At 43.4% G+C, this 542,996-nt stretch overlaps 3 protein-coding genes across 5 annotated transcripts; 2 read left to right on the plus strand and 1 right to left on the minus strand.

The window, feature by feature from the left end:
• The first annotated feature begins 7,922 nt into the window (after nt 1-7,922).
• LOC132815085 (rho GTPase-activating protein 28-like) lies at nt 7,923-174,909 on the plus strand. Of its 3 annotated transcripts, none has more exons than XM_060823825.1 (15): nt 7,923-8,195; nt 108,753-108,949; nt 120,729-120,946; nt 135,093-135,183; nt 141,284-141,447; nt 143,458-143,623; nt 145,080-145,171; nt 147,825-147,902; nt 152,911-153,070; nt 154,285-154,367; nt 156,542-156,739; nt 158,630-158,863; nt 161,161-161,285; nt 167,420-167,484; nt 168,529-174,909. In XM_060823825.1, exons 1-15 carry the CDS (start codon nt 8,071-8,073, stop codon nt 168,618-168,620), a joined length of 2,088 nt encoding a protein of 695 aa, XP_060679808.1. In that variant the 5' UTR covers nt 7,923-8,070; the 3' UTR covers nt 168,621-174,909. The 3 variants fall into 3 exon arrangements, with proteins under 3 accessions (XP_060679808.1, XP_060679809.1, XP_060679810.1); XM_060823826.1 differs by lacking the exon at nt 7,923-8,195 and adding an exon at nt 79,984-80,068; XM_060823827.1 differs by lacking the exon at nt 7,923-8,195 and adding an exon at nt 95,962-95,985.
• Nucleotides 174,910-178,584: 3,675 nt separating this feature from the next.
• lama1 (laminin, alpha 1) lies at nt 178,585-487,073 on the minus strand. Its single transcript, XM_060823828.1, has 63 exons — nt 486,979-487,073; nt 421,738-421,908; nt 420,585-420,697; nt 369,033-369,275; nt 352,998-353,177; nt 352,414-352,503; nt 348,889-349,006; nt 346,572-346,750; nt 345,023-345,128; nt 343,650-343,810; nt 340,886-341,026; nt 337,684-337,857; nt 335,710-335,811; nt 332,309-332,520; nt 328,357-328,468; nt 323,974-324,084; nt 323,250-323,377; nt 321,708-321,794; nt 319,701-319,912; nt 315,387-315,493; nt 311,287-311,467; nt 309,540-309,676; nt 305,495-305,731; nt 304,029-304,172; nt 302,349-302,528; nt 299,739-299,924; nt 293,607-293,734; nt 290,434-290,554; nt 287,237-287,362; nt 284,335-284,456; nt 282,720-282,806; nt 282,106-282,299; nt 277,170-277,312; nt 267,593-267,691; nt 262,904-263,015; nt 258,283-258,445; nt 255,131-255,341; nt 253,119-253,235; nt 248,722-248,885; nt 244,977-245,115; nt 239,371-239,473; nt 237,054-237,170; nt 235,018-235,200; nt 234,601-234,755; nt 232,345-232,488; nt 229,010-229,143; nt 227,310-227,466; nt 227,076-227,200; nt 223,938-224,088; nt 222,015-222,159; nt 220,209-220,350; nt 218,694-218,808; nt 215,292-215,462; nt 211,846-211,997; nt 210,319-210,504; nt 208,075-208,264; nt 205,533-205,639; nt 202,797-202,986; nt 198,049-198,201; nt 195,199-195,352; nt 191,228-191,361; nt 182,390-182,612; nt 178,585-178,938 (listed from the first exon to the last, which is right to left on the minus strand). The coding sequence occupies exons 1-63, from the start codon at nt 487,070-487,072 to the stop codon at nt 178,778-178,780; spliced, it is 9,324 nt and encodes a 3,107-aa protein (XP_060679811.1). The 5' UTR covers nt 487,073; the 3' UTR covers nt 178,585-178,777.
• A 43,429-nt stretch (nt 487,074-530,502) lies between these two features.
• Nucleotides 530,503-537,179, plus strand: LOC132815503 (leucine-rich repeat-containing protein 30-like). Its single transcript, XM_060824478.1, has 2 exons — nt 530,503-530,617; nt 536,026-537,179. Exon 2 carries the CDS (start codon nt 536,084-536,086, stop codon nt 536,981-536,983), a length of 900 nt encoding a protein of 299 aa, XP_060680461.1. The 5' UTR covers nt 530,503-530,617; nt 536,026-536,083; the 3' UTR covers nt 536,984-537,179.
• Nucleotides 537,180-542,996: the final 5,817 nt, after the last annotated feature.

Genomic DNA, 542,996 nt, shown 5'->3' on the forward strand with positions numbered 1-542,996 from the left:
AATTTTAATTGGAGAAGTGTAACAATAACCTAGTCTATCACATCCAAATGCAAATTTTCAGCATTGCCCTGGAGTAACTGAACTGCTGGTTGTTGCTGAAGGGATACAGCATTTGTATTGCATTGAGATATGTTCAGGTGGCCTATGTTCCTGGAGGTGTCCATTACATAGGACATAGGAGCAGAAGTTGACCATTCAGTCCATCAGAGCTGAAAATGTGTTGCTGGAAAAGTGCAGCAGGTCAGGCAGCATCCAAGGAACAGGAGATTCGACGTTTCGGGCATAAGCCCTTCTTCAGGATTCCTGAAGAAGGGCTTATGCCCGAAACATCGAATCTCCTGTTCCTTGGATGCTGCCTGACCTGCTGCGCTTTTCCAGCAACACATTTTCAGTTCTGATCTCCAGCATCTGCAGACCTCACTTTCTCCTCCATTCAGTCCATCAGGTCTGCTCTGCCACTGAATGAGGTCACAGCTGATCTGATAATCCTTAACTCTAGTTTCCTGCATTATCACTTTAATCTTCGATCCATTAACTGATTAAAAATCTGTCTATCTCAAACTTGAATATACTTAATGACCCAGTCTCTACAGCCCTCTGCCATAACGAAATCCAAAGATTCACCACCTGGAGAAAACAAGTTCATCCTCAGATCTGCCATAAATGTGTGAGCCCTTCCTCTGAGGTCATGACCTCTGCTGCTAGACTGTGTCACAAGGGGAAGCAACCTTTCCATATCTCCCTTGTTAAGTCCTCATAACATCTTATATATTTCAACAAGGTCGCCTATCATTCTTCTGAACCTCAATGAGTACAAGGCAACCTAGTCAACCTCTCCTGATAAGAAAATCCCTCCATACTTGGAATCAATCTCAGAACCTTCGCTGGATTGCCTCTAATTACATCTTTTGTGAAATAAAAGGAGTCACGACTGAGGAATATTGAAGGTTCATAGGGGAGATGAAAAAGCAAGTCAGAGAAGCAAGTGGGAATTATGAGAAAAGTCTGGCAACAAACATAAAACCTTCTATAGGCATCAAAGCAATAAAACGGAGGGAACAGGAGGAAGCCATTTAGGGACTAAAAAGAGGATTTATATCAGGAGTCGGAGGCATAGCTGAGATCTCTTTACCAAAGGGAGATGCAACCCAGGTTGTAGTGGCAACCTTCGACTCTCTAGAGAAAACAGCCTCAGTCTATTCAGCCTCTCCCTGTAGCTCAAATCCTCCAACCCTGGCAACAGCCTTGTAAATCTTTTCTGAACCCTTTCAAGTTTCACAAAATCCATCCGATAGGAAGGAAACCAGAATTCCACGCAATATTCAAAAAGTGGCCTAACCAACGTCCTGGTAAAAAATTAGGTCTGCAGATGCTGGAGATCACAGCTGAAAATGTGTTGCTGGTTAAAGCACAGCAGGTTAGGCAGCATCCAAGGAATAGGAAATTCAACATTTCGGGCATAAGCCCTTCATCAACCAACGTCCTGTACAGCCACAACATGACCTCCCATTTCCTAAACTCAATGCTCTGACCAATAAAGGAAAGCATACCAAATGCCTTCTTCACTATCCTATCGACCTGCGACTACTTTCAAGGAGCTATGAACTTGCACTCCAAGGTCATTTTGTTCAGCAACACTCGCTAGGACCTTACTATTTGGTGTTTAAGTCCTGCTCTGATTTGCTTTCCAAAATGCAGCACCTCACATTTATCTAAATTAAACTCCATCTGCCACTCTTCAGCCCATTGGCCCATCTGATCAAGATTCCATTGTAATCTGAGGTAACCTTTTTCGCTGTCCACCACACCTCCAATTTTGGTGTCATCTGCAAACTTACTAACTATACCTCCTATGTTCATATCGAAATCATTTATATAAATGACGAAAAATGGTGGATTCAGCACCGATCCTTGTGACACTCCACTGGTCACAGGCCTTCAGTCTGAAAAGCAACCCTCCACCAGCACCCTCTGTCTTCTACCTTCGAGCCAGTTCTGTATCCAAATGGCTATCTCTCCTTGTATTCCATATGATCTAACCTTATTAACCAGTCTCCCATGGAGAACCTTGTCGAATGCCTTACTAAAGTACACACAGATCATGTCCACCACTCTGCCCTCATCAATCCTCTTTGTTACTTCCTCAAAAAACTCAATCAAGTTTGTGAGACATGATTTCCCATGGACAAGGCCATGTTGACTATCCCTAATCAGTCCTTGCCTTTCCTAATACATGTACATCCTGTCCCTCAGGATTCCCTCCAAAAACTTGCCCACCACTGACGTCAGGCTCACTGGTCTATAGTTGTCCTTACCACCTTTCTTAAATAATGGTACCACGTTGGCGAACCTCCAGTCTTCTGGCACCTCACCTGTGACTATCGATGATACACATATCTCAGCAAAAGGCCCAGCAATCACTTCCCTAGCTTCCCACAGAGTTCTAGGGTACACCTGATCAGGTTCTGGGGATTTATCCACTTTTATGCATTTCAAGACATCCAGCTCTTCCTCCTCTGTAATATGAACATTTTTCAAGACGTCACCATCTATTTAACCGCATTCTATATCTTTTATGTCCTTCTCCACAGTAAGCACTTCCCCATCTCCTGCGGTTCCACACAAAGACTGCCTTGCTGATCTTTGACGGGCCCTATTCTCTCCCTAGTTACCCTTTTGTCCTTAATATATTTGTAACAACCCTTTGGATTCGCCTTAATTCTATTTGCCAAAGCTATCTCATGTCCCCTTTTAGCCCTCCTGATTTCCCTCTTAAGTATACTCCTACTGCCTTTATACTCTTCTAAGGATTCACTCGATCTATCCTGTCTGTACCTGACATGTTTCCTTCTTTTTCTTAACCAAACCTTCAATTTCTCTAGTCATCCAGTATTCCCTGTACCTACCAGCCTTTTCTTTCACCCTAATAGGAGTATACTTTCTCTGGACTCTCATTATCTCATTTCTGAAGGCTTCCCATTTTCCAGCCAGCCCTTTACCTGTAAACATCTGCCCCAGTCAGCTTTTGAAAGTTCTTGCCTAATACCATCAAAATGAGCTTTCCTCCAGTTTAGAACTTCAACTGTTAGATCTGGTCTATCCTTTTCCATCACTCTTTTAAAACTAATAGAATTCTGGTCACTGCTGCCAAAGTGCTCCCTCACTGACACCCCAGAAGACTGGAGAATCACAAACATTATGGCCTTGCTCAAGGATAAACCCAACAATCACAGATTGGTCATCTTAACTCAATAGTAAGGAAGCTTTGAGACAGAATAAATCGGGATAGGATTTGTGGTTACATGGAATTTTCATCAACTCTGTACACCATTATCCCAGGATAGGTTATATTTGCAATAGGTGACTCTGTACAGTAAAACCATAAAGTCACCATTGTTTACCAGGCCATAGAGCTGCTCTCTCATTAGAAAGATGGAGAATTGGTGTTGGTTTCTCCTTCTTCCACTTTAAGCTATGTTACCAAGAGACTGAACAGGACTGACCGTATAAACACTATGACTACAAGAGCAGGTTAGAGGCTAGGAATCCTGCAGCAAATAACTTACCTCCTGACTGCCCAAAGCCTGCCCACCATCTACACACTGAAGTCAGGAGTGTAATGAATGCTTTCCACTGGTCTGGATGAGTGCAGCTCCAACAACACACAAGAAGCTTGACACCATCCAGGACAAAGCAGCCGCCTTATCAGCATGACATCTACAAACATTGTTTTCCTCAACCATTGATACTTAGTAGCACCTATAAGATGCACTGCAAAAATTTACGAAGGCTCTTTTAACACTACTTTCAAGAACCATGACCACTTCCATCATGAAGGGCAAGGGGAGTAGATACATGGGAAGACATTTCCCTCCAAGGCACTGACCATCCTAACTTACCGTCTCTTCAGAGTCACTGGGGCAAAATCCTGGAACTCCCTTCTTAGTGGAATTGTAGGTCTACTTACACATGGACTACAGCAGTTTAAGAAGACAGCTCACCACCACCTTCTCATCAGCAACTTGAGATGGCTGATAAATGCTGGCCAGCCAGCAGTGGCCGGACCCCATGAATGAAATGTTATAAACATGCTGATTACAAAGCTTAGCATACTTCCCCATTGCCACATTTCCTCTTACTCATTCAGTCTTGTTGCAAACTGCTGCTGCATTTGCCGAATTGCTAAAGGTGACGAGCAGTTTAACCTTCGAGTAAAAAATGAGGTCTGCAGATGCTGGAGATCACAGCTGCAAATGTGTTGCTGGTCAAAGCACAGCAGGTTAGGCAGCATCTCAGGAATAGAGAATTCGACGTTTCGAGCATAAGCCCTTCATCAGGAATAAGAGAGAGAGCCAAGCAGGCTGAGATAAAAGGTAGGCAGGAGGGACTAGGGGGAGGGGCGATGGAGGTGGGATAGGTGGAAGGAGGTCAAGGTGAGGGTGATAGGCCGGAGTGGGGTGGGGGCGGAGAGGTCAGGAAGAGGATTGCAGGTTAGGAGGGCGGTGCTGAGTTGAGGGAACCGACTGAGACAAGGTGGGGGGAGGGGAAATGAGGAAGCTGGAGAAATCTGAATTCATACCTTGTGGTTGGAGGGTTCCCAGGCGGAAGATGAGGCGCTCCTCCTCCAGCCGTCGTGTAGTTGTGTTCTGCCGGTGGAGGAGTCCAAGGACCTGCATGTCCTCGGTGGAGTGGGAGGGGGAGTTAAAGTGTTGAGCCACGGGGTGATTGGGTTGGTTGGTTCGGGCGGCCCAGAGGTGTTCTCTGAAGTGTTCCGCAAGTAAGCGGCCTGTCTCACCAATATAGAGGAGGCCACATCGGGTGCAGCGGATGCAATAGATGATGTGTGTGGAGGTACAGGTGAACTTGTGGCGGATATGGAAGGATCCCTTGGGGCCTTGGAGGGAAGTGAGTGTGGAGGTGTGGGCGCAAGTTTTACATTTCCTGCGGTTGCAGGGGAAGGTGCCGGGGGTGGAGGTTGGGTTGGTGGGGGGTGTGGATCTGACAAGGGAGTCACGAAGGGAGTGGTCCTTGCGGAACGCTGATAGGGGAGGGGAGGGAAATATATCCTTGGTGGTGGGGTCCGTTTGAGCAGTTTAACCTTCCTATGACAGCTTCTTAGTGGAGGCCCAACTGATATGACAGCCTGTGGTTTCCTGTAATGAACTAAAAATTGTGATTGCCATGGTTACCTTTAGACTCAGAGAAAAGAGAAAGAGAGAGAAAGAAAAAGAATAACAGCACTGAGAGCTGTGTGGGTTTTCGGAAAATTCCAGTTTCTTTATTCATGGGCATCTATTGCCTGTTGCTGGCTAACCAGGGAATCTATTGATGGGGCTTCTTTGTGACCTACTATGTATGAATCCTCCTACTACCTACCTACCTTTGATTCAACTACGTGGGTGGCATGGTGGCACAGTGGTTAGCTGCCTCTGCTAACCTCACACTGCTGCCTCACAGCACCAGAGACCTGGGTTCAATTCCTGCCTCAGGCGACTGACTGTGTGGAGTTTGCACGTTCTCCCCGTGGCTGCGTGGGTTTCCTCCGGGTGCTCCGGTTTCCTCCCACAGTCCAAAGATGTGCGGGTCAGGTGAATTGGCCATGCTAAATTGCCCGTAGTGTTAGGTAAGGGGTAAATGTAGGGGTATGGGTGGGTTGCGCTTCGGCGGGTCGGTGCGGACTTGTTGGGCCGAAGGGCCTGTTTCCACACTGTAAGTAATCTAATCTAATCTAAATGACTTTTCAGTCTCCTTGTGGGGAGGGGGCAATTAAAAATTAATCGCATCGGTATGGAACCAACGTCATGTCGAGGTTAGAGTCAATGACAACTGCCCTAAAGGATGTTAGTTAACCTAATGAATATGACTCTGTATACAGCTGCACCACACTGTAAACCTGACTAACAATCTTAAATTAGATTGTCAAAATAATTCTTAGCATACTCAATTATTAAACAAGTGATCTCCAACCATGAAACCAGATATAATGTTGGATAATGTATTCAGAGTTGTTTGGGTTCACTCAGTACCTTGCTTGTTGCAAACAGTTGAAGGGATATGTGGTTTAATACAATCCATCAGACTATGGGATGTATCACTTTGACAATGAACTTCACATATAACTTTACAGACTTGTGAAAGAAACAGAATGTCTTTCTGACTTGACGGCAGCACCCTGCTAGTTGGGAATGCTTAATAACAGCTCAAGCCGCGGGGAAAACATGCTGGGCACAGTGGTGAGCTTAGTCCTTTCCATGAGCATGCTTACTGTACATCATGCACTGAACTGGTTGGTGTAACCATTACCCCGCAATGTGGCTTCAATGTGCCTTACATATTCTCTGAGCAACCTGTTCAGCAATGTTATGACAGCTGGAGTAGCGAAGTGGCCCTCCAGATCCAGAGGTAGGAACACTACCACAGTGAGCAAATGACTCAGACTCTGACTCTATTTACAAGATTTCTGATAAGGCCAATTCATAGTGAACAGAACAAAGACAGAAATTGCTGGAGAAACTTAGCAGGTCTTGCGGCATCTGTGGAAAGCAAGTAGAATTAACATCTCTGTGAACGAAGGGTCTGGTGAGTCTTCATTGGAGTTCTGATGAAAATTCGCTGCTCTTGAAACCTTAACCCCGCTTTCTTCCCACAGATGCAGTAAGACCTGCTGAGTTTCTCCAGCAATTTGTTTTTGTTTCCGATCTGCAGTTCTTTCTATATTATACCCATGAAATCTCGTGAGTACATTAACCGGTGAAGGCAGTTCCGGACTCGGGCTTTGCATGGGCCAAGAAAAATGTATTAGGTGGTTTGGGGTGGGAAAGCACTGGGGCAGGGAAATGGTTGAGGGATCAGCTCTTGGCTCATTTCCCCAGCAAAGGATTTCACTAGCCAGGAAACCAAATGAGAGCTGTAACACATTAAGGGAATTAAATGTGCAGCGGTTTAGAAGCATCTGACATCTTACATATGACAGCGAGGCATCGTGAGACATTTCCCCCACAAGTACTTTTGACTAGATAAGCAATTGGGCCAACTTTTCCGTCCAGTCTAGCCGCATTTTGCCTATAAAGTGCTAAAGTGAAAATTACAAAGATCTACGCATGTGACTGGCTATGCCTGGCACTGAAGTGGGCCTTTATTTTAATCATTGGCTGAGATTCTACTTAAACCACTATTTTCCAAATAACTTCGAGTCAAGTGATGATTGAAGCAGCATGCGAGCAATTATAATGTGTTGGCAGGCACCTTAAACCAAAGCAGCGTTCACTCAGTGTTCTAACACAGAACTTTTTAACTAACCATTGCTATTCTTTGAAGTTTACATAGAGAGTTACCACTTTGTCTGCGGTAACCATTATTGCTAGCCCTCCCAAGCGTGCAGGGCGCTGACTGAGATTAATTTGCATTAAAGGGTTACATTTTCCTCAGCTCAGTTGAGAAACATCAAATATTTCGCCTGCCAGTAACCTTGACAGTGCGGGCGCCCTGAAGCTCGGCAGGGTTTACCTCGACTGTTCAAACAGCCCTGCAATTCCACTTCCTGAATTTTTCATGGAGACACTTTGATAGCGCGCTGGTTTTCCTGGCTCCGGCTTGCAAAGGTTTCATTTTACAACAGCAACATCTCTCGGCTGCATGTAACCGAACGGCAGCGTTTTCCCCTCCCCCCGGTTTTTTGACAAAAAACAGGTTAACTTTAGTTTCAGACATTGTACTGAGGAGACACATCCACAAGCTAACGTGAAAATTAAATAATTTGCGGTCCATCTCTTTGCCCCCAATTAGTTCAGAGTGGTTAATGTAAGCTTAGCTCTGGTATACTTGTGGTGTCCAGAAACACTGGTGTATAGGATACCTCCCCAGATGCTGGTGACTGGCCACTGGTGTCTCGGGAGGCGTTCTTATGCTAATCTTGTTTCGTCGCCTGGCTTTCACAGTAGAGAGAGATAGAGAGGCAGAGCTGTCGCCTTTAAGAACGTTTTGCAGTCTGCATCTCTCACAGTACATGACGACTGAATATTTCCAGCGCTAGCTGTCATTCAGAGTGTAGAGAAGCATGCGCCTCGGAGAATGGAGTTAAATGATTCAGGCAGTGTGGTTTTAACAGCTTACCACTCCTATTCTCCATCAAGAATACCAATCATGGATCAAAGCTGTGTAACTGAACTTCCTTCAAGTCTTGGTCCCACACACAGGTAAACGTTCAAATCTGCCGTGAGACTGATGTATTATGTATAAGTCAATATTCTCTGTCATGAGAACCTTTTGTTTTTTTTATCAGATGCTGGACGTGTACTACCTGCGTTAGATGACCTACCTGATGGTTAATTTCTTTTTATTGTGGGGGAAGAATTGCATTGGAGGGGGTGAAGCTTTATGTGTGCTAAACACTGAACAATGGAGATGCTTCATGAAGTTTATAAGCAAAACAAGTTAAAAATCTGAGATTTTCTGCGTTGATCTTTCAGTAATCCAGTTGGGGTTGCTCCAAAGTCATTGTTTTACACGACTTGTGTTATTCAATATTTGTTTCACCATTTTCCTTTCTTTTTTCCCATTCCCATTCCCATTTCCTTTCCTTTCTCAGTTCTCTGGGCTCTTCCTCCTTTGTCGTCCAACTCTCTCAACCTCTTTCTCCCCCCCCCTTCTTTTCTCTTTCCCACTTTTCCCCCTTTCTTTCTCTCTCTGTTGTTTTATTTAAAATTTTGCTTTCTTACTTTCTGCCATTTTCAGATTTCTGCATCAAGCCTCACATGGTTATGAGTATATCTGTCAGTGCTGGAATCAATGGTGCCTGCTGTACTTACTCACCTTGAGTTATCTCACAACTCCTTTTGAATGTTAATAATCTGAGGGTTAATCCTTCAGGGACTAACACCTCTATCAAAATCTCAAAAATCCAGTACAATGAGATCCTTGTGCATCTAGAGATCAACGTTTCAGTAGGTGCTAATCATTCTACCTCATGACCCCCTTCAGGATATGGAAAACTAAATCTCTTCAGTGTGAAAGGAAGTGATGAAAACCATTTTTAAATAGTAGACTATCTGAGAAAAGAAACTTGCGGACATTTCAATATGGTGGCTGTTCGTTGGGTTTACTAAGTACCTAGTTTGGCAGTCATGAAGCCATTCAATATTTTGGCCCAAGACAAATTGCTTGGGATATTTGGAAGGAAAGAAAGAAAGGAGGAATCCAGGGTCCGTATTTAGAGTGCCCTTGACCCATGTTGAAACACTATGTGTAGTTAACCCCCACTTTCATGTTCACTTCTCATGCTGGATCTCTTACCTATCTCTTTGCAGCCTCCAATTGATTGACTTTGAACCTGCCATTCCTAACCTCCAGTTTTGCTTTCCTCCTCCGGTCCACAAATGTCATCTATCCAAAGACAGCTGTGGTGTGCGCCTGGTTTCCTTTCCAGGCAACTTTACACTAAGCTGGGTCCATTGAAAGACCCAACATTGATCTAGGCCAAGTCTCACTGTTCAGGCACTGGATTGGGGGTATGGGATAGTGTCTCCATCTACCCCAAAAAAGCTCAATCTGCTTCCTACTCCCAACGAACATAAGGGTAAAGTACTCAATTTATTCAGTGTTTGTGACATGGATGCTTCCATTTTCATTACCACCTTAATAATACACAATGATATTTTTAGGAATCTAGGGTTCAACAAATATTTGCCTTTCCTCAGGTAATATTTAGGGGATATTCTCTGCAACTGCGTAGAAAAGTGTGATGTTGGAAAAGCTCAGCAAGTCAGGCAGCATCCGAGGAGCAGGAGATTTGACGTTTCGGGCATAAGCCCTTCATCACGTTTGGATGTGTGGACTGATTTAGTGTGGGATGAGTTGATTACAGTCAGTGTGTCAGTAACTGTGTTATCGTTGACCTCAGTGACTCTGAATAGCGTGCAAAGGATGTAGCTATGGTCTCTAACCCTATATTGTTACTCAGTGGTCTTGTAATGGTCAGAACAACTTGATAAATAAAAACTGAAAGAACTGCAAATGCTGTGAATCAGAAACATAAACAAATTGTTGGAAAATCTCAGCAGGTCTGGCAGTGTCTGTGCAGAGAAATCAAAGGGTCTAGTGATCCTTCCTCTGGACAATTGGGATTCTCCTGCTCCTCGGGTGTTGTCTGACCTGCTGTGCTTTTCCAGCACCATACGCTTGACTCTGATCTCCAGAATCTGCAGTCCTCACTTTCTCCCACAATTGAGTAGATGTTGGGAGAGAGAAGGATCAAGCTTGAATGTAATGAATCACATTGAAAGCTGAGTTGGGAGTTTAAGTATAGCCAGTGGTCACTTTGATGAGGAACAACAGCATCTCTTCACTCATGGGACCATACCGTAGCATCAACTAATTCTCCTACGAGAAGAAGGAGGAAAATAAAAATCAACTTCTTTTGAAGGCAACACAAATGTGATTTACACTTCTTTTTCCCTTTGAGTTCCGCAAACCTTATTATGGCCAGTGACAAATCTATTCTGACAGCACCTCATGTTCGTTGACTGAATAATAGATGTATCGGACCTCAGTGACCCTTTTAACCCTGGCTAGCTTTTGACCTTTGCCAGCTGTCATGTTACCACATTGTTCCATTAGTGACTGGTGATGTTGAATGGGGATAATGTAAGTAATCTCATTCAAGTTCCAGGGTTGACCCTGCAGGGTATTATTTTAAATTAACCTGTTAAGATGTGTTCTGTTGCCCCTCCATGGCCATCATATGTGGAGGTGGGACTTCAACCTGGACCTTATTGGCCAGAGGTAGGGACACAGCCACTATGCCACCAGACCCTATAAACTGGACTGATACAACTTTCCATGAACATTTAGAGAGTAATCTTTGATAATGTTCCTGAATGGTTAATTAGCAGGAACTCTTTTTGCCACTATTTTCTTTCCTTGTCAAATGAAGTTCCTCACTTCATTCTGGAGTGTCATTCTACAACAATGTGAATTTATATAGCATCTTTTAGTCCAAGAAAATGCTTCTAAGTTACTGCCTATTAGTACTTCAGACAAATATTCATTGTTTTAAATGGAAGTCCATGCAGTGAATTCCAACACAAATGGCACCACAGCTAACCCCAATTCTATCTTACCTCATTAGCTACCTCGGCATATTTTCCACAGGTTTACTCAAAAGCAGTCCAGAAGCACCCTGACACTCTTCCAACCTTGGCCCCGGGTTGCTGAGGTTCATCATTCTTTTTACAGCTGTGATCAACTAGCTTAGCACAGACCAGGAATTTAATGTGGGATCTTTGTGGTTTTCATTGCTCAATATCATAGAAGGCAATTATGTTTACGTAAGATGCCACTGGAGGAATCTGTGTTACCATACTCTTGTAGGAAGTGGAATTTCAGCAGTAAACCTCAATAACTTTTTTCAAAAACTTCCTTAGTAACGACAGAAAGCAATTGCGTCAAGTGAGATCCAGCACTTGGCAATGATATCTTGTGCTACTGCGGTCTTACTATTCGCTAACAAGAAAATAGTTACCAAGAATGCTAAGAAGATTGTCCATTTTGATCTTTGCATTAAGCTTGAGTATGGTTTATGCAATTCAAACATATTGTATGCTTTCAAATTATGATCAGCCTTTTTTTCCCATTGTAAGTTCAATTGCAGATCTGATTATATCACACTGGAAAGTAGATTTAAGAACAATAAATTCAGCAACAAGTGAAGATAGATTTATCCTGAGCTCCCCTGTACTGTGGGCCAGGATCTTTTGTTTGTAGCCCCAGTTGTTGAGACTCGGGTGGCTGCTGGTGTAAGTTTTATGGGCAGTGGGGAGAGACTTCTACAGGTCTAAAGTCAGGGAAACACAGACACAAAATGACTTATGGAGACACAATAGGATGTGAAACCAGTGCCTGAAAAAAATAAAGTCAGACTCACAAGAATTTCAATATTGACAAAAAATGTATATAAAGCATATGTGGCTGGAGGGAAACTTAGGAACAATGATTGGAAACTAACAGAATTGCAACTTTTAACCTCTACCCCTTTCAAATCTAAGTCTAAACCTTTCTTTCAAATTAGAGGTTGCTCCCTTTAAAAGTTTAGCATTAAAATAACAAGAACGAAAATTTTCAGAAAATTGTTTTTTTTAATTGTATCTTCACTGTTGCCATTTATGTTCATAGAAGGTAGGCTTTGCAAGCGTGATTGTATGTATTGCCTATCCTTTTTAGTCTCAGGTCAAAAGTATACAACCTTCCTGAATAGGAAGAGGACCAACTCCATCAATGTGTGGCAATTCAGTGACCAGGAGAATACCATTAAATTTGCAATGTCAGAGTGAACGTCCCTTTTGAAATAAACCAGTTGAGTTGGTTTAACATCTTAACCTAAGCACCTTGTACGGTATACCTCGTATAATGGGACTTGACTCCATAATCCTTACAGGCAGGAGTACTCCCAATTGAGAGAAAACTGACATGTCAATACAGGGAAGAGTTTTGTGCCTTATTTATGACTCATGGTACATGCCTGTTACTCAAAGAGTGAACAAAGAACAATACAACACAGGTTCGGGCCCTTTGTCCCTCCAAGCCTGCACTGACACATTTTGCCAACGAGTGTAACTCACTACCACAGGGAACATTTGAAGTAAATGGTGTAGATACTTTTAAGGGCATGCTGGGCAAACATTACGGAGAAGGGAACAGAATGTTACACTGATTTATTTTAGCTGAGGAATGATGGGAAGCAGCTAAAGTGACGAATGAATTTGTTGGAACAAATGACCTATGTAATTGATAAACCATGAGTTATGATATGGGTTTAGCTCTCTTCCACTTGAATGATTAGAGGTGATGACCAGTTCACTGCTTGTGACTTCACCCTCCCACACATACTCTGTGTTCTTCATATCAGTGACCATTGCCTATGAGACCTCCTTAAATAATGTCAACAGTGAGAAGTTTCAAAGTTCTACTTCAGTGCGGACCAGCTCTCTGCCCTCACAAACTATCATGTCTTGTGAGTGCTCAAGTACTTTTGATAGTATGGAAATGTGGAGGACATGTATAGCAGCATCTAAACAAACATGCATAATTTTATTTCTTCTCCTTTAGAATAAGTTTTTCAGTGAGGATAGAAGCTTCTCTTGGAGACTGCATTATGAATGTGTCTATTGCTTTCAGCTGTTCATTCATGTTGAGCATTCAGAGAATTGATGGGTTGCCCTGACTACATTGTGTGAGATAGTAATAAATGCATAACAGATAGAGATAAAAATGCTTTATGGCATTATGGCAAGTACACTTGGATGAAAGTCTAGAAATAAGGGATAATTCTTTTGTTATTTTATCTCCCTTTGTACTGAAGACAACATAATACTCATGGGCGTTATTTCCTAGGTGTCAGTCTGTATTGGTCTCCTTTCTTGTGGGGAGGTTGGTTGATGGTATTTCTTCATTCACCTATATCGTGTGGCACTGTTATCAGTCCTACAGCTGCAGTGGCTCAGTGCCACTGAGTAAAAAGATTGTGGATTCATAATCTCATTTCAGCGGTCTGAGCACCTACTTGAGGATGAGAACCTAAAGCCAGATTTATTCCCTTGGCTGGATGTAAAAGATTCCATGAGACTACCCAAGATGGTGAATGGAAATTGGTCCCTGTGTTTGGGCCAGTACTTATCTCCCAGTTAACACACAGAGAATATTTGGTCATTATCTCATTGTTTGTGGGATCTTGCATTGATAAAACTGCGTCATTTCTGACATTACAATTACAGTTCAAAAACACTGTGTGGCATAAAGTGCTCTGGGGCATCCTAAACTCATAAAAAACTGCTGTGTAAATATAAATGATTTTACTTTTTAAACCTGGAAGCTATAGGCTGTTTACTTGCAAGTTCCTTTGAACACAGCCTGTCCTGCAGTCCATTTTGAAAACAATAAAATTCCAAAGTTCTGATTCTCTACAGGTGATGAACACCTGCAGACAGTCAACTGGGAAGAGATTGATGTGTTAAATAAATCCAGGTTTGTCTATTCAGCAGACAACAGCCACATGTAATAATTCAGCTGGATTACCTACTGTGCACTGTTTCTATTTACAATCGGTCTATAACGGAATTTCTAACTCGCATATGAAAGCCAAGTGAGTCCAAGATGATTAGTGCAAGTATTTTGAGGCTTGTAAAACCCAGATATACAACAACATGATTGATCAGTTAATGAATGTCCTCAGGTGTTTTGGAAGTACTACTATTGATGGTAAAGAAATCAGGGAAACACCCTTGCTCTCATTACCATTGTAATGTACTGAGGACACCACAGCTGTCTGAAAGCATGCAGAGCTTCCGTCAGAGTCAACATGAATTTTCAGAACTGAAACCAGCTGCCTGTCGAATTTTCCATTTGAAGGGATTTTCTTTCTGAGATGGGACTAATCCAGTAACCTTTATTGCTCCAGGGATGTTTGAATCTGTTAATTGATATGGGGCTGTTGGTTGTCAGAGGCATATGGACCAAGAATGAGTGAGTAAATCCATTTGATTGATTATTCAACATATGATGTAGTAATAGCGCGAGGCATGTCAAATAAGCAGGGTCTGAACTGCATAGGAATTAGCACCAAGAAAGTATCATGTTTGTGCATCAGTATCTTATTCCAAATTATGTCCTGCAATTTTCTTCTGTCTTTTCCTTATTGATGCTATTAATTAATGGTTGAATATGGCTCCATGTTTGTGATTTGTTCTCTGGTACCTTATCACAGTGCAAATTTTGTATATATGAACATAGACAATGAATGTTGGCATTCTGTTTAACTTCATGGTAGAATCACAGCTTCATCTCAATGTTGCATGTGGTCAAGTGCTTCAACTAGTTTTGAGGTTGGGTTATTCTTGTGTACAAAATGGCTGCTGTTTAACAGCAAGATATCCATAACCTCCTATCATCCTGCTCCAAATCAGTTGAATTATTAGTGTTGACTGAGGGAACACTCTCTAAAATGTTTGGAACATTTTAACTGCATTCTAATCCTAATGTCATTTGGTTAGCACCATCTGAAATGCTAGACAAGGGGATCAGATCCTTTGTTTTTACACTGCACCTTTGATATAGAGAACTTGTATTTATTTCTTGCCTTTTAAGGATCCAACCTATCACAGCGAGCTTTGCTGCCAAAGAAGAGATGTTAAGCTTGAGTTTTACCAGAAGAAGCATTATCTGAAGGGACTGTTTCTGTGCTTTATGATTGTATGACTCTATCTCTAATGCCTCATGGTTAAGTGGTATAATCTGTTTCAGTAATGCTGGTTGAAAGATAGATATTGGACAGAGCACAAGGGGTCATCGTCTAGGTTTCTTTGAATGGTGGGTTAGATTATATTACCCTAATCCAAGAAAACAGTTTAATTTAACATCTCAACCTGACAACATCTGATCTGACAGGTTACCATGCCCTCAGTGCTGTGAGAAAGTGTCAGTCTGCATCAGGGCTGAGCCAATAACATTGTGATTTGGAAGAGGAAATGCTACCACTGAATTGCGGTTCACTACACTCCACATGATCTCATGAAATGGCTGAAGACAGTGCAAACACTGAACACATTATTCACTAAGTCACTAGATACTACTCTCGATCATCAGTAAAGTGATAGAAGGTGTAATTGGCAGGTCCACATCAATAACCTACTCACTGCCCAGTTTGGCTTCTGTCAGGGCCACGTAGCTCCTGACCTCACTTCAGCCTTGGTTCAAACATGGACAAAACTGCTGAATTCCAGAGGTGAGGTGACCGCTTGACTTCAAGGCTGCATTTAACAAAATGTAGCATTGAAGAGTCCCAGCAAAAATGGAGTCAGTGGGGATTGTGGGAAAACTCACCACTGGATGGAGTCATACCTGACGCACAGGAAGATGGTTGTGGTTGTTGGAGATCAGTCATCTCCGGTCCAGAGCATTTCTGAAAAATGGTGTTGTAGGCCCAACCATCTCCAGCTGCTCCGTTTAGTAACTTTTCCTCCATAAGGTCAGAAGTGGGAATATGCAAACATTGACAAGCAATATTCAGCAGCATTTGCAACTCCTCAAATATTGAAAGCAGTCTGAATTAAAATGCAGTAAGACCTGGACAATATCCAGATTTGGGCTGGCAATTAATTTGTGATAAGTATACTATACAAATGTCAGGCAATAAGCATCTCCAACAATAGAGACGTTAACCATGGCTCTTTGACATTGAATGACATTACCAATGCTGAACCCTCCAGGATCAACAACCTGGTGTTACCATTAATCAGAATCTGACCTGGCCAAGCCATATTCATAGTCTTTCTATAACAGCAGATCAGAAGCATTTTGCAGTGAGTAACACATCACCTGAATTCACAAAGCATGTCCACCATTGGTAAGGCACAAGTTCAGGATGCGATGGAATTCTCTCTATTTGCCTGAATGGATACAGCTTGTAGAACTCTAAAGAAGCACAATTCCACCCAGAGAAGGCCACCCACTTGACTGGAATCCCTTCAACATTCAGTCCCTCCATTGCCAACGCTCAGTAGCAACAATGTGCACCATCTGGAAGATGCAGTGCAGAAACTCACCAAAGCTCATTTGATAGCATCTTCCAAATCAGTATCTACTGCCATTCTAGAAGGACAGCAGATACATGGAAACACTACCACCCGTAAATTGCCCTCTAAGCCACTCAACATCCCGACTGGGAAATATATCACAGCTTGTTCAGTGTCACTCGGTCAAAATCCTGGAACTCCCTTCCTTCCTGTGAGCATGGTGGGTGTACCTACATTCCAAGGACAGCAGAAATTCAAGAAGGCAGGTCACCACCACCTTCTCATGGATAAGTTAACGGCTGGCTAAAATTGCCTGCCTAGCCAGTGATGCGACATTCCATCAATGCATTTTTAACATATGTAAAATTCAGTTCAACTTCTGCATTGACATCATAACCTTAACTGTGTTTATCATCTTGTGCAGGGAGTAGGAGGCTATGTTTGAAGGTTATTGTGTTCAACATTAATGACTTTTATTGCTATTCCCCTCTGATAAGTTGATGATGTGAAGGCAAAGCGTCAAACCTGCAAGCTGCTTTGTCTGACAAGCATATGATTTCACACCTGGAAATATGTCTGAACCAAGCAGTCACTCTTTTAAAAAACACTAGAAATGGTCACAAATAGCATTGGGCTTGAATTGGGTTGCAGCACTTGCTTGAACAGACCAGTGGCAGTCTGTGGTGCTAGCGTCAACCACTTATTTTTGGCTTACTTGCTACTGTGCCCCGGAGGTAGCTCACTGTTGTGGAGATAAGGGAGATTGCAGTGTTTAGAGTGATCTAATAGTCATTTTTATGGAGCCAATTGCTCTTAATTTTTTGCATTGAGTTGCAATCTTCAATAATCTCTCGAAGGAAGGAGAATTTAGCTGCTGTGTACCTGGGGAAACTGACCAGAATGCACACTGTGAATGCTGTAGTCAGTTGCCAACTAAAGGAGACTTAAGCATGTGTTGAGGACCCAAGATGCATAGGTGTAAGTGAGCCTAGTACTGACCCAATACAGGGTGTCCTAGCCAATTACATAATGTACATGGCACAAGTACGATATTTGGCCCAACCAGTCCATTGCACTCCAGCCTCTTCCCATCTTTAGTTATTTAAATTATCACTGTAACCCTTTATTGCTTTCTCCCTGTTTCACTTGTCTAGTTTCCCCTTAAGTGTATCCTTACTATTCACTTCCTGTGCCAGCAAGTTCTACTTTTTTGTCACTTTTTTTTGGGTGAAGAATTTTCTTTTGAATTCCCTATTGAATTTCTTTATCACTTCTCCAGTTTTGCTCTTCCCCACAATACAAACATTTTCTCTGTGTGTGTCTCTCTCTCTCTCTATCTCTCTCTGCACCCACTCTGCCAAAACATTGTGGAAGTTTAATATGACGTGAGACGATCTTGATTATTTGAAGCCACCAGCTCTCAACTATTTAGATGAGGTACATGGTTGGCTTTGACTGCAACTGCTCCATGACAGAATGGAAGATTATTGTCAAAGTAAGTTTGGTTCTGGTGTAACATGCTTCTATTTATCTTGCTGGCAGTAGATTTCTCTGTTCATTAAGAATAGAAAAGTCAGTTTCCATATTCTGACTTGGAGAACAAAGAATTAAAGTTTGGAGAGGATTTTGTTTTAACGTTTTGGGTGGCTGTTATACAGTCGGTATAAAATAAAAATGAGCAACTAGTGTTGGATAAATCAACCAGATGCTAAATCATCTAGTTAGTTGATCTTGTAGTGCAACCCTTCAGTTGGTATCTGTATTTGTGAACAAGGGAAACATTTATCACTATCCATTAAGTCCTGCTGGAGATTGTGGACATGGATAGGATTAGAGTTGGTTGTAAACTCTTTCCATTCCCCAAAAGCCTCACAATATTCAATATGTAAGATTCCCAATAAAGAATGTTCACCTGAGTGAGGTGCCAGAGGTATGTACAAACCCCTTAGAGAATACTTGTATGATGACCCCTGTCATGAAAGGTGAATAAGGTGAGGGTAAAGTTACTGCGCTCTGCTCTTGTAAGTTTTTTTGAATTGAAAGGAGACTTTTATAGGAGTTCTTCTCTCAGGTTGCTTGCAGACAAAGGGGAAGTCAAATTCTGATGAGATCAGTTCTGACTGAAGGCGCAATGGAAGATAACACATAGTGCCACTGAAAACTCCATCTGATTAACTTACACAGACTCACATGTACACGCGCGCACACACACGTACGCAATCACTCTCACTCATTCTCACATACACTCACACACACATACATGCACTCATACACATGCTCATGCTGTCTGTCATATACTTACCCCCACTCTTCTCTCACTTAGACACACAACTCTCTCTGTTAATGTAAGAATAAACATACAATGTGGCCTTTACATTTTGAATTTCGTTTCTCTAGAATGGAGCTTCTGCTGTGATGTAAGATGTGTGCTTTATTTATATTTTGATTATCGTTTATTTTAGAGTTTGGATTTTTAATGCATGATATGTGGGATTAGTCTGAAGGGGTTTAATAATGAACATGTAAGTATTTCTGTACCCATGGTGATTTTAAAAAAATCTGAGTGTGCATTCATTCATCTGAGCATGAGTTTTGTTTACATTGGGAAAGTCTTTACCAGCAAAGAAAGTAAGCAACTATTCATTGTGCCTTCAGTTTAGAAATGTCTTTTTGTTTGATTTGGGGAAAACACCCACACCTTGGAAAAAAGCTTTTTAGGTTTCAGTTTGGGAACCTTTGCACTTGTCTTGACTGAAGCTGGATATGTAAAACAGGTACTCCTAAAAAAAAAGTTATAATTTAGAGCTGTTAGGAAATAGGTTACCTTCGTATAAGAAGTGCAATATTCAAGTGCCAGACCAGATGTGTTTTGTTAAAAGCCTGAAGAGGTTATTTGAAGCTGAGAAAGTCTAAGCTCAGTTGTATGAAGGCTCAGGGAAGAGGTGAATGGATTTTCCAAACCGGGAATTAAAGCCACAGGTAAATCACACCTTCTGTGTGACAGAGAAGCAAATTCTATCTTGTATTTGAGTATTGTACTTGGGTGCTGTTGGGATTATATTTCATTGAATGTTTTGAAATTTTCAATCAGGCACTATTTATAAATAGTTTGGTTTATTTTATTTTATATTCATTTTTTTCCACAATAAACTTCTATTCTATTGTTGAAACCAAATCTGCCACATTACATGCTTTACGTTTCAGTGATAAAACCAAAAAAAAGAGCAAGGCAGATTTCAGTCTGGGATTTGACTTGTCCAGACATAACATCAGCTGGGATCAGAACAGTGTTTTTTTTCCCTAATGTTGTTTTTCTTTGTTAGCCAGCATCAATACAGGCTTATAATTTGACCCCCTAATTACTGAACTGCAGTAATTCTATGTTCTAAGCATAATTGAAAGACAGAGGTAAAAAGTTACTGTAGAAATGTGTTCAGTGATCTTGATAAGTAAAGAAATGAGGGTGGGCAAAACTCATTGGAGACTAGTTTGCGCAGGCATTTTTAGTGATGTCCCACTGAAATGCCTGCACATAGATAGACATGTTGATTGCTGCAGTGTGTGGCATGCAATCTAAGTGGGTCAGTGCTATAGTTACAGCTGACCATGTTAGTATAGTTAAGTGATGTGCTGTATGCCTCTCTGTAGTTAAGGCAAGCCTAGAGCATCTGGTATGTGACTTGTGTTTATTGTTATGGTTGAAATCAGAGTTGGCTTCTCAAGTTTCCCCTGTTCATTCTTGCTTCCCCGGTGGGTTCGGCATGCGTAGCTGATTGGAACCATCTGGCCCTTTGATCACACTGGCCTGATTGTTTGGCCAGTCCCCCGATCAATTATAAAGCTGGCCAGATCACTTTGATTTAAAGGAATTGTCCAGTCAAAAAAAAATGGTATTTGGGCAGGAATCTACAGAGCTTTTTAAGCATCTCTAGGGCTTATTGGCTATCTCCAGGTGGATAGGCAGGCCATGGGATCAGATCTCTTTTTATATGTCGCTAATGTTACCACTTGTGATTGTAATCAGTAACTGAGAAATATGAATGAGAGCATCTCGGTGTATACTTATATACTTGATGATTTACTCTTTCTGATTCTGTTCAACTTGTCATTGACTTTGATTTTTAGGCACCATCAGGCGTGCTATGACCAGTAGCATTGGAGACATTGATTTGCAGTCTAAAGTTGAACAGCACAGAACTACAAATCAGCTGCAGTAATCTCCAGGCCCAATTCTCCTGTGACCTGTGTTGCATAGTGCAGTTCTGTACCAGGCCAGAGCCCTGCAATTTCAAAGATTATATCTAATTGTCAACATGAGCTTGATGCAAACATAATTCCTTGAAATAAATAAACAAGTACATATCTCATAATGTTAACTCCTTGCCACTGAGACCAAAAATGTATGTAAGTATGAATCTGAAAGCATTTTCAAAATATTTTGTTCAATAAAGTCAGAGCTTTTGTCACACTCAAGTTGTCATTCATTGTTGAACAATTGTCTTTATAAAAAGATCTAAAGAGAAGGTGACTTGTTCCTGTAATTTTGTTGATTTAAAATAACGCTTGAGGTAATGAGAGGTCCTGAGTATTTAGCAATCTTGTGAAATTCTCCCTGGATAATAATTAACCTCCAAGACCTATTTAGAAATTTTTTCAATGCAAAGTACCTGAGCAGTCACCCTTAAGGGACAGACCAGGAGGACATAAACACCTGCAGAGGCATTCGTGTGCACATTAATCACTGCTTCTCAGAAACTGTGCAGTAATCTGGAATGTTTCAGAGTGTAAAAAAAGAGCTGAGAGCAACAAATATAAATCAAAGAGAGTATTGATGTACCTATATCTGCAGCTTAGCGCACACTTCGTTTTTCATCTTTACTTTCCTAACCATGACTTTGGTATCATATTTAACTGTTGGCATTTGGAGAATTGATTATGTATAACATTAATTACAAATAGCTAGATGACACTCTACTTCTGTAAGATCTCTTTGCTCTTCGAAAATGTCTAAATCTATCATAAAACCAAAATAATGGAAGTAGGCCATTTAGCCCATTGAGTCCCTCCTCTGCTATTCAAAGAGATCGTGGCTGATCTGATAATCCTCAGCACCACTTTCTTTGCCAAATCTCTCTGAAAATCCCAATTCCCGTAACAATTAGCAATCTCTCTCAATCTTGAATACATGTATCAATCTAGCCTTGATAGCACCTTTCAGTAAACAATTCCACAGATTTACCATCCTCTGAGAGACAACAATCCTCCTCATTGCTGTCTGAAATGGGTGAGTCCTTTTTCTAAAATTATTTCCTGTGGTCCTAGACTCTGTCTCTCAAGGGGAAACAGCGTCTCCACATCCATCCTGTTGAAATCCTAAAATTGTGCTTCAACAAGGTCTCCTTTCGTTGTTCTAAACTCTAATGAGTAAATGTCCAACCTAGTGAACTTGTCCTCATAAGAAAATCCTTCATACCCGGGATCAACCTTGTGAACCTTTTTTCTGGTCTGCCTTCAATGCCAGTGTATGTTTCTCTGGATATGGGACAAAAATTGTATACTGAGTTACAGCTGTATTCTAACTAGTGTCTTGTCATTTTAGCAAGATCTCTCTATTTTTATACTCCATTCTCTTTGGAATATAGACTAATATTCAATTTGCCTTCTGTATTACCCACTGAACTCAGATGTTAGCTTTTTGTGATTCATGCGCTAGGGCCATCAAAGTCCTCTGTGCTGCAGCTTTCCCATTTAAATAATATGCTGCTGTATTCTTCCTGCTAAGGTGCATAACTCCATTTTCCCACATTACATTCCATCTGCTAAATTTTTGCAAGCTCACTTAATCTGTATATAGCCCACTTTAGACTCCTTGTGGAGTCAGCCTCACTACTTGCCAATAATTTTTGTGTCATCCACAAACTTGGTTATAATGTATTCACTTCCATCATCCGAGTTATTAATATATAATGTAAATAATTGTGGCCCAGAACTTATCTCTGTGGCACTGCACTAGGTACAGGGTGCCACCTTTAAAATGTCCTCTTTATCCCAACCTTCTAAGTTCTTTTATTTTGGCATGCTAATTTATAAAAATCCTAATACGCATGGGCACTTATTTCGTTGAATAGCCTTCTGTGTGACACGTTACTGAATACCTTTGGAAATCTAGACACATTACATCTACTAATTCCCCTTTATTAAACTTGCTCATTACTTCCGCGAAGAACTATTATTTATTTGTCAGGCATGACTTCCCCTTCATGACTCTGCTTGATGATGTTATGTGTTACTACATCCTTTATAATTAGACCCTAACATTTTCCCAGTGACAGATGTTAAGCTAACTGGCCCATAATTACCCATATTTTCTCTCTTAAGGATGTGATACATTGGCAAGTTTCCAAACCTCTGGGACATTTTCAGAATCTGAGGGTTCTTGGTGGATTACTCTCAGTGCCTATCCATCATCACTGCAGAACTTGCTTTTAAAATACTAGGATGCATCCCATCAAGCCCATTGCTCTTCAGCCCCATTAGTTTCCCTAATACTTATTTTCTAGTGATAATTATATATATTTTTTTCCCTCTAAAGTGCTTCATTACAGATTACCAGAACCAAAATAATCTGACCCCTGGATGGATCCGCAACATGTTGTTCTTGGAAACTATTCCACATATACTCAAGAATTCTTTTTCATGGCTACCTCTGCCACTTTGATTTTTCCAATTTACGTGAAGTTTAAGGTCATCCATGTAATAATGTAGTAACCTTTTTACTTGCTCTTATTTCCTGATTTATTCTCTGCTTTACAAAACAGTTACTGTTAAGGATGTTATGGCACAGAGTAAGCAAGCCACTTTAGCCTTACTATCACTGGATTCACAATACTGTGAAATTAAAATATTCAATGACCCACTAAAATTTCCCCGTTGTTCCTAACCAGACTTTATGAATAACAGATCTTGGGCACCAAGTTTATAACTTAAACGCAAATTGTCAATTTATTATTAATACTGAAATTTTAGCAGGGCAACAAGATAATCTAATTAATATCTATGATTTCAACCCAATTTTTTTTGATCATTATCACCACTCTCTCAGACAAAGACACGCAAATAAATTAAAAAGAGAATAAAAGAAAGATAATTTACTATTGAATTATACACTTCCAGACAACAGTTACAAAGCATTCATGCAATTCTTGTGTAGTGAGTTGGTTGCAGGTATGTATATCTAATTAAAAAGGCACCACTGAATGCAAACAATTTCAGTCTATCTTCAGCAGCATTTACTTATTTCCTCCAGAATAAGATTATTTTCTCAGAACATTCAACAATACAATAACTGGAAGGAAAACTAGAGAGAGTGAAAAATAACAGCCAGTCCCAATGCTTCCAAAATCAGATTGCATCTGCCAAAACCAGTAAAAACTGGAATTCTCTTTTCTCTTTTTAAATCAATTTTCTCTATGGGCTAGCTGCTTAGCCATGGTCTTCCATTGATTGACCAACTGAACATTCAACCAGCTGTCAGTCCTAACACAGCAATGACCGGTGCTGAATCGCCTACAGTATTCTTTAGGTCAGTAATTAAGTTGCGTTAGCGTTCAGGCCAGTCACTAACAGCAAACATCTGCACTTGTTTTTCTCCTTTTAAAACACGCAGCTGGTCAAATGTCAACTAATCCTAACCTCAACTCTCAGTTCCACCAAAAAAAAGGAAAGTAGTGAGGGCTTCTACAGTGTTGTCTTATTTTTCTATTTCATGCCTCCACCCATAAGGGTTCTATCATATCCCATCCAAGATTACTTTTTACTATAGCGCTTATCCTATACCATACCAAAAATACAGCCCCACCACCTATTCCTTCCTGTCAATCCTTTCAAAAGGAGAAAGTGAGGACTGCAGATGCTGGAAATCGAGAGTGTGGTGCTGGAAAAGCACAGCAGGTCAGGCAGCATCTGAAGAGCAGAAGAATCGCCGTTTTGGGCATAAGCCCTTCATCAGGAATGACTGATCAGGAATGCTTCCTGATGAAGGGCTTATGCCTGAAATGTCGACTCTTCTGCCGTTCGGATGCTGCCTGACTTGTCGTGCTTTTCCAGCAACACACTCTCGAGTCCTTTTGAAAGGTCACATCCTGGCTTTGATCTCCTTGTAACCATGTCACTGTAATGACTACAAGTTCATCTCCATTAACCTGTATTTGCATGGTTATTTAAATCTACATTGTTCCAAATGCTACATGCATTCAACTAAAGAGCCATTATTTTGCGTTTTTACCTTTATGTTCCTCTTTTGTCCCTAATTGCTGCTTTTTGCATGCTTCTAGACTCTGTCCCTTCATGCCCCACTCTTGTATCGTAATCAAAGTTGTTGCCTTGCAGTCCCACCATACTTTTTTAGGTTTTATAAGCCTACATTTTGCCAATCCCAAACCCTCCATCCTCAAACTAATTTAAAGTCCTCTCGACAGCCTGCGTTATTCAGTTCACCAGGACAAGTGAAGCCTGACCGACCGGAACACTCCCTTATATCCCTTGGGCCTCCTGAAGTGAAACCCATTCCTCCCACACCAAACTTTGAGTCAATCATTTGACTACTTGACTTTATTTACTCTCTGCCAATCTGCACATGGCTCAGATAATAATCCTTAGATTAGTACCTTGAGGTTTTGCTTTTTAATTTAGCCCCGAACTGTTCAAAATCTTTCTTTCAGTGGAATATCCTTTCCAAACCTATCAATATCTTTGGTATGAACTTGGATGACAATAACGCGATCCCTCCCCTCCCTCTCTGAGTTCCTCTCCAGCCCCAAGGAGATGTCCTTAATCTTGTCACCTGGCCAACAGCCGTTGGCACTCACGCTCACTGCTGCAGTGAACTGTATTTATTTCCCTAATTATATGACGCCCTACCAGTAGCATCTTACTATTTCCTAACACCATCACTTGAGTGGCTTGTTGTGCCATAGAACCATGATCAGTTCACTCCTCCTCCCTATGGACCCCACACTCATGCACGCAGCTTGCAAGTACCTTGTTACTTTTGGACAATTCCAGGGACTGAGGCTTCTTGAGATCTTCCCCTTGGGTTCCCACCATACCTGCTTCACCTCCAATCTTACCCTCTTGTTCTTGATTAGATTAGTTTACTTTAAATTAGATTAGATTACTTACAGTGTGGAAACAGGCCCTTCGGCCCAACAAGTCCACACCGGCCCGCCAAAGTGCAACCCACCCAGACCCATTCCCCTACATTTACCCCTGCACCTAACACTACGGGCAATTTCGCATGGCCAATTCACCTGACCTGCACATTTTTGGACTGTGGGAGGAAACCGGAGCAACCGGAGGAAACTCACACAGACACAGGGAGAATGTGCAAACTCCACACAGTCAGTCGCCTGAGGCGTGAACTGAACCCGGGTCTCTGGTACTAACCACTGTGCCACCATGCCGCCCAAATCACTGACTAAGTTTCAATGACCTCATTTAAGGACTGTGTCTCCTGGAGCAGAGTGCCCAGGTGGCTTTCCCCCATTCCCTGGCATGATTACTGTCTGCAACTCTGACTCCAGCTTCAACTCTTCAAATCTTCAACCGAGGACCCAAAGTTGCTCAACTTGCAAATTCCTACAGCTAGATATGTTCAGTCTCTTATGCTGCACTGCATAAATTCCAAATCTTCAGTGCAGTGCACAGCTCCTGGAATAGTGGGTGTAGCTGTAGGTGAATTGAGGACACTTTGATATTCCACTGCACTCCCTCTATGCGACACGGTGGCTCAGTAATTAGCATTGCTGCCCCACAGTGCTGAGGACCCAGGTCTGATTCCACCCTCTGGCAACTGTCTGTGTTGAGTTTGCACATTCTCCCCGTGTCTCTTTGGGTTTACACTGGGTGCTGCAGTTTCCTCCCGCAGATGTGCGGGTTAGGTGGATTGACCATGCTAAATTAGCCATAGTATCCAGATATGTACAGGCAAGGTGTATTAGCCATGGGAAATGCAGGGTTATAGGGATGGGTGGGATGCTCTTCGGAGGGTCAGTGTGGACCCAATGGGCTGAATGCCTGCTTCCACACTGTAGCAATCCAATGATTCTTTGCTGTTTTGAGAGCAGTGTAATTTGGAATTTCTCAAGTCACTAATAAAGTGCTTTAAAAAAAATCAATTTATTCCTGTCCTGTGAAGCAATAACTTGACAGATTTATGGCAGTTTTCAAATTGTATATTGTTTTGAAAGACGCCAGCTTTTTCTTTGGGCCAACAGTTGTCTGCCTGCGTTTTGAGTGCTGTCTTTACAATGAAACCCGAAGACAATTGACGACAATGCTTCATTTGTGTTGTAAGATATATTTTCTAGAAAAAAACCCCCATTTTCTACCATTGCTGTACGCTAAGTTATTTATTCATTGTTTTATAGAATTGATTTTGTGACTCAGAACCTCATTAGCTGTTTTGATTGGAAAAATACAAAGGGGAAGATCTGCTTGACAAGATCTGTTTGTTTCTGGAGGATACCTAAATTGTGTTTCTGCTGCACGCACTGTTTTATTTGGGTTATGTTTGAAATGGAATTCAGATTATTACACAAACGATAGAAATAGAAGAATATACTAATTGGTTAGGGTCATTAACCCATTTTACTTCAGTATTTGAGCCTTCATTTCAGAAGCTGCACTTGAACCTCCCGCATCCTTGTCACCACTTTCTGTCGAGCACACATCTCTCCGCCTGCTGATTCGAAGTTGATCCTTACCTGTGTTTAATGTTTGATCTTTCAGCCAAGTGGTTATGTAAGAAGCTCTTAATACACGTAAGGCATGATTGAGCTTTCCAGCAAGTCAGGCTGCTGCAGTTTAACTATGCAAATCGGCTTCTATTAATCGTCTGTAGTGAAGGCTTCAAATACCCAGACTTTTACAGGTTTTAGGCATAACCTTGAAATATGCATGCCGTACTGGGTCAGTAAAGAAGCAAGGAGCTTTCATCTAATTTTTAAAAAAATACTAAATATGTTCATATAGAATTGAAGACTTCAATCAGTCAACTGAGACTGTAATGATTGGTCCTTATTTCCCAGAGGACCTCGAGCAACCTGTGCTAAGAGCTCATTTCCAGTCTAACAGCTGTAATCCTCTGGCATTTCCCTAAGGTTCTGCTTTCTTTAATTTCAAAGGGACACAGTTTGTAATGGTGTGCGCACATCTGTCTGCACATTCCTGATGAAGGGATTTTCCTTGAAATGTTGATTGTTCTGCTCCTCAGGTGCTGCCTGACCTGCTATGCTCTTGCAGCACTTTTCTCCCGATACACTTCTGGCTGCGGCCACTGTCCTTCTAAGCATATCAACAGATTCTCCTTGCATGAAAAGCTGGCTTAGCCATTAGTGTACCTGCAAGTAAATGGTGAGTGTTTCAAGTAACAAAATGCCAAATGCATCATTGAAGTTTTCTTTTCATTCTTGTTTGTGACAAGGATTGAACTTGCTGCTCTGACAATGGGCTCATTCAGACAGTGTACAGGGTACTGAACATGTAAAACTGAGCCAAGCAGAGACCCAGGTTTGATTGCTACCCGTGGTTTGTCAGCTGGATGGTGACAGGAGCCGCAATCGATCTCAGTGCCCTCTACAAAAGGGGGAAATATAAAAAACCAAGTTTCTCATTGCTGATCTCCATCGAGTGACTTTCATTAAAAAAAGCACATCTGATAAATCAATAAGTAAGGACAATATTAATTAATCACAGTGAGACTCGCAGTCATCCCAATAGAACTGTTTTGATATCATCTGGAAATGATACTAATACGTGTCCATTTGGGTGAGGCGCTGAAAGATGACAGGCATTCATGCAAGTTGACAAGAAACCTGTGATGAAGGTGAAAACATTTCAAGGCTGTGAAGGAGTTATGGGTTGTGAATTTTCTTTATTCATTCGTGCGACATGGCATCACTGGTTGGGCCAACATTTATTGCTCATCCTTCGTTAGCCTTATCAAGATGGTGGTGAACTGCCTTTTTGAACCATTGCAATCCATTTGGTGTAGGAACCCTCATATATTGGTATGGAGGGAGTTCCAAGGTTTTGACCCAGGGACACTGAAGAATGGTGATGTATTTCCAATTCAAGGTGGTGAGGCCTTGAAGGGGAACTTGCAAGTGGTAGTGCTCTCATGTTTCTGCTGCCCTTGTCCCTCTAGATAATATTAGTTTTGGGTTTGAAAGGTGCCCGCTAAGGTTCCTTAGTGAATTTCTGCAGTGCATCTTGTAGAGAGTACACATTGAGTGCTGGTTTGGGGCAATCAATGGATGTGGATGTGATGTGTACCAATAGGGCTGCTGTGATCGAGATGTTGTCAGGATTCTTGTGTTGTTGGAGCTGCACTCATCCAGGCAAGTGAGGAATATTCCATCACAGTCCTCACTTGTGCCTTGTAAATAAGACCATAGCAGCAGGAGAAGACCATTTAGCTCCACCATTCAACAAAGTCATGGCTGATTCTTTCATCGACTCAGCTCCACCTACCCACCCACTCACCATAACCCTTAATTCCTTTACTGTTCAAAAATCTGTCTATCTTTGCCTTAACAACATTTAGTGGGTAGCCTCATCTGCTTCACTGGGCAAGGAATTCTACAGATGTGCAACCCTTTGGGTGAAGAAGTTCCTCCTCAAATCAGTCCTAAATCAGCTCCTTTAGATTGAGGCTATGCCCCCTAGTTCTAGTTTCACCCGCCAAAGGAAGGAATCTCCCTGCTTTTATCTTATCCATTCCCTTCATAATTTTATGTTTCTTTAATATTTCCCCACCCCCACCCCATTCTACTAAACTCCATTGACTATAGTCCCAGTTTACTCAATATCTCCTCATAAACCAACCCTCTCAACTCCAGAGTCAGCTTAGTGAACCTCCTCTGCACCCTCTCCAGTGCCAATATATCTTTTCTCAAGTAAGGAGATGAAAACCCTACAAAGTACCCTGGTGTGGCCTCACCAGCACCTGAGACAGTACAACTGCAGCATGACCTCCCCAATTTTAAATTCTACCTATCTAAGGGAAATGGTGGGTAGGCTGTGCTGAGTCAGGAAGTTAGTTCCTTGCTGCAGGATTCCCAGCATTAGAGCTATGCTAGTAGCCACTGTGATTATGTGGTTAGTTCGATTTTTGAAGAATCTCATTTTAAAGTTCAGCATTCTCAACCACAATGGTACGTAACATGTAAAAGTAAATATTTTCATTTATGTAATTCCTTTCAAAATGTCCCAAACATTTCTCAGCCAATGAAGTACATTTGTGCACAGGAAACTCCTAGGAACAGCAATGTGATAACGATCTGTTAATGTGGCTGAGTGATCCTGATTTGGCAGTAAGGATATCTGGGAGAGTTTAAGAGGATTGATCTTCATGCAGTGATTTAAACGTTCAGTGTTCCTTAATCCAAATCATTGGATAATTGAATGTTTTAAGTGCAAATGCAATTACTTTAAATGATCAGAAGTATAGATAATTATAGGATTGAATCCTAATAAATCTGTAGCTAATCTGGCAGAAATATTTTACTTTGGATGAGAATTTCAGAAGATTACATACTAGTGCTTAATCAGTTATTCATCATCTGTAAATAAAACCGATAACAAACACTTAACATCAGGGCGATTAGACTAATCAATCATTCCTGTGTCCCTGACCAAAATTTGGCAGTGCACTTAGTTTTGCAATATATGGAATCTCTGAGGTAATTATAAATAATACAGTGCTGGGATCATCAGATATTTTGAACAATGGGAGTGAAAGGAAATGGTTGAGTGCCCTGGAATTTGGGATCTGCATTGTGGAATGTGTTTTTTTCCAATGGACTTTTATATGATCACAATTTTTAATACCAAAAAAAATTTGAAAGATTGTGCTTGAGATCAGTATCTGAATTACTTAATCGACACACTTTCGGGTCTACTGTTATGTTAAAGCCTAGAATATTATGTTAAAAATCACACCACACCAGGTTATCGTCCAACAGGTTTATTTGGAAGCACTAGCTTTCAGAGCACCACTCCTTCATCAGGTGGTTTTGGAGTGGTGCTCTGAAAGCTAGTGCTTCCAAATAAACCTGTTGGACGATAACCTGGTGTTGTGTGATTTTTAACTTTGTCTGCCTCAGCCCAACACCGGCACTTCCATGTCATAGAATATTATGAATGGCTTTGGTCCGCTTATCTAAGGAAAGATGCTCTGGCATTGGGGGCAGCCCAGACAAGTTTCACCAGGTTGATCCCAGGTATGGTGGAGAGGTTGAGTAGGTTGAACTTACACTCAATGGAGTTGAGAAGATTGAGAGAAGACCTTATTGAAACGTACAAGATTTTAGGAGGTTTGATAGGGTAGACGTGGAAAGGTTATTTCTCCTTGTGGAAGAGTCAAGGACCTGACTGAGTGTAAAAGGTCATTGGTTAAAGCAGAGATGAGGAATTTATTTTCTCACAGGGTAGTAAACCTCTGGAATCCTTAACAGCAGAGGGTGTCAAGACTGGTTTGTTAAGTATTTTCAAGCCTACAATGGATAGATTTTTAATTAGTAAAGGAATCAAGGGCGACAGGGGATAGGCAGAAAAAGGAGTTGAGGATTATCAGGTCAGCCATAATCGAATTGAATAATGGAGGAGACTTGATGGGCTGAATGGCCTATTTCTGCTCCTTCCTTGTACAAACATTTATTGATATTGTTTTATCCTTTCTTCCAAATGTTTTAATTCTGTTGTAAGGTAGTGCTGCTATGATTCAAGATCCATACTTAGAATTTAGATATCACTGTGGGAGCACCTTGTCTTAATCAGTACAGAATCTCATGGTACGTTAATTAAGACAGTAACCTGACAGGACAGAAAATTAAGCAGCTTTTCGATCTTCTTGAGATCATTTCTGTGTAAATGCTACTCCTTTTCATTAATAGAGATGCAAACACCAGGTGCCATCTTGGTTGGCACTGTCATCGTTAATAGTCATTTAGATTGTCACATTGTGCCATTCAGGATTTTTTCACCACCCCATGTGCCCCTGAACAACTTTGAATCTTAACACTTGCTCTTAATACTTTACTGCAAACATCGTAATTGCACTGTGATCTGTAATGTTACATTCACAACTCTGAAAAAGCTGAAGTGCGTAAACAGGGTCAAATCCTGAAGAAACACGAGGAACCATCCACATGGGGAACTGTTTTTTACTTGATACTTTGGGCTGTCATCATCCTTTATTTCTTCACTCCAATGCTAAGTAACAAAAGTATTTAAAAATAAAAGCAGAGGATTATTCCTGAATAAGGGTGAATTGAAAGTCCTGTTTTCTATTTTCCATCAGGATTATGCTGAGCCATTTGCTTGAATATGATGAGGCATTCTAATCTATTGTGTGCTGTGCAATATGAAATTGTAGACAGTGAATTATTGAAGTATGATTAAGCAGTGATTATAATATCACGTTGTAGCACAGAAATTATTGCATTTTGCAGTTTCTTCGATCTGTACTTCAATCTTGTGAAACATTCAGCCTGTTGACTCTATGCTACCTCATTCCATGATAGCTGACATTCTGACCCCCACCTACTCCACTCTGTGCCCAACCCAAAGTCTATGCCCCAGTCGAAGAAAATGGAGCCACAATGATATGTACATATAGGGTTGCGACAGCTTGCATGCAGGACAAATATCACTGTAGACTGGTAATTGGGAATTAACTAACTTCCATGTCATAGCATCGCCTGTTGCCATTTTATTCAATTCCATCCCTCATGAGCTAAATAGATTTGTTAACATTTGCAAAACCATCACTTCTGTTTCTCAAAAGATATTGATTGATTTCTCATTTAGTGATATTAATCCTTCTAAACTTAGACATGTTTTTTTCATTGTTTATCATTGACAGAGAGGTTTGAGTGAGACTTGTTTGTCATTTGTACCTCTGTCACTGATGTGAGGGGAACAAATCTCTGGTCCCATAATTTTTAGAAGTAACTTTACATGAATCAAAGGATTCATGTAGTAATCCAGTAAATGAATGCTGTTAGAATAGTCTTCTTCATGAAATGTGAACAACTTTCTTTTGGCCGGCCTCTACTGATTCACTCTGTATAATCTTCAGCTGATCCAAAATTCCGCTGTGTATTTTCCATCTTGGACTGAGTTAGTCTTGTCCATCAAATCTTGCTGCTGTAGATTAGTCCATCATGCCCCAGCACTTCAAGTTCAGTGTTCTGTATGTGTTTAAATTTTCCGATGATGTGATCTTCCTCTTATCTCTGAAATCTTTAGCTCTATATTGCACTTGTTCCCATTACATATTCTGACCCTGTCCTCTGTGTATCTCTTTCTCTTCACCACACCATTAATGGTATTCCTTCATCTGTCCACCTTCATCCCTTCCAATTCCCAACCTTTATTCCTTTATATCTGCATCTCCCTGCTTATACCATTTCCACCGTTCCCTTGGCCACTTACTGTAAATGATCATTAACCTAATGACTTTTTTCCTCATGTTTCTGTGAAGTATTTTGAGCTATGTTCCCCACGTTAATTGTTTTATAAATTTAAGGTTTCTTTTTAGAAGTGAAGCACAATTAATTTCAGCAAACAGAATTGGGTATTTGGGTTAAGGTATTGTACTAATGAAGCTGAGGTGGTGAATTCAAATTTCATCCATTGCAAGTTGTAAGATTAAATTCAAAGGCATTTATTGATTTGTTAGTTGGCACCAGCAAACAAACTTGTAAACTACTGTTCAGTAACACTAGTTGGGTATTCATAACAAAAAAAAACCTTCAGGGGAGGAAACTTGCCACACTCATCCAGTCAGAATTTACAGTTGTCTCCAGTGAAACTAGTGATGGACAACATATACACATCCCAAAATTATCATTGAAGTGATAAAGGATCAGATTAATGTAATTTTTTTTGCTGTGTTTGAGAAGACAGGGTTTAATTAGATGGCAAGAGCATGGAATGAGTCCCTTTCTTTTCCTTGTAGTGTCATTTAATCTTTAATACCATCCTGAACAAAGAGAGAAAATAACAAAAACAAGTTAGAATTCTTGTGCCTTTATAAATGTAGCAAAACAACCCTCAGAGCTTTGGTTAAGTTTCACATTTGGAATTGTTAGACAGGCTGATTTAAAAAAAATAAATTTCAAGGAGTATTTGATGGCAAAGACTAGGAAGATTAGGATGAGTTTAAATTCTGGAGACTCCCATTAATGCCTTTGATAGGATGGGGCTATCCAATAGTTTGAGGTTACAAGAAAGTGAGCTAGAGAAGTTGCTGAGGTAGGAAGGCAAAAAGGGAACTTTATTTGAAGAGATCTTTTATTCTATACAGCGCAGCAGAGATCCACTGCAGCTTAGTATTGGTTTAGATTTGAATTGATCTATTAATGTCACATGTACCAAGGTATACTGAAAAATTGTGTTTAGCATGCAATACAGGCAGATCATATTGTAAAAAGCACATTAGGATAATAGAACTGAACAAGGAATACAATCAGCCAGATACGAGGGGAAGAGGGATTTTATATGGGATAGGATGAGACATGAGAGTTCTGGATGGGTTGGAATTTATGAAGAGCAGTTTTGAGCAGGGCAAGGGTTGAAGGCAGAGGCAACAAAAAAGTTGGATTCCACGCAAGGGAGAGCTTGGAATTGGGTAACCATTTGGGATCGACTGAGTCCAGTTAATAAAGAAGGGGCCTGTTTAGGAGTTACATTCTGGAGTCTTCAGTGGAGGTCAGATGTGTTGGAGAGAAAGGTACTACTATGTAAACACAATTGATGTCTATGGCCCATTTTCTGTACTATTTCTCTCTTCACTCATGGCCTGTTGGAGCGATTACTACTACTCCCATTAAAAATCATTGGATAACCTTCTGGAGTACAATGCCAGGCCAGAATTCCTTTCTCTGGTCAAGAGTGCTGGGCTCAAGTTAATTCCAGTACAGTCAACCCGATAGAATGCAGTGAAACCAACGGAGATCTGAAATGGAAACTCCTAGTTTGTATTATTCGCTTAGACTCAGCATTAGCTGTCAGTGATGGAGCTAAACATTATTCTTTCAACCCAATGATTTGCTATAAATCTGGTTACAGTTGTTAATCTCTCAAAATACTTCACTCTTAGAGTTTCTTTGAAGTTTATTCATTTGTTTTTAGAATGGGAATATACATCTTGGAGCATTTGTCAAACATCCTCGACTGGAAGTTCAAGGTTTACAATAAAAGGCTTTAATATGTATCATATGTCCAGATTTAATCAATCAAAAGGGAATTTAAATGGGATTTCACTATGTTATTGTCTGATAGATTTGGAGAGAACTAAATTGCACAGCTACCGTGAGGTGCACAGTGTGATTAACCCTTGTCTATTGATTGAAACACTGGCACCAAGCCAAGTTTATGCTGCCTGCTTATTTAGAAAGCTTCCTGTTCAACTAGCTTGTGTATCATTAGGACCCAACATTCATTAAAGTTCCAGCACCACACAGTCCGCACCTCTTCTGTGAGAAGCGCATTGTGGCTGAAGCCAGTGCAGGGAGATGGGTGAGAAGTGAATTTGACTCACCTGGCAAACAATGAAGTGGCACAAGATGGGAGAGGTTGGCCTCCTGGGCTTTTCAGCACTGTGCTGGAGGTCTGAGTGCTGGATGTGGAAAAGAGAGGAGTTGTCCTATATACCTGGGGCAGGGAGATATGGGCTGTGACTTTAGACTTACAGTAAAACGATGATGGGAAAAGTAGTCTTGAAAGTCAATGGCTGAAGGGAAGCCTCAAAGCTGGATATGGTCCTGCAAGAAGATCAAGGAGCTCTTATGAGTGGTTAGGGTCAGTGAGCGCATTTTCAAATGCTGCACATCGGCAACTGCATTCCCAGCCTTAGATGCTATTCAAATTACCACATCCCATCTCTCGTTTCCTGAGTGATCTTAATCAGGAGGCAATGGCACAGTGGTATTGTTCTTGGACTAGTAATCCAGAGAACTGGGTAGTAATCTAGGGGCAGAAGTTAGAATTTGTTTTAAATAGATTGGACACAGTTATGTATCTAATTCCATTGTTGATTGATGCAATTTGGGATGGCAATCTGCCATCCATATCTAGTCTGATCTATGTGACTCCAGACCTATTGCAATGTGGTTGACTCTTTTGAAATCATAGAGCAAACTGCTCAGTTGTATCAAGCTATCACAAACTCGCAAAAAAGGATTGGCCCCAGACGTACAACATGGCCTAGGCATTAGAAATGACAATAGCAAACAGTTCTGTTGACCCTACATAATCCTACTCATCTACATCTGGGGGCTAGTGCCTAGATTAGGAAAACGGTCTCGCAGACTTGTTATGCAACAGCCTGACGGTGTCATACTCACAGAATCATACCTAGCAGGCAATGTCCCAGACACCACCATCCCCAGCCCTGGATATGTCCTGCTCCACTGACAGAACAAGGCCAGCAGAGGTGGTGGCACCATGGTACACAGCTGGGTATATAGTCGGAGTTGCGTGCCAATCAGCCAATAATAGACAGAGCTAAGAAATTTCACAGCTACTGGATCAGATCTAAGTTCTACAGCCCTTTCAGGAATGGTGATGGACAATTAAACAACTCACTGGAGGAGGGGGCCCCACAAATATCCCCATCCTCAATGACAGGGGAGCATTACACATCAATGTACAAGATAAGGCTGAAGCATTAGCAATAATCTTCAGCCAGAAGTGTCGAGTACATGATCCATCTAGGTCTCCTCCAGAGGTCTCCAGCATCATAGACACCGGTCTTCAGCCAGTTTACTTCACTGCATGTGATATGGCTAAAGGCATGTGATAAGGCAAAGATTATAGGCCCTGACGACCTTCCAGCAATAGTACAGAACCTGCTGTAACCCCAACCAAGCAGTTTCAGTACAGCTATAACACTGGCATTTACCCTACGATGCAAAGACTTGCCTAGGTATGTTCTATATACACAGAGCAGCACAAATCCCACCCAGCCAATGACAACCCCACCATCTACTCTCGATCATTGCTAAAATGATGGAAGATGTCATCAGCGGTGAGATCAAGCAGCACCTGCTCAGTGATGGGCCACTCTGCTCCTGACCTCATTACAGCCCTGCTTCAAATATGGACAAACAGTTGAGTTCAAGAGAGCAGGGTAGGGGTGAGACATTGCACTAGTTTGAGATATACTCAGCACAGAGGAAGATGGTTATGGTTATTGAAGGATGTTTCAGGATGTCTCAGCAGTCAGTTTCTTCGGTTCGACCATCCATATTAAGGATAAACCTCTTTCCATATTAAGGTTGAAAGTGGAGATATTCATTGACAATTGCATAACATTCATTTCTAACTCCTCAGATACTGAAACAATCCATGTCCAAATGCAACAAAATCTGGGCAATTATCCAGGCTTGAACTGACAAGTGACATGTTAAATTTGTTTTGCCCAAATGCCAGACAATGACTATTCTCCAACAAGAGAGAATCTAACCATTGCCCTTTGACATTAAATGCTATTGCCATCACTGAATCCCCCACCATCAACATTCTGGGGTTACCGTTGACTAGAAACACACTGGACTGGTCACACAAAGACTGTGGCTACAAAAGAAGGTCAGAGGCTAGGAATACTGCAGTGATTAACTCACCTCCTAACACCGTAAAGCCTGTCCACCATCTGCAAGCTGCAAGTCAGGAGTGTGATGGAAAATCCCTCTTGTCTGGATGAATGCAGCTCCAATAACACTCAGACTTGTTACTATCCAGGACAAAGCAGCTGCGTTGATTGATGCACAGTAACAGCAGTGTGAACAATCAACGAGATGCGCTGCAGAAATTTATCAAGAGTTCTCGGCATCACCCACAAAACCCATGAGTACTAACCCTTGAGATTTGACCCAAAGTTGAACAATCGTGTATTGTGTGACAGCTTACTGCACACTTCATTACTTGATTTAAGGAAAGTGATGATTTCAAGCATCAGATCAATAAATCTTTACAGAACCTTACCTTGTCTTAACAACCTCATGTCAGTGTGACAAATTAGCTCCCACAGGCAGCAGTATTGAGTTTGGATAAGGATGAATAAAATTTGTGCAGAAGGGCTCTTGTTTGAATTGAGTTTACAATTTTAATTCCAACTTACATTTTGTGAAAAATATCCATAATTTTACTCGTTAATGCTTGCTGGTGGATTGTACAATGATAATTGATACAAAGGAGAAATCAAGATCATTCTGAAAAATGCAGCAAAGTCTGTATTTGTGCCAGGCGTGGTAGGTGCAGTAGTGGTTATGATAAAAATCAGTTTCTTGATTGAAACATTTTTGTCAAGCATGTACCTTTTTGACCTCATTGTAGGTAAACCTTCTGAAGAAGTCATACCAGACTCAAAACATTCATGGTATTTCTCTCCACAGACACCACCAGAGCGAGTGAGTTTCTCCAGCATTTTCTGTGTTTGTTTCAGATTTCCAGCATCTGCAGTATTTTGCCTTTATTCAGTATGTGGATGTGGACTGACTTGGATAACTACTGTCACAATTTGAGCTGTTCCTTATGTACCTCACAGAAGCACGCCAAAGAATTGGTCTCAGCCAAGAAGACTTGTGTCCTTTAGCAACCTATCACAGAGCATTCGTCCATGAAGGAGCCACCTCTCACCCTAAGGCTGAAATTGATCCCACTTTGTAATCAATCTGTGAGCACCCCTTCATATACCCAAAGATGAATGTCTTTGTGATATCTGTGCTAATACAGACATCCTTGTGTATGAGACAGAGTCATACAGATGTACCGCACAGAAACAAACCCTTCAGTCCAACTCATCCATGCTGATCAGATATCTTAAACTAATCTAGTCCTACTTTCTAGCACTAGGCCCATATTCCTCTAAACATTTCCTATTCATATACCCATCCAGATGCCTTTTAAATGTTGTAATTGTACCAGCCTCCACCACCACCATTGGCAGCTCATTCCATCCACACACCACCCTCTGTGGGAACAAGTTGTCCCTGAGGTCCCTTTCAAAATGTTTCCCCTCTCACCCTAAACCTATGCCCTTTAGTTCTGGACTCCCTGACCCCAGGGAAAAGACCTTGTCTGTTTACCTGATCACCCCTCAGTCTCCGATGCTCCACACCTTGGACTACATATGGATCTGATGTCAAGTCCAGTATGAGAGGCAATGACCTAATAGTACTATCCATAGACTGCTAATCCAGAGACCCAGATAATGTTCTGGGGAGTTGGGTCGAATCTTACCATGGCAAATAGTGAAATTTGAATTCAATAAAAATCTGGAACTGAGACACTAATGGTGACCATGAATCTATTGTTGAAAAATCCACGTTGTTCGCAAATGTCCTTTTGGGAAAGAAACTGCCAAACTTACCTGGTCTGGCCTACATGTGACTCCAGACCCACTGCAATGTGGTTGATTTTGACTGTTGTTTGAGGAATTAAGGATGAGCAGTAAATGTTAGTAGCCAGTTATGCCCACATCCCATGAATGATTTTTTTAAAATGCTGTTTGAGACAGAATCTCCACATCAGCTGGGAGGACAGGCACACGTTTTATTAGCTTTAAAGTTTAACAATGTAACCACTGGTGATTGGTGTGAAAACCCATCTGGTTCACCGTCCTTTTTAGGGAAGGAAATTTGCTGACCGTACCCAGTCTGATCCCAAGGCTCACAGTGTGACTCCAGACCCACAGTGATGTGGTTGACTCTGAACTGCCCTTTTGGCAATTTGAGACGGTCAATAAATCCTGGCCCAGCCCGCAAGGCCTGCGTCCTATGAATGAAGAGAAAGCATTAGGAAATTTCCTGAGTATGTGACAAGTATTATATAAATGCAAGATCTGTTATCTTTCTTGATATCATTTTGATTGGATTCCTCCATGCAGTGTTGTTGGTTCCCCATCATGGATATCTCCGAGTACTGTTCATGAGAATAGAAATGGGTGCTAAGTCTGTCAAACTTGCTGAGGATTTGACAGTGGACAATTCAGTTTGCAGTTTGACCAAAGACTCTGATCTCTTGCCTATTGTACAGATTTGTCTAGTTTGCTTTGTAAGGCAATGTGACTCCTTCCACTTCAATGAGATGATGTAACTCTCACATGGCCTTCATCATATGAGATTCATTTTTAATTTCCATTTGCGATTTTTGGAAGGAAGCAGAACTTTCATTTTAACTTCAGATGTTTTGAATACTATGTGAAATAAAAACTAAAATGTGCTTCTTTTGAAATGGATTTTAGTTTCTCAATGAGGGTGCCATTACATCACACACTGGGAAATTCTGATTGTACGGAGAAGCCTGGAAAATTGGAGATTTGAATGTATTCCCCAAACTGTTCCCCTAGTAGTATCATGTATTTTAGTGTGATTTTTGACCTACAAATAAGTTATATGTAAATCTGTTTTGTTGTATCTCCTGTAATGCTGTAGTTTAGTTCACTAATAGCTCCTTTTTATGTTGTACAAAATACTAAAGGTTTGTATCTAGATGCAGCAGAGTCCATTATGACTCCTTCACCTGGGGTTAACGTAAGTGACGTGGCCAATTGCATTTTAAGAAGACTTTATCAGACATGACACATGTGCAACAGCAAGATCCCTTTTATGAAATACAAAATTGGATGTTGTATTGTAAGTAGGTTCTATTTTCATCAGAACCGTTAGGAGTTTGTGCAGATCCACATGGTGGAACCGAGCAGGGCCACTAACTGTAAAGGTTGAATAATTCTTGTTTTGCACCAGAATTCTTGACCTTTGCCCTCCATGATCATGGCTGCCTCCTGACTCCTGCCTTGATAGTGAATGTCCACCCTGCGATTGGAGCAAAAGAGCACCTATGATGGAGATTGTGAGGAGAGGGGACCAAGGGTAGAAGTTGGAGGAGGATTTGGGTCTAGATTGGGTGGTGATTGAAGAGGGGAAGGGAATGTGTAGTCCATGTGGAGATAGGCGGAGAGTGTGCCCAGGAAGGGAGGAACTAAACTGCTCCTCGAGGCCAATATTTTCAACCTCCCTTTCACTGCTGAGTTTTCCAAACCCTGCAAAGCTTATATACGAACGGCAAATGTTAAAACATTGGGGGAGCTAGCCCTGGTTGCATTGTAGGTGCCCACTCAAAATCTCCTACTTTCTGTCTCTCCACAGCAGTGCACTTAAACTTTGCGGGTTGGGGTCAGAAGCCTCTCTCAGACTCTGTCCCCCCGACTTGGAGGCGATAAAATGAAGCAAAAGCAGAAATTGCTGTAAACGCTCAGCAGGTCTGGCAGCGTCTGTGGAGAGAAATCAGAGTTAACGTTTTAGCTCCAATGACCCTTCTTCAGAACTGATGGTTTTTATCCAGAAGATGGATGGGGGAAGTGGGGAGTAGGCGATAGGAGGAAACAGAGCCCAAAATGAGAGAGAAACAGTTGGACAGACAAAGGAGTGGTGAAAGGCCAGTCTGGGGGAATGAATAGCTGATAATGGGGGCTATTAGTGGCTCACAATGCGTAGTGTGTGGTAGCAAGTCATGTAATAACAAGGCCTGGTGTGTGGGAATGGGGGAAGGTTGGGCGGGGTGGGGGGTGGTATACTCTGACCCTAGAATTGTTGAACTCAATATCCAGTCTAGAAGGCTGCAGGATCCCCAAGCGTAAAATGAGGTTCTGATCTTCCAGCTTCCAATGAGCTTCACTGGAGCACTGCAGCAAGCCTGAGACAGAGATGTTGGCCAGGGAACAGGGTGGTGTGTTGAAGTGGCAGGCAACGGGAAACTCCGGGTCTGTTTTGTGAAGCGGTCACCTAGTCTGCACTTCGTTTTCCCAATGTAGAGGAGAACACCTTGTGAGCAAAGAATGCAGTAGACTGAATTGTGTGAGGTGCAGGTAAAGACTGTTTCTCCTGGAAGGTAAGTTTGAGCAGTGAGGAGGGAGGAAGTAATTGGACAGATGTTACACCTTCAGCAGCTGCAGGGAAAGGTGCCATGGAGCTATGGGAGTGAAGGAGGGTTAGATTAGATTCCCTACAGTGTGGAACCAGGACATTTGGCCCAACATGTCCACACCAACCATCCGAAAAGCAACCCACCCCCCTCTGACTAATGCACCTAACACTGTGGGCAAGTTAGCATAGCCAATCCACCTAACTGCACATCTTTGGATTGTGGGAGGAAAGCGGAGCACCCGGAGACACTGGAAGAATGTCCAAACTCTACACTGGCAGTCGCCCGAGGCAGGAATTGAACCTGGATCCCTGGTGCTATAAGGCTGCATGCTAGCCACTGAGCCACCATGCTGCCCTGTGGATCAGGGTGTCCCGAAGGGAACAGTCCCTGATGAACGCTGACAAGGAGGTGGAGGGAACTGTTGTTCTGTCTTTTGGGCTCTATCTCCACCTACCATTTACTATCACACACCCCAACCCAACCATCTTCTGTATAAAAACCATCCTTGACCTGGCTACCTTCAGTTCTAAAGGAAGGCCACTACACCTGAAAGATTAACTCTGATTTCTCTCCATGGATGCTGCCAGACCTGTTGAGAGTTTCCTAGCAATTTCTGTTTTTGTTTTTGTTTTTCTTTTGTTTCAGATTCCAAACATCTACAGTTCTTTCGGTGTTTTGGGGGGATAAAATGGGAGATAGTTGATGTCATTTGCATTCAGTACTGTAAAACATTCTGTGATTACAGCACTTGGGCAACTGAGACTTCCTGTCATCAGTGGAGTCCCCACCAGTTGAATAATTGAGGGGTTTTCCTTATGCAGAAAAGCTTGCAAAGTATTGCAGTAATCTGCTTTCACAATATTCATTTCCTAAACTAACTTTGACTGGGTTAAGCAGGTGTAGTAGTGCTGAAACTGTCTGTACTTGCTGTTGCTACTTCAGTGAAACTGACGGCAACTTTTGTAATTTGTGAATGTCCACTTAACTGTGAAAATCAAAGAGTTATAGGGAATCAGAATGACTCCCTGATTCTCCCCAAGTTAGTCCGCGGTTAAAAACCCTGAAAAGTTCCACTTTCTTAGAATGATGTGTAACTGAATTTTAATTTTAATAGAACTGTAGAAAATAGGGGCAGGCCTAGTCCATTCAGCCCTTCAAACTGCTATGCCATTCAGTTAGATCATGGTTGATCATCCAATTTGGTACACTGATCCTGCTTTTTCACCATACCTTTAGCTGTAAGAGCTTTACCTAACTCCTTCTTGAAGATATTCAATGTCTTAGCCTCAACCACTTGATGTGGGAGAGAATTCAGCAGACTCGCCATAGTTAATGGGAAACTATTTACTACAGACACCCTCTCTAGCCCTGAGTTTGTGGACTGTCAAGTGTCTCCATTATCTTGTTTCCATTAGTTTTTACAATCTTTTCTTTAGAATTTGAGATCTGGGTCAGGGAGTTGGACAACTGAGTTGCCCAAATAGATGGTTTGCAGCCTGAGTGACTGTGCAGGTTCAATTCCTACATTGCATGCGGTCACCATGAAAACCTTGCCATCTCAAATGTTTCCCCCCACCGGAGGTGTTGAGTCTCTCTTTCTCTATCTTTCTTTTTCACTTCTTCTTTCTTTCTCTCTCTTTCTTTTTCTCTTTCTTTTTCTCTTTTTCTCTTTCTCTTTCTCTTTCTCTTTTTCTTTCTCTTTCTCTTTCTCTTTCTTTTTCTTTTTCTCTCACACACACACACACACACACACACACACACACACACACACACACACACACACACACACACACTCATAGTGCCTGGGATTATGGCAATTTTTGCTGTTCATTTCACAATATCTCAACATCAATAAATGACCCAAACATGGTTTTGCAATTTCTAAATTGATTTTATAAGTCTGAAGGACATCAAGTGCTCTGTAGCATCTGCATCCCTTTCTGAGAATTTCTTAGTGTGATGAGATGCATTAATGTGAAACCAAGGCGTGCGGATCCTTGCTCTAATGGATTTCTGGCTGCTCATTGTCTCTAGAAGTCATCAGTTTGGGAAGTTGCAATTCACGAATGTTGTATGATTTAAAGTTTAAATATTTGTGTGAAAAGGAACTAGGCCCTGCTTCCCTTTTTTAACGAAAACAATCTGACCGTATATCCTCAAAACTATTATTAGTAGGAAGAAAGGGGCTTCTTTTGTTGGACAGCTTCCTGGTTATTCTTAAAATTACACATGTCAACATTCCATATCTTTTCTCCACTTGAGTTCCAGGAGCACTGGCAATGTTCTGAAATAAAGCTATTCACTTGACGATGAATTCTTCAATGAGAAAAGTAACCCAGATTTCCTGAAAACTGAGGTAACCATGTCAGTTGTTTGATTTTGGTATTCTTTCAAATTAATGGAGTGTTTGCTCGAAATTCTGGTTGTCGGAGACTGAACTTTGTTTCCTCATTGTGGTTCAGTATTGTTAACATCCTGTTAGTGACAACATACAGTGCTCCCACTGTTAAGCAGTGTCTGACAACCTATAGCGTTGAACAAGATTAAGGATTTCATTCCTCCTGAGAATTGGCCTCCATCGTAATGCAACAAGGCCTGAGCCAGTAGTGTTATGAAAATTAAACCTGGAGAGAGTGTGTAGGTTCTATGTTACTGCCTCAATTTTCTCAATAACAAAGTGACCTGTGAATGTTATCTTGCACTTTTTGTGGTACCAAAATGAGGAGACATCATCAAACTGATCTCTCGTACCTGTATCTGTTGCATTTATATTGGGTGAGGGGAGGGGGGCTGAAGGCTTTGTGGTCGTGAGCCAGGATTTCTGAAATTGGGCTGTAACGCCCATGTGGTAAATAGTGAGGTTACGAACACAGTGTGCTGGAGAAACTCAGCAGGTCTGCTAGCATCTGTCAAGAGAGAAAACACGTTGATGTATCTGGTTTGATGATTGTTTGTCATTAAATTCGGAGGTTGAATTCAGGGTAATGGTACCTTGTATTGCTTAGCATCAAGAGGGTGGGAGCCACTTACTCATCCAGTTTGTTCTTTCATGTTGATGACAATCCGCTGATCTTCGCAGTAAAAGATGACGGCTAATTCACTCTCAGCTTTGTGTGAACGTGGTGAGAAAAGCTAAAATAACTGAAATGGCCTGGGTCAATAGCAATAATTTACAAAGAAACGAAAGCTGCTGCATTGCTATAAAAGTATGAATGGGCCACTGATGTCCTTCATTGGTGAAGACCTGCCTTCCCTGCCTGTCCACCTTCCAAGTAACTCCAGTCTTCCACTATATGTTTGTTTAGTCATGCGTTCTCAAGCAAGAAAGCTCAGTACCATTACCTCCTTTGCAACCTGTGACAGAAAATAAAGGCAGCGTTGTCCATATCTTGAGATCAAATAACAAAAAAAATCAAGTCCAGTAAGAATCTTGAGCAATTCTAAGTGTACGTACAGAAAATTATTTCTTTCCTGACTTTCCTGAACTTTGTTTTTAAATGAGTTTTATTTTGGATTCAGGATGTTCTCAATTAAATGTCTGCTTGGGTTCTTGTTTATGGAGAAATGTATGATCCTATCAGAAGACATAGCTGCAAAAACTGTTTCAAAATATAGCAATTTTAAACAAAGAACTGCAGATGCTGAGGATCTGAAACAAAGACAAATTGCTGGAGAAACTCAACCGACAGTAGCTCGGAAAAGGGTGGGTGGGTGTGTGTGTGTGTGTGTGTGTGTGCGCGCCGAAAACAGTTGGTTGGAGGAAGGAATGAGCAGATAAGTTCAGAAAGAGCCCAGAGAGAGAAAAAGTGACAGGCAGACAAAGGGATGGATGATAATATGCCAGAGAAAATGGAAAGCTGATAATGGGGACTATTAGTAGGTGAAAAAGGCTTAGCTGTGCTAAACATAGCCCACAGGGCCTGGAGTATGGGGATGGGTAAAGGACATAGAAGATGGTGTTCTGGTTCTAAAATTATTGAACTCGATATTGAGTGCTAAAAGCTGAGAGCCCTCAAGTGGAAAATGAGGTGCTTGCACCGAACCTAGCTGGAGCACTGTAGCACATCCGAGACAGAGATATTGGCCAGAGAGCACAGTGGTGTGTTGAAATGGCAGATAACTGGAAGCTAAGGGACATTTTGTTTGTTCTGACTTATGGTCTGCGTTATTAGCTTGTCTTTCTCCCAGTTCTGAAGACTGGTCACTGGACCTGAAACGTTAACTCTGTCCCTCTTTCCACAGATGCTGCCAGACCTGGTGAGTTTCTCCAGCAACCTCTATTTCTGTAACCAGATTTTTCTTAGTTTGTGTTTATTTTTCCCTCTGCTAAGTCGGCCCTGTGCCAAGCATTTGGAACTTTTTCTCCCAAACATCTGCAGTTGGTTTCCTCATGGATATCCCTTGCCAGATGTGGTTTTAGTTGCAGAATGGACGAGCAACTAAAGGAAACCAGTCAAAGGAATGCAAAATACAGACTGTCTAACCACCTCACAGATTCCCAGGACCCAGGCTTATGAGCAGAGCTACTCTCAACCTGGATATAGAAAATCTGAGCTTGTGAACAGGAAAACCAGAGCAAGACTTGCATTTAGATTGCACCTTTTAGTATAGTAAAAGTATAGTGTTTGTCTCTAGGCTCTTCACAGGAATGTTATCAATAAAAGTAAGATAAACAGACAGTTAATCAGTAAGGGAATCAGGGATTATAAGGAAAAGGCTGGAAAATGGAGTTGAGAATTCAGATTAGCTGTAATCTCCCTGAAGTTGCTGTAGACGTGATGGACCAAATGGCCTACTTCTGCTCCTATGTCTGAAGGTCTTTAAACTTCTCATCTCGAGGGTAAATAGCCAGAGCTTCTTAAAACAATCCAAATAAAGGAAATCCCTCTTCACTGGAACCATTCTTGTAAATATATTCTACACCCTGATCCTTTTTTTAAAGTTTAATGCTCAGAATTGGGCACAATTCCCTAGTGGAGGCTAAAGATGTTTTTTTCCCAAAGGTTTATTGTAGGTTCCCTGATTTTATTTTCTATCACTCTATTTACAAAGCCCAGCCTTCTGTATGACTTAGTAACTACTTTCTCAATCTCCTCTGACACCTGCAATTAGTACGTATCCAAGTGCTGGTCCCTCTGCTTGTGTACCTGATTTAGAATCACTGTTTCATATCGCTTCACTTCCTCTAAAAATGTATTTTTCTGTTTTACAACTGTGTCTACCAGTTCTACTATGTAGTCATCTTTTGCGGTTAAATGGCTTTTCACAACCTATACTAAGCGATAAAATATTAGAAACTTAGAAAGATGAGCTATGTTGTTGTCTTCATCTGTGCTATCCATCCTTTACTGAGACAAGGACACATTTCTTCACTCAGAATGTGGTGAGCCTGTGGAATTTGCTATTACAGAAAGCAGTAGAGACCCAAACATTGTATGATTTCAAGAAGGAGTTGGCTATAGCATTTGGGGCTAAAGGGACCAAAGGATATGTAGGGGTGGGGGAACGGGCTCTTTAATTGGATGATCACCCATGACTACCTGAGGAAGGAGCAATGCTCCGAAAGCTAGTGCTTCCAATTAAACCTGTTGGACTATAACCTGGTGTTGTGTGATTTTTTAAAATCTGGATCAAGGCAGCATTAGCAGTCTGCTTAGACCCAAAATGCTCAATTGCAAAATAGGCCCTAGCCCGTAAAACTTCAGAGCAGTTTTATAAATTACAGCTATGTCTAGACAGTTAAGAGTACAAATTGCATCAGTAATGGAACGAATTGGATCGATCTTGTAGAGCTGATACAGAACATAGGCTGCATAGCCCCAACTGTGATATAAATTACTGATTGCATATTTTTACATTTGGGATCCATTCTAAATGAATCCAAAGAATCTAGTCTGTTCCTTATACAGCAAGGTGTGGCCATGAGGGTGTTCCTCTGGGATTGAATTCAGCTGTTCAACATGGACAGGTGGCTTCCAATCAGAAGTTTAAATTTAATATAGATATATATTTTTAGGATTGACGTTATATTGAAACTATATAGACAGATGGCTGTTGGGACAATGTTCACTTAATGGTACGCTGCTGAAACTATTTTGATGATGTTCGGATATAAATTGTGAGCTCAGTGTGTTTTGATTTGTCATTAATAGACATGTTAAAGCCATGTGGAATTTCGGCTTTTAAAAGCACCTTTGAGACTAGTTTCAGATAGTAACACGACTTTCTAGACTCCATTTTAATTCCTGTCTCATATCAGTTGGGGTGAATTAGAAAGTCATAAACTACTCCTGGGGTGGCTCAATGGTTAGCACTACCGCCTCTCAGTGCTAGGGACCCAGGTTCGATTCCAGCTTTGGGTAACTGTCTGTGTGGTGTTTGTACGTCCTCCCCGTGTCTGCGTGAGTTTCCTCCGGGTGCTCTGATTTCATCCCATAGTCCAAAGATGGGCAGGTTAGATGGATTGGCCACGCAAAATTGCCCACAGTGTCCAGGCTGGATGGGTTAACAGTGGGAAATGCAGAGTTACATGGGGGGGGGGGAGAGGGGGGGCGGGGGAGCGGGGGCGAGTGGTGTGTCTGAGTAGGATGCTCTTCAGAGGACTGTTGTGGATTCAATGGGCTGAATGGCCTGCTTCCACACTGAGGGATTGGGGTTCTATGATTCTATGAAACAAAGCCTCATTATAGTCTTTGTTTCAATGCTGATTGTTGAAATAAAATACAGAGACAGACTATTTTTGAAACGGTGAGAAAATTCATAAAGCCAAAGTACAAAGGCAAGTGGGAGTGCTAGTCCAGGATTCTCTAAAGGTTGACTTGCAGGTTGAGTCTGTGATTAAGAAAGCAAATGTAATGTTGTCATTTATCTCTAGAGATATGGAATAGAAAAGCAGCGATGTGCTACTGAGACTTTATAAAGCTCTGGTTAGGCCCCATTTAGAATATTGTGTCCAATCTTGGGCCCCACACCTCAGGAAGGATGTACTGGCACTGGAGCGTGTCCAGTGGAGATTCACACAGATGATCCCTGGAATGGTAGGCCTAACATATGATGAACAGCTGTGGATCCTGGGATTGTATTCATTAGAGTTTAGAAGGTTGAGGGAAGATCTAATAGAAAGTTACAAGATAATGCATGGCTTAGAAAAGGTGGATGCTGGGAATTTGTTTCCGTCAGGTGGGGATGCCAGGACCCGTGGGCACAGCCTTAGAATTAGAGGGGGTCAATTTATAACAGAAATGAGGAGATGTTTCTTCAGCCAGAGAGTGGTGGGCTTGTGGAATTCACTGTCATGGAGCGCAGTGGAGGCCGGGACGTTAAAGAGACAGAGATTGATAAATCCTTAATCTTGCAAGGAATTAAAGGCTACGGGGAGAGTGCGGGTAAGTGGCGTTGAAATGCCCATCAGCCATGATTGAATGGCGGAGTGGACTCAATGGGCCAAACGGCCTTACTTCCACTCCTATGTCTTTTGGTCTGGATTTCTGGCACATTTCAGCTCTGAGGGAATCACCAGGCATTGAGGGAAACTGCACGACCCAAAGGCTACTTTGGGTAGCTTGTAATTGACTGCATCAGTTGTGGTGGTTGTCCTGCAGGGGGTGTACAGCTCAATGAATGAAGTGGTTTAATGAGTTAAGTCTCTCTTCAGTAGAGATCGCTTTGATCACATGTGGCCGAGCATCAGATTGGAAGGGATTTGCCCTGAGTGTTTTACAGCATTTAGTTTGTACAAAGCTTAAGGAACTGGTGGAAATTTAAAGAAATAAATGTTCTTTTAAGAAAGGAAACAAATGCACAGAATTAAGTAGTTTACACCCTTTGCAAAACGATGCATGACCTCCTCTTTAAGCAAAGGCTTTCCCAGAACACACTTTTTTTTGCGGAGTTCTTGTCATTGCTTCAGTTTCCACAGCACGTTTATCGATTTACAAACGCTGAATATCCCAGAAGACTCTAAGTACAAAGTGGCCTCATTATTTGTACAATCTGAAGAAAATGGAATGTCTCAAATGCTGTGTGAGGTACAAACCGTAGAGCAGCTCTAGAATTAACGTGAACTGGGCGTAAACATGACTTTTCAACTGAAAAGGAACAGTGTAATAATTTTTAATCTTGTTTGCTACAGAGCACAATCCTCCTGCTTTTAAAGTGAAGAAGCTGTGCTCAGCTAAACAACTATTTCGACGAATTGATTTGTTGCAAAAATGGAAAAGATAAATGGCTGCATGCTGTCGGCAAAAGTGATCTAAAGAATTTGTCCTCCAACTATCTGTTCTTTAAATAGTAGCTGTGTCATATGTGATTTAATTCCCAAGGCAGGAAACTTAATATCTCTTTGTTTTGCTGGCTCAGAGAAATGTCATGAAGCAAGATTGTCTTGTTCTATTGTGACACTACAGAGCTATCAGTGTAGGATTAGTATCCCCAAGCATTTTGTGAAGTAGATGCATAAAGCATGCTGTTAAAGTTCTGTGGACCAAGTAAGTCTTTTTTTAGGAAATTTTAGAAGCTTCAATTAACCCAGATTGAGCTTTTCTTTTCTTATTTGCTTTTCGCAAATGATTTTTTTCCTTGAGGTAAGGATGTAACATGTATTCTCGTCTAAAAATTTACTGTAAAAATACAAAGGCTCATTGTTAACTGGCATTTAGAGGTGGTTGGAATTACCTCTTTATTTTTTATGAAACTTTTGTGTCGAGATGGCAACTTCAAAGCTACAGAGTTATCGCTATGGTCCTTATTCAATTTCACTTGGGATCTCAATTCTCAAAAATGTTTCTGGGCATTATTTGGACAGCTTCTGGTAAAGGTTAGTATAATTCTAGCCCACCAGAATTACTTCAGTAAGGCTTGACCCCAATAGTGTACAAGCTATTTTTTCATTCATGGGATAACAGCCACGCATTTATTTAAAAATTCACTCACGGGATGTGGCATCGCTGGCTAGACCAGCATTTATTGACAGTCCTGAATTGCTCTTGAGCAAGTAGTGAGCTACCATCTTGAACTATTACAGAGCATGTGGTATAGGTACCCCCCACTGCAGTTCGGGAGGGAGCTCCAAGATTTCGACCCAGCAACATTGGAGGAACGGCGATATATTTCCAAATTAGGATTGTGAGGTGGCTTGGAGGCTGATGGTGTCCCTATGTGTCTGCTACTTTTCATCTTCCAGGTGATAACCGTCATTGAGTTTGGAACATGCTGTCTCATGAACTTTGGTGGGTTGCTTCAATGTGTCTTGAGGAGTGTCTACTGCTATTTATGGTCAGTGGCGGAGGGAATGAATGTTTTTGGATATGTTGCTGCTCAAGTAGACTGCTTTGCCCCAAATGGCAGTGAGCTCCATGAGTGTTGTTGGAGCTGCACTCATCCAGGCAAGCGGGGAGTATTCCATCACACTCCTAATTTGTGTCTTGGAGATGGTGGAGAGGCTTTGGGGACTCAGGAGGTGAATTACCTGAATTTTCCGTCATTTATGTATTTGAGTGTTACTGAGAAATTTTGCATTCTGTTTTGTCTTTGCAGTAGTGTATTTTTCTCGGTCTTTGTTTTGCTCCTTTGTTCTTTCACTTATTTTATATTTATTATCAGAGATTAGTCTGAATGAACCCTTGATTATTTCAGCATCTATCAAGGTTATTTCTCCTCACTTTCATTTCAAATGGGTCTTCATCCATTTAGAGTTGTTTAGCCTGGACCTGCTGTAAATATGAATGTATTAGTTCTACATGGGCAGCATTTATTTCTTGAAGGTTTTTGTCTGTAATGTTCAACATATAAATATTTTCCACCAGTTAAGATTTGAATCCAAGCAGGGCTGTGGAGTTGGGCTGAAGACATGTTCCAATTTCAGGCCTTGGTCATTTCTAAATGCCTCTGGACATTCCTGATGAAGGGATTTTGCCCGAAATATCGATTTTCCTGCTCCCCGGTTGCTGCCTGACCTGCTGTGCTTTTCCAGCACCACTCTAACCTAGACTCTAATCTCCAGCATCCCCAGTACCCACTTTTGTCTAAATGCCTCGGCCCTGTTTTCTGTTCAGAGGATCTAGAGTGGTTGCTAGTTTCATGAGAAAAGGGTGCTTTTCACAATCATTTTTCATTGCAAATTGCTTTGCACCCAAATAAATATTTTCAAAGTATTATCACTGTAATGTAGAAATGTCCAGTAAATAGACACATCATACAAACACCAACGTGATAGTATCTAGATGATTTGTTTTTGCAATGTTATAAATATTGGCCAGCACACTTGGGGAATGACTCCTCTGCATCTTTGGGATAATGTAATGAGATCTTTCTTATTTAGCCAAGCCTCGGTTTCATGTCTCACCTGGAAGATGGCACCCCTGACAATGTGGCACACCCTCTGTATGGAATTAGAGATTTTAGTCTAGCTTTTGGTGCTCAATGAGCCCTGAATGGGACTTGAACCTTGTGATTTGAAAGCATGAATACCACCAGCTGAATGAGGCTGGCATGCAAGAGTTAGGGAAGCTTTCATTAAAAGGAGGAGGGGCTTTGGGGTGGAGACAGGGAGTCCTGGCAGAGGAGCTGGTCCTGCAAAGGTTATTCGTGAACATGTACATAGAAGATCCCTTTGCCTTTTTCCACCAACTTGGAACCATGCCAGCTGGCAGGGAAATCAGAGCTTGGTCAAAATGTCATTGGGGTTCTCCTGATGTCACGCAGTTGGCAGTTGCATAAACTCATGAGACTGTTGCCTATTTTAAGGATCTTACCCACTTGTTGAACCTTGTCAGGTTGTGATAAAGACTTTAGAGAAGAGTCAACATCTATGTCCCTCAATAATCTTCCCTTCCTTTGTGGAAATTTCAATATTGAGCTCAATGTGGGTGATTTTGTTTTTCTTTAGTCTGAATGACCGTGTACATGTGTATGTGCATGTCTGTTTTAGAGAAGCTTTGACTTGTCAAATCACATGGGCTAGCTTTTCAATGTGAGTGTGGAGATGGAGATCTGTCATGTGAATGTTGACTGCATCTCCTCCACTTCCCGCTCCTCCGCCCTTGAGCCCCGCTCCTCCAACCGCCACCAAGACAGAACCCCACTGGTTCTCACCTACCACCCCACCAACCTCCGCGTACAACATATCATCCGCCGTCATTTCCGCCACCTCCAAACGGACCCCACCACCAGGGATATATTTCCCTCCCCTCCCCTATCAGCGTTCCGCAAAGACCACTCCCTTCGTGACTCCCTCGACAGGTCCACACCCCCCACCAACCCAACCTCCACTCCCGGCACCTTCCCCTGCAACCGCAGGAAATGTAAAACTTACGCCCACACCTCTTCCCTCACTTACCTCCAAGGCCCCAAGGGATCCTTCCATATCCGCCACAAGTTCACCTGTACCTCCACACACATCATCTATTGCATCCGCTGCACCCGATGTGGCCTCCTCTACATTGGGGAGACGGGCTGCTTACTTGCGGAACGCTTCAGAGAACACCTCAGGGATGCCCGGACCAACCAACCCAACCACCCCGTGGCTCAACACTTTAACTCTCCCTCCCACTCCACCGAGGACATGCAGGTCCTTGGACTCCTCCACCGGCAGAACATAACAACACAACGGCTGGAGGAGGAACGCCTCATCTTCCGCCTGGGAACCCTCCAACCACTAGGGATGAACTCAGATTTCTCCAGTTTCCTCATTTCCCCTCCCCCCACCTTGTCTCAGTCGGTTCCCTCAACTCAGCACCGCCCTCCTAACCTGCAATCTTCTTCCTAACCTCTCCGCCCCCACCCCACTCCGGCCTATCACCCTCACCTTGACCTCCTTCCACCTATCACATCTCTATCGCGCCTCCCCCAAGTCCCTCCTCCCTACCTTTTATCTTAGCCTGCTTGGCATACTCTCCTCATTCCTGATGAAGGGCTTATGCCTGAAACGTCGAATTTCCTATTCCTTGGATGCTGCCTAACCTGCTGTGCTTTAACCAGCAACACATTTTCAACTGTGATCTCCAGCATCTGCAGACCTCATTTTTTGCCCTAAGATTAAAATGTGTTTATTCCACGCAGGGATTCCATTTCAGGCACGTTCGGTGAGCAAGTGATACTCATGATCATGTTTTGCCACAAGGCAGAAGTGCTATTCTTTTGGTATATGTCAATTTCACTTGTGATAAGTGATGTCATTTTATCTCGAGAGCCCAAGCTGAGGTCACTGCTTTGATGTCTTTGGAGAGCTGGTGGGTGGAATTAATGATCTTGCTTGCTTAAAGCATGTGTGGTGATGAAAGGTTGTTTTCCCTCTTTTTTTTTAAAACCAGTATTTCCTTGAGTGAGTTTTCCAGTACTTTTCCATTGTAGTTGTGAATTTATGTGGAATGAAGATTGTTCACATGGCCTGTACCGAGCTGTATATATTCAAGGACTTTTTGCTGTTCTTTGATTTTTGTGGTGTGCATCTCTGCTACTTTTCAAAAGTTAACTTTGTACGTTTTTGAATTTGCATATCCGTTATAGATTTTTATTTATAGATTAGACTGGATTCCCTACAGTGTGGAAACAGGCCCTTCAGCCCAACTAGTCCACACCGACCCTCCGAAGAGTAACCCACCCAGACCTATTTCCCTCTGACTAATGCACCTAACACTATGGGCAATACAGCATGGCCAATGCTTCTGGACTGTGGGAGGAAACCGGAGCACTCTGAGAAAACCCATGCAGACCATGGGGAGCATGTGCAAACTCCACACAGACAGTTGCTCGTGGCTGGAATCGAACCTGGGTCCCTGACACTGTGAGGCTACAGTGCTAACCACTAAGCCATCATGCCAGTCCATTTAGACATTCTAAACTTTATTTGTTCTTGATGGTTGGGGATTCAGTTGGGTTGATTCAGCCTATGATGTGATGCTTTTCAGATCATTCGGGTTCCCTATATATGGTCTCAACAGCAGCATCAGGTGAAAAGGCTGGGATGAGGGCGGCTAAAGAGGAAACATGATGGGACTGATGGACAGGGCCCAAAAAGATGACTGTCCCTCCCCGCATCTTCCTCCCCACATGTAATTTGCCTGGCTACTGCCCAGGTTTTATGGGGTGTGCGTTGGATACTCAGTGCTGGTCTACCCTTTCCATGGCTAAAAAGCCCATGGCAGCAGACTGGGGCTCTGAAATGATCATTAATTGGCCACCTAAGGGCTTCAATTGTCCCATGGGTGAGCAAACCTCCTGAAGCCTCCCCTTTTACAGGTAAAGTTGTATTAGAGTGGTGTTGTGTAGTGGAGCCCAATTTTACAGCAATTCCCACCCCACTGTCTCCAGACTCCCTGCTATCCTGCCTTCAAGTGGGTCATAAATGAACAGTCCTCATTTCCTATGCACAGCTCCCAATGTTTATTGTAAGCCCGGGTAATAAAGGCAGACATTTATTTTTGTTTGGCGTTTATCAAAGGGTCGATTACCAGTTCAGAATATACTTCACAGCTTCCATTTTGGAAAAATTGGTATGCCATTTTGTGATCAAAATATTTCACGCCTAAATTTCTCATCTAATGCCTTTAGCACAAAGGAGTGTAACAAAAGGAGGGAAATAGCATGATTATATGGAATGTCAGTAGATTATAAAGAATTCTGTGTTTTTTTTTAAAAAAACCTTTAGTTTCTGCAGGCTCCACATCTTGTCGTTTTGCATGACTAAGAATCATTGCTGTGTAGCATTTTCTGTTTATATTTACAATGGAAGATTAACCAGTTGAATTGTCAGCAGCTGCATGGAGTGAAACACCACAATGAGTCATCTCAATGAACTGGAAACCTTTGAGTACTTTGGCTATCATTTCAACTTGTACTGATTTACTAATGTTCCTGTGTAAATTTCAGTGGAGGCATTTTGCAAAAGAATATAGTATATTCATACAATGAACTAAACAAAGGATAATGGTTTTGAAGAGAATATTGCTCTGATGGAGGAATGGAGTAGGATTCCAAATATATTCCAAACCACAGGAATGGTGTTCAAGTGGCTTGTTTTCATGTGGATTTTGATGATTTTTACAGTCATCACTTTAATACACTCATTGTTTTCTGGAATAGATGGAGCTTTGCATTCAATCATGAGTTTCTCTCTGCAGACGATTTCAACTTATTGATGCAGGATGAATAGTACATGGCAGCGACAAAATATAATGGCTTCAAAGGTTATACTGCTCTCATGAGCTACTCCTGTTTAGATGTTGAAAAGCTAAATACAAAAACAATTTCTTACATTGAATATTAATCTTAAGTCCTTTGGACGTTCTGACACTGTTGCCCATTACAAGCTTCCTCCCTTTGGCCTTTGTTACTTCAACTATGTTCCTGTTTTCCTCAGAGTGTTCTTTAGGACCAGTGGATCTTTGAGTGTCAAGTCTATTTCCATGGTTCCCCAAATTGTTCAGGAAGTTTATGGCTCAACTGTTGACTTACTACAGAGTAGGAAGGACTTGGTGCTGATTTCGGTCTTGTTTAAAGGAAGGGCTGTATAATTGGTTCTGTGGAAGGGTCACTTGACCCAAAATATTAACTCTGATTTTCTCTCCCCAGATGCTGCCTGAACTGCTGAGCTTTTCCAGCATTTCTGTTTGTTGTTGTGTATAACTGCTCTCAGTTTGGGCTGAGATAAGGTATTGTAGTTCTTGGGTTTATTGTTGATCACAATCCAATGTCTTTTGGGTGGCTATTGGTTGTTTTCCAGCCTCTATGGATATAGCACTCTACCCAATAGCAACTGGGAAAGGAAGAGCAGTAAGAAACCAAGCCTGAAAATTCTGCAGGGCTGTTAACAGGGAATTAGATTGAGACCCTTCCTGATCTGTATGACAAAAGACTGTAATAAGTTGTACTTTTTGACACTGAGTCACCAGGGAGCTTTATTCTGATACCTGTTCTTGTTTTGGATTTGACATGTGGATTAATGTGTCAACTGACATATTCAATAAAAAATAGACACTTGTAATCCATTCATGTTTCCATTCTGACAATTTCTGTTTGCTTTTGAACATTTAGCCAGAAAGTACATCAAAGTTATAATGCAGGAACTGGGACATTGGTCATCCGATCCTAATCAAAATGTACCTTCCATGCAAGCAACCAGTCCTATACATGTCTTTTCTATTTGTGGAGTAATTGAAAGATAAAGAGGGGGATCTAATTTGGAAATTTAACAGTTTTTAACTCCCACTAATCTTGAATAAAACCTCGTAGCCTCTCAACTTTTGCTAAAGAATTTCACGTGCTTGTTTGAAAAAGACTTGTTCTCGTATCTGTAACCGTTGGTGTTAAACGGTGTTAAAACAAGTTCTAAACCTTAATTACATCCATCTTGTGATTCTGAACAGCTTTAGTTATTTCATTTCTAACACCTCCAAACTTGCAAGCATGAAAAAAAACTAAATGTTTCTGGGTTTCTAAGAAAGATACCGATCCCATCGGGATGACTGGAAAATTTGTTTGTATAGTTGATACTTAAGAGGAAGTTAATTAACTTTGCTTCGAAATTAATATCCCAACAAAAGACTCATACTGGACTTGATACATTGGCTTTGTTTCTCCGTCTACAGATATTGCCATACCTGCTGAGTTTCTCCAGCATGCCTTGTCTTATCGTCCTCAATTAATTAACAACTTCTAACTTAGTCAGAATGAAAAGACAGAGCCTAGTAAGAGAGCAATGCTGACATTGATCTGGATTTGAGTTAGTTGTTATTTAGTAAAGTCTGCACTCTCATCATGTGTGGGCGTATTATCCCTCTGTCCCTGAACTTCAGTTGCAAAATTCATTTCCTGTCCATCAAGTTTGTTGTTTTTTCACTCCTGCAATATAGTTGACCTCTGACACAATGGGCTGAATCTTGTGGAGATGGTTGTGAATGCTGAGAGAAGGCAGAGTGAAGGGGAGAGATTGGTATACAGCAGTGGCGTTCTGCCCATGTAGTGGTAGGTAGCTAAATTATTAAGGACCCAGTTAGGGGAACATTTGGATGCCAACGTTATCTGATCAATCTCCAAAAATAAATCATGGGATATGGGAGGCCTGGCTCGGCTGGCATTTATTGCTCATCCCTAATTGCCCCGAGAGAATTTAAGAATCAACCACATTGCTGTGGGTCTGAAATCACCTGTAGGCTAGACCAGATAATGTTCCTTAAAGAACATTAGTGAATCAGATGGGCTTTTCTGACAGTTGACATTGATTTCACAATCACCGTTGGACATTTAAAAATTTTTATTAATTTCTATTTCATTGAGTTCAAACTTCACCACGGCAAGATTTAAACCCGGGTCCCAGCACATTTCCTGGGTTTCTGGATTACCAGACCAGTGACAATGCCACTAAGCCATTACTTCCCTCAGGCCGGGCTGCTGGTAGCACATTAGAGTCAGCCTATCAGCAGTAGGTGAAGTGGACATGGGTGACTCCTCCCATTGGTCTAATGGAAAGATTGCAACCTCGATCATCATCCTTTCTGCAGAAGATGTTCCCACCACAATGATGGCCCCAAGAGCTGTGGGCATTTCTTATTTTTAGTATTTTATGAGCGCCTCAGTTTTTGAAAGGTCTGAGCATCTGGAGACTGCCACCTCCCCCAGTGTCTATCGATTGCTTTGAGCCATTCTACTGGGCCTCCTGACTTGGAAATGTGCCTGCTGTCCTTAAGTGGACAACAAATTCTTCTTACTTGGTCATGTCCTGTGATTGTTCCTGTTAGAACGCTCTAACCGCTGTGGAATGTGGACAAGTGAATGGTCATGACCAGCGATTGTAAACTCTATCTATAAGATTCCATTTAACCTGTCTCGATAGCTCATGAACAATTCATTCATAAATCCCTCAGCTGTAGACTTGTCTTTTCTGCTGTTCTCCTTTGCTGGTCTCCTGATTGGATGTTCATGGAGAATGGCAATCATCCAGGACCTCTCTGTTCGTATCCTATCCCTACCCAGCCTTCACCTATTAGCCCCTGGTCTTGCTGATCTCCTTTGTCTGCCATCATTTCAAGGTCTTAGTCATCAGCTTTCCTTCTCCCTACCTCTGTACCATTCTCCAGTCCTTCATGCCAGCACATAACCCAAAACAAAGCAACAAGAGATCAAATTGCCAGGAATCCTGAGGAAATGGTTTAAAAGTGCAGCTTGCTGAATCAATGCTATGGTAAAAACCTTGGTTGGGATTGGAAGAGGTGGGGTAGATGAGGAGGATAGGCCTCATATGGTCAAGGGTAGCCTGTCAAGATAATTGTCCCTGAACCTCTTATAGGAGTGTCTGTCCACGAGATTTCAACATGATTCATTCTAATACTCAATATAAAATCATTTATTATTTTAAATGTTTACATTTTTTTAAGGGAATTTATACTTGGTACCCTGCTGCCAACAGTAAGTGCTTGACCATTCTTGTCTCTGCCTTCCTCTGACTTAAGTATTATTGTGCCAAAGGTGGAGTGAGGTCTCAATGGCCCATTGGAGCTGCCTGATGTCTCCTCCATCCTGACCAAATAGATGACAGGTTGGGAGTGTAAGTGGGTGGAGGCTGTGGGAAAGCCACTTGTTTTATTTTTGAGCCCCCTGCTCTTAGATATACTGGTGTGGGGCCAAAAAACTCAGTTCCTCATCTGGCACTTCTGTCAATTACCATTCGCCATCTGGTCACCAACGCTTCTGCCAATGGAAACATATTTTCTCCTTATTTACTTGCTTAAAGACATGTAAGGCTTTGATAATCACTCTTAAATCTCCCCTGAGAACAATTCCAGCTTCAATAGTCTCTCCAAAAACGGAAGTCCATCACCCCAGGACATTTTAACAAATCCCCTCTGCACCCTCTCCAAGGCTTTGACATCCTTCCTGAATTGTGAAGCCTAGAATTGGAGACAATACTCCAGCTGAGGCCTAACCAGAGACTTATGAAAAATTAGCGTAACTTCCTTGCTTTCGTACTCTGATACTATTAATAAAATCCAAGGACACAGGCTTTTTTTTTTAAACAACAGGCTTGTCACCCTGTTGTCAGTATAAAAACACGTGAACATTAACTATAATACACAAAGGCACACATTGATCACAGGAGGTAAAATCTCCCTAAGGAACTTCTCCTGATACCACAACTAGTAAGTATTGCTCAGTGTTGAGGGGTTAGGTTACCAAAGATATCAGATTGTCAAATGAGTTGGCAAGGTGCCATAACATACTTGCATCGGTTTGAGTACATTGCTACTGCCATCCACCTCTTAACAGTGCACTGTTTGTCTGCAGCTCCACAATGTCTCAGTTAGCGATCCTTAGTCATCTGAAAGGCTGGTCAGGTAGGAATATAGCAATCTTGACATTTTGTTCATTGGATGATTCAGTGATGATGCCTTCCATTAAACCATAATCAAAAATATACCACTTTGGAAAATGAGCAATAATAATTAGAGAATTGGTTATTCATTTACAGAAATGGTGTGTGATTGATTTTGTATTTTGCCTCATTGGGAGTAAGATGCTCTTTTCACCGTATGTACACCCTTACTTGACTTTCTCAAAAGGAAGATTGCTAACATTGAGAATGGAAACAAACTGAGGGACACCTGCTGTACATTGGCCTTGTGCCTGACACATTGTGAAAAGGTCTGCCAAATGCGTTTTACCTTTTCCTGAGTTATCATTTCCCTGATGTTTAGAATTTTGACAGGTTTAAGGAAAGATTTTTCTGAGTTAGCCATTTTATGAAGCACTTGGGTCAGGCATTAGTAATGATAAACAATAATATTATAGAACAAAAGCATTCTGATACCATGAGAAGATTTGTTATGACAAGATTAAATGTCAATTAAATAATCCCGTGTGAATTTTGGATATTTATTACTACTTCTGTTTCCCTTGCACCACCCCCTCCTGCTGTACAGGCCCATTCTATCTTGATTAAATATTCATGTGTAGGATGTGGGTGTCATTTATGGCTGGAATGTATGGCCCATCCTTGATATCTCTTCAGGAGCCCTTCTCAAAAATAATCGAGTGGCTTGGTGGACCATTTTAGAGGGCAGCTCTTAAGTGAATCGTAATACTGTGGGATTGGAGCCACAAGTAGGCCAATTAACTAAAGACGTCAGGTCATAAGACCATAAAGAGGAGCAGGAGTAGGCCATCTGACCTGTCGAGCCTGCTCTGCCATTCAGTAAGACCATGGCTGATCTTTTTGTGGACTCAACTCCACTTACCCGCCCACTTATCATAACCCTCAATTCCTTTACTGTTCAAAAATCTGTCTATCTTTGCCTTAAAAAAACATTCAATGAGGTAGCCTCAACTCCTTCATTAGGTCTTCTCCAAAACGATGTTTGTGAACTGGATGGGCTTTTGAGAAAGTAATTACATGGTCACCAATACCATTATTCATCTTTTTTTTTAAACTCCAGATTTATTTAATTAACCGAATGTAACTCCCCCAGCTGCTCTGGTGGGATTTGACTTTGTGTTGCTAGGTTAAGACTCCTGCCACAGCATCGACAACAATGTTAATGTAACCTGGTGGCGTATAGAACATCGGCCCTCGATGTTGTGCTGACTTTTTATTCTACTCTAAGATCAAACTAGCCTACATACACTATATTTTGCAATCATCCATGTGCCTATCCAAGAGTCGTTTAAATGTCCCTAATGTATCAGAGGCGATGGTGAGTACTGCAGATGCTGGAGAGTCAAGAGTGTGGTACTGGAAAAGCACAGCAGGTCAGGCAGCATCCGAAGAGCAGGAAAATCGACATTTTGGGCAAAAGCCCTTCATCAGGAATTTTGCCCAAAACGTTGATTTTCCTGCTCTTTGGATGCTGCCTGACCTGCTGTGCTTTTCCAGCACCACACTCTGGACCTTAATGTGTCTGACTCTACTACCACTGCTGGCAGTGCATTCCACACACCCACCACTCTCTGTGTAAAGAACCAACCTCTGACATCTACACTCAACTTTCCTCCAGACATCTTAAAGTTATGCCCCCTTGTGATAGCCGTTTTTGCCATGGGGAAAAGATTCTGGCTATCCACTCTATCTGTGCCTCTCATCATCTTGTACATCTCTATCAAGTCACCACTCATCCTTCTTCACTCCAATGAGAAAAGCCCTCGCTCCTTCAACCTTTCTTCATCAGACATTCCCTTCAATCCAGGCAGCATCTGGTAAATCTCCTCTGCAACCTCTCTAAAGCTTCTATATCCTTCCTATAATGAGGCAACTAGCACTGAACACAATATTCCAAGTGTGGTCTAACCAAGGCTCTATAGAGCTGCAGCATAACCTCCCGGCTCTTAAACTTAATCTCCCGCTAATGAAAACCAACTGACTACCTGCCCTCTTAACGACCCTATCAACTTGGGTGGCAATTTTGAGGGATCTACAGACGTGGTCCCCAAGATCCCTTTGTTCCTCCACACTACCAAGAATCCTGCCTTTACCAACTTACCAACCCACCCTCCCACTTCCTCATCCAAGTCATTTATAAAAATCACCAAGAGTAGAGGTTCCCAAACCGATCCCTGCAGAACACCACTAATCACAGAGCTCCAGGCCGAATACTTTCCATCTACTACCCCCCTCTGTCTTCTATGAGCCGGCCAATTCTATATCCAGTCAGCCAAATTTCCCTGTATCCCTTGCCTCCTTGCTTTCTGAATGATTGGCTGTTAATGATGATTCGGGTAAAAAATGAGGTCTGCAGATGCTGGAGATCACAGTTGAAAATGTGTTGCTGGTTAAAGCACAGCAGGTTAGGCAGCATCCAAGGAATAGGAAATTTGGGTTCCTGATGAAGGGCTTATGCCCGAAACGTCGAATTTCCTATTCCTTGGATGCTGCCTAACCTGCTGTGCTTTAACCAGCAACACATTTTCAACTGTTAATGATGATTGTTGGGGCTAATAACACACTATATCATGTAGTGGCATAAGTAATAGTAACTGCAGGTGAGCACAGAGAATGTGGAAGTCTAAAAGTTGCAGTCCATGATCTGTTGATCTGAGAAAATGGCATCTATGTTTCTGGCAAATCGTTGAATGGGTGGCATGAAGTTTCGGTATTATCACAAGATACTCCTTTTCTCTCTCTGACCAATCTTTCTTTCTACAGCTGATTAGACATTGAAGTCACCCCCTCTAATTTATCATTCCTCTCAGCCCTGGTTAATACAGGAGATGTTCATTAATTGTCCTTCACTTGGCTGTCGGGTTGTTTGGTTTCTCTCACTATGACTGCTACATTCAACAACTTGTACCCTACAAGATCTTCACTCAAACAGGCTGTCTAATTAATAGCAGACAGCATTAGATTGATGCTTTCAGCAAATTAAATGCTTCTCCACCCACTTAGCTGTCACATCTTTTCTGTCTTTTAAAACCTATAACTGTGGAGAAAAAGTAAGTATTTCAGATTGGACAATAGCTGAAATATGCATCTCGAGTGAAACAAATCCCCGTCTGAGGTGAGGTTTTCAGCTGGTTGAATGTTCAGTAGAAAAATACAGTTACGTCGCAAACAACCAGAATGCATTTCACAGCATTGCGTTCCAAAAAGGCTGCATTGTATTCCAGCATCCTGCATGCTTTGCTAGCTGCATGACTGTGATTCCCAGGCATGACCAGAGTTTATGCTGGCTTGTAGAAAAGGGCTTATTATGTGGCAGTAGATGACAAAAATCATTTCTGCACAGCATGTTTTCACTGCCATATGTAACACTGCTTTGAAGTAAACTTCACGTGATACCTGTCCCCGAATTCTAATAGTTTCCTGCCAGCATATTAGAAAACATAGTACTAAAGTCAGGGTGTAGTTGGACAAGTCAAGAAACTTCTGCCCGGGCTGAGATGACAAGATGGTCAACGTACCAAACACCTGAAGGATGTGTTGCAAGAAATGTCGCAGGCATCAGCCACATAGGGTTACCCAATACAAGAAGGGAAAGGATTCCTTCTACGCACAGGGTAGGAAAAGTTATGACAGGAAGCAGAGTGGTTATAGTGGACAGACAAAGCCCATATTTTTAAAAAAAGCTGAGACCACAAAGAAGATTGAAATGAGTGGAGTCTGTCACGACACTGTCTGCAGACCAAAGAGAATGCTGGCCATCAAGAGGTGCTGTGAGGATACAAGAAAAGGAATGGCTAAGTCTATATATGACTTCGGTAAGGTGTTCGACAAGGTTCCTCATGGTCAACTGGTTAGCAAGGTTAGATCATACAGAATACAGGGAGAACTAGCCATTTGGATACAGAACTGGCTTGAAGGGAGAAGACAGAGGGTGGTGGTGGAGTGTTGTTTTTCAGACTGGAGGCCTGTGACCAGCAGTATGCCACAAAGATCAGTGCTGTATCAACTGCTTTTTGTCATTTATATAAATGATTTGGATGTGAACATAGGGGATATGGTTAGTAAGTTTGCAAATGTCACCAAAGTTGAAAGGGCAGTGGACAGCACAGAAGGTGACTTCAGATGGGACCATGGGCCGAGGATAGCAAATGGAGTTTAATTTAGATAAATGCAAGATGCTGCATTTTGGAAAGGCCAATCATGGCAGGATGTATACACTTAATGGTAAGGTCCTAAGAAGTGTTGCTGAACAAAAAGACCTTGGAGTGCAGGTTCATAGTTCCTTGAAAGTGAAGTCACAGGTAGATAGGATAGTGAAGAAGGCGTTTAGTATGCTTCCCTTTATTGGATTGTGTATTGAGTATAGGAGTTGTGAAGTCATGTTGTGGCTGTACAGGACATTGGTTAGACCACTTTTGGAAAACTGTGTGCAATTCCGGTCTCCCTGCTATAGGAAGGATGTTGTGAAACTTGAAAGGGTTCAGAAAAGATTTACAAATATGTTGCCAGCATTGGAGGATTTGAGCTATAGGGAGGGGCTGAGTAGGCTGGGGCTGTTTTCCATGGAGCGTCAGAGGCTGAGGGGTGACCTTATAGAAGTTTATAAAATCATAGGGACAGGGATAGGATAAATAGACAAAATCTTTTCCCCGCAGTGGGGGAGTCCAAAAATAGAGGGCATAGGTTTAAGGTAAGAGGAAAGATATAAAAGGGACCTAAGGGGCAACCTTTTCACACAGAGGGTGGTGTATGGAATGAGCTGCCAGAGAAAGTGGTGGAGGCTGGTACAATTGCAAGATTTAAAAGGCATCTGGATGGGTATATGAATAGGAAGGGTCTAAAAGGGTATGGGCCAAATACTGGCAAATGGGACTATATTAATTTAAGATATGGAGGAGTTGGACTGAAGGGCCTGTTTCCATGCTGTATATATCAATGACTCTTAAGTCATTCTGTTCAAAGCTACGGCCATGGTATTCTTTGGAGCAGAAATTCACAAAAAATATTGAGTTGTACTCTGACGAAAATCATTTGGATCTGCTTGAAGAATTTGAAAGGGCATATTTAACGTGAGGGGAAAACAGAAAATGCTAGAAATACACAGTTGTTCAAGTTTAGCCTGTCCCAGGATGGATGTGCTGTCCCAGTCAAAGTTGCGTCCTCCTCCATCTGTGTGTAAGGATATTAGTGATGGTCATGTCTTTTGGTGGCTAGATGGTGTTTGTGTATCCTGGTGGCTAGTTTCCTGCCCTGTCTGTCTGGTGTAGTGTTTGTTGCAGTCATTGGAGGGTATTTTGTAAATGACATTCATTTTGCTGATTGTTGGTACAGGATCGTTTAGGTTCATCAGTAGCTGTTGCAGTGTGTTGGTAGGTTTGTGGGCTACCATGATGCCAAGGGGTTGGAGTAGTCTGGTAGTCACCTCCGAGATGTCTTTGATGAATGGCTCGAGTCTCTGGGTGTGTTGTGTCTTCTTGTTTGGGTTTGTTGTTTACGAATCGGCGGACTGTGTTAATTGGGTCAAGATTAGAGTGGTGCTGGAAATGCACAGCAGGTTAGGCAGCATCGGAAGAACAGGAAAATCGACATTTTGGGCAAAAGCCCTTTATTAGGAATGAGGCTGGGAGCCTCGAGGCTGGAGAGATAAGTGGGAGGGGCCCTACCAAGGCTCCCAGCCTCATTCCTGATGAAGGGCTTTTGCTCGAAACGCCTATTTTCCTGATCCTCGGATGCTGCCTGACCTGCTGTGCTTTTCCAGCACCACTCTAATCATGTCTCTGATCTCCAGCATCTGCAGTACCCACTTTCGCCTGTGTTTATCGGGTACCCTTTGTTCTTGAATACGTTTGATCGGTATTTTACGTCTGCTGCTCGTGGTTCCTGGGTGCTGCAGTGTGTTCTGGCCCATTTAAATAATGTCCTGATGCGGCTCCATTTGTGGGTGTCGGGATGACTGCTCCTGTAGTTGAGTATCTGGTCAGTGTGTGTTGCTTTCCTATAGACACTGGTCTGCAGTTCGCTATTAACTGTTCGTTCCACTGTGTCATCCAGGAAGGGGAGTCTGTTGTTCTCTTCCTCTTTGGCGAACTTTATGCCAGTAAGGATGTTGTCAATGAGATTGTAGGTTTCTGCTAATTTGTTCAGTTTTGTGATGACAAAGGTGTAATCCACATAGTGGATCCAAAGCTTGGGTTGGACTGTGGGACTCTGGAAATACTCAGTGGCTTCAGTAGCCTCTGTGGAGAAAGAAACAATTAGTGTATTTGACTGATGACATCTTATCAGGATAACTGGGAGCAATATCTATTTCTGAGGTACTAAAGCTACAGGCTCTGATAGAAATTCCTATTAAAAGTGTACACAAGTGAACTGGTCGTGCCTGGTCTGGTTATGGTACCAAACTGAAGGGTCATTCTGTGCAACAATACCCTAGTTAACAGCAGCCAGAAAATTTGGCAGGGAGCTATCTCAAACAATCTTTACCTGATGCCAGTAGGGATGGTAAGGACCACACAGAACCAGGAGTGTTCATCTGGGAAAACAGCACAACTGTAAAACTTCTGGAGCAGGCAGAAGTGACGTTGAGGTGTCAGAAGAAATGCACAAATCACCAAAACCCATCTCTCATTTTTTCAATCCCCATTGCCCTGCAGATGGCAGAGTCTTCGACCAAGCACTAGAAATATCATCCACTGAACTGAAGTGAAAGTAAGGTACCCTTGATCCTTGGGAGTCATGATTTGGAGATGCTGGTGTTGAAATGGGGTTACAAAGTTAAAAATCACACACCGGGTTATAGTCCAACAGGTTTATTTGGAAGCACTAGCTTTTAGAGCCAATGCTTCCAATTAAACCTATTGGACTATAACTCGGTGTTGTGTGATTTTTAACTTTGATCCTTGGGGACTGTCTAGGAGAAGGCATGCCAATTCAACAAGGACTCCATAATGATCCAAAAAGTTCAAATTCTTGCAGGTTGCAGCAATGTTCTGACCTTGCAACACTTGAAAGTACAAACAGAATTGAGGGATTCTCAAAATCCCCATTTAAGAAATTAAACTTCATGCATTTTTGTCAATTTTCCACCTCTTCATTGAGTCTTAGAACCTCTAGTAGAGTCGTAAAGTTATACAGCATGGAAACACATGCTTTGGACCAACTTGTCCATGCTGACCAGATATCCCAAAATATTCTTGACCTATGGGGCAATCTTTGGCCCATATCCCTTGAGGCCCTTCCTATCCATAATACCCATCCAGATGTTTTTTAACTGTGGTAATTGTACCAGCCTCCACCACTTCCTCAGGCAACCTGTTCCATACATGCACCACCCTCCTGCATGTAAAGTTTCCCTTTAGGTCCCTTTTAAATCTTTCCCCACTCACCTTAAACCTATGTCTGTTAGTTTTGGATTCCCCTACCCTGGGAAAAAGGCTTTGGCTATTCACCCTATTCATGCCCTCATGATTTTATAAACATCTATAAAGTCACACCTCAGCCTTCAACACTCTGAGGATAAAAGACCCAGCCTATTTACCTTTACTGTATAGCTCAAACTCTCCAATCCGAGCAACATCCTTTTCAATATTTTCTGAACAAGTTGGGCGGCACGGTGGCACAGTGGTTAGCACTGCTGCCTCACAGCGCCAGAGACCTGAGTTCGGTTCCCACCTCAGCCGACAGACTGTGTGGAGTTGCACATTCTCCACATGTCTGCGTGGGTTTCCTCTGGGTCCTCCAGTTTCCTCCCACAGCCCAAAAATGTGCAGGTTAGGTGAATTGGCCATGCTAAATCACCCGTAGTGTTAGGTGAAAGGGTAAATGTAGGGGAGGGGGTCTGGATGGGTAGCGCTTCGGTGGTTCGGTGTGGCTGAAGGGCATATTTCCACACTGTAAGTAATCTAAAAACATCTTTCCTATAGCAAGGAGACTGGGATTGAATGCAGTATTCTAAAAGTGGTCTCCCCAATGTCCTGTACAGCTGCAACATGATCTCCCAACTCATATATTCAATGCGTTGACCAATAAAGGCAAGCATGCCAAAAAGCTGCTTTCACTACCATGTCTACCTGCCATTCCACTTTCAAGGAACTATACACTAGCATCCCTAGGTCTCTGTGTTCGGCACCACTCCCCAGTGCCATACCATTAAGTGTGTAAGCCTGGTTTGCCTTACCAAAATGCAATACCTCATACTTATCTAAATTAAACTCTATCTGCCACTCCCCTGCCCCTTGGCCCATCTGGTCAAGTTCCTGTTGTGTTCTGAGGTAATCTTCTTTCTTATCCACTACATCTCCAATTTTTGTGTTATCAGCAAACTTACTAACCATACCTCCTGTATTCGCATCCAAATTATTTATATAAATGACAAAAAGCAATAGCCCCAGCACTGATCCTTGCAGAACACAGTTGGACACAGGCCTCCAGCCCAGAAAAGAACTCTCCACCATCACCCTCTGACTCCTGCCTTCAAGCCAATTTTGAATCTAATTGGCCAGCTTCGCCTTGAATTCTTGTGCTCTAACCTTACTAATCAGTCTACCGTGTGGAACCTTGTCGAGCGCCTTGCTGAATTCTGCCTACCGCTCTGCCTTCGATCATCTTTATCATATCATCATAAAAACTCAATCAAGTTAGTAAGATATGACTTTCCACGCACAAAACCATGTTGACTATCCCTAACCAGTCCTTATCTTTCCAAATGCATGTCAATCCTGTCCCTCAGCATCCCTTCCAACAACTCACCAGTTCCCTGATTTTCCTTGTAAACTTTCTTAAATTATGGTACCATATTAGCCACCTTCCAGTCTTCTGACACTTGACACGTGGCAGTCGATAGGACAAAGATCTCAGCAAGGGGCCCTGCAATCTCTTCTCTACTTTCCCACACGGTTCTGGGATGCACCTGATCAGGTACTGGGGATTTATCTACATTTTTGCAATTTAAGACCCCTAGCACCTGCTCTTCTGTAATATGGACACTTTTCACGACATCATTATTTATTTACCCAAGTTCCCTAGCTTCCATGTTCTTCTCCACATTAAATACTATTGCATAATATTCAGTTTAGTGTCTCATCCATCTTATGTGGTTCTAAACATAGACACCTTGCTGATCATCAAGGCGTTGATGATCATTATTCTCTCCTTAGTTACTCTTTTGTCCTTAATGTATTTAGCACTGTATCTACCTGCTTGTGGGCCAACTCAAATAGTCCTAGCCTCTCCCTTTTACATCATGGATATTGGAAACTACCAGTGGGCTTAATACCTAGTGCTGTTAAGTTATTGTTTAAGGGAAATATATTGAATGAATTTCCTTCAAAACATCCCCTTTGAGCATTCCCACCCATATTTGGGTGGGTTATTCAGTGTTTGCTGTCACTTGCAGCAGTAAAAAGGGAGGAAAACTTTACTCTGTAATGTCAACAGACTATTTGGCAGCTAATCCCAAAATCATGATTCAACAAATGCCTTATTGAGTGTTACCTATGAGAAGGGACCTATGATGACGTAGAAGTGGGAACCCAGGCTTGTTTCTTTTCTCAATGCAGTTAACAGCCCATGGGCTAATGAATCCTCGTTGGGCAAGGAAATCAAAGGTTGTTGGGAATAGATGGGAACCTGGAATCTCAAATGCAAACATGATTGTGTTAAATAATGGAACAGGGTCAAGGGGCTAAATGGCTTACTACTGTTCCTAATTTGTACACTCATAAATGCTGGCATTGTTAACGATGACAAATCCCAGGAAAGAATACATGTTACAAAATTCTGTTCAATGGCTTTCTATCTATTTCTGTTACATCTTTTCAGATTAGACTATTGCTTCTCACTTTTATAATTTGTCTGACTTTATGGTTTATTTACATTACAACTTTAGTTTAAGCACAGATGAGTTACAATTCACCTACTGTGCAAATGCTGTTTAAATCCTGTGTCAAGACCCAATATGACAATCAAAAAAAATGCAAAAAAGAGAGGGGCTGCCTTCTCTTTGCTTCAAGTTAACTCATATGCTTAGTGCTTCTCATGTTTAATGTTGATACAGCCAGCCTACTGGGGTTTATCATTGATCAGAAACTGAACTGGCCTGGTCATTTAAAAACTCTGGCTTGAGGAGCTCATCAGAAGCTAGGAATTCTATGACAAATAATTTGCCTTCTATCTAACAGTGCCTGTCCACCATTTACCAGGCAAGTGAAGAGTATTCAACCACACTCCTAGCTTGTGCCTTGATGGGTTAAGCTCCAACAACACTGCAGAGGCTCGAAGTATTCCAGGATAAAGCAACCAAATTCAGTGGCACCCCATCTACCATGTTGGACATTCATTCCCTTATCATCATTACACAGTAGCAGTGGTGTGTACTATTGGGTAAAAAATGAGGTCTGCAGATGCTGGAGATCACAGCTGAAAATGTGTTGCTGGTTAAAGCACAGCAGGTTAGGCAGCATCCAAGGAATAGGAAATTCGACGTTTCGGGCATAAGCCCTTCATCAGGAATGAATCATTCCTGATGAAGGGCTTATGCCCGAAACGTCGAATTTCCTATTCCTTGGATGCTGCCTAACCTGCTGTGCTTTAACCAGCAACACATTTTCAGTGATGTGTACTATTGACAAGATGCAGTGCAGAAACCCACCAAGGCTCTTGAGACAGCATCTCCCAAACTGCAGCCTCTCTCAGGTCAAGAATGCCACTGACCACCAGTGTCTCGACGAGATGGGCAATAACAGCAAAGCTCACAACTCCCATTTGGATAATAAAACTTCCAATTAATTTACTTGGACAAGCCACAAAATATTTTGGGAAAATAAATAATTCTCCTGGATATGTTGCTAAATGGCTTTATGTCTGTCAACCAAGACTAACTTATATTTGTATAGCACCTTCAACTAATAAACTTCTCAATGCACTTCGTAGAGGGATTCAGATAAAAATTGTTATGTAATGTTAGGAGAAGTCATCAAACATTCTGTGAAACACGCAAGGGATTCCTAAAGTAGAGAGGCTGAAAGGTGTAGGCAGGGAATTCCAGAACCAAGAACTTTGGCAGTGATGGCAACAATTAACTTCAAGGATGTACAGTGAGAAATGCAGAAATCTAAGGATTGTTGGACTTTTAGAAGAGATGGCTTTGAAAACTCAACTAATGAATTCATCACCATGTTTTTGCATGAGAGAGCGCCTGCAAATGGTCTTCAGCAGTGGGTCAATCTGTCTGGTATATTCTAATTGATTTCACCTTTAATTTTAGCCAATTCAGTTGTGGTCAAATGAAAGAATGTATGGTTACAAGCAATTGCTTCCTGGAGTGAATTACAATTGCATTCTCTCTAAATAGGATTAATTTGCTCTTAAACTGCCACAACAAAAAAGATTACTAGCTTTCTGCAACTTATCTATTGATGTGTTGAAAATGATCATTGGGAAATAATTCTGCTCAAATTAGATGTTTCTTGTGAGGTACAGGTACCCGTTCCTCAATTACTTCAGCTGTGGGTTATGTTTTATGTTAGCGACAGTTTTGTTTTCTGACACTGACACTGCATGCTATGTGTTGCTCTAAATCGTGCATGCGCAACAATTGGGATGGGACAGGATCTGGGGAAGGGACAGGGTGGGATGGGGAGAGTGCAGGGAGATTGGGACAGATGGGGAGAGAGAGGCAGAGACATGCAGTTCCCTGTGAGTGTGCATGCGTAGTTATGAACAGTTACAGGTGTCAGTAAACACTGCCTCCTCCAACACTCAGATGTAATTTCCATCATTATAGAAAGCTGATATTCTATTGCTATTTATTTTAGCCAGCATAAGAGCACTACAAGTTGGTGCTCCAGGATTGTTCACCCAGTGCTCTCCACACTTCAGAACCTAGCAGTTTTATTTGACTTTTGGTAACTGATTTGAACGTGCTCTGCCTATCAAGAATAACTGAAGATATATGCCATGTGATTCAATCAACTAAACACGATCAAGTATGGCTTACATATCTGGTATGCAGTGGCTCTGAAATTCATATGTAACGTAGCTAAGTTGCATGGTAGGCAGAATATATTTTTGGACTGCTGATTGAATTACCTTTACTGCAGTATAGCTATACCAACAACCAATTTATGATAAGCCATCAAGATCGTAACATGGCTCATTGCTTGCCAGATAGGATATACTTGTTCACAGGAGCCCCTTCTCTGAAAGCTAAAGGAATATATTTGCAACTTTAATCTTTTTTGAATTATCTAGGAACTTGAGGAGCTGTGAGTTCTCCATTGCTTTCTCCATGGCGATGTCTTGGCCATTCAGAGTTGGCTTACTGGGTTATTAGCACACTTTTTATCTCCTGTAACTTATGTTATGATCATTTGATATTTGACATGATTACATGTGTCCTGATGTGTGCTCGATGGAAAATGTCACAAATATGTCTCTCTTTTTTTCTCAAGGTGTTTGAAGGTTGTTTGGGAATTCAATATGGAAAATGGGCCTTTGGGTGATGAAGTCAGGTTAAGAATCTCAGGAGGTGAGTGGGTGATGACGCTAAAAACAGTCAGTTTTGGATGGGAAAGTTTTGTCTTTGCTCTCCAACCGGGTGCAGGACCAAAGAGGATACAAGAGTGGAGCATCATGGCATTTAACCAGAGTGAACTGCCAAAAATGGCCTTGGAACTGGAGTCAAAAATGCAGAATTGCTGGAGTGAAATTGGATGGCTTCAGTCCAGTCACTGCAAGTTCTGGAATGATGAAGCTGGATTTTTTACAGACTGGAGACAGGGTTCGGGAGCTGAGACTGACAGTAAAATTGGTAAGTGCACGAGGGCAGGTACTGAATGTACTTCAGCTCCAAGTGCTCTTACCAGAGGAAGGATGATGGAAGCAAAGGCTGTCTGCCTCCCAGCAGCAAACCCCAGTAAGGGGACAAATGGGTCAGGAGAAATGCAGCTGCTAAGGGGACCTCCCCCAGTCATGGACCTTCCCTCTGCTGAGACCTGAGTAAGGCCTGGGGACCATTGCTGCCTGCTCTTCAAATCTACCCTACCCACCCCCACCCCACCTCCATACATACCCACTGGCATATTATAGCCACTGCTATGACCATGGACCAGTCTGTGAAACGGGCTGAGCTCCGCATTGGTCTGACAACTGTGGCCATGAGAAATCTTTTACCTTTTCCACAGCTCTGCAGGGTAAGCCTGCAATTGAAGATGCCCTCATGGTCATGTGCCCGTGCCCTCCTGACAGGAGTTACTCGCTTTTGATTATGGCTTTGTAAGAAAGCATCTTGAGAAGATCAGGAGCAATGTCCTGCCACGGCTTTTTCCAGCTTCCTGATCTGGAATTCCCATCAGCTGTGCAACTGTCCCTTCCAAGTCCCACCCCGTGGGTCAGTCGTCACGGGGTCAGGTGTAATAGAGAATCATGGATGGATGTTGAGATAGTTCATGTTTGTATGTAACATTAGCAAGTTGAATCACAAAAACTTGGGAAGTGAGGTCATGCAGCATAGGTTCTGGTGGCACCTAAACGTATACTTTGTGCTAACTGTCCATCCATTTCCCAAATTCCACTGAATGCTGGAAGCTATGGCCCAAGATAAAAGCTACTGTGGTGATAGGTCACTGCATTGAGAAGTGTGAATTCGTGTAATGGACTATCAAGTGAATCCAGACAATTTGGTTAGAGTTTGTGCCATCATTGTAGCAGGCAGCCTAAGGATGCTGGAGTCTGGAACTCTCCAAATGGACTTACAGGACCTGGGAGCCTTCAAAACTCCATTCAAATGTAAAATAATTGTTGTGAAACCACCCTCAAACTAATCATGACTTCATCTACTGTTTTAAAAAGTACTTTGTAAAGTGAAACTAGTATGGCTTAAAGTGTAGGGTGTCCCCAACAGCATGGGATCAATTCCCATACTGGGAAAAAGGACTCCCCTTCTCAATCTCTGCCCTGGCCTGAGGTGTGGTGACCCTCAGGTTAAACCACCACCAGTCATCACTTTCTCTAATTTGAAAGCAGCCCTCTGGTCTGGTAAGACTGTGGTGACTTTACCTTTTATATACATGACATAAAAGCCAACTCAGGATTAATGTCACCCTGACTTCCTGATGCCGCAATGTTTCTCAGGCTTTTCCCTGTTGAGATTAGAAACTGATTATATGTTTGAAGGTTTGCAATAAGAGATGATTTGCAATTTTTGTAAATGAAGTTATAACTGGGGTGTAAATACATCCTGTCAAATTCCTGAACAATATTCATCACTATTTCAGAAAGTCCTTTCCAGTGACCATACTGAAGGCAGATTATATTGTTTTACAAATGAACACATCTTTCTATACTGGACTAGTCTGAATCGGTGTAAGAAGCCAGAGACATGTCTTATAAACCTCCTTCCTTGAACAAGCTTTTGTCACCCTGGCAAATATTCACGCCATAATGTCATACTTTGTTTCATAATACATCCTATGAATTGGAACAATTTATTCTGTTAAAGATGCTCCATTAAATATAGGTTGTTATGGTTGACCAAGATAACTTTAATTTTTCCTTGTCATTTTTTAAAAATAATATTGTATAAAAATAAGCAGGTTCAACTTTGTACTTGTGAGAAGTTCATGAAAATTGCTCAAACCAAATAATGTCAGTGTAGGCTGGGGAGCTGAGCTCAGGAAGCTGTTCTGTTGTTAGTTGCTCTGTCATGTGTAGTGCCATTCTACCATCTGCAGTACAGTGACTAACAGGAATAGATTCTGTCCACAGCTGGGTCTTCCTATATGTGTTATCCCAGTGACAAATATTTCCGTTGTTTTGAAACAATTATCTTGCTGGTTTCCCTGAGAATCTGGCCTCAAGAGTTTGACCATCCTTGTTGCCTGGTGCAGTGACAATGTTTGATTTTGTCTGTTGGCCTACCATTGACCCCTTTTCCTCTCTTTACTTGTTCCAGGTGGCATGGTGGCTCAGTGGTTAGCACTGTTGCCTCACAATGCCAGGGACCTGGATTTGATTCTAGCCTTGGGGTGGCTGTATGAAGTTTACATGGGTTTCTTTCAGTTGCTCTGGTTTCCTCCCACAGTCCAAAGATGTGCAGGCTAGGTGGATTAGCAATGGGAAATACTGGGTTATGGGAATAGGGTAAGGAGGGCTTTTCTTCAGAGGGTCAGTGTGGACTTGAGTGACTGAATGGCCTGCTTCCACACTCTAGAGTTCGATGATTCTTTAAGTGGATTTGAACATCAATCGCAAGGCCAGCTTGTCTAACTGACTGTAAATTGAGTAGCTTGCAAGACCATGTTCCAGGGCAGCTAAGAGTCAATCTCATTGCCTGAGCAGACCAAGTAAGGATGGCAGATTTCCTTCCCTGGGGGACATTAGGGAACCAGACGGGTTTTACAACAAATCACAGATGACGTATTTCGTGGCACAATTACTGAGGCTAACTTTATATTTAATTAAAATTCCACCAGGTGCCTTGTTGGGATCTGAACCCATGTTCCCAGATTATTAGCTTTGCTTCTAGTTTTCTACTCCAGTGAAATTACCTTTTTTTAAAAAATGCGTTCACAGAATGTGGGTGTTGTGGGCAAAGTCTGCATGTCTAATTGCCCAGGGTGCAATGGGACTGAGTTATATTCAATTTTAGAATATTTTTCATCTCCATGTGGCTCCTGAGGGCTGCCTGTTGTGGAAACCGGATGAGAGACAATATAAAAGTGGGATGGAGCATTGAAGAGAGATAGCGAGGTGAGTAAAGGCCTTTGAGGTCGAGCTCGTTGGTATAAATAACTGGGACAAAGCCAGGGTCAGTGGACCCGGGTTTACGCGCTGCTCAGCCCCCCCTCCTCCCCCCCTGAAGGTCTAAATTGGACGGATACTGAGATTGGGAAATCCACCGCCCATTTGGATAGTGAAGGTCTTATCTTTACCTTAGAGCATTGGTCTGACAGACGCACACTGGGAGGTTTCAGACTTGTGAACTGAGGGAGAGGGCGGGGAAGGGAAGGACCTGTTGGAGGAGGTCTGGAAGAGATGTCCTGTTCTATCAGCAGCCCCTTGGAACAGCAGGGTTCTGTCCCTGGCCTTGCCCCTCTCCCAAATCCTTCTGTTAGCAAGTTGAAGCTCTCTGTGTGACTTCCACACATTGTCGAGCTTCACTATTAAGTGAAGATTCAGAGAATTTCTAGAATAAATGTTAATTAGTATGTCAATGACAAAGTGTCCCAGTAAGTGTTCTGTTACAGTTCAACACATCTCCTTGAACCTCCAGCAGCAGTGAAAGGTGACATACGCGCTCCCTGATTTACGAACACTTAAACGGAATCTCATACAGGCGTGTATTAATATTAATTTTAAACATCGGACCCGTGAACTCGTACTTATGCACTGCTATTTATTATGCAGTGTGACTTTTGTGTGTGGCTGCGGGACTCTTTATAATCTGGGAATTGCCTGTGTACCCTTCAGTGTGCAGCAGCTTTGTAATTTACTCCCACTGTGCACTGGTGGTCATTTCGAGAGGGCTAGGTCAAGTGCTAATCTACAAAATGTTGTATTGCCTCTTTAATGCTGGCTCTGTTGCAAACAGCTGCTCACGTGCTGACTGAATGTTGATGAGAAATATTTGTTGGGCCATTGGGACCTAGCCAGCATGTACAGGCTCCTTACGTTCTGTCTGCATTTAGCATTCTATGCGATTGAAAGCAGAACTTAAATGCAAGCTGCTTTTCCCCTTACAAGCCAACTCTCTGCCTTGGGACTTCCCAAGTTATTAAACCTGTGATTGTTTTTCTTTGTTGAAAGTGTAGTCACTCTTGGACTGCAACTTCATCGGTGGCCACTAGCTGGAGTTTCTGATGCTTGTGTCCGGGATCGAAATTAAATAGGGCTTTTTACTTGTTTTTCCTGAGGGTGGGTGTCTCTGGCTGGGCCAGCATTTATTCCCCCAATAGTTACCTTTTAAACCGCTGCCGTCCCTTTGATGTAGGTATCCTCATAATGCTGGGAGGGAGGGAGGGAGTTCCAGGATTTTGACCTGATGGAATAGACTTATAGAAACCCTACAGGGTGGAAACGGGCCATTTGGCCCAACGAGTCCACACTGATCCTCCAAAGGGAAATCCACCCAGACCCATTCCCCAACTCTATTGCTCTAGATTTATCCCTGACTAATGCACCTAACCTACATATCCCAGAATACGAATGGCAATTTAATATGGCCAATTCACTGAACCTGCACATCTTTGGATATAGTTTCACGTCTGGATGGTGAATGCCTTGCAGGGGAGCTTGCAGATGGTCGTGTCCTAGTTTAACGGCTGCCTTTGTCCTTTTGGGGAGGTAGACTTTGACAGTTTGGAAGCTGATGTTAAAGGAACCTTGCTGAATTTCAGCTGGTACACACTGCTGCTACTGTTGCTGGTGTTGGTGTTTAAATGAGTGAGGTTTTGAGTATGTGGTACCAAATCAAGTTGGGCTGTTTTGTCTTGGATGGTGTCGAGCTTCTCGAGTGTTGTTGGAGCTGCACCCATCCAGGCAAGTGGGAATGTTCCATCACACCCCTGACGTGTGCCCTCAAACTATCTGTCCAGTGTCTAGATGAAGGGTAAAGGCCTACAATTCAGGAAACCCAGGGTGTAAAGGACATGAGAGAAGGGGAGTTGAATCAACAAGTCATGAGGATGTGGCACTGAGATTGGGTTTGAAAATGTTTATGGATTGGAAGACTTGGAAAGAAGGATTTCCAGAATTCTAAAGTCTTGTGTAGGAATGGGAGAATCTGTTGAAGGAAAGGCTACTAAAACTACACATGAAGTCTCAGCAAATTGTATTGGGCAAGAATGCAATTCAATTTCTTTCAGTTGTTAAACATTCACCCAACTTCTTTTTAAAAAGTACTTGCAAGCTCTTTTTTTTTGTAGCAAAATATGTCCTGGGCAGTGTTCCCTCGTCATGACATTTCCTACATCCAATACATTATTTCCAGCTCCATACATGGGTACAAAATATTAAATCAACTTATGGAAACAATGAAACAGCTTCTGTACTTTCCACACCATCAGCTGAATCATTGTGTAATTTGGCAGATATTGATCCAAGGTTGTCATGTGCCCATCTGTATCACTTTTTGTCCATTTATAATCATTGTATTTCATCTGTTCAAATTCTACTTGGCCCTTGATGTTTCCCTTGTGCATGCCTCCAACAGTGTGTTTTACCTGGTGAAACAAGCTGTGAACATTATGGTATTGAAGAAAACAGACATTTCTCACAACTATTGTGTACAATTGTTACCTTCCTCAGACTTAAGAGTGAGTCATTAGGTTACAACAGAGGATCATGCTTCAGGTAGTGTCATGCCTCAAGTGTTATGACGTAAAATGGAGTCTGAGATCTTTATACTCAGGTCACATGTGACTGTAGTGTTGCTGTCATGAAAATGTCTGCCTCTTAAAGGAGCATTGGCCATGAACTCTGTACATGATAGTTCTGATACAATCTGTGAAATTCAAAATAAAATTTCAGTCATTTTCTTCTCAATGTGTCATTTCTTGTGAATTTGCAGTGTTGACATTGTAATGCTCACTTCAGCATTTAGAGATGTTAAAGTGGGCAACTGACAGATGGCAAAATGGGCGCCATGATAATAGTGGTGTGCCCATTGCCTACCTGCCTCTTTCAAAAGACATTCTGCTTGGCCATGGGCTAGTTGAAGCCTTTGAGTAACCAAATGCTGGGCTGCACAAAGGGATTTATCGCACACAAGCTGGAATTTCACCTGCAGTCGGGGTGGGGGGGAGCAATAAAGCATCCAACTGCTGGGTGAAATGTGATGTCCTCCAATTGGGGTAAGTGCCTCCTGTTTGTCTGCTGTGCCCATTGGAGGTGTTGCAACCAAGGTATTGTATCCCCATCCTAACCCTAACCCTAATCCGGCATTTACTGGCTCTGATGCTGCAGCCACCCAAATGGTGTTTGCTAGCCTGCCCTGTAAGACCTTGGACCTGTCTCCATTCGAATACCTAGCTCTTGCCCTAACCCCTGTGATGCTGCTGAAATAAGAGACCTCCAAGCATTTCTTCATCAGCAGCTTTCGGAAACTGAAATTCTCCAAGGCAGCCGTTGGAGAGGAGGCCAAACTCCAGTAAGGGGAATAGATTTCTGTGCCGAAAGAGCGAGGTAAACCAAATGAGTTTTCATGACAGTCTAACAGTTTCAAGGTCAGCATTACAGACCTTGTTTTTTTAAATTTCAGTTTTCATTCACTTCAATTTAAATTTCCCAGCTGCTTTGGGATTTAAACTTAGCTCTCCAGATCATTAATCCAGGTCTCCTGGCTTTATTAATACAATAATATAATTACTGTGTTACTGTACTTTGTGAGTAATGCAATACATTTTGAGTAATGGGAATGCTGTAACATCTGGCAATGTTACCTACATGCTTCTTTTCAAATATGGAAGGTTACTTTAGTGCATACATTGGAGTTAGTGTTTATTTCAGCAAAATTGCATGGATTCTTTTTGTTGGAGCATGATCTGTTCTGAGCACACTTAACTGTTTCAATGCATATTCTTTTGTGGGTTTTCCAAATGCCTTTCTACATAGTTATATCCATAAGCTGAATGGAATTAGCCAACAAAAGCCACCACTAAAAGCAAATTGAGTGACTCAGAGTTGGCTACGATCTCCAGCAGATTTTTTTTTCTGCCAGCACCCTTAGCTGATGAGAGCGAATTTTCCCCTCCTGGTGATTGTTACTGTGTTGATGAACACCAGACTGTTGGGAGACTGCAGCTTATTTGAATCAGTTAAGGTTTCACATTGAATGCTGACACATACACTGCCTTTTCTCTTGCTGGCAAAGAGTAGAGGGAGAGAGAGTCTTTCTCGCTGTGCTGAACATATACTTTATTTTGTTCAGTAGCTTCTAGTATTGTACTTCTGGGCTGCCTCTGGTGTTCCTTGAGGACTACATAGGCTCCTCTGTGCAAATGGTACAGAATCAAATTGTTAACTCGAGACTTGAGAGAGTCTATTAACTTCCCTTGGAATTGATCTTAACACTGAGCGATGATTGAAGAGCTACGAGCAGAGGCAGCTTTTCGACTGTGAACGGAGGAGACTGTAAGAAGACTTTTTATCAGAGGTACAGTATGTAAGAGAAAAAAAAGTGGAGTGTGCCATTGAGTTCAAGTAATGGCTAAGAGGGACATTGATACATCGATTTAAAATAATGAAGTGTTAAGTCAGGACCGTCCGGAAGACACTGAACCCCTGATGTTTTGAGAAGTCTCTTGCATTAGACGGTACAGGCAAGGGGAAGTCTCCAGTTCATTCAGGGAGCAGTAGACGGGCATAATGTCGAAGCTGAGTTTTTGGTAAATGTGTTTGAGTTAATGTGGCTAAGGTGATTTATGTACAGTTGTGTGATGTTACAAACTATATGGGGGTTATTTTGGTCCAAGGCCAAAAGTGGGTGCTAAATTACTCCAGTGCTTGGAAGACAAACCTGTTTGAGAGTCTGATTTCTATAATGTGAACTTGCCGGGAGGTGTGAACCAGAAATTTGCGGTTATCATAATTGCATGCTGACCAATGCAGTTTTTGTGGTGCCGTAAAAGGCGTGTTCCATATGCACTTCCCCTGGCTCTGTGTAGGGTGAAGACAGTAAATACAGCCTCTTGTTACCATGCTGGAGGTTGGTGGCAGCAGAGAAGTTTATCACCCCATCCACCTACCCCTCTTGTTTTCCTAGCAGCAGCTCTGCCTGGTCTAATATTTGTCCTTCTATTCCTGGCCCAAAACGAGGGAGGAATCACTAGCAAGATGCCCGTCGCTAAATTCCCTTGACTCCTAGTGGCTCCATTTGTAAAGTCTTTGATTAGAATTCATTACCTTTATGTGGCTATCGCAGAATTTCTGGGCTCAAACCTGCTGATGTTGATATCTCAATGGATTCCCAGAAAGCCTCCTGACATGTTTCAGAGGTTACCTGCAGGGTTGCAGCAGCAATGAATGTGAAATGATCAGTACCTCTTCATCATTGTCTTTGAAATCAGCATAAGCATTGAAGTGCTATCTACCAGGATGCTGTGCGCACTCTCTCCTTAATTAGTGCTAGCAGGCATTGTGAGTAACTTTAGGCTCTTCAACAAGCTTTCATGCAGTATTCCTGACATTGGCTTTACCCCCTTTACTGAGGTTATGTCCTACACTAAGCATAAACCGACATTTCAAGTATTAAGTGAAAATTGTGCCCCCCACCAACCGCATAGTTTTTAAAAATTCACTCCTGGGCATTGCTGGCTGACCAGAGTTTATACCCGTCTCTAGTTGCCCTTGGGGAAAGTGGTGATGAGCTGCCTTCTTGAACCAATGCACTCCTGTGCTGCAGGTAGACCCATGATGCCTTTAGAGGGAAATTTCAGGATTTTGACCTAGCAACACCTGAAGGAACAGCATTATATTTCAGAGTCAGGATAATGAGTGGCTTGGAGGGGAACTAGCAAGTGGTGGTGTTCCATGCATAAGCCGGCCCTGTCCTTCTAGATGGAAGTGGTTGTGGATCCGGAAGATGCTGTCTAAGGAACCTTGGTGAATTTCTAAGTGCATCTTGAAGGTGATGTACACTGCTGCTACTGAGCATTGGTGGTGGAGTGACTGAATTGATGTGCTACCAATCAAGTAAGCTGCATGTCCTGGATAATGTCAAGAATCCTTGAACTGCACACACCCAGACAAGTGGGAATTATTCCACCACACACATGATTTGTGCCTTGCGGGTGGTGGACAGGCTTTGGGGAGTTTGGAGGTGGATTATTCACTGCAGTTTTCCTAACTTCTGACCTGCTCTTGTAGCCACTGTATGTATCAAAATTAGAGTGGTGTTGGAAAAGCACAGAAAGTCAGGCAGCATCTGAGGAGCAAGAAAATCGATATTTTGGGCAAAAGCCCTTCATCAGGCATGAAGGTCTTTTGCCTGAAACATCAATTCTCCTCCTCCTCGGATGCTGCCTGACCTGCTGTGCTTTTCCAGCATCATTCTAATCTTGAATCTAATCTCCAGCATCTGCAGTCCTCACTTTCACTCCTGTATGTATGTTAATTGTGAGTTCAGTTCAATTTTTAGTCGATGGTAACTCCCAGGATGATGACAGTGGGGGATTCAGTGATGGTGACACCACTGAATACCAAGGGACGCTGACTAGATTCCAACTTATTGGAGATGATCATTGCTTGGCTTTATATATTGCAAATGTTACTCACTTAGACAAGCACTCACTCCTAAAGCCAGTGTTTAGGAATAATGGGACAATGTCTAAGCTGTAAGTGCAAAAATACTAATTGCTCTATTCGATCCATTGTTTTATCTCTGATCAACAGTGGTTCCACCCTGTAGTGGGGTCTTGGAGTTATGATGTGTTCTGGGATATCTGATTCTGATTCACCCTCTCTTCTAAAAATATACACCAGTTTCTGATTGTGCAGATTAATTAAAGAGAATCTGGCAATGTGAACAATTTTGGTGTAAAGGAGCATGCCATATCATGCAGTGGTGCAGAGCGTGGTGGCACAGTGGTGAGCACTGCTGCCTCACATGCCAGAGACCAAGGTTCAATTCCCACCCCAAGCAACTGACTGTGTGGAGTTTGCACGTTCTCCCCGTGTCTGTGTGGTTTTCCTCCGGGTGCTCCGTTTTCCTCCCACAGTCCAAAAATGTGCAGGTTAGGTGAATTGGCCATGATAAATTGCCCATAGTTTTAGGTGAAGGGGTAAATGTAGGGGAATGGGTCTGGGTGGGTTGCTCTTCGGAGGGCCAGTGTGGACTTGTTGGGCCAGGGCCTGTTTCCACACTGTAAGTAATCTAATCTAATCAAGTATTGGAATGCTGGCAGAACATCGATTTTATGAATTAAGTAAGTTCCCAAAATTTGCAAAGTATATAAGTATCTGCACAGTGTGAGATAAGTGTTCACGTGAAAACTAAATTATTTTGATGAACTAAACAAAAATATTGGTGTAGATTTCATTGTGTCACTTGTACCTTGTTCAGTAGCTTTGAGTTTAACTCCCAGTTCAGTGAATCCAGTGTAGGATGTGAGCTGTCTTTTCAGACGTGCAGCATGGATGAGATGTTTTGGCCTGTATGATAAAAGATTGGATGTGCATTACTTTGGACGAAAAGAGAGAAATTCTCTCTGGCCAATATTTATGCCTTACATTCCTTTTTGGTAATGTCATCTGTTCTTTTAGCATGATGTTTGTGGTCCCATGTTAAGTAGAAGTTGACTTGCATTTCCGATAGTGACTGCACCTTAAAACCGTGAGATACCTTGATGCGTCCTCAGGCTCAAAAAACGTTGTATAAATGCAAGTCTGTCCTTATAACAGGACTATTAGACAGCAATACCTTTTACTACACCCATCGGGGTTTGATTGGTCTGCTTAATTAGCTCGATCTAAATATTCTCCTCTTCCATCCTAGATTGAGTGAGGATGTAAAGTGCACTAGAACTGACTGATGGGTACCTTGGGGCATGATGTGACATTTTTGTTAATGAAACAGTTGCAGGTCAGTACAGCATTTTCCTACAGTTTTATAGCTTGTAGAGGATTATTGGAACATCATTATTATATTGGCTGAGGCAGCAGGTATTAAAAGCTTGCATTTGTAAAGTGGCTGCCAGAACCAATAAAATGGCACATCATGAGTAATTTATAATACAATATTAGCCACCACTTTAACACTGAAAGTATACAGCTTTGTAGGCACTTGAGTGGATACCTTTCAAAGTATTCGTCAATCAGTTTGTTATTTCTTCTCTTGTAAAAAAAATTTATGCTCGGAATTGCACAACATTTCCAAACAATGGTCCTGAAATGCAGCTCTGTAACTGTAATTTGTCTGAATGAAGTTCCCCAGATTTTGCAGTGGGTGGTGGACTGATGGCGCTCTCCACTGATCTCAGGAAGTTGGCCACAGATCTTTTGTTGTGTGGGTTTCCTGTGAATTGACTGTGATAGTATGAATGTGGTTCCAAATTGAGAGATTTCCCATCATCCAACAGCAGTGACAATTGCAAGTGGCCAAATAATTAGAAAAGTTCTCACTGACAGCAAAGCAGGAAGTAAAGTGTTATTTTTCCATAAATTTTACAAAATATAATGGTGTGGACGTGTATATATTTGAAGCTGGAATATCAACCTACTTAAACTTATGTTAAACTTGGCTGTTTTATCACAACTAACAACAACAAAAAATGTTCTTCCATAAAAGTGAAATTGGGTTCCCAGGCTAGAGGGATTCTCCAACATTGATTGCACTTGACAAGGCTTTACTCTATTGGAGCATTTTTAAAAGCAACATTACAACATAAAGCGCAAGCTGTCCTCAGTCCTGTGATTTCTAAAGGATAATCTTTTGTAGAGAATTCACTGCATTGGCGAAGAGCAAAGAATCACTGACTACAGCTTCTGGCTTTCAATGTTTAGCACATTTATGTTCAGTCAGTGGACGTTGCTGTAACAAATAAAATGTAGGGTTTTGATTTCATTGCAAACAATAAAATCTTGGCAATTGTGTCCTTTTGTCTCTCTCCTCCCCGCTGAGTGACGTTGGAATCATAGGATCATTGAGTCATCAAGATGTACAGCACGGAAACAGACCCTTTGGTCCAATTTATCTATTGCCAACCATATACTCGAAATTAATCTAGTCCCATTTGACAGCACTTGGCCCATAAGACTCAAAATTCTTCCCATTCATGTACCCTTCCTTTTAAATAGTGTAATTGTGCCAGCCCCTACTACCACCTCTGGCAGCTCATTCCTTACAGTCACCACTGTTTGCATGAAAACGTTGCCCCGTGTTTCCTTTGAAACATTAACACACCCCCCCCCACCAAAACATCACCACCACCTTAAACCTATGCTCTCTAGTTTTGGACTCTGCTACCCTGGGGAAAAGACCTTGACTAATCACCCTATCCAAGCTCCCAGTGATTTGATAAAACTCTACAAGGTCATCTCTCAGACTCTGATGCTTCAGAGAAAACAGCTCCAGCCTATTCAGCCTCTCCCTATAGCTCAAACGCTCCAACCCCAGCAACATCCATGTAAATCTTTTCTGAACACTTTCAAGTTTCACAGCATCTTTGCTATAGCAGGGAGACCTGAGTTGAGTACTATATTTCAAAAGTGGCCTAACCAATGTTCTGTACAGCTGCAACATGACCTCCCAACACCTATACTCAATGCACGTAAATGTTCCAGTCTTATTGTTAGCCATTGTAGCTTTATTTGCAGGATATTAATCACTTTGTTTTCAAAGTCTATTTTACTATTGCTTTTCAACTAATACTTTAGAAGATAATCTCAGCTCTTGGTTCTAAATTCAATGGATAGATTAAATGTCATGGTGGAATAGTAAATCACATGGATCAATGCATGCTTGAGAATTTATCTTTGGTTTATACTGAGGATGGTAACTGATCCCTGAGGAATGATCTGATCAATAACCTATGATCACCTAAGTAACTCTACTCATTGAAAACCAGAAAAATATGTTCTGACAGCACTTGGAGTGCAGTGGTTTAAGAAAGCAGTTCACCACCACCTTCCCGAGGGCAACTAGAGATGGGTGATAAATACTCGCCTATCCAGTGCCACCCAGGACCAAATAAAACAATGCATCTGCTTGTGTTAGGTATAGGTGCTCAAATTGCTAGAGTTTGTGGCACAGGCTATAGGGAGCAAGGGAACAAGAGTGGGCAAGGTCTGAGTAAGCTCAAGCATCTCAGTGTCTGTGGTATTCCTGGTCAAAGCAGCACGTTCGAAGCAGGCTGTGGGTTAATGACAACAGCAGAGTGAAGAAATATCACAGTCTACCAAGGAATAGATAACAGAGGGAAAATCCAGTCGGAATATTGGGGCAGGGGTGAATGGAAGTGTAATACAAGGTAAAACCTGGATTAAAAAGTAAATATAAAGGCAGGAGGATAGCTGAGATCTGACCCACTGATTATTTCAACATGCAGTCGGATATTCTGAAAGAGCAATGCTGATTGAATTTTTTGTTTAAATTTATTGCTGCTAACATTTTTTCAGACCAGCCACTGAACGAAGAGAAGAAACAAATCCATTAGTGAATTGTAAAACAATGATGTCATTGGCAGGCTCTTAATTTATGTTTCTGGGCGAAAGGATTGGAATGGAGAGAAATACTTTTGCTCTAGGGGAGACCAGAACAAAGGACAATAACTTCTAAAATTAAGAGCCAGGTCATTCAGGGTGAAGATGGAAAGTAAAAGGATAGTAGAAATTGGGAACATAATTTGAAAAAAGCTGGGTTAATTGGAAATGTCAAAATTGGGGCTTTATCATGGGGTGAATGATAGTGATGTAGGGTGTGATATTTTGCACCCCCCCCCCGATCTCTGTGGCGATGGAGCCTCATGTAGAGGTGCAGGGAACTCTGTCACCTTCCAGCCTCCTCTCCAGTCGGTCTCGGATGGGACAGCCTGTGGATAGCCTTCCTGCTGCACACTCTATTGAGATTTGAGGCTCTAATGAGGCGGAAAAATGCCAACCCAAATGCCTCACCCTGTCACCTCTGGTATGAACCCAGTGAGAAATGGATCACTTGCCATCCAGGGAGCACCGTTACCAAGCCCTGACATGTTTGCTTGTGGGCTTCCAGGGTGGAAGGGGGGAATATTGTTGAGGGTTCCCTTGGGCAGAGACTGGAGGAGTGCAGGCTAAAATCAAGCCCCTGCCCTTAATGCAGAGCCCACTTCCTTGGTGAGCACCTACCAGCCATTGCTCACCAGTACCTGGGCCCAGTCTCAATCTGACGCTGGCCGACGTCATATTGGCATTAGCAGCTGCCTTCCTGTAGCCAATACTGTTCCCCATGGGCAGGGCATTCAACTCTAGGGTCCTTAATCGCAGGGCTAAGGCCCACCAGCGGACTATTGAGTGGTTCAAACTATGGTTGACCTTTTTTGAAATGGTGTCAAGGATACTTTGCTGGTCCTCCCAGCTGCTGACTGATGAACCCTCACTGTCACAAGTGCTCCTCCATGGAAACCAAAGCAGAGAAATGGAGTGCAGTTGCTCATCGAGTTAATCTTAATAATTAGTAGAATAGCCTTGCGGGATTCGGTGGCTGAACCCCACCCCCCCCCCAACTCTGTGTCAATAAAACTTATTTATTAACTCTTGAAGTCTTAATTAATTTATTTACTCTTAATTATTGTAGCCTATTTTGTGAAAGGTCAAAAAATTGTTTCATGGTGCAATTTCTTCTTGGTACTCCTGGGACGTGGGGATTTATTGCCTGTCTCTAGTTGCCCTTGAGAAAGTGGCGATCATCTGCCTTTTGAACTGCTGCAATTCATGTGCTGTAGATAGACCCACAATGCCCTTGGGGAGGGAATTCTAGGATCTTGACCCAGCAACAGTGAAGGAACAGCGATATATTTCCAAGTCAGGATGCTGGGTGGCTTTGAGGGGAACTTGGAAGTGGTGGTGTTCCCATGTATCTGCTGCCCTTGTCCTTCTAGGTGCAAGTGGTCATCGGTTTGGATGGTGCTGTCTGAGGATCTTTGTGAATTTCTACTGTGTCTCTTGTAGATAATATACATTGCTGCTACTGAGTATCAGTGATGAGTGGATGTGATGCCACTCAAGTGGGCTGCTTTGTTCTGGATGGTGTGAAGTTACTGGAGTGCTATTGAAGCTGCACCCACCCATCATGCTCCTGACTTGTGCCTTGTAGATGATGGAGAAAGTGAGGACTGCAGATTATGGAGGTCAGAGTTGAGAGTGTGGTGCTGGAAAAGCACAGCAGGTCAGGCAACCCCCAAGGAGCAGGAGAATCAACGTTTTGGGCATAAGCCTTTCATCAGGATCCTGATGGTGGACAGGCTTTGGAGGGCGAGGGGGTGAGTTACTCACAGAAATCTTCTTAACCGTTGACCTGCTCTTGTAGCCTCCATGGTGAGTGCATCATGTAGTAATCATTTTGTTAATGAAGACAAGTGCCTTTTTTTTTGCTTGGATGCACTAGTACTATCTTCAACCACTGATGATTTGTTGGGCCCTAGACACTCTTTAGTAAAGGTGGATTGGAAATAAACAACATTAGCTATCCCTATCTCAGTACCTCATACTGGCATTGATACCAAACGCCACATTGCCTCTTACCAACCCACATCCCCCATTTGTCCTGTAGCACCCTGTCCTACTTTAGTAACACGCGGCTTCGGAATTGAACAATTACTGTACAGTATCGGTAGTAGAGCCCAATTCTGACATCTTGGGGATTCATAATGAGTGAACAGCAGCATGCAATTCTCACTGCAGTCAGAGGCGATAGCTACTGCTGTAGTGACCAGTGAACACCAGCAAGAAGTTGAAAGAAGACAGGTCGACAGCGTAGGGAACAATAGTGAGTGTGTAATTGGTGGAGAGGGCAACATCACTGATCTGTAATTCAAGAGGAAATGGTAGCAATCACAGTTTCTATCTAAAAGGAGTTGTTTGAAGGTCATTACCTAATACAGTGTCATCATTTTACATTGCTGGACCAAGTACTCCACTTGCACTTTAAGCAGCACGCTCATAGCACCAGGGTCCCAGGTTTGATTTCGGCCTCAGGCGACTGTCTGTATGGAGTTTGCACATTCTCCCCGTGTCTGCGTGGGTTTCCTCCAGGTGCCCCGGTTTCCTCCCACAGTCCAAAGATGTGCAGGCCAGGTGAATTGGCCATGCTAAATTGCCCATAGTGTTAGGTGCATTAGTCAGGGGGAAATGGGTCTGGGTGGGTTAATCTTTGGAGGGTCGGTGTGGACTTGTTGGGCCGAAGGGCCTGTTTCCACACTGTAGGGAATCTAATCTAATCTAATCACTCTCATTCATATATCTGTGCAATATTATTGACATTTTTAGTAAGAATTGTCATAACTTCCAAATGTGGGTTGGTTTTCATTAATCTTCAACCAGGTCAACTTTACACTTTTAGAGTAGACAAAATGATTGAGGAATTAGGAATTGAGGTATGGTTAGTCAGAGATTGTTGAGGCAGATGCTACTTTTATCAGTAGATTATTTTATCCCCTTTACTAGTTTACCCGAAACATGTAAAGTGACTAATTACCAACAGATAATGCCATTGGCAATTGATACGGTTGATGTAATCTGGTAAATTCAAATGAATGTCAAGTTTCATTTTTTTAGGTTTGGCCACCAAGTGTATTTTGCGCTCTGATCTCTGACAAAAAGAAATTTCAAATTAGCTGTTATTTCTCTTTGTATGGATCAAACTCACAGATTATTGTGGGATAACTAAAAAAAATCTGAAGGCACATAAGTGTGCCATGAAAAGCTGACTGCTCATAATATTTACCAGTTGTCAGATTAGGTAAGAAATTAATGTTTCTTGAAGTAAACATCAACTGGTAAAGTGGCTGAAGTTTCATGGGGGTCTTTCGGCAAGTGTAATTATTTGAACAGGAGAACTGTTTATCGCGTTGAATTTTACTTTTCCTGCATCATAGAAGTTAGATAATAAGTTGATGAATCTTTTGTTTTGTTGAAGAAGCAGTTACTTTGTAATTCACTCAGTGTCACAATCAGGGGCAACATTTATTGAACATCAATAACTATCATTGACAGTGTGGTTATGATGGCCTTGAATGGCTTGTTGTCTATATGCATTGGAGGTACTTAGTCTACCCACAGTGTTGTTATCTAGGGGGCTTCAGGACTTTACCCAGTGACTATGAAGGCAGGGCAGTATTTCCTATTCCTTGGATGCTGCCTGACCTGCTGTGCTTTAACCAGCAACGCATTTTCAACTGTGATCTCCAGCATCTGCAGACCTCATTTTTTACCCGATTCCCTCAACTCAGCACCGCCCTCCTAACCTGCAATCTTCTTCCTAACCTCTCCGCCCCCACCCCACTCCGGCCTATCACCCTCACCTTGACCTCCTTCCACCTATCACATCTCCATCACCCCTCCCCCAAGTCCCTCCTCCCTACCTTTTATCTTAACCTGCCTGCCACCCTCTCCTCATTCCTGATGAAGGGCTTATGCCCGAAACGTCGAATTTCCTATTCCTTGGATGCTGCCTGACCTGCTGTGCTTTAACCAGCAACGCATTTTCAACTCAGTATATTTTCAAGACAAGATTGTTCGGAACTTGGAAGTGTTTAGATTGTGTCTGCTACCCTGGTTAATGGCATTTGGAAGGTGTGTTGAAAGAGCCTTCATCAGTTATACTCATAGTCATACAGCATGGTAACAGACCCTTTGGTCCAAACTAATTGCTCCCATCTGCCTGCTCCTGGCCCATATCCCTCCAAACCTTTCCCATTCATATACTTATCCAAATGTCTTTTAAATGTTGTAATTATACCCACATCCATCACCTTCCTCAGGCAGTTCATACCACATGCAAACCATCCTCTGTGCAAAAAAAAGTTACGCTTCATGACTTTTTAAAATCTCTTTCTCCTTTCACCTTAAAAAATATGCCCTCGAGCCTTAAAATCCCCCCCATACTAGAGAGAAATGATTTCTATCTATACCTCTCATTATTTTATAAGTTTCTATAAAGTCCCCTTTCAACCTCCTACACTCCAGTGAAAAGAAGTCCCAGCCTTTCTTTATAACTCAAACTTTCCATACCCAGCAGCATCCTGGTAAATCCCTTTTAAACCCTTTCCAGCTTAATAATATCCTTCCATAACTGGTCCAGAACTGGACACACATTCCAGAAGAGACCTCACTAATGTCCTGTACAACCTCAACATGGAATTCCTACAGTGTGGAAGCAGGCCATTCAGCCCAACTGAAGAGTTTCCCACCCAGACTCATTACCTTCCTTATTTCTTGACATTTTCCCTGACTAATGCACCTAACCTACACATTTTTGAACACTATAGACAATTTTGCTTGGCCAATTCACCTAACCTGTAGGTCTTTGGACTGTGGGAGGAAACTGGAGCACTGGAGGAAACCCATGCAGACACAAGGTTGTAATCTCCACACAAACAGCCGCCCTAAGCTGGAATCGAACTCAGGTGCCTGACGCTGTGAGGCCACAGTGCTAACCACTGAGCCACCGTGCCACCCCATGATTTCCCAATTCCTATACTCAAAGGACTGTGCAATGAAGGCCAGTGTGCCAAATGCCTTTTTAACCTCCTTCTGTATGTGAACTATGTACCTGTACCACCAAGTCCCTCTGTTCTACAGCACTATTCAAGGCCCTACCATTAATTATATAAGCCTTGTTTGTTGTACCAAAATGCAATACCACACATTTATCCAGATTCAACTGCATCTGCCATTATTAAGCCCATTGACCCTTTGCAATCTTAGAAACTTCTTCACTGTCTACTATGCCACCAATTTTGGTGTTGTTGCAAACTCACTAACCATGCATTGTGTATTCTCATCCAAATAGTCTTTCAAAGTTATGGCAGTGCATCTTGTAGATTGTAAACATTGCAGCCATGGCGTACTGGTGATGGATGGAATGAATGTGGAAAGTAATGGCTACTGCTCAAGCAGGGATAGTGCCCAGCTCCTTGTGTTAGACCAGGACCCGTTCAGGGGACTGGCGAGTTAGAGCTGACTTGGTGCTTTGCAGATCTTGGAAGAGTCTTGAGCAATTGGGAGGCACATGGAAGATAATGAATGCGACTCCTTTATTCAAAAGGTGAAATGTGAGAAAACAAATGTTGAAACTACAGGCTAGTTGGTTCAACATCTGACATACGAAAAATGGAAGTGGCTGTTATTAAAAATGTTTGTAGAAGAACACCTAGAAAAATTCAATGTAATCAGACAGTGTAAATGTGACTTTGTGAAAGGAAAATTATATTTTAATCAAATTATTGAAGTACTTTGAAGAAGTAGCATCTGCTGGGGAACTGGTGGACACACTTGCATTTAGATTTTTAGAAGACATTTGATAAGGTGTCACATCAAATACAATTGTCAAAAGAAAAAGCTCATGGTGAAGGAAGTAATATATTGGTATGGATGCAAGATTACCAGCTGAAAGGAAAGGAAACAGTGAGTATATATCTTTTTCTGATTGGCAGATTTGAACAAGACAGTGCCACAGCAATCCATGCAGTGTCCTTAACCTGTTAGAATTTATATAAATGAGTCGGATGAAAAGATTGAGGTATGGGAAACCAGGAAGGAATATAGATAAGTGAGTTAGACATATGGAGAGTTTCAACATTTGTTTTCTCGCCTTTTAATAGTCACAGGTGAGGTGCCAGAAGACTGGAGGTTGCAAACGTGGTGCCACTGTTTAAGAAGGGCGGTAAAGACAAGCCAGGGAACTATAGACTGGTGAGCCTGACCTTGGTGGTGGGCAAGTTGTTGGAGGGAGCCCTGAGGGACAGGACGTACATGTATTTGGAAAGGCAAGGACTGATTCATGATGGTCAACATGGCTTTGTGGGTGGGAAATCATGTCTCACAAACTTAATTGAGTTTTTTGAAGAAGTGACAAAGAAGATTGATGAGGGCAGAGCAATAGATGTGATCTATATGGACTTCAGTAAGGCGTTCGACAAGGTTCCCCATGGGAGACTGATTAGCAAGGTTAGATCTCATGGAATACAGGGAGAATTAGCCATTTGGATACAGAACAGGCTCAAAGGTAGAAGACAGAGGGTGGTGGTGGAGGGTTGTTTTTCAGACTGGAGGCCTGTGACCAGTGGAGTGCCACAAGGATCGGTGCTGGGCCCTCTACTTTTTAGCATTTACTTCAATGATTTGGATGTGAGCACAAGAGGTACAGTTAGTAAGTTTGCAGATGACACCAAAATTGGAGGTATAATGGACAGCAAGGAAGGATACCTCAGATTACAACAGGATTTGGACCAGATGGGCCAATGGGCTGAGAAGTGGCAGATGGAGTTTAATTCAGATAAATGCGAGGTGTTGCATGTTAGGAAAGCAAATCTTAGCAGGACTTATACACTTCATGGTAAGGTCCTAGGGAGTGTTGCTGAACAAAGAGACATTGGAGTGCAGGTTCATAGCTCCTTGAAAGTGGAGTCACAGGTAGGTAGTGAAGAAGGCATTTGGTATGCTTTCCTTTATCGGTCAGAGTATTGAGTGCAGGAGTTGAGTACAGGGAGGTCATGTTGCGGCTGTACAGGACATTGGTTAGGCCACTGTTGGAATATTGCATGCAATTCTGGTCTCCTTCCTATCGGAAAGATGTTGTGAAACTTGAAAGGGTTCAGAAAAGATTTACAAGGATGTTGCTATAGGGAGAGGCTGAACAGGCTGGGGCTGTTTTCTCTGAAACATCATAGGCTGAGGGGTGACCTTGTAGAGGTTTACAAAATTATGAGGGGCATGGATAGGATAAATAGACAAAGTCTTTTCCCTGGGGTCAGGGAGTCCAGAACTAGAGGGCATAGGTTTAGGGTGAGAGGGGAAAGATATAAAAGAGACTTAAGGGGCAACTTTTTCACGCAGAGGGTGGTATGTGTATGGAATGAGCTGCCAGGGGATGTGATGGAGGCTGGTACAATTGGAACATTTAAGAGGCATTTGGATGGGTTTATGAATAGGAAGGGTTTGGAGGGATACTGGCCGGGTGCTGGCAGGTGGGGTTAGATTGGATTGGGATATCTGGTCTGCATGGACAGGTTGGACTGAAGGGTCTGTTTCCATGCTGAATGTCTCTATGACTCTACGTGAAATTGTCCACCTTCACAGGAAAGGTGGAAAAAAATGCACGTTATCCACATGGTGACTGATTGCAGAGCTGTGAGATACAGCGGGATCTGAGTCCAAGTGCATTTCTTTCCTATTCTTGTGTGAGTGTGGCCATCACTGACAAGGCTGGCTCTTGCAATGATTGGTTCTCTAAGCCATCTCAGAGGGAGGTTAAGAGTCTGAAGTCACATGTAGGCCAGATTTCTTTCCTTGAAGGGCATTGTGTTTTTTTTCTGGCAATCGTATTTTTTTTCCCCCGGATTCTATTGAAATCAAATCCCATTCAGTCTGTTACAGTTGGATTCAAATCCATGTCTCCAGAACTTCAGCCTCTGCATTACAAGTCCCAGTATATTTATCAAAACATGGGATATTTTGTTCCCTGATCAGTTGGACATTTGAAAGTCTGAGCACCTGTAGATTTGGTAATCACTGAATGATCAGATGTTTACGTGGAATATTTTACTGTTAAAGCATGGTTTTATATTGGGGATAGCAGTAATTGTGTAGCAGGACACAGGAAGGGAAAACAAAGTTATTACTGTTAGCTCTGCATTGCTCTATGCTAATTGAAAATAAAAGCTCTCTGCATTGGTAAAGGAACCAGGTGTCCTTTTTTAACTCATTCAGGGAATGTGGCCTTTTCTGTATGGACCAACATTTATTGCCCCATCTTATTTGCCCTGAGAAGGCGGTGGCAAGTTGCTGCCTGGAACCACTACAATCCATTTTGTGTCGGTATATACAATCTTGTTGGTGAATGAGTTCCAGGATTTTGTCTCAGCAACAGCGAAGTACCAGTGATGTACTTCCAACTCAGGATGGTGAGGAACTGGGGAATTGTTTTAAACTTTCACAGCCAGACTCTGAAGAGTGCAAAACCAGGGTGATCTCCAACCGCTAAACTTTGATTGAAGTGATAGTGTAGAGAAATTATAATGAACCATTGGCGTCAGTGCAAAGCTGACCCTATTCTCCACTGACTGAGATGCTTCATAAATGAGCCTCTTATTTTATTTGGTTTAAACACCCTGAAGCTATGAACTTCCTAGAAAATTAGACAATGACCAACTATTAATAGGAATCTGCAACATGACTACTTTGGGAAAATTTCATCTGACTAAATTCCAGATGAAGATATCATTCAGTTGGGGTCTGAAACAGATAGCAAGGCTAAAATATGATTAAATGAGCTGTGAAAAGGTCAGTTCCATATTTTTGTTCCCATGACTTGCGCGACAATTGAAAGAATGGGCCCAGCTAAAGTTAGTAGAAGCCCAAAGAAGCTCAAAATATCACTGTAGATTTCCCCAGTATAGTGTTTGAAGAACAGTCAAAGTGCATTAAGAGTGTAGGTTTGTGACGAGGTGATGTTTAATTAGGGGAAGGGTATAAATAAAATAGAAACTTAAGAGGGACATAAGTAGACCATTCAGCCCTGTAGTCTGCTACGCGCACAAAAAAATGAGGATATAAAAGATTCACTGCAATAAAACCTTACACAGAAAGAGAAAATAAACTCAGTCATTGGTCTGAAAGACAATTGTGATGTTTTGGAGTGGGCCTTCCATGAAAGATTTACACTCAAAACATGAACCTGTTTTCTTACTTTGCACAATGCCCTTCAGTCCCTGCATTCTGTCTGTATTTCACTACGACACTGAACGCAGATCGTCTAAAGGAAATAAAACTGACAAAAAAAAACAGTTCAACTGAAACCTTCACCGAGTGAAGCTGAGAAGCGTGAAATTCCTCCTGAACCCAGCCCCAAATCGGTTTGTTGCGCCTGATTTTATTTCACGATCCTCTCGGATATCGTGAGAGAGTTGAGGGAGAGAGTCTTAGAGCTGCCAGCCATTAAGACCTGAATGAAAACCACTTAGAAAATCAGAAGGTGCAGCAGTGGTTTAAAAAAAACTAAACCAAGTAAGTATGCAGCAGGATCGATGCCTGGTCTTGACTTTAGCAGCATTTTAATGTAATGAACTGAGGACTGGCCCCTGCATTCTAATACTTTTGTTTTCCTGAGGTATGGCAGGTCTCATTTAATTTGCTTATGCTCTGTATGAAGGACAAAGGCGGTACAGACGGAGCCTAAAGGGCCAGTGATTCTGATGAAGTACTCTCTTATGTTGAGGAAACAGTTTAGTGGAGCCCATGGGAGCAGTGGCAGGATCTGCTTGATTTAAAGCCTCAGGTCTATCGGTGCATGAAGTGTGCTTTGCAAAAGCAGCCCAAATGCTCCCTCGAAGCGAGAAGGCACTCTGATCACAGCAACTCCGCTGCTGGTTTGCAAGGAAGGTTTGTGCTTCTGTCTGTTTTTGTTTGCAGTTTCTTTTTTCACAAGGAAACTAAGAACAATTTTTGTATTTGAATCGTATGAATTTTAAGAATTAATTTAGTATTAACTAGTGGTTGTGTTGCTTATTGTATTCTAGCTGTCTCCTTAAAGCGGTCCATGTAAGTGACCTTCTTAGTAGGTTTCTCTCTTATCTACAGTCAGAATGGTGCAAAAAGCTCTGAAACCAATATTAGCACTGAGATATTTAAGTTAAGGGGGAGGGGTGAGTGGAAAATCTAAAATTTGTTATTGGAATTTTACTGTTTTGTTAATAAGATGGGATGGACTTCCAGGCAAGTATTAAAGGTATTGAAAGATTTGCAACAGGGCAGTAGGAAATGTTTTGGAGGGCATGTTCACTGTCAGCTCCTACTTCACTGCAACCAGAGATTTCCATTGAATTATGCAAAGCTTACCAAAGGGTGCAAAAGTTGACTTTCTTTCTTTTGAAAAGCGATCTTGGCTGTGGATGCTGCATTATTGCCAGGTCCAGAAATGTTAGCTCATGTATGCACGCCTTTGTCTGCTTCACAAAGTGGAAATTGTGTTCAGTTCATCTTATTAGTGAAGCACTATCAAATCTGTGCACTGCAAGACCCCAGATATAATAAAGGTGGATGTGTACCAGCTTGGAGCAGACTTTGCTCTGTGAGAATTGACGTTGTATATTGGCTTGTACAGAATGTGATCATTCAGCGATGCAGTCAGATGTGGTAGGTAGGAATGGGACGTAGGTGGCTATGTTGACAAAATTGGGACTGTGCCAAGAGCTTTTAAGCTGCATGCATTTACCTACTCAGCAGGAAACAAAGTAACAAAGCAGATAAAAGATACCATTCATTTCCACTTCTCTGAAATATTCACTCATCAGTTATCCAGTTAGTTTGTTGGCTAAAGTTGAAAATGTGTTGCTGGAAAAGTGCAGCAGGTCAGGCAGCATCCAAGGAACAGGAGATTCGATGTTTTGGGCATAAGCCCTTCTTCAGGAACACATTTTCAGCTCTGATCTCCAGCATCTGCAGACCTCGCTTTTTCCTGTTGGCTAAAGTTTCCAGGCAGGCTTGCTCCTACTCCAAGCGCTTCTGAAATCATGTCAGTTGGGGAGATCATGCTGTCAGATTTAGATTATATTGTCTTTACTGCAGCATCAATGTTTCTCTCAGACTATTGTTAGAGATTTTGGTGTGCCCTTGCTTGACTGTTCACATTTTCCAATCGAATGGCTGTTGTGTGCAGCCCGTGATATTTAATTGCCTTGTTTTAGATGGAAGTTTGGGTACTGCATGGAACAGACAAGCAATCTGACCCCATTTTGTGCATCTGGGATGAATTTATCTCCCCAGAATGCCACTTAATTATACTAAGGTTGGAGTCACTGTGTGCACAGTTGCTGAGGACAAATCTATATCTTCTAGGAGAAAGTGAGGACTGCAGATGCTGGAGATCAGAACTGAAAATGTGTTACTGGAAAAGCGCAGCAGGTCAGGCAGCATCCAAGGAGCAGGAGAATCGCGTTTCAGGCATGAGCCCTTCCTCAGGAATCCTGAAGAAGGGCTCATGCCCGAAACGTCGTTTCTCCTGCTCCTTGGATGCTGCCTGACCTGCTGCGCTTTTCCAGCAACACATTTTCAAATCTATATCTTGCCAACTTGGACTAATCCAGCACTTTGGCTGTGGCTGTCTTTTGGATCAGTTGCTTTTCTATTGTGCAAGATGTTAAACCAAAGGCACCTACACCCTCATGGTTGATTGTGAAATTTCATGTGGCCACTATTTCACAAAAGAGTAGGAGAACTATCTATGTTTTCCTGACTAATGATTATCCTGCAATGTTACTATCTGGTCACATTACTTGCAGGAGGTTGCTGTGTGCAAATTGGTCACTGAATTTCCCACATTCCAACAGTGACTATACTTCAGAAGAACCTCAGTGGCTGGAAAGTGCTTTGAGATGTCCTGAAATCATTAAAAGTACCATAATTTTGAACCTTTGCCTTTTATTTAAATATTCTTCCTTCCAGTGAAGACTTGAGTCCAGCAGGAATTACCTTATTGCTATCATCTTTCACATCTTGACAAGGGCTTCAGGAATTAATCTATACCGTGAGTGTAGATTAAACTATTCCATCAGGGATGCTCTGTTTTTGAACTTTTGTGTGCTGTTGAGCTCATGCAATCACTTTTTTTCAGCAAGGAAGGATCACGTGATTGATCCCAGGACATGTTTGATTGACTTCTGGCTTTTGCTTAACTCTAGAGCTTTTACATTTCAAGCATTTGTAATCGCCTGTCATTAAACAATTTGGTCTCTGCTCTCCTACTGTAGCTCACTTTCGAAGACGGTTTGTTGAGGCAGGAATTGCTCTAACTGAAGGCAGATAGGACACTGGATATCACAAGGCTGGCAGCGTGAAAAATCAATTCCTGTTTTCAAACACTAATGTCGCTGTATGACAGTGCACCCTTGTCGCAATTAGATTCGTTCAAGCTTTCAGGCAGAAGTCAAATTACCCATTTTCTAGCTCGGCTTTGATCCCATGGCTGTGAGGGGGTAATGAAAGTCGAGAATAACTGTGGCTAAAAGGAGCAATGTGGTCCCATTTGCTTGTTTGATCTTGATTTAAATTAGTGCTCCAGGCAAAATAAAACCCCATCTCTGGAAAGGCCAACAATGCTGAATTGAGAACTTGTCCTTCAAAGATACATTATAATGTTCTAACTCACTGCAAGATAAAGGGACACAAAAAAAGATCAGTGACACTATCTCAATGTCACCAAACATCATTTTTGTTTCATCATTTCAATAGGAATGCATCACTAACAAAGTTTAAAAGTTAAACCAGTGTTTGATTTTTTTTAACGAAAGAGTTAACATGCTGGGGAGTTGGCACAGTAATGATGAGGTGGCAGGACTAATAATGCAGAGGGTCAACTAAAAGCTGTGGGGATCACAGTTATAATTGCATCACAACAGCTGATGGCATCCAAATGGGATTGTTGAGTTTGGAATTGAAATCTCAGCAATGAACACGAAGCTGTTACTGAATGTTGTAAAAGAAATGATTTGTTTTAGTAACATCCTTCAGGGAAGGAAACTGCCATCCTCACCCGGCCTGGCCAACCTGTGACTCCAGTCCCACAGTGTTGAGGCTGACTGTTAACTTCTCCCTGAAATGGTCTAATTAATCAGCCCAGTGGGAACTGGGTGGTGGGGGAGAAACAAATGCTGACCTTGTTAATGATGATTGCATTCATGAAAGGTAATGAGGTGGAATTAAGATTCAATTAACTACAAAACTGGACTTGCAAGCGAATGTCCATACTGTAGCCATGAAAGCATTAATCTGATTCATTAATGTCTTTTAAGGAAAAAAAGACCCTGCTGTTCTTATCTGGTCTGACTTTCACAGCAATGTGTTTGATTCATACATCCCAGGATTAAATAGTAACATAAAAAAGAATAATCTCTTTTCCTGATCCACATTTTCCAGGTTGGTAGCACACAGAGTTGGAATAGTTCTGGGCTTTGCAAACCCGACCTAGGAGAAAGAGCCTGGAAGTGTTTGGACTTTTCGCTCCAGAAGTGGGGGAAAGCTGTTTGGGAGGAGGATGGGGGTAGTTGGGTTGATTGACCCCAGACAGAGATTATTGGCAGCTAAAGGGGCTGGCCTCAATGCAATGGCACACTGCCACTGCTGTGGGTGGATAAACAGCAGTACAGTTTTCACTTCCCCTCCCCCCTCACACACACCTTGTCCTATTCACGGCAAGCAATGCCATCTTTGCCCCCGCACCTTCCGCCTCCAATCTATGGTAAATCATTCCAATGGCTCAGTACCCTCAAAGAGAAATTTCTCTGAGTTTATGCCTATTGTCCTGGACAGTTTCACTAGGGGAAATGATCTTTCTGCATCTACCCTGTCAAAGCAAAGTAAGAGTCTGTTTCTTGTCATTGTACTGAACACCAATGAGCACCAGCCCAACTACTCAACCTCTCCTCATAAAAATAATTCCCCTATATCCAAAATTAATCCAATGAACACTTTCTGAATTGCTTCTAATGCCAGTATAGTTCCCCTTGGTAAGGGGAAGAAAACTATTCACAGTTCAATAAATAAGCATAACAAGTGTTGATTTATGTTAATATTTCAGACATTTCAGTAGATTTTCAACTATTTAAGGGGCAGGAGATTTAAATGCCTTGACAGTTCCCCGTTAGTTCAAAATAGTTTATCCATTTTTGACAGACATTCACATTTGCTTCTAACAATCCAACAGGCTCCTAAGAAGTTTTGGGGTCATATCTGAAAGAGTAACTTACCTGTGCATAAGGATATTCTTCCATGCTAAAGAAATCTGGTAAGTTTAGATATTCCTCTACCGGGTCTAATGTGCGCAGTTTGCATTTTCCTGTCTGTCCCTCTGAATATTGAAAGTGACTGAAGGCTGTGGCAGCAATATCTGTGAAACCCAATGTCTTGTCCAAACTTTGAGCTGTGCCTGTCCTCCTCAACCCAGTTCCCTACTCCTTCACAAAAGTGGGCGTTTATGGTTTGCGCCACCATTCTGGCTAAGCTGGGGTCCATGTCAGTGCAATTATTCAGTCTTTGAGGGAGAGAGAGGGATTCCCTTTTCTTTGCAATTTTCTCAAGAACTAAAGAGGATTGTCGTCTTGGCTCTTTTGTATCACAATACTCAAAGTCCAAGCAGTCGAGGGTGTGGTGCTGGAAAAGCACAGCAGCTCAAGTGGTATCCGAGGAGCAGGAGAATCGATGTTTTGGGCATAAGCCCTTCATCAAGATTCCTGCTCCTCAGATGCTGCCTGACCTGTTGTGCTTTTCCAGCACCACAGTCTCGACGCTGATCTCCAGCATCCGCTGTCCTCGCTTTCTCAAAGTCCAAGCAGTCCTGGAGTTTTCTGAATTGACACAGGAGCAACTGTGGTATTGGTGATTCTGCCCCTGTCTTGTCAGTTCCTACTGGTGAAGAGATATTGCGGGTGTGCTGCATGAAAACAATGTTGTTGGCTAACCGGAGTGAGTGACCACTCCGTTCTCACAGTCACCATTAACAGTGACGTGAACCATTTGCAGAATGTTTGCTTCACCCCCGCTTCATCATCCATCAGTTAGATGATTTCCATTTCAAGTCGTCCTCTCTCTATGCCTGCTCAGATCCATCTTTCTTATCTTTTCTTTCTGGAAGTGGAGGTGGAGGGACAAAGGAAATCGAGCAGAATGAATGACATACTATTACTATGAGCGCTACTGTCATTGAATTAATCAACACTTGTGGAAACTAGAAAGGAAAATGGTGGGTTAATCTGATGAGGTGAGTTGACCTGGGCTGATTGGAGACTGCTGCGGACTATAGGCCTCAGGCTGTTGGGTTGAATTGCTTGCTGTCTGCTGTCAACTCCATGCAACTTTGTATTTTGACAGTGTCATAAAATTAAATTTAAAAGCTCTTAAGTTACACTGTGCTTACAAATATTGAGTTTCAATTCTGGTTGCAATTTGGCAGAAGCATTAACCAAGGTCCCCCATTGAATGTGGAATTTTTAAAAAAAATTATTCATCCCGTAAGCATCTGGAAGCCAAGGTTCGAATGATTTAATGCTCGAGGTGTTTTGAAACATTTACCTCTCCATTCTCCGGTCCCCACAGAACACATCGTGGTGTCATAGACCTGGATTTATTTTCTGTCTTCCATTCAATACTTCCCTTTCTTGAAGTTGCATTGGAATAGCATCCTGTGGAGGAGAGAAGTGTGCTTCTAGCATCTCCCTCTGGCCCTTAGCGACCCAGTGGGAACCTGGACAATTGGGGTTATCCGAGCAGTGATCTGCAGTAATCCTGTCTTGACTTCTATGAGGTCTTGGGATCACGATCAGGAGAGAGAACCGGAGGTGATGTTTATGAAAACTTCCACGCCTGGAGATACTGAAACCAATTTAGTGCTCTTGCCAATGGTCTGGCTGAAGTCATTATTCTATTTTTAAATCACTAGGGATCAAACTAGATGCCAGACCACTAACTTTTCGATCTGTTGAGGATAGTGGGTGTGTCTGTGTTTGTTGAACAGTTGGCAGGCTGGCTTATCAATGTGATGGCGAACAGCATACTTTGAAGGTGCGACGGAGGGAGGGGAGAAAGGAGTAATACATTTTGCAGCTGCCCATGTGCCTAAAATAGATGCTCCATTTCCTTACCAGCCATTCTACTATATCCTACTGTCTGCATTATAATGGACATGAGACTGGAGGAGTTGCCCTTCTGAGGCAACGCCATACGTCACTGCTTCTCTTGCTGATCTTTTGCTTTTCATGAAGTCCAGTACCTAAAATAGGGACATGGGTCTCATGTACACCCTAGGATAATCCCAACACACAACTATGTTGTAAAGGTGGGGTGAAATAAAAGATAGGACAGCCATTTTTATATATAAATAAACCGCTGAATTTTGTTGGAGTTAAATATACATGCTGTGTGTGTTGGCCTGGCTGAGCATACTATGAAAGCATTCGAGTTCTCAGTTGGGAATTGAAAGGAGGGACTTTTGCCATGTATGTGTGCGTGATTGTGACTGTCAAAACAAACAAGAGTCTTGGAGGATAAGAATTATACCTTTTCCATGCCAAAAGACTAACTTCTCTTGGATATACTTTAATGACAAAATTTAAATATTTTTCTGACTCTTAGCATTACACTTCTCACCGTCTGCCAAAAAAATGGCAGCAGAGTTCATACACAATCAAAGGGAACAGGAATTTTCCCACAGTTTGAAGGATATATTTGTACATATTTTAGACATCGATAGTAGCATTGCACCTCTCCCAGTTGCCTCTTCTAATCTGCCACTGGCTTGAACATATATATTTGAATCAAGAGCAGAATTTGGCCCTTGAACCTGCTCCTTAATAAAAATCTCTGATTAAAGAATCTTTAATCTTTCATAAGATCATGACTGATCTGACTGTAACGTTCCTGCCTCCCCCTTGACCACCCTCCAATCGCTTGCTTAACAAAACTCTTGTCCATCTTTGTATTAAAGATATTCGGCAACTCTTCCAGAAAAGGTGACAGGAGTAGAGTTCCGAAGATTGGGAGCAAAGAAATTGTACATCATCTCTACCCTTACTTCTAGATTGTCCTATAGGGAGAAGCATCCTTTCCATATTCACCCTCTCAAGACCCTTTTAGGATTTTGTATGCTTCAATAAATCATCTCTCATTCTCCGAAACTCCGGCAAATAACACAAAGCTGGACTTTGGTTGAATACAATTTGTGCTGTTACTTGCTCTGCTCTGTCTGAACTGGGAACAGAGAGACACAGGAACAGGAGTAGACCATTCAGCCCGTCAAGCCTATTCTCTAATTCACTGATCTGTGGCCTAAGTCTGTAGCCTGTTTCCTTTCACACCTTTGCATATGAAAAGAAATCTACCTATGATTTAAAATTAACAAGTAATCCAGCATCCACTGCTATTGTGGAAGAGAGTTTTTAATACTCAAGACCTTTTGGGGAAAGAAGTGAAATCACACCACCGTCTCTTGCTGGGATATAGTTCCATAGACACTGCTCTTCAGTAGTCAAGTGACCATTCCCTGACTGTGAGCACAAAGCAGAACAGTGTGCTTGCTGAGCGTTAGACCCTGGTGTGCAAAAGGTGGGGCACCAATGATGAAGGCAATCTTACCTTCAGCTCATGTCACCATTTTTGAACCTCACAGCAAGAGGTGGTGAGGAGTGACCCTGAGACTAACTGCTTTGTGCCTGAAAGAAACTTCACATTCAAAGCATTGTGGACTCACAGCTAATTTCATTTTTTGATGCATAGTTTCAAGCAAACAAGATGGAGGAAGATTTTGAGACCCTGCCATTAGCTTTTGGTTGAAAGTGTATTGATAATCAGAACCCAGATAAGTCTTTTTCACCATCTTCTATCAAATTATCGCTTGTGTTGAGCTCCATCTACCACTTTCTTACCTTTCTACAGCATCTGGAATATTGCCTTCCAGCTTTCATTTAATATTTTTCATAATTGATAAGTTTGAGTAATGGTTGATCTCATTTGAATGCCTCCTCATTTCTGCACAGAATACCTGAATATACCGTTTTTGGATTGTTTTGCATGATAATTGGGGGTGATGTTGGTGGGAACAGTCTCTGACTTGAAAACTCTGTGATAGTGAGGTGGAAGAAGAGGGTGGATTTTACTTGCGTATAAGTTGACCAACCCCAACATTTTTGGCTTGTGGTTTAATATTCAATGCAAATTTTGGATGCCACTCCCTCTGGCCTGAATATCAGATCATTGTCAGAGCCAAGCCCCGAGTACACTTAACCATTTCCAATTGTTCTGAGAAAAATACAGTGAAAAGTTTTAGAAGTTGCCTCACTCTAGTGTCTACATCACTGACAGAAGTCACATATCATTTAAAAAAAAGTTAAGACAAAGTCCATCACAAATCAGTGGGCTCCTAGGCTTTGGGAAAGCCAATGTAAGGAATGATGGAATGCACTGAAGCTGCAGCTGGGCTGAGACTTCCTTCCGGACTGTTGGATAGTAAGCCAGACCCCTCCACTGAAGGCGATTCCAAGCCATGCTGAGACTGCCACTCCTGGGCAAGACTGTCTGCTGGTCCGCTGAAACAGCTGGGCTTCAAAGACAAGGAAGACCGCCACGCAACCTCCACACAGGAAGGCCACCAAGCCCAGCCAAAACTGCCTTTCAGGTGCCCAGATCCTAGCTGTGGACCTGGAGCCTCAGTTTGACCTGCGTGTCTGGGGCAACTGGGGAAAGGACTGAAGATTTTGGTTTTGCTCAGTGGTTGGTGTAAGTGAAACAGATTATTTTTGCCAGTGGCCACTCAGGTTATGGACTTGCTAGTGTTTGGCCATTGTAAGATTTGAGGTAAGTTGTGGCTCACTGGTCTGTCTGGGCAAAGACATGAGGGAGTGCAGTGGAGCACCAATGTTGGACACCATGGAATGATGGGATGTTGTGGTGTTGCCAGTCATTGTGAAACCCTAAGTGCAGCTGCATTGCAGTGGGGACCACACTCCCGATCATTAAGTGGTTACTGTAAAGTGTGTGTGCGTATGCATGCTAGGGGCATAATGTGGCCTAGGTTTTTGCTGTAATAATGACAGCAAAACTCAGTGGTCACTATTCCTCCTCAGAACCTGACAGCAACATCCACTGTCTGATCATATTGAGGTGATGGCATAGTGGGCTAGTAATCCAGAATCCTGGGTTAATGTTCTGTGGACAAGAGTTCAAATCTCACCATGGTAGATGGCGAAATATGAATTCAATAAACAAAAATAAAATCAATAAACAGCTAGTCTAACTATGACCATGTAACCATCATTGATTGTTGTTAACGGCCTATCCGCTTCACTACTTTAGGGAATTTAAGAAATCTCCTGCCCTTAGCAGGTCTGGCCTACATGTGACTCCAGGACCCAAAGCAATGTGGTTGCATTTAACTGCCTTCTAGGAAGTTTGAGATAAGCAATAAACTGACTGTGATGCTCACATCTCATGAACAAATGAAATAAAAAACAAAACTTTTTGACTCTCTGCTTCCTTGTTGGGTGAACTGTTAATACTCTAACTGAGAATACGATAAAAATCATGGAATTACAAAATTTTCCAACTTTCATGATGCTGGTTTCACTGTAAATAAAACCTTTAATGTTGCACCTTGTTTAATGAGATATAACTGTCTTTAATGGTATACAAAGTTCATACTTACTAAAAAAAAACTTCCTGCTGCTGAAAAATGTAATTACATATCTAAGGATTGTCACATTGCTGATTTCAATAAAAAACAACTTTGTTATCACAATTTAAGTTTGTGTGCATTTCAGTCCCTACCTTAATCCTATACCTGTAATTAGTGGTACCATGCATGTTTCAATTTCAGTGGAAAGGCAGGAAGGTAATTGGTGTATTTTACTGCCTGAGATTATTTCAGTATAATTCACGGTTGGTCCTTCTTAACCAGGTAGGGTGCCTGGTTATAGCTTTTACATGACTGTGGATTCAAACAGGAGAGAAGAAATCTGTGCCGGAGATCATTAGTTGCTTTCGTGAAGGTCAGAAGTGAGTCCTATTGCTTTGTTTCTCACTGCAGACTCTCATGGGTTGGGGGTGTTTCTGACAGGGCTCGTATTTATTGCCTACCCCTAATTGCAGTTAAGAGACAACCACATTGCTCTGGGTCTGAACCACATGTAAACCAGGTAAGGATGACAGATTTCCTTCCCAAAAGAATATTAGTGAACCAGATGGGTTTTTCTGACAATTGACAATGGTTTCATGGTCATCATTAGAATCCAGATTCTCTATTGGATTCAAATTCAATGGGCGACATGGTGGCTCAGTGGTTAGCACTGCTGCCTCACAGCGCCAGGGACCTGGTTTCGATTCCAGCCTCAGGCGACTGTCTGTGTGGAGTTTGCGCAGTCTTCTTGTGTCTGTGTGGGTTTCTTCTGGGTGCTCTGGTTTCTTCCCACAGTCCAAAGATGTGCAGGTCAAGTGAATTGGTCATGCTAATTTACCCATAGTGTTCAGGGATGTGTAGGTTAGGTGCATTAGCCATGGAAAGTGCAGGATTACAGGGATAAGGTAGGGGGATGGGTCTAGGTGGAATGCTCTTTGGAGGGTTGGTGTGGACGTTTTGGGCCGAATGGTCTGTTTCCACACAGTGGGGATTCTATTAAAAATGAATTCCACCATCTGCCCAGGTCCCCTGAACATTAGCTGAGTTTCTGAATGATCCAAATAGTTAAACTGTCAATACATCGTGAATCAATATTTCAACAAAGGCAGCTGTTCTCTGTTGAACTGTACCACAATAGGAATGATTGCATTCAAGAAAGTAGGGGTGCGACACCAAACATCGGGGTGTTCCCTAATGCCTATACTACACATGTCCATTACATGTGCCAAATGGGGGACCATTGTATAAGTCAGAGTTTCGTTGTTTTGAGTTATTTGGCATTAATGAAGGAAGGTGCAGGATGTGGTTATTGGATTGCAAGGCCTTTATATGTAACACATGTCTCTGTAAATAAAAGCTTGTTAAGTGTATGAAGACCACATTCCAGCTCTATCCTTCACCATTTTGAGTTGTAAGCTAAAGTGCTGATGTGAGGTCCAGTGGGTTTTGCTGTAGCTGCCTAACTACAGAAAAACCTCGGTTATCCGAACATCAATTATCCGAATTTCAGATTATCCAAACAATATCTCCAGGTCCCGTAAAAACATTATCTGTTATCTGAACAATCAGTTATTCAAACAAAATACTCCCAGCCTGTCTCGTTTCGATAATCCAGGTTGTTCTCTAACAGTCTATCTCCATTTATTCGATATTTTATTACAACTGAGAATCAACCAGTGCCTTTTAATCCTGAATTATTCTGAAAATTGTGAATAACATTATTGTGAATTGTAAGTTGGTGTTCCCCTACTCCACCATGTACTGTTGTGGAGTTCAGTTCTCAGTGAGACCATGCATCACACAAATGTTTTACAATTCTGCTGTTCCAGAAACTCATTCTCACAGTGTGCAGCACAATAAAGGAGAAGCAAAATGGCTAACTTTAACCGGGTTTTAACTGCAACTATAATGTAACCATCTCCCTCATCAACACAAAACCAAATGAACACTTTTCTAATGATGAGCACACATCGTTACATTACACTACGATACTGAATTTTTTTAAATGCCACAGTCACTTTGATGGATTTATAAATGGCATCCTCAGCTGTTGTCATCCAAAACTATAAATACTGCAGTGAGACATTTCAGTCAGTACATGAAATAATACTCTTGGGAGGAGGAGAACTAAAGAGATACTACATTTTGATGGATTTCCGAGGCAAGTATTACTCTCTCTCTCTCTTTTCCAAAACAAAGTTGGGTTTTTCATTGTTCTGATAGACAATTTCTCTCCTCTGCCTTTTATCCTAGTTTCTTGTCTCCTGACCTGTTCGTAGGTTTGAAGACTGGGTTAACACAGCGGAATCTTCTTTGTGAAGCTGCCTCTGCTCTTTGTTAAAGGAAACTGACTGGGGGGTGACTCCCAAGCACTGAGATAAGCTAACAGGATTTGATAAGCTGATGAACCAACCAGGACCGCTGCCAAGATCTGAACTCCTCATTGTCTGAAGAAACTCCTGTAATGTGTGTGTGTGTGCTGTATGTTCTTGTCAGTGGGCAGTTGCCCAGACTTGGTGAAAACCAAGTCAACAAATCTTTCAACATATGCATGTTTTTCCCCCCAATATTTCTTTGGCGTATGTGATTAGTTATTACTTTCCTTTTTCGTTTTATGTACTATCCAAGAAGTTTATCCCCTGCTGATTGAAGGACAGTCAGACTGTAGCTTCAAGGGGTTAAGCAGGTTACAGGCAGAGAGTGATCTATTTTGACTTGATTGTTATCTGCTCAAGGGAGCACTTTCACAATCACCCAGAACTCAGCAGTGTGGGGAATTGAGGAGCTAAAGGGAAGTTAAAAAAAGGTAAGAAGTTTCTTCACGCGAAATTAAACAGGCTGCCTCATACCCTGCTAAGCCAGGAATCTGATATTGACAGCAATGTGTGCGTTTTGACCCTGTGGCAGGCAGCAGCTGTGTGATATTCTCTGCAGTGTTGTGTATGAAGCCAAAGCGCTCAGTTAAAAGCCCCCCTCCATTTATTCTCTGCAGGAAGCTACATTTCAGAAGGATGAGCTCATCTGTTTCACGAGAGCTGCAGTGCCCGCAGGTATTTGGCCGGTCCATATCTCAGGATTCTGTGGAGAGCTCCTCGATGGAGGACTATTGGAGAGAAGTGAGGAGCATTAAGGAGAGCAGTCAGAATGGACAAGAGGAACAGAACCTAGTGGAGGTCAAGACACCTGATGGTGAGTGATAGCAAGTCTCAGTGAGGTGTGACATTTAACCCCTGAGCAATAAAGCCTGATAATTTACAAAGCCAAACCCCTCGCTCACTATATGCGTGGCCCTTATGTAACTACCACTAGCTTTGCACACACATGGACTTGCTTGCCATGTAGATAAGGGTGATAAAATATCAAGGTCTTTAAAATTGCATCTCTGACAGCAGGATTTGAACGTTTGATTTGATGTGAGCTATGCAACACATTACTGCTGTATTTAGAAACATAGAAAAACATAGAGAGTAGGTGCAGGGATAGGCTATTCTGTTTTATTACTGAATATATTGTACTGTTACTATGTTGATGAGTATCAGGCAGGCAGTACTATCTCATTTTTACAATGCTATTACGTCATACCATGCAACTATTATCATTGTGAAACTATATTTATTGCTGTCATGTTCTGCACTTTTTTTTCATTTGCAGATGCTTCTCCCACAATTTTACAGCTATTATACAAAGTTATAGAATCCCAATTTGCCACTCGGCCCATCAAATCCACACCGACCCTCTGAAGAGCATCCGACCCAGACCTACCACTCCAACCTATCGACATAACCCTGCATTTACCATGATTAATCACCTAGCCAATGCATCCCTTGGGTGTTTTAACACGGCCAACCCACTTAACCTGCACAACTTTGAACTGTGGGAGGAAACCAGAGCATCTGATGGAAACCAGATATGGGGAGAATGTGCAAACACCACATAGACAGTCACCCAAGGTTGGAGTCGAACCCAGGTCCCTGCTGCCCTGGTGTGAGGCAGCAGTGCTAACCACTGAGCCACTGTACTGCCCCATAATGGGGAAAATGACCAGGGATGGAAGAAATCCCCAAAATTATAATATGTAATTGTGAATGAAAGCGTTGGATGTAGGTTTGCTTGCTGAGCTGGAAGGTTTGTTTCAGACGTTTCGTTACCATACTGGGCAACATCTTCAGTGAGCCTCTGGATGAAGCACTGGTGGTGTAGCCCACTTTTTATTTATATGTTTGGATTTCCTTGGGTTGGTGATGCAATTTCCTGTGGTGACATCATTTCCTATGGTGATGTCATTTCCTTTTCTTTTTCTCAGGGGGTGTTAAATGAGATCTAGGACAATGTGTTTGAATGCCACGCTTCTAGGAATTCTTGTGCATGTCTCTGTTTGGCTTGTCCTAAGATGGATGTGTTGTCCCAGTCGAAGTGGAGTCCTTCTTCATCTGTATGTAAGGTTACTACTGAGAGAGGGTCATGTCGTTTTGTGTCTTGTTGATGTTCATGTATCCTGGTGGCTAGTTTTCTGCCTGTTTGTCCAATGTAGTGTTTGTTAAATCCTTGCACGATATTTTGTAAATGACATTAGTTTTGTTGTTGTGCATATAGGATCTTTCAAGTTCATTAGCTTTTGTTTTAGTGTGTTGGTAGGATTGCGGGCTACCATGATGCCAAGGGGTCTGAGTAGTCAGGCAGTCATTTCTGAGATGTCTTTGATGTGGATGAGAGTGGCTAGGGTTTCTGGAGGTGCTTTGTCTGCTTGTTTGCGTTTGTTGCTGAGAAATCGGCGGACTGTGTTCATTGGGTACCCATTCTTTCTGAATACACTGTATAGGTGATTTTCCTCTGCCCTTGATCCACTCTCACTAGTATCCTTACAAATGGCTGAGGAAGGACATCACTTCGACTGGGACAATGCATCCATCCGAGGACAAGCCAAGCAGAGACACGCATGAGAATTCTGAGAAGCGTGGCATTCCAACCAGAACTCTTATCAACAAACACATCAACTTAGATCCCATTTACCACCCTTGAAAATGAACAGGAAATGACATCATCACAGGCAATGATGTCACACTGGAAATGACCCCACCAACCCAAGGAACCCCAAACACATAAATAGAATGTGGGCTACACTACCAGTGCTTCATCCAGAGGCTCACTGATGATGTTATCTCGTATGGTGATGAAATGTCTGAAAACAAACCTTCCAGCTCATTGAGCAAACCTACATCCAGAACCTCAACCTGAGTTACAAATCTTTTCAAAACTCACTGTGAATGAAAGTGGTGTATCAATGAACTCGTGCACCACTGTAAATATTTTAGAGTTTTGCCCTCTCAGGAACTGATTGATGCTGCATGCACACATTGACACAGTGAGGGAGAAGGGAAATGGTATTGGGGTTTGCGAGAGGGAGAGCAGATTGGGCTGAATGGCTTGTTTCTATACAATACACTCTGTGTAGCGGCAGGCCCTGCGAAATTGGCCCAAGGAGCAAGAGTATTTTGATCAGTCACACAGTTTGGTTGCTATCTACCCTAAGTTCTGATGGAAACAGAGTGTGGAATGCCAGGTAAGTCTTCAATGACCTTTGTAAACACTGCTGATCATTGGTAAAAGGCTGCTTGAACTCACTGATTGTACAGCTATTTGCATCTGTAGTGGTACACTTCAGGAGAAGAGGTGAATTCTGCACTTTATCTACATAAAAGCAGGCCAAAGTTTAAACATTAGCCAGTGCTATTTCTAGAAAGAATCAACCATCCTTATTGGCTGTGGGTTGAAGTTAATATTTTGCAAGAAGTTGTTGCCTAATACAGCAATCCGTGAAATACCTGTTTAAACTCAGTGGGCTGTTTGGTTGTACCAGTTTAGTTGCAATATCTCAGATTGTAGAGATTACAGTTTGTTGGCATTAATTATACAAGGTTAGTGGGTGCATTCATATAAACTGTAGAAATATTTGGGGACAGCAAAGGCCTATGAGCTAATTGTGAGGAAGTGTTTTCCCAGATACCAGTTAACATTTCAGTTCCCTCTTTTTAAATAAGAGTTTATTTACTTACCATGTACTGTGACCCGAAAATAAAGTATGAATTCAAGGAAGAGCAAGGCACAATCATTCACCACCACCCCCCATCTCCCCCAACCTGATGTATAAACAGACATTCACTCATATCAGCACGTATGCCATGGGTGCGGTGAATCCAGGGCCAGTGTGTTGGTTATAAGATGAATTATCATCACTGCTCATTGTGTTGTGTGAGCTATTTGGTAGATTGGCTGACCACCATGACCTTCCGAGATTAGAGTCTACAGATCCCGTGTAGTAAAGGAAATCCCACCCTGAAAGGAACTCCCATCTTCAACAAGATTATTGAGTGATGGCTGATAGGTAAAGATAAGTAAAGTCACCACAGTCCTACTGCACTACAGAGCTGCTCTCTTGTAGAGAGAGAAGATGTGGTGATTAACCGGAGGGTCACCATGCCTCAGGTGACATAAGAGGTTGATAAGGACAGTCTTTCATGGTAACCTCAGCTGGTGTGGAGTTAACTGCCCCACGACTAATAAGTTGCATATTATGTGAATAGCATAGATTCTGTTCGGCTGGGCATCTCTGTGGGCATCATTATGGTGGCGTTTAACATACAATTAGCACTTAGACACCCTTATCCAATAGAATCCAGGAGGCCACAGCTACCATTGTGGTGTGCTTGCACTGGTACCATGGCACAGTATCAAAGTCTGAGTAAAGAGACTTGGGGCTCTATGATAAGCAACTCAGCAGCTGCAATAAAGGGTGAGCAATGTCAGTAGATGCCTGGGTACACAGCACTATGATGTTTGACTTCTCCCTACCTTCCTTCACTTTCTGTCCTGTCTCCCTCTGTGCTGCCCACCCTCTCTTCACTTAGAGTTCTCTGCCAGGGGACAGCAGTGAGCACTTTCAACCTTTCTCTGGCCCACCTTGCTCCTGCATATTTGAAACTAAAGTTTCCCTCTGGTATGGACCAGACCGATCCCCTTAAAACATCTCAAAGAGATAGCCTCGATCCGAACTGATATTCTTATTTCAAAGGCAAGTGCCAGGTGTTGCATTCCAGATGCAATTTGATTGGTTAAACTACCAGGCTTGAAGCAAACCACACTTTTTCTTACACTATACTTAAAATGCAAACAAAAGAAAGAATGATTAGAATAACTTGACTCTATTAGAAAACTTAACAGAATGTTAGATTATTTAACTACTAAACAGCAACCTTTCCGCTATAGTAACATCCCATAAAAACGCCCTTAGCAAAGGCAAATTCAGCAAAATAATGTCTCATGTGCAATTTTAGCAGCAGGAAGAGAATCCCAGTTTTTAGCTTTCACGAAGAGAGACAGAAAAATGTAGCAGCTTTCACAACTCCAAAGGTTACTGAAAGACAAACTAAAATCCTTTTATTTTTGGGAGCCTGGCCCCACCCATTCAGGCTGCTTCTATTGTTCCAACATTTAAAACAAAAACCTAAGGCCCCACAATCTGTTTGCTTTATTGGACTGCTTAACATCTCTTTCTCAACCTTTCTTCATAAGGAAAAAAATCTCTTAAACCCATAATATTGTCATCGCTTCACATGGAAAGTGCATGTGCTCAGTGCTGATCCAATTCCTGTTTTTCGCACTCTCTCACATGTGCACGCACACACACATATATATGAACTGATATACACTGACACACGCGTTTGTGTATATATACACACACACGCTCCCTCACATGGGCATGCATGAGCTCTCACACAGCCACATGTGCTGACACATAGCCAGACATGCTCTCTGACAGACAGGCATGCTCTCACATATGCGCACACGTTCTCGCGTACTCTGACATGCACACGTGCTCTGACACACTCACAAGAACACACACACAGACCTACTGCATCACACATGTTTGAACACGTTCACGTGAACTCACAAACCACTGATCTGTGAAAATCCTGAGCCTGTACCTTCAGTTCAGTTACAGCTTGTACTTTGTCACTCTTCTTGTTTTGATGTGACTTTGACTCAGCTGCTCATGGCTGCCCTTCAGCCCATTTGTATCAGCTGCTGCCCAGTCTGAGCATGTGTGGGGCTCCCCCTCCCTGGTGAGCAGTTCCCTGCCCCCTTTGCTGGCACATGAACTCATGTTTTTTAAAAAATCTGTTTGAATCAAATTGACTAGGCACAAGCAGGCGTCATTTAGACTCAGTTGCCCTCCCCTTTGCCTAAGTGATGGCAATGGGAGGACCTCTTGTTCCTGTGCACAGCCTGAAGTCAATAGGCATGACCAATAGGAGATCTCCGAATTAATGAAAGATGGACGATAAAAGGGAAATAGAAGGTTTACTTGACAGGCAAGGCAGACTGTGCACACGCAGTATATGATGTGAGAGCAATACACACTTTTACTTCCAGGGTGTGAGCTTTCTTCTTATCTATAGTTTTAAAGAGGAAAGAAAAATGTGAAGGTTATGTTCACAATCACGAAAAGGGCTGCAGTAACTATTGCACAGATAAACATATTCCCAAAGGGCAGACATTGAGAGGAAGCTGGAGCTCACTACAGTAGTCAGACCAAACCCAGGGAAAGTTAAGGTCACACTGATACAGCTCCTAGTAGACACAAATAGAAAAGAATAGTCTGCAGCAAAATATTGTAAACTGAAAGCTGAAAAGGCAAAAGAGTGGAGCAGCAGGCGTGTTCCTTTCTGACATATTATCTGGGGTGGCAGACAAAGGAAGTCAGGAAAGGTATCAAAGAAAAAGAGCACTGGGAAATCAGAACATTGGGAAGGTTACAAAAGCAAACAGAGGATAACAAAGAGAGAAATATGGAAGGAGAGGTTCATATATGACGGTAAACTAGCCAATAATATTGGAAATGATGGTAAAAGTTTCTTTCAATGCATAAGAAACAAATGAGAGGCAAAAGTAGACATTGGGCCGCTCCAATTTGATGCAGGAAGCGAGTGCTGGGAGATAAGGAAATAGCTGAAGAACTAAAGTACTTTGTGTCAATCTTCACAGTGGAAGACATGAGCAATATCCCAACAATTAAGGAGAGTCAGGGGGACAGAGTTGAATATGGTAGCCATTACAAAAGAGAAAGTGCTAGAAAAGCTAAAAGGTCTAAAAATTGTTAAATCTCCTGGCCCCGATGGGCAACATCCTAGAGTTCTGAGGGAGGTGGCTGAGGATAAGGCGGAGGCATTGTTTGTGATCTTTCAAAAGTCACTAGAGTCAGGGAAAGTCCCAGATGATTGGAAAATTTCAAGACAAAAGATGGAAACTTATAGGCCGATTAGGCTAACCTTGCTTGTTGGTAAAATTCTAGAATCTGTTGTTAAGGATAAGATTTCTAAATTCTTGGAAGTGCAGGTTCAGATTAGAACCAGTCCACACGGATTTAGTAAGGGGAGGTTGTGCTTCACACACCAGTTAGAATTTTTTGAAGAGTAACAAGTAGGTTAGACCAGGGAAATCCAGTTATCTATCTAGACTTCCAAAAGGCCTTTGATAAGGTGCCACACGGGAGGCTGCTGAGTGAGGTGAGGGCCCATGGTATTCGAGGTAAGGATTGAGGATTGGCTGTCTGGCAGAAGGCAGAGAGTTGGGATAAAAGGTTCTTTTTTGGAATGGCAGCTAGTGACAAGTGGTGTCCCGCAGGGTTCAGTGTTGGGGCCACAGCTGTTCACTTCATATATAAATGATCTGGATGAAGGGACTGGGGACGTTCTGACGAGGTTTGCCGATGATACAAAGTTAGATGGATAGGTAGGTAGTACTGAGGTGGTGGGGAGGCTGCAGAAAGATTTAGGAGAGTTGTCCAGGAAGTGGCTGATGAAATTCAACGTGAGCAAATGTGAGGTCTTGCACTTTGAAAAAAAGAATACAAGCATGGACTATTTTCTAAATGGTGAGAACATTCATAAGCCAAAGTACAAAGGGATCTGGGAGTGTTAATGCAGGATTCTCTGAAGGTTAACTTGCAGGTTGAGTCCGTGATTAAGAAAGCAAATGTAATGATGTCATTTATCTCAAGAGGGTTGGAATATAAAAGCAGTGATGTGCTACTGAGACTTTATAAAGCTCTGGTTAGGCCCCATTTAGAGTACTGTGTTCAGTTTTGAGACCCATACCTCAGGAAGGACATACAGGCGCTGGAGCGCTAGAGATTCACATGGATGATCCCTGGAATAGTCGGCCTAACATACGAGGAACGGCTGAGGATCCTGGGATTGTATTCATTAGAATTGAGAAGATTATGGGGGGATCTAGTAGAAACTTATAAGATAATGCATGGCTTAGAAAGGGTGGACGCTGGGAAGTTGTTTCCATTAGACGGGAAGACTAGGGCACATGGGCACAACGTTAGAATTAGAGAGGGTCAATTTAGAACGTAAATGAGGAATGATTTCTTCAGCCAGAGAGCGGTGGGTCTGTGGAATTCATCACCATGGAGTGCAATGGAGCCCAGAACGTTAAATGTCTTCAAGGCAGAGATTGATAAATTCTTGATCTCGCATGGAATAAAGGGATGTGGGGAGACTGCGGGTAAGTGGAATTGAAATGCCCATCGACCATGATTAAATGGCAGAATGGACTCAATGGGCCGAATGGCCTTACATCCACTCCTATGTCTTATGGCGTTATGGACCACAGTCTCAGGAAAGGGAAGAAAATAATTCACTAGAGAGCAACGTTGGGGTGACAGCCTTGTCTCTGATCTCGTTAAAGTTGAAGTTGATTTTGAAGAGGAATGGAGAAGCTGAACCAAATGAAGAAGTCCCCAGGATGAAGAGTCAAAAGGATTGGGACCTGCCGCATGTGTGGTCAGTTTGACCTATGGTGACCCTGCAACTTGGCCAACACATGATAATCATGTGTGACAGGAACATGGGCCAGAACGGGTTCAGTAATTCAGTTTCCTGCGAGATTGTAATCGAAGAAAATTTTCAACAAATCATTATGAGATGCTTGCCAGTTGGAGAAGAAATGCATTGTCAATGCTGCAAGGAGCTTGGCATTTTGCTTCTGCTGCAAGCTGTTTACTGGTGGTGGGGCGTTATTTCTTTCTTTTATGGTAAAGATTCAAAACTTTAAAATAAAAACATGTCCGCAATTCCAGCAGCCTGGGAGCGGAGCAGTGGACATTTTGGAAAGTTTTCAATAGTGGAAAGAACTTGGATTGCGATTGAGAAACCAAACAAAAAGTATTGGCAGCTGATCCGATGATGACTGGTTTAATGAGTTTTTGGTTTGCAAATGCTGCTTTTCGGGAAACCCACAAATGACCCTGCCGTACTTCTGATAATGGGAACGTCTTGAAATTTGTGGGATATCTAGCTTTGTTTGACCAGGTTGTGATTGAGCACCTTCTTAAAGTACAATGTGACATGATTGCTCCAACCGGGAAAAGATGTGTGGAAAGAACAGCTTCCACTTTTGTGTGAGGGAAATCAAACTATTGTACAAGATAGTTGGTCTGGAAGTGTTAACTCTGAGGCCTTGGTATAGCTCCACTCACTGAGAGACTGGCTCTCAGGGAGGACCTAGTTAGTTCTAGCTGTCTCTTAATCTTATCTGCACTTTGGTAAGAGACATCTGTATCTCTTAAGAGATACCAGGCTAACTCAAGTGTGAGATATTTAATAGGTTACATTAGCTTAGGACTGGTTATCTCTATTAGTGTGTGCCAAATCAAAGGAAATCAGGAGTAAAAGTAGGAAGGTTTTTGCTGAAACTATAAATGGCTCTAGTCAGGCCACGGCTGGAATACTGTGAACAGTTTTGGGTTCCTTATCTGAGGAAACATATGTCGGTATTGGAGACGATCCGGAGAAGGTCCATCAGGTTGTTACCTGGTATGGAGGACCTGTTTGAGAAGGTTGAGCAGGTTGGGCCTGTCGTCAATGGAATTTAGAAGAATGACAGGCAGCTTTATTGAAACATATAAAGTTCTTTGGGCACTTGACAAGGCAGATGCAGAAAGGCTGTTTCCGAGTGTTGGACAGACCAGGACCAGAGGGCACCAAGGAATTACCTTTTTAAGACACAGATATGGAGGAATTTCTTCTCAAAGAGGTGAATGAATTTGTGGAATTTTTTACTGCTCAGAGCTGAGAGACTAAGTATATTCCAGGCTGAGAGGGACAGATTTTTAATCCGCACAAGAATCAAAGGCTTTTTTGGGAAAAGGTGGGAAGTTAGGTTGAGGATTATCAGATCAGCAGTGATCTTATCGAATGACAGAACAGACTTTGATAGGCTGAATGGCCTACTTCTGCTCCTACATTTTCAACAATACCATTCAATCAAGCGCATGCATATTCTGCTGAAGACTAGAAGCCATACAATGCAGATAGAGGCCATTCAGCCCATTAAGTCTGCATCAGCCCTCCAAAGAGAGTTCCATCCTTCCATCATAACCCCACATTTACCCTAGCTAACCCACCTAGACTGCACATTACAGGGCAGCTTATCATGGCCAACCCACCTAACCCACACATCTTTGGACCATGGGAGGAAGCTGGAGTACCCAAAGGAAACCCACAGGAGAACATGCAAACTCTACACAGACAGATAGTCACCTGAGGCTGGAATTGAACCCAGGTCCCTAGTACTGTGAGGCAGCAGTGCTAACCATTGAACCATTGTATTGTCACAAGTTAGCTGTTGCTTCTGCTGGAGGCTAGCCTGGTGGATATGTATTACAAGGAAACATTGATGGCAGGAATACTATCTAAACATGTTCCTAGCAGGGCCACATGCCAGTTGTGGTACCAAGTAAAGCAGTGACATCAGCTCCCTTCCACAACCCCAACCCCTGCTCTGGCTGTTGCTGTTGAAAGAGTGGATGAGTAATCCAGAAGCCTGAAGCAATGAGTCCACTTCCCATCAATCTGGCGAGGGAAATAAAATTCACTTAATAAATCCAGGAGGATAAGCTAACTCAGTAATCATGCCCACAAAACCACAAGACTGATTCACTGATGTCCTTTCAGACAAGGGAAACCTCACCCAGTTTTGGCCGATATGTGACTCCAGGTCCACGCAAATGTAGTGGACTCTTAACTGCTCTCTGAATTGGCATAGCGATCCATACAGTTATGTACAGGAGGGCAACTTGCTACCACCCTCTGCAGGGCAATTGAGAATGAGCAAGAAACACTGAGCTTCATCGGTGACACCTACATCCCATGAATGTTTTCATTTTAGGCTTTCATTGAAGTCCAAAGAGCCACAGATGCTGAAAACCCGAGACGAAAACAGAAAGTGCTGGAGAAACTCTGCTGGTCTGGCAGCATCTGTGGAGAGAAAACCAAAGTTAATGTAAATGCCCCTTTGTGAGAATGACACAGACATAAAACATTAGCTCCATTTTCTCCATACAGACCTGCTGAGTTTCTCCAGTACTCGCTGTTCTTCAAGAAGAATCTGTTTGGCACTTCCTTGCCGGATTTCAGAGAGGCTGTGGCCTGAATCACTGACCCTCTCCACTCCCAGAACCATCAATACACACAGCTGACCAATCGCTCACAAGTCAAAGTATGCATCATCTTTGCTTCATTGTGTGATGAGGTTTAACATCACACAACGTACAGTTTTCGTCCCCTTACTTGAGGAAGGATGTAATTGCATTGGAAACAATTCATAGACTGTTCACTCGATTAATTCCAGAGAGAAAAGGCTTATGTTTTCCTGTTGCCTGGGGATTTAAGAACCAGGAGTCACAGTCTAAAGATACAGGGTCAGCCATTTTGGACTGAGATGTGGAGGAATTCCTTCCTTCAGATAATGGTGCACCTGTGGAATTTGCTACCACAGAAAATGGTCAAGGCCAAAGCATTGTATGGTTTCAAGAAGGCATTGGATGTAGAATTTGGGGCTAAAGGGACCATAAGATCGGTGGGAAAAGTGGGAACAGGTTATTGAATTGGATAATCAGCCATGATCATGATGAGCAGACTCAAAGGGCCAAATGGCCTACTCCTGCTCCTATTTGGCTTGTTTCTATGTCTTATGAAGAGAGGTTGAGCAATTTAGGCCTATGTTCACTAGAGTTTAGAAGTTTAAGAGGAGATATAATTGAAGTATTTAAGATGGGATTGACAAAGTAGAGTGGATGTTTCTGCTTTTGGGACAGTCTAGAACAAGAGGTCATAGTTTTAGGCTAAAGGAGTGGCAAATTTGAAAGAGATGAGGGGAAATTGCTTCTTTCAAAAGAATTAACTCCCCTGGAGTGTGGTGGAGGCCGGAACACTGAATACATTTAAGGTGATAGACAGATTATTAATTAGCAATGGGTTAAAGGGTTATTGGGAGTGGGTAGGAAAGTAGAGTTGAGGCTGAGATGGGATCAGCCATGATCATATGATATTGCGGATCACACTTTAGGGTGAATTACCTAATGCTGCTTCTATTTCTTACGTTCTTAATTGAATAATATAAAAAATATTGAGAAGGGACTGGGAAATACTCTCAAGCACTATCATTCCATAGAGAGAGAAGCTTAGCCAATTAGTGAAAGGTCCCATCCTCCCTGAAAGATAGCCATTGTTTCCTCTCCCATGTACTTTGACAATCTCACAGTCTGGCAGTGTCTGCGGGAAGAAAGCAGAGTTAACGTTTCAAGTCTGGTGACTCTTCTTCAGAAGCTTTCCCTCCACTGGTGTTGTCTGACCTGCTGAGTTTCTCCAGCAATTTCTCTTTTTTGTTTCAGGTCTCCATCATCCACAGTTCATTGTTTAATCTGATCGCTTAAAGTGAAGAGGAGTGGGAAAAGGCCAGTGAAGAACATAACTGATTCAGGCTGAAAGGCCTGTACCTATGCTGTCAATCTGTACACCACAGACACTGTCTACTTTGTTTTCTTTTTTTCTTTTTAAAGCTTCCTGCTTTAGATTGTTGGATTTTTGAACTTTAATAAGCGTGACCTTGTGTTGCTTTGCAGAGGGGGAGATGGAAGCTGAGTGGTTGCAGGAGGTAGGCCTCTCCACCTTGGTCTCAGGCTCGGCAGGAGAGGATGGCATGGCTTTGTTGTCCACATTGACCCGAGCGCAGGCTGAAGCTGTCCAGCGCCGACTGGACACCTACACCCAAACCACCCGGAGGAAGAACAAGCAGCCAGTCCGGGATGTTCGCGATGTGTTCGGTCTCACTGACACTCCAGTAAGTACAGCGAGTGGCCTTTATAAGGTCAGTTTTGTTTCACAATCTCTTTGAAGCAACTTGCAGCCAATAGCATACATTTAATTAAAGTGTTGTCATAGTGTAGCAATCTGGGAGATGTGTGACATAGCAAGTTAGGCATAACAAGCTGACCAGACATTGAAAATATTCTCATGCTCATGCAGTGACTAAGTGTCTGAATGAGATCCTCATTGAAGATTGTAATCTGCTTGTGACTGTGGAACTATGTCCTGAAAACACAGGGCCCTTCGAGGAAGATGCAATGAAACAGCATCAAACTGGGCTGTGCTCTAAGGTTGTGGCCAGGGCTTCAGTGCATGGGATGTAACTTCTTAGGATCTGAATGACATAATACATAGGAATGTAGTAAACCCAGAGAGAAGTAATAAACTTTAGATGAAGCAGTCTGAAGCATACAGGAGGTACATAATACATGAAATTTTATTGCCGAGATGTACACTGTGAGGTATAAATAATTCTAAGGCAGTGTAAATAGAATGGGTTTAAAAGTGGCGCAAGAACAGAGAGGGAGAGCTAGAGGACTGCAGGTGCTGGAGATCAGAGTCAAGAAGAGAGAGGTCTCAGACGGTACAGGATAAATTGACAGATCCCTACGACGATAGAGAGTGGTTTCAATTGGACTCCAAAGGATGTGTGCAAAGGTCGTGTCATAGGCTTTGTTTATGTCATTCATTCGGGAACAGCATTTATTGCCCATATCTAAAGGCTAAGAAGAAAAGCCTTTCTGATGGAGAGTCACTGGACTTGAAGCATTGATTGTCTCTTTCTCCTCGCTGATGCTGCCAGACCCGCTGAGTTTCTCCAGCATTTTCTATTTTTTGTTTCATCTGTTTTCCTGGAGTGGTTTGATTGTTCTCCCCTACCCCTCATCTTCATTAAAACCAGAACGTCACAGGATCCAGGCGCTTTGGATTCCTGTTTCAGCTTTTACTTTGTAGCCTGAGGGATAGGCAGTAAATGCTGGTCTGGGTTTCAGAGCTTCTGCACTGGCAACTCTTTATTTTTATTCCAGGGAGGCAGATGGTCATTTTCTCATGAGAATGTCTGCTTTCACTTGGATGTAATACAATTCCCTGGTCTTTGCAAGCAGGTGCAAGTTGCTGAATCCTTAAAGTAAAGGTCTTTAGCGGAATGGCCAGGAATGTGTGCGATGGGCCTAAAGGCCTCCTTCAATACTTGTTCCTACTCTTGAAAGATCCTCACAACTAGTCCCTGAGGTTTGACGAATATATAGTGAGGATGTGATTGTGTTCTATAAATCTCTCCTCTGTGGAGTGAGGTCATATGGCCTAGGTTCCTCAATCAAAAACCCAAAAAGTGGAGGTTGGATATTTTGTGGCTGTGATGACAATGTCAGACCCTGCTTTTATGTCCTTATTTTCAAGCTGGTAACTGGGTCGTCCTGCTTGTGACAATGAACCAATTAAGCAACAGTAGAATCCTAGAAACCCTCCATTGTGGAAGCAGGCCATTCACCCCATCGAGCCCACACTGACCCTCCAAAGAGCATCCCACCCAAACCCATCCTATTCTGTAACCCTGCATTTCCCATAGCTAATCCATTCAACCTGCATATCTTTGGACTGTGGCAGGAAACTGAAGCACCCGGAGGAAACCCACGGGGGGAATATGCAAGCTCCACACAGTGGCCTAAGACTGGAATTGAACCCAGGTCCCTGGCTCTGAGAGGTAGCAGTGCTAACCATTGAGCCACCGTACCATCCACTTGACATATAAATGCGTCTTGGGCAAAACAGGATTCAAGATGAGAGATACCTGATGGGAGTGTGAGAATGACTCCTGACCTCCAACCTGTGCAAGTTTCTCTTTCTCTTGTTTTGTGTTTTTATAAGTTTGTGGAGGAGGAGGAGTGGGGGACATCTAGTGAAAATCGAATTGTTTCAGGGGTGGGAGGTGGGAGAGGAAAAGAAAAAACTTGCATTTATGTAGCACCTTTCATGACCTTGGCATGCGTCAAAGTGTTTTATAGCCAATGGAATACTTCCGAAAATGGTGCAGGAAATGTTGACAATGTAACTGATCCTGTTGGGAATTGATTCCTGATTCTGCCACAATGCTGACACATCGGGTTCAAGAAAGTCACTAGAGTGTCTGTTCATCATTGTAAATAATTTGTCAAATTCCCCAACATTGAAGTACAGTAACGGGATCTCTTTTGAGCAGGATCATGGGAAGTAGAATAATTCCGGATGGCAGCCTTCATTAGGTTTCCGGAATTGACCTGTCTAGGTCATTCTGACAACGTTTTCCCATTGAGTTGGTGACCAGAAACCTCAGGAGCTCAATACAGAAGGAACAGAAGCAGCAATGCATTAAGATGAATAGACTAATATTGCAAATGTTATTCTGCAGTGTTCATAATCTCAGTGCAAACCAGCATGATATTCTTATGTCCATATTTACAGTTTGCTGATATGCAGGAAATGAACCTGGAGATTAGTATAGTAAACTTTGCAGCCAGTCAAATGTTTTTGACTTGGAAATTGGCTGGAAGTTCTTTCTATCCCAGTTCTCTTTGCGGTTTTGCCCTATTTAGTGCCTGGCTTCTCCAGGAATCAGCTGTCTCTTTTTCTTTTGAGAAAAAAACACCTTGTACTTTGCTGTTTTGAATGTAAGAGGCGTTGTTTGCTCCACTCTGTAAGTTTGTTTGTCGTCTTATATTCTGGTGCAAACCTCCACACCCACAAACTGTATCCTGTCAATTGACACCATCTGCAAACTTTGACCCTAACCTCCGATGCCTGAATTTATATTGTTTATGAATATGGAAAGTCTTCAACTTCAGCTAGATGTCTTTCTATTTCTGGGGAAACTCCATTCATTTCCTTCACTATTTTTGATGACAAATGTTTCCCAAACTCAAGACTCCTCATCACTTCTACCCTTGAGCAGCGATGCTTTCTGTGTGGTGGTGACGAAAGGAGAGAAAGACTTACATTTCATTGGTGTTTTTCACAATTCCACACATCTCAAAGCACTTTATAGCCAACGGGATACTTTTTGAAACACAATCCCTGTTACCTTTAATGAAGTTTAACCTGCAATCTGTCAGATGAGGCTTTTGACACAACCTAGTATGAATCCGACTCTACTCCCCGAATAAGTAATTTATCTGTTGCTGACACACAGGGCTGTTTAGGTTTAAAGTGCATGAGACTTTTCTAAGACTAAGCACCACTGAGTGGTGTTGAAGCTTGGACATTATCAAGGATCCTTTTTTTAGATTCCTTACAGAATGGAAACAGGCCATTTGGCCCAACAAGTCCACACCGACCTTTCAAAGAGTAATCCACCTAGACTCATTCCCCTACCCTATATTTACTCCTGACTAATGTACCTAACACTATGGTCAATTTAGCATGGCCAATTCACCTGACCTGCACACTTTTGGATTGTGGGAGGAAACTGGAGCACCCAGAGGAAACCCACATTGACAGGGGGAGAATGTGCAACTCCACACAGACAGTCGCCTGAGGTGGGAATCGAACCTGGGTCCCTAGCGCTGTGAGGCAGCAGTGCTAAACGCTGAGCCACCGTGTTGTCCATTTGTTCTGGAAAAACAATCGAAGAGAATGAATAAAAGATTGAAGGAGATGAGGGACAGTACGTGAAATAGAAGAGAAGATGGCAACAGAGGGAGGCAACAAGAGAGCTAGTTTGGCAAGGAAACATAACAAACTGAATCAGTGAGCTGTAGTGATGATGTGTAAGGTTGGTTTAGTGTTGGAGGAAATATGCATGTCTTACATCTCTAAGATACCATCCTCACTGGGGGAATGAATGGAAACTGTCTTCCTGTGAATTCCTTCTGTTGCTGATCATACTCTTACGAATGCTCTGTTTGATGTCTGGAAACTTGCATGCCTTTCATTTCTAAGCCTTTGATTGTACTGTCCTGGACATCAAACAACTGTGATCTTGAAGTAATTGATTGTGAAGTGTGTGGGTGGGAGAGTGAGATAACATTTCCTATTTTAACTATCCTCGTCATGGATTGCACCTTCCTTCCACTTGCCATGATGGCGGTCATCGTTCCAACATGGAGGATCAGTGAGTGTCTTGCTCAGCCACTTCACGAGTTTGCCAGCAAACGTGACATCCTGGGGTACTAGTGAGTTGGTACTCACCAGATGTTGCTGGAACAGAAATTTGAAGGATGGGTAACCGGTTTTTAAATTTCATCAGTTTGGTTTTTATGACCATTAATGTTGGGGGAGCCTGTTCGGGTAAAGAACATAGTAGTTATTTAACTGCTAGTTGGCCCCAAGTAGACTGGAGGTGGCATTTTTACCCTTCAGTAGCAGGAAGTTCTCTGAGGAGCTGACCATTTAGGGACTGAGTAGTGCCGATTCAGAGTGGTGGCTGCTGGTAGTCCTGAACTCGGGCTGTGCAGGATTGCATTGTAAACAGTGGGCAGGCTGCCCCTTCACTTTACATTTACACTGGTTTCAAAACCTGCTTAAAAATCACACAAAACCAGGTTATAGTCCAACAGGTTTATTTGGAAGCACTAGCTTTCGGAGCGCTGCTCCATCATCAGGTAGACAACCGTCTGTTGTCTTCTGTTGTGATTTCTAATTTTGTCCACTCCAGTCCAACACCAGCATTTCCAAATCATTCAAATCTGTTAGCAAGGCCGTTATATCTCACCCTGTCGCCATTGCTTGTATTGTAATGAAAATTGCATCCATTTTTGTGACGTGAACCTATTCCTCTTCTAGATGTCCATTTGATTGGCTAAATAATCCTAACAGAAGAGTTGAACATCTTACCCTTCATAGGTTGTGTTCAGAAGTGAAACAACAGGAGCTGTATTCCTGGTTATCGTTGGCCGCTATTGCACAGTTTCTCCCGGTGTTTAAACGTCACATTGTAAGCAATTTCCAGGCTGGACAGTAATAAAAGGCTGCCTCCCTGAAGTAAAACATTCAAATTCAAAATTAAGCTGCTAAAACCTAATTGGAACCATTGTCCAGTGATCTTTCGTTCGAATCAAGCCATAAACTGTTCATGATGGGAACTCTGCTTATTGTTTCCTTGTAATATGAAAGTGACTGACAACTTGGCCTTTGAATGGAACTTGAACTTCGTAACAATTGTTATTAATTTATTTCCAGTCTGAAAACATGGTACAATTTTGTTTTCTGAAGGTTTCATCTGCAGAATGGGATGGTTCAAATCATCCCAATTCCATTGCATGCTTTTACCAGGTCTGTGAACTCACAGGCTGAACATTTCCTTCAAACAGAAGACTAGAGGTGCCCCATATATTGTTTTTAATTCAAGCACAATAACACACCGCAGAGATGCATATTATCGAGTCAAGCACAGAGGATCTGAGTAGACTCTTCCATTTCTTTGAGTTAACAAAGAATGAAAGATGGCTTTTTAATTGGATCTTTTTCTAACTCAGAAAAATCATCCCAAGTACTTCAGGGATATGATCTGAAATGAATGAATGCAGAGTTATTTAGAATGAGTGACCAAAAGTCCTGGTTGAAGAAGAGAATTGTTATAGACTGAAAGCTTTAGCCTTCCCATTGTATAAGCCAGTTGTGTAAATGGATAAATGCAGTGCTTGATGTGGTAATGGATCATGCACACCACAATGCTTCAAGCTTCATTTACCCACCCACAACATTAGCTAATTCCACTGCAGGGTAATAGCGTAAGTCACAGTCACACTCAATATTTGAACAAAGGAGACAGTGTTCTCTCTCCCACTTTTTTATTCACCAGTGATTTCATTTGGGGGTGGCTCGGTGGTTAGCATTGCTACCTCACAGTGCCAGGGATCTGGACTCCATTCTACCTCAGGTGACTGTGTGGAGTTTGAGCATTCTTCCCGTGTCTGCGTGGGCTTCCTCCACGTGCTCCGGTTCCTCCCACAGTCCAAAGATGTGCAGGAAACGGTGGATTGACCATGCTAAATTTCCCATAGTGTCCAGGAATGTGTAGGTTAGTTGGGATGACCATGGGAAAAGTAGGCTTACAAGGATGGGGTAAGGGGAGTGGGTCTGGGCGAGATGCCCTTTGAAGGGTCCCTGTGAACTTGATGGGCTGAATGGCCTGCATCCATACTGTGGGGATTCTACGATTCCTCCAAAACGTGTATGAGTTTTGGGAAAGGACAGACTTTTCCCATAAAGCTGAGTATTTGGGATTGTGTTTGGGCAAGATATTGGAGGGCTACTGATGCTCGTAACATATTATAATTCACTGCTGTAGAGCCTGAATGAAACACAAAAGTGAACTGTCCGCTGCACTCTGACAAAGTTGCTGAAGATTGACAAAACAGCATTTTGTATTGAGCAGCAACGCATCCAGACTGGAACAGGCCTCACCGCAGAGAACCTAGAGCATGAAAATAACATCCACTGTGGCTTTCTTTCACATTTCCAGTTACCTCGTCCCTGACTCCATTTTAGTCTGCTGGGGATAACTGTTGTGAGCTCACAGCGTAGGTGATTTTAGCTTCCTGCGACAGGACATTACATCCACGGCTGAGGAAAAAGCTGCTATTGTAAATTCAATTCACCACAAACTCTCCCACCCCGTGATTCTTGCAAGATTAAATACAAATCTGCTGTACAGATGATCTCACAGCCCAAGGTCGGTCTGGTAGACAGCAAAGTTTAATAAAAATACAAATTCAAACCTAAGTTGTATTTGTCCAAATCAATATTATCAGCTGATAACATGGAGTCAGAGAGATGTACAGAACAGAAACAGACCCTTCGGTCTAATTCGTCCATGCTGACCAGATATCCTAAATTAATCTAGTCCCATTTGCCAGTTTATGGCCCGTATCCTTCTAAACCCTTCCTCTTTATATGCCATCCAGATGCCGTTTAAATGCTGTAATTGTACCAGCCTCCATCTCTTCCATTGGCCGCTCATTCCATACACGCACCACCCACTGCATGAAAACGTTGCCCCTTGGGTCCCTTTTAAATATTTCCCCTCTCACCTTAAACTTATGCCCTCTAGTTTTGGACTCCCCTACCCTGGGGAAAAGACCCTGGCTATTCACCCTATACATGCCCCTCATGATGTAACAGACCGATACACTTTAGCCTGTGATACTTCAGGGAAAATAGCTCCAGCCTATTCAGCCTCTCATCGTAGTGCAGAGACGAGCAATCAAGAGCAAAGGCCTCCGAGAGTAGAAATCACATTTGGCTTGGCAGAATGAAAAGGGGCAATAGAAAAGAAAGGATGCCACTCTATAGGGGATGTAGGAACGAAGTCACGGGGAGGCATATGTGCATGGATTATTGAAGGTAGCAGCACAGTATTTGTTTTAATTTGTTCATGGGATGTGCTCATTGCTGGTTGGGCCAGTATTTATTTCCCACCCACCCATTGTCCTGGAGAAAGGGGTTAATGTGTCACTATCTTGAATTGCTGCACGTAGAGGGCTGGAGGGAGTTCCGGGATTTTGACCTAGCAAAGGAATACTGATATGGTTCCAAGTCGGGATGGTGTGTGATTCGGAGGGGCACTTACAACTGATGGTGTCCACATGGATCTGCAGGCCTCCTCCTTCTTAGTTGTGGGAGGTTGCAGCTTTGAAAGGTGTTGCCGGAGGAGCCTTGGTGAGGTGTTGCAGTGCATCCTGTAGATAATGCACACTGCTGCTACTGAGCATCGGTGGTGGATGTTGTCCCAGTCAAGCTGCTTTGTCCTAGATGCTCTCAAGCTTCTTGAGTGTTGTTGGAGCTGCACCCATCCATGCAAGTGGTAGGTATTCCATCACACTGCTGAGCTGTGCCTTATAGATGGTGGACAGACTTTGTGGAGGCAGGAGATGAGTTACTTAATGCAGAATGTCAAGCCCCTGACCTGCATTTGTAGACACAGTGTTCGTATGGCAAGTCCAGTCAGATTCAGGTTGATGAAGCATTTAATGCTACCTATGTAAGGGGGGAGGTGGAGGATGGGGGATGGTTTATAAATGTAGACAGGAAATACAAGTTATGATGGACTTTTCTAACAACACTAACTAGAATATTGTATGTGAGTCTCTGCAGCCAACTATTCAAGGGATGTAAAACTTTATTGAGTTTGCAGAAAACATTTATGGGAATGATTCCAGGAATTAGGAACACCAGATATATGGATGCAATGGCAAAATTGTGATTGTTCTCCTCAGGGAAGAGAATGGTGAGAGGAACGTTGTCAGATCAGTTCATAGCCAGGAGGGGTCTCGGTGGCTGAAGAGAAACTATTCCCATTGGTGGAAAATCTGAGAACGAGAGTTGGCAGTTTTTAAGGTGGTTGGTTAAAGAATCGACGCTGGGAAATGTACACAATGAGTGGTTAGGAACTGTAGTACGCTGCCTGACAAGATGGTGGAGCAAATTTCAAGAGAGGACGTTTAATTAAGGTATCTAAGATGCTAAAGGGTATTGACAAGGTAGACATCAAGGGAATGTTCTCTCGTGGGACAATGTAGAATGAGAGGTCATAGTTTTAGGATAAGGGGTAGCAGAATAAAAACAGAGCTGAGGAGAAATTACTGCTCTCAAAGGCTCGTGAATTCACTCCCCTAGAATACGGTGGACACTGGGATGTTGAGTAAATTTTAAGGAAGAGATGAGCAGATTTTTAATGGATGTCGTTTGAAGAGTTATGAGGAACAGGCAGGAGAGTGGAGCTGAAGCTGAGATGAGATCAGCCATGATCGTATTGAATGGCGGAGCAGGCTTGAGGGGCTGAATGGCCTACTCCTGCTCCTAGATCTTATCTATAATCATGGTTTTCAAAAGGGAAATTGGATGAGCACCTGAGCAGAGAAACCATTTAGAGAGGTATGGAAAGGAAGAGAGTCACCTGGGATTAAATGTGTGCCATATCTCTGCTAGGCCAGCATTTATTGTTCATCTCTAGGTGCTCTGGTGGTGAGTTGCCTCTTGAATTGATGCAGCTTTTGAGGTTAAGGTGCACCTGCAGTGCTATTTGGGAATGGCAGAGAGCATCTGATCTCGAATGGAACTGGTAAAACATAATGACTGTATAGCTTTCTATAGACCTGTAACCATTCTATGATTTTTAATAAAGATGCATCTGATTTTTGTTATTCTAACGCTGAATCAGAAAATAGGTCTTTTCCCTCTCTGATAGTAATGATTGTAACATATGTAGGTAATGGTTAATTTGATTACTTATTCGAGAAGCCAATGCTTCCCAAGATACCACAACTTAATCCTTTGTTTCTGGTGCTATAGAGATCAGCATGAGCAACATAGGAAACACCCACAGAAAGAGATTAACAATGTTTAATACAATTAGTGCAGCTTTGTGAAGCAAGGATCTGAAAGGATGATGAGTCAGTTGTCTTGCCTACTTTAATCTTTAAAACCATTTTGACTTAACAGTTTTAGAAAGGAAATATGGGATTTGAACGAAAAGCTCCAAAAGTAGGCAAGGGAGTTTTTTTTTAAACAAAGCCAATAAGTGGTAGAAATTGGAAACAAAAACAGGAAATGCTGGGAATACATGAAAGCTGCTGGATTGATGTTTCAGGTGAGAGCATGCATTGAAGTCACAAAAGCGACAACACCCTTTCTTTTTCAGAGGCTGATTGATGTCTGTAATTCCAAATATTTTCTTTTTATATCTTTTTGGTAAATATCAGAATCCCTACAGTGTGGAAACAGGCCATTTGGCCCAACAAGTCCACACAGACCCTCTGAATAGTATCCAAACCAGACCCATTCCCCTACTATATTACTCTACATTTACCCCTGACTAATGCACTTAACCTACACGTCCCTGAAACCGATAGGCAATTTAGCACATCCAATTCCTCTAACCTGCATATTCTTGGATTGTGGGAGGAAACTGATGCAGGCACAGGGAGAACATGCAAACTCCACACAGTCACCCAAGTCTGGAATCAAACCCAGGTCCCTGGCGCTGTGAGGCAGCAGTGCTAACCTCTGAGCCACTGTGCTGTCCCTACCACTGAGCCACTGTGCTGACCCTCTGTTTCATTGAAATAGGCCTTTTTTAAAATTTGCCAGTCATCCAAATCAGTTGAACAGTGTGAAACTGTGTGATGAGATCCCCTTGCAGTGTCTGTGTTCCAGTATGGAGTGCAGGTTCATAGTACTTTGAACGTAGAGTCGCAGGTAGATAGGATAGTAAAGAAAGCATTTGTTTATGTTTCTCTTTATTGATCAGAGTATTGAGTACAGGAGTTGGGAGGTCATGTTGTGGCTGTACAGGACATTGGTTAGGCCGCTGTTGGAATATTGCGTGCAGTTCTGGTCTCCTTCCTATCGGAAAGATGTTGTGAAGCTTGAAAAGGTTCAGAAAAGATTTACAAGCATGTTGCCAGGGTTGGAGGACTTGAGCTACAGGCAGAGGCTGAATAAGCTGGGGCTTGTTTTTCCTGGACCATCAGAGGCTAAGGGGTAACCTTATAGAGGTTTATAAAATCACGAGGCACGTGGATACTATAATTGACAAAGTCTTTTCCCTTGGGTGGGAGAGTCCATAACTGGAGGGCATGGGTTTAGGGTGAGAAGAGAAAAATATAAAAGGGACCTAAGGGACAACTTTTCACAGAGAGTGGTACATGTATGGAATGAGCTGCCAGAGGAAGTGGTGGAGGCTGGTACAATTGCAACATTTAAAAGGCATCTGGATAGGTATATGAGTAGGACAGATTCTCTTCCTCGTCCTCTCCCTCTCCCTGATAGGTGCAAATAGGTGCCAAGGCAACCTCTTCAGTTGAAAGGCTGAGATCATATCAGTTGTGTTTCCCGTACACCTAAAGAGCTGTACTGAGTCAGATGTGCCTATATTGTAACGATACCTCACACTTTCCCTGATTCTGGGAAGTAAAATATTATGGTGCTACGTAATGCATCAACTTGGAGCCCTGGGAAAGCAGAGGTAAAGTAATCAGCAGGAAGCTTGGTGAACAAGTGTGTTTGTCAGATGATTAGCCTCAGTATTATAAGCTGATCTGCAATCTCTTGGATTGTCAAGTAAGTCATTGAAGGAGCAAATATTTCGTGTATCAATCGAGACATGTGTAGCACAATAATGTCCAGGGAAAATAAAACTGTTGGAAACTGTGGTACCACAGTATGTGGCTCTCCGTTAGGTGCTAAAATATTACACGTCTTGGACTTTGTTGCTACAACATAGATACCTCAGTAGCTAACTACACTGGGCTAACCGCTAGTCATCGGTGTTGTTGTTTATGGTAGCTAGGATCTTTGCATCTATTTTCCTAGCTTGTGAGTAGGCTGGCTGATTACAATCTGCACACAACCACATGCACTTTTAGATGTTCCACCTAATTTCTAGATTCCAGTTACGAAGAGCTTCACTTTTAAGTTCATATCCTGTCTCACACAAGAAAGGTAAGCGTTGTCTTAGAAAACATTTCTCTGAAGGGGCCATTGCACGCTACAACCTTTCTCCCGAGTTCCCAGCACAAAATTGATTGAGTTCGAAGAATGGTTCCATATTTCCATTAATATGCAAATCCATGTTCATGGAATTTGATTTGACTAAAATAGAAAGAAACAGTAGAGCTTCATAAGCTGGCCAGATAGATTGCGAGGATTAGTTTGCTGGTGGATTGTGTGACATAGCATTGGAACTGCACTTCCAAGATGCCTGGCAGATACTCTGGGCATGATGGGTCCTTCTTGGTGTGCGACTGTGAAGTTGAACCTGTAGTGAGCATCCACCTATATCCTGACCAGGAGCCAAGCACTGTAAGTAATACCTTAACAGAATACATATTGCTTCTTGCCCATAAAATGGGTTGCCTTTTCAATCTGCATTTAAATGTTTTTTTCTTCTTGGTAATTGGCGAGATTAGCTTTAATTGGAGCCTTTTTGCTACATTTTGAAGGCAATATATTATTTGCGTTTTTCCTTTTCAGTTTTTGTTTTAATTGTTAATAACTTTCTTTTCTGATTTGGTTTCTGTTTTTGTTTGTTCCGTAAGTCTACCTTTTCTTTTAACTGGTAGTATGAGTAGGTTATCAGCACCCTTGCCTTGCTGTGTTACTGAGTAAGGTCATAGCTGCACTGAGCTTTGACTGCTCCACCCAAACTACACTCTCTCGGCCTTGATTCTAATTGCAATTTCATAAACTGAGGCTCAACACGAAAGAATTTTTTTTTTGATTTGACATAAAGGCCAAAAGAACTGCAGATGCTATAAATTTCAGACAAAAATAAAAATTGCTGGAAAAACTCAGCCGGTCTGGCAGCACCTGTGGAGAGAAATCAGAGTTAATGTTTTGGGTCAAGAGGAAGGGTGACTTGATCCAAAATATTACCTGATTTCTGTCCACAGATGTGGCCAGACCTGCTGAGCTTTTCCAGCAATTTCTATTTTTGACTTGACTTGGTGGTAAATGAGCGAACACAATTCATGAATCACTTCAGTTTCTGATCCAACATTGACAGCTTCCAGTGCCACTCTCACCTCATTTCATACTACAGTCTCCTTGCTTGGCTACTTGTAATGGATATGCTATCAGTTTTAAACTTGATAAGGGCCTAGGACCAGATGAAATACATCCAATGATATTGAAGGAAGCGAGAGTGGAAAGTGTGGCATCTGTGATCCTGGGGGCCTCTGGAGGAGGCCAAGTTGGATTATCCACTCAGGACTTCTGGCTGAAGATTGTTGTAAAACTTCTAACCTTGCATTTTACACGACTGTGCTGGGCTCCCCCATCATTGAGAATGGGGCCATTTGTGGCACCTCTTTTCCAGTGAATTCTTTAGGTTTCCACAACCGTTTAGGACTGGATGTAGCAGGAGTGCAGAGCATTAGATCTGATCTGTTGGTTGTGGGATTGCATAGCTTCATCTGCCACATGCTGCTTCCACTATTGAGCATATGAGTGGCCCTGTTTGATAGCTTCATGGTTTTTCTTGATATGGTTGGTGCTGCTCTTGGCAGGTCCTCCTGCACTTTTCAACGAACCAGGGTTAATTCCTTGGCTTGATGGTGATGGTGGAGTAGGGACCTTTCTGGTCCGTAAGGGGGCAGAATGAGTTGTTCACAATTCTTTTGATGCTGCACCTCATGGTATCTCAGTTCTGAGCTGTTCTGAACCTCTCACGTTGTGTATAATGACAGTGACACAATGGAGGGGATCTTCAATGGGACTTTGTTTCCAAGAACTGTGCAAAGGTTACTCCTACCAATAAAGTGGATATCACTGTGGTATCCGTGACAGACTTGTGAGGATGAGATCAAGTATGTTTTTTTCCCCACTTGTTGGTTGTCTCACACATCCCTGCCACAAACCCAGTCAAGCAGCACAATCCTTGAGGATTGGGTCACCCCAGTGAGTAGTGGTACTGCTGAGGCACTTTTGATGCTGGACATTGAAACTCTCCAACCAGAATATATTCTGTGTTCTTGTCACCTTTAGTGCTTGATCCAAGTGCTGTTAAATGTGAAAGAGTGCTCATTCAAATCGCAACCCAGGTACTGCGACTGGTGTGAATCTAGCCTCCAGAAGCAACTACTGCATTACAGATGCTGTTATGTTATTGTGCAATCCGTAAAAAAAAAGGAATAAATATTTGCATGAAATAGAATAATTGGCCCAAAACACAGTATGCTGTGTAAATGAGGAAGGAGCTACGTGCCTGGGTGGAGTGAGTCAGTGGTACTTGGTATTGGACCTTGGGTTTCAGTATTATCGCCCTGCGGTTTACAGCGGTCTGTGTGATTTGAATGCAGAGTTTGGAGTAGCTTGTTCTCTCTGACTGGCTGCACACTGTTACTGGCTGGTTTTTTGCTTATTGCAGAGAAGGCTCCTCAAACACCTCCTCAGTTTGAAAAAGCCAAGGGCCTAATAGTTGTTACAGTTGTGTGTCCTGCATATTTGATGTTTTACCCAGCACTGTGAGGACAACAGTCCTCCTCCAGCTTGTAATGGACCTGGGCTGCCTTGCTAACATATTGAAGACTTATCGGGTCAATTATTTGCCTGATAGATGGGCATGGCTCAGGCGGATATTCCAGCTAATTGACTCAAAGTTTGCTTTATTTTTGGTTTTTGATGAATCGTCTTTCTGTTCACAGGCCAGAATTGAGTTTATGACCCCAGAGCCATCACCTATACCTAATGGGGTACAGCAGTCTGAGGAAACAACTCTGTGGGATCAGTCAAAAGGTAAATGCTGCTCAGTTTGGAAGCTACAATAGGGTAAGACGATGGGTGTTGGCAGGGGAGTGGACTTGGGAGGGGAGGTTAAAAGCTACTAAAGACTGCCTCAGCAGCCCTGGTCTGAGGATTGTAAAACTAAGCTCCCATTTATATGGGTGAGCAGAGGTTTGGGTTGAACTCTTCAGTCCTTATAACTGAGTAGATATGAATCTGTAGTTGAAGATTTGGTCACGTGAATGAGAACGTGCAAAACAACCATTGCCCTTGATGCTGACTGCAGCCTCTGTAGTAAAGGAAAGACCATTGTTAGAGAAAGAAAAAGACTCCAAAACAACTAGGCCAAAGCATCAGATGAAAAGCATCATTTATCCAACACACACGTAAGTAAAGACTTTGATAAGCAAAGCTGAATTGTAAGTTATTTCGCATCAGTGCACTGTGAATGAAAGTCAAATTAACACCTTCGCAGTTTGAATAACAAATGAGGAAACAAATTTGCTATTGTCACTCTTTAGTCTGATAATCTTATCCCCGGATGTAACTTCCTACTCTGTATTTCCCAGAATGTATGCACCTTGCATGCATGCACCATTTGTTAAACATTATTCAAAGTTTATTATTTAACATGTGATTTTTCACAAATGAAATTATGGAATAGGTTTCCTGATATTATTTGAAAAGTGTTCCCAGCAACATCAGAAAAGCACAGAGTATTGCTGTAGTTAGTGTTCAATCTTCTTTGGAAAATATAATCCCTTCAGTCCTTTAAAGAACACTATTATATCAAGAATGTATTGTGGCCATGATCTCTAATACATTTATTCTGTGATCGGACTCCCCACTGTGAACCTGCACAATCTTTCCTTCCAATTAACTCTCCTACACATCACCCAGCCTCACACTACCACTACTTTATAGTGCTAATGCAGGTTTTGTAAACCCTACAAAATAAAACATCCTGTGGACTTTGAGTAGTCTTTGGAGGAATTGGGAACATTCTGACAAGTCAAAATGTCTCTGTGGCTGAAATGTTATCATTAAATGAAGTATTATAGTGTGGACACATTTTAACTGCAATGATTCATCATAAGGGTCTGTCCTAAAGGAGTAAGTTGACCTTTTAGTTGAGCAGTACTGTTTGTGCATTGAGACGCATTCAGGTTTATTTCACATTGGAGAAGGAGTAGGATTCAAGATTACAGGAAAGTATGCTGGGAAAATACATGTCATCAATAAATCACAGAAAAAGCATCGGGAGACCATTAACTTTAAAAAATATTGCTGTGACATTCAAAGTTTTGAAAAAAACTTAGGACCTGAATGATTCCATTGACAATCTTCTTTAAAATGGAAATAGACACCATCAGCAGCTTTAAAGATCATTTTATTTCCAATTTCCTTTTGTTTCGTTACCCCAGACTGTAATAGCTGAAGCTATAATGAATGCTTAGTTATGGTTTAAAGGGAGAACATTTTAGATGGTAGGATTTATATGCCTCCCACCGAAAGAGATGACAAGTAATGCTTCATCTCTGATCATGGCAACTGCTAGTCATCTGATTCTTTAAGGCTTGATGAAGAAGGGATTTATGCACCTTGCCTGGTGCTGAGGGTCTGCTTAAGAGCTGATGGTCAGTCACATTGGCTGACAGCTGTATAGCCCCAGCAGCACTAGTGGCCAGGATTAGGATTTCCTGTAGTTTCTAGATTCTAAGTGCAAGAGTCAAGGTCCAGGTAATTACAGGAGGAAGAAGTGGGAAATCAGTGGGAAAAGGGAGTGTTCTTGATAGAGATGTCCTGGAGAGATCTTTGGAAAAGACAAACCTTTCTAGAAGAAGATGTTTCCCTTCTTATTTGAGGCCTGGGGTGATCACCTGCCAGGAATTCCCAATTCCCACTCTTCCCCACCCCCAAACCCCAGCTGTCAACTTCAAAACTCAGGTTGGAAGGAAGTAGCCTTTTAATGATTGATTGATCATGGCCACTTGATGGCCTCAATTAGGATGAGGGCAGGTGGCTTGCCCCAGGCCTTGGATCGCCCTTTAAAATTACTGGGGTGTCCAATTTACAAATGTCCAACTTACTGAGGAACGTGACCCCACACAGAGTTATGATTATGAAGATCGGACATATGAACGTTCCCATTGCATACAAACGGCTGCTTTGTATTGTTTGGCATTGTGTTCCAACTTGCGTACAAATCGACTTGCCAAACGATTGAAGAATAGAAGCTGTTCATAACCAGGGTACTGCCTATTGCTGGGTGTTGGAGGGGACATAGAATTGGGGGAGGTGGTAGGACGGATAACCAGGGGGTTTAGGGTCACTCATCTGTAAAGCTGCTGGCAAGGTGTTGTAAACGTTTGCTCAAAACCTCTATCTCCAGGCATGGGTCATTATCAACTTTAGGAGGTTATAAAACCTGTCTTTAATGTGATGCATAGGTAAATGTTTGTTTTATTTCAATAGATTGATGGTTTAGGCAGTTTACATTTTTGAATGGCTTTTACGAATGTTTTTCTGTGTGAAATGAGTTAGAATATTAGATTTTAGAAGTTTCTTATTTTTAGTGCTCATTGCAAAGACATCTTGCTATAGTAATTTTGGGTAAGTGGCTATATTGGATACCTGAAAGTATTAGGGAACTATTAGGTGACATTTGAAGGGCATAAGGGGTATAAATTGATGTGGTAGAGATGGCATGGGTTGGTATTGAGAATGTGTATATGATGGGCAGTGGATGGGAAATGGTATGGAATGGGCATACGATAAATGTGGTGAGTATGTGGTGGAATAAAATAACACATAGGTAGTGATGGGCTGTGGGGAGTGAGATGGAGCATTGAGACTGACTGAGAAGGGGTATGAGGAGTGTGCTTGTAAGCCCAGGTTTCAGAAAAGCTCCTGAAAGTCCACAGAATGCAGGTGTCACCTGCACTGAGACACAAATCCAGGTCCGTCACATTTAAAATCTAACAAAATAATGACTGCATTATTATGTTATCTATGTTATCTAGTGATATGTATTCATTAGCTGTGCTCAATGATTATGTGCCTTATTTTAAGAATTCCAACTAATACAGTCTTGACTTATAAATAGTAAATGAGTAGTGAGAATCTATTGGGCTATTGGGCTAGGGGTCACAGCTTTAAATTAAGGGGTGGTAGGTGTAGGACAGATGTTAGGGGTAGATTCTTTACTCAGCGGGTTGAGAGTTCATGGAATACCCTGCCAGTAGCAGTGGTGGACTCTCCCTCTTTATGGTCATTTAAGCAGGCATTGGATAAGCATATGGAGGTTATTGGGCTAGTGTAGGTTAGGTAGGCTTCAGTCGGCGCAACATCGAGGGCCGAAGGGCCTGTACTGCGCTGTATTTTTCTATGTTCTATGTTCTAATCATCAAACTGATTCCCAGCATATGTTGTCACTTGCAAGGGAACAAAATGGTAGGTCAGGATGAATTACGGAAAGAAACTAACATCGGCATCTCATTTGGAGAAATAAATGTAATACTGCATGCTTCAAACATTGCCTACTTATCGATGAAACAAACTAACGCACATTGAGCTAATGGGTTTTTGTTTTCAATTAGATAGTTATCTCAGTTGGCATCCGTTATTAATCTTTGCCATTTTTGCACATTTCAAAGTGTCGCAAAAATTGATTTTGGAATTGTGTCTTGACTTAAAGTTATGAAGTCATGTCTGGTCCACTCCTGATCCTGATTTGCATATCCCATTCACTCAAACTGTGCCGACAAAATGTAAGTGGTACAAGAGAAATGATAATGATCAAGATTAAACAAACACTGTAGCAGCCAGCTAAGAGTTATCATTCATTGGCAGCCTGTTTAGAATGTTATTCTTTATGTAATATGCCCTATTGTTGGAACCCTCCTGCAGTAGGATTATTTATGGCAATCATTATTAACCCAACATAAAGCCAAAGTTTCACAATTGTGTCCACCACTGACCTATCAGAATCAAACTTCAGTATTATAACGCCTTTGGAAATTTTAAAAACATCAACTTGTTTAATCGGATTGATCTGTGAAATATTTAGATCTGTTCCTGGTTGTATTCTAGTGATGAGCAGTTCAGAAGAACTAGCACAGGTTGAAAGGACCAAATGGCCTTTTCCTGCACTGTATGATTCTATAAACTAATCCAGCCGTTGATTCAAGGAACTGGGAATGGTTTTCCAACATGATTTGAAGGTAATGGCCCATCCTTCATTTTCCTATTGGTTTGTTTTTGACCCTTCCACCAGTTCACCACCTGGGAGGAAAGGATCATCTGTCAGTTACTCACGCTGCCTGCTGTATTGGGTTGGGTGATGAGCTTTACTGATTTCCTGTTCAGACAGCAAAGGATAAAAGTATCCTGATGTGGGCAGCTTGATTTCAGTACGCTTGGTCACTATCTCATCCACAAACGGAGAATGAAAACACTCAGCCATAGCATTGAGTCTGGACTTCAGGCCAGTTTCCAATCTCATCAGGTGACTGTCAGGGCTAAAATAATAATAGTTTAGAAATGAATCATCAAACATTTCTTTTCCTACTATCCTACTTATAAAATCCAGCCTATTCCCGTATATCTGAATGCATTATTAAGCCTTGATGCACAAGTGGAGAACCTTCTCAAGTACCGGACGGAAAGCAGTCTCTCACATTTAAAATGGAACATTTTGTTCTGAGATGAACCTGTACAGAATCAGATAAAAAGAATCATCTGGCCACTTGTGATAGAACAAATGTTGCTTTCTGAAGGTCAGTTAATTAGCTCTGAGAGTGATATTATTTCTGGCTTGTTTTCAGAGTGTCTCAAAATCTTGTTCTCCCTGTTGATAAGATCCATCCTGTTTGATCAGATAAAAAATCTAACCTAGACTAGAATGGCAAATTTGACCATTGTACTATCTGAATAATGGAGCCATTATGCTTCTTCATGAATTATGAAAAATACCAGGCCAGTACATCACTTGTCTTTTTAAGGATATTAATAATTGACCAAATCAGAACTTCCTGACACCTGCTGAACTAAAGATATTAAAATCTGACCTTGGGAAACTGTTTTAAATTTAACCTGCATACTGCTAATATAAAATTGGGGGGATTTCCAAATCATTAAACATTTAAATCACTTCAACAGTTTTTCCTCAAGGTACAATTACAACATTTGAAAGGCATCTGGATGGTTATATGGATTTGAAGGGCTGAGAGGGGTATGGGCTAAATGGGGCTAGAGAAAGTTAGGATATCTGGTCAGTGTGGACAAGTTGGACCAAAGAGTCTGTTTTCAAGCTGTACATCTCTATGATGCTGTGACTCTGTGTAATTAACGTTTTATACTAGGCTGTGGTAGTATTCTGGCTATGAAACTCAGCTAATGATCTAGAGATAGATGCTCATATCCAGTTACAATAATTTAGTTCACTTATTAAAAATGTTCTATGAATATAAGCCAATATCTTTAAAGATGATAGTAAGACAACTGGACCACATCAGGTTCATGAGGACTCCCTTGAGGAAGGAAGACTTGTCCTCCTTTGGTCTGGCCCTTATGTGACTCCAGACCCACAACAATATGGATGACTCTTAATTGTCCTCTACCATGCAGAGGTAACCCATTCAGTCCATCTAGTCTGCACTGAGATCATGGCTGATCTGATAATCCTCAACTCCTCTTTCCTGTCTTTTCTTCAAATCTGCCTGTCTCAGGTTTAAATATACTTAATGCTCCAGCCTCAGTAGCCCTCTGTGATAAAGAATTCCACAGATTCACAATGTCCCGAGAGAAGTAATTCCTCTTCATCTCTGTTGTATCTGGCATCGTGCCTATGCAGAACCCACAAAGCCTAGCAGAGGAGAGGTACCATGTCACCTGTACTTCAGTAAGGGTGACCGGAACATACCAAGGACTGCTGCAGAGGTTCTCCACCCAAATTAAAGTGGAACTGTAGTTGTACATAATGTCTGTGAATCAATTCTGTTCCATGCTTTGTAATTCGGAACAGACTACCAATCTAAACAGGTAAATATTTCACACAGTTTGTGGCTAAGTTTTATGCATTGTTAATATCAGCACATTATTGTTCCCTCAGAGAATAATAAGAGTGGTGAGAAAATAGAAACGCAGCAAAACAGCCCAGAAATAACGGAGGATCTGAACTGGGACATCCCGTACTCTGAGTCTCTAACAGCAGCTCAGAAAGAACAGCAATGTAGAAACAACTTTCCAAAGCGGCCCAGCAGTGCAATATTACCAGTAAGTGAGAAGGGTGACTGTGTGCTTGAAGTGTTTAATGCAGCAAATTTATCACCAACTATGTGGTTTCTCAGGATTTAAACATGGTGTGGGTGTGCTGGGGTTAGTTGAGTGCAAAACAAGCCTCAACCTAAAATATTGCATTCAAATACTCAAATCAGATTTTGAACAAAAATGGACAACTCTGGAGGTACTTTCTTTCTGCACTTTGTTAAGGCAATAAAAGTTGTTGAAACATTTCTCAAGCTGTATATATTTTAACGGAACACCATATTATTTGCAGGAAGTGATTTTGATATTTTCTGCCTTTTCTATTGAAGAAAGTAAGTCTTTCATTTGTGTAATTATTTTTCAAGACCACTTGGACATCTCAACTCACTTCGCAGCTACTAAAGTGGAGTTGCTATTGCCGCTGTATTAAATTGCTCAGTGTTTGAGTGAGCAAGTCTGATAACTGATCAATGCTCACTGTGCTTGATTGGTCAAGCCTGGTTGCAGACAGCGAAAAATGAAAAGAAGACCATAAGACATAGGAGTAGAAGTAAGGCCATTCGGCCCATTGAGTCCACTTCACCTTTCAATCATGGGCATTTCAATGCCACTTACCCGCACTGTCCTTGTATCCCTTAATTCCTTGCGAGATTAAGAATTTATCAATCAAAATTGTCAGATAAGAAGCTATTTGAAGCTGAGAAATGAAACTTCACATAAAATCTTGTTAATAAAGCCTCTGCTTGCTTACAGCTAATTTCACTGCCCAGATACGATAGATCCAAGATATAAAATATGTATCTGTTTATTAGCAATGCCATCACTGGAAGTGTCAGAGTCTGTATGAGTGAAAAATGAGAGTGTTGTACCTTACTATGCAAAGATCAGCCGTACCTGTTCCAATTAGGACACACAAAACCAGGATAAAAACAATTTCTTATACATAAAGAATGGCTGAGACCTGAATATGTTAATGATTTTTCCTCTTTTTGAAGTGATTTTGATCCTGTCTTGTTTTAAATTGATAACAAGAAGCTGCATTTCTATGGGCTGCCCACATCTGATGGGTTGGCCCATTCGTTTTTAAAAGTTCTTTCAGCCAGCATTAATTGCCCATCCCTAATTACTGCTTGAACTGAGTGGCTTATGAGGCCATTTCAGAGGGAGGTTTAGAGTCAACCACGTTGCTGTGGTTCTGGAGTCCATGTAGGCCAGACCAGGTAAAGATGCCAAATTTTGTTCTGTACAAGACATCAGTGAAATGTTTTTACAACATTTGGCTAACTTTAATTCCAGATTTTGATTGATTCAAATTTCACCATCTACCTTGGTGGGAGTTGAACCCATGTTCTTGGAGCATTACCCCAACGGTCTGGGTTACTAGTTCATTACTAATACGCTGCCTCCCCATTTTAGTGCACTGTGTCATTGGTGTGCCTGTTGATGGTTCATTGCCCTTGCCCCCTGCTGTGATTTCACCAGGAAGGTTTCATTAGAATCCTGAAGACTTGAATGAGCATCAATTCTATTGATGCTGTGATATATGGACAGCAGGACAGACTTGAGCTCAGTGAAAGACCTGGTGTATTGAAACCTGAATGTCTGTTTCTGCTAGTCACTAGTAACTGGAGTACTGGCAGTGGCCGCCATGTTGTCTGGCAGGACACCTCGGAGCTGGATGGAAATCTTTTCTCGTGCTAATTAACAGGGCTATCGCTCGACAGATTCAAATCTGGCAAGCTGGCTGAGAGGCAGGCTCACTTCCAGAATTTACACTGGAGTGTGGCGGAGCCCATTGCTAGCCTGAGGTACAGCCCATGGTGTCTGGGAATGGCAGTCGAGAACATTTGGCACACCATTCCATGCACACATGTGCCCATAGCAATGCTCTACATTTCATGCCATGTGCTAGCTCATCATTTAAATCCCAGTGTAAAACAGGTGAATTTATCAACAAAGAAGTTGTGTTTTCCCACATGGGAAGTTGGCTAATGATTTTGATTCTGATTCCAATTTCAGAAATTCACCATTCGGGAGGATAGGCTGGGGCTAACACGCATTGGAGATCTATCCTCTCAGGATATGAAAAAAATCCATAACCTCTCTCTGATAGAGATCACCACTTTCTATGATGCACTTGGAATAGAATTGAAGAGGAACAGGACTCTGAAGGTGAAAGCAAAGGGTGAGTTTTCCTCGATACTATCCATAACTTTTCATTATGCTGCAAGAAGGCACAAAGTACATCCAGGATTATAAGTGTCGAGGCTTGTGCTGCTTTTAACTATTTGTGATTATTTAGCATTCCTTTTAATCTGGTTGGTTGAGTGCCATTTGCTAATGGAGCAGATAAATAGTATGAGTCCTCTAAAGGCCTTGGGAAAGGGATACACTAAAATAACTGGGGACTATAAGAAACGACAAAAGACCAACAGCTTCTATATCACTACTGTCTTGTTTTACATCCAGTTATGTTTTCTTTTCTAATATCTTTTGCCTTTGCAACTCCATTTGAGTGGTTGAAATGACAAGAGCAGGAATATTACCTATTGAGCCTGCTCTGCCACTCAATGTGATTATGACTGATCATTGAGCTCAATCCCAATTCCGAGCTCAATCCCATTTCCGTGCCCAATCTCCACACTCCTTGAATGGTCAAAAATTTACAGGAGTCTCAAGTACAGTTTTAAAGGTATACAACCCAGAAACAGACCTTTCGGCCCAACTCCATATGACCAGGTTTCCTAAACTAAACTAGTCTCATTTGCCTGTGTTTGGCCCATATCCCTCTAAACCATTTCTATCCATGCACCTACCCAAATGTTTTTAAATATTGTAATTGTACTCCTCTCTACCACTTCCTCTGGCAGCTTGTTCCATACATGCACCACCCTCTGTGTGAACGAGTTGCCCCTCAGATCCCTCTCACTTGCACTCAACAACTCACTGTGCATAACTTCTTGAGGAAATGATATCTTCTGAGAGCTGCTTTAAATTTATTTTCATTGGTTTTACTTACTTTGTGACCAGTGGCACAAAGAATAAATTAACATCTCTATCCAGTGCCAATTCTCAAATGAATGAGACAGCCACGAGTGAGAGGTGGTAGAGCAGTGACGATTGAGAAGGGGAACCCCTGATGGAGATGGATCAGGTTATGAGGGACAGAGCTAGGGTGGATAGGAAGGCACTGTTTTCCATGAGGAAAGAGGTCGATCACCACTGGGGAATAGCTTTCTGATAAGAGATGAAACCATAAGAGGAGAATTGAGGAGAATTCATTTTCACTCGAAGCATGGTGAGAGTGAGGAACACAGAATACTTAAGCAGTATTTAGATAGCCACTTGCATTGCTATATCCTCCAGGGCTAGAAAAACTGGAAAATAGGATTAGTGTAACCAGCTCTTTGTTGGCCGGCAATGACATGTTGGGCTGAATGGAAACCTCCTGAACTAGAGACTGTCTGTCTGGGATTGTTTACACAGAGCGGTGGAAGGCTGTCCCAAGACCTTTCACTCGAGACCGTTGCATTTTCATGGGACTGCATGACATTACCCTCGAAACCTATGTTACTGCTGCTGCTGCTGATTTTGGAAAAGTGAGGCGATATGTGTTTTAATAAGTTCTTTGTTCGTTACAGAAACGGGTCCCTTTGGTGTTCCCCTCACAACATTGCTTGAAAATGATCAAAAGAAGGTACCAGGGACAAAAATTCCTCTCATCTTTCAAAAAGTAAGTACTATCCTTTGAGCAGGAATACTCGATTTTAAATGGTGGATTAACGTGGGCTGGAATAATTCCCAGTGTTGTGGAGAGTGATAGTGAGAGGATCCAGCTATACATAGAGCACACACGCAAGACTCAAGTGCAGAGAGTTTCAATAAATCACACAAACCATTGAAAATCACAAATGTTGACATCTGCATTGAAGAATAATATGTATTCTGTAAAACTGTAAGAGAGGATTAAATGTGATGACTTACCTTTTAGGGTGCACTTTACAGTTAAAGGTATTCTCTGTGCTGGAAATGAAACAGACTCTGTAGAATGCAGTAGTTTAATCCCCTCCCGAGTGATCATCTTGGCTGTGGTCCAGCTGCCATTTCCCCTCCCCAGCTGGGCCAGTGTTATGTGCAGGACTATCTTTAACTTTAAGACTTATGAGGCAGTCATTCAGTACCCAATCTGTGTTTTCTTACTGATTCAGATTGAACGATCAGAAAATTGTTTGCTATTGTATCCTCCCGACTTTACCTCCTGCCAAACTGATCTCTTTTTATGTTATTGATAGATGTTGTCCTTTTCAAAGAGCTACTTTTGGATGAATTGAAATCGGAGTATTAGTTCTTCACATTGAATCACTGTATAATGTGGTGTGGAATTCAGGCATGTTCAAGGAGGGGGTGCTCTGTCACAAGATATTAACGGATATGTGCAGACTTTCATGTTGTCGATTCTTATTTTATTGAAGTGAAAGACCCACATTTTGGTTTAAGCATGTGATCTTGGACACATTTTGTGCTTCTTCCTGGCTGTAAACGGAGTTGATTTGTTTTTGGGTCATTTCTGTTTGATTTCATAGCTCCATTTGTTCCATAACATTTGAAAGTGAACTCTCAACAAAACTGTGCATTAAAAAAACTTTATTATCCTTTAATTTGCTCTTTGAAATATGCCCCAGTTAATATTCTGGTTAAAACTATTTTAGTTTGGAGTTTTTTTTTAAACCTATTTTTCAAATCAACTTGTTCAGCGATGTTACTAAACACTTCTGGAGCAAGCGGGACTTGAACCCAAGCCTCCCATTCCAGAGGTAGGGATACTACCACGGTGACACTTAGTGACCATCGGATAACTCTAAACTATGTCCATTTCTTGTCTTTAGTGACATCACCATTAAATTGATCCAGGCATTGCATTGCAAGTAAGGAATGCATGTACCCAATGGATTACCTAATGAGCACAAAAGGGACAATAATGATTAGATTCCCAACAGTGTGGAAACAGGCCCTTCGGCCCAACCAGTCTACACCGACATTTCACCCAGACCCATTTCCCTCTGATTAATGCACCTAACACTGTGGGCATTTTAGCAAGGCCAATTCACCTGACCTGCACATCTTTGGACTGTGGGAGGAAACCCATGCAGACACTGGGAGAATGTGCACACTCCACATAGACAGTCACCCGAGGTTGGAATTGAACCTGGGATCCTGGTGCTGTGAGGCAGCAGTGCTAACCACTGAGCCACCATGCCACCCCAAATATCACCTAAGATTTGCAGCATCCTCGAAAATGGAATGCTGACCTCGTCTCCCATGAGGGTCTGAATCTGCGAGTCAGGATGAGTACAGGCGCCTCAGTTGTCTAGGCCTCAGTCCAATCGTTGGAGCACAGCAGTCAGTTTAGGCACCAGTCTTTAGGTAGTGTGTTGTGAAGGGAACTGTGCAAACCATAAACTGCAAAATTGCTGATAGCTTTTGGAAAGAGAGTGCCTTGTAAATGTGTAGGCAGCTGGCAGTTCAGCTGTTAGAGTGAGTGTTGGGGTGCAAGCAGCAAATGCAAGCTTTTAAGCAATTAAGTCACAAAGCATTATCCCTGGCTTGGACCCAGCGGAAAAGCACTTAGTGGGCTGCAAGCACGTCTTCTTCCTTAGTGTTTTGTGTGTGTCCCTTTGTTAAATGTAAAGCTGTCAGGTGGGGGCGTAGGGGATTGACAAAAGCGGAGTTAACTGGTCTGGATATTCTATGAGGACTTGACTTGTTCAGGATCATTAACACAAGAAAGCACAAGGCCTATTGCATGAGTCACTTGGGTCGAGTTTTATTTTACAGAAGCAGTGACCTTTCGTAGTCTTATGTGTTAAACAGATGAAGATTTTTATTTCCTCCATCCCGGTGAGAATTCTTATCTGGAGGATGTAAGAGAGATGTTTACTAAAGCAAGGTATTTATAAAGTTCCAAGTAGGCCTAGAGAGAGAGAGAGAGAGAAGAGTAAAACAATGATGAGATTTAAAAACTTGTGTATTTTTTAAAACCTGTAATAAGTTGCCAATGTCTATAAATGAGTAGTAGTGAACCTGACATAGTGCAAGTTAGCATAAAGGCAACAGAGATCTGGGTGAGCTTAAATTTTGAAGGTAGGAGGTCAGCTAGGAGAACATTAAAATAGTAGGTAACAAAAGCGTTAGAGGTTTAGCAGTAGATGAGCCGAGGCAGGACTATATTATGGTAGAGGGAGGAAGTGGACCTGGTGATGGAGATAATCACACAGACTTGGGATTGGGTCTGGGGGCTGATGGGGTGATTTAATGGCTTGGGACTTCGGCTTGACTAGGTTGCCATCATTAAAGTTGATTAAATATGTAATCATTCCTTGTCCTAGCTTTTGTCAAGAATGGAACAAACTGGTTTGGATGCTGAAGGAATTCTCCGGGTTCCAGGGTCTGCCTCACGAGTGAAGGTAGGATTCACTTCTCATTCATCACCTTGTGGGTAACCTCCCCTTCTGAAGGGAAAGCTTGTTGTTTGGGTAAGAGTTGATTCCAGTGGATTCCAATTGCTGAAAGATTATGGGGAAAAGGCAAGAAAGTGGAGATAAACATTTTCAAGTCAGCTACACGCTTGCCAATTCCATACATGCCATCATATCTACCACTTTCTATACCTATTTGCCCTCCTAATGTCCCCCCTCTTGTAGACCCTCATGGTCCTAGAGCCATTCACTCACTATATACCATATAGATGCGGTGAACTTGATAGCAACAGTTCTGTACTTAAAAGAAGTCATTCAGTGATAGGTTTTCACTAGTATTTTAAAAAAAGTTCTTACTGCAGACCAATAAAAGTGTCAATAGTACAGATAATTAAACATTTCTAAAGCTCTAACTGCAACACACTTGGAGCCATTGTACCTGGTGTAAACAACCCTTGATGGAATTGCAGCCACAGCTGTCAATCAAGGAGGGGCTTGTGTTTCAAGAGACTAATGGTGGCCTGAGAATTCAGCCAAGCCCCATTATCTATTCCTGCTCTGATCCCACCCCCTCCCCCCACCTCTGCTCCCCACCCTGCCCCTCCCTCTCTGATCCGCCCCCTTGCTCCCCCTCTGCTCCCTACCCTCCCGCTCGCTCTCTGCTCCCCACCCTCCCATTCTCTCTCTGTTCCCCACCCTGTCCCTCCTTCTCTGATAATAGACAATAGACAATAGGTGCAGGAGCAGGCCATTCTGCTCTTCGAGCCTGCACCATCATTCATTATGATCATGGCTGATCATCCTTAATCAGTATCCTGTTCCTGCTTTACCTCTATAACCCTTGATTCCACAATCCGTGAGAGCTCTATCCAACTCTTTCTTAAATGAATCCAGAGACTGGGCCTCCACTGCCCTCTGGGGCAGAGCATTCCACACAGCCACCACTCTCTGATTCCCATCCTCCCGCTCCCGCTCCCTCTCTGCTCCCCATCCTCCCGTTCCCTCTCTGATCCCTACCCTCCCGCTCCCCCTCTGCTCCCCACCCTCCTGCTCCCCATCTTCCCCCCCCCTCTGCTCCCCATCCCCACCCTACCTCTCTGCTCCCCACCCTGTCTCTCCCCCACCCCAGCCTCCCCCTCTCCCTCTCTGATCCCCACCCCACCCTCCCCTCTGCCTCCCTGGCTGATCCCCACCACAGCCTCCCCTCTCCCTCCCTCTCTGATCCCCACCACAGCCTCCCCATTCCCCTCCCCCTCTGATCCCTCCCCCTTCCGCTCTGATCTCCACCATGCCCCTCCCTCTCTGCTCCCCACCCTGTCCCTCCTGCCCTGATTCCCATCCTCTCCCACCCTCTCTGCTCCCCACCCCTGCCCCTCCCCTCCCCCTCCCTCTCCCACTCTGTTCCCCACCCTCCCCTTCCCTCTCTGCTCCCCATCCTCCCCTTCCCTCTCTGATCTCCACCCTCCCCCTCTCCTTCCCTCTCTGATCCCCATCCTGCCCCCCTCTCAGATTCCCACCCCCCTCCCCCTCCCTCTCTGATCTCTATCCTACCCCTCCCTCTCTGCTCCCCACCCTCCCGCTCGTTCTTTGCTCCCCTCCCTGTCCCTCCCCCTCCCACTCTGCTCCCTACCCTGCCACTCCTGCCCTGATCCCCATCCACCCCTGCCCCTTCCCCTCCCTCTCTGCCCCCCACCCTGCCCCTCCCGACCTGATTTCCATCCTCTCCCTCCCTCTCTGCTCCCCACACCTGCCCCTTCCCTCCCACTCTGCTTGCCACTCTGACCCTTGCTCTGATCGCCTCAGACCCCTGCTTTCAGCTTTGAGAATAACTAACAAAGATTCTTCAATATGGGACAGGGATTTGAATCCAACAAAACTCTGGAATAAGAAGATAGTCTGATGGTGACAGTGCAACTCCTTCGATTGCTGAAGAAATCTGTCTGGTTCTCTAATGTCCTATAGGCAAATAAGTCTGCCATCCTTATCTAGTCTATACGTGACTCCAGACCCACAACCATGTGGTTGATTCTTAACTGCCCTCTGGGCAATTAGGGATGGACAATGAATGCTGGACCAGCCAGCGGCACCAACATCCAATGAATGAATTAAGAAAGTCAAAAAAAAAGCCCAATATTGATGCAAATGTCGTGACATTAATTGAAGTATACTTGAATGTGTACTGTTTACTTGATCCCTACAATAACATGATTAACTATTTAGTTACTGACTCTGTTTTGTTGTATGCCAATGCTATAGCACCCCAAAACCCTACATATCCATAGAGAATTTGTTACTCGCTTTAAACCCCATTGTTTGGTCAATGACGTGGGGTAATATTAAGATTAGTCTTCTAGAGATGTCTCCTTCTTCAACTGAAGTGTGCCTTTTTCTTTTCTGTTGCTTTGTAAGAAAAATGAAGCTGTTTAGAGAAGTGGAAGACACTGATGAGTGACTAATCATCCAAGTATTTCATTTAGCTGTCTGTTTATGACTCCCCTGCTGCCTTATAAGTGCATTGGAAGATTACAAATTGTGTGTGCACTGTTTAGGAGACCAGTTCGATTGAAAAATAGATGAATTAATAGGATCTGGAAAACTCCTACTCCACACTAGCCCACCAACATTCCACACTCATACATTCCCTGTGGTTTGACATCTCTCTTGTGATAGAGGGGATCCTAACCTTGCCTCAAGTAACAGAGGGAAACAAATCCCTTTTATCAAGGACTGGACATTGTCGTGTGGTGAGTCACATTTAAAATCTCACGCAGAGACTGCCACTGGTTGGCAGGATGAAGGCTGTGTAACCTTGTGACTTGGGAGTGAGTATGGCACAGTCTGACTAAGGGCTGAAAAGGAATATTCCAATCTGTTAAGTCGGGTCTTAACCTTTAGAAAAATGTTTTTGGCTGCACACCAGAAATGAGGAATCTTGTTCTTGGAAAATTAGGCAATTTTCTACCATTTTCCAAGGATTAGTGAGGTTCCTTAGCACTAGAGTACAGTTGGAAAAGTTCAAGGTTTACATAACCCATTTGTCAAAAGTACATTTTTGGAGCACTATTGAGGAGTGCAATATTAACCCTGTTGCCCTAGTTACATACAGCCCTAGTTTTTTTAAGACAGCAGTCAGGCAGCATGTGTACACTGTTTAAAATGGTTTAATTGTCCTTGAACTGAGTGGCTTGCTTGACTATTTCAGAGAGTAGTTAAGGATCAAGCGCATTGCTGTGAGTCTGCAGTCACACGGAGGTAACGATGACAGAGTTAATTTCCTAAAAGAGGTTAGCGAACCAAATAAGTGTTTACGGCAATCATTGTCACCTCACTGAGACTACCATTTCATTCCGCATTTATTAATCAAATACAACCTTTACCAGCTGCTATGGTGGGACTTGAACCCATGTTACTGGAGCATTAGCCTGGGTCTCTGGATGACTAGCCCAGTGACGTTACCACAATGTGCCAAAAAAAAACCTGTCTTAATGGAAAGCAAAATAATTTTCCTCGCTGTTTGCTTTGCCCACTTTGTTTTTGTTTTTAATTCATTCACGGGGTGAGGGTGGTTAGTTCAGCATACATTGCCAATCTCAGAGGGTGGTCAAGAGTCAACCATATTACTGTGGGTCCAGAGTTACATGTAGTCCAGACCAGGTAAGGATGGCGGTTTCCTTCGCTAAATGACTTAGTGAACCGTCTGCCATGGAGGGATTCAACCTGGGTCCCCAGAACATTGCCGAGGTCTCCGGATTAGCAGTCTAGCGATAATACTACTAGGCCATCACCTCTCTGACGTAAAGCTGTTTCCAATCAAACAATTCCTCATTATCACCACATGGACTTCCTCTCTCAAACTGGATTTTAAAAATTCTGGTTCCACAAATAGTGAAAAAGTTTATGATTAAACTCCCACATACACACAGACCGAAGCCCACATGCCACTAGTTCAAAATGCAAACTGTAAAATAAATCATACACCTTGCACGAAATGCAAAGGTGAAATGCAAGTGAGTGAATGCTCAACGCACGCTCAGTCATAAAGCAGATCAGCCCTGCTATAGGAAGAAATTATTAAATTGTAGAGGGTTCTGAACAGATTGACCAGCATATTGCTGGACTGGAGGATTTGAGTTATAAGGACAGGCTGGGATGTTTTAAACTGGAGCATAGGAGCTTGAAGGGTGACGTTGTAGAGGTTTATAAATTAAAGGGAGGCATAGATAAGATCAATAATGAAAATATTTTCCCTGAAGTGGGGGGAGTTCAAAATCTGTATATTTTTAGAGAAGACAAATTTAAAACAGACCTGAGGGTTCATATGTGAAATGAACTGCCAGAGGAAGTGGTAGATGCAGGTACAGTTACACCATTTTAAAAAAAATTGGACAGGTACAGAAGGATATGGGCCAAATGCAGCCAATTGGGAATAGTTTAGTTTGGGAAACTTGGTTGACATAAATGAATTGGACCAAAGTGTCTGTTTCTGTGCTGAATGACTCTATGGATGTTCAAAGTGGAATTTATTAAGTGGGTTATTCTGTCTGCCTTCAGTGATGAGGAATACAAATGATTTGCTGTTAAATATTTAGTGTAAAATTATATTTCATGAACTGAAGGATAAGTATTACTGAAGAAAAGAGAATTGAAATTAAAATAATAATGTTCCTTAACGCCAATGTTTCTCCATTGCTATACGGTAATTTTAAAAAGATGTTTAAAATAATTATGTATGATAACAGATATTACATTAGCAACATGGATAGGCCATTCTGCTCCTCAGATCAATTCAGTTATAGTTCATTCATTTAAGGACCCAAACTCATTCTGGTTCAGTTTAATTATGGATGGCCATTCTCTGTAGCATTCAATATTAAGTTCTGGCAACCTTGGCTACGAGTTTATTAATTTAAAACTAGCATATCACCTGTCCTACCAAAACATGCTGTTAAACCCACAAGGTGAGTTGGATTCAAACGGTTGTAACTTTCATTCACAGAATTATCGACAAGAGTTGGAGGCAAAATTTTACAATGACACCTTTGACTGGGACCAAATCCATCACAATGATGTCGCATGCCTGCTGAAGACCTTCATCCGAGAACTGCCTTACCCTTTACTGACTGCGGAATACCTTCCAGCATTTGTCGCTGTGCAAAGTAGGACTTTGTTAACTTCAGTATATTTCTATCATCTTTTCATCTTTGTGATGTGTATTTACCTTTGCAGACGTGCTCACGCATAAGTATTCTTCCTCCCCCACCCCACGTTCAACGATACAGGTCGTTCTTCTTTAACGCGATGGTTGTATTCTTGTGCAAACTATCATTACAGAAAAATCACGCTTTAGAAAAAGCTCTTAAAATGCTAGCAATGTAATCAGGTTACAGCCAAGACACTTTTAAAAAGTTGGCGCTTTTGAAACAGTGTCCCCAGTTTATCAATCGCGTTACAGTAAATTTGCTTTAACGAAACACACGTTATAGCAGAACAACCTGTATATTGATGTTTGAAACTTGGACAAATTTGCATTTCACCCTACTTTGTGCTTTTTTTTTCCTGTCTGCCAGTTACAGACATCATGGCCAAGACTTTGGTGGAACATTAACTGTCATTACTATTGCAAAGTGTTACTCCTCCATTGCCGATTACTTTAGGAACCTGTCTATCTGTGATTAGATGTACAAAGTTGCTTGTGATTCTGTGTGATCACATTGTGTGCCCCGTTGAAACCCCCACAGTGTGCTATCAATTGGAAATGACTGAACTACCAAAACTGTGCCTTTTAAGACTGTTGATCCTAGTCATTGAAAACGTTGTGATTTGTTGAATGATGTGTACAGTAATTTAATTTTAATTGGATGCTAATCTCATAATTAGTGTTGAGTGACAATTTAGCCAGTCCACATACACTGCACATCTTTGGACTGTGGGAGGAAACTGGAGCACCCTGAAGAAAATCCACGTAGACATGGGGAGAATGAGGAAACTCCACACAGACAATCACCTGAGGGGATAAGAATTGCTAGGACACTGGAAAGTGTTTCTTTGAAACAGTAACATAGTTGGTTAGCTCAGTTGGCTGGATGGCTGTCTTGCAATGCAGACTGATGCCAACAGCATGGGTTCAATTCCCACAATGTCTGAGGTTATCAAGGAGGACTCTCCTTCTCAACCCCTCCCTTGCCTAAAGGTGTAGCCCTATGGTCTGGTAAGACTATGGCGACTTTACCTTGGCTTAGCGTGGGATCCTTTACAGCCTGTGGGAGGTAGGTGGGACATTAACTTCATTCCTAAATAACAAGTTTTCCATTCTGTTTATGCATAAAATGATATGTTGCATCTGAACAATCATCTTTTGTTTTGGTTTCAGATATCTCACCAATCAAGTTGCAGATACAAGCTTTGCATCTTATTATCATGTTACTTCCTGATCCCAATAGAGACACTATCAAGGTATGCATGAATTAAAGGGGAAGAGTTTGACCTTAGTTGATGCTCAGCTGAAGAGGATGAACAACAGAATATATCAGTAGTTGACTTAACTATCCAGCAGGATACTCCACTTAAGGGCAATGAGGGATGGGCATTCCATTAACAGATTTTAGAAAAAAAAAGTCACAGTATTCAGTAGTGGTTGTGTTACTAGGCCAGTAATCCAGAGTCTGGGGAGTAATGATCAAATCAGGAATTCATGTCCCACCACAGCACATTGGATAACTTAAATTCAGTTCATTGGATAAAATGTTGGTCTCAATCCCTTGCAGCTTTGTGCTGTGCAGCTGGTCTGAGGGCCCACACACACCAATTACAGCACTAACTCCCTGTTCTGGAGAAACAGTGGGAACATTGTCAGAAATGTCCCTGTGAAGCTTTTGGACTGTCATTCAAAACTCTGCCTTATGCGTGACTCTAGGCCCACAGCAACATGGTTGACTGAAAAGCTCAGAAAGTCACTCAGTTTGCACCAAGGATTAAGAAGGTGGCTTACCGTCATCTCCTCAAGAATATGGATCAGTGGTGTAGAGTGGTATTGTCACTGGATCAGTAATCCATCGGACCCAGACTAATACCAAGGATGTAGATTCATGGTAGTTGGTGAAATTTGAATTCAGTGTAAATCTAGAATCAGAAGTTAGCCTAATCACTGTTGGATGTTGTAACAAGCCAGGCTCAACTAGGTAAGGACCAGCTGCAGTAATATGGTTAACTCCCTTCTGAATGGATTAAACAAACCACTCTGTTCAAGCAACAATTAGGGATCGGCCATAAATGTTCACTCAGCCAGTGGTTACTGAGTTGAAGCAAGTTATTCCAATCTCAGTTGTCTCAAAACATCATATGCATCTAATTTCTCACTTTGATTCAGTTGCTAGCTACAACTTGATCCATGTCCTTTTCAGTGACAACATATAAATGTTCTGTGGTTAGTAAAAATACCACTCACCACATAGTGAGCAGCAATTGCACTGTGCAGATCTCACACTTCAAGTAATCCAGCACCCACTGAGAATTGATGACCCTCCTGTATTTTGAATATAATTCTTGGCAGCAACATAACAATATAGAATCATAGAATCCCTGCAGTGTGGAAACAGACCCGTTGGCCCAACAAGTCCACACTGACACTCTGAAGAGTAACCCACTCAAACCCATTTCCCTACCCAATTACTCTATATACACCCCTAACTAACACATCCCTGAACACTATGGGGAATTTAGCATAGCCAGTTCACCTGAACTCGCACATCTTTGGATTGCAGGAGGAAACTGGAACACTCAGAGGAAACCTGCATAGACACAGGGAGAACGTGCAAACTCCACACAGACAATCTCCTGAGGCTGGAATTGAACCCAGGTCCCTGACGCTATGAGGCAGCAGTGCTAACCACTGAGCCACCGTGTCGCCCCACATTCCCATACCTGTTAGTAGGGTGGGGAACGGGAGAGTGGGACTAATTGGGTCACTCACAGAGCTGCACAGGTTTGGGTTCTGTCCTCTGCGATGTGAGCAGCCCAATGTGATAGCAGCAAAGTGAAGGTCTCGTTAGTTGGCAGGATTAAAAAGTAGATTGGTATTAGAAAGTGAGCATGGTGGCTTGGTGGTTAGCACTGTTGCCTCATCGTGGCAGGGACCCGGGTTCAATTCCAGCCTCGGGTGACTGTCTGTGTGGAGTTTGCACCTTCCCTGCGTGTCTGCGTGGGTTTCCTCCGGGCACTCTGGTTTCCTCCCACAGTCTGGGTGGGTTATTCTTCAGAGGGTCAGTGTGGACTTGTGGGCCGAAGGGCCTGTTTCCACATTGTAGGGAATCTAATCTGAAAGAAAATTTCAGTTAATATTCCTTTGCTGTTCCACAGTTCATTCACAGTTGGTCCAAGATTCCTTAATCAGAGTGTTATAATTTCATTTTATAAGCCAAGAGTATGTCGTACAAAATATATTCCCAGTACACTGTTTATAAATGTTGAAAGCAGTATGGCACCCAGATCCTCTGAAAATAGTATAAAACTAGGAATGCAAATTTATATTTCTTTTACATAAACCAAGAAGTGGCAAGTTCCATGAGGAATGTTCATTACCACTGAATTGAACCCCTTCTCTATCCCAACCCCCACTCCCCCTCCTCCAGGCTTTCTTGGAATATCTCAGCAAGGTCGTAGCGAACGAAGCCAAAAACCGAATGAGCCTCTGGAATGTCTCCATGATTGTCGCCCCGAACCTCTTCATGTGCAAAGGGAGGAGTGGAAACCACCAAGAGGCAGAGGCTGCTACCAAAGCTGCCAACATCGTGCAGCTTCTCATCAAATACCAGGACATCCTGTGGACTGTGAGTGAACCGACAGCAGTCTTCACTACTTCTTTTCAGTCTCTTTCAAGTCAGCCAGGAATTCACATACAAGTCAAAATCCTGGTTGGGTTTTGCCAATGCTGGGGCAATGCCCTAGAACATCCAGGAATTAAACACTAATTTGCAGGATACTGGTGTGATCAAACCAGGAGAAACATAATAGGAGCAAAAAATAATTGCGTTTTCAAGACTTCTTTTAAACCTTATTTTTACGGCCAGCAAGCAAAACAAGAAGTGGGACCCAGCAATAAAGATTATTGACTGGCAGTGAAGCATTGGGTAAAGGAAAGTTTCTATTGTCCCATAGGGCAGCTCTCTTGTAAGAGAGAGAGAGAGAGAATTGGTGGTGAGTTTAACCTAAGGGTCACCATTCCCCAGATGAGAGGTGAGGTTGAAAGGAAAGTATCTTTGTGGCGACCTCAGTCAGCGTGGGATTTGAACCTGCTCTGTTGGCATCATTCTGTATCACAAACCAGCTCTCTAGCCAACCAACCCAATCAATCCCCATCCAACAGGGATAATGAAATGGCAGTTCACTTTCTGACTGATGTAGACAGGTGTGGATAAATGTCCAAATAATGTGGGGAGAAACACAGCTAATTATTCTCCTCCTGGTTTGCTGGGTGTATTATTCTGGATGTTCATATTTCATTCCTGAAAACCTAAGGGCAGTGTCGGAGAATTATCAATTTAGTAACAATTGAATAATTTAATCTGATTGCTGTACAAAATTATATAGTTTCTTTGACTTGAAAGTGCATTTTTACTGCTGGATTGGGTGAATCCAAGAGTGAACGAAATAGGACTTTTGGTCCATTAATCTGGTTATGTCACTCAACAAAATGGTTTTGTTATTTATTTGTTTGTGGATATTACTGGCTGGGCCAACATATATTTCTTATCTCTAATTGTCCTTGTAGATGAGGTGTCACTTTAAACATTGCAGTCTTTGGAGTGTAGACGCATCCATGGTGCTGTTAGAGAGGGCGTTCTAGGATTTTGACCTAGCAACCCTGAAAGAGCGGCCATTTATTTCCAAGTCAACATGGTTAGTTGGTTGTTGGGGAGCTTACCAGCCATTATTCCTCTTGGTGGTAGGGATTGTGGATTTGGAAAGTGCTATCCTAGGAGCCTTGCTACTGCTGTGCATCCTGCAGATGGTACACACAACTGTCACTCTGAGTCAGTGGTGGGTATTGAATGTGATGGATGGGATGCTGATCAAACAGGCTGCTTTGTCCTGGATCGTGTCAAGTAGTTGGAATGTCATGTTGATGTTTTACTGGATGTTGGTGAGGCCTATTCTAAAGTAGTGTGTGCAGTTCTGACAGCCCTGTTGTCGGAAGGATATTGTTAAAGTGGAGAGGGTTCAGAAAAGATTTACCAGGATGATTTTGGGAATGGAGGGTTTGAGTTATACAAATAGGCATTGGATGCTTATTTAAAAGGAAATTGTTTGCAAGAGTATGGGGGCATAAGCAGGTGATGGGCACTAGATAATAACTCGTCCACTAGATAATAACTCGTCAACTCGATAATGACAAAGCTTTTCACTGTGCCTCGGTACACGTGAAAACAAATTCAATTCAACTCAATTCATTTTTGAAGGCCTGTTATAGGCACAATTGGCCAATAGCTGCCTCCTGTGTTGTAAAACAGTTCTGTGGTTCTGAGTGTGATGCCTCTGAAAATGAAGTTTGGAAATTTAAGTTTAGCTGCACCTCAGTCCTTCATCTGAAATCATTGTTCCATTTGCTAGTTTCAAAATGACTGAGCATCACTGGCCTCATTGCTACTTTGAGAGAAATCTCTCTGGGCCATTATGTCTTCCAGCAATAATGACTGCAGTTTTATACTTGTCTTTTGCAGATCCCGCCCTTTATGATCGCCCAGGTGCGGAAGATGAACGAAAGTGAGAATCGAAGACGGACCAGAGTGACGTGGTTGAACACATCTTCATTTTTCTTCCCTCCAACCTTCAGGGGAAATGGCTCACCCTCACCTGGTTCCTCACCCCGAGGACGCAACCGAAACCAGGAGCCGGCCTTGTGGGAGGTCCCAGGTGTGAACTCCTGTCCATCTACTTTGGGACTCTGTTTGAAGGTACATTCCTGTGCCTTGCCATTGGCTTGGCAATATTCCTTTCTCTTCTTTCATAAAATGATCAAACCTTACAGTACGGACGGAAGCCATTATGCCATTGTGCCTCTGTCGGCTCTTTGAAAGGGCAGGCGTCAACCCTCGAGATGTTTTGTCAATGGTTTGAAATCTGTGGTTATTGACTCATTCATCAGTGGGCATAGTTCTTCTTTGTCAAAACTGTCACTTGAATATATTTATTAGGCTACCTCTTAACCTTTGTCCTTTGCCTGGTAACATCCTGGTGTATCTTCTTTTAAAAGATGTTATTTTTCCTTGTATATGATGGCCAGAGATGTCCACAATGCTCAAGCTATGATCTTACGAACGTGATATTTTTCTTTTTCTTTCTATGTATCTATTAGTACCAGGTCAATTTGGCACATAGTTAATTAGGTAATTTTGTTTTCTTAATTCTTTCATATGGGTTCACAGGAAAGGTCAGCTTTTCTTAGAATCATAGATCATATAGTATGGACAAGGCCCTTCAGTCCTTCAGTCTATACCGTCAAAGATATACCAATTCTACAGTAGTCCCACTAGGCCCATTAGTTATGACACTTCAAGTACTTTTGTAAAGGTTGTGAGGTTACCCACCCAGACAGTGCAGTTCACACCCCTATATCTCATTGGGTGAAAAAGTGTTCCTCAAGACCACTCTAAGCCTTCTGTCTTAAAAGTGTGTTCTCTTGATATTGCCTTTCTAACTAAGGGGGAAAGGCTGCCTTTTATTTACCCTTTTCATCTCTCTCATAATCTTATACACTTCTATCTGGTCCCCACTCAGCTTTCTCTGCTGCAAAGAAAACAACTCGAGCCTGTCCAGCCTCTCTCCATTTTGAAGTTCTCCATCCCAAGCAATGTCCTGATGAATCTCCTCTGCAGCCTATCCAGTTCAATCACATCCTTCCTGTAGTGTGGTGACCAGAATTACGAACAATACTCCAGCTGGGGCCTAACCAAAGTTTTGTACAGTCCTAACATAACTTTTCTGCTCCTTTATTCTATGTCTCAACGGATAAAGACAAGCCTATGACTACCCTATTAACTTATTGTACCACCTTCAGCAAGTTGTGGACAAACCCCACCTCAAAATCCTCTGAGCATCCTTGTCTCCTTCCATTCATTAAGCACTCCCTTGTCTTGTTATTTCTTCCAAAGTACATCACCTCACCTGTATCAGAGTTACATTCCATCTGCCTGTAACCTAAGACCATCTTCCTCACTGTCAACCACCTGGCCAATCTCTGTCATCTGGAAAATTATTTACCATCCTCCCCATACGTTCTCACCTGCATCATTTATATATGTTGCAAACAATATATCACTGGTCCCTGTGGTACACCTCGGCACACCAGTCACACAAACACACTTCTACCACCATCCTCTGCCTCCTGCCACAAAGTCAATTTTAGATCTAATTTGCCAACTTATGCTGGATCCCATGTGTTTTTACCTTTGATATCAGTCTCCCATGTGGGTGCTTGTCAAAGGCTGTGCTGAAATCCACATGAACTACGTTAACTGAACTCCCTTATCTACATACAGCTGCCCTTGAACTGATTCCTGAGGATAGGTAAGAATCGTATTGTATTTGGAGTCACATGTGAGTCACGCCAGGTAGGGTTGGCAACAAGGGTTTCCAGGACAATCAATGGTAGTTGCCATAGTTACTATTACAAAGACCAGCTTCATTTCAATTTATAAATTGGGGCGGCACGGTGGCTTAGTGGTTAGCAGTGCTGCTTCACAGCACTAGGGCCCCAGGTTCAATACCAGCCTCGGGTGACAGTCTGTGTGGAGTTTGCACATTCTCCCTGTGTCTCTGTGGGTTTCCTTCTGTTGCTCCGGTTTCCTCCCACGGTCCAAAGATGTGCAGGGCAGCTGAAACGTCCATGCTAAAATTGCCCTTAGTGTTACGTGCATTAGTCAGAGGGAAATGGGTCTGAGTGGCTAACTCTTCGGAGGGTCGGTATGGACTGGTTGGGCCGAAGGGCCTGTTTCCACCACTGTAGAGAATCTAATCTAAATTGAATTTAAAATTCCACCAGCTGCCATGGTGGGATTTGAACCCATTTCTACAGGACACTATGTGGGTCTCTGGATTACTTTTCCACATTGCCACAATGCCACCATCTCCTCCATTTTATAACCAGCTTACAACACCTGAATGAATGTTGTCTGTTTACATAAAGGATATTGCAAGAGCATGGGAAAATAATTACATGGCTTTGAAAATGATTTTCTCTTTTACGTTGCAGTCGGACATACCTGAGGGAGTCATCCGTGTTTATGCCACCCAGCTATCAAAGGTTTCCATGGCCATTCAGCTGGACAGTGAGACCAAAGCAAGTGACATTCTTGCTCGGTTTCATTGTGAAAACAGGTGAGCTCAGCAAAAGCTATGTCAACGTGAACTTTGTTTGGAAGATTTTAAATAATTCAATTACAGGAGTATTATGGCGTAGAAGGAGGCCATTTGGCCCATTAAGCTTGCACTGGTTGGTTAAAAGGGCATCGTTGCCTATTGCCTATCTACTGCCTTTACCTCATGTCCCTGCACAGTATCTCTATCCAAATAATCATCCAATGCCCTGCGGGATGTCTCAATTAAACCTGCCTCTGCCACACTTGCTGGCACTGCCCTGTCTACTCACTGAGTGACAACAGGGTTTCCTCAATTCCTCCTTGTTTCTTTCACAGCTTGCTTTAAATCTGTGCCTATTTGTTATTGCTCATTTTGAAAATGGGAACAGTTTCTCTTGATCTACTCTATCTAGCCTGCTCATGATCCCCTTTTAGCTGACTGTTCTTCAAGGAATGTCTTCAATCTGCCCTCGGAACTGAAATTCCTCATCCATGGAACCATTCTTGTCAACCACGTCTGCAATCTCCCCAGTGTGTTCACGTCCTTCCCATAGTATGGTGCTCTGACAAAATATGCCTTTAAGAGGGATTTGTTCAGTCCTGGTTCTCTTGGAGAGGTATTGCAAACCTGGTGCCAAGGTGTCTGCTCCATGGAAAAACAGAATAAATAGCTTCGGGATTTTTAAAAAATTGGACAAAAGAAGCATGAGTGGGTGGAGTCAGGTTCACACAGACCAAGGGTTGTAGTTTTGATTTCAGTTGTTAAAGTTGGCTTTTTGAAGTTGGAGCTGCTAGATACAGATCTCTCTCTGCTGCTGCAAGAAGTTTGCGTTCTCTCTCTGCTGCTAGATTCATTGTCAAGGTTCCTTCTCATGGACTGGAGGAGGTAGCAAATGAGCAAATATGTTTTGCTGAATTTGCCTTTGCTAAGGATGTATTGATGGAATACTGCTATACTGGAACAGTTGATGAGTAGTAGTTAAAATATATATTATTTTGTTAAGTATTTTGATAGAGCTAAAGCTGTGTAAATTATTTTTATTTTTGTTTGTCTTTTATCTGTCGTGTAAGAATTAAGTATGCTTTGCTTAAAACCTCGTAATTTGACCAATACAGTCATATCTGGAACGCAGTGCCTTCCACTTGCCTTTAAATAAGATAAAAGCTAGGGTCTAGGCTATCTCCTTGATAATGTTTTGAGGATGTTTGGTCTGCACCGTAACAGATGCCCACACTATACACAATACTCTGGCTAAGCTCTAATTGATAGAAAGTATTTTCCAGTTTGTGTGCTATGATTGGTCTAAACCAGATAAAGATTAGCCCACAATATTTGTATAGTCAGAAATAGTAAGGTTGTGAATAAAGCACACATTGTTATGACTTCAGTTCATCGATTGCAAATAGAGTATTTTACTCAAACAGTCATCTGTTGCACAAGGACGAAATTGTACAATTTGCTGTTTTTTCCGCTGGAGAGGAGTGAAATGAAAGGCCATTATTGTATGACAGTCATCAAGAAATATAAACCAGAATTTGAGAAAAAAACCTCTTTACTCACAAGAGGTGCAATTACATAACTTGCTGGCACAGGGAGTAGTTGAGATGAATGGTCTACATGCTAAGTAAGGATTTGAGGTGGAAGGAAGGAGAGATATGCTGATAGAGTTAGACAGGAGGACGTTTGAGTTGAACGTTATACAGATGTGCAGAGGAGAGCCTGACTGGTCTGTTTCTGTGCTGCATACCCTATCGAGTTTAAAACAACTTCTGTACTAATTATTCAGTGAATGTCACTCTTATTGATTATCCTGATTACACAGTTATAATCTCTAACTAACTGACCTCAGTGACAGTGCGAACTAGACACTCTGATTAATCGCAGTTAGCAGGATTAGCCACTGCAGAGGTTCCTCATATGTTTTACTGATTGTTGTCCATTGATTCGATAGTTACCAAGCCAGCATTGTTTCAGTGTGATATGAAGCACGGCCACATGGATAAGATAGAAGAGAATTATAGGAACATAGAAACAGGAGTAGGCCATTCAGCCCCTTGAGCTTGTTCCACCAATTAATGAGAGCATGATTGATCTCTGGCCTGATTCCAAATTTCTGCCTTTGGCCCATATCCCTTAATACCATTGCTTAACCACGATTTATCTCTCTCAGACCTGGAATTAACAACTGATCCTGCATTTACTGCCTCTTGTGGAAGAACATTCCAAACATCTACCACCCTTTATGTGTGGAAGAACTTTCTATCATCTCTCCTGAATGAGTCTGTTGAGCTCCTCATTCGTCAGGAAGAGTGAGGGTCCTTGAGATAGGAAAGAATATCAATTCCACAGGGTAAAAGAAAATGATGTTTCAGGAATGTAAAAACCCTTGGGGCAGAAAGCAATGAGTACCATTTTTTTGTACAAATGTATTTGATGGGCTGAATGGCCTACACATGTGGTGTAAAAGCTCCATGCATGAATGGTGAGTTTTCATGGGATGTGGATGTCAGCAAGGCCAACATTAATCGCCCGTCCCTCATTGCCCTCTAACTCAGTAGCTTGCTCAGCCATTCAAGGGGCCAGTTATGAGCCAACTTTTGTTTGATTCATTATGGAATGTGGGTATTGCCAGCTGGGCCAGTATTTATTGCCCTTCCCTACTTGCCCTCAAGATGGTGGTATTGACCGAGGGTCACGTGTAGGCCGGAGCAGATAGTGCTGGCAGCCTTCCTTCCTTAAGGTCGCTAGTGAACCAGATCAGTTTTTTTTAAAAACATAACGGTAACTTCATGACAACATGACAGAGTCCAGATTCTTTAATTTAATTTAAAGTTCACCTGCTGTTGTGGTGGACTGGCAAAGTGGGAATTGAACCTTTGTCCCTGGATCTTTTGGCTTAGGCCTCTGGATTGAATACTCAAAAAAAGGAGATCCCATAGAGATTTGGAAGTTACAGGTACTAGTGACATTATCAGCATGCCACCATCTCAGTCTAAAAATGAGTCTTAATTTGTAGTTCATTGGTAAAACATAAGCATGCACATTAGGAGCAGGAAGAGACCATTTGTCCCCTTGAGCCTTTTGTTTCCTCACTCAATGAGCTCTTGGCTGATCTAATCCCTCCTAACCTTTCACCTACTTTTTTCCTTCCTCAGGAGAGAAATACTGAATGTCCCAAAAGTGTATAAGTGGCACGTTCAGCATGAAGTCTGGACCAAATGACAAATGTTTAGGAAACACCTGAGTAGGAGGATAAAGGCAGTTTTTCACTGCAATTGAATTCATATTGACTTACAGTCTGAAACTGAGAATAAATTAATCTCTTTAGGTGATGCCAAATGAGAAATGCTTTTTGACCCAAAGCAGTAAGAGAGCTCCCTACTCAATATCAAAAAATACGGCTTAGGACACCATTCAGCGTACCGTGCTCTGTTTCAAATTTTTTTATTCCACATCCTGACCTGCACCCAAGTCTCATTCATACAAGGCTCCCTGTCACAAATGGATTCTCAGTTAAGCGACACCTCAATTTTTAAAATTCCCATTCTTTTTCGCATATCCCCCATGGCCTCATCCCTCTCTGTTTCTGTATTTTCACCCGGAATCACAACCCATTAGGATATCTGAGCTCTTCCAATTTCTGTCTGTTTAAGTGTCATCACCATTTTGCCTTGAGCCGCCAAGGCCCTAAACTTTGGAATTCCCTGCCTAACCCTGTCCTCTTTCTACATTTCTCTCCTCCGTTATGTGACCCTTGAAACCTGTCTCTTCAACTAAACTTGTGATCCATCATCTGCCCGACTATCTCTTCCTACGGCTTGGTTTCAAGTTTTGTTTTACACCACTCCTGTGAGTCACCTCAGGATGTTTTATTCCATTAACGGTGCTCTATAAACACAATATTGATGGGACCTTCTACGTCTACCAGAACAGGCAGGCAGGAGCTGTTGCAATGTATCGTCTGAAAGACATGAACTCTGAGAATGCAGCACTTTATAAATAATTCAGACTTACAGCTATATTAAACTGACACATATAAATGCACATATGATAGGACAAAGTGGATTTCTAATTTGGGTAGATTGAGGTGAGGTTATTGGTAAAGAGTAGGAATTCTTATGAAGAATGCATGGAATAGCAATAGACCATTCAGTCCAATCTGGTTCATACTACAATTCATACTCCACTTGAGTCTTTCCCCACCCTTCATCTATCCCCATCATCACTTGCTCTCTTCCCTTCCGTCTGCTGTGTTTGTCTAGCTTCACCTTAAATGCATCTTTGGTGAGTTGCCTGAACTACTCCCAATGTTAGCAGGTTCCATGGTCTGGCAACTCACGGACTAAATTGTTTTATTTCTGAATTTCATATTGGACTTATGACTCCTATTTCTGGTCATATTTGAAAGTCGAAACATCTTTTTCTGTGTTTATGCAATTCAACTCTTCCATCACCTTGACGATGGGTCATCCCTCAGTCTTCTCTTTTCTAGAATAAAGAATCAGTCTGTTTGAAATCTTTCCTGGTGGGTGTAACACCTCAGTTCTGGCATTCTTAAAGAAAATCTATTTTTGTACCTTTTTCAATGCGTCTGCGTCTTGTTATCAAAAAAATGACTTTATTGCTGAGTTGGTTGAACTATTGGATTAGTTTTAAAGCAATGGACGGAGCAGTATCCTCAAGTGACCTGAACAGCAGCTTCTAAAATGGCCGCATGTTGCATAACTCCACCTTGCAATTTATGAAGTTGTCAGAAAGAAAGTAGCACACCAGGACATTCAGCTGAAATAAGTGTGAATAGCCTGTCACTTTGTTCGCACAGACAGCCAGACATAATCTGCCCATTCAGGTGGGGCAGATGAGCTGTTGAACTTAATCCCTTTGGATAATGGATTCTGTTTGAGCACAGGGCTCTAAAGACCATTCAATCTAATCACTGACCCAGAAAGAAGGTTCCCAGTTTGCTGTGACCTTACTTAGTAACTGGTTAGTTTGTGAATGGAGGTTCTGTGATAGCAAGCTAACCCTTTTATCTTTAAAGTAGACCATGTTTCTTTTCCCTAGAGAGTCAGACAGACCACACATGGGTAACAGTGAGAAAAGAAACTTATGGTTCCTTTCTCTCACACACTGTCCAGCTGTTGTGCAAGTGTGCGACTTACCTGTTTCTCACCAGCCAAACACTACAGGCAGCATCTTCAACGTAATCCACACAGCTACTGACTTCAGAGGAAAACCAGAGTGAAACAAGTTAAACTCCCTTCCCTCTTGTAGCCTATTTCTGAATGCATGTGTGAGAAGGAACATTTCTTAATTACATTATTTAATCTATCAACTGCAAAGAACAATAGGGATCATTTCCTTTTCAAACTTAGACAAGACTTATCTATCTGTATTGTGAACAGCCACTGTACTTGAAACTGTAAAAATGCATATGAGCTTGATAAATGAATGTTTAAAATGCCTATTTGGTCAACTGAGAGGGAGACCGCTCCACCTCTTTTGACCTGATTGTGACAATCCTTTTGAATATGTGGAAGCTAGCACAGTCCGGAATTACTCCAGAGTGCAATCTAACCACAGCCCAAAGTTGCTTATTGTATCCTCTCCAGCCAATAATTTGCTGCGTAAAATGCAACTGTTAATGTTGAGGGGGGACAGTCTTGTGTTCTTTCCTCTGCTCTGTAATGATAAAGAAAGTGAAGTTTAAATGAAAGGAGAAATAAATTCAAATGTTTTTGAAATTGTGTTAAAAAGGTAATATGTTTCATATTCTTGTAAACCAAACTGAAATGATCTGCAGTCAAGAGTGTGGCGCTGGAAAAGCACAGCAGGTCAGGCAGCATACGAGGAGCAGGAGAATCAACTTTTCAGGCATAAGCTCTTCATCAGGAATCTTGATTGATGAAGGTCTTATGCCCGAAACGTTGATTCTCCTGCTCCTCGGATACTGCCTGACCTGCTGTGCTTTTCCAGCACCACACTCTCGACTCTGATCTCCAGCATCTGCAGTCCCTAATTTCTCCTCCCTGAAATGATCTTCAGCAAACATTATATTGGGTTGTTATATGTAATGAGTATGATTAATTATTCGGTAGTTCACACCTCAACAAATTCTAAATTAAGCTTGGCTTTTTTTCAAATCTTCACAGTACGAATTCCGCAGTACCTGTTAATGGACAGAGCCATCACTTGTTTGAAATTGGTGGAAATATAGGTAGGTTGTTTTAAAGTTGCTGTCACGTGAATGGTGTGGGAGGAATGTAATGTCTAATTTCTTGCTTGTGTCAATCAATGTCAATGCCATTTCTCTCTTCAAACCCTGCGCCACTCATTTTTAAAAAAAACAGCCTGTTGCCCCACCCTTGGAATATTAGCTTCAGAATCTGGTTTCAAACAACAGTAACTTAAGTAATGTCAAAATAAGAATTTCAGATGCTAAAGATTGAAACAAAGTAGTAAATTGCTGAAGAAACTCAGCAGTGTCTGTGGAGAGAAAGCAACGTTTTGAGTCCAGTGACCCTTCTTCAGATTATCGTATACTCCCCTTCCTGCTCAGTAGAATGAAAAAGGCCATTTGACCCATTGTGTCAATGCTGTTGTCTTATTCTGCCAGAAATGCTGCACTGCTGTGCCTCACAATTAGAAGGCTCTAAGTTTGATCTGAGCCACAGTGGTTCGTGCAGTTGTTCCAGGTTGGGCATCAGGAAGAACCCAGATATGCCATTGTTCAGAGTAGGTGCGCCAATGGAGATCAGCTGTACCCCAATGAGTAAAATCTTCAGCAGAAGCATACTGAGCAAGAAAGAAATTACATTTACATTGTACTGTTCTCAGCCACAGGCCAAAAGGGTTTTTGTAGCCAGAGATGTGTTATAATGCAGGGGACCCAACTTATATGCAGCAAAAAATCCACACACAGCAATTTGATAATCTGTTCCTCATGCATTTAATTTGACAGATAAATAATTCCCTGGATACTGGGGATAACTTTCCCAGCTCAGTCAGGGCCTAAGGTCTCAGGTTCCTGAAGAGTCATGGAGAAGTGTCTGTCAAAAAGGAAGTCAGCACTCACTAGTCTTCAAGTTTTATTTTTCTCCGCTAGAATGAAACAAAAGTTAAAATCCTGAACTGGCTCATCAGAGAGAAAGTTACTCTGATGGATATGACCAACAAATTGGAAATGTTGGCACTATCGAGCAACATTCTCTGTTGGCTGTTTATATTTCATGATTTACATTTTATGTTTTCATCTTTGCAGGAGAACGCTGCCTGGACCTCAACACATACATTCTGGACTTGTACCATTTAAATCCGAACGCAACATGGGTCATTAAACCCAGAACATTGTGAGATTACTTGTTGCAGAGTGATGGGCCGTTTAATAATCCAGGCACAGTCTTGGTGAATGTGACTACAGGGACCCCCTGAGAATACTGGCTATTTTTACAGTGGTGCCTCTATGTCTAAGGCTTCGAGCTGTTGATAATCGTTACCTGCAGAACACTGCCTTCACAGGTGACCCTTTCAGAGGTCCCAATCCTACTGGACTGGCTAAGCATGTTGCCACTCAATGGGACACGCTCAGCACCAATGGGAGTTTTCACCATTGTGAAGGCTTCCTTTTCTCTGTGTCAGCCACCTCTGAAGACTGGAGTCAGTACGAAGCTGTTGCAAATAAAACAGCTTGCAATAAACTCATCTGGTGGTGATTAAGAACTAAGTTGATCCGCCAGTCACAACCATTAAAAATGCAGCCTTAAAGGAATGTGCATTTTTAAACAATTATGTCTTTTTGACCAGACCACACAACTGTGGAAGCAAAAGATATACCAACTACGTCTTATTTTCTGTGTTTTTTTTAGTTGATGGGGGTGCATGTAAGGGTTTGCTTGGAGCGATGGTGTCTGCTGAGGACAGCCAAAGAATAAACAGGACAGATGTTGTGTTTTTTTCCCTCTGATAATAAAAAAGAAACAGCCATTTCTAGCGCCTGGAACTGGTGCCAAATTCCATCCGTCCTATCAAGCAGGAAGTTTTTACATAAGGAGAGTTTGATAGCTGCACCTGCACTAGCAAGGAATTCCTGCCGGAACGTGACTCCAGGACTCAGTTACGTATCTGACTGGAATTTTGTTTTGCAGCAAAGTAAAGGTTTGACTTTTGTATTGTGTCCTTTACAGACTCTGTGTATGTACAGAATGATGGATTGCAGCCACTGCTTTTCAATTCAGAGATTCAGATCTGTTGGAAACAAAACCCTACGCTTTAAAACAGACAGGAAGCTGATTGAGAGCGGAAGAAGGAATGAGCCATTTTTGTTTTGAAACTTGCCCTCCATGGGACACTGCGATGAATTAATCTTTGTTACAATTCAGAATCTCCTGGGCACAGGAGATTCTCTTGTGGTATTTGCCTTATGAGTGGAAATGGCATTAACATGAAAATTGCAATATTACCCTAATCTTCTACACTTATTGTACTTAGGTCACAGAATTGGGCATGATTTAATTGACCACCGTGGAATAGGCTCAAAGTGCAAAATGGTTTAGTCTTGTTCCTGCGCTTAGTCTGTGTGTGAGTACCATGGATTGTTTTGTCTCTCTCGATATGTGCTTTAGTACACTAACTAGGGAGTTAACCGGCACTGCAACCGGCATTCACAACTCAAGTCTTTTTGCAAGAGAGGAGGTTGGAAGAATTTGAAATCCTGCTCTGTGTTGTGCAGATTGATAACTTTTAAGGGGTGTGGGTGGGAAGAAGAAGCTACAATTACTTTAATGGTTTTGTTTTGCCTTTTACCCTTGGTTGGCCCAGGGAAAATGTGGGCTTGTTTGCTGTTTATTCAGTTCCAAGGCAGCAGTAAGAGTTTGATGGCCCCATTTGATTTGTTGGTCAACATAGATCAATCAGGTAAGAATGTATGCATTATATGACCCTGCCCTTTCTACAGGAGAGGTTGCAACAGAAGTATTTTCCACTGTCCATTGTCAGAAAGTGAATTAGACCATAGCCCTGTAACAAACTCACTTACTGATGGAACTTAGAAATAGGGGCTATTTTACCGTGTTTGCTCAGGGCAATGCTGTGCTCATGGTTAAATAGAGTAGGTGCACAGGACATATGTAGAGCTTATCACCACATTCTTTTGTTTGATCTGTGCTATCCATGTTATGACTCTCTGGTCCTAAACAGTCTAGTCACACTAACAGAGTATCGCATACATAGTGGAGAATTTTTTGAAATTGTTCCCGGAACCTCAAAGGACAGAGCTGGTTGAATTTTCAAGGATTTTATATATTACAACTACCACTTTCCAAATGATTATTTATGAAGAGGGGAGTGTAGACACAAGTGTTGCTGTTATTTTCTATATTGATGCTTGATGATGAAAATTAGAATTCTATATGCTAATTAAATTTAGTTAGTAACACAAGACTTGTTGGATGGTTAGTCCTTGTTGAGAGTGGAAAGACTCTTACTGAATGGTCTGTTAAGAATTTCAAATTGTAGAGGAGATGTGAAGGTGGTCTGACAGCATTTGTCTAAATTTGATTCAAGTCCTTTCATATCCAAGTTCCATTCTTAAATGCATATTCCTTCATGTGGCACAATTTATCAACTGAAAGGGTTGGGTCTTCCTCCATTAAACTATCTGAAATTGGGTGATAGGAAGATTGAGCAAAGAGCTCTATTGATGCCTTACTGTTGACAGCATGGGAAACCCCCTCTCTTCTCAATCCCTCTCCCAAACTCAGTGACCCCATGACCCCTTTGCCACATGTAAATGATGCTGGGAAGGCTGATCTTGATAATCCTGCCTATCAAAGTTCCCTGCATTCCGTTGCTGCAACCTCTGACCCCAGGGATAGTCAGGAGCAGGGTAATGAATTTAAAAAACAGGATGCCACTGACAGATTGACTGAAGGGAGGAAGCGATCCAGGGTTTAGCTCTCTCTGTTTTGCACCAGGGTCAAAAATGGTACCTTATTTTAAGCCTTCGCTTAAACTAAAGCAGATTATTCATTGCCAGTGGATTTTTTTAAGCTTGTCTAACTCGATTAATTTGGGCTTTTCCTTGTTTGATGCCGTATCTGGATCTCTTCGGTCCTGGACTATCCCTCTTGATGGTGATTATCTATTGACAGCATGGTTCCAATCATGCAATCCTTGAGCAACTAGTTCAGGGTACCAGTAGGACTACCATCTTATGGGCCAGATACATGTTATGGACAAGTCCAGAGACACTCCTGTCCCCATGACACTAACCACACAAGAAGCAAAAGCAGAGTTCCACCTTCCAAACTTTGAATCTCCAAACTGGAGAATTGCAGCCAGCAGGAGCCCTGGGAAGAGGGTAGGCCATACATGGAGGGTGCAGGGTGTTTGCAGAGGGACTGACAACATGCGAGATGATGAAATATTCAAAAATGCCTTTTTATTAAGTGACCTCTTTTAAGGATTGCTTATCTACTTTTTTCATTTGCAGTAGTTTGCCAGTGAAAGACTAAAATTATTGCCTTACCATCCAAATTGTCTCAGCGCCCCAGTTTAAGTCCAAATGTGTGACTCCTGTTTTGAGCCAGGAAGCCTCTGACCAGCTGCTTAAAGCAAACTTGAGTCAAGTATAAAGGTGGCAACTAGTGGTAACTTCTTCTTGTGTTTATTACCACCTTATTCCCACTGATGAACAGTGATATTGAAATGAAAATAGATCCTAGATACAGCATTCTGAGATATCTCGTGTGCCTCTTTGTTGTTGGCCCCACCATCACAGGATGTGGAGAAGTGTTTCATATCAATTGCCTTTTATATATTATTGCTATTATTAGGGCTTCAGTGGATTGTGGGTTCTCCAACATTGAAAAACTGGCAACAGTAACAGAGGCTCAAAATTGATTGGTTTTCAGTTGAGGATGCTTTAGGGATGATTTCATTGCTGGTTTTGGAAAATAATTTGCAGGAGCCGCAAACCAACGTTTAAGGTTGTGGAACTTCTATTATATCACAGAACATGATGAACAGTGTCTTTAATTCTCAGTGTAGACTGTAATGTGAGCTACTGAACTGTGAGGGAAGGAGGGTGGGACAAACAGTTAGAATATTAATAGTTCACATCATACTAGACATGCATTCCAGTGGGTGAGGGAAGAATGGCAGTGAATTAAGTGTGTTACTGTTTTGCCCTTATTCCTTAGTTTTGAACTAACTTCTAAACTTTAGTTGAAATGTATTTGGATCCCTGGAACTAGTAGGCACAGGTGTGCAGCCCGTAATCCAGTAATACTTGACAATGCCACCAGAGGTTATGTGGACGGTTGTTGTGAACTATCAGGACAGTTACCATAGCAATGACTACCCACTGGAGCTATGGGCTAAGGCATGTTGGAGGAGAGGATGACCATTCTCTACCTCAGGCCAAATGCTGTGTGAGGCTCTTCTATTCATTTCCATAAACAGCATTGCTTGACCTAAGGAAGAAATGATTTCACGAAAGTAAATTATTAGAGGAAAGGCCACTTGACAGGACAAAATAAAAACCTGATAAATTAGTGGAAATTGCCTTTTTAATGATACTCCAGTTTATCTCCAGAAATTCATAATATAGCTTTAATTTTTAACACTAAAATTTTTTTTAATAATCCCTCATATGTAAGTGGTTTCTACTGCCAAGTGTGCAGTAGAAACTGTAATGTATATAAAGCAGTGTGTTTTTGTGTATGTCAGAACATTAACCACTTTATATATGTTTATTGATGATTAATTTTTTACATTGTGTTTTCTGACATGCCTGTGCAACGCTACCTCTGTTCAGTTACTTATTGCTGATGTTAACAGTTGAGATTGATTGATTGAGAGGATAAGAGCCTTCTTTCCAATGTGATTGTACTGATTTTCTAATAATGGTCTGTGTAATCATTAAATATGGAGCTCACGTGATATAGAGTTCTCATCATGCAACAGCATTCAATGTGCATGAACAAAGTTGGCAGCAATAGTAGAATTTTAGGAAATTTTAGTTCCAGAAGGCATGCTCATTGTACGAATGGATATCTGGGTTACTTAATGAGATGTAACCTTTCATTAGTCTAATTAGATGACAATTTTTTTTCTATTACCTGTGAGGAACTCTCATCTCATTTTTTAACTAAAATCTCAATTTAACTCTTCGAGATAACTGATGAGATTGTAGTTTAACAGTAATTGACAATTTTAGTCAATTAATGGTAATTGGACTTTATGCCTTCTGCATTCAATTGCCCTAATTTACTGGCATTGTTTAACTATGTAAATGCATTTTTTATTCAGCTGAAGGAAGTGAATTACATTCCAACAACATGAAGTTAACATTCACCTTCAGTGCTTGGGTGGTAATCTAGTTGATGTGGATAACCAGCCTGATTTTAGTAACAGTGACTAGAACGGATTCCACTCAGACTGGTGATAAACTGTGCAGGCTTAATACTTCGGTGACCGAAGCTCTTGGGCTCAATTCTCAGCTGCACACTACACTTACATGTGTCACCAATGGGGGAAGGAAAAATGGTTTGGTTTTTGATCTTCAGGGGCTGGGAATGTCAGTTGGAACAATTCCCAAGTTTCAGATATCTACTTTGGAGGTTGGACAAAAATTGTCAGTGTATTCGATGACACCTTCAGTGGAACTATTGCTTCTGGAGATTGAGACCCCTGTGAAAACTCTCTCACCCCCTCTCTAATTTCAGCACAATGAAGTACACTTAACCTGAGTGCAACACAATTATTGTGGAGGAAAGTTGAATTAAAAACATGAACATTGTCTCTGAGATTGACCATTAATACTAATTGAAGGACAACTCTGAGTTGTAGGCCTATCTCATTCAAAGTCACTTCACATAGGACTTGTACACAGCATCAATCATGACCAGCTTTGAACCTAGGTGCTGTAGATGAAAGGTCACTGCGTTACTTTCAAGCAACCTTTTCTAAATCAAGTCCCTAGTCCTGTCGATCATCTTAAAAACTCTTCTGATTTTAAAACACAGTGGATATTTTTAAAAGTCCAATTAAGATCGCTATTATAAAAAACTGTTCTGCCTTACATGTGAAGTAATCTTACTGACACTGCCACTTTGGCAATTGTATATACATGAAACCATTACTCTACAATGTGATACATGACATCTGATCTAGTACTTTTTCATTCCTGTTATTTATTCACATACCTCCCCTTCCATACAATGTTATATGATTCCATGCAAGGGATGATTCAGTCTTACCTTTTACTTCCAACAGATCCGTGGTTAAAATAGTGGATCAGGGTGGGAACTCTTTCGGAATGGTACCTGTGGCAGAGTCCTATGTAGAACCACTTGTCCCTCTTAAAGTACCATTCCTTTAGTCGCTGTTTCAGTGGTAACAAACTGAGGAGGACACCCCGCAGGGATGTTAATGCTCAGTGCGTGTAATGAACAGCCAAAATGTTTAGAGGTGCATTTGACCCATGTGCATAGTATGTCAAATGGTTCAATAGAAGGAATGACAAGATTCCTAGAAAGTTCCAATACTACTGACTATGCACTAAAACGTTATGAATGTGTACAAATGTATATTGTAATTTACTACTTTCATACCACATACCAATAAAATAATTTTAAAAATACACTTTACATTTTAAGTGTTGATTTTTGCATTATGGTTATATAATATTTTAGGAGAAAAGACATTTTGGAACCTTGAAGTTGTGTCTCTAATAGTCTTGAAATCAGAATTTAATATTTTTGTGGGGTAACTTTATGAGAACAGTTAGAATATGATACTTACTACAACATGGAGTGACTATGGTGAATATTATGAGATATATTGAAGGGGACGTTAGATAAGTCAATGAGGGAGAAATGAATACACCATGGAGCACTCTACTCAAATGCTAGCCATAGAATCACTACATTGTGGCCATTCAGCCCATTGCATCCACTGTCCCTTCAAAGAGCATTCTATCCAGAACCCCCCCCCCCCCCCACCCTGTAACCTTACATTTCCCGTGGCTAACCACTGAGCCTGCTTCTCCCTGGACACTAGGCAATTTAAATTGGCCAATCGAACTAACCTGCATTTTGGACTGTGGGAGAAAACTGGAGCACCCAGAGGAAACCCGCATAGACACAGGGAGAATGTGCAAATTCCACACAGATGGTTGCCTGAGGATAGAATCAAGCCTGAGTCCATGGTGCTGTGAGGCAGCAGTGCTAAACACTGTGCTGCCCCTTGTCAGCGGGATTCCTTGTAATACACTGTCAGGAATAAATAGGCAAACTTGAGGCATCAGAAGGAGCACACAAACCTGCAAATAACCTATGTAACCAACTCTATAACCACGACTCGTCACATGTGGCTGAGTCTGGCCACTGGACCTATCAGCCATCCCTGAACCCATTGACCCCAGTATGGAAACCAGTGGTTCTCAATCTGAAGGTCTGTCTAAAGAGGAGGAATCCATCTGCTTCATCTATATTGTGTGTCTGAATTGCTCTGTTCTCAGATCTTGTAGCTTTGCATTTTCATTGTTCCTATCTTCACAAAGCTTGCTAACAGAAGACATGGTAAGTTGTGCAAGATTCTTTACCTGGCCACAGGTGAATAATTGTTCTCTGACTTTCCTTGGAGACCATGTCCTCCGTACGAACTCACACAGCACCGTTAGAGCCTTTTTATCTTACACATGTCTGGTCAATTCTCAAGCATACCAATAAAGGAGAAAACAAACAAACATTTAAACAGTGTGAGCAGGGACTGCTCATTGGTTGGCAAGTAGATTCTAATTGGTAGAAGCTTTGCAATTGCGAATACCACAGTAACAGAGTCATACAACATGGTGAGCCAAAGGGCCTATTTCTGTGTCTATGCTGACCAACAAACACCAAACTACACTAATTGCATTTACCTGCACTTGATCCATAGTCTCCTATGCCCAAGCATTTTGACTGCACATCCAGATGGTTCTTAAATGTTATGAGAGTAGCTGCCTCCACCACCACCTCAACCAACATGTTCCATACTTCTACCAGCCTCCAGGTGGAAATATTATCCTCCTGATCACATCTAAGCCCATCTACTCACCTTAAACTTATCTCTTCTAGTCTTTAGATCCATCTGCCATGGGGAAAAACTTCTCACTATCTACCCTCCCTATGCCATTCATAATTTTGTATGCCTCAATCAGATTCCCCCTCTGCTCCAGGGAAAACAAACTCAAGCCTATCCAGCCTCTCCTCATAACTGAGACTTTTCAGCCCAGGCAATTGCCTAGTGAATCTCCTCTGCACTCTCTCCAGTACAAACATGTCCTTCCAATAGTTTGGCAACCAGAATTATGCCCAGTATTCTAATTTTTTACCCTGGTTGAGGCATAGGGACACTACCATTGTACCATAAGAGGGCCCCTTAACTGTTTGGTGCAGGTGGGATTTGAACCTGGGTCTTCCAGCTCAGGTGAAAGGATGCTACCACTGTATCCCAAGCACCCCCACTCCAGAGTTCCATCTATGACCTAATCAATGGTCTGTAAAGTTGCACTAATGATGACTGACTGTTAACTGCCAATCTTTATTTCGATTTCAAACCAAGCAGGTTTGCTAAGATTGATCAAGACATTACCTGGGAAATCAACTAGCAAATGGTCATCACTTATATTGCTGGAATAGTCACATATGTTCTTTGGAAAAATCCAGGTCCTCATACTGAGATATATAATTTGAGCACAATCTAAATCGGTTGTCAGTGTAATTCCTTGCACATTCAGGGTCATCCAGCACAAGTCCGTGACTATATCCAACTGGCTAAACTCTCAAGAATTTTAGATCTGATTCTGTTAGATTCTGGGGTTTTATGACCAGTTAACTGTATAGAAAGTTATAAAAAGTTTATTAAGTTTGATAAGAGGTGGTAGGTTGGATATGATACAGTGGTTTATCAGACAAAAGATGTATATAACCTGTGACAATTAGGATAAATCGCAGATGCCAGAGGATAAAGTTGGTTGGGCATAGACTGTGGTGCTCACATTAAGGTTATGAATCCTGCTCCCCAGCCAAAATGTTGGGGAAGTCTTCCCTGGGTCTTCCCTCAGCCCCTTCAGTCTGAAACAGACAATTCCCTGATAAGAACTGCCAGCTACACAGATTTCTTGATCAAACCGGTTACTGCAGTAGTAGCCATTATATGAGATTTCCTGTTACACATGAAATACCAGAAAAATTCAGTTTTAATGGGACTCCAATTTCCAACAATTGCTCATGGACAACATGGGTGACTGCCAGAGTCCACTTGCCAACCCATCAGCACCTTCCTGCCCTACACTAACATGGAAAAGCAGCACTTGCAATGGTATTCTTGCAAATTGTCCTGAACAGTGAAAGCACCAAAAAAGTTGCCAAAATGTGTGTTTTTGTTCAGTGAAACTGTCAAATGATTATTTGAATAATTGGTAATTAACTTGTACAAATCAGGCAAATATATGAATATTCCATGTGTTAAATGACATTGCATCAATTTATTATCAATATATAGCTGCACTGTGCTGGTTCATTTACACTGATATAGACATGACACAAATATCTGTGCTATTTAGTCCGTGTGTTCTGTGCTAGTCACTAGGTATCTGTGGCCTTCTGAACTTGTGACCAAATTCCAGTTTAAGAAAGTCTGAGCTTCTACTTGTAGCTTTTACCTTTCGGAAAATGGAAGACAAAGATAACTACTTAAACATAATATTAACCCCGATCTGCAGTCAGTTCTGCTATAATGCAGTAGTCCCGTTCTTGTACAATTCTGTGTTATAAGAAAATTGCGTAATAGCAGCACAACTTAAACTAATGGGGCCAGAATCGCGTTATAACTAATACACACTTGAAAAGTTCATGCTTTATAAACAGTGTCCCCAAACCATCAATTGCGTTATAGCAAATTCACATTAATGAAACACGTTATAGCAGAACGATCTGTACTTTCTTTTGACTCGATGGATTAATTCAGTCATTCACATCTTGAACAATCTCATAACACGCATTAAGGGTTTATTGTCATGTCAGGATTGTTTCATGGAAAAGCGTTAGAATTAAGCAGGCAGTTTTGAAGAAAATGTGGTGAGCAACCAGGAGACCAATGTCCTTAAAGTTTTTGTAATTTGCAATTACAAAAGCTGCACGGTGTTTCAAATCATGTTTACATTTTATTTGCAAAATGATAACATATTCAAAACGAACACAGATTAACATTTCAGCAAATACTGTCAGGGAAAAAAACAATTGTAAACATTAAAAAAAATTAAAATATTCCATCCTGATGTTGTTAATGGTTTTGTTTATGGAGGTACTTGTTGCATAGTACAAAATGCTTTTAGTTAAGCATCTGCCAGAAACAAGTGATTTATCGTCTTAAAATGCATTTTTATCCTGAGTAAAGAAGGGCAATTAATACAATTGGGAAAGGAGTACGGAGCAGTCTCTCGGCTGGGAGGACATTACTGAAGTCTAGTGTTCGATGCCGGGGCACGAATGAGGAAAGACGCCTCGGAGGTCAAAGGCTTTGCTGAAATCAAAGGCCTGGATCTGTTGGTTTTTTGTCAGCTTGAGGTTCCTTATGCAGCCCTGGAATGGCTCTTGAAGGGTCAGGCAATTCTGTTTCACATTAGCTGTGTGAAAGGACAAATATGCATCTATCAACATGAGTTAACTGAAATACTCACAACAATACATTCAATGGGTGGCAAATTCTAACTTGAGAATCAGGTAAAATTCAACTGTAAATAATTAAAGTTTAAAAATAAACTCAATTCTTGAATAATGATTGACCTTGCATTTTGTATATTGAATAATCTAGATCCGGAAAAGAGGCTGGTTAGCTCAGTTGGCTAGATGGTTAGTTTGTGAACGCGATTCGTGCACCAAAGAAACTTTGAGACCCATTCCCCGTGAGTATAGTTTACTGAACAGGCATAGAAGGCCATACCAGAGCACAGGTAGGCCACTGAGCCCATCAAATCTGCTCTGCAATTCAATGAGGTTATGGCTCACATGCTAAATCCTCAACTTCACTTCCCTGCTGCTTTCCTTTAACACATGATTCCCTTAAGGATTAAAAAATCTATCTAGCCTTGAATATAAATAATGACTCTAGATCAGAAGGTTGCGAGTTCATGTCATGTGATGACAGTAGCTCAATTCCCTGGACTTTACATCAGGACAGAGTTTTAAGGGCAGTATGGTGGTTAGCACTGCTGCCTCACAGTACCAGGGACCCAGTTTAATTCACGCTGCGGGCGACTGTCTGTGTAGAGTTGACACATTCTTCCAGTGTCCTCTGGGTGTTCCAGTTTCTTCCCACAGTCCAAAGATGTGCAGGTGAGGTGGATTGGCTATGCTAAAATCCCCATGCAGGGGCATGGGAATTGGTTGTGGGGGAGGTGGGGGGGGGAGTGTTGGGAGGGTATAAGTGGGATGGTCTTCAGAGGGAAGGTACTGATTCAATAGGCTGAATGGCCTCTGTGTAGGTATGCCATGATTCTATGACCCAGTCTCTGCAGCAAAGGAAATTATAAATTCACCACCCTCTGAGAGAAGGAATTCTGTGTAATCTCTACCTAAAATTGGTAACCCTTTATTCTGCCCTCAGGTCCTAGACTCTCCCACAAGGGAAACAGCCATTCTGCATTTACCCTGTCGGGTCCCCTAAGAGTTATTTCTGTTTCGATAAGATTGTCTCTCATTCATTTAAACTCCAATTAGTACAGGGCCAACCTACTTTGCTTCTCTTCATAGCAAATCCCTCCATACCTGGCATCAGCCAAGAGAACCTTCTCTAGAGTGCCTCCAATGTCAGTACATCTTTCCTTAGATATGGGGACCAAACCTGTCCATAGTATTCCAGCTGTGGTCTGACTAATGGCATGTATAGGTTGCTCTGCTATAATGCACATTTTGTTAACACGAATTGGCTAAACGCCACTGACAAATTGTGGGTGCTATTTGGATAATGCAAACTTTCTACTGAAGGGGTATAGTGATTTTCAGTCGTGCTCTTGTACAGTGCAATTCTCTATAGCGCAGGGTTGCAGAGGAACATAACTGTCACATCATAGCAGAATGACCTGTATAGGTGTATCAAGATTTCTTTACTTGTATATTCCATTTTCCTGGAAATAAAGACCAACACTCCATTTGCATTCCCTATTACCTGCTAAACAGTGTATGTTAATGAGATAATGATGTCTACGGTAATGTAGCATTGACATCAGCAGTCACATGCTATTAGGCAGTACAGACTTGATGGGCTGAAGGGCCTCTCTGTACTCTATAATACTATAAGATTCACAGTGCAGGCTAACCATTCTGGAAAGCTGCAAGAAAAAGATCAATATTCGATTTATTCGTAAGAGTTTTGGGGGAATTTCAGAGAGTCAGACAACAGGCACTCTGTGGTAAGGCAAAAAAAAAAGATACAGTGCACAGCATGGTCTGAGGAACAACCTCTCAGTTGGACAGGCCTCATTCCCAACCCTCAACTCTCAAGGTTGGCTGAATCCATGATGACAAATCAATCAGTTGTTTCAGTGGAGTCCATCAATCAATACTGTCACCTGAAACTACTGAGGTAGGTAGGGCCTGTTTGTCTGCTATTGTTCTGTTATTAATTCCCAAGAGCCTGATTTAGGTAGAGAACATAAGAGCATCAGAAATAGGTGTTGACTCTGCTCACACAGTAGGACAAGTGTCTCAATTGACTTTGAGCTCGGAATGTGTGCATTGACCAGAGGGGCTGCTGCTGATTATTACTGAGTGATGGATAAAATGCATTCCCAGACACTGGATGAAGATTGAAGTCTTACTGGCCTATACTTCCAATCAACATTTGAAGAGCCTCTCATAATTTCCTGCTTATATTCCACACAGGAATGATGTATTATTTTGTTGCTACAGCACTGTCTCCTAAATATGAGGGGTGGAAAAGAGAAACCTAAATAAGAAATTAACCAGGTTTTTACACCTTAGACAAAATCCAAGAAGATATCAGTTTTGATTTGCTAACTGAATGTATTTTTTGCAGATGAATTAAATTTAGTTGGAAGCACAATCAAATCAAGATTTACACTTTAAGGCTGCAGTTGGATTAATGATGACTAACTGCTAAGTGACCATATAATACCTCTGAGTTGATACAATGGAGTGGCAGGGGTTAAAAAGGAAAGAGTAATAAAATAGCTATTCATAATTTGCTTCTTTTGCCAATTTCTATCCTGACCTCTAGAGACTTCTATCAAATCTCCTTGAAACCTTTTCTCCACGAGTTGTCTTCAATGCACCTTCATAGCTGAAGTTCTTCATTCTTGGAAACATTTTCATGGATCTTTTCTGAATTCTCTCTAATACCTTTAATATTTAATTTGGAGTGCAACCCTGGAAAACCCAGACAAGGTGAAGTGGTGGTGCTATGGATCATCCAAAGATGTGGAAAGCATCTGCTTACTTTTGCATCATTCTGTTATGAAGCCTACTCCCATTGAGGCTCCAGGCAACTGGAGCTGCCTCCAATCTCACCAGAAATGCATATGACAATGCAATGGGCTTTACTTATCTCCTACCCTTTTGCTCTAGTGCCCCATAAACAGAGCGCAGTCAACACAAAACTTTGGTACACCACATTGGGAATCAGACTCAATTAATTTTAGTTTAGTCTGTCGTGGTGTATACCGCTCCAAAAGCTAAATGCGCATCTAATTTATTGCATTGGATTGTGATCTGTCTCTAGCTCTTCAATTTGCAGTTTCATTCCTAATATTTTCCTGATGTTGACGTTGATGATGCAAAGTAAAGTCCAAAGATGTGCAGGTTAGGTGAACTGATCAGGCTCAATTGTCCATAGAGTTAGGTGCATTAGTCAAGGGTAATATGGGGAATGGGTCTGGGTGGGTTACTCTTCAGAGGGTCAGTGTGGACTATTTGGGCCGAAGGGCCTGTTTCAGCACTGTAGGAAATTTAATCTAAAACAGCAGAAAACAGAATTAGACAGTGTGAAGGGATAACGTGCCAATTTTAAGTTCTATTCTGCTATCGACGTAGAAGTTAAACTCTAATAACAATACATACCAGGATAGCCTCCTACATAAATTGGATCATTAGTGTCTGCTGAGGTTGACTGAATATGGGGATTGTCAGCTTGCACAGTAACTCCATCCATAGTCAGTGTAATACGATGCTTGCTCTTATTGGCTCGAAGTTTATGCCACTTCCCATTGCACAGCTGGTTTGAATCCTTGGGTTCATATCTGGCAGTAATTCTTCCAGCTCCATTATTTACATGGAACAGAACCTGAAAGAAAAGTTGCTTTATCATTAAAAGAATGCTCTATACCAAATACTAACAAGCAAGGATGGATGAAACTGCCTTCTTCCAAATGTACCTGATATAGCCAAGGCAGCATAACATTAGTAACACACTTCATCCAGTAAAATGCCAACCATGTTTCTCAACAGGGTAAACCCTTAGTTTCTAATGGGAAACAAAAACATGGAATTACAGAATTGTGACGGTGCAGGAAACCATTTGCCCCGTCATGTTTGTGCCAGCTCTGAATGATCGATTCACTCACTGCCAGGCTCCACTTTCTGTCCATGTGACCCAAACACTCTTCTTTTACAGAGAGCATTCTAAGTCCCATCTGAATGATTCAAATGAAGTTGCCTCTGCCATCCTGTCAGGTAGGACAGCTTTTGTTCATAAAAACCAAAAGAACTGCAGACACTGTAAATCAGACACTAGAAATCATTCGACCCGAAACATTAACTCTGATTTCTCTGCACAGATGACCTGCTGAGCTTCTCCAGCTATTTTAGATTCTGTTTCAGCTTTCTCTCATGTTGCTTTTGTCTATTTTGCCCACTTATTTTGACTTCCTCCTCCCGATTCTTTCATGAGTGGAAACAATTTCTCCATAATACTCTGTCCCGACCACTGATGGTTTTAGAGACTTCAATTAAGTCTCCTTACAACCTTATTTTCTCCAAGATTGTCTCCAATTTATCTTCATAGTTGAAGATTTTTTTATTCTTGAATCTTTCATGAATCTTTTCTGAATTCTCTCTAAAGCTTTTAAAATTCTTTCCAAACTACGGTACCCAAAACTGGACACATTACTCCAGTTTAGGTAAAACTGTCCTATACAATTTCAACATAGTTTCTTTGTGTGATAAATGTGTATAACATTTTATTCAAATTTGGATGTTTAAAATACAGGCAGATGGACTTTGGTCGCAGATCTATGAAGGTAACTGTTTTCTTTCAAGAGGTAAAAGTAATTTGGGACAAGGGGCTGATTACCGTTTAGCAGAGGTGTGACCAAATGCTAAACATGCTGACCCTGAGGGAGTTCTTAAACCCATGGATGTGTTGCAATGATGTCAGCTGTTAACCCCCAAGTTTTTTTTAATTGATTCACTGGGTGCACTATTTATTGTCCGTCCCTAGTTGCCCTTGAGAAGGTGTTGGGGAGCTGCTTTCTTGAACCACTGAAGCCCATTTGGTGTAGGGAGACCCACAATGCCCTTAAGGAGGGAATTCCAGGAGTTTGACCCAGTGTCAGTGAAGGAACGGTGATACTGTTCCAAGTCAGGATGGGGAGTGGCTTGGAGAGAAACTTGCAATTGGTGGTTTTTCCAGTGTATCTGCTGCCCTTGTCCTTCCAGCTGATAGTGACCATGGGTTCGGAAGCTGCTGCCTAAGGAACCTTGGTGAATTTCTGCAGTACATCTTGCAGATGGTACACACTGCTGCTATTGAGTGTTGGCGGTGGAGGGAGTGAATGTTTGTGGATGTGGAGCCAAACAAGCGTGCTGCTTTGTCCTGGATGGTGTCAAGCTTCTCTAGTGTTGTTGGAAGTGCACCCATCCAGGCAAGTGGAGAGTATCCCATCACACCCCTGACTTGTGCCTTGTAGATGTTGGACAGGCTTTGGGGAATCAGGAGGTGAGTTACTCCCTGTCGAATTCCCTAGCCTCTGACTACTCTTGGAGCCCAAAGAATTTGTAAATCTAATCCAGTTCAGTTTCTGGTCAATGTTAATCCTCGGGATATTGATCGTGGGGCAGTCAGTCAGTGATGGTAATGCCATTGGATGTCAAAGACCAATAGCCAGATTCTCCTGGAAAGTCTTTTGGATTTTCCACACGGCACAGGATGTGTAATTTAGAAGTTGAAGCAACTCTTCCATTAATTAATTTATTATTTAACTATGCCACTATAACCTTAACCGAAACGATATAATAAACTCTACCAATACTAACAATCTTTACTGCTATTAGTAAACCCTACCAATACTGATAAATCCTGCTAGTATCTAACACGTCTTGCTGGCAATTATATCCCCAGTACCAGCTTAACCTAGTGCCCCATTTATTGAGAGAAACAGAAACTTAGTGATTAATTACTCACCTCAATGTTTCTAGGCTTCGGCTCTCACGTCCTGTTCTCTAGCTTCCTCTCTTTGACCACTACTTTTTATGGAACGTCTACTCTATCACTGCAGCAAACTCCCCCACTCATCAAATTCCCAAGCTCATATTCAGTATCAAAATGTGACATGGTGAGTTGCTCACTTCATCCAAAATGGAGGGATTAGCAATCAATGAATGAACCAAAGTTGCTTACATTTATCTCCAGAAACTGGCTAGAAAGCAAACCTTGCTAAAGTTTGGAGCATATCACCCCTCTGTAATCACACACTCCAACAGGAATGCCTTTGGGTAGACGGTGTTGGTGAGGGGGAAGCAATGTGGGAGTCACTCCAATCACAACACATCATATTTACTTCTGAAATTTTGATTTCTCTTTTAACAGAATAAAGGAGGAAAGAAAGGGTTAAGTAAAGGAAATAAGATGAATGTAATTCTTTGGGAAAAAGCCTGTGTAACTGAACTGAATTTTTAAATACTTCCACATGGTTAAACATTAGACTAGGCACATAATATGGAAAGAAATCAAAATGTCTGTGTAGACATTAAATACATGTTCTTGATAAACAAAACACAATCTTAAATAGGGATTAAAAGGACAACGTTTACATTATATCTAGGCTGAGTATGATATTATTTAAAACAGATTAAGACTTGGCACTAAAGAAGCAGCAAAATGGGAAAATATTCCACAAAGGTCAAGTGCTAGTTGGAAAGCAACTTTTCAATCCTCAAAAGGGCATCTTCCATGATTTCCAATTCCACCATTTCTTTTGAGCTCCCAATGTATTTCCATGAGGGACATGACAGAGGTATTCTCTGTACTGAACATCTGGCCAGAAGCATATACAGCCATTGGGTCATATCACAAGGAAACACACCCCTTTGGTCCTACTTGTCCATGCCAACCAAGTTTCCCAAACTAATCCAGTCCCACTTGTCTGAGTTTGGCCCATAAACCTCTTAAACTTTCTTATTCATGTACCTATCAAATGTCTTTTGATCTCTTGTTTCTGCTCCAAAGTCACTTCCATGATTAGAGATCACATTTCAAGACCTTTAAAAGTCACCCTTTATTACGAAAGGAGGGGACAAAAACATAGGGCCTAACCAACACAGTAAATACCAAAGTATAAACGCAAAATCATACAACAGTAATACATTAAATGAATAATATGTCCAGATTCTATTTTATTTTGATAAGCCTATATTGTGAGGGCAGATTTTAGATTAGACTAGACTAGACTTACAGTGTGGAAACAGGCCCTTCGGCCCAACAAGTCCACACCGACCCGCCGAAGCGCAACCCACCCATACCCCTACACTTACCCCCTACCTAACACTACGGGCAATTTAGCTTGGCCAATTCACCTGACCCGCACATCTTTGTGACTGTGGGAGGAAACCGGAGCACCCGGAGGAAACCCACGCAGACACGGGGAGAACGTGCAAACTCCACACAGTCAGTCGCCTGAGTCGGGAATTGAACCCGGGTCTACAGGCGCTGTGAGGCAGCAGTGCTAACCACTGTGCCACCGTGCCGCCCATTTTCACAAATACTAGCTTGGAAGGCTAAACAAAATGTCCTGTCTTCCGAACATACATTACAGGTCATAGTCACTGACTCTCTAATCTACAACTGATCCTGGTCTCAAGCAGTCAGGAATCTTCAGTCTACACATGAGCTCAATACACCATGATAATTCAGGGGGAAAGAATTAGATTCCAGGCTGCTGGAACCAGTGTAAAACTGGTGACCACTGTCCCCTCTTTCCCAAATTCTCTTGCCTCCTCTGAGATGGAGAGGTTGGGATGAAAGAGGCTTATCATTTGCATTGAGAATTGAGCCAATCTCTCCCACCTGAAACAATGGGAAACCACAACGGTCTAAACAAGCTTCACCTGGAGCTGGGAATTACCAAGATGTGTGGTCAGCTCTTTCATTGAAGGAATCTACAGAATGAGAAGAGCCACCAATATTCTAGTATCCCAACTCAGAAACTCACCTTCTCACTCCCTCGATGTATCACCTTTATGTAACAAAAGAGACATTTAAATTGGAATGGTGACAGGAGTTTGGGCAGATGTCCCAATAACAATTGATCTCTGGTTAGTTAAACTATAGGTTCTTTGAAGGACAATTTTCTGAGAGTTACCTGCTTCCCATGACTAAAAACAATCAACAATGGTTTCATAATTTTCATTAGATCTTAATTCTAGATTCAGTTATGATAGGGTTTGAACCCAGCACCCCAGGGCATTACCTTGATCTCTGGACAGGGAAATGTATAGCTTGCTTCTTAAATAGCAAAACATTTACAAATGTGCACCTATGTTTGCAGTGAAGTATCTATCAGCTGTGTTATTGCATAAGTGTTTGTTTTTATTCACCTCCTACCAGGTGTCTGATGAATGGCAACTCTGGGCTGCTAGCACTAAAATGGCTGACACTGGGAATCCTGGAAGGTCCTGGCAGTGCCAAGTGCTTCTGCTAATACTGAGCGGAGGATAGTGTGTGTGAGGCATGGTAGATAGCTAATGAGGTGAACTGTGGAAAACACTATGAGGAAATATTCTCAGGTCCATTGAGAGAAACGCCTCCACGAAACTCACCAAAATCCATACTTAGCCGTTTTCAGCCCAGTGAGTCTGACAGTCCATGGATTTCGAGTTTTATTAAATCCAGAGGTAATTGAAGGTGTGAACAGGGAATAGATTTTGGATGTATAAAACTAAGCTATCAATGTATGCAAAAATGGCTTTAGAACATGGAGAGATTATTGCATTGCAATTCTGCATGTCTTTTTGCGGAAAGAAAATTTAAATTTAGCACATGAGACGTATGTTCACAAATATAATTTGGAGGAGTTTTGGTCGAATTTAAAACCTCTATAATATTCTACACAATGTCCCTCTGGAAAATGCTGTCCAAAGCTCTCTCACTGGGGATCCAGTGACGGTAATGCTACTGAGGGTCACAGGGAGGAGATCATCACCTGGCAATTGTGTGACATGAATGTTACTAGTCATTTATCAGCCCAAGAATGAAAATCAGGGCATGAATTGCTCAGTAGTCTGAGGAATTATGAATGGGACTGAACATTGTGCCATTTGCTGCTAACAGCCCCACTCTGATGGAGGTGTTACTGAGGGATGAATAGTTGGCCCGAACACCAAGCCCTGTCTCATGTGCTGAAGCTGTGAACGTTGACCCTCAACAGAAAGAACTCCGCTTTAGAGACATACAGTCATACAACAAGGAAATGGATGCTTTGGTCCAACTCATCCATGCCGACTAGACAACCCAATCTGATCTCACCCCATTTGCCAGCAGTTGGCCATATTCCTCTAAACCCTTCCTATTCATGTTCCTATCCAGATGCTTTTTAAATGTTGTAATTATACCCGCCCCCACTACTTCATCTGGTAGCTCGATCCATACACGCACTACCTGCTGCATAAAAATGTTGCCCCTCATGTCCTTTCTAAATCTTACCCCTCTCACCTTAAATCTATGCCCTCCAGTTTTGGACTCCCTCACCCTGGGATAAAAACCCTAGCTCTTCACTCTATACATACAGCACATGATTTTATAAACCTCTATAAAGATCACCCCTCAGCCTCCAACAATCCAGGAGAAAAAGCCCCAGCCTATTCAGCCTCTCGCTATAACTCATACCCTGCAGTCCTGGCAAGATCCTCGTCTCTTCTGTACCCTCTCAAGCCTAACAACATCCTTCCTATAGAAGGGCGACCGGGATTGTACACAGTATTCGAAAAGTGGCCTCACCCACATCCTGTACAGTTGCAAAATGACATTGCAACTCCTATACTCAATGTTCTGATCAATGAAGGCAAGCATGCCAAATGGCTTCTTCACCACCCTGTCTACCTGTGACTGCACTTTCAAATAACTATGCTGGACCCCTAGGTCTCTTTGTGTGGCGACAATCCCCAGGGTCCCATCATTAACTGCATAAGTCCTGTCCTGGTTTGCCTGGACAAAATGTAACACCTCACATTTATCTAAATTAAACTATACCTGCCACTCCTCAGCCCATTGGTCTAACTGACCAAGGTCCCATTGTACTCGGAGATAATCGTCTTTACTGTCCTCTATACCACCTACTTTGGTGCCATCTACAAACTGTGTCTGTCAAAGACCCAATAACAATTCCAGGGATGTTGTAGAAGAAGCACAACACGGTTCGAGGTGGTAAATCAGAAACAGAAACAAAGACCGCTGGGAAAAAAAACCAAACAGGTCTGGCAGCATCGGGAGAGAGAAATCAGAGTTGACGTTTCGAGTCCAGTGACCCTTCTTCAGAACCTGCTGCTGCCAGACCTGCTGAGTTTCTCCAGCAATTTCTGTCCTTGTCTCCGTTTCCTATTTCCAGCATCCCCAGTTCTTTCAGTTTTATGTTGGTAAAGTTGTGTGTGTGTAGGAATTGCAGAAAACACATGAATACTGATGAGTCTCTCTCAGGAAAATCAAAGGAACAATCTTCCAACAGATGGTACAAGATAATTGCACACAAATATCATAAGACAGTTTCCAATTGCATTTCTTTCTTTACATATTGTCTAGCCTTAATGAGTGCTTCCAGACTCAATTCAGTTTACTGCATATACACTGAAGGAATTAAGTTTATTCCAGAAACTATAAGCAATTCAATAAATTTCACTCTCCAAACAGTAATATTAATCAATCTGACATAATACTGTAATTGAAATTGATGCAGCTTTGACACGTTTTCTTTAAAACTTTCTCTCAACTCCAAATAATCTGCTTTATTATAATTACGATTTAAGATTCCAAGATGTTTATCTGAACGTCTGCATTGCATCCAATGCTGTTGATTGTGCCCGAAAGTTATGTTAGATGAAAGAAGCTTTTCCCAAATGAAACTGATCAAACTACTAAAAGAATCAGAACCATACAGCATGGAAACAGACCCTTCGGTCCAAATATTGCACACTGATCATGTTCTCAAACTAAACTAGTCCCATCTGCCTGTGTTTCGCACATATTCAAAAGTCTCTCAAACATTGTAACTTTACCTGCATCCACCACTTCCTGTAGCAGTTCATCGCACACACTAATTATACTGTGTAAAAAAAGTTGCCTGTTGTGTCCTTTCAAAATCTTTCCTCTCTCACCTTAAAATTAAAGGACCCCAGTTTTGAATCTTAGGGTAAAGACCTTTGCTATTCAGAGTGAAAAATCACACAACACCAGATTACAGTCCAATAGGTTTATTTGGAATCACGAGCTTTCAGAGCACTGCTCCTTCGTCGGGTCGCTGTGGAGCAGGATTATAACACACAGGATTTATAGCAAAAGATTGCAGTGTCATGCAAGTAAATGATATATTTAACAGCAATCTAGGTTTGTTAAATATATCGTTTTACTTGCATGAGACTGTAATCTTTTACTATAAATTCTGTGTTTTATGGTCAGGCTTCACAACTGCCTGATGAAGGAGCAGCGTTCCAAAAGCTAGTGCTTCCAACTAAACCTGTTGGACTGTAATCTGGTGTTGTGTGATTTTTAACTTTGTCCACCCCAGTCCAACACCGGCATCTCCAAATCTTTGCTATTCAGCTTATCCATGCCTCTCATGATTCTATAAGCCTCTGTATGGTAACCCATCAACCTCCTACACTCCAACAGAAGTCCCAGCCTATTTTTATAACTCAAACCCTCCATTCCCAGCAACATCCTGAGAAATCTTTTCTGAATCTTTCTTTGCATTAGCTATGACTTGAACCAGTGGAGAGTTTTCTCTCTGCTCTATGTATAACTTCAGTTGTAATAGATTTCTTCTCTGTTGGCAAACGCTGTCCAAAAGTTTTTTATTTTCCATCTGACACCATTCACTTTGAGCAGTGTCCTCTGGCTCTCGAAGCCTTGCTTGATAAAAGGATTTAATTTTGTAATCTTGAAAATTTTCTGAAGACCTTGACCAAATGCACCCTAGTCATCCCTTTAGCATGGAAGTCCTAGGCTAGGTAATCACTTCTTTTAACCCCTACATACACCACTTCGAATTTCAGGAGGCAGACTCATAGCCAACCTCTGGACTCTCTCTCTCTGATGAATGCTCCGTAATGTCATTGATTGACTGCCATTTTGGGAGCTTCCCAATTTATCAATGAATTTAAGACATGACCATTGGTTAATAAAGCCACTAACAGACACTGGAAACATAGTTTGATTTGATGGTAGATGCTTCTTCATTTTGGTGGACATTATTGTAATAAATACTGGCTATATTTGTACAGCTGTCTGCTAGTTTATTATGTATGGAAGTCTGACATGAGCACAAGAAACATTTAGCCACGGATCCAGCAGGTTTTAGCGCCAAACATTTCCAATTTACCATTTGACTATCTGAATGTAATAGCCACAGATCTACCTGGTTTACACAGCCTATTGGATGAAACAAGATCAGGAAAGCATGCATTCTCTCTCACCTTGCCATTTACAATCTCCAGTCCAATTGCATCCACCTTAGCACTGCTGATGCCAAGCAGTACCGCGTTTCGGGTTGTACTGCGGAACTCAAATGTAACAATTACATCTGACCTCACTTTGTAACCTTCTTTCACTGCAAGTAAAACAGAAAAAACAGGTTTCATTCACATTCTGGCTCTTCAACGGAGAGATTTTATTCTGCAATAAGAAGAAAGTTTTTAGTAAGAAATGTTCTCATTTTCACACAAACAGTCCAATTTCTTGTCTAACAACAGGCAGTCGCCCAGATAGAAGGATAATCTACAGATCCTACTCAGACTGAATTGCTCTGAAGAGAGCCAGCATGAGTCCAGTGGGCCAAATGGCCTCCCTGTGTGCAGTGATGACTCTATAAACCCCTTGGAGCAGGCAGTTACTGGAGCATCAGGTATGGTGAGGCAGTTGATTCTGGATGAGTACTTGAGGGGAATGAATTTGTTGGGCTACCCAGGAAAACAGCGAGGGACTGACTGAATTGCTGTACGAAGTGCTCTTGGGAACATAGGGCATGGGGTAGGCTATTTGGCCCTTCAACTGTGCTCCACAATTCAATAAGATCATGGCTGATCTGGGTGTGGGCTCAGCTTCATTGTCCTGTCTGCTCCTTATAACCCTGGACTCCCCCGTCTGTCATAAATTAAACAAATTCAAAGATTCAGCCTCCAATATTTACTGGGGAAGAGAATTTCATGGACAAAAGAACTTGCAACAGATTAAATTCATTCTCTTCTGCATCTTAATTATCCTTATTAATCTTACTCTTAAACTGCATCCCCTATTTCTATTTCTCACAAGAAGAAGCATTCTCCACCCTCACCAGTCTCCTCAAAACCTTTACACATTTCAATAAGATCACCTCAGCAGTTTCTTAACTCCAATGGGTAAAGGATGAACATGTTCACCCTTTCTTCATAAGATGAGCCTTTTCTCCCAGGAATGAATTCAGTGAAGTTTTCCTAATTATTTCCTCGGTCAAGCTATACACAGAAGCCCCAAATGTGGTCTCACCAACATCCTATACAGTGCAATAAAACATTCCATCCCCATTGCCATAAACAGCAACATTGCATTTGCCTTCCTAATCATTTGCTCTTACTCCATACGAATCTTTTGTGATTCATGTGCCAGAATCCCATAGCTCCACTGCACCCCCTTCAGAGTTATGGAAACTCCCCCCAGTTGAATGTATACTTCTCTTCTACTCTTGCTGCCAAAGTGGACAAATCCACGTTTTCCCACATCACAGTCTATCTGCCAAATATTTTGCCATTTATTTAACATTTGCATACACTGTACTTTCTCTCAAAAACTTTGTTTCTTACCCAACATGGTGCCCAGAAAACCCAGCTATTGAGATGCTCACGTAGCATTTAACGTGTTGATCCAGTTGAGTTTCTGGTCAATGATATTGGATCCAGTGATGGTGCTGAATATCATAGGGAGGAGATCAGCCTCTCTCTTGTTGGAGGTGATCATCACTTGGCACTTGTGTGACATCAATATTACTTGTCATTTATCAGCCCAAGAATGGAAATCAGGAACATCTTGTTGCATGAATTGCTCCATAGTCTGAGGAATAATGAACGGAGCTGAACATTATGCCATTTGCTGCTACCAGCCCCACTCTGACGGAGAGGTTACTGATGAATGGAATAGTTGGCCTTAACACTGAGCCCAATGTCATGTGCTGAAGCTGTGAATGTTGACTTTCAACAGAAACACTAATCTTCCTTTTCATCAGCTATGACTTCAGCTAATGGAGAATTTACTCTCTGATCCACATTGAGTTCAATTGTAGTAGAGTTGGAATTTTTTGAGGATGTAACTCTGAAGATGGATGAGGGACATCCAGTGGATGTAGTGTACCTGGACTTTCAGAAAGCTTTTGATAAAAGTCCCACATAGGAGGTTAGTGAGCAAAATTAGGGCACATGGTATTGGGGGAAAAGTACTAACTTGGATTGAAAGTTGGTTGGCTGGCAGGAAACAAAGAGTGGTGATAAGCGGCTTCATTTCGGAATGGCAGGCAGTGACCAGTGGGGTACCGCAGGGATCAGTACTGGGACCGCAGCTTTTTACAATATATGTTAATAATATAGAAGATGGTATTAGCAATAACATTATCAAATATGCTGATGATACTCAGCTGGGTGGCAGGGTGAAATGTGAGGAGGATGTCAGGAGATTACAGGGTGATCTGGACAGGTTAGGTGAGTGGTCAGATGCATGGCAGATGCAGTTTAATGTGGATAAATGTATGGTTATCCACTTTGGTGGCAAGAACAGGAAGGCAGATTACTACCTAAATGGAATCAATTTAGGTAAAGGGGCAGTACAGAGAGATCTGGGTGTTCTTGTACACCAGTCAATGAAGGTAAGCATGCAGGTACAGCAGGTAGTGAAGAAGGCATGCTGGCCTTCATAACAAGAGGGATTGAGTATAGAAGCAAAGAGGTTCTTCTGCAGCTGTACAGGGCCCTGGTGAGACCACACCTGGAATACTGTGTGCAGTTCTGGTCTCCAGATTTGAGGAAAGTCATTCTGGCTATTGAGGGAGTGCAGTGTACGTTCACGAGGTCAATTCCTGGAATGGTGGGATTACCTTACACTGAAAGACTGGAGTGACTGGGCTTGTATACCCTTGAGTTTAGAAGACTGAGAGGGGATCTGATTGAGACATATAAGATTATTAAAGGATCAGACACTCTGGAGGCAGGAAACATGTTTCCGTTGATGGGCGAGTGCCAAACCAGAGGACACAGCTTAAAAATACAGGGTTGACCATTTAGGAAACTTCTTCACCCAGAGAGTGGTGGCTGTGTGGAATGCTCTGCCCCAGAGGGCAGTGGAGGCCCTGTCTCTGGATTCATTTAAGAAAGAGTTGGATAGAGCTCTCAAGGAGAGTGGGATCAAGGGTTATGGAGATAAGGCAGGAACAGGATACTGATTAAGGATGATCAGCCATGATCATATTGAATGGTGGTGCAGGCTCGATGGGCAGAATGGCCTACTCCTGCACCTATTGTCTATTGTCTTTCGATGAAGGGTTTATGCCAGAAATGCCCATTCTCCTGTTCCTCAGATGCTGCCTGACCTGCTGTGCTTTCCCAGCAACACATTTTGACTTTGATCTCCAGACCTCACTTTTCCTCCTAGTTGCTGTAACCTTAACGCAAAACCTCTTCTAAGGATGTCCACCTTGAAGAAGTTCTCTTCCTTCCACAAGGATTTCAGTGAGTCTCTCTCTCAGAGTCGTCGCCTCTTCCCTGAAGCCCTTCAGCCACGTCCTGAAGACCTATCATCTTCCCAGCCTCACACCCCCTCCTACTTATCTCTCAGCCCCTATTGCCCCCACACTTCTGATGAAGGGTTTATGCCTGAAACATTGACTCTCCTGCTCCTTGGATGCTGCCTGACCTTCTGTGCTCTTCCAGCGCTACACTTTTCGACTCTGACTCCCCAGCGTCTGCAGTCCTCACGTCCTCCTGGTTCTTCTCTCTTGTCTGCAATTAAATGAGATCTGAATCTGACTGGGCTGAACTAAAAATACTGAAGGTGGACTCTGTCTTCGATGCTATTCGACAATTTTGTAAGAGTGGAGAGCAGAGATGGGGAAACTAATCTCTCTCTTGACTGAACCTCCAACAGAACCTGGAGGCTCATCATAAAGAGGAATGTAGAGGTGAGAGAACTACTGTTGTTCTCTCAGACACTGAAGTCACTCATACAGTTTGACTGCAGAAAATATGAGGGAAACATGATACTCATTTAATTGCAATATACAGAATCTTTCCAAATTTTGCAACAACACTAATACTATATTGAGGAGATGAAGGTGGAATGACTTGCCGTTTGGTTTTCAGGACATTCACAATTACCTTCAAGTGTAAAGTGGGTACTGCGTTAAACACTGACATTTAACCTGGCTTACCCAGCGCAGCAAATCCAGTGCCATCGAAGAAAGTCCCCTCCTGGACAGCCAAGTAACACCTGCTCACAGTAAGGATGGAAACTGGCCTCTCCAGGTCCAGGGGCTTGTTATTCAATGCCACATTGCCAATACAAGCAGGGATACTGTGCGTTGCCTGAGGAAAATAACTCTTAATGAGTTGCAAGTACAATAATTCACAACAGATTACAATTGTTTTTGCTGTTCCTTGTTTAATTTGATCTAATGCTTTCCATGATGTTTTCTCCCCCTTGCATACTATGTGGTATAACTTGGATCAGACAGACAACTGCAATGAGGTTGATGTGCGTATTTTCCAATTGCTGAGTTTCAGGCAGTAATAAGGAACAGGCTCATACTGCATTCCTCAGTCTGTTATATTTAGGAGGATTGCAGGCCATTTAAAGTAAGTGGGTAAATGCTGCTCAAAAATGGTTTAATATGACTGCTCAGCATTGTTACCATATCGCTATCAAGTGGAAAATATTACCATTTAAGCGTCTTCGAATTTTAACCCAGAATTACTGTCTGAAGGCAACCTGAAAGAATGAATCAGTCACAGATCCAATTCCTAATACTCTCTCAGCAAGCCCGGTTTAGCAGCTTTTCAACTTCTGGTGAGATGAAGCATTCCTGGGTGCATGAATGCAACAAGGAGATGAACTAATCTATGGATGTGTGACTCTCGCATTTAGTGTGGGACTTTTATAGAATCATACAGTAATACAGCAAGGAAACAGTCCATTTGGTCCAACCAGTCAATGCTGACCATAATCCCAAACTAAACTAATCCCACAAGCCTGCACTTGGCCCTTCTTCCTCCAAACATTTCTTATTTTCCCAGCTATAGACTGCTTATATAGATATGTGAAAGGATGGCAGTAATTCAACAGGGGCTGCTTGAATATTTAGGCTCGTATATCAAAAGCACCTTTGGGACATCCATTGGAAAGAATCAGTACTTTGAGAAAAGGATGGGTAAAATCTAAAAAGGAGGAGCTTTCAAAATAAATTTAACACTGATCGAATCCAAACAACCATGCTAATCAAAGTAGAATATTTAAATGGTAGACAAGGAAGAACGATTATCTGGTGCCCCTGCATGTGGGGATCCCTCTTCAAACGGTTCCCGCTTTTGGCGGCACAGTGGCACAATGGTTAGAGACCGGGGTTCAATTCCCGCCTCGGGCAACTGTCTGTGTGGAGTTTGCACATTCTCCCCGTGTCTGCGTGGGTTTCCTCTGTGTGCTCTGGTTTCTTCCCACAGTCCAAAGATGTGTAGGTCAGGTGAATTGGCCATCCTAAATTGCCCGTAGTCTCAGGTGAAGGAGTAAATGTGGGGGAATGGGTCTGGGTGGGTTGCTCGTCAGAGGGTCAGTGTGGACTTGTTGGGCCAAAGGGCCTGATTCCACACTGTAAGTAATCTAATCTAATCTAATCTCTTTTCACAGGTCACCTCCTGTGTTCAACGAAATAGTAGGTATGCATTTGTTTGTTCTGCTGCAACTCTTGCATTCTTGGAACTGACACTGAAATCTGCCTTCAGTATTGAATAGTGCTCCATCTGCCAGAGATTAATAATCTGTTGCTGCATCCATCATAACATCTAAGACTAGGTCACTAGGCTTTATACTGTTTGAATGCCTTGTGTGGGAAATCAAAACTGGGGTTTTCTCTGCAGTTACCAAGAGGTGGCAAGATGGAACCTTTCGAGGGGCTGAATGGCCTACCTCCCCTTTTGTTCCCAATGAGATGTCTGGTGGGAGATGGTTAAGGCTGCAAATTCCTATAGGGGGAAGCAGCGAGCACCAGACCCTGCACCCGCTTGCCTCCACAGTGTAATGTGATGGATGTGAGGTGAGCGGGGAACAGGACAATGGATTAGTCTTGGCAGGACATCATTCACACCTCCTTGATATGGGGAGACCCAAGCCAGGATTCCGGCCCACAGAACACGGTGAAAAAAATTGTTTTTTTAAAAATCTTTTGGAGTTTAGGAACAGTGTTTCCAGCTTCCAGGATTAAATATTAGATATTTACACAGTACCACCACCATGGTCACGAACAATTCCCACTGGCTTGGGGCTGACTTTTCCAATGTCAGTTTGCAAGTTGTTTTCCATGTGAAAGTGAGCACAACATTTCAGTCTGGGAAGAATCATCGTTGTCCTGCTACTTACAGCTACTATTTAGTTCAATGTAATATCTTGATCTTAAACACCATAACTGTTATTTAAAATAACCAGACTGGGATTTAAGGACTGCCATTTATCTTATGATTGAAGAAATGACTCAACAGTCATCTCCACTCCTTATTCGTTGATGTATCGCTCATAGAAAATATGAGGATTTTTTTTCTGAAGATCATTTATTTTTATGTAATCATGTATCCATTTCCTTTGTAACTCTACAACATCCCTTTTCAGTAAGGAGAGGACGGGACAGGATGGAGACAGTGTTTGCTGATAATGCCGTTTCCTATCTGTTAATGTTTTACTCTCTTTCCTTCCTCTGCTCCCTTTCCCTTCCCTGAGTGACGCAGATATCTCAAGCCACCAATCCCTTCATGGGAGCTGGGACCTGGATAATGTAGTTAATTAGCCCATCTGAAAATTGTCTCTTGTTCTAATGTTGCGGCCACACCTTCAGTGACTAACACAGGTAAGTTCACTCCCATGTGCTCAATGATAAATGTTACTGATATATGTCTGTTCAAATATACATGCTTCATCACCAGTGACATTGACACACAAAAATAGTATGTTACTGAGAGAGAGAGAGAGAGAGAGAGAGAGAGAGACTTCGCTGGTCTGACACTGGAGTTATGCTTACATTTCCTATTTTCCTGGCAGTGTAGTCTAAAGGCAAACCTCCAAGATACAGCTTTCCTTCAACATCCAGTGAATTACCATCTCCCAAAGCCGGGTTGGATTCCTTCCCATCGACGGTAATCAGACCTCTTCGCTTTACATATTCTGTTTTCACCTTTGAGAGAGAGTGATGAAGGGGAAAAAGCATGAGAGATAGAATTAAGAAGATCTAATTCCCCATTAAGTATACTAGAGCTAATACAATGTTTATCTGTTAATAGTTCACATTCCCAGAAATGTGCCAAATCTCAACCGTTGAAACACTTGGTGATTTTTCTCATCGATCTACATCCAGGTTTCTTCCAGAAAATTACTTTTTTTAAGAATGGTTCACTACTGCTTCGAATATAATTACAGCTGTCTCATTCCAGAATCAATACCCACGCTGTCTGCTAAACATTGTGATGACTGACAAACAATAAGAACAACTTGTATTTATGTAGCCCTCCCACGACACTGTAAAACATCCCAGTCACTTTAAAGATGCATCATCAAACAATATTTGAGACTATGAAATTTGAGCCCAATGTTAGAAGATTCACTAAGGGTTCAGTCAAAGAAGTAGGTCCCAAAGAAGTAGGAGGACAGATGGGGGCTTTGGAAGAGAATTAGGACATAGGCAGTTTACATATTTTTTGCTGATTAAAAGAGCATTGAGAGGGTGAAATCCTACAGGGGGTCATCACTTGTCTGTTGGAAACGAATTGGTTGAGCTATTAAAAATCAGGAAATGTAATGCAACTGCTATTATCTCAGGTTTCCATAAGGTATTAGGGCAGAAGTAAGCCATTCGGCCCATCAAGTCTGCCTCTGCCATTTTATGATGGCTGATATGTTTCTCAACCCCATGTTCCTGCTTTCTCCCCATAACCTTTGATCCTCTGAAATAACAGTAGGCAAGTAGGGAAACCTCTGGTGGGAATGCACCACTTAGGACTGTTGTAATTCATCAACAATAACAGTTGGAAAAATTAGATTGCATTAAAATATTTTAAAAGCAAAATTGCAATCTGTGCCCCCCTGCCCTCCCCACCTCACCATCCTCTCCTTTATACCAGGCTTCTTCCAGCCATGCACTGTTCTTGTTGGTAGTCTAAGACCACTGCTGACCTGAATACTTGCCAACAAGTAGTAAACAGAGGTGGGTTTTCTTGGGCAAAGCTCCTGGTTTTGCTGCCACCCTGTTGGTCCAGGGTTACCCTGTGGAAATCATGCTCTAGAATTTGGGCCTATGGGCACTCACTTCCCAGGTAGGAAACTGACACAACGAAACCCAAATTCAGGGCGCAACCTTCTGTGTCCTACAGATACCTAAAAAAACAAGTCACACCCATTATTTCTCATGGGCCCACCTTGGTAGCACACCTGACAATGGCCCAATCTTCCAGTTGACTGGCTGACTGCCATCCTAACACGCCATCTTGCTAACACTTCCACCCTGGCCCTACTGCAGTGTTCAATGAAGCTCAACACCCCTTTTCCTGCTCAGGCACTTTCCAGGCTCCAGGACTCAATGGTGAACTCCACAGTTTCAGAGCATGACCCTTGAACTCTACGTTCTACAACAGGTCTTGCTGCTCAAAAGGTGGGGCCCGGGCAAATACTGACCGCCAATGCATGTCAGACCAACTCACTGACCCATGGGGCTCACGGAACAGGTTGCGGGTTGACAGGGCATGTGAAAATTGTATTCATATGCTAACCCTAGTGTTTGGTGGCCCCAATATGGAAACCAAAATGAACTTGCCAACGTGTCCGTGCCAGAATTTCCATAGCCCCTAGTGGCTCACTGTCAGCATTAGACAACTATGAAAGGCATCAAGGGGTATGGGAAAAAGGGAGAATATGGCTTTGTGATGGAAGATTTGCCATTGTCATGCTATACAGCGGAACTGGTTCGAAGGGCTGAATAGCCTTCTTCTGCTCCCTGTTCCTTTGTTACTCAAGCTGCGGTGAAGGGTGTGGAGAGTTAGTGGGACTTAGATATACTGAGAATCGATTCAATCCCCGATTCTCCAGTTCAGGTTGTTTGGTGTAAAGGTGGCCCACAGTAAGGGAAGGAGTTGCACTTTCACAAACCTTTTGTGAGGCTTCTTTAGGATATTCTTTATAGAGTCACAGAGATGTACAGCATGGAAACAGACCCATCGGTCCAACACGTCCATGCTGACCAGGTAATCCTAAATTAATCGAGTCCCATTTACCAGCACTTGGTCCATATCCCTCGAAACCATTCCTATTCATATACCCATCCAGATGCCTTTGAAATGTTACAATTTTACCAGCCTCCACCACTTGCTCTGGCAGCTCAGAATTATTAGTTTGAATAAAGGCACTAGTCAAATGAAAGTTTCTTTTGCAGTCCAAAAAAAAAATTCATGGGGAGTAGGTACGGGAACATAGCGATTGCTAATTGTCCTGGACACAGTAGAAGTGAACTTCTCATTTCATACAGCAGAGAGGCTGAGTCGGTTGCTTCATGTCAGCCGTTTAAGACTGGGCTGCATTGCCGTGGGCTTGGATTTACAGATAGGCCAGATTGAGCAGCAATGATAGAATTCCCTAAGGGACATCATTCTTGTCGTTTTGTAATCACCATCACTGAAATTTCAGATTACAGTAGCACTCCCTTGTAGCCTGTTCGTACATTTTATATATATCTCTATCTATACCAGTTTGATCCAGGTTGACTTTCCATGTGTCTCAAGTCTGTCAAGTAAAGATACCACATTTTGACAACAAGATAGAATTGTTACCTGGACAAATCTGGATTGGTTGAGCTTCCAGCAAATCAGTAGACAAATTGCATGTTTTTATTTTGCTGAGAAATATTTAAAAGTCCGATTTCCAATGACCTGAACAATAACTGGTGTCACCCCTTCAAGATTTTCTATAGCTGGCTTACTGTTTATGGATTTCCAGAGAAAACTGTCTGGAAATGGAGCTCTCTTCGGATCGGGAGAGATTTCAAATTTCACGAGAGCGAACAGGGTAAAACAAATGGGGATCTGACAAAGAACTGTCTCTGACTCAAAACATTAATTTTCTCTCTTTCTGCTGAGGTCCCCTACACTCTCTATTTTTACAGCACTTTTTCAACTTTCACAGGATTCCTTAGGCAAATTACAGTCAGGCAAATTACAGTCCCAATTTAAACAGAGTCACCGAACGCACAGAACAAGTTGTTAAGCGTTCGCTTGTTAAACAAATACTGGATATAATTGAGAAGAAAAGATCACTGCGATTGAATCACAAATGGGCAATCTTTTTTGTTTAATTATTCTAATAACAGAGAAACAAAGAAGATGGGAGCAGGAGTAGGCCATTCGACCCTTCAAGCCTGCTGCACTATTCAATATGATCATGGCTGAACCTCAAACCCGATGCATTAACCTCGCCCTCTCCCCTTAGCCGCCAGAGCTATGAATATCCTCCTTCTTGGAAACACAATGTTTTGGCCTCTACCACTTTCTGTGGTAGTGAATTCCACACCTCATCCCATCACCAGTAAAAGACCAGCTGTACACAGGCTAGAATGAGGTTTTCATCACTGAGACCACACTTAGCACACAGTCTGTGGAAGAAAAACACTCCAGACATGTTGGCGGTTGAGTGAGTGAAAGAATTCTGAAGTTGGACCAGAAGATTAAGGTGAAAGAACATAGGTTGAAGTGGCTATTTGTAAAAATATGTGGCCATTGCATGGTGTTTCATCAAGGTGTTTAGCAGTGGAAGGGCTGGGCTTGTCCATCTAGGTGATCATGCTTTACCTTCAGAGATTCAAGGAGGAGGGAATTGGGGAAGGTCAAATAAATCTGATGAATTAGATTATTTGGATAGTTGATCTAACATGAGCTATGCTTAAAACCAGTTCAGATTCAGTTCTGAGTCAGAGAGACATGTCTAATGAAACTGAAAATGCAATTGAAAGTCAAGGACCGAATCAGCTAACACAGGTTCAAGTGCTGGAAGTTTGCGTCAAGGAAGGAGGTATCCTCTTTACAGTGGAAAACTGGAGGTTAAGTTCCATTTCTAAATAAATGGAAAATGAGAGGTTTATAGATGTCAAATGGCATTTTGAACATTGTGTAAAATATTCATTCAGGAGGGAAATGTGTGATAGCACCGTCTTGTAGCCACTTTATATATATCTGTATACCAGAATAAGCTTGTTAAGTTAGGCATTGGCTTTCTACATACAGCACACTGTTTTTAGCGTGTCCTGCAAACGTCATAGAGGTCGGCAGCACAGATCAAGGTCCTTTAGTCCATTGGTTATGTGCCAGTATAAAATGTATCTCTTAACTCAACCACATTTAATTCTCTAGCCATTGTAGTCAAACTTGGAACATATCTGTACAAAACGAAGACATGAACTTGGAACAGAATTCAGCCCCTCAAGCCTGCTGCACCACTCAATCAGTGCATTGCTAATCTAATCGCTCCGCATTCCTATGTGCTCCTGGGTAATCTTCCATCCCTTGCTCATCAAACGTCTATATACCTCTGTTTTAGAAATATTCAGACTCTGTTTTTTAGGAAGAGAGTTCCAAAGATTCATGATTGTCTGTGTGAATGATCTCCTTAAATGATGAAACCCCCCTATATCCAGACTACTGTCTGAAATGCGAGTTCAGAAACAGTCATCAAGCTATCGTCTCCTATGTGGGAAATCACGAGTTAAGCGCAAGATCTAAGATCTGGACTTACTGTATGCCATTTGCCATCATTAATAGGAGTGGGCATGATGGACGTTGCTGTGCCTTTCCCGAGGTTAAACAGGAAATGTAACTGCCCCTTCCATAGTTGAAGGGTGGCGTAGTCAATCTGGTTTTGATGGGCCATATAATATATTAGGCCATTGGACGCATAAGTTCTAATATTCAGCTGAACGACAAATCTGAGGGAAACAAGAAGCACAGTCATCAATTCTTCAAGTGACCATCATCTTTCAATTAGACACTGATCCAGTTAATCAATATCTTTTGATTTACATATTGATCTTTACAAAAGGAAGATTCATATCTGCGCTGTCTCTGTAAAATATGTTTAAGCTGCTTTTCATTTGGAGTATTTTATTGCAAAGCACAATTCTGGAAAACTCTTCAAGAAAAGTCATCAAACATGTGATTTTTCAATGTGTAGACTAAATTAAACATGTTTTTGCTGGAGGGGAAAAGCAAGTCTCTCCTCTTCCATTCATTTTCACTTCCCCCCTCCATCCAAAGTTACAAATACTGGTGCCAGCCTTGGATTGGGGCAGCACATAGGCCACTGACCCAGACCCGCTTCAGAGGGGATTCAGTAGGAAACACGGTCCGTGGTCATTCAGTGTCTGTGTTTGTCCTTCACTTGAACCCAAGCCCACCTTTCCCCATTAGAACCTCAAACTTTGGCTCTCGATCCCCATGGAGGTCACCAGGCCTAAGGCAGCAATGGTGGTCATGGACCAGAAGTTCTAGAGGGATGGTCAGGGAATCAGGCTCCAGGTTATCTATGCGTATGATACTTAGCTTTGAACGATGCCAGTCCTCAAAACAGTTGCAGACAAAATCACTGGCCCCAGCTCTCCTTACTCCTTCAGTCTATAATTCCCTATCTTTAGCCGTCACTCTGGGATCACATGAACTTTCAAACATTAACACAGGGTTATAGCAGGGAAATACTGCTCTACTTCCTTCTCTGCCCCATGCCTGACCAGCTTTCCCTGAAATGTTTCAACACTACTGCCTGCAGTCTTTCCAGGGAATTTCACATTCTCAACATTCTCTTGGTGAAGAAATTCCTTCCCAACTCCCTGTTGGATTTCTTGGTTACTAACTCTTTATATTCATGGCCTCAAAGTTATGGAGGTCTACGTCTGCCCCATATCCACTCTATCCAAACATAGAGTCCTATTTGTCAATCCCTTTCCCAATATCTCTGCCTGTGTACTAATGGGCATAACCTTTCTAAGTCCTTGAGCACATTATCTACGTTAATGTCTCAGCGACGTACCGAGTATGTGCCACAGTGTCAGAGGTGCTGACTTTCACGAGTTGTTAACGCTGAAGTATCAGTGATTTCAGACGATGTTTGGGATAATTCAAAGGGCAGCAAGTTTCTCACATTAAAACTACTTCTTTAAAAAAAACACTGACGTCCGTGGTACTTATCTCATTGTGGTGTTTGTGGCTTCTTGCTATAGCTGACTGCTATATTTTCTTTCAGTGACGAGTTTACAAAATTAGTTCACTGGCGGCTTAGCATTGCGGACATCCTGATAATGAGAGAGATGCAACAGAGGTTTCTTCCCTCATTATCTCTCTCTCTCTCTGTTACTGTCATAATCAGGGTACCACAACCACCCTGACTTGTCAGAATGCCATCGACCACCAAACAACAGACCTTCCTGTGAGAGACTGGCTGCATTTAGTGCCTACAAACTGCACCTCAGCAATAATTTTTCCTCACCTGGAGTCAATTGATTGCAGCGTAACTTATGTGGCCTTTCAACGTTCCAGGTTCAGAGGGCATTACCTCAGAATAAGGGGATCACATATTTAAAACTGAGATGGGAGGAATGTGTTCTCTCAGTAGGTAGTGAATTGGTGCAATTCTTTATTGCAAACGGCTTTCGTTAAACATATTCAAGGCTGAGACAAACAGTCAGGTGATCCAGGGTCAAAGGGAAGAGGCAGGAAAGTGCATTTGAGGATGATCAGATCAGCCATGTCACGCTGAATGACAAAGCAGATTCAATGGGCTGAATGGCCTACTTCTGCTGCCCTGACTGAGGCAAACAAATATCCATCTTCTTTTGGAAACATTAATCCAAACTTAAGTTTCAAAGATGAACAAATTCTCTCATCTCCATTGTATAATTTTGTCATGTTTGTTGGGAGTTGCAGAAACAAGATATTCATGTTTGGGACAAGGGCACCCTCTACTGGTGAAAGGTAGAAAAACAGTTTTAATTTGCTTTTTGGGAGGTGGAATTCTGCGGCTCATTCAGGCTTGTAAAACAGCATAGCAGCTCAAATGACCTTGTTTGCAGAGTTTTACATGTAAAGCCGATTTCTGACAAATGTCATAAATAACTAAGAACGCCAGGAGGGCCTCAGACGTGCTCGGGATGTCTGGCAGCCTCAGTGAGAACAGAAATCAGAGTTCACGTTCATTTAACCCGAAACAGTAACTCTGATTTCCCTCCGCAGATGCTGCCAGATCTGCTGTGCTTTTGCAGCAATTTCTGTTTCTGATTTACAGCATCTGCAGTTCTCTTGGTTTTTAACGTTACAGGCTGATGGTCTCTCACTGGACTCAGTGCTCTCTCCGCAGATGCTGACAACTTTTGCTCACGTTCTGCTTTTATTTCAAGAGTTCCCAGAACCTGCAGTACCTCATTTTTCCAATAGAGGGTGACTGGCACCCCTTCACAACTACTGACCGATTGAACGCACTTACTTCCTCTTAACTGTGGTTTCATCAAGGGACAGAATCATGTGACTGCCTTTGGAGAGTCCAAACTGATGAGCATTGGCAACGTGGCCTGGCAATTTGTCCACTGCACACTGATCAAAGACAAAAAGCACAACAAAACATTCAATACAGAAGTTTCTTTGAGATCATCACCAGTTATCTCCTGCCCCGTTTTGTCTGACTCCCTCACAACCCCATTCAGGTTAACGGGCAGGAGATTTGGCCAAGCCTTGATCCTTACTGACACCTTTCCTATTCCTGATCCTTTAGATCAGTCCTGCGCTGGATAGATTCCCGGACAGGGGCCTGCTGTTAGAAAGTAGCAGACATGTGTCCGGGAAATGTTGGAATTAGGAGAGGAAGAACAATGAGGGAAAGCAGCAAACCCACTTTTAGCAGCATTTTCAATGAGCCACGTTTTCATGTTTAAACTACCTCAGCACAGCCAGCCACTTTACCAGCTCCTGGGAAAGGCTGAGTATGTCAGTGTGGAGATAGGGTGAGTATTTGTGTGGGGAGAGAGAGTGGGATTGTGCAAGGGGGTAGGGTGCCAGGGCAAGGGCAGTAGGTGGGCGAGAAGCTTGGCAGGTAACTCGAATTGTTGAGTTGTGAAGGGAGGGAAGAGACCACTGGGTTTGTCTGGGGACAAGGGCAATGGTGGAGAGAGGTGTGTCTCTGTGTGTCTGTGGGTGTGTGTTTGTGGTTGTGTATGTGTGTGGGTGTATTTGTGTCTGTGGGTCTGTGCGTGCTGATGTGTGTGTCTGTGGGTGTGTATGTGTGTGCCTGTAGGTCTGTGTGTGCTGGTGTGTGTGTCTGTAGGCCTGTGTTTGCGTTTGTGTCTGTGTGTTTATATGTGTGCGTATCTGTGGGTGTGCAAGTGTGCGTGTCTGTAGGTCTGTGTGTTTATGCATTTGTGTGTGTGTGTGTGTCTGTGCGTGTGCACGCGGGTGCTCAAGTGGGCTGTAGTTTGGGGGTGGGAGTGGCCAATACTGAGTTGGTGATTCAAGTTTAATGGTTACCCAGCGGTTAGGAGAGGTGTTGAACCATGTAACCTCTCCCCAGTAACTATTAAGTGACTCGGAATCTTCTTAAGTTTCTAATTTTAAGGGGTTTTTTCAGAGGATTGCAGATACAATTTTCAATGTTCCCGGGTGTTTCCATTTGGAATCAGCTGCATTGGGGTATCCTGAGGTGTAGTTCCAGCCCATTCCTGGCATACCCATGATCTGGCCTTCAGATTTTCTGGGTGGTAAAAACAATGACTGTAGATGCTGGAAACCAGATTCTGGATTAGTGGTGCTGGGTGAGCACAGCAGTTCAGGCAGCATCCAAGGAGCAGCGAAATCGACCTATTACTTTAAACCAGCTTCCTGGAGGCTGCCGTGGGAACATTCTCCTCCTGCTGACATCATCCCTGCAGCAGTCTGGAAATTTCCCCATCCCGGGAATCTCTGGGATGAGGGAAATGCCCTTTCATAGACGGGGGCTTCTGCTTTGATCGGCAGATGTGGTTTTAGAGTGAGTCAGAGGTGATATGAGGAAACCTGTTTTTACACAGCAAGTGGCCTTATACTGGTTGGTGGAAGTAACAGGAACAGAACTGACTAATGACTTGAAGGGAATTACAGAGCATTGGAAAAACAAATTATCAGCAAGGGAGTGAGACTAACTGGATAGCTACAACAAGGACCTGACACATATACCTTGGACCGAATGGCCTCTACTTCTATTATTCTAAGGTTTTAGGGGATGAGGCAATTTGAGGCCTCTCAGAATTGTAAGGCCACTTGGCCCATCATGTTTGTACTGGCTCTCCATATGAGCAACGTGAGTTGCTGCCATTCTCCTGCCAATGGCTGTATCGCACCACTCTCTGCTGAACTACTGAAAACATTTCGAAAGCTGCAACTGATCTATACCTGACACTGGAATAATAACAGGGCTCATGTACGATTAGAATTTCTCAACAATGAGAAAAACCCACAGGTTGCCATTTTACGAGCTGAGCTTTGAGACCAGTATCTGCCAGTGTTTTAGATATGATCAGACCCTGACTACACACTGCATTTCCTCAGTCAGGGAAGAGTTCTTCAAAGAGCTTCTGTTCTGGGTGGTTAATGTTTAACGTCACGACCACACAGACTGGCTTTTCGGTTTTCATTTTGGGCTATAAAGAATCGACATTGGGTTTGAAAAAATCCCAGCTCTTTCCCCAGTCACTTCTTCCCCTGTTTTCCCCTGGGGGCAAAGGTCAAATGACTTTCAATTTCACAGAGGTATTTGTAAAATCTTTCCTGCAGTTCAGTCAGGAGGCAGCACATTGAACCGATGGGTATGTTAACCCGACACGTCAAAGTACAGGCAGAACTATACCAGATTGACAAGGGACAAGAAGCAAAATGGCTGCCCTAGAGTGAAGCAGTCTTATTGATGTTTCATCCAAATGGAAAATCTTCCGCACAGAAACAAAAGTGGAATGTTTCTATTCTGACTGAATGTGGTGGGGGCGATGTGACAGTGTCCTTACAGTTTTCTTGTTGGAGGAGGAGCTATATGGCGAGTGGGTGGGGCTGGTGTTTCTCACGGTCGGTTGGATGGGTTTCACAGTCGGCTGAAGCACCAGCTCCAAGTCTCTCTTGTCCGGCTCAGGGGCTGAAAGCCGGCAGCTGTCCAGGTCGATATTCTGGTACCTCAAAACGCCGCTGAAGTCCAACAACCTGGGATTAAAATAAGATTTCCTCTTTTTAAAATCACGCGGAGGCAAAACACACCAGAAACAAGTGAACCATTACCAATGATAGTGCAATGAATCTCAGAATATGGCTAAGGGGCCATCGGTGACACCGGTCCCACTTTGTGTGCGGCCTCTTTCTGCTCTCTCCAAACCTGCAGGATCAGGCAGCCATTTTAAGGTCCGAATACAATGTAGAAGAGGTCAGTGGGATGTGCCTGGTGTTCTCTCTGAAGCCAGCAACAGCTTGAAGGCAGCCTCGCTGGATTAGGCTACTCTCACTAGGCCCCATTTCTGAGTGTAAAGGCTGCAGTTAGCGTTGAGGGGGGAGGTCCATCTCTCACTGATTGCCTGATGAGGCAATGGGCCTTCCTTGTAGCTAACTCTCTAGCCTGGGCCTCCATCAGGAGACACTCCTTAGCCAGCTCTGGCAGCACCCAGGGGAGCTGTCACCCACTGGGTGCTGCGGGCCTTCCTGCCGAGCTCCCACTTCCTTTCGTCCTGAGTTCTGAGGAAGGGTCACCGGACCCGAACCGTTAACTCTGATTTCTCTTCACAGATGCTGCCAGACCTGCTGAGCTTTTCCAGCAGCTTCTGTTTTTGTTTCTGATTTACAGCATCCGCAGTTCTTTCAGTTTCCTGACCTGGAGAGTGAACCCGGAGGTAGCCGCTTGGTAGATTCCCTGGGCCAGTACAACGTTGGGTCGTGTGGAGGGGTCACACATGATCCAGAAATGATCCCGTTACCTGCCATTTGTCAAATGGCAGAAAGCACGGCCTTACCTCTTGCAGGTTTGGTTTGATATTGCTGGAATGTGGGATTTGGGCAGAGCTCGAATCCCGGATGGATTTCTCGCTGAGGGTCTGACAGTTCAATGGAATTCTATCACGGCCACCCTGTCAATGCTCTAATGTCTGAGAAATCTGACAGATATCTATTTGATTAAACTTTGCTGACCCGTCAGTCATTTCATCGAGATAGTGACCTAGGATCATAAACCCATTTCCCATCTGGCTTGATGCAGTCATGATATTAAGGTAAAACCAAAGGTCACTCACTCACTCTGGTGTAGAGTCAGTCAGAATGTGGAGGGGACTGTCAATGCAAGAGTGCAGCCTCTGCTCCCTCCAGCCCAGGATGGTGGGTGCTCTTTAAATGTACAGATGGGGCACCTGAGGGATCACCGGGCATCTGAGGGATCATCAGGAATCTGGGGGATCACTGAGAATCCAAGAGATCACCGGGTATCTGAGGGATTGTCAGGAAGCTGGGGGAACACTGGGTATCTGAGATCACTGAGAATCAGGGATCACTGAGAATCAGAGAGATCACTGAGAATCAGGAATCACTGAGAATCAGAGAGATCACTGAGAATCAGGAATCACTGAGAATCAGAGGGATCCCAGATATCTGAGGGATCAGTGAGTCTTTGAGAGATCACCAGGTATCTGAGGGATCATCGCTAATCTGAGGGATCACCGAGAATCTGAGGGATCACCGGGTAACTGAGGGATCACCGGGTAACTGAGGGATCACCGGGTAACTGAGACGTTACCAGATATTTAAACCTGCCAGAGGAGTGACGCTGGCTCTCTCTTTGGGGTCAAACCCGCCCATTTTCCTGCTCCTCGGATGCTGCCTCTCCTGCTGTGCTTTTCCAGCATCACTCTAATCTAGACTCAGGAGAGGATCAGCACAGTAAGAGTTAAAGAAAAGGACGTTATGAGATGTGACTGAGCCTGCTCCCATTGCTTTCCATTTTGATACTTTGATTTACGTGAAGTAGAAGGCTCTTTTGTTTTTAAAGTTAAAAGCTAGAACACGATTCAAATAGGTAGCTTTATGTTACAGATTATAACCCCTGAAAACCCTAAGTAATTTTACATTAATTTTACATACTGCAAGAAGACCTCAACTTTGAACTGTGTTTGAAGTGCGTTTCTCCATGTAGAAACTCCTTGCACATAAATTAAACTTGCTTTTAACTTCAAGGCAGTAGAGGAACATAGTTCTGATTGGTATATACCATGTAAACTTACTCTGTATTCAGGACCAGGTTCTTAATGCAGCCTGTGAAGGAGCTTGTAATCTTAAGGACAATAGCGCCCTCTCCAGTTGGAACCCCGCCAACATAGAATCTGGTTATATTCAATGGACTGGTATCCGCTGAGGCCCCGAGTCTCATTTCAAGGCGGTTTCCTTCATCAATCTGCAACGTCATAATCCTGGAAAAAAGCAATTGGAGTTTAACACACAGACAGGCACACACACTCTCACACAAACACAGACAGACACACACACTCTCTCACACACACAGACAGACAGACACACTCTCACACACACACAGACAGACAGACACACTCTCACACACACACACACAGACACACACACTCTCTCACACATACACACAGAGACACACCAAACACACTCTCAGACACACACAGATAAACACAGACACAGTCACACAGACACTCACACACAGACACACACTCTGACATGCACGCAGACACGCACACAGACACTCTCTCTCTCACACATACACACACCAAACACACTCACAGACAAACACAGAGACACAGACACTGTCACACAGACACTTTCTCTCTCTCACGCACACACAGACACACACTCCCATGGACACACAAAGGCAGACACAGACACACACACAGACAAAGAGACAGACAGACAGACACTCTCTCTCACACCCACACCCACAGATTCAGACAGACACATACACATAGACACACACGCACGCAAGCAGTGGTGATAGCAGAAGTTGAGAATCCAGTCAGCAACCTCCCATACAATATGATCAACTAATTGTAAGGTTCATGGGAAGAACAACGGTTGCAGAAATTGAAATGCGCAGTGTCCATCTTACAGATCAAAGGCAAAAGGGTTCACTATGGTATAAGTCTGCATCGAAAAGTGTCATGTTTTGCCAAAGTGTTTAGGGAACCCGGGTGTCATCCTTTGCAAATTAAGTGCCTGACCCCCTGCCTCAGAAGCCTTTTGGAAACTGGACAGTGACTTGTGTTCTGCGTAACTGTCAACCAGAAAGCTCCATGGTATAATCTCTGGGAGTTTAATACTGTGCAAACCACCTGCTCTCAGGAAACCGGTCATCTGAGAAGATTAATTCGCTCCCCTTAAACAGCTATTGCTGCAGTTATCTGTGTTCTGTCACTGACCTCCTGCATTTTCCATGGGGTGACAGTGGTGTAGTGGTTATTGCGCTGGATTCATAATCCTGATGACCAGGTCAAAGTCCTGGAGCTGTGGGTTTGAATGCCACCATGGTACCTGGTAACCTGGTTACCAGCCCCCTAGCGATGTGATTAACTCATAACTAGCCCATGAAATGGTGTCCTTGGCCAATGGGTTCAAAATCCATTAGAAATGGCTGCATCACATCCATGAATTTTGAAAAATTTGGTGAGTCAGTGATTAACGCACACCCAATGAAACTCAGTAATCAGCACTCATCATCTTTCCATCATTTCATTTATACCCATTTCATTGTAAGAACTCTCATCTTGATCAGCTCTGTGCACGTTAACACACACCTCTTACTTCTCGACAGTATGATCGAATGTTCCTGTCCGTCGCTGAAGGTTCCTGAAGGAGACTTGGCAATGACTCTCCTGGTATGGACTCCATCGCCGGTGTTGACATGAGCTTCCACACGGCCATCAATCATCATCACAGCAAAGAACGCCTGCAGATATCAAAGAAGGAGCTCATCAAATCCTCAATCACATGCAATGTACACAGCACAGGGCACTGGCTGAAAGGCAATCTCTTTGAGAAATACTACCTGTAACCCAATGCCTTGTTATTCAATGCTACTCAGATGCAGTCAGCATTTACCAACTCCCAAACGTTTATGTGAATGCTTTCCAAGGCGGACTTGGGGATATGCAACAATCCAGAGTGGCTGAGCAGAAGCTGATAGCCATGAGGATGGCCTCAACTGGAACCTGCATTCATGTCACACTACAGGTGACCTCACGACACTACACACTCTCTCTCACACACGTGCACAAGCACACATACATACACACTCTTACATACTCACGCAGACCCCTCTCATACACGGTATCTTTCAGACATACACATACACTCCCCACACTCACGCATGCACACACCCTCTCACAGGCTTATACTTTGTCAGACTCACGCACACACTCTACCAAGTACACACACACACTCTCACCCACACACACACACAGACTCTCTGTCTCTCTCTCTCCCTCCCTCACATGCACATACACACAGACATAAAAGTCTCTGGGGCGAATAAGCATTTGCAGAATTGTATTTGCAGATACATTTTATCTTTGCTCAAAAATCACACAACCTGTAGGCAGTCAATCCGTGTGACATATTATACATTCCAAGTTTGGAAATAGAACCCGTCTGATTCAAGACTGGGATACAGACAGACTCTAACCTCACACCTTTATTGCATTTTCTGAGTTGAGATGCCACCTTTTTTTATAAAACCATGTTTAGATTAGATTACTTACAGTGTGGAAACAGGCCCTTCGGCCCAACAAGTCCACACCGACCCGCCGAAGCGCAACCCACCCATACCCCTACATTTACCCCTTACCTAACACTACGGGCAATTTAGCATGGCCAATTCACCTGACCCGCACATCTTTGGACTGTGGGAGGAAACCGGAGCACCCGGAGGAAACCCACGCAGACACGGGGAGAACGTGCAAACTCCACACAGTCAGTCGCCTGAGTTGGGAATTGAACCCGGGTCTCAGGCGCTGTGAGGCAGCAGTGCTAACCACTGTGCCACCGTGCCGCCCACTGTTATCTCGAGAATATGACTTAAAAGAAGTTCTGGGATTTACATATTAATGAACCAAAACCTGCAAGCTATTCTAAAAGATGAAGGATTAAGTAACAATCCAGTTTTGTTCAAGATAGTGTTTTAATTGCATGACACTGTGATATTTTGCTATAAATTCTGTGCCTTATGATCCTGCTGCACTAGTTACTGATGAAGAAGCAGTGCTCCGAAAGCTAGTGCATCCAAATAAAACTATTGGACTATAACCTGGTGTTGTACAATTTTTAAACTTATTCTAGAATGACAGTCCTGCTAAAAGGAAGTAAGAACGCAATTTAATCGATCCTGATAACTGCCTTCTAATGATCATATCACAACGGGGCCTGCAGGAAGACAACACCAGAGGCGCCGAGAGTTTTCAGATGTAAGGCTGGGAACAGACAGTCAGACAGAATGCTGGAGAAACTCAGCAGGTCCTGCAATATCTTATGGAGAGAGAGACACAAGAGTGGACATGTTGAGTCCAATATGACATCCTTCAGAGAACGGGCCAGGGAATGCTACAGAAACCAGTGAGCAGATGAGGCAATGGGAAGATTTGAACACAAGGATGAGAATCTTTAAAACAATAGTGGTGCCAGACTGGAAGCAAATGTAGATTAGTCGGGGGTCAAGCAGATTTGGTTCAAGTTCAATTTTAGTCTCAAGTTTCAGCTCATATTCTGAGAGTTTAATAGCAATACTAGCCACAGTACAGCGGTAATGTTTGGTCTCCTCTCTGACTCCAGCTCCAGGGAGTGGCAGAAGTGAAACGTGCAATGGAAATGGAGCTACTCTCGGTGCGACAATGAGAAGTATTCCAACAAAACGCCCCAGCCCCTCAAGGGCAATTAGGGATGTACAGCCACAGTCACTGGCCCAGCCAATGATATCCACATGTCCCGAAAGGAAAAAGTTTTCCCTTCACTGGAGTCCTCTGGTTCCTCTACAGGTGCAGAGTTACCTCAAGCAACTGGGCCATGACGAGAAAATGAAAAACAGAAGCAGAATGAGGAATGGAAGAAAAGAAAATAAGGATGAATATCAGGAAGAGGTATCAGAGCATTGAAGAGTTTATGACTTGAAATTACCACTGGTATTAGCGAACAATTTATTATAAATGTGTTAATGCCCTCATTAAAACAGGAAAATGTAAGTTCTTGTGACTGAATTAAATATTCCATCAGAATGAGGACTTCTGACAAATAGAACTTGCTACTTCTAACCGCTTTCTCTCTCAGATTGTCAGGTAACCCCTCAGCTGTATACCCCAACACTGAATGTCGTCCACCTATAACATGTAAAAAGCAGCCTTCAATCAGGTAGAACTCTCAATACGGACATACACCACAGACAGAGCTTCCAAACATTTCTGCATTTTTAATGAAGAGATAATAGTCAAATGGAAGTGCACAAAACCGTGACGTGGTATCATGGCATATCCTTCAAACTATATCAAACACTTGTCCATCTCAAATATTAAATTTGGTCTATGCAACTTGTGGACAAGGTGCAGTGACACCAATATCTAACTGGATCTTTGGTATAAAGTTGCTGCTGGGGTGATCTACTTTTGATTTCAATAGTTTAAAAGTTGCTTAATTTAGAATTTCAAGCCTTAAAAATAAAGGAAAGTGATTTTCCTTTCTTTACAGAGGAGTTAAATGGGAAATAATCATAATTAAATATTGAAGAGAACAGTGCAACATTGTCTGCAGTTCAAAGTAATCGATTGTAAGCAAAGTGCATTCAGATGTTCCTCAGAGATGCCAGAAAGCATTCGATCAGCTTAAGCTGTTGTTTCACATTAAGACCTTTTAGTTTGTGGTAAAGTGATCGAGAATGTGACTTCAGTCTATGCTTGGCTTCTTGTTCCCTATTACCTAATTGACAAGATTCTGGAATGTTCTTATGTTTCATTTGCCTTACTCCATTTGGCCCATCGAACTTGTGATAGCTCTTTGGAAGAGACACCCTATTAATCTCTTTCCCTCTAGGTCTGCAGCAAGTTGGAGCATTTATCGAATTCTCTTTTGACAGCTCGGTTTCCATCAGGCAGGGAATTCCAGATCAAAATAACTCACTTCATTTTGGGAAGAAAACCCCTTCTTTGATCTGCATCTTTTTTTGCCGAATACTAGACTGGGTCTGTACCCCTTGACTCACCATTTTTGTCTGCCGACGATTACGGTTCCTCGTTGATTTGCCAAACCCAGCTAAAATGATCCCAGTGTCATTCTGTGTACTAAAGGTTGACATTAACCTGGCTTCCACTGGAAGGACTTGTGGCTGTAACTGAATGAAGCCATCATTCCAAACTGTCACACTACGGATAGGCTGGTAGAGAAAAGGTAATCAAAAGTTACATACAGCATTTCCATTTATAACCTACCTCTTGCCAATACAGAGTCGAGAGTGTGTTGCTGGAAAAGCGCAGGCAGCATCCGAGGAGCAAGAGAGTCAACGTTTCGGAAACATCGATTCTCCTGCTCCTCAGATGCTGCCCGACCTGCTGTGCTTTTCCAGCACCACACCCTTGACTGCTCTTGTCAATGCAGCAATGGAATCAAACAAGCGATTAATAAGACTACACGACATAGGAGCAGAAATTAGGCCATTTAAGCCCACTGAGTCTGCTCCACCATTCAATCACGACAAGTTTCTCAACCCCATTCTCCCACTTCCGCCCCCATAACCCTTGATACTCAAGAACCTCAGGTTGTAAGTTTGCTCGCTGAGATGGAAGGTTTGTTTCCAGATGTTTCGTCACCAAGCTAGGCAACATCATCAATGAGCCACCGGTGAAGCACTAGTGTTAGTGACCCACTTTCTATCTGTGTGTCTTGGCTTGTTAAGGTGGGTGATATCATTTGCGGTTCTTTTTCTCAGACTTTGGGGTCCAAATCAATGTGATTACTGATGGAGTTCCAGTTTGAATGTCTGGTGTGTAGGAATTCCTGTGCATGTCTCTGTCTCTCTCAGCCTTAAATATGCTCAATGACCCGCTCTCCACCCTGGAGGGGTGTGGTGAAGAAACTGGCTGTCTGTAAGAAAGAGTGAAGGTGAGGCTAATACCTCAAACTGACTTATTTAATTACAGGGCAAGATTACAGAAGAGAACAGGCACCAACTGGATAGCTCTGAAACAGAACCCGTCCCAGATTGTTCCAAAGAGAGCTGTCTGAATATAAAACAAAAACTAACTACAGCAAGGGAGTTTGGGGCCGGAAGCATCAGATGTCTGCTACACCTTGTTCATAACAAAGGGATGTCCATCAAAAAACATCAGACACAAAATGCTACTCCAGCGAAAGCCTCGTTTGAAGGTCATACTGCAAGCTGAGTTTGGTTTGTTTTCTAAAGACTGACAGACAGACTCAAGGCCAGTGTCTGAATAAGCAAGCATCTTGTGACTTTCCATGGGTTTTTGTAACTCAGCAGCACAGTTAAAGCATCAAGTAAGATCATAAAATTCAGAGATTGCATTTGCTCAGTCACAGTATACTGACAAAAGGAAGCTAGTGAAGACCACGGGCCTACTCCCCAAGGACTCATACAGCAGTGCCTAGAGATTCAACCATCTAGCTGTATTAGCCTCCTCACTGGGTGTGCTGTTCTGTCAGAAGACTGGGCCAGTTTATCAACTATCATGATGCCTGCTAACAAAAAAGAGTCATTGAGCCATCGAGCATGGTAACAAAGCCTTCAGTCCAACTAGCCCATGCCAACCACGTTTCCAAACTAAACAACCCCACCTGCCTGTGTTTGGCCCATATCCCTCCAAACCTTTCCTATTCATGTACTTATGCAAATATTTTTAAACACTGTAACCACGTATGCATTCACCACTTCCACTGGCAGTTCATTCCACACACTCACCATCTGCGGAAAAGAACTCGCCCCTCATGTCCTTTTAACACCTTTCGCCTCTCACCTTAAACATATGCTCCTTAGTTTTGAACTCCCCCACCTTAGGGAACAGGCCTTGGCTATTCAGCTTATCTACTCCCCTCATGATTTCATAACCCTTTGTAAGGCCACCCTCAACCTTCAATGCTCTAGGGAAGAAAGTCCCATCTTATCATTTTAACTTAAGTCCTCCATTCCTGATAACATCCTGTAGGCATAATCTCTATTACAGCATCAGTCCCTTTCCACAGACTAACAGGCTAGTCCACAGACTTCCTGCTGTAACCCCATCCCTCAGGAGAGAGAGGAGCAATCAAATTATTTTTTCAGTGGAAGTCTTCTTGTTCCAAAAAACTCCAATAATGCAGAGAGCTACATAAATTCCTCAACATTCCTTGGTGGTCTCATTCTACTTTTCAGTATTTTCTAGGCCACCAAATGTTCTCAGTGCCTTCAACATCCAGGATACAACCTTCCTGAGATATAACCAACTGCCAGTTACAAATCATGGCTAACGTTCCTGAACAGACATTTCTCAACGCCTCGAGGGGAGGCAATTTATCCTTAGAATCCCTACAGTGTGGGAACAGGGCAGTTAGCCCAATGAGTCCACGCCAACTCTCTGAATAGTATCCCACCCACACCCATTCTCCCCTACCTGCATTTTTCATGGCCAATGCACCTAACCCGCACCTCCCTGAACACTATGGGTAATTTAGCATGGCCAATGTACCAAACCTGCACATTTTTGGACTGTGGGAGGAAACTGGAGCACCTAGCAGAAGCCCACACTGACACGGGAAAACGTGTAAACTCCGCACAGACAGTTGCTTAAGGGTAGAATCGAACGCGGGTCCCTGGTGCTGTGAGGCAGCAGTGCTAACCACTGAGCCACTGCGCCGTCAATTTGAACGTTAGGATTTAAGACAAATGTTAACACAATTGCGATTGTGACAGTCAATTTCATAAGTGCAAATGCATTTAATAAAGCTGTCTGAATCCCACTACGTTTAACAGAGCCTTTCATCTGAGAGGAGGAAAATCTGACCGCCTTGCTGGTAATGGTCAACATCAGTATATGCAAATGTGTTGCTGGTCAAAGCACAGCAGGTTAGGCAGCATCTCAGGAATAGAGAATTCGACGTTTCGAGCATAAGCCCTTCATCAGGAATTCCTGATGAAGGGCTTATGCTCGAAACGTCGAATTCTCTATTCCTGAGATGCTGCCTAACCTGCTGTGCTTTGACCAGCAACACATTTGCAGCTGTGATCTCCAGCATCTGCAGACCTCATTTTTTACTCCAACATCAGTATATGTCAAACAAACTTGTAACTATCTTTGTATCCTCTGTGGGATGTGGGTCTCTGAGTGGCCAGTGTTTGTTACCGGTTCCTAGCCGCCCTTGGCAGTGAGCTGCCTTCTTTACCCACTGCAGTCCATGTGCTATAGGTAGACCCACGATGCCCTGAGGGAGGGAATTCCAAGATTGTCGACCCAGTGACCCTGAAGGAACTGTGATTTATTTCCAAGTCAGGATGGTGAGTGGCTTGGAGGGGAACTTGCCGGTGATGGCTTTTAACTTTAAGCTTTTCACTTCTGGTAAAAGAAAAGAAAAAAGTCCTCACTCTTGCTTAATTCACATCGCGGTTCCTCTTTACCTCAAGCAAACAACCTTTCCTCACACCCAAGGAATTCCTCAGCAGGTCGAATGTCGAACGATAAATCTCCAATTTCTTCAAGCAACCCACAAACGATTTGCTAAGAACTTCTTTCCTGCAAAAAGACAAGAGACCGTTTTGAGGATCAAACCCTGACCTTTGAAACCTCACGAGCAGGAAAATAGGTGCAACAGCAAGTTTAACTTTGTGGAAACAGGAAGAGATGGTGGTGCATTGGGAATGGATTAAAGTAGACTAGGTGCCAGTGTGGACTGGATTGGAAGGACACTTAGTCTGAACTTTTTATTTCATTATTTCTCTAATGATTGGATTCCCTACAGTGTGGAAACAGGCCCTTCGGCCCAACAATCCACACCAACCCTCTGAAGAGCAGCCCACCCAGACCCATTCCCCTACATTCACCCCTGACTAATGCACCGAACACTACGGGCAATTTAGCATTACCAATTCACCTGACCTGCACATCTTTGAACTGGGGGAGGAAACTGGAGCACCTGGAGGAAACCCACGCAGACACGGGGAGAATGTGCAAACTCCACACAGACAGTTGCCCGAGGCGGGAACTGAACCCGGGTGCCTGGTGCTGTGAGGCAGCAGTGCAAGCCACTGAGCCACTGTGCTGCCCATGTATTCCTATAATCTGTATAACTTGACCTTCTATTTATTTATTTTTCTAATTATTTTACCCCTAAGCATTTGTACTTAGGGATCTGTACTGAGATACCTTTGTGGTGCTGAGAGTCTAAATTTTTCAGTGCACTCATTTGAGTATGTGACAGAAAAAGCTAATGCTAATTCTAAATGGCACAGGCCTCATAAGCCAATGGTCCAGGTTAAGATTCTTGGTGGGGGGAAGGTCATGTGTTCAAATCACTGTAACTGGTGGAAATTAATTTCAATGAAAAAAAGTAAATCTAACCTGAAAGCTCATCTTAGTGATATTAATAATGAAGCTATTATCAAAAATCCATCTGGTTCATTAATGTCTTTTAGTGAAGGAAATCTGGCCTCTCGGGGACTCCAGATCGATAGCAATGAGGGTGATTCTGAAATGGGCCACTCAGTCAAATATCACAAATACTCGTGAAAGGAAACAGTGAACCAGCTTTCAGTGAAAAGAATACTTTTCAGTTAAAACTGATTTAGTGATGTGCATTAGGTTTTCTGAAGGGTCGGCTTGGGATGGACACTTGGATCAATCGCTGCCAATTAAAATAAAATTCTGATGAAACACAATCTATACCATGTGGCTTCTGCTTATTTTAATCCCCGAGTTACAAACATCAAGAAGATCCAGAATCATTTTAGTGCGGCGTGTTACAAAAATAACAATTTGAACAAACTCCAATGGGTGGAATGAGTGCATGACAGCCAAACCTTTCAAGGCCAAAAACGTGAGGCTTTAACTCTGGGAACTTTTATTCCTACTGTTGGTTAGAACCAGTGAGACTACAGCAGCACTGTACTCTTGACCACGGTAACACATTAAACTACCTGTAGCTTCTGGAGCGAGGCAATCCTCCGACATAGATTGGATCTTTGTGCCCACGGTTGAGATCCGAAGCAGTTCCTGGTGATTCTCCTTGCTTGGTTTCTCGATCCGTTGAATTAAATGGGTCCATGACAGCCAAAATACCTGTGAATGTTCAGTGTAATCTGTTAGTAAAAACAATCCTGGAGATGTGTCACTTGAGGTCTCTAGGTTTGTGTCTCTAATGTTAGTGGTCAGGGTGCTATCCTTCGTGCCTCAGGCATACAAGGGTAAACATATCCTGTTCTGACCAGACAGTGAATGCCATCAGGAAATGTGACTATTAAGTGCTAATGGTCAGGTGATAGCCTAATGGTATTACCACTAGACTATTAATCCAGTGGTCCAGGTAATGTCCCAGGGAACCAGGTTCAAATCCCACCATCAAACAGAAAAACAGAAGTTTCTGGAATAGCTCAGTATGTCTGGCAGCACCTGTGAAGAGAAATCAGAGTTAACGTTTTGGGTCTGGTGACCCTTCCTCAAATCCCGCCATGATGGAATTCAATAAAAAAAAAATCTGGAACTCAAAGGCTAATGATGATCAGAAGACCACTGCTAATTGCTAGGGGAAACTCAGTCTAGTTCACTAATGCCATTTAGGGAAGAAAATCTGCCACCCTTCTCTGGTCTGGCCGCCTAGCCATGTGGTTAACTGTCCTCTGAGAAAATGCCCACATTCTGTGAATGAATTTTTTTTTAAAACATGGTATTGTAACCAGCAATTATGGTCCTTATAGCTATTGATAATTAGTGTCTGGACTCATACACACCGACTAAAAACATCTTTGATGCTGGAGTATGACCGTAAATAACTTGTGGGAAATTTGAAACAACCATTGGTTGTTTGGTAGCACAGAACTTGAGTACTGGGCTCATCAGGACAATTTGCAAGAATACCAGCTGAAGGGGGTAAATTATTAGATTCAATTCCCTGCAGTGTGGCCCAACAAGTTCACACTGACCCTCAGAAAAATAACCTAACCAGACCCGTTTCCCTCTGACTAATGCACCTAACACTATGAGCATGTTAGCATGGCCAATTCACCTGGCCTGCACATCTTTGCATTGCAGGAGGAAACCCACGCAGACAAGGGGAGAATGTGCAAACTCCACACAGACAGTTGCCCGAGGCTAGAATCAAACCTGGGTCCCTGGCTTGTGAGGCAGCAGTGCTAACCACTGTGTCGCCCCATTAATAAACCATTGATTGGTTAACCATTGATACTGAATGAGAGGGGAGTGCTGATTGTTTGAAGCATCATATCTCACTGTCACTACAAGATTAGGCTCTATGATTCATGAAGAAAGGCCTGATCCTGTCCTGTACTGGTCTCTGTTCTTTGAATAGCGTGCTAGGACCATTTCAAAGAGCAGTTAAGAATCAACCACAGTGCTGTAGGTCTGGAGTCATGTGTAGGCCAGACCAAATAAGGATGGCAGATTTCCTTCTTCAAAGCAACTGACAATGGTCACCATTTGGCTCTTTTAATTCTACTTATTGAAAGCAAATTTCATCATCTGCTATGGTGTGACTCGAACCCATGTTGTGAGTGCACTAGCCCTGGATGACTAGGTGAATGAGACTGCAACATGTCACTGCCTGTCCTTATCAGGGAATCCAGCTGAAACAACAGAATGGACTAGGTTAGCTACTCATTTGAAGTCCCATTACACAGCATTCTCCAGAAAGGGGAATTTATAAGCCTTTATGATACTTAATGAGAAACACAAGCTCATTGGCTGATTAAGAAATCTTTTTTTCTTACCTTGCTTCCGGTTGCGCTGAAATGCAATTTTAAACCATGTTCCATTGTTGTATCTTTTCTCTGACATAAGGGTTAGAACTCCAGACCCTAGGTCAAAGGTCACTCGCACTTTCCCGTCTGCCAGCTCTACTGCTAAGAAATCTCTCTGGTGAAGGGTGAAAAGGAAGAAGGTTACTGTGATGGTACTATGGCTTTAAGAGATGTATTACATCCTGGCATTTTTTAATGAAGAAAGCTTGAGACACAGGAGATGAGCAGTTTGTTCAAACTAACAAAGTAAACATCTTGTGAGCTCTTTCTTTAAGTTGGAACAATAGAAGCAGCCTGAGTGGGTGGGGCCAAGCTCCCACAGAACCAGAACGTTTGGTTTTAGTTTTTCAGTTGCAGTTGCTGCTGGGATCTTGAAGCTGGATGTGGAAGCTCTTATTCCTCTCTGTTAAAGCTAAAAGCTGGGATTCTCTTCCCGCTGCTAGCATTGCATGTGAGACAATCTATTTTGCTGAACATGCCTTTGCCAAGGATGTGTTTATGGGATGTTACTACATTGGACCAGTTGCTGTTTAGCAATTAAATAATCTATTGTTCTGTTACATTTTCCAATAAAGTTGTTGTTCCAATTTTATGTTTCTCTTGTTTGTATTTTAACTATAGTACATGAATAAAGGGTGTTTTGCTTCAAGACTGACCAATGAGATTGCACCTGTAATGCAACACCTGTCACTTGGCCTTTGAAATTAGGGTAAGTTTGGGTTTAGGTTATTTTCTTAATACATTTTGAGGAGGTTTGGTGTTGCCCATAACAGTAAAGGACTCGGACCTTTCTGCATGACAGCAATAAAATGAACATTCTTGAACCCCGCTTCCACAAGTCTCCCTCATGATTTGGACATTCTGCGGCTGTCTCCTTTTTTGTTTTGTTTTATGGAGGAAACATGGCAGGAAGCAGGTAAATCTACAGAACAATTTCTCATAAGCACGACCCAGTTCACCCTCTCTACTCCTCGAGAAACAAACTCCGCCTGCTACTCAGAAACTAAGTTCCCCACAAAGGGTGGATATAGGAGTGCAGTCCTTTTCAATGTTTCACAGCCAGACACAGGTTTCACTGTGTGGAGTGGCCGGTGATAGAGAATCTGAGCAGAACTGATTGCCCTGAGATAGTGTTACAATGCTCATGATTAAAGGAGCATTCCACACTTACGGTGTGTGCACCAGGCTGCCTGCGAATACACTAGTATGCATCATTATTCAGATTACACAAAGATAAAGTCACCTTAGTCTTTGCTCTTTTTTCCAGAGCGTGACTGGTGGTGGTTTAGCCCGAGAGTCTCCACACCTCAGGTGAGGGGAGAGGCTAAGAAGGGCAGTCCGACATGGTACCTTCAGCCAGTTGGTGAATACACACTGGTGGTGACAGTCTTCATCACCAACTGGCTACCCAGCCAAATGAGCCGACTGACACCTTACATAATCCATACCCACCCTCAAACTGCCAAACTGCCCAAGGAAATTCACATAAGAGGTGACCAACCAGAGAAAAGTCATCTTCTTGAGTTGAAAGGAAGGAGCTGCTCCTCCAATCAGAGTCTGCTTCTCTCCTGTCATGTGACAGGCCAAGAAACAAGCTTTAACTGTAGAGGACAATGCAAGGGGGAAGGACGTGTCAGCTGGTGGGGTGCTGGGAGAGACAAGGGCCAGTTGGGGAGCTTTAGACTCAGGGTCCAAGGGCTGGGAGAGAGGGCTCCACAGCAGGGTGTCCAGGGATGTGCAGGCTAGGTGGATGAGCCATGGGAAATGCAAGGTTACAGGGATAGGGTGTGGAGGTGGGTCTGGGTGTGATGCTCGGTTGGTCGGGATTCAATGGGCCAAATGGCTGCTTCCCCATTGTAGAGATTCTATTAAAGAAAACTGATGGATGCTTACGGTGCCATTTGAAGCAAGGTAGAGGAGCAAGCCATTTGGTGAGAATGTGCTGAACTGCATCACCAGCTGGGTAGTGGTGGAACGTAACACTTTCTCGACAGCTGAATAGCCACTACCATCAAAGTGGAAAGCAATGTCTTCGTTCTGTGACCTGCGGAGTATGTACAATGTAATTCCACAATAAATCCTTTCCACCCGATGTACATCACAGATTGACAACGTCACACAGAAATGGCCTGCAGTAAAATGTGCGCTTATACTTTTTGACAAGAGGAATAAAGAAGCTGAATATTATTTAAACAGAGAAAGACTGCAGAAAGCTGGATGTGGGGGTCCTCCTGCATTAATCATAAAATAATTGCATCAGGCAGTAGGGATTGGCATGTTAAATAGAATGTTAGCCTTTATTTGAAAGGAAATGGAATATAAAAATAGTGAAGACATGCTAAAGCTACACAAGGTCATAAGATCATAAGAAATAGGAACACGAGGAAGCCACCCAGCCTCTCATGCATGTTCCTCATTCAATAGGAACATGGCTGATCCAACATTCCTCCTTTTCTGGCACTTCCCTGCAACCCTGATTCTCCTACTAATCAAGCATTGATTTATCTCAGCCTTAAACATACACTAGCTGTCCATAGCAAGGAGGTCCAAACACTCTCAACCCTTCAAGAATAAATCCCTCCTCATCTCAGTCTTAAATTTGTACCTTTACATTCTGAGATAATGCCTCTGCTCCTATACTTTCCCATAAAGGGAAACATTCTCTCAGCATTTACTCTGTCAAGTCCCTTAAGAATTCAACATGTTTCAATAAGATCACCTCTCATTTGTCTAAACTCCATTAAGCAGAGACCCAACGTATTTAACCTTTGCTGTTCAGACAATCTGGAGATCTTCCTATTAAGTAATAGCTATCCTTAAATATAGGTACCAAACACTTCACAGGCCTCAAGATGTGGTCTTACCAGCACCTTCTTGGCTAGTGCAGCAGCAAGTTCGAGGACATGGCCGAACAGTTGCAGTTGTCAGTGACTATGTGGGTTTTGTTGATCCAAACAAAGCACCGTGGGCGGCACGGTGGCACAGTGGTTAGCACTGCTGCCTCACAGCGCCTGTAGACCCGGGTTCAATTCCCGACTCAGGCGACTGACTGTGTGGAGTTTGCACGTTCTCCCCGTGTCTGCGTGGGTTTCCTCCGGGTGCTCCGGTTTCCTCCCACAGTCACAAAGATGTGCGGGTCAGGTGAATTGGTCAAGCTAAATTGCCCGTAGTGTTAGGTAAGGGGTAAATGTAGGAGTATGGGTGGGTTGCGCTTCGGCGGGTCGGTGTGGGCTTGTTGGGCCAAAGGGCCTGTTTCCACACTGTAAGTCTAATCTAATCTAATTATATAGAGGTACTGAGGTATTTGTGTTGGAGGACAAGTCTGAATATGGTCAGGGTCCACAGCCTTTGCAGTATCTCATGCCTGCATATGTCTCTTGACTGCACATTGAATGCATCAAACCGGACGAAGCCTGACATTTGTGATGCTGGTGGACTCTGGAGGACACCACAATTCACAAGATTCTTTTCATGTAGAAAGAAACATTCAAATGTGGTTTGGCAGGTAGAGAAAAAAAATAAATTCCAGAAATCTGAGATCGAAACAAAAACTGGCTGAAGTTTACAGCAATTCACGGAGCAGGTGGAGGTGAAAGTCAGATTTTGAAGCATGACCCATTTCGACAACTGGTGATGTGCACAGCTCAGAGAGTAACCTCTGTCAAAGAATGGCTGAAATACTGTGCATTTTGTTTCTTATTGCTATCCTGATCTTTAAAGAATTGTTAAAATGATTGTGTAAACGAATAGTAATGTCACTGGTTTAAACAACACCTTTTTATCACGGTGTGCAGCCTTTTATGAACAGACATAAAATATATGAAATTCAACAAAAGAAGACCAGATAATGAGATCGCGTATCCACATACTAATGGACTGAGCATTCACAGCATGTCGTGATTCTAAAAGCTATGAACAATTATCTTGAGCCCCATTTGCTTGAAATGAAGTTGACTGTGTTAGCTCCTCCCGTAATTTTTGAGGGTGGGCAATAGACTTTAAGTAGACTGGACCATACACATTAATAACATGGTGTGGTGGTTCACCACTGCTTCCTGACCAATGATAGACCAGGAAACTCCCTTGCTCTTATCATCTACTATCAAATGTATTGAGAAGATTTACAGTCTCAACAGTCAACTATTTGCCCAGGACCAATGGATCCTGGCATGGAACTTAAACCAGGAACTTCTGGCTGGGGTGGGGGGGACGGGGGGTAGAGTTGCTGCCCACTGTGCTCCAAGAGCCTGTCTAAATAACAATGAGGAAGGTGATACTTAACTGCAATAATTTGTACTGACAATCGCAATGTATTCCATCTCCCAGATGATGTACAAAAGCCTCTTAATAATGTCAACTTCTCTCAGAAAGTGGTAAAGTAAGGTTTCAGCTTGGAATGCTTGGTGTCCACCACCAATCAATCACAGATTCAAACATGGCTATCAAAAATGAGTTCTGAAGAAAGGTTACTGAACCCTAAGCGTTAACTCTGTTTCTCTCTCCACAGGTGCTGCCAGATCTGCTGAGTTTCTCCAGCAATTGCTGTTTTTGTTATGGATAGTTGTATGAATAATAAAAGGAGAACATAAACCATGTGACGTAATATTTACTGGCATAATTGGAAACATCGCTGGTTTAAACAAGACATTATTCCAATGGTACAGCCTTTCATGAACAGCTACAGAAGAAAGAATTAGAAATAAAAATAGAAAAGGCTGGAGAAACTCAACACATCTGGCAGCAGTTTTGGTTTCAAAATATTCTCTGCTTCTCTCTTCACAGGCGCTGCCAGAGCTGCTGAGTTCCTCCACCACTTTGGGTTTTTATTTCAGATTTCCAGCACCTGCAACACTTTACTCCTTTTTTTTAAAATTAAAATGGGAAAGGACAAGCTGAGTTTGTTGTTGCAGTGGGCCAGCATGGATACAACAGAGCAAATGGCCACCTGTGCTGTAACAATTCTCTAATACTATGAACCTTTGAAGGTGGAAATGCTCACCAAAGTGATTTAAACAGTAGGGCCGGTTTTACCTTGCAAAGCAGCCACTACAACTCCCTTCTCTTTCTCGGAAGTTCCACAAGCCGATGGATTTCCCATCCAGGAAGGCTTCACCCAAGCAACCTTTGAAGTGGGTAATCTTCACAGCTGCTACTTTCTGTTGCAAAGGTAAATGATGTTATTTCAAAAAGACAATAAATGCGCAGGCGCTGCACAAGAGAAGGCAGTCAGCTGTGAGCAGTACAAATCAGAGAAGATGCACTGACCTTCATTTGTTTCGAGAGACCCCCAACAAACACGAGTGTGGTATTGCCCACATCCAATACAGTGGAGGTTCCAGGAGATGAGGCTGTCTTTACCACTGGCTTGTCTAAACTGGACGCACCAACTTCTTGAACAGATAAGGTACCCATACGGCCAAACCTACCAAACACATTTTGTTCAGCCAAACAAATAAAGGATTTTAAAACTCAACATAATTAGTGTTAAATGTTTATTTTCCAGCTAGGAAAAGGCAATTTTCATTTACATTGCAATTACACATACCTCACAATTACCTTGTAAAATCTAATTCCAGTTTAGCCTCAGCCACAGAATTGAAACTCTTGCAGCAATATGCTCAGCTGTAGTGTACCGTGTTTCAGTTAGTTAACATGTAAGCAGTTAGTAGCATCTCAGAGCATAAGGCACAGCAGAATATCTGTGAAAGATCAGGGGCTGAATCTCGCTCCAGCGAAATAGGTTAACTCAGGAGTCCTGACCCCTGCCCTGACACCCCCAGTCCACTGCTCTGACCCCTGCCCTCTGCCCTGAACCATTCCCTCCACCCTCTGCCCTGCCCCCACCCTCTGCCCTGACTCCCCCCCCGTCCACTGCCCTGCCCCTGCCTTCATCCCCGTTCACTGCCCTGATCCCCACCCCCCTGTTCACTGCCCTGAGCCCCACCCTCTGCGCTGACCCCTGTCCACTGCCCTGACCCCTGCCCTAGCCCCCACCCTTGGCCCTGATCCCCGTCCTCTGCCCAGACACCCGCCCTCTTCCCTGACCCTCTGCCCTGACCCGCGCTCTCTGCCCTGACCCTCCCTTTCTGCCCTGACCCCCTTCCTCTGCCCTGACACTGCCCTCACCCCCGTCCTTTGTCCTGACCCCAACCCCCACTGTCCTGACCCCTTCCCTCTCCCCAGCCCTCTGTCCTGACTCCGCCCACTGTCCTGACCCCCACCCTCTGCCCTGACGGTCCCGTCCACAGCCCTGAGCTTCACCTTTGAGTCTGACTGATTGGATCGCGCTATAGAGAGATGGGAGCCTGCTGCTATTGCCCAGGAACGGTGCTCCAAGATGAGAGGCAACGCACTGCCACAAAGTAGAGAGTTTCCTGAGGAAGGGCTGAAAATCGATGGCATGATTTAGCAGTGAGAAGGTGCCATTGAGTGATCAGAACTGAGAGAACGACTGACTGTCATCCAATCGACTGTGAAATAGACTCCGGAAGAGCCAACTCCTGTCCCTCTGTAAGTGACCCAAAATTACGTTCATAAATAATGATGGAGGCATTGGGAATAGGTAAGGGGCCTTATAGTGTCCTGTAATTAAGTCCTGTCACCCCCTGCTGCCAATCCTGGGTCAGCAGCAGTGCAGGGCAGGAGGGGGTAATTGACTGGCTTCCAGAACCCCTCCCCAAACCACCATTTAATCCCGACCAGTCCCTAGTTCAGGACACATTGCAGGAAGATTCCTGACAGCCCTGGCAGGTCTCTGAGGGAATCAAGAAATATAAGAAGCAGGCAGCAATGAGGAGCTGAAAGCCGCCATAGTCAAAAAGCCATAAATGTACTGATTGGTGGAGCAGGCTTGACATTGTCTCACTCTGCTCTTATTTCTGCTAAGTTTTCAACACTTCCGGATAATCTAGAGGTGACCGACAGCCTGCATCAGGAAGGGAGATGACGAAGGAATGCCCACTTGCCTGGCAGCGTGAATCCTGTACCACTTGTTGTTGTTAATTTGAAGATTGGGGTATTCCAGTCTCGTAGTGCCAGAGCCCACATCCCATAGGAAGACAACCCTGCCGTGTTTCATCTCCACAGCCAGGAATTCAGTCTGAGGAACAGGCAGAGAATTAGCACAACCTCGTTTCTATGTGAAAATGATTAAAGCTATTCAGGTGCCACTTTTTGGGTTCAGAAAAGATTTACTAGGATGTTGCCAGGGTTGGAGGATTTGAGCTATAGGGAGAGGCTGAACAGGTTGGGACTGCATTCTCTGGAGCATTGGAGGCTGAGGGGTGACCTTATAGAGATTTACAAAATTATGAGGGGCATGGATAGGATAAATAGACAAAGTCTTTTCCCTGGGATCGGGGAGTCCAGAATAAGAGGGCATAGGTTTAGGGTGAGAGGGGAAAGATATAAAAGAGACCTAAGGGGAAACTTTTTCACGCAGAGAGTGGTACGTAATGGAATGAGCTGCCAGAGGAAGTGGTGGAGGCTGGTACAATTGCAACATTTAAAAGTCATTTGGATGGGTATATGAATAGGAAGGGTTTGGAGGGATATGAGCCGGTTGCTGGCAGGTGGGACTAGGTTGGGTTGGGATATCTGGTCAGCATGGACGGGTTGGACAGAAGGGTCTGTTTTTGTGCTGTACATCTCTATGACGCTATGAGATCTAAATGGAACAATGTATTTTTAATCTTGTTTTATCTGAAGCAGAATGAGAAAAATATGACAAGCTGCAGTATTCAAGACAATAGATTTGACTCAAAAGTCAGTGTAAAGATTGGTAAAGGGTTTCCTAGACCTTGAAGAACTTCTGGACACACTAATTTAAGAACATTATTAAAAATTAAGAGTATTACAAAGTGTGATTAAAACAATGCATTATTAAATGTTGATTTTCTAAATGTAGTGTGTGCCTGCAGAAGGAAATGGTTCACAGCATCTGGTAAGACATGATCTGCCCCTGTCACACTGTGATTCCACTGTTCATTCCTGGAATGTAAGGGTGAGACATGAGTAATGTCATACTGAAGAATGTGATAAATGTTTATTATAACATTTGGTATCTACAATCACAGGCACGTGCATCTCTGGAGTGTACAGAAGTGCACTTCCCCCAGCATGCCGTGCTGCAAGAAGACAGAGTTCAGTAAGAGGGAGACTGTGAGCGTTATATCATTAGGTCACATCTGGTGAAAGTGGCATGTAAAGTTCTATATAGTTTATTAGCTGTAAAACATCACACAAATACTGCAAAAAAACAAAAAAAAAGCATGCGCAAACTAATAGCATATTGGGAGGTCTAAATGGAAAAACATTTTAAAAACTTTGCTCCATTGCAACCAGTCCATTGGTATATTCCCAGTGTTGCTTTTGGAGTTTGCATCATGTACAGCCATGGTTGAGGTGTCAGATGATTAGGGGGTGGCTAATGTAGAGCCTTTATTTTAGAAAGATTGTAAGGAGAAGCCTGGGAACTGTAGACCTGTAAATCTGACATCAGTGGTGGCGAAGTTGTTGGAGGGGATTATGAGAAATTGAATTACAAGCATTTGAAGAGGCAAGGACTGATTGGTGGAAACAAAGTTGGCCTGACGGTAGGAGACAGAGGATGCTGGTACATGGTTGTTTTTCTGACTGGAGACCTGTGATGACTATCGATGCTGGGTCCACTTTTGCTCGTCATTTATTTAAATGATCTGGATGAGAATGTAGGAGGCATGGTCAGTCAGTTTGCGGATGACACCAAAATTGGTGGTACAGTCGACAGTGAAGGTTACTTAAGATTACAAATGGAACTCAATCAACTGGATCAATGGGCTGAGGAGTGGCAGATGGAGTTGAACTTGGATAAATGTGTGTTATTGTATTTTGGTAAAACCAACAAGGGCAGGACTTATACAGTTAATGGTAAGGCCCTGGATAGTGTTGTTGAACAGAGAGATCTAAGAGTTCAGGTATATAGTTCTTTGAAAGTTGCGTCACAGGTAGACAGGGTGGTTAAGAAGGTGTTTAGTACGCTTGCCTTCATTGCTCAGAACTCTGAGTTGGAATGTCATGTTGAGGCTGTACAGAACATTGGTGAGGCCTATTCTGGAGTACTGTGTGCAGTTCTGGTCATCCTGCTATAGGAAGGATATTATTAAATTGGAGAGGGCTCAGAAAAGATTTATCAGATGTTGCCAGGGCTGGAAGGTTTGACTTATAAGGATAGACTGGGACTTTTTTCCCTGGAGTATAGAAGATTGAGGGGTGACTTTATAGAGTTTTATAAAATCTTGAGTGGTATGGATAAGGTGAATAGCAAAGGTATTTTCTTGAAGTGGGGGTGGTCATAAGTATTTTTAAGATGAGAGGAGAAAGGTTTAATAAGGACCTGAGGGGCAATGTTTTCACACAGAGGGTGGTTTGTATGTGGAATAAACTGCCAGAGGAAATAACAGACGCAGGTACAGATTCAACATTTAAAAGACACTGGGGCAGGTACATGAATAGGAAAGATTCAGAGGGATATGGGCCAAAAGCAGGTAAATGGGACTAATTTGGTTTGGGAAACTTGGTTGGTGTGGTTGAGTTGGACCGAAGGTCTGTTTCTGTGCTGTGTGAAGATACATCATTATTTATGGAATTATTTTCACTTGACACTTTTGTACAATGCCTCCTAATAAAAACTACAGTTAGCAAAAGATGGGAAATGCTGCCTTCCTGAAGTAGTCCTACAGAACTTCTACAAATCATGAGAAGTTAGTTGTTCCCGAAACATTAATGCTGTTCTCACACAAGAGAAATGGAACTCTGGGTCTGGAAGGGAGTAGTTTCATTTCATTTACGTGGCAACCTACATTCATTGTACCAAAGCATTTGAAGCATAAGTAAACCTCAATGGGCGTACACCACTGCAGGTGCATCGATTGGTTCACTGGTTTAACTATTTTAATGGTCTGACAGTCTTGTGGCACAGTAGCTCAGTGGTTAGTACTGCTGCCTCGCAGCGCCAAGGACCCAGGTTCAAGTCCAGCATCAGGCAACTGTCTGTGTGGAGTTTGCACATTCTCCCTGTGTCTGTGTGGGTTTCCTCCCACAGTCACAAAGATGTGCAGGTCAGGTGAATTGGCCATGCTAAATTGCCCATAGTGTTAGGTGCATGAGTAGGGGAATGGTTCTGGGTGGGTTACTCTTCCAGAGGATCAATGGGGACTTGTTGGGCCAAATGGCCTGTTTCCACACTGTAGGGCATCTAATCTTTAACGCTCAGTCAAGGCCACTCCACAGTTTGCAACAACAGATACATCAGGTTACTCACATTGGTGCTGCTGCCGAGGTAGAACAGTAAGTTTTCTGATTCGGAGGTTTTCACATTCAGTGTCAGAGTGTTGTAGTTGCTGCTTGTCACTGTTGGTTGGTAGGCACGGACACAATCACGGTTGGCTGATACTGCCACTTTAATCTGGGGAAAAATATCAAATTCATGATCAGGATCAAAATGACTGGATTTGATATTGGCACAAGGGTGACCAGCCAGGACACAAGCACGGGGGTTTAGTAAGTTCTCCTCAGAAGAGTTCACCTCATCTGTTCTCAGTCAGTTAGATCGTCCTCACAGAACATGGCTCCTACTTCACAGGAATACACCAGCCCTGAGTGCTCACAGCTACCGTGATCCTGACAAATAAAAGATATTGCAGCTTACTGGCCTGTCCCCATTCTTATAATCGATTGTGCTCAAGGCTCAGTCCCTTTGTGCCTGAACCCACCTCAATCAAACACTATCCCGTTGCCTGTCTGTGTGTCCTTCTATCACCAACCTGCCCATGCCGACAAATACCCAGCATGCTCTGCTGGCTCCAAGCAGCCAAGCCCTTCTCTCCGCACCTGCCCCCAACAACACAGCCTGAGCTGGGCAGCCCATTGCACAGCATCCCTCTGCCTTTGTTTTCTCCATTCAGGAGATGTAGGCTTTGCTGGCTACATCAGTAATTACCGCCATCTCTAACCTGTTTGAGAACGGGATGGTGAACTGTCTCCTTGATTCACTGCAATCCTTGTGGTGTAGGGACAGCCATAATATCATTACGGAGGGATTATGACCTAGTGACAGGGAGTGCATGGGGATATAGTTCAAAGTCAGGATGGTAAACGGCTGGCAGGGAAACCTGCACACAATCCTATCTATTTGACACCCTTGTCCTTCTTTGTGGTTAAATCTTAGCAGGATGTATACACTTAATGGTAAGGTCCTCGAGAGTGAACAAAGAGACCTTGGAGTGCAGGTTCATAGCTCCTTGAAAGTGGAGTCACAGTTAGATCGGATAGTGAAGGCGTTTGGTACATGGGTTTGGAAGGTGCCGTTGGTGGAGTTTTGAGAAGCTATTACAGCATTATCTTGCAAATGATACACATTGTTGGCAGTGTGTATCAGTGCTACAGCAAGTGAATGTTTGTGGATGTGGTACCAATCAAGTGGGCAGCTTTGTCCTGGACGGTGTTAATCTTCTTGATTGTTATTAGAGCTGCACCCATCCAGCCAAGTGAGGAGTATTCCATTACACTCCTGACTTGGGCCTTGCGGATGATGGACAGGCTTTGGTGAGATAGGATGTGACTAACTTACTGTAGGATTCCCAGCCTCTGACCTGCTCGTGTATTTTTATGGTTGATCCAGCTATATTTCTGGTAACTGTGTTGTTGGTAGACAGTGGGATGTTTGGCGAGGGTAATGCCTTTGAATGTCAAGGGGAAATATTGGATTGTCTCTTGTTGGAGATGTTCAATGCCTGTCACTTATGTCATGTGAATATTACTTACCACTTGTCAACCCAAACTTGAATGTCATCCAGGTCTTGTTACATATGGGCATGAATGAATTCTACACCTGAAAAGTCACAAATGGTGCTGAACATCATCAGTGGCCATCCCTTTTTCTGGCCTTATGATGGCGGGAAAGTAATCGATGAAGAAAATGATGGAAGTCATTGGGCCTAGGACACTGCCTTGGGGAAATCCTCAGCAAATAAAACCAGCCCTGAAGATGTTGAATTAAAACTTTAATCTGTCTCTTACTTCCTGGAAAGATTGCAGTTTTAAACAATGTTTTTAACTAGGCACAAGTTGAAAAGTAAGGCTGATACAAGAACACAGCCAATGCTGTGAAAACAGGGGTTATGAGGCACGTTAGCAAGTAGCAATGGGGTGCTACTTGTTGTTACTGGATTGAAAGCTTATAGATCATAGAGTTCAGGAAACCTCAGTATCACAGCAATGTCTCCAAGCAGGAGCAAGAATTGAGTTGAAGTATGAGATGGTGTCATGAGTGACGTTAGCAGAATATAAAAGGTAGAAGAACATAATAAACACGGGTAGGAGGAGTCCATTCGGTCCTTTGGGCCTGCTATTACCAATCGTGGCCAGTAGCGTCAACTCCAATTCCCTGCCCACTCCCCATTGCCGCTACAAACAAAGCAACACCCCACCCCCACTAATCACTTCTGGGGGCCAAAGCAAGTGACCACTGCCGTTAATCTTTCCTGCACCATCACTGCAGCCCTGGCTGGCTACTCACCGAAGCAGCTTGCTTCCGCGCCTGACTGATCAATTCCTTTATCTCGGATAAGTTTCTGTTCAGGTTCTCCTCCAGAACTTTCAGCGGCTTCAGCTTGTCCAGCAGGTAGTTGGCTTGAACTTCGACCTCCTGCACCTTTTTACCAGCGGCCGCCGCTACACGGGAAAGAGCAGAAATTTAAATACAGGCGGAACTGAATGTTACTGCACTGTGCATGTTACAGCTGGAAGCAAGATTTCCACTATTCTGGGGTGAGACAGCAAAGTGGCAGAACATTTGACAGCATGGTTTTGGCTTTCTTTCTTGAAAAAAAAAGAAATGTGTGATTGTTTGTTTTCGCTCTGCACATGTCCAGTCATGTAAAATAAGTGCATTTGTCAAAAACGACCTTTAATCAATTTCTCACTGCAAACTTACCAGTCTTCACTGAATCACTGATGAGGTCGTTTGTTTCTCTGATGGTTTTATTGACCCTCGCTACGAAGCCAGATGTGCTCAGCAGCTGCTGACTGAACTGCTGAATTTCTGCAAGAGTTGCAGCTGCTGTCAGATTTGCCGAGACTGCACGATCCTTCGCCTCTTGGAATCGAGCATCTGTCCCTGCAAGAAACCAATGGAGATGCTGTTGTTCAGAACCATCTCACATTTTGTGGTCACCACTGTGTTCAAATGCCTCCAAGGCACTGACTCTTGGCAGGGTGACTCAGTGGGTAGCACTGCTGCCTCACAGCGCCTGGGACCACGGGTTTACACCCACCCTTGGGTAAAAAAGAAACAAAGTAAATTTAGCCCAGGAACAGGTTATTCGGCCCTCCAAGCCTAAGCTGATCCAAATCTACTGTCTAAACCTGTCGCCCAGTTCCTAACCATCTGTATCCTTCTGCTCCCTACCTACTCATGCAGTTGTCCAGATGCACTTAACGTGCCTGCCTCTAACCACCTCTGCTGGCGACGCATTCCAGACACCCACCACTCACAGGGTGACTGCCTGTATGGAGTTTGCTCGGGTGCTCTGGCTTCCTCCCACAGTCCATGTATCGACTGGCCATGCTAAATTACCCCACTAGTGTCCAGAAATGTGCAGGCTAGGTGGATTAGCCTTTATAAATGCAGGCTTACAGAGTCAGAGTTGGGGAGGAGGGTAGTTATTCAGGGGGTCGATGTAGACCTGATAAGGCTGAATGGCCTCTATCTACATGGGCGGCACGGTGGCACAGTGGTTAGCACTGCTGCCTCACAGCACCTGAGACCCGGGTTCATTTCCCGACTCAGGCGACAGACTGTGTGGAGTTTGCACGTTCTCCCTGTGTCTGCGTGGGTTTCCTCCGGGTGCTCCAGTTTCCTCCCACAGTCCAAAGATGTGCGGGTCAGGTGAATTGGCCATGCTAAATTGCCCGTAGTGTTAGGTAAGGGGTAAATATAGGGGTATGGGTGGGTTGCGCTTCGGCGGGTCGGTGTGGACTTGTTGGGCCGAAGGGCCTGTTTCCACACTGTAAGTAATCTAATCTAATCTAATCTACACTGTAGAGATTATATCCACCTCTGTAACCTTCTCCAGCCCTGCAACTCTTCAAGATCTCTCTGTCTCTCATTCTTAATTTCTTTCCTTTCTCTCCTGGCCATTGTGTCTTTTGCTGACTTCACCCCAAATCTGATTTCCCTCTGTAACATTCACCTTTACAAGACTTTCTGATCCCTCTAAGTCACGTCTCTTGCTCAAATTATATCTGATGCACCACAGGGAAGTTTACAATAGTAAAGACACTGTCTAAAGTACATTACTACTGCTGTTGCATTTTGTGTCACCCAGAGCAGTTGCATTTAGTGGTTAGCACGGTGGCTCAGTGGTTAGCACTGCTGCCTCACAGCGCCAGAGACCCGGGTCCAATTCCCGACCCAGGCGACTGACTGTGTGGAGTTTGCACATTCTCTCCATGTCTGCGTGGGTTTCCTCCCACAGTCACAAAGATGTGCAGGTTAAGTGAATTGGCCATGCTAAATTGCCCGTAGTGTTAGGTAAAGGGGTAAATGTAGGGGGGTGGGTGGGTTGCGCTTCGGCGGGTCAGTGTGGCCCTTGTTGGGCTGAAGGACCTGTTTCCACACTGTAAGTAATCTAATCTAATCAGATCAGAGCACAGTGAAGAAAACTGGGTTAGTCCCTGAGGGAGTCCTCCCATTTCTCATCTGTACATCGTATCCAAGAGATCCTAATGAGCTCTATCACCCTTGAGTGGGAATATCTAAACTCCAATGACAATGGGATGGAGGGGAGGGAGGATTGCTGGTGACTGGATAGTTACATGTTTCTCTGAGTGGAAGACAAACACTCAAGACACGTTCTCCAGAGAGTTGCATAAATAATCTGAAACTTCCTTGGTGGATATTGTCCAATTTATTGTCCAAGAAGTTCCTACTTGGTTTTGTGGCCTGTTTCAATGACTCACTTCACTTACCATTTGGCAACTGTGCCAGAATGCGCCAGGGCTTGCTGAGGTGCCTGCTCACATTACCCACGCCCTTCTGAATCTGGTCCACCTTCCCCTTCAATCCATTCAGCTGATTCACAAATCCTGAACATTTCAGAAAACAAAATAAAGAAACTGTTCAGATACCAGGTACATTTATTCTGGAGTCATCAAATGGTTACAGTGAAGAAAGAGGCCATTTGGCTCATCGCCACACTGTAAATTTCTGCAACAACAATTTAGAGCGTCTCACTTGCCTTGTCTTGTCTTTTTCCCTGCAACCCAAGAATGTCATTCACACTTCAGCTGCTGATCCAGTGCCCCTCTGAATGCCATGACTGAATCTGCCTCCACTACGCCTCTCTAGTAATATGTTCTAGACCCTAATCAGCCAACATGTGAAAAGATTTCTCTTCATTCCAGCTTTGGCCCTTTGGTTAGTTGCTAAAATCTGTACCTGGTGATTGTCAACCCAATGGAAGCAGCTGCTCCTGAGCTACTTCAACTTTGTATGATGTTTAAAACTTCCCATCATAGCTCCTCCCAATGCTCTCCTTTCTAAGGTGAACAATCTCAGTTTCTCCAACCTATCCAGATCACCAAAGTCCCTGGAAGCCCTCTTGTAAACCTTTGACATCCTGGGCTGGCACCGTAGCCCGGTGATTAGCACTGCACCAGAGACCTGGATTCAATTCCAGCTTCAGATGACTGTCTGTGTGGAGTTTGCATGTTTTCCCCAAATCTGCTTGGGTTTCCTCCAGGTGTTCCGGTTTCCTCCTACAGTGATGACAGCGAGAGGCCAGTAATTGGCACTGCCAAAATAGCACCAGATTTTACCACCACTCAACAAAGATGGAAACGAGACGGTGTAGAAAATGGGTGGGAGATCCACCAATTTCAGTCCTGCTTCGCCATCAACTCCAACCTGACTGCAGATACAAAACAACTAAAGGTACAACATCAGGTGAATGAAGTTCCAAGGAATATCGTCCCTACTCCAAGAAAACTCAGCGACTTGCAGAGTACTGACCATCAGCAATGGCTACTTGTTCTCCAGAGAAGACAACTTGGGGGTGTGAACTACCCTTCCCAAATCCCCCTGCACTTCAACATGATGGCTGGCAGACAAACTGTGAAATGCTTCTCCAGTCCTGCTGCCTTCCAGTAACTCCCAAGAGTAATGTGCACATTTGTTTTAAGCTAAGCTGGGACTTTCTTTACTGAAGCAAAAGAGGTTGAGAGGCAACTTGATGGAAGGTTATACATTAATGAGGGGTATAGATAGAGTTAATGGTCAGTGGCTTTTCCCTCGGATGGGGGATTTCAAGACTAGGGGGCACATTTTTAAGGGGAGAGGTGAGAGATTTTAAAAAGACATGAGGGGCAATTGTTTCCACAGAGGGTGGTTTGTGTGTGGACGAACTTCCTGAGGATGTGGTGGATGTGGGTACAATTACAACATTTAAAATACATTTGGCTAAGTACATAAATAGAAAAGGTCAGAGGAATATGGGCCAGGAGCAGGTGGGTGAGACTAGTTTAGTTTGGGATTATGTTCGTCATGGACTGATTGGTGTGTTTCTGTGCTCTATGAGTCTATGACAAGCGAGGCCCAGACAGACAGGGAGGCTTTGAGGTTTCGCCATGTGGCAGTGAGGAGTTGGAGTCAGAAGGTCCAAAGAGGTAAGTTGGCATTGAATTCCTCTCAGGTTGGTTGTGACCTAACAAGAACAGGCCTGGTCCACCAGATCCTACACTAGGATTATGTGCCATTAACACCTCTCCTCCCCCCTCCACCTCTTGCAATGCTGTCAAACTCCTCCCTTCTCCTATATGCTCACCTCAGTGCCAACAACTCTTCCATTTGATCCCTACCAATGACCTGATTACACTGAAGATCCTATTGCTGCCCAACAGCCCTTTCCATTGGGTTTGGGTGTAAGGCTGATGATGAACATTTAATTAAGGCCTCAGAATTAAGAGCTTCCCCAGTCTTACGCAGTGGAGGGTCAGGGATTATCTATCTATTCCTCATCGTTATTAAAACGGTCCTAGGTTTTCTGCAGAACACTCTTTAAAAAGATCTAGAATGTGTCTTTTCAACTCAGGCGTAGTCAGAAATGTCACCAGATGTTTGGATGCAATCATAGAATGATAAAGCATAGGATGAGGCTATGGATCTCAGTGCACCTCTAACCAGTTAGTTCCATTCCTAGCTCATTCGTCGTAGCCCATTGACTTCACCGGTTTCCATTAAGAAGTGCTGAGATTAATACTGAATGCACAAATCAGTCGAGTTACTCACCAGCAGTTCTGTTTTTCAAATCATTTGCATCGTTTAGGATCTCTGAACTGCGCTGGGCTGACTTCCTGCCAAACTCTTCCAGTGCTTTTTGAGGACCAGTGGCCTTTAATAAAGAGCAAAATGAATAGAAGCCTTAGATCGAGGCAGCAGAGTCAGACAGAAAACTGACATTAGGATATGTCAGCCAATAAATACAAATAATGGACCAGTCCAATAAGCGCGGTTGGCATTCCACACTGCTTTTTGGTGAGTGCATTTTTAGTGTTTTGCAATCAGATAATTCCACCTAATAATGTGGGTGATCTTCAGCATTTGTTGTTTTCAGTACAGATTCCAGCATCTGCCGTAATTTGCTCTGACAATGTGCTTGATCTAGTTCTTCATACTTGATAACAGACTCCAGGAGTGTGAAAGCCAGGTACAGAGTTAATGATGACAGTATGCAGGGATATAGATTTAGATTTAATATTGCCACTCCTACCTAGGTACAGTGGAAAGTGACTAATGTCGCCATGTTCCACTGCCATCTTGGATTACAGAATAAATTACTGATTTATGGTAAAATACTGAATAAGTTATTATTAAATGGACATCACTATAACTTGTCTTATGAGCAAAGGCTAAGAGATTGGGACTCTACTCACTGGAGTTTAAAAGAATGAGAGGTAATCTCATTGAAACATAGAGGTTTCTCAAGGGGTTTGAGAGGGTGAATGCTGAGAACATATCCCCTCATGGGAGACACTCGGACTGGACAACATCATCTCAGAATTAAATAGTGAAAACTTAAGACTGAGGTATGGAGGGATTTCTTCTCTCCAAGAGTTGAGTATCTTCGGAATTCCTTTATGAGGGGCATGGATAGGAAAAATAGACAAAGTCTCTTCCCTGGGGTCGGGGAGTCCAGAACTAGACGGCATAGGTTTAGGGTGAGAGGGGAAAGATATAAAAGATACCTAAGGGGCAACCTTTTCACACAGAGGGTGGTACGTGTATGGAATGAGCTGCCAGAGGAAGTACAATTGCAACATTTAAGAGGCATTTGGATGGGTATATGAACAGGAAGGGTATGGAGGGATATGGGCTGGGTGCTGGGAGGTGGGACTAGATTGGGTTGGGATATCTGGTCAGCATGAATAGGTTGGACCAAAGTGCCTGTTTCCATGCTGTACATCTCTGTGACTCTATCTGTAGGGGCAGAGTCCTTCTGTGTGTTTAAGGCTGAGATACAAAGATTCTTGATCAGTAGGAAAATAAAGGGTTGTGGGGAAATGGCAGGAAAGTGGACGTGAGGAATGTCAGATTAGCAATGGGTTGGACTGAATGGCGGAGCAGGCTGGAGGGGCTGAATGGCCTACTCCTGTTTCTATTTCTTAAGATCTTATGGAAACTTGTTTGTAAGAAAATGTGCAAGAAAGGACATTGAGGAGGGCAGTGTAATCAAAATTTAGTGAAAAGAGTTTCAAGTGAGAGGAGGGAATAAGGAATTTGGTGGGTTACATGGCTGAGATCTATTGAACAGGAGACAGACTTGATGATTATTGTGGATTTTATCTAGTCCAAAAATCGTTTATGTTCCTAAGTATGATTAAATGATTCCAGGTAAAAATGCAGATTTCTTACTGCACGTATTGTGCACCTGCGTGCTGCAGTGTTCCACAGAAACAAGCCTTTATTTAGTTCAGTAACTGTACTAAGATCAGGTCTGCATATAAATTAGTGAAGACTGACAGGCTTAACTAAACATAACAATGTCAAAGACCAGGAACCAGCTGGTTAGAGAAGCTGCCACCTTCCTGGTAGACATTATCTTTCTAGGCTTGAGTAAAGCCTTTCCTGACAATATTCCACGTGGTAGACTGATCAGTAAAGTTAGATCACATGGGATTCAGGGAGAGCTTGCCAATTGGATATAAAATTGCTTAACAGAAAGAGACAGAGGGTGGTGGTGGAGAGTTTTTGTTTGGAGGTCTGTGGCCGATGGCATTCTGCAGGAATCAGTGCTGGGTCCACTGTCATTTGTCATTTAGATAAATGATTTGGATGAGATTTAGCAGGCCTTGTTAGTACGAGTGCCGATGATGCCAAAACTGGTGGTATAATCGACACTGAAGAACCTTATCTAAAATTACAAAAGGATCTTGATCAATTGGACCAAAGCGCTGAGGAATGGCAGATGATGTTTAATTCAGATAAGTGCGAGGTTTGTGTTTTATTAAAACGAACAAGGCAGGACTTATACAGTTAATGAAAGGGTCCTGGGTAGTGTTATTGAGCAGAGAGACCCAGGGGTTCTGGTACATAGTTCGTTGAAAGTTGCATCACAGGTAGACTTGTTGGTTAAGAAGGCATTTAACAAAGGCTTGCCTTTGTTGCTCAGATCATTGCGTATAGAGCATCATGTTGAGGTTGTGCAAGATGTTGGTGAGGCCACTTGTGGAGTACTATGTACAGTTCCGGTTGTCCTGCTTTAGGAAGGACATTATTAAGTTGAAAACAATTCAGAAAGTATTTACCAGGATGTTGCCAGGACAGGGGGAGTTTGAATTATAAGGATTATAAGGTTATGGGAGTTTTTTTCCCTGGAGTGTAGGAGGTTGAGGGGTGATCTTATCGAAGTTTATAAAATCATGAGGCGCATGGACATGGTGAATGCCAAAGGTCTTTTCCCCAGGATGGGGAGTTTAAAACTAGGGGGCATTTTTTTTTAAGGTGGGAGGAGAAAGATTTAAAAGGGACCTGACGGGTAACATTTACACACAGACGGTGTGTGGAATGGACTCCCAGATGAATTGGGAGATACGGGTACAGTTACAACATCCAAAAGACATTTGGAAAGGTGCATGAATAGGAAGGATATGGAGGGATAGGGGCCAAACGCAGGCATGTGGGACTAGTTTAATTTGGGAAACTTGGTTGGCATGGCTGAGTTGCACTGAAGGGTCTGGAAGAAATCAATACAGGAACAAATACATTTTCCAAGAGTTCTGAGAACACTGTTGCAGATTGATGTGTCAGGCAAAAGTGACTTGGAAAGAGGGTGACATGAAGTGAGGATGGTGGGGGGATGTAGCAGGAGTTGAATATTTGTTGAAATAGTGAATTTGTGGGAGTTTTTTGCAGTAAAGTGTTCATTGTACCTTTATAATAATGGCTACTGAGCCTGTGTGGAAGGAATTATGTCAAAACAGCATCAAATCACATGGAACTGGGAAATGAGCATGTTGAGTTCTAGGATTGTCCCTTCTTATTATCTCCTAAAGACAGCTAATACTTTGTAAAAGTTCACTGGCATCAGTCTGGACTGCCTTTTGTTAACAACCCAGACTTGATCTTACCACAGCAACAAAGGAAAACATGAATGATCAATGAGCAACTTTCATTAGCAAAAGATAAAATGCAATGAATCTAAATTTAGCAATGACTAATCCAGTTAAAAGGAAAGATGGATTTGAATATTTCTGGTGTTTTTCACAACCAACAGATGTCTCAGAGTGTTTTATAGCCAATGCAGCACCTTGTGGAGTGTGGGCAGTGTTTTAATGTAGGAAACATGCCGGTTAATTTCTACACAGCAAATGGCCACAAATAGGAATGTGATATTCATCAGATCATCTGATTTGTTTGTGACGTTGATTGATGGATAAAAATCGGCCAGGACATGGGAATAATTCACTTGCTCCTCTTTTATGTCTACCTTCAAAAGCAGAGAATGCTTTTACTAAACATCTCTTTCAAAAACCAGCATGATCGACTGTGCAGCTCTCCTTCAGTACTGCATTGGACTGAAATGTTCACCTAGATTTTCACACTTCAGTTTCGAGATTGCGGCTTGAATCTTCAATCTAAGAAAGAAGATGCTACGCACTGAACCATAGCTGGCAATGGGACGGTGTGAGAGACTTTAAAGATTCAGTTTGCTTTTTGTCCAAAGTCATAAACATGTTCTCTGCACTCTTCATGACCAATTCTCTACAAATAGGAGAAAAATGTCTCAGAAATTGAGTGGTGAGATAGGTTGTAGCTCGGTTTAGCTATTACCAGTAAGAAAGTGGAATATTGGATGAGACAGTTAGCACTAGAATAGAGAACACTAAGTTAGAAGGTGGAACAGGAATGAAAGGTAAATGAAAACTTTCAGAATGAACATTACATGGCTTGCATGTGAATGGTTAAAGTAAATAAGATTAAAGAAACATAAGCATAGATTATCAAGTGAAATTCAGATTCTAATTCAGTCAAAGTAACAAATATCCACCTGGATTCAGAGAGAAAAAAATACAAATACTGTCCAATGTAGCAGAACAATAGCATGTACTTTTTCAGATGCAGTAAAACTTCTTTACTATTGAAGTAACTACACAGAGGCCGGTATCCCGTCACCAAATCACCCTTTATTACATCCTGGACTCTGTACAGCCTCAGCAGAACCACCTCCCAGACTGAGCAGCATATCTGCTCACTCCTCCTTTTATCTGTCAGCCAGGGGTCCCTGACTGGATCAGATTAACAGCCCCAATCAGAGACTCATACTCCATGACGTCCAGCCGGCTGACCTCATTACAATCACTACAACCACATTTTCAATGTTAAGAATATTAAGGCAGCTTCAAAGATTTAGAAAAAGAATGCATTTGTTCTAAACATTTGGGTGCATGCAGACAAATTTATATTTGAATGGTTAGGCCCAAACATTCAGTGATGACTGCAGGTTTTGTTTCCAACAATAGTGTGGAAGAATTTCTTAACCCATAATATAAACTCTGCCATACTGATAAGAGTTCATCTCATGAAATAAAATGACACTTGTAAATGGGAAAAAAAAAGATTTATATAGCATTTAGTAGCAACTTCTTGTGGCTATGTGCATATCTATGTATACATCAGAATAAACCAGCTTAACTTGGTGTTGACTCCTCCTGCACTGCACATTATTTTAACAGCAAAGGTGTTGTATTTGGTGATGAGGTGGGATTGTGCATGCTCCTACCTGAATCAGGTTGTGGCTGTAGCAGAGACCCGGCTTATGGATCAGCAAGACTCTTGTGTGAAATACCCCTGGGACTAAGTGCAATTTGAGAAAACACACTCTCACAGCCAGCTGCTAGAAATTATAGAACCTTTACAGCATGGAAGCAGGCCATTCGTCCCATCGAGTTCACAATGACCCTCCACAGAGCACCCGACCCAGACTCACCCACCCCGCGCCCTCAAACTATCCCTGTAATCCTGCATTTCCAATAGCTAATCCACGTAGCCTGCACATCCTCATACATGATGCGCAATTTAGCATGGCCAACCCAGCTAAACTGTACATTTTTGGACTGTCGGAGGAAACCCTCGCAGATATGGGGAGAATGTGCAAACTACACACAGACAGTTGCCCAAGACTGGAATCAAACCAGATTCTGTGAGGATGCAGTACTGACCACTGAGATATTCAAAAGGGCATTGGATGATCATTTTAAACAGAAACACTGTGCAGGTTTATGGCTGGAGGATGGCATTCTGTCATAGTGTTCATACAGAGAGCTGGTGCAGACACAATGGGCCAGATGGCCTCCATGTGCATCATAAAGAATCTGTGACCCTGTGAAAATACTCACCAACTTCAATGCAGCATCAGCTTTGTTCCTAGCTTCCAATGCAATGCTTGCAGCTTCATCAATGAGTGCTTTGATATTGGAATGCGTGTTGATGGCCACTGTGGCATTCAGAGACATGTTTCTTACAGCTGCAAGGGAACTAATAACAGGAAATGGTTCAGTTAAGTGACTCAATGAGTGTTACACAGGTGTGCTATTGTAACCAAAAACTGCATTTCTCCGTGTATGACATCAGTGCTTGCTTTCTTCACTCTGCCTTCCCCTACTCTGGATGAAAACGATGAGACAATCTGGCTCCCAGATATTTATCTCTGAATGAGAACCAAATTCTGTCATTGTAGGCTACAGCTGTTGCACTCAGGCTGAGATAGCTGACTGAACAAACCTGGAGCTTCTGCTATACAACATGTAATCTTTCAATATCAAGTTATCCACCTTGCCTTCAGGCAGGTCTCTTTGTAAACGGTTGAAAATGTGTTGCTGGTTAAAGCACAGCAGGTCAGGCAGCATCCAAGGAATAGGAAATTCGACGTTTCGGGCATAAGCCCTTCATCAGGAATGAGGAGAGGGTGCCAGGCAGGCTAAGATAAAAGGTAGGGGGGAGGGACTTGGGGGAGGGGCGATGGAGGTGGGATAGGTGGAAGGAGGTCAAGGTGAGGGTGATAGGCTGGAGTGGGGTGGGGGCGGAGAGGTTAGGAAGAAGATTGCAGGTTGGGAGGGCGATGCTGAGTTGAGGGAACCGACTGAGACAAGGTGGGGGGAGGGGAAATGAGGAAACTGGAGAAATCTGAGTTCATCCCTTGTGGTTGGAGGGTTCCCAGGCGGAAGATGAGGCGCTCTTCCTCCAACTGTTGTGTTGTTATGTTTTGCCGGTGGAGGAGTCCAAGGACCTGCATGTCCTCGGTAGAGTGGGAGGGAGAGTTAAAGTGTTGAGCCACGGGGTGGTTGGGTTGGTTGGTCCGGGCGTCCCTGAGGTATTCTCTGAAGCGTTCCGCAAGTAAGCGGCCCGTCCCCCCAATGTAGAGGAGGCCACATTGGGTGCAGCGGATGCAATAGATGATGTGTGTGGAGGTACAGGTGAACTTGTGGCGGATATGGAAGGATCCCTTGGGGCCTTGGAGGGAAGTGAGGGAGGAGGTGTGGGCGCAAGTTTTACATTTCCTGCGGTTGCAGGGGAAGGTGCCGGGAGTGGAGGTTGGGTTGGTTGGGGGTGTGGACCTGACGAGGGAGTCATGAAGGGAGTGGTCTTTGCGGAACGCTGATAGGGGAGGGGAGGGAAATATATCCCTGGTGGTGGGGTCCGTTTGGAGGTGGCGGAAATGACGGCGGATGATACGTTGTATACGGAGGTTGGTGGGGTGGTAGGTGAGAACCAGTGGGGTTCTGTCTTGGTGGCGGTTGGAGGAGCGGGGCTCAAGGGCGGAGGAGCGGGAAGTGGAGGAGATGCGGTGGAGGGCATCGTCGATCACGTTTGGGGGGAATCTGCGGTCCTTGAAGAAGGAGGCCATCTGGGCTGTGCGGTGTTGGAACTGGTCCTCCTGGGAGCAGATGCGGCGGAGACAAAGGAATTGGGAATATGGGATGGAGTTTTTACAGGGGGCAGGGTGGGAGGAGGTGTAGTCCAGATAGCTGTGGGAGTCAGTCGGTTTATTGTAGATGTCTGTGTTGAGTCGGTCGCCTGAGATAGAAATGGAAAGGTCTAGGAAGGGGAGGGAGGAGTCTGAGACAGTCCAGGTGAATTTGAGGTCGGGATGGAAGGTGTTAGTAAAGTTGATGAACTGTTCAACCTCCTCGTGGGAGCACGAGGCAGCGCCGATACAGTCATCGATGTAGCGGAGGAAAAGGTGGGGGGTGGTGCCAGTGTAGTTGCGGAAGATGGACTGTTCCACATATCCTACGAAGAGACAGGCATAGCTGGGGCCCATGCGGGAGCCCATGACAACTCCTTTAGTTTGGAGGAAGTGGGAGGATTGAAAAGAGAAGTTATTCAGGGTGAGGACCAGTTCAGTCAGTCGAAGGAGGGTGTCAGTGGAAGGGTACTGGTTGGTGCGGCGGGAAAGGAAGAAGCGGAGGGCTTTGAGTCCTTCGTGATGGGGGATGGTTTGTAAAGGGGTCAGCCAACCGTGTGTGTAAGGGACAGTAACAGCAGTTTGTGCAAGGTTGTAGCTGTGAACTAGTTAGTGATGTTAATAAACTTCATGACACCTGTCTCAAGAAGAACATGATGGCATATGTTCTGAAGTTTAACATATAGAAACCGTAACATATAGAAACTGATGAAGCACATTCTGCAGATAGAAGACATTCTATTCATTCAGTGGCCTGTGCAAGAGCTAACTTGCCAGTATGTTCTGCATTTTGGTCAAACTAACAAATATTCACCTGGAATCCAAGAAAAACACAAATATAGTCAATAAAATAGAACTTTTCCCAGATGCATGAAATCTGAAAGACCACTTATTTGACAATAACTATTTTCATAGAATCCTTACAATGTGGAAGCAGGCCATTCAGCCCATTTAACCCACATAGACACATGAAGGCCATCCCACCCACATTCATCCCCACCACCCCTTTCCTATCCCTGTAACCCTGCATTCCTCACGGCTAATTCACTGCACATCTCTGGATTGTAGGAGGAAACCCACACAGACACGGGGAGAACGCGCCTACTCCACACAGTCATCCGAGGCTGGAGTTGCATCTGGGTCCCTGGCTAACCACTGAGCCACTGTGCTGTCCAAAGTGTTTATGCTGCGTCAACATTCAGAAAATGGTGGCCTTTTATTTCAAGATTTGGGTGCATACAATCAACCTTGTATTTGAATGGTTAGGCCTGTGAGATGGCTGTAGGTTTAGTTGGAAGACCGGCCATGATCATACTGAATAGTAGAGCAGGCTTGAAGAGCCGAGTAGCCTTCTCTTATTTTTATTTTCCATATTTCAATGACAGACTTTATTTTTAGCTCAAGTCCGACAATGGACTTGAACCCACAAACCTCTCACCTGGAGACAAAAACAATGCTTGTTTACTTACGGCTCACACAAGTAACTGATCTGAACTGGTTTTATTACCACAAAACAAAATGATCAAAGAAAAAGACTCAAAATTATATCATGACCAACAAACATCCCAATGGACTTCACAGCCCATGAAATACTATGGAAAGGTTGTAATGTAGGAAATGCTGCAGCTAATTATTCAGACAGCAAACAAACATGAGCAGGTAATCAGCTTTTCTCACATTTTTTGGGTGATGTATGAAGACTAACTTTCCTGATTTTCTCCAAAACAGTACCATGGAATCTGAAAGGCTTACGCTTGAAATGTAAATTGTCTTGCTCCTCAGATGCTGCCTGACCGGCTGTGCTTTTCCAGCGCTACACTTTTTAACTCTAATCTCCAGCATCTGCAGTCCTCACTTTCTCCTAGCTACCAGAGAAGGCAGATAGAGGCTTTAGTTTGAGATTTCATCTGAAAGATAGCATCTGCCATAGTACACACTCTGCTCAGCATCACACTTGTGCGTTCAAGTCTGAGAATGGAACAAGAGCCCAAAACCTGAATGAGTAACTCAGAGGTGAGAGTGCTACCAAACTGCCTCACAGCTGGCTCACGTATATGTGGTCACTCTAACTTTGTTTTCTTGATGGCCATGAATTGTGAAGGGGGAGGTGGCTTACTGGTCACACTGGGACTGAACAGACTATGACTGCTACAGAGGAACCAGTTACATAGACTGACCTGTTCAGCAGATTCGCAATCTCACTGAGTCCTTCAGCATGGTCTTCTGCCTTATAGACGAGGCTGAGCACGCTCTTTTGAGTCATCTCCATTACCAACTTGTCAAGATGCATCCTCATCTTAGTATTCCACAAATCCAGCTGGTCACTGTATTGCTCCAGAAACTGCAGTCAACAATACAGCGCAACAATTTTAACAAAGCGCAGAAGATACACAAAGATGTTCCACACAGAGCTTTTTTTGAAGACTTTTATAGGATATGAGCATCATTGATAGGACAACATTTATTGTCTTTTTCTCATTTCCTCAACACGGTGATGGCGAGCATCCTTCTTGAATTGCTACAGTCCATGGTGTGTAACAGTACTCATGGTGCTGTTAATGAAGGAGTTCCAAACTTCGTACCCAGTGAAAACGAAGGAATGGGTATCTAGTTCCAGCAGATGATGTTGAGGTGCCAATGTTGGACTGGGGTGGACAAAGTCAGAAGTCATACGACACCAGGTTAAAGTCCAACAGGTTTATTTGAAATCACGCTTTGGAATGCTGCCCATTTGTCAGGTCATGTGATGAACCACTTCACCAGGCAAAGGAGCAGCACTCCGAAAGCTTGTGATATCAAATAAACCTATTGGACTATAACCTGGTGTCATGTAACTTCTGACTAGTTCCAAGTCAGGATGACATGTGGCTTGTTACTGTGCCAAGAAAAAGAGTTCATTAATAATCTCATTGTGGCCGTAACATGGTAGAACTGTCCATTGGGATAGTAACCGAAGCAATCCATTCTGAAACTATAGTCTCAAATCTAAACAAGGGAAACAATGAGGGTATGAGGTGTAAGTTGACTGCAGTAGATTGGTAACTACATTAAAGAGCTTGGCACCAGATAGTCAATGGCTGCAGTAGTTATGTATTCCAAATTTTGAGAAGATTTGAGAAGATAGTTATGTATTCCTTTCTGGTGTAAAAGTACAACAGGAAATGTAGCCCAATTTCAGCTAACAAAACAAATTAAGTATTAGATCCAAACAAAAGTCATATAAAGTTGCTAGAATATTTAACAAGCTGAGAAAGGGGAACTTTTTCAAACTCAGCAGAGGGACCAAGAAATTGATTATGAGAGGAGTGATACGGTGTGAAAGTGAACTTGCAAGGGACACAAATTTGTATAAAGGTTCTATAAGTGTGTGAAAAGAAAAAGATTAGCGAAGACACATCTAAGGTCCTCACAGCCTGAAATGTGAGAATTGATCGTTGAGAGCAAGGAAATGGCAAAACAATTAAAAACTCCTTTAGTTCTGTCTTCACGGAAGACACAAATAACTTTCCAAAACTTAGAGAGAGAAGAGTTTATTGAGAAGGGAAATTGAAGGAAATTAGAATTAGTTATTAAAAAAAACAGCTGGAGACATGAATAGGACAGAAAGTGGATAAAACGCTGATAATTAATATATCTGGGTAATAAAGGAGGTGATCGTGAAAATATTGTCCGTTGCTCTGAAAATTCTGTAGATGGCCGAACGGTTTTGGCACATTCAACAATGGCAAATGTAGTCATATTATATAGAAAAGGGAGTTACAAACTAGTTAGCCCAGCATCAGTCGCGTGTGAAATGAGAGAGTCCATTATAATGGGGATATTACAGGACATTGAAAAAGTATCTACAGGATAGACAAGCTTTATGCAGATTTATGAAATGGGAAATCCTACTGAAGTTATTTTGAGTCCCAGATAATGAGTTGTTAATTGAGATACACTGGATATAGTGAATTTGGGCTTTCAGAAATGCTTTTAATAAAGTGCCACGTAGGTGGTTAGTATACAAGAAGAATGTACATTGGATTGGAGCAATATATTGGCATGGTTTGAGAATTAGCACACAGGAGAAAGACCGGCAGAATAAGTGGTCCTTTCTTGGGGTGTAAGGCAGTGACTAGGGGGTACCGCACAGTCAGGTCTTGCGCCCAGCTATTCACAAAATACATTGATAATTTGGATGAGAAATCGAATGTAATATTTCCAAGTTAGCTGATGATTATTAAGCTACAGTGCATTCAGAAGAGATTTACCAGGATGTTACTGGGTATTGGAACGTTTGAATTATAAAAGGAAGGCTGGAACTTTTTTCACTGGAATATAGGAGGTTATGAGGTGATCTCTTATAGAGGTTTATAAAATCAGGAGGGGTCTAGATAGGGTTAATGGTGGGTGTCGTTTCCCTAGGATGGGGGATTTCAAAACCATGGAGGATATTTTTAAGGAAAGAGATTTTAAAAAAACACAAGGGACAAATTTTTCACACAGAGGTTCATATGTGGAATGAACTTCCTGAGGAAGTGGTGGATGCAGGTACAATTACAACATTTAAAAGACACTTAGATCAATACATGAACAGGAAAGGTTTAGAGGGAAATGGAGTAGGCAAGTGGGGCCAGTTTAGTTTGGGATTATGTTCGGCATAGACTGGTTGGACTGAAGGGTCTGTTTCCGTGCTCTCTGACCCTAGAAGGAATGCGAGTGGTGAGGAGAAGGTAAAAACGCTTCATGGTGAATTAGACAAGTTGAGTGAGTGGGCAAAGTACATGGCAAGTACAATATAAAATGGTGTTAGATTGACAATGTTGGTGTATGAAAAGGGCATGTATACACCTGCACACTGGTCACCAAAAGCAAGCATTCGAGCGTGGCATGCAGTTTGGAAGGAAATGGGTACATTAGCCTTCAGTGCAGTAAGTTTGAGTACAGGAGCAAGGAAGATGTACAACAGCTGTACAGCGCCTCGATGCAAGCACATCTGGAGTACTTACATTCCTTGTCACCTTACCTAAGGAGAGATATACTTGCCAGAGAGGGAGTGCATTGATCAGTTCACCAGACTGACTCCTGGGTTGGCTTGCTGTTTTTTTGCTGGACATTTGCTCAACTAAGCGATATTCACTGGAGTTTCGAAAGATGAGGGAATCATATTGAACCATGACAAATTCTGACAGGGTTAGACAGGCTGCATGCAAGGATGATGCTTCCCTGGTCTGGGGGTTTCTAAAGCAAGGAGTTATGGTCACTGATTGCCAGGCTAACCATCTTTGACGGAATGAGGAGAACTTGCTTCACTGAGGGTAGTGAATTCACATGAGGTAATGGAGGTCAAGTTATTGCATGTATTTAAGAAATAGATTTCTAGCAGGCAGAAGTGTCAAGATGTACCAGGAGCGAGTTGGAGTAAGACACTGGGATAAAAGAGCAGCCATGATCACCTTGAACAGGAGAGGCTTGATGGGATGAATGGTTTACAGTTGCTTTTATTTTCTGTATTTCTTTGGAGGGAAATGTGCAAGCCATGCTGTTCCCAAGCTGCGTGTGACCTTGGTCTTTCTGGCAGAGCACAAGACACATTCAGAACACAGATACCTGCTGGTTCCTTTAAGGACTTAATGGGTTAATTCACTGTAACTGGCTTCATGTCATAGATCAATGAAGCATCACATTGGATGATCGTTAATCCTTGGAACTGACTAATCACCAGATTGTGACATTAAAACTGGACTCAATACTCCTAGCTGAAGGAGTTATTGCTGCCCTTTTGTAAACAGAACAGTTAGAGAGAACGGTTGTGACAGATACATTCAGTGTGAATGCTCCCATTGGCACCCTGTAAGCCAGTCACATATACAAAGCATTGTCAAGTGGGCAAGGTGGCAATGTGTTTGTTGGACCATACCCGGGTTTAGCATGAGGAAGGGGCAATGAGGGAGGAAGACAGTTTCTCTAGCTACAGCACTTCGACTGCAGTGGTTCAAAAACGCAGCTCACCAGCATTTTCTCAAGGGGAACAAGGGACATGCAATAAAGGTTGGTTCAGCCATTGATGCCCACATTGCATGAGTGAATTAAAAAAAAAGTTAAATAATTGATTTGAAATGATTTGCACAAATCCAATCCAAACTGAAAATTTGGCTCTTGCAGCTAAGTTTTGTTCATTGGAACAACAGTAGTTCAGTTAGCTCCTCAACCCAAACTGATGTCAATGTATCAAATAACTGAGGCGACGTCACCTTGAGTGACACAATACAATCATTAAAATAAAAATTTATGGTAGGTTAATTATTAACTGGATGAATGTCAAATTAAAATTAACATTTTAATTCATTGTGTGGCATTTACAACGCTGAAATTATTCAATGTTGTCACAAAGACGTAGGCTGCAGAACAGCTCCTGATTTCCAGGTCATGGGGACAGTCTCCACAGCCCACATTCTCACATTACCTGATGATTTACTGTAGAGGAGCACTGGTAGGAAGCCTGAGGCCAAGTGGCATGCTTGCTGTCTTAGTGGGTAACATTGGCTGGAAGAATAACATGAAAACCAAAGTCAGCAACTGCAATGAAACTTACAGCTGTGTTGTTCACAATGTCTTCTGTCATATTTGCTGCAGTGTCCAGCATCTCTCTCCCATCTTGGATCAGGCTTGTTGTCAGTGTCTTGATATTTCTCACAGTCTGCTGTTTTCCCTGTGGATGGTTGAATTTGACGAGTTAGCAATTTGACCAAAACATGGTCTTTTCCAACAAAGACTTACTAATACTAACCAAATCTGAATGACAGGGGCTTGATATGCTGAAGGACCTAATTTTCTGTCAATTAATGAACCCCCAAGTGTGTTAGTATTTGCAGGGTAATTCCATTGGATGAGAAATCTAGAATTTAAAAATTAAGGTTCTAGGGGCGTGAGTTCAATCCCATCAATGGCAGATGTTGAAATTTGAATTCAATATACTTGAGAATAAACAATTCGCCAAATGTCAACCATGGAACAATCTGCCATAACGAAAAACCCATCCGTTATACTATGCTCTTCTGGGAAGGAAATCTGCCACCTTTACCTGGTTTAGTCTACATACCTGCAGCAACGGGATGACACTTAATAGTGCTCTGGGCAATTAAAGAGGGGGGGGGGGGGGGGGGGGTAAATGTTGACCTAGTCAGCAATGCTCTCATCCCACGAGCAAATGAGAAATAAAAGTGATTCTGTATTTTTATGGGCAAGAATATTAGTGCAAGTTTTCAGAGGCACTACTCCCAGAGATTTCTGTGAATCAGCTATGAATTAGGAATATTTATTACTGTGTCGCCCTACACCCTCTGCTGTTTCTAACTTCTCGCTATATCAAGAGTAAAATCTACACAGATACTTATCCCTTGAACTGAGAACTTTTGCTGGACATCTCTGCTCTTGAAATCGCTCAAATTTCAGCAATGACTGTTCATGGCTGGGAAGGTCTCGAGTTTAATGTTAAAGAATTAATCCTTGTGATGGTGCTATGGCTTTAAGAGATGTATTTTGTCCTTTTTTTTATATGAAGAAAAGTTGAGACAGAAGTGAAGAGCAGTCTGCTTCAAAATCAATAAAGCAACCAGCTTGTGAGGCTTTGGATTTTTAAGTTGGAACAACAGAAGCAGCCTGAATGGGTGGGGTCAAGCTCCCACAGAATCAGGATTTTCAGCTTTAGCTTTTTGCTGTTGCTGGGGTCTTGCATATGGATGTGGAAGCTCTTACAAGTTAGGGGTCTTTTCCTGCTGCTAGAATTGTCTGTGAGACAATCTGTTTTACTGAATTTGCCTTTGCCAAGGTTGTGTTTATGGGATGTTACTACACTGGAACAGTTAGTTAGTAATAGTTAATATCTATATTACTTTTGTTAAGAATTTCAACAGAGTTACAGTTAAGCTAATTCTTCTTTTATTTTGTCTATATTTTAATTATAGTATATGAATAAAGTGTGTTTTGCTTCAAGCCTGGTATTGAATTGCATCTGGAATACACTTACCTTTAAAATAAGAAAATGTTAGGGTCTAAACTATCATCTTCATATATTTTGAGGGGGTTTGGTCTGGTTCATAACACCCTTCAGACTCAATTGTGATGCAGGGTAACATATTATATTTTAAGATGTTTGCTTTATGACTAGTTAAGTTGTGAGGATAGATCAGACAAATTAGGCCTGATTTCTCTAGAACTGTGAAGGTTAAGGGATGATGCAAGATATTAGCACGAAAATATAATGTAGATAGAGATAAACTATTCCTAGTAGTTGGAAATTCCAGAACAGTCTATAAAGCATGGTCTAAAATTTACAGCCAGAATAATGAGGAGAGATGTTAGGAAGCACTTCTACACATAGCAGGTGGGATATGTTGAGAGCTCTTTTCCACAAATGGCAGTTGACGTTAGATCCGTTGTTCATTTTAAATCTGAGGTAGATAATACTTTTGCTTAACTAAATATTAAGATATATGAGCCAAAGGCAGGTATATGAAATTAGGCCACAGATCAGCTATTGTTGAAGAGTGGAACAGGCTTGAGGAGCTAAATGGCTGACTCCCGCTCTTATATTTTCCCTTTTACCTGGAGCTCTCGCAGGCCGCTGGTGATGCTGAGGAGCAGCCTGCTGCTTTCATTGGTGTTTGAACGTGCTTCATTCACTAGACTTTGAGCTTCCTGCAACCCATTCGCACGTTGGACTAACATATCCTTGACCCTAATTTTCAAGTCCTTCAGTTCCATATGTGGTTTCTGAAACTCCTTCTGCACGCTGGCCAACAGATCTTGTGCCGCTCTGATTTATGAAAGAAAAATATAAAGATATCAGAATTAACATGCAACTGTCCACAGATTTGTAAGTACAGTGCTACCTGAACATTCCACTATCAGTGCCACCCAGTTCTATCATCCCAAGAATCAGCTTTGCAACAACTTCACTGCAGGATGTGCCCTGCCAACACCAACAGGTCTGTCTTGGTCAAAGCCAACAATAATAGCTTGTCAACAATCATCACCCTGTCTTCAGCGATCATTGCCTGGCTTCTACAACACACTTAGACATTCCATTCAGTCCCAGTATTCCTCCTCTTTACCTACATGGGAGGAAGGTTCTCCCTACAATACTTCTAATTGACTCAAGCAGCTCATCCTCAGAAATGGCTTCTTATCACATTTTAGCATTGACAATTCTAAAGTGCCACAAAATGTAATTTTTGTACTTTTTTTTCTCAGATATCTATTTCTTTCTTAACTGCATGGAGTTACATTATCTCCCTACTCCTCTCATGATAGAGAATTCTACAGGATCACCACTTTTCGAGTGAAGAAATCTCTCATCTCAGTTCAAAATGGCCGACCCAATATCTTAACACCATAGCTTTTCAGAGTGAAAAAAAATCACATGGACGAGTATGGGTTAATTAAGGAGAGCCAATGTGGATTTAGTAGCAAAAAAAAACATATTTACTAGGAGACAGGAGCTTTTTGATGAGATAACGGAGAGGGTTGATTAGGGCATGCTATTGATGGATGTAGGATACATGGAATTGCAGAAAACATTTGACACAGTGTGATACAACAGACTAAGGAGCAAAGTTAGAGGTTGTGGAATAAAAGGGATGGTAACAATATGAGTACAAAATGGGTTGTGCGACAGTAGAGTAATATTTAATGGATGTATTTTGTTTAGTCTGGGAAAGGTTGGTAGAGAGGTTGCCCAGAGGTCAGTGTTGGGATCCTTGCATTTCCTGATATTTATCTCCATAGTTTAGAGCTTGGTGCACAAAGCATAGTTTTAAAATTTGCAGATGACGTGAAACTTGGAATCATTATAAACCATAAGTTTATAATAGATTTATTAGGATAGTGTCGAACTGCAAAAGGACATTGACAAGTTAGTGGAGTAGGTAGGTAAGTGCCAGATGAAGTTTCATGTGGAAAAGTGAAAGGCGCTACATTTGGAAGGAGGAACATGGAGAGATGATACAAATTAAACGATACTATTCAAAAATGGATGCAGGAGCGGTGGGACCTCGTGTATCTCTGCATAACTCATTAAAGAGTGATAGCATAGATTGAGAAAGCAGTTAATAAAGTATACTTTATCCTAGACTTTATTAATGGTAGCATAGAGCATAAGGGCAATGAAATTAGAGTTGAACTTATACGAGACACTAGTTCAGTCTCGGCTCAATTCTCACTAGATTCTGGGAGGTTTCTGTGGCTTGGAAAACCATTAAGGTCTACCTCATTCAAGAAGGGAGGAAGACAGGAAACAGGAAACTTTAAGTCAGTTGGGCGAACATCTGTCCTAGGGAAAATACAAGCATCCATTATTAAGGAAGAAATAGCAGATCATTTAGCAATGCTAAAGGCAATCAAACAGGAGCAGTAGGGTTTTGTAAAAGGTTTTGGTTTTTGTGAAAATTAAATCCATGTTTGACAGAAAGGTGCTAAAATTCTTTGAGGATATTCTAAGCAGAAACCAAATGAAATAATGTATTTGAATTTTCAGAAGGCATTCAACAAGGTGCCATATTAAAGCTAAGTGCACAACATAGACTAAGGACTGGTTAAGACATAGAAGGCAGAAGTTTGGGATGAATACATCTTTTTTCAGGATGGAAAGATGTTGGGAGTGGAGTGAGACAAAAATCAGTCCTGAGGAATCAATTATTTACTATCTACATTAATGACATGGAGAAGGGGGCTCTGTATATGCATCCAAATTTACTAACATTACAAAAAATAACTGGGATAGAAGTGATAAGACAAATAGAAATCTGCAAGGTAATATAGATAGGTTGTATGAATAGGCAGTAATTTGGCAGATGAAGTTTAATCCAGGAAAATGTGAGGCCATCTCATTTGGTAGGAAGAATCAAAAAACAGTCTTTCATTTAGAACAGGCAGAAGTGGGTACTGCAGATGCTGGTGATTACAGTCAAGATTAGAGTGGTGCTGAGAAAGCACAACGGGTCAGGCAGCATCCGAGGAGCAGAAAAATCCACGTTTCGGGCAAAAGCCCTTCATCAGGAACCCTGGGCTTTTGCCCGAAACGGGGATTTTTCTGCTCGTCAGATGCTGCCTGACTTGCTGTACTTTTTCCAGCATCACTCTAATCTTGACTATCATTTAGAACACTCTAAGCAAAGTGCAGCACAAAGGGATCTTGTGCATGAAACAAAAAGTGTTAGCTTAGAAGACATTCATGAGAATAATTCCAGGGATGAGAATTTATTTTAAGAAGGTAGACTGGAGAAGGTGACATTAAGGAAATCTAACTGAAATATTCAAAATTATGAGAGATGTGAAAGGATCAAGAAAGTGAGGGCACAGGGTTTTGTAAAGAAAAAAGAGTATTAGGAGGAAAATATTTTCATACAGTGAGTGGTTGACATCTGGAATGCACTCCCTGAGATGGAAACAAGTTCAATTGAGGTAAAAAAGGGAATTTGAAGTCTTTTCGACAAGGACCAATGTGCCATATCAAAGGGACAAGACAAGAGAAAGGCACTCAGTGAGATGTTCATTGGAGAGCTGGTACTGACATGATGGGATGACAGTCTCCTTTATTGCTATGATAATTCTATGACTCTAATACTTTAATCACATATCAAGCACAATGGTCATATTTGTTCAGCTGCATGTTTTAGTATTTACAAACTGTGTTGAAACTGCACTCTTGCGCGATTTAGCAGCTCTGGCTCTTTACACAACCACACACCAGGACTCACTTCAGTTCCATTTCGGAAATTTCTTTTGAATGATTAAACACTCTATTCCGCATGGATTCCAGCATATTCAGGATCTCGTGCTGGAGTTGCTGCAATTTGGTGTCTGAAAGATTCAGGTCAGTGCCCAGTGTTTCATTTAGGTGATTTGCCATGTCAACGAGAGCTAACAAGAACAAGTCAGGACAAGTTAGTGAAGATAAACAGAAGAAAACAGAGGCGGTGACCAGCAACAATCTATCAAGTGAACACAGTCCGCACTGGTTGGCAAGACCACAACAAAGATTCAAGTGTGGAATAGAACTGATGAATGCTATTAAAATTAGGCATTCCATCGATATATTTCACATACCCAGTTGTTCATCTGGTGGGTAAAGACCCTATCATTCATTTTAGTTTGTTTTGGGTCATGGAACTTTGCAATTTGGAAACTAGTTTGCTTTAGAACTACAGATTAGAACTTACCTCTACACCCTAGATGATAGTCTCTTTGTTATTTATTTATTTTAAAAATATTCAAAGTAAGAGGGCAATATCTACCTTCATTAGACATGTTTCTAACTTCTGAATCTCCTATGGCATTGCTCACATTTAATGGGATGATACGGTGCTTTATACCAATGCAATGTTTTAACATCTAATGCGCAGCGTCTCATTCTGCCACAAAGGTTTAACCAGAATTAAGAAGATTTTTCCATTTAAGGCTAGTTAAACATAGAAAACCGTTAAGGAAGTCATTCTTAGGTCAATTGTCCAACTGTTAAGGGAATATGATTATTGGTGTCCAGTCCAGTTTGAGACTAGGAGCACTTCAGGAAAACACTCATATTGGGTTTGAAATGTTAGCTTTGTTTCTCTCTCCACAGACTCTGCTCCTCCTGCTGGGTTTCCCTCACACTTTCAGTTTTTATTTCAGATTTCTGCTATCTGCAACATTTTGCTTTTGTTTCTGTTTCAGTTGTTTGCCCCAATCACTTAGGGTTTAACTGCCTGTTTTACTTTCACTCCTGCTGTTGTGGGAGTGTGTCTGAAAAGATTAATAACGAGGACTGCCAAAACTATAGTCATGTTATATCGAACTGTGGGTAGGACAGCTTAATTGTCGAATCATGGAATCCTGCAGCATGGAATCAGGCCATTTGGCCCACTGAGTTCACACTGACCCTCTGAAGTGGATCGACTGACCAGCTAACCTCCTCACCTTATCCCTGTGACCCTGCACTTCCCATGGCTAATTCACTTAGCCTGCACATCTAAAGTAATTTAGCATAGCCATCTACATCTTTGGACTGTGGGAAGAAACCAGACACCTGCAGGAAACCCAGGCAGGAGCTGAAAGTCCAAACTCCACACGGGCAATCACCCAAGGTTGGAATTGAACCCAGATCCCTGGTGCTGTAAGGCAGCAGTGCTAAACACTGAACAACCGTTAAGATCACAAAGGAGTGAGACAGAATGTGAGTCGTTGTCATAGTGTCTGTAATGATGTCTATCATTATTAGTGTGATGAAGGGCTTATGCTCGAAACGTCGAATTCCCTATTCCTGAGATGCTGCCTGGTCTGCTGTGCTTTGACCAGCAACACATTTTCTCTCCAGCATCTGCAGACCTCATTTTTTACTCTATCATTATTAGTGTAACTTGTAACTAATCGCCAACATGAACTAAACTACATTTTGTTCACCAAAGGAGTCTCTTCTTGTTAGACTAAGACGTGAGTTTCTTGTGCTGCACTACAGCAAGTGTAGTTCCCTACAGTTAAAGATGATGATGGTATAACCTTCAATATGATCAGCAGCTGATCCTGCATCATGAGTTGGCATGCTTTAACGTTAGCTACTGCCCAGTTTCTACAGTCAACAAGGAAACTGGCCACAAATGATGGCAGATTGTATTAGCCACAGCAAATTACAGCCATTATTTCAGCATTGTTTAACAGCTTTGAGAAAGCCTTATGGCAGCCAGATAAAATCCAGTGATTCACACTGGCATGTGTTAGAGGAGCAGTTTAAAGTCATATATATTAAAGCAAAAACACTGGATTGGTTCTGAAGTAAGCATGACTCATTCATTGCATGCATCCAATGTCTCTCGAATCTGGCCAGATTCTTCAAAGTATAGGGAAACATGGTGGTCTGCCAAAATTTGAGCTTGTTAATTATTTTGTGAGGCAGATTATCAGAGTAGGAGGGCGGTGCTGGAAAAGCACAGAAGGTCAGGCAGCATCCGAGGAGCAGGAGAATCGATGTTTCGGGCAAAAGGATGAAGGGCTTATGTCCAAAACATCGATTTCCCTGCTACTCGGATGCTGCCTGACCTGCTGTGCTTTTCCAGCATCACACTCGTGACTCTGATCTCCAGCATCTGCAGTCCTCACTTTCTCCTAGATTTTCAGAGTATCCCTTTCTGTCAATCCCCTTCCACACCTAAATAACAAAAGTTCTGATTTCTGGAGCAACTGAAGCAGACACTTCACTGTTTGGGAAGTTGTAGAAATTAACTTCACTTACCCCTCCACAACAGCAACATTTTTAATTTCTGCATTGCACAGTCATTTTTGTCCATATAAATCATATTGGCATCCTTTCCTTTCCTCCCACTCTTTATAGTTAATACAATGCTGCATTGGATGGGACTCTCAATTTTTCCATAGAAACTATTTTCTATAACGGTCAGGTCATGGTCCCATATCTGAATGACTAGTGGAGGCCTCATTGCACATGCATATAACATACCGCCAACTTCCATGCTATATAAATGCTTTTTCATATATTTCTTCACAATCCTGAAACTAAGAGGTTCTTACATTTCGAACATAAGTCATCTTGCAGAATAGATAGGATTAGATTAGATTACAGTGTGGAAACAGGCCCTTCGGCCCAACAAGTCCACACCGACCCTCCAAAGAGCAACCCACCCAGACCCATTCCCCTACATTTATCCCTTCACCTAATACTATGGGCAATTTAGCATGGCCAATTCACCTAACCTCCACATCTTTGGATTGTAGGAGGAAACTGGTGCACCCAGAGGAAACCCACGCAGACACGGGGAGAATATGCAAACTCCACACAGTCAGTTGCCCGAGGCGGGAATTGAACCCAGGTCCCTGGCGCTGTGAGGCAGCAGTGCTAGCCACTGTGCCACCATACTCTTCTCTTGGTGGTTTGTGAAGTCAGCAAAATGCACAGCAACCATCCCGCTCCCAGTCGAGAGAGTGGCATCTGGAAGAAGCTTGGAGCATTGCCAAGGGCACTGCCACAAAACAATGGGAATAAAGAGACCAGCCACCTTCTGGTTACTCTCAACATTTGGCAACTGGCTCAAAGGAGGTGACTGATTTACAGTCTACCACTCACAGGGAAATTACACTTTTTAAAAAAATCACCTGGATACTCAATATTCAAGGATCTTTTCTTGGATTGTTGGAGGGAAGTTTTGAACCCGCTTGAATGTTAGACTACCTCAGCCTTACTGCTGCGCCAAAGCTGCAAACTGTCCTTGAGAGAGAATCTTCAAAACTTGTGATGCTGCACAGGACCCCTCACAACGCAGGATAGCTGTCGCTTTCTCAACTGAAAGCACGGTTTTACATGAGGTAATCCGAAACCAGCTTATAGATCAGAAACTCCACAAAGCAAATACCATGATTCCTTTGCAATGTTAGTCATGTTGAGTCTTAATACGGTTCCTAAACAACTGAACACACAGCAGCATGTATCAATGATTAAAAAATTTACTTTCAGCTTTAAAATGCTATCGAGTCATAGAGTCATAGAGATGTACAGCATGGAAACAGACCTTTCGGTCCAAATCGTCCATGCCGACCAGATACCCAACCCAATCTAGTCCCACTTGCCAGCACCCAGCCCATATCCCTCCAAACCCTTCCTATTCATATACCCATCCAAATGCCTCTTAAATGTTGCAATTGTACTAGCCTCCAACACTTCCTCTAGCAGCTCATTCCATACACGTACCACCTTCTGTGTGAAAAAGTTGCCCCTTAGGTCTCTTTTATATCTTTCCCCTCTCACCTTAAACCTATGCCCTCTAGTTCTGGACTCCCTGACCCCAGGGAAAAGACTTTGCCTATTTACCCTATCTATGCCCCTCATAATTTTGTAAACCTCTATAAGGTCACCCCTCAGCCTCAGACGCTCCAGGGAAAACAGCCCCAGCCTATTCAGCGTCTCCCTGTAGCTCAAATTATAAAAGGGACATTCAATGTATTTTGTCCAATTCCATTTTGTACAACGCCAGTTTTATGCTGGTCTTTATTTAGTTCATTGTTTTGTTTCACGATTATAACAATAAAGGACAGTAAGGTTCTGACAGGAGATAATTAACTCACTTTAAAAACTGCATGATATGCTTCTGGCTCTAAATAGTTATTTAATGAATTGTTAAATTGAAACTACCTGAGAGAGATGATTATTGCCTATTTTAAAACCCATCTTTAACACTGCTCTGCAGATGATTGTCCAGCAGATGGCAATTTACCACCTGATATCGCTGTTACATTTACCAAAAGCAGTCACTGGTTTTATGATTCTGCTTTGATTAAAATACAATCTCAGTATTTGAAATGACAAGACTTCTATAGTAATTGCCATATACATACCACTTATTGTCTTGGTTGTTTTATTTACAAAAGCTGCAACTTCCAAACCCCTGGTTAGCGTTCTCCCAACAGTTTCATCCAGATTGCGTCCATCAGCCAATTCCAGAGCGACCTAGGACAGGAATATTTAGCAAGGTTTACACTGAGGTTCAGCTCTTCTCCCCCTGGCTTTTATCAGCAGCCGTGATGAGGTTTGATGTGAGAATGTGGGCTTGTGGGTCACCTCATGGTCACCTCTGGACCAGCTGCACTGTGATATCACCAGCAACATGCAGTCAGTGAGACCCTGCACCGGAGCACAACACCAGAGAACGTTCAGCAGTGAGTGACTGGACATATTCCAGAGACTGGAGAGAACACATGAGCTGGCAAAAGCGGACTTAAAGAACCCTGCCACACACCCTTTTCCAGCTTTTATTATTTGCCACAAAGGGGAGAGAATCAAAATGGCAAAAAAAAACAAGGATTTGATTCTTGTCATATTTACTGAGATACAGTGAAAAGTATTATTTAGTGCGTTATCCAGGTAATTTCATACTTTACATGAGTATATCAGGGTAATAGAACAGAATGCAGAGTATACTGTTGCAGCTGCAGAGAAAGATCAATTTTAATATATAGGCGGCCTGCTCAAAAGTCTGACAACAGCAGGGAAGAAGTTGTTCTTAGGGAAATGAAAGAACAAACCTGCATTTGTATAGCACCACATGTGTATGCGCCAGTGAATACACTGTTAGAATCTGCCATTGGATCTACGAGGAACCTCGATTATTCGAACATCTATTATCCGAATTTCAGATTATCCGAAGAAGAACTCAAGGTCCCAACAGAAACATTATATTAAAGAGGCGTTTCCAACACTGATTGTGCCTTTTGTTGACAGTGATTAAAAGTGAACACGGCTTACTGAAATGCTGCCAAGAACAGTCCTGGACATTGATGGGAGCCCAGGCACTGTCTCCAAAGGACTGACAACCCACGCTCTCTCTCTCTTTCCATACTCTCCCTGGAGTTCAACACAGGGGTTTACCCTAAAACTCCCTTCCCCAGATAATCTCTCCAACATTGACCTGAGGGCAAGGGTGGAACTTGTCAAAAAAGTGTCAAGTGATGGGGCTGACAGGAGCGAGGGCGGATGTGGGAGGGGGTTGTTGGGCTGACAGGGAGTGGGGGCGGAGGTGGTAAAGCCGCTGCGTTGGACCATGGCTGGGCAGCTGGGTTGGGGGGGGGGGGGATGAATTGGACAGGGTTGGGGGGCAGGTGAAGGGCAGGGTTGGGGCAGATGGGAGGTGGGGGGCGGGTGGCGGAGTTGGGGCGGATGTTGTGTGTGGGGGTGGGTGGGGAGCGGAGTTGGGGCAGATGGGGTGGGCTGTGGGCGCGGTTGGGGTGGGGTTGGATGGGGTGGGGACAGGCAGGGAGCAGATGGTGGTGGGACAGACTGGGGGCATGGGTAGGGTGGGGGGGCAGATGGAGGGGCAGGGTTGGATGGTATTGGGGTGGCAGAGATGGCGGCAGGGTTGGACGGGAGTGGGGTGGTGGGCAGGTTCAGACTGGAATTGGGGGTAGACGGGGAGCTGGGTGGGGGGGGGGGCAGTGTCTCACACGCGGTATGCTGCTGCCTAGTCTCCTGAATGGGGAACGATTGTACCAAGTGCTCGCTGTGTCAATCGCATTGAATTGATTTGGGGTAAGGGGTGTGGGGGGGGGGGGGGCTCCAGCAATGCTGCAGGTCCCTTACACTCAAGGGTGTGTCTGCTCAGAAACAAACCCTGAGACAGAGAGAGGGAGCAAGGCAGATAGAGCAAGGAAAAAGCAAACTTCAGGAAACTCTGAACCCCAGAGTAAAGGCATTGAATCAATTAACCGAACAATCCATTATCCGAATGAAATAGTGCCCACCCATCTCATTCGGATAATCGAGGTTCCTCTATATATCGTGTACTTTAATAAGCAGCAAGTCAGTTGAATGCAATGTGCAGCTTAGAAATGTCAACTCCATTCCACTCTACATCCAAAGCCTAACTTGTTTCGAGTTTCCAAAATGTTTCTGTTTCTATGTGAGAACTGACCCTTCTTACAAAGTAGTGTGCACCATTTCCTGCATATGTCACTGAGAAGTCTGGGGAACACAGTGCGCAGAGCCACCAATGTCTCCTTAGCTCCACTTAACCTTGCCCTCTGAACTGCTGGTGGGATCAGGTCAAATGGATGAAACGTCTAGGGAAGCATTTAATGTCTGGAGATCGACAGACAATCCAGTCGTGAAACTGGCTCAGCAGTCCCAGTGTCAACTTGATTAGGTTAAATTCTCTTTCCTATGGAAAAGGTCCTTCGGCCCAACAAGTCCACACTAACCCTCCAAAGAGTAGCCCACCCAAACCCAGTCCCTACCCTATATTTATCCTTAACCTCATGCTATGAGCCAATTTACTCAACCTGCACATCTTTGGATTGTGGCAGGAAAGCAGAGCACCCAGAGGAAACCCATGAAGACACGGGGAGAATGTACAAACTCCACACAGACAGACAGTCGCCCAAGGCTGGAATTGAACCCAGGTCCCTAGCGCTGTAAGGCAGCGGTGCTAACCACTGAGCCATCGTGCCGCCCCTAACAACTGGTCTAACTCCAAGCATGTTCAATGTCTGGAAAGATCATGGACTACCTCTAGGTGAATTTTCGATCAATTCTCTAAAAAACAAACTGAGGTAATAATGTAGGGCATAGCATCCCAGATGCCTGCAGAATAGCCAGCAATGGGAACAGCATTTCTGGCACACACACAATGGACTGATTAGTTTCCATCTATGTTCTAAACTTATCGAATTTTCTAGGGCGCTGCATGTCAAGTTGAATTTCTTCAAAAGCCATCCCTGTCATAGCACATACCTTCGAAAAAAAAAATTTTCTCAGAATATTCCTGGCGTAACTTTTGCCTATCCACACAAAATATCTTTCCTGCCAATAGGTAATTGTAGTAACTGTTGCTATTGCTCCCCTAGGAGTACTACTGAATGCAATCACATCAGTCTGCCAAACAATATCATCGAAAGCCATAGATCTTGCTGCCAACCTGGAACCAGTATAAATGAGCCGGTGACAACGTGTTAAATATTTAGTTCCTAGTTATTGACAATGAAAACTGGAGTAATCTGCCACTACTTCTTCGGTTACAGAAGCTGCATCAATCACCACAGTTTCCTGGCTTCACTCAATTAATTAACTGACTAGGAAGGAATTGCTTTAGAGTTCGTTTCAATTTTTCATAATGATTTTCGCCCCTTGCGAACGTCTCTCCCATGAGAATGCATTAACAGTCATGCTTTGGGAGGAGGTTGTGCTCTGTTGGAAAGTAAGGGGCTTGACCAGGGTTTGATCTCTTCCTTTCCTGTTTCATACATTCCTGCCTTTTACCTCATTCAGCCCTTAAGTACCCAGCAATGATGGCAGTCCTGTTTCCTTGTGAGTTGAATCTGTTGTGTTTCTGGGCCTTTCAGTTACAGTGAGGCCTGAAATGTGTGACTTTAAGTGAATCATGCATTCCCATGGAAATCAATGATAACACTGGAGTTAGATTCCTTTGGACATTTCTTACATAAGAAAACAATGTACAAATACTGTACCTGATGTGGACAGTTTTCCAAGCTGAAAAAACTTGTAAAAACAAAATACGTCACTAGATATAAATTAAACTATTAAATTATTTTTGGCCTATCTCAGCTGAAAGCAACTTTAAGAACTAAGTTGGAATTGTGCAGATTCCAAAATAAAAATAGTTTCTAATCAACTTGGGATATCATACACACTTCTTAGAATCAGAGAATCCCTATAGTGTGGAAGCAGGCCATTGAGTCCACTGAGAACACACCAACCCTCTGAAGAAGATCCCACCCACATCCACACCATCCCTGTAACCATATATTTCCCATTGCCAATCCACTTAACCTGCACATTTCTGAACTGTGGAAGGAAACACACGCAGAGACAGGGAGAACATGCAAATTCCACACAGACAGTCGCCCAAGGGTGGAATCGAACCCAGGTCCCTGATGCTGTGAGGCAGCTCTGCTAGCTACTGAGCCACCTTAAGAAGATAGGATTTGAACCTGTGTCTCTTAGTTCAGATGTAGGGATGCTACCAGTGTACCTCAAGAGCCCATTATTCCTAAATGAAAATTACATGTTAATATTTCACTCACCTCATGATGTTTCATTAGACTGTGCTCCATTAAGTTGCAGAACTCCCTGCACTGACAAACTGTTGCCACTAGCTGGAGTTAAGGACTTCAGTGCAAGCTCGGAATGGTAGCTGGGGCAGGGCATGGGATATCAGGCCAGGAAAGGAACGTCTGGGAAGTTCAAGGGATCATAAAGTGGGAGCAAAAGAATGGTCCTCGATATTTTCTAATCACCCTGTTTGGAGCTGCTATTGCACCGCTCTGAAACAGTTGGCACATTACAGGAAGGCTGAAGCAAATAATGTTAAACTAAAATCTACAAACTAAACAAATAGATTATCACTACCTTATTCACAGCTTGAATGTGAAACAATATTAAGCAAGCAATGTTTAAGTGGCATTTACAATACACACCTCTAAACTATCTGGGCCTTTTCTACCTCTGGTCAGAAAGTCACCAGCCCAATTAAGCATTTCCACTCGAACTAAGAATTAGACAAGGATTTATTTTACCTTCTGCTGTAAGTGGCTGATCCCCAAGGTCAAGCCTGCCATCTGTTCTTCCACCTTTGCAATGAGAGCACTTGTGTTCCTTTCTGTCGACAAAGTCATCTGTGAGAAAAGCAATAAATAAAATCATCCTTGTCAAAGTCACCGAGGCTTACTCACTAAATAAAACCTTACTTCTTGTCATTGACTACAGTAAGCCTATCTGTAGAACAGAATGCAATTACAGGGTTCTGTTCTCTCTGCAGATGGGCATTAGTCAAGAGATAGAGAAGGAAATGAACAACAAAGAGTTCCTTAAATCAGTTATGTAACCTGTTGTTCTCAATCTCATGGGTTGAAATAATTGCTTAAGTTCCATGCAATCTCAAGGGGGGTGTCCACGGAAGATGGACGGGAGTCCCGATCGTGAAAGTAAGCTCGGAGGCGGAAGCGACGGAAGAAGTGTTCGACGTCACGGCGTGTATCAAATTCATTGATGCATGGGCGGAGGGGGATGAAGGTGAGTCCTTCCGAGGACGAACAATCAGTCCTCAGCAAACGACTCACCTTCATCCCCCTCCGCCCACGCATCAAAGAATTTAATACACGCCGTGACGTCGAACGCCGCCTCCGCCTCCGAGCTTACTTTCACAATCAGGACTCCCACCCACCTTCCGAGGACCCCTTCACCCGCCTCCAACACACTCCATCTATCTGGACACCCCGTGCTGGCCTATCACTCACCTTTGACCTCTTCAATTCCGACTGCCTCCGGGACATTAACCGCCTCAACTTGTCTACCCCCCTCCCCCGCTCCAACCTCTCACCCTCACAACGCGCAACCCTCCAACCCTTCTGTTCCAATCCCAACCTCACCATCAAGCCAGCAGATAAAGGGGCGCAGTGGTAGTCTGGCGCACTGACCTCCACACCGCTGAAGGGAGACGCCAATTCGAGGACACCTCTTCCTACTGCCCCCTCAACCACGATCCTACCCCTCTATCACCAAACCATCATCGCCCAGACCATACAGAACCTCATCACCTCAGGAGATCTCCCACCTACAGCTTCCAACCTCATAGTCGGGGAACCCCACACTGCCCTGTACTACCTCCTTCCCAAGATCCACAAGCCTGACCATCCTGGCCGACCCACTGTCTCAGCATGCTCCTGCCCCACTGCACTCATCTCTACCTACCTTGACACTGTCCTATCCTCCCTAGTCCAGGAACTCCCCACATACGTTCGAGACACCACCCACGCCCTCCACCTCCTCTAAGACTTCCGTTTCCCCGGCCCCCAATGCCTCATCTTCACCATGGATATCCAATCCCTCTACACCTCCATCCGCCATGACCAGGGCCTCCAAGCCCTCTGTTTTTTCCTCTCCAGATGTCCCCAACAGTACCTTTCCACCGACACTCTCATTCGTTTGGCCGAACTGGTCCTCACCCTTAACAATTTCTCCTTTGAATCCTCCCACTTCCTCCAGACCAAAGGGGTAGCCATGGGCACACATATGGGCCCCAACTATGCCTGTCTCTTTGTTGGCTACGTAGAACAGTCGATCTTCCGTAATTATACCGGCACCACTCCCCACCTCTTCCTCCACTACACTGATAACTGCATTGGCGCCACCTTGTGCTCCTGCGAGGAGGTTGAGCAATTCAACAACTTCACTAACACATTCCACCCTGACCTTAAATTTACCTGGACCATCTCTGACACCTCCCTCCCCTTCCTGGACCTCTCCATCTCCATTAATGACGACCGACTTGACACTGACATTTTTTACAAACCCACCGACTCCCACAGGTACCTGGATTACACCTCTTCCCATCCTACCTCCTGCAAAAATGCCATCCCATATTCCCAATTCCTTCGCCTCCACCGTATCTGCTCCCAGGAGGACCAGTTCCACCACAGAACACACCAGATGGTCTCCTTCTTTAGAGACCGCAATTTCCCTTCTCATGTGGTTAAAGATGCCCTCCAACGCATCTCGTCCACATCCCGCACCTCCGCCCTCAGACCCTACCCCACCAACCGTAACAAGGACAGAACGCCCCTGGTGCTCACCTTCCACCCTACAAATCTTCGCATAAACCAAATCATCCGCCGACATTTCCGCCACCTCCAAACGGATCCCACCACCAGGGACATATTTCCCTCCCTACCCCTTTCTCCCTTCCGCAAAGACCGTTCCCTCCGTGACTACCTGGTCAGGTCCACGCCCCCCTACAACCGACCCTCCCATCCTGGCACTTTGCCCTGCCACCGCAGGAATTGCACAACCTATGGCCACAGCTCCTCCCTCACCTCTATCCAAGGCCCTAAAGGAGCCTTCCACATCCAAAGTTTTACCTGCACATCCACCAATATCATTTATTGTATCTGTTGCTCCCAATGTGGGAGACTAGATGCCTCCTAGCAGAGCGCTTTAGGGAACATCTCGGGACACCCGCACCAATCAACCACACCGCCTGTGGCCTAACATTTCAACTCTCCCTCCCACTCTGCCGAGGACATGAAGGTCTTGGGCCTCCTTCACTGCCGGTCCCTCACCACCCGACACCTACAGGAAGAACGCCTCATCTTCCGCCTCGGAACACTTCAACCCCAGGGTATCAATGTGGACTTCAACAGTTTCCTCATTTCCCCTTCCTCCACCTCACCCTAGTTCCAAACTTCCTGCTCAGCACTGTCCCCATGACTTGCCCTACCTGCCTATCTTCTTTTCTACCTATTCACTCCATCCTCCTCCTTGTTTTATCACCTCCATCCCCACCCCCACTCACCTATTGTACTCTATGCTACTTTCTCCCCACCCTCACCCTCCTCTCATTTATCTCTCCACCCTGCAAGCACTCTGTCTGTATTCCTGATGAAGGGCATTTGCCCGAAACGTCAGTTTTCCTGCTCCTCGGATGCTGCCTGAACTGCTGTGCTTTTCCAGCACCACTCTAAACCAGAATCCATGCAATCTCAGTCAATGGCTGATCTCACCATGGTTAACATGCACTTTGATTTCTGTGTGTTCACTCTGGAACATACCACACAGCAATCAACAGGGCAGGTACAACAAAGGAAAGTTCGCTTTGAATCCTACAGTCACCTCCCCTCCTCCAGTGGAGGTGTCGGTGTTGGACTGGGTGGATGGAGAACTACGCCATGTTCTTCACAGCCTTCAGCATTTCATCGATGACAATGAGCATCTTGCCAAGATTATCTCTACGTCTACCCTTCTTGCCTTCAAACAACCTCCACACCTTAAACAGACCATCATTTGCAGCAAACTGCCCAGCCTTCAGGATAACATCAACCACAACACCACACAACCCTGGCATGGACACCATTGCCAGAGACATCACATCATCGACATGGATACACGTGTGGGAACCCTACCCATCACGTATATGGCAGATACTCATGTGACTCGGCCAATGCTGTCCATCTCATATGCTGCAGGAAAGGATGCCCCGAGGCATGGTATATTGGCGAGACCATGCAAACGGTACGGCAACAGATGAATGGACACTGCGCAACAATCGCCAGACAGGAATGTTCCCTCCCAGTCGGGAACTCTTCAGGGGTCCGATCTTCCAGTAAGCATCCTCCAAGATGGTCTTCACGATACACAACAACACACAATCGCTGAGCAGAAAATACTAACCAAGTTCTGCATACATGAAGATTGTCTCAACCATGATCGTGGGTTCATGTTATGCCACATGTGACCTCATCAAACTGTTCTGTAGTTGTAAAATCTTCCCTACTCTCCTGTTTTGACACCATCGCCTCGATAAACTGAGACCATAATTAGTTTGTACAGTTTTGGATTTCTTATTCCTTTGGTTAGACCCTCAGCATACGACTCTTATACTTAACATTATTCCAGTCATTTTTTGTAATTATCTGTCTGCCTCATTTAATTGTATTATTGATCATCCTTTCGCTTGTTATTCACTGTTGACACTTTACTCACATTGTCTGACGCTCTTCATCACCCGCAGAGACTTATTATTTGACACTCCGCTTACACTAATTATATGGTCTTTTGATCTCTCTGCCCTTGATCTCTCTCTACCTGTAAATTCTGTGCCTGTGTGCTTCATTTCCATTCGCCAGACGAAGGAGCAGTGCTCCAAAAGCTTGTGATTTCAAATACGCCTTTTGCACGATAACCCAGTGTCGTTTGCCTTCTTAAACCACTGCAGTCCATGTGCGGCAGGTAAATCTACAAAGTGGTTAGAAAGGGAGCACCAGGATTTTGACTCAGCAACACTGAAGTAATGGCGATTAATTTCCCAATCAGGATGATGAGTGGCTTGGAGGAGAGGTTACAGGTGATGGGGACGTGCCCATGTACCTACTACCTTTGTCCTTCTTGGTTTAGAGACATTGTGTGTTTGGAAAGTGCTGTTTGAGGAGCATTGGTGAGTTACTGCAGAGCATCTTGTAGATAGCACAAAGCGCTGCTACTGAGTGTCAATGGTGGAGGGAGTGGATGCTTGTGGATGTGGTGACAATCAAGCAGGCTGGTTTGTCCAGGATAGTGCCAAGCCTCTTGAGTGTTGTGGCTCTCATCCAGGTAAATGGGAAATTTTCCATTACACTCCAGACTTGTGTCTTGTAGAGAGTGGAGAGGAAATATTTTGACTCAGAAACAGGGAGTCCACCAGTGAGCTGAAGAGTTGCGTTATTATTGCCCCTCTGTTCAGACAGCTAATGTCTGGAGCACCATGACCGCACAGATTGTATTGAAGTCTAAAAAGGAGCACAGGTTTCAGTAGTAGTGGAAAGCTTCCTCCAAAGGATAGTAGCATTGCAGAACAGCAGCGAAGATTAGATTAGATTCCCTACAGTGCGGAAACAGGCCCTCCAAAGAGTAATCCACTCAGACCCATTTCCCTACTAATGCACCTAACACTACGGGCAATTTAGCATGGCCAATTCACCTGACCTGCACATCTTTGGACTGTGGGAGGAAACCCACGCAGACACTGGGAGAATGTGCAAACTCCACACAGACAGTCGCCCGAGGTTGGAATCAAACCCAGGTCCCTGGCGCTGCAAGGCAGCAGTGCTAACCACTGAGCCACCGTGCAGGTTGCCAGAAGCGTTCAAGCTGATTTCCAGTCACGTGCTCCAAACTGGTAATCAATTATTCTAATTAAACACTTGTAACTGAGGGTTTAAAGTCAGGTGCATCGAATCGATTCGGAGACAAAGTTCACACCCACTCCACATTTCCAACACGTGTGGGGAGGAAAATCATGCTGCGGGCAAAACAAACTCCTGGCAGTTGTAAATGTTACGCCAAGTTGCGTTCAATTATCTTAGTAAAAAGTTGAAAGTTCAAGCACATTGAGGACAAGATGAGGCTTCATTAGCAAATCTCTTGCTGAGAACTCTTCACACTGTTTGTATTCAACATTCTAGCACACAAGAGCTCCAGCTGTTCCACATTACACTGATCTCAGCATTTAAGACATGTATTTCGAGTGAAAATTGCTGCTCCTGTTGTTAGTCCCAGAGAACATCTGTCTTCATTTTACACAAACTCTCACAGACTGACAACATATGGCCTGATCTATCGGTAGGATTTACCACCCCCTCTGCACTACAGTTGTGAGTGAAAAATTTCCAGAGCAAAGACTGTATTCTTTCTTTCATTCCTTTCTCTTTACAGATCATGTTTTACAGCAATTACAATTGGTAAACTGACCACTGAAATACTAACAAAATTACACTGAAGGCAATAAGGGGAACACTTCCTAATCTCATTATGCAAAAAGTGACCAAGCTTTCAATTCAGTGTCCAATCACTGCAATAAAATCAGGAAGTGCAGGAGAAACTCAGTAAGTCTGCTGGTGATGGAGGAGCGAGAAAGTCATCATTTCGAGGGCAAAGGAGACCAGTGAAAAATAGTCTTTGGACTCAAAATGTTAACTGTTTCGCTTTTCACAGAAACTTCCAGGGTGGCACGGTGGCTAGCACTGCTGCCTCACAGCGCCAGGGACCTGGGTTCAATTCCGGCCTTGGGCAACTGTCTGTGTGGAGTTTGCACATTCTCCCCGTGTCTGCGTGGGTTTCCTCCGGATGCTCAGGTTTCCTCCCGCAGTCCAAAGATGTGCTGGATTGCCCATAGTGTTAGGTGCATTAGTCGGGGTGAATGTAGTGGAATGATTCTGGGCGGGTTGCTCTTCGGAGAGTCGGTGTGAACTTGTTGGGCCGAAAGGCCTGTTTCCACACTGTGGAGAATCTAATCTAAGTTGCAGAGTTCCTCTGACATGTTCTGTGCTTTATTTCAGATCTTCTGCTTCCACTTTTGTTTCAGTTACTAGACTTTGATTTACATGAAGAAATTCTGACGATTGTGGGCGGCACGGTGGTACAGTGGTTAGCACTGCTGCCTCACAGCGCCTGAGACCCGGGTTCAGTTCCCGACTCAGGTGACTGTCTGTGTGGAGTTTGCACGTTCTCCCCGTGTCTGCGTGGGTTTCCTCCGGGTGCTCCGGTTTCCTCCCACAGTCCAAAAATGTGCGGGTCAGGTGAATTGGCCATGCTAAATTGCCAGTAGTGTTAGGAAAGGGGTAAATGTAGGGGTATGGGTGGGTTGCGCTTCGGCAGGTCAGTGTGGACTTGTTGGGCCGAAGGGCCTGTTTCCACACTGTAAGTCTAATCTAGTCTAATCTTCTGAAAATCCTTTCAATCTGACTTACCTAATATAAAATAGTCAGCAAAGTTCACTTTATAAGTGAGGAGATATCGCAGAAATGTTCAGCCTTGTTACTGCTATATGTTGGGGGAAGATGGTAGTGAAGTGGTATTGTCACTGGGCTAGTGTTTCAGGTCAGTTCAAATCCCACTGTGGTAATTGGCAGGATTTAAACCCCATTAAAAGAAATTTGTAACTGACAGTGAGACCACTGATAGTTGTTTAAAAATGCATCTGTTTCCAGAAGGAAATCTGCCCTTTGTAACTGGCATAGACTAGGTGTAACTCCAGACCCACTGCTACGTAGTTTACTCATCTCTGCCTTTTATAAGCTACTCAGTACAAGACCAAAAATAGGGGTGGGCAATAAATTGCCAGCGAAAACCACATCCCATCGCAGAGAATAAACTAGTTACAGAAACACATAAAAATCTATCCGTTTCAGATTCTTGATCATCATTAAGGGATAAACCAGGAACTCTGTATCAGTTACAGATATATTGCAATTCCATAGCAAGTGTTGGGGGTCTACAATTCTTAGCAAACAACTGTTTCCGGTTTTAGGTTTATTGACTCATAAATATTTCTTTTCCAGCATTAATAAAGATTCCCTTCACCTCAATAACCTTAAATTTAGTCAGGGTGGGAGTCGACTACAGCTGGTCACAAACCAGATCCTTTACAATAAACGTGATGTTACAGCCATGGTGTACACCTCCAGCCAACCATTATGTTTCACCATATAAAGCATGCCATGCTCCATTATCAATCAGTGAGTCACTCTGGCCACAAATGTTTCATTTAATGTGGCAGCGACTGTGACAAAATTGACACTGACATCAATACCTTTTTAAAAGCCATAAAGTGACAGCATTACTGCCTTAGGGACTATCTCATCCAGAGTTTCCATTTTTGCATAAGGTAATAGTTCTGAAAGAGTTCCTGTTAGCGACTGCGTTTAGTTCCACCCAATCTGATGATGCATAGGTTGGGATAAGAAAGGACACCAATGCCCATAGATCTTGTGGGCGGCACAGTGGCACAGTGGTTAGCACTGCTGCCTCACAGTGCCTGAGATCCGGGTTCAATTCCCGACTCAGGCGACTGACTGTGTGGTGTTTGCACGTTCTCCCCGTGGGTTTCCTCTGGGTGCTTCGGTTTCTTCCCACAGTCCAAAGATGTGCAGGTCAGGTGAATTGGCCATGCTAAATTGCCCGTAGTGTTAGGTAAGGGGTAAATGTAGGGGTATGGGTGGGTTGCGCTTCGGCGGGTCGGTGTGGACTTGTTGGGCCGAAGGGCCTGTTTTCACACTGTAAGTAATCTAATCATATCTCCTCACTATCTTTGTAACCATGTTTTATCTTGTAACTTGTAGCGGTTTGTCATCAAGAAATAAACTCCACCAGGGCTTCCCAAGGTTAGGGTCGGGACCCCACGGGAGGTCACATGATGAAATTTTGTGGTTATGAGACAGCAATGGCTAAACACCCTGCAATAACTTCCACAATCCCATATTTCTTCACCTCTTCCAACCAACCCCAACCTCCCTCCCCTCCACCAGCTTACTGAGGGGGGCAGGGGTCACACTTTACAGCCTGAAAATGGACTCACAGCAAGGCAACATTTGGGTAGCAGTGAATCACATCTTACTGAGTCTAAAAGCCTTCTCTTTAAGGCCCAGGTGACAGCAAGATAGCCCCTGCAAGCTGCCAGCGGTCAGTATCCCAAAACAAAAGCCAACATTTACATTTCTCACCTGGGCTGGGAGTTTTCACATGGTTTCCCATTCCACATCTTCACCAGTGCTGGCTGCCCCACACTGGTTTAATGCTCCAAGGAGTGACCATTGCTCAGTGATGGAACCTCCACAAATGGCTGCTGACCGTTTGACTTTTCAATAGCTCCCAGACCCAGAAATTGCAGTGGTCATGTCTGGATCTACAAGGCCTAGAATGGATGTGTGTGTCTGTGCCTATCTGTGTCTGCGAGTGTGTATATGCCTGTATGATTGTGTCTCCATGCATGTCTGGATGGGCATATCTGTGTATCTGTCTACGTGTGTTTGCATGCATGTCTACGTGACTGTGTGTCTGCGTGTGCATGTCTGTGCATCTGTGTGTGTTTGTGTGTGTGTGCATGTCTGTGTAAGTACGTATGTGCGTGTCTGTGAGTGCATGCCTGTGCGTATGCATCTGCATGTGTGTGTCAGTGTGTTGGTTCTGTGTATGTATGTGTGTCTATATATAGGTCTGTATGTGTGTGTATACGTGTCTGTGTGTATAGGGCAAAGTGGGCTACGTCTGTGTGTATCTATCACATCTCAGGCTGAGGAGAGAAGCTGAGTGGGTTTGGTGTTGATGGAGAGGAAAGTGGAGAGGGAACATCCACAGGGATTGGCCTGAATTCATGGCTTGTTGCTGGGGAGGGACTGGGGGGGAAAGTGATGCTGAAAGGCGGGTGTCTCTCTCTCTCTCTTTCTCACATTCCTTCCCCTCCCTCCCCACCATCCTGGGTTTTCCCACTGACCTCGGACTCCTGCCAACAGACTGGTGGGTGGTCAAACAGCACTCATCAATAGGACCTGGATTAGGCAGGTGGGCTAACTGAGGTTACACTCACCACATTGGAACAGGATGGAGATGTGGGGAGGTCAGGATCCCAGTGCTAAGGCAAATCAACGTCATTCACTGTACCCCACACTCGCTTGTAAACCGACTGGTGAGTTCTGTCCTGGTCCCTTTGGAAAGACTGAAAGTTGTCATTAATGGGCAAAAACCTGAACGAGCTAACTCTGTAACCCATTCTGATCTCTGTGTTAAATGTGTTGACAGTTTATCTCACCCGAGTCACCAATATGAAAGCATACTAAAGCGCCTCACCTTGTATTGTTCTGTCCTGTTTTCTATGTCAGTAAAGAGATTATAGGGAGCTGGATCAAAGCCTGTCACGTTTAATGTCATCAAAATGGTTTCCAGGTTGCTAAGATCAGATAGCAGGAGTCCTGTGCAATCATCATCACAAGCTGGGGGAGAACGTGAGAGAAATATCAGGAACTGAAAAGCAAGGATTGTCAGAAAATTCAAAAATCCGTCACAGCCATCTGATGATTTCTTTACTTGAATGGAAAAATATGGGAGAGTAAAAGGTGAGATTTGTCAGAAATACAAAATTTGCGAGAGAAATTTAGCAGCTCTGACAGCCTCCATGGAGAGAGAAATGTCCATTGTGACTCCTAAAGGACACTGGTATTTGGTTTGAAACATTTTCTCTGCTTCTGTCGCCACAGATGCTTCACCAGCACGGCGGCACGGTGGCACAGTGGTTAGCACTACTGCCTCACAGCGCCTGTAGACCCGGGTTCAATGCCCGACTCAGGCGACTGACTGTGTGGAGTTTGCACGTTCTCCCTGTGTCTGCGTGGGTTTCCTCCGGGTGCTCCGGTTTCCTCCCACAGTCACAAAGATGTGCGGGTCAGGTGAATTGGCCAAGCTAAATTGCCCGTAGTTTTAGGTAAGGGGTAAATGTAGGGGTATGGGTGGGTTGCGCTTCGGCGGGTCGGTGTGGACTTGTTGGGCCGAAGGGCCTGTTTCCACACTGTAAGTCTAATCTAAAAGCACACTCTGTCCTTGTTTCAGATTTCCAGCATACACAGTGAGATTTTACAGCTTAGTTTGCAAACTGTGGTAAAAATTTCTTTTAAAATTCCCATGTGTAAAACTGCATCCTCATCTTACCGTGGAATGCTAAGTGTGAATTTTAGGAACATTTGGGACATCCATGAGTTTGGGAGATGTATTTCTCACAAACACTGCTCCTCAATGGGAGAGCTGAGTGGGGAACATCAGAAGAATGTAAGAAATGGGAACAGGTGGAGGCCATTCAGCCCTTCCTGTCTGTACTACCATTCAATGAGATATTGGCTTATTTTCTACTTCAACATCATTGTCCTGCACTGTCTCTGATAAACTTAATATGTAGAAATCCACCAACACCAGATTCACATAGCTAGCTACAGATAGCTTCTGAAAATAAAGAAGTGATGGTAATTCAGATATTGGCCAATAGCGTGTTGTGAGTAAATGTTTTAATTTTCATTCTCTCTTCGGTGGAAGTTAAAATTATTGAGGATTTAATCTGATATTGCCTGTTATAAAACATTGACTAAAATTAAGTTGACCTTCATGGGATTTTTGACCGAATTAAAACGAAACTCCGAGAAACAAGAACAACTCAGAGCTGTTTCATTTATCAGCACAGATTGGCAACTTAAGAACAGTAGACAAAATAACACAGTGTTTGTACATTAAAATCAAGGTTGTCTAAAATAATTTCTAGGCTATTACTTCTGACAAAGATTCTCCTGCCTAGAGGGTGCAATTGCAGTTGCTCCAAGTCTATTAGAGTCATACAGCATGGAAGTAGACCCTTCGGTCCAACCAGTCCATGCCTACCACGGTTCCAAACTAAACTAGTTTCACTTGCCTACTTTTGGCTCATGTCCTTCCAAACCTGTCCAATGTATTTATCCAAATGTCTTTTAAATGTTGCAACTGTACCTGCACCCACCCACTGGCAGGAAGCACATTCTACACAGGAAGTACTCTGTGTGGAAAAAACGTTGCCCCACATTTCCTTTTTAAAACGTTCTCCTCTCAACTTAACTATATCTCCCCTGGGTTTTGAATTCCCCCACTCTAGATAAAAGACCCTTACCATTCACCTTATCTATGTCCATCATCATTTATAAACCTCTATAAGGTCACCTGTCAATCTCCTACCCTCCAGTGAGAAAAGTTTCAGCCTATCCAGCCTATTTTTATAACTCAAACCATCTATTCCTGGGAACATCCTGGCAAATCTTTTCTGAACATTCTACAATTTAATAATATCCTTCCTATAGCAAGGTGACCAGAACTGTACACAGTACTCCAGAAGAGGCCTCACCAACGTTCCTTACAAGCTCAACATGATGTTCCAACTCCTACACTCAAAGGTCTGAGCAAGGAAGGCAGGCATGCTGTACTCCTTCTTAACCACCCTGTCTACATGTGACACAAACTTCAACGAACAATCTACCTGCACCTCTAGGTGTCTCTGTTCTACACTACCCACAGTTGAGAGTGTGGCACTGGGAAAGCACAGCAGGTCAGGCAGCATCCAAGGAGCAGGAGAATTGACGTTTCTGGCATGAGCCCTTCATCAATTCTCTTGCTCCTCGGATGCCGCCTGACCTGCTGTGTTTTTCCAGCACCACATTGTTGACTCTGATCTCCAGCATCTGCACTCCTCACTTTCCAGGGCCCTACCATTAATTGTATAGGTCCTGCCCTTGTCTGTTTTAGCAAAATGTAATAACTCACATTTATCCAAATTAAACTCCATTTGCTACTCCTCAGCCTATTGACCCAACTAATCAAGATTTCTTTATAATCTTAGGAAACCTTCTTCACTGTCCACTGTACCACCAACTTTGGTGTCATCCACAAACTTACTATCCATGCCTTTTGTATTCTCATCCAAAGTATTTATAAATGACAAACAAAAATGAATCCAGTACCAATCCCTGAGCAACACCACTGGTCACAGGCCTCCAGTCTGAAAAGCAACCATCTACCACAACTCTCTGTCTCCTACCATCAAGCTAACTTTGCATCCAAATGGCACGCTTATCCCGAATCCTATGTGATCTAACTTTATTAATTAGTCTACCAAACAGAAGCTTGTCAAAGGCTATCTGTAACAACAGAGAGAAAAGCTACAACACCACGTGTCTAGCCTCAATGTCTGTACATGCAAGTGTCTCACTCTCGTGCACAAACATGTGTGCACACAAAACGCTTTAGAACAAGGCACTTGCGATTTTTAATATCATGCCTTTAACATGTCTCTTGATATCAGTAATCTCATCCCAGCATTTTCTCTGCAACCTCTTTTCCCAGTGAGTGCATTCAAAGCAAACCATAAAGAATGGCAGATCATGTCCAGTTGGTCATGAAACATGATGTTCAACACTAACATTACAGAGTGTCTTCCCCGAAGCACAGGCAAATTGAAAATCTGCTGTGCGATAATTTGTAATGCCTTGGCACCTGAATAACATTTGTTTACTTTTTAAACAAAATTGGTGATGTGCTGGCTCTGAACAAGATGACAGCCCTGTTAAATTGAAGAACTTTGTATAAATTCATTAACCAAGGTGCTATAAACATTGCTCTGTGGAATTTTAACTCCGAGCAGCAGTGAGACTCAAAAGCTGGAAGCAATGAATTTTACTACACAGCTGGTGAAGACTTGCCAGTTACTGAGCAAGGTAAGCAAATGTTTGATGATACCACATGTCACACAGTGTTAGATTATAATCAGACTACTCAGTGACAATCACATTTCAAGAATGTTGGTTGGGATTGCAAATGACTCCTAATGTTACAACACAGTCAGAGGCCATTTGACCCATTGTGTCTGTGCTGGCACTTCGGAAGAGCTTGGTGGGTGGCACGGTGGCACAGTGGTTAGCACTGCTGCCTCAGAACGCCAGAGACCTGGGTTCAATTCCCGCCTCAGGCAACTGACTGCGTGGAGCTTGCATGTTCTCCCCGTGTCTGCGTGGGTTTCCTCCGGGTGCTCCAGTTTTCTCCCACCGTCCAAAGATGTACGGGTCAGGTGAATTGGCCATGCTAAATTGCCCGTAGTGTTAGGTAAGGGGCAAATGTAAGGGTAGGGGTATGGGTGGGTTTCGCTTCAGTGGGTCGGTGTGGACTTGTTGGGCCAAAGGGCCTGTTTCCACACTGTAAGTAATCTAATCTAATCTAAAAAAAAGCTCTCCCAGTGGTCAATTAATCATTGTCCGATTAGTTCAACACCACCATGCTTTTCTTAGAGCTTCACAAATGTTTTCTCTCAGTCTGGTTATTTGATTTGATTTCACTTGGGAGAGCTCATCGGTACAGTGGCTCAGAGGTTAACACTGCTGCCTCACAGTACCAGGGTCTGGGTTCGATTCCAGCCTCGGGCGACTGTCTGTGTGGAGTTTGCACATTCTCCCAGTGTCTGTGCGGGTTTCCTCCCATAATCCGAAGATGTGCAGGTTAGGTGGATTAGCCACACTAAATTGCCCATAGAGTGCTGGCATGTACAGGTTAAGTGGGTTAGCCATTGGAAATGCAGAATTATAGGGTCAGGATGGGGGATGGGTTTGGGTGGGATGCTGTTTGGAGGGTTGGTGTGGACTCGATGGGCCAAATGGCCTGTTTCCACATGATTCTATCTCAGGGATGTCAGAGAGATGGTGCATTTCATCGGACTAGTAATCCAGAAGCCTGGCCTAATGCTCTGGGGCCACTGGTTCAAATTCTAAAATGGCTGTTGGAGGAATTGGAAGCTAGTCCCAATAATAATGACCATGATATCCATTGTCAGTTGCTGTAAAAAACCCAGCTTGTTTATTAATGTCCTTTTGAGTGGGACCCTTTATTTGGTTTAGCACACACATGATACCAGGCCTCAGGCCATGTGCTGTCTCTTAGATGCCCTCTGAAATAGCCCAGCCAGCCACATTTTTTTTTACAGCTCATGGACTATGAGGGATGGCCAACAAATGCTGGCCTTGCCAACAACACCACATCCTACGAATGAGTAAAGAGAAAAAAGAAATCAGGAAACGAGGACTTGAAGCCAGAAATAATTTTCCTTCACAACGAATCAGGGACACATTACCAAAATCTATTCTGAAGGAAACAGGAGAATCTACAAAAAACTTCATCCTATGTTATCTGTTTAAGACTTTTTGGAAGTATAAAAAGATGTAAATATACGTACATATGCATTCACTTTCCACCAGCACATGCTTAGCTTCACATTGATTACAGAGTCGACCCGTTACACCTGATTTGCAAACACAATGGCCCATTAAAGGGTGACAGTTGATGTGCACAGAACCGTTCGGGTTACATTCACACCTTTGACATCTACCGCCTGGTACACGTGGGCTACCATAGTAACCAGGAGCACATCTAAAAGGCACAAGACAGGAAGAAACAGAAAATAAATCAGTGTTTAACATTAGTGCTCTGATTTTTGAGTATCTTTCTATGTACAAAACTCTCAAGTGGGATGACACACGTCTGAGAAATGATGAATTTATTTCACAAGATCATGCTAACTGTTCCTCTGTATAGCGCAATCCCCATTACACTTTACATGAACAGCATAAGATTTGATTGCTCTGGGTACAATGAATGAGATTCAGCCATTAAATTATATGGTGAGACTGCAAACAATGAAAATGTCATGCGTTAAGAAGTGTAAAATTACAATCAGATTAATGTTGATTTATATAACAGATAAATCCGCCACACAAAGGCTGCATAGGGTTCCAAGCCACATGGGAAAGAAGCAATAATGACAGTGTTCTGTTTAATAAAGAAACCGACCTCTCACAGTACTGTCCTTCATAGCCAATCAGACAGGAATTACAGCGGAAATCACTCACGCCCTCCAATACACATGTGGGACTAAAGCTGGTGAGAAAAAGGGGGGAACAGTTGGAAGGCAACGCAAAAAAATTAGTCAGACATGTATTTACAGGAGTTCGAAACAATTGGTAATTTACTTCCACAAAAGTTGAAAATAAAACAGTTTGGTTACAAACCAATTTGCAATAAATGACAATAAAGGATATTCAGACCATGGGCGTACGTGTTCACAATTTCTCCAAAGCATTCTGATGACATATTAATCTGCATTTATTTATTACATATCTGAATTTATTTCCATTGTAGGGTATAATTGTCTATCAATGGGTTCTTGAACAATTAGGGGTAACTTGCTCTTTGATCACTGACGTAAAACGGACAGTTTCCGTGCTGTACATCCCTCTATGATGGTGATAATGATGCTGATAATGAGAGGTTGAAATAACACAAGTGACCTTACTTTACTAAGTATTTGAGATTCAAACGCCCAAACCACCGATATCTCTCAGTTTCATCAGCACAGAAAATTGCCAGAGTTAAGGGGAAAACACAGATTGATTAACCTCAGTAGAATTACTGAGATGTGACAATGGGCAGAATCCAACTTTCTGTTTTCTTCATTGTCAGAAATCCTTTTCTTAACAAGAAAGTAAATATGCAACTTTCTCAAATCCCTGTATTTATTCAGAATTTCCAGAAGTAAAAATAAGATGGATTCCTATTAGTGATGGGTGGAGATTAGAGTGGTGCTGGAAAAGCACAGCAGGTCAGGCTGCATCTGAGGAGCGGGAAAAATCGCGTTTCGGGCAAAAGCCCTTCATCGGGAAGAGAGGCAGGGTGCCTGCAGGGGTGAGTGTCAGAAGCTAAGGTTTATAAAATCATGAGGGGCATGGATAGGGTATACAGACAAAGTCTTTTCCCTGGGGTGGGGGAGTTCAGAACTTGAGGAAATAGGTTTATGGTGAGCAGGGAAAGATATAAAAGAGACCAAGGGGCAACCTATTCACACAGTGGGTGGTGCGTGTATGGAATGAGTTGCCAGAGGAGGTGGAGGGAGCTGGTACTATTGCAATATTTAAAGGCATCTGAATGGTGTAGGAATAGGAAGGATTTAGAGGGATATTGGCTAAATGGGGCGAGATTTAATTAGGATATCTGATCGGCATGAACGAGGTTGGACTGAAGGAACTGTATATAGGCACAGAATCTCTGTAATATGGAAGAAGGCCATTCAGTCCATCAAGTCCACACCAATCCTCTAAACAGCATCACACCCAAACCTTTACCCTTTCTCCATAATCCTACAATTCCCATGGCTGACCCACCTAACCCATGCATCCCTGGGCACTATGGGCAATTTAGCATGGCAAACCTGCCTAGCCTGCTCACCTCTGAATTGAGCAAGGAAACTGGAGCACCCAGCGGAAACCCACACAGATACGGGGAGAATGTGCAAACTCTAAACAGTCACCCAGGGCTGGAATTGAAGCTGGGGCCCTGGCACTAACCACTGAGCCACCTAAGCATATCTCAAGTGACTCAATAACAACAGATGCCTATGGTCATACATTACCTGCCAGAATGGGATCTGGGACAGGCACAAAGGGAGCAGTCCGTGATAGATCCACCGACTCTGCCATAGTATCCTGCAGCACACAGCTCACAGTGATCACCCATTGTGTTGTCACGGCAAGCCTGATTTTCAGAGATAGAAAATCATAATTAGGTTATTCGTGCTCACTGGAAGGAAAGGCAAGACTAATGCATTATAAGCCACATAAACATGGTGTAGGTTAACTAAACCTATATTTAGATGGCTGTCACCTCTCTGTGAAAGTTGGCTGCTTAGTGAGGTGGCATCCAAAGTAGCCAAGATGTGAACAATCATCTTGGAATAGTGTCAGAAATTTTACTTCAGAGGCTGGCTAAAAATTCTGTCTCACGTACATTCAGCAGCTGAAATAAATGAAATGTTGTGTGTTTATTACCTGCAAAACCACAAATCTTGACATCCTCAACATATCAAACATATGCAGCAGACAATCTGCAGGAGCTTACTAATAAGATGTGGCCTCTGATCTCGTGAAGCTATTTTAAGGCAGAATTGCTATTGCCTATTTATAAAAGTCAAAGACTTGCTGATTGTAAGATCAGCATCAGCAAAGGTGATCATGACTGCAGAATATTTAATTCTAATAGTTTAATTCAAGCACTGGGCCTAATCACATATAGAGTCATCATCTTCCTAATCAAGGTATTATTTTTCAATGTTCAACAATGAAAGAAAGAGTTCAGCTACTTTCAATGCCTTCTGAAAGCCTTGTGGTTGAGTTAATTGTCATGCTTTGAGAGTTTTTCATTAGGGAAGACTGAGAACTATTATACCACAGCTTTATTGCACTGTTTGGGCTTAATAGTGATCAATACAATGTTAACAAGTGGGAATCTAACGTGCATAATATTAAATGAGAAATTGTTCCCATTTCCAGCTAAAATTGCTATTCTAAATCAAAGTTAATAGTGAATCTCGGCACCCAGAAGGGCAGTTGCTGCCTTATATCTGGAAAGTAATCATGGATTCTACAGCTTTTAAATTTCCCTTCACAAAAAAGCAAAAAGAGTAGTTGCTTCAGATCGATCTACAATTTTAAATGAGAACTATTCTGCCTATTCCTCTGGAATGTCAGACATCTACAAAGTATATCAGTAAAATAGGTTGCAAGGAACATGAAGTTTTTTTTTAACGTGATGCAACCTTTTCTAATTTGTTCATGCAATACGGGTTCACTGCCCATCCCTAAATGCCCGTTGAATTGAATGGGTTGTTAAGGTTATATTTAATTGTTGAAAATTATGATTGTAATGCTTCCACCCAAATTACTGAGCACAAAATAAAAACGAAACTAAATGGTGTTGGGGGCTTCGTGGGATGAGGTCTCAGTGACCTTTACATTTTACAGAACCCACTGTGATAAAAGAAGTGAGGCGGCAAAGTCCAGATTTACAGGTTACCTCTGCGCTAGTCTCCCAGGGGGACGGCTGCTGGGTGGGATAGAATTCCTAATCTCAAAACCCTCAGCAAGGAACCCAATTTGGATCTCTAGGACTTGAATCCGGTTTGATGGTTTCTCCACACTGATCTCTTTTCTGACTGACAAAGGTCAAATAATTACTTGAGTGCAAAGGCCGTACTCCTTAGTTGGTTGACCTTTCACACCTGGAGCCAGGAAGCTGCTTGACTTCAGCACAAAGCCCAGGCCTGACAGTCGACTGAAGTGCTGTACTGAGCTAGTCGCTCACTGTCAGAGATGACCCTGTCTGAGTCTGGCCCATTGGAAAGTTGGGAGACAGCATGCTGTGATTCTGCAAGGGTCCTGGCGCGCATGCGTACACCAAGATTGCCCAGGAATTTCCAGAAGGCTGATTTCTACTACCCATGAACCTCTGCAAACATCTCCAGGCTGAATTTTATCAAAATTGACGCTGAGGTCAGAGTCATGTAAGACACATTTACATATTTATCCTTGAAATGTTACACTGTTGAATGATATTAATTCCTACTTAAGACCTCATCTTGCTATTTACATATTCAACCAGTGACAAATACATAATGAGGCTTGGCAGGAAGCCCAGACAACCATGATTCTCCTGAAACCTCTGAGCCCCTGGGTCATTGCCAGGTCGTGTCATATCTTCACTGCTCACAGCAGGTTCAGTGAGTGGAAACGTTTCAGATTTCAGCTGCTGAAACTTTAAAAGGATTGATACCTTTCTTAGGCTGCAAATTAATGGTGTTGTTTAAAACACACTGGGTTTAACGCTATGAAAAGTTGTCAAACACAGAGAATGCTGAGGAAACCCAACAGATCTGGTAGCATCTGTGGAGAAAAGCAGTTAATGTTTCAAATCTGGTCGGACTTTTCTTCAGAACTCATTTATCAAGAAATGACTGTTCCTTTTAAGTATTTTTTACACATTCCTTTGTCACGATAGAGTCCATTGCATCTCAACAGGATAATGGGGGCATGAAAGGGGAATCTTGATATGGCAAAATGGGAGGTGGGGCAGATCTTGATGATGGGGCCATGAGGTGTTTGGGGATATAAGGGTGGCACTGATGGGGCTTAGGGAGTGTTTGGGGATGAGAGGGTCCTGCTCGTTCTTTTAGCGAAGTAGATGAGACAAATGTCGACCTTCAAACAGCAGCCTGGACTCCACTGGCCTGACTGCAACTAGCAACAGCCTCTGACATTGAAAGTCCTGCCTTCAGAACCAGCATTTACTGACTTCCACTACCCGTCTCCAGGCTGAAAATCTATCCTGAAATTCTCCCCTGTGTATCTGCAAACAGTGAATGATTTCTCAAACCTAATCCGGTGTTGAACTCTATGAATGACACAGTGTTATTGATCAATCTGGTGACAGCATCTTGTGAATCTTTGCACGGACAGCATTCGTCGATAGATGGCACTTACTTGACATTTGCCTGTATCAAGGTCACAGACGTTACTGTGGTTGTTGCACTTGCATGAGACACACACGGTATTGAGTGACTGTAGGCCATCGATCATCTTTTGTCTATAGAACCCAGGAGCACATTCCTTTAAAATACCAAGACAACAGAAGTAAAGATTTCTCACTAATGGATGACTTACCACTGACCCGTTCTACACCTTATCCACATCTTCATTGGCAAATGGTTTAAAATAGAGCAACATTTAAAGGGCATTTGGATGGGTGTATGAATAGGAAGGGTTTGGAGGGATATGGGCTGGGTGCTGGCAGGTGGGACTAGATTGGGTTGGGATATCTGGCCGGCATGGACCGAAGGGTCTGTTTCCGTGCTGTACATCTCTATGTCTATGTCTATAACTATGGTTGATTTATGCTGCCAGATTAAGTGAAAAATTGATCAGCACAAATACATTCTGGTTGGATCTACCGTCACATGGAGTCATAAAGCACAGAAACAAACCCTTCGGTCTAACCAGTCCATGCCGACCACAATCCCAAACTAAGCTAGTCCCACCCACCTGCACTCGGCCCATATCCCTCCAAACATTTCTTATTTGTGATTTCTTATCTTTTAAATGTTATAACTATAAGCACCTCCACCACTTCCTATGGAAGTTCATTTCACACATGAACCACTCTCTGTGTAAAAATGCTGCCCCCTCAGATTTAAAATAGACCTTTCTCCTCTCGCCTTAAAAATATGCCTCTAGCCTTGAAATCACTAACCCCAGGGAAATGACACTTGCCATTCACCCTATATAAACCCCTCATGGTTTTATAAACTTCGACAAGGTCACCCTTTAACCTCCTCTGTTCCATTGTATTCTGTCATCACTGATCACTGTGCTATTTGGTACTTGTATTGATTTCCAGACTTGATTACACCCAAACCCCATCTACAGTGTCAAAATATTGCCAGTGCGGGACCTCTAAATTATGAGCAGAAAATATTGGAGGGACTCCGCAGGCCAGACAGCATGCCTGAAGAAAAAGACTTTCTTCAAAGGTGCTGCATAACTGGCTCAGTTATTCCAGAATTTTCTATTTATAAACCTATCCCCACTTCCTCATGTATTTTTTTTCGGTCTCTGTGGCAAGCACTATAGGACTGATGCTTTCGTCTACATTTCTTCGTTTAAAGAAAAATCTCAATATTTATTCCAGCTACAAGCTCTTTTTTTTTCCTAAGGGAGTTTTAACAAATAGACCAACTTACCAGCATCTAATACATACACAGCAAAGGTCATCTTAAATAAAAATTGAGAGAATACTTTAATGGTGTTCCCATCTGATCGATCAAAGGGAAACAATCATGACAGTGAGGGGTGATAATTGTTGTGTTCACGATCCAATGATTAAACAGTCCAAATGCCATCATTGCAAATGGATTTGGCAAGTGACTCAGAATAAAGGGGTTCCAAATTATGATTGAGACTGAGAAGGAATTTCTTCTCTCAGAGGGTCATGTGTCTTTGGAACACCTTACCACAGACAGCTCTGGGGGGCAGAGTCCTCGTGTGCATTTAAAGCTGAGATAGATCGATTCCTGATCAGTTGGGGAATTAAGGGAAAGAGCAGGAAAGTGGATGTGAGGAATGTCAGATCAGCACAATTCGACTGAATGGCAGAGCAGGCTCAAGGGGCCGAATGGCCTACTCCTGTTCCTACTTCTTATGGTCTTATGGGACTCCAGTTTGTATATTTAAAGAACTGTGAATACACTTTAGGCTGCTTGCCCACTGACAGGCCCATCTGAGGGCAGAGCAATGACTGAGGTATCTAAGCTATCACACTTCCTGTTGCCAGGCATTTTTCCCAAACGAGGAATGGAGTGGCTGTGTTGAAATCCATCCCTTTCCAAGACCGTATGTCACATAAATGTGAGATCTATCCATTTTGGTAGGAACAACGGCAAAATGGACTATTGTTTAAATGGAGATAAACTGCAGCATGCTGCTGTGCAGAGGGACCTGGGCATGACTTAGAAAAAATTGGTTTGGAGGTGCAACAGGTAATTAAGGCGGTAAATGGGATATTGTACTTCATTGCTAGAGGGTTGGACTTTATCAATAGCGAGGTTACGCTGCAACTGTACAGGGTATTGGTGAGGCCACACTTGGGGGCCACACCTGGGACATAAACGTTTGAGATTTCAGCTGCTGAAACTTTAAAGGATTGATACGTTTATTCCTTACTTGGGAAAGAAGGTACTGGCACTGAAGGGGACGCAGAGGAGGTTCACAGAGTTGAGAGGGTTGGCTTATGAGGAGAGATCAAACAGACTGGGATCACACACACTGGAAATTAGAAGAATGAGGGGGGACCTTATAGAAACACGTGAAGGGAATAGATAAGGTGGAAGCAAGGAGGTTATTTCCACTGGAGGTTGAAATTAGAACTAGGGGGCCCAGCCTCAAAGTAAGGCAGATATGGGCTGAGTTGAGAAGGAACTTGGTCATCCAAAGGGTTGTGAATCTGGAATTCCTTGCCCAGGGAAGCTACCTTGTTGAATGTTTTTAAGGCAAGATAAATATAATTTTGAACAGTGAAGGAATTAAGGGTTATGGTGAGAGGGTGGGTAAGTGGAGCTGAGGCCATGAAAAGATCAGCCATGATCGTACTGAATGGTGGAACAGTCTCAATAGGCCAGATGGCCTACTTCTGCTCCTAGTTCATACGTTCTTGTGAATAGTGTGAGCATCTCAGAGGTTAAATCATCTTGAGCCAGCCTCACCACCCACAAGAGCGTGACTGAACTGAGTCTCAGCTCTATTTTCCTGCTTTTGCTCACAACCATACCTAACCAAAGTTCCACTTACTCCCGTTTTGAAAGATCCAAATTCCCTCGCAGCCATAAACTTTCATAAAGAGTGTTCCAAAGTTGCACCATGCTTAAACTTGGATCTACAGTTCACTACTCCTGCACCAAAGACCCAATTACACTGTAGAGTTTTGAACTGACTGAACACAACATCTAGTTAGCATCTAAATTATAATCTGCTCCTGGTTTTCAAAGGTTTTTAGATCCAGCCAGCTTCATGCATTTGGCTGCAGTGTCATCCTAACTGGGTGAAAGTTACTGATCAATACACACAGCTCTGTTCAGTTGCTGGAAATACAGGTTAGAATTGCTTGGTATCACCCAGCTCATCAATACCTGGCAGGAAAGGCCTGTGTATCCAGGGGGACAGTCACAGATCTCAATCTGACGTGCACGATCTCTCAATGCATGAGTTCCATCATCCTCCATCGCAATCTCCATGGAGATATTAGAAATCCTGACAAGGTGAGGACAGGTATACAATGTGAACAGACTTCATTAATACAAGAAGCAAACAGGTGGTGATTTTCTTTTGTTTATCGAATATGATATTCACCTCCTTTCTCTAACATAGTAAATAAGAACCATTCAACAATTTGCTGCTGCACTGTGTTTTTTTTAAACAGTCTTTCAGAGCTGGGACACCATTTGCTATCCATCCCGAGCTGCCCCGTGTGAAGGTGGTGCCTGATATGAACAGGAGTCAGAATGGGTCCGACAAAAGGAATCTGGGTCACTCTCACCCACTTCCTCATGGCCTCATCTCACAAATGAATCTCCCTCTGCAGCTTGCTGACGGCAAGTCCCCAACCTAATCATGATGCCTGGGTCCAGTGAGCTACCTGTTTGTGACTCACAGCTCACCTGCTTTATTGTAAGGGAAGGTAAACTCACAATGTGCCAGAGGACCATGCTCTCATTAGAGAGAGAGAGAGAGAGAGAGAGAGAGAGAGGTGACCGGTGGTGGTTTAACCGGAGGGTCACTGCACCTCAGGTGAGGGGAGTGTTTGAGAAGGAGTCCTTCCTGGTCACCTCAGCCAGCGTGGGAGTTGAACCCGCACTGTAGGCATTACTCCGCATGACATTCTAGATTAGTGGTGCTGGAAGAGCACAGCAGTTCAGGCAGCATCCAAGGAGCAGCAAAATCGACATTTCGGGCAAAAGCAGTAGGGTTAAAATCAATAAGGTAAAAACAATGACTGCAGATGCTGGAAACCACTGCGAATCCTCTTGCAAGGATGCCTGCCTTGAAGAAGTTTTCCTCCTCTCTCTGCAAGAATCTCAGTGAGTCCCTCTCCCACTGCAACTCCCAGGTTATTTACTCTATGCTATTTTCTCCACATCCCCACCCTTCTCCAGCTTATCTCTCCACGCTTCAGGATCTCTGCCTTTATTCCTGAAGAAGGGCCTTTGCCCGAAACGTCGATTTGGCTGCTCCTTGGATGCTCCCTGAACTGCTGTGCTCTTCCAGCACCACTAATCCAGAATCTGGTTTCCAGCAGTTGCAGTCTTGTTTTTACCTTATTACTCTGCATCACAATCTACCTATCCAGTTAATTGAGTTAACTGACCCCATATATTGGAATGAAGTTGGAGACCTCAAAATAACAAAATGGTGATGTGACTCCCCCCCTGAAATGAGAGCCTGAGCAATACATTCTTCCAGTCCCTCACTGCAGGAATCATACTCACCCTAAACTATTGATGTGCAGTGGCAACAGTGTGTATAATCTACAAAAGCACACTGCAACAACTCATCAAAACTCCACCAATAGCCCTTTCCAAACCTGGGAACACCAACACCTTCAATTTTCTCTCCCAGACAAGGACCATCCTGACTTGGAACTATATAATGATTCTTCTACTGGCGCTGGGTCAATATCCTAGAACTCCCTTCCTAACCTCACTATAGGTATACCTAGACATCAAGGACAGCAGTGATTCAAGAATGCAACTCTCTAACACCTTCTGAAGGGCAATTAGGGATGGATAACAAATGCTTGTCCAGCCAGTGACACTCACATCCCATGAAAGAATAGAAAAAGGACACATTTTACAAACAATAATCCTCGGGATACTGAGATACAAAAATACATTGCAGCATGCGCACTGTGACGTAAAGGGCGAAGTGATAAGCATTGTCAGGACCTTGTTCCAACAGCTCTTCCTGAGTAGGCATCCTTACTGAGAACATATAGAACATAGAACATTACAGCACAGTACAGGCCCTTCGGCCCTCGATGTTGCGCCGCCAAGAAACGGAGTGACTTGCTGAGTATTTGCGATTACACTTTGGAATTTGTAAAGTGTTCCTGCAGTACGGTTTGGTCAACTCACTTGTTACAAACCATTAGGGTCATTCTCAGGCCAAACAGTTGATCAGCCGAAGTAGCCATTAGCCCTGAGACGAATTACATTGCCAACACAGCCAATGAGCAAGGTATTTCTTATATAAATGCGAGCTTTCTGAATTGTAACTATTCACTCACGTCCTGCAATTCTGATTTCCAGACCTCTTTGTACGATTGTGGTAAAATGAGCTATTTTTAATGGATGCGATGGTAACAATGAACAGAGTCTTCTAAAATGGCAGTGCCCAGTAGAGTCAGGGCCCACTTGGCTGCCCCAATGGCGTGCTCCCCTTGGCCCTCACTGAGCATGCCCAGAATCCATAACTGGAAAGGGCCTTCCAGAGGTGGCCTCCACGAAAATCTCTTCCGGAGTTTTCCTTGGCCATAGACCATGGAATTCAATGGGATTGAGGCACTGGAACTCATACATTCTAAAGCCACAAACGCAGCAGTTTGTGTTTTAGTTCACTAGTGACAGTGTCTATAATTTTACACTGAAGTCCATCGCCTTGGGGGTGGGGGGGCGGGCGGGGGAAGGTGAATGTATCCCCACCAACAGAGGTCTGTTAACTGGTGGAAGGTGGGGATTTGGCCACTCACTTGAGATGACCTGCCACCTCAGGGCCCTTCTGCCCAGCCACTCTGAGGCTCTCTAGCCATCCCCAGGGTCCCATTGTGAGGAACATGTGTCTCAGGCTGGAGCGGGAGAAGGGAGGTGAAACCCAGCAGTTTGAGCAGAGCAAGTTTGCGGTTGATGACAGAGGGGCTGGGTGAGAGGGAGCTGCCAAAAGGGACAGCCTGTGAAGGGCACCTAATGGTTAAAAGGTAAGCCATTGATGGAGGAGTCCCAGCCTCTTTCAGATCCTCAAAGCCTGACCTGGATTATCTTCTGGGTTTGAACTCCTCCAACCGCCTCAAAATTGAGACTGGGTGGGAAACGGTCCTTAAGCAGTCATCGATTACCCACATAAGGGTTCATTAGGCCTAGACCGTCTCAAAGTAATATAGCAGAGAGGTCTAGGTGGCAAGGAGAATGATGGGATATGTCTCCTGGAGGATCATGTTGGCCCTTTGATCGGTGACCCCTACGGCCCTGTGTCCAAAGCCCTGTAGGTTTATTTATGCTTGAATTCAGTGTCACACCATAATATTGCTTACCTGCTTTGCTGGAGTCCAGTACCATAGGAAGCTTTAATCAGGAAATATTCAACGTTGCTGAGGACCGACATGAAGTCAAGGCGGGTGACAGGTTGGTCAGAGGCTGAATTGAAATACTTCCATTCATGCTTTCAAAATACAAAGGGAATTACAGAACATCAAACACACAGAAAGAGAGCAAATAACAGCCAGAGCTCACCCCAGCAATTGCTGGGGGAGAGTTCGATTCTAGGGACACTGATTTTTCTTTAGAAGGTTGCTCTGGTTAGAACATCAATTCCTCGACAAAGGATGAAGTTTATGACTGCATTTAAATACAGCAACGTTCATAAAAAGTAGCATGTAACACCTTTCTTTTAAACATTTCCTCCCCTCCCAACTCTCTTAAAATTGATTGTAACAGCTTTAGGGGCGATTCTTATTTCCAGCACAGGCCAGAAAACTGGAAAACGGAAGGGCTGCTACACTCCATGAACTTCCTTTCCACCACTGGGGGAGTGGGGGTGGGGGTGGGGGTGGTTCAGTCTACTCATCAGTTTATAATGGAAGCTTCTGCAATACTCCAGTCTTGTCTCTAAACCTAATCCTATCCTCTCTCTGAAACTGGATAGAGCAGGCTAGTCTGCTGGGGGAAACAACTTAATTTGATTTATTATTGTCACATGTATCTAAATACAGTGAGAAGTTTTGTTTTGCCTGCAATGCATGCAGATCATATCGATGAAGATTGCAGGGTGATTGAACAGAGCGAGGAATACATTGTTGCAGCAGCAAAGAAGGTGCATGAAAAGTAAGACCAACATTAAATTTGAATTGGAGAGGTCCATTCAGGAGTCTAATAACAGCGGGGAAGAAGCTGTTCTTGAATCTGTTGGTACTTATGTGTAGGCTTTCGTATCGTCTGCCTGACGGAAGGGGTTAGAAGAGGTTATAACCAGAGTGGGAGGAGTCTTAGATGATATTGGCTGCCTTTCCGCAGCAGAGGGAAATGTAGATGGTCATTTCTGCACCTCCCTACTCCCATCACGTCCTGTAAATAAACACATTGCTCATTTCAACAGAGTTAAGAGTGACCCAGAAAGGGTTTCCTGCTCCACTTCCACATGTATTGCCCTCTCTGACACAGCAGGTAACTCAACACAGACTAAGATCAAAACAATCGAAAGAACGGCAGATGCTGGAAATCAGAAACAAAAACAGAAATTGCTGGAAAAGCTCAGCAGGGCTGGCAGGGTCTGTGGAGAGAAAGCAGAATTAACGTTTTGGGTCCAGTGATTCTTCTCCAGAACTCGATCAAACCCTATCGCTTCCCACTACATGTAGCATCTAGGGCAAGTACTGACAGGCTTGGATTAAATCCAAGCAGAATTCAGCCATTTGGGACTAGAAAAACTATACTAAAAACTACTACATCACAAACAATGTCACATTTCCATGAAGTATTTACTCTATTTAGGGGATGATGTGACAAAAAAGGCAATCAAATGGCACTGTGAGGAGAGAACATTCTCCGGCAACGTCAGTGAAATAAAGTGATAATTCGAAAACTCTCGCTTTAACGATCAATGTTTGACAAACTGGGTCCATTGACTTTATTACACCCAGTAGTTACACTCCTCATAGTCTGTATTTAATAGAGTGTTGAAGCAAGTATTCACAGACCAACACTTGCAACATTTACAAAATTCTTCTTGCAGCAATTAAATTTCATATTGCACATTTTTTTTTGACATCTTAAATCCATATTACGGCCATTAATTTTGCTCCATCTAAAATATTCGATGCGACTCAAATACTCCCTTGAATAAAGGAAAGAATGCAACATTTAATGCAATGATAAACCACAGGAAAGGAGCCAAGCTGTTCCATGCTCATTAATCTGTGGGTGTAATTGTCAGGTTTTTTTTCCACAGAGTGACTGTAACGTGTCAAAGCAGAGAATGCAGCCACCAACGGTGAGATTCTCTGCAGTATGGACATAAATGGATACAATCCATTTGTATGCTATGGACGCCATTTTTTCAGGGCATAATTTTGAAACTGTGGGCAAAGTCTTAGTTAGAAAATAAAGTGAAAGTGACAAATTAACAGACGTTGTTCTTCTGAAGGTATCCAAATGTGCAAGAGCAATCTTGTTTTGTTTAAGAAAAAGTGCAAGCAATGGAAAAACATCAAAGCCACACGGGTATTTCATGGTTTGGAAAATCCAAAGGTCTAACGGACTGGATTAGGCACTGATTGGTCGCACAATTAACAATCCCAATCACAGAGAATGTGGCAGATCCAAATGCAGAGACCATAAGGGACAGCAGTAGAATTAGGCCATTCAGCCCATCAAATCTGCTTCACCATTCAATCATGGCTGATAGATTTTTCCAACCCACTCTCCTGCCTTCTCTCCATAACCCTGGCTCCCTTTACTAATGAAGAACCTATCTATCCTCATCTTAAATACACTCAATGACTTGGTCTCCACAGCCTTTTGTGGCAATGAGTGCCATAGGTTTATCATATCCTGGCTGAAGAAATTTCTCCTCATCTCAGTCCTAAAGGGCCATGCCTTCACTCCAGAAATGTGCCCTCGGGTTCTAGTCCCTCCTACTAGTGGAAACATCTTCTCCACGCCCATTCTATCCAGGCCTCCCAGTTACCTGTAAGTTTCAACCAGATCCCTCCCTCATCCTTCTAAGCTCCGGCTGTAGTGATTGTAACAAGGTCAGCCTGGTGGATTTCACAGAGTTTAAGTTCCTTGACTGGGGCTGTGAAACTGGTCCAATCAGGGATTCCTGGCTGAGCTATAGCAACAGGAGTGTCAGAGAGCTGGCTCTGAGGAAGCCATACAGTGCCAAGTACTATGTACGTGTAAATAAAGGGTGACTTGGTGATGGGATATCGGCCTCTGGGAAGTTAGTTCATATGGAGTATAGATTCAGAGTCCTCAACCACTCCTCACAGAACAAGCCCTTCATCCTCAAGATTGTTCTTGTAACCTCTTCTGGTCTCCCTCCAATGCCAGCAACTTCCTTTGATACAGGGTCCAAAACTGCTCACAATATTCCAAATGCAGTCTGACCAGAGCCTTATACAGCTGCAGCAGTACATCGCTGCTGTTGTATTCTAGCCCTCTCGAAATGAATTCGAAGCCTGCTTTTGTCTTCCATATGCCAAGTGAACCTGAAATTGACCATTGTATTCAAAGAGTCTTGGAGATGTACAGCACGGAAACAAACCCTTTGGTCCAACCCATCCATGCCAACCAGATATCCCAATCAACACGTTTCACCATATTCACCTAGTACTTTCGTATTTTTAGGCTTAATTGTACTTGTTTAGCTAAACAAATGCAACAGGTAAGAACGAAACAAGGTAAGCATGTGTAAGTGTTACTAAAAACCAAAACTCACAAAAGAACTTACTTTCCAAACTGTAAACATTGCAGTGAGTTTGAGGATATACCATTTAAAATGACAGTGATCTTATCCAATGTTAAATGACAATCAGGGTCATTTATCTACAATAATTGAATATGCCAAATTATATTCTGACTACAAGGCTTTCTGGTATATTTGAAGCTCAAATACCACACCTTCTTTCAGATTTTGAGGAAAAGTATAAACCAGTTGCCTTGTTTATTAATTTATGACCCTTTATTGTTGTAACTGATCTTTACTTTATAACCTTACGTTAAGCACTCGATAAATGTAGTTTTTTCTGAGGTGGATACCTTGAATATAGAAATATTAATCAGTTCAGTAATCCTGAGCGTTGGGAATAGTGGGCAGTGAACAGGTTATCTATGGAACTGAAGTGAAAGGTCAGAGTTTCTGCAGATTACAGGAGGGTGTTGTGACTTGCTGGCATTGAGAGTGAATACTAAAGATTAACAGATATCTTAAGAAAAATTGATAGCGCCAAGAAATTATTTGCATTGGCTGTGATGGATTGGGAATGTATTCGCATTTTGTCGAAATTCAGAATGGTTTGCTTAAGAACTTGTTCCAATGCTGATGTACCTGCTGCCTTTTTGAAGTGGTTCCAGCAAATAGCCTATTCTAGATGGCCACATCACAAAAGCAGCTAACTGAAGTAAACCTGCAGCCATCCAAAACTCCACTGCTGTGACCTAATGGGCAGCATGAAGGCTCAATGGTTAGCACTGCTGCCTCACAGCACCAAGGTGCCAGCTTCAATTCCAGCCTCTGGCAGCCGTCTGTGTGGAGTTTGCACATCCTCCCCGTGTCTGCATGGGTTTCCTCTGGTGCTCCAGTTTCCTCCCACATTCAAAAGATGTGCAGGTCAGGCGAACTGGCCATGGTGTTAGGTGCATCAATCAGAGGGAAATGAATCTGGGTGGGTTACTTTTTGGAGGGTTATTGTGGACGTGTTGGCCAAAGGGCCCATTTCCATCCTGTAGGGAATCTAATCAAAACTCACACCAGATTTTACAATGTTCATCCTTGTTTGCACATTCCTCCTTGACCTCACCCCTCCGTGGCTCTGTAGTCCCTTCCTGCTTGACATTTTGTGAACTCAGCGCCATTTAATTCTGGTGTCGTGAATGTTTCCGATTTCAACTGCTCCATTAGTGGTGCAGTCCATATCCACTTTAGGGTCACTTGTGCTGAGGACCATAAACACCAGCAATTTACTGTTGGCTCAATATATTAATCATCCCTTGACCCATTAGTCAGGGCCAATTCCTGCACCAAATGCTATTACTGTTATGTGAACCTTCAGGCCCGAATTCCAATTGTCCAAGCTTTTTATCGGCACTTTAATTTTACAAGGTAAGGGTGGAAACAAACTAGTCTGAAAGGATTCCCAGATGGAGTGGGAGCAAAGGCATGGGGAGATTTGTGGGAAGGGACTGAGTTCGGTTAGGGCGGGTGGGTTTTGGGTATGGGCATGAAAGTTGTAGAATCAGGTAGGGTGATCAGAACAGGTCAGATTTGGCTTGAAAATGAATCGAAACAGTTTGAAAATAGTAGACAGTGGCTTAGAATGAACTACACACCTGAACTGACATTGAGATCAGGCATCAGCATTCAAAACACTTCAGAATTTCATTTCTGGAAGATTTTTCGATGTTCCTTATGCCTTGAATGTTTTACTTGTTTTTGAGACAGAGACAGGGAAAACTGACAGGCAACTTTCAGGCATTTTGAGCTATTGGACAGGCTCACCTTTCTAAGAAATTTGCATAGAGCCAGACTTCAATTAAATTTTGTATCACAATGTTGAGATGTGCACATTAGCCAGTCAGGCAAAAGATGTTTTAATTGAATTTCAATCCCAATAAAAAAAATTTGCATATTGGCAAATCAGGTGGAAAAAAAATTGAATTGAAATGAGGATTTTGGTCCTATAGAAATTACCACCAATTATAGAACATTACTAAAGTATTCCCCTTGAGTAGGACTGGTGAAGGTGAAGCAGGAACTTGGGAGAAATTCCTTTACAGACAAATATGGGATACTTTACGACACTGAATGTTTGAGACAAAGACCACTGTGTCTCCAAGGGAAAATTGGATAAAGGTTTGAAGTGGCAGAGGATTCAGACTTCAGAGAAACTGAAACAGAACATTCTGGAAAAAAAGCTTGGCAGGTGAGATAGAGAGAGCAGCCGTCTCTGTGTGTAAAGAAGCTGCCTGATCTGCTGAGTTTATTCCAGCATCCACGGTTCCTGATTTCTGGGAAACAGGGATCCATTTTGAATTGCTATTAGATTAACGCCGTAAAAATGATAAACAAACAGCCAACATAGGGCACAAAGGGGATCAGATCAGAGGTGGGCAGGAGTGTCAAACAGACAGAACTGTATCAGTCACCTAATACAAGACCAGACTGACATTGAGCTTCACTGAAGTCAATGGTGTGACTGTCTAGCATCCATAACCAGTGCTACTTCAGCCCTGACCATGTCACACACAGTAATGCGGTCCTTCTGTGCTGTGAAATCCAAAGGGAATGTTTACAGTATAATGCTCACAATATTAAAGTAAGCAACATGTAGATAGATTCTAAAAGGCTCAGGTGTTAAAAAGCATTTTAATTTTCTCCTATTAAATAATAACACAAGCAGTGGCGATGTGAAAAGAAATCCCGACAACTGTGGTAGATCCAGACTCACCTCAGTCAGGTCTATCATGTGCCTGATTTGTTCTCCATTTGCAGGAGTTGGCATGTTCCTGTAAATTACCATTTTGCCGCTGTGGCGTCCTTTCAATAGGATCTGGGGCTCCAGGTTTAAGCTTCCAGAGCCTTCCAAGGCATAAAATGCAACCACATAACTCAGTTTCCCTCCATAGGCCAACAGCTGTTGAGAAAGGATCAGAACATTTCAAGGTCATGCAAGATTGAAACTTGTAATGTTTGTAATCACAATCACTGTGGTAATTCATTGAGGGGTTCCTCCTGACCTTACCTTATGATGGCCCCCAAGCTCCATACAATTCAGTATCACTCTCTAACAGACAGAGATGTGTCTGACCCTTGAGGACAATGGATCATTCCTGACCACTATACACAACAGACACATCATTGAAAGGCACGCACATACACCACACAAACACACCATACACACAGATACACCACACACAGACACACACACACACCCACCACACAGACACACACACACCCACCACACAGACACACACACACACACCCACCACACAGACACACACACACACCACACAGACACACACACACACACCACACAGACACACACACACATATACCAGACACAGACACAAACACACACAGACACACACCACACACACACAGACTCACACACTACACACACAGACACACACACTACACACACAGACACACACACCATACACACACACCACACACAGAGACACCACACAGAGACACCACACAGAGACACCACACAGAGACACCACACAGAGACACCACACACCTGTTCTGAGAATCACACCTTCACACAGAAGGATGGTCAAAGAGAAAAACACTCTGTCACCACAACAGCCAACAAATACCAGCTCAATTAGTCAATGGAGCCTGTGGGATTTTTGCCAATGAGCAACAATGAAGAGTAAAATAGGAGTCAGGGTGGGGAGGTGTGAAGCAATTGGGGAGTGGTGGGGACTGAGCTGGGGGAATGACAGGGAGCAGGATTATTGGGAATGAGTTGGGGAATGACATGGAATGGAATCGTTGGGAGTGAGCTGGGGAATGACATGGAACGGAATCATTGGGAGTGAGCTGGGGGAATGAGTGGGAGTGGGATCACTGAGAGTGAGCTGGGAGAATGACAGGGAGCAGGATCATTGGGAGTGAGTTGGGGGAATGACAGGGAGCAGTGTCATTGGGAGTGAGATGGGGGAATGAGTGGGAGTGGGATCATTGGGAGTGAGCTGGGGGAATGAGAGGGAGCAGGATGATTGGGAGTGAGCTGGGGGAATGACAGGGAGCAGGTGTCATTGGGAGTGAGCTAGGGGAATGACACGGAGCAGTGTCATTGGGAATAAGCTGGGGGAATGACAGGGAGCAGGATCATTGGGAATGACATGGAACGGAATCATTGGGAGTGAGCAGGGGGAATGAGAGGGAACAGGATCATTGGGAGTGAGCTGGGGGAATGAGCGGGAGCAGGATCTTTGGGAGTGAGCTGGGGGACTGAGAGGGAGCAGGATCGTTGAGGGTGTGAGCTGGGTTTTGGGAAAGGGGAGTTGCTCAGGGCTTGTATAGGTCCCTGAGACAGCAGTCAGTCAAGAAGATCTCCTTTTCACTCACAGCTCAACATTCAACCAACATTTCAAGAACTTTTCTGTTTTGGTGATGGTGCCCATTACTATCCTATTCACTGGGTAGAATTTCCAGCTGGCATAAAGACAGTAATGGCAGGGGCAGCCTGCAAACTCTTCCAATCATTGCCATTATTTTCCGAAACAAGGAGAACACTCAAAAATAATGCCTCTTCTAGAATTACGAAAACAAGATGGGTTATTTTTCATTGTTTATTTTTGTAATTGTGTTGTTTGAGATTACGGCTCTGCTCAGGGCTAGATTTCTCTTTGCAAAATAACCCATCAAACTGTAACAACTTTGTACTTTACATCAATCTGAATGAACAGTAAATGTCCACAAGAGAAGCCTGCTGGGAAGGATGCTCCTGAAGAAGGCATATCCCCCCCCCCCAACTTCCAAATTAACAGTTTATTCCTCTTGATGGGAAACATACTGAATGTCACCTGTCTGTTCATAGCCGTGTAATCCGCTCTGTCAGCCTGTTCCATAGATATTGATGATACCAATGTATAGGTCCCAGTGTCGGAGCTCTGACCCTCCCACAGGGAACGAAAGGCAGGATGAGAGAGAGGACGGGAGAGGCGTCAAAGTCAGTTTGTTAACTTTCTAGCATTTCTTCCAGAATTAATAAAAAAACTGGAAGTTCAGTGATTCAGTATGTTTATAGCAGAGATTGATTGATTTCTAAATGTCAATGATGTCAAAGAATATGGGGATAATGCGGAAGAAAGACATTGGTCAGCCATCATAGTATCGAATGGCAAAACATGCTCAAAGGATTGACTGGCGTATTTCTGCTGATATGTCCTAAAGGTAGATGTATAAAATATCTGTAAATGTATAAAATAGGAGTCTTGTTATTATTTCCTATGTGTTTCATTAATTCACTGACTTTATTTGTAGTTTTCAGAAACGTAATGCCCAGTGTTGTTCAGTGCTGTGGTTTGTTTGCACCCGTTTCTCTCACCTTAGTGCCTGTGAACTGGGCAGGTAGTGACCAATAGTACGGCTCTGTTTGCAGATGCCTCTGTACTAGTGCAGCATCCAGCAAGGTCTCTGGGGGCTGAGCGAAGACCCCCTCTCTGGTACCAGTCAGGTTGCCTTGGGTGACAACACGCATTCTCAGCTGGTCAGGTGTCAGGGTCAGCTACACAGACACGAAATGATACTGTTATCCAACACTGAGCGCAACTCGCATTCTTACATTACCAGCCCTGCTAGTCATCAACACATTTTTCATGTGTCATCTGCAGCTACAACAAAAGTGATTAACCAGGCTTACTCACTTCAATCTAAATTATACTCTCCATATTGAAGCATCAATCATTTGATTCACAATGTCATGGTTAATCTGACTTTGCAGCATCTTATTCCACTAAACTATTAGCAGCAATATAAAAATTTAGCGAACTTTTCAAAAACTAAACTATTCCTTGCTAAAAATATAAACAATTTATATCTGTAAATACAAGCTGCAGAATTATTCTTGAAAAGTATCATTTACATTTCATGGCCAAGAAATGATCAATACAGCTCACTGGTTTGTTATCCATATTTACCAATGATAAGAATCTGCTTCACAGCTTCACAAACATTAGGATTTTTAAAGGTTTGTTATTGAAATAAGATCAAGACTGGCATTTATTGCCAATCCCCAACAACCCACAAGGCAGCAATGGATAGCTGCTTCATGGAAACACTAGTCTGTGTGCACTTACAATATTTACTTTTTTGCAGCAGCTTGATACAACTGACTGGCTTGCCCTGCCATTTCAGAGAATGGGGGAGAGTTGCTGTAGATCTGGAGTCACATGCAGGGCACACCAGGTAAGGTTACAGAATCTCTACAGACTGGAAGTCGGCCATTTGGCCCCATCAGATCCATGCTGACTCTCCAAAGAGCATCCCACCCAGACGCACACCCCCTACACTGTCCTTGTAACCCCACATTTCCTATGGGTAACCCACCTAGCCTGCATATTGCTGGATGCCATGGGCAATCTAGCATGGCCAATCCACCTGACCTGGCATCTTTGGACTGTGGGAGGAAACCCATGCAGACACGGGGAGAATGAGCGAGCTCCAAACAGACAGTCGCCCAAAGATGGAACTGAACCTGGGTCTCCTAACCACTAAGTCCCCATGCCCTCCCGTTGGCAGATTTCCTGCCCTCAAAGACGTTACCAAACCTGATGAACTTTTATCACAATTCAAAGATTTCATAGACATTATTAATGAATCTAGCATTTTATGCAGTTTTACTATTTCAATTTAATTGAATTTAAGTTCTTCCAGTCCTCATGATGGTATCCTTTATGAGTATTCGCCTGACTTTCCATCCTATTACTCTTGTAATATGACTACAGTGCTACACAACACCAAGACCCCAATGACTTTGTATTACCAGGTCATCAACTGAACTCCACTGAATATGTATCATTTCACAATTAATATATAGGAATAAAATGTACTAATATAATGACTTATTCCATTGTTGGATTATTCAATAATTATTACAGATTTAATGCTAATGTTTAATATTTATTTATTCATAATTATATTATAAAATATAACCTGCTTTTCTCATTCAGTGAGAGATACAACTAAAGACAGCCCAGTACAATGTAACTTATGAAGGTTTTCTTACTGGAATCCTGACCAATCCTTCGAGCTCGGAGCAGGAATTTGACACTCCAGAACAGTAACAACTGCTGCACCCCTCCGGGTGCTGGAGACTGAGAGCAAATGATCCAGATCTGCATTCATCGCAATGAACACCAGAAACACTGTCCTGAAAGGAGGGGACATGGTTTCACATGTTGCAGCAATACTCAGGATTACATCATGACAGAAGAAAGGGACTTTTCTTTTAATAAAGCATCATTGCAAACTTGGTTTCCATACCCTGTCAACTAAATCAACAAATCTAGATTAGGATTAACATTGAGGATTGAAAAAAACCTGAGTAAAAGCCCAAATATTTTTTAAATGCCAGTTGTAAGTGGAAGATACAGTCAGCAGAGGTGGTCTGACAGTGTAAACTGAAGGAGGAGGGGAGCATAAATGTCAACAGGGCTGAATGGCCTGTTTCTGAACCGAATGATAAATAAATCTTAAGGCTCATTTAGTGATGGTGTGATGAGGCATGACTTTCAGTAAGGAAGCAGGAAAGAGATTATCCAAATGAAGCAATTAGACTACATTAGCAGTGTCATTACTTTGGAAAGCTCCTCTGAAACTGGTGATTTAAGAAGAACTTTAAAAAGGCATCAACTGGCTTTTCAATAAGTTCCAACCTCAGTCACACTTTTTAAATGTATCAAATTGCTGACTTCCTAATCTTGCCAGTTGGCACATCCTTGTGTCAGGAAGAGCAGACCCTCACATCTGAACCAATTTGGGACTTTAAACGGCAGAGCATTGACGTTCCTTTCACGTTCAAGGAGTACTTTAGATACTCAAGTAACAGACAATCTTGTGTTATAGTCGACCCTGGACCTCTGTCCCCAAAATGCTACGTTTTCACTAATTCTTCTGCTAGGTTTGGGAGTAGAGTTGGTGGGAACGGTCTACTGAGTCTTTTTCACAATGAGCTCTTTGGTTGTTTAAATGTTGAAAATAAATTACCTGTGACAACCACTTCCTGCTCATTCAGCACCATGGCCAGCAACCCCTTCCACCAACATTTCCAGGAACCCAGTGGCGATTTCAACCCGTCAAAAGCATTACTCGTACCCCAGACATTTAGTCTAAAAACTTGTTCTCAAAGACTCCGATTTTACATGGATATACAGGAAGGTGGGATAATTCGAATCCTCACCAATAATTGCTGAGATCCCATCTCAGCTCAGCATCTTACACAGTTCTCCATTGTTGAGGGAAAATAAAAATCAGAAGTCAACTCATTCTGCACCCACCCTGCAGTGGAAGAGGAGGGGGCTAAATGTATAAAACAGATCATCTTAAACTGAGACAAGCTACTGGCTGCCACTCTTGACAACAACACACGAATGCAAATGAACATGAGAAAAATAGTCATGTGAAACAAGGTGTGATAAAAAGAGAAGCAAGTTAACAAATCCCAAGGATCCAGTGAAATAAATGATGATATACCTTACAGGGACAAAGCCCAGTGTGTTCCCCACAGCTGCACACTCCTTTGGTTAGGTCACATTTTTCAGGTCTGGTACCATTGAGATTGCACTTGCAAGCAGTGCATTGTGGGTAGCCTCGATGGCCAACGGTGCACTTGCTGCATTTTTCTCCACCGAACTCTTCTTTGCAAGGGCACTGACCGCTCACTCTGTCACACTGAAGACCAACAGAACCGACTACGCTGCAGTTACAAAACTGTGCAAAAATTAAAATGAACAGATGTAAGTATTTGGAGTTCTGGGAGCAGTTTTGGATACCACACCTTAGTAGTTACGTACTGGCCTTGGTAAGGGTGCAGAGCAGAATTAGAGATGGTACCTGGGATCAGGTTTACCCAGAGTTGAAAAATGTGATGCTGGAAAAACACAGCAGGCCAGGCAGCATCCGAGGAGCAGGAGAATCAGCATAAGCCCTTCTTCAGGTTTTCCCATCCTGAATCAGGACAGAACTGTGGCGAGGCAGGTGGCTGGGAGACCGGAAGAGCTGAGAGGGTTGGTGAAAATCTTTTCAGCCTCCTTGATTGACTGTATGGAGGTCATGAGGGAGTTTGGAAAGAGCTTGTCTTCTCACTGCCTGAGACTTTCATGGGAGCAGGAAGCCATTACAGAATCACAGGATTGTAACAGTGCAGGAGGAGGCTGATTGGCCCCTTGTTTCTGCACCAGCTCTCTGAATGAGCGCTATGACTTAGTGTGAATCCCTTGCTTTTTCAGCAGAACATTGTATCTTGTTTCTATTTATATCATCATCTAAAGTCCTCTTCAACTGAGCCTGCCTCCATCACTTCTAGGCAGTGCCTTCCAAACCTGGATAATGCACTTGTGTGAAGGAATCTTTTCTCATATCATACCTACCTGCTCGGTTTACCTTGTAGCTGTGCTCTCTTGCTCTTGATCCTTTAATGAGAAAGAACAGTTTTTCCCTATTTATCCTGTCCAGCCACCTCATTGTTTTGAAACATCCATCGAGTCTCCTGTTAGCCTTCTCCTTTTTCAAGTAAAAGATTCATGACCTGCCTAACCTTTCTTCAAAACTGAAGGTTCTCATCCCTGGAAACCTCCTCATAAACCTCTTCCACACTCTCACCAATTATCCCGAGGGTGTGACACTCAGAACTCAGTGTACACAGCCCTCCAGATGAGACCTTCTACAACTTCAGCACAGCCTTAAAAAAAAACACAAAGAACTGTGGATGCTGGAAATCTGAAACAAAAAAAAACACGTAAAATGCTGTCGAACATCTGCAGGTCTGGCAGCATCTGTCAAGGCAAAACAGACTAAACATTTCAGAATTGGCATCTGTTCTTTGTTAGTTCTGAACTCAAAACATTATCTCTCCACAGATGCTTACCAGGCATGCTGTGTTTGTCCAGCACTATTTTTGCTTTAACATAACCATCCTGTCTCTGTATTCGATATCCCTCTAAATACATCTTAGAGTCTTATACTGTATACTAACTGCCTGTTCGACCTATCCTGCTACTGTCAGAGACTTGTGGACAGACACAATCAGATCCCTCTGCTCCTGCACACTCTTTAAGATAGTGCCTGTTTTATACTGTCTCCCATGTTCTTTCTAAAAAAATGTATCATTTCACACTCCTCTGCGTTGAACTTTATCAAGCCACCTCTTTGCCTACTCCACCAACTTGTCAATGTCCTTTTACACTGATCACCTCACAGTTTAAAATGTTTCCCAAGTTTTGAGGTCATCAGCAAACTTGGAAGTTGTCCACTGCTCACCAAAATCTGATCAATTAATATCCACCATGTAAAGCAAATATCGACCCCTGGGGAAACCCCACTTTAAATACTCCTCTGCCCAAAGAATATCCACAGACAATTGTTCTTTGTTTCCATCTCTCCATCAGTTTTGTATCTATATTCTTCCAGTCTGGTGCTCTCTGAAACTGACCAGCTGTCTGAAACAGGCAGTGATGTAATAGTTTTATTGAATGCAGGAAGTGAACGTTTGGACAAAGAAAGTGAACAACAACGACATTTAATAACCATCCTTCCCCTCACCTATTGCTAGTCCCAGAATTTGGTCCAGTATCCTGTTGCTCCAGCCCATACCTGCTGCCCTCACTCTCCAGTGACATACTGACAGCAGAATCATCTCTGGGGTGACAAAGACCCCCTTCCTACAAAAATCACCCTTCACAGTTTGCTGGTGTTGGGGGTGGACTTGCGACACCAAGAGTTAATTTGCCAGGAAGGGGTGAATTCTGTAAGATTCAAAAGTGATTTGCTTCAATTTCTCAAGACCTTAAGGGAAACAGATAGAATAGATTGAGAGAAGCTATTTTGGTTCTAAGTTTGGAAGTCTTAGACTGGGGGCATAGTCAACAAAATTACAGACAGACCTTTCAGGATGGAACTTTATTCTGTAAGTGATGAGCTGTATTCATTCAGTTGTCAAATGTAATACTCGGATTGATAGACTGTTAATAACCAACAAGATTAAGGGGATATGGGGCAGAAGTGGGTGTATGGAGTTAAGTGGCATATACCCACAGGATAGGCTCAAGTAGGAAATGGCTTCCTCTAGTTCCTATCAATTGAGATAATGGTGACAAATGTGCTTTCATTATATTCTTATAACGTAAATTTGTTTGCTTTATTTTTATTGAGGAGCAGCTACATAACTCTTGGGAATATCTGCTAATTAAAGGCAAATTTCTCATTTGATACAAGTGACATTGGCAGAATTCCCAATCAAAAAGCTCTTGATTTCTGATCGTCATCCTTTGATCCAATTTGGACTGTGTGTTTTCCTTTAGTTCAAAAACTTTTCATATTTCAGCTGACCTTTTATTCTACAGAGGAAAATATTTCTTAAGAGGTGTAAGTAATATTTCCGTTGTGATAATTACTATGGAACAGATAGACTTCTTGTGAGAAAAAGTAAGCAACTTAAATTGCTTTAACTTGCAGTTCAGTAATTCTTGTCTTACTACATGATGATTTTTTAAAATGTTTTGGTAGTCATAGAATCCCAGTGTAGAAACAGGCCATTCAGCCCATTGAGTCCACACCAACCCTCCAAAGAGCATCCCACCCAGACCAATTCCCCAACGCTATCCCTATAACCCTGCAATTCCCACAACTAACCCACCTAGCCTGCATACTACAGGCAATTTCCCATGGCTAACCCACCTAACCTGCACATTTTTGGATTGTGGGATGAAACTGGAGCACCCAGAGGAAACCCACACAGACACAGGGAGAATGTGCAAAACACCACACAGACAGTTATCCAAGGCTGGAATCGAACCTGGATCCCTGGCGCTGTGATGCACCAGAGCTAACCACTGAGCCACCGTGCTGCCCATCAATTTATGAAACTGTTTGGGCCTATTTCAAAGCAATCTAACCAGTGTAAATGAAAACAGCATTGGCAGTCTTAATGTGACATTATTGTTGATGGATACAATAGCCTGCTTTAGTTACTGGGGCGTGCTTTAAAAGAAAAATCAAGGCCTCATAATAAAACAAGATCCTTGTTGCCCTTGTGGAGGGTAACTGTGTGAAATGTGGTTCTAACACATGGTCTGATCTGTTTGCCTATCTCTGTCTCTAACTCACACCTATTTAACAGCAATAAGTCCACAAGGGTTCACAAAGATCTTGGCATTTTCACATTAAACTAACTTTGGCTCACAACTCTGCTGAACATGGCGCAATGCTCAATATAGCAAATCGTCAGCATTTAGGCTGTCAAAGAGGAAGTTAAATGGGGCAAATGGAAGTCTGCCATGTGTGAAATTGTTGTCAATGTAAACATGATGGTTGCAGTCTAGGTTTGAATCATCATTGGCTTCTTCAATCTGAGCAGTTAGAGGTACCTACAATTGATTCTAAATCGACTGTTTCATTTAATTGCTCACTTGTGCCTGAGGGAAGTAATAATTGATAACAGCTACTAGATCAGATTTGATCATAAGGGTGGTACTGATGAAAAAAGACTCATGAGAGTTGTAAGTGGAGCTGCTTACTATACCTTGCACCCACTTTCAGGGTCATGACCCCAGTAGTTGGCTTCACAGTGTTCACATTTGTCTCCATAAGTGTGTGCTGGGCAGATGCACTGGCCTGAATCCTCTGCACAGTTATTCTGAGTGTGGGTACAGTCACAAGCTGCAGGAATAACACACATTGAGACTTTGTTCCACTCTGCCATTATCAAAAATATTCATTAAACATATTATACTTTAACAATCAGCACAAAATTCTGAGTGTCCACTTATTTTCCAGTGAATATTACGATCCAATGTAACAATATTCAGCCCTATTAGGCTATAAATTAAGCTGTACGATATTATTGTATGAATTTTTAATGTGTGCAAATCAAATTTTGTCTCATATTGCAATATGGCAGTAGCGTCTTTATTTGAAAAGCTATTAACCAGCTCAATTTAAAATGATTTAATGTCTCTGTTAATATAGAGAAATTTGATAAAAACATGCTAAGCGTTTGTACAATAATACTGTGCAGCTAGTTTCAGGGTGTTACGTGTTGAGAGAAAGTAAACCAAACTCTTGGAGAAACTCAGCAGGTTTGGCAGCATCTGTGGACAATTTTTCAACTCATCAGAACAGAGGGTCACTGGACCTAAAATATTAACTCTGCTTTCTCTCCATGGATACTGCCAGACCAGCTGTGTTTCTCCAGCAATTTCAGGTCTTGTTTCAGATTTTCCGCATCTGCAGTTCTTGGTTTTATTCAACTGCTGTTGCAATGGACCTTCCAGGTTTCAGGACTAGTGAGTTTAAATCCTGAAAGAGAAACACCAGCATTTAGAAAAAGCATCTTTCACAGTCACTGGGGGGCTCAAAGTGCTTTGTAGGCAATGCAATAGTACTGCTGTGATGTAAGAAAACTGTAGCCAGTTAGTGCCCACTAAACTCCCACAAACAGCAACGTGATAAAGACCAGACAGTCTTAGTGATGTTGGATACATTTTGACCAGAATCATTCCTACACTCTACTTCAGAATAGCATCATGGGATGGTTAATGTTCAGCCAAGAGGGCAGATGGTTTAGTGCCCCCTTCGAAAGATAGGCTCTCTGCCTGTGTGACACTGCCGTGGTACTGCACTGGAGTTATCCGAGTTATTGGAGTTACTCGATTTCTGTGCTCGAGTCCTGCAGTTCAAGCCACAACATTCTGACTCAGACTGACAACTGAGAGACAGCCAGCACTAAACCCAAGACTGTGTGGCATTAGGGAAGGTTCAATGTTCCCTTGACCCGAGGTCAGACGGTGCACGAGTTCCTGGTCACTCTCCTGTAGTATTATTGGTTGGCTCTCGCATTTAAATGTCAGGCAAGGATGCACTCTAGGATACAACAGTATGGACCCCATGCTCTGAGAGATGAACCACTGCGGGATACTAGAGTGAAACCAGCTGCTATGGAAATGCACTTCAGTCACAGAGAAGGGCAACATTTTAAAGAAGATTAGAAAATTCGATCAACTGGCTTTCAATTATCGGACTCTCCTTTCTGTGAGAATCTATCCTGTCTTGCAGATTGGAATTACACATTCCCGTAACCCCATGGATTTGACGGGCACTTACTTTCAGAGTCTATTCAGTGGCTGCTACTCTATGCTGTCATATGTTTACAACCTCATGGTGGCTTTTGTTTTCAGTTTAATGATGCAAAATAGCAGCTACTCCTCAAAAAGTCGGTCTCAAAGCATTGCTTTGCGGACAGTAGTTGTGAAAGGAGGGTAAAGACTTACGTGTGCAGCCACCATCCTGGAATCCATAAAAGCCATGTGCGCAGCGGTCACACTTCTCTCCACTCACCCCTGGCACACAGCGACAGAGCCCATCATCGCTACAGTCCTCAGAGAGTGAGCCCAATTGGCTGCAGTTGCAGGGAACACAGCCCAGTCCAGTGCTCAAGCCAAAATACCCATGCTGTTAGGCACAGTAAACGCGTTGGTTAGGCATCAGTGCAGAGGCTAAAGCAAATCTGAACAATTCCCTTAAAATATGCACTTTAGGCAAACGAGTCAGCAAGTTTAGAGTGGCAAGCATTAGCCAGGTTAGCAGTAATGGTCACTAAAGCTATATATCATTGTGGTTGATATAAAAACACAATTTTCCAATAGATTTTATTTTGGGTTTCACAAAATTCAGGGAACTTCTTTTGTTCTGAAAAGTACATTCTGAGAAATTCAGATAAATTGAGACGAGAAAGAAAGTCGTGGGTACATTAACATTGTAACCCACATAATGTCATTTTAACATAATTAAGTGATACGCAGGAAACAATAATAAGCACCAAGAACATGCTTAGTGGCTACATAAAACAGTTCAAACCAATGAATAATATTCACCACTCCACAGAATTTTACTGCACAACAGAAGACTACTCCAATAGCTGTGTCAGTACTGATGAGAATAATTTAAAACACATCTCTTTACTTCTCTCTACTGGAATCTTCCTCTGCTTCAAATATTTGTCTGTTTTTTGGAAGACTGAAAGCATTCTCCCACAAACAACAGACCCACATCATCTATTCCAGTTCCCTTTCCCCATCAACTCACAAACACATACCTTGAGTTGAGGAAGGTTGCTTACTTAAATGTTTTGTTCCACTTCTACACCAGCATCTAACTCCAGCCCTGCTTTAATCCATTTACAGGAGGAACCATCATCTATGCCTTTGCAAACTATGGCCAGATGTCACATGACACCAAACTCCACCTGTCAAAGGAGCAGCGCTCTGAAAACTTGTGATTTCAAATAAACCTGTTGAACAATAACCTGCTGTCATATGATTTCTAACCTTATCCACCCCAGTCCAACATTAGTACCTCCATATCTTTGCAAGCTGTAAACTTGACTATTGCAATGCCTTCCCACCCAGTGTCTCATTCTCTACACCCAATCAATGGCAGTTCTGACTTCTGTATCTCAACCTGAACAAAGTATGACTTACTGATCAATCTTTAGATTAGAGTGGTGCTGGTAAAGCACAGCAGGTCAGGCAGCATCCGAGGAGCAGGAGCATTCCCGAAGAAGGACTTTTGCCCGAAACATCAACTTTCCTGCTCCTCAGATGCTGCCTGACCTGCTGTGCTTTTCCAGCACCACTCTAACCTAAACACTGGTTTCCAGCATCTGCAGTCCTCACTCTTGCCTTACTGATCAATCTTGTCTTCACTACATATTGTGGCAATGCTATCAATGCGTCAAAATTAAAAATATTCATCTTCATATTTAGAATCTTCAATCACCCTTTTTATCACTTCCTTGATTTCCTTACCATCCAAAACTTTGTATAATGGTATTTCTGGGAACAGCCTGGTCATGTTGCTCTACATTAAAGTGCTCTAAGTTCTGACAAGGTGTTTGTAACTCATGATCATCTATCCAGCTATTGACAGGTACTCATTTTTTAACAAGTTAAAATAAGCACTTTACGTTCTTTCCATCTGAGAGATTACTCTTTTGCTTTGAGAGAGGTTACTATCATTAATGCCTGGCTGACTGTCAAGTACAAACTGTTTACAGGATAGTACATGTTCCATTCAGCTGAATTTACAATGTCTTTGATGTATTTGCTAACATAGAGTCATCAAGATGTACAGCACAGAAACAGACCCTTCGGTCCAACCCGTCCATGCCGACCAGTTATCCCAATCCAATCTAGTCCCACCTGCAGCACCTGGTCCATATCCCTCCAAGCCCTTCCTATTCATATACCCATCCAAATGCCTCTTAAATGTTGCAATTGTACCAGCCTCCACCACATCCTCTGGCAGCTCATGAAAATTGCCCCTTAGGTCTCTTTTATATCTTTCCCCTTTCACCCTAAACCTCTAGTTCTGAACTCTCCCACCCTAGGGAAGAGACTTTGTCTATTAATCCGATCCATGCCCCTCATGATTTTCTAAACTTCGATAAAGGTCAACCCTCAACCTCTGACGTTCCAGGGAAAACAGCCCTAGCCTATTCAACCTCTCCCTGTAGCTCAAATCCTCCAACCATTCAACAGCCTTGTAGATCTTTTCTGAACCTTTTCAAGATTCACAACATCTTTCTGATAGGAAGGAGAGCAGATTTGCACGCAATATTCCAAAAGTGGCCTAACCAATGTCATGTACTGCCGCAACATGACCTCCCAACTCCTGTACTCAATATTCTGACCAATAAAGGAAAGCATACCAAACGCCTTCTTCACTATCCTATCTATCCGCGATTCCACTTTCAAAGAGTTATGAACCTGTACTCTAAGGTCTCTTTGTTCAGCAACACTCCCCAGGACCTTACCATTAGTGTACAGAATAACAGGATCAGAAATATTAAGGTTTTCATCACATGGTTGAATGCATTCTTTTACCAATAGGACACCAGCTCACTACTGTACACAATTAAAACAGCAATAATGTATGAGAATGATTACCAGATATTATTGAGGATGAGAAGAAGTGAATTAGTTGCTGAGCTTTGCTTTCTAGCTTTTGTTAAACCTCTCTCAATTTACCTTTTTCCTCTGAGAAATATAAGATATTCTCCACTGATATTGTATTGAATGTGAGGACTGTACAGTATGCATACTGGGCGACTGACCGTGGAGGCTACATGAAGGGGTCATAATGGAGCAGTGCGGTGGAATGGGTGACTGGGTAGGTGGAAAGTGAGATTAGGAAGGGGTGATGTCAATGGGGACTCTAAATATTATTCAGAGCCATGTGGTCGTCACTGAATTCAGGCCAGACCTTCCCAACGCTTCCCAGCTCACAGCTCTAAGCTGCATTACAAATCCAAAGCCTGTGGGGAATGGTGGGCAAAGGTCTGGGCAATGGACACATTAGTCCAGAGTACAGTTTGTGAGCCATGCAACGACTCCACTCCCAAAATGCATTTCAAAGAGGAAGATCAGCTCCGGGATTCCACTTTGTGGAAAATTCCCCAAGTGTAACTGTCGCATCAGTCCACAATACAGCGTTTCCATCCCGTGTTTGAGGTGATCAATAGAATTAGGCACTTCTATACAATGTCAGCCACTCTCCCTTAGGCAAGACATAATTACTATTCAATAAAGGCAAAATAATTATACAACAGATAGCAATCCTTCACTCTCAATTATTTCTGGCCATCTGGAAATGTCAAAAACAATTTTTAGAAGAGGGAGAAAAAGCAAAAATAAAAATGTCATCTCCCTGCTGAACAATGTTAGAGAGCCCTGGACGTGTCAAAATGATAACCAGGTATTACGGAGCTTGGAAAAGAGCCAATTAGATGCTGAGCATGGCTTTCAGAATGATCACATCTAAACTCCTCAATAAGATTACAGCCATAGCATCCCTCTGTTTTCTCTGTATTTGAATACTTCAGATGAATAAAAGCTTTACAACCGTGTCTGATGAGCCTTACTTAAGCTGTCTGAAGACAAGTCAAAATGTCTCATTACTGTATCAGATCAGTGCCACAATTAGAAATTAAATTGAAAAAAAATCTAAATCTCAGGGCAGTGTTAATGTGGTTCAGCAGTTGCTTCAGGCTGTAACATGAATTAGAGTCTTTTGTTGTGATGTAAAGGTTTAGGCATCTGGCTTTTATTTAAGAAATACAGATATTATCCTATATTGAAAACTTGCTTGTGGTTTTAAAATTGCACTGTGCCATCAGATAAAGCTAAAGGATCACACAGCAAGAAACTTGCTGTTTCCTATCAACTACTGAGGGTATTTTATGATAAATATTGAGGTAATTCTTTGGTGATCTCATCATCAAATCTCATTTCATATTCTGTGTGTTGTATTGGGACACAGGGTTCAGTATGACTGGTTGTTTAAACAGTGCACAGGAACTGTAAGTACATACCAAACAGTGGTCACACTTCTGCCCCAGAACATTGGGCTTGCACTGGCAATGGCCGGTCTTGGGGTCACATGCCTCACCATAGGAACCATTCACATTGCAGTCACAAGCTGAAACACAAAGGGTCAAAAGCTATGAACAAACCTGGTACTGACTCAGAGGAAAGAGCTTCATGCAGCTTACTTTCTTTGCCTGTAGGTGGCACTAGACATCAACAGGCCATTTGAGTTGAGAACCTGTTAAGAGTTTTGTTCTTGCAGATTGTCAAATCTAGTTTTATACCGATAAATCCCAGCAAACAGATCAAGCTAACAGGCAGCTGGTTTTCTGTCCAGTCAACAGACTTTGACAAAATAGTTGTCAAATTGCCATTACTCCCCACACAAAATGCTGAGCTCCTTGAAAGAGTCTGAAATTGGGTTGTTAGCATTTCGATTAGAGCCAGTACAATGGTTTATCTTTCAATCTTCGAACCTGGCGAGCATGCCGGCACTCCCTTTATTCCACTCCTTTTCCACAGATTCCCACTGATAACAATGTGACTGGCCAGAGGTATTGTTCCCCCCTCCAAGGCGATGAGGACAAATTGACATTCGCTGAGTAAGGAAGGATATCAGAGCTTTCAAGCATTTAATACACCTTACTGACAAACGGATTCTCGTCAAGAATAATCAAAATTAAAAGCAACATTTGAAGCATTAACTCTGTTCTTCGCGCTCTCTTCATAAATGCTGCCAGATCTGCTGAGTTTCTCCAGCACCATAGAAACACAGAAAACAGGAGAATTCCACTTAGCCCTTCGTGTGTGCTCCACCAAGCAATATGATCACCCAACTCAGCACCGACTTCCCACTTTTTCCCTCAGTCTTTAATCCCTTTAGCAAAATCTCCTTTTTTGAAAATATTCAATGTTTTGATCTCAATCACTTTCTGTGGTAGAGAATTCCACTCCCTGGGTGAGAAGGAAATTCTCCTCATCTCAGGCTGACACGGCCTACCGCAATCCCTTAGACCTTGACCTTGGTTAGGTTTCTATTTCAGATTTCTAGCTCCCACCCTGGCTTAGTCTTGAACTTTGGTACACTGAGGTTCTAATGGTGTGGAACATTAAATGAGGTTGTGTAACACCCATTTAGTGAGGTGCTCAACAAAAATTTGAAAATGAGATCTCTGGAGAGTTGATGGCATTGTGGCCAGGTCACTGGATTATTAATCCAGAGGCCAAGACACTCTGGGGATACAGGTTCAAAGATTAATTTCAATAAATGATTAAAAATTGGAATTGGAAGCTATTCTGACGATGGACCTATGGCAGAATGATGTAAAACCCCACCTACTTCACTAGACGGACACTTGGGGAAGAACATCTGCCATTTAAAAATCCAAAACTCCAGCAGATGCTGGAAATCAGAAACAGAAATTGCTGGAAAAGCTCAGCAGTTCTGGCAGCATCTGTGGAGAAAAATCAGAGTTAACATTTCAGGTTCAGTGACCCTTCCTCAGTTATGTGGATCTGAAACGCAAACTCCGATTTCTCTCCACAGATACCACCTGGAAATCTGCCAACCTCACCTCGTCTGGCCGACATGTGACTCCAGACCCACAGCAATGTGGCTGACACTCATCTACCCTCTGAAATGGCCGAACAAAGTAGTTAGTGATGGGCAACACATGTCAGAGATGCCCAGACCCTATGAACGACCTGAAGGCTCATTGATCACCATCAAAAGGGCAGACAATGTCATCTTGGCGAAAGAGCATGTGCATTCGTGCCTGATAACTGCTTGCAGCATGAAGGACAGGCTGGGGTAACCAGGCATTGACATGAGTGACTTTGCATTGCTGTGATGACATCAGTACTGGAATTTTGGGTTAACCATGCACAGCTGAAGCAGCATTAAAGGGAACAAGGATTCTCCACCAGTGCTACTTCATGTGACCCGCTGGATCATTTATGGTGGCCTCGATGTGTATCCGTGGTTTCACATTCTTGCATTTTCAAACGTTCTTCATTTTCCTCTGGTATGTATATCACCTTGTTCACCTCAATGACCTATTTCAGTCTACAATGCTCCTGTGAAGTGGCTTGCACCACTTTGCATTAAAAGGTGCTATACAAATGCAAGCTGTGTTCCTTTTTGCTCTTGTTATGAAAACTTCACAAAGGAAGCCACAACACATCTTCCCATTTAAGTGGATACAGTCAATAGCCTGAGACTTTTCTCCAGGGCAGGATTGACTGGTACGAGGGGTCATAGTTTGAAGATATTAGGAGGAAAGTTTAAAGAAGATGTCAGAGGTAGGTTCTTTATGCAGAGAGTTGTGAATGCATGGAATGCGTTGCTAGCTATGGTGCTGGAAGCAGAGTCATTGGGGACATGGTGCTGGACATGAACATGGATAGCAGTGAGTTGAGGGGTGCGTAGGTTAAGTTACTTTATTTTACATTAGGATTAATCCTCGGCACAACACCGTGGGCCAAAGGGCTTGTTCTGTGCTGTACTTTTCTATGTTCTACTCTGTCATATCTACCTCGTGGGTCTGTGTGTGAGACCACTAACCAGCAGCAACACAATGCAGCGCTCCTAAAACACCAGACAGCAGCACTTTCACATGAACCAGTGCTGAGTCTATCTGCAGCCCTCCTGAATTTGGAGAGGTGGGATCAGCGCCTAATTGGGAAAACAGGAACCAGCTCCTTAAAGAGCCTGCAAACCTATTCAGAGATCTCACAAAACGTATTTCTTGGAGAGACATGTGGCTAACTGCGACAATCAAAATGTACACAAGATACCACACAGAGCAAATGAAATGAATTTGCAGTAATTAGTTTGTGGTGATGTTGGGCAGAGGCATTACTAACTGATCGTTATAGAGTGCCATGGGATCTTTCTGCGCACTTGAACAGGCAGACATGGTCTCAGTTAAACATTACACCCCTGACAACACAGTACACTCATTCCAACACTGGTACGGGTCCTCGAATTAAGCCAATGTTTGCCGTCAATGTACCTCTGCTGCCATAGGGTGCTGGGCAGCCAGGTGTAGGAGAGTCTGGTTTTCAAAACTTTACCAAAGAGGTGGGGAAGCAAGATCGACACATCATTTAGGGGGCGATGCTCTGTTCTCTGGGGGCTCTACTGCAAGATACTGCTCTCCATTCTTCATCCCAACAGGCCTCCAAAACTCATCCATCGCCTCAGCCTGGTGTCTGGTCACTCCATCTGAAATTTATGTTGCATTCTTCCTGGAGACAGCTTACTGTTATTTACTGGTCTCCCTCCCTGCATAATGTCAACACACACACTATCTTCATCATTGAAAAAAAGAGGCTTTTTCCTTTTACTTGTTCTGCTGACAGCCCCCATTTGTCTTCAAGGAAAATGCCTCCAATCATTTCAACGCTCTGACAGACCATTCAACCACAGGCCTCATTTCACTCCCTCTTCCCCTCAGCTCTGATACTCCCTTGGAAGCGATAAAGCTCCAACATTTTCCTATTTGGCTCAATGCTGATGAATATGGAGCATTCAGGTGGAAAGAAAACGCCCACAGCAGGGCAGCTTCATTGATGTTTACATGACGCCCCCATAATTATCGAGGTTGCTTTAAATTTTCAAATCAGCCAAGTTTGGGTCACAAGGGCAGAATGTCAGAGTTTGGGTGAATAGCCAGAAACATCAAGGTGGAGTTGGGGATGGCATGGTGGTTCAGCAGTCAGCACTGCAGTCTCATAGCACCAGCGACCTGGGTTCAATCCCAGCCTTGGGTGACTGTCTGGGTGGAGCTTGCACATTCTCCCTGGGTCTGCGTGGGAGAGTCCCAATAATCCAAACACATACTGGCTTAGTGGACTAGCCATGAGAGATGCAGGTTTACAGGGGTAAGTTAGGGTGGGGGGGGGGTGGATCTGCCTGGGATGCTCTGTGGAGGGGCAGTGTGGATCTGATGGGCTGAATTGCCTACTTCCATACTGCAGGGATCCTATGATTCTATTAATATACTACTCACCTCCCCCTCCCCAGCTGCGATGGGGCCCCACTGCCTAACCATCTCTGACCTCTGCCTCTCCCTGTCCCAGAAACAGGTCAGAGTGCTGTCACCTTTCACCCTGAAGTGTTGACAGCAAGCATCTTCCCCACAGCTGCAGTGCGTGGGGTCACAGGCAGGTTTCCTGATGGCCAGGTGTCTTCCATTTTATATAACGCTCTTCCTCCAAAAAGCTTCGAGAAAAGATATTGCAACCGGGCTTTTTTTAAAAAATAAAAACCATTCTTCTCTGTATCCCTCCTGCCTCACATTTTGCTTTTTACTCACTGCGGCAGTTCTTGTTGACAACAGCATCACCGAAAAATCCCTCCGCACACTGCTCGCACCGTATTCCTGCCGTATTCCCAATACATTTCAGACACTCTCCTGTCACCGTGTCACAGTTTCCTGTCACTGACACCTCAACGTTGCCGTTACAGTCACACGGCACACAGGACCCTCCAGGTGTTGTTGGGTTTCCATAGTAACCATCGGCACACCTACGCAGAGAGAATGTATAAATGAGTTTCGCGACCCTTGTGATTGAACATGGTTCAGCGTGACCTTTGCAGAAAGACTCAGACAGAAGGTCACCATGTCAGTGTTAAAACCCACCTGGTGGAATTGCTGACTAATTATAAAACTCAAAACTAAAACCGCAAAGGTACTATGTTCATTCAATTACCTGCAATTGTTCTTGAATTAAACATTTGGAATTGGAGTGTCTAGTTGAGTGGTATGAGCAAAGTTTGATCCCAGCCTCAGGTGACTGTTTGTGTGGAGTTTGCACATTCTCCCTGTGTCTACATGGGCTTCCCTCCCACAGTCACAAAGATGTGCAGATGCAAAATTGCCTGCACTGTCCAGTGGTGTGTAGGTGAGGTGGATTAGCCATGGGAAAGGTGGGGGTGGGCTGCTCTTCAGAGAGTTGGTGTGCCCTTGATGGGCTGAATGGCCTGCTTCCACACCGTGGGGATTCTACAGGTTTTAGTGAAGAGCACCAATTATTGATTAGGTTTTAAATCAGCAGTTAGCTTACAAGTGTCAGATCATTACTGAATCTTCACTCCAGGGCCTGATCACCGGAATCAATGCTGACACTCCACTGTGGGGCTGAGGTGAGGTGCTGACTTTCAATTGACACATGAACTAAGGGTCCATCTGCCTGTTCCAGTTCAAAAACCCTGTGGAATTATTTCCAGCAGCCTGGGCAATATTCATCCCTCAAATCAAGGTGCAATAATACAGATTATACCGTTTTCCATATTGCTATTTGGAGGATCTTGTAGTGTTCAAATTAGTTACCATTACAGTAGTGACACACTTTAAAATGTTCTTCAATGGATGTAACAGCTTTGAGGTATCAGGTCGTGTCCAAATATCAATGCAAGTCCTGCTCCTTTATAGGATGGATGTCCCTAATGTCTGGGGAGTCCAGCACGAGGGTAACACTCTAAGGATATAAACTGGGCCACTTTGGACTGAGATAAGGAGAAATTTCTACACCCAGAGAGCCTGTGGAATTCTCTTCTACACAACGCTATCGAAGACAAAACCTGCATTGATACAAGAAGGAGTTAATTATAAGACTTAGGACTAAAGGAATCAAAGGGTTTTGAGGTGGATGATTGACCATGATGACAAACAGTGGCAGAGCAAGCTTCAAGGGCTAAATGCTTCCATGCTGCATGTGACTCTGACTCCATCTGTGGGGAACTGGTCTTTGATGGAACCAATTACCCTCAAACAAACTATATGAGGGATTTCATGTCTGATTTCACAGGAACTCAAGTTTCATGGTCAGGGAGGGGATTGTAGGGTAAGTAGGAACAAGGACAAGGGGGCTGAAGTGGGTTCACTTTCCCTCCTGATGTCCAATCTCTTGATCAGCCATCGAGTGTCTTTGAGGGTCCCCTCCACCAACCCACTCTCCTCAGACTCCTCCCCTTCACCACCCCTGGAAGAGGAGGGTTGGCAGATAGTGACAAGAAAGTCGCAACGTTTTAGCTTCAATGTGAGTCGCATGGCAGTAGGCACATTTGCAAATGGCAGAGGTGGTGAACTCTTAAATGTACAGTCACCTCAGTCCTTCAATTGGCAGCAGGGTTGGAAGCTCAGCCCTAGGCCTCCCCACCCAGAACGTCAATTTGGCAACGAGGTGAGGGGCAGGAACGGCAGAATAACGCTGTAATCCATGCCCCTCCCACCGCTGAGCTCACCAATCAGAAGGAGCAGAGGTTTTCCCCCCTTTAACTGAAAACCATGGATCAACATTCCAACATTGTTATCAATTACCTGTTGCATCTGGTCCCTGTGTAGCCTGGCTGACACTGGTCACATATGATGCTTCCTGTTTTGTTTAAGTAGCAGGTTGGGCTGAAGCTAGAGAGATAATAAACATCATGACAAAAGTGCATTCAAATGTGACCAAATAGGTTGCTTGGCAATTTGCAATGGCAGGCAGTAAGAGCGGGAGAGATCCCCAGTCAGTCACGTGCTGAAAAAAACATTGGTAATCCCACTAAAACAAAATACAGCTGAGGTTGGAGACCTGAAACAAAACTGGAACATGACAAAGAGAGTCTGCAGGTCTGGCAGCCTCTGAGGAGAGGGAAATAGAGTTAATGTTTCAAATCTGATACGACTCTTCTTCAGAACTGGGGAAGTGCAGGCTTGTGGTGCAATGGTGTCTGACTCCAGATCAGAAGGTCGCCTGCTCGAATCACGTCAGGCTCACTGAAGCTCAATTTCTGGGTGGCATGGTGGCTCAGTGGTTAGTGCTGCTGCCTCAGAGTACCAGGGTCCCAGGCTCGATTCCAACCTCGGGTGACTGTCTGTGTGGAGTTTGCACACTTTGTCTGTGTCTGTGTGGGTTTCCTCCCACAATCCAAAGATGTGCATGTTAGGTGAATTGGCCATGCTAAATTGCGCATCGTGTTCAGGAACATGTAGGTTAGATGCGTTAGTCAGGGGTAAATATAGGATAACAGGGTTGGGGAATGAATCTCGGTGGGTTACTTTTCAGAGTGTCGGTGTGGACTTATGGGCCAAAGGGCCTGTTTCCACACTGTAGAAACTCTAAGCTCTTGAAGTTCTGAATAAAGAGTCATTCAGGACCTGGTATGTTAACTCTTGCCTCTCTCTCCACAGATGCTGCCAGACCTGCTCCAATGCTCTGATTTTAGTGGAGCTTCTAGAATCACTAATCATAGCTCCAGGACCCCAATACACGCACATTACCACAACAAATCAAACTCCATCAGTGAACTGTAACATAGCATTACTTCAAACACAATGTTAAATCAAATGGTAAATATGTTCATCTCTCAAATAACAAATGCTAGTTGGGTTTAAATAAATTGTCCAATCGAGTGATTACTCTAACTCGCCTTCACTTCTATCATTCCGAAAGGGTGCCAACTTTAGTACCAAAACAGAGAGCTTACTTTCAATAAACATCATTATTTTATTGATGAACTAAGTATCCAAATAATAATAGAAGCTCAAACATCATCTTCTGTATCCAATAATTTAACATAAAAATCTTGGTCATCAGTCTGGTGGCTATATTTGCAAACTGGACAATGGATTTAAGCGTATCTCAACATTTGATGGTGAACTTCAAGAATATATTGAGTGTAATTTATTCTACATTGTGAGATGTCATTATATCTCTGTGGGAGTCCATGCTACTTTCAAGTACACAAAATAAATGTACCGAGAGGATCTCCTAATTGTCAATTTCGGAGTGAATTTTCTCTTTATTGCCATGATTAGAGTTACTAAGGCAACAGTGTTTATTAACATCCCTTGCAAAACAAAGCACAGTAGGCTTACTTGTTGGAGGAAATGTTCAGTGGGCAAGCACACGGCTGACAATCTTCACTCGTCCCTCTGCTGGCATCACCGTACAATCCAAGGGAGCACTGGTTACAATTGCGGCCGGTTGTATTGTGCTGACAGCCCTGGGAGTACGTGGAAAAAGAGCAGACATGCATTTAGAGATAACTGCATCCGAAAGTGCTTCGCGGCCAGTAAAATGGTTCAGACATGAATGGCACAGTGGAGGCATGGTGGCTCGGTGGTTAGCACTGCTGCCTCACAGTGCCAGCGACTTGGGTTTGATTCCCGGCTCAGGTGACGGTCTGTGTGGAGTTGGCACGTTCTCCCCGCGTTTGTATGGGTTTCCTCTGGGTGCTCTAGCTTCCAAAGGATGTGCAGGTTAGATGCAGTATCCGGGGAAGATGAATCTGGGTGGATTACTCTTCGGTGTGGACTTGTTGGGCTGAAGGGCCTGTTTCCACACTGTAGGGAATCTAATCTAGACGGTAGGCAGCCTGCACTGTAGGGGCAGCCAATACATACACAGCAAGCCCACATGAAAAGCAGTGTGTTAAAGACCAGACAAATGCCATCCCAACAAGTTCTTATTTGTTGATACCGTCTTTATTTAAGCAGCATTTTAAAAAGAAATATGAAATTGTCCAAGAACCAATTGCAGTGTGCCATGAGGTTCTGCTTTATTAGGATTTCACCTCACATTGTAGACCATTGAACTTACCAAGCAAGTGCCGTTAGTGTCACATTCTGTGGCGTGGCCATTACATTCACACTGCTGGCAGATTCCTCCAAACAAGATGCCATCGACACGATAAAAACCTGGGGAACAAGACTGGTGAAAAGAATAAAATTCCCATTGTGAGGCACTTCTATTGGGTCTCAACATACTCCACTGTAATTTATAAGACATTGCAAACAGATTCCTTCCTTTTATTCAGATTTGGTTCAGCTGAAATATGAGGAATTTCCAGAGTGCACATTGATGGTTGAGGTGTGGTTCAGGGGCTACCCTTATCAACTACTTGCAAAGTTCGTGAAACAGCTGAGAATTTTACCAGAAAACTTCCCATCATACAGTGCGGTTCCTCAACCTCTAAAAGGAAGTTTACCCCGCTTTGAAATCAACTTGGGAAAACTTCCTGCTATGTTTGAAAGTCACAACCAAATTAATAGTGTGAGGAAAAATGCTTAAAATTCCTGAATCTTGGTCTTTGGACCATATTTTATTCAGGGTGCACACTAGGGAGGCGATGACTGCACAAGACACACTGTCCATGAGGTGGCATACAGGTCCAGTAATTTTCAGGGTAACAGGGTACTTCAGGCAAACACTGTACTGGGCCTCTTCGACAGAATGGTATGAAGCATGGAGGGACGGATACGTTCCTGCTTCTCTGTACACTTCCAAAAATGGGACGTGCTAGTGTAATTTATTCCCCGTTTTATCAGAGCGATTTGCAGCGGATCCTTTAACAGGCACGGAGCTGCTCAAGGGAAAAGCAGGATACTGTGGGTGCTGGAAATCTGAAACAAATCCTGGCAGGTCCTGGACTTGCCTTGACTGTGCAGAGAATTAACATTTCAGCTTGTTGTCCTTTCATCTGAACTTGGAGGTGGAGATGGAATAAGATTTAAGCAAGGTGTGGGTGGGTAAGTGACTGAAGAAAGATCTATGGCAGGCTGATGACAGAAGACACTGAAAGACAGAAGAGTTACTCTTCCAGGACCAAAGAGAGTAAAGATGGATTATGGTCATATAGCCAAATGTCTGAGCACATTACAGTCAATCCTTTCCAACCACTACAGTAGCTGATGTTTGAGCTTCATGTGCAGAAGCAGAGCTTAAGGTGGTCTAGATATTTTCTAATCAATCTGGTCAGAGATGTCATTACACACCTCTGGAGCAGGTTGGAACTGAACTTGTATCTCTTGGCTCAGATCTACCAGGTTTATTGGTGACAGTTTGTTACGTCCGATGGCGAGAGTGTGATGTTAATAAAATTGAGGTTTAGTTCTGACCAAAAATCCCATCTTTCCAAACGCACGCCCTCACTCTGTTATACCATGCAGCAAGCAGGAAACAGGCCCAAAGTTAAAATCCACCATCCTTCTCCAGTTGACAAACTATTGATTGTCACTGGCATGCAGGATCACAGGGAGAGTGTGGATAAAGCGTTCAATCCGTCACGATCATATTAAATAGTAGAGCAGACTGGACAGGCTGAATGGCCTATTCCTTTTCCAATGAAGATGCAGCAAGTTTAAAAAACATGCAAACAATGTATCAAGTGTGGCGTGTGCCACTGGGTGGCACAGTGGTTAGCACTGCTGCCTCACAGCACCAGAGACTCGGGTTCAATTCCAGCCTCAGGCGACTGACTGTGTGGAGTTTGCACATTCTCCCTGTGTCTGCGTGGGTTTCCTCCGGGTGCTTCCGGTTTCCTCCCACAGTCCAAAGATGTGCAGGTTAGGTGAATTGGCTGTGCTAAATTACAGGTAGTGTTAGGTGAAGGGATAAATGTAGGGGAATGGGTCTGGGTGGGTTGCGCTTCGGCGGGTCAGTGTGGACTTGTTGGGCCTGTTTCCACACTGTAAGTAAGTAATCTAAGAGAAACTCAGGAAAGTACATGGATAGGGAAACACAATTGGGAGCAGAGATTACAATCGCAAATAGGCATACATGTCTGAAATTATTTTACATGTGCAAATTTGCATTACTGAACTGGCGGATTAAATAGAAACAGGGCACCTCATGATGTGCCAACTTGTTGATCTTGTTCCACCGACTCGAACAGTTTCTATTGTGACAGCTCCTGCAAGTGTGAGTTGCTAACAGTGAGGTGAGGCCAATGGGATATCTATCAAACATGATGAACAATGGAACCAAAAGGTATCTCCTAATGAGAGTTAAGGATTGAGAAATAAACTGAGGAAGGACTAGGTGCGTGAAGACTCAGGAGTATGGCTAACTGACTGCCTCGTGTGATTATAAGGTTAAGCAGTCGGCTTAACGATGGGCAGGTCTGGGTGTTAAACATTGCTGGTTACAAGTGGTTCAAGACAAAATCGGAAAGGAGGCAAAAAAGGAGCAGAGTGGCATTTTTTGTTGAAGGAGAGCATTGCAGTACCGGAGAAATAGGATGCTTCAGAGGATTCAAGGACTGAATCGGTTTGATTACAGCTAAGGAATATGAAGGCTGCAATTTGATTTCTCGATAAAATCTATAGGCCACCAGCTTGTGGGAAAGATACATAGAAACAAATCTGCAAGAAAATTACATTGAAATCTAAACATCAGAGAGTTATTATAAGTAGGACTTCAATTACTGGTGTATCGACTGGGATAATGGCACTGTGAGAGGCAGTGAGCATAAAGCATTCTTCAATTGTGTTCAGCAGAATATCCTACAGCAGTACTTAAGCAGTCCAACAGGAAAGGAGTCACTTCTAGACCTGGTTCTTGGGAAGGAGGCTGGCCAAGTAGATCAAATGTCATTGGGGAAACATTTATAGGATAGCAATTAGAAGGTGCAGGATGATGGCAAAAAGATGACCTTGGGCAATGTACAGGAAGAATTATCAAACAGCAGAGAGGGGACATAGGGTAAGCTGGGCTGGACAGACTGAAACCAAAGGTTAGCAGATCAAACAACAGCTGAACAAGAACAAGGGGCTACCTTCAAAGAGTTGGTTTGGGTACAGTCAAAGAATATACAGTCAAAACTGAAAGATAGGACAAACGATCGAAACTCCCTGAATGACAAAGGAAATAGAAATTAGGTTAAAGGGTGCTCTGAACAAGTGTCAGGGAGCACATAGAGCTGAGAGCCAAGCTGGGTACAGAAGAGAGGTGAGCATCTCAGAAGCAGAGAGGGATTATAAAATATAACTGGCCACTAACATAAAATGATATCCTAAAATCTTCGATAAGCTTGGCAACTGTAAAAGGGTGATAAAAGGAGGAAAACGGAAATTTACACTTCAAGGCAAGAGACATGGCGAAGGAGTTGAGTGAATACATTGCACCTGTCTTTATCTATGAGGTAAATACTAATGATGACAGGGGGGGGAAATCAGTCACTAGACAGGTTTAAAACTGATACAGAGGGGATATTGGATAAGCAGTTGATAATTACAATGAAAAGATACCAGGATGGGATGATATACATCCAAGGATATTGAACGAAGTGAGAGTGACAATTATCTTTTGATTTTCCCTGGATTTAAGGGTGGTGCCAGAGGATTGGAGAATTGTGAATCAGACCAGGAACTACAGACAAATAAGGTCAACTCTGGTGGAGGGGTGTGATGATACACAAGGTGAAATGACAAACTTAAAGCAGAAAGATGGTGACCATTAGTTCAGAACCAGACAAGGGAATTTAACACAAAAATTTGAAATATTTTTAAAAAGAGATTATTGCAACTGGATGACAAACTCATATAAAACTTTGGGTAAAGTCAGTGAAATGGATGCATAAAGGGAACAGGGGTTGAGAAGCATTTTCACACAATGAGTTACTTGAATAAGAAATGTTTTAATTACCTGAACTATGAAGCTAAATCTATCAGAGAATCATAGATAGCTTTAGCCCATAATCTTTGTCCCAAAGTCCTGCAATTTATTTCCCCTTACATGTATTCATCCAATTTCATTTGCATAGTTATGACAGACTCTACTTCTGTTGTACACTATGACTATATAATAGAAAGGTATGTAAACACAGAAGAAAATGGAGGTGGAAAATCAGCAAAGTATATAGATTGACAACAGCACATTTAATGAGATCTGGTTTGGCAAAACAGTGATCACACTAGGGTTGTTCTGGATCACTCTGAAAGTTGTGTTTATTTTTCAAATAATATTAAAGTGCACATCATTCCTAGCTGCTTAGGATAAACCTCTGAATATTTTAGAGTCTATAATTTTCACAGTTCAATTACACAGAGGTAATGAGCAGCTCTACACAACTGAAAGACAATGAAGCCACCCTTGCATCAAGTTGTCTGCAGCAAGACGGCCAACTTTCCTTTAATGTCCTTCACCTACCACTAACCACATTGGTAAAGGACGCAGGCAGAGGTCAAGAGTTGTCTGCATTACCTCACAGGAAATGCCAGAGTAGTCTGGTGGACATTCACAGTGTTCAACATCAACAGCAGGAAGAATATCAATGGCATTGGGGTTCGCAACATCCAGCGTGACCGAATTCAGCCTGAAATACAACAAACCGTTTTACAAAGTGAGGCGGATCAGTTAGGGAGGGGGGGAGGTTTCAGGGCACGTATAACCATTCTCTACTTATACGAGAAGAAAAACAAGCAATTAAATAGATATTGCTTCTGGCACTGGAAGCTCAACCACATACGTAAAATAACCCTGACTGTATTCCATCGGGACAACAGGAAAATTAAACACACCCTGTGAGTGACCCTCTGCTGCAGCGTTGTGAGACCCATGCCAAAAAGTGAAGCTCAGTCACTCTAACACTTCAATAGCCTCCTGCAGAAATATACAAGTCAGAGTAGGCCATTCAGCTCACTGAGCCCATTCTGTCATTCAACATGATTGTGTGTGATCCTCCATCTCAATACTATCTCTCCATATCCTTTGGTGCCTTTAGTATCCACAAAACCATTTCCTTCTTAAATATATTCAGTGATTGGCATCCAATGTCTTATGTGATAGGGAATGTTACAGGATCAGCACCCTCAATGAAGAAATTTCTCACCTCAGTCCAAAATGGCCGACACTTTATTCTGAGATTGTGACCTCTTCTTCTAGACCCTCAGCCAAAGGGAGCAGCCTCCCTGTATCTACTCTGTCAGAATCCCACATGTATCAATGAAATCCCCTCTTGTCCTACTAAACTCCAGTGAATATAAGCAGAATCTCACCTCGTCCCAGGAATCATTCCAGTGAACATGTGCTGTGCTTCCAACTTGGAAGATATTATCCTACTTTAGATAAAGAGATCAAACTGCGCACAATGCTCCTGGTGTCATCTCAGCAAGGCCCTGTATCACTGCTGCATGACTTCCTCAGCCCTTGCAATGAAGGCTACGACCATTTTCCCTCCAAACTGCTTCCTGTACCTTTGTGCATGCTCACAGTGACCAATGTACAAGGAGATCCAGGTCCCTTTGTACATCAACATTTCCCAATCCACTCCCTTTAAACAATACCTTGCCATCTGCAGTTATGTGGTTTAACCACAGATATGTAAAATTATAACTGGTGCACTGCATTAGTTAAAATTCTATTATAAATCTACAGCTTTAAGGAAAATTAAATGACAGTGATGATCCAAATCATTGCAAATAAACTCTTCATTTCTCCCCAAACCTGCCCCATCCTGCTCCCTTCGAGAAAGGTTGCCAGAGTATTAAACAGTTTCTATGTCCCCATTACACTGATGGCCAGGTAAGGTGACTCCAAGACAGCCTGGTGGCTAGAGTACTGGACAGTTTCTACATCCCCATTACACTGATGGCCAGGTCCGGTGACTCCAAGACAGCCTGGTGGCTAGAGTACTGGACAGTTTCTACGTCCCCATTACACTGATGGCCAGGTAAGGTGACTCCAATACAGCCTGGTGGCTAGAGTACTGGATAGTTTCTACGTCCCCATTACACTGATGGCCAGATTTGCTGGCTCCATTGGTAATTGGCCTGAACTCCTGTACTTGCAAAACTGTGAGCTACTGCACACAGAGGTGTCAAGTCCAGCCAGGGTGAGGAATGGCGAGACCTATTGGAATGTTGCTCCCTGGATTTGGGAAGGGTTCAGAGAGGGAAATGAATATCAAGGGACAGAATGTCTGGCAATAGGTAGAGAAAGAAAAGAAAGACTAACAGTGCAATTCACAGGGGAGGGTGGGAGAACATCAGGAAGAGGCTAGACTGTCTGGGGATGTAGCCAGAGGGTCTAGAATGTGTGGTGAGGACTGACAACATGGAAAGGGACAGGGGATAAAGTCTATGAGAAGAGAAAAACAGATTGGGATGGGTTTGGGGAATAAAAAGCAAACAGATGACTGTCAAGGGTAGAAAGAAGGAGACAGAAGTTAGGAATGACACTTTGCAATGGAGAAAGACAGAGAATGTCAGTGTGAACTGAGAGTGGGTAGTGTGAAAGAGAGGATCTGAATAAACTGACGAAACGGGAAAATAAAAAAACTGAGTGAACAGACTGACAGCATTTTCACCCTCAGTCTGAGAAGCTGCAAATGGATCCTGTACTGGTGAAATGATTGCTTCTTCAATATTATGTCACGCTGAGCCATTTCAGAAGCCATAAAGAGTTATAGTTTGGGATTATGCCTTGTGCAGACCAAATTGAGAAGTAGTGAGAGCTTTAATAAACCAGTTAGTTTTTCACAATAATATGGCAGTTGCCATAAACATTTTTCCTCGTGTAATCCTTCAAGTGAGCTGAATGATTAAACTGATTTTCACAAGGTACTACGGTGAGATTTGATCTCACAGGCTCTGATTGCAACTTAAAATACTACAGCCACAGCATTGCACTGAAGTATCGTTTCAAATACAACGTGATACTTTGAAGATAGTATTGTCTTTGACAATTTTTCAGTGAATTGTTCAGTAACTCTCAGTTCCCCTGGCAATGATAACAATTTGTTACACGTCAGTCAAACCTCAAAACTTTGAATTTTTTGAATGCTATTTCACAGAAGAATTTGGAGAAAAATAATGATTTTTTAAAATGTCCATGTTTTTGAAATGAAGATAAATTGAAAAGAACATAGCTACAATGGGTGGCACAGTGGTTAGTACTGCTGCCTCACAGCGCCAGAGACCCAAGTTCAATTCCTGCCTTGGGCAACTGTCTGTGTGGTTTGCACATTCTCCCCGTGTCTGCGTGGGTTTCCTCCGGGTGCTCCGGTTTCCTCCCACAGTCCAAAGAATTGCAGGTTAGGTGAATTGGCCATGCTAAATTGCCCCTAGTGTTGGGTGAAGGGGTAAATGTAGGAGAATGGGTCTGGTGGGTTGCTCTTTGGAGGGTTGGTGTGGACTTGTTGGGCCGAAGGGCCTGTTTCCACACTGTAAGCAATCTAATCTAAACCTAATCATACAACAGGCAATAGAACTGTTAATGAGATCAGCTTTGATGTTGTTTCCCCACATTATAACATTACAAAAATAAATTTTTCCCTTACACTTTGTGTTGGAAAGACCCTGTTTGTGATTAGAGGAAGATTAAAATAAAAACAAAGACCGGCGTTTAGTCAGGTCTAGCGAAGCTCTTGTAGGCAGAGACTTTGTGAAATCTGAAGCTGCAAGAACATGGTCAGAAGGAAGCATACAGGAGGCTGGTTGGAAACTGTTTGATTTACATCAAGCAGAATGGACCACTGTTATGGAACATGCAGCATGGCTAGTATCTTTATAATTTTTCAAATCATAATCGTTGTTGTCCACATACACTTGTCATGAAGTAGACCCGCATCTATCACATCTCAGCAATACCACTTTGTCTTTGAAATGTGAAAGTCATCCAGTTTAAATCACAAGGATCATTGCAACCTTGGCTGTGCAAACTCACACCTCGATGTCTGCAATCTGGGTATGCCACTACGTTATATTGTTTACCGGTGTGACTTATCTCCCAAGCAACCTGGAACAGTTCTCATCCCATTGCTTTTAACACTGTGTTGTCTTTTTTTAAAATTCTTTCATGGAATGTGGCAGTCTCAGGTAAGACTGTAATTTCTTGCCCATCCCCAATTGCCCCTGAACTGAGTGATTTGCTAGGGCCATTTCAGGGGCAATTGTTAAGAGTCAGCCACCTTGTTGTGGGTTTGGAGTCACATATAGGCCAGACCAGGTAAGGGCAGCAGGTTTCCTTCTGTAAAACAGCAGTGAACCCAATGGATCTTCAGAACAATCAACAACAGTTGCCATGGTAACCACAAATGAGATTAGCTTCTACTGCCAGATTTATTGCTAAAATATAAACTCCCATCAGCTGTTGTGGTGGGATTTGAACCAGTGTCTCTGGTGTACCTTTACACCAGTAGAACGTGCACACTCACCTGTATACAGCCTGTTTGGCAACGTTGTACATGACCCTGATCTGCAGCCGTGTTACATTTACTAGAACGGTCATGAGGCGATCTCGGTCAATTGCATTATTCGTATTAAGGTCCACAAAGTTCTCGGGTAAGAGTCGAACTGAAACCAGCTTTTCATCATATGGTTGGAGCAGGAGGCCCTCAGACCCTGTACTCAGTGTTCGACCATTGCCCTAAACAATCAAAAATTACAAAAGGTCATCTTAAAAATGAAGGAGAGCATTTTCTTCTTCAGAGAGCATTCTCTGCCTGAAGGCAAGTCTGACCCAGGTCCTCCACCAAGCGTGGGGCTAAAGAGACGGGCTCCAAATCCATTCCGGCTTGAATGGGGATCTAATTGTTGGCACCAATCTGATCCATATTGCCGATACAGTCAACTGAGCCATCTCCCTCCCTAAAGGAACCCTAGTTACTGGGGCAAACTACAACTTTTACCAGCTTAAAAATCAAACAAAAGACCGTAGAATGTGGAAAACAGAAACTCAGCAGGTCTGGCAGCATTTGTGAAGAGAAACCAGAGTTAATGTTTCAGGTTCAGCACACCTACATCAGAACGTTTACAAGCATGTTAAGGTCTGAGGCTATTGACACTGATGATAATACCCTCAGTATGATTTTCATCACACCGTGGATCAAGAATCTCTCCCGCTCTTACCTCCTGCCGTCTGAATGCTCTGGAAGGGTTTACAAGTCAATACACAACTTGCTGGTCCGTATTACGAAGGACGTCCTTTGGCCATCAGGTCCTGAAGTGGGGCCTGAACCCAGAACTTCAAGGCAATGCTGATCAGGGATTCTATCAGTTCATCACAACATCTCCCATTTTCTACATAGCATTGGGAAAATACTGTAGTCCAGTCAGCACAATACTGTAATTAAATGTCTCATTACACAGGAACGTTTCAGTGTACTCTTGATTAGTGGAGGAATATGACAGCTATCCTGCATACAACAAAAGCCCATAAGCAGTGCAGAGTTGAATGAACAGTTAATTTCTCCTGAGTATTACTATGTGAAGAAGCAAAATTGAACCAGAGACTGTAAGAAATATTTTAATGGGATCTTTTGTGTCGATATGAACCACCTGTGCCTACAGTTTAATGCATCTTCAAGAAGGATGGCAGCTTTGACAATGCAACATCTCCTTAATATTGCAATAAAGCATAAAAGGCTAGATTAAGTATGCAAGTCTTATAATGAAAAATGAACACTGACTGTTTGAGCTGGAGGTGAGACTTAGCCTTACCAAACTGACAAATAAAAGGAAAAGACTCATAGCTTTTGCAACATAGCCTGCTCATCAAATCTGTAAATGGTAACTTCACATAGACACAATGATGATGCTGAATTTCAATGTTATTGTGTCACTGGATGAATATTTATCGCCCATTGTGAAGTTAGTAAGTCAGGGTGAGTATACAAGATACTTTAATGGTAACAAATGAAGCAAAATCTGCCCCAGGAAGAAATGAAGAAGGTAGCTAAATGATATCCAATCAAATGTTGTTCTTTATTTTTCTCCATTTTCAATCAATGCCAATTGGATAAAATTGCAAAGCCCTCAACTATTATCATTAAGAGGACAGCATCCAAATTTAGGGGAGCATTGGGTGAAACATGATGTTGTAGCTTTTTGCCTTCTACTCATCAGGACAGATGCAAGAACACCACACCTTAAAGGGAACAACAATTTTCTCAGCATGAAGAAAAGGGTGCTGATTGGTTGTTTTCCCCCATCTAGCAAAATGTGTGTTCCCTTTGAAATGTGGTATTCTTGTATCCACCCCCATGAATGAAAGACAAACAGCTTTAAAGGGATATGTTCTTTTCAGCAATACTCTAGGAACTGAGTTCTTTCAGTATGGCATGTACTTCTTAACAAAAAGGAAAGGGGAGCAACAAGAAATAAGGCAGGGGGAGAGAAATCAGCAGCACCCACAGTTCAACAAAAGAGGAATTATTTTTCGATCAACCTTTCCCCAGGTCAGATTGAGAGAGATTGAAAGCAGAGGTGGTACTATTGTATCTTCTACAGTCACCTGAAGAATGATCACAAAGCGATCTTATGGAACAATAGTACCTCTGCACCTGCGACAGAAGCTCCTTATCCATGTCCCACTCTAGAAGTTGTTGGCCATGAGAAGTGCCATTATGACATGGCTTAGACATGTTAGTTACTGACCAGTAAATCCTTGCAATAAGTCAGTGGAAGATGTCCTAGTCAGAAATGATTGACATGGAGTGGAACCCCTCAAACTATAGCCTCTGGTACCAGGCCAGTGACCTGTTTTAGGAATAAATATCTATAGAAGCTTTTATGCTTGGTGCACTGCCAGGCCTGAGAAGAGAGAAGAAAGTAGCAGAATAACAAAACAGAGCCTCAGTTTAATCATTTAGCCAAAGGATAGTGTATTGGACAATACAGAAGCTATTCAATAGTGTAATACAGTGCCACTCTAAGCTATGCACTGAAATCTTGATGTGGGAAGCTTGAACCATTACGTTTCTAACTCTGAAACATACATCACAGAAAAATGAGCATGTGTAAGCGGCTACAATTAAAGCAATTACATTTTGTATTTGGGCGACAAATCAAATTGCTTTCCTCACTAATGTCATCATTTGAACCTCTTGATGAGACTGTGCTCTTGTAATTACTCCTGTTTAGCCCGCATGCTTGACGTAATCGAATCAAGGACTTCAGTTCAATAAATCGCAAGAGGGAATTTAATCAATTTACAGCAATTAATCCCAGAGATTAGATTACAGTCCTGCAATTCACCAATGTTTGTGTTATTTTGCTAATTCTGATGTTTAGGCAGTTTTTTTTTGGTGTCCCTGCCAGCTATCAGTACGCTCTAAGTATTTGATGCTCACTAATGTTTACGAAAGGACATTAAAGCCTTCCGGCATCAACAAAGGGGGCTTTAATGAGATTCACCACATGAGAGTTTACCAGGATTAAGTAGGCTTTTATTGTAAATGATTAACTGTGTAAATCCTTCGGGTTCACTTTTGCTTAATAGCATAATTCTGTATATGAATTACTGTGACAATAAAAATGATACTTCAAACTGTGTCCAATTTACTTTCTCCATGCAGTACTGCCTTACACTCTATCAATATAAAATCTCTGGGGAAGTCATGTGTGGCTCAGATCCCTGGGGTTACATTATAGCTTTATCACCAACCTGGGCTCATTCAATGCAACTACTCCACTCTGAATCACCCTTTAATTGTATGCCACCTACAATAATTGTGCCCACAGAGAATGCGTGCAGTGTGAACACACCTCTAGCCTCACAGTTGTCTCACTCTGCAATCAGTTCCCTTCAGTTTGGAATTGGTTCCAGCATCCTTACCTCAATGATGACATCAATATTGGAGATCGCCTCATTAACACTGCTTTCCATTGGAAAATCATACAACACAGTGAACTTCAGGTAGCCTCCATACGCAGTCAACTGGATTAAGGAAAAGACAGACAGACATGCATTTACATCTATCACAACCTCAAGCGAAGAACTTTGGAAGTGCAGTCACTATGACCCTGTAGGACAAGGGAGAGATGGTGAAGTAGTAGTAGTCTCAGTAGAGTTGCAACTCAGTGTAACCCTTCCTGATGAAGGGCTTCCTGCCTGTACCTGTTGATCTTCCAGCTGAAAGAGTTGACCCTGACTGAGTGCTGCAGACTGGCACACTCCAAGGTCCAGGACTACATGTTGAGGGATGCGCTGAAGCTTGGGGCAGCTGCCGCCAAGGTGCGGTGGGGAAAGACCACCGTTTAACATCTGCCTGTCTAAAGATGATCAGGGGGCCCATGCAGTCATTTGGGCTCTGCTGATGCCTTGGCTAAATATATGCATATATGATTGATAAACGTACAGACCTGTATATACAAGCGATAAATTCTGATCTCTGTATGCAAAGGAATGGAATGTTTACGTATGTATGGCATGACCAACTGTACAGACCATCAAAATATTTTATGAATAAAGTATATTTTTGAAATAAAAAAAATGTCCATTTTCCTGGTCTTTGGATACTGCCTGACCTGCTGTGCTTTTCCAGCACCACTTTAATCTTTACTCTTATCTGCAGTCCTCACTTTTGCCTTGTAATCCAGTGGTCCAGGCTGATGCTGTAGGAACCCATCTGGTTCATTAGAAAGGAAATCTGTTGCCCTTACCTGGTCTGGCCTATATTTGTCTCCAGGACCACAGCACTGTGGCTGATTATTAATTGCTCTCTGAAATGGCCTGAGAAACCTCTCAATGGCTCAGAACAAAATTCTGAATTCAGAACAAACTTGAGACTTCCCACAGTTTGGATCTAAAGCTCTGATTTGATAACAGCTTTGCTGATGACGAGGAGCCTCATGAGAAGCGACCAAGGGTGAGTTGATTAGACTCCTGACCCCGTGTGACTCATAGCAGTCTAGGTCTGGATTTTCTCAGACACCATTTGCATTGAAGTTGATGAAGCCTTGCTACAGTAGGCCTGAACCTCCCTGAAATGATTATCTATGCTGGACCCCTCATCATCTACAAAGGAATGAGAATTTTCTAATCTTCAGATAGCTTGGAACCTATCTATTAAACTTGCGAAAATCCATATTCCTGAGGTATTGCCTACTCAACCATTGGTACTTTGTCTTCAGCATATAAGAATACAAATGATGGGAAGTCCTTTCAATAAAACACTGGGAATAGACTGAAATTTACAGTGCGGCATTCAGGACCGGGCACTGCAGCCATGGAGTGACACATTGGCTTTGGAGGTTGTGAAGATTAGCAGGAAGCACCTACACTCACAGAAGAGAAATAACTGATGGCAGGAGAATATGGGAGAATGGGGGTCATGGGGCTGCAAAAAGTGGAGGAGTGGGTGGGAGAGAGGGAAGATACATCCCATATCCGAACACCTTTAAGTGGTCATTAATTAAGGGCCTCAGTTGGTGGTAAAGTGGGATGGTTGTATAGGGACCAAGGATGCAGTTAACCAAGGAGTCTGCAAGATACACCCAATTACATGCCCTTTTCATCCTCAATCCCATTTTCTTTAAATCGTGTGGTTGCTGTTTAATTTCCTTGGTTACGAAATGATGGTAGCTATTTTGTAAGTAAATGGACACATGGTGAACATGTTACAATATTTTAACTAAATTCAATAATATGCCAATATCCAATCTTGATATAATTATGTCCTACTTTTAATAATAGAAGTTGTAATGGAATTTTTCTCTCGGGCCTATCATGGAAATAATTTCAAAGCATGTTTATTATTGAGAAATGAGAAATTCAAGTTGAATGCTTTTTTGAAACAGGTCATTTTACCTTATTACCCAAGTACAATTCTGGGGCTGTCCAATAATACAAAGCAGGCAGAGACTTTGTGGCCTCAGTGATGTTAACGTTCATTCGGGTAGGGTCTCCATACAAATCCTGGTAAGACTGGATCTTTTTAATACCTTGACGGTCAGTCACTTGCCATCCATTAACATCCGTGACCTTCAAAATAAAAATGTGAGTTGTGTGACATTTGTCATCGCATTTCAGATTATAAGATTCGGCACCGTACAAATATATTAATGCCATTCATTAGTTGGTCAACAATGTTGATGAAAACTAAATTAAATGATAATCCAAACCGAACTGTAACTGTGATATTCCTTATATAAAAAGTGTTTAAATGCTGTACAAAATTGTGCATTAAAAAGAAACTTGGAAAAGGTAATTACTTCAATTTGTTTGCAGAAACAAATATACAAAATTGGAAAATGCTTGAATCACACCCGTTCTTTCTGACATATTGTAATGTTGTTTAGTGTGCAGGTATGGGGGGGGACTGACTCACCCGAACATTAATGCAATTAATTTAGTGGCCCCTGACTTGTTTCCTGAGACATTTAATGCAAGTGGAACATTTGATTAGCTTGATGTGATTCTCCTCATTAACTTCAAAGTACTGGAGAAGTGTTTGAATGAAACAGGCGATGCTCCAGAGGGGTTCAGACATGTCCAGCTTAGATCAAAGCAATCTAGAAATAGGAGCAAGAGTAGGCCATTTGGCCCTTCAAGCTTGCTCTGCCATTCAGTATGTCTATGACTAATAATAACAATAATAATAATACCCCAGTCACACTTTCTCCCTACACCTTTGATCCATTTAGCTATGTAACTCCTTCCTGAAAATATTCAACATTTGGCTTTAACTGCTTTCTGTGACAGAGTTCCACTCATTTACCACTCTCTGGGTGGAGAAGTTTCTTCTCGTGATCTCAGCCCTAAATGGTTGGCTGGTATTGACCCCTGGTGCTTGGCTCCCCAGTCACTGGGAACATACTTCCTGCATTCACCCTGTCTTGTGCTATTAAGCTTTTATATGTTGCCTCTTCACGCTTCTAAACTCCAGTGAACACAGTCCTAACTGATCCAGTCCCTCTTGATATGTCATAGATTGGATTTCCCTGGAAGGTGCACAGATTCAGTAGAATTCCTAGCTCCACCCTGACATCTTTGATCTGGTGAGCATGGAATCTGTTAGAATGTGAGATAGGGAAACCCAGCCATCATCCCCATATACTCCCCAGCCATATCCATGTTAACATGGATAAGCAGGTTAGGTCTTTATTCATTAGCATTTAGAAAAATGAGGGTAGTCTTACTGAAACATAAGATTCTGAGGGGTGCTGGACACAGTAAATGTTGAGAAAATGTGAGGGAATCTCAAACTAGGAGACATAGTTACAAGAGAAGGGGACAACCTAAAACTAAGAATGCAAAGGAATTTCTGCTCTCAGAATGTTTGGAACTTTCCACTCCAGACAGTTATGGAGGTTAGATCACTGAAAATATTTGAAGATAAAAATTATAAGTTGATTGGCTGTCTTTTTGAGAAATCAATATGATGCAGGTCAAAGTCCACAGTGTGTACCACAATATAATGTGTACTAATAGTAAAGAGGTGTAGAAAATCAATTACATCGGATTGGATAGCGTATATCAGACTGAAATAGGCCATTCGACCCAAACAGTCCATGCTGGTGTTAATGTTCCACTTGAACTCCTTGCCAGTTTTTTCCCATTTAAGTCTAACATGGGAACCACCTGTTGCCTTCTCCCACAGATGCTTGTCTCATTTCCCATCAATGACATCTATTCTATTCCCTTGAACCACTCGCTAGGAGAGTGAACTTAACTTCTCTTTAGCTGAGAAGTATCTTCTGATTTCCTTAAGGGATTTCTTCTGTACACTGATGACTTCTGATTGAACTCTCTCCCAGAAGGTGAACATTCTCCCTGTACCCAAAATCTTTCATCCATTTGAAGACCTCTAACAGGTCACACATCAAGAGAAGACAGGACAAGACTATCATTTTCTTCGAGCTCATGACAGTTGTTTAAATTGGAAGGCACTTTTTTAGGGTCGGAGTTAACCCTAACCTCACAGATTGAATGTTTGAAATGCAGAAATATTGAAGGATGGACTAAGGAAGTTAAAAGCTCCATTGTCTTTTGAAAATCAACAATATGTCAGATTGGGAGATGCTGTGATGAGTTTTACTGAACCAGTGAAACAGAATTCACATTTACATCATCAATTAAGATTTACAAATTCTAGTTTGAGAGAAATTATTCATTTATATTAAAAGGTGGAAGTTTCAAAATAAATATGCTGCTCAACCACTGCATTGGTAAACTGGAACCAATATCTGTGGGGTAAAGAGTTAATTATTATCTTTAACTCTAATACCTTCTATACATAAACAGTTATGTCATAGTAACAATCACTCATATGGAACCTGAGCCCAAACCTGTGGGTTCCACAAGATCTCCACTCTTGTCAAAAATTATGTATAATAAAGATTGTTCATATTCAATCATTAGACAGAAGACCACACCTTACTACAATATCCATCCAGATTAAATTAAACTTGAACTTGCTGCTCAGTTAAAAATGAAAACGGTTTCCTCCAGATGCCTGCTTTCACAGGAGCTAATTCTGCTCTACTGGGAATAGCGACTTGCTGAAAGCTTAATGACCAAATCCTGGGTCTACAAGAAATAAAACAAATCCCCACTTATGAAGTCCGAGACACCCAATATAACAATTCAGGAGCAACCAGGCAATTTATAGACAATGAAATTGTTATAAAAGCCATGCAATTTTCTTCTGTGCCGTTTCAAGGTTTAAAGAGAGGTTTAATAGACTGTGTAACCTTGCACAACAATTTTACAATGGAGCAACTGACAACTCAAAGCACAGAGCTGGTTTACTGAAATATAGCATAGTGACTATTTACAAATCCATGCCAGTGGCATGTTAAAAATTCTTTCAAAAGCAGAGTAGAGTTAAATTGCCCCTTGCACTATTTCCCTGATGCTTGGTACAACACACTGTGCTGGACTAGTAATGGCTCCTAAAACAGCCAGCTTCATCTGCTTCCAATGAAATGAAAACTATCCCACAAGGAGAGGTATTTGCAAAATGTAAATAAAACCCACACAGACACATCATGAACCAGTCACCACTCACCTGTGTAATGGACCAGGAAATGCTTTCGCAAACACCAGACAGCCCGAAGCAGAAGCACTCTGTGCATCCTTCGGGATTCCTCTCCTGCAAGTTGTAGAACCCTGGCTTGCACTGGTTACAGTTCTCCCCCTCCACGTTTCTCTGTAATTTAGATTTGTTCGAGTCTGAGCATGAATTAATGAAGGCAGTGCATTTTATAACTTATACCCCACACTTATAAATAACCACCATCATTTGCAATCTTAACATGCACCAGTGAAAGCATAGCATCAGACATTGTTATCACAGTCAAATGCAACTGGGAGACAACTCATTAAAGCATCGGACAGAGAAAACTCTGTCTCTACACTCATATTGTAGGTAGCAACTTCTAAATTGCCACCAAGGTTTGGGCCTTCTCTCCAGCAATGTTTTAATACCTAAAACTGCGTAGCTCCCATAACAGACAGTTAGGCATGGGTAACACAGTACTGAATGATTCAACAAGCATTTGTTACAGCTCTGCGTGGATTCAGGTTTTATACTCACAAACTCTTCAGCGTATGGGCTAATATGAAGTTATTTGGTTACCGAGTACCGTATGCTTTCATCAGCTTGTTGTGTTTCAAATAGGGCCTAGTTAAAATGGAGTCTGAGACATTTATACCCTCAGGTCAAATACTACGATGATATCACGGGAACGTCTCTTATAGGCAGACTGCATATCAACTGTGAGACATAACACAACATCTATACTTTGGAGAGTATGGGGTAAACATAATTATGCAGTTGTCAATCTGTGCTCAAAGCAAGATACTGGAGACTCAGTAGAAACTAGGCCTCAGGCTTTATCTGGGTGACGAGGTGGGTGTTGTTGCATGCCTCTGACTGCTCTCATTAGGGAAGAACCACAGGTTGTAGCATCTATTTTCCCAGCAGCAACCCTGTGGCAAAGAAAGAACTGGATAGAACCATGTAGTAGCACCCCAGGGCAACCCAACTCACTTGACAACCAATTAGGTGAAGCTGCAGTTGTAATGCAGAAAAATGCTGCAGCAATTACTGCACAGCAAGCTCCCATATATAGCCAGAAAGTAATGACTGGTAGTTTTTCGATCTGTTGGTTCAGGAATAAATATTGGTCACAACCTCAGGAATATCTCCTCTGTTTCTCAACCACAGGAGCAGGTGGGACATCAGTTCAGTGTTTCGTTCAAATAATAGTGCAGCACTCCCTCAGTACTGCACTCAAAGTGTTTTGAGTCTAAAATGTTTGTCTTATGTTACTGAACCTGCAACCTGTGAGGGACACTGAGCTAAGGCTGGTCCAGCATGTCTCTGGAAGGCTTTGGGGTAGACTGATCCACAGGACGGCTTTTATCATTTACAAAACCTGACTATTACCTTTTAGGTGGGGGCTGCTGAAACAGCCTGAGAAAACTCTGTGCTTATCTATGGGACAAACAAAATGTGTGATGCAAAAAGAGTTGATTTCAGAGGAGGGGTCAACATTCATTCAGACAGTCCAAAAGCAATCCTTCTACTAAACTGATATTCTGTGCAGGAGTTTCATCAGTTAATAAATAAAACCTTTATTTCTCTTTACTTTACAACATGGTAAGATATAATTAAATTGTGGCAGGATAGCACTGATTGACCTGTGGGCATGTCTGACATTTTCTGATTTCTTGCACATTGCCCTGAGAGTGATGACATTCTGGAAACATTTGTTTACAAGTAAATCTAATCCTGTGACATTAACCAAGCCAGCTATTGAATAGTGAGCATTTTAATCCTTTCTTCTCCTGGATGCCCAGGCGTTCAGTAGTGAACACTGACTTTACTGAATAGTTCCAAACTGCTTTCTTTCAGTCAAGGCTCCAGCATTCTTGTGACTGCACAAGAAGTAAATAAACATTACAAGGTTGGGGAAAGATGAGGTTGTGATACAGGAATTAATCAGAATTTTCACCTCAACCTTGACTTTGTAGTTGGGAGGGAAGTGTGTGGGGAGTAAAGATGGATCTTCCAACCAGTCCAACTCCCTGACATTGTTTTTACCTGGAAATTTTGCAGGAAATTCCTTCCTTTACACCTTTTAAGTAGGATAGTGGAATTGAAAAGAAAAATGGTTAAACTTGCTGTTTGGCCCAGCTCCTTCTCCTTCCCTCTTCCTCCCTCAACTTCTCTCTCTCCCCCTCTCCCTCTCTTTCTCTTTATCTACAAATAGCAAACTGCAGCTCCTACAATGCTTGTGATCATCCATTAGCTCTGAGACCCTTCCCAACATCCAATAATTGGATGGCTAGCAAATCAAGTCAAAAAAAACCACCGTATATTAGATGCACTCTGTGCATCCTTCGGGATTCCTCTCCTGCAAGTTGTAGAACCCTGGCTTGCACTGGTTACAGTTCTCCCCCTCCATGTTTCTCTGTAATTTAGATTTGTTCGCGTTTGAGCATAAATTAATGAAGGCAGTGCATTTTATGACTTATACCCCACACTTATAAATAACCACCATCAATTGCAATCTTAACATGCACCAGTGAAAGCATGGCATCAGACATTGTTATCAGACATGCATTAGATTTCCAATTCCCCAGTCCAAAACCCAAACCTGTAGCACTGCATTCTCATGTAGATCCATATTTGGTCTTTACAAAACTTACAGACTTTCCCTTTCTCTGAAAGGGATTGGAAAGAAGAGCTTTTCACTGTGCCTCGGTACACATGACCATAAATTCAATTCAAGAAGTTGTGCCATTGTCAGATGGCATCGACAAACCTTGCATTGGCACGGCTCAGCGCAAGGGTCATCATTGATGCTACCAGCTACACTACAGTTACAGCGTGCACAACTGGGAAAGCCTTTGAAGCCCGGAGCACAATGGCTGCATGTCTTCCCTGTGTAACCGTCTTGGCAATGGCACTGACCAGGGAACAGGCCTAGGACAAAATAAAATTAGAAAGCAAATCAACGCGAGAGAAAACTGGTGCAGATCCATTCGAAATTCAATTAATTTGTGCAGTGCCTGACAAACAAGTGGAATGGAAGTCATAAGCCCAGGTCGTGTGAAATAAAGGGCAAAAGGTTTGGGGAGATATTTAAGAGCTTGAGCCATTGACATCCACTAATGAGCATCAGTCAAATAACATTGCAAAATTGTTTCCTGGTCTTCTACCTATTTCTATTATTCAGCGTGTACTGTAGCATTGGGTCGTTTACAAAGTCTCTCCAAATACAATGGTTGATTAATGAATATACACTGTTTGGGTAAGGCCACTTCATCGGCATTCTTCAATCTTTGCTCCTTCCACCACTGACAGTCAGTAGCAGCAGTATGTATCATCTACACGATATACTGCAGCAAATCACCAAGTCCCCTTCAACTGCACTTTTCAAACCTGACCTTTACCATAGGGTTATATAGAGATGTCCAGTACGGAAACCGATCTTTCGGTCCAACTCATCTGAGCCGACCAGATATCCTAAATTAATCTAGTCTCATTTGCCAGCGTTTGGTCCATATTCATGTACACATCTAGGTGACTTTTAAATGTTGTTATTATGCCATCCTCCACCACTTCCTCTGGCAGCTTATTCCATACACACACCATTCTCTGTGTGAAAAACATTGCTCCTCAAGTCCTTTTTAAATCTTTCCCTTCTCATCTTAAACCTACACCCTCTAATTTTGGACTCCCTTACCCTGGGAAAAAGACCTTGGTCATTCACCCTATCTATGCCCCTCATGATTTTATGAACCTCTACAAAGGCACCCCTCAGCCTCCGACGCTCCAAGGAAAATAGCCCCAGCCTATTCAGCCTCTCCCCATAGCTCAAACTCTTCAATCATAGAGGAAAGGATAATGAACGTATGACAGCACCATCACCTTCAAAATATTCCCTTCTAAACAATGCACCCATCTTGACTCGGAATTATATCACCGCTCCTTTACTGTCGCTCGGTCAAAATTCCAGCACGTCCTCCCTCAGTGTACTTGTGGGTGTTCCTGTCCCAAATGGACTGTAGCAGTGCATGTTAGTGGCTCACCATAAATTATGCAAGGACAATCAGGGATAAACAATGCCAGCAATGGTTTCATCCCATGAAAGATTAAAGAAGAGCAAATAAGCCCCATTTAAGATCAACTCACCACGTTCTATAAGTGCGTGATTATCATCCTTCACACAAGTAGCATTTATAGATCCTGCTGGGTTACAGTCACATGGCAAGCAAGGATCATGGTCAAAAGGAGAGACCTATAAATAGATCAACATTATCAGCTCTTTCAGCTCTCCACTATTGAATGCCACCTTGAACGCCACCCTGATCTTAAAAACAATTTTCATCAATACATTTAAAAATTGTAAGTCAACATATTTTAAATAGAATGCAAGGAAGTTTTCAACTTGCAATAGGAGCCTTGCTTTACAGTTGAAGATTCTCCACAGGGTCCACTTAGTCCCAGACCATTTGTCAAAATTTAAACCAGGGGTACCTTCAGCATGCCCTAAGTGCAAGGTCTGTATGGGTACTCTTACCCATTGTCTTTGGTCTTGTGACAGGCTTCAAACATATTGGAGCGCTGTGGTGGGTGCAATGGAGAGGATTTTAGGTGTAGGGGGGGAGGAGGACCCTATTTCGCTCCTTTTGGGTCTACCCATTGTATTTCCTGCAAACTCGCATCAGGAAAAACTTTTCAATTCTTACATTCTGTGTAAGAATATCTTGCTAGGTTGGATATCAGAAAACCCCCCAGGCCTGTCGGGTTGGCAGAAGATTGTTATGGAGCATATTCCCCTCAATTTTCTGACAAATATGGTACACCACAAAACTGAGAATTTTTACAAGACATGGCAACCCTTTTTGAGATACCTCAACACAGATTTATCTGCCACACTAACAAGGGCTTTTATATAGCCATAACGACTGTGTTTCATGAGTCCAATATCCAGGGAGGAAGAACTGTGAATGTATGAGTGTTTTGTTTGGCTGGGCTGAGTTATTACTATTTAGTTGTTTGTTGTTAGGTATTTATTTAGTTAGTTAAATTGCTAGTTTAGGTTCCTTTTAAAAATGTTATACTTCTCTATATATGTTTATACATTTGTATAGGAAGGTGGGCTGGGGAATTTTTTTTATTTTTTGGGTTTAGATTAGATTAGATTACTTACAGTGTGGAAACAGGCCCTTCGGCCCAACAAGTCCACACCGACCCGCCGAAGCGCAACCCACCCATACCCCTACGTTTACCCCTTACCTAACACTACGGGCAATTTAGCATGGCCAATTCACCTGACCCGCACATCTTGGACGGTGGGAGGAAACCGGAGCACCCGGAGGAAACCCACACAGACACGGGGAGAACGTGCAAACTCCACACAGTCAGTCGCCTGAGTCGGGAATTGAACCCGGGTCTCAGGCGCTGTGAGGCAGCAGTGCTAACCACTGTGCCACCGTGCCGCCCACAAAGTTTTGTACTATTTTTGTACTGTTTTGAATTGCATTGTTTTGTATCTGTTGTAATTTGTAATATTTAAAAATTTATTTTTTCTTAATAAAAATATATTATTAAAAAACATATTTTAAAGGAGGCATCTGAAATGTAGTGTTTTAATATTGCAACATTGCTGGAAGAATGGAGAGCGAGTTGGCTAAACGAGGAAATGAAACTAAAGAATTCTATTTCACGCAATAGTTACCTTGTGAGGTCTGTAGAAGCCATCAATACAGGTCTCACAGTTGATGCCTGCAGTGTTGTTGGTACAATTAATACAGACACCCCCACCATTGTACTGACCATGTATGTTCAAACTCAGCTTGCGATCAGCTACACTCTGGTCATAGTAACAGTCTTCTGCTTTGTCATGGCAGTTACACTCTATTTAAAAAACAATGGAGGTAAATGTTTTCATTATCTGACTCAAATCAGACTGATAGCTATTTTACTAATTAATGATGTCTACTAAAACCTTCATGTATCCATCAAAGCTGTACAAATATGAAAGATGCACCAGAAACTCTTGAGAACTGCTATAATAATCTTTACATCGCTTCAAGCTACATTTCAGTCATGCAATTGAAATGCCTGAAGTTTTGGTGGATCAAACATGGCATTATTATTTTACATTCAACTTAAAATGACCATGGTACAGTTAATTTTATTGCAAAATAAAGGAAAATAGTAGTTTTTGTTTGGAGAGGGAAGGTTGCTCAGAGAGAGGTCAGCAATGATATGGATCTTCATGCTGCATCGAACGGGAGAGTTCAGTCCAATCGTTGCCGGAAGGTTTGAGAACCAGAGAACACCATTTCATAGTGAATGATAAAATAACAAAAGGTGACATGTGGAAGAACCATTAGATTAGGATCTGAGATGCTAATCCTGAACGTGCAGGAGGCAAGACATTTTTTAAAATTTCATTCATGGGATGTAGATGTTGCTGGCTAGTTGCCCTTGAGAAGGTGGGTTCTTGAATTACTGCATTGTGGCTTTAGGTTGGGAACTGGTACACTATCTGAGTAGGAGCGGTTTGCTGCAGAAAAGTGGGGCTTGCTGAGTCAACAATTGCAAGGAATGGGAGGGAGGTGGACAACAGGAGGTTGGTGCAGGCCAGGAGGCCATAACAACAGCAACAATCAGACCTTTTAATCATGGAGTAGTAAGTGGGGAAGAGATGGTAGCCAGGTCGGTGATGCTTGTGAGGGTGGGGAAAATGGGCAAGCATCAATCTTAAATCACTTTTCTTTACTTAAAAGGGTCAAACTCCTTTGAGGAAAGAGCACTGTCTGATGATTCTTCAACCATTACTGAGTTGGTGAACTGCACATATCTGACCCAGAATGAGTGTGTGGACTGCCAAACTAGAGGGCTACTATAGAGACAGAGTCATACAGCACGAAAACAGAGCCTTCAGTCCAACTCATCCATGCCAATCAGACATCCCAATCTGGCCTTGTCCCATTTGCCAGCATTTGGCCCCTATCCCTCTAAACCCTTCCTGTTCACATTGCCATCCAGATGCCTTTTTAAATGCTGTAATTGTACCAGCCTCCACCAGTTCCTCTGGCAGCTCATTCCACACATGTACCACCCCTTAGGTACCTTTTATATCTTTCCCCACTCGCCTTAAACATACACTCTCTAGTTTTGGACTCCCTCTCCCTTGGTAAAAGACCTTGGTTATTCACCCTATCCATGCCCTTCATGGCTTTATAAACCTCTATAAGGTTACCTCTCAGCCTCCAACGTTCCAGGAAAAACAGCCCCAGCCTATTCAGCCTCTCCCTGTAGCTCCAGCCCCAGCAACATCCTTGTAAATCTTTGTGGCACCCTCTCAAGTTTAACAACATCCTTCCGAAAGAAGGGCAACCAGAATTGTACAGTGTTTTAAAAGCGGCCTCACCAATGTCCTGTACAGCCACGACATGACATCCCAACTCCTAAGACCATAAGACATAGGAGTGCAAGAAAGACCATTCGGCCCATCGAGTCCACTCCGCCATTCAATCATGGCTGATGGGCATTTCAACTCCACTTACCCGCATTCTCCCCTATGCTCAATGTTCTGATCAATGAAGGCAAGTGAGCCAAACGTTATTTTCACCACCTTGTCTACCTGCAACTCTACTTTCAAGGAACAATGCACCAGTACCCTTAGGTCTGTGTTAGGCACCTCTCCCCACTGCCTTACCATTAACTGTATGCATCCTGTCCTAATTTGCCTTACTAAAATGCAACACCTCACATTTATCTAAATTAAACTTCATCTGCTACTCCTCAGCTCATTGGCCCATCTGATCAAGGTGCTATTGTACGCTGAGATAACCTTCTTCACTGTCCACTACAGCACCAATTGGTGTCATCTGCAAACTTACTAACCGTACCTCCTATGTTAACATCCAAATCATTTATATAAACGACAAAAAGCAGTGATCTCAGCACTGACCCTTGAAATGGCAGCTGTGTCACCCATTTTCTCTGCCTTCTACTAAATGTGTTGAGAAATATTTACTCACTCTCACAAGTGTTGTCAGAAGCAAAGGTTCCAGACTGCCATGGTTTCTGATGGTAACCAGGGCAACACTCACTGCAGCTCTCCCCACAGGTATTGTGTTCACATTGACACTGCAATCTCTATTTTTAAAAAATTTAGGAAAAAAAAGAAAATGTTACTTTCCTTGATTTTAGAAGTATTCTCAATTTCAAACAACCCAGGAGAAAAGAAAGGTGTTCAGAATTAAATATTAAGGCAGGATCTAAACTGGAAGCAGTAATTGAAAAAACTGCTGAGCAGGTATTCGTTTACTTGTTCCTCAGTCTGGCACTTTGTCTTTTCAACTTGTTAAAAAAATTGATTCTATGCATTGAGTCTAAATGCAATGATTTCACTGAGATCAACCGGTGTCAAAGTTCAGCTCCACAAACACTTAGTAATCAACAGCACTTGATTGTGCCAGACAGATGGTTCTGGTTTGTTTGAGTCCATGCTCAGTTCTCTGAATAGGGATGAGAAAAGAAACAGATTTCTGTGATGTTTAAACTGCCCAGAGAGCAAAGCTTTCTCAAGGTTATTTCAGTGGCCAAAAGGGGCAAGATCAAAATGGAGCAGAGATCAGATATCAGGTCTGTGGCTGAATTCAAGGAAAATTTGAATTTTAAAGTACTGTCAACTTTGCCCAATTCACAAGCACTTTGGACTGTTTATATTTCTTTAAGCGCCTCACTTCCTCATTGGAGATTTCTTTGAAAGTCAGACTACATATTTTTTATTTTCGCTTCATGTATTGGGATTTGGGCTGGCTAAATCTAATCCAGACGAAGTGGGAATAGTGAGGGAGGGCTTGGAATGGTATTTCATTCTGTCATATTGCAACATCAATCAAAATTTCTCGTTAGGCAAATCTTCGATATGTAGCTAATCATTATTTCCCTGTATCGCAAGAGCACCTAACGGTGTGGAAGACTGTTGACACTACAAAACTGTGTACTGATTGTCAACAACCACAGTTTCTCCACTAGTCAAAATGATAATATAGTATTTTCTGCCTGAGAGAATTGTGGAGCCACTTTGCTTGATAACTTTCCAGTAAATGTAGAAAGGTGTCTGCTCTAGTCTCTACTTAGCCTGTAAAGTGAACCATTTGTAGTAAAATAACTCACTGTCCAACACTGCTTCTATTTTCAGGAACCCAGCAACCCGGCCTAAACGCCAAGTAGCCAAAACATGCTGTTGTTCCAGTGCATCAGTGCTGGTCTATGACCCAGGCTTGAAGATTGCATTGCCCAAGGTCCAGGACAGAATGGTAATGGCGCTGAAAAGGCACAGTGGAGAAAGACCACTACCTAAGGCCCTTTAGCCACAGAAAACCCAAGGGATGGAAACGGTGAGAAACTCCTTCAGGCCAAATGTTCAACATGTAGTCCAGCAAATCTTTTATTAACTGCATCTGTGCTGATTGATCAAGTATTCTGGATAATCAAGAGGTGCACATAATCAATATAAAAACACACACTAAATAATAATAGAAATGGAATGCAGTAGGCATACACATCACTGTTACATGTTATTTACAGCATAAGTCATTTAAATAATAATGCAACTTTGCCTTTTCAGTCACACCCTTTCAGCTGACTACTCGGGCATCACGGAGATCGTGATAAGATAATAAACTTTGCGTATAAGGTATATAAATTTTGCCAGTTTATCAAGAGAGCCAGTTCATAAGTTGCTTAAGTTTGCTAAAAATATGATCAATTCTTCAATTGTAACTGTAGTCATGTATAGCATTGGAGGAAACAATTTAGTTTATGCCTTATGTTCAGTTTGCATGGTATTTTATTGAACTGAGAAGGAGATATTTCATAACTCCCTGCAGCAATACATTTTGGTGAGAAAGGACAACTCTTTGAGAAGAATCTGTTGCCAAATAAGGAAGTTGATTATAGGATATAAGGAAATGGCTGGAGCATTAAAGAGCCTCTATCTTCAAAGTAGAAGACATTTAAAAGCCTTCCAGAAATACATGTAAATTAAAAATAAGTAAAAGGAAGAAACTTAAAACAATTACAATCACTATAGAAAGGTTGTCAAGGAAGCTACTGAAACTAAGACAAGCCCCAGGACCTGTTAATCTGCATCCCCCAGGTCTTAAAAAAAGTAACAAACTGGTTGTAATTTTCCCCAAATTCCCAAGATTGTGAAAAGGTCCCATCAGATTGGAAACTATCAAATGCACCTCCTCCTTTCAAGAATCACAGGAAACTGCAGGTCAATTAGCCTAATATCTGACAGAGAGAAATGCTGCTATTATTATGAAGTTGGCAGCTTCATAAAGAGTGATCGTGACACGCTTGAATTTCAATTCAGTCAGAGGGACTGAATGACAGAACAGACTCAAACAGCAGAAAAGCCTACTCCTGTTCTTAGGCTGCATGTGCGTATGTAAATGTAATATCGGGTGGTTTAAACAGCAGCTCGCTATTTTAAAAATCCATGGCACGATGTATAACAATGTTAGAGAAGCACCTTGAGCGAGTAACATTTCCTTTAGGTTAAACTGACAACCTGAGGTACTTTAAGTAGATTACTCTGATCAATAACAACTTACATTTATAAGCAACACTAAATGAAGCAAGAGGAGAAAGGAAATTGATACCAGCAACTCCTTGTCACCATTCCTTAATGTTATATTCTTCAAAATAAATTAAAATTGGGCTTTTTTTTTCCTACAGTTTTGCCTGAAATGAAAATGTGGGAAGGCCTGGCATCACATTCCACCCCCATTGTGTCAACTTCACCTCCCACAACAGCAGGGAAGATGGGATTTAAATGCCCTATAGCAAGGATGTTGTGAAATCTGAAAGGGTTCAGAAAAGATTTACAAGGATGTTGCCAGGGTTGGAGGGTTTGAGCTATGGGGAGAGGTTGAATACCTGGGGCTGTTTTCCCTGGAGTGTTGGAGGCTGAGGGGTGACCTTATAGAGGTTTACAAAATCATGAGGAGCATGGATAGGGTGAATGACGGGAAAGGGATGGATTTTGGGAAAGTGACATCATTGCTCCCGATTTCTGACACTGCCCCCCTCCAGGGACTGCCATTATTTTAGACACTGACACTACTTCTGCCCTATTTGAAATTGTTTCTCTACTGTAGTCAGTGTAGGTGTAATTCTGCCATCTTTGCCTAGGGCAGGCACCTTACTTTCAATGCATTCTACATGAGGAGGAATCCAAACTCATTGGGTCATATTGGAATAATGGGATTAACTCTAATCACCTTAACTGGTGCAGGCATGATGTTTCTGTGCCATAACTTTTGTGGTTTTACAACTATCTTTATTACACTGCTTGCAGAGGAATAACTACAGATATAAAGGAGGAGTTTGGGTAGTAACTTGACCAAGATGTGCCAGTTCAAAAATGCCACCCACTTGACACAAGTATTCACAATCCGATCAGATCTTGGTTTCTGGCCAGTTTTGATGACTGCACAATGCTACACATGCACTAATTTTTTGACGGAATTAAATCAGCTACGAACCATTAGTGCTTCATCCCACGGACAGCTGCGTGCATGACCATAACAGATACACATGCCTCCAACAGAGATGTCCTTGATGGAATAATAATACTGTGCAAGAGAACAAACCAGATGTATATTTAAGCATTTTACTATTCAACGTGAGTCACCACGTTCAGTTCCTCAATCCACAGAACATACAAATATGAGCTTTACATTTGTCCTGGATAGACATTTGAAAATTAAGTTTCTTTAAAACAGAGCTACAGTATGAATACTTCTAAATGAGTTACTTGTACAAACTCAAGTCTGGTTTTTGTAGTTACTGGTAGGAGCAGGTTTCACATGCAAATAGAAACATCTTGCTTTTGGAGACAATTGTCTACCATAATCTACAAAATGTTAAAAGCATGGAGAAAGGCAGAAGTTTTAAACAAGCTATAAAACATCGCAAAACAATGAAGGAGGATGATTCTTTCCCCAAAAGTTAAAATATTGTGTCCTCTTTATTCACAGGAATAAAAGTACTGGCAACAATCAGAAAAAAACAACAACAAAAAAATCACAAATGCCTGAAATGGCCTCGAACACATCAATTTCCTTACTCTGCGAGTGACAATTGGGTCAACTTCCCGAGGGTCACGGAAGCCAAGGGTCATGAGGTCAGCGTTGAGTGTTCTGATGCGCTGAAGGAGGAGACGGATATAACGGGCCGAGGTAAACGCCAACAAAGTGGGGGAAGGATCATCAGCACTCGGCCTGCCATTGATTAGGGACGTATGAATCTGTGGGCAGAGACACAGTGAATATACAGAGCTGAATTTAACATGTTTTTAACTGAAACAAAAAAACACCTTGCTCTTCACTCTCTCCCTCTCAGAAGAAAGATGTCCAGTGTACCCTCTACACTTTCACAGAGTCTCTATCTTTGACTTTCAGACTGGGGAATGGAGCAAGAATCATTCCAGCCTTTTTAAAAAATGAAAAGGCAAGTTTGGAAGTAGTCATTACGTGGCATCAACCAGTGTTTTAAACGCCATGGGCAAGACTGAATGATAAGAAAATAAAAATATGAGAGAAATAACATAATTCACACATGTCCACTGACCAAAGTACTCTTTCTGCCAACCTGGAAGAATTAGCTTTACGGTCACATGTACTCACATGAGTACAGTGCAAAGTTTTCAAGTTGCCAGATATGACACCATCTTAAGAATCTGTATAGAACCTTGATACCTAAGTACAAACCTCAACAGTCATTCAGAAATGCATAAACTGTACAGATAGGACACCAATAGTGAAAGGCATGTGGAATATCCTTTGTCTGGGGGTGCTTGTCATCTGGCATGAATGGTTATGGTGCACTGACCATCTTCAGACTCCTCCCTCTGAATATGGGTACCATTCCTAAGAAGTGTTATTGAGATTCTGTTAAGTCCACATTTGACTCAAAATCCCTGGATTTATTACTCTGGGCCCAAACTCCAGGGCCTGGATTGGGTTGGAACGGAGGTAGGCAGCCAGAAAAATGAATGGCTCCAGTTTTCCTGATGGAGGGGGCAACAGTGGTGCCAAACATGCCCTTGCTCCTAAACAGACAAACAAATGAAGGTAAGGACTTGCTAAAAGCCCATCTCTCCAATGTTTGGACCCTTCCTGGGGGCAGCCATTCACTCAGCTGCTTTGTGTTCCAGGGCAACAGGTGAGGACCATGCTGGCATTGATGATAGATGTAGGATAATGAGAATGTACGTGTTAATGATGCGATGGTTTGTAAAATGCTGTGTATCGGACATGAACAGTCACGTTATAGACTACTAGAAGGGAGCATGCAAAAACTGAACTAGAGATCAGAGATACACAGATTAGTATTCGGTGCATTTATATGTAAATAAGAGAGCTTGCTGGAAATTCAGAAGGTAAGACCATCGTCACTGATGGATAAGACAGAGACAGAGATGCAGTAAACTCAGTGTAAAGACAGTATGGGCTACAACGGCCACATCTCAGTACAAAGTGCAGGACCTAATGTGACTTTCGGGCCTCCTGCTAGGCTGAACCCATGAGGAAAGAGTGACGTCAGGATGTATCTATTGGAAATGACCATTCCATACAAGACCAGCTCAAATCATTAAAGGCCAGAAAAGTTGAACAAGACACATATTGTACGTTTCCTGGGGGTCAGTTAGCTCAGATGGCTGGACAACTGGCTTGTGATGCTAACAGTATGGGTTTAATTCCTGCACTGGCTGAGGTTACTGTGAAGAGCCCTCCTTTTCAACTGTGGCCCTCACCTGAGCCACCAGCAGTCATCCTTCTCTCTCTCTCTCTAATGAGATAGCAGTCCCACTGTCCTCTAGGATTATGGCAACTTTACCTTTAACATCTTGCATTTCCTTCCTTTTTAAAGTTAAAATTGCAGGAGCCCATCACAGACTAGGAGAAGAGTCAGTGTTATTGTCTGTGTGTGTATGTATCTGTGTCTGTGCATGTCTGTGTCTGTGTAGTTTGTATGCCTGTACCTGTGTGCGTCTGTGTTCATGTGTGTTTGCGCACACCTGTGTGCAATTGTGCGTGTGTGTGTGTGTGTGTGTGTGTGTGTGTGTGTGTGGTCACCCCTCTGGAATTACATAGGCACCCTGGAATCCACCAGGAGGCGTGGAGATAAGATTGGAAGCTGCACTCTCAGAAATTGAGGCCATTGGAGATGGGAAGTAGAAGTGACCTGCACAGGAAGGTCACAGCACTGGGCATTAGGGAACTGGAGAAGGAGATCGAAGGGCATTATGGAGAAGGAGGGCCTGCTCTATGAGAAGATTCTATGGGCAGAGGGGGAGATGACTGCAGATCACTGAGAGCCAATGTTGAAGGAGATTGTGATATCCTAGAGCAATGGTTATAGATTTCTGTGCCCTTCACAATGCAGATCTCTGTGCCATCTCACAGGTGGCTGCAGCCTGCTGCAACATCAAGGTGACAGGTACACTCTTTGCTGAGGTTAGATAATACCTCAGATTAGAGTCATAGAGTCCTACAGCATGGAGACAGGCCCTTTGGTCCAAACTAGTCCATGCCAACCAAAATGTTCATCTACGTTAACTCCATTTCCCAGCATTTGGCCCATATCCTTCTAATCCTTTCCTATCCATGCATTTGTTGAAATGCCTTTTAATGTTGTTAATGTCCCCACCTCAGCTACTTCCACTGGCAACTCATTCCATATGTGTACCACCCTCTGTGTAAAAATATTGCCCCTCAGGTTCCCTTTCATTCTTTCTCTTCTAACCTTAAACTGATGCCCTTTAGTCCTCAATTCCTCAACACTTGGAAAAAGACTGAGTGCATACATCCTGTCCAATGCCTCTCATGATCTTATACACTTCTATAAGATTCCCCCCTCAGTCTCCTACACTCCAAAGAAAAAGTCCAAGCTTGTCCAACCTCTCTCTCTAACTCAGAGCATTGAGTCCTGGCACTAACCTTGTAAAATTCTTTCCAGTTTAATAACATCCGTCCTATAACAAGGTGTCCAAAGCAGAACACAGATTCATGCTTGACAGGGCACTGGGTCAGCTGCCTGACATCATCCTGCGCTTTCTTCCCATCATCCCATTCATTGTGGTGGTCACTCTCCATGATCAGGCCCTCCAGAAAGGTGTATCAGTGAGGCCTGGGAGGAGGTAGCTTATCAGGGGAGGTGCAGCAATTAAGAGATAAGGAATTGGAGGCAGAGGCAGAGAGATGACTGAAACAGAGAGATGCTCCTACTGTATGACCAGGTGGCTTCCTCCTACCAGCCCTCAGAAGAGCACTTCCCTCCACGCCTTCACAGGTGCCAGGTCCCCCTTTGACATCTTTCTTCCCTGCAGTGCAGTGGCAGGCTTTGACATTTGTCTTGGGGCCGTTGCAGTTTCAGTAAAGGGCATGTAGGGGTATCTGAGACAGCTCTCTATTCCTGCCCCATCAGCTGTAAGTAAACAGGAAACTGGTCTCCACATCAATTTAAGGCCCACCACCCCTGGGAAACCCGAAACTCAATCAGATTCCCACTGGAGGTAGGGTTCTGCCATAAAAACAGATGTGGCTCCTGTTTCTAATCTCCTTGGTGATAATCAGCTCCAGATGTGAAGGCAGCTCCAAAAAAATGGAGGAACCAGTTTGTGACTGAAATGTTTGAAATGCGTTGAATAGATTTTGCCTGAATAAAAATGAACACTGGGTGATCCTGAATCTCCAAATGCTGGATCAGAAAACTGAAATGATTCAGGAAAGCTTCCATTCTCTATATATTATCAATGCGTTAACATGGAGAATCCAAAAGGTTCACTCAAGCAATTCTACCCTGATATTCCTTGCACCAGGTACCTACTTCCATTTCAGTATCAGTGTCTATCTTGGTGCCCATTTCATCCAATTCATCCATGAACTCATCATCTGTATAAAGGTTAGATCAGTTCATAATCTCGTCTTGCCCAAATTTTGTTCACCAGTTACTCTATTTCTCCAATCCAAGGTGTTCCCTTTGTATTTAAACCCTTGCACATTCTCTCTCATTCACCCATGTCAGAGACATGTCCATCCCTAAAATCCTCCCATATACCACTCAGCCCTGCTACTCATATGTCAAACGCTTGCCCCTCATCTACCTAGCCTTCCATTTGTTCCACTGCAGCCATGCTTTCAGCCATCCACATCTTGTCTCTGGAACTCCCTCGTCTAATGTTCCTGACTCTCCTCCTCACAGACTGGATAGCAAACCAGTTCTTTCACTTGATTCCACCATCCAATTCGTTCTGCTTTTGGCTCGACATTCATTCAACTAATGACTTTGTGAAATGTTTTATAATTGTTTTTCCTCCTCAACTGCACAAAATGTAGAGCAGAGAATGCAGACTCTCAATGGGTGAAGGCTACAACACTACACAGGCTCAATTTCCTGGTTTTCCCCTCCAGACTAATCAAACTCCCATAATTCCTTCAGTACATATTAGATTTGATTCCCTGCAGTGTGGAAACAGGCCCTATGGCCCAACCAGCCCACACCAACCCTCTGAAGAGTAACTCACCCAGACCCATTTCCCTCTGACTAATGCACCTAATACTATTCAGCATGGCCACATCTTTGGGTTGTGGGAGGAAACCGGTGCACCCGGAGGAAACCCACACAGACACAGGAACTCCCACAACCACTTCCGCCCCTCACAATTCCTCATGCATCACATGTGACATCACATCCGCCCCTCACATCATCGCTGATGCCACACACTCAGTGACTTTCGCCACCCCTACTGCCGTGGTCACCACCACTTCCGCTCCCACCAGCGCCACTCACCTGCAATCTGCTGACACGCCCCGTACAGACCCCACTGTCACGATCCCCACTCCCCCAGAATCCCGAGGGGAACACTACCCCTGCTCATGACTCCACCCCCATTCCCCCCATCATCACACCCACTCCAGCTACTGGCTCCGACCCCACTCTCAGCTCCACACCCACACCAGATCCCAGTTCCCAGCCCTGCTGAGTTTTCACCATCCCTCCAGACGTCCCCCTCACTGAGGACGAATGATCAGTCCTCAGCAAAGGATTCACCTTCATCCCCCTCTGTCCACGCATCCATGAATTTAATACACGCCGTGACGTCGAACAGTTCTTCCGTCGCTTCCGCCTCCGAGCTTACTTTCACAATCAGGATTCCCGGCCAGCTTCTGAGGACCCCTTCGCCCACCTCCAACACACTGCATCTACCTGGACACCCCGCGCTGGCCTATTACCTGCCCTCGACCTCTTCATTTCCAACTGCCGCCCGGACATTAACCGCCTCAACCTGTCTACCCCCCTCCCCCACTCCAACCTCTCACCCTCACAATGCGCAGCCCTCCAATCCCTCTGTTCCAATCCCAACCGCACCATCAAGCCAGCGGATAAAGGGGGCGCAGTGGTAGTCTGGCGCACTGACCTCTATACTGCTGAAGCCAAATGCCAACTCGAGGACACCTCTTCCTACTGCCCCCTTGACCATCACCAAACCATCATCTCCCAGACCATACAGAACCTCATCACCTCAGGAGATCTCCCACCAACAGCTTCCAACTCATAGTCCAGGAACCCCACACTGCCCGGTTCTACCTCCTTCCCAAGATCCACAAGCCTGACCACCCTGGCCGACCCATTGTCTCAGCATGCTCCTGCCCCACTGAACTCATCTCTACCTACCTCGACACTGTCCTATCCCCCCTAGCCCAGGAACTCCCCACATACGTTCGAGACACCACCCATGCCCTCCACCTCCTCCAAGGCTTCTGTTTCCCTGGTTCCCAACGCCTCATCTTCACCATGGATATTGAATCCCTCTACACCTCCATCCGCCATGACCAGGGCCTCCAAGCCCTCCGTTTTTTCCTCTCCAGACGTCCCCAACAGTACCCTTCCACCGACACTCTCATTCATTTGGCCGAACTGGTCCTCATCCTTAACAATTTCTCGTTCAAATCCTCCCACTTCCTCCAGACCAAAGGGGTAGCTGTGGGCACACGTATGGGCCCCAGCTATGCCTGTCTCTTTCTTGGCTACGTAGAACAATCAATCTTCCGTAATTACACCGGCACCACTCCCCATCTCTTCCTCCGCTCCATTGATGACTGCATTGGCACCACCTCGTGCTCCCGCGAGGAGGTTGAGCAATTCATCAACTTCACTAACACATTCCACCCTGACCTTAAATTTACCTGGACCATCTCTGATACCTCCCTGCCCTTCCTGGACTTCTCCATCTCCATTAATGACAACCGACTGGACACTGACATTTTTTACAAACCCACCGACTCCCACAGCTACCTGGATTACACCTCTTCCTATCCTACCTCTTGCAAAAATGCCATCCCGTATTCCCAATTCCTCCACCTCCGCCATATCTGCTCCCAGGAGGACCAGTTCCACTACAGAACACACCAGATGGCCTCCTTCTTTAGAGACAGCAATTTCCCTTCCCACATGGTTAAAGATGCCCTCCAACTTCATCTCGTCCACATCCCGCACCTCTGCCCTCCAACCCCACCCCTCTAACAGTAACAAGGACAGAACGCCACTGGTGCTCACCTTCCACCCTACAATCCTTCACATAAACCAAATCATCCGCCAACATTTCTGCCACCTCCAAAAAGACCACACCACCAGGGATATATTTCCCTCCCCACCCCTTTCCGCAAAGACCATTCCCTCCATGACTACCTGGTCAGGTCCACGCCCCCCTACAACCCACCCTCCTATCCTGGCACTTTCCCCTGCCACCGCAGGAACTGTAAAACCTGTGCCCACACCTCCTCCCTCACCTCTATCCAAGGCCCTAAAGGAGCCTTCCACATCCATCAAAGTTTTACCTGCACATCCACCAATATCATTTATTGTATCCGTTGCTCCTGATGCGGTCTCCTCTACATTGGGGACACTGGGCACCTCCTAGCAGAGCGCTTTAGGGAACATCTCCGGGACACCCGCACCAATCAACCACACCGCCCCGTGGTCCAACATTTCAACTCCCCCTCCCATTCTGCCGAGGACTTGAGGTCCTGGGCCTCCTTCACCACCGCTCCCTTACCACCAGATGCATGGTGGAAGAACAGCTCATCTTCCGCCTCAGAACACTTCAACCCCAAGGCATCAATGTGAACTTCAACAGTTTCCTCATTTCCCCTTCCCCCACCTCACCCTAGTTCCAAACTTCCAGCTCAGCACTGTCCCCATGACTTGTCTGGACTTGCCCTACCTGCCTAGCTCCTTTTGCGCCTATCCACTCCACCCTCTCCTCCCTGACCTGACCTATCACCTTCAACCCCTCCCCCACTCACCTATTGTACTCTATGCTACTTTCTCCCCATCCCCACCCTCCTCTAGCTTATCTCTCCACATTTCAGGCTCTCTGCCTGTATTCCTGATGAAGGGCTTTTGCCCGAAATGTCGAGTTTGCTGCACTTTGGATGCAGCCTGAACTGCTGTGCTCTTCCAGCACCACTAACCCAGAACAGGGAGAATGTGCAAACTCCACGCAGACAGTCACCTGAGGCTGGAATTGAACAGAGGACACTGGTGCTGTGAGGCAGCAGTGCTAACCGCTGAGCCATTGTGCTGCCCCACAGTTATATCTGTTGTCTTTAAAGAATCTTTCTGCATGTACCATTATGAATACTATAATCAATTTAGCACTGATCAACACTTGTGCAAAGCAATTCACACAGTATAAAGGCATGAAAATGCTTCTAGTTATTTTTCATTCACTCCTGTGACATGGGCACTGACATTTATTGCTCATCCCTAGTTGCCCTTGAGGTGAAATACCTTTATAAACCGCTGTAGTCCATGTTGTGGGTTGACCCACAATGCTATTAGGTAAGGAATTCCAGGATTTTTACCCAGCGAGAGTAAAGGACTGGAGAAATATTTCTAAGTCAGAATGGTGGTGTTGCCATGTATCTGCTGTCCTTGTCCTTTTCGGTGGAAGTGGCTATGGGTTTGAAAGGTGCTGTCTAAGGATCTTTGGTGAATTTCTGCAGTTCATCTTGCAGATAGTACATACTGCTGCTACTGAGCGTTGGTGGTGGAGGGAGTGGCTACTTATTGATATGGTCAAGACTGGTACTGGAAAGGCACAGCAGGTCAGGCAGCATCTGAGGAGCAGGAGAATTGACGTTTCATTCATAAGCCCTTCATCAAGAAATCCCTTCATCAGGGTGATGCCTGAAATGTTGATTCTCCTGTTCCTCAGATGCTGCCTGACCTGCTGTGCTTTTCCAGCACCACACTCTCAGCTCTGATCTCCATCAACTGCAGTCCTCACTTTCTCCTATTTATTGATGTGGTGCCAATCAAGCAGGTTGCTTTGTCGTGGATGGTGTCAACGTCTTGGGTGTTGTTGCAATTGTACCCATCCATGTAAGTGGAGAGTATTCCATCACGTTCCTGACTTGTGCTTTAGAGATGGTGAACAAGGCTCTGGGCAGTCAGGAGGTGAGTTACTCGCTGCAGTATTCCTAGCTCTGCCCTGTGTTTTTTTAGATTAGATTAGATTACTTACAGTGTGGAAACAGGCCCTTCAGCCCAACAAGTCCACATCGACCCGCCGAAGCGCAACCCACCCATACCCCTACATTTACCCCTTACCTAACACTATGGGCAATTTAGCATGGCCAATTCACCTGACCCACACATCTTTGGATTGTGGGAGGAAACCGGAGCACCCGGAGGAAACCCACACAGACACGGGGAGAACGTGCAAACTCCACACAGTCAGTAGCCTGAGGCGGGAATTGAACCCGGGTCTCTGGCGCTGTGAGGCAGCAGTGCTAACCACTGTGCCACCATGCCGCCCACATTGTTCTTGGAGCCACTGTGTTAATGTGGTGAGACCAGTTACATTTCTGGTCAATGGTAACCCCCAAGGTGTTGATAGTGGGGGAATCTATTGATAGTAACACCACTGAATGTAAAGGGAAGCTGGTTAGCCTGTCCCTTATTGATGATGCCATAACCTGGCATTGGTAGGGTGCAAATGCCACTTGCTCCTTGTCAGCCCAAGCCTTTGTATTGGCCAGATCGTGTTGCAGGAGAAAGTGAGGACTGCAGATGCTGGAGATCAGAGCTGAAAGTGTGTTGCTGGAAAAGCGCAGCAGGTCAGGCAGCATCCAAGGAGCAGGAGAGTCGAAGTTTCGGGCATGAGCCCTTCTTCAGAAATGAGGCAAGTGTGTCCAGCAGGCTAAGATAAAAAGGTAGGGAGGAGGAGCGTTGGAAATGCGATAGGTGGAAGGAAGTTAAGGTGAGGGTGATAGGCCGGAGTGGGGATGGGGGTGGGGCGGAGAGGTCAGGAAGAAGATTGCAGGTTAGGAGGGCGGTGCTGAATTCGAAGGATTTGACTAAGACAAGGTGGGGGGAGGGGAAATGAGGAAACTGGAGAAATCTGCATTCATCCCTTGTGGTTGGAAGGTTCCTAGGCGGAAGATGAGGCGCTCTTCCCCCAGCTGTCATGTTGCTATGGTCTGGCGATGGAGGAGTCCAAGGACCTGCATGTCCTTGGTGGAGTGGGAGGAGGAGGGGGAGTTGAAGTGTTGAGCCACGGGGTGGGTGGGTTGGTTGGTCCGGGTGTCCCAGAGGTGTTCTCTGAAGCGTTCCGCAAGTAGGCGGCCTGTCTCCCCAATATAGAGGAGGCCACATCAGGTGCAGCGGATGCAATAGATGATGTGTGTGGAGGTGCAGGTGAATTTGTGATGGATATGGAAGGATCCCTTGGGGCCTTGGAGGGAAGTAAGAGGGGAGGTGTGGGCGCAAGTTTTGCATTTCTTGCAGTTGCAGGGGAAGGTGCCGGGAGTAGAGGTTGGATTGGTGGGGGGTGTGAACCTGACGAGGCAGTCACGGAGGGAGTAGTCTTGTCAGAACACTGATAGGGCAGGGGAGGGAAATATATCTCTGGTGGTGGGGTCTGTTTGGAGGTGGCGGAAATGACGACAGATGATACGATGTATATGGAGGTTGGTGGGATGGTAGGTGAGGACCAGTGGGGTTCTGTCCTGGTGGCGATTGGAGGGACGGGGCTCAAGAGCGGAGGAGCGGGAAGTGGAGGAGATGCGGTGGAGAGCATCGTCGATCACGTCTGGGGGGAAACTGCGGTCTTTGAAGAAGGAGGCCATCTGGGCTGTACGGTATTGGAACTGGCCCTTCTGGGAGCAGATGCGGCGGAGACGAAGGAATTGGGAGTATGGGATGGCGTTTTTACAAGGGGCAGGGTGGAAGGTGGTGTAGTCTAGGTAGCTGTGGGAGTCGGTCAGTTTATAGTAAAAGTCTGTGTTGAGTCGGTCGTCCGAGATAGAAATGGAAAAATCTAGGAAGGGAAGGGAGGAGTCCGAGACGGTCCAGGGAAATTTGAGGTCGGGGTGGAAGGTGTTGATAAAGTGGATGAACTGTTCAACCTCCTCGTGGGAGCATCGATGTAGCAGAGGAAAAGCTGGGGAGGGTGGTGCCAGTGTAGCTGTGGAAGATGGACTGTTCCACATATCCTACGAAGGATCCTACGCTCGTGTTGCAACTGAACCTGGACTGCTGCAGTATCTAAGGAGACACAAATGATGCAACATATGGATGAGCTGAGTATTGCAATGTCTTCCAGCCCTTTGTGGCCAGGAGATCTATGACGGCAGAGACCATGAAGGGTTGCAGCATTTCTCAGCTGAAAATGTGTTGCTGGTTAAAGCGCAGCAGGTCAGGCAGCATCCAAGGAACAGGAAATTCGACGTTTCGGGCATAAGCCCTTCATCAGGAAACTGCCTGACTTGCTGTGCTTTAACCAGCAACACATTTTCAGCTCTGATCTCCAGCATCTGCAGACCTCACTTTTTACTGCAGCATTTCTCAGTCCACATCCAAAGGTGCTTCAAGCTGGAGAAATATGAATGGTCTACTTTTCATTCCAGACAAACCAAAAGAGAGAGAGAGAGACTAGAAACTGTTGAGGTATGAAGGCCACTAAAAGCCAGCTGTGAAATAAAAATCAAAACCTGACTGAAATGTTCATGATTTGGAGATGCCGGTGTTGGACTGGGGTGGACAAAGTTAAAAATCACACAGCACCAGGTTATAGTCCAACAGGTTTAACTGGAAGCACTGGCTTTCGGAGCGTCGCTCCTTCATCAGGTGGTTGGGAAGGTTAGCAAAGTAAGGCTAGAATTTGAATGACAGGAAGCGATGAAAATCCTTAAATTATGAGAAACAAGTTGCTGTTGTATTCACATGATACAGAAGGTTGAGTGGTTTAAACACAGAAACAATAGAAAATAGATGCAGGATGAGGTCATTCGGCCCTTCGAGCCTGCACAGCCATGCAATCTGATCACGCAATGTCAGTATCCCATTCCTGCTTTCTCTCCATACCCCTTGATTCCTTTAGCCACAAAGGCCATGTCTGACTCACTCTTGAATATATCTAACAAATTGGCCCCAACAGCTTTCCGTGATAAAGAATTCCACCAGTTTACAACTCTGAGTGAAGAAAATTCTTCCTCATCTCAGTCCTGAATGGCTTACCCTTATTCTTCGACTGGACCCCGAGTCCTGGAAATCGCCTACATCAGGAATGTTCTTCCTGCATCTAACCTGTCTAGGACTTTATATGATTCTATGAAATCCCCCCCAATTCTTCTAACTTCTAGTGAGTACTAGCCCAGTCAATCCAGTCTATCTTCATAGTCAGTCCTGCCATCCTGGGAGTCAGTCTGGCAAACCTTCACTGGACTCCCTCAGTAGTAAAAATATCCTTCCTCTGATGTAAGTGATATGTTTAAAACTATAAAGAGATACAAACAGCCATTCGGCATGACAGAAGTTGAGGATTGCTGAGAAAAGATACATTTTGTTGAAACTATTCATCCCGCACTCTCAGAATCCCTACTGCAGGCCATTCAGTCCATCAAGTCCATGCCAACCCTCCAAAGAGCACCCCAACCATCCCTGTAACCCTGGATTTCCTATGGCTTATCCATCTAACGTGCATATCCCTGGACACGATGGGCAATTTTGCATGGCCAAACGACCTAACCTGCATACCTTTGGACTGGACTCATCAGGACAATTTGCAACAATGCCAACTTGAGGGGCAATCAATATTGATACTGTATGAGGGGAGAGTGCAAATCTATTGGCAAGGCTCCCTCAGCCCATTTCTCCAAAGAGATCCCTTGGCCAGATCCGTAGGGGGGGACCCCGAGACTCCAAAAGGATGCTCTTGCTATCCAAGAGAAATGGACTGAGAGCAGATCAGCTCTTATCGACTGTAATCTCCGCAATCAGAGTTCCACAGTGTGGGGATTTCAGCATCTCACTTCAGCTTTAGAAGAATGTGATTGAAATGACTATGGATGGGAACGCACACGTGTGTGTTAAAGCTCACCTCAAGAAAAACGAAAGGTGATAGGTTCAGGGACAGGATTCATGGCATCCAGTATTGTCACCACAATAGAGACACTCTCTACTCCAGTGGCCAATCGGGGCCAGGGAGAGCGCTTGTGAGATTGTAAGAAATTGTTTATGCAGGAATCATATTTTATGTCAGATTCAAATATTCTGACAGAGTAGATGCAGAGAAGGTGCTTCACCAAGTGGGGAAATCCAGAACAAGGGACAAACAAAACCTCCCAGTTATCCACTTTGGTGGCAAGAACAGGAAGGCAGACTATTACCCAAATGGAATCAAGTTAGGTAAAGGGGAAGTACAACGAGATCTAGGTGTTCTTGTGCATCAGTCAATGAAAGCAAGCATACACGTACAGCAGGCAGTGAAGAAAGCTAATGGTATGCTGGCCTTCACAACATGAGGACTTGAGTATAGGAGCAAAGAAGCCCTTCTGCAGCTGTACAGAGCCCTGATGAGACTGCACCTGGAGTATTGTGTTTCCAAATTTGAGGAAAGACATTCTGGCTATTGAGGGAGTGCAGCAAAGGTTCAAGAGGTCAACTTCCAAAATGGCGGGACTATCATATGTTGAAAGATTGGAGCAACTGGGCTTGTATACTTGAGTTTAGAAGGATGAGAGGGGATCTGATTGAGATGTATAAGATTATTAAAGGATTGGACATTTTGAGGGCAGGAAACATGTTTCCGTTGATGGGCGAGTCCAGAACCAGAGGACACAGTTTTTAAAAATAAGGGGTTGGCCATTTAGAACAGAGTTGAGGAGAAACTTCCTCACCCAGAGAGTGGTGATTTATGGAATGCTCTGCCCAAAAGGCAATGGAGGCCAAGTCTCTGGATACTTTCAAGAAAGAGATGGATAAAGCTCTTCAAGATAATGGAATCAAGGGTTATGGGGATAAGGCAGGAACAGGATGCTGATTGTGGAAGATCAGCCATGGTCATAATGAATGGTAGTGCTGGCTCGAAGGGTCAAATGGCCTACTCCTGCACCTATTGTCTATTGAAGCTAGACCAATGCATGCAAGGACACGGACAGTTGAAATTTCGAAACATCTCTCCTCTGGTGCTGAGGCACTGGGTTAATTGTATTCTTGTGACAGCTTTAAAGATGTTTTTTGAGGTAGACGTTACAGAAATATATGGAGCAGAAGTAAACAAGCGCTGACTGGATGGTCTAGTCCTCTTCCTCTTTCCTGAATGATAAGGTTTTAGGGTGTCAGGTCCAATACCTATTCCTAATCACTGCAACAACTTTACAGAAATGTCATGGAGACAGAAAGTCAGATAGCATAGAAACAGGCTCTTCCGCCCAGTTCATCCATGCCGACCAGTTTCCTCAAACTAGTCTCATTTTCCTGCGTTTGGCTCATATTCCTCTAAATGCTTGAGGAATGCTGTTTCTACACAGTTCCTGTGAAAGTTATATTGGAACGTTGAGGGAATTCCCTTGAAGTTACACTCCAAAGAGTACATTCTCCTCTGATTCCTGAGTTGTGAAGGTATTAGGTAACATTTCACATTTTATAATCAAATTTCCTATTGTTCAGTGAAAGTAGTGAAATGTAGCAAACAAACCTCACAATCCACCTGTGTCAATTATAGAGGGAAGCAAATTATCTCTTTCTTAGCTACTAATTTATTCAACCTTAATTTTTACCACGCACATAAGCAGTTGGAAAACATAGGGTCAATTTACATGGTGAGAATAATCACTTGTATTTATAAAAGACAGGCTGGTATTACATTCAGGCCCATGGTAATTTTAATAAGGCACTGCATTATGCATCTGCCTTTCACAGGCAAGTAAGAAGCAATATGAATAGACTCAGTTAAACAAGGAACAATCAACTGGGAATGCAGGCGATGCATAGTTTAATTACAGATCTGAACTGTAACAATGCCAAAAAAATGATCTCCTCAGAATTCCAGCCGTGAACAGTCCTTTTGTTAACATTCCTGGCTTTGTGCAGCTGAGTTTGCTGTTTTATATCATGATCGACAAAGAAATGGAAACATGGACATGAGGTTTTAACTCCAAGTTGGTTCTGGGTGAGTGTGCGGTGGTGAGAGTTGAAAACTGAACTTGGGCTGTATTTCACAGGGACGTGGAGATTTCTCACCACCCCCGAGAGGTCATTCGGAAACCAACTGGCACACGAGAAAAGCCTTCCCTGTAGTGATAACACGTTGTGGTTGGTGCTAATGGGATGTTTGCCTCTTGATGCAGGAGCTAGCAGCCTCAGCAGCGCTAGGAGCTTGGTAGTGGGCATTGCCAGTACTGCAGGAAGGTCAACAAGGAAGGCAGCCATGGATCCAGTGACCAAGTGGATTTGGGGATATTTGGCAATAAGAGCTTATCCAAACTAAAGAAGCGTTAGGCAAGCTGTTGGGATGGTGTGCTTGGATAGGAGCTGAGTAGGAAAGGAGGGGATTGGGTCAATTCCAGGAAAGGGGTGATGCCAATATGTATCCCATCCAAAGACATTAACCCACTTTCTTTCTGCTATTTCACACTTTATTTAAAAAAAAATTCACCCAGTCCTGTTGGGAGGGTATTATGGTGCAGGCAATGACCCCCATTAGAAGGGGGTGCCATTCTGATCATTGCAGTACTCAACCAACCTCCATATTAAGGTGAGGAAATGGTGGCTGGGTTAGCTGGTCATGATCTGCACACCCATCCTATTTTATCAACAATCCTCCCACCAAACATATCAGCAATGGGGAGAGGGAGAGGCCAGAGGCATCTTAATCCCTCAACCTTATTGAAATGCTGCCAACTGACTTGCTACTCAGCCAGCCATCTTGACAACAGGCAAGTGCTGGGACTGGGATTACAGACCAAACTGAGAAAGTAGGCGAGAAAGAGCTTTACGATTGATGGGAGAGCATTCCTTGAAAAGAGCTGCAGAGGAGATTTCTCCTAACACAATAGGAAAAGCCGAAAAATTTTAAAAAACACTTACCCTGTTTGAACTTCCTCCAGCCTCGTTCCTCTGAGCTAGAAACACAAAATTGATGTTTCCCACTCTGGCTGCCAAGTTAAAACTGCATTTGGATTCCAGCAAAATCATCAGGAATCGATATGCGAATATTATAGAGTGAGGGCCCCTCCAGTTTTCAGTGTGATTTCAAAACCATTTCCAGGTGGCTCCTGGGCAGATAGCAACCTCAGCAATTTTCACTGCCCACCCTTCCAAGTTTTCACTGGGTTAGAGTTTTCCCTTGACTTCTTTTAATGCCGTTATTGATAACTTGCAGCTAATTTTCTCACAGACCAAACAACAGCAGTTCATTTTCTTCAAAATTGTAAAATCACAGCAACGTAATATCCATTATTAATCAGGGTCTGTTTGGTGATAAAATTCAAAGGGGTTCACATAAGTGCCTATCATTTTAATTGCATTTGGAATCAAGTAAGGGGGAAATCCAAAAAGTAGCAGCTGAACCGTGCAAGTAAGAAAATTGCCATTTTTAAAGAGCAAAACGAAGATTTAAATAAAGATTTACATTCTTCAGCGCTCATGATATATCCTTGCTAGAAGCAAATTCACAGATCACTGAACTGTGTTATAACACACTCCGACTGAAGCTTGATTTTCTTTCTCATATAAACTATTCAAATGCAGTGGAATTGGGATACTTTTTTAATAGAAAATATCAGACACTCCTTGAAGATGAATTTACCTCTCCGTGCTCTAGTGGGACGAGTCTGGAATAGTAAGATGTGCAGATCACTTCATCATCCCTCTTGTAGGTTGGCGGTCCGATCCGGGGTGCGATGTTGTAACGGGTCAGGCACTCGGTATCACTTGTGGCGTAGTACTGCCAGGGTGTGAACTCCACACCGTCAATGGAGCGTTCCAACACCCAGTTCCCAGGCCGAGGAGAGTTTGCTGCCTTAATGATGACATAGGCTACTTGAAATACCTGAAGAAAACAAGGCGACAGAGCTGGACATTAAACACACCAAGGCTCTCGTTTATAAATGCCTGCAAAACACCTGGCTGCCCAGTAATTTCGTTTTAAAAATGCAAAACTATTTGAAAAAAGTTGCATTATTTGGAGAATGCGAAGCGTTATCATTTGTTGGCTGTATCTGAAATGGCAGAAGTTATTTAACCAACAATTTTAACATTAAAAAGCAGCCATAAAGTGAACATGATGGAATCAACAAGAGATATCAATCCGTAATTAAGGTAAAGAATGATCAGACAAGGAAACTCATTCCCCCATTTTATAAAACTCTTAAATGTACGTAAATGATTGACAGTTTAAGGAACTCAAGCTGACAACACAGGATCCTTGGTTTTTAATAATAAATGCACAGCACTGTAGTTTTATTCTAGTAATTAAACAGACCTGCATTTTGCTAATGTTGCGCTCACTTTTATATTGAAATGTTCTGTTTTCTATTCTTTCTTATTTTTATTTCACTGATTGACTATAACTCGGATATGAATTATAAGACCCTGCTAACAATATCATCATTGACCAGAAACAGAATTGGACTATTAATATATGGATTACAAGAGCAGGTCACAGAGTGGTTCGATGTAACAAACAGTAGTAGCCTTTCTCATTAGAGAAAGAGGGAGCTGGTGATGAGTTTAACCTGAGGACCACCACACCTCACACAAGGTTGAGAAGGTGGGATCTTCATGATAACCTCACTGTTGGCAATGCTTTATTTTCCAAACCAGCCATCCATCCAAAGATGGGCACGTCAGGTGAATTGGCCATGATAAACTGCCCATAGAGTTAGGTGCATTAGTCAGGGGTAAACTTAGGGTAGGGGAATGGGTCTGGGTGGGTTATTCTTCGGAGGTTCGGTGTGGACTTGTTGGCTGAAGGGCCTGTTTTCATACTGTTGGGAATCTAATCTAATCCAACTGAGATAAGCAACTCCTTAACTCAGCTCCTGACTCCCGCAAAGCCTGCCCACCATCTGCAAAGCACAAGTCAGCAGCGTGATGGAATATTCTCGACTTGCTGCGCGAGTGCAGCTCCAATAACACTCAACAAACTCAGCATCATCTAGGATAAAGTAGCTTGCTTGGTTTTTACCACACCTTCATTGTTCAATCCCTTCACAAAGAATTCAGGGTGACATAACACCATCAATAAAACACACTGCGGCAGCTCATGAAGGTTCCTCTGATAGCACTTTCCAAACCCGTGACCTGAAACACTAAGAGGAACAGGGGCAGCAGACACATGGGAACACTTGCACCTGCAAGTTCCCCTCCACTCACCACCCTGACTTGAAAACATATCACTGACTCTTCAGTGTTGCCGAGTCAAAATCCCAAAACCCCTTTCGTAACAGCACTGTGGGTGTACCTACAGCACATGGACTGCTGCAGTTCAAGAGGGTGGCTCCCCATTACCTTCTCGAGGATAATTAAAGGTGGCTAATAAATGTTGGCAGAGTCCCTGGTGCAGGAAAAGATTACTTGTTTATTGTCTCATCATCACAATTTTGTATCTTCCACCCTGGAACTTTTTCAATGAGCTAGGTTTCTACCTATCTAAATGCACATTCACATCATACTGGGCAGTACTGTGAAATAACTATTACACATGAGATGCATATGGCATAGGGTACGCTAACGTTGAACTAATGCTTGATTGAAATTAGATTAGACTAGATTAGACTTACAGTGTGGAAACAGGCCCTTCGACCCAACAAGTCCACACCGACCCGCCGAAGCGCAACCCACCCATACCCCTACATTTACCCCTTACCTAACACTACGGGCAATTTAGCTTGGCCAATTCACCTGACCCGCACATCTTTGGACTGTGGGAGGAAACCGGAGCACCCGGAGGAAACCCACGCAGACACGGGGAGAACGTGCAAACTCCACACAGTCAGTCGCCTGAGTCGGGAATTGAACCCGGGTCTACAGGCGCTGTGAGGCAGCAGTGCTAACCACTGTGCCACCGTGCCGCCCATTAGCTCCTACCTTTCTGTTAGTGCAGATTGTATACTCATGACTGCGTCACTAAATACCAGAATAATGCCACTTACAAGTGCGCTGATGACACCACCATAGTCGGTCAAATCTCAGATGGCAACGAAACAGACTACAGACGGGAGGTGGAAGACCTGGAAAAATGGCGCACGGAGAACAACCTAGCTCTCAATGCCAGCAAAACCAAGGAACTCATTATTGGCTTTCGGCGGGATGTTACTCATGTTCCCCTACACATTAACAGCACAGTAACGAGTGGAGAGTGTCAAGAGCCTGGGAGTGGTCATCAACAACAAGCTTTCTTGGACTCTTCATGTGGACGCGCTGGTTACAAAGGCCCAACAACGTCTTTTCTTCTTCAGGCAGCTGAGGAAATTTGGCATGACGACAAATACCCTAGCCAACATTTATAGATGCAACATCGAGAGCATTCTGTCTGGATGTATCACTACGTGGTATGTCAACTGTAGCATTCAAGATCGGAGACGGTTACAGAGAGTGGTGAACTCAGCCCGGACAATCACAAAGGCCAACCTCCCGTCTATAGAATCCATCTACCAGGCCCACTGTCAAGGAAAGGCCGCCAGCATTCTCAAAAATCCATCCCACCCTGGCAATGCTTTTCTATAACCACTACCATTGGGGAGAAGGTACAGAAGCCTGAACACACGCACCAGTTGGTTTCAAAACAGTTTCCAACCTACTGTTGTAAGAATACTGAATGCACTCACAAACTCTTAACATTCACCTGTACCTGTGTTTTTGTTTTTGCCGCTGTTTACCTATTATTTACCTATCTATGCTACTTAACTCTGTGATCTGCCTGTATTGCTCACAAGACAAAGCTTTTCACTGTGCCTCAGTGCACGTGACAATAAATTCAATTCAACTCAATTCCGATTTTTTTTTAACGAATACCGGGTCCTTTTGACAGGAGGGAAATCTCCTGTAAATACAAGAAAAAAATGACAATAGGTGAATACAGTAATGTGACATCTGCAAAATGGGTAATGATGATATTTAATGATTTAATAGTAATGTCAGTGACACACTGATCAGGAAGCTCAACTAGAAACTGACAGAATGCCTGTTCTTACCACACTGTAAACAAAAGAATTTTAATGGAGTTTAGACTCAAGGTGCATTTCTGAGGAAATTAAAGTTAATGAGGGCTCCGCAAAAAATAAAACATGGCGATGGTGGAAAAGACAGCAGGATTCTGAGAGAGGTGGAGATGGAAAGCAGATGAAGAATGTATCCACGTAAGGAAATGCTGTTTGAAAGGCTAGCCAAACAATAGTAGCACTCAGAGTTGCATTGATATCTTACTGTTACCAATGAGCTACCAGTCTTCAAACAGAGATTAGCAACGCAGTGGGCTCTTACACTAGAAATTCTTCAGACACTTCACCCTAATCCTGTTGAGCATTAGCAAGTGTCATGCGCAGGCATGACTGTCAATAATGTGGTCAAGGATCTCAAACTGCATGCAACAAATGATTGACATTAACATTTATTATCAGAATAATGGCCAAGAGAAGGAAGAGCCACTATTATCATCTAAGCTCCCAAGCACTGAGGATATCACCTAGACAGAGGACAAAATGTCTGCAACACAAATTCCCAGCTTGGTAAACAGAACCACCACAACGAGCACCCAAGCTACAAATCATCTCACAAACTTTGAACTATTATCATCAATTTCTCCATTCCATTTGACATGCTTGGGAATGGATGCCTTCAAACTCAACAATGTGACCCTCATTATTGTCAGATCCACACAAGATCATGGCAAAGACAGTGACAGAATAACTCAGAAAAGTCTTCTTATGTGAGCGCATTTCAGATACAGTAGCCTCAGACAATTAGTGCTGGGTCCACTGTTATCGGTGCTTGGTCCACTGCTTTTTGTCACTCATGTAAATGATTTGGATGTGAACATAGAAAGTATAGTTAGTAAGTTTGCAGATGACACCAAAATTGGAAGTGTAGTGGACAGTGAAGAAGGCTACCTCAGAGTACAACGGGATCTTGATCAGGCCAGATCGGGATCGGGATCGGGATCGGGATCGGGCCGAGGAGTGGCAGATAGAATTTAATTTAGACAAATGTGAGGTGTTGCATTTTAGGAAGACAGATCAGGACAGGATTTATACACTTAATGGTAAGGTCCTGGGGAATGTTGCTGAAGAGAGACCTTGGAGCACAGGTTCATGGGTCCTTGGAAATGGAGTCGTAGGTAGATAGGATAGTGAAGGCGGCGTTTGATATGCTTCCCTTTATTGGTTAGTGCAGGAGTACAGGAGTTGGGAGGACATGTTGCAACTGTACAGGACATTGGTTAGGTCACTTTTGGAATACTGCTACTGCTATAGGAACAATGTTGTGAAACTTGAAATGGTTCAAAAAAGATTCACAAGGATGTTGCCAGGGTTAGAAGATTTGAGCTATAGGGAATGGCTGGATAGACTGGTGTTATTTTCCCTGGAGCATCAGAGGCTGAGGGGTGACCTCATAGAAGTTTATAAAATCATGAGGGGTATGGATAGGGTAAATGGACAAGGTCTTTTCCCTGGGGTAGGGGTGTCCAAAACTAGAGGGCATAGGTTTAAGATGATAGGGGAAAGATTTAAAAAGGACAAAAGGGGGAAGGTTTTCACGCAGAGGGTGGTGTGTGTATGGAATGAGCCGCCACAGGAAGTGACATTGACTCTGTGACTCTAACGGTGTGCAATTTGCCAATGTGCTGTTCAAGAAGTTTGCATGCAAATGTGATTCTGTTCAGGTCACATGTTCACCCCACCACCCTTAAACAAATAGAGAAGCTGAGCACACAGTTTGTACAATCATAAAACACCAGGTTATAGCCCAACAGGTTTAATTGGAAGCACACTAGCTTTCGGTGATAGTGGAGGGCTCGATCATAACAGAATTTATAGCAAAAATTTGCAGTGTGATGTAACTGAAATTATACATTGAAAAATTGATTGTCTGTTAAGCCTTTCATCTGTTAGAATACAGTGATAGTTTCACTTCTTTCATGTGTAAATCACAAAATCCTTCTTTTTAAAGTTGCATTCTTGGGTTAGCTGTTAATAATTGTGATAGCGAGACAATATGTTGAAGGTGTTAGCCCCCTGTGTTCTCTGTCTATGACCTGATGTTTAGATTGATTCTAATCTAAAAGGTGAGATAACAGAGGTTTACATAAATTCATGCAGTTTTTGAGCTCGGAGTTCTACATGAATGTATGCAGTTTTTGAGCAAAGTGCAATGTAACTCTGCAAGTACAAATTCACCCCACAAAATATATGTGTGCATGTGGGTCTTTGTCTGTCTGTGTGTGTCTGTCTGGGGTGGGGGTTGTGAGTGTGAGAAAGTGTGTGTGTGTGTGTGTGTGTGTGTGTGTGTGTGTGTGTGTGTGTGTGTGTGTGTGTGTGTGTGTGTGTGTGTGTGTGTGTAGTCAAAAATGAGGTCTGCAGATGCTGGAGATCACAGCTGCAAATGTGTTGCTGGTCAAAGCACAGCAGGCCAGGCAGCATCTCAGGAATAGAGAATTCGACGTTTCGAGCATAAGCCCTTCATCAGGAATCTGTGTGTGTGGAGTGCAGAGTATCTTAAGTCTGTGAGGGGGTGCATGTGTGAGTGTGGAAGTGTGTGTGTTTGTGTGCATCACCGGCATCTCCAAATCATGACTACGATCGACACCACTAACCGCCAGCTTAAAGTGGAGAGGATCTCCAAGAAGATTGCACATATCTACATAGACATCAAGTTTCTACAGGAATGCAGAGCTGAAAACGTGTTGCTGGAAAAGCGCAGCAGGTCAGGCAGCATCCAAGGAACAGGAAATTCGACGTTTCGGGCATAAGCCCTTCATCAGGAACGTCGGGCTTATGCCCAAAATATCGAATTTCCTGTTCCTTGGATGCTGCCTGACCTGCTGCGCTTTTCCAGCAACACATTTTCAGCTCTGATACTCCAGCATCTGCAGACCTCACTTTCTCCTCTACAGGAATGCAGGCAAGCAGGAAAGATCCCAAAAGGATTACGGATCACAAACCCACTTAGGTCGACCTACAACCTACGCAGAGAGACTTTGCCACTGCACCTCTCATAAACTCCTCAATCATCTCATGCACCAACTCTACAGCAGGCACCACAACCTTGAAATTCAGATGGAGTCCACACTCTCAGCCTGCACCAGGATACATCAGTACAATTACGTGACATTGCCAAACAGACAAGGCGACAAAACTACACCACGTACATGCACGCCAAAAACAAAAAAACTGGAGAAGCTTGGCATTCTTACCAGTAATAGCAACACCCACCCTGGAGTAACAGTAGACAACATTATCACTGCGGGGAAGTATTGGACCACACCCTTTGACCGGAAGAGATTGAATTCCTGAGTAGGGGTCTCAACTTCTGCCCCACCACCAAAATGGACCCGTTGGTTCTGGCAGCAAACACAGAGGAGTTCATTAGACAAATGAGACTCTGGGAATTCTTTCAAGGTATCGGCAGTGATCCCACTGATGAACTAGAACAGTCATCACAGGGATCTGTAGAGGAGCAACCAAAGAAGGTGTCAACATGGACCTCACTGGAGGGCCACTGCCCTGGGCTTGACATGTATGCTCAAACCGTCAGGAAGCATATAAATGCCAGATTCATCAGCCGTACCCACAAGGTAGAGCAAAACATCACCTGATTACAACGCAATGCCATCCAGGCTCTCAAAACCAATGACAACATTGTCATCAAACCAGCAGATAAAGGAGGAGCCATTGTCATTCAGAACAGAACAGATTACTGCAAGGAAGTGTACCGACAACTGAACAACCAGGAACACTACAGGCAACTACCAGCTGATCCGACCAAAGAACACACCCGAGGATCAAACACACTGATCAGAACTTTGGATCCAGTCCTTCAGAGTTCCCTACGCGCCCTCATCCCACGTACTTCTCGTGTAGGCGACTTCTACTGCCTTCCAAAGGTACACAAAGCCAACACACCGGGACGTCCCATCGTGTCGGGCAATGGGACCCTATGTGAGAATCTCTCCGGCTATGTGGAAGGCATCTTGAAACCTATTGTACAGGGGATCCCCAGCTTCTGTCGCGACACTACGGATTTCTTACAGAAAATTAGCACCTACGGACCAGTCGAACCAGGAACATTTCTCATCACAATGGACGTTTCCGCACTCTGCACCAGCATCCCCCACAGAAATAGCCTCGGTACTCAACGCCAACAACTGCCAGTCTCTAAACACCATCCAACAACTCATCCACTTTATCCTCGATCACAATGTCTTCACGTTTGACAACCAATTCTTCATCCAGACACACGGAACAGCCATGGGGACCAAATCTGCACCCCAGTATGCCAACATTTTTTATGCACAGGTTCGAACAAGATTTCTTCTCTATGCAGGATCTCCAACCAACATTGTACACCAGGTACATTGATGACATTTTCTTCCTCTGGACCCATGGCGAGGAGTCACTGATAAAACTACACAGTGACATCAACAAGTTTCATCCCACCATCAAACTCACCATGGACTACTCTCGACTGTCTGTCTCATTCTTGGACACGTGCGTCTCCATCAAGGACAGACACCTCAGCACCACACACTACCGCAAACCCACAAACAATCTTACAATGCTACACTTCTCCAGCTTCCACCCAAAACATATTAAAACAACCATTCCCTATGGACAAGCCCTACGCATACACCAGATTTGCTCAGATGAGGAGGAACGTGACGGACAACTGGAAGTATTCAAGGATGCCCTCACAAGAAAGGGGTATGGTGCTCAACTCATCGACCACCTGTTCCGATGTGCCACAGCAAGGAACTGTAATGACCTCCTCAGGAGAAAGACACGTGCTGCAACTGACAGGGTACCCTTCGTTGTTCAGTACTTCCCAGGGGCTGAACAATTACACCATGTTCATCGTGACCTGCAACACATTATCAATGAGGATGAGCACCTCACCAAGACCTTCCCCACACCTCCATTTCTTGCCTTTAAACAACCGCCAAACCTCAAACAGCTCATTGTTCGTAGCAAACTGCCTGGCTCTCAGGACAAATCCAGACAACCCTGTCACGGTGGACGCTGCAAGACGTGTCAGAGTGTGGACATAGATACCACTATTACGCGTAAGGGCATCTCCCACCTAGTACATGGCAGGTACTCATGTGACTCAGCCAGCATTGTCTATCTTATACGTTGCAGGCAAGGATGCCCGGAGGCATGGTACATTGGGGAAACCGAGCAAAGGCTATGACAATGGATAAATGGGCACCGCACAACAAACAGACAGGAGTGTTCCCTCCCAGTTGGGGAACACTTCAGTGGTCCAGGACATTCAGCCTTGGACCTTCGGGTGACCATCCTCCAAGGTGGACTTCGGGACAGGCAGCAGAGGAAAGTGGCTGAGCAGAGGCTGATAGCTAAGTTTGGTACCCATAGGGAGGGCCTCAACCGGGACCTTGGGTTCATGTCACATTACAGGTGACCACCATTGCACTACACACACACACACTCTCTCACATACACACGGACACAGGTACACACAGACGTGCATACAGACACCCACACACACCCTTATAGACACACACACTCCCACACGCACCCCCTCATAGACTTAAGTCACTCCGCACTCACTACACACGCACACACACACACACACACACACACTCGCAACCCCCACCCCAGACAGACAAACACATACAGACAGACAAAGACCCACATGCACACATATATTTTGTGTGGTGAATTTGTACTTGCAGGGTTACATTGTACTTTGCTCAAAAACTGCATGAATTTATGTAAAACTCTGTTATCTCACTTTTTAGATTAGAATCAATCTAAACATCAGGTCATAGACAGGAGGCTATAAATATCAGGGCTAACACCTTCAGCATATTGTCTAGCTATCACTATTGTTAACAGCTAACCCAAGAATGCAACTTTTAAAAAAGATTTTGTGATTTACACATGAAAGAAGTGAAACTATCACTGTATTCTAACAGATGAAAGGCTCAACAGACAATCAATTTTTCAATGTATAATTTCAGTCACATCACACTGCAAATTTTTGCTATAAATTCTGTGTTAGGATTGAGCCCTCCACTATCACCTGATGAAGGAGCGTCGCTCCGAAAGCTAGTGTGCTTCCAATTAAACCTGTTGGTGTTGTGTGATTTTTAACTTTGTACACCCCAGTCTAACACTGGCATCTCCAAATCATTTGTACAATCAAGATCTTATTGAAAAGGTTCAAAGACTTTGATCTTGCATTATTAAGCTACAAAGCATTGCCATGACAGAACAGATTAGCAGTGGTGCTACTGATGTGCCCAGGATTAAGAACAATTTGCACCTCAGTCTCAGATCCAACACCCAGACATCACGGAAAATGAAAAACAACATGTGCGGGCTTTAGCATCTGAATGTTCCTTTCAATAGAGCTGTTGCTTTTTCAAACAAAATAAAACAAACTCTGAGAAGAGGCATGGAATGGATTTTTTAAAAATCTATGACTTGAAAGGTGAAAAACGATTGAATGCAATAAAAGGATTACAAATCCTTCCTGACTGAAGTTTGTTGAAAGAAAGATACTCGGGACCCCTCCACGCAGATACTCGGAGAGCACTGGGACGGTGGGGTGGGGGGGTTGGGCTTCCATGTTTATCCTGGCCCAGGAGCATTGGCATTTCCTGTCGCTGGGTCCTGTTCCAGGAGGCAGGTTGGGGAACAGGAGCCACTGACAATAGGAACTATTGAGTGCTGCAGCTGAGGCCATGACCTCTGAACATTATCCTGGGGAAGGGGAAACACAAGAATTTTTTAACTTGCAGCGCACCTCTATCTGAACAGTACCAAACTGTCCGGTTGGCAATGAGTCCAAAACTAGCAACTCGTTTCTTCACTCTCCTCAACTGATCATTTCAGTTAGCAACTAGATTTCTCCACTGTCTTGCTGTCAATAGGCAAATCGAGACTCACACTTTAAGTTTAAAACCATACCTAACAAGAGCTAAACAGGTAAATTACCACAGGAAATGTACTTATGTATTGACAAAAGTAGAGATCTTTTGTCTTAACTTCTTCAAAAGAAAAAGATGAAAGCACCACAAACTCAATACTAAACTAATTGTTTGCATATACCCACTGATGTTAAGTAGTAGTTTTTCCAACAGCACATTAATTTGAATTGTCTTGTACTGGTTTTAAAGAGACTAATTCCATTTCAAAGACCTATTTTAAATTGCCCTCTTCCTACCCTCTAACATCGAACCACAATTGGTTTTTGCCATATTCCAGAAAATTGGAATTTCCCTGGTCAGCTGTTCAGAATCCAGGAATGCCTTATGAGGAATTGATGATATGGAGGTGCAAGTGTTGGAGAAAGTTAAAAATCAAACAACACCAGGTTATTGTCCAACAGGTTTATTTGGAATCACTAGCTTTTAGTTACCTGATGAAGGAGCAGCGCTCCGAAAGCTAATGATTAGATTAGATTAGATTAGATTACTTACAGTGTGGAAACAGGCCCTTCGGCCCAACAAGTCCACACCGACCCGCCGAAGTGCAACCCACCCTTACCCCTACATTTACCCCTTACCTAACACTACGGGCAATTTAGCATGGCCAATTCACCTGACCCGCACATCTTTGGACTGTGGGAGGAAACCGGAGCACCCGGAGGAAACCCATGCAGACAAGGGGAGAACGTGCAAACTCCACACAGTCTGTCGCCTGAGTCGGGAATTGAACCCGGGTCTCAGGCGCTGTGAGACAGCAGTGCTAACCACTGTGCCACCGTGCCGCCCAAATGCTTCCAAATAAACCTGTTGGACTGTAACCTGGTGTTGTGTGATTTTTAACTTTGTAAGGAATTGCTGGTTATGTACAAAGTTAATCAACTGCACATCTTCGCTTAAGCTCAAACAGATGCACCAACTTGACTTCTTATGGAAGTGGTATAAATGCACTCGATCGAAAACTGACTCATTCAACTCTCTCTCTCTCTCAGGTCACCAACGCATTTACAGAAAACATCGGATGGGGTGCCTCTGAAGGCTGCAATGTCATTCGAAATTCGATCCATTTCTGATGGAGAAGCTGAAATCCTGAAATGGGAGCTTTGTTTACAAACGCCAATGACCCCTGACCCGCAGCACCATTTGCCAGCAAAGGCCAAGAAAAACCAGCAGTGACGAGCAGCAGTCAGTATTACTTTGTAAACAGAAAACTGAGCACCCAGGAAATCTACATGCCAGTTATTCTCCCCTCCCTCCTTTAATTATTCATAAAGTGCACATGAGTTGTACAGAGTGTAGTTTGATATATTGGATTCTTCTGTGAATACTGCAATTGAACTGACTACTAATATGTGTGAGCTCAACTTGAGACTGATGCTCCATTACATGGGACATCAAATCTCTGTTCGCTCCAAAAGCTCGTGCTTCCAAATAATCCTGTCCGACTATAACCCAGTGTTGTGTGATTCCACCCCCGCCCAACACCGCTCCGTCACATCATTATCCCTCAGTGCCACACCAGAGACCGGGCACACACAGGGTACTGGTTTAAACCCTGTACCTCACCAATCCAATGCACACAATGTTCCCCGCCTCCAATAGGGTCACCAATCTGCTGCAAAACGCCATTTGAAAATCTATTTAAAACATGATTGTGCAGAGCACTCAGATGTCAAATCTGATCAAATAAGAGGCTTTCTGAATGATTGACATTGAATGAACATGGCCCAGTCATCACAGTTTATTGTTAACAAACGCTGAGGGAAGTGCAAATCTCAGCTGCCCATGTTTTAGTTACAGCAAGTCCAGTTCACCTATCTCCCCTGCACTTGCTGATCTACACTGGCTGCTGGTTAAGTAACATTTAGGTTTTTTTTAAAAAAACTCTCATCCTTGTTTTCAAACACCTACAATGCATCATCTCTCCCCATTTCTGTAATCTCCTTCAGCATCATAACCTTCCAGGACACATGCACTGCTGTTGTGCATCCCTGTCATACTGTCCCACAACTGGTGAGAATGTCTTCAGATACCTCAGCCCCAAACCCTGAAAGCCCTTCTCTTTGGGTCTCTGTCCTTCCTTACAATGCGTCTTAAAACCTAACTCTTTGAATGAGCGTTTGGTCATCTGACCTAATATCTCCTCATGCAGCTTAATGTCAAGCTTTGTTTTCAAATATGTTGAATTGAATTTATTGTCACGTGTACCGGGCACAGTGAAAAGCTTTTGTCTTGCGAGCAATACATGGTTAAGTCGCATAGATAAGTAAATAATAGGTAAACAGCGGCAAAAACAAAAACACAAGTGCAGGCAAATGTTAAAGAGTTTGTCAGTCCATTCAGTATTCTAACAGGGAAGGTCTTGGGTTGATTCATTGTGTTAAAGGTGCCAAATAAATGTAGGTTGTCACTACTGTTGTCGTAATCAGTAGGACAGTTGTAAATCTGAGGACCTTTTAACACATGAAACACTGAGTTGTGTGTCCAACCAGAGGCCCAGCCCAAGTGTGAAAAGATGATGCTAGCTGACGATAGACTATTGTCGTGTTAGTAAGTCCCCCCTGTGCATTATCTACTGCCTGGCAATGTGGAAACATCGATAAACCCCCATTCCTACCAGAGTCCTCCATCACCCTGCTGCCGAGGAAGCTATCGCCATTGGCTTACCGGGTCTTGACGAGTGAGGTGGGGTAAACGTTAGACAGCATATAACATACAAAGTGGAATAAAAGAAGTTAATCATTAACACTATTTCATGATTGAAAGCTGAAAGATAGTAACCGAGTTACACAGTGACTATAGTGTTTTAACTCTACCTCTGCTCTTCATAACATCTGAGTGAAACTTTCTCATTGCCAGGAGAAGAGCATTGAATTACCCTTGTAAGGTCAGCCTAGGCAGTGCCAACACTGGCATCCATAAGCACTTCTTCCCATAACTAATGGAAGCAAACTCACTCATGATACAGTGAGATACTGAGATAGGGTTCCTTGGCTCAAATCAAATCTGCAGCATTCACTCCTCGAGGTGGAGTCAGAAGACAGTCTCAATCTGCCAACATCCCAAAAGAGAAGCCCCCAAGGTTATCAGTACAGCCATGACATACAGGTCAAACATGACATGTCCTCAGCTGCCATCTACAACATCACAGCAACATATTGTGTCACGCCCTTGGGAAAGGTGTTCCCCATCAGATTTCTGTCTCAGTAGTGAATGGTGGGCCTTTTTGGGAATTTACAGAAGCTGCAAAGACCAGGCTGGCCAGCAGGTTCCTCCTAGCTGATGGTCCTGTTAATGGGGGAGCAGTCAGGAGACCTGTCCATATCACCAGATTGCAACCTGAAAGGACCTGTGTCAATGGGGTGCAACGGTGGTGTAACCCGATCCCACTACCCCCACCACACAGTACCTGGGCCCTCTTCCCTCTCCAGAAAGCCTGAGGTCTAGGTTTCTAAAATAGGCTGTTTGAGAGGAGATGAACTGCCTCCTTCACTTGAGCTCCTCCTCTGTGATCTTTGTCAAGAGCCGAAATCCCAACAGAATGAGCTGTGCGTGAAAAGCTTGCATGACTCGAGTGTGCAGAACAAAAAGTTAAGATTCCTATTCTCCCTCACTTTCCACCATCCGTTCAGATCATGTCGATGTCGAGTTTCAAAATGGCAGTGTCTGGAGTTGAAAACATTGCCTATGATCACCATCATAGAGTGATAGGGATGCACAGCATGGAAACAGACCAACTTGTCCATGCCGACCAGATATCCTAAATTAGTCTAATTCCATTTGCTAGCATTTGGCCAATATCCTTCTAAAACTATTCATATGCCCATCCACATGCCTTTTAAGGTTGTAATTGTACCAGCCTCCACCACCTCCTCTAGCAACTCATTCCACAAAAGCACCATCCTCTGCATGACGTAATTGCTCCTTAGGTCCCTTCTAAATCTTTTCCTTCTCACCTTAAACTTATGCCCTCTAGTGTTGGACTCCCTACCCTTGGGAAAAAATCTTGACTATTTACCCTATCTATGCCCCTCATTATATAGGGTAGGGGAATGGGTTGGGTGGGTTACTTTTCGGTGGGTTGGTGTGGACTTGTTAGGGCCTGTTTCCACAGTGTATGGATTCTAATTCTGTCGGGATTCGAATTATAAACCTATATAAGGTCACCCCTCAGCCTCTGATGCTTCAGGGAAAACAGCCCCAGTTTATTAAGCCTTTCCTGTAGCTCAAACCTTTCAACCTTGGCAATATTCTTGTAAATCTTTTCTGGACCCTTTCAAGTTTCATTATATCCTTCCTAAAGCAGAATTGTTCTGGTAAAGTTACTAAAGGTCAGATCAGATGCTGGGCTCATTCAAGACCTTGACTGATGAAGTTGATTTCCACTGGGGACAGGGTGGAGAGAAATTCATCGAAGAACTGCAGTGTAAGAAAATGGCTGCTGATTATGTCCCTCTCGTGAGATGGGGCTGGTTTCAGAGAGCTGCTGTGACTTACAAGACTGCACAAGTCAGCACCTTCAACAGAGGAGAGACTGAGGAGAAACACATTTTGATGACGAGGACTGCTTTCACAGACATTGTTTCACTCCAGTGGGATAGAACAACTTCCACACGAGTCTGGTGTAAACTGAAAGCAGCTGTCCTGAGTTAGTGGTATCACTGCTGAAAGCCAGCAGAGGAAGAGTAGATTTCAAGAACAATAGCACTATCTTATACCCCAGGCATTCTGCAGGCAAAAGTAAACTTCAGCCGGCTACTTAACAAATGTAAATGCAAATACGTTCAGGCCGAGATAAGCCTTCACTCAAGGACACCAGATCCATTCATACAGCTAACCCGAGAATGCAACTTTAAAAAGAAGGGTTTTGTGATTTACACATGGAAGAAGTGAAACTATCACTGTATTTTAACAGATGAAAGGCTTAACAGACAATCAATTTTTCAATGTATAATTTCAGTTACATCACACTGCAAATTTTTGCTATTAACTCTGTGTTACGATCAAGCCCTCCACAATCACCTGATGAAGGAGTGGCGCTCCGAAAGTTAGTGCAGTGGGGGCCTGCAGGTTAAGGCCTCCGTGTACATGGAAGACGTCGCCGTTTTCTGCACGGATTCACTGTCCGTGTACAGACTCATGTGCACATGTGACCAGTTTGAACGGGCCTCGGGGGCCAAGGTAAACTGAGGCAAGAGCGAGGCCGTGCTCTTTGGGAACTGGGCCGACCAATTCTCGATCCCCTTCACCGTCAGGACTGACCACCTGAAGGTGCTGGGTATTTGGTTCGGGGGGGCTGGTTCTTGGGAGGAGCGTATCAGCAAAGTGAGACAGAAACTGGGCAGATGGAAGCTACGGTCGCTCTCCATCGCGGGAAAGAACCTGGTCATCAGGTGTGAGGCACTTTCATTGCTATTATACATGGCACAGGTCTGACTTATTTCCAGAACCTGTGCTGCTGCAGTCACCCGGGCCATCTTCCAGTTTATATGGAGATCAAAGATGGACCGGGTCCGAAGAGACACCATGTACAAAGATCTGGGCAACGGGGGAAAAAATACACCCAATGCCACCCTCACCCTGATGGCCACCTTTGTGCGTGGCTGCATCAAGCTGTGCGTGGATCCCCGGTACGCAAACACCAAGTGTCACTATATACTGAGGTTCTACCTGTCCCCGGTGTTGCAAAGGATGGGCCTGGCCTCGCTGCCGCGGAACGCTCCGAGTAGTTGGACCGTTCCATATCACCTGTCCTTCGTGGAAAAGTTTATGAAGAAAAACACTTTGACCACAAGTCCATCAGGAAGTGGTCAGCACGTAGTATCCTTGAGACCTTTCGGGAAAAGGAGAGGGCGGATCCTATCGAGCGGTTCCCTGAGCAGACTGTCAAAGCCATTTGGCAGAATGCCTCATCGCCAGAACTTTCCAACAAGCACCAAGACATGGCTTGGCTGGTGATGAGAAGGGTTCTGCCTGTGAGATCCTTTATGCACGCCCGGACTCTCAGCCGCACCGCACGCTGCCCTCGAAGCGGCTGCAGGGGGGAGGAAACTGTCACACACCTCCTTCTGGAATGTGTCTATGCAGAGGAAGTCTGGAGAGGAATGCAGTGGTGTTTGTCGAGGTTCGTCCCGAGCAGCGCCGTGACGTGGGACTCCGTGCTCTACGGCCTGTTCCCCGGGACGCACACAGAGACGGACATCAACTGTGCCTGGAGGATCATCAACTCGGTGAAGGACGCTCTCTGGGCGGTCCAGGAGCACGTGTTCAGGGATGCGCTGAAGCTTGGGGCAGCAGCCGCCAAGGTGCGGTGGGGAAAGACCACCGTGTAACGTCTGCCTGCCTAAAGAAGAACAGGGGGCCCATGCAGTCATTTGGGCTCTGCTGACGCCTCAGCTAAATATATGGGCATATGATTGAAAAATGTACAGATCTGTATATAAAAATGATAAATTCTGATCTCTGTATGTAAATGTTTACATATGTATGGCATGACCAACTGTACAGACCACCAAATTATTTTATGAGTAAAGTATATTTTTGAAATTAAAAAAAGTGCGCTTCCAATTAAATCTGTTGGACTATAACCTGATGCTGTGTGATTTTTAACTTCATTCATACAGCAATCAGCTAATGGAACACAGTAGGAACTGGAACACACTGTACGTTCCTGTCAGCATGCAGTCAATAGAATCATGTCTGATCTACTGGCTTTAACACTATTTGCCTGGAATAACTCTATCCCAATACCCTTGATCTAATAAGCCATTACCCAAGGATACAGTCTCCACAACCTGAGGTAAGAAATTCTAGAATGAAGAGTTTTTTTCCTCATCTCCTTTCAAGGGTAATTTGGGATGGGCAATGAAACAGTCAGTGATAGACCACAAGCTGAGTTTTTAAAAACCCTAAATGATTTCCCCCTTATCTTAGAATCAAAGTTCCTATGACATGGAAGGAGGCCATTCAGCCCATTGAGTTTCCGAAGAGCATTCCACTCAGGCCCACTTCCCTACCCGATCCCTGTCACCCTGCATTTCTTACAGCTAACACACCTAGCCTGCACATCCCTGGACACTATGGGACATTTAACATGGTGAATCCACCTAGCCTGCACATCTTTGGACTGTGGGAGGAAACTGAAGCACCCAGAGGAAACCCATGCAGACAATATGCAAATACCAGACAGATAGTTGCCCAATGTTGGAATTGAACCCAGGCCCTGGCGTGCTGAGAGAGCAGTGCTGACCACTGAGCCACTGTGTCACCCTAATCTTGTGCCCCCATATTGTAGATTCTCCAAGCCCCCTTCAGGATCTTGCTGATTTCAAACTCTACAGAAAACAGGCCCAATTTGATTAGCCTCTCATCAAAAGACAATCCTATGAATTGCGCTATGTGTCCTGACTGTCAGACCTTGCACTCTAGGCCCAGGCCACTCTTTTGAACACTTGGTTTTCAGGGAACTGTTAATGAATGGTTCCATTCAAACAAATATTTGCATGTGATTTCTCTGCTGTCACGGTGGGGCAAAATCATGATTTGGCCACAGGTTGCTTTCGTGCTGCCTCAGTCACCCTTTCTCCCTCTGTTCTCCTTTTCCTCCTTCCCCTTCTCTGGATGCCGGGAAAACTACTCATGTTTCCCAGTGCGGATCAAAGACATCCCTCACTCAAATTAGGACCCTGCCCAGTTAGTCACGCAAATGCAAAAGGGAGAAATGTTTCCAGTGTTGTAAATACCTTGAAAGGATTCACTCACACCAGTGGTTGCAAAGTTTGTACAGCAATTCCTGAACTAGCTCTGGGTGAAAATGACGCGTGATAGGGTTGTATGTTGTAGGCAGCTGAAGGTGTGGGCAGCGAAGGGACCAGAATGAGAGAGATGGAAAAGTGGGGACGGGGAATGGCGGAGGAGCAGTGCTGCTCAGATTGGAAGCTTTGCACAGTCACAATTTAGGCAGAAAACTGGACGTCAACATTTACAAGCTTCCAAGCTGTGCCTCATTGACAATTCACTCTAACCTTTCCATTGTTGATGTGGATTATAGGGCCCCCATTAGTTATACGTGCAAGACTTGGTGAAAAGATTTTCTCTTAATGAAACCAGTCGCGAAAATATCAATTTCAACAGAGAACAACTTGCGCTGAACAAGAAAAGGTCTGAAAACCGTAAGATATGGATGCTGTAAATCAGAAACAAAAGCAGAAAAGCCCAGCGGATCTGGCAGCATCTGTGGAGAGAAATCAGAGTTCACGTTTTGGGTCTGGAGACCCTCAGAACTCTAGCAAAGAAAAGGGTATTGCTCCATTGGTTAGTCAACTCTCATTGGTCGAGGCAGTGCCATGGACAAGGCTGTGGGGGAACCATTGTTACCCAAGCTTTTATTTAAAAGCTGCAATGCCTGGACACGTTCTTCTAGCTTGCAGAGGACAGGACACTGTGTATGACTACATTCAAGGATGCTTCATTTTCAACCCAGACTTTGGTTCTTTGTTCAAAGTGTCAAGGAAGGACGGAAATAAAAGATCTCAATCAACAAAAATATAAACCTGCATTTATACAACTGCCTTCAATAGTGAAACCTGACAAGGCTCTATGTAAGGGTACTATCAAAATCTGTTGACATTGAGCCACATAAGGAGATATTAGAATTGGTGAGCAAAATCTTGTTCACAAAGCGAGGTTTTAGGAAGCATTTTTAGATTAGATTAGACTTACAGTGTGGAAACAGGCCCTTCGGCCCAACAAGTCCACACCGACCCGCCGAAGCGCAACCCACCCATACCCCTACATTACCCCTTACCTAACACTACGGGCAATTTAGCATGGCCAATTCACCTGACCCGCACATCTTTGGACTGTGGGAGGAAACCGGAGCACCCGGAGGAAACCCACGCAGACACGGGGAGAACGTGCAAACTCCACACAGTCAGTCGCCTGAGTCGGGAATTGAACCCGGGTCTTCAGGCGCTGTGAGGCAGCAGTGCTAACCACTGTGCCACCGTGCCGCCCATCTTTGAAGGAGTAAGAGAGGTAGAGAAATGGGGATGCAGTGAAGGAAACATCAGATTTGCGAGTCAAAGTGCGGTTGCCAATAGTACAGTGATAAAAGTTGCGGATCTTCAAGGGAAACGCAGAAATCTGGCAGTGTCGGGTTCGAAGGGATTACAGAAAATAGGAAAATGCCATGGAAGGATGTGAAAACAAGGATGAAGATGTGATACCAGAGGAGGAACCATGGTAAGTCAGCAGACACAAGTGTGTTGTATAGAGAAGTCTTGGCATGAATTGGGAAACAGTCAGTAAAGATTGCATAAGATAAAGTTTACGAAGTGCAGAAAGGGAGTTGGTCAGGAGAACTATTGAGCCTATCCCCACATGTATCGCTGGAATGATCTGTCCACATCAGTAATCCTGGCGAAAATACTGAGAGTGAGCATAAAGCAGAAAAGCACATTGCGCACTTCAACGTTTTCAATAATTGTATAAAAGGACCCACCTCGGGCTTTTTTGCAAAATTCTAGATGTAATTTCTTTCATGAAAACATAACGTTTTTCAAAAAATGGAGTTTTAAAAGCAACTCACAAGAGCAGAATTTTCATGGAACAGACAATCTCACAGTTGTTGAAGTGATTCATGGAAAATGAAACACAGATGTACTGCGTCACGGAGTTAGAGTGAAGCAGCAAGTCAGAAATGCTCACACACTGTGGAAAATAAAGCTAAACCCTTCAATAGTGAAATACTCTGCTATGGTAAATATGCAGGTAGGATAGGGCAAAGCTCAGAGATCTCTCCTCCCTACAGATCGCCCACCGAACTCTAGACATGGCTGCAAAACATTCTAAACAGAAATGGTGTGTGTGATAAACCTTCCATTCACTATGCATGAAGAAATTCCTCATGAAATTTTGAACAGAAACAGCCTTGACTGATGTCCTTGATATGATACCTTGGTAAGATGTCCTTGATGTCCTTGGTAAGAATCTTTGCATATCATCTGGTTAGAGGATTAGATCCCCCAGCTTCTGAATGTGATAATAAATCAAGCTCCTATCTCTCCATTTCATTCATTGATTCATTCAAGTTGTCCTTAAAAAGGTCATGCACCATTCGTGAAGGAGCAGGGTGTTCTCTTGTTATCCTGACCAACACTGCTCACTTTAGCAGTGTCATCAGTTAAGCAGATCAATTTGTCTCACTATTTTTTGGGGGTCATAGTTGCTGAGCCACCTCCATTTTGTGTATGCAGCAATTACTTGGGGCAGAATATTCTCCCTCCTGAGGGTGTCCTGAAGGGGAAAGAGTTGGACGAGTTGGCACTATCAAAATACAGGCCCCTTCTCCCAGTTGTTGATTAAGTTTTGGATGGAACGGTCCATTGGGTACAATCTCAACTTGCCACTAGAGTCACAGAGATCTACAGCATGCAAACAGACCCTTCGGTTCAACTCATATATGCTGACCAGATATCCTAAAATAGATCTAGTCCCATTTGCCAGCATTTCGCCAATCTTTCTCTAAACCCTTCCTAATCATGTACTCATCCAGATGCCTTTTAAATGTTGTAAATGTACCAGTCTACACCACTTCCTCCGGGAGCTCATTCCATACCCATACCACCCTCTGTGCGAATAGGTTGTCCCTTAAATCCTTTTTAAATCTTTCCCCTCTCACTTTAAAACTATGCCCTCTAGTTTTGGACTCCCCTACCCTGGGGAAAAGACCTTGACCATTCACCCTATCTATGTCCCTCATAATTTTATAAACCTCTATAAGGTCACCCCTCAGCCTCCAGGGAAAACAGCCCCAGTCTATTCAGTCTCTCCCTATAGCTTCAAAGTCTCTAATCCTGGCAACGTGCTTGTGTAGCTTTTCTGAACCTTTTAAAGTCTCACAACATCCTTCCTATAGCAGGGAGAGCAGACTTGAAAGCAGTATTCCAAAAGTGCCCTAACCAATGTCCTACACAGCCGCAATGTGACCCCCCAACTCTTATACTCAATGCACTGGCCAATGAAGGCAAAGATATCAAACTTTCTTCACTATCCTATCTACCTGCGACTCCACTTTCAAGTAATAATGAACCTGCACTCCAAGGTCCCTCTGTTCAGCATCACTCCTCAGGCCCTTACCATTAAGTGTATAAGTCCTGCCCTGATTTGCCTTTCCAAAATATAGCACCTCACATTTTGCTAAATAATTAAGACCTTCAGGTGGTCAGCTAATGAGCACTTAAGGACCTCAATTTACAACCTAAAACCAAAAGAACTGCAGATTCTGGAAATCAGAAGCAAAACTAAAAATAGAAATTGCAGGAAAAAAATATCTCAGCAGGTCTGACAGCATCTGTGGAGAGAAAGTACAGTTAACATTTCGGGTCATTTCTGAAGAAGGGTCACTGGACCCGAAACGTTAACTCTGGTTTCTCTCCATAGATGCTGCCAGACCTGCTGAGTTTTTTTCCAGAAATTCCTGTTTTTGTTTTGGGTTTTAACTCACTACCTCCTGAATGGGAAGCCAAGGCAACAAGCCAGCCCAGTTGTGGGGGGTCCTCCAATTATCCGAATCTGAGGGCAATCAGGTACATGATTAGGAACAGAAGTCCAACCTCTGGGGAAACCACCTGAGTCCTTTCCTTCAACCCATTTGCCCCAGACCATGTCCACTCTCTTCCTGGTCAAGAAGTCAAAAAGATCTACCTTTTAGAGTTGTGTACAAATGGTGGTCTTTAGGACCCAGGAGCTTCTGATTGGCAGACTGCTTGTGGTGACCCAGTCTTACAGCCTGTGATTCGCCAAGAAACTGACCTATGTGCTGCCTTGATGTGTTCATTGGCACATGATAGGACAAGTGATCTCAGAAGAGAGGGGCGGCATGTTAGTCACCATCTAATACCCTTGCTTCCACAATTCTGTGGAAATAGTTTGGAAAAATCATGCCGTTCGTTCCTATGTTGTTTAGAAACCCTTTTGAAATGCAAAGCATGCACAATTCATCAATAAGTGCTTGATTTAACATTTCCTTAGAAACCCAGGGTTTATGTTATGTTGAAAGACCATTCGATCCATCAAGTATATGCCAGCTCATTTTAAGAGCTATCCACAAATAATTGCACTGCCCATGCTTTAAAAAGTATATTCATCTTCCTCAGCTTCAAAACAACTATCCAATTTTCTCTTAATAATTACAGTGGTCTTTGCATCAAACACTTCTGCAGGAAAACTGCTTATGTTTAAATTATCCCCTGCACAAATAAATTTCTCCTAAATCTCTCTCCTCAATTTTAGTGAGAATTTCAAATAGGTGAACCCTTCACAGCAATTCACCAAAAAAAAGTCCTTTCTTGTCAATTAAACAAAATAACACAAATGTTAACGCTTTATGAATTCCTGGCTTTGCTGAACAGCCGAGATTCTTCCACTTTTACACATGGTCCCTTACAAATAACATTACCCTCCCCCACACCATCTCCACTGCATAGTCTTTTATGACTATAATAACCTTTCTCTATTTGAGCACCAAAGCATTCCAAAGGGTGCTTTGTGTATGGAAGCACTTCTTAACATCTCTCCCGAACAATTTTGGCCCTGATATTTAACTATGCCCCTTAGTTGTAGAATCCCCAACCAGTGGAAATAGGTTGACTTCATCTACCCAGTCTTGTCCTGTTAATATCTTGAAGATTTTAATCCAGATCTCAATGTGGGTCAGTGAGCCCAGGAATGAGGAGTAAGAGGTCTGGGCCTGGATTTGTACACCCAGATCAGGAACGCAGAGACAGCTCTGCAAATCCCAGCTGGGAAGAACTGGGAGGGTCAGGATTTTCCTCAGGGTGGTCAGATACTCTGGGCAATGGCTGGGTGAGAGTGGAGGGGCTAGGTAAGGAGCTGAAAATGTGTTGCTGGTTAAAGCGCAGCAGGTCAGGCAGCATCCAAGGAACAGGAAATTCGACGTTTCGGGCTAAAGCCCTTCATCAGGAAGGGTAAGGAGGCAAGGTGTGTGAAGGTGTGCTCCAGCACACTGCCAAAGTTTAAAACATAAACAGCAAAACATAAAACATGTCCTCAAGTGCCATCTCACACTCCCACACACTTTCCATTTGTCAATGTACGCTACCCATCTTGTGCAGGACAAACGTGATGTACAAGATTCCATGCAGGGACTGCACAAAACACTATATAGGACAAACAGGCAGACAACTAGCGATCCACATTCATCAACACCAACTAGCCACTAAATCCCACGATCAGCTGTCCCTAGTAGCTATACACACAGACGACAAGGACCACAAATTCGACTGGGACAACACAACAATAATCGGACAAGCCAAACAGAGGACGCCCAGAGAATTTCTAGAAGCATGGCACTCGTCCACGCGCACCATCAATAAACATATTGATCTAGATCAAATATACCAACCACTGCAATGAGCATCTGGAACCGGCAACCAGAAGCAGTGGGATTGAAACCAAATAAATTCTAACCGACACAGTACAGCAACGCTTCACAGGAGGCCCCACAGCACTGACGATGTCATCAAGAAAGGGGATAAAACATCTGCATACCCACGTCCCAGCTTGGCAAACATACCCACAACAACTGCAGTGTATGCCCTTAGCTAACCCATGCCCACTTCCAATTCTTTCACCCACTTCCCATTCGCTTTGTGTTAAGATATGCCCTCCAAATAGCCCCAATGGGTTCTTATATAACAAATGCCAAATTATATCCAGCCCCCTAACCGTCAAACAACATGGTGCTTCACTAAGACCACAGATTTCCACCCTGGTAAAAAAAAATCACTTCTGTTTCTAACAATCCTTTTCAGACCTCCACATCTCTGGAGCAGGTGGGACTTGAACTCAGGCCTTTTGGTCTAGGGGTACAGGCACCTCGGTAATCATTGCACAATTGTGCCCTGCTTCAGCTCTTCCAAACCAGACTGACTCCTGGATGGCGAGACTGCTGTATGAAGACAGGCTGGAACAGTTAGGACAATATTCTCTAGAACTTAGAATATTTTCTCAGTTTCTTTATTGCTCTAACAGGATTGCACAGGGTCGATCCAGGAAGAAAGTTCTTGACAGCAGAGGTCTCTGTTGTAATATACAGGATAGGCCTTTTAGGACTGAGACGAGGAGAAATGTCTCCACCAGAGAGTGAGAAGCGTGTGGAATTCTCTGCCACAGGAAGTGGCTGATACCAAAATATCAAATGTTTTCAAGAAAGAGATAGATATACTTACTGGGGCGAAAGGAATCAAAAGATGTGAGAAGAAAGTGGGAACAGGGTACAAGTTTGATAACCAGCCATGACCCTATTGAATGATGGAGCATGAAGGCTCGAAGGGTCAATTGGCCTACTCCTACTCCTATATTCTACGTTTCTTTGAAAGATTTCTGTTCCTTCACTGTTGCTGTGTTAAAAGTTTGGGAACTCCCTGCCCAATAACATTGGAAGTGTCACTTTCTTTTTCTTATATTCATTCGTAGCATGTAACTAGACCAGAATTTATTGCACATTCATAATGACCCTGGAAAAAGGCGGTGGTGAGCTCCTAAAGCCCATGGGTGTGGGAAGCTTGCTGTTGGTGGTCTTCCCATTCTCTTGCTGCCCTTGTACTTCTAAATGTTGGAAGTCATGGGCTTGGAGGGTGCTGTTGAAGAAACCTTTGAGTTGATGCAGTGCCCATTTCAGATGGCCCACACTACTGCACGTGTGTTGGTAGTCAAGTGAGTGTAGCGTATCAGTGGACAGTCACTGGGGAGGCAGGAGGTGAATTACATACTGCAGGAGTCCAAGCCTCTGCCTGCACTTGTAGCCAATTTATATAGCGAGTTCAGTTCAGTTTCTGATCAATGGTAACCCAGGATGATAATCGTTGGAAATTTAGCAATGGTAACACCATTGAATGCCAAAGAGAGATGATTAGCTTTTCTTTTGATTGAGATGAATACTGACCTGGCACTTGTGAGACACAAATGTTACCTCGCAATTATCAGCCCTCACCTGAATGTAATCTGCTTTTATATGGGTCTTAAAGGATTAATAGTGTGTACCACCAACTGTGGTGATGTCACATGGACTTTTAAGTAGAACAGACCTTGGGATCTTGAATGAGTGAGATCTAACATCTGGGTTCTCCTCAAACTCTCTGTATTACATCAGTCACATCAATGCAACCTGTAACTAGCTGCTAACACATTATCACCACATCCTTGTTAACTGCAAGAGACTCTTCTAGTTTGACCAGGAAGTGGCTCTCCTATACCAGACGAGACCACACAGGGACTGCAGGTTCCTATACTTTCAAAAAACAAGGATGATGGCAGTATCCCTGATCTTTGAGCAGAAACACATACAGTGTTTCCATCCCCACACGCCAATGTTCAGGTCTTGCTGTATGTGGGCACTAGCTGCTTCAGTATCAACCCAAGGTGAAGTGCCAAAGACCAAGAGAGCAACTCACCACCTTCTCAAAGGGAATTAGGGATGAGCAGCTAATTCCGGCCTTCCTGACAGTGCATACATTGCATGAAGAGATTCAAAAATCTAGCCTATCCCATAGGTTGTGAACAAATTGTTCAGGGACAATTCATCTAAAGCTTACACAGCTGAGTGCAATAGAAAGTCTGATAGGAAAGATGGTGTTTTCTGGTTACAAAACCTCTTGTTACATCAGCCGACAGTGAGGGAGGGAGGATGGTGGCACCATTTACCCTTTGTTGGCCATGGCATGTTAAACTGCCTTTGTGCTCATTACACAGTTGACCGCGTTGGGAGTGAAACATTTCTGACTGCGCTGACATGGTTTTTTTTTGTTCATTCCTTCTCCCTGTTACTACAGCTGTACAATCACAGCATGGAGACTGCAGCTGACGCAGCTCATTTTAAATCCTACTTCAGCAATCAGTCAAAGCAAATGATTCTTTTCAGCGTCTACTCACTTCAATCAGTACAATGCAGTGAAGAGACCTCAAGCTTGGCTCCTCAGTAATTTAAAGTTGTCCCCGGTATGCAACACTGCACACCCAGCTCACTATTCAACCAGCCATCAGTGGGCTGTTTCTTCCCCACGTCAAAGGCAAATTATTTACTTCCTTCCTGATTTTCTCTGTTTCATGAACCGATTACTTCCCCATTTTACCCCTTCCAATGTGTGATGGGGTAGCAGCAAAGTGTGGGGTGGTACTGTGGCCACCTTTACAGGCCCTCCTCCTCCCCCTAAATCAATAATAATGCAAGTTAACATCCATATGCCATAGCTGACCTGTCATATCCCCTACAGAAACTGGAACTCATTGAAAGCACACAGTTGCCCACATCTGAAATCGTGCCAAGACCCACTCACCCATCACACGGCACTGTTGCCTGCTGCATAACATTGCAATTCTCAAATTCTCTCTTTCAAGTCTCTCCCTGGCCTCATCCCTTCCCATCTTTGCATTTACCTCCAGCTCCCCAATTCTCCAAATTATCTTCACTCCCCTAACTATGCTGGCCTCAGGGTTATCCCTGAATTCAGTTGCTCCACTGCTGGAAGCTCTGCCCATGTTGTTGAAACTTTAAATTAAATAATTCACTCTTGAGATCTCTTCGCCTCCTTTATGCAGCTGCATGAAGCTTCTGAATACTTTGTCTTTGACCATCCGTCCAAATACCACCTTACGTGTCCTTACGTGTTATCCTTCATAACATATGAAACCTGGGTAATGTGGTATCAGCTCAGTGATACTTTCAAACATTACATTCATGGAACATCAGAGTCCAGGCTACCATTACATTATTGAGTTACAAACAGCCAATTGCTTTCATCATTGTGTCATGCATCAAATGATCCAAACAAAAATGGAGTCTTAGACCTCAGGTCACATGCTAGGATACGATGATGGCTTCATGAGCAATTCTCCTGAAGGTATACTGACATACTAGCCACAAGTTGTAACAAGGAGTCATCAACAGTGCTCTCAAGCAGCACATGCTTAGCAATAACCTGCTCCCTTGTACTCAGCTTGGGGTCTGCCAGGGTTACTCACTTCTTGACCTCTAAGCAGCCTTGGTTCAAACAATGACAAATGATCGGAACTCCAGAGGTAAGGGGACTGCCCTTGACATCAAGGTTTCACTTAACTGACTGCGGCATCGAACACTCCCAGCAAAACCCAAGGCAATGGGAATCAGGTGAAAACTCTTCACTTGCTGAATTCATACATGACATCAAGGATGATGGTTGAAGTTGTTGTAAGTCAGTGATTTCAGCTCCAGCTCATCTCTCTGCAGAAGTTCCCCCACAACATGTCCTAGACTTCACTTCATCTTCAGCTACTTCATCAATACCCTTCTCTCCAAGATAAGAGTGGAGTGGTATTTTTCGGCAATAACTGCACCATGTTCAGAACTGTTCACAATTCCTCAGATCCTGAAGCAGCCCATGTTCAAATGCAGCAAGACCAGGACACCACCACGGCTTGGACAGCTAAGTAGCAAATAGTATCCATGTGTCACAATCTCCAACAGGAGAATCTAACCATGATGTCCAATGCCATTACCATTGCTGAATACCTCACCTGTCCTGAGATTTGGCAGTGACAAGAAACTGAAGTCGACCAGCCATATAAACACTGTTCCTACAAGAGCAGGTCAGAGACCAGGAATCCTGCAGTGTCCTACTCAACCTCTGACTCTCTAAAGCCTGTCCACCATTTACAAGGCACACGTCAGGGCACCTGGGTGAGTGCTGCTCCAACAATACTCAAGCAGACCGACGCCATCCAGGACAAACATCCTCCACTTTCCACATTCACTCACTTCATCCCTTCACTATTAGTGTACAATACCAACATCCTGTCTAGAGAATGCACTACAATAACTCTGCAAGGCTTCTCTGACAACACTTTCCAAACCCATGACCTTTATTCCATAGAAAGGCAAGGTCAGCAGATACATCTGTACATCACGCATACTCCTGTCCATACCACTCAGCATACTTTCTTGGAATCACACACTGGCCTTTCACTATTCCTAGGCCAAATTGTGGAATTCGCTCCCTAGCTGCACTGTTGGTCTATCTACAACCCAAGGGAGTGTAACATTTCAAGAAGGCAGCTCACCACCACCTTCTCCAGGACATTTCGGATTGGGCCATTTGGCTGAGTCAGCAAATTCCACATCCTAGCAGAGAACAGAAAAAGCTTGAGGCACGGAAACACATTGGAACAGGAGGCCATTTGGCCCTTTGAGTCTGTTTGCCACCATTCAATGGGATGGTAGTGCCTTTACAACTTGACTCCCTATGTCACCTTTGCCCACATTAATGTTCCGTCTTGGCTGTGGGAGTGCGTAGCCACACAGGAACTGGGAATTTGTAACGCTGGCTGTGTACAAGCAACATTCTCTTGAATATGAAGGTGATCACAATTCAATCAGTTCAACAACCAGCCAGCCATGTTGAGCAAAGAACAGGTCTCATGTTCAATGCCCCCGTCCCTTGATACTTTTTGTGAACTAATCTTTGCAATCTCAGACCGAAAACTAACGATTGACCTTATCACAACCATCGGAGAGTTCCAAACTTTGACTGCACTTTTGCAAAAGTGTTTTCTGGAAGGTCTACTACACCACCGCTGAAAGGATACTTGCAGAAGAAGTGACCGATTTGATGAAGTTAAGGTGATAATTAAATTCAAAGAATTAATGAAAACAAATGCATTCAGCAGCATTTTAATGAGTGTCAAAAAGCTAATGAGGAAACATAGCAACAAGTTACAGAACTCTGAAGGAGACTGTTAAAAACCTGACTGTTCCAAGCACCTGTGACAAGACCCAGATAAAAGATAAAACAATCAAACAATCGGTGAACTTCAAGCAAACGCAAGAAGTCGGCTGTTAAACAAATAACTAAATTTATTTTCAGAAAGTGTTTTTCTGGGTATACAATGAACAAGTAAGTTCTGTTCAATAACCACAGAGAAATACCGAAGCTCTCAAAAGCAATGCCACAGAGATATTAGTTCAGGAGACATAAAGGTCAGCTTTATCACCAACTTCCCTTGAAGGTTAAGACTAAGAACATGTAAAAGACATTATAGTGGATTGAGAATATAGTTTCCTAGTTGTTTGAATACCTAAAATTTCAAGGTGAATTGAAATATTGTGTATAACCTTAACATATCATGCATAATTATCTCACAGCATAATTAACATATAGCCATGTTAGGTGAAGGTGAGGACTGCAGATGCTGGAGATTAGAGTCGAGAGTGTGGTGCTGGAGAAGCACAGCAGGTCAGGCAGGAGTGAGACAGTCGACATTTCGGGCAAAAGCCCTTCATCAGGGATGAGGCTGGGAGCCTCGGGGAAGGGGTGGAGAGATAAATGGGTGGTAGGGCTGTGGTGGGGAGGGTAGCTTAGAGTGCAATAGGTGGATGGAGTTGGGGGTAAAGGTGATAGGTCAGAGGGGAGGGTGGACAGATGGGACAGGCCATGAGGGTGGTGCTGAGCTGGAAGGTTGGAACTGGGGTAAAGTGGGGGGAGGGGAAATAAGAAAACTGATGAAATACACATTGATGCCCTGGGGTTGGAGGGTCCTTCATCCAGGCATCAGGTGATTAGGGTTTAGTGATGGAGGCGGCCCAGGACCTGCATGTCCTTGGTGCAGTGGGGTGGGGAGTTGAAGCATTCAGCCACAGGGTGGTGGGGTTGGTTGGTGCGGGTGTCCCGGAGATGTTCTCTGAAGCGCTCTGCGAGTAGGCATCCTTTCTCCCCAATGCAGAGGAGACTGCATCGGGAGCAACAGATACAGTAAATGACATGTGCGGTAGTGCAGGTAAAACTCTGATGGATGTGGAAGGTTCCTTTAGGGCCTAGGACGGATGGTGGGGGGGAGGAAGCAGGGGGGAGGGGGGAGGTGTGGACGCAGGTCTTGCAATTCCTGCAGTGGCAGGGGAAGATGCCGGAGGGGACGGTGGGTTTGTTGGAGATCAGAACTGAAAATGTGTTGCTGGAAAAGTGCAGCGGGTCAGGCAGCATCTAAGGAGCAGGAGAATCGACGTTTCGGGCATGAGCCCTTCTTCAGGAATGAGGAAAGTGTGCCAAGCAGGCTAAGATAAAAGGTAGGGAGGAGGGACTTGGGAGAGGGGTGTTGGAAATGTGATAGGTGGAAGGAGGTTAAGGTGAGGGTGATACGCGGGAGTGGGGATGGGGGCGGAGAGGTCAGGAAGAAGATTGCAGGTTAGGAAGGTGGTGCTGAGTTCGAGGGTTAGGACTGAGACAAGGTGGGGGGAGGGGAAATGAGGAAACTGGAGAAATCGGAGTTCATCCCTTATGGTTGGAGGGTTCCTAGACGGAAGATGAGGCTCTCTTCCTCCAGCCGTCATGTTACTTTGGTCTGACGATTGAGGAGTCCAAGGACCTGCATGTCCTTGATGGAGTGGGAGGAGGAGTTGAAGTGTTGAGCCACGGCGTGGTTGGGTTGGTTGGTCCGGGTTTCCTAGAGGTGTTCTTTGAAACGTTTCGCAAGTAGGCGGCCCGTCTCCCCAATATAGAGGAGGCCACATCGGGTGCAGCGCATGCAGTAAATGATGTGTGTGGAGATGCAGGTGAATTTGTGGTGGATATGGAAGGATCCCTTGGGGCCTTGGAGGAAAGTAAGAGGGGAGGTGTGGGTGCAAGTTTTGCATTTCTTGCGGTTGCAGGGGAAGGTGTCAGGAATGGAGGTTGGGTTGATGGGAGGGGTGTGGACCTGACGAGGGAGTCATGGAGGGAGTGGTCTTTTCAGAACGCTGATAGGGGAGGGGAGGGCAATATATCCCCGGTGGTGGGGTCCTTTTGGAGGTGGTGGAAATGATGACGGATGATACGATGTATATGAAGGTTGGTAGGGTGGTAGGTGAGGACCAGTGGGGTTAGAACACAAAACATAGAACAATACAGCACAGAACAGGCCCTTCAGCCCACAATGTTGCGCCGAACATTTGTCCTAGCTTAAGCACCTATCCATGTACCTATCCAATTGCCGCTTAAAGGTCACCAATGATTCTGACTCTGCCACTCCCACAGGCAGCGCATTCCATGCCCCCACCACTCCCTGGGTAAAGAACCTACCCCTGACATCCCCACTATACCTTCCACCCTTCACTTTAAATTTATGTCCCCTTATAACACTCTATTGTACCCGGGGAAAAAGTCTCTGACTGTCTACTCTATCTATTCCCCTGATCATCTTATAAACCTCTATCAAGTCATCCCTTATCCTTCGCCGTTCCAATGAGAAAAGGCCAAGGACCTAGGACCTTGGTAAGACCACATTTGGAGTAGTGTGTGTAGTTCTGGTCGTCTCATTTTTAGGAAAGATGTGGAAGCTTTGGAGAGGGTGCAGAGAAGATTTATCAGGATGCTGCCTGGAATGGAGAATAGGTCGTACGAGGATAGGTTGAGAGTGCTAGACCTTTTCTCATTGGAATGGCATAGAATAAGGGGTGACTTGATAGAGGTTTATAAGATGATCAGGGGAATAGATAGAGTAGACAGAGACTTTTTCCCCGGGTACAACAGAGTGTCATAAGGGGACATAAATTTAAAGTGAAGGGTGGAAGGTATAGTGGGGATGTCAGGGGTAGGTTCTTTACCCAGAGAGTGGTAAAGGCATGGAATGCACTGCCTGTGGGAGTGGCAGTGGCAGAATCATTGGTGACCTTTAAGCGGCAATTGGATAGGTACAGGGATAGGTGCTTAAGCTAGGACAAATGTTTGGCACAACATCGTGGGCTGAAGGGCCTGTTCTGTGCTGTATTGTTCTATGTTTAGTGTTCTAACCCTAATGGTCCTCACCTACCACACCACCAACCTTCATATACATCGTATCATCTGTCGTCATTTCCACAACCTCCAAATGGACCCCACCACTAGGGATATATTGCCCTCCCCTCCTCTATCAGCGTTCTGAAAAGACCACTCCCTTCATGACTCCCTCGTCGGGTCCACACCCCCCACCAACCCAACCTCCACTCCCGACACCTTCCCCTGCAACCGCAAGAAATGCAAAACTTCGCCCACACCTCCCCCCTTACTTCCCTCCAAGGCCCCAAGGGATCCTTCCATATCCACCATAAATTCACCTGCACCTCCACACACATCATTTACTGCATCCGCTGCATCCGATGTGGCCTCCTCTATATTGAGGAGACAGGCCGCCTACTTGCGGAACGTTTCAGAGAACACCTCTGGGACACCCGGACCAACCAACCCAACCACCCCGTGGCTCAACACTTCAACTCCCCCTCCCACTCCACCAAGGACATGCAGGTCCTTGGACTTCTCCATCGCCAGACCATAGCAATACGACGGCTGGAGGAAGAGCACCTCATCTTCCGTCTAGGAGCCCTCCAACCACAAGGGATGAACTCAGATTTCTCCAGTTTCCTCATTTCCCCTCCCCCCACCTGGTCTCAGTCCCAACCCTCAAACTCAGCACCACCTTCCTAACCTGCAATCTTCTTCCTGACCTCTCCGCGCCCACCCCCACTCCGGCCAATCACCCTCACCTTAACCTCCTTCCACCTATTGCATTTCCAACGCCCCTCCCTCAAGTCCCTCCTCCCTACCTTTTATCTTAGCCTGCTTGGCACACTCTCCTCATTCCTGAAGAAGGGCTCATGCCTGGAACATCGATTCTCCTGCTCCTTGGATGCTGCCTGACCCGCTGTGCTTTTCGAACAACACGTTTTCAGCTCTGATCTCCAGCATCTGCAGTCCTCACTTTCTCCTTGATGGAGGTATGGACCTGACGAGGTAGTCACAGAGAGAACGGTCTTTATGGAAAGCAGACAGGCATGCGGCAGGAAATATGTCTCTGGTGGTGGGATCCAGTTGTAGATGGCGGCAATGGCGGTGGATGATGCGATGTATACGGAGGTTTGTGTGGTGGAAGGGGAGGACTGGGGGATTCTGTCCTTGTTGTGGTTGGAGGTGTGGAGTTCGAGGGCGGAGGTGCGGTAAGTGGATAAAATGCACTGGAGGGTGTCGACAACCATGTGGGAAGGGAAATTGTGGGCTTTGAAGAAGGAGGCCATCTGGTGTGTCCTATGGTGGAACTGGCCCTCCTGGGAGCGGATGCAATGAAGGCGGGGAAATTGGGAATAAAGGATACCATTTTTACAGAAGGCTGGGTGGGAGGATGTGTGATCCAGGTGGCTGTGGGAGTCGGTGGGTTTGTAGAAGATGACAGTATTCAGTAAGTCACTGTTGATGGAGATGGAGAGGTCCAGGAAGGGAAGGAAGGTGTCTGAGATGGTCCTATAGTCATGCTAGAACTATCTTGATTGAATTTATATCGAACATTCATTATTAATGGAATATAACATTGAACATCCATGTAGTGGTGTCCTTAACTGTATAAGTGAAGTGATTGTCTTAATATGCATTGTATTGTAGTCCATCATTGCTCTAATGCAACCAAGAAGTGATTTGTGCAATAAACATTCATCAGCAATTCTGAGGGCTGTGTTACAAAGCTAGTCCTTTATGTTCTCAAAGCTGTTCCATGGCTCAAGGAGACTCTGTCCTTGATTTTTTTAAAGCGGGGAATAAACCAGGCCAGGCTCCGATCAGTCTGGATTGGTATCGAGATGAAAAGGACTTTGAGATGCCTTTTTGTTTATCTGTAAACAGATGAGACTTCAGGCCAAAGTGGTCAATGTTTTCAAAGTGACCTACAGAATGAAAGGGGAGTTGTCAGCTCTCTAGCTGAGCAGTTCAATCCAGAATTGCTTGGGAGTTCAACAGTGAGCTGTGTGGAAATTCTCTCTTCTGCCCTTATAGAACACTACAGCGCAGTACAGGCCCTTTGGCCCTCAATGTTGCGCCGTCTTGTCATACTAATCTGAAACCCATCCCACCTACGCTATTCCATGTACATCCATATGCCTGTCCAATGACGACCTAAACTTGGCGAATCTACTACCGTTGCAGGCAAAGCATTCCATACCCTTACTACTCTGAGTAAAGAAACTCCCTCTGACATCTGTCTTATCTCCCCTCACTTTAAAGTTGTGTCCCCTCGTGTTTGCCATCCCCATGCTTGGAAAAAGGCTCTCCCTGTCCACCCGATCTAACCCTCTGATTATCGTGTATGTCTTTACTAAGTCATCTCTCAACCTTCTTCTCTCTAACCTTCCCTTCTATAACTTCAGCTTGTAAACATCTGACCCTTTTTTGTACTGTATTTTAAAAGGGGTTTGCTTATTGCAACTGCTGTGCATATTCAGAACATAATAATTAAATCTAGTTTGGATAGACCGAGTTCTATGTGTTTCATTGTGTAATTTTGTGAATAAATTTTTTAACCTGTTTTAAACCTGATAGTCAACCTCGTTAACTTAACCTGGGTAATTTTCACTGTACACTTACTGAATCAAATTCCAAAGTTATGGTCTGGGCTGCCTGCTTAAGATTTTTTTGAGTGGTCTGACCTAGTCCACAACAGCTACAATCTCATATTTATATCCTCAAAAGTCCAACTCTAAATTTATAACATCCTAGCGTTTTACATTCGTATTATATTCGTTCATATTCTAAAAAATATGTCTGCTATTATTTACCTACATGTATTCTGCCTAAGATCATTTTATTGGCTCAAAAATGCGTACATGAGTTCATATTTCAATTTGGAACACAGTCTATAACTGGTATTGCTGAGTATGCTCCATGATGACATGAAATTTCTCTTGGTTGAGGTTTTGACCTGACAATTAAGTTTTCCTGAGTAGGTTTACAAGGGAGGTGTGTTAGCAGAACACTGCATACACTGAGGAGCAGGGTGCAATTTCAAGGTTATTAAGAAACTGAAAAATGAGTCTAATTTTCTCACAATTCACTTAGCAAAAAGTTAGCCACACGCTCTTGAGCTCTAGCAAGCACTGTCGTCCTGAAAATCCATTGTATTATTGGCTCTTGCTTTCCTTTGGTGTGTTATTACTGTCAATCACAAGCTACTAATGTAAGGCCAGGTGGGAGCGGAATAACCTAACTCAAGTAGGCTCGAGGTAAAAAATCCAACCCTTTCATCGCAGGGATCTGAGTTCAAGCATAGCTCAGAAATATAAAACAAAGTATTAACAGCCACTGGTAATTGCTATAGCTTTAACCCTAAAGCAATTTGCAACCATTTTAACCAGTTGCTTGTGGTTAAGAGTTCACGGACTCAGTCTATCTCACAAATGAAAAAAAGTACATGAAGATATTTGAAATGAAAATACACAAGAAAGACTATTACCATTGGCCATTCCGTTATGACAAAGCAGATTGCACTCTTTCTGAAGTATTTTGATGGAGAGCACTCCAGCGATATAAAAGGATGCAGACTCAACAACCATACAGCAATATTTTAAGACAAGCTAGTGAAGACCTAGAGCCTCCCTGACCTGCAGCCAAGCAGCACATTGACTGCAAAACAAAAAAGAACAGAAAAGCAGTAATAGATGCATCAGGAAAATCCAAACTGGAGAAGGGCAAGTGCATTAAATAGAAATTAATCTGGATTTATCCTTTGGCCCAGACTCAGTTCTTTTGAGAGAGAGGGCTGATAGTAGGCATCAGTCCCCCTCCAGCCCACCCTATAAGTTGCTGGCAGAAACAACACACCTTGGGAAGACCATGCCTTTCACAATGCACCAAAGGTGCTTCTGCATAAAATTCCGAAAGGGAAAGAATGGACAGGTTTGGGTGGAGGGGAGGCGAGTGGGTTGTGAGAGAGTCAGTCAGTCAGGGTGGACCCTACTGTCAACTGGAATTGGGTAAAGCACTCTTGCCTTTTCTTAGCCATACTTTCCTTTAGAATGAAAACATCTTCTTGTAAGTTAGTGGGCAGCACGGTGGCACTGCTGCCTCACAGCGCTAGAGACCCGGGTTCAATTCTCACCTCAGGCGACTCTGTGTGGAGTTTGCACATTCTCCCCGTGTCTGCGTGGGTTTCCTCCGGGTGCTCCGGTTTCCTCCCACAATCCAAAATTGTGCAGGTTAGGTGAATTGGCCATGGTAAATTGCCCGTAGTGTTAGGTGAAGGGATAAATGTAGGGGAATGGGTCTGGGTGGCTTGCTGTTCGGAGGGTCAGTGTGGACTTGTTGGGCCGAAGGGCCTGTTTCCACGCTGTAAGTAATCTAAAGTTAGCACTCCCCCCCTTTCACTGAAGGTCATAGGAGCAACTGGAAAAACCCTGGGCCAAGCAGGCCTGCTCATCCGCTTGAAGCAGCCATTAAACAATCATCCACTAGACCTTTGACTGATATATTCTAGGAACCTGTTTCTAATCTACATCTGGAGTGTTCCTCATATCATTTTATGCCTCTACCCCTTAAGTATCTCAACTTGTCTGCAACCAGCTGTGTGCCTATTATTCGCGGTCTTTTAAAATGCAGTTACATTCGAGCTGACAAAAATTTTAATAATGAAAACAGGCCCATGGGCAAAACAATACTCTCCTTCCTAATTGAGTACATACTGGTGCGCCCTAGTGAAGATTCATTGGTTCACAGACACTGAAAGAGAAAACACACAGCCTAAAAGAGCAATATTTCTTCACCCACTTCATTTTAATGTTTTCAAATTCTCAATTTCACACAATGGCAAGAGCTGTTCTGCTACGCTCCCAGATAAACAATTTGTCTTGAGCTGTACCATGAGAGTAGGAATAAACGAACTATTCTGACAATGAGCTTGTATGGACTTCACAGACTGAACTGCTTCTTTCTGGGCTGTAATCATTGTGTAATTCTATTCTATGATTCTAAATCCTTGACTGAACTGATCCCTTGCGCTACATTAGCCAGTATTTGTCAGTATGGTGACAGGAGAGGTATAATTAACTCAGACAGGATAGGATGAGGGATGGGAGCCATCATAATGCTCTTGGCCAGGTATGTAATGTGCGATTATAGAGGAGAGCTGAATTTGGGCTTGGTGACGATTATCTTGAAGACAAAGGGCTCAAGATTCACGGAGAATATAATGCTTAATATGGTTCAGACTCCATACTGCTCCTGAGGATTCCTGCTGTTTCCAAATATGGATCTTGCAGATGACTTGAGTAACATTTGATTGTAATATCAGCTGTCAAAGCCTTCAGTCCTGGAAGGTCATTTGTTCCAGAAGAAAGTCCATGATGACAGCTCTTTATAATTGCTTTAGAATGACACTATTGATTAATTGAGACAAGCAGCAAAGAATGTGGTCCATATTATCCTGATGTGCCAGCAACTTGCATTGATATATTGGAGACAGCGGTGACCTTATGTGAAAGTTCATAAAATCATGGGGCGCATGGGTTGGGTGAATAGCCAAGGACTTTTCCCCAGACAAGTCCAAAGCTACAGGGCATAGGTTTAAGGTGAGAGGGGAAATATTTAAAATCTGAGGGCCAACTTTATCACGCAGAGGGTGATGCATGTATGGAACGAGCTGGCAGAGGAAGTGGTGAAGGCTGGTACCATTGCAGCATTTAAAAGGCATCTGGATGACGGATACATGAACAGGAAGGGTTTGGAGGGACATGAGCCAAATGCTGACAAATGGGACTAGATTAGATTAGGATATCTGGTCAGCATGCACACAGTGGACCAAAGTATCTGTTTCTATGCTGTACATCTGTATGACTCTATAATCCATAAGTCAGCAAATTGTTTCAAGGTATTTCTGAGTTTTTTGATCAGAATTAAAAGAATTTGTAATGAAAGTGTAACACATGAAATGGATGTTATAAAGGTTAACTACCGAGACAGGTGGCATCCTAGAATCTGGTGCATTAGTCAAAATCAAACACCTTGCTAACAGCTACTTGTAAATTAAACACTTCCCACAGCACTCCACGTTATCAAACAAAGTGTGCCACCAAGCCCAAAGCAAAATAGAGATGACTGACCAAAAGTTTTGCCAAAGGAAGATTTTAAGGCATGGTTTAAAGGAGGAGAGAGGAAGGTGAAGAAGCTGAGACATTAATGAAGATAAGTCTAATGTTTAAGGTGTGGTCAACTGAAGGGGTTACCACCAAATCAGGATTTTGGAAGGTTGAAGGGCTGGAAGAGGCTACCAAGATAGGGAGGGCTGAGACCATGGAAACGAGAGAAAGAATTCAGCAAGTGATGTTTTGTTGAACTTGCAGTCAATATTGGTCAGCATGATGGGTGAACAGCGCTTTGAGAAAACAGAATATTCACACCAGCCTTACAGAATGGATGTAGGTTATCCAAAAACAATGAAAGCCCACAGTAATTTCTTTCTTTTGACTTAGGGTATTGATTTGACTTGAAGTACTGATGCTAACCCATTGAGATCTGCTAACTCAGCTCGAGCAAAAATTCAACTCCACCTTCTTGCTCTAATGACTACATACCTAACCAACTTGTGTACCAATGATAAACGCACTCCAAATTTAGGCTTCATTGCTTGCTTTCACATCAGATCTAAACATTTTACAGCAAATACAATGGAAGCACTTACAAGTCAATGTAACTCATTGACATGACTCTGTCTCGATGTCAGAATTCTGTAACCTGCACTATTTCCAGTTTTACAGTAGGGTGTTTGAAGAAAATATAGAGGACTTGTTTTCAGTTTGTTGACTGTCACTGTTTTATTGCAGAATATGCATTCTGAATAGAAGTTTAATTGTTTTAAACTGCCTAGAGTATAAAACTGCTTTGGATGAACTATAGCAATGATTACAAGTGAGTGTGGGAAGTGTTTAATTTGTAAGTAGCTGTTAACAAGGCATTTAATTTTGACTAATGCACCAGATTCCAGGATATCACCTATCTTTGTAGTAAACCTTAACAACGTCCATTACATGTGTTACACTTTCATTACAAATTATTTCAATGTTCAGCTACAAACTCAGAACATTGTGTTAGGAGCTCGTTTTAATTTTAATATCAAAGTGGATTAAAATAGTGCGTTTGAAGATGTAGTGAAAGATATACTGACATGCGCAAAACGGTTCCCCTCAGTTGATTTTGGATAAGGAGATACTGTTTTATAAGGAAAGCTTGGGCTTATATACATGGGAATTTACAAGAATGAGAAGTGTCATTATTGAAATACAAGATTCCTAGGGGGCTGGACAAGGCGAATTTGAAGAGGTAGGTTCCTTTTTTGGACAATTGGGAACTGGAGAGCATAATCGCAGAGTAAGGAGTTGTCCAATTAAGGCAGAGATGAGTTTTTCTTTCAGAGCATAGGGAATCTGTGGAATTCTTTACTGCAGTCTGCTGTCGCGTTGTGTCTGGAAGTAAAAACAATGACTGCAGATGCTGGAAACCAGATTCTGGATTAGTGGTGCTGGAAGAACACAGCAGTTCAGGCAGCATCTTGGATGTTGTGCTCTTCCAGCACCACGAATCCGGAGTGGTGTCTGGAGGTACGTCAAAACTGAGATCAATTTTTAATCAGTAAAGGAATCAAGAGTTATGGGGATATGGAAAATGGAGTTGAGATTTATCAGCTTAACCATAATCTCACTGAATGGTCAATCAGACTCGATGGGCTGATTGGCCTGCTATGTCTTATGATCGGATATAAAAGGTTTGCAAATTGTAAGGTGCTGCATATGTTATAAGGCCTTACATCTTTCATGAAACAAACAGTTATTTCAGCAACAGGCTAAAGCTGAAACTGAACCTTGAACAGAAGCACAATTTTATTCTGCAAGTGCTCATCATTCGCACAAAAATGGTCAACCTTTCGAAGCTCAGGAGGAGAAACTTTATATATTTCTAAAGTTTGCATTTAGAAGAATCATGGAATCCATCGAGTCTGCACCCATAGAAAGATAAGATTTGATTTTCATCAGTTTACAGTAACCCAAGAAAGTAAGAAAACTGTTTCCAACGATAACATATCTTTCCTCGACGCTCAAAGTGGTAGTGTCTATATCTCTGAGCCAGGAGCCCCGGGTTCAAATCCCACCTGCTTCGCCATTGTATAATATATGAGATTGTTGTGTGGAAGGAGCTTATGGTTAAGAAACTCTGTCTGCAAAGAAAGGTACTTTGGCTTCTGTTTAGAGTTTCCGCGGTGCAGTGGTAATATTCCTGTGAGCCAGGACATGTGGGTTCAAGACCCACCTGATCGAGAGGTGCGTCGTAACATTGCTCTGACCAGTTGATTTTCCTAGATTCAAAGAGAGATCTTGTAGCACAGAGGTAGGGACTCCACCTTTGGACTAGGTAACCTTGGTTTTTTTTGTTTGCTAAAACAGGTTGATTAGGATCACTGTCAGGAAGCAAAAGGACTGTCAGAAAATAGCTTAGCAGATTCTTCAGTAGCTGTAGTAATCTCCCTACTGTTGGCTAGGAGGTCCTGGCTCATATCCCACCTGCTCCAGAGGTGTGTAATAAAATCTTTGAGCAGGCTGATTGGAAAATTGGTGGGAGGCACGGTGGCACAGTGGTTAGCACTGCTGCCTCACAGCGCCTGAGACCTGGGTTCAATTCCTGACTCAGGCGACTGACTGTGTGGAGTTTGCACATTCTTCCCGTGTCTGCGTGGGTTTCCTCTGGGTGCTCCAGTTTCCTCCCACAGTCCAAAGATGTGCGGGTCAGGTGAATTGGCCATGCTAAATTGCCCGTAGTGTTAGGTAAGGGGTAAATGTAAGGGTATGGGTGGGTTACGCTTCGGCGGGTCGGTGTGGACTTGTTGGGCCGAAGGGCCTGTTTCCACACTGTAAGTAATCTAATCTAATCAAAAATATTTTTTTTCTCTAGACTTGAGGTGGCTCTTGTAGCACAGTGGTAGTGTCCTAATCTTAGAACCAGGAGATCCAGGTTCACGTCCCATCTGCTCCGGGTGTATGTACTGTTGAACAGGTTAATTCAAAAATATCTTCCTAGACTCATATTTCAAATAGTGATCCTCGTAAGACCTTCCTTCCATACCAGGGAACATCTGAATAAATGCTATTTGTGAAGACCTTTGCAATATTTTGAAATTGTGAGAAGCACTATATTAATGCAAACTTTTCTTTTCATTCTTCTTCTGACAAGCAACACAAAAATAAAATCTTATTTTGGGGAGTTCAATGAGTAGATTAATTTTAATATCACAATAATCTTTAATAGTCTATCAAACAGTGAGTCACTTAATAACCTTATCAACAATAGTTATTTTTAAACTACTTTCAAAGCACAATAACCACCCACTCTGATTAGGCACACCATTTTAACAACAAAACCTTATGGGGATAAGGAAAATGGAGTTGAGGTTGATCAGCTTAACCATAATCTCACTGAATGGTCAATCAGACTCGATGGGCTGATTGGCCTGCTTCTGCCCCTATGTCTTATGATTGGATATAAAAGGCTTGCAAATTGTAAGGTGCTGCATATGTTATAAGGCCTTACATCTTTCATGAAACGAACAGTTATTTCAGCAACAGGCTAAAGCTGAAACTGAACCTTGAACAGAAGCACAATTTTATTCTGCAAGTGCTCATCATTCGCACTTTTAGCTCTGTCCATTAACCTATCCACAGCCTTTGGTCATAGCTTCTGAATCCAAAATAATGCTGAAGACAATTTGACAGGAAGATACATTCACCCTTGTGTGCAAATTGCATAGGAAACTAATAATCTCATCAGAAGAGGAGACAGTACAAATAACTAATTGCGTGTCGATGTTTTCTGACACGGGTGTAAAAACAAAGAACTGCGGGTGCTGGAGAAATGAAGCGTAAACAGAGCGTGCTGGAGAAATTCACTATGTCTGGTAGCACCTGTGGAGGGAGAAGCAGAGTTAATGTTTCGAGTGCTTTTGTCAGAACTGGCGAAAATTCTTTCGATTTGAAACATTAACCCTGTTTCTCTCGCTAGATGCTGCCAGACCTGCCAAGTTTCTCCAACATTTTCTGTTTGTGAGTGATAGCCACATCGTTTGAAGAAACCTTTTAAAAAATGGTTTCATCCAAAAGGACATCCCTTGTACTGCACTGAACATAGAACGTTACACCGCAGTGCAGGCCCTTCGGCCCTCGATTTTGCGTGACCTGCAAAATTAATCTGATGCCCATCTAACCCACACCGTTCCATTATTATCCATATGTCCAATGCCTGTTTAAATGCCCTTAATGTCAGCGAGTCTACTACTGTTGCAGACAGGCTGTTCCATGCCCCTACTACTCGGTGTAAAGAAACTAACCCTAATATCCGTCCTAAATCTATCACCCCTCAATTTAAAGCTATGTCTCCCCTGTTAGCCTTCACCATCTGAGGAAAAAGGCTTTCACTGTCCACCCTATCTAACCCTCTGATTATCTTATATGTCTCGATTAAGTTACCTCTCAATTTTTGTCTCTCCAATGAAAACAGCCTCAGTTCCCTCATCCTTTCCTCGTAAGACCCTCCTTCCATACCAGGGAACATCCAAATAAATCTCCTCTGAACCCTTTCCAAAGCTTCTACATCCTTCCCATGAAATGTCAGCTTCATTTATTTGAAATCCCTGGAGTGGGATTTGAACTGACAAAATTGTGACTAAGAGTTCAAAGTCCAACCAACATGTACCAAGTCATTGAGTATATTTAAGACAGAGATATAGATCAGTTATTGATCAGTTCCAAGAGTCACTCAACCTGAAACATTAACGCTGATTTCTCTCCACAGATGCTGCCAGACCTGCTGAGTTTTCCCAGAAATTTCGGTTTTTGTTCTTGATTAGTAATGGAATCAAGAGTTACAGGGAGAAGGCAGGAGATGGATGTTGAAAAACATATCAGCTATTATCAAATGGCAGAGCAACATTGATGGGCAGAATGGCCTAATTCTGTTTCTATATCTTACGGTCTTATGGTCAACTAAACTGAAGTTGGTATACAGCAGTTGTGAACTATTCTCACGCAATGCCATATCTAACAACAAAGTAGAAGATATTTAGAAGCTCTCCACAATTTCCTTAAAAGGGAGAGAATTTTACCCCGTTAAATGCTGACGGAACTTTCCGGTGATCAACAGAGCTCTTGCTGCCTCCCCCAACATAAAAACAACAAGCCAATCATTTCTGTTTCAAAGCTGTGGTTGCTTTAACACCAATGACAACTGAGTTTGCATTGCCATGTACGGAACCTCTAATCCAATATTAACATGCTGTGCACACTCAACACCAGCACAGCAATATGTCATTCAACTGTTTCTTAACCCCGGCAACCTCTGCTAACCTAAACCTGGGTTCAGAGAAAATGAATTTGCAATTAGATTTCACATCTAAACAGCTTCTTTCACAGACTCAACAGAAAGCAGCAATGCGGAAAGCCATTCTGGGCTGGCTAGGGCAATTAGAAAACAGGCCAAGTGTAAACAAAAGGAGCGAGATGACAGCCTTGCAGCCCAGGAACCTGTGAAGAAACAGTTGGGGGTGAAGAGGAAACTGTGCATTTGTGACAGGAAAGGAGTCGTGAAATGTGCAAATAGTTTCAAGGGAGAACCCATTTGACTAATTACCGTGGGAAATCAAGAATCAAAGTTTCCTTTCCCTGGATTATTTCTTGCTCACGCACTTACTAGCGAACATGTTTTAAACAGTGTCAACAGCCTTGTATACCTTGTAAATGACAATGGCCTCTCCAACACATCCCCATTAAAATCTGTACCACCACTTTTGTTTCTCTAATGATACAAGGCATGGTGAGTCACAAGCTGTTGAGAGGTTGATTTCCATCAAGACAATACCGGTTTCTTCAGGTAGACCTTAGTGTGTAGATGCAATGAGGCTCAGAAACTCGATGGTTACTTGGAATATGTATCCTAGTGAAATCAAAGTGAGTTTGCCCCTATTTCCCAATATATTACAGACATTGCACAATTAATCTTTTATATTCTTGGAAACTAGGCATCACTGGAAATGCTAGTAAATTTGGCCATCGCTAAAGGCCCTATGAACTGAATAACTTGCTAGGACACCTCAGAGGGCAGTTAAGAGTCGTCATATTAAGAAGCACATGCAAACCTGAATCTTAACTTCAGCATATCTGAGGTACAACGGCAAGTTAGAAATATCTAGTCAATTGTTATAAGAAGAATATTATTAAGCTAGGGAGGGTTCAGATGAGACTTACCAGAATATGTTTGAGTTATGGAGAAAGTCTGGATAGGCTGGGAAGTTTTTTCCCCTGGAGCACAGGAAGTTGAGAGGTGACCTTATAGAAGCTTATACGGTGGCACAGTTAGCACTGCTGCCTCACAGCGCCAGAGACCCGGGTTCAATTCCCACCTCGGGCAACTGTCTGCGTGGTGTTTGCACATTCTCCCCGTGTCTGCGTGGGTTTCCTCCGGGTGCTCCGGTTTCCTCCCACAGTCCATAAATGTGCAGGGTAGGTGAATTGGCCATGCTAAATTGCCCGTAGTGTTAGGTGAAGGGGTAAACGTAGGGGAATGGGTCTGGGTGGGTTGCTCTTTGGAGGGTCGGTGTGGACTTGTTGGGCCAAAGGGCCTGTTTCCACACTGTAAGTAATCTAATCTAATTTAAAACGTCATGAGGAGTATAGATAGGGTTAATGGTGGATGTCCTTTCCCCAGGATGAGGGATTTTCAAAACTAAGGGGCACATTTTTAAAGTGAGAACAGAAGATTTAAAATAGAGACATGAAGGGCAATTTTCTTTACACAAAGGATGGTTCATGTGTCGGAAGAACTTCCTGAGGAAATGATGGATGCAGGTAGGGCTACAACATTGAAAAGACACTCAAGTAAGTACATGAATAGGAAAGGTTTGGAGGGATGGGCCAGGAGCAGGCAGGAGGGTCTCATGGAGTTTGGGATTATGGTCAGCATGGACTGTTTGGATCTGCTTCTGTGCTGGATGACTCTATGGAATGGGGGTATATCATACAAAATAATGCACTCAGCTGAGGAGCATGTCACATTGCCCAGGGGTTAGTGGCCTCACCACATCTCAAGTTTGTACTGCAAAGATGGCACTTTACAGATAATTATGTAAATATGTATAAACACAGGATTGAAATAGGGGAGCACAGGCATGTTTCTATGATTGGGTCATTATGACATATGAAGGTACAAATAGGAGCCCCTCAGTCTGCTTCAGCATTCGATAAGTTTGTAACTTTTCTAATTACTCTCCGTTTCCATCTATCCTGATAACCTTGCTCGTCGAGAATCTATCCACCTTGAAATATTCAAAAACTCCGCTTCCACTAGCTTTTGAGGATGAGACTTCCAAAGACTGAAGACTCTCCAGATTTATTAGTTGAAGTTAATTCCCTCCGGCTGCAGTGGGATGTGAAGCTGCATTAGTCTGGGCCTCGAGATTGCTAGTTCAGTGACTACACTGCTACACCATCATCATTGTGCACCCCCGCCCTCCAAACTATTCAGCTGTAGCACATAACTATCTCCTTCTTTCTGAAGAACCTAATTGAGAACGATTATACAGTGATGGAAGGATAAAGGTCAGATTCGCAGTTGAGATATTCCTCACTGGTTGGCTGGGAATGCTGCTTTGATCCGCTTGGTGGTAGGGGTCTCTATCCAATGACTGTTCCATTTTAATAACTAAGTGACTAACATGGATACACTTCAAAGGCCACATGTAATTGGACACGCAGCCCATTCTTGACAAAGCCTTCAGGCACCCTCATCAGTTCTGTTATTTTCATAGCCACTCAAAACCTTTTCAAGCACCATCTGAAGGGCCATCAGTATTTGAGGCAAGACAACGCGAACCAGACCCTCCCATCAGGATTGTTGTGCACTCTAGCTTTCCATATCACTGACAGTATTCTCTTCAAATGTCCCCAGTTGAAAGCATTTTTACAATGTTACAGTGTCCAGTTCTGTGAGTGCACAATTTAGGTGCAGTGGACATATCCATCAAATGAGACAGCCAGAAAAGCTCACACTGAGGATTGAACTGAATGATAACAGCAACGAGAAATTATCATCGTGCGAAAAGGCACAAACGATAGAATTATTTTTCAATATCAAAAGCTCAGAAGGTCAATGGGGATTTAAGAGAGGCTTTCAGAGTGAATCTTGTAAGACTGCTTCTGTCGGTTGGCAAATTCATAACAGAAGGTACCACAGAAGAACTCCGAATTATCAACGAGAGATTGACGGCAAAAATTCTTTCACCTAAGATCATTCACACAAGAATGAGCTACTGCAGTCGATTACTGTTATCATTTTAAAGGCGATCTGAATGAGTGTCTACAAAGGAATTGTTTCAAAAAAATCTTGGTACAATACAAGGCAGGAAACTTCTATTGACAAGAGGAAAACACTGATCGAGGGGCTAGTAGCAGCACACGTGGCCAAATGGCTTCTTGCTAAACCACAAACATTTTAGCGATAATCTGACCATATGGAATAAAGCTGCAGGATGATAGAATGACAACAGCACAGAAGGGGGCCATTCTCCTGGTGACTCTGCCCTGGATGTGTGCAAAAGCAATCTATCCTACTCCCATTACTCCTCCTGATCCCTGTATCCTGTACTCGTTCCATTTGGGTGGCAATCAGCCGGTCATTCCTGGCTGCAATCACTCGCTGTCCAGTCAATGTTTCCCTCTGTCACCGTTGTTTCCTTTGCAATCTGTCTTAAATCTGTGGCCTCTGGTTCTGAGCTTATCTGCCAGTGGGAACTGTTTCCATTCTTGACTCTGTTTAGACCCCCAATGATTTTGAACACTTCCATCAAATCTCCTCTTAACCTCTATGCTTTAAGGAGGCACTCAGAGAAGCCTCATTAGAACAACACCGTATACAGTAGATGGACTGTCTTCTGAGGAGATGTTGAGTAGATTGGGCCTGTACTTGTTAGTTTATAGAAGGATGAGAGGTGACCTTATTGAAACATGCAAGATTCTTACAGGGATTTGACAGGGCAGATGCAGAAAAAGGAGGAATTTCCTCTTTCAGAGGATAGTGAATACAGGGGAATTCTTTACTTCAGAGGGCTGCTGAGTTTGGGTTGTTAAGCTATTCAAGGCTGTGACAGAGTTTTAAATCAGTAACAAAATCAAGGGTTATGGGGTAAAGGCAGCATAGAGGAGTTGAGGATTTTTAGATTAGCTCAAATCTCATCGGAAGGCAAAGCAGACTAGATGGGCTGAATGGTCTAGTTTTTATTTTATGTTTTAATTAGATTCCCTACAGTGTGGAAACAGGCCCTTCGGCCCAACAAGTCCACACCAACTCTCTGAAGAGCAACCCACCCAGACCCATTTCCCTACATTCACCCCTGACTAATGCACCTAACACTATGGGAAATTTAGCATGGCCAATTCACCTAACCTGCACGTCTTTGGACTGTGGAAGGAAACCGGAGCACCCGGAGGAAACCCACGCAGACCCAGGGAGAATGTGCAAACTCCACACAGACAGTTGCGGAAAAGAAACACAGAATTAGTATTCCACTAATACTGTTGAAGTCTCTGATAACTTCTGAGTCGGAGGCATACTCACAGAATAAACAACGCCACACAATGGAAAGAAAGTGTTGTTTTTCATTTGTCTGTGGTACGTGGGGGGAAATATTCGCCAGGCCAGCATTACGCTACAGGGCAGCATGGTGGCTCAGTGCTCAGTGCCAGGGACTCAGGTTCAATTCCAGCCTTAGGCGACTGTCTGTATGGAGTTTGCACATTCTCCCTGTGTCTGTGCTGGGTTGCTCCGGTTTCTTCCCACAGTCCAAAGATGTGCAGGTTAAGTGGATTGGCCATGCTAAATTGTCCATAGTGTCCAACTATGTGCAGGCTACACGGATTAGGCATGGGAAATGCAGGGTGATAGGGAAAGGGGGAGGCTCTTCAGAGGGTTAGTATGGACTTAATGGGCTGCATGTCCAGTTTCCTCACTGAAGGGATTCTATGATTGCCCTGATGGTGCAGTAACTGCACCAATACTGTGGCAGAAATAATTCTTCAATATGAATCAGATGATTGAAGGCTAGAATACTATCAGCTACAGAGTGCTAGATGGACGATGAGGTGAGGGTGGTGTTGTGGGAAGCCACTTGGCAGGAAATCCAGGCAAATACTTCGGGTCTGTACATTTAAATCCCACCACGGCACCAAGTGATAATCAAAATCAATTAATACATTTGCCGTTATAAAAGCTCATCTCAGCAGCCAATCATTGCTTCAAAACCCGTCTAATCCCCCTTTGGGAAAGATATTCAACACCCTTACCCGGTCTGTGTGTTCTGCAGTGAAACCAACTGTCTCCTGAAATGGCCGAGCAAGTTCAAGGACAATTAGCCACAAGCAGCAAACCCCATCAAAGGACAGAATAAAACAAAGTGTTGGGAGGCCCCAGCGAGCACAGCTGACTGATGTGGATAGTTCCACTTGGTTTAAAATTCGGTGACAAATCATGTGGAGATCTGCTCTTTCCTATCAATAGAAAAAATTCCATTCTCAGCCTGAAAAGTTGATGTTGCAATTTTAAAATGGGGCTTTGCATCTACTTGGAGTCATAAAACGTGCAAAGTTTAACTGATGGGGAGTCTGATAGCCTCCTGACTCTCATTACACTGCACATTCAACACTACTTTGCATAGACACAAAGTGTTCACATAACAGCATTGTGAAGCACTGCCTACAGCCCAGACAGCCAGTGGTGAATGCACATTTGTAACAGTTGCCTGCGAAGGCATCCCTTTCTGCTTATTGTTAAGGGCATTAGTTCTACATATAATATTGTCAGCTTGTTGACCAGTGAAACTTAACCAGGAAATGCCGCAGTATAGTAAGACTACTTTGAATTTTAATTTGGAGATGCCAGTGTTGGACTGGGGTGTACAAGCTAAAAATCACATAACACCAGGTTATATCCGACAGGTTTAATTGGAAGCACTAGCTTTCAGAGTGCTGCTCCTGCATCAGGTGATAGTGGAGGTCACAATTTTAAGACAACCACTTGATGAAGGAGTGACGCTCCAAAAGCTAGTGTGCTTCCAATTAAACCTGTTGGACTATAACCTGGTGTTGTGTGATTTTTAACATTGAATTTTAAAACTATTTAAACTTTTCAATTTTGAAGACTTTTTTTCTATAGCAGTTAATATTAACTGCGCTGCTATGTCAACCCCATAATGTTCTCCCTGAGCTTCACACTTGGCAAAGCCCTGACTTGTATTTGCTGACCCTGAATTGTATTTGTTGACCCTGACCTATTTCCCAGTAAAAATGCTTTTTAATGTTAGTTGACCTCTCTCTGTCCGATTTGACTCCAGCTGGTATGCAGTGCTGCAGCTACACACTGCCTCTCTCACACCTCTCACCTCACTTTACTGACTTATTCAGCTTAACGTCTATTCCCAATCTTCACTGTCAGGTAATGAGAAACCTAGCAGTTTCTGCCGCAAATTTCTTGACAGTCTACCCCCTTTTAGTTTCTCTGTCACTTTTGTATTTTGCCAATTAATTAGCTTATCTCCACTGGGAGGGAATTTATCTTTGCTTCTGGATATCAGGAGCAAGTAATTAATCTGAGTATTTATTATTTTCTGCTCTGCCTGTTTCAAGTTTCACAATATGATTGTTCCTTCCCAGAATGCCCTCATGTTGTCAACTTGAATTCTTTTTCCTGTTAGCATTTAGCTTCTGCTACTTTGTTTCAGATAAGTCTCTCTTTGCCCCACTGGGCACCTCTTTGATGCATTTATAAGTTAACTTATATTCATCTCAGTGACCCTTTCCCCCTTCATCCTGCAGTATCTGTCGAGTTAGTTTTCTTTCTGTTTCTATCCTTTTACATTTCCTCGTTAACATGGCCAGCATACTATTGTACCTGGATGAGACCGGAGGGAATTGTTAATGCATTGGTTATCCATAGTTCATCAATCAAACAGTAAACGTGCAAGCGATTGGTCCCCTCCTTGCGGTCAGTCAGTGCCAAACATGGTGACAAATTGAAGTGCTGGCCAATTTCAGAAACATCACCGAAAACGTGTCATAATAATGAAAAATCTAAAAAGTTACAGGAACGTTGGAACACAGATTTCAATCCCATCATTGCCGAGGCTGGGCACACGTTCTGTGAAACAGCAACCTTGCCATTTGGGGAAAATGTCAGTGATGGTGTGCTCAAGTCAGAATCAGCCCCACTCCTGATCCTGAGCCACTAAACTAGGCTGACTCTTCAATGCAGCGCTGAAGCAGTGTTACACACTCCTTCAAATAAACACTTTGGAAAGTTCCGGCAATACCGAAGGAACTTGGTTCTTTGTAATCTGAACACAAGCTTCGATAGCGTCATTTTAATACATGTCAGCTTTTGTTGTTAAATAGGGTCAGAAGTCACACAACACCAGGTTATGGTCCAACAGATTTATTTGCAATCACAAACTTTCGGAATGCTGCTCCATTGTCAGGCGAAGCCACTTAATGGAGCAGCGCTCTGAAAGCTTGAGGTTTCAAATAAACCCACTGGACTATAACCTAGTGTCGTATGACCTCTGACCTGATCCACCTCAGTGCAAGACTGGCACCTCCACACCTCGTTAAACCGGATCACAGAATGTTTCTGGTACGGAAAGAGACCTTGTGTCCCATTGTGCCTGCACCAGCTGTATTCACTCGCACCAATCTCCTGCCTTTTCCCCTTATCTCTGTACATCATTGCGAACCAAATGATTATCCAATGTCTACATGAATGGATTGAACTTACCGCAACACATTTCATAACATCCGCAAAAGACTCACTGTATAAAAAAAGCTTTCTCTCACATTATCCATGCTTCATTTGCACATAACTTTAACTCTAAGCACTCTCATTCTTGTTTCTTTTACAAGGAGGAACAGTTTCATCCTATCTATTCTGTCCAGCCTATTCATGGTTTTGAAAACGTCAATCAGATCTCCACACAGCCTCCCCCTCTCCAGGAAGAAGTCCCAACTCCTTCAATTTATCCTCACAGCTGAACCTTCTCACACCTGGAACCAGTCTTAGAAACTGCTTCTGCACTCTTTCCAATGCATCAGAATCTTTCCTATAACATGGCGCCCACAGCTGTATACAATATTCCACTCGAAGTCGAATGAGACTGATCCATTAACATTTGCCCTAGGAACTAATGGTCTTAAGAATTGATTGAAATGTCAGTGTTAACAAGGTTCATTTAAGGAACTACGTAGTAAGAAGAAATTATATCAAAGTCGATAAGAAATTTATTTTACTCATTTTCCCTCACCTGTCTCAGGTCCAGGGTAATTGTCACCCAGTGATATTTCCTCCCATTCTGGATGCTGGGACTCTGCCACCAGTTGTTGGTACCATCTATAGCACTCACGATAGGATGTCGCTCTAAACATACCATACAAAACGAAAAGAGAAAGATTTGTTCTTTGTGTGAACTGTCCTACAGGCTGTCTTGTATTCTTCCATCTTTTGCTTCGTTGGCTCATTCCAATTTGAAAGCACGCTACTATTCAGCTAAGAGAGCTGCCTATTAAGGGGCAAATTAGCAACCTTGTGTAGTGGTTAATGTGCTGGAAGGGAGGGCCAGCTGAAAAATTTTATAACCCCGTTTATGTCTTGCCCAGCTAAATCTGGCATGAACAGGAAATGGGCCAAATGACCACGGACAAAGATTGGACCACTCACCCTCAGATACTGTGAGTGGAGAACTCTTAACGGGGAGAGGTTCAAAGAATCCAGGACAAGGTGAGATCCAGACAATTCTTCATTTAGTCAGGAGAACCACACATGCTCCAACAGGCCTATAAATAAGGTTTCAGCCTTTGTATTAAATCCCTTACCAAAGACAGGAGAAGGCTGGGGATGGAGCATCATGGAGGTGTTGAAACCTAACAATTCCTTCACCTTCCACCCTCTTCCACCCCAATGCACATGCATCGATTACCATTTTTACAGTGCTAGATAGCTGGTGGGCAAGTCTCCAATGTTTGGAAACATTTCTTTGGCACTTCCACCACGCCTTAAACATTCACTGGCTCCCCCACTAATGAGCAGTAACAGCAGTGTGTATATCTAAAAAGCAGCAACTCACTCCCTCAACAGCACCTTTCAAATTCACACCCTCGTCCATCTAGAAGGATAAGACCAGTGGATACATGGGCACACTACGACCTGCATACTTCCTTCTATATCACACAACCTCGAAGGTGCTGTGAAAATTGCAGAGAATTACACATCCAGGTTGGGGCCACAGGGTGTTAGTTCACAAAATGAACTAGCTCACACTCTTCAAGGGAATGCAATAAACAGGGTTGAGAATCTTGGAACTGGAACCTACATGCTATGGTTTTTAAAAGGGCTCCTACATCAATTCAGCGAACATCAAGGCCTATATCATAAACAGACATTGACAAGTAGTTAGTTACCTTTGCGATTTGCGCTGTTCGAGTCACAAATGCGACATTGTGGGTTGCGTATTGGTCGCCCGGGAACATGCTCCACCAGCTTACAGTACATCTCAGGACCATTTTCACCACACGTTGCATTGGTGGAGATCACCGCATTACTGGCAAGATTCAGGATTGCCGGGAATAGACCTGGTGCAAACAAAGACAGTACATCTTGTGAAAGTCTGCAGCTGATACCAAACCACAGCTATGAACTGTTATATAGGCTTGACAAAAAGGAAGGGCTTATGCTCGAAACGTCGAATTCTCTATTCCTGAGATGCTGCCTGGCCTGCTGTGCTTTGACCAGCAACACATTTTCAGCTGTGATCTCCAGCATCTGCAGACCTCATTTTTACTTGACAAAAAGGAGACTGAGCTAAGAACCTCTCTCCTCACTGTGTATAGGAATGATCATTTTGTTAGGAATACTTAGCAGGAGGATTTCAGCATTCCCCTATGGCACATGGGTTTGGCTGGCTGGCCAGCAATTGTGGCTCCTGTTGAGTTACTCATTATTTGTTATACACTGTTCACACAGTTACACGGAATGACCAAAGTCATCTCATGCCACTTAGGGAAGGAATTCTGCCATTCTGAACTGGTCTGACGGACATGTGTCTCCAGACCCCAGCAACGTGGTCGACTCTAACTGCTCCCTGGGCATATAGGGAGGGCAATAAATACTGGCCTTGTTTCATGAGCATTTTTTAAATTTAGAAGTCATCTTGCTTGAAAGATTGCAGTTACTTGACCTAATGTGGTCGACAGTCTTCTACAGGCTAGACTGGAAAGTCTAGATTCAAGTCAGATGCCCTTCATTCCTCCCTAGAACATCTTGACACCAAGAACAGCTACTTAAGAATCCTAGTCATTGAAGGCTGAACTGTAGTCAACACTACTATACCGTCGAGACTGATTACTAAACTTAGTGATCTCGGACTAAGCCCCACTCCCTGCAACTGGATCCTCAGTTTCCTGGCCCACAATCAGTGAAGATTGGGGACAATATTTCATCCTCACTAACACTCAATACTGGAGCCCCCCATGGGTGCGTACTCAGCCCCCTACTGTACTCACTGTATACCCATGACTGCGTCGCCAAATACCAGATTAATGCCATTTACAAGTGTGCTGATGACACCACCATAGTCAGTTGAATCTCAGATGGCAACGAAACAGACTACAGACAGAAGGTGGAACACCTGGAAAAATGGTGCACTGAGAACAACCTAGTTCTCAATGCCAGCAAAACTCATTGTTGACTTTTGGTGGAATGTTATTCATGCCCCCTACACATCAACAGCACAGGGGTGGAACAAGTGGAGAGCGTCAAGCTCCTGGGAGTGGTCATCCACGACAAGCTTTCTTGGTCTCTTCATGTGGAAGCGCTGGTTACAAAGGCCCAACAACGTCTCTTCTTTTTCAGGCAGCTGAGGGAATTTGGCATGAAGGCGAATACCTTTGCCAGCTTTTATAGATACACCATTGACAGCATTCTGTCTGGATGTATCACTACCTGGTATAGCAACTGTACCAGTCAAGATCAGAGAGTGGTGAACTTGGCCCGGACAAGCACAAAGGCCAACCTCCCATCTATAGAATCCAACTACCAGGCCCACTGTCAAGGAAAGCCGCAAGCATTCTCAAAGATCCATCCCACCCTGGCAATGTTTTTCTACAACCTCTACCACCGGGGAGAAGGTACAGAAGCCTGAACACACGCACCAGCTGGTTTAGCAACAGTTTCAACCCTACTGTTGTTAGAATACTGAATGACTCTCAAACTTTTAACATTCACCTGTACCTGTGTTTTTTTGTTTTTGCCACTGTTTACCTATTACTTACTATCTGTGCTACTTAACTCTGTGATCTGCCTGTACTGCTCGCAAGACAAAGCTTTTCACTGTGCCTCGGGACACATGACAATAAATTCAATTCAATTCAATTCAAGTCCCTTCCAGGGCAAAGATAAGAAACGTATTAAACTCTTTGCTCCTTTTTCTCTCCAGATTTCTCGAGTCTTCTCCTGTAAGTGCTGGTACAAGCAAATGTTCTACAGAACAGTTGTACAGTCAGACAGGGCCATGTCCTAGTTCAAAGGATGTCATCGACTTTTCTCTTCACGTATCACATTTCTTTCAGCATGCAAAGTGTTTATCACAGATATTTCAGTCTTCCTGTAACTGTCATATTCACATACATCACTTTAGATTACTTACACATTGTGGAAACAGGCCCTTCGGCCCAACAAGTCCACACCGACCCGGTCGGGGCGCAACCCACCCATTCCCCACTACGGGCAATTTAGCATGGCCAATTCACCTGACCCGCACATCTTTGGACTGTGGGAGGAAACCGGAGCACCCGGAGGAAACCCACGCAGACACGGGGAGATTGTTCAAACTCCACACAGTCAGTCGCCCGAGGCGGGAATTGAACTCAGGTCTCTGGCGCTGTGAGGCAGCAGTGCTAACCACTGTGCCACCGTGTCGCCCACTTATTATTCATTCATGGCAGCATTTATTACTCATGCTAGAGGGCAGTTAAGAGTCAACCACAATGCCGTAAGTCTGAAGTCACATATAGTCCAGATTGGGTGAGGACAGCAGCTTCCTTCCCTAAAGGGGATTAGTGAACCAGATGGGTTTCCTCCAATAATTGCCGATGGTCATCATTAGACTCTCAATTATAGATTTTTTTTTTAAAAATTGAATTCAAATTCCATCACGTACCACATTGGGATTTGAACCCAGGTCCCCAGAACATTACCCAAATCCCTGGATTAATAGCACAGCAATAACACCACAAGGTCATTACCTCTCTCGGTGCCATACTGAATAGCGAGAGGAGTGGGAACCTGACTGGTTCAAGGACATTGTGGTCAATTGTAACAAGTTCCAGGGGCTTTCAAGCCAAAACACAACGACCCCATTACAGAGCAGAAATTAAACCTCGACACCTCCTGGTCCCGGTTACTCAGTTCCACACTGGACCATACCATAAACAGCAGATGTATGTTGGGAATGTATTACTTCTATTTACTTTTTCCTAAAAAAACTTAAAATGAAGTGTTTCAAGTGCAGATTTTTTCCAATGGTGCAAACATATTGTGATCCAGGAGGCGAAAAGCTATAAACTCAATTATAAGCACAAGGTGGAGAGTTATCCCTTTCATTCAGAATTCATTCGACTCTCAAAAAGTAATGAAATGCTGAATAACGTTGCTTCAGAATTTTTGGAGTGAAGCTTTGACCATTGCTCACTTTCTCAATCAGACCCCATCAGCAGTTTCCATTGTCTTGTTCAAGGCTTCTGACTTTAACCCACTCTAGGAAACTACTTACTCTCCCCTGCAACCTCAATCTGAAGGGAACACTCACTGGAATGTGACCATTCTAACCAGCAACAAAAGGAGGAATGCAGTTCTAGTAATCAAACAATCACAAACTGCAATCTGGCCATTGTACTCAGCTGTTCCATGGAATTCACAAGAAATAAAGTATCAATGGTTCTGGTTTAGGAAACTTCCTCTGGGGTCCTGACTGGGAGATTGCTTATCTACTAATGTATTTCTTAGCAACAAAGTAAATGAGATCTAACTTGCAAAAGTTCCCATGCTTGACTGGAAGTGTTTTAAACTGTTGAACCATAATTGATTTAGTAAATAGACTGTCACTAATGTTTTCATGTTAACGAGGCATGGCATTTGCAAGCACTTACAGATGGGAAGTACTAGATCTACTCAAGCTACATTAACTGGTTTCATCTAATCTTACTGCCTGGCTGTTAACCTTACTGCTGGGGCAGCATGGTGGCTCAATGGTTAGCACTGTGGAGAAACTGAGATCTGCAGATGGAGAGTCAAGAGTGTGTTGCTGGAAAGGCACAGAAGGTCAGGCAGCATCTGAGAAGCAGGAGAATTGATGTTTTGGGCCCAGCGCCCTTCATCAGGAATGAGCTGCCTCATAGCGCCAGGGACCTGGTTCAATTCCAGCCTCGGACGACTGTCTGTGTGGAGTTTGCACATTCTCCCTGTGTCTGTGCGGGTTTCCTCCGGATGCTCTGGTTTCCTCCTACAATCTAAGGATGTGCAGTCAGGTGAATTGGCCACGCTAAATTGCCCATAGTGTTAGATGCATTAGTTAGAAGAAGTTGGGTCTGGGTGGGTTGCTCTTCAGAGGGTCGGTGTGGACTTGTTGGGCCAAATGACTGTTTCCACACTGTATGGAATCTAGTCTAATCTTTACACTTTACTACTTAAATCTTTCTGAAGCCTGTATGAGCACATACCAGAACACTAACAGTTAGCAGAGTCAACAGCAGTGAGTAGAAATGCAACTTTGAGAAGATTGCATAGTTAGTAAGATGACAGGCTTTTTTGTTTAATCGCAACTGCATCAGGAGTTGCTTTAGACATGCTCCCGAATGCTAGGGTAAAAGATCTCATGGTAAAGGGGCAGAATATTCTGCAGGGGAAAAAGGGAGTATGTCAGAATAGTGAGATGTTGAGGAGAATCAACCTCATTGGAGGGACCTTGTTCATAAACTTCACCTTCAAGTTACTGCTCTCCTCGGAACTCAGTCCTGGCAGGAGACTCCCAGACGGAGAGTGGAAATACTTCAGGCATATCCTCAAAGCAATCCCGAAAAGATCATGACTTGGAGGTGGCGGTGTTGGACTGGGGTAGACATAGTTAAAAATCACACCACACCAGGTTATAGTCCAACAGGTTTATTTGGAAGCACTAGCTTTCGGAGGCCGCTCCTTCATCAGGTGGTAGTGGAGTATAGGATTGTAAGACACAGAATTTATAGCAAAAGTTTACAGTGTGGTGCAATTGAAATTATGTATTAAAAAAGACCAAGTTTGTTTGTTAACTCTCTCATCTTTTAGCATGACCATGTTGGTTTCAGTTCTTCCAAATGTAAATCCCAGGACTTTTTTAAAGTTATATTGTCAAGTGAATTTTAACAGTAGGTGCCATGTCAGCTCAGATAACGCATTGAAGGTGTGAGGTTAAAGTCTGTCTTTGTCCCAATGTTCAGACTGATTCTATTTATAAAAAAGGAATTTACAGAATCTTACATGGATTCATGTAATTTTTGAGCAAAATATAATATAATTCTGCAAGTACTTGCACGACACTGTAAACTTTTGCTATAAATTCTGTGCCTTGCAATCTTACACTCCACAACCATCTGAAGAAGGAGCAGCGTTCCAAAAGCTAATGCTTCCAAATAAACCTGTTGGACTATAACCTAGTGTTGTGTGATTTTTAACAGAATAGATCAGGCATCCCTGCGGCCTCATGGGAGACTGACCATAATGGAGGTGGCACATTCAATAGGCCACCAAACACACCAAGCGATTTCTTCTGGCATTTGCAGAGATAAAGATATGGAGTTGGAGAGAGGGCACAAACAACCCAGCTACCTCAGCCTTCCAGTATGTTCGGTCCACACGTGAGAAAGCATGTAGATTGTGCAATGACTCTGTCATCTCGCAGTCCATCGAAACAGGTCATCCTCAATCCTGACAGAGACGTGTGGTACACATCAATACAAGCAATATTGCGATCCTCCAGTCAGATTTTCATGAGCTTGGAAGAAGTTAAAAAAGTATTGCCTTGAAGGAAGTAATCGCTGGATTATTGTTAAGTGCTACTTACTGGAGGGAGTAGGAACAGAGGACAGGGAAGATCAATGTGTGGTGCAGAAGGTAATGCTTCAGATTCTTGGGACACTGTGGCTAGATCTGGGAAAGGAGACATCTATTCAGAATGGACAGGTCATGCCTCAGTAAGACTGTGTCCAATGTTCTCACAAAGAGGTTAGAAAGAATTTAAGCTTAATCAGCAGGAGATGAGGATCACCATATCAAAGTAGAAAAGAGGAATTTGTGCATGAAGTCAGAGGGATTTATAGTGGCTTCCACCAGGTCCAACCACCTCCACCCTCCAACACCTCTCAGCCAGTGTCCAAACCCTCCGTCAAGCTCTGGCTGTCTTTGATCAAAATATTCCCAGTTGAGGAGACGAGCTGGTTGCAGGGTAATAGCTACCAGAAATGTAACATGGTGACAAGATCAAGCACTGGCAGGTGGGCCTAAGGGTTGAGAGTGGTCTTTAGCTGCTCACTTAAGGACCTCAACTGGTGGTGAGGCAGGATGGTTGACCTCCTCATCCAGAAAGCTAACTCCACTGGAAGGAAGAAGGAGGCAGGATCTGTGTACACCAGCAACTTGTCTAATAGAGTGTTTCCCATCTCCGAGCTCACTACCCCCCCCCCCCCGCCCCCCTCGGACATAAGATTCTGAGTAATGACCAAAAAGAGAATCATAGAATTGCTACAGTGCAGTAAGAGGCCATTTAGTCCACTGAGTCTGCAAAGACCCTCCAAAGAGCATCCCAACTCAGACCCAACATGCCCCCACCCTATCCCCGTAAATCCCAGATTTTCCATGGATAATCCACCTAGCCTGCACATCCCTGAATACTATGGGCAATAGGCATGGCCAATTCACCTGACCTGCACATCTTTGGACTGTGGGAGGAAACGGGAGCACCCAGAGGAAACCCATTCAGACACGGGGAGAATGTGCAATTGGAGAGAATGGGTGGCATGGTGGCTCAGTGGTTAGCACTGCAACCTCACAGCACCAGGGACCTGGGTTCGGTTCTGGCCTTGGGTGACTGTCTGTGTGGAGTTTGCATGCTCTCCCCGTGTCTGTGTGGGTTTCCTCCCACAGTCCAAAGATGTGCAGATCAGGTGGATTAGTCATGCTAAATTGTTCATCGTGTTGAGTGCATTAGTCAGAGGGAAATGGGTCTGGGTGGGTTGCACTTCTGAGGGTCAGTGTGGACTTGTTGGGCCGAAGGGCCTGTTTCCAGACTGTAGGTGACCTAATCAAATCCACAAAGGCAGTTGTTCAAGGCTGGAATTGAATGTGGGTCCCTGGTACTGAGAGGCAGCAGTGCTGACACCTGGGGCCTCACCTAGCCCACAAATGCTGAATGGAATAGCGTTGTTACTACTGTTATGGCAGAGCCAACTCAAACCAAGAACTGAACCTCATTTTCGAATTCACTGAGACTCAGTTTCATGCCAGGTTCACAAATTAGCTTTTAGTACTGTATTTACTTTACTTGAAAAAAATCTGATCATGTATTAAGAGATTGTACCGACAAATGTTTTAACTTGAACCTGTCAAATTTGAAAGTTGTGTCTGGAAAGCAATAGATCACTGAGTTTAACTAAACTTATTCATGTTAAGTATTATGCCTTGAACTTATTTTTTCTTTGAGACATGCAACTGAGCGGCTTGTGAGTCAAGATTAGAGTGGTGCTGGAAAAGCACAGCAGGTCAGGCAGCATCTGAAGAGCAGGAAAATTGACCTTTCAGGCAAAAGCCCTTCATCAGGAATGGAGGCAGGGAGCCTCCAGGGTGGAGAGAAAAATGGGAGGGGGGTGTGGGGTTGGGGAAAAGGTAGCCAAGAGTACAATGGGTGGATAGGGGTGGGGATGTAGGTGATAGGTCAGAGAGGAGGGTGGAGTGGATAGGTGAGAAGGGAGATTGGCAGGTAGGATAGTTCATGGGGATGGTGCTGAGTTGGAAGGTTGGAACTGGGGTAAGGTGGGGGGAGGGGAAATGTGGAAACTGGTGAAGTCCACATTGATGCCCAGGGGTTGAAGTGTTCCGAGGCAGAAGATGAGGTTCTTCTTCCAGGCGTCGGGTGGTGAGGGGGCAACGGTGGAGGAGGCCCAGGATCTGCTGTCCTCAGCAGAGTGGGAGGGGAAGTTGAAATGTTAGGACGTTCGGGTTGATTGGTGCGGGTGTCCCAGAAATGTTCCCTAAAGCACTCTGTGAGAAGGCATTCAGTCTCCCCGGTGTAAAGGAGACTGCATCGGGAGCATCGGATATAATAAATGACATTGGTGGACGTGCAGGTGAAGTTGTTGGGGAGCGTGGACCCGACCAGGTCATCACAGAGGGAACTGTCTTTGCGGAAAACGGATAGGATTGGGGAGGGAAATATATCCCTGGTGGTGGGGTCTGCTTATAGGTGGCGGGGTCTGCTTATAGGTGGCGGAAATGTCTGCGGATGATGCGGTTTATGCAGAGATTGGTGGGGTGGAAGATGAGGACCAGGAGGCTTGTGATACCATTTCAGAGAGCATTTGCAAGTAAACCACATTGTTGTGGGCCAGACCAGGTAAATTTCCTGAAGGAAAATCACAAGCAAGATCAGTTTTTATGACAATTGACAATGTTTTCCTGGTCAGCATTAGAATTCAAATTACAAATTTAAAAAAATTCAAATTCCACCATCTGATATGGGTGGATTTAAATGCAGGTGCCCAGCTTAATTATCTCATGGGTTCCTGAATTACTGGTCCTTTACTGAAGAGTTCCAGATACTGCTCATTGGTTCTACAGGAATCCACCAGAACCATCAAAAAAAAGGAATGAGTCCATTGCTTCCAGGACCGTGATTTCTCAGTATGTCTCACAGAAGGCAGACTTTTTGTCTGCACTTTGCAAGGCAAATGTCACTAATGTTATGGCTTAGACCACCCTCTCAAAGTATTGTAAGGAGATAGCCTAGGCACTAACTTTTATATTTATTGAAAGACAAATGTAAGGTGTTGTGTTCTGAAAATGATTCAATTTATCCACCACTTGACATTAATTAAAATGCACACAGCACCAGGTTATAGTCCAACAGGCTTATTTGGGAACCACTAGCTTTCGGAGCGCTGCTCCTTCATCAGGTAACCGCAAAGGTATGGATTTTGTGTCTTATTCTTCTCTTGCTTCACAACCACCTGATGAAGGAGCAGCGCTCCGAAAGCACGTGCTTCCAAATACACCTGTTGGACTATAGCCTGGTGTTGTGTGATTTTTCTTTCAACTTTTGTCTGCTCTTGATTCATTTGACTCATTTAAAACAAAACACCCAGGGAGAACGCAAAAGCTGTTCACCAACTGTCTGTCTGAAGGAGATATTTCAGCACCACTGTGGTAATACCTCTCTGCAAGAGAACCAGCACAGAATGCAAATCTCTTAAAAGGCCAGTATCATCACACTGAGACTTTAGAGCCAGTGGGCAGTGTTGCCAGCACCTGATGATCTCATGCAAATAAAGATCTCACTCATCTACCCTCAAATCCCTTTAAGAACAATGCTGGATTACATCAGTGGATAAGATGTGACGTCCAGGACTGTGACCCAGCCTGTTCCTGATTATGCCCTCTAGCTCTCGACCAGAAGAAAGAAAATCCATTAGTACCAGTTTACTGTGAGACTAACTGCAGTGTTAAAAAATAATGCTTTTATTTATTATGCAAAGACAGATTCCGAATATACATGGGGATCAAAATTAACCAACTCCTCAGGCTAAAGAAAATGCATTAAAATAATCCTGATGTTTCATGAAAAATAAGGTTTTCAAAGAGCTTTTCATTTGAATACACTTCCTACACCTTTTCCTGAAGGCGTTAACTCTGCCTGGGTTGGGGCTGCAAGAGTGTTTTGCATGTGATAATATTTCACACAATGCATACTACGTGCATATCTAGTCAGACAGCACAGTAGTAGGTTGTTTGATTCTGAGAGAACTTGGGGGAGGGGGGAAATGAGAGGGCCAAAGTTGAGGTATATTGTGTGTGATTTAGTAGTTAGTTAAAATGTTTTCTGACCATGTACTTCCTAAGTCCCAGTACTAAACCACTGAAGGTGGGAGGAAGGTTTATCTGCACATATGCAATAAATGAAAATTACTTCCTAACTTCAATGAAACAATGCTGTACCTTTGAATGAAAATAAGATTGAATCAGATAATGTTGTTACCTTACCCTGCAGTGGGCAGCTCACTCATATCGGGCAAGCTAACCCCTAATTACTTTGATGTAAAATGTTAATTGCTTTCTACTTTTTTTTAATTTGGATTAAGTTACTGAACCTATTATTAAATCGGCTACGGCATAGATTTTTTTTACAAAAATGAGGCTGCTTTTGATTTGTTGCAGCAGATGTAAAGTTCACCATTCCTTAAAATTCCGCTGGATTGCAACTGACTGTGTGAAAATCCATTTCGCACAGGGCTAAAGTGGCAATGTTGTCTTTCGTGATTAATAACCTGAACGAAAGCTCCTAATTTTCAGTCACTTCCTAAAAGAATTAAACCAAACAGCTGAATCCATATAAAGCTCTCAAAAAAGATTTAAAACGTCAAAGGATACCAGTGCAATGCAACTGAATTAAACATGACACCAGGAAGTCTTTATGCGGAATAATGCGAAGAGGTGTGAGGTACACTGTAGACAGCTATTCAAATGTTCCAGAATGACTCAAATGAAAATACTCAATGGGCAACAAGTTTGTTTTTATTTGAAAAGGCACGCTCTAGCTTTATTGCTATAACAGCCCAAGAGATGCTCCCATTTTCGTTGAAAGATTTTACACTTTCAACACTCTCCAGCCATTTCTCATGATTTTCAGAACTTGCAACGATTTTGTTTGAAGCTCGGAAAATATTGCACAAAAACTTTTCACACAATCAGTCCCTTTCTTTATGATCAGTATTTAAATGCATGTAACTATTTTCATAGCAATATGATTATGTTAGAAAGACATGAAAACATAATTGCCATTGAATAGCATTGCTTCAGGTGTGGCCAAATCTCCATGTGAAATGAAAGTGAAACATGTCCGTGCACCAACGTTTCAATGTTAAAACCAGCTGCTGACATTCAATAACTTAATCATCCAAATTAAACGCAACAATGTAGAAAGAGACCAATACGGAATTGAAACATTAACTCAGTTTCTCTTTCGACAAATGCTGCCAGACATAGTCATAGAGATGTACAGCACGGAAACAGACCCTTTGGTTCAACCCGTCTATGCCGACCAGATATCCCAACCTAATCTAGTCCCACCTGCCAGCACCTGGCTCATATCCCTCCAAACGCTCCCTATTCATATACCCATCCAGATGCCTTTTAAATGTTGCAATTGTACCAGCCTCCACCACTTCCTCTGGCAGCTCATTCCATACACGTACCACGCTCAGTGTGAAAAAGTTGCCCCTTAGGTCTCTCTTATATCTTTCCCCTCTCACTCTAAAACTATACCCTCTAGTTCCCCAACCTAGGGAAAAGACTTTGTCTATTTATCCTATCCATGCCCCTCATGATTTTATAAACCTCTGTAAGGTCACCCCTCAGCCTTCAACCTTCCAGGGAAAACAGCCCCAGCCTGTTCAACCTCTCCCTATAGCTTAAATCCTCCAACCCTGCCAACATCCTTGTGAATCTTTTCTGAACCCTTTCAAGTTTGACAGGAAGGAGACCAGAATTGCACACAATATTCCAAAAGTGGCCTAACCAATGTCTTGTATAGCCATAACATGACCTCCCAACTCCTGTACTCAATACTGTGACCAGTAAAGGAAAGCATACCAAATACCTTCTTCACTATCCAATCAAGACTTGCTGAGTTTTTCCAGCATCTGCAGTATTTTGCTTTTATTTGACAACAGAGAGACCCAAACTGCCACGTGCTGATACAGCAATTAGGCATTGGGAAGGCCACCAATGGACCTTTGGTCAGAATTAAGATCTGGACGATAGAGGCCAATCAGTGCCTGGCCACTCTTGTACTCAACAGTGCCATGAAAGACACAGTGGATGTTTTCAGAATGACACCCAGGACCACAGAAGACCCATGCAATGTAATTCATCATTCAAGGCTCTCAACTGGCAGTGAAGCAGCAACGTCAATGATGAGCCTTCCCATTCTATTCTGATGCAGGAGGGGTTCAGATATATCACCACTCACCCAACTAAGCCCACCTCCAGAAGTTCAAAATTCCACCCAATTCCCATTCAATCCCTTGAACCAGTTCATACAGTCACTTAGAGCATACCTGCTTGCTTGTACAAACACAAGTTACTCACACCCCTGGATCCCTAAGTGACTAGAAACTATCAGACTCTGTGCTGGATTTCACCCATCAGAGGAAATAGATTTTAGCAAAATCCTTTGCTGCATTTTGTGAAACAACTTTTACTGAAATGTGATGAGCAAACAACAACAAGCTGCTGACTGGACATCACAGAAATGCACAGTTATAATATACTGGATGGGAGACCACTTGGGATGAATGTAGTGCAAAACCCAGACTGACAACCTGCCTGCTCTGCCAGTCCACGTTTTCCAGTCTGTTAAAATGAAAGTGGATAAACCATAACTTAGCAAATTTACAAAATCTGGCTACATAAGATACATCGCTGCTTCCCTTCCAGGGCTCCATGACCTCTGCATACGTTTACCATTTCCATCTGGATATCAAGTTTCCTCAAGAATGCTCAGATTCTGAACAAAGGATCTCGGACCAGCAACATTAAATAGCAACCCTCTTCATCCTACAGTTCCATCATTCAGGTTACTGGCCTTCTGTAATTATGGTTACAGGTTTCAATTTAAGCTTGAGAGAATAGTGTCCAACTGAAATAATTAAACTATGATTCGTGTCCTATTTTGCCATGTACATCTGACTGTGCTGTCTTCACTTTGCTGCTGGGTAATACCATACTTTAGCTCCAAAAGGGGAAAAAAAGGAACAGGAATAGTTTCTATTAGTAACTGATGGGGTAATTTGCCACTTTTGATGATTACTAATGCTATTCTGATGTGGCACCCACTACCCTTATGACTGATAGAGCTAAGAAGCTGCCTTAGTATCGATTTTCTCCATCAATTATTCTCCTTCACCTCCTTGTACTGTCATCTGCTCCTGTGGATCCTCCACACCACACCTCCTGATAATTGGCCAAAGTGACTTATTTCAGTCAAATAGTTTGAGGAGGATTCATGGTCTTACTGCTTTCAATGAATACAATGCCAACTGCAACAGCATCACTAAAACCCCAGCTAAGAGCAGCCAGCTCATCACAGGCCATTAAGTAGAGATCAAATTGACTGGAGTCTATCCAATCTTTCTGACTCACTGGTTAATCTTAAATCAGTCACCAGACCTCATTTCTCCTGTAACTCACTTTACGCTGTCCCAGGGCCTGAGACAGCAAATGGGTATTTACTCCATTGATTTTGTGCTCCATATAATGCCCTTGGCTTCTAGCCAAGAGAATTTGTTCCCAGGACAGTCAGCTATACGCTCCGGCGAAAAGCAATCAGAAGTCTGGAGTCAGCTTTCACCTGCGACGCAACTCGAATCGTTTAACTGAAAAATCAAAAGCGCTAGATCAATGCAAGTTGTTAACACAGCATGCAAGTTGGAATTGGGTCTCATGCCGTAATGTTCAGTGACAATTAAACACAACTAATTGCAGTATTTCAGTGTCCCTCCTACCATCCCCTAATGCCAAATCAGAACTGGCAGCCATTAATGAGGAGACTTTGAATGGAGACATTGGTTTCATTAAGAGTACCTAAGAGTACCTTCCAGACATCAGTACTGATTACTTTGCTTAATTGAGGATCATTACAAGATTATAAAACTGATATGGATGAGAAAGCCTACTCTAATGCACTTGTCGGGAGAAGTTGTAGCTCCGTTGTTCACTTCCATTTGACTGTAGGAATGTGGCCTCTATCATCCATTCTTCATACTGATAACTGGCTTGAAGCTATGTCTATCAGATGCTGGCATGTAAATTAATTAAGACTATGTATGGAATTCACTTGTTACATGAGAACAGTCATTAAACCTGTAAAAATAACTTCAAAGGCAGTAACTCACTGTGGAACATTCTGAGGTTGACAGCTGTGCTACATAAATGAGAATTCCTTCTCTGATCTTTTAATGTGTGCACTGACAAACTTATTAACAACACTAAAACATCCTTGCTGCATGCAGTAACGGTTCAGAAACGGTTAATGTTACTGCGTGCAATATGATTCACCCGATCTGATTGAAATAGCTTTAGAGGCTGATATCCTGCCACCAAGTCACCCTTCATTTATATGTGGCACGTCCTTGAAGCTGATCCGGCTCCATCAGAACCAGCTCTCAGAGTGAACAGTCTGTCCTTCTGTCAGCCAGGGCTCCCTGACTGGAGTGAGTTAACGGCCCCAATCTGGGATCTCATATTCTAAGAGGTCCATCAGACAGACCTTGTCACAATTAGTACACTGATAATGCCAATCAGTCTTAGGTGGAGAACAGGCTGTTCAGCTCAAGATCCTTAAGGATCATCCATGGTTCCTGATAGTCATGGTAGTTATGTCTAACTAAGTAATGCTGTAATTTAATAAAGTGCATGTTGTTGTGAAGGTAAGTGCCTCTTCTGGTTAAGACTCACTAGTGGTTCATCCTCTATCACTGTTAACCAATCAAGCCCTGAGACTGGTTAGTACAGAAAGGAGAACTGCTGGCAGTATTCTACCAAAAGCATGAGCTGCTAGTTCATTGCTATTTCTTCATACAATGGGAAATAGTATCATTTCATAACCCAATGCTGAGTTTGCATTTTGCTGGTGACTTGAGTAGAAATTGGGCTTTTAAAATTCATTCCTGGGGCACGGGCATCTCTGGCTCAGACAGCATTCCCTAGTCTATCCCTAGTTGCCTTTCAGAAAGCGGTGGTGAGCTTCCCTCTTAAATCACTGCAATGTACGGACACCCAAAGGGATCAAACTTCTCTAATTCCCAGTTCTGTGGAATTCTTTACTGTACAAAGCTGTTGAGGCTGGGTCATTCAAAGCTGAGACAGATACATGTTTAATTAGTAAGGCATGCAAGGTTTATGGGGAAAAAATGCAGGAAAGTGAAGTTTTGAGGGTTATCAGGCCAGCCACTGAATGGTCACTCACATGTGCCAACATCATCTCAGCAAGCTCTTTTCAAAATCTTCTGAAGCAGAAACCACGTAGTATAACCCCAAAGCGATAACATCCACATACTTAGGATGAAAAATACAGAATCTCACAGCTTATTGTTAATGTAAACATGCTAAACACACAGTTACTGCTAGACAGCTTAGCTGGAATATTTTAATTCCAAATATTGCATCAGAATAGGTATTGAAAGTAACTGACAATATTAAGAGATCTTTGTTAATCGAATAAGAAATAAATGGGTTGTCCTATGCTTCTTGCCCAGTGACTTAGTATTCAGAGATTGCTGACTTTCTTCATGAACAAAAGGGAATATAGAAGACCTATAGTGCAGAATGAGGTCATTGGGCCCATCAAGTCGACACTGACCCCCATCTGATGCACCCTCACCTCAATAACCCACATGGGGTTTTTACCATGGCTAACGCACCTAATCTAGTACATCCCTGGATACTTTGGGACACTTTTATTTTGGCACAGCCATTCCACCTCCACTGGAAACCAGAGCACCCATAGGAAATTATCACGATCACAGGAAGAATGTGCAAACTCCACATAGGCAGCTGCCCAAGGCTGGAACCAAATCCAGGTTCCTTGTGTTGTGAGGCAGCAGTGCCAACCACTGTGCCACCCTAGATGTATAGATGTATTCCTTTTCAAAACACCTATATTGCTTGTCAAAAGGTGTTACACTGACAATGCACAAGTCTACCACTGTATTTGCATACAGCTCAGTTGGCAGGATGGTTTGTCTGTGATACAGAACAATGCCTAATGTAGGTTCAAATCTCAGACTGTTGAATGTCCCTCCTCAACCTCTCCCTTTGCCTGAGGTGTGGTCTCCCTCAGGTTAAACCACCACTATCTTTCTCTCAAGAAGTTCCCGGGACTATGGTTACTTTATGCAAACACTCATGGGAACAAAAATCATACAGAACATCTTCCAGGATTTGCAAGCACTTTACACAACAGAATATTTAGCACAATAACAAAAAAAAAACACAAATTTTAAATGCATGACAAAACCAAAGTGAGCTACAGTTTCGACTGAGCCAAAACAGCTACCATGGTGTCACTGTAAAGCAGTTTCATAAAATGGAGGGTGAGTGGTCAATTATGCTAATGCTTGTGATCAACTCCACAGAAATGTCTTGAGGGTAGATCTTTATCACACACTGGACAAAAGAAAATCCACAAAGGCTTTTCATTAGCGGAGCCAAGTTTGAAAACAAGAGACTAAATTTAAAAAGAATTTGCTGTAAAAATTTAACAGGTCAGTCAGCATCCACAGAGACATCATCTTCACAGCAAATTGCTTTTAGATTAGATTCCCTACAGTGTGGAAACAGGCCCTTCAACCCAACAAGTCCACACTGAACCTCCGAAGAGTAACCCACCCAGACCCATCCCCTACATTTTCCTCTGACTACTGCACCTAACACCATGGTCAATTCACCTGGCCTGCATATCTTTGAACTGTGGGAGGAAACCGAAGCAAACCCACGCAGACACAGGGAGAATGTCTGTGTGGGGTTTGCACAGTCGCCCGAGGCTGGGATCGAACCTGGGCCCCCGGTGCTGTGAGGCAACAGCGCTAACCACTGAGCCACAATGCCGCCCTGGTTAATGGTTTTATGTGATCTTTTTCAAACTCTCAAAAACTTCTGGATTAGAACAGGAAGTGCTTAAAAAAAAAGTAGTTGTTGGCTTGCACTAATTCTTTAAATATGTTGTTAATTTTCTGGAGGGAATAGGAGTTTTGACAGTCCGCTGAGGAGTTGGTGAGAACCATATCTTGTCTCCTTTTTGGGAAGTTTTTTTTGCCACATAATAGGCCAATGGTGAGCCTGCTCGGGGAGCACGGAAACCAGCCCAGCCCCCGGCCCAAGATGGAAGCCCTATCAGTCGAGGACTACACTCAGAGGTCGGCTGCCCTCCGAACTCAGCAGCGCCACCAAGGAGGCAGTGGCTGCAGTCAACATGACATCCAGTGGAGGCCTCAAAGAGATGGACTGAGGTACATAAAAGCCGAGAGATGTACAGCACGGAAACAGACCCTTCAGTCCAACTCATCCATGCTGACCAGATATCCTAAATTAACCTAGTCCCATTTGCCAGCACTTGGCCCATATCCCTCTAAACTCTTCCTATTCATTTACCCATCCAGATGCTTTTTAAATGCTGTAATGGGACCAGCCTTCACTACTTCTCTGGCAGCTCATTCCGTACACGCACCATCCTTGGTGTGAAACAGTTGCCCCCTAGGTCTCTTTTAAATTTTTCTCCTCTCACCCTAAACCTATGCCCTCTAGTTCTGGACTCCTCCATCCCAGAGAAAAAAAACCTTGTCTATTTATCCTACCCATACCCCTCATGATTTTATAAACCTTATATGGCCACCTCTCAGCCTCCGCCTCTGATGTTTCCAGGGAAGGTTTTGGAGGGGGAAATCACCAGCATGGGCAAGATGGTGACTCTCAGTGAGCAACACTGCCACCCACCCATCACCCCCACCCTGCCCTCTCCAGGTACCTTGATCAGCAACTGAGTCTAACTGAATCAGGGCACCCCATTTTCCCGACACAACACCAGTTGGTTTAGCAATTCACTTGCTGTTCTCCGCACATGGACTAATACCAGGGATAACAGGAATCCATTCTTCAAATGGGCATTAGTTCTGCACTGGATTTAATTGAGGTAAAAGCAGAAAGGTGGCTAGGTCACCACCCAAATCTTTCCCACCCATGCCAAAATGCCCCTCAACCCCTAAACTCACCATGTGGAAGGGCACAAGATTTCACCCATGCCATGTGACATGTTTGTTTATTTGATTTGTGGTTATATTTCACTCATAATACAAAATGCTGGTACTGCTAGTATTATTCCAAGGAAATAATCAATATCGACATGAGGTGAGAAATTGATATTACACCCCATTAACTGTGAGAAACATTTACCTATCACCCTGGTTGTGAAACTGACAGTGTTGAGTAAAATATTGGGGGTACATACTCCCATCAAAGATGAGGAGTAATACTGAGAGAGTGTGTTAAATCGATGCTGCACCTCATCATTTCCACCTCACTAATACTTATGGTCTTGGTCTGCTACAGTGCTCCAATGAAGGTCAATTCAAACTTGAGAAACAACATCTCATTTTCTGTTTAAGCACCTTACAGCCTGTTGGACTCAACACCGAGTTCCACAAGTCCAAAGTACAACTTTTATACTCAATGTTTCTAACATGACTTCATCCTCGGACAACCGTACTTTGTTTCTGACTTGTTGGCTTTTTGTTTAGTGGGCAGACCCACCTAACCTATTCACATCTAATATTTGCACCAATTTTACATCACCATCACTCCTTTACCACTAATAACACTTGCTCTGTCCTTTTCTTTGTCACTCTCACTGTCACTTGTTCCTCCCCCTCTGTCACAAGTATGAAAATATACGATGCTCCAGCCCCTTGCGGTTCTGAAGAAGTCATACCAGACATAAAACATATTTGTTTCTCTCTCTGCCAGACCTACTGAATTTCTTCAAACACTGTCTGTTCTTATTCCACCTCGTCCCCGAATTCCTCAGCGTTCAGTTGGATTAAAATTGTCCTCAAAAAGATATCAATGTTATTCCAACTTTAATACCAATACTGGATTATTCAAGCGGAGTTTGTGATTTTACAGAAGTGAAGTGATTCATATCAATCTGGAATCCGAAATACCAGAGGCATTTTAATTGGATCTAGCCAACAGCTAATTTGTTTCATGTCTATCCCTCTTCATTTGTTGATATTGCTGCTGAGTTAAGTAACTAAGCAGCACTCCCACCAACAATTGTCAAATCAGACACCTGCCCGCTCGTGGAGGCTCTGCCTGCTCCTCCACCTGACCGTGGAGGAACAATGGCGGATATTTCTGTGTATAATGCAGAAGTTGCAGGATCAGTTCATTCCTAAAAGGAAGAAAGGTCCCGGGAGGAGGCACGGGCGGCCGTGGCTGACGAGGGAAGTTAAGAAACATTTAAGGGTGAAAGAGAAAAAGTACAACATAGCAAAGATAAGTGGGAAAACTGAGGACTGGGAAGCTTTTAAAGAGCAACAGAGGATTACTAGGAAGGAAATACCAGAGGAAAAATGAGGTACGAAGGTAAACTGGCCAATAATATAAAGGAGGATAGTAAAAGCTTTTTTAAGTATATGCAAGGCAAAAAAATGGTTAGGACTAAAATTGGGCCCTTGAAGACAGAAACAGAGGAATATATTACGGGGAACAAAGAAATGGCAGAAGAATTAAATGGGTACTTCAGGTCTGTGTTCACTGGGGAAGACACAAACAATCTCCTTGAGGTAACAGTGGCTGAAGGACCTGAACTTAAGGGAATCTATATTTGCCAGGATTTGCTGTTGGAGAGACTGTTAGGTCTGAAGGTTGATAAGTCTCCGGGGCCTGATGGTCTACATCCCAGGGTACTGAAGGAGGTGGCTCGGGAAATCGTGGATGCGTTGGTGATTATTTTCCAGAGTTCGATAGATTCGGGGTCAGTTCCTGAGGATTGGAGGGTGGCTAATGTTATACCACTTTTTAAGAAAGGTGGGAGAGAGAAAGCAGGAAATTATAGACCAGTTCGTCTGACCTCAGTGGTGGGAAAGATGCTGAAGTCTATTATAAAGGATGAAATTACAGCACATCTGGATAGTAGTAACAGGATAGGGCAGAGTCAGCATGGATTTATGAAGGGGAAATCATGCTTGACTAATCTTCTGGAATTTTTTGAGGATGTAACTCTGAAGATGGACGAGGGAGATCCAGTAGATGTAGTGTACCTGGACTTTCAGAAAGCTTTTGATAAAGTCCCACACAGGAGATTAGTGAGTAAAATTAGGGCGCATGGTATTGGGGGCAAAGTACTAGATTGGATTGAAAGTTGGTTGGCTGATAGGAAACAAAGGGTAGTGATAAACGGTTCCATTTCGGAATGGCAGGCAGTGACCAGTGGGGTACCGCAAGGATCCGTGCTGGGACCGCAGCTTTTTACAATATATGTTAATGATATAGAAGATGGTATCAGCAATAACATTAGCAAATTTGCTGATGATACTAAGCTGGGTGGCAGGGTGAAATGTGATGAGGATGTTAGGAGATTACAAGGTGACCTGAACAAGTTAGGAGAGTGGGCAGATGCATGGCAGATGCAGTTTAATGTGGATAAATGGATGGTTATCCACTTTGGTGGCAAGAACAGGAAGGCAGATTACTACCTCAATGGAATCAATTTAGGTAAAGGGGCAGTACAAAGAGATCTGGGTGTTCTTGTACACCAGTCAATGATGGCAAGCGTGCAGGTACAGCAGGTAGTGAAGAAGGCTAATAGCATGCTGGCTTTCATAACAAGAGGAATTAAATATAGAAGCAAAGAGGTCCTTCTGCAGCTGTACAGGGCCCTGGTGAGATCACACCTGGAGTACTGTGTGCAGTTCTGGTCTCTAAATTTGAGGAAAGACATTCTGGCTATTGAGGGAGTGCAGCGTAGGTTCATGAGGTCAATTCCTGGAATGGCGGGATTACCTTACACTGAAAGACTGAGGCGACTGGGCTTGTATACCCTTGAGTTTAGAAGACTGAGAGGGGATCTGATTGAGACATGAGATTATGAAAGGAGTGGACACTCTGGCAGCAGGAAACATGTGTCCACCGATGGGTGAATGCCGAACCAGAGGATACAGCTTAAAAATACAGGGTAGACCATTTAGGACAGAGATGAGGAGAAACTTCTTCACCCAGAGAGTGGTGGCTGTGTGGAGTGCTCTGCCCCAGAGGGCAGTGGAGGCCCAGTCTCTGGATTCATTTAAGAAAAGAGTTGGATAGAGCTCTTAAAGATAGTGGAATCAAGGGTTATAGAGATAAGGCAGGAAGAGGATACTAATTAGGAATGATCAGCCATGATCATATTGAATGGCGGTGCAGGCTCAAAGGGCTGAATGGCCTACTCCTGCACCTAATGTCTATTGTCTTCTGCATTTACGTAGCCTTCTCGCTTGACTTGAAATCATCCATAAACAAAGTACTGGGTTTTTATTCAAATCTAAACAACTAAATACTTTTGAGTTTTTCTCCCCCAACTGAAGAACAGCTTTGAATTAACAGAATTAGACTTCTGTCTGACTCCTAAACATAGCTGAATCGATCCTAACGGCAAAGAGATTAACAATTTAAATGGACCAGACAATGAGCACCACAGCTTGGGAAAACATCTGAGGGTTTATCAATGAGCCACCAGTTCTCACAGGAAAATCAATAGGAATACAATACCACTCTTATTTATTGCCCCTCCCACTCCCCAGTCCTGTTTTTGCCCTCAATGCTTCCTATTACTAACCACCCACTTCTTTCGCTTGGGAGATGAAGACCATAGGGACTTGATGTCATCGATGTCATTGAGCAGATGGTAGATGACACATTTCCGTAGTGTCACGTGCGTATTCCTATCCTTTGTTTCTAACAAAAAGCATGCAAAAACCAAAAAAAAACAGCATTTGATAGAGACATACAAGATGATCAGGGGATTAGATAGGGTGAACAGTAAACGTCTTTTTCCTCGGATGATGATGTCAGTATGTCAAATTGAGGGATGAAAGATTTAGGACAGATATCAGAGGCAGGTTCGTTACTCAGAGAGCGGTAAGCGTGTGGAATGCCTTACCTGCCAATGTAGTTAACTCGGCCACATTAGGGAGATTTAAACAATCCTTGGATAAGCATATGGATGATGATGGGATTGTGTGTGTGTGTGTGTGTGTGTGTGTGTGTGTGTGTGTGTGTGTGGGGCAGCGAGCTGAGAATAGTTCACAGGTCAGTGCAACATTGAGGGCCGAAGGGCCTGTTCTGTGCTGTGTTGTTCTGTGTTCTATGTTCTAAACCTGAGCTAGCGTGGTTCCCTGTTGAAGCTCGAGTCAGTACGGTTTCACTCAGAGTTCAGATGGCTGCCTTGTTTCCCACCCTGCCCTTTCACTGAGGAATGAAGAGAGTGGAATAAAATGGTATCAGCGATGAGGCATCCAACCCCTGAACACTTACACACAGTTCATTTCAGCTTCCAGGATACCCAGGCACCAATGTGTCTCCCTCAGGAAATGGTGGAGTCAGGTGATACCAGACAGAGAGGCCTAGCTGGCAGAGAGGCACTGGGGTCCTTGATTTCTTTATAATTCCACTCGGCCAGAACCTGCAGGAAGGTTTTCCATGGTTCATCAGAAAACATTAGACTGTAACTGGGTGCTGGGCTCATGCCCCATAGTTACAGTGGGGTCCAGCCCCAGTTCTCATTCAATACCCCAGCCCCAGCACAAAGTCCAAACTCACTGGCAAAGAAGTAAAAAGGCAGTGAAAAACCCGCTTCAATTGGGGTCCTTTTTAACAAAATGCTTTCGGTTAGACGTGGCAGCTGACAGGAACAAGTCATGAACAGGCCAGATTCGAAACAGCATTATCTCCAGTGCCCAAATCCACCTTTGTATAATCCCGCCGTCACTGCTGAGATACAGACAGATATGAAGCAGATAATGAAGAAATGCAAACCAATCAACCGTCTAACCATGTAACAGCAGCCAGACTGTCAGTTAAAAAAAAAGTACATTCTTCAAAACTCTCAGGGTCAGAGATTCCTTGTAAAGCAATCATTGGTACCAATTGTGTACACTAGATGATTAAAAGTACCACATGATGATAGGACTTACAGAATTGGTCTATTACAAACATTAACCAGGTAATAACTTAAATCAAATAAAAGGGAGACATTGAATAACAACCTAGTATTTTAGATTTGGCCAAATAACCAGGGATTTTTTTTTCTCTTATTCATTCACATCACTAACTAGGCCAGCATTTTTTGCCCATCTCGAACTGGACATGAGTGAACCAGATGGGTTAGATTCGATGAGATTCCCTACAGCACCCAGGGGAAAACCACACAGGCACAGGGAGAATGTGCAAACTCCACACAGGCAGTCACAAGAGCTGGAATCAAACCTGGGACCCTGGAACCATAAGACAGCAATGCTAACCACTGAGCCACCATGCCAGTGGGCTCTCCCCCCTGACCATCAGCAATGGCTTCACAGTCATCATTTGACTGTTAATTCCAAATCTTTTTGATGAACCTTTGCTGAACTCGGGTCCCCAGAGCATGAGCTGGGTCCTGGCCAGGCACTGTGAAAGATTTTCAGACTCCTCTTGTGCAAGATCAGCTTTAATTTCAAAAATATATTTTATTCATGAAAAATACAAACATAATCATTAAAGCAATTTGGTTTTTTCTATTCTTTGCATAGGAAGAATATGGAATGCACTGCCTGCAACAGTAGTAGATTCGCCAACTTTAAGGGCATGTAAGTGGTTATCGGATAGGCGCATGGACAAGAATGGAATGATGTAGGCTAGATGGCCTTCAGATTGTTGCGCCGACCTGTGGAACCTGTACTGCGCTGTAACATTCTATGTTCTAAACAAAAATCCATAACATCTCTTAATTATGCAAGATACTCTTTACATTTATCTGAGGCACTCGGAGGGTCCAATAACTGAATGGACCCCCACTTAACTTGGGCAGAAATACCTCAGTGATCTTTCCCCATTGCTTCTTTGGCAGCAGCCCCAAGCTTTAGTGCGCCCCTCAGCATGTAGCTCTGGACTTTGGGATGTGCCAGTCTGCAACACTTGGTCAAAGTCAACTCCTTCCTCTGGAAGACCGACAGGTTTCAGGCAGAGCAGAGAGCGTCCTTTACCGAGTTAATGGTCCTCCAGGTGCAATCGATGTTTGTTTCCATGTGCGTCTTGGGAACAACCCGTACAACACAGAGTCTAGATTAGAGTGGGGCTGGAAAAGCACAGCAGGTCAGGCAGCATCCGAGGAGCAGGAAAATCAACGCTCTGGGCAAAAAGCCCTTCATCAGGGCTGAAGGTAGGGAGTCTCCAGGGTGGAGAGATAACTGGGAGGGGGGTGGGGCTGGAGAGAAGGTAGCCAAGAGTACAATGGGTGGATGGGGGTGGGGATGAAGGTGATAGGTCAGAGAGGAGGGTGGAGTGGATCAGTGGGAAGGGAGATTGGCAGGTAGGACAGATCATGAGGATAGTGCTGAGCTGGAAGGTTGGAACTGGGGTAAGGTGGGGGGGGGGGGAAGAGGGCAGGGAAAATGAGGAAACTGGTGAAGTCCACATTGATGCCCTGGGGTTGAAGTGTTCCGAGGCATAACAAACAGTGAAACACAGAGTCCTGCTTCGGAGAGCTGCTCAGGATGAACTTGGACAAAACACAGTGCATTTCTCTCCAGACTTCCTTCGCAAAGGCACATTCCAGCAGATGTGTGACAGTCTCGGCTCCACCCCTCCCCCGACAACTGCTCTGAGGGCAGTGTGTGACGGTGCCAACCAACCAGGTGTATATGACGGATCGGATGGACGGTGCCCTTCTCATCACCAGCCAAGCGACTTCATAGCTCTTGCTGGAAAGTTCTGGTGATGTGGCGATCTTCCAAATGACTGACAGCCTGCTCAGGGAACAACTCAGTAAGGTCCACCCTCTTCCTGCAGGGTCTCGAGGACGCTATACGCTGACCACTTCTTGATGGACTGGCGGTCAAAGGTGCTCTTCTTTGTAAATTTCTCCATGAGATCCAACTATTTGAAGCGTTCCCATGACAACGAGGCCAATCCCACCCCTTGCAACACTGGGGACAGTCCCATCCCATGGGGTGGCAGAGTGATTTAGTGGTTAGCACTGCTGCCTAACAGCATCAGGGTCCCAGGTTCAATTCCAGCCTCGAGCGACTGTGTGGAGTTTGCTCATTCTCCCGGTGTCTGTGTGGGCTTGCTCCAAGTGCTCTGGTTTCCTCCCCCAATCCAAAGATGTGCAGGTCAGGTGTATTGGCCATTCTAAATTGCCCGTAGGTTAGGTGCATTAGTAACGAAGGGAAATGGGTCTGGGTGGATTTCTCTTCGGAGGGTCTGTCTGGACCTGTTGGGCCGAAGAGCCTATTTCCACACTGTAGGGAATCGAATCTAATCTAATCCTTGCAACACTGGGGACAGGTAGAACCTCAGTACATAGTGACAGATTCCTCTCCGATAAGATGTTCCTGCTTGCAGGTAACTGGACTCCCGAATCCAGACAGGAATAGAACAGCCTGACTTTTCTCTCATGGCTGAAGAGTGGAGAGATAATAAATATATTAACACAAACTACATGCACTCAAAACACTTCGTCCTCATTTTTTTGTCTTCATCCTGTAGAGAAGGAAGTGTGACATTTACTATCAAAGTTTACAGCTTTGCAACATAGCTGAACAGGGAAAGCAGCCTGCTGTTCCCAGACTGTCACAGAGTCCAGGAGAAGTGGGAATTTTGTCAGACTCCCTGCAATCCATGAAATCTGCGCAGCATTCACACCTTCCACCCTGGTCTCAATGGCTCATTTCTGTTGGCATCCACATGCCATCTTCACCCACTGCTGGTCCACTTGCCAGCTCACTGTCAGGGTTCTACAAAGGCCAGCAATGGACCTGTTAGACACACTAAAAAAAAAATTCACCATATTCCTCAGCATCTCCAAATGATTTGATTTGATGCGGTTTGGATTTATTGCTGCATGTTTGTAAAAATACCGTGAAAAGTGTTTTTTTTGCGTGCAAAATGCAAAGTGTTGCCATGCTACAGTGCCATCCTGAAACACTGAGTAAAATGCAAGATTCTACTGCAATAGAGTTCATCTTTCCCTCCTCCTCCACTGCTCCTCCATTTGCTGTCTGACATCGGCCAGGGTGTCTGTAAGGGGCTCCGGGGTTTCGGTAACAGGCCCTCCTCTCCCATTGCTGCCAATCCCACAGCTGGCCCGTCTGGGCTGGAGCCTTGGGCCTGGTGTCCTCCTCCTATCTCCGGGCTTCTCCACAGCCGACGCTAAAGCCTTTTTGACTTCATGCACCCGAGCTGGAGCCAGGTGAGGATCCAGGGCTGGGCAGGGCCCTGTCCCAAGCGACTCCCCCATGGGGAAAAGAAATGCAGAAAGACCAATGGCCTTTGCCGCCGTTGCTGCAACTCCGAATGCCGGGAGGAGCTGACTCTGTTGCCACCGTCGCACACTCTCAGGAGTTCAGGTCCACACCCTCGCACATTGCCATGGTCTGTTATTCCCTTTCTGTTCTGCTGCTGCAACTCCAAAATGGCACTCACGGCCTTCACTAACAGTGGATAGGTCTAGCTCTTGGGAGTGCAGTCATTTAAATGGTGTTGACCATGGTGCCCTGGACCATCGCAAACTTCGTGTTGGTGAATGTTTAGTGTTGTTTCCATCTCCAACTCTATTACTATGTCTAATTTACTGCAATGTTTTACTCACTGTCGCCAACTGATGTTCCTTGCAGCTTTCCATGTTCCTTGCTGTGTGCCGGCCCGATGTCTGGTCAGCTTGGATGCCTTCCCTCTCTATATCTGGTGCCTCAGTAAACCTTAAAGTAGCTCAGCTGATGTTCAGCTCCTCTTCAGATTTTTCCCCCACTCCCTTTCTGCTCTGTGTGCACTCACAGATTATCTTCTGCTCCTGTAGATTATCAACCTCACTCAAAAACTAGTAATTAACCACAGATAGAAATTAAGCTCTTTTAAAATGTCCACAAAAATGAAGCACAATTTAGAGTTATTGTATTAAAATTATAATGCACGCATGTATTTTACAATGTATTTTTGTATGTATTTTACAATGTTGATTTAAGCTTTATTGTCACATATACTCAAGTACAGAATTATGTATAATGTATTTTCATAAAAACAAGTGCTGAACACTTAGGTTTAAAGAAGTCGTTTTTGGAGCCAGGTTCCTGAGGGTTTTCTCCATCTGGGGAGACTGCTGATTGTCAGCCACGTGTTTTCCTGGGAGATCTGCTCTCAGTGCGCAGATGGCCCAGAAGTTATCCGGTTGGAGTACGTTCAGTCCACCTTCAATTGCGATGCAAGGCTGCTCCCACTGACAGAGAGTGATGGCCTCGCTCCTTTGTTCCAAGGAACCTGACCCTTCTTGGGAAGATCCTGGGAGGAAATGAAGGGCCTCTTTGAGAAAACACTGCCTTATTCAGTTCATTGTATAAGTGGGTATCAAAGTACCATCACAGCCAGCTGGGCAGCTGGATGACTGAATAAATTTCCTCTAGAGTACAGCCCTTCAAATGTAACTCAACAGCAACGTTTAGTACTTTACATTCAGAATATTAGACTCCAAAATGTCCATAAAAGCAAGATCAGACCTCACAGCAACAAACTTCATAAAACCTTCTCTCCTATTTATTGAAATCTGATCTTCAAACTGCATACCTCATTAACCAAGAGCTGACACTTGGTAGTTTAAGCTGAATTCGCACTTCATAAAAAGTCTGCAAGTACACTAAACAACAGTCATTAGTTACATCTGTATCTCCAGTTTACAACTTCACCTGAATTCTTGTCCAATTGTGGGCTGCTGAGCATTTTTAAAATCAATAATAATATGAACAAACTAGCTTCTTTCTTTTAAAAAAAAGACTTTTGCACAAAAGGTCAGATTTAAAGTTAACACAACTTGCTTCTTTAAGCGAACTTTTCTCTCCATGTAGCCAACGGAACTACATGCAAATATAGTTCAAGTGAGATACAAAATAGTATTTTTAAAGCATCAGAAACTAGTTCAAGGGTTAAAGGTATAAAAGTATAAGCAACAATAGGATAACTGGAATCGGAAACAATTCAGGCATCAAATGAAACATTAGGCAGTCACTGCATCCAGCCTTGACTGGCTAACTTGGAAAGGCATTTTGCAACATTGTAACCTTATAAATACATCATCAAGGTCATAGTTGATTTGATTGATGAAACATTTTGGCAGAGAGACATAACAGAAGTACAATATATAAACCTGGATGCAGGAACAACAAAGACCTGTATGCATATGTGCGCATATCATTGAAAGCAGAAGGACAGGTCAACAGTTGGTACAACATACGTTGTCCTAGCCTTATGAACACAGGCATAGAGTAGAAAAGCTAGAAAGCTGTGTGGAACTTATAAAGAACACAGGCTCGGCCTCAATTTGAATACTGTGCCCAGTTTCAGACACTGACAGATAAAAACCTGAAAGCATTAGGAACACAACGTAAAGAATTCATGAGAATGGTTTCGGGGGTGAAGCACGACAGTTAAGTGGAGAGATTGCATTGTTTCCATGGAGAAGGGAAGGTTGGGAGGGGATTTGACATTTGAAAATTGATGGACATATTCAAAATCTTGAACGGTCTGCTTAAATTCCCATTGATAGAAAGATTGAGAAGAAGAGGACACAGATTTAGGATAATCCGTCAGGAGTGGTGACATGGGGAAATTCTTTTTTCAGGTTTAAAAGTATTCAGATTGCTCCGAGTGACAGTATAGCTGAGGCAGGCTGAACTGAGGAATGCAAGGATTTGGATTGTAATCTGAAAAAGGAAGAATGTAAGAGGCTATGGAGAGAAGGTGGGAAAATGGCATTGAGGTAATTTGCTCCAACTGAGACTCGGACAGATATGGTCGGCGAAATAGTCTCCTCCTGTGCTGTAACAATTTAGCGCTGTTTCAGAGCAGTGGAGCTCATCGAGAAATCCAATCCATTCAGGGAGGGGGTTAACAGCAAAGCCTCAAACACCTTGCACACACACAGCACCTGAAAGCCTTCAGGACACACTTAACGAGCTGAGCTGATAATTACAGAGTTGTGGTGCTCAGGACTAGGTTGGAACTCTTAAACCCAGGAAGTAAATAGTTTACACTTAGCAATCATCAAAAAAAAGTGCAGAGTTTATATAGAATCATCATTTGTTCCACATCTAAAAGTCAGGATTTGGAATTTTTTTTAAGCAGCGTTTGCAACCAGCAGCATGAGTCAATTGATCAAAAAAAAATCTGGTCAGGACTAAAGCATTCATTCTGAATATCTTTGCAAATAAAGAAGTTCTAATCCCAAACAAGTATGGTTAGCATCTGACATAAAATTATAATAGATTATAAGTTTCAGAGCCTAACCATCCACTGTGTGAAGAAGTTTGTTCTTAGATCAATTTTGCTTCTTTTACTTTTCTCTATTTACTCTGCCATGATTTTCAATAATTCAATAGGTGACTCAGCCCTTTAAAAAAAGCCAATTAAATGCTACCAATAATCAGCCATTAAAGTATACAAAACACCAGCATTGGTCAATAAACTATAGACTTACAATCACACTCTCAGATACCTTGAGTATCAGAACATTGCTTTTTCCACGTTAAAAAAAATACGAGGGCAATACAGATAATCAAGCTCTGTATTCTTGTGCAAGTTTCCACACGTCAGAAACTGCAAATCTTCGGAGGAAATTTCCTCTTTTATATGGCAGAGCAACATGAGGAAGATTATAAAGCAGCAGTGACCCAACTCTAAACCAACTCTAAATGTTGTCCAGTGTCTTCTTCTGGAGATTCCAGGAAAGTGCAACATGGTGGTGAAACAAGATGGCTGAGATATCCATAGAGGGCAGGTTAGCTCAGAGATGACGAGGTGTTCCAGAAGAGTGTTGAACACATTTTCAAGCACAAATGGCCAGCAAAAATCTAAATGCAGTTGTTGAGCAGGAAAGACCTCGTATATAAATCTCTTACCACAATCTCAGCACTGAGATAAGAAAAGACAACTTATGAACAAACTAGGCCTCAGAAACGTCACGGTTTTTGTCTCTCCTCTGGATATTAGGTTGAGGTACGTCTACAGATCCTGGGAAAGTTTAAACATCCCAAAACCATGCCGGACGCTGCACAGAAAACAAAGAAAAGGCAGGTAGAGTTGTCCAACTTGGCAGCTAGAGTGTCAGGAATACATGCTCTGGCATGAACAATGACCTAAATTCCACAGCAAGTGTACCTAAGACAATGCAGGCTGACAGTCACCTTCAAATTTGATGTTAACATTGAAGTTCTACAAGAAACCAGATTAACAATACCGGCTCTTTTGGTGATACTGGCACAGCAGGTACAATGAAGACCATCGTTGAATATAGAGTACACTCAAAATCTACCCACCTCACTTTAAAAATAGTCAATGATACCTTGTTTACTAGAAGAGTAAAAGACTCAGGACCCTAAGATTCAAAAAATTCCTGTTTTTCAACCATGGCCCCCCCAGTTCTAACCTCTGCCATTAGGTGAAACATCCGTTCACCATTCGCCTCATCAGATCCCCTCTGGATCACCCTTCATTCTTCTAAACCCTCATGAATCAAGCCCAGCCTGTCCAATTTTTCCTCATATGTTAATCCCCTTATCCCAGAACCTTCTCTGAACTGTGTCTAACATATTTACATCCTTCCTTAAATAAGGAAACCAAATATACCGTATTCCAGATGTGCCCTGACCAATATTTGATATATGTAGCAGCACCTCCTGACTTTTATATCCCATTTCCCTGGCAAAAACCTAGTTTGCCTTTCGATTCACTGATGGGTCCTGCATACTATCCTGGTGTGATTCAAGGACCCAACACCAGGTCCAGCGGTAACTCAGTTCTGCAGCCATTTTTCATGTCAACAATATGCAGCTTTTCATCCTTCCTGCCAAAATGGACCAGCTCACATTCTCCCCCAGTATATTCTGCCTGTCGATGTTTTTCTCATTGATGTGAACTTATGCACACTCCTCATGTCTTGTTCGAAACATTCTTTCCTTCATATCATCAGTAAATTTAGCAAGCATACATTCAGTCTGTTCATTCAATTAATTTATACAGATTCTAAATTATCAAAGTCCCCAACACTAATCCATATGGCACACCACTCATCACATCCTGCCAGACTGTCAGATTACCCTTGTATGCCCACTCTCTGCCTTCTATCACCCATCCAATCCTCTATCTATGTTAAAATGAGTAAGAGATTGGCAGGCAGTGATTCATTTCATTCTATTATCTCAAGAAGCAACAGTAGATGTTCACACCAAATAGGATTTTTCACACCAATTTGCAATAGCAAATGACTTCTGTTTTTCCAGCCTGCCTGAGGCAGTTTGAAGCCTAGATATTTACAACCTCTTTGCTTCACTTTTTAAATTCGGTATTTACTGCCCTATCCCCAGTTAGAGGAGAAAGTGAGGACTGCAGATGCTGGAGATCAGAGCTGAAAATGTGTTGCTGGAAAAGCGCAGCATGTCAGGCAGCATCCGAGGAACAGGTGATTCGATGTTTCGGGCATAAGCCCTTCTTCAGGAATCCTCCTATCCCCAGTTAGTCAATCACAATGCTGCAGATGAGCAGACTCATGTGGGCCAGACCAGGTTTCCTTCCTTAAAAGGACATTAGCTGTTTTACAACAATTGGCAGTGATTATAAGCTCATCGTTAGGCCAGCCTTTACTCCCAGCTTTATACCAAATACAACTTTCACCATCTGCCGTGATGAGATTCAAAGTCACATCTCCAGAACTTTCTGGATTGCTAGTCTAGTTACATTACCATCAAACCATGTACAAGATACTGGCGAGGCCATAGCTGGATTAAAGTGTGCAGTACTGGTCACATTACACCAAGGATGTAATTACTCTGGAGAGAGCGCAGAGAAGATTTACGAGAACTGGAGAGGTTGGCATTGTTTTCCTTGGAACAGAGAAGGCTGTGGGATGACATGATTGAGGTGTACAAAACTGAGGGGAGTGATAGACAGGAGGAGCTGAAAATGTGTTGCTGGAAAAGGGCAGCGGGTCAGGCAGCATCCAAGGAGCAGGAGAATCGACATTTTGGGCATGAGCCCTTCTTCAGGAATGAGAAGAGTGTGACAAGCAGGCTAAGATAAAAGGTAGGGAGGGGGGACTTGGGGGAGGGGCGTTGGAAATGCGATAGGTGGAAGGAGGTTAAGGTGAGGCTGATAGGCCAGAGTGGGGGTGGAGAGGTCAGGAAGAAAATTGCAGGTTAGGAAGGTGGTGCTGAGTTCGAGGGTTGGGACTGAGACAAGATGGGTGGGGGGGGAAATGAGGAAACTGGAGAAATCTGAGTTCATCCCTTGTGGTTGGAGGGTTCCTAGGTGGAAGATGAGGCGCTCTTCCTCCAGCCGTCATGTTGCTATGGTCCCGACCTCACTATCAAACCTGCAGACAAGGGAGGTGTGGTAGTAGTTTGGCACACCGACCTTTACACCGCTGAGGCTAAACGCCAGCTCGCAGACACCTCCTCCTACTGCCCCCTTGACCATGACCCCACCTCCAACGACCAAACCATCATCTCCCAGACCATCCATAACCTCATCACCGCAGGGGATCTCCCATCCACCGCCTCCAACCTCATCGTCCCACAATACCACACCGCGCGTTTCTACCTCCTGCCCAAAATCCACAAACCTGACTGCCCCGGCCGACCCATTGTCTCAGCCTGCTCCTGCCCCACCGAACTCATCTCTGCATACCTCGACACAGTCCTTGTCCCCCATAGTCCAAGGGCTCCCCACCTACGTTCGGGACACCACCCACGCCCTCCACCTCCTCCATGATTTTCACTTCCCTGGTCCCCAATGCTTTATCTTCACCATGGACATCCAGTCCCTATACACCTCCATCCCCCATCACGAAGGACTCAAAGCCCCCCGCTTCTTCCTTTCCCGCCGTACCAACCAGTACCCTTCCACTGACACCCTCCTTCGATTGACTGAACTGGTCCTCACTCTGAACAACTTCTCTTTCCAATTCTCCCACTTCCTCCAAACCAAAGGAGTTGCCATGGGCACCTGCATGGGCCCCAGCTTTGCCTGTTTCTTCCTAGGATATGTGGAACAGTCCATCTTCCGCAGCTACACTGGCACTACACCACCTTTTCCTCCGCTACATCGATGACTGTATCGGCGCTGCCTCGTGCTCCTACAAGGAGGTTGAACAGTTCATCCACTTTACCAACACCTTCCACACCGACCTCAAATTCACCTGGACCGTCTCAGACTCCTCCCTCCCCTTCCTAAACCTCTCCATTTCCATCTCGAGCGACCGAATCAACACGGACATTTACTATAAACTGACCGACTCCTGCAGCTACCTAGACTACACCTCCTCCCACCCTGCCCCCTGTAAAAACGCCATCCCATATTCCCAATTCCTTCGTCTCCACCGCATTTGCTGCCATGAGGACCAGTTCCAATACCGAACAACCCAGATGGTCTCCTTCTTCAAAGACCGCAATTTCCCCCCAGACGTGATCGACGATGCCCTCCACCGCATCTCCTCCACTTCCCGCTTCTCCACCCTTGAGCCCCACCCCTCCAATCGCCACCAGGACAGAACCCCACTGGTCCTCACCTACCATCCCACCAACCTCCATATACATCATATCATCCGTCGTCATTTCCGCCACCTCCAAACGGATCCCACGGCCAGAGACATTTTGCCCTCACCTCCCCTATCAGCATTCCGAAAAGACCACTCCATTCTTGACTCCCTTGTCAGGTCCACACCCTCCTACCAACTCAACCTCCACTCCTGGCACCTTCCCTTGCAACCACAAGAAATGCAAAACTTGTGCCCACACCTCCCCCCTCATTTCCCTCCAAGGCCCCACGGGATCCTTCCATATCCGCCACAAATTCACCTGCACCTCCACACACATCATTTACTGCATCCGCTGCACTTGATGTGGCCTCCTATACATTGGGGAGACAGGCCGCCTACTTGCAGAACGTTTCAGAGAACACCTCTGGGACACCTGGACCAACCAACCCAACCACCCCCACAAGGGATGAACTCAGATTTCTCCAGTTTCCTCATTTGCCCTCCCCCCACCTTGTCTCAGTCCCAACCCTCGAACTCAGCACCACCTTCCTAACCTGCAATCTTCTTCCTGATCTCTCCGCCCCCACCCCATTCCGGCCTATCACCCTCACCTTAACCTCCTTCCACCTATTGCATTTCCAACGCCCCTTCCCCAAGTCCCTCCTCCCTACCTTTTATCTTAGCCTGCTTGGCACACTCTCCTCATTCCTGAAGAAGAGCTCATGCCCAAAATATCGATTCTCCTGCTCCTTGGATGCTGCCTGACCTGCTGCGCTTTTCCAGCAACACATTTTCAGCTCTGATCTCCAGCATCTGCAGTCCTCACTTTCTCCTGATAGACAGGAGGAGCCTGTTTCCCTTGGCAGACAGTTCAAAAACCAGGGGTCATAGATTCAAGCTAAGTGGCAGAAGAAGTAGAGGGGACAGGAGGAAAACCTTTCTTGTGCAGTAAGTTGTGTAACGTGTAACTCATTTAACTCATGGGTGGCACAGTGGCACAGTGGTTAGCACTGCTGCCTCACAGCGCCTGAGACCCGGAATCATTTCCCGACTCAGGCGACTGTGTGGAGTTTGCACGTTCTCCCCGTGTCTGTGTGGGTTTCCTCCGGGTACTCCGGTTTCCTCCCACAGTCCAAAGATGTGCAGGTCAGGTGAATTGGCCATGCTAAATTGCCCGTAGTGTTAGGTAAGGGGTAAATGTAGGGGTATGGGTGGGTTGCGCTTCGGCGGGTCAGTGTGGACTTGTTGGGCCGAAGGGCCTGTTTCCACACTGTAAATCTAATCTAATCTAACCTAATCATTTCTATGGTTCATTTCTATGGTTCTATACGATTGCTCACCCTCTCCCCACCCCCACCCCAAATAGCAGTGGTCTGTTCTGGGGAAGAGGAGGGCACAGAGTGGTCGGGCAAGAGGAGACAGTACTGGGCTGCTGCCAGCTTCCAGGTAAGTACTTGGCTGGAGGTTTTAGGAGCGGGGGAATGGGGAGAAGAGAAGGTGAAGATGTAGATTAGGCTGGGGCCGAAGTCCAACAATGCAGCAGAGGGTACGAGACCCTCTTAGAGGACTTTAGCTGCACTCCCAGGCCTCTTGACCACTGACTTAGCGACAGAAGCCCTTTGGACTTCCGACTGGTTCCCAATCTGGTCCTCATCGGTGAGAGAGCTGTCCACTTTATACACAGTCTGTAATTCAAGGTACACAATAGAATCAAGACCTCCATAAATCCTTGACATTTCTGTCTGTTTTAAGAAGGTGTACCACACAGAACTGAGCCCTCACAGGTTAATAATCAGAGAGACAGTGAATAACAGTTCAATGGGTCAGTAATCTCCAACAGAGAGGCTCATAGGAAGAGGAGTAGGCCATTCAGTCCATCAAACCTGCCCCATTATTCAATTTGATCATGGCTGACTGAAATCTTCAAGGCCTTTTACTCAACAAATCTCCATATTCTTGGATGTCACTGGTCATTATAAATCTGAATCTTTACCTTAAATATACTCCATTGTCCTCTGTGGTAAAGAATTCCAAAGGTGCACCACTTACTGGTTAAAAAGAAGTTCTCCTCATCTTAGACAGAAGTGTCGTTTAACCAAACTCCTATATAAATGAAACAAGCCCTCACTATTCTTGTACTCAAATCCTCTTGCAATAAAGGCAATTATATAAACCTTCCTAATAGCTTTCTGCATCTGCATGTTAACCTTCAGTGACTGGTTGACAAAGGAATCTAAGTCCCGTTGTACTTATACAGTTTCCAACCTCTCACCATTTAAGAAGTACTCTGCACATCCTCACAAAGTGGATGAACTCACATTTTGTCCACATTGTGCTGCATCTTGCCCATTCACTAAGCCTGTCCAAATCCTCCGAAACCTACTGTGTCAAGTAGATGCAACACCCATTCCCACTTAATGGGCAAGACAGACAATTTCATAAGATTGACAGCGACCCCTCTTTTCCAAAAATGCAGCTCTCCTTCGATACCAAATTGAAGTATCGATCGAGACTGTGGGCTCAGATTTAGGAGTGTGGCCTGGCACAGTAGACTGTGGAACAACAGGAAAGAATATGACCATTCAATCAAGCTCATCCTCAAGGATGGTTCCCCACTGCAGGTAAGTCTTGAAATAACAAAGTTGCCTCATCCCTGGCAGTGTTGCTGGTGGCAATGGATAATTTTTCTGGTCACATTTGCTGGGACAGCAGATTCAAAACACAAATTTACACAGAAACCAGTGATTGCCCAAGCATTCTTAGATGCTGTTACAACATTGTCATCCTTTGAGGGGAATAAAGGGAAAGCCTCAACAATTTAAATCTGCCAGTCATTCTTCATTCTCCAATACAATAAGGTTTGCAATTCATTAATATCAGATGGTTCTTTCTATACGATACTTTTCGCAAATTACCAGACAGCTCAAGGCATTTTACAGCCAATGAAATGCTTCGAAAGTGCAATCATTAGAAATGTTGAAGATAGGTGCTCGAGTAAGCCATTGTAGTACGTTATTGAGCTGTTGTTTCTTTCAGCTTCTCACTGAGAACTCCTAGTTTTTGTCAAACGACATATTGATTTCACATTCACATGAAAAAAGGCAGAGCATACAACTTGCTTGGGAATCTCAGATACATTTTTCAAAGGTTAATTGTACCAAAATATACTCTTCAAAAGAGGATTTTTCATTAATTCACCAAATGCACAGCTTGCATGGTTCACACAGACAAGTGTATGATATTCTCCCAACCCCTTTCAAATTCCAGCGCTAAAAACAACACGCTACAGATCAAAATAAAAGTGGTCAATTTGTCAGTAATTCATGAAAGCATAAAAAATAAAAAAAAAGTGACTACTAAACTAAACTTCCTCCACTCATGATTTCTAATCATTTTTAATTACACTTTGCATATTTCTCACACAGGATATGGCATGTCTAATTGAAGTCCACTTTACATTTATCAGAGAGTAATTTTCATTGTCTTGACTTGTGCATTCAAATTCCGTGGAGCGCAATCAGTCAAACACAATTAGAGGATACTCCAACAGGCTCTCTCACATTCAACAGAGTTGCCAACTTCCCCTCATCCCTGGCAGTGTTGCTGGTAGCAATGGATAATTTTTCTGGTCACATTTGCTGGGACAGCAGATTCAAAAACACATATTTACACAGATACCAGTGATTGCCCAAGCATTCTTAGATTCTGTTACAACGACACTGTCATCCTTTGAGGGGAATAAAGGGAAAGCCTCAACAATTTAAATCTGCCAGTCATTCTTCATTCTCCACTACAATAATGTTTGCAATTCATTAATATCAGATGGTTCTTTCTATACGATACTTTTCGCAAATTACCAGACAGCTCAAGGCATTTTACAGCCAATGAAATGCTTCAAAAGTGCAATCATTAGGAACTGAAGATAGGTGCCCGAGTAAGCCATTCGGTCCTTCAAGTTTGCGTTGTCATTCAATATGATAACACCACATCGCCCAACTCAATCCCCTGTTCCCACTTTCTCCCTATACACTTTGATCCCTTCCGCCCTAAGAATTATATCTAACTCCTCCCTAAAAACATTGAATGTTTTGCCCTCAAACTATGTCTTGGAGCAGAGAATTGCACAGATCATTGTATTTCCTGCATCACAATGGTGGAACAACAGCCAAAGAAGTGCATGCAATCAACTCCCACAAACAGCAACACGATAATGACCTGATAAAGGCTGACCCTGCACCACAAGTTATCATTGCATTCAAACTCTGGAGCAGGACGTGAACAAAGATCCTTGTGACAAGTCCAAAACCAGCTGAAATCCTCGACCATAACAAGAAATTGGTGGCATCAGTGTACTCTACCCAACAAATAACTGCTAACCACTCAACGCTCACGGCATTTGTATGCTCTACTTGGAACCTGTTTGTGGCACCCAGGAGGGTAGCAGAAATGTTTAAGGGATGTAACTGAAGCATCTCTAAAGACTTCAACCCATGGCAGCCCCTGGCTTGCGATCGACCAAACCGGAGCGGGTCCATTTCGGATGAGAGAATATCAGGAATACCGAGAGGGAAAGTCAAGGCCTCGGAGGGAATGCACAATCCTTCAAATACTTAATGGTAAGGTCCTAGGGAGTGTTGCTGAACAATGAGACTTGAGTGCAGGTTCGTAACTCCTTGAAATTGGAGTCGCAGGTAGATAGGATAGTGAAGGCGTTTGGTATGCTTTCCTTTATTGGTCTGAGTACAGGAGTTGGAAGGTCATGTTGCGGCTGTCCAGATCTTTGGTTAGGCCACTTTTGAAATATTGCGTGCAATTCTGGTCTCCTTCCTATTGGAAAGATGTTGTGAAACTTGAAAGGGTTCAGAAAAGATGTACAAGGACGTCGCCAGGGTTGGAGAATTTGAGCTTTCCGGAGAAATTGAACAGGCCCCTGGGGCTGTTTTCCCTGGAGAGTCAAAGGCTGAGGGGTGACTTTATAGAGGTTAAAATCTCAAGAGGGGCATGAATAGGATAAATAGACAATGTATTTTCCCTGGGGTGGGGGAGACCAGAACTAGGTTTAGGGTGAGAGGAGAAAGATATAAAAATGACCTAAGGAGCAACTTTTTCACACAGAGAGTGGTGTGTGTATGGAATGAGCTGCCAGAGGAAGTGGTGGGTGCTGGTACAATTGCAACATTTAAAAGGTATTTGGATGGGCATATGGGTAGATTAGATTATATTCTCTCCTTTGTGAAAACAGGCCCTTCGGCCCAACAAGCCCATACCGACCCTCTGAAGAGTAACCCACCCAGACCCATTTCCCTCACTTAGAGCGATACAGGCCAAATGATGGCAAATGGGACTAGATTGGTTTGGGATATCTGGTCAGCATGGATGAGTTGGACCCAAGGGTCTGTTACTGTGCTGTAAATCTCTATGACCCTAAGTCATCTGCCCAGCCCTCCAAGCACAGCCTGCCCTGCATTTGGCTGAGGATAGTGATGGTTCACTGGATTTATCAGCCATCATAGAACTCAAACTGAAACAGAAGAACGTCATCTCTGAAGACAAGTAGCAGCCAAAGAATGTTATATCCTCAGACAACAATATCAGTTTCCCAATTTTCAAAATGCCAAATCTAAAATCATAATCCATATATCCTTGGACGTTCTCTCCCTGCCTCTGGCCTCTAGCCCTCTGATACATAATCTTACGCACAGCTCTCTTCCTGTCAGCCATTACTGGTGGTACAGCCATGAAATATAAATTGGCCCAGCCCCTTGAATCCACCACCCTCCCCTTCTTATCCATCCCTTCTCCCATTGTTTTTCTCGCTCTGTGTTCCTTTTAGAACACCTTCAAAGTGGACAAAATGCCAGGATGCAAATGCAAGGCTGATCCACAGAGCTTGTGGTGTCCTTCCCCTCATGGCTCCTTAAGGAAGTAGAAAACAATGTGGTACCTGCCTGACGGCAGAAGAATAATACAGGAGGCCAACCACCCTGGTCAAAGGGGCTTAAGATGGTTTGGTAGGTCCCAGTTTTGCTGATGCCAATAGCCCAATCCCTACTTCAAGTGTGTACACCCTGCTGCCTGTTTGATAATATGGGCAACTGGTATTCTGTGTGGAAGAAGAGCCTGCTGTAATAGACTCCCATGCATCCGTTAGCTTCTGAACAACGCATCATCCAGGCCAATTGACTAATTCTTATCTTCAGGTCCTCAGGATCGTGGATTACTTGCTTCCATCCAATGACTACTAAATTTATTGCATGATTTGTATGCACAAAGGGAAGGTTATAAAGTGTTGGCCAACTTGCATGCACATACCCTCAGATTCCTCGAGTTCACATCCGCTTACTTCGGACGGTCTCTCAATTTATTTAATGCCTGATAGTCTTCTCCAGTTCAGCGAATCACAAGCCGGGGTCTATATTTGACCTGCTCAGGGATGTGTACACCAGCCGAGCTGGGAGTTTAGTATCGGGTCTAAGACTGACATGACTTGCCCAATGGAGCTGGTTTGGAGTGATTTGTGTTTCAGTGTCAGGCGGGTTGGATTGGGAGACACCAATTTGCCACCAGACTGTAAAGCGGCTCTCTTAGTTAAAAAGAGAGCCAACCAGGAGCATTTAACCTGAGGGTTACCACACATGAGGTGAGGAGAGAGTTTGATGTGGTAACCTCAGCTGGTGCAGGAAGTGACCCTGCACACGTGGCATCACGCAGCTCCATAAGCCAACAATCCAAGCTAACCAACCTCTTATTGGGAGAGGGTGGGAATGTCAGTAATAAATTGCTGAAGGAATTCAGCAACTATCATTTTTCTTGCCACCAGGTTTGAAGGATCCTGTCCCCAAAGGCATTAGAGCTGCCACGTCGCCAGTGCTTTGAGGTGCCTGCTGTAGGTGGCCCACATCATTGCTGATTTACGACACACAGGAATGCGTTATACCATCCAACATATTCAACTGTAGGTACCTTCGTCAGAATTACTGGAATCCATTTGTAATATATTTCACTGCTTTCATTGTCAGGCTGTCACACAACTCTGGCAGGAGACCATCCTAACAGGCGGTTCTCTAACTACTTTGCTACAATCATTCACATACAAAGTCAAACAATGGCATCATTCTGTGTTGTGTCTCCAAGCTGTGAAAATCCTTTCAGAATGTGGGTGACCATCGCACTCAGTCACTCAGCCAAGCTTTCTCTCTCACCCCCATAGCGAAAAACTGGCTCACTTCACCCAAACTACAAAACGTGACGCCAATGTAACAAATAGTCTCATTATGACAAAAGTGAGAAAATTAACTCTCAACGTGGAACCAAAAGGTAAGAGCACACATCAGTGGAGGGAATTATAATGTGAATCTGTAGCTGAGAGACCAAGATTTTCAGAACTGCAAAACATCCCAGTAATTTGGAAAGTTTTGCATTTCTATACAGACACCGTCTTTTCAAGACAGCATACACACTGGAGGAATTATTATTCTAATTACAAAGTGGCAGATATTAACACACGTGAACACGAGATTAATTCCAGTCACAAAAACCCCTGAAGAGTCAAAACTCTTATCTTTTCTTTCCAGGAGTCTCGCTTGTGGGTTTTATGTAAATACAGCGAGTGAAAGCTGGACCTATACTCGCACAAACAATGAGATGGATCACAGATCAAACCAGTCTGACTCGCAGCACAGTCAACAGGGGAAGATAAGCAAATCCCAAACTCTTCAATTCATTAAAGGAATCATTTTTGAAACACTGTCAGGTTTAAAATATTGCCTTCAACTAACATTTCGTTTGGGAACCTCTGGATCCAATGAAGTTGGTAACAAGGGACATTTGACACTCTAGGTTATTGAGTCAAAAATACAACAAAGTGTCTAGCTTTTAAGATCTTTCTTTTCCGATTTCCTAACATTCACTGGCTCTCTTGAAGGCACAGTCTTTTGCTGGGGTACAGTTTCAATCATCAGCCACCTTCCGATACTTTGTTCACGTGGCAAACGCATTAGTATAACAACAAGCACCTCTAATATTACTCAGCCAGTGAGACCGAATGTTTAAAGGCACATAGATTCCCCAGAAGCGTGAATGCACACAGTTAGTGCCATCTTTGAATCATATAAAAATGACTGGAAGGCAAATAGCGGAAGTATGGTTGGTAAGTTTTCAGATGGTACCAAAATTGGTGGCATAGTGGACAGTGAAGAAGGTATACTCAGAGTACAGCAGAATCTTGATTGGATGGGTCAATGGGCTGAGGAGTGGCAGATGGAGTTTAATTTAGATAACTGTGAGATGCTGCATTTTAGTAAGGCAAACCAGTACGGCAAGACTATATTTCAATAATTTGATGTGAAGCAGTGATTTTGAAGCCTTCAGCGCCGTCTTTGAAGCTTCACTGCTCCTGAAGTCCCTTCAGCAAAGGGTTCTTGTGGCACAGTGGTATTGTCCCTACCTGTGAGCCAGGAGGCCTGAACTCAAGTCCCACCTGTTTCAGCGGTGTGTTGTAATAACAATACGATACAGCCACTGCTCCAACCCTACCTTCACCTCCATATTCAGATGAGCTCGCTGTATTATGAGAAGGATAGGTGGTACAATTAACCTGTTAGTTTAGAATAATTATTCTAAAGGACACACAGCAGCAGATGAGGATGTCAATAAATTGATGAAATAGCTTCGGCGGGGGGGGTGCAGGCAAAACCTCCCTGGCTTAAAGCCCAACATCTAATCACTAAAGCACACAAGCCAAGACCAACTTAAGCTTCTGTAATGCTCATTAGTAACATTCAGCATGTAAAAAAAATTATCCAAGTTTTTCTTTTTATTTTGGCATTCCACAGATTATGCAATGCATATATGTGCACATGACTGCACACACTTATACACTTAACGGTACCGCACTGAACAGAGACCAAAGGGCACGGGTGCATAGTTCCTTGAAAGTGGAGTCGCACATAGACAAGGTGGTAAAGGTGATGTTTGGCATGCTTACTTTCATTGGTCAGTGCACTGAGTATAGGAGTTGGATGTCATGTTGCAGCTGTACAGGACATTGGTGGGGCCACTTTTACAGTACAGCATGCAATTGGAAGGATGTTGTTGGAAGGGTGCTTAATAGATTAACGAGGATGTTGCCATGATTGGAGGGTGTGAGCTATAGGGAGAGGCTGGAGATCTTGAATAGGCTGGGGATTTCTTTGTTCTGGAGCTTCAGAGGCGGAGATGTGACCTGACAGAGGTTTATAAAATCATGGGGGCCATGGATAGTGTAAATAGCCAAGGTCTTTTATCCAGGATAGGGGGAGTCCAAAAGGTTTAAGATGAGAGAGGAAAGATTTAGAAGGGACCTAAGGGACAACTTTTTCATGCAGAGGGTGGTATGTGCATGGAATGAGCTGGCAGAAGAAGTGGTGGAGGCTGGTACAATTACAACATTGCAAACATATCTGGATGTGTATACGAATAGGGAGGGTTTAGAGGGATATGGGCCAAACGTTGGGAAAAGGGACCAAGTCAGATTGGGATGTCTGGTCAGCGCGGACCGAAGGGTCTGTTTCTGTGCTGTATAACCCTATGAATGGTAAATTCAAAAATTAGATCAGTTTAGATTAGACTACTTACAGTGTGGAAACAGGCCCTTCGGCCCAACAAGTCCACACTGACCCTCCGAACAGCAAGCCACCCAGACCCATTCCCCTACATTTATCCCTTCACCTAACACTATGGGCAATTTAGCAAGGCCAATTCACCTAACCTGCACATTTTTGGACTGTGGGAGGAAACCCACACAGACACTGGGAGAATGTGCAAGCTCCACACAGACAGTTGCCTGAGGCAGGAATCGAACCTGGGTCTCTCGCGCTGTGAGGCAATAGTGCTAACCACTGTAAAAATATACTTCATTCACAAAAGTATCTTTATATATATACATACGCAGTCCCTAAAGCAGTTCTGTTCTGTACAGTAGCATATGAAGAAACAAACTGGAGTTTGACTCAGACCAGCATACAAACACGAGGCGTTTCTTGCTTGTATAAGGTTATATTTCAATAATTTGATGTTAAGCAGTGATTCGGAGGCCTTCAGCGCCATCTTTGAAGCTTCTCTGCCCCTGAAGTCCCTTCAGCAAAGGGTTCTTGTGGCACAGTGGTATCGTCCCTGCCTGTGAGCCAGGAGGCCTGAACTCAAGTCCCACCTGTTTCAGCGGTGTGTAGTAATAATAATACGATACAGCTACTGCTCCAACTCTACCTTCACCTCCATATTCAGATGAGCTCGCTGTATTATGAGAAGGATAGGTGGTACAATTAACCTGTTAGTTTAGAATAATTATTCTAAAGGACACACAGCAGCAGATGAGGATGTCAATAAATTGATGAAATAGCTTCGGGGGAGGGGGAGGGGGGTGCAGGCAAAAGCTCCCTGGCTTAAAGCCCAACATCTAATCACTAAAGCACACAAGCCAAGACCAACTTAAGCTTCTGTAATGCTCATTAGTAACATTCAGCATGTAAAAAAAATTATCCAAGTTTGTCTTTGTATTTTGGCATTCCACAAATTATGCAATGCATATATGTGCACATGACTGCACACACTCTCAAACAGATATTGATGGACACACACCCGCTCATAAACAGGCAGCCACACACTCAAACACACACACACACTGATGCACACATTCATACACACAGAAACATCAAAAACAGGAGCAGGAGTAGACTGTTCAGCCCTTTGAGCCTGCACCATTATTAAATTGATCCCAAACTGATCAACAAATTCAATACTCTGTTTCCGCTTTCTCCCCATACCCTTTGGATTAGTGGTGCTGGAAAAGCACAGCAGTTCAGGCAGCATCCGAGGAGCTGTAAAGTCGACGTTTCGGGCAAAAGCCCTTCATCAGGAATACAGGCAGAGAGCCTGCAGGGTGGAGAGATAAATGAGAGGAGGATGGAGTGGGGAGAAAGTAGCATAGAGTACAATAGGTGAGTGGGGGTGGGGATGGAGGTGATAGGTCAGGGAGAAGGGTGAAGTGGATAGGTGGAAAGGAAGATAGGCAGGTAGGACAAGTTATGGGGACAGTGCTGAGGTGGAAGTTTGGAACTGGGGTGAGGTGAGGGAAGGGGAAATGAGGAAACTGTTGAAGTCCACATTGATGCCCTGGGGTTGAAGTGTTCCGAGGCAGAAGATGAGGCGTTCTTCCTCCAGGCATCGGCAGAGTGGGAGGGGGAGTTGAAATGTTGGGCCACGGGGTGGTGTGGTTGATTGGTGTGGGTGTCCCAGAGATGTTCCCTGAAGCGCTCTGCTAGGAGGCGTCCAGTCTCCCCGATGTAAAGGGGACCGCATCGGGAGCAATGAATACAATAAATGATATTAGTGGATGTGCAGGTAAAACTTTGATGGATGTGGAAGGCTCCTTTAGGGCCATGGATGGAGGTGAGGGAGGAGGTGTGGGCACAGGTTTTCAATTCCTGGGGTGGCAGGGGAACTTGCCAGGATGGGAGGGTGGGTTGTTGGGGGGTGTGGACCTGACCACGTAGTCATGGAGGGAACGGTCTTTGTGGAAGGCGGAAAGGGGTGGGGAGGGAAATATATCCCTGGTGGTGGGGTCCATTTGTAGTGACGGAAATGTTGGCGGATGATTTGGTTTATGCGAAGGTTGGTAGGGTGGAAGGTGAGCACCGGGGGGGGGGGTGGGGGGTTTGTCCTTGTTACGGTTGGTGGGGTGGGGTCTGAGGCTGGAGGTTCAGGACGTGGACGAGATGCATTGGAGGGCATCTTTAACCACGTGGGGAAGGAAATTGCAGTCTCTAAAGGAGAAAGCTATCTGGTGTGTTCTGTGGTGGAACTGGTCCTCCTGGGAGCAGATACGGTGGAGGCGGAGGAATTGGGAATACAGGATGGCATTTTTGCAGGAGATAGGGTGGGAAGAAGTGTAATCCAGGTAGCTGTGGGAGTCAGTGGGTTTGTAAAAAATGTCAGTGTCAAGTCGGTCGTCATGAATGGAGATGGAGAGGTCCAGGAAGGGGAAGGAGGTGTCAGAGATGGTCCAGGTGAATTTAAGGTCAGGGTGGAATGCGTTGGTGAATTTGATGAATTGCACAATCTCCTCGTGGGATCATGAGGTGGCACCAATGCTGTTATCAATGTAGCAGAGGAAGAAGTGGGGAGTGGTGCCGGTGTAATTATGGAAGATGGACTGCTCTACGTAGCCAACAAAGAGACAGGCATAGCTGGGGCCCATACGGGTGCCCATGGCTACCCCTTTGGTTTGGAGGATGGGGGAGGATTCGAAGGAGAAATTGTTAAGGGAGAGGATCAGTTCGGCCAAACGAATGAGAGTGTCAGTGGAATGGTACTGTTGGAGACGTCGAGAGAGGAAGAAACGGAGTGCTTGGAGGCCTCGGTCATAGCGGATGGTGGTGTAGAGGGACTGGATATCCATGGTGAAGATGAGGCGTTGGGGGCCGGGGAAACGGAAGCCTTGGAGGAGGTGGAGGGCATGGGTGATGTCTCCAATGTATGTGGGGAGTTCCTGGACTGGGGGGATATAGGACAGTGTCGAGGTAGGTAGAGATGAGTTCAGTGGGGCAGGAGCATGCTGAGACAATGGGTCAGCCAGGGTGGTCAGGTTTGTGAATCTTGGGAAGGAGGTAGAACCGGGCAGTGTGGGGTTCCTGGGCTATGAGGTTGGAAGCTGTGGTGGGAGATCTCCTGAGGTGAGGAGGTCTGGGAGATGATGGTTTGTGATGGGGGTTGGGTTCATGGTCGAGAATCTACATCTAACTCTTTCTTCAAACATTCCACATTTTAGCCGCAGCTACTTTGTGTGGTAGAGAATTTCACACGATGAAGAAATTTCTCATCTCAGTCCAAAATGGCCTCCCCTCTATCTACAGACTCTAACTTCTGGTTCCACTCATGGGGTCTGGTCATGGGGAACAGCCTTCCTTCATTTACCCAGTCTAGTCCAGTTGGCATTTTGTAGGTTTCTAAGACATCTCCTCATTCTTCTAACCCTTGTGAATATAGACCTAACTGACCCAGTTTCTCTTCATATGTCCGTCCTGCCATCCCAAAAATCAGTCTGGAACATCTTTGTTGCACTCCCGCCATAGCACTTCCTCAATAAGGAGACCAATCTACATATAATACTTCTTCTCTGGTCTCACCAAGACCCTGAACAATTACAGCAAGATAACCCTGCTCCTGTCCTCAAATCCTCTTGCTAAGAAAGCCAATATATCTTTTGCCTTCTTCACCACCTGCCGTACCTTAATGCTTACGTTTAGAATCTGGTATATGATTGGTGCAATCTCATTGGTGCAAACCACTATTCCCAATTTATCGTCATTCAGATTTGCCTTCCTGTTTTTGCTCCCAAAGCAGTTAACATCACGTTTACCCACATTATACTTCATCTGCATGCATTGCCTACTCACTCAACTTGGAGAAAGTGAGGTCTGCAGATGCTGGAGATCGGCGTTGAGAGTGTGTTGCTGGAAAAGTACAGCAGTTCAGGCAGCATCCGAGGAGCAGGAGAATCAGTGTTTCGGGCATCGGATGCTGCCTAACTAGCTGTGCTTTTCCAGCAACACGCTCTCCACTCACTCAACTTGTCAAAATCACACTGAAGCATCTCTGCATTCGCCTCACAGTTTAGCCTCCTACCAACTTTGTGTCATCTCAAATGTGGAGCTAATACATTTAGTTCCATTTAATACATCTGGATCATTAATATAGATCATGTGAATAGATAAGTTCCAAACACTGATCCCTGCGTCTCCCACTTGTCACTGGATACCCGTTTGTACCTGCTCTTTGCTTTCTGTCTACCAACCAGATCTTTATCCATGTCAACACATCATTGCCAATCCTATAAGCTTCACCTTTACAGGCTAAATCTCTTATATGAGATCTTATTGAAAGCCTTCTGAGAGTCCAAGTAAACCACATCCACTGGCTCCCACTCATCAACTCTACCCATGACATCCTCAAAAAATTCCAGTAGATTTGAAAAGCACGATTTCTCTTTTTAAGTCCATAACTGTTGATAGCACAGCTGGGAGAGAATTAGCATTTTCCAGTCCTAGTCCATGTCAGGAAGACAGCGGAAAGTGGGAAAAGCAATTACCGGGCCGCTCAACAGGCAAGTCACAAACCATCGACTCCAGACCGGTTCCATTTTTATGATTCGATTCTCTGTGGGAAAGCACCCTCACATGACAGTACAGGCTTGCTTTTAGGATCAAGAAATCAGAAAATGGAACAGGTAAAACATAGTGAAGACAATTCATTTACAATGCCACCAAAATGTAATGGGAAGTAAACTTCACCAAAAATCTGCAATTATGAACAAATGAAAATTGTGAGCAGACCATTTAGTCCTTCAAGCTTGTTCCTCCATTTTATAAGATCTTGACAGACATGTGTGTTCCAAATTTCACATTCGCCTCTAGCCCCTGGTAATAGTCGATTCCCTTGCCTAACAAAACTCTATCCTCTGCCACCTTAAAAATGTCAGTGATACTGCCTCCTCGGAGGTAGAAGGTTATATCATATATTTTTTTTTGGTTTAAGTGTGAATTGCGTCAAAATCTTTGGAGGGCTTTCTCACTGTATCTTGCCAAACGTGCCTCATCAATTAGGAGAGGTGAGGACTGCAGATGCTGGAGATCGGAGTCAAAAAGTGTGGCGCTGGAAAAGCGCAGCAGGTCAGGCAGCATCTGAGGAGAAGGAGACTCGACGTTTCGGGTGAAGGGTCTTCCTGAGGAAGGGCTGATGCCCGAAACATCGACTCTCCTGTCCTTGGATGCTGCCTGACCTACTGTGTTTTCCCAGCGCCGTACTTTTTGACTGTGCCTCATCAATGACCTATCCTGACCCTCCTGTCCAATTGCAGCCCTATCTTACCACACACCATTTTCAGAACGACTCGGCTATCCCGGAATTCACCAGCATCCCTTCCACCCGTGCCATCTATGAAAGCCAGACTCTTGCCCGGGTACAGTCTGAAAGTGCACCCAGGCAAACACTACCAACCTAGGGTTGCCCTGCATGGTTCCTGATATTTGTCGCAGGCATAATAGACCTGGGGAAGTTGGCAGCCCATTTCGCGAGCAGGGACCTAGATGTCCTGCTGAACAGAGGGTGGGACTTTACCCTCCTCCAGGTCCTTTAGTAGAGGCCACGACACCTGGCCATAGTCTGAGGGTGCCACTCAGCATAGAGCCATCGCAGCCACCTGTAGAAATGCCCGGCACTGTAGGAAAAAGATCAGAGAGATAATTTAGCAGTACCCCTACATATAAACCTTCCTGCAGGGAAACACACTTAAGTTCACCCATGGAGGTACCTGTGAGCAGTACTGGCCATCTTCAGAAGAATATATTAGCCAGGGAGGAACTGCAGTACAGAACAATGGGGTGGTGCTGCTCCAGTAATACCAAATACATTCAACACCCGTTCAGGACAAAGTAGCCCGTTTGAATGGTACCACATCCACAAATATCCACTCCCCTCCACCACTGACGCTCAGTAGCAGCAGAGTGGGCCAGCTACAAAACGCACTGCAGAAATTCACCAAGGCTCCTCAGAGAGCACAGCATCTTCCAAACTCATAATCACTCCCTTCTACAAGGATAAGGGCAGCAGATACATGCAAATACCACCACTTGCAAGTTCGCTTCCAAGCTGACTTGGAAACATATCGCTGTTTCTTCACTGTCACTGGGTCAAATTCCAGAAGTCTAGCCCTAAGGCATGGTGAGACTACCTACAGCACATGGACTGCAGCTGTTTAAGAAGGCAGCTCACCACCACCTTCTCAAGGGCAGCTGGCGATCAGTAATAAATGCTAGTCCATCAGTAACCCCCACACTCCCCGAGTGAATAAGCATTTCCTCTGATAAGCATTTCCTACTACAATTAAATATCAACATTGAATTTGGCTTACATTTGAAAGTACAAAAAGGAAAGAAAATATGGTATCCATTAATGGTTCCCTTTTGATTAAATGGTAGCCTACCCAATCACTGGCAAAGTTCACTTCTTGGGAAGGGGAGCAAAGAACAAACTAATTTTAGTGTAGCTTTTGGGAGATTCTCCTAAACACAACCAATTGTGCAAACTTCAAGGATTGTATATACCCAGCCTAGTTAATGTCAAAGTAATCACTCTATCCGACAATGTGTTACAATGTTCTCAAGACACGGGGAGGGAGCTAACATTTTTAGCCATCACAAAAGGCCAATCACTTTACACATTCTACAATTCCTGTAAACATTTCATTCATCCTATCTTAAACAAAACAAATTCACTACTCTGTATAATAATCCCTGCTTCCACTGCCCTCTCCACTCTGCCCATTGACTGTGACATAGTTCTCTCTCCACAGATGCTGCCAGACCCTCCGAGTTTCAGACCTTTCTGCTGATATTTTACCATCCTATACATGTCTAGTGACTGTCTCTTGTCCAAGCTCAAATTCATGATCTTGTCCTTTGCTTGTGTCGATATTGGATGTCTTTCTTAATCTAAATTTACCCACTCTCTTGAGGAATTTGTTTTGTAAACTATCATGTACAACATTAACATCCTGAATACCTGCAGTGTCTCCTTGCATCATAAATTTCCAATTCTACTCTTCGTAACTCCTAAAAGTGCAGAACTGCACAAGGCACACCAGGTCAATGTGTTTCTCAAAAATAATGTTTGCTATTTTACGGAAGGGGTGCAACGCACTATCAGTTCATGTCCTTTTCTCGCTAACATCTCAAATCCCAGTCCTGGGTTGTTTCCTGTAACTTATGCTCCCACTATTCGTTTCCCCTTTCCCAGCTTTGCGACTTTCCGTTTCACAAACTGGAATCTGATTTCGGGTTTATTTAACGTCTCATTTTATTTGACATTTTACTTGCAATAGTTAGAAAATCCAAATTTAGCTGTGATGCAGCCTGAAAGACATGAATTTCGGTGACAAATCATCCCAAATAGTGCACACCTAGATCGTACTTATCCAACGTGAATAATAATTAGAAGCTTTAAGTTAGAGCAGATTGAACCTTTTAGGTATAAATGTCAATCCTAACTGGACAACTTTCTGTCAAAAATCGTAAATCCTTCTCAAGTCACAAAGCAAGTTACAAATGATTAACATTTACATGCTGAAAATTACTGAGTGAATTATTTCGGTGTAATCATCAAATCAAGTTATAAACTTTGAAAAGTAGGACAATTATCCACCAAGTATTTTTCCTCAAAAAATTTACATATCCTTTCAAATATTCAAAGATCAGTGAATATTACTCAGTACCAACTATACACAGAGTAATAGAGGTTTACAATACAGAAAAAGGTCATTCAGCCCATCAAATGAATGCCTATCTCAAACACTGAACTATTGTAGCTTAAAAATGTGTTGCTGGAAAAGCACAGCAGGTCAGGCAGCATCAAAGGAGCAGGAGAACTGATGTTTCAGGAATAAGCCCTTCTTCAGGAATGAGGAGGGTGTGCCAAGCAGGCTAAGATAAAAGGTAGGGAGGAGGGACTTGGGGGAGGGGTGTTGGGAATACGATAGGTGGAAGGAGGTTAAGGTGAGGGTGATAGGCCGGAGAGGGGGTGGGAGCGGAGAGGTCGGGAAGAAGATTGCAGGTCAAGAAGGCGGTGCTAAGTCTGAGGGTTGGGATTGAGAAAAGGTGGGGGGGGGAAAATGAGAAAGCTGGCGAAATCTGCATTCATCCCTTGTGGTTGGAGGGTTCCTAGGTGGAAGATGAGGCGCTCTTCCTCCAGCAATTGTGTTGTTATGGTCTGGCGATGGAGGAGGCCAAGGACCTGCATGTCCTTGGCAGAGTGGGAGGAGAAGATAAAGTGTTCAGTCACAGGGTGGTTGGGTTGGTTGGTCCGGGTGTCCCAGAGGTGTTCTCTGAAACGTTCTGCAAGTAGGCAGCCTGTCTCCCCAATGTATAGGAGGCCACATCAGGTGCAGCGGATGCAGTAAATGATGTGTGCGGAGGTGCAGGTGAATTTGTGGCGGATATGGAAGGATCCCTTGGGGCCTTGGAGGGAAGTGAGGGGGGAAGGTGTGGGCGCAAGTTTCGCATTTCTTGCGGTTGCAGAGGAAGGTGCCGGGAGTGGAGGTTGGGTTGGTGGGGGGTGTGGATCTTATGAGGGAGTCGCGGAGGGAGTGGTCTTTCCAGAATGCTGATAGGGGTGGGGAGGGAAATCTATCCTTGGTGGTGGGGTCTGTTTGGAGGTGGCGGAAATGACGAAGGATGATATGATGTATTTGGAGGTTGGTGGGGTGGTAGGTGAGGACCAGTGGGGTTCTGTCCTGGGGGCGATTGGAGGGGTGGAGTTCAAGGGCGGAGGAGCGGGAAGTGGAGGAGATGCGGTGGAGAGCATCGTCAACCACGTCTGAGGGGAAATTGCGGTCTTTGAAGAAAGAGGCCATCTTGGTCGTTTGATTTGAACCTACTGAACTATTGTAGTCTGATTTCCCAGCACTTGACCCATAGCCTTGCATGTTTTGGCATTACAAGTGCACAGCTAGGGTTTCTGCCTCTCCCACCCTTCCAGGCAGTGAGCCCCAGATTCCCACTATTATCCGGGTGAAAATCTTTTCCTCGCATTCCCTTTAAATCCCCTGTACCTTACCTTAAATCTACATCTCCCTGATCCCTCCATCAAGAGGAAAAGCTCTTTCCCGTCTACCATATCTAAAACTCTCTGCTCCAAAGGAAACAACCCCAGTCCAAAGTTGATACACATTAGCTCTCCAAGGGCTTCTGGTTTTCCACCCGAGATGTTGGTTGGTGTCGACCACTGCTCTCCCTTCTTTGTTCACTTTGTGGGGGTCAATTAAAAGGAGTTTGGAGGTCTTTATACATCCAGGCCATTAGGCCTTGAAACATTTACATTGCAACAGAGACAAGCAGTAGACTTCATCCTTGGCTTTGTTGCTAATGGGATGGCATTCCCACTACTGTCAAAGGAACACCATTAATAGAAACTGGCGTTTGATCCCACAATATTTTTTCAATAATACAAATCAGTATTACACGTTGTTAATTCTTAATGCAGATGACACCAAAATTAGAGGTGTAGTGGACAGCGAAGAGGGTTACCTCAGATTACAACAGGATCTGGACCAGGTGGGCCAATGGGCTGAGAAGTGACAGATGGAGTTTAATTCAGATAAATGCGAGGTGCTGCATTTTGGAAAAGCAAATCTTAGCAGGACTTACCATTAACTGTATAAGGTCCTAGAGAGTGTTGCTGAACAAAGAGACCTTGAAGTGCAGGTTCATAGCTCCTTGAAAGTGGAGTCGTAGGTAGATAGGATAGTGAAAAAGGCATTTGGTATGCTTTCCTTTATTGGTCAGAGTATTGAGTACAGGAGTTGGAAGGTCATGTTGCGACTGTACAGGACATTGGTTAGGCCACTGTTGGAATATTGCATGCAATTCTGGTCTCCTTCCTATTGTAAAGATGTTGTGAAATTTGAAAGGGTTCAGAAAAGATTTACAAGGATGTTGCCTGGGTTGGAGGATCTGAGCTACAGGGAGAGGCTGAACAGGCTGCGCTGTTTTCCCTGGAACATCGGAGGCTGAGGGGTGACCTTATAGAGGTTTACAAAATTATGAGGGGCATGGATAGGATAATTAGACAAAGTCTTTTCCCTGGGATCGGGGAGTCCAGAACTAGAGGGCATAGGTTTAGGGTGAGAGGGGAAAGATATAAAAGAGACCGAAGGGGCAACTTTTTCACGCAGAGGGTGGTACGTGTATGGAATGAGCTGCCAGAGGATGTGGTGGAGGCTGGTATAATTGCAACATTTAAGAGGCATTTGGCTGGGTATATCAATAGGAAGGGTTTGGAGGGATATGGACCGGGTGCTGGCAGGTGGGACTAGTTTGGGTTGGGATATCTGGTCGGCATGGACGGGTTGGACCGAAGGGCCTATTTCCATGCTGTACATCTCTAAGACTCTATGACTCTAAATCAAGGGGGAGATGTTGGTAATGTCATTAGACCAGAAATCCAGAGGCCCAAATTTGTGCACTGTGAGCACCAGTTCAAATCCCCACTATGGTATCTGCTGGAAATTTAAACAAAACCAATTGAACAAAATCCAGGACTAAAATCCAGTTTCAGTCATGGGTGCCTACGAAACTATTTGTGATTATTGTAACAAACCAACTAACCCAGCAATGTCCTTTCGGGAAGGAAATCCTTACGTAAATGTGGTCGACTCTGAACTGCCTCTGAAACGGCCAACCGAGCCACTCAGTTCAAGGGCAGTTGAGGACAGTAGGCAGTACACACCGGCTAATGCCCACGACACCCACCTTGCACAAAAAAATAAAAACTGTAAATGGTGATTTTTATATCAGTCCATCCTTTCAATTTTGCTTTGACATCACTTAACACAGAAAAGTCCAAATTAAGATGTATCAGAAAAAGTTGTGTGACAATGGCTAAGGTAGATTGGAATCAAATGTTGGCAGGCAAAGTGAACAAAGAGCTGCCTTCAAAGAGAAGATTGCTTGAGTACACTTCAGACACATCACCATAAACGATGACAGCAACAGAGAATAAAGAGAATGGAGTAATCAGGCTGCCTATCAAACGTTCAGGAGGAGATTCCATGACTTCACAAGCTAAAGTTGTTTTACACAGGTACAAAATCACATTTGTTTGAGGACCAATATGAAACAATTCAGTCAGCTTTTTAAGGAGATGTACTCTACATAACTTTCCCCTTAGGCAGAAAAGCAGTCACAATAAAAAAAACAGTTGGGATTAAATTGTTAAAAGTCTGGTTGAAGATTTGTAGCTCGGGTGTCCGTTGTTGTGGTTCTGTTCGCCGAGCTGGAAGTTTTTGCTGCAAACATTTCGTTCCCTGGCTAGGGAACATCATCAGTGCTATTGGAGCCTCCTGTGAAGAAGAACGGATTCAGGATGGTCCAGGTAATGATCACAGACGCTCACAACCGACTGCACAAATACAAGCAAGAAATTGCGCGCCAAAAGTCGTTAATTTTAAAAACCACTAATCAGGAATGGACCCGGACCATAGAACAGGCTATCACTATAGGACAGAACAGGACAACACTTCGCAAAAAAACGGCACTAAAAGAAAAAATGGACAAACTAACCCACAAACAGGAGGACACTACAACACACACCTGGGTTAAAAACCTCTCCCACAGACATGGAAAGAACTATACTGGCCAAGGGACTCAAATACAACTACAGGGATGCCAACACAGCAGACTTCCTAGCAGCACTAGAATGCACACTCAGGAACAATGGACTGACAGAAGAGACACAACAAACAGTGAGACAAACGGTCGTACCTATGATGATAAGAAAACGACATACACATAACCTCAACACCAAGGAGAGGGAAGCACTGAAAAATGACAAGAACATAATCATACTACCGGCAGATAAAGGCAGAATGACGGTCATCTTAGATAAATCAGACTACATCAATAAAGCACAACAACTACTCGCAGACACCAACACCTACCAAATGAAGGATTCCGACCCCACACCACAGCTCACCAATAGAATAATCAACACACTAAGGAATCTACAAAAAAACGGACAGATAACCAAAGCGGACCAGCAAAGAATGAAACCTGAAAGCAACAACACCCCCAGATTCTACGGACTACCCAAAGTACACAAACCAGACATCCCACTCAGACCCATAGTATCACTACCAGGGACACCAGCATACAAACTGGCCAAAGAACTACAACAAAAACTGAAACACCTAGTCAGCGGATCCAAACACTCCATACAATCAACACAGGAATTCTTGGACATCATCAGGAATACACACATAGACAAAGAAGAAACCATGGTATCATTCGACGTGACGGCACTGTTCACATCGATTGACAAAACCCTAGCCAGAGAAACAATAGCCAACCTACTGGACATACACAACAGAACACAGGAGGCCGAACCTATCAACAAGGACGGCATACTTAAACTACTAGACCTGTGCCTCACTACACACTTTACATTCAACAATCAGATATACGAACAAATCAACGGAACACCCATGGGATCACCAATCTCGGGACTCATAGCAGAGGCAGTTATGCAAAGGTTAGAACATACAGCCCTACCACAAATCCAACCCAAACTCTGAATCAGATACGTCGATGACACTTTTGTAATCATCAAAAACACAAAAATAGAAAAAACACACCGAATCATCAACGCCACACTCACAGGAATACGATTCACGAGAGAAGAGGAAAAGGATAGCCAACTCCCATTCCTAGACGTGTCAGTAGAGAGAACACCCAACGAAGAATTCACCACAAGGGTACACAGGAAACCAACACACACAGACCAAGTCCTAAACTATGAAAGTAACCACCCCAACACACACAAACGAAGCTGCATCAGGACACTATTCAAAAGAGCCACAACACACTGCAGTACACCAGAACTGCGAAAAGAGGAAGAGGAACACCTATACAGGGTATTCGCCAAAAACGGATACCCACGCAACTTTATCACCAGATGCCTAAGAGATAGACCACGGAACGAGGACGTGCCACAACCAAAAGGACTAGCCACACTACCATACGTCAGGAGCATCTCAGAACTGACAGCCAGACTACTGCGACCCTTAGGACTCATAACAGCACACAAGCCAACTTCCACACTCAGACAACAACTCACTAGAACAAAGGACCCAGTAGCCAGCACGAGCCAAACTAACGTAGTTTACAAAATACCATGCAAGGACTGCACAAAACACTATTTAGGACAAACAGGAAGACAGCTAACAATCCGCATCCATGAACATCAGCTAGCCACAAAACGACACGACCAGCTATCCCTAGTAGCCATACACTCAGACAACCAGGAACATGAATTTGACTGGGAAAACACTACCATCATAGGACAAGCCAGACAGAGAACAGCCAGGGAATTCCTAGAGGCATGGCATTCATCCACAAACTCCATTAACAGACACATAGACCTGGACCCCATATACAAACCATTACAGCTGCAACTGACACCCGGAAGCGGCAAGAACAAACCACTATAAATACCGGAAGAAACATCAAAGCAGCGCTTCACAGGAGGCTCCAATAGCACTGATGATGTTCCCTAGCCAGGGAACGAAACGTTTGCAGCAAAAACTTCCAGCTCGGCGAGCAGAACCACAATAAATTGTTAAAATCTGAAGAAAGATACATTCCAGTATTGAATGAATATAAAACTAAGGGTTGACATTTCACGACCAGCATATTCCCATGTGCGCCACAGCCTGATGTATAAGGCCATTAATCTGAAACATTGGGCAAGGTCTGCTTCAGAAGATGGTGGTCTTGCCTGCCAGTGAGAGACCCTACAGGAATGTCCACTGCTTGTTTTCAGTTTGGCCCTCTGAACCACAGACCAATCAAGCAGTGGTAAGGCCAGCCACAATTCTTCCCCATGGAATTGGAGCTTCAGGGGGTGGAAGTATACTCAGGTAGAGCTGCCGGACTCTTGTCTTTAGCAGTGACACGGGGGCAGGAGGATCATGGGTTCATAATCCCAGGATCACAGACACCCAGGCCAGAAGTGACTAATGGCATTAAGGGTTTTTTTTAAATGGGAAGGGGAGTTATAGGGAGCATGATGCAGGGACTCAGCAGTAAGGATAGAGCAGGGGTTCTGAGTGTGTTCCCTTTCACTCTCCATGCCAGATCTCTCAATACATCACTGAGTTTCTTCGATCAAGACAAAGCCTTCTCTAACCCACCTCCCCACCTTTCCTGAAGACTTCTCAAGTCATGGCTGCAGAGTATGCCATGAGATGCCCACCTACAGTGGGCTAGCATATTGTAGATATCTTTTGAAATAACCTGTTCAGAGATATTATGACCCATCTGAATCTGGGCATCCTGGCTCAGAGACAGGGACACTACCACTGCACCACAAGGGGCTTCTTGCAACCAAATTATTAATATCAGCAGATGAGTCCTTGAAATGGCTATTAAGCAGTTATTTAAGGTTGTTCATTAACTGCAGTAAGAGAAGTTCAACTATGGGCCTGACCACATTAAACCTAATTCTAGTGGAGATGAAAAGCTGGGGGCTAGTGAAGATTTTGGTGCCATCCTGAATTTCCTCATCCATATGTAACCATCAAAACATCCTCCTTACTCTATCCGAAACAAATGACCACATTTTCCAAACAGCTTCCTGCCCCGTACTGTTTCAGATCAATCTGCTCCCAATGAATCACAGCACTATTCTTCAATCCTGCCACTGTAGGCCTCTATCCTACTCACAAGCCTTGTGTTTTTCAATTCTGGTTTAAACCAACCCCTTCTATCCCCTCTTCTAACTCTTTCAGGACACTCACTATTTATTTCAAACACTTTTTAAAAAATTCATTCTCAGGATGTGGGCATCTCTAGCTAGGTCAGCATTGGTTAGCCATCCTTAATTGCCCATAGGGCAGCTAAGAGTTATACATTGCTATACATCTAGAATCACATATAGGTCCAGACCAGATAAGGACGACATAAAGGACATTAGTTAACCAGATAGGGTTTCCCCAACAATCGACAATGTTTTCTTAATTCCAGATATTTTTGGTGAATTCAATTCAATCCCATCATTTGCCATGGTGGAATTCATACCCCTAGTCCCCAGAATATTACCTAGGTCACTAGATTAATAGTCTAGTGTAATACCACTAGGCCATCAGCTCCACTTATGGGATATTTTATGAACTAAAGATGTCAGATAAAAGTGAATCAATGCATGAAGGTGTTATTTGCTGGGACACTGCAAACAATCTGGCTCAAAGTGACATTGTTTTACTGTCGGTTTTTCTATAACACAATGGGTATTTTCTTGTGCAACCCCACATTATAGAAAAATCACGCTTCAGAAACAGTGCTTAAAGTGTTGGCAATGTAATCACGTTACAACCAATGCACATTTTAAGAGTTTGCGCTTTAGAAACAGTGTCTCCAGTTCATCAATCGCCTTACAGCGAATTCGCTTTGATGAGATGCGCTTTATAGCAGAACGACCTGTAGACTAAAGAGTACCATGTCAAGCTAATTCCTGTCTCAATGTCCAGTATGCTGCCCTGTTGCACACCCAAGCCATGTACCATCCCATTAACATAACCTTGGAATCATTTTAGATCTTCTGGTTGACTTGCAACACAAAACAGCAACAAATGTTTTGTTGTCTGTGGATTCACTGACTGTGACTATCCAAAGATCCAAAGGATATCAATGGGTCCAAACATTAGGGCTAAAGTCCTGCATTGTTTTGAATTTGTAGGTGTAAAATAATAGGGGGTTTAAGTTATGGATGCATTTGATTCTGGCTGAGATGGCAATTTTGGAAAGAATTATTTTCTCCCAGGTTTCCACACTAACTCATCTACATCTTGCCAATCCTAAGACATGCCATGAACCAACACCATTAGGCAATGTTTTAAAACCTCATTCTTCACAGAAGTTCTGTTTTTAATGTTCCTTGATGTTCCTAAAAGTGGAAAGTTAGGGTGGTTTGATTAAGATAGCTAGAAATGCGCTTACCACAAAAAGATGAGCATTTTAAAATCACAGTATCAAGACAACACCAGTGAGTAATTCAATTTTAGCGTGACTTTTAAGGATTGTGAAAATCCATGTTGCACTGAACCCAATTTTTCACTTGAAGTTTGCAGTCTTGCTCACCAGTTGCACAATGATGCTGAACACAACAGTGCAACTGAGCAGAAACACCAGGCCTGAATTTTTCACTTTGATTCAGCTCCCAAACTCTCTCACTTTTTAAATGGAAACACAATGAATTCTTTTAAAAAAAGTCAAAGCAAATGTTTGTTTCATTTATTCGTATGGACAACCACTGTGCCATGAATTTAAAACAATTTAAATTCTCCACTTAAAACATTATTTAAATGCAGGGCTATTTCTCACTCAATGCTCGACATAAACCCATTCATTTTTAGGTCCAGATCATTTATTTAAAGACTTAGAGAAAATTAATCTTCCAGATGTCCGATAGCAAGACTGTGAATTTGTCAAGCAGGAAATGGCACTCGCAACATAAAAGGTTAACAGTTCAAATCCACAACCTATCTTCCAGACTTTTCACTGAAATAGTCACCAATCTGATTACCAAAGAAGGGAGACAGACATTCTTAAAATTTTGATAAAAGTATGGAACTAAAAGCAATTTTTTGGGTCTGTGCAGTTAGTCAGAGGCTGCAGTTCTTGGCAGTGTATATCGAAAGGTCAAAGTGAAAAGGGATAAAGGTTGCCAGGGAGATAAGTATACATAGGCGGATGACAAAAAATGTTCTGAGACCCCAACTGATAATGGAGATCGCTAAGATTTTGAAGATTTTTATGAAAAGGGCTGCCACACATGTAGAAGGTAAAATTTATCATGGTAAGACACGGACAAAAGTCAGAGATGAAGTCACCACTGTCCTATCAGAATGTTCTCTCATTAGAGAGAAGTGGCCGGTCATGGTTTAACCTGCGGGTCGCCACAACTCGAGCAATGGGAGAGGTTGAGAGGAGAAACTTCCATGGCAATGTCACCCAGTGCAGGAATTGAACCCCATGCTGTTGGCATCACCCTGCATCACAAACTAGCGATCCAGCCAGCTTATCCTTACTTAAGTCCACACAGACAACATCTACCACTCTTCCCTCATCTGTCTTCTTAGAATGCCACTGAGAATATCCTGGATACTGTATAATAACTTTATCCTGACTAATGAGACCTATTCCACACATTGCCGATGACGTCCAATCTTACTTCCTCTTTCTCTGCTTTCAAAGACTTGTGTACCTCAGAAATAAGAACAGATGTAGGCCTTTCAGCCCTTTCCTGATGAAGGGCTTTTGCCCCAAACGTTGATTTTCTTGCTCGTTGGATGCTGCCTGACCTGCTGTGCTGTTCCAGCACCACTCTAATCTTGACACATTCAGCCCATCAAGTCTGTTCCACCATTCAATGCAATCATGGATGCTCTGAACAAAGAACAATACAGCACAGGAACAGGCCTTTCAGCGCACCGAGATTGTGCCAACATGCAATGCCTTTCTAAATTAAAAACATTATGTCTGTATCCCTCTGTTGCCTGCCTATACATAGATCGGTCAAGATACCGTTGCTAGTGTATCCACCTCGACCACCTCCTCTGGCAATGCATCCCAGGCACTTACTTGCCCTTGTGTAAAAAACTTGCCTGTCACATCTCTTTTAACTTAACCCCTTTTACCATAAACCTATGTCCCCTTGTAATTAACATTTATAACCTGGGAAAACAACTTTGACTATCCATTTTATCCATGCCTCCCATAATTTTGTAAATGTCACCCTCATCCTTCGATGTTCAATTGAAAAATAAACCCAACTTTGTCCAATCTCTCCTCATAGCTAATACTCTTCAATTACATGATTATCCTCAACTCCACTTTCCTGCCTTTTCCTCACAACCCTTGATTCCGTTGCACATTAAAACTGTCCATCTCACTCTTGAACTTACTTAATGATCCTGCCTCAACAGCCCCTCTGTGGTAAAGATTCACAGTCTCTGAGTGAAGCAATTCCTCCTCTCCTCTGTCTTGAATGTGTGACTCCTCATTCTGAGAATACACCTTCTGGTCTATGGAATACTTTTCTCTTCAATCATTCTGCTTTCAATGGGACTCTATCCTTTCCCTGACTCATGAGGTTCGTTTGTTTATAACTCAAAGCAATCTGAGACACAAGGCATGTTTGAGAACTGTGGATATAACAATTTCTGTTTGGTTCACTGCAATTTAATCATTTTCTTGCATTTTATTCACTGCCCTCTGCATACTTTAGGAATATTTAAAGAATTGTAGCATTTCTTTTTAAAGGTGGGTCATTCGAGCAAGTTTAATGCAACTGTATTGAGGCCAGATGTCTCAGGAATGTAACAAACGTTAGTTGCTGGAAGTACTAAAGGACTTGGAGAAACTCTATTTGGGGATTAAGAAGCAAATGTATTTCCCCACCACTTGATTCAAATCCAAAATCACATTCTCGTACATCAGATAGTGCAAGATAATATTCTATGATTAGATTTTTCTTGCTTTTGTGGGATGTGGGAATCGTTCTCATCCCTAACTGGCCTTGAACCATATAGCTTGTTCAGTCATTTCAGAGGGAAGGTTAATCACATTGTTATGGGTCTGGAGTCACGTGCACAGCAGATCAGGTAAGGATGGCAGATTTCATTCCATAAAGGGAGTTAGTGAACCAGACAGATTCTAAAAATAACTTGTAACATTTTCATAGTTAACCACTTCCAATACTAATGTTACATTCCAAACTGTATTAACTAAAGGCAAGGTTCGCCAGCTGCCCCGTTGCCACCATTGCATAGGCTTAGTTCTCTAGTGCAGTGACATAACCACCCTGCCACCATGTAGGTGCTGCATTTGTTACCCATTCCTAACTCATCTGAAACCAAGAGGGTCACTGAGACACTGCAGAGTTAGAATTCAACACATTGCTGTGTTTCGGGAGTCACCTGGAATCTGAGCATAGCAAGGGTAACAGAGTTCCTTCCACACAAGGTATCAGGGAAACTGGCATTTTTGCAACCATCCCAATTATTTCCTGTTCATGACGAATAAACTAGCTCCCAATTCCAGACTTATTCATATTTATATCCCTGCCTCAATGATAATTCAGCATTGGACCATCAGTCTCGATGCTGGATAACGAAGCCAGTGATGTTTGGAATACAGCAATCATGTCATGTGGTACGGTGGCTCAGTGGTTGGCTGTGTTGCCTCATAGCACCAGGGGCCAGGGTTCAATTCCAGCCTCAGGCAACTAGCTGTGTGCAGTTTGCACATTCTCCCTGTGTCTGCATGGGCTTCCTCCCACAGTCCAAAGATGTGTGAGCTGGGTAGCTTAGTCATGGGGAAATATGGGGTGAGGAAGGTGGTGGGATGCTCTTTGGAGAGTCAGTGAGGACTTGATGGGCTGAATGGCCTGTTTCTACACTGTAGGGATTTTATGACCTCCCCAGATACTGGGCTGCAATGCACGAAAACCAAAGGCCCATTCCCAGAGTACTTTAATCAGCCACGGGGACATAAAACATGTCCAATGATTTCAATTTCTACCTATGAAAAACTCAACATCATCAGCTTATACAATCTCTAACCAGCAGCTGAGACCCAAAAGCCCATTTGGTTTGAGCTATAAGTAGAGGTTGAACAGCCTAGGGTTATTTTCCCTGGCGAATCAGAGGCTAAAGGGTGACCTTATTTAGGTTTATAGCATCATGAGGTGTGTGTGATAGGGTGAACAACCAAGGTCTTTTCCCTAGGATAGTGGAGCCCAAAACTAGACGGCATAGCTTTAAGGTGAGAGGGGAAAGTTTTAAAAGGGAACTAAGGGGCACCTTTTTCACTCAGTGGGTGGTACGTGTATGGAATGCGCTGCCAGAGGAAGTGGTGGAGGCTGGTACAATTACAACATTTAAATGGCATCTATATGGGTACATGAATAGGAAGGGATGTGGGCCAAATGCAGGCAAATGGGACTCAATTAGTTTGGGATGTCGCATCAGCATGGACGAGCTGGACTGAAGGGTCTGTTTCCGTGCTGTATATCTCTATGGCTCTATAATCGCTTTTTTTTCCTTCACCCAAAAAGTGGTGAGCCTGTGGAATTTGTTAACACAGCAAGCAGTTGAGGCCAAAATATTATATGCTTTCAATAAAGAGCTGGATATAGCACTTAAAGTGAAAGGGATCAAAGGATATGGGGGGAAAAATGGGAATAGTTCTCAAGTTGGATGATCAGCCATGATCACAATGAATGGAGCAAACTTGAAGGGCCAAATGGCCTACTCCTGCTCTACTATCTTCCTGCAAAACCACAATTCTCCATTACTGAACCTGAGGTAAAATCCAGCTCCCAGTTCTAAACCAAAACATAAACTGCTGGATACACTCAGGAGGGTTGGCAGAATCACCAGAGTCTCTTTTCAGGACTGGACTGAAGCCAGAAAACTGCTTTCTCTCCACCGATGCTGAGAGTTTCTCCAGCTATTTCTGCTTTTATTTCAGATCTTCAGCACCTGCAGTTCTGTGTTTTACTTTATCCCAATTATAAAATTATGTCACTTATTTGGCAACAAAAAGACTTCTCTCCCGGGGTAAAATGTCAAATATAGTACCACGGGGCACAGGTATTAAAGAGAAAGTGAGGACTGCAAATGCTGGAGATCAGAGTCAAAAAGGGTGGTGCTGGAAAAGCGCAGCAAATCAGGCAGCATCCGAGGAGCAGGAGAGTCGATACTTCAGGTGTAAATTTAAGGTGGGGGCGGGGGGGGAAATGGATCTTTAAAAGAGATGTGTGAGGCAAGTTTTTTTGACAGAGGGTGTTACATGCCTATAACATGCTGCCAGGGGAGATGATAGAAGCAGATACAATAGCAGTATTTAAGAGGCATTGAGACAGACACATAAACAGGCAGGGAATAGAGGGATACAGACCATGTGCAGGAAATGAGTTTAGTTTACATATAGATCCTGGTCAGCACAGACATGGTGGGCTGAATGGCCTGTTCCAGTGGTACCGTTCTACGCTCAGTGATTGAAAATTGTGGAAGCTTGAGGTGCTTCTGTGAACCTTCAGGCAATAAGTAAACCAATTCACCAAACTGTATGGAGAAAGCCAGTGCAGTGACCAGTTGCAATCACACTGGCAGAATAAAAGGATCTATGGAAAGATGATGGAATAATGTGGCCCGGTGGGGACGGGCAGAGGGCTGTTTAACACATTGGTTCATGAGGAACTCAGAACACACAGGTTAGTGCTAATGATGCTGGCCTTTGTTAAAAATGAACAACAGCGGGAGTAATGGGATTGTAAATGAAATCGTCTTCAGTTCTCCTGGACAGGAAGACAAGTGGGAATGAGTGTGGGAGAGTAACCTGTCTGCATGGCCTTTCCTGATCACTGCAGATGTCAAAACAACTAAACAAAACCTTTGCACCGAGACAGAAATAATCAAATGCAAGAAAATATTTGGTTACAAAATGCATAATTAATTTGCCTCATTATCCAAGGGAAGTTTAAATAAAACAATCCAGCTGACTTTATTTTTTAGTTGGGAAGTTCCTCAAAATAGGTGTTTTAAATAAAAGGATTTACATCAAATAAGGTTGGACCAGCCTCAAAATGTTACCTCTGTTTCACGGTCGTCAGATGTTGCCAGATCTTCCCAGTCCAGCCAACCAAAACAGGCAAAGGGGAAAATGGTTTATTTTCACAATAATTTCCGTCCAGAAATGGAGGGAAGGTGTGTGGCCATCGAGTTTTTTTTTGTCATAGTGAGCACATGAATCTGTATATTAACTGACACCCTTTCCCCCCTAACTCACACACAGATATATTAGCACAAACAAATCTTACAGCCACACATGGCTCAAGGATGTTCTTAATGCAACTCTCAGGAGATAAGAGATTCCTCTCAAAAGGGAACTGCCAGTAATGTTTAATTATCAACCCCTCAGCAAACTCTGCAACCCCCAACCCCCACAGACTATTCCCGAGGCTGCAAATCATAGAATCACAGAGTAGGGGGAAAAAATGTTAAGAATGCTGAAATAAAGGACACAGAAAGAGTTGGAACTCCTGGGCACCAGCAATCGGAGCGAGATCCAGCCACATCACTGAAGAGCAAACACTGTTTTTTGTTTTCTTCACTCCAAATGGGTTACTTTCTCCGGATTGTATTAGCCTTCCTGCCCACGGACACTCCTGAACTGATCTCACGTAGACTTTTTATTCGAACCTCACGTATTTAAAAGTCAACTTTTTTTTTAGTGGGGAGAGATTGTGAGTTTATTCCCCTGCACGCACCCCTCTTCTCTCTCTCTCACTGTTCTCACCTTCTGACCTTGCTGCTCGGACACTGTGACCCAGCAGTTAGCTCAGAGGGATGTGTGTGTGTGTGTGTGTTGGGTCTGATCTGTGCACTTACCTCTCTGCTGAGATTCCGCAGGGACACAAAGGAGTAACAGCAGCACCGTCAGCGGCCACATTCCCTGCAGCTCCACCACTCTCCTGGGCTGCATCTCCCTGAGTGCTGCCTGACACCTCCACAATTCACCAGCTCCTTGCAGCACTCACTCTCTCTCTGCACCGTTCCGACTGCAATGTCCCAGCAACTTCTGTCTCTGTGTTACTCGACCGTCTGAAAAAAAGTTACACTTTTGGACCCACGCCACTTGAGTTCGAGGGGGTGCATCAAGAGTGCTGCCTGGGTTTTACCTCCTTGTTTTGCGCCTGCTAGTCCTGAAAACAAAAAAAAAACTGTACGCAGGTTTTACACATATATAAATAACTATTTGCACGTTTTTTAATTTCTTTTTTGCCGAGGTGTCAAATATTGCCAACTGGCTTGTCCCCATCCACTCCCACTCCCCCTTCCCATCTGGATGTATGGTACACTCTGCCTGGAGCCCTCACTCTGAGAGAGGACTTTTAAAAAGTTTAGACAATAACGATTCGTGATCGGTTGTGCATTCCTTTACTCCTTCCTCTCATCGCTTATAAAGTCTGTAATTGATTTTTCATAATGAATAAATGGCATCAAAGCCTTCCAAACGAGACAAAGGCAGAAACGCTCATGTAAACTAACTCAACTCCCTGCCTATGCTCATAGTTCAGAATTATTTGCCTTATCATTCCGTTTTCCCCCCTGTACTTAACATTAACTGTACTTAAAAGTACTTAACATTATCAGATCCCTGGCATGACACTGTGCTCTCTGATATCAGAAGGAGAATCCAGGAGTGCAAACCTATTCGAACACAATCAATAGTTACACATTTCGACCATTGGGATAAAGTGCTGTAGAGTTTCTCGTATTGCAACTTTGCTAATGTTACATCGTGTTATGTTTATTCCGTTTTGCTTCAAACTGAGCCAGTTCACCCCGAGCCATTATCCAATAAATGAAATTATTTAAAACATGAATGAGCACTTATGGCTAAGCCATCAGCATAATTTTATTTTAAAAATATTAATGTCTAAATAGTTAGGGAAAAGAGAAGTGCCCAAATGGCTCAGAGATAGCATCCACGATTGTAACTCAGATTGCTATGTTCATAAATTGACATCCCATTAATCTGGGAGCAGAAAATTGGGACAGGGTGGGCAAATATAAAAGTTTGGAAATAATACTTTAAAAGGCTTTCATTCAGAGCCTTCAAAGGAGGTTTAGTTAATTATCTGAAGCGAACGAGTTTGTAGGTCTGTGCAGAAAAGGCAGGGGAATGGAACAAGGTGAATTGTTCTCCCAGAGAGCTGGCAGAGGCAATAAGGGCTGAAGGGCCTCCTTCTGCAAGATAGTTGTTCAAAGCTTTTTCTAAAATGATGTGTGGTGTGGATGTCAGGAATTAAAACAAGAGGCATGTTTAAGCATGCACTGTACTGAATTTTCAGCACATATATAAAATGTAAAGACTACTTTTAAATAATCGACTGCCTTTAGAAAATCTCCCACGACCCCACTGAGCTCAACTATTGTCCTTTCCTTTAGTCCTACCAATCTGGAAAATCTGGAATAAAAACTCGTCTAATGGCATCCAAAAACCCCATCTAATTCACTAACAGGGAAGGAAACTGCCATCCTTACCTGGTCTACAGGTCCACAACAATGTGGCTGACTGTTAACTAGGGATGGGTGCTGGTTTAATCCAACTTGCAGGAGGGAAAAAAAGTTGTCTAGTCACCTGGGAAAAAAGCTGATTTTTGTAACACCCCCACACCATCCTTTCACACTCCAACAAACTGTGAAAAGTCATATACCTCCATCAATTGGGAAAGTATCCCTCAGCAGAACGAAGCACTCCCAGCATCCCTTCCTAATGAGTAATGGATTTTATAGTTGCCAAACCTGACTGCTCGTCTTAATCCTTACGTTCCTCACAAAGAAATACCAAAGTGAATAAAAATAGTACAAAAAGTAAGAGAAAAATGAAGTAATGAAGCAGAGAAAGAGCAGAATAAACTTAGGTTGGGGGAGAAGAGAGATAAAGATAGGACAAGAATTACAAATGAGTTAGTACTACTGCCTTACAGTGCGAGGGACCCGGATTTGATTCCACCCTCAGCTGACTGTTGGAATTTGTACATTCTCCCTGTGTCTGCGTGGGTTTCCTCTGGGTGCCCCAGCTTCCTCCCACAGTCCAAAGATGTGCAGGTTAGGTGGATTTGCCATGCTAAATTGCACATAGTATTCAGGAATGTGCGGGTTAGGTTGGTTGGCCATGGGAAAGGCAGGGTTACAGGAATAGGGTAAGGAGATGTGTCTGGGTGGGATGCTCTTCGGAGGGTCAGTGTGGACCCGTTGGGATGAACAACCTGTTTCCACACTGTAGTGATTCTATTCTAAGCTGATAAAGGGAATTGGATAAAAGGAATATACCTCACTACAATCCCACTTTCACATTGGAGAGAGAGAAAGAGACAATTGGTAATGATTTAACTGGTGGGTGACCACACCTTTGGAAGGAGGGTCCTTCATTGTAACCTCCGCTGACATGGGAACTGTGCTGCAAACCATCAATCCAGCCAACGGAGATAGCAAAAGACAGACAGGAATAACAGTCAGATAAGGATAACCTAGATGATAAATTCATAGATGTTTCTTACAGCAATAAGGTCTGAGACTTGGCAGGGAACAGGTTCTTTCATGACTGTCATGTGTCCTGTCACAGGATTAACAAATTACTTCATAATAACCAGATGCCCTGGTTTCCTCCCACAGTCCAAAGATGTGCAGGTCAGGTGGATTGGCCATGCTTAATCGCCCATAGTGCTAGGTGCATTAGTCAGAGGGAAATGGGTCTGGGTGGGTTACTCTTTGGAGGGTCAGTGTGGACTGGTTGGGCCGAAGGGTCTGTTTCTGCACTGTAGGGAATTTAATCTAAAAAAAAGGGTGTTCATTTAGATAGAGTGGCATGAATGTACAATGCAATAGACTGAAGTAAAAGAGGAGTGAGAGATTAAATGATGGAAGGGTGACAGAAGTGGTAGAGGGGATAGATAGTTAGATGTCAAGGATGTGTCAGAAAGACATGAAAGGGAAAAAGAAATAAGCAAAGAAATGGAGTCAAAATACAATGGCAAAAGTGAGAACTTAAATTTAAGTTGCATGCAGTGAAGCAAATTCCATCACGCCCCCTCTCATTTGAAATATTTTGCTGTATGATGGCATGGTTGAAAAGACTGTAAAATTACCATAGCCGAGATACAACCAGTGCCATTATTATCAGAACAGTCCAGAATAATGAGGGGGTATTATGGCAATGACATTATATCGATAGGCAGAAGTGGGTACTGCAGATGTTGGAAATCAGAGTCTAGGTTAGAGTGGTGCTGGAAAAGCACAGCAGTTCAGGCAGCATCCGAGGAGCAGGAAAATCGACATTTCGGGCAAAAGCGCTTTATTCCTGATGAAGGGTTTTTGCCCGAAACATTGATTTTCCTGCTCCTCGGATGCTGCCTGACCTGCTGTGCTTTTTCAGCACCACTCTAATCTAGACTCAATATATCGATACCTCATGGGGAGACAAGTGGGTTTTTTTGCTTGGTTAGACTGATTTTGTTACTTCATCAGCCTAAACCTAGAGTAATCCAGAAAAAAGATCACAGAATTCTAACTGCAAAGTACATTCAACACAAATCAAGGCTTCTGCGATTTCTTTTGAGCTAGTTTCGAAAGCAGCTAATTTAGAAGCAAATATGTCCCATCCCAGGGTGAATTAATCACCATTAAGTATTTCTCTTGATTGCAAGTCATTGAAGAGGTTCAAAAACTTAAACTATATCTGGGAACCAGGAAATTTCTAAATGTTTCCGAATATGATTTATTCCATTTGTTAAGAAACTGACTTCGGTATCCCAATGTGACTGGCGTATTGTTCTGTTGATATTTTAGAAGCAATTTCTAGTAATTTGAATCTGGTAACTCACAGGTGGTGGATTAACACTGTAAGAAATCCATGTTTAGTTGTACTAATCCAACTTGACAAAGTTAATGCTTTTAAATAAATCAAGAAATACTTTTAAAATAAAATATGTTAGCAATATATAAACAAGCTCAGGTAAAAACTCAAGGAAAACGTCACTTCTAGATGCCACTTTGAGAACAATTTTTGTCACTTTGCCAATTATGTCCAAAAAGATAACACCACACCCCAAAATCTTTAAGAACAAACTTTGATGTGGCTAAGTATATATTTTTGTTATATGATAAAGTACAGCTTTGTCATTCTATTTTGTAACAAAAATAAGCAAAATCACATAGATCTGTTCCTGAATATTCAAGGGAACAATTCAATTTATAAGTATATTAATTTAAATGCATCCTATTTCATTTAGTCCCACACATCCAAATACTTTCAAGTGAATTGATCACATTTAATGTTGTTGATTGCTTTAATTCTTCAGTCTGTAAGTTTTGCTTCCTATTTAAGTATCTTCCTTTATATTCTGGAATCTATCTGACGCTGTCACGTTGCTTAGAATCTCTTTCATTTTGTAGAAGTTGGTCTAACTTTGTCCATATGTTTCTTGCTCTGACTCTTATTCCCCACATTAATCTGCTTCATTTTAACACTGTTTATTTTCTTTTCCTTTTTGTCACATCCACGTGCTTCCACCGTCTGCTCATGTTCCTTCAGTTTTTTTCCACGTCTGTCGCATTCATTTGCTTTACCTGATCTCTGTTTAATCTAGTTCCAAAAACCCTTTTGCCTCACACTGAGATTTTTAATGTTGTTTCCTTTGTTTTGTCTCCATGCTCTTCCCTTCTTAATGTTTCAGTTATATCTGTAATAATACTTTTATTTTAAAGATCTGAGCTCCTCAAACTACTCAAACTTGCAGGGATCATTTCCAGTTTGACACTGCACCGGTAACTTATCCAAGTGAATGTTTATCAGATGTGAGCATAGACAATGTGGTCAAATGGCTACTGTACTGTAGGGTTTAAAACAGTGAGGTTGATCCTGCCTTTGGCTGGCATTCACACACACACACACACACACACACACACACACACACACACACACACACACACACACACACACACATTTGTGGGGTGAATTTGTATTTGCAGAACTACATTTTATTTTGCTCAAAAAGTGCATGAATCCATGTAAGATTCTGTGAATCCATTTTTTAGATTAGAATCAGTCTGGCCATTGTGGCACAGACAGTCTCAGAAAGGGCACCTCACACCTTACACGCATCATCTGGGTCGACATGACACCAATTGTTAAAGTTCACTTGAGAATGCAACTTTAAAAAAGTTCTACAATTTACATATGAAAGAACTGAAACTAATATGGTCTTTCTAAAAGTTGAGAGACTTAACAAACAATCCAGGTCTTTTTCAATATATAATTTCAGTTACACAGATTGTAAACTTTTGCTATAAATTCTGTGTCTTACAATTTTTATACTCCACAACCACCTGATGAAGGAGCAGCGCTCCAAAAGCTAGTGCTTTCAAATAAACCTGTTGGACTATAATCTGGTGTTGTGTGATTTTTAACTTTGCCTGCCCCAGTCCAACACCAGCATCTCCAAATCATGATTAACACCTCTGTGTGCTATTGTAATCTCGTTAGTGCTGGCAACTCTTGGCTGATTCTCTCCATTCAGATAGCCTGCACACTGATATCCCTCCATTGTAAGCTGGAGCAAAGAGAGATCTGTCACATACCTTTGTCTTTTCTTTTCCCCCCATCTGGTCCTGTTTAATGCCCTCTCCTCAAAATATTGAAACCTTCCTGAGGTTATAGAAAAGGTTCTTTGATAAGCTGTCCAATCCAGGCCAAAAATGAGGGATAGCAAGTAACTAGCACAAGGAAATGCTGAAGAGGTTGGTGCACATATAGAATGAGTTGCCAAAGGAAGTGGTAGATACTGGTACAGGTTCAACATTTTAAAGACATCTGGATAGGTAAATGAATAGGAACCATTTAGAAGGATATGGGTTTACCACAGGCAAATGGGGCCAACTTAGGTTGGGATACTGGTCGGCATGGATGAGTCAGACCGAAGGTCTGTTTCCATGCTGTAATGATTCTATCTGTGGAGGGAGAAACAGTGTTAATGTGTGAGTCTGACGTGACTCACCCTCAAAGAAGGTATTCCCAATTCCTCCACCTCCGTTGTACCTGCTCCCAGGAGGACCAGTTACCACAGAACGCATCAGATGGCCTCCTTCTTTAAAGACAACAATTTCCCCTCCCATGTGGTTGAAGATGCCCTCCAGCGCATCTCATCCACTACCCGTACCTCCACCCTCGAACCCCACCTGTCGCAACAAGGATAGCACCCCTCGGTGCACACCTTCCACCACACCAATCGCCATATACATCGCATCATCCTTCACCATTTCCGCCACCTACAAATGGACCCCATCGCCAGAGACATGTTCCCTCCCCACCCCTATTTTCCTTCTGTAAAGACTGTTCCCTCGTTGACTACCTGGTCAGGTCCCCACAACAACCCTTCCTTGCCTCCCGGCACCTTCCCCTGACACCACAGGAATTGCAAAACATGTGGCCACAGCTTCCCCCTCACCTCCGTCCAAGGCCCCAAAGGACCTTCCACATCCATCAAAGTTTCACTTGCGCTTCCACAAATGACATTCATTTTATCCGTTGCTCCTGACGTGGTCTCCTTTACAATGGGGAGACAGGATGCCTACTTGCAGAGCACTTCAGGGAACATCTCTGGGACACTCACACTAATCAACCTCACTGCCCCATGACCGAACACTTCAACTCCCCCTCCCACTCCACCAAGGACATGCAAGTCCTGGGTCTCCTCCACCGCCGCTCCCTCACCACCCGCCCCCTTGGAGGAAGAACACCTTATCATCCGCCTCGTGACCCTCCAACCCCATGGCATCAATGTGGACTTCACCAGTTTCATCATTTCCCACACCCCCACTTTACCCCAGTTCCAACCTTCCAGCTCAACACCACCTTCATGACCCATCCCATCTATCCATCTTCCCTCCCACCCATCAACTCCACCATCCTCTTCAACGTATCACCATTACCCTCACCTCCATCCACCTATTGCACTCTCAACTACCTTGCCCCCAGGCCCACTCCGCCAAACTTCCTCCCCAACATTTATCTCTCCACCCCCTTGGCTCACAAGCCTCATTCCTGATGAAGGGCTCTTGCCCAAAGTGTGAATTCTTCTGCTCCTCAGGTAGGTGAGCACTTTGGGGACAGTGACCACAATTCGGTGACTTTTACTCTAGTGATGGAGAGGGATAAGTGTGCACTGCAGGGCAAGAGTTATAGCTGGGGGCAGGGAAACTATGATGCGCTGAGGCATGACTTAGGATGCGTGGCTTGGAAAAGTAGGCTTCAAGGGAAGGGCACAATCGATAAGTGGAGCTTGTTCAAGGAGCAACTACTGAGTGTCCTTGATAAGTATGTACCTGTCAGGCAGGGAGGAAAGGGTCGTGTGAGGGAGCCGTGGTTTAATAAGGAATTGGAATCCCTTGTTAAAGGGAAGAGGGCGGCCTATGTAAAGATGAGGCGTGAAGGTTCAATTGGGGCGATTGAGAGTTATAAGGTAGCCAGGAAGGATCTAAAGAGAGAGCTAAAAGCAGCAAGGAGGGGACATGAAAAGTCCTTGGTTGGTAGGATTAGGGAAAACCCAAAGGCTTTCTATAGGTATGTCAGGAATAAAAAAATGACTAGAGTAGGAATAGATCCAGTCAAGGATAGTAGTGGGAAGTTGTGCATGGAGGCTAAAGGGATTGGGGAGACACTGAATGAATACTTTTCGTCAGTATTCACTCAGGAACAGGACATTGTTGCCATTTTGAATATTGAGTCACAATTAATTAAAATGGATGGCTTTGAGGTATGTAGGGAAGAGGTGTTGGAAATTCTGGAAAGGGTGAAAATAGATAAGTCCCCTGGGCCTGATGGCATTTATCCTAGGATTCTCTGGGAAGCAAGGGAGGAGGTTGCAGAGCCATTGGCCGTGATTTTTGTGTCCTCATTGTCTACAGGAATAGTGCCAGAAGACTGGAGGATAGCAAATGTGGTTCCCTTGTTCAAGAAGGGGAGTAGGGATAACCCTAGTGACTATAGGCCGGTGAGTCTCACTTCTGTTATGGGCAAAGTCTTAGAGAGAATTGTAAGGGATAGGATCTATGGACATCTGGATAGGAATAATGTGATCAAAGATAGTCAGCATGGTTTTGTGAAGGGCAGGTTGTGCCTCACAAATCTTATTGAATTCTTTGAGAAGGTGAGTAAGGAGGTGGACGAGAGTAAAGCGGTAGATGTGGTGTATATGGATTTTAGTAAGGCGTTTGATAAGGTTCCCCATGGTAGGCTACTGCAAAAAATACGGAGGTATGGCATTGAGGGTGCATTAGAGGTTTGGATTAGGAATTGGCTGGCTGGAAGAAAACAGAGGGTAGTAATTGATGGTAAAGGTTCATCTTGGAGTGCAGTTACTAGCGGTGTTCCGAAAGGATCTGTTTTGGGATCATTGCTTTTTGTCATTTTTATAAATGACCTGGAAGAGGGGCTAGAAGGTTGGATGAGCAAGTTTGTGGATGATACGAAAGTCGGTGGAGTTGTTGACAGTGAGGAAGGATGTGGCAGGTTACAGCGGGATATAGATAAGCTGCAGAGCTGGGCAGAAAGGTGGCAAATGGAGTTCAATGTTGGTAAGTGTGAACTGATTCACTTTGGTAAGAGTAACAAGAAGATGGAGTACTGGGCTAATGGTCGGATACTTGGTAGTGTGGATGAGCAGAGGGATCTTGGTGTCCATGTACACAGATCTCTGAAAGTTGCCACCCAGGTAAATAGTGCTGTGAAGAAGGCATATGGCGTACTGGCTTTTATTTGTAGAAGAATTGAGTTCCAGAGTCCTGCGGTCATGTTGCAGTTGTATAAGACTCTGGTGCGGCCGCATCTGGAGTATTGTGTGCAGTTTTGGTCGCCATACTATAGGAAGGATGTGGAGGCACTGGAACGGAGGCAGAGGAGGTTTACCAGGATGTTACCTGGTATGGTAGGAAGATCGTATGAGGAAAGGCTGAGACACTCGGGGCTGTTTTCATTAGAGAAAAGAAGGTTTAGGGGTGACTCTTATAGAGGTGTACAAGATGATTAGGGGTTTAGATTGGTTGACAATGAGAACCTTCTTCCACGTATGGGGTCAGATATTACGAGGGGGCATAGCTTTAAATTAAGGGGTGGTAGGTATAGGACAGATGTTAGGGATAGATTCTTTACTCAGTGAGTCGTGAGTTCATGGAATGCCCTGCCAGTAGCAGTGGTGGACTCTCCCTCTTTATGGGCATTTAAACGGTAATTAGATAGGCATATGGAGGATAGTGGGCTAGTGTAGGTTAGGTGGGCTTGGGTCAGTGCAACATCGAGGGCCAAAGGGCCTGTACTGCGCTGTATTTTTCTATATTCTATGTTGTCTGACCTGCTGTGCTTTTCCAGCACCCCACTCTCGACTCTGCTCAATCCAGCATCTGCAGTGCTCACTTTCTCCTAACTTTACATTGGGAGTCTGACCTTGACGAGGACTTGGTACATGCATGTGCAAAGCAGCTATCACCTCTGGTTGACTTCCTCAACATGCGTGGAATAACATCAAACTGACTCTCAGGACCAAGATGCTGGTTTATGATGACTATGTTTTTACAGCACCTTATTGTATGGCTGCGAAACATGAGTACTTACAGATATTAAGGGAGCATGCAGTGAATTCTGGGCATCCCGTGATAGTTTAAGTACATTGTTCCTCTCAAAGGCAAAGCTTCACGTATATTAGCACACATCACACAGCGGTGACTTCATTGCATCAGGCACATCCACGGGAGAGAAGGTGGTTGCATGCCCAAGGATTTTCTGGATGTTGAGATAGCTAGGGCCAGCACTCAAAGCTCTGCCTCAAGGATGTTTGCTAATTTACACACGATTCTTGCACATTTCCAATTTTAGTCACAACAGATGAAAATTGCAATATCACAATGGGCCCACATTAGTCACGATGATGATCAGTGGCTACATTGTCTTGGCCACAGGCACCGACTCAGAAAGTAACAATCACAGTAACACTGGATAGCCACTTCATTTGTAATGGCTCCTTTGGTAGGAACCTGCCTCACACAGGCTTGTCTCTTCAGTCAACTATGCAAGTGCGTTAGAAGCTAATCCGTCCACAACAGGTTGGATTTGCTGCATGTCCATCATTTTACTGAACCTCTGGGATGCTGCCAACGTATTTCCACTGAATCTCATGGATTCTATATCTGAATGATAGTTCCCTGAGCTTATATGCTGGAACCAGCTTCTTATTGTGTTCACAGAGTTGCAGTGCCCCATTGATGTGGAATTATGATCTTAGCACAAGAATGAAGATGATAGTTGCCATGGTGAAAATTGCACCTTTAAGTGAAACATGGTTTCCCATTAAAGTCAATGTTAAAGGTAAACTTTAGTTGCTGTGGACATATTTGGCTCGAAAGAAAAACAATGTATAATTTGAAATACTGCAACATAAATGTGTAAGTACACTGTGTTCCTAGCTAAAATAGTCTGCAAAATAATTCACTAAATATAAATGATTTTGGTACAGTTAGGTGCTTTAGGATTTTTCTCAGCAGCAAACAACTTCATAACATTGTCATGTTGAAATGGTGTACATCACAGAATCCCTATTGTGTGAAAGTAGGCTGTTTGGCCCATCGAGTCCATACCAACCCTCCAAAGAGCATCCTACCTATCCCTTTAACCCTGCGTTTTACCTGGCTAATCAACTTAGCCTACACACCCCTGGGCACTCTGGACAATTTAGCATGGCCAACCTATCTAACCTGGACATCTTTGGACTGTGGGAGGAAACTGGAGCACCCGGAGAAAACCCACACAGACACGGGGAGAACGTACAAACTCCATGCAGACAGTTGCCCGAGGCTGGAATTGAACCTGGGTTCCATAGCACTGTGAGGCAGCAGTGCTAACCACTGGGCCACCATACCACCCCATGTATATTTGGAACGCCAACATTCACAAATAAAATGATTTTGACCAGAAATTTGAAAGTATAGAAGAAACACAATGCAGTACAACAGTATGAGCTGGTGCACAAACACCAGGTTTATCTAAATTGTTGATTTCTCCCAGTGTCTCTGGAATCTTTTGCCTAACCATACAATGCTTTTCAATCATTGACAGGTTTTGAGTTTTCACAACCATCAAGGAAAGTTTAATCTCACAATCCAAACCAAACAAGTACTAACGTGAAAGGCCTTAAGGCTAATCCGTAAACAAAATTCACAGAACCATGCACAGAATCCTCTGGCCATGCCCTCAGAGGTCAATGATGAAATTGGACAGGATTTGCAGCCTAATTGAGCTCGTGGATTTCTTGTTTAATATATTACATAGACGTTGGATCTGGTTTATTTCAAAATTAGGAATTGCCTAAGAAGATTGCCTACAAATACAGATGATAAACTGCCTGGTACATGAGTGCAAATTGGCTGCTGTGCATGTCAATGGTTATAATTCAAAAGTATTTCATTGGCTGCAAAGAACTCTGGGACATCCTGTGAAATTTACGTACAACGTAAATAATGCTAAGTTTCTCCAGCTGGACATATCAACAGAAAAGAAATGTGCATTGAAATAGCATTCACCGACGATTCTCAGAAATGCTTTAATTATGCTGAAACACACACCCCCATTGCTGGCAAACACCACATCAAATTTAAAGAGACTCAGGAAGTGAGCAATGTAAACTACAAAATGGGGGGATTGGTTCGTCTGTAGCTACATGACAATGGTCAATCAGCATCACTGGAAACAACAATTTGGGTGACAAAGAGTTGTGACCCGATGGATCTTCACCCTCAGGGTTGTGACTCCTTGGAATTCCCTGCCCAGTGAAATAGTTGAGGCTTCCTCATTGAATGTTTGTAAAGCTAAGGTAGATAACTTTCTGAACAGTAAAGGGATTAAGGGTTATGGTGAGGGGGTGGGTCACCGGAGCTGAGGCCATGAAAAGATCTTATTGAGTGGAGGTGCAGGTTCATAGGGCCAGGTGGCCTACTCCTGCTCCTGGCTCTGTGTTCTTCTGTTCAATGATATCATTGTCTTTTGTTTCATGCATTCGTGGGATGTGGGCATCAATCTCTGCGCTAGCATTTATTGCCTGTCCCTCATTGTCCTTGCGAAGGTTGTAGAGAGTTACCTTCGTGCACCACTGCAGTCCATGTGCTGTAGGGAGACCCATGGTGCTGTGAGAGCAGGAATCCTAGGATTTTGATCCAACGATACTGAAGGAATGGTGAATGTAATTCCAAGTCAAGATGGTGAGTGACTTGGAGGGGATCCTGCAGGTAGTGTTACTCCCATATATCTTGTCCTTGTAGATGGGATTGGTCATACCTTGTTGAATTTCTGCAGTGCATCTTGTTAGTAGTACTCACTGCTCTACTGAGTGTCGATAGTGGAGGGAATGTATGGTTTTGGATGTGGTTCCAATCAAGTGGGCTGTTTAGTCTGGATGTTGTAAAATTTCTTAAATCTTGCTGGAGTTGTACTCATCCAAGCAGTGGGGTGTATTCCATCAAGCTCCTGACTTGTTCCTTGTAGATAGTGGACAGGTGTTAGGGAGTCATAAGTTGAGTTATTAACTAGCCTCTGATCTGTCCTTGTAGTCACAGTGTTTAGAACGTCAGTCTAGTTCTGTTTTTGGTCAATAGTAAATCCCAGGATGTTGATAGTGGGGGATTTAGTGATTGGCGAAAGTGAGGACTGCGATTAGAGTCAAGAGTGTGGTGCTGGAAAAGCACAGCAGGTCAGGCAGTATCCAAAGGGATTTCGTGATGGCAATGCCATTTAACGTGAAGTCATGATGTTTAGACTTCCTGTTATCGGAGATGGTCATTGTGTCATGTTTGCGAGCACTTTTCAGCCCAAGCCTGGATATGGTCCTGATCTTGTTCTGTCTGGACTTCGACTGCTTCACTATCTAAGGAATTGTTGATGGCGCTGTATGTTTTTCAGCTGTCAGAGTTTGCTCATATTTGTTATTTACAAATATGATCACAATCGCAAGAATATAGGAGCAGGACAGTAGACACATGAGAACACCACCACATGAAAATTCCCCTCCAAGCCACTCAACATCTTGACTCAGAATTATAACACTGTCATTGGGTCAAGATCCTGGAACTGCCTCCCTGATGCCATTGTGGGTGTGGGGCTGTAATGGTACAGGAGAGAGCTCACCACCACCTTCCTCAGAGCAACTGGGAATGGGCAACAAATGCTGGCCCTTGTCACATGAGTTAGAAACATTGTTAAGAATGGAATATGGGGGTCATTTTCATGGAGAAGCTAGGGATAAGGTGTTCCTGTCGCTGATCTCCTGGGATCTTCCCTCGGCTTTGGTGAAAGATAGGTGGTCCCAAGCTAAAATGAATCAAAACTTCTTTGCACGTTTTTGCATCCTTACTATCCTCTTGTTCATTAATTACTGATATGCGTTATCTGGCATCTGTCTCCTCTGCTTGTCTGTTGCCATTGATGTTGTCGATTCCAGTCTGGAATGTAAATTAGCCAGATTCCACAGTATTAGTAATCCTGGAACATGAGAGAAACATTCCTGCTTTTAAAACAAAGGAGTCAAAAGAATCAGATCCCTTTAATGTTTAAAATTATTAATGTACAGACTAGTCTGTGGTTTCCTCAACCAGAAGTGAATGAGACAGGACTGGGAAAATAAACCTGTGACAGTTACCCCCTGACTTGCCCTATCTGTCTGTCTGAGCAGAAGTGTTTTTCTGGGATTTCTCTTCAGGTGTCTACAGTTTTTTTTTCAGATTAGATTCTCTACAGTGTGGAAACAGGCCCTTCGGCCCAACCAATCCACGCCAACCCCACCGAAGAGTAACCCACCCAGACCCATTTCCCTCGGACTAATGCACTTAGCACTATCGGCAATTTAGCATGGCCAATTCACCTGACCCATGCAGACACGGGGAGAATGTGCAAACTCCACACAGACAGTCACCCGAGGCTGGAATCGAACCCTGGTGCTGTGAGGCAGCAGTGCTAACCACTGAGCCCACTTCTAAACTCCCACTTCGAAAGCGGAGTTGAGAATAATGTGAAAAATAACTTAAAACCTCAGAATTAAAACTGCAAGATGACTTACGAAGCAGAAACAGTGATGTTCTTGAACCTACAGCCAGACTTCAGAAAGTTCTGCAGCATGAGCCATATCAATGAACTTGAGACAATTTGAACAGAGTGGGCCGCTAAGCTCTTTGCGCCTACTCCACCATTCAGTAAGGTTGTGCCTGATCTGATTTTAACCTCAACTCTACATTCAAAAAATATATCCCAGAAAATCTTTCATCCCCATGGTAATCAAAGATTTATCCACTCCTGCTGTAAAAATATTCAAACATTCCGCATCCACTGCCTTTTAAAAAAGGGAATTCCAAAGATTCTCACCCCTCTGAGAGAAAGACATATTTCCTCATCACTGTCTTAATTGGGCGATGCTTTATTTTTAGACAGAGATCCCCCTCGTTCTAGATTCTCCCACAGGAAGAAGCATTCTTTCACCTGGTCAAGTCCCCTCAGGCTTTTATATGTTTCAATAAAGTCACCCCTGACTCTTCTAAACTCCAGAGGATAGAGGCTTGGCCTGTCCAGCCTTTCCTCATTTGGCAAGCTGCTCATCCCAGGGGTGAAGAATGTTTTCAAAAGGTTCTCAGCTTTCCACAAGCTCCAGCCTCAAGGATAATTACTCAGAGCAGCAATTGACATGTTAAACGTGTAACTTTGGTTGATTTATTTTCTTGATAGGGAGAGACGGTTCAGTTCCTCCAGTCCGCTCTGCCATCAGTAACCTAATTCCATAACCTGCCTTTGCCCAACTCCCTTTGCTTTACAACAATCTGTCAAATCCAGATTTAAAATGAAGAATTGCTTTAACATCAATTTCTATTTGCAGGAGGGAATTCCAAACTTTCATTGCATGCAGAAGTGTTTAGTTAATTTCACTCCTGAAATATCGACTCTAACATTTTGGCTGTACTTTTTCACCCAGAAATAATTTCTCTCTATCTCGTCTCTCTGTTCCTCTTAATATCTTGAATCCATCCTTCAAATCATCAGAATCTTCCAGATCCCAGGGAACAAAAACCCAAAGGGACTAGTCTCTCTTGGAGACCCGGTAACGCAATCCTTTTAACTATTTACAGAATGTAAGCATGACTGGCTGGAACAGCATTTATTACCAGTCTATAGTTGCCCTCATGATGGTGGTGGTGAGCTGCCTCCTTGAACCACTAGAGTCCTTGGGGTGTGAGGGAGGATCTTCAACCATTGCTCCCCTTTCAGTGTGGGCTTAGGGGAAGGAGACAGAAAGTCGCGATACTTGTCAGAGAGTCTGACTGGCAGGATGTTACTAATGGTGTCCTCTAGGAGACTGTGTAGGCATCTGAACCATTCACAATATTTATTACTAATTGAAATGTTAGGGGAGATAATTCAGTTCCAGCACTTCTGATCCTGCAGAGTGATGGACCAATGATATTTTTCAAAGTCAGGATGGTGTGTGGCTTGGAGGGGAATTTACAAGTGGGAGGGTACCATATACAGTGTCTGCTGCCCTTGCTCACCAGGTAGAGGTCTTGGTTTGAAAGGTGCTGTTGAAGAAGTCTTCTTGAGTTTTCCCAGTGTGTCTTTCAGATTGTGCTGCTACTGTGTGTCGCTGGTGGATGTGATAGGGGATGTTGAAGGCTGGATCTGGGTGCCTGCGTCATCTTGGCTGCTACTGTGTTTCTTTACTGTTGTTGGAGCTACACCCTCAACCAATTCTTCCAAGACCATTCTTTCAAAGGCATGGTGGCCAGGATTACTCACAGTTACCTCTACTGGTCAACTTTAATGTTGCCCTGTTGAAGGGTTTGTAGGCAAGAGGGCTGTTAAATTACCAGAGAGAACTTTCTGAATTCTCAAAATTCTCAATTTCATAGGGGCCAAGGGAGACTAGGCCTGTCCTCTGTCTCTCTCCGTCTCTCTCTCTCTGTCTGTCACACACACACACACACACACACACACACACACACACGCATAACACACACATACACATACACTCTCACTCTCTCTGTCTCACTTATACACACACACTCTCTCTCTCTTATACACGCATACACTGTCACGTATACACTCACATATGCACACACAAATGTATACACACATGCAAATGCGCACACACACACACACACACACACACTCTCCCTCTCTCTCTCTCCCTTAATGTTGAGGTGGGCAAAAGAAGGTCAGACACATCAGGAAATAACTCAGGCCACCTTGCACAAACCTTAGTGGGAAAAGAGGGCAGAATCTCCCTCAACATAACACTCCTTTTTTTATATTGCGAGGCACCTTCACTCAGCTTCTCCCCAGCCTTAGACGCTTCATAAAGACTATATTCCTATTCCTCTCTTGAGCAGCCGACCCTTGCCTGGCTTCCTCACGCCTCCCCACCATGAGAAACCCACGCCTACCTGGTGATGACCTCGGGGGTTAGACTCTGGGGATTATTTGTAGTCCTAGTCCAGGCCACTGCTTCCAGTGACACTGCTGGAATGACAAAGCTACAGTCAGTTTCACTCCCAGTTAATTAGCACTTCATGGTAGACAGGCCAGGGGCTGGAAGAACACAGCAAGCCAGGCATCAGGAAGGGGAGAAATCAATGCTTCAGGTGTAATCCTTCTTCAGAACTGAGGGTGGGTGTAGGGGGAGCTGCAGATAAAGGGGATGGTGGGTTCAGGATGGTGAAGTGGGGATAGGTGAAGGCAAGAGAGGGTATGAGCTGGTTGGTCAGTGAGAGGAATGAATCCATTGGTGGCTGGAAGGAAGGGTCAATGGGAAGAATGGAAGGGAGGGGGAGGCGCTGGGAACAGAGTCAGGGAATGGGAAGAGAGGTTATTTGAAATTGGAGAACTCAGTGATGAGTCCTCTGGGCTGCCCAGAGAGGAAATGGGAAGAGGAATCAGCCTCCTGCTTGCCCTTGCTGTGTTCTTCCAGCCTCCTGTTTGTCAGCGTTCCACCCGAAACATTGGTAGACAGGCCAGGGGCTGAAAGAACACAGCAAGCCAGGCATCACCTGATGCCGCCTGTCTTACTGTGTTCTCCCAGCCTCCTGCTTGTCTACCTTGGATTCCAGCATCTGGAATGGATATATTTTTTTTGTCTCTAACTGGTATCCTTTCATAACAGAAAGATGTTCTGAAACTGGAAAGAGTTTAGAAAAGATTTACAAGGATGTTGCCAGGGTTGGAGGATTTGAGCTATGGGGAGAGGCTGAATAGGCTGGAGCTGTTTTCCCTGGAGCGTCGGAGGCTGAAGGGTGACCTTATAGAGGTTTATAAAATCATGAATGGCAGAGATAGGATAAATAGACAAAGTCTTTTCCCTGGGGTGGGGGACTCCAGAACTAGCGGGCATAGGTTTAGGGTGAGAGGGGAAAGATATAAAAGAGACCTAAGGGGCAACCTTTTCACTCAGAGGGGCTACGTGTATGGAATGAGCTGCCAGAGGAAGTGGTGGAGGCTGGTACAATTGCAACATTTAAAAAGGCATCTGGATGGATATATGAATAGGAGGGTTTGGAGGGATGTGGGTCGGGTGCTGGCAGGTGGGACTAGATTGGGCTGGGATATCTGGTCGGCATGGACGGTTTGGACTGAAGGGTCTGTTTCCATGCTGTACATCTCTATGACTCTACAAATAAATTAACACTTCATACCAGTCAAACGCTGGACAGGCAGTTGACTTTGCCTTTAATGTGTTCTCCGCCAAATCTTAGTAAACTACATGAACCCTGTGGCCAGTGGCTGGACTAAGCCAGACGTTGTAAAGCTCTAATGTAACTTCCACTCTCTTGGAGCCTGACCCTATTGATATAACATCTTTAGACCTAAAATGGATTAAGTCACACTTGCCTTAATTGATTTGTTGCAGTATCACCCAGTCACTTAATCTATCAATAGCTTTATAATCTTACGCTGCCATCTACACTGTTCACATTGGCACCTATCTTTGATTTCTCAATCAACATAATTATGTGGTTTTCTACCCCTTCACCAAAGTCATTAATAAATACAGTAAATGTGTCATGTGTCAGCACAGTCTCCTATGGGGCACCATTAGTAACGTTCTGCCAGTTCGACCCTCTGACAATGATCACAACTTCCTTTCTCCTTCCTCTGAGCCTACACTAAAAAGGGGTGCAGTGGTTCAAGAAGGCAGCTCACCACCACCTTCTGAAGGTCAACCAGACATGGGGAATAAATGGTAACACAACTAGCGAAGCCTGCCTCCTATCAATGAAAACAAAAACTTCGCTTGGTAAATAATTTGACTTCATTTCCCTGAGCTTTAATCTTAGCTAACTGAGGAGATTGTAACTCTGAATTGAACTCTTTTGACAGCTAACAATCCGCATCCACGAACATCAGCTAGCCACAAAACGACACGACCAGCTATCTCTAGTAGCCATACACTCAGACAACCAGCAACATGAATTTGACTGGGAAAACACCACTATCATAGGACAAGCCAGACAGAGAACAGCCAGAGAATTCCTAGAAGCATGGCATTCATCCCCAAACTCCATCAATAGACACATTGACCTGGACACCATATACAAACCACTACAGCTGAAACTGACACCCGGAAACGACGAGAACATCCATCAACAGACACATCGACCTGGACCCCAGATACAAATCACTGCAGCTGAAACTGACACCCGGAAGCGGCAAGAACAAACCAATATAAATACCGGAAGAAACATCAAAGCAGCGCTTCACACGAGGCTCCCACCGCACTGATGATGTTCCCTAGCCAGGGAACGAAACGTTTGCAGCAAAAACTTCCAGCTCGGCGAGCAGAACCACAACAACGGATACCCGAGCTACAAATCTTCAATCAGATTTTGAACTCTTTTGTTTTAAGATTGGTGCATTTCTAGTTAGCAGTAAAGATGTTAGGAGATGTTTCAGACACGTGGAATTCAATATGCTGGCAGGTTATCACCTTACTCTCCTGCTAATCTATGTTATGGTTACTTCAGCTTAATTCAGAAAATTTATAGAAGCAAAAATAGACCCAATGAAGTTTACTCTCTTAAAGAATTGTTTATATGTAATTTTCTCATTACACTACAACTCTTGGATATCCTCATCTATATCAATTGAATGAGACTTGCATTTGTATTTCACCTGAGGCATCCCAAAGTGCTTTACGACCAATGAAATACTTATGTGCTGTAGCCACTATTGTTGCAATCTTTAAAAATCAGAGATGGAGAGCTCCGTGAGCTATCTCTTAGAAGATGAAGAAACCATTTACTAGAATGTTGCCTGGGTTGGAGGATTTGAGCTGTAGGGAGAGACTGAGTAGGCTGAGGCTATTTTCCCTGGAGCGTCGGAGGCTGAGGAGTGACCTTATAGAGGTTTAGAAAATCGTGAGAGGCATGGATAGGATAAACAAACAAGGTCTTTTTCCCAGGGCAGGGGAGTCCAAAACTAGAGGGTATAGGTTTAAGGTGAGGGGGTAACGATTTAAAAGGGACCTAAGGGTAAGCTTTTTACATCAAGGGTGCTGAGTGTATCAAATGAGCCACCAGAGGAAGTGGAGGAGGTGGGTACAACATTTAAAAGGAATCCGGATGGGAATGAGAATAGGAATGATTTAGAGGGATAAGGGCCAAATGCTGACCAACTAATTCAGCAGTTGTAAAGCTGTTGAAAATGTAAGTAATCTCCTCAGAATGAGCATGTTAACCTTAATACAAAAGCCAGGCATACGTGGGCATTTATACTTTTGCATTGTTTATAACGTCCTGTTGGAAATTCTTTACAATGTTTTTATTTCAATTGACTGTTTTGAGCAGATTGGCTTGGCTTCTGGCAGTAAATGTAGTTAACTTTGGTACATAGGAACATAGGAAGTGGGCCATTCAGCCCCTTGAACCTGTTTTGTTGTTTAATGAGGTCATGGTTGATCTCGGGCTTAACTCCACTTACCTGTCTTTGGCCCATGTCTCTTAATAGCTTTGCTGAGCAGCAAGTTATCTGTCTGAGATTTATTATGAACACTGATCAATCATCTGCTGCTGTGGTGGAAGAGAGTTCCACTCATCAAACTTCTGAGAACGCTGAAATATCCCAGAAATACTTGCACCTAAGGAGCAGAAGGAAGGTTCGTTCAGACCCACAGTGAAAGAGAAAGCTTTTTAGAAAGCATTTCCTCAAGATTGGAGCAAGTAGATTCCAAGCCACCTGGAATTCCAACTGGGACTTGGCAATATTTAAAGGGAAAATAATTGCAGTGTTTAGAAAAATCGAGTGGCAGCACAGTGGCACAGTGGTTAGCACTGCTGCCTCACAGCGCCAGAGACCTGGGTTCAGTTCCCGCCTCAGGCAACTGTCTGCGTGGTGTTTGTACATTCTCCCCGTGTCTGCGTGGGTTTCCTCCGGTGCTCCGGTTTCCTCCCACAGTCCAAAGATGTGCAGTTTAGGTGAATTGGCCATGCTAAATTGCCAGTAATGTTAGGTGAAGGGGTAAACATAGGGGAATGGGTCTGGGTGGGTTGCTCTTCGGAGGGTCGGTGTGGACTTGTTGGGCTGAAGGGCCTGTTTCCACACTGTAAGTAATCTAATCTAAGAACTAGCACTGACGCAATGGGCCAAAAGGTCTTCTCGTAGACAGTAATATTCAAGGATTCTAAAAACATGCAAGTGCTGCAGCACAGCAGCAGCCCCAAGTGACTGAGCACACACTGGGAAATGAACCAGAGAACTTCCTATCCTGTACACTTACATGTGCACTTTGCCCACAGGGGCGGGTTTTACATGGCAACGTGGCTAGACAGCTTCATTGATCTCTGTCGGGAAGAGTCAAAGTCAGGAAGTCAAAATGTCTTGGAAAGATTTCAACGCTGCACTCACTTGAAATGAAGCGAAATCCCCAGGATAATCCTCACTGCGTTGTGAGATTCCATCTCGACCGTGAACGCAAGGCCTGGACATCTGGTCAACTCATTGAAAGATCTGTAGACAAGGTTAAAAATGTCGATTATCCAGCTGGAGGCAGGGGAATGTATTTGGCACATCACTGTGCCTTGTTTAAAGTAACAATGTCTTGGTGGACATAACATTACAAATCAGACTTTAGAGAATGGAAACAGAGTAATTTACAAAGAACTTAATTTTCGCATTCTTTTCATTGCATCTGACTGTGACAGAATTAGTGCTGGAAAGAACATTAAAATATTCTGAACAGTGTTTGCTCAAACTATTGTTATCTCTGACTAATTATTGCTAAAATAAATATAAACGAGTAACTGACTCTAACCGCCAAGTAATTTGGAAAATGCAAGCAAATGCAAGTGGACACATCCATGATAACTCAAGTTACACTTTTGTTTGTCTTTAGTGGTTTTTGTTGTTCTTTTGGAATGTTGGAGAATGAAGGAAAGGATTGCAGGGAAAGAAATTAAATGTTATTTGCCTCAAATTGTTGAATTTATTGGAGGTGTCACTAAATTCTTCCCTTGTTAACCCCGTAGAGGATGAAGGTGACCATGCTCAGTAAGGTAGGGTTCCAGTGAATATCTTGGTGATTTCTCAAACCGACCTGCATCTGGAATGTTCTGATGTAGATGGGCCAGGGTACCATAGCAGGTTGAGTTTTGGATGAGCTGCTATAACAGGATTTCCTCTCTTTGTGTTTGCTCTCTCCGTTTAATATGCACTTTCCTTTGAAGAAAGCTGCACTACTTTTCATTTGGTTGTACCAGCTGGGACAAGTTTCTCCCAAGACCCAATGTCCATATCAACACTGGTAAGGGAACCCTCCTGGTGTGCTTTCAATCTTTGCTTTGACCACCATGAGAACTCTTCTTTGAAGATTCAGAATAGAATATCCTTGATTGTAGGAGTACAGTGAAATGTTTTTACAATGGCTGCCTCTTATTGCACCATCTTAGTGATAAGTATCCAGGTACAAATCTTGGCTACAACAGAGGAAAACAAATTAGTTTAAAAGTAAGTTAGAAAGAAGACATTGTTGACTCCCTCAAATTAGTCTCCACCTGGGACTCGCTGCCCACACCGTGCTCCGGGACTCACAACCCGAAATCCATTCCAGCCCGCACTCTTTTCCCGTACTCGCATCCCGCACACCATTCCAGGACAAATCCTGCACTCTTTTTCCATACTCGCATCCTGAACCCCGTTCCGGGACCCGCATCCCGCACACAGTTCGGGGACTCTCATCCCGCACTCCGTTCCGGGACTTGAATCCCACACTCCGTCCCGGGACTCTCATCCTGCACTCCGTTCCAGCACTCACATCCCACACACCGTTCCAGGACTCGCATCCCGCACTCTTTTTTCATACTCGCATCCCGCATACTGTTCAGAGACTCACATCCCGCACTCCGTTCCGGGACTCTCATCCCGCACTCCGTCCCGGGATCTGCATCCCGCGTTCCGTCCCAGAATCCACATCCCGCACTTCATCCCGGGATCCGCATCCCGCGCTCCGTTCCGTGACCCGCAAACTGCGCTCCGTCCCGGGACTCTCATCCCGCGCTCCCTTCTGGGACCCGCATCCTGCACTCCGCTCCGGGACCCGCATCCCACGCTCCGTTCCGGGACCTGCATCCTGCGCTCCGTTCCGGGACTCTCATCCCGCGCTCCTTCCCGGGACCCGCATCCTGCACTCCGCTCCGGGACCCGCATCCCACGCTCCGTTCCGGGACCTGCATCCTGCGCTCCGTTCCGGGACTCTCATCCCGCGCTCCTTCCCGGGACCCGCATTCCGCACTCCGTTCCGGGACTCTCATCCCACGCTCCGTTCTGGGACCCGCATCCCGCACTCCGTTCCGGGACTCTCATCCCGTGCTCCTTTCTGGGACCCGCATCCCGCGCTCCATTCCAGGACCCGCATCCCGCGCTCCGTTCTGGGACTCTCATCCCGCGCTCCGTTCTGGGACCCGCATCCCGCGTTCCATTCCAGGACCCGCATCCCACAATCCATTCCGGGACTCTCATCCTGCACTCTGTTCCAGGACTCGCAGCCTCATGATGCTGCCTCAGGGGCTACGAGGAGAGAACAAGGTAAAAGACAGGATGGAAGGCAAAAAGATCAGATGGAGCAGAGGGGCTCCTGCTGCCATCTTGCTGGACAGTCTGAGGGGCTCCTGCTGCCATCTTGCTGGACCACCCGCAGAATGAAGAAGGAACATCTCTGAAGATAGCAACAATCCCAACTCATCAATCATTCCCCGTGGGCACACAGGGAGAAAACAACCAAAACTCCTCAGGAGCTGTTGCAGACTCACTGTCAGGGAAATGTAGTCTCATTCCTGAGAAACCTTTGATGACATTTACGTTCTTGCAATGAACTACAGCCCGTAACAACAAGCAATGAAGTTACACCTCCCATTCCTTCCAACAACAAGCATCAGATTAATTTATCGTCCCATTTCAAAGCCTTTGGGAGTTTTCAATCAAGATGACAGGATGAAGAGCTGGTCACGTGAGGAGTGGTTGAGGACTCTGTGGAGTCTATACTCAGTGGAGTTCAGGAGGGATCTCATTGGTATAGAGAGCCCTGGATGGAATAGACATGGAGAAGGTGTTTCCACGAGTAGGAGAGACTTGGGACCTGAAATCACAGCCTCAGAGCAAAGGGACAATTCTGTAGTACGGTGATGAGGAAGAATTTCTTCAGTCAGAGGGTGGGGAATGTGTGGAACTCATTGTCACAGAGAAGCCAGACCACTGAGGGTACTGGAGGCAGAGCCCTAGGTTCGTGATTAATAAGGGGATAAAGGCAGGAGGAGGGGTTTGAGAAGCAGATCAGCCATGATTGAATTGTGGAACGGTCTTGATGGGCTGAATAGCCTAACTCTACTCCTACATTTTATGGTCTTATGTGAAATGGCAGGCACTCAGTTGTGATAATGGATGGCTGTGAAATTAATCATGTATTCAAAAAAACTGTCAGGCACATGTAACAGAGTGAAATAGCAAAGTTTTTGTTGAACGTGGTCAAGAGTGTGGTGCTGGAAAAGCACAGAAGGTCAGGCAGCATCTGAGGAACAGGAGAATTGATGTTTCAGGCCTAAGCCCTTCATCAGGAATCATACCAGACTTTATTTTCAAAGATTGAAAGACTACAGTTTTTAAAGTTAAAAATCCCACAACACAAGGCTATAGTCTAACAGGTCCGTTTGAAAGCATGAAATAATATTTGCAAATAAACCTGTTGGACTATGATGTGGAGGAGCTGGTGTTGGACTGGGATGTACAAAGTTAAAAATCACACAACACCAGGTTATAGTCCAACAGGTTTATCTGGAAGCACTAGCTTTCGGAACGCTGCTCACAACCACCTGATGAAGGACTGTCGCTCCAATAGCTAGTGCTTCCAGATAAACCCGTTGGATTATAACCTGGTGTTGTGTGATTTTTAACTTTGTACACCCCAGTTCCAACACCGGCATCTCCAAATGAAGATTTTTAAATACTCGATAGCTCCACTTGACACTTTTTAATAGCTCAGTGCTGTAGGTCTGTTTGATATGTTAGTTCCTTTCGACAGCTTTCACAGTTGTTTTTAAACAGGTCTCCTCAGCTTGACCATTCATGAGGTTCTCCATTTTTCACCCGTATTCATGCCGACTTGTATCAATGTCAATTATCACCTTACCTCCCACAAAGGGTACCTGGCCACCCCCTAGTGGTGCACATACTGAAAAGGTTATGTCATCTCTTGAAAGGACTATCCTGCCTTTCCAAATGAACACACTAAATTCTGACCCTGCATTGTCAGGTTTATTCTGAAGCCTTTGGGTTTCACACTCCGAAGCTACCAAAAGCAGACCTGAGCAGAGGGGTGAGCTGCAGATTTCTATCGGCGAAAGTGAGCACTGCAGATGCTGGAGATCAGAGTCGAGAGAATGGTGCTCGAAAAGCACAGCAGGTCAGGCAGCGCCCGAGGAGCAGGAGAGTCGACGTTTCGGGCAAAAGCCCTTCATTGGGAATGAGGCAGGAAGCCTCTTGCATGGAGAGGTAAATGGGAGGAGGGTGGAGTTGGGGGGGGGGGGGTACGGTGGGTGAGAGTGCAATAGGTGGATGGAGGTGGAGGTAAAGGTGATAGATCGGAGAGGGGGGTGGAGCAGATAGGTAGGAAGGAAGATGGACAGATAGGATGGGTCATGAAGATGGTGCTGGGGTAAGGTGGGGGGGGAGTGGAAATGAGGAAACTAGTGAAATCCACATTAATGCCATGGGGTTGGAGGGTTCGAAGGCAGAAGATCTTCCTCCAGGTGTCGTGTGGTGAGGGAGTAGTGATGAAGGATGCCCAGGACCTGCATTACCTCGGCAGAGTGGGAGGGGGAGTTGAAGTGTTTGGCCATGGGGTGGTGGGCTTGATTGGTGTGGGTGTCCCAGAGATGTCCTCTGAAGCACTCGGCAAGTAGGCATCTTGTCTTCCCAGTGTAGAGGAGACCGCATTGGGAGCAACGGATGCAATGAATGACGTGTGGATGTGCAGGTAAAACTTTGATGGATGTGGAAGGCTTCTTCAGGGCCTCGGATGGAGGTGAGGGAGGAGGTGTGGGCGCAGGTTTTGCAATTCCTGTGGTGGCAGGGGAAGGTGCCAGGAGAAGAGGGTGGGTTGGTGGGAGGCATGGACCTGACCAGGTAGTCACTGAGGGAACGGTCTTTGCGGAAGGTGGAAAGGGGTGGGGAGGGAAATATATCCCTGGTGGTGGAATCAGTTTGGAGGTGGCGGAAATGGTGGAGGATGATATGATGTATATCGAGGTTGGTGGGGTGGAAGGTGAGGACCAGGGGGGTTCTGTCCTTTTTGCGGTTGAAGGGGTGGGGTTTGAGAGCGGAGGTGCGGGATGTGGACGAGATGCGTTGGAGGGCATCTTCAACCACGTGGTAAGGGAAATTGCGGTCTCTAAAGAAGGAGGCCATCTGGTGTGTTCTGTGGTGGAACTGGTCCTCCTGGAAGCAGATGCGGCGGAGGCGGAGGAATTGGGAATATTGGCTGGCATTTTTGCAGCAGGCCGGTTGGGAGGAGGTGTAATCCAGGTAGCTGTGGGAGTCGGTGGGTTTATAAAAAATGTCAGTGTCAAGTCAGTCGTCATTAATGGAGATGGAGAGGTCCAGGAAGGGGAGGGAGGTGTCAGAGATGGTCCAGGTGAATTTAAGGTCGGGGTGAGATGTGTTGGTGAAGTTGATGAACTGCTCAACCTCCTCACAGGAGCATGCAGTGGCGCTGATGCAGTCATCAATGTAATGGAGGAAAAGGTGGGGAGTGGTGCTGATTGTGTAGGCGGCGGAAATGGCGGAGGATGTTGCAATGTATCCGGAGGTTGGTAGGGTGGAAGGTGAGGGCCAGGGGTGTTCTGTCCTTGCTGCGGATGGAGAGGTGGGGTGCAGATTTCTATGTCCGGATACCTTCCTGAAACTCCCACGTGTGAAATGTGACCCTATGAAAGTGGCAAATGCCACGTTTGGGAAACTGAGCTTGCTTTTCCAGGCTCACCCACCATGTTTGCAATGATGACAACTCCCTTTATCCAGGCCAAAGGCGTTAGCATTCTGAGCTTACGTGCTCCATAGCAGAAAGTAATCTTAAATTCTGACAGCACATATCAGCAAATCATAACTCAGACACAAAAGCAATATTTTTAGAATTGATGGCATAAATTAATTTGGGAGAATTGTACAACTCATTTCAATAATTGTACATTTCCTTAGACTCCTACAAGACAAAATTGGTTATCCTTGATTATGAAATCGTGTGGGTTTAAAAAAATTACATTATGAGGCATCTTTACGAAGCAGTAAAAGAACTTAAATTTAAACATTACAGTGGCAATAGGAGCACAGATGTAGAGATAAAGGGAAAAAGACAACAAGCACAAGCTAGGGCGGCACGGTGGCTCAGTGGTTAGCACTGCTGCCTCACAGCGCCTGTAGACCCGGGTTCAATTCTCGACTCAGGCGGCTGACTGTGTGGAGTTTGCACGTTCTCCCCGTGTCTGCGTGGGTTTCCTCCGGGTGCTCCGGTTTCCTCCCACAGTCACAAAGATGTGCAGGTCAGGTGAATTGGCCATGCTAAATTGCCTGTAGTGTTAGGTAAGGGGTAAATGTAGGGGTATGGGTGGGTTGCGCTTCGGCGGGTTGGTGTGGACTTGTTGGGCCGAAGGGCCTGTTTCCACACTGTAAGTCTAATCTAAGTGACAATGATTCATTAAAACAAATTGCCTTGGGGATAATGGATATATATTGGAAGCACTGAATGGAGTGGAGATGATTTTTGTTTTGTTTTGTTCTTTGGTTTTATTGAAAAGACACTGCCAGTGTTATGCTGGAATATTTTCATTCTGCTCTTTGGATCTGAGATGTTGCAGACTGGGCTCAGTCTTATCTTGTTTTAGTGTTTATGAATTAAATAATATAATCTTCAATGAAGAGAAACATTGGCTATGGTTTAGAAATCAACATCCTTTAGTCTATTACACCAAATTCCCAATCGCTAATGAATGTCCTTGCTCCATTTACATGGATGTATGATTATCACTTGGGGACAATATTTGATGAACAATATACTAGGACAAAACAAGGATGTCTACCTCCAAGTGCTGAAAATTAACACCATTTCATATACTCGCAAGAACTGAGCTTTTTCCTGCTATTTGAAGCATACATATTCGATACCCTTCTCCAACTGTGAGAGAGACTAAATCATTAGTTCTATTTTACTACCTACTATCATGGAGGGTGTTTCAAAAGGCAATACAGTGGAATCCTACACTCCTTTAAATCATGTAGCTGTTACTAAAATGTTACTGTAAGTTACAATGCCCTATCCACAGACATATTAGGTCTGAACACAGATATATTCTTTGAATAGTAGTTTCCATTTGGCTCATAGAGAGTGATGGTATTGACTGCCGGCTGATGTTAATTGTTAATGCTATGAGACTGACATTCGGGTTGAGAGTGAAGCAAAAGTGGGTCATCCTGCTCCCTCTAGTGGCCACAGACAATACACGCAGAGTAATGCATGACTGAACGAAAGAACGGTGGATGCTGGAAATCTGAAACCAAAACAGAAATTGTTGGAGAAATTCAACAGGTCTGGCAGCAAATGTGGAGAGAGAAACAGAGTTAATGTTTTGCAACTAGTGACCCTGCTACAGCAGTGAGAAAAACGTGGGATGTATTCTGATGATAGGAGGTGGGAAGAGACGTGGAGGGAGGTGGAGAGCAGAGAGAGAAAGGGGAAAGTTAGACGATAGTATGCCAGGTGGGAAGAAACGCTAGATAATCATAATGGGGACAATGAGAGAGTGAAAACGGGTTGGCTGTGCTTAAAGTAACCCAAGTCATGATTGCACGGGGGTGTGAGGGTGGTTCATAGACATGGAAGGAAGTGTTCAGATTCTAAAATTATGGAACTCCATATTGAGGCCTGAAGGCTGCAAAGCCCCCAAGTGGATAGCCCTTTGAGTACCAGAGTTGGAAAGACATGTTGATGCTGTACAGGACATTGGTGAGGCCTTTTCTGGAATACTGTGTCCAGTTCAGGTTGTCCTGTTATAGGAAGGAGAAAGTGAGGACTGCAGGTGCTGGAGATCAGGACTGAAAATGTGTTGCTGGAAAAGCGCAGGCAGGTCAGGCAGCATCCAAGGAGCAGGAGAATCGACGTTTCGGGTGTGAGCCCTTCTTCAGGAATGAGAAAAGTGTGCCAAGCAGGCTAAGATAAAAGGTAGGGAGGAGGGACTTGGGGGAGGGGCATTGGAAATGTGATAGATGGAGGGAGGTCAAGGTGAGGGTGATAGGCTGGAGTGGGGTGGGGGCGGAGAGGTTAGGAAGAAGATTGCAGGTTAGGAGGGCGGTGCTGAGTTATAGGGATTTGACTGAGACAAGGTGGGGGGAGGGGAAATGAGGAAACTGGAGAAATCTGAGTTCATCCCTTGTGGTTGGAGGGTTCCTCGGCGGAAGATAAAGCGCTCTTCCTCCAGCCATCGTGTTGCTATGGTCTGGCGATGGAGGAGTCCAAGGACCTGCATGTCCTTGGTGGAGTGGGAGGGGGAGTTAAAGTGTTGAGCCATGGGGTGGTTGGGTTGGATGGTCCAGGTGTCCCAGAGGTGTTCTCTGAAACGTTCCGCAAGTAGGCGGCCTGTCTCCCCAATATAGAGGAGGCCACATCGGGTGCAGCGGATGCAATAGATGATGTGTGTGGAGGTGCAGGTGAATTTGTGATGGATATGGAAGGATCCCTGGAGACCTTGGAGGGAAGTAAGGGGGGAGGTGTGGGCGCAAGTTTTGCATTTCTTGCGGTTGCAGGGGAAGGTGCCGGGAGTGGAGGTTGGGTTGGTGGGGGGTGTGGACCTGACAAGGGAGTTACGGAGGGAGTGGTTTTTGCGAAACACTGATAGGGGAGGGGAGGGAAATATATCCCTGGTGGTGGGGTCCATTTGGAGGTGGCAGAAATGACGACGGATGATACGATGTATATGGAGGTTGGTGGGGTGGTAGGTGAGGGCCAGTGGGGTTCTGTCCTGGTGGCGATTGAAGGGGCGGGGCTCAAGGGCGGAGGAGCGGGAAGTGGAGGAGATGTGGTGGAGGGCATCGTTGATCATGTCTGGGGGGAAATTGCGGTCTTTGAAGAAGGAGACCATCTGGGTTGTACAGTATTGGAACTGGTCCTCCTGGGAGCAGTTCCAAAACCTTGCCCCCTGTAAAAACGCCATTCCATATTCCCAATTCCTTCGTCTCCACCGCATCTGCTCCCAGGAGGACCAGTTCCAATACCGTACAACCCAGATGGTCTTCTTCTTCAAAGACCGCAATTTCCCCCCAGACGTGATCGACGATACCCTCCACTGCATTTCCTGTTCCTCTGCCCTTGAACCCCACCCCTCCAATCGCCACCAGGACAGAACCCCACTGGTCCTCACCTACCACCCCAACAACCTCCATATACATCGTATCCATCGTCATTTGGGCCACCTCCAAACGGACTCCACCACCAGGGATATATTTCCCTCACTTTCTCAAAAAATTCAGTGAGGTTTGTGAGGCAGGACCTGCCCTTGACAGAACTATGTTGACTATCTCCGATTAAATTGTTGCTTGCGAGATGATTGTTAATCCTATCTCTATAGCCCTTTCCAAAAAGTTTGCGACAACAGGCATAAGCCTCACTGGCCTGTAATTATCTGGGTCATCTCTGCTGCCCTTCTTGAACAAGGGCACATTTGCAATCCTCCAGTCTTCAGGTACTAAACCTGTAGACAATGACGACTCAAAGATCAAGGCCAAAGCATCAGTCATCTCCTCCCTAGCTTCCCAGAGAATCCTTGGATAAATCCCATCCAGCCCAGGGAACGTATCTACTTTCACACCTTCTAGAATTGAAAACACCTCCTCCTTACTAACCTCAATCCTTTCAAGTCTAATAGCCCATACCTCAGTCTTCTCCTCTACAATATTCTCCTTTTCCTGAGTGAAAACAGATGAGAAATATTCATTTAGCACCTCTCCAATCTCCACAGGGTCCACACACAACTTCCCACTACTGTCTTTTAGTCATCCTTTTATTCCTCACACACCTATAGAAAAATTTAGGGTTCCCCTTTATTATATGTACTAAAGACTGCTCATGTCCCCTCTTTGCTCTTCTTAACTCGCTCTTTAAATCCTTCCTAGTTAATCTGTCACTTGCCATCACCTCATCTGAACCATGTCGTCTCAACATCACATAAGCCTCCCTCTTCCGGTTTACAAGAGATACAATTTCATCAGTAAACCACGGTTCCCTTATCTTTTCACTTCCTCGGGGAGAAAGTGAGGACTGCAGATGCTGGAGATTAGAGCTGAAAATGTGTTGCTGGAAAAGCGCAGCAGGTCAGACAGCATCCAAGGAACAGGAGAATTGACGTTTCGGGCATAAGCCCTTCTTCAGGAATGAGGCAAGTGTGTCCAGCAGGCTAAGATAAAAGGTAGGGAGGAGGGACTTGGGGGAGGGGCGATGGAGATGCAATAGGTGGAAGGAGGTTAGGGTGAGGGTGATAGGCCGGAGTGGGGTGGGGGCGGAGAGGTCAGGAAGAAGATTGCAGGTTAGGAAGGCGGTGCTGAAGTCGAGGGATTTGACTGAGATAAGGTGGGGGGAGGGGAAATGAGGAAACTGGAGAAATCTGAGTTCATCCCTTGTGGTTGGAGGGTTCCTAGGCGGAAGATGAGGCGCTCTTCCTCCAACCGTCATGTTGCTATGGTCTGGCGATGGAGGAGTCCAAGGACCTGCATGTCCTTGGTGGAGTGGGAGGGGGAGTTAAAGTGTTGAGCCACGGGATGGTTGGGTTGGTTGGTCCGTGTGTCCCAGAGGTGTTCTCTAAAACGTTCCGCAAGTAGGCGGTTGTCTCCCCAATATAGAGGAGGCCACAGGAGCCTACTGGACACACTTTCCTCATTCCTGAAACACCCCGTTTTCAGCAACACATTTTCAGCGCTTTTCACTTCCTCCCTGACTGACAGGGACATACCGATCAAGGACACACAATATCTGTTCCTTAAACCAGCTCCACATTTCGATTGTCCCCATCCCCTGCATTTTGCTACCCCATTCTATGCCTCCTAAGTCTTGCCTAATCACATTATAATTGCCCTTCACCCATCAATAAATCTTGCCCTGTGGCATGTATCTATCCCTTTCCATCGCTAAACTAAACATAACTGAATTATGGTCACTCTCTCCAAAGTGTTCACCTACAACAAAATCAAACATCTGGCCTGTTCATTACCAAGCACCAGATCCAGTGTGGTCTCCCCTCTTGTTGACCCTTCGACATACTGTGTCCAGAAACCCTCCTACACACATTGGACAAAAACTGATCCATCTGACGTACGAGAGTTATAGCATTTCCAGTCAATGTTAGGGAAGTTAAAGTTCCCCCATAATGACCATCCTGTTCCTTTCATTCCTACCCAGAATTGTTTTGTCAATCCTCTCCTCCACATCCCTGGAACTTTGTGGAGGTCTATAAAAATATCCCAGCAATGTGACCTCTTCTCTCCTGTTTCTAACATCAGCCCACACTACCTCAGTAGATGAGTCCTCATCAAAAGTTCTCTCAACCACCGTTATACCAACTTGACTAACAAGGCCACGCCTCCCCCTCTTTCACCACCTTCCCTGATTTGAATGAAAGATCTAAACCCTGGAACCTGCAACATTCCTCACCCTGCTCTATCCATGCCTCCAAAATGGTCACAATATCGAAGTCCCAGGTACCTATGCTGCAAGCTCACTACCTTATTCTGGATACACCGGGTGTTGAAGTAGATACACTTCAAACCAGCTTGCTGTCTGCCAGCACACTCCTGTGACCGTGCAATCCTAACCATGTCCTCTCTACTCTCATCCTCCTGTGTACTGGAACTGAACCACAAGTTCCCATCCCCCTGGTGAGCTAGTTTAAAGCCACCCAAATAGCACCAGCAAATTTCCCACCCAGGATATTAGTATTCTTCTGGTCCTAGTGAAGACCGTCCTGTATGTAGAGGTCCCACCTTCCCCAGAATGAGCCCCAATTATCCATGTACCTGAAACCCTCCTTCCTGCACCATCCCTGCAGCCACGTGTTCAGTTGATGTCTCTCCCTATTTCTCATCTCGCTATCAGGTGGCACGTGTAACCAACCAGAGATAGCAACTCTGTTTGCTCTCAGCTTCCACCCTAGCTCCCTGAAATCCTGCCTTACATCCCTATCCCTCTTCCTACCTATCTCGTTGGTACCTGCATGCACCATGACTTGGGGCTGGTCACTCTCTCCCTTCAGGACCCCAAAGACGATCTGAGACATCATGGACCCAGGCACCTGGGAGGCAATATGCCAACTGTGAGGTAGATGAACATCCATGCAATAGTGATCATCATAGAGTAGATGTAAAGATGATGACTTTGTGAAATTCTCTACCCTAAAGTGTAGTGGATGTTAAGATACTGAATAAGTTTAAAGGAGGAGATTGATAGATTTTCAAAGAGTGATGAGTTGAAGGGTTATGGAGAGCAGGCAGGAAAATGGAGTTGGGGCCCAGATGAGATCAGCCATGATCATATTAAATGGCAGAGCAAACTCAAGGTGCCGATTGGCTGACTCCTGCTCAGAGTTCTTACGTTCTTATGATGGAGAAGACAAAGTGAGGTAAAACAATGGAGAAAAGCTGGTTTTGAAGGCTGCGAGTAAAACTGTGGGCATAAAACACTGATCACATTCTATCCAACAGAATATAATACCCTTGTTTACACTGTCTGTGAGCCTGGCTTTTTGTATTCATAGCTACAGAGCAGTAGTTTATCAAACAGCCTCAGAGGTAGGTCTGCAGCTGACTGAATGACAGTAGCTTCAGGAAGATCATATATACAATCTTCTTCAATCCAGGCCAGTATCTCAGAGCTGAATGGAGGCTGTGTTGCTCTGCTGGAAGTATCACCTTTCTTGTACCAAGCACCTGGCTGTGTTCTTGAGAGAAGATATATCAGATCCACAGCCTCATTCAAAGAGGCAGGAGAGTGCTCCTTGGTATCTTGGCCAATATGTATCCCTCAACCAGCACCATTAAAACAGACTAGCTGACACATTTGGATTATTGCGTGCAGTTCAGGTCACCATACTAAAGAAAGGATATTAATAAACTGGAAGGAGTGCAGAAAAAGATTTCCCAGGATGTTACCTGGACTGAAAGGTTTGAGTGATGAGGAGAGGCTGGGACTGTTTTTCCCTGGAGTGTAGGCAACTGAGCAGTGACCTTATAGAAAATTATAAAATTGTGAGTGGCACAGATACGGTACATAGTCAACAGCTTTTCCCCAGGGCAGGGGAGTCTAAAACTCAAGGTCAAAGGTTTAAGGTGAGAGGGGAGAGATACAAAAGGGTCCAGGGGGCAGTTTTTTTCCACACAGAGGGTGGTGAGTGTCTGGAACAGGCTGTCAGAGGTAATGGTGGAGGTGAGTCCAATTTTGTCATTTAAGAAACATTTGGACAGATACATGGATGGGATAGGTATGCAGGGAAATGGACCAAATGTAGGCACATGGGGCTAGGTTAGTTGTATAAACTGGGCAGCAAGGACAATTTGGGCTGAAGGGCCTGTGTCTATGCTGTAAATGTCTTTGACTCTCTGTAACTCATTGCTGTTGGAGGAGGTTAAGAGTATGAATTGGTTCAAAGTTTGTGAGAAGATTTGTAGCTCGGGTGCTCGTTGTTGTGGTACTGTTCGCCGAGCTGGGAGTTTTTGTTGCAAACGTTTCGTCCCCTGTCTAGGTGACATCTTCGGTGCTTGGGAGCCTCCTGTGAAGCGCTTCTGTGCTGATTCCTCCGGCATTTATATTGGTTTGAATTTGCCGCTTCCGGTGGTCAGTTGCTGTCCGCTGCAGTGGCCGGTATATAGGGTCTAGTTCAATGTGTCTGTTGATAGAATTTGTGGATGAGTGCCATGCTTCTAGGAATTCCCTGGCTGTTCTCTGTTTGGCACATGGGGCATCATCAGAAATATACACATAGACAAGGAAGAAACCATGGTCTCATTCGATGTAACGGCACTGTTCACTTCTATTGACAAAACCCTAGCCAGAGAAACAATATCCAACCTGCTGGACATACACAACAGACAACAAGACGCTGAACCTATGAACAAAGATGGCATACTTAAACTACTGGACCTGTGCCTCACAGCACACTTCACATTCAACAACCAAATATATGAACAAATCAACGGCACACCCATGGGCTCACCCATCTCTGACCTCATAGCAAAAGCAGTAATGCAAAGATTAGAACAAACAGTCTTACAGCAAATTCAACCCAAACTCTGGGTCAGATGTGTAGATGATACCTTTGTAATCATTAAAAACACAGAAATAGAGAACACACACTGGATCATCAACGCCACACTCACAGGAATCCTGTTCACGAGAGAGGAAGAAAAGGACAACCAGCTCCCATTCCTGGACGTGATGGTACAGAGAACACTGAACGGAGAATTCACCACGAAGGTATACAGAAAAGCCACACACACAGACCAAGTCCTGAACTATGAAAGCAACCACCCCAACACACACAAACGAAGTTGCATCAGGACATTATTCAAAAGGGCCACAACACACTGCAGCACACCTGAACTACAAAAAGAGGAAGAAGAACACCTATACAAGGTATTCACCAAAAACGGATACCCGCGCAATTTCATCACCAGATGCCTTAGGGAAAGACAACGAAATGAGGACATGACACAACCCAAAGGACTGGCCACACTCCCATACATCAGGAGCATTTCTGAACTGACAGTCAGACTGCTGCGACCACGAGGACTCATAACAGCACACAAACCAACAGCCACTCTCAGACAACAACTCACCAGGACAAAGGACCCGATACCCAGCAGGAGCAAAACCAACGTAGTGTACAAAATCCCATGCAAAGACTGCACAAAACACTACATAGGACAAACAGGAAGACAGCTAACAATTCGCATCCATGAACACCAACTAGCCACGAAACGACACGACCAGCTATCCCTAGTAGCCATACACTCAGATGACAAACAATACAAATTCGATTGGGACAACACCACTATTATAGGGCAGGCCAAACAGAGAACAGCCAGGGAATTCCTAGAGGCATGGCACTCATCCACAAATTCTATCAACAGACACATCGACCTAGACCCTATATACCGGCCACTGCAGCGGACAGCAACTGACAACCGGAAGCGGCAAATTCAAACCAGTATAAATGCCGGAGGAATCAGCACAGAAGCGCTTCACAGGAGGCTCCCAAGCACTGAAGATGTCACCTAGACAGGGGACGAAACGTTTGCAACAAAAACTCCCAGCTCGGCGAACAGAACCACAACAGTATGAATCGGTGTCATGATTCCATAACAATAGTGACAACGGTTCAATATCAAAGGGTTTATCGATGTCCGACCTTTCTTTCTTCACTCATGTGCCTTTCCCTTTCTATCTGTTTGCCACCTTCTCAGTCATAGTCAATTAGTGAGGGATGCCTTGCCCTTTGCAGGTACCTGCTGATCCTCTCTGATTAACTGGTGCTCATCCACATGCTCAGCCTCTATCTCCCTGAAAATGGATTCTAATAAGTCCCCTACAACCAATGTCAAAATTCTATGCCCATGATTTCCCACTGCTTCCCTTCCATTTCTCTGACATGAGAAAGCAACATAAGTCATTTTAAAAGGAAAAGAAAAGGACAATTCCTGATCACTGGAAACCCACGAGCAATACATCTGTAATTTCCTCTTCTTTGTTTGTGACCTTGTGGTTGAAACTGTCAGGGGTTTGGAGATTTGTCTGTCTAAACTCCCATTATTTTCTGCACTACCAATTTTTAAACTGTACACTAAATCCAAAACAAATTCTCACCTTAACTTACTTTGAAGTTCCCCTTTTCTGCTGCTGAGTTTTTTGTCTTCTTTGTCTGACACAGACAAATTTTATTACTTTTACTGTTGCTTATTGTCCAATGTCAGCTTATCCAGGCATCATAATATAGCTGCTCATTGGGAGCTTGTTCCATACAATTTGGCTTCTGTGTTTCTGACATTAGAGCAGTGACTATATTTCTGAACAACTGCTTCATCAGCTGCAGAGTGCCTTTGTGACTTGCTGTACAAATAACCAAATACAAATCTTTCTTTCCCATTGCTGTCTGACCAATAAGTGCCTTTAGATTCCCTACGGTGTGGAAACAGGTCCTTTGGCCCAACAAGTCCACACCGACCCTCCAAAAAGTAATCCACCCAGACTCATTTCCCTCTGACTAATGCACTTAACACTATGGGTAACCTAGCATGACCAATTCACCTAACCTGCACATCTTTGTACTGTGGGAGGAAACAGCTGAAAATGTGTTGCTGGTTAAAGCACAGCAGGTCAGGCAGCATCCAAGGAATAGGAAATTCGACGTTTCGGGCATAAGCCCTTCATCAGGAATGAGGAGAGTGTGCCAAGCAGGCTAAGATAAAAGGTAGGGAGGAGGGACTTGGGGGAGGGGCGATGGAGATGTGATAGGTGGAAGGAGGTCAAGGTGAGGGTGATAGGCTGGAGTGGGGTGGGGGCGGAGAGGTTAGGAAGAAGATTGCAGGTTAGGAGGGCGGTGCTGAGTTGAGGGAACCGACTGAGACAAGGTGGGGGGAGGGGAAATGAGGAAACTGGAGAAATCTGAGTTCATTCCTTGTGGTTGGAGGGTTCCCAGGCGGAAGATGAGGCGCTCCTCCTCCAGCCGTCGTGTTGTTGTGTTCTGCCGGTGGAGGAGTCCAAGGACCTGCATGTCCTCGGTGGAGTGGGAGGGAGAGTTAAAGTGTTGAGCCACGGGGTGGTTGGGTTGGTTGGTCCGGGCGTCCCAGAGGTGCTCTCTGAAGCGTTCCGCAAGTAAGCGGCCCGTCTCCCCAGAGGAGGAAACCAGAGCACCCGGAGGAAACCCACGCAGACACGGGGAGAATGTGCAAACTCCACACAGACAGTTGCCTGAGGCTGGAATCGAACCTAGGACCCTGGTGCTGTGAGGCAGCAGTGCTAACCACTGTGCCGCCCATTAATGCTCTCACATTTCTCCTTACCACTCTTTCCCTTAATAAATTAATACAAAGATTTTGCTGTTCACCTTGATATTCCTGACTTTTCCTTTTTACTTTCCCTTTTATTCCTCGTCCTTCCTTGCAGCCATGGAGACGGTAAGGTCATTATTCAGATCATGAGACCAGGTGTCAGCTACAACAATACAACCTTGCATTTATGTTGCCTCTTTAACACAGTTAAACATTATAAAGCACTTCCGTGGAGACTTAGCAAACAAAATTTAACAACCAGAGTTATCCAGAATTGTCGTGCTTTCTGTCATAACGACTTATGTTACTTTCTCATGTCAGAGAAATGGAAGGGAAGCAGTGGGAAATCATGGACATGGAATTTTGACATTGGTTGTAGGGAACTTAGAGTCATAGAGATGTACAGCACGGAAACAGACCCTTCGGTCCAACCCGTCCATGCCGACCATATATCCCAAGCCAATCTAGTCCCAGCTGCCAGCACCTGGCCCATATCCCTCCAATCCCTTCCTATTCATATACCCATCCTGATGAACCATTGTCAGGGAGATAGAGGCTGAGCATGCGGATGAGCACCAGTTAATCAGAGAGGATCAGCAGGTACCTGCAAAGGGCAAGACATGCCTCACTAATTGACTATGTCTGAGAAGGTGACAAACAGATAGAAAGGGAAAGGCACATGAGTGAAGAAAGAAAGATCAGACATCGATAAACCCTTCGATATTGAACCTTAGTTACGAGGTATGAGCAAACGCTAGTTCAGTTTAAAGAGGTAGGGTTTTCGGAGTGCTTAGGAGAAGGGAGGGGAAGATAGATGAAGAGGTTTAGGGCGGGATTTCTGGGGTAAAAGTGTGTCTACCAATGGTGGAGTGGTTAACATTAGGAACATTCAGAGATCAGTATTGGAGACGTGCATGCCTCTTCCAGAGTTGGAAAATGTCCCAGCGACTTGAAAGAAAAGGATGAGGATGTTTAAATCGAGACTTTATTTAACCAAGGCATTAAGGTCGTTAAGCAAGGATAATGAGTCAAATGGTCATGGGTGCAGGTTCAGACATGGGTAACGGTATTGTTGAAATTTTGACAAGTTTCTGAAGAGCAGGACGTGGGAAGCCAGGCAAATATCCTTTGGAATGATTAGGTCTAAGAAAGGCATTGAGCACCGTTTTACATCAGATAATCAGAGGCAGAGATAAAGCTGAGCAAAGGTATACAAGTGAAAACGGATGTTTTTAGAGATAGAGCAGACAGGAGCTTGAAGCATCAAATATGGCCACAAAATTGCAATTAGTCTCATTGAGCCTCCCATGGTTGCCAGGGAAGAGGATGAGGCCAGTCGCTATGGAATGAGTTTGCAGTGACAATTGAAGACACTGATTGTGTGCTTCCCAGAGTTTGGTTGGAAAGAGTTTCTGCTCAGCCAGTGGTTTAATGTCAGATCTGCAGCTGAAAACTTTCACAACAGTGAGAATAGAAGCTGGTGAATTGAATTGAATTAGTTTTATTATCACGTGTATTCAAAAGAGCAAATTAAAAGTTTGTAAGTTGTCACTTGCAGTAGCATCTTAGGTACAACGGTGCCTAGGTACAATCCTTAGTTACCGAATTGAGAAATGAAGAAAATAAACGTGTGTTACAGCCATACATGGTATAATCATAGGTCAGAAAAACCAGGGGCAAACTTAAAAAGAAAAACATCACAGTTTCTTTCCGAAGGCTCTCCACAGCAGACCAACGCTGGGGGCCTCCACGTGGTCTCACCGCTAGCTGCTGTGACTGGGCCGCTGCTCCCGTTTCCAGTCCCTCTGTATGAAAACTGACACCAACTCTGAGGGGCAGCACATTGATGGGGAATAGGCGGTGACCGAGAGTCAATCTTTGGCAGAAGCCGCGGTATGGAAGCGTGAGGGGAGGTGAGGCAAGAAACAGGGTGGCATGGTGGCTTAGTGGTTAGCACTGCTGCCTCACAGTGCCAGGGACACAGGTTCATTCTAACCTCAGGCAACTGTCTGTGTGGAGTCTGCACATTCTCCCTGTGCATTTCCTCAGGGTGCTCCGATTTCCTCCCACAGTTCAAAAGATGTGCAGCTTAGGTGAATTGGCCATGCTAAATTGCTGAAAATGTGTTGCTGGAAAAGCGCAGCAGATCAGGCAGCATCCAAGGAGCAGAAGAATCAAATTCAGGAAGAAGGGCTCATGCCTGAAACATCGATTCTCCTGCTCCTTGGATGCTGCCTGACCTACTGCACTTTTCCAGTAACACATTTTCAGCTCTGATCTCCAGCATCTGCAGTCCTCACTTTCTCCATGCTAAATTGCCCATAGTGTTGGTTAGGTACATTAGTCAGGGGTAAATGTAGAGTAATAGGGTAGGGGAATGGGCTACTCCCTTAGAGAGTCGGCATGGGCTTGTTGGGCCAAATGGCCTGTTTCCACACAGTAGTGATTCTATTCTGTTATCAGGAGGTGACCCTCTGGCTGGTAGGATGAAGATACAAATGGAAACATCCAAGTATAATTTCCACTGGGTGGAGAAGGGTGGGGTAACTCAGAGAGGGATGGTGTGGTCCCTCATGCTAAAGGATAAAAGGCATGGTCACCTTTGCCACAGTCACTTAGGATGGCATTTGTGAGTTTGATATATGCCAGTTTGGTCTATGGAAAACCTGATTTGTGAAGGGATTACATCAGGAAAGACAGGCGATGATTTGGGATTCCAGGAGGTTGGAGAGAAAGGGGAAGTCGAAAGGATGGCAGTGGAGATTTTACATCAGGCCTACAGTGGATTAGACTCCCCACAGTGTGAAACAGGCCCTTCGGTGAACTCCTATTCATTAAGGTCACCATGACACTTCAGTAAAGGGTGCCATATCATAAAACGGGCAGGTCCCATAGGCACTCCCAAGTCCCAAAATCTTTCCTCCCACTTATCTTTATGGTAAAAAGAATGTGTGGTTAGAAATGTGGATCTTATAATTCAAGAGAAGAGGGGAACAGAAAGCAAGAAACTAAACTAATCCGACATCTGTCACAGGGAAGAAAGTTGGCATCTATTATTAAGGATGTTCTAACAGGGCTCTTAAAACACCATAGTACAATAAGGCAGAATCAGCACAGTTTTGTGAAAGGGAGCTCATGTTTGATGAACTTGTCAGAGTTCTTTGGGGAAGTAACGAGCAATGTGGATAATGACAAACCTGTGGATGCAGTGCTCTTAAGTTTCCAGAAGGTATTTGACGAGGTGCCACATCAAAGGCTGATGCACAATAAAAGGTTCCTGGTGTACAGGGTAGCATTTTCGCATGGACAGAGTATTAGAGGAGAGAAGAAATGGCTTATGGGGAGCATAGTTTGAGCATAACTGGGTCATTTTCAGGTTGACAGGGTGGAACAAGTCAAGTACCACAGGGATTGTTGTTGGAGCCGGAAGTGTTTCGAATTTATATAAATGAGTTGGCTGAATGGCCCAAATGCATGGTTGCTAGAATTACTGGTGATACAAAGATTGGCAAGAAAATAAATTGTAACGAGGATATAAGGATAGGTGAAGTGAAATGGCAAAGCAAATTGTCAGGGGATGTACAATGTGGGAACGTATGAACTTGACCACTTTGGCAAGAAGAATAGGGATAGTGAGATTTTGGGACTCTCTCCTCCCAGAGAGCCGTAGACATCAGGTCACTGATTATTTTAAAGGCAGGGATAAATAGATTTATAACTAACAAAGGAGTCATAGGTTATCAGGAGTAGGTGGAAATGTAAATCAGGCAAAAGTGAGGACTGCAGATGCTTGAAATCAGTCTAGATTAGAGTGTTGCTGGAAAAGCACAGCAGGTCAGGCAGCATCCAAGGAACAGGAAAATCGACGTTTCAGGATTCCTGGTGAAGGGCTTTTGCCCGAAACATCAATTTTTCCTGCTCCTCAGATGCTGCCTGACCTGCTGTGCTTTTCCAGCACCACTCTAATCTAGACCCAGGAAATGTAGATCGTGGTCTTCCTGAATACAGCAGTGGGCTGAATGGTCTACGCATGCTCCTATTAGCTTTATTTCTGTGATTGGTCCTGTGCTGTTAATACACGATACTCTGAAATTTTGTAACAATGAAATGTATTAAAGAAGCATGTATCAGATAGGACAGAGGAAAGTGAAGAGACGACATACCCATTGTCACATTATTTTGTGTTAAAGTAAAGGCCCCAGTTCATAGGGCTGCTTTCTTATTGGAGAGACAATTGCCAGTGTGTGAACCTGAGGGTCACCTTGGCTGAGGTGAGCAGAGAGGTTGAGAAGGAGAGTCCTTAAAGGTAACCTGAAATGGTGCAGGAATTGAACCGTACTGTCAGCATCATTCCACATTGCAAGGCAACCTTCAAGCCAAAGTCAGCATATAAGACAGTGATGTCAAGATGAACTGAAAGTAAAAAGAAAACGCTGGAAATCACAGCGGGTCAGGTAGTATCCATGGAGAGAAAGCAAGCTAACATTTCCAGTCTAGATGACTCTTCATCAGAGCTGCCCTGACTGAGTATGACACAATGGCTATTAGGGGTTATCTTTTCAACTAACACAGACATTGCAAAGAATTTTTAGCTGATGCTGCATTTCATTTGACTCAAACCATCACAGCAATACAACAAAATGTCTCTGAGTAGGAGTAAGATGTGACTAGAGTAACACTCTGATAAGGCAACTGAGACAGAAACCATCTGATCTGAGCTTTCAGACTTTTATACGAACTAGAAAGAGAAAGTTTGACCTACCTGGGATGAAGCTTTTTAAATAATTATAATTCCATATTAGAATAGACACATATTCACACAAGGATAGGAGTTTAATATCGGAGAATTAAATTTCTGAAGGCAGTTAGTACCTCAGTCATCAAGATGAGAACAACAAAAAAAAGGTATAAACAAGGTAACCTTGGAATAGAACCAAGAGACAAATAATACAGCAAGTTTGGGGGGTGGGGGCAGAAACAGTTTTGAACTAGGGTCACTATGACCTCAAAAGCCACTTTGCAAGTCAGAGAAGAGAGAAGCTGTTCCCATAAAAGTTAGTTTTGTCACAGAATCATAGCATTAGATTTAACTATGCATAATTTTATAAGTAATTTGACATTAGAGCTGATGTTACAAATATTATCATAATTGGTAGAAATAAACATCCCTTTTCAATCTTCTGTACAAAGGTCAGCAAAGGGTATGAATTGCATGACTGAGTCAATAGTAGTGAGCAAGTATACATTGCAGCTGGCAGAATTCTAGGAAGGCACATAACAATTGGTGTTGGAATGTGGTTAATAATCATAGGTGATTGGGGGTCTGGCAAACATCACAAGATGGTGGGAGGACATAAGGTGGACCAAGGAGTTGCCCATCATTGATTGTGTAAACACAGGATTGGATGTTTAGGTCAGAGGGGATGTGGCAAACACTGATGTCAATGTTGCATGTAAACATGGTAACACAGTATGTATAAATATCCTGCACTTTACTGGGAAAGGTAGAGTGTCACTGACCTCCAATCTGAAATTTAATTTAGACAGCAACTCGGACTCAGGACGGTCTCTGGCCTCTCCCACACGTGGGAATAAAGATTGTTTTACGTTACTGAACATGGGACTCAGGCTCCTGTTTAAAATCCTTCTCCCCCAGAGTAATACGAGTGATCTATTTGTATACCAGCAGGTTTACCACTCTTCCATGAAGCCAAGTGACAGAAGCAGCTGCATTCTAAAACTTGGTCTCACTTAAACTAACCTCATCCACACTTACAAAAGTGCTGTCTGTGAGACGGAGTTCAACTAGAGGACTTGAATTTATTCATCGTAAGTATTTAAAAAATAATATTGCAACTCATATTTTTATCCTAATTTGAATTCTGCTTTGAGCAACTCCAGTGTTGGTGATTATTAAATATTGGTAGAGTGAACACAACTAAATTGTGATTTGATGGAGTTCTGTACTTGACACAAGTGTTAAAAACATTTTAAACTCTCTCTCTCTATTTTATATACACACACACACACACACTCTGTTAGAATCGTGGTGTGCATGTAAGCATTTTACTAAACCTTTGGAAGTGAAGTAATAAAACTAAAGTAAGGAGATTAAAAATGGCTCCCGTGTGATGCATGAATAGCTGAGATTCCAGATTATTTTATGCCATTCTATTTTCTTACTGCCCTAGCCTTCTGAAAACTGATAGCATTTTTTTACAATTAGATAATATTCAATTTTGAGTTGGGTCTTTCCCCTATCCTTTCTGTCATGTGTGGACACTATATAGACTTGCCATAAGCAAAGTAACGTTGTGCACTTTGCTGAATTGCTCCCTCTCCATTGCTATGACACCACTTTCTGCTGCAATTTCAGTGAAGACTGCCAAGAATGCATCCTTCACGAGGTCTTGTTATACACAAGTTGATACCTAAATACAGTAAATACCACATGTCAGGTAACGCATTCAGACAATCCCTTCCCATTGTATATCACAAAACCTCCTTCTCCCATCAGGTTAAGACTTTTTTGGAATTAATGGGTTTTTTTTGCTTGAAGAAATGTGGTGGATAAGGCTTTTTCCTATATCTGACCCCTCCCTCCAGTGGATTTTAACCAGAACTGTAATATTCAAAATTGCAACCAAGTCCCTTCTTCTGAAATTTAATATCAACTGAGATATTTTACATGTGATCCCTGCTATGCATTCTTAACCTTAAAACTGGAAAGAATTGAGCAGATTCAAAGTTTGTGAGAAGATTCGTAGCTCAGGTGCTCGTTGTTGTGGTTCTGTTTGCCAAACTGGGAATTTGTGTTGCAGACGTTTCGTCCCCTGTCTAGGTGACATCCTCAGTGCTTGGGAGCCTCCTGTGAAGAGCTTCTGTGATCTTTCCTCCGGCATTTATAGTGGTTTGAATCTGCCGCTTCCGGTTATCAGTTCCACCTGTCCATTGCAGTGGCCGGTATATTGGGTCCAGGTCAATGTGCTTATTGATTGAATCTGTGGATGAGTGCCATGCCTCTAGGAGTTCCCTGGCTGTTCTCTGTTTGGCTTGTCCTATAATAGTAGTGTTGCCCCAGTCGAATTCATGTTGCTTGTCATCTGCGTGTGTGGCTACTAAGGATAGCTGGTCGTGTCGTTTCGTGGCTAGTTGGTGTTCATGGATGCAGATCGTTAGCTGTCTTCCTGTTTGTCCTATGCAGTGTTATGTCCAGTCCTTGCAAGGGATTTTGTACCTCTGTGGTGAATTCTCCATTCGGTGTTCTCTGTACCATAACGTCTAGGAAAGGGAGGTGGTTGTCTGTGCCTCACAACACACTTCACATTCAACAACCAAATATATGAACAAATCAACGGCACACCCATGGGCTCACCCATCTCTGGCCTCATAGCAGAAGCAGTAATGCAAAGATTAGAACAAACAGTCTTACAGCAAATTCAACCCAAACTCTGGGTCAGATGTGTAGATGATACCTTTGTAATCATTAAAAACACAGAAATATAGAACACACACTGGATCATCAACGCCACACTCACAGGAATCCGATTCACTAGAGAGGAAGAAAAGGACAACCAACTCCCATTCCTAGACGTCATGGTACAGAGAACACCTAACGGAGAATTCCCCACAAAAGGTACAAAATCCCTTGCAAGGACTGGACAAAACACTGCATAGGACAAACAGGAAGACAGCTAATGGTACAAAGAACACTGAATGGAGAATTCACCACAAAGGTATACAGGAAAGCCACACACACAGACCAAGTCCTGAACTACGAAAGCAACTACCCCAACACACACAAAAGAAGTTGCATCAAGACACTGTTCAAAAGGGCCACAACGCATTGTAGTATACCGGAACTGCAAAAAGACGAAGAAGAACACCTTTACAATGTATTCGCCAAAAACGGATACCCGCACAATTTCATCAACAGATGCCTAAGGGAAAGACAACGGAACGAGGTCATGCCACAACCCAAAGGACTAGCCACACTACCATACATCAAGAGCATTTCCGAACTGACAGCCAGACTACTGTGACCACTAGGACTCATAACAGCACACAAACCAACAGCCACTCTCAGACAACAACTCACCAGAACGAAGGACCCGATACCCAGCATGAGCAATACTAATGTAGTGTACAAAATCCCATGCAAGGACTTTTTTGGAATTAATGTTTTTTTTTGCTCGAAGAAATGTGGTGGATAAGGCTTTTTGCTATATCTGACCCCTCCCTCCAGTGGATTTTAACCAGAACTGCAATATTCAAAATTGCAACCAAGTCCCTACTTCTGAAATTTAATATCAACTGAGATATTTTACATGTGATCCCTGCTATGCATTCTTAACCTTAAAACTGGAAAGAATTGAGCAGATTCAAAGTTTGTGAGAAGATTCGTAGCTCAGGTGCTCGTTGTTGTGGTTCTGTACATAGGACAAACAGGAAGACAGCTAACGATTCGTATCCATGAACACAAAACGACATGACCAGCTATCCTTAGTAGCCACACACGCAGATGACAAGCAACATGAATTCGACTGGGACAACACTACCATTATAGGACAAGCCAAACAGAGAACAGCCAGGGAATTCCTAGAGGCATGGCACTCATCCACAGATTCAATCAATAAGCACATTGACCTGGACCCAATATACCGACCACTGCAATGGACAAGTGCAACTGATAACCGGAAGCGGCAGATTCAAACTACTACAAATGCCAGAGGAAAAATCACAGAAGTGCTTCACAGGAGGGTCCCAAGCACTGAGGATGTCACCTAGACAGGGGACGAAACATCTGCAACACAAATTTCCAGCTCGGCGAACAGAACCACAACAATTGAGCAGATTCCTGTGTAAAGGAGTGGGTCTTATATGTATAATAATGGACAATAATGGTCAGAGGAGTCAATATACTTTAATACAAACTTATTCAAGCTCATTCTATTAGTTAACAATAGCTTTAACAGACAAACAGCTCCATTGCTGAGCCTCTGACTTATATCATGAGCAGCACTCAAAGAGATCAGCTAACTTATCATCGCTTTGATCACCATAAAAGAAAGTGTGTAGGTATGAATTATACATCACAGAGTGAAAATACTGCCTTGTAACGTTGCTTATGGGTAGTCAAGAGATTGTTCTTAAGTAGCTAAATGAAGCCATAATTAGCTAATTATCAGGAGAACTATATAGGCACACAATGCAGTCAATGAGTAGTTAATGTTCAAGGTAGTTTCGATGGATTAGCATCTAATTTTATCTGTTATTTGTATTTTTGGGTTGAGATTGCACTGCCTTTTAAAGTCCACTTAACTAATTTCAGGAAGAAAGTGCAAAAATAAAATAAAGCACCAAGTAGATTTTTTCCTTGCCCTGTGACATCAGGAAGGTAACAATGCAATTCCACTCAATTAAATCTCTGCTAGGTTAAATGATTTTCCTGCTCCTCGGATGCTGCCTGAACTGCTGTGCTCCTCCAGCACCACTCTAATCTAGACTCCGGTTTCCAGCATCTGCAGTCATTGTTTTAATATATTTACATTGAGGTAAAAACGATGTTGAGAATTCAGGTAATACATACTGACTGGATGATTGGGCATCAGACATTAGGATGGATACAAATGCTTTGAATCTTCAACACTCACTCCCTCCAACACTGACATAAAGCAGCAATAGTGTGTTCCATCTCCAAGATGCACTACAACTCACCCAAGGCTCCTTCGACAGCAGCTTCCAAACTTGTGGTCTCTAACACCTAGCAAGGGAAAGGAAAAAGGTACCTCAGAACACCACTCCAGCGAGTTCTGCTCCAAGTCAATCTTGACTTGGGAATATGTTATCATTCCTCCACTGTCGCTGGGCCAAGACTTGGAACTTCTCTCCTAACAGTACTATAACTATAGTTACAGGAACTGCGGTGTTTGAAGAAGGCTCCTCATAAGTAATTAAGAATGCACGATAAATGCTGGTCTTACCTGTAGCAGGCACAATCCATGAACAAATGAAAACCTTTTACTGAAAGCGGTGATCTTGAGTCTTCCCAGTTTCCCCAGCTCTTTCTTTAAGTAGTGCACACTCGAGAAACTGGAACTGAAACTTAACTGGGCCAGCTAATAACTCTGGGTGAGTGGTTCATCTCCTGCCTCCCAATGTATGTCCACCATCCAGAACTCAGATGTGGACGTGCAGTGGAATACTCTCCATTTGCCTGGATAAGCACCTCTCCATCAAAACTGCAGAAGCTTGATACCATCCAAGACAAAGCAATCTGTTTGATTGCCTTCAACATGCACTCCCTTCACCACTGATACACATTGACAGCAGTGTGTGACACCTACAAGATGCATTGCAGCAACTCATCCAGGCTCCTTTGAGTTGACCTTCCAACCCTGTGTTCTTTACCCTGTAGAAGAACAAGGGCAGTAGATATATGGAAACACCACCACCACCTGCCTACAGGTTCCCCTCCACCCCACTCACCATCCTGACATATTACACTCCTTCCCTGTGGCTCAGTCAAAATCCTTCCTATAACCACCATGGGTTCTGTATACACCACAGCCTGCAGGAGTCCCCACCAGAGCAACTAGGAATGGGCAATCAATGAGGTGGCTACGTTCCCTTGAGTAAATAACAAAATACTGTGAGCCAAGTGTGTGGACTTTAGCAGTCAGGGCATTTATGAAATGTACTGAATTTGGCATAACGATGTTCAATACTGGGCTCTGCAACATGGGCTCTCATTCTCTGAGTCAATCTGAAAGCTGGTACATCTTGTAATGTAGGTATGTGTGACTGGCAGATCCTTCCACAATACCAGTTATACATGAACAATTCCAAAAAAATAGCAACACCGTTATTCCCAACTTTCCTATTGTGGCACGTGCTTGACACAAAATAGGACAACCTCCTGATGAAGGAACAGCGCTCCGAAAGCTAGTGCTTCCAATTAAATCTGTTGGACCATAACCTGGTGCTGTGTGATTTTTAACTAGGTTGCAATAAGTTTACAATTCAACTTGTGTAACATAAATGGTAGCGGAAAATGTGTTGCAGAGTCTGGAAAATGCAGCAGGTCAGGCAGCATCCAAGGAACAAGAAATTCGATGTTTCGGGCATAAGCCCTTCTTCAGGAATGGTATATTTGTTGACCACCAATTAGTCTTATTGAGTTTGTTGACTTTGTATAATGTTTATAATATTGAATACTGCAAATTTTATGTCTTTAGGTCAACAATTCTAAATTAAACCTTGGCAGAAAATATATCGCAGGCTGGGCATTAAAAGATGGGAATTTGTGTGTCAAAGGAGGTTTCAAAAGAAGAGCTTAGGAAATCAATCAAAAGGCAAAAAGCAGTACCTTCAGAAGAGGACGAAGCACTTTTGGTTGCTGAGTTGAGGAGTCAGCTGAAGACTGTTTATGGCCACAACTCCCTGGGGTTAGCAATGATGGAAATGACAGAAATCCCTAAAATTACATGGCAGGTAACGGAGGTAGAGAAACTAAACGTGTCACATAATTTTCTTCTGAGCATTAGTCCCAGCGTTGAGAACCTTCAGAATCTAGTTATTCTAAATTTGCTGGGAAACCAGTTGGCTGCTTTGCCAAAAGAAATTGGGTCTTTGAGGAAACTGAAGGTCCTGTTTGCCGACTGGAATGGTCTCAGAGAAGTTCCGCAAGAACTAGGCCGCTGCAAAAAACTCCAGGTTCTCAGTCTCTCTCACAATATGATTTCATCGCTCCCAGAGAGCTTCGAGGACCTGAGGCAACTGGAAAAGCTCAATTTAAGCAACAACCGATTTGTGCAATTGCCCACCTGTGTCTACCGGATGAGGAGATTAACCTTCTTGCACATCGGCTGCAACAAAATTGAAAGCATTTCTGAAAGCGTTGGCCAACTGGAAAACATGAGGATATTTATTGCAGAGAAGAATAAGCTCAGATTCCTGCCGAAATCAATCTGTCTGTTGAGGCCACTCATGCTCCTTAATGTGAACTATAATGAGATTGAAAATCTCCCGACAAGCCTGCCCATGCTGACTGAGTTGGAAAGGGTAGCCTGTCATTCACTCGATAAGGGCCTTCATGTCAAATGCAACCCCCTAGCAAAACCACTGCCAGACCTCATCCAGGAGGGGCTGGAACCCCTCTATGATTATTTGAAGCCCAAAAGGGACAATAAATAAGAATTGGTTTCTTTTTCAGTTTCTGAATGTTTTGTGGCCTGGAGGGTCTTGAGTACAGCTTTCATTTTGCATCTGTAAGCTTGCTCCTACACTTAAACATACAGAGTCACAGCTTGTAGATGTCATGCAAAATCACCCACTGTGCGAATGAAAACAAACCATGTCTTAGAAAATATACCCTGGATGTATTTTCAAAAGCTCAGAATAAATTCAAAACTGTTTCTCTTGTTTGTTTTGTGAAGTTGTATTGCTTTTATTCATTTTGAAAAACACTTTCTCGAAACAGTTGATGCTGTTTTTGTGACTGGTATCCACCATTCCTCTTGTTCATTTGTTATCCTGGTATTACGACCTGATAAAACAATGAGCACAAATTTGTGTCAATTTTCTTTTAGCCATTAAAGGATAGCCACAGTCTTGAGAGATCCAAGTATCATTTAAATCTCTCTCAAGGTGGAGGGAGAAATGTCTGTATTGAATAAGGAGAACGTCAGAAGTCACACAACATCAGGTTATAGTCCAACAGGTTTGTTTGAAATCGCACACTTTCGGAGCGCTGTTTCTTCGTCAGATGAAGCCACTTGACATTTCACCTGATGAAGGAGCAGAACTTCGAAAGCTTGTGATTTCAAATAAACCTGTCGTACAATAATCTGATGTTGTGTGACTTCTGACTTTGTCCACCCAGTCCAACACCAGCACCTCCAAGTCTTGATTAGGGAGAACTTTATCACAAAAGAAGGAGATTTTTCGAGGAGCAAAGGACAGAATCTAATTGATTACAGATAAGAAACAATAAAAGTATTGGATGGAGCCTATGGATCACCAACTAATGAGAAAGATATGGAAAAAAATATTGTGAGGAATTTACAGAGCAGTGTATGAAAAGAAAGCTGTGGTGGAGTTGTAATGTCAGGAGAGTTAGTAATCTGGAGCACTAGCTAATATTCTAGGGACATGGCAGATTAAAATTCAATTTAAAAATCTGAAACTAAAAATCTGGCCTAATGGTAACTATGTAACCACTCTTGCTTGTCGTAAAAACAAATTCTAATGGTTCATTAAAAACAAAAAAGCAACTGTGGATGCTGGAAATCAGAAATAAAAACAAAAATTGATTAGATTTAGATTACTTACAGTGTGGAAACAGGCCTTTCGGCCCAACAAGTCCACACCAACCCGCCACCCACCCATACCCCTACATTTACCCCTTACCTAACACTACGGGCAATTTAGCATGGCCAATTCACCTAACCCACACATCTTTGGACTGTGGGAGGAAACCAGAGCACCCGGAGGAAACCCACGCAGACACGGGGAGAACGTGCAAACTCCACACAGTCAGTCGCCTGAGTTGGGAATTGAACCCGAGTCTCGGGCGCTGTGAGGCAGCAGTGCTAACCACTGTGCCACCATGCCGCCCACAATTGCTTGGAAAGCTGAGTAGGTCTGGGAGTATCTGTGAAGAGAAATCAGAGTTAATGTTTTGGTGACCTTCCCTCGGACTTAATAATACATTAAAGGCCTTTTATGGAAGGAATCTGCTGTCCTTACTTGGTCTGGTATTATCACTGGACTGTTAATTCAGAGACCCAGGTAATGTTCCTGGGAGCTGGGCTTGAATTCTACCACAACAGATGGTGGAATTTGAATTCAATAAACATCTGGAATTAAGAACCTAATGACTACTATAAATCCATTACCAATTGTCAGAGAAAAAAAATCTGGTTCACTAACATCCTTTGGGGAATGAAACTTCCATCCTTACCTGGTGTAGTTGACATGTGACTCCAGACTCACAGCAATGTGGTTGACTCTCAACTGCCCTCTGGGCAATTAGGATCGGGCAATAAATACTGGCCTAAACATGACACCCACACTCCATGAATGAATAAAAGGGATGAGAATTACAGGATATGTGCAGCAATTAAGAAGGTAAGTCTCTGCTTGAGGAAGTGGACAGAGGAAATACTAATGGTGAAAATAAATGGTTAGCCTGAGAATGGCGTAGGAGACAGAGCTCTGCAAATTTAAACATTCTTTCATAGAACTGTTCTTATTGCAAAGAAATAGAAGGAGTGCTCAAATATTTTGGACAGAAAAGAATGAAACAAACTTAAAAGTGAGCACCACAAGTTTCAGTTACAGGTAACCATTCAAGCAGAAAATTGCAAATCATGTTGTTGGAATAGTCGTAAGGTCATAAGATATAGGAGCAAAAATAGGCCATTCGGTCCATCGAGCCTTCTCCGCCATTCGAGCATGGCTAATGTGCTCCTCACCCCTATTTTCTTGCCTTTTCCTCATGAGCCTTCACCCATCACCAATTAAAACTCTGTCTAACTCCTCCTTAAATTTACTCACTGTCCCAGCATCCACCACACTTTGGGGTAGTGAATTCCACAGATTCACAACTTTTTGAGGGAAGAGGTTTCTCCTCAACTCTGTTTTAAATTTGCTACCTCTTATCCTAACGCTATGAGCTCTCATCCTACAATACCCCACAAGAGGAAGCATCTACTCCTTGTCTATTTTATCCACACGTTCTATTATCTTGAATACCTCAATTGGATCTCCCCTCGTTTTCCTAAAGTCCAGAGAGTATAGGCCTAAACTGTTTAATCTTTCTACATATGAAAAACTTCTCATCTCTGGGAGCTATCTGGTGAACCTCCTCTGAACTGCCTCTAATGCTACAACATCCTTCCTCAAATAAGGGGACCAAAACTGCACACAATACTCCAGGTGCGGTCTCACCAATGCCTTGTATAGCTGCAATAATACTTCCTTACCTTTATATTCTATTCCCTTACCTATAAAAGCTAACATTCCATTTGCTTTCTTTATTATCTGCAGTACCTGCATGCTAGTTTTCTGTGACTCATGAATGAGGACACCCAGATCCCTCTGTACTGGAGCAGTCCGAAGTCTCTCCCCATTTTGGTAATAGATTGCCTTCCCATTTTTTCGACTCAGATACATGACCTCACACTTATCCACATTAAACTCCATCTGCCAATCTCCTACCCTATCTATGTCCATTTAAAAGGTTCTTATTTCCTCATTGCAATTTACCGTCCTGTCCACTTTTGTGTTGTCTGCAAATGTGACTGCATAGCCTTCTATCCCTGGATCCCAGTCGTTAATGTAGATTGTAAAAAGCTGGGATCAAACCCCATGTTACCCCACCAGAACTTCTTACCATCCAGAAAAAGAAAACATTTATCCTGACTCTCTGGGTCATATCCATCAGCCCTTCATCTATCCAGACTAATAAATTACCCCTCATCCCATATGATCCAACCTTGTGAATTAACCCTTTGTGCAGCACCTTATCAAACACCTTCTGGAAGTCCAGATTTATTACATCCACATGATCCCCATTCTCCACTTTACTTCAAAAAATGCCAGCAAATTAGACAAACATGATTTGCCCTTCATGTTAACCATGATGGATAGCGTTTTGATTTTCCTGATCTTGCTTCCTTGATAATTGATTCTAACATTTTTCCAACAACAAATGTTAAACAAACTGGTCTGTAATTTCCCACATTTTGCCTCTCTCCCTTTTGGAATAAGACATATAATAAGGATATATTTGCCATTTTCCAATCCACAGGAACCTTTCCCATTTCCAGGGAATTTTGGAACATTGTAACCAATGGATCTACTATCTCCGCTGCCAATTCCTTTATTACCCTAGGCTGTAGGCCATGAGGCCTTTGTCTGTTTTTAATCCAAACAGTTTGCTGAGTACCTTTTCCCTATTGATGTTGATTGTCCTAAGGTCTACCTTTTCTATTGCCTCTGACTTGCCCCTTCCACCGAGGCTAAGTATTAATTCAGCATCTCTGCCATTTCAGTGCTCCCCACTATTAACTCTCCAGTTTCATCTTTCAAGGAACCAACACTCACCTTAGTGACTCTCTTCCCTTTTATATATCTATAGAAGCTTTTGCTTGCATTCCAGCAATATCTCCTTTACCCATTTATGCTGCTGCTCTTTCAAAATTAATTGTTTAACAAAAGTTCAGAAAATAAGATCCAAACCTCACCTTGGCTCCAATTCACTCTTTCTCTGAATTTCAAAAAAGCTTTAGAACTTTTCTAAAAATAATTTCCTCCTTCCCGGAAGTTTCAGACTCAACACTGATGTCTCCAAATTATCCTGTCTGTGCTCGCTGTTTTTGACTGAAGTGATTTCCTGCACTAGTAGCCTTTCACATTGGCTTCCTAATGAAAAGAAATACAATTTATTTTATCTCATTCACACCTCGATGACATATAATTAGAGAGCTGCTGGGTGTCCTCTGATAACACACCCAACTGATCATTATTCACAAGCGAGCTCTGACAGAAATTGTTACGCAACAAGTTCACTCTATGGAACATGGTAGCTGAGCAAAATCCTGTTCTTCTTCCACATCCATTTCCAGCAGGAATTAAAAAGGTAGAAAACGATGAACAAGTTCTGAATGGCTTCCCCAGCAATAGTGCAATTGTATGTCCGCTGCTCCATTCTCACAGAACTAGGGTTTGGTTAACTCAACTCTTCACTGGAGAAACTATGAGAGCCACAAGGGATCAGGTACAGCACATTTAGCAATCATGGTGAAGTAATGGTTAGGTCATTTGCACAAATAACAGATAAAGACTCCAAACAGTTTGGAAGTAATTCTACAAAACATTCCAAGTCACTTATATTTCAAAATATAATGAGACTTAAAATTTGATTATTAGCTATTGATTAAAATTATTGGTCATTTTTCAGATTGTCTATATTATTTCTGTGACATTGATACACAATGGGATTTGAAACAGCAAGCATGTCTTCTCTTGATACATAAGAAAACAAACTATAGATTTTCGAGAAAGAGAACTCCTTGGGAACTGGCAGTGTTTAGTTACTCAGTGCAAAGTATAGAACATAAGAGCAAACTAGTTATACCAGAACTGTATGAGATGCAAGTTCGGCCACACATGTTCATTGATCAATAGCTCTATGTGTACAGTGTCTTCACTGAAGAAACTGTAAAAGAATTGGTTCTAACCTTTTCCTTTTAAACAGAAAAAAATAACACTCACTAGCCTCCTATCTGTTTGCAAACACAAAAAAACTTCATTTTTATTCTTCTCAGATGGAGATGCTTCTCTTCACAGCAGTGATCGTTGTTTACTTTCTCTCCCTGTGTGACAAAAAGCAGCTGTCCTTGTTTTATGCTGACTGTGTACAGGTGTTAGGACTGCCAATTGTCCAAATTGGTTTCTGCTTAAGTTTCTACCCCACGACTATTAGATCACATGGGACTGTCTCAGAGTGGAGTTGATTAGTATAAACTCACCATTCTACTTTTCAGAGCATTTCACATTAATTCAATTTTAAAAAATAACTATCTTGTAAAGGCAAGTGCCTATAACTAATGAGCCATGAATGACTGGTAAGTGATATGGCACGGTAGATGAGGGATTGTGGCATGGCAGTAGACGAGCACGAGGTTATAACTTCAAATCTAACATGAGAAATTGTGAAACTGAATTGAATAAAGCTGGCCAGCTATGGACTTGCATCAGAGAATACCCACAATCCTGTTAAAAATCCTATCAATACACTAATATTCTTCACCACTCCTATCATGTCTGACTTCCAATATATTGCAGGGTGGGCGGCACGGTGGCACAGTGGTTAGCACTGCTGTCTCACAGCGTCTGACACCCGGGTTCAATTCCCGCCTCAGGTGACTGACTGTGTGGAGTTTGCACATTCTTCCCATGTCTGCGTGGGTTTCCTCCCACAGTCCAAAGGTATGCAGGTCAGGTGAATTGGCCATGCTAAATTGCCCGTAGTGTTAGGTAAGGGGCAAATATATGGGTGCGTTGGGCTTCAGCGGGTTGGTGTGGACTTGTTGGGCCGAAGGGCCTGTTTCCACATTGTAAGTAATCTAATCTAACTCTTGAAATGAAATGAGGGACGGTCTGTAAATACATTCTTTCCAGTTTTGTCCACATCCTCAAG

This window comes from Hemiscyllium ocellatum, chromosome 4 (assembly GCF_020745735.1).
Source record: "Hemiscyllium ocellatum isolate sHemOce1 chromosome 4, sHemOce1.pat.X.cur, whole genome shotgun sequence".
Classification (NCBI taxonomy): Eukaryota; Metazoa; Chordata; class Chondrichthyes; order Orectolobiformes; family Hemiscylliidae; genus Hemiscyllium; species Hemiscyllium ocellatum.

Excerpts from the sequence above, each read along its gene's own strand:
- LOC132815085 (XM_060823825.1), top strand. The coding sequence starts at position 8,071 with ATGGAGTTAAATGATTCAGGCAGTGTGGTTTTAACAGCTTACCACTCC. Across the intron at positions 120,947-135,092 it reads TCGGTCTCACTGACACTCCA|GCCAGAATTGAGTTTATGAC; the intron begins GTAAGTACAGCG and ends TTCTGTTCACAG. Across the intron at positions 145,172-147,824 it reads TTCCTCTCATCTTTCAAAAA|CTTTTGTCAAGAATGGAACA; the intron begins GTAAGTACTATC and ends TCCTTGTCCTAG.
- lama1 (XM_060823828.1), bottom strand. The coding sequence starts at position 487,072 with ATGCAGCCCAGGAGAGTGGTGGAGCTGCAGGGAATGTGGCCGCTGACG. Across the intron at positions 321,795-323,249 it reads CTGAACATTTCCTCCAACAA|CTTCAGCCCAACCTGCTACT; the intron begins GTAAGCCTACTG and ends TTATCTCTCTAG. Across the intron at positions 258,446-262,903 it reads AACAACCAAGACAATAAGTG|CTCTCGTTGACATGGCAAAT; the intron begins GTATGTATATGG and ends TGTTCTTGTTAG.
- LOC132815503 (XM_060824478.1), top strand. The coding sequence starts at position 536,084 with ATGGGAATTTGTGTGTCAAAGGAGGTTTCAAAAGAAGAGCTTAGGAAA.